This window comes from Microcaecilia unicolor, chromosome 3, assembly GCF_901765095.1.
Source record: "Microcaecilia unicolor chromosome 3, aMicUni1.1, whole genome shotgun sequence".
Taxonomy (NCBI): domain Eukaryota; kingdom Metazoa; phylum Chordata; class Amphibia; order Gymnophiona; family Siphonopidae; genus Microcaecilia; species Microcaecilia unicolor.
In genome coordinates this window covers 27,313,389-27,826,391 of record NC_044033.1, presented here as the reverse complement: position 1 = coordinate 27,826,391, position 513,003 = coordinate 27,313,389, and the positions used below count along the sequence as shown (strand labels likewise).

The window sequence follows — 513,003 nt, the reverse complement described above, 5'->3', positions numbered from 1 at the left end:
CAAATTGCATGCAATACATGCAAACGAGGGTCTCCCACATTCTTCCCTAATGATCAGCGGACAGTGCACCAAACAAGGGGGCTGCTCCTACTGCAAACCCTACGCCACCTTAGGGTTTGCCAGCAAGGGAGGAATGGAGACCCACTGAAGAGTTTTGACAGGTTCAGGATTTTCTTACAGATCTGTCAAACCTAAGCTTCCCCCCCCCCCAACACTAAAGAGCCATGGGTCCAGTGGGACTGCTACTCCTCCCCCCTCATTGAAAAAAAATGGCCTGGTGGTCAGTGGGACCATTAGCCCTCTCTCCCTTCCTCCATCCCTCCTGGCACCCTTCCTCCGTCCCGGCGACCTTGTCCATAGTTGGAGGGGGGAGGGACTAACACATGCCCAGGCACAATTCTCCCACAGAAGTACCCCTATGATTAGAGATAATAGCATGCATAAATTTGCATACTATTAGCTTTGATCATAGGGTGCTATAGCCCCGCACTCTTCCAGCTCTATTTTTAGAGAGCTGTTTGGAACAGAGCAGAGCTTCTGATCATCGACCTATGAGTAACTTAAAAATTCAACAAGATTTTGGAGGGAAAAGAAGGGTTCAGTGATAATGATGGCCCTGCCTGGGAATCGGCTGTCAGTGCGCTGCTCCCTGCCACTTCGGAGCAAGTGGCAGGGAGCGGCGCATCAAAAAACTACAAGCGTGGCACCACAGAACCCCCCCCCCTCGGCGCATCACCCAATCCCCCCCCCCCCCCCCCGGGATATCAAACACCCCCTCCCCGGCGCATCAAACCCCATCGCCACCTGCAGATGCCAGTAGTAACGCTGTCTGGCCGCTGCTGCTTCTCCTGTTGAGCAGCAGCGGCCGCTACAAAAAGAAAAGAAGCGATAAATGTTTTAAAATTCAGCCCAAATCATTCGCACTGAGTATTTCACTTAACCGCATAAGAACCACCACCCCGAATATTGACCCCTCTGTGCGTGTAGGAAGAGCCAGAAGTTTCAAGTTACCCAGTTCCAGGAGGGAGATTTTAGGCCTATCCTTGATTTCTGACAAACCCATCATGGTGCATTATGGGACCCACAATACTGATTTCAAAAGGCAGAATTAGAGACTAAAAATCCCACACAGGTTTGGGATGTAAGTTCAAAACCAGGATCGGACTAAAAGTCTCCCTCCTGGAACTGGGTCATCTGCAGAAGCTGCCAAGTTACCCAGATCCAGGAAGGAGATTTGTTGGCCAGTCCTCCTGGTTTTAAACTCGCTCCCCAAAGCAGTGTGGGTTTTATAGTCCCTGACTGCAGGAGGAGTGAAGTGGAGAAATGGCCTAGTGGTGGAGTGGAGGAGTGGCCTAGTGGTTAGGGTGGTGGACTTTGGTTCTGGGGAACTGAGGAACTGAGTTTGATTCCCACTTCAGGCACAGGCAGCTCCTTGTGACTCTGGGCAAGTCACTTAACCCTCCATTGCCCCATGTAAGCTGCATTGAGCCTGCCATGAGTGGGAAAGCGCAGGGTACAAATGTAACAAAAATAGCATCATGGTGAGATTGGCCGAAATCCAGGATTGGCCTAAAATTTCCCTCCTGGAACTGGGTAACTTGGAAGCTCTGAATTTGGCAACTCCGCAATCCAAGAAAAGAAGTCCTAAACAGGATGGGAAAAAAGAAGAAACAGCCAAAGCAGCAGAGAGTCAGCAATTTAATGCAGTGAATTGACTTTGGAGAAAAACATATATCTGTCAAAAGAAACAGGGAACTTATGTTTGTAAATTGAGAACTACCCCAACAAGTTGACATCTAATTCTAATTTAGATTGTAAGTTCCTTCGAGCAGGGACTATCCTTCTTTGTTAAACTGTACAGCACTGCGTAACCCTAGTAGCGCTCTAGAAATGTTAAGTAATAGTAGTAGTAATTCTAAGCTGTGCCAAGAGAGTTGCCAAGTTACCCAGATCCAAGCTGCATATTTTTTGGCCAGTCCTCCTGGTTTTGAACTTATATCTCAAAGTGGTGTGAGATTTGTAGGGCCTGATCCTGCCCATTGAAATTAGTGCTGCGAGTCTTATAATACACCATGATGAGATGGTCAGAAATCCAACACTGTCCAAAAAATGTCCAGCCTGGAACTGGGAAAAGTGGCATCCCTGCTTTTGTACTGTTGGCCTAGTATTTTGAAACTTTGAAACTTATTTTGAGGTTAATTGAGAAGATTTTAGTTTGGGACAGTTCTGAGCTTTGGGTTTGGGTTTTTTGAATGGGCATCACTCGGGCATGTGTGTGGGGTGATGCAGAATTTTATTAGAGTGAACATCTCTAGTTTTATAGAAGTTTTGATAGAGATTTGTGACAAAAAAATCTGTAAACATCTTTAAATGTGTGTTTAAATGTATAAAAAAAGTACTGTATGTATAGTTCGACGGCACTAATGGTTATAGGATATTTTGATCAAATTGTATAGAAATTTTATGGTATTTTTCTAAAAATGTAACTTTTCTATCATTTTCTATGGAGAAATTATTTTCCAAAATGGAGACTGTGAAAAAATGCTAATTAGGGTCCATGAGGCAAACATCCTGTGTTCTGAAACCTGATTGGCTAGCAGAGGTCAGCTGGTGACTCAGTCACCGTCTCCCTTGGCAACAACTTGCCAAGTTGCTTGGGAGTGGGGAGGGGCTGAAGTCACTGAAGAGTGAGGAGTGTGTGAGGGAGCTCTGATTGCATAATAGGATTTCTGAGACAGAAAATATGTGAAAGTGAGTTTTTTTTTCTACAAGTGTTTGAGCACTGAGTGAAGGTGAAGTGAGCTACAGGTGAAAGGTGCTAGATTTGAGCAGAGAAAAAAAAGAACTACAACTGATTTTTTTGTGTGTGCTGTTTAAAGGTTTTGCAGTTAAGACTGAGGTAAAGAGTGCATGTTTGTGTCAAACAAGTTTGTGTAAAGATTAATCCCAGTTAAGCCACTAGGAAAACTGGTCTCCAAGGCATAAGGTTGGGTCTGGGATGTTGCAGCATGTGTGTTCTGCATGATCTGCTGGTGTGCTATTGTGGAAGATTACATGATTTTTTGGAGAGACCGAGTTGCTGTGGGCAGTGTGACCACAGGATTCTATGAAGAGTGCCCTTCCTTAGTTAGGGTACACAGTAAAAGAATAGAAAAATTATTTAAGGTTACAAAATAATTATTTATTTTTTTAGTTAGAAAGCCACAGTTATCCCTGAATCCGAGCTAGGGCTGTTCCTGGTGTTTCAGGGAGGAAGTCTTTTTTTTCTTGATTTTCTTTAAAGTGTGAGGTAGTAGGTTCCTGCACTGGATGAAAAAATAACCTGGGCTCCAACGTACTAGCAAGGAGAAGAAAGAAGCTCCAAGAAAGACCAAAGATAAGTCTGCATTCCTACGCACAGCCAAAGAAAGGACACTGAAAAGTCACTGAGTTTAACCTAACTTACCGTTCTAGAGACTGGATCTGGATGTTCACACCTGAAAGACATAAATTAGTTCAAAAATAATCAATTCTTGAGATATACACTACAAAGGAAAGTTATAACTATAGAGTAAGAGAGAGCAAATAAGATACTTATCCAATTGTTTCACTGTTGTTCTTAAGCTATACTACCGCCCTGTTAGAGAAATTTCTCTTGTTATTTTACGTTTAAATATATGTTTAGACAACAAAAGAACCTAATGTGTTAACAACACCACATTTTCTATACCTCAAATTGGGTTTAACAACTAGTATCTTGTAATTACCATCTTATCTGGTTACTGGGTCTTAAAATCCTTTTAGTTTTCTTTCCTCATCCTAGTTTAGAACTTTGCAGATGAGATTAGTTTAATTGTCTCTGAGCTCAGAGGTGAACTGCAAGATTGAGGTATTTGGCCACGGGTAATAGTAGAGTTTGCAGGGCCTTCTGAGACTTGGAAGCTATGTTTCCATGTGTAAAACAGCCTTTGCATATGGACAAAATTGGAGGAGTAGCCTAATGCATGATGAAGCAGGATAAATGTTACATCAGGGAGTGTTAGGGAGGTAAAATTCCTAGACATAAGAAATGACTGCTTCTTGGAGCAACTGATCCAAGAACCAACAAGAGGAGGAGCTATTTTAGATGTAGTCCTTAGTGGAATGCCGAGCATAGTACAAGAGGTAATGGCGATGGGTTCGCTGGAAAACAGTGTTCATAACACGATCAAATCTGAGCTAATATCTGGAGTGATGTCACAAAGGAAATCTACTGTAGCAGTATTTAATTTTTGAAAGGGTGACTATGATAAAATGAGGACAATGGTTAAAAAGAAGCTATAAGGATCAGCTGCAAAGCCTAGGACTTTAAATCAGGCATGGACACTGCTTAAAAATGCCATCTTGGAAGCCTAGACCAAATGTATTCCACATATTAACAAAGGTGGAAGGAAAAGCAAACATCAGCCTGCGCGGTTAAAAGGTGAAGTGAAAGAGGCTATCAGAACCAAAAGAATATCCTTAAAATGGAAAAAGGACCCAAATGAAGAAAATAAGAAGCAGCATAAGCACTGGCAAGTTAGATGGAAAGCATTGATAAAGAGGCTAAGAGAGAATATGAAGAGAAACCTGCCTTAGAGGCAAAAAAATCACAGTAACAACTTTCTCAGGTACATCAGAAGCAGAAGGCTTGTGAGGGAATCTATGACCGTTAGATCATCAAGGAACGAATGGGGACTCAGGGATTACAAGGCCATAGCAGAGAGACCAAATGAATTCTTTGCTTCGGTCTTTATAGAAGAAGATATAAGAGATCTACCTGGACCAGAAATGGCTTTTAATGTTGACGATGTGGAGCAACTGAAAAACATCTTGGTGAACCTAGAAGACATACTGAGCCAAATCAACAAATTAAAGAGTAGTAGATCACCTGAACTGGATGGCTGCACCCTAGGGTACTGAAAGAACTCAAACATAAAATTGCTGATCTGATGTTAATGATCTGTAAAATCATCTGTAGTACATGAAGATTGGAGGGGACCAATGTAATGCCAAATTTTTAAAAGGGTTCCGGGATGATCCGGGAAATTACAGAACTGTAAGCCTGACTTTAGTGCCGGGCAAAATGGTGGAAACTATTATAAAGAATAAAGTTATGAACACATAGACAAACATGGTTTAATGGGACAGAGTCAGCATGGATTCAGCCAAGGGGAGTCTTGCCTCACCAATTGGCTTCATTTCTTTGAAGGCATGATAAATATGTTAATAAAGGTAAGCCAGTTGATGTGTATCTAGATTTTTAGAAAGGAATTCGTTATTGGACAGAAATCAGAGGGTAGGGTTAAATGTTAACTTTTCTCAGTGGAGGAGGGTGAATAGTGGAGTGCTGCAGGGATCTGTACTGTGCCCGGTTTTATTTAACATATATAAATGATCTGGAAATTGGACTGATGAGTGATGTGATTAAATTGGCAGATGACACACAACACGCGTGGACTGTGAAAAATTGTAGGAAGACCTTAGAAAATTGGAAGACTGGGCATCCAATTGGCAGATGAAATTTAATATGGACAAATGCAAAGTGATGCACATTGGAAAGAATAATTCAAATTATAATTACCTGATGCTATGGTCCACTTTTGGGCTCATTTTCGAAAGAGAAGGGCACTCATCTTTCGACACAAATTGGGAGATGAGCGTCCTTCTCCCAGGGTCGCCCAAATCGGCATAATAGATGACCAAAGTTCCTGGGGGCGTGTCAGAAGCATAGTGAAGGTGGAACTGGGGCATGCATAACACATGGAAAAATAATGGAAAAAGAATGTCCCTGGCGAGCACTTGGCCGACTTTACTTGATCCATTTTTTCTTGTGACCAAGCCTCAAAAAGGTACCCGAACTGACCAGATGACTACCGGCGGGAATTGGGGATGACCTCCCCTTACTCTCCCAGTGGTCACTAACCCCTCCCACCCTAAAAAAAAAAACTTTTAAAATATTTTTTGCCAGCCTCATATGTCATACCCAGCTCCCTGACAGCAGTATGCAGGTCCCTGGAGCAGTTCTAGTGGGTACAGTGCACTTCAGGCAGGTGGACCCAGGCCCATCTCCCCCTACTTGTTATACTTGTGGTGGTAAATGTGAGCCCTTCAAAACCCACCACAAATCCTGTACCCATATGTAGGTGCCTCCTTTCACTGCTGGCTCCTCCCATGACCAAAGGGCTTGGATTTGGTCATTTCTGAGATGGGCGTCCTCGGTTCCATTATGGCCAAAAACCATCTCTAAGGATGACCATCTCTAAGGTCAACCTAAATGTGGAGATTTGGGTATCCCCGACCGTATCATCGAAATGAAAGATGGCCTCTCATCTTGTTTCGATAATACGGGTTTCCCCGCCCCTTCCTGTGAGGACGTCCTCAGGAAAACTTCCTCCATTCAAACCCTACACAATCGATATGCTGCCCCCCCACCTAGTAACCTCAAACTGTACTAAGACCATAAATCGAAGATCATTTATTGCATGATTCTGAGTTACCCAATGTTCCACTAATGGCATGTCAATCTTAGATAAACGGATGTTACTGAGGTGTTGAGCAAGACGGAGCAACGTGAAATGCATCGACTGTGTAGGGTTTGGCATTTTATGGTGCGGTTTATCAGTATATCAGAGAAAATCAAGTTGGTGATTTGAATTGGAGCACATAAGAATTATACTGAGCTCCACTGAATTACCGAGGAAGAAGCAAGATACAGTGACTGGAGGAATTTATCCGGCAATATACATGAACAACAGGAACATTTTGCTCAGAGAATTCTTGCAACAAGTTTGAAGGAAGTACATGACGTTAGAGGGCATTGCAGCACCTCCATATGGAAAGTTCTGTCATAGAACATTGATCTTGAAAGGACAGTACAAGAAACTCTGTGTTCTAGATAGGAAGATCGGAAGTTTTGTATTGAAGTGTTCCCTAGGGTAAAGTGAATGTTATAGAAAAAGAGAGGTTGAATGTAATTAGAGTGAGGTGTAGGTGTGAGAGTAGAATGGATGGAATATATGAGAACCATTAGAATTAAGGTAAAAGTGGATTTCTACTCAAGACATAAGATAAAAAGCCATATTGCTTATCGTAAAGGTTCCGGAAATCTAGGCAGACACCCATATTGCAAGATTTCCGAGGCCCTACAGAATAAAAAATTTAAAAAAGTTAGGGATTTTACATTTTTTTGTTTTATTTTTGTCTATATGTTTTTTCTTTACTGATTTCTTGCAATGCATTTCCAAAAAGGTTCTGTGATTTACAGGAGGGGTTGGAACTTTTGGCTGAAGTCTGGTCCACAGGAAAGGTCACATCTGCCTGTGGGTCTCTCTGCCCTACTTCACCCTTACAATAATGCAAATAGACTTCTGGTGTCAGGGTAGCCTTTCTTATTATGGTCATCTATAGTAAGACTTTAACCGTTGCATAGACCATATATTCACATGCCTGTAGTTTCATTCTCACCCATAAACCTATTTACTCATCAATAAAACAAGGGGAATTAATCATATTCTAGATGAAGTTAATAGCTATACACTGGAATTAAAGCAGAGTTATCAGCACAGGCACTAATATGGTTTTCCTTTATTTACTTTCTCCAAATCTTGTGACTCTTCTGCCATCTAGTGGTGAATAGTAAGATTACATTTTTATTTAAAATGACATATGATACTACTTCAATAGTGATTTAAAATTCATACTATTGAGAAATGTTGCTTAACTGAAAGAGTCTTTTTGCTACTCTTTTGTTGAAGACCACTTAATATCAACAAAACAGTTTTTGATCATACTTTAGAATGCTGCTAGTCTCATTTCTGAGTGTTGACTAATAAAGCAGGAAGTTAAAAATACTTTTGCTGACCATGATGGTTCAATACATACTTGGTGGGGGAGGGGGAAGACTTGCTGCTACTCATGAGTTTGTACGGTCCAGCATCAGGTTATCTAAAATAGGCTCTGGCAGCCCTTTGCTGGAAGGGAGGATGTCCCAGTTAAAGAGAGACTAGTAGTCACATTTTTAAAACTTTCATTTCTTTCGGCAATCAATAGAAATAAAACAAAATAAAACATGGAAAATAAAATAAAATGATATCTTTTTTATTGGACATAACTTAATACATTTTTTGATTAGCTTTTGAAGGTAGCCCTTCTTCGTCAGATCGGAAATAAGCAAATGTTGGTAGATGACAGTATATAAAACTGAAACATCAAAGCATTTCAGTGACAGTCTAACATTTGCTTATTTCCGATCTGACGAAGAAGGGCTACCTTCAAAAGCTAATAAAAAATGTATTAAGTTATGTCCAATAAAAAAGGTATCATTTCTTTTCCATGTTTTCTTTTGTTTTATTACTAATGATTACCTTTAAAAGTGGACTAACACGGCTACCACATTTCTTTCAGTGAATCTGATTGATGGATTACAGGTAATGCAGAATACTGCTGCTAAGATGATGATTTTGAGGAAAAGAAGATCTGACCATGCTACATCTGCTTTGATGAAACTCCATTGGTTGCCCATTAAAACACGTTTTTTTTTGTTTCCAAATTATCATGTTGGGTTATTAAATGTTTAGTGGTACCTGTCCAGAATATTTATAATCTTTGTTATCTTTTCCATTATTCCTTCTGTGTCACAAGCTGCAGAATCTTGCGTGATCTATTTTCCTTCATTTGTTAAAGTAAAATATAAAAAGTCTTTTTCATCTTCATTTCCCTATCAGACAGTTTTGGCATAGTGTTCTCTGTCTGTTGGATTAAGGACAGTTTCTTCTTATTTTTTATTCCAGAAACTACCGAAAACTTATTTGTTTAAAAAAAATGTTTCTGTTAGGTTTCATCTCTTTCTAGCTTATGTTTTTCTTTTATTATTTCTTATTTGTGCTATGCGCTTTGAAACCGTTGATGGAATTGGTGGATTACAAGCCCCAGCACCATTACCATAGTACTACTACTACTACTACTATTAAACATTTCTATAGCGCTACTAGACTTACGCAGCGCTGTACAAATTAACATAAAAGACCGTCCCTGCTCAACAGAGCTTACAATCTAAATTGGACAGACAAACAGACAGCTAGGGGTGGGGAAATTGCAGTGGTAGGGGTGATAAGTGAGGGTGTTGAGTAAGAGAGTCATGGTTAGGAGTCGAAAGCAGTAGCAAAGAGGTGGGCTTTAAGCCTAGACTTGAAGACAGCCAGAGACCGAGCCTGACGTACTGGCTCAGGGAGTCTATTCCAGGCATAGGGAGCAGCGAGATAGAAGGAACGGAGCCGGGAGTTAGCAGTGGGGGAGAAGGGGGACGACAGGAGACATTTACCCAGCGAACGGAGTTCACGGGGAGGAGTGTAGGGAGAGATGAGAGCGGAAAGGTACTGAGGAGCTGCGGTGATTTAACCAGAGCTGACATTGTGATGTCATAATGCCTCAGTCCACCAATGCCTAAGAGCCAACCTCAGTGATGTCACAATGGCTTGACTGTCCTATACTTGGCTCATACTACTACTACTACTACTACTATTAAACATTTCTATAGCGCTACTAGACTACGCAGCGCTATACAAATTAACATAAAAAGACCGTCCCTGCTCAACAGAGCTTACAATCTAAATTGGACAGACAAACAGACAGCTAGGGTGGGGAAATTGCAGTGGTAGGGGTGATAAGTGAGGGTGTTGAGTAAGAGAGTCATGGTTAGGAGTCGAAAGCAGTAGCAAGAGGTGGGCTTTAAGCCTAGACTTGAAGACAGCCAGAGACTGAGCCGACGTACTGGCTCAGGGAGTCTATTCCAGGCATAGGGAGCAGCGAGATAGAAGGAACGGAGCTGGGAGTTAGCAGTGGGGGAGAAGGGGGGACGACAGGAGACATTTACCCAGCGAACGGAGTTCACGGGGAGGAGTGTAGGGAGAAATGAGAGCGGAAAGGTACTGAGGAGCTGCGGAGTGGATGCACTTGTAGGTCAAAAGCAGAAGTTTGAACCGTATGCGGAAGCGGATAGGAGCCAGTGAAGCATGTAGATCTCAAGTAATAGTACATCCAGAATCTCAAATAGTAACAACATCCATGTTCCACTGCACTAACCACTAGGCTACTCCTCCCTACAACATTCCATCTAAAAGCCTGCGATCAGCAACGCAGGCCGCGCAGGCTTCTGTTTCTGTGAGTCAATGTCCTGCACTATGTGCAGGACGTCAGACTCACAGAAACAGAAGCCTGCATGGCCACGTTGCTGATCTGCAAGGGCAGGCTTCTACATTATTACTACTACGACTTATCACTTCTATAGCGCTACAAGGCATACGCAGCGCTGTACACATACATGAAGAGACAGTCCCTGCTCAAAGAGCTCAACAATCTAATATGAATGTTGCTAGTGGAATAGCAACATTCCCTGTAGATCTCAAATAGTAGCAACAGAATCTCCAATAGTAGCAACATTCCATGCACTACTACTATACTATTAAACATTTCTATAGCGCTACTAGACTTACGCAGCGCTGTACAAATCAACATGAAAAAGACAGTCCCTCTCAACAGAGCGTACATCTAAATTGGGCACAGACGAACAGAACAGACAGCTCGGGAAATTGCAGTGGTAGGGTGATAAGTGAGGGTGTTGAGTAAGAAAGTCATGGTTAGAGTCGAAAGCAGTATCAAGCCAAGAAGATAGCCATAATGTTCTGTACTGGGTGTTGGTGGCTCCAGCAATATATTTGGACAGGAATTATCCTAAATCTATCAAAAGTGACCAAAAACATTATTTCTTGTTTATGTCTCTCTGGCTTGTAGATTAGTGCCACGGGGTACAGAAAAGCAGGCAGGTCACCTGGAGGGCCATATCGAACAGGGCGCCCAAGTTTTCATGAGGTGCGTCCTCGCAGGAACGGCCCCGTAAGGGGCAGGGGCAACCCGTATTATGAAACAAGATGGGCGTCCATCTTTCGTTTCGATAATACTGTCGGGACACTAAATCATGAAATTTAGGTCACCTAGAGATGGTTGTCCTTAGGTTTTTTGAGATGGTTGTCCCCGGTTTTCGGCGATAATGGAAACCGTGACGCCCATCTCAAAATGACCAATCCAAGCTATTTGGTCGTGGCAGAGCCAGCATTCGGATGCACCGGTCCCCCTCACGTGCCAGGACACCAACTGAGCACCCTAGGGGGCACTGCAGGGGACTTCACAAATGTCTCCCAGTGCATAGCTCCCTTAACCGTGCGTTGCTGAGCCCCCAACCCCACTCCCCACAACTGTACACCACCACCATAGCCATAAGGGGTGAGAGGGTGCACCTACATGTGGTATGAGTGGATTTTGGGGGAGTTTGGAGGGCTCACAGTTACCACCACAAGTGTAACAGGTAGGGGGGTGGGCCTGGGTCCGCCTGCCTGAACTGCACTGCACCCACTAAAAAACTGCTCCAGGGACTGCAGACGCTGTGAAGGTGCTGGGGTATGATATTTGAGGCTGGCAAAAAATGTTTTAAATTTCTTTTTGGGTGGGAGGGAGTTGGTGACCACTGGGAGAGTAAGGGGAGGTCATCCCCAATTCCCTCCAGTGGTCATCTGGTCAGTTCGGGTACCTTTTTGAGGCTTGGTTGTGAAAAAAAAGGACCAAGTAAAGTCGGCCAAATGCTCGTCAGGGACGCCCTTCTTTTTCCATATCGGCCGAGGACGCCCATCTCTAAATCACGCCCCAGTCCCCGCCTTCAGTACGGTGCCGACACTCCCCCCCCCCCCCCCCCCGAAAATTTTGGTCATCCCCATGACGGAAAGCAGTTGAGACGCCCAAAATCGGCTTTCGATCATGCCGATTTGGGTGACCCTGAGAGAAGGACGCCCATCTCCCGATTTGTGTCGGAAGATGGGCGTCCTTCTCTTTCAAAAATTCACCTGTAAGGGGCTCATTTTCAAAGCACTTAGACTTTGAAAGTTCCATAGCTAGCACGTAACTTTGTAAGTCTAAGTGCTTTGAAAATACGCCTCTAAGTATCTAACAGGGATATTTATACATTTATAATCACCCAAACACACCTAAAACATTTCTCATACAACCTACCCAACATCAGCCCATCTATCACCTCTCTTACCTCAGCTTATGATCAACTGTATTTAAATCATGACTTTGTCATAACAACACTCTGTAAGCCACATTGAGCCTGCAAAAAGGGGGATAATGTGGGGTACAAATGCAATAAATAAATTTACTTCTTACACAGAATAGTACTACTGAATTGCATTCATTTCAAAACAAATAGTAAAAATGACAAATGAGGGCAATTTTAGTTTCTTCCCCTTTTAATGAACCAAAAGGAAACAGTTTTCACAGATCATTCATTTCCATTTGTTTTTCAGCACTGTTACAGTCTATGGGGCCAAGAAAACAGTCTAGCTATTTGCTTGGCCAGACACAGTGGAGCTATTTTGGGGGCTGAGAAGGAAGAAACAGGAGTCATTTGACCTATCATGCTGGTCATTTTGACAAGCAGCCAAACAAGCTTATCCCAGCCTTAGTCTTCCAAATTCCATGGCTGATTATGTTAGCAGGAAAAAGACAAGCATCATCATTTGTTTTTTGTCTGTTCTGACTTGGAGAGGAAAAGGGTGGGCTGTTAGGAAGATGTAGGTTTGAGAGAGAAAAAGCGGGTGAAAAGAGGCAGAAATAAATCAAATATTACACAGAGGACCCAGGTGTTTGAGTCTTTGTATCAGAAAAGTGAGGCTGTGTGCTGGAGACTGCAGAGCAGAAGCAGAGGCATCCTTCTAAATAAACCTAAAATAGCAGGGACTGGCAGAGACAGGATAGGGGATAGCAAGGCAAAGGGCACACGTGCACAATTTCTGTGTTTATGAGTCACTCCACTTCTAAAGTGTGGCATACTGGGTGGATCCGTAGAAGTGAGTGGCTGTGCTGTAGTGTAACAGCATCGGTACTAGGTAAGGTAAAGGGCACAAACCACACTGATTCTCAGTGTGAGATTAACTCAGCTAGTGAAATGCATGGTTCTATATGAATGGCGTTGTCAGGGATGAACTATTCAGGCAATCGAGCGTGCCTGAGGGTCCAGGATACCCCCTGCCCCCTCAATTCGCTCTTAAGGTAGCCAACTGGATCCAGATTTGTCCAATAGGGTTGGTCCAATCCTGGGTTTACCGTTTTGCATGCAGGAACTTGTAGTTTTGCTTGGGGAATGCAATGGGGAAATCAGAATTGCAAGTCTCTGTTTACCCCGTTTTACAGACTAAAGGGTCTATGCCTGAGGAAAGTGGATTGCGATCAGGGAAATTCAGGAGCAGCCTCAGCTTATTACCAGCCCCTGGGAAAGGACAGGTGGTGTTTGTAAAGGGGGAAGGGAAATGGGACTTGATATACCGCCTTTCTGAGGTTTTTTGCAACTACATTCAAAGCGGTTTACATATATTCAGGTACTTATTTTGTACCAGGGGCAATGGAGGGTTAAGTGACTTGCCCAGAGTCACAAGGAGCTGCAGTGGGACTTGAACTCAGTTCCCCAGGATCAAGGTCCACTGCACTAACCACTAGGCTACTCCTCCAATAGCAACATTCCATGTAGACTCTCAAATAGTAGCAACAGAATCTTGAACAGTAGCAACATGCCATATAGAATCTTCAAATAGTAGCAACATTCTAGAATCTCAAATAGTAGCAACAGCAACATTCCATGTAGAATCTCAATTAGGGAAAGGGAAATGGGACTTGATATATTGCCTTTCTGAGGTTTTTGCAACTACATTCAAAGCGGTTTACATATATTCAGGTACTTATTTCGTACCAGGGGCAATGGAGGGTTAAGTGACTTGCCCAGAGTCACAAGGAGCTGCAGTGGGAATCGAACTCAGTTCCCCAGGATCAAAGTCCACTGCACTAACCACCACTAGGCTACTCCTCTACTCCTCCACTCCTCCAAATGTGTAAATACTGAAAATTGCAAAGAAAATCAAGTTTGAAAAAGGGTTGAGTTTGTAACACACAATCTTGAATGGACAAGAGGTATTCTACTGTATAGAGGGAGTTATTGTAAGTTTGAATTGCCTGCCAGTTGCAGAACGTTCAGAAAAGCTGAGTTTGCATCATTTAAGAAAAATCCTTGGAGTGCTGTGTGGTTCTTTGAAGCGGGAGTGAGGGTGCTTGCTCCCCTGGACTGGTGAACCTTACGGAGAAGCCCCCAGAATCTCTATTCCGGACCACTGGCCCACTCCCAAGTTCGATTGGTGAAAGGACTGTGCGTGTGGAGGGAGATCTGAGTGGAGGAACGAAGTTTGGAGAGAGAGAACTTACATTTGTCACCATGCCTCAGGTCATAGGACTGTGAGGATTGAAGAAGTTGTCCGTTCCAAGTGGAATTGAGTTAGTGTGGGTCAGACCTGGGTTTACACAAGGGTACAAAAACTATATTTTTGATATGTAGAGAATGAGATCATGTCAGCTTGAAAATGTGCATTTTTTTATTTTGCTCTGTACCAAAGGAAATGCATCTCTATTTCTCCTTCTTCAGGGCTTCTGCTGGTTTCTTTAGTTTTCCATTTCATTTATTTTGTCTACATATTTGTTACTAGCTTGCATATAGGATTCCGTAACGGTCTGTCTTTTCCAGCTGGAAAAGAGCCACTTCACCCCTATGTATCCCCGATCCCTGGGGGGTGTAGTGGTCTAGAACATTTGCAGTGTTAAGTTCTCGTAGTTAGGGTTGGTGCAGCTTGAGATCTTAACCTGGAGCTGGTATGGTATGGTAAGCTTCTGAACGTGTATTTGCAAGGTTTTGTTTTACATTATATGGTGTCTAGTAGTGGAGGGAATTTGTGTTCCTATTACTGATTTGACATTGGAATTTGTATGTTGAGTTGTAAGGTGACAGTCAGGAACAGTGGGAAATAGATTATGGCTATCCAAGGACCAACAGAAACGGCTTCAAAATTTCAAAGTAAGAGTTTATTGGTGACTGAAGATTTGACTCGACACAGTACTGTGTTTTGGCCAAGGAGGCTTGCCTCTGGAGTCTTGACACTGTATTTTGTTGGTAAAATGTCCAATGATTCTGTTATGGCAATGGACACCAAGTCTGTTCTCTCAGACGGTATTTTGGCACCAGTAAGAAGGCATTGCCGTGCCTTTTTAAGACTTACATAAGGTCTTTTTCAAGACCAATTTACCAATATCCTCCTGGTGTGCATTGTCCTCCTTGGCCGAAACACAGTACTGTGTCAAATCAAGTCTTCGGTCATCAAGAAACGCTAACTTTGAACTTTTGAAGCTGTTTCCTTTCGTCCTTAGATAGCCATAGTCCATTTCCCACTGTTCAAGTATTTTGGTGGGATTTCTGTTCTTCCACTGAGTTGTAAAATGAAATATTCTACTTCTGTTCTGTACCCCTTGTTGGGAGAGTTTTATTGGTTCATTTGGGAATGTCCCATGTGACTGAATAATTGCATTCTATATAATTCTCATAAAATTGACTAAGTAAATCTAGGTGGGAACTGGTGGTGGAGCTTGCCCCCCCCCCCCCCCTCAGTCAAGAAAGTGTTCTGCCACCCTGACCTTGTGCTGTTCCAGTTGCTGCTGGTCTGCCTGAGTGTTCCCCCCTTGGATTGCTTTTAAGGCTGTCGCTGCTATCAGACACAGCTGTTCTGTCACTGGACTGCAGCTTCACTTTTGGCTGCTGCACAGTACAGACACTGTTGTTGCTACCCCCACCAGCTAGCTACTCTCTCTCTCTCCCCCTCCTCACAAGGAGTATATAGCTGGCCTTTGACAATAGAGACTGGAGTCCAGTGGGAGTCTCACTGTTGCCCTGTCCTGTGGGCCACCTCCCAAAGGCACCTGACCCTTTCTTGAGTGGTGATGATCTGTTTTATTTCTCCAAGAAGATTTCATTACCCCCCTTACCTCTATTCCTGCTAGTCCACCTACATGTCACTTTACCTTCCACCAGCCCTTCACCTGTCACTTATTCTCTTTGCTCTCATCCCCTGCCTTGGTCCTTGTACTCTGTATCCTTCAGTGGGAAGGAAAGCAGGGGGCAGAGAGAAGGAACGGTGGGTAAAAGGGCTAGAAGGTAGAGAGCAAGACAGGAGAATGGGTAAAAGCTGGAGCCAATGTAGTCTATCTTAAAAGATTTACAGGATCCGGCTTTTACCCATTCCTGTGTACTGGAAGTTGCTACTGGACCTGCAGCTTGCAGGCGAGCTGGCGTATCTGGATTTTACCCATCTCAGTGGAGGTGGATCCTCTAGATCCAATGCATTCTATATTAAAGGAGCTGCCTTAAGATGGGTAAAAATCCATATCCTCCAAATTTTTAAAGGTGGAATGGAGTGGTTCTTACTTGTTTTGCAGGACATTTGACAAGGGTTTAAAACCAGTGGTGTGCTGGAGTCGGCTCGCAAAAGCTGGTTGTTAGATTTTCTGAAATTTCGCAAGCTGGTTGTTGCACCAGATCAGCTGTGGCAGGAGAAGATCCTCTGTCCTATGCTCCTGCCCAAACAATCTCCACTCTCTGATTGTACTGAAAGTGACTGCCACAAGTTTCAGCGATAGTCTCACCATATTTCTGAGGGAAATCACGGCAGTCTTGCCAGATTGCCATGGGAACTCACGACAGCCATTTTCAGTACAGAGACTGCATGGGCAGGAGAGTAGGAGGATCGCTCCTACCCCAGTTGACCACTGGATCACCAGGGTTGTGTAAGGTAGACCTGGGAGAGGACAAGCGAGTGGAGGGGAGGGAGAGAAGGGATGACAAGCTTCGTATATGGCAGGGCAAGAAGGGTACAAACTGGGTGGATGAGAGGGAGAGAAGAAGGACAAGGTGTGTGGATGGGAAGGAGAAAAAGGGACAACTATTTGTGGATAAGAGAGGAAAGCAGGGGGCCAAGCTGCACGTGGATAGGAGAGAGAGAGAAGGGGGACAGCTGCACGTGGATGAGAGAGAGAGGAAAGGGAGCAATGTCATACATGAAGGGAAGGGAAGTGAGAAATGCAGCACATAGAAGGGGATGGAGAGGAAAGGGGGACATGCTGCTCATGGATGGGAGGGAAAGGAAAGGGGGACATGCTGCTCATGGATGGAGGAAAGGAAAGTGGGACATGCTGCTCATGGATGGGAGGGAAAGGAAAGGGGACATGCTGCTCATGGATGGGAGGGAAAGGAAAGGGGGACATGCTGCTCATGGATGGGAGGAAAGGAAAGGGGGGACATGCTGCCCTGGATGGAAGGGAGAGGAAAGGGGGACATGCTGCTCATGGATGGGAGGGAGAGGAAAGGGGGACATGCTGCTCATGGATGGAGGGAAAGGAAAGGGGGACATGCTGCTCATGGATGGGAGGAGAGGAAAGGGGGACATGCTGCTCATGGATGGGAGGGAGAGGAAAGGGGACATGCTGCTCATGGAGGGGAGGGAAAGGAAAGGAAAGGGGGACATGCTGCTCATGGACTGGGAGGGAAAGGAAAGGGGGACATGCTGCTCATGGATGGGAGGGAAAGGAAAGGGGGACATGCTGCTCATGGATGGGAGGGAGAGGAAAGGGGGACATGCTGCTCATGGATGGGAGGGAAAGGAAAGGGGGACATGCTGCTCATGGATGGGAGGGAAAGGAAAGGGGGACATGCTGCTCATGGTGGTTTGCTTTTTTGGAAATATATTTTTCTAATTTTGTATTTAGCGGAGTATGGAAGAAAATGCATTTCTGTTGCTTTTACTAGTATTTCACTGCATCTAGAATCTGGCTTTCTTGGGGATTCCAGTTTTTTGTCTGCATGTTTTTTTTTGTGGCCCCCTATTTTGAATCAGTTGAGGTCTGCCATGCTCTGCATGTGCAACTGAGGAGAAGGATTCTGCTGGAATGTAGTGTCTGTGTAGGAAGGTCCGGCTTGTTCCATTTTCCTAGTAGTGGGCATATTGGTATATAGGGTGAGAAGCAGTCTGATAGTAAATCGTATGTCAATAAATTTGTTGTGAAAAGAATTAGCAGATTGGGATGAATAGCAAACGTAGGTTGGCTACAGATACGAGTGAGGCAAACATCAACCAAAGCGTTCTGCGAAAATCAATTGACCATTTGGAATTTACAGTAAAGAATATTGTAAGTTTTAATATTAGTTGTAAATTGGTTGCTGCCTGTGCATATCAGTTGTACCAATAGAATGTATAATACAGTTATGTACGTATCTACGAGGTTTTTTTTTCCTTTTTTTTTTTACAGAGAGAGCCTGTTGTGAAAGATTTACCAGCACACTACTGGTTAAAACACCTCATCATCCTACACTGCCCTCTTTAGGTAGAAAGGAAGGTCCAGGGTGAAAGGCAGAGAATGGGGTACAGGGCAGGGGCACAAGAGAGGCAGGGAAGCTGTTGGGCAAAATTTTTATGGTCCTTATATGCCACCATTTTCTAATAAACTTAATAACCTGTGTTTTCCATCACTCCCAATCTCCTTACTCTCTGTTAGAAGTTCTGATGGGGAGCTCCCCCCCCCCCCCCGACCCCTCACCGTTCCTGATGTCAGGAGGGCAGGGTACCAAGGGCGCTATCTCATCCCCTCGCCTCAGGCAGCAGGTTGCTTGGGGCCGCCCCTGACTCCCCCCCCCCCCCTTAAAGAGCTGAGGTTGTGTTTTCTTTTCTCTGTAAAGACTGGGGTTGCAACATTTGAATGAAGGACTCTTAATGCAATTAATCAAAGAGAGAGGAAATTTGTCATGCCATAAATATACCATCATAAATTGCCTCCCACTATCCATCCCCATTCATATATTTCAGAATGGCTCTTAGACATCCAGCCTTAAGAGAAACATGGTCTTTGGCAGATAATTGCAATTCATGGTTACAATTGGAAATCGGTAATATATTTAAGCTCAAGTTGTTATCCTCTGTATCACTCCCATTGTTCAAATCCCCAGGAGATACAGCGAAGAAATGGGGCAAAGCAGTAATTTGATGCCAGTAATAATGCATTCGCTTTTATTTCTTTTTTATTTTTAAATTTTTTTTAATGTGTCATATAAAGACCGTGAATTATCTTAGCTCCTGCTGTTTTACATTTCTTTGGCTGTATGAGTAATATTTGCCAAACAGAAAAGCCAGCTCACAAATACACACATATGTAGAAGAGCTATTTGAAGGCATTGCCCAGGGAAACAGGAATCATGGTGTATGTGGGGAGCCATGGGGGTGAGGAGAGATCAATTAACATTTCTGGTTTGATAGGATTGCTTTTTTTTTTTTTTTTTTACAGATTTTCCTTGACTCTTTCGGCTGCCAGTGCTCTGTCTTCGTTATCAGGAAGCCTGTCACCTAGATGTCGCTCAGGTGTTGTGAGTCACTCAGGCTGTCTGATCACAAGCGGCAGCACAGAGCGACCCAGTTTTCCACTGGCAGTGCAAAACTCTGTGACATCATCTCTGGAGTTACTGGAGTGGCTATGCTTGATCCCTGCACATGTCACCTCCCTTAGGCTCTGTGGAGGAATGCAAATCTGATTCATGCCTTTCCCCAAAACTTAAAAGCAGTCCAGATGGCTGCAAACCAAAAATGTAGACCTATCAATCAAACAGAGTCTGCTTAATGTGATGCAGAATGTATAAACTCGTGTGCTATAGTTACTTAAGCTACACAAGGTGACAGGGAGTCCTGTGGCACATGTCAAACATTTTAAACTCCTATTAGATTTTAATATTCATGAGAAGCGCTGGATTGACAGCACTAGAAGATGACGGCTACTACGTGTCAACAGAAGAAATCGCTGAATTTAATACTCATAACAAGTGTTGGATTGACAGCTGAGCAGGTCACTGCTAGTTCAGAGGAGAAGCTGAAGCAATATCTGTGGAAGATGCCTGATGCTGCCTAGATAATGAATTAGAAAGTTGCCCGGGGACGGAAATCTTACCCAGCCCTGCCCGTCCCTGCTGGAATCTTACCTGTCCCCACTGGAATCTTACCCCTCCCCACCCACTCCCGTAAGAATTTAATCCGTCTCCACCCATCCCCGCAAGAATTTAATGGTCTATAAAAGAAAATTCCGGTCAGCTCTCTCTGGATTTGAGCCACAGCACTGCGGGCAAGGAACGAACGGAAGCTGAAACTTGGAGCACTGGTGCGCACGTGTAAGATTCGTCTCTGATTCACTGGCACTGCGTGCTGAAAGGTTGCCGCATGCACGCGCCAGTAGGTCAGGTGACATCTGGTGCTCGTGCCTGTGTCGGAGCTGATGTCTGCGCATCAGCCCGGGAGCAAACATAGGAAGTGACGGCAAATTAAGACCTGAATGGTCCATCCAGTCTACCCAATAGTCACACTCATTATCAATTCGTGATTAAATCAATGAGTGTGGTATTATATATTTGATTATAGCCTTTCTTTGGTGTTTCTGGGACATAGACCATAGAAGTCTATCCGGCCCTATCCTTATATTCCAACTGCTGGAGTTGCCGTCGAAGCCCACTCCAGTCTATTCGTCTTATTTGTGGGACACAGACCGTAAAAGTCTGTCCAGCACTGTCCTCATGTTCCAGCCACTGAAGTTTCTGTCTAAGCCCTTTCCAGCCCATCCTAAACCAGATTGCCATATATGAGGCACAGACCATACAAGTCTGCCCGTTATCGGTCCTAGTTAATCACAGCCAGAGTCGCCATCTAAGTGTCACTCGACACATCCACACACATGCAGCCATTTAAGTTTAGGTTTTTATAACTTCCACTTTCTAATTAAAGATCCTCTGTGTTCATCTCATGCCTTTTTGAATTCCGTCATCATTTGTGTCTCTATCACCTCCTTAATGGAAGACTTTCTGCATTTGTGCTGTTAAAGCAAGGAGGAAGAGGAGGATGAGGAGACGGCACTCAAAGAACTTGGTACTCAGTAGATGAGAGGCTGGCGCAGGAGCAGCTTACACTTCTACGGGAATCCCGCAGGAACTGCTTCCGTCCCCACGGGAACCCCGCGAACCCCATTCCCATGCAGGTCTCTATAATGAATCTCAGTCCTCTTTTGGAAGATCCACTTCCAAGGGATTGGAGATTCAGTTCTCTGCCGCATTAGTCCTTGGTCACTCTGGTGAGGTTTCCAGCATGAATATAGATACCTCCTCAGTCAGTACTCAAACGCCGTGGCCAGTGGGTTCCTAGACACCGGCCATGGTGGTTTTTCAGTATATTCATTGCTGCCATTCATTGCTAAATATACATGGAGGCAGTGCCTGCTGTTGGCTCTACAGACAGCAATAATACTTATTTATTAGAATTTATTTACATCTTGTGAAAAAATTCATTCAAAACGCTGTACAGCAAGAATATGTCAAACATAAGCAATAGACAATTACAGCAGTAAAAATATTCAAATAACAGTACCAAGTATGGCATGGAGGTGTATTTTCAAAGCATTTAGATTTACAAAGTTAAATGGGGGGGCATTTTCGATATGATGTCTAAGTCCAACTTTGGACATTTTGCTAATAACATTGAAAATTCAAGTGGGGAATATAGCTATTTTTAAAACAGAAAAACATTTCTTTAATGGATATTTGCTAGATGTTTTTGTGTTCTGTGTGTTTATCTTTTTTGTCCATTTTCGAAAATAAAAGTCCAAGTGAAAAATGAACAAAATCAAGCCATTGGGATGTAGGAGGAGCCAGCATTTTCAGTAGACTGGCCACACAGACATCCCAGGAGAGCAACAGGGTACCCTAGAGGGCACTACAGTGGACTTCAAATAAATGCTCCCAGGTACACATCTCACTGTTGCTTCCTTATCTATTCTGCCCCCCCCCCCCCCCCACCTAAAACCTACTACCTCCAACTTTACAACCACTGCAATAGCTCTTATGGGTGAAGGGGGCACTACCACTTTAATCCTAATGTCTAAAATGTTTTCTCTATAATTGATGACTCAACATATGTTACAATCCAATCTATTACTCAGGAACTTATATGCAATACCATAAAGTATTATTCTTTACCATGTATGTACACACCTTAATGCAATACCATTTGTAATTCTGTTAACCGGAAATGGCAATCACCATTATGGCAAATGTAAGCCACACTGAGCCTGTAAATTGGTGGGAAAATGTGGGATACAAATGCTATAAATATGTGGGTACAATGGATTTCTGGTGAGTTTTGCAGTGCTCACAGTTTCCACTACAAGTGTAACAGGTAGGGGAGGTATAGGCCTGGGTCCACCTGTCTGCAGTGCACTGCACCCACCACTAGGCTACTCCAGGGACTTGCATGCTGCTCTAATGGACCTGAATATAACATCTGAGGCTGGCAGTAATGTTTTTAATCACAGTTTTTTTGGGGGAGGGTATCAGTATGGGAAGGTCATCCCTGATTCCTTCCAGTGGTCATTTAGGGCACCTTTTTGTGCCCTATTTATTATAAAAACAAGTGTAGCTCAAAACATCTTAGTTTTAGTCCTGGACGGTTTTGTCTTGTTATATTTTGCCTGAGAAACATCCATGTCTTAAGAACGCCCAGATCCTGCCCTTAACAGGCCCCCTTGAAATCTGGACGCACTGCGGATGAACAGCATAGAAAAAATACCTAGAAAATAGGTTTCGAAAATACTGATTTGGACGTTTGTGTGAGAAAAACGTCCAAATGCTGCTTTATGCCACTTTGTAGACGTTTTCTCTTTCGAAAACGAGCCCCCTATTATACTACATTACAATGTCAACACAATACAGTGAAACCTCGGTTTTCGTTGACTTCGGATTTCGTCGGTTTCGGTTATCGTCGATTTTTTTCGCGAAAATTTTGTCTTGGTTTTCGTCGATCGCCTCAGATTTCGTCAGCGTGCCCACGCGGCTAATCTTGCGTTCTCACGTGTCGTTCTTCTGGGGCGTTGCTTCTGGATAGTGTTCTTATGGAGGGGGATTCCCCTTCCAAACAATAATCTCTGCTCCTCTCTCTCCATCTTCCATACACCAAGAAGAGTCTTCAGAAAGCTAAATGCCAAGTTAAATGTTCATTTATTCTATACCCTAGTCTTTTTTATTCATTTAAAAGAAAAAATTGCTTGTTGCCTCGGTTTTCGTCGGTTTCGGTTTTCGTCGATAGTTTTCGGATGAATTATCCACGAAAACCGAGGTTTCACTGTAAAACATTTTAATAGATAGCGTAGGGTGTAAGCAAAGATGAAAGATAAAGATAGAGAAGACAGGAATTAGAAAATAAGGGGACTAATTTAAAGAAAGTTGCACATGAGGTCAGAAAGTGCTTGAATATTAGCTAGGGTACGAGTGAATAAACATGTCCTGCTATATGCAGCCACTGTCATTCCATGTGTGTGTGTGTGCCTGTATGTTTGTGTGTGACTAGCAAGTTAGTTACTTCTTCCATTAAAGGCCTGGGCAAAAAGCCAAGCTTTCACACGCTTCCTGAAGTAGAGATAGTCTTGTGTTTAAGCGAAGCCTTTCAGGGAGTGCATTCCAGAGTTTGGGGGCTATTCCAGAGAAGGCTCACTGGCGGGTATCATATCATGTGATGTCCTATGGAGAGGGTGTGGTTATCTGTACAGCTATGTGGTTTTAATTAAACTCTGGAATTCGTTGCCAGAGAATGTGGAAAAAAGCGGTTAGCTTAGCGGAGTTTAAAAAAGGTTTGGACAGCTTCCTAAAGGAAAAGTTCATAGACCATTAGTAAATGGACTTGGGGAAAATCCACTATTTCTGGGATAAGCAGCATAAAATGTTTGTACCTTTTTGGGATCTTGCCAGGTATTTGTGACCTGGATTGGCCACTGTTGGAAACAGGATGCTAGGCATGATGGACCTTTGGTCTTTCCCAGTATGGCAATACTTATGTACTTATGTACTTATTAGTATAGTCATTTTATGGGCCTAAATTTATCCACATAGCAGCTGAATATCAATGACTATCCGTGGAGATAGACAGAATGCCCACATTCCACCCTTGCTTCACCCAGCACTCTCCCGATAATGCTGAGACGGTCTGTAAGAATATTCAGCAGCACTGTCTGGAAATTTCCGGATATGGCACTTATCTCTATATCAGTTACTGCTGTACAGAAAAATGCTTTTGAATATCTGACCCCGAGTAACTATCTCCTTCCTCATCAGCTATTGAACTTCTATCCTAGTGACTATCCTAGCGTACGTCTAGTAGCGCTATAGAAATTAGTAGTAGTAGTAGTAGACTGAAAAGGCCATTTTTCACTGTCGACTGAACTGGTATTTACACAACGCGGGCACTCGGCACATACTCAGACATAACTTCCTGTGTCAAACATTGATACACTGGAGTCTGCTTTGACAGAATTTGGAATTTATTATGGCCGCAGCCAGGTACATCTAACATTATATTTCTAAACTTCACACATAAATATTCCGTTAATTGATATCATAACTGTTAACATTTCTTATGCCTTGGGTACACAGTTTCTTTATTGTCCCACAGGTTGTGCCCTTGAAGCACCCTGTTTCCTTGCTGTGCTGCTTCTCGCAGAACCCGTTGTCTCTCCAGTGTATCCCGTTGAAGGATGCACCTACGATTGTCCCTCTGGTGTATCCCGTTGAAGGAAGCACCTACATCTTTTCCAATCTTCTGATCTGGGCCTCGGGCCCCCTGCTTGTTGGCTCAAAAGGGACTCTCTGCTCCTCTTTACCTGTGTCTTTTGTGTCCGTTGCCCCTCCCCCTATCTCCCTCCCCTCTCGTTCCTTAACTCTTTCCTTACCTCTGCCCCTGTAGCTACTCTCTGTCCCTATTCTTTTCTAAATCCCTCATCCCCTCCCTCCCCTCCCCCTTGTCTTCGCCATCCTTCGGCCCGTTTGTGGGCAGCATCCCCCTACTGGGTCTGCCTCTTTCTTTCTCTGGTTTTGCCATTTATAAGTAGAAAGCTATAAAATAAAAGACGTGGGTTTGACAGTCTCATTTCAGCATACCACCTAGGACATTCTGACATCCAATCAGTGTTAAACTGAGGTTTAAATTGGTAGCTTTAAAATGAAAGATTAAGCCAGACAGTTCCCTTCTCCCTTGTTTCTTTAGGTGATATAATCCAGTCCTAGATGAGTGATGACTGAGTGATGTCTATTTAAATCTATTATTGTTGTAACCAGTATAACGTTTTTTTATATTACCTGGGAGCTCAGGAGGGGGCTCTGGGGCAAGTGTGAGTCGGTTGCAGGTTTGCGCTTCCAACGTGAACTGCGGAGTTTCTGGACCGCCATTGAGGGAAGGAGAGCCGGGTATAGCCGGCAGGAGATGTCCTGGGGTTGCTGGAGGTCTGTAGGGCTCGATGAAATGCTGAACAGGCATGGGCGATGCAGATGAGGTGCGCTGATGTACTCAATGACGTCAGCGGCGCATTCGCAACAGCTTGAGTGTGCCCAATGGCTCCGGAGGTGTATCGGAGCATCGGGGCTGCTGAAGCACCAATGATTTTGTAAAAAAATGTTACGGGGGGGTGCTAGTTTTTGACCCGGGAAAGGTCGAATTATAAAAAATATGAATGCGTCTGAAACTTGGGGTGTTATCACCATTGCGCACGTGCGAAGCACGCGCATGTGGTGCACTTTAAATAACTTTGCCCCGGAGGGTGCTGGAAAAAGGAAGGGGAAATGTTGTGGGCTGTTTGGCGACCCCTATGACCCTGCAAATGGCGCAAATTCAGGTGCAGGCACAGTAAACTCAATGGAGACTTATACTAACACCTGCAATCTAAAAAGTATTAAAAATAAATTTTAAAAAGTGTGCAAAAATTTTAATGATGGACTTCAGGTGCAGGAAGCATGTAGATGTTTACCCTGGGTTTATTTGAGCTTTAATTGTATGCAAATTAGTCCGTTTTTACGTTGTTAACTCACAGAAATGAAATGATTCTGTCCGCTCTTGCTGTAAGCATTACAGTCCAGTAGGGGGTGTGCTGGGATCTTGGAGAATTCTTCCTCTGGACAGCTGAAAAAGCCACAGGAAGAATGAATGACAGAAAGGATAAGGGTGTTCAGAGATCATGAAATCACACCACATTATCTTTTCAGTGTAGCCCCTGATTCAGGGACAGCGTATGGGGGGTAATTTTCTAAACTTAGATTGTGAGCCTTCTATTGACAGACAAAGTACCTGCATGTAATAAATGCAAACCATTTTGTTTGTATCACAGAAAAGGTGGTATATCCAATCCCTTTAAAGGCATTTTTGTGTGTTTGTGGCCACATATGCAGATAAATAGCCTCTCAAAATACTGACCAGCATAAAAGTACATGTGATGACATGATCTGGTACAAAATAAGTACCTGAATATATGTAAACCGCTTTGAATGTAGTTGCAAAAACCTCAGAAAGGCGGTATATCAAGTCCCATTTCCCTTTCCCTTACAATGTCAACACAAAACGTAATAAAACATTTAATAGCGTAGAGTATAAGCAAATATGGAACGTAAAGATTTGTTTAACATATCCTTGCAGACAGGAGAGGTTCTGAGGGATTGGAGAACGGCGGAGGTGGTCCCTCTTCACAAAAGTGGTGATCGGGAAGAAGCTGAAAACTACAGGCCGGTAAGCCTCACTTCGGTTATTGGAAAAGTAATGGAAGTGATGCTGAAGGAAAGGATAGTGAATTTCCTGGAAGCCAATAAGTTGCAAGATCCGAGACAACATGGTTTTACTAAAGGGAAATTGTGCCAAACGAATCTCATTGAGTTCTTTGATTGGGTGACAGGAGAATTAAATCAGGGACGAGCTATGGACGTAATCTACTTAGATTTCAGCAAAGCTTTTGACACGGTTCCCCACAGGAGGCTCTTAAATAAACTGGAAGGGCTGAAGATAGGACCCGAAGTGGTGAACTGGATTAGGAACTGGTTGACGGACAGAAGCCAGAAGGTGGTGGTGAATGGAATTCGCTCGGAGGAGGGAAAGGTGAGTAGTGGAGTGCCTCAGGGATCGGTGCTGGGACTGATTCTGTTCAATATATTTGTAAGTGACATTGCCGAAGGGTTAGAAGGTAAAGTTTGCCTATTTGCGGATGATACTAAGATCTGCAACAGAGTGGACATCCGGGAGGGAGTGGAAAACATGAAAAAGGATCTGAGGAAGCTAGAAGAATGGTCTAAGATTTGGCAATTAAAATTCAATGCGAAGAAATGCAAAGTGATGCATTTAGGGAATAGAAACCCTCGGGAGATGTATGTGTTAGGCGGGAAGAATCTGATAGGCGACGAAACAGTGTGACAAGGCGGTGGCCGTAGCTAGAAGGTTGTTAGGCTGTATAGAGAGAGGTGTGACCAGCAGAAGAAAGGAGGTGTTGATGCCCCTGTATAAGTCGTTGGTGAGGCCCCACCTAGAGTATTGTGTTCAGTTTTGGAGGCCGTACCTTGCGAAGGATGTAAAAAGAATTGAAGTGGTGCAAAGAAAAGCTACGAGAATGGTAAGGGATTTGCGTTACAAGACGTATGAGGCGAGACTTGATGACCTGAACATGTATACTCTGGAAGAAAGGAGAAACAGGGGTGATATGATACAGACGTTCAAATATTTGAAAAGTATTAATCCGCAAACGAACCTTTTCCGGAGATGCGAAGGCGGTAGAACGAGAGGACATGAAATGAGATTGAAGGGGGGCAGACTCAAGAAAAATGTCAGGAAGTATTTTTTCACGGAGAGAGTAGTGGATGCTTGGAATGCCCTCCCGCGGGAGGTGGTGGAAATGAAAACGGTAACAGAATTCAAACACGCATGGGATAAACATAAAGGAATCCTATTCAGAAGGAATGGATCCTAAGGAGCTTAGCTGAGATTGGGTGGCAGAGCCAGCCGGTGGTGGGAGGCGAGGATAGTGCTGGGCAGACTTATACGGTCTGTGCCAGAGCCAGTGGTGGGAGGCGGGGCTGGTGGTTGGGAGGCGGGGATAGTGCTGGACAGACTTATACGGTCTGTGCCCTGAAGAGGACAGGTACAAATCAAAGTAGGGTATACACAAAAAGTAGCACATATGAGTTTGTCTTGTTGGGCAGACTGGATGGACCATGCAGGTCTTTTTCTGCCGTCATTTACTATGTTACTATGTTACTATGTTACTATGTTACTATGTATGTAAAGATAGGTAAGAGAGTAAGAGGAGTTAGAAAATAAGGGGATTAATTTAAAGAAAGTTGCACATGAGGTCAGAGAGGTGATTAAATATTATCTCAGCTGGCGTAGGACTGGATAAATATGTCCTGCTGCAGTATGTGTGACCTGTGTCACTCCTTGTGTGTGTGAGTGAGACTAACAAGTTAGCTACTTCTTCCATTAAAGGCCTGGTTGAAGAGTCAAGCTTTAACCTGCTTCCTGAAGTAGAGATAGTCTTGTGATAAGCAGAGCCTTTCAGGGAGAGCATTCCAGAATGTGGGGGCTGTAGGTATCACATCATGTAATGCCTTTTGAAGAGGGTGTGGTTATTTATCACAGAAGCAACATGATGAGAGAGATGTTGCATATACCTGTCTCAGCATCAGGAGGGTTAAGTGACTTGCCCAGAGTCACAAGGAGCTGCAGTGGGAATCGAACTCAGTTCCCCAGGATCAAAGTCCACTGCACTAACCACTAGGCTACTCCTCCACTAGCAACATTCCATGTAGAAGCCTGCCCTTGCAGATCAGCAATGCGGCCGTGCAGGTTTCTGTGAGTCTGACGTCCTGCACTTACGTGCAGGACGTCAGACTCACAGAAACAGAAGCCTGCACGGCCGCGTTGCTGATCTTTCCATGTAGAATCTCAATAGTAGCAACATTCCATGTAGAATCTCCAATAGTAGCAACATTCCATGTAGAATCTCAAATAGGGAAAGTGAACTGGGACTTGATATACCACCTTTCTGAGATTTTTGCAACTACATTCAAAGCGGTTTGCATATATTCAGGTACTTATTTTGTACCAGGGGCAATGGAGAGTTAAGTGACTTGCCCAGAGTCACAAGGAGCTACAGTGGGAATCGAACTCAGTTCCCCAGGATCAAAGTCCACTGCACTAACCACTAGGCTACTCCTCCACTAGCAACACTCCATGTAGAAGCCTGCCCTTGCAGATCAGCAATGCGGCCGTGCAGGCTTCTGTTTCTGTGAGTCTGACGTCCTGCACGTGCAGGACGTCAGACTCACAGAAACAGAAGCCTGCGCGGCCGCATTGCTGATCTACAAGGGCAGGCTTCTCTTGCTAGTGGAATAGCAACATTAACATTCCATGTAGAATCTCAAATAGTAGCAACAGAATCTCAATAGTAGCAACATTCCATCTAGAATCTCCAATAGTAGCAACATTCCATGTAGAATCTCAAATAGTAGCAACAGAATCTCAATAGTAGCAACATTCCATCTAGAATCTCCAATAGTAGCAACATTCCACGTAGAATCTCAAATAGGGAAAGTGAACTGGGACTTGATATACCACCTTTCTAAGGTTTTTGCAACTACATTCAAAGCGGTTTACATATATTCAGGTACTTATTTTGTACCAGGGGCAATGGAGGGTTAAGTGACTTGCCCAGAGTCACAAGGAGCTACAGTGGGAATCGAACTCAGTTCCCCAGGATCAAAGTCCACTGCACTAACCACTAGGCTACTCCTCCACTATGCCATAGTTTATATTCTTATTTGAATATTTTTACTGCTGTAATTGTCTATTGCTTATGTTTGATTTATTTTTATTGTACACCGCCTTAAAGGGGTCTTTTACAAAGTGTCGGTAAGCTTAACGCAGGCTTACCGAACGCTAAATCGGGACTACTACCGGCTCAACGCGGCCACCGGTGGTAGTTCCACCCCAAGCGTGCACCATTTCCGAGGGAAAAAGAAAACCCCTGGAACTGGCTTGCGCGGTGGTAACCTGCCAGTAGCCGGGCATCACCACGTGCTGCCTGATTACCACTGGGTTACCACAGGAGCCCTTATCCCCACCTCAATGGGTGTCGGTAAGGGTTCCCCACCGCATGGCCACGCAGTAAGAGTTCTCTTACCACATGGCCATGTTTGTCTGGGGGCTTTTTACCCACTGCGGTAAAAAAAGGCCCTGGTGTATGGGTGAAACAGCCCCTGCTGCAAGCGCAGGGCCCTCTTTCCCGCAAACGTAGTAAAAGGACCCCTGAGTGAATTCCTTCAGAAAGGCAGTAAATAAATCCTAATGAATAAATAACTAATTTAACTGAAAACAATGGAAACAAACTTCTAGAATATGTGTTTATCCTATTTAGATTGTGAGCTCTTTGAGCAGGTACTGTCTTTTCGTGTATGATGTACAGCGCTGCGTATGCCTTGTAGCGCTATAGAAGTGATAAGTAGTAGTAGTCGTAATGTAGAAGCCTGCCCTTGCAGATCAGCAACGCAGCCGCGCAGGCTTCTGTTTCTGTGAGTCTGACGTCCTGCATGTACGTGCAGGACGTCAGACTCACAGAAACAGAAGCCTGCGCAGCTGCGTTGCTGATCTGCAAGGGCAGGCTTCTAGATGGAATGTTGCTAGTGGAGGAGTAGCCTAGTGGTTAGTGCAGTGGAACATGGGATGTTGTTACTATTTGAGATTCTGGAATGTTGCTATTACTTGAGATTCTACATGGAATGTTGTTATTCCACTAGCAACATTTCATATTTAGATTGTGAGCTCTTTGAGCAGGGACTGTCTTTCCGTGTATGATGTACAGCGCTGCGTATGCCTTGTAGCGCTATAGAAGTGATAAGTAGTAGTAGAGTGGCTATTCTGAAAATATTTACGAAATACAGTATTTAAAATTGCCAAGCCTCTGGTTAATGAGGCTTTCTGTGTATGTTTCCCATGATTTTGTGGGCCACATAAAATTTTATGGCGGGACACGGGTTGCCCACCCCGATCTAACCTAACATTAAGGGGTCCTTTTACTAAGGTGTGCTGAAAAATGGCCTGCAGTAGTCTAGGCGCGGGTTTTGAGTGCGCACAGAATCATTTTTCAGCGCACCTGTAAAAAAGAAGGCCTTTTAAAATTTTTGCCGAAAATGGACGTGCAGCAAAATGAAAACTGCCACGCGTCCATTTTGGGTCTGAGACTTTACCACCAGCCATTGACCTAGCGGTAAAGTCTCACGCTGTAACCGGGTGGTAAGGACCTACATGTGCCAAATGCCACTTGGCGTGCGTCCAATACGTGCGGCAGAAAATCAAAATGATTTTCCGGACGCGCGTATTGGCCGCGCAGCAAAAATAAAATTACCGCAAGAGCCATGCGGTAGCGGCGTGCTAACTCCATGGTGGCATGCGTTGGGCACGTGTAGACACATATGCGGCTTAGTAAAAGGGCCCCTAGGTTTGTAGTGAAGGCCAAGGGACTGTGGCTTTAAGAAATGAGCTGTATAAAAAACAGGATAGGAAAAACTTGGTGGCCCATCTTATATAATAATACTCACTATGAACCTGGCTGCCTGTGTCCGTAACTTTGGACTCCGAAGCCCCAGCTGACGTCACTGGATGTGATCAAGTTGGAATCTGTTTGTGTGCCTGCATCAAACATCAGAAGCACGAACACAAACTGATTCCAACTTTATCTTTCCTCCACGACTCCACCCTGCGCGGCCAAGAACAGGACTTCAGCTGGAGGGGTTGGGGTCCCCCGCTAGCACAGGTACGCGACGGCAGCAGGGGAGGTTTGGCAGCAGGAAGGGGGGCTCGAGAAGGTTGCGACAGGGGGGTCTAGAGGTCAGGAACTCCGAGGAGGGGGTCTGGAAATCGGAGGGAGGGGGTCTGTTAATTGGAGGGAGGAAGGCAGGGAGGTGGGGTCTGCAAATCGGAGGGAGGGAGGCAGGGAGGTGGGGTCTGGAACTCGGACAGCGGGAAGGAGGGGTCTGGAATTTGGATGGAGGGAGGGAGGTCTGGAACTCAGAGGGGTGTCTGGAATTCAGAGGGAGTGTCTGGAATGGGGGAGGGATGGGGGTCTGGACTTCGGAGGAGGGGATGAGAGGGGGCGAGGGGGGGGGAATGCACCACCTGCACAAAAACTTAAAAAAAAAAAAAAAGATGGGAAGACCCTGGAACTTGGAGGGAGGGAGGGGGACGACCCTTGAACATGGAGGAAGGGGGGACACTGGAACTGGGTGGGAGGGAGGGACCCCAGGCACACACACTCTCTCTCACAGACACACACTCGCACACATTCTCACTCACTCTGTCACACACACACACTCGCAAATTCACTCTCTCTCTCTGACACAGTCACTCTCACACACGTTCTCTCAAACATACACACTCCGAGGAAAACCTTGCTAGCGCCTGCTTCATTTGTGCCTGAAACGGGCCTTTTCTACTAGTAAAATGAATAAGATATGCTTCCATTCCCCAGGTGCTTATATGTTGTAGATTTAGAGGCTTATTTTCCAGCGAATTGGGGTTATTCAAAAAGGTACAAAATATCAGTGTGTATTGTTTTCACAGCACAGGTGCCATTGCTGGTATCTTTTCTGCTGGAATCAAATACATATATTTGTGCAGTTGAGGGGTCTTCAGCTCAGAAAAAGCTCAAAGACAGAATGGAGAATTCAAAGCAGGCATGGGGAGGGGGCGAAGAGTGTTTTATCACTCTTAAAACCTAAAATCAGAAGCCCTGGATCAATTTAGACAATTTGGGGGGAATGCATTAATACTGGAAAAAAAATCTTGTCTCTTTCAATCTTTTGCTTTATTCTTTAGTGACATTTTTGATACTCCTGAGTTAAAGTTTGTCTTAATATTTGTGACTGGCACATTGACCAGGGCCGCCGAGAGACTGGGCCAGGCCCGGGGCAAGGCTGCCCCTGCCGCCGCCCCCCCCCCCCCCCCCACAGGTCGCCGCCACCGCTCCCCCCTCCGTCCGCCACCGGGCCCCCTGCATTGAAATCAAAGCACCTCTCACCTCCATGTGAAAGCGCTGCAGGCAGCAGATCGCCTCCCTTTGGCCCTCCTTCCTTCCTTGCGTCCCGCCCTCGCAGAAGATATGTCAGATGAGGGCGGGACACAGGGAGGGAAGGAGGCCCGAAGGGAGGCGATCTGCTGCCCTGCTGCCTGCAGCGCTTTCACACGGAGGTGAAAGGCGCTGTGATTTCAATGCAGGGGGCCCGGCCCGGTGGCAGACGGTCGACGATGGAGGGTGGGTGGGACTGTGGCGCCGGGCCCCCCTTGGAGGCCTGGGCCTGGGGGATTTTGTCCCCCCTGCCCCCCCCCCCCTTGGCAGCTATGGCATTGACTACAACAGGACAAACCGAATATGGGAATGTGAAGTTTGAAACGACACATGAATGACTTGTAAGCTCACAGTCTCAACTTCATTTCATTTCTGAAGCTAAATAGGTGCAGGGTTAGACTTCTGTAGGTTAATGACCGACAGTAACTGATACATAAATTAATCAAGAGGCCGGTGCTGTCCATGGATGTTGACAACCCCCTAAATAAACACTATCAAAGTTATTAAAAGTCACATTTTATCACAGAGGTCATGTTTTACAGATAAGGGAAACCAAGCAAGTTGTAGAATATTGCGGGTTACTGGAGGTTAGTTATAGCATATATCTAAATTCCAGTTATTTAAGTGATAACATAAATGGGACTTAAATGCTGTAAAACTTGCCCTTTGCAGTTTCCTGAAATTTCAGTTTAGCGTTTGTTTTTTTCGCCCTCTGTAGATCATGTGAGATACATATGTCTCCAGAACTCAGAGAGTTCGTTCACTGTAGTATCAAGCAAATTATAATTACAGAAAATTAATTTGAATGTATGTGGAGGGGCATTTTCAATATGACGTCTAAGTCCGACTTTGGACGTTTTGCAAAAAACGTCCAATATCTGAATAGGAAAGAAGGTCATTTTCGGAAAAAGAGAAATGTCTTTTTGTTTTTGAAAATACTGTTTTGAACAAGGTTTTATGATTTGTATGTTTTGTTTTTTGGTCCATTTTCAAACAAAAAACATCCAAGTGCAAAATGCACAAGATCAAGCCATTGGGATGTAGGAGAAGCCAGCATTTTTGGTAGACTGGCCACACAGACATCCCAGGAGAGCAATGGGGCAACATCGGGGGCACTGCAGTGGACATTAAATAAATGCTCCCAGGTACACATCTCACCATTGCTCCCTTATCTTGTCTGCTGTGCCCCCCCAAATCCACCTAAAACCCACTACCCCCAACTGTACACCTCTACCATAGACCTTAGGGGTGAAGGGGCACCTATATGTGGGTACAGTGGGTTTCTGGTGAGTTTTGGAGGGCTCACAGTTTCCTCCACAAGTGTAATAGGTAGGGGGAGGTATGGGCCTGGGTCCACCTGTCTGCAGTGCACTGAACCCAACACTAGATTACTCCAGGGACCTGCCTGCTGTTCTAATGGAGTATAACATCTGAGGCTGGCATAGAGGTTGGTAAGTAATGTTTTTCATCGCATTTTTGGGGGGTGTGAGGGAGTTAGTGACCACTGGGGGAGTAAGGGGAACTGACCCCTGATTCCCTCCAGTGGTCAGTGCTTTATTCGTATTAAAAAAAAAGTCTAGTTCAAAACGTTTTAGTGTTAGTCTTGGACGGTTTTGTTCTGTTCCATTATGGCTGAAAAACATCCAGACGTGACACGCCACGATCTATAACTGCCAACTGTTTCACTACACGAACCCTGAAGCAGCTAGAGTTTGCTGTAAGCAGGGCGAAACACTGGCCATCGTTGGTCAAGAGAAAGCTACGGCAAAGATGTCAACGAGGAAATAAAGAGAGCTAAGTGCTTTTGCATTCATCAGTTGACTATAGACAGTAATACATTAATGATTATTTCGCATTGAGTATCAACCTATGCTGTGACATCAGTTTGTTTGGGTTTATTTTTGCCGATGATAAAGAACAGATCCTCTTAAGACCGAGTGATTGGTCAACAGGATCGTCTATTGTTTGTGCACTGGTTTATCCAGGCACGTTGAGGCATTTTTTCCCCCACTTAATTGAAATAAAAATAAAAATACACATCAGGAGATTAAATTTCTTCTTACAGACAGCAGTGGGAGGTATTTAGATTACGGTTTGATATCTACTTCCACCACCACTCCATATTATATTTTGTGAGCAGTCCACGGGCGGAGTCCTCACTTATGCAGGTAAATGCCAATATTAAGCACATAGGGGCCCGTTTACGAAGCCGTGGCAAAACATGGCCTGCGGCAGTGCGAGCGTGTCTTTTGGGTGTGTGCTGGGCCAGCTTTTACCGCGTCCTGGAAAAAGGACAGGTGGCAAAATAAAATCAGCGCACGTCCATTTTCGGCCTGAGACCTTTCCGCCAGCCATTGACTTAGTCAAATAAAAATGTGTAGTGGAGCACGATTCATGAGTTTCAAGACCTGATGTGAGTTGTGCTTATCATGATGTTGGGCAGAGCATTCCGCCGCTTCTTCCAAGAGCCCAGCTCCAATTAGGCAGTCGTCTAGGTAAGGATGAAATGACCCTGAGAACGCAATGAACATCCTCTTAGATCTATAATAGAACGGAAGAGAGAGTACTGCTGAAAATGACCGGTTAATGCATAAGCAAAAAACTAGCCATTCTCTGGGTCCTGAGGAGAAGAGGAAGGGTGACCAAGGACACCAGTTAAATAGGGCTACAAACCCCAGCCTACCTCTGTGGCGTTCCATAGTTGGTAAGTTCCGAATATAGGAGTCCCTTTTTTTCTCTGCCTCTGGGTGAAGCTCATTGGCGGCTGTTGCTGCCTGCCTCTCAATCCTAAACTGAACTCAGCATGAATGAACCATAGAGGTGCTGCTTAGGCAGCAGGAACATGGGCCAGTCAAGCACATGGAGGAGCACTGTACATCAGAGCTCCATTCAGGCCCGTGGGTTCAGAAAAGGTGGCCCTCCCACAAAGTCTACCCAGGCGGTAGGCATGCAGGGCACGTCCTCTGCCGTTTACTGCCAGGTAAGTGCCATACAGTAGAAAATAGCTGGGCGGCAATGCTGATTTGATGCGTGCTGGATGCATACCTTTGTAAAAGGACCCCTTATCCACCTAAATTTAGAGGTCAGATTAGACTGCATAAAAGGCAGGTCTATCTTTATGTGATGTCGTTTATGCTAGTAAGTGCTGAATATCGCACTTAACTTCATAAGAGATAGCCGACCACAAAAACCTGGATATTCAATGTTTGTGTGCTGATATGGCCCAACATTGACTATCTGAGAACAGTGGCGTACCAAGGGGGGGGGGGGGGGGGGCGGTCCGCCCCGGGTGCACGCCGCTGGGGGGAGGGTGCCGCGCGTCTGTTGGCAACGCTTGTTCCCTGCTCCCTCTGCCCCAGAACAGGAAGTAACCTGTTCCGGGGTAGAGGGAGCAGGGAACAAGCGTTGCTGACAGACGTGCGGCACCCCCCCCAGCGGCGTGCACCCGGGGGGGTCTGTCATTTTGCCAGGGGGGGGTCGCGCTGCACCCGGGGGGGGGGTGCATCGGCGATTCTCCCCGGGTGTCAGCAACCCTAGGAACGCCACCGTTTGAGAATAACGTTGGCAGTGGCTAAAAAAAACACTCACCACCGCAAGCTTAATATCGACTCTTTAGATCTGCATAATTGTGGAATAGTCAAATCTTTGTTATTATGAGCAGGAACGCATCGCACATGTTTATTTTTCAGAAAAGAATCAGTCAGAGCAGTACCCCAAGGAGTAGGGAAGGAAAGGACCAAAAATGGCGGCCATTTAAAAAAAATAAAATAAAAATCTGAACACTGGAAATTCAATGTGTCAATTAAATGTTTGGATCAGGAAGGTTCATCTCTAATTATTCCTAGATTATTTTGGTGTCCCGGTAATTCTAAGCCTGCTCACTTTTTTGCATTCATTGGTCTTTTACAACAATATTAGCAAATGTATCCTGGGAAGAAGTGGGGATAAAGAGCCGGAGACGTGCAAAGAAGTGAAGACGGCATAAAACTGATCTGAAGAAAAGAGAGTGATGACATGCAGTTTTAAAAACACAACTGAAACATGAAGAAAAAGAAACCAGAAATTTGAGAGCAGTGATTCAGCCACGGGTGGGCCTGGGCGGGGCCAAGACCTACCCACATTGGGCTCAGGCTCACCCAAAATCAGTGCTGCATTGGTGCAGCTGGAAGGGATCTGCAACCTCCCAGTCGAAGACCTCCTCCCAGCAGAAGGACCACTTACACCCTATGCAGCTGGCGTGGAGTGTCCCCGAACTGCTGCCGCTCCATCGCTCATACATGTTCAGTTTGCACACAAGCACGGAAGCTAGCCGTGTCAGCAGCTTGGGGACACTGCACGCCAGCTGCATAGGGTGTAAGTGGTCCTTCTGTCAGGAGGAGGTCTTCGGCCAATGGGGCTTGCGGATCCCTGACAACTCTGATATTCCTTTTGGTTTGGGAGGGCACTGGGGGGGGTGAGAGGGGCAAGGAGGGCAGGGGAAGAGATGAATTTTCAGGCCCATCATAAATCAGCCTTGTGGCTACACCACTATATGAGAGAGGTGGAGGGCTGTGGAAACCATATAATCAGGTTCAGGTTTATTTAATTTGATTAACCGCTTAAGGGTAGACATCAAAGCGGAGTACAAACGGTAATAAAAATCTAACATTAAAAACAGAAAAGAACGTCAACTGTTAATAGAAAAGAAGAACAGAAGAGAAGAAAGCAGAAGAAAAAGAGAGAGAAAAGAAAAAAACAGTCTTCTGTATAACCATAGTTCCAGGCCCTGGTATATAACTCCAACCTCCTGCGAGTGTTCTCCCAGGAAAACCAAATTACGGGTTAACTAGAAAGGTGTCCCCCCAAAATGGGCTTTAAGTAATCGCTTAAAAGATGTCAAGGAATGTTCCAATCTCAGAGCGGTTGGCAACTGGTTCCACGTCCCATTCCCTTTATCATTTTTGTCGCCCTTCTCTGCACCTTTTCCAATTCCACTATTTCTTTTTTGAGATGCGGCGACCAGAATTGAACACAATATTCAAGGTGCGGTCTCACAAAGGCATTATAACATCTTCATTTTTGTTTTCCATTCCTTTCCTAATAATATCTAACATTCTATTTGCTTTCTTAGCTGCAGCAGCACACTGAGCAGAAGGTTTCAACGTATCTTCAACAACGACACCTAGATCCCTTTCATGGTCCATGACTCCTAACGTGGAACCTTGCATGACGTAGCTATAATTCGGGTTCCACTTTCCCACACGCATCACTTTGCACTTGCTCACATTAAACGTCATCTGCCATTTAGACTCCCAGTCTCATAAGGTCCGCTTGTAATTTTTTACAATCCTCCCTCAATTTAACGACTTTGAACAACTTTGTGTTATCAGCGAATTTAATTACCTCACTAGTTACTCCCATCTCTAGGTCATTTATAAATATGTTAAAAAGCAGCGGTCCCAGCACAGACCCCTGGGGAACCCCACTAACTACCCTTCTCCATTGAGAATACTGACGATTTAACCCTACTCTCTATTTTCTATCTTTTAACCAGTTTTTAATCCACAACAGAACACTACCTCCTATCTCATGACTCTCCAATTTCCTCTGGAGTCTTTCATGAGGTGCTTTGTCAAACGCCTTCTGAAAATCCAGATACACAATATCAACCAGCTTACCTTTATCCACATGTTTGTTCACCCCTTCAAAGAAATGTAGTAGATTGGTGAGGCAAGATTTCCCTTCACTAAATCCGTGTTGACTTTGTCTCATTAATCCATGCTTATGAAGATTGGTGAGGCAAGATTTCCCTTCACTAAATCCGTGTTGACTTTGTCTCATTAATCCATGCTTTTGAATATGCTCTGTAATTTTTTTCTTAATAATAGTCTCTACCATTTTGCCCGGCACCGATGTCAGACTCACCGGTCTATAATTTCCCGGATCTCCTCTGGAACCTTTTTAAAAAATCGGCGTTACATTGGCCACCCTCCAATCTTCCGGTACCATGCTCGATTTTAAGGATAAATTACATATTACTAACAATAGCTCCGCAAGCTCATTTTGCAGTTCTATCAGTACTCTGGGATGAATACCATCTGGTCTAGGAGATTTGCTACTCTTCAGTTTGTAGAACTGCCCCATTACATCCTCCAGGTTTACAGAGAATTCATTAAGTTTCTCCGACTCGTCAGCTTCGAATACCATTTCCGGCACCGGTATCCCACCCAAATCTTCCTCGATGAAGACCGAAGCAAAGAATTCATTTATTCTCTCCGCTACGGCTTTGTCTTCCCTGATTGCCCCTTTTACTCCTCGGTCATCTAGCAATCCAACCAATTCTTTTGCCGGCTTCCTGCTCTTAATATACCTAAAAATATTTTACTATGTGTTTTAACCTCCAACGCAATCTGTTTTTTGACGTTCTTTTTAGCCTTCCTTATCAGCGCTTTGCATTTGACTTGACATTCCTTATGCTGTTTCTTATTATTTTCAGTCGGTTCCTTCTTCCATTTTCTGAAGGATTTTCTTTTAGCTCTAATAGCTTCCTTCACCTCACTTTTTAACCACGCCGGCTGTCGTTTGGTTTTCCGTCCTCCTTTTTTAATATACGGAATATATTTGGCCTGGGCTTCCAGGATAGTGTTTTTAAACAGCATCCACGCCTGATGTAAATTTTTGACCCTCTCAGCCTCTCCTCTAAGTTTTTTTTTCACTGTTTTTCTCATTTTATCATAGTCCCACTGGTTATCCTCCTTCCACCAGGTCTCAGAGATGCCTATTATATCTAATTTTTCATTTAGTGCAATATATTCTAACTTTCCCATCTTATTTCTTAGGCTCCTGGCATTCGCATATAGACATTTCAAACCAAGTTTGTTGTTCCTATTTACATCATGCTTAGTACTTGACAGTATTAATTTGCAATCTTTTGTCTTATTTTTATTTTTATTTAAGGACACCTGATCTACTATGGTCTCTTTTGCCACCTCACTATCAGGATACCCTATCTTCTCTGTTTTCGTGATATCTTTGAAAGATACCTTATCCCGAACCATGCGCTTTTGAGCGACTGTCGCACTATGAATGCTGGCTCCTCCCATGACCAAAGGGCTTGCATTTGGTCGTTTTTGAGATGGGCGTCCTCGGTTCCATTATCGGCGAAAACCGAGGTCGTCCATCTCTAAGGTTGACCATCTCTTAGGTCGACCTAAATGTTGAGATTTGGGCGTCCCCGACTGTATTATTGAAATGAAAGATGGACGCCCATCTTGTTTCGCTAATACGGGATGCCCCGCCCCTTCACGGGGACGTCCTCAGAGATGGCCGCCCTTAGAGATGGGCGTTCCGTTCGAAAATGCCCCTCTATGGCAACTAGTTAATAATGATTTCTTTTCTCTCTCTTTCTCTCTCTCTCTCTCTTTCTTTTTATTCCCCTCTTAATACTAAACTAGGTCCTGCAGTGCCTACTAGATTCTATCTGTTAATGCTGTGGTACAGTTTTTAAAACTAAGTAGAAAAGACTATGGAGATTAGTTGATAAAATTTGCTTTATATATTTTTATTTTGCCTATCACTAACCTACAATTCCTCCTTTAAACCCCAATCTTTAAGTTCCCAAAGCACAAAGCAAAATAGTGTTCACTTACCAGAGAAATGTCCTCTTCTCTCGGAACTTCTCAGAAGTACGAACTCCCCCTCAAATCACAAGCCAGGAACCTTGGAATACAGTTAGATTCAACACTTATTCTGATTCCCCAAATCTACGCAACCTTCAGGAGCCGCTTCTACTATTTACGACAGCTACGCTGCCTCTCTCCTTACATCGAGAAGGTAAATCTTATCCCGGTTGTTCATGCCATGATAACATCAAGACTGGATTACTGCAATGCACTATACAATGGTCTGACTACAAAGGGCCTGCACCAGCTCCAGTTGATTCAGAATGCAGCAGCAAGACTCATAGAAGGTTGCAAGCGACGTGACCACATCACACCATTTTTGCAAAATTTCATTGGCTACCAGTACAATACAGGGCTAAAAATTTAAAACTCTTGTACTGGGCTGCGTGTTTGGTTGTTATTCTTATAAAAAACACTCAGGCTAAGTTAGAAGAAGAAAAGGAATCTTTATTTCTCACTAGCAATAGCACAAGAAATATTATTGGCTCTAGGCATTAGTAGTTTTACAGTAGAGAGTCTAACAATAGGAAGGAAAGTTTATTCCTCACTGTCATACAAACTTACAAAGGTCATTGAACAGAGAGAAAGAAAGGAAGAAAAAAAAGAATCTTAGCTATAGAGAATTAGTTTGTATGAGGGGGGAGAGTACCCCCCCCCCCCCCCCCCCCCCCCCGGAAATAGGCTGTGGCAAGGATATGAAACTCTCCTGCCATCCGGACTATTTCAGTCTCTTTAGATGAGCGGTTACTTATATACCCTTCCCATCACAAAGGACCACCTCATATATCACCCAATCAGCAATCCTGCAAGTACATAGGAGACCTGTGATACGGCCTTAGTGTCCTTGCCACATCTCTGCTTAGTAACAAATAGTTGGGATGTCATGACAATGGGGATCTTGTCAGTTTGTTTGTAACAAGACAGTTGGTTGGGATGTCATGGCAATGGTTTTGTCAGTTTGTGGTTAGCCAGAAATTCCTGTCTTGTAACAATCAGTGGAAACTCTGAGAAAAGCAGACCCAAAATAAAAGGCCAGAATATTCCAGAACACTCTGTCTGATCTTCAAGGCCCTTAAAGGAAATGGGCCCAAGTACTTGAAGAACAGGATGACCCTCTACACACCACCAAGGACACTAAGGTCCTCTCAAGGACTGTCACTAACCACACCCTCTCCAAAAGACATTACATGATGTGATACCCACAAGCGAGCCTTCTCCGGAGTAGCCCCCACACTCTGGAATGCACTGCCTGAAAGGCTCCGCTTAACACAAGACTATCTCTACCTCAAGAAGCAGGTGAAAGCTTGATTCTTCAACCAGGCCTTTAATGGACGAAGTAACTAACTTGTTAGTCTCACTCACATGCACATACTGCAGCAGGACATGTTTATCCACTCCTACCCTAGCTGAGATAATATTTAACCATTTCTCTGACCTCATGTGCAACTTTCTTTAAACTAGTCACCTTACTTTCTAATTCTTCTTACTCTCTTACCTATCTTTTTTTTGTTGTTGTTACATTTGTACTCCGCGTTTTTCCCACTCATGGCAGGCTCAATGTGGCTTACATGGGGCAATGGAGGGTTAAGTGACTTGCCTGAAGTGGGAATCAAACTCAATTCCTCAGTTCCCCAGGACCAAAGTCCACCACCCTAACCACTAGGCCACTCCTCCACTGTTGCTACTATTTGAGATTCTACATGGAATGTTGCTATTCCAACATTCCATGTAGAAGTCGGCTCTTGCAGATCACCAATGTGGCCACGCAGGCTTCTGCTTCTGTGAGTCTGACGTCCTGCACGTATGTGCAGGACGTCAGACTCACAGAAACAGAAGCCTGCACAGCCTTCTACATGGAATGTTGCTAGTGGAATAGCAACATTCCATGTAGAATCTCCAATAGTAGCAACATTCCATGTAGAATGTCCAATAGTATCTATTTTATTTTTGTTACATTTGTACCCCGCGCTTTCCCACTCATGGCAGGCTCAATGCGGCTTACATGGGGCAATGGAGGGTTAAGTGACTTGCCCAGAGTCACAAGGAGCTGCCTGTGCCTGGAGTGGGAATCAAACTCAGTTCCCCAGGACCAAAGTCCACCACCCTAACCACTAGGCCACTCCTATATATTCTATCTTTGCTTTGCCCTTCACTATCAATTAAAATGTTCTATTATGTATTGTGTGCATCTAGTAGCGCTATAGAAATGATTAGTAGTAATAGTGTTATTATTATTTGTTACATTTGTATCCCACATTTTCCCATCTTTTGCAGGCTCAATGTGGCTTACATATAACCGTTAACGGGGTTAGCCGATTGCGGTCTGAACAAATACATGGTATGAATGAATACAAAGTGATATTGTGGTAGAATGAGGTACATGTAAGGTAGGTACAGTTGGGGGGAACTTAGAGAGGGAAAGGGGGAAGAAGAGTCATGTAATATTCGTTACGAACATACCTTGTATTGTTTTTTGAATATTTATAATGCTGTAATTGCCTATTGGTCATGTTAGATCTATTCTTACTGTACCCTGCCTTGAGTGAATTTTTTCAAAAAAGGCGGTAAATAAATCCTAATAAATTATATAATAAATAATGCAGGTTAGGCAATTACGCCTAAGAGTATTCCAAATACCACACATACATCTACACGTGGTATTTTGAATACACACAGGCATAGCTTATGTGACTAAATCTACATGCATCCATTTATGCCAATGAAAAGCTGGCGTAAATCCCTGCACATAGATTTACATGCACTGGCCTGTATTAGTGGCCTAGTGGTTAGCATGGTGGACCTTGGTCCTGGGGAACTGGGTTCAATTCCCACTGCAGACACAGGCAGCTCCTTGTGACTCTGGGCAAGTCACTTAACTCTCAATTGCCCCTGGTACAAAATAAGTACCTGAATATATGTAAACCGCTTTGAATGTAGTTGCAAAAACCTCAGAAAGGTGGTATATCAAGTCCTAGTTCCCTTTCCCTATTTGAGATTCTGCATGGAATGTTGCTACGATTGAGATTCTGTTGCTACTATTTGAGATTCTACATGGAATGTTAATGTTGCTATTCCACTAGCAACATTCCATGTAGAAGCCTGTCCTTGCAGATCAGCAACGCGGCCGCGCAGGCTTCTGTTTCTGTGAGTCTGACGTCCTGCACATACGTTGAGGACGTCAGACTCACAGAAACAGAAGCCTGCGCGGCCGCCTTGCTGATCTGCAAGGGCAGGCTTCTAGATGGAATGTTGCTAGTGGAGGAGTAGCCTAGTGGTTAGCGAAGTGGACTCTGATCCTGGGGAATTGGGTTTGATTCCCACTGCAGCTCCTTGTGACCCTGGGCAAGTCACTTAACCCTCCATTGCCCCTGGGACAAATAAGTACCTGTATATAATATGTAAGCCACATTGAACCTGCTATGAGTGGGAAAGTGCGGGGTACAAATGTAACAAAAAAAAATTAAAAATTTTATAACAACGGGCCTAGATTTTGGAATGGCCACAAAATGCCCATTTCCACACCTCGAATCATGCTGATCCTGACTGGTTAAATGTCTCTGAATATCGGGGTTGGGGGGGGGGGGCAGGTGTTTAGGTCAGCCCGCGACTGGAAGCAGATTAGAAGCCACTTACCACTGCAGGCTGAATGTTACCACCATAGATTATATGTAGCGTCAGGACGTCTATGAATACCTCTGTATTCTGTCGTGCTGACTAAATATATAGTACCGGTGAATATAGGTATAGTTTGAAACATCTTTACCAACATTTGGGAAAGAACTATCCAGCTAGTAAGTCGTTTGACTTTGTGTCGTTTCATCTCGTAGTTGACAAACCATTACTCAAAGTTCATTGACTGTGGTTTAGAATTCATATATTCTTATGTACGGACCATAGTTCATAGACCGTGACTCACAATTAACAGGTCATGAAACGTTAAGTTTTACTTATTTACAAATATATTGTATCATCTTTTCCGAAAACAATTCAAGACAATGTGTATAATACATTAGAACTACTTTATAGATCGTGACTCCCAGAAAATGGGTCTTCAAAGATAGCGGCTTAAAATTCACAGACTATATACAGTTCATGGTTCATAGTCTGACCAGAGACAGATTTCAGAAATTGAAGCACTGAGAAGATGAGAGGGAATGGAGACCCCAGACGATGGGGGGGCTGCAGGATGAGAGAGAGGGAATTATCTGGGGAAAAAGCTATTTCACGGTGGGGGAGGGAGATAGGAATCCTCCAATAATTTCTGGAGGTACCTCTTCCTTCATTGCATAATGGTACCTCCAGAAATTATTGGAGAATTGCTATCTCCCTCCCCTACCATGAAATAGCTTTTCCCCCAGATAATTCCCTCTCTCTCATCCTGCAGCCCCCCATCGTCTGGGGTCTCCATTCCCTCTCATCTTCTCAGTGCTTCAACTTAACCTCAGTGAGGAGGCCTGTAAGCATTCTGGTGGCTCAGCACCATCTCCTGTATGGGTATCCTGTTATTCATTTATAAGTGTTCATAACATCTTTGTGACTATAGTCATTCAAAGTGGTTTGCATGACAAAAAAAAAAGCAGATATAGATTGAAAAAAGAAAGTAAAAACAGGGGGAGTTAAGAGAATCATATATGAGCTACATTCCAGATAAGCTGCATGAAAATAACAAAGGGGTCCTTTTAATAAGCTGCTCAGGCATCCTGCAGTAAGTTCCAAATCGGTGCGTGCTGCCCGTGCACTAAAAAATATTTTTACATTTTTGTTGGAGGGGCTGTGTCAGGGGGCAGTGGGCTTTCCTGTGCTAATCAGTTAGGGCATCCACATTACTGCATGTTAACTGGTTAGCACAGGGTTACCACATGAGTCCTTACCACCTACAAACAAACTCTGGAATTCATTGCCAGATAATGTGATAAAAGCAATTAGCTTAGCAGGGTTTAAAAAAGGTTTAGACAAGTTCCTACAAGAAAGTCCATAAACCACTATTAAGTTGGACTTGGGAAACTCACTGCTTATACCTGGAATAAGCAGCATAGAATCTGTTTTTACTCTTCTGGGATCTTGCCTGGTATTTGTGACCTGGATTGGCCACTGTTGGAAACAGAATACTGGGCTTCATGGACCTTCGGTCTGACCCACTATGGCAACCCTTATGTTCTAAGGCGTCGATAAGTGCTTGTGCTATAAATTTTATTAATGGCGTCGCGCTAATGGAAAAATTAGTATATGGCCATGAATTGGAAAAATGTAAAATCAGCCATTTTCCTGCAGTGGTAAAGATGGCCTTAGAGCAGGGGTGTAGCTTGGTGGGGCCACTGGGGCATGGGCCCCCGCAGAGTTAGCCCTTGCCCCCCTACTTTCACCCCCCTGCCACCAACCCTCTCCCCACCCCGCCCCATTTGACCCCCCCTCTCGCCGCCAACCCTCCCCCGCTGCTGCCGTCAGGTACCTTTGCTGACGGGGGTCCCCAACCCCCGCCAGCCAAAGTCCTATTCAGCGCCAGTCTCCAGCGCGGTGCTGATCTGGATTCTGTTTCTGTGAGTCCAGGACTCACAGAAACAGAATCCAGATCAGCGAATGCGCCAGACTCGAAGACCGGCGCTGAAGGGGACTACGGCTAGTGGGGGTTAGGGACCCCCGCCAGCAAAGGTACCTGGTGGTGGCGGGGGAGGGTTTGCAGCGGCGGGAGGGGGGGTCAAAAGGGGCGTGGGAGGGTTGGCAGCACCGGGGAGGGAGGCTGAAATGTGCCTCCTCACCTCGGGCTCTGGACCCCCCTCCCGCCAAAGTCTGGCTATGCCCCTGCCTTACAGTGCAGGAAAATCCCATGTAAGGGCATTTTAAGGCCACTTTTTACCACAGCTTAGTAAAAGGACCCCAAAAAGATTAACAATATATCCATAAAAAATTCCAAAACTTCTAGTAAATATCTAGATACAAAAATATTTTTACTTCTTTCCTGAAGCAGAGAAAGCTCAGGAACTACCTCAATTCTGGCGGTACTTTATTTCAATTTATAGGTCCAACCACTCCTAATACTCTTCATTTCCACCTTACTAATCTAAAGGTAGGAATTTCTAACAAACTACCCTGAAAAGATCTCAAATTTTGGATCTTATTTCACAAACATAGGGGTTTGCACCCCATGAATGACTTTTTAAACTATATTCAACAGCTTGAATAAACAATGCTCTTTAATAGGGAGCCAATTTAATTTGCCTAGTACGGGACGGGTATGCAAACATACGTATTTAGTTAAAAGATATAGTGGAATTAGAAAAGGTTCAAAGAAGATTGACCAAAATGATAAAGAGGATGGAACTCCTCTCGTATCAGGAAAGGCTAAAGAGGTTAGGGCTCTTCAGCTTGGAAAAGAGACAGATGAGGGGAGATGGAGTGGAGGAGTGGCCTAGTGGTTAGGGTGGTGGACTTTAGTCCTGGGGAGCTGAGGAACTGAGTTCAATTCCCACTTCAGGCCCAGGCAGCTCCTTGTGACTCTGGGCAAGTCACTTAACCCTCCATTGCCCCATGTAAGCCATATTGAGCCTGCCATGAGTGGGAAAGCGTGGGGTACAAATGTAACAAAAAAAAAAAAAAAAGATACAATTGAGATCTACAAAATTCCGAGTGGTGTAGAATGAATAGAAGTAAATTGATTTTTTACTTTTTTCAAAAGTACAAAGACTAGGGGACAGTCAAGGAAATTACATGGAAATACGTTTAAAACAAATAGGAGGACATATTTTTTCACTCAACGAATAGTTAAGCTCTGGAACTCTTTGCCGGAGGAGGTGGTAACGTCGGTTGGCATATCTGGGCTTAAAAAAGGTTTGGACAAATTCCTGGAGGAAAAGTCCATAGTCTGCTATTGAGACAGACATGGGAGCTTGCCCTGGGATTTATAGTATGGAGTGTTGCCACGACTTGGGTTTCTGCCAGGTACTTGTGACCTGGCTTGGCCACTGTTTGGAAAACAGGATACTGGGCAAGATGGACCATTGGTCTCACCCAGTATGGCTACTCTTATGTACTAAAGCTTGCCAGACTTTAATAACAGAGTTGTTATTAAAACTCTCAAATCTAAGTAAGGTTTCAGCTTACTAACCATCTGCAGTTTCATAAAAAGATGTTTTTGTAACATGCCTTAAATGTTCATGCCCAATTCCCTTAGAGCCGATAATAACCTAAAATGACCCAAGTGGATCCACCCATAATAATTCTTCAGACCCCATCCCCAGTAGAACAGATGAATCATGACTGCTATTGATCCCACTCAGTGATATGCAGATTGAGAAACACAATTAAACTGTGGATGGGTGGGGGAAGAGAAACTGTGTGTGTGTGTGTGGGGGGGGGGGGGTAGTCAAGTTTATTATGGAGTGATCTAGCCCGTCTCTAAGAGTCACAACGTTTTACACACCTGTATCAGTTATACAAACATATTTTCCAAATAATGAAATAATTACAAACTTTTCACATGCTTAACATAAACACTTATAAGTATTTATGACAGTGTCCAGCACCAATTCATTTCTGGGAATTACATACAGTGTATGCATATTTTGAATTACATATCCACATGTATCTAATCTACAGACAGAGTTCACACAGAAAATATTGTGCTGGTTTCTGCTGCCCTCCAGTGGCTCACAGAAGAACTACAATGCTATAATCTAACTGCAATGCATTTTGGTTTCACTTACTGGTTCCTAGGTTTATTGCACTTTTCAACTTTCTTATATTGAACTGGGAACATCATACAGATCAGCACAGAAGCAAGATAATTAGAAGAATTTCAAGTGCATATGTTAATTTCAATTTCATGCCAGTGGTCCCTATGCAATTGGGTCCTTTTTAAAGTATTTATTGTTTGTTCATTGCTCACTCTGAGGTCCATATACTAAGAGTGCTCTAAGAAATCGATGCTGAAAACTTAGTGCATGTTTCTTAGGGCATGTGTTTGGAAAAAAAGGGTTTAATATCCATCTGTTTGCATTATGAAATGCCCACTGCATGTGCTCTTTGAAAAGTGCATTAATGCAGGGAAAACTGTATGGAGGCATGATAAACACACGCTAAGCACAGCAAGTCACAGCCTCCCGAGCTAACTGTCCCAAACTCAAAGCCTATTTAGCCATCCCTCTTTTGAATCTTCCCAGCTCAACAGCCCTTACAGTTCCCTCCCCCCTACTACTACTACTTGACATTTCTAAAGCGCTACTAGGGTTACGCAGCGCTGTACAATTTAACATAGAAGGACAGTCCCTGCTCAAAGGAGCTTACAATCTAAAGGGCAAATGTACAGTCAGTCAAATAGGGGCAGTCTAGATTTCCTGAAAGGTATAAATGTTAGGTGCCGAAAGCAACATTGAAGAGGTGGGCTTTGAGCAAGGATTTGAAGATGGGTAGGGAGGGGGCTTGGCGTAAGGGCTCAGGAAGATGATTCCAAGCACAGGGTGAGGCGAAGCAGAATGAGCGGAGCCTGGAGTTGGCAGTGGTGAAGAAGGGTACTGAGAGGAGGGATTTGTCCTGTGACCCAACCTCCAGGTGACCCATCCATATCGCCCACGTTGAGCCCAAAGGAAGAGAATCTCTTGCCTTCTGCCAGCCATGATGTGCCACCAGCTAGAGTACTTTTGTGTCTGGTGTTCTTTTGGTGTGCTTTGGACTCCCACTGTCATAGTCTCTTTGGCCACCAGCTAGTGGTGCCACGAACTTTGAAACCTGCGCGGTGTATTCAGATCAACGCGGATCCCTCCCGATTTCTTTTTGCTCTCCCCCTTCTTTTGGGGGACTAAGGGATGTATATATATTTCTTGTTTTGCTACTTGCAAATGTAGAAGTTATTTTTCTTCATTTTGATTTCTTGTTATGCCTGTTTTCTGAAGTCGAATGAGATTGCTTGAACAATATTTTGAAATTTCAATAAATACAAAAGTTTTTTTAAAAAGATCAATGTGTACAGTGCAATACTAGACAGCAAAGGATCATCGTTTAGAGGTGAGCTAGCAAGACGCATTTCTCCTGCTGGCTAAGGAGGCTAGGGCTTTTCAGCTTGGAGAAGAGACGGCTGAGGGGAGACATGATAGAGGCATATAAAATAATGAGTGGAGTGGAACAGGTGGATGTGAAGCGTCTGTTCACGCTTTTCAAAAATACTAGGACTTGGGGGCATGCGATGAAACTACAGTGTAGTAAATTTAAAACAAATTGGAGAAAATGTTTCTTCACCCAACGCATAATTAAAGTCTGGAATTCGTTGCCGGAGAACGTGGTGAAGGCGGTTAGCTTAGCAGAGTTTAAAAAGGGGTTAGACGGTTTCCTAAAGGACAAGTCCATAAACCACTACTAAATGGACTTGGGAAAAATCCACAATTCCAGGAATAACCTGTATAGAATGTTTGTACGTTTGGGAAGCTCGCCAGGTGCCCTTGGCCTGGATTGGCCGCTGTCATGGACAGGATGCTGGGCTCGATGGACCCTTGGTCTTTTCCCAGTGTGGCATTACTTATGTACTTATGCCATGGGGCATTCGGAAGGTTCATTGGAAGAGGGGAAATGTTTAGGGAATAGGTTTAGAATACCTGGCAGGATCAATGTTAGGGGGCAACCGAAGAGGGGAGGGGACCATGGTGTTGCAAGAAAGCACAGGACACAGCCTGCCCCTAACTGTAGACAGCCAGAGTGCTAAATTAGAGCATTAACAGCTCAATAGTAACAGTGGCTATTATCCGAATATCCCTTAGCCGCTGCTATCTGTAGAAATTCAGTGACACCATCCGAATAGTAAGGTAGCAGAAGAGAGGGTCCAAGGGTACACAAACAAAGACAGCAAAAAAGAAGCACACAAGGGCCTTCAAGAGTGGGATGATCAAAAAGCCGTTAATAAATCAACTCAACATGGCCGTGTTTCGGCATGTGTATGCCTGTGCCAGGAGTCAGTCATGATCAAGGCACTTGAAAACACAACCAAAGAAAAAAGTCTCATTTCAAATACACGTAAAAATGCCAAAGCGTGTTGCTAATAGATGTTGCTTAGATGTGGGAAATCAATTCAACACATGGACAAACAGCACTTGCAGAATCAAACAATCTGGAACTCCTTGCCGGAGGATGTAGTAATAGCAGTTAATGTATCTGGGTTTAAAAAAAGGTTTGGACAAGTTCCTGGAGGAAAAGTCCATAGTCTGCTATTGAGACAGACATAGGGAAGCCACTGCTTGCCCTGGGATTGGTAACATGGAACGGTGCTACTATTTGGATTTCTGACAGGTGCTTGTGACCTGGATTGGCCATTGTTGGAAATAAGATACTGGGCTAGAAGGACCATTGATCTGACCCAGTATGGCTATTCTTATGTTCTTATGAGTCCTCTGGAAATAGGAAAATATCTAATGTAACTGAATGTAACTTGCCTCAATCTACCACTGAAAAGATGTGAGCTCAGTATTAAAAAAAAATTAAAGGCCCAGTTAAAACATACTGCCTGGCTCAAACCGAGATATTCAGCAGGACTTGCCCAAATGGTGTTACTGAATATATGAGCAGTGCTGGGCAGTCTGGGGGTGGAGTTGGGGTAGTCTCTGAAGTTATCTGGGAGCCATTGATATTCAGTGCCAGTGTCCAGATAACTAAAGGGCAAGTAGGACTGCATGAATAGCTACCCAGGTACTGGCACTTAATATAACTGGTACCCAGGTAATTTCCAGGAGGCAGTGAGAATCGAAATATTCAGTGCTGTTGGCTAGATAGTGGTTGTGTATTTGGGCATAAATCAGCCTGTTGTGGTTAGCGTGTATGAATATGCTGATTGCCGGTAGCTGAATATTGAGGGGGCGGGGAGGTAATGTTTAATTGTTTGTGCATAGTTTCTCCCCTAAAACCTTAGTCTCACACATAATGGACTAAATTATATATATGATGCCTGAAAAATCTGCGCCAAAAACATTTACGTTAAAATCGAGCTTGCGCAACGTGAGGGAAAGCAGGGCAGGCAATGTAAGGAGAACATCGCTGGAGAAACGATTCAGCTGGCGAGGGTTGGGGACCCCCGCCGGCCAAGGTGTGTGATGTTACAGCAGAGGAGGGGAGCGGCAGGGAGGCAGGCCAAAATGCGCCCCCTCACTTTGGACTTGGACCTCCCCACACTTTGAGGTCTGGCTACGCCCCTGGGTCCTTTAAATAACAAAGGGCTTGTATACCTCCAAGACTGAACAAGCTCCTTTAATCCTAAGACTTGAGGCGTGTACTAATGACGGTTAGTGGGCCTGGAACTGTAGATGTAGTCCGTGGGCCCCTAGGAAGATCCAGTTTCGAAATTCCTCCAATCCGTCGAGATAACAGAACAAATGGGGGCTGTTAATCCTCTTTTACCAGTCTTGACTTGATTTCTGCTTAATGAACTTTAGTGATATGAAGTACAGAACCATGAATCCAGCGCTGATGCCGAGAAGAACCAGATAACACGCGTACAGAGGTTCGGAATTCAAGCCCATATCATTCAGCACCTGCAAACACACAAGCGTCATAAAACAGTTTCAGTCAAAGTTATTGCTTAATTATTAATATTATTTTCAAGTACTTCTCCCCTCCCTGGGACTGTGCCAGTGCCCTGGTCTGCAGGTGAGAGGCTAATTTGGTTCAATGTTATCCCCAGCTTCTCAAGTGGCAGGGGTGACTAACACCCTCATCCCAAGGGTGTAGCCAGACCTTGAGGTGGGAGGGAGCCAGAGCCCAAGATGGGGCGGCACATTTTGGTCACCGCCCCACCGCCACCCCCCTCCATTGCCTCGATACCCCCCTCTGCCGCCCACTGCCGCTGCTGTAATCTTGGCTCCCCGCCAACTGAAGCACAGCCACTGCAAATACCTTGGCTGGTGGTGGTCCCCAACCCACGCCAGACTTCATCCAACACTGGTCTCCAGCGCCACTGCATTGCAGGGGCGCAGCCAGACCTCAGCAGGAGGGGGGGGCCAGAGCCCGAGGTGGGGGGCACTGTTTAGCCGCCTCCCCCCCGCCACTGACCTCCCCACCACTGACCCCCCCCGCCACTTTGGACCCCCCTGCCACCACCGCCACCGCAAAACCCCTCCCCCGTCGCCGCCAGGTACTTTGTTTGCTGGCGGGGGTCCCCAACCCCCGCCAGCCAAAGAGTCTTCTTCAGCGCCGGTCGACTTTGGTGCCTTCACTGTGTGATGATCTGTTTCGAACTCCTGATGTCCTGCACCGTGCACGTCCTGTATGTAGCCCCTTGCAGGACGTAAGGCGTCAGAAACAGATTATCACACAACTAAGGTGCCGGAGTAGACCGGCGCTGAAGAAGACTCTTCAGCTGGCGGGAATTGGGAACCCCCGCCAGCAAACAAGGTACCTGATGCGGGGGCGGGGGGTCAAATGTAGAGGGGACCAGGGCTTAATCTGTGGGGGCCCATGCCCCTGTGGTCCCACATAGCTACAGCCCTGCGTAGCTATGCCCTGCTGCATTGTCTTCCCTGCTTTCTCTTCCCCTCATCCCCTCATGTCTGATGTGAGGGGAAGAGAGAGCAGGGCAGGCAATGTGGTGGCGCTGCTGCAGACCAGCGCTGGACGAACTCTTCAGCTGGTGGGGGTTGGGGACCCCTGCCAGCCAACCAGGGTTCCCACAGCAAATTTGAGGGGACCCAGGCCCCTATGGCCCCACCTAGCTATGCCACTGCCTCATCCTGACATTCCCATAACACTTTGTTACACATTTCCTCATGTCTGCTTATGCTCATTCTTCATTCATTGTCTGTTCTGAACATTGTCCTTCATTACTTTGCAGTGGCGTACCAAGGGGGGGGCGGTCCGCCCTGGGTGCACGCCGCTGGAGGGGTGCCGCGCCCCTGTTCGCCGAGTCCGCTCGTTCCCTCCCTGCTGCTCCCTCTGCGCGGAACAGGTTACTTCCTGTTCCGGGGCAGAGGGAGCAGCAGGGAGGGAACGAGCGGACTCGGCCAACAGGCACGCTGCAGCTCCCCAGCAGGTAAAAATACACCCAGGGGGAGGGTGTAATTTCTCTGGTAGGGAGGGGGCTGCGCTGCACCGGGGGGGGGGGGGGAGCGCATTGGTGATCCGCCCCGGGTGTCAGGCAGCTTAGGAACGCCACTGTTACTTTGTATCCTTTTTCCCATCTCTGTCCTTCCCTCTTCACTGCCCTGTGCCCCTTTTCCTTTCCCCTTCCCTGTGTCACTCTAGTCTCTCGTGTCTTCTCTTTGGTTCTTTACTCTTCAGTCCTTTCCATTCCTCCGTCCCTCTTCCTTTCCTAGTGTTAACACAAGCATTAATGTGAATAAAATGCACTATAAACACTGAAATCAGCCATGAACTCTCATTAATTGTTTGATTTTACTGTAGGCATTAAATGCAGTTTTAAGGCACGGTTTTCGACAAGGTCTAATACGTTTAATAACTCTTGTCATTAAAATTGGTTTTACAAGCTTCTTTACACTGCTGCATCACTGATCCATCCCCCTTCCCAAACAAAAATACTACAGGCCCAATATTCAGCCGGCAGCGCGTTTGCTCTCCACCATCGGTGTAAAACATGGATATTCAATGCTCAGTGATGTAGCGAGGGCGGCTGCCACCCGGGGTGGGTCGCCGCTGCGCACCCCCCCCCCCGGGTGCAGCCAAACACCCCCCCCTCTGCGCATCGCTACCCCCCCATCTGCTGTGAATCCTGAAACCCGCTCTCTGCTGTCCCGCCCTCTTCCTTTCTGTTTCCTGCAGAGAGCAGGTTTCAGGGTCAATGGCGCATGGTCTTTGTGAATGGCTGCTGTTGCCCTCAACCCTTTACACAGTACCGAACAATTTAAGGTAGAGGGTTTGGAGACAGGGGGAGATGCTGGGGCAGGGCACCTAGGAGCGCAGGGTCTTGTGTGGCTATCTCTGATGCCTGATTAAGGCCAGCCCTGATCCCGTTTAGCCCCAGTATTTGGTTCCTTCAAAATATGGTACCCTTGGCAGTTGCCTACGTTTCTATTGCCTAAATCCAGGCCTGGCCATCTCCTCCGATCTACTTCATTCACTGGCATCCAACCAATACCGGGGGGCAGGAGAGAGCAGGGCTGCCTCTCCTCCCCTCCAGTCTCTGAGGTGGGTAACCCCACCTGGCCACAAGTGGGCCCACAATTTCTAACCAGGGTATTCAGAATCGTATCGGTTACATTTATTTCCCTATTTGTCTAATTTCTCCTGGTTTAAAGTACCCTGTTTCCCTGAAAGTAAGACATCCCCCGAAAATAAGACCTAGTAGAGGTTTTCCTGAATTGGTAGATATAAGGCCTCCCCCGAAAGTAAGACCTAGCAAATTTTTGTTTGAAAGCAGGGCTGCCGAGAGCCGGACAAGGCCGCCCCCGGGCCGCCCCCCCCCCCACCCGAGGCCACCGGGCCCCCCCTCCACCCACCCTCCGTCGCTCCCGGAACTAACCTTAAACGCCTCCTTTCACCTTCGCAGCAAGCAGCAGCAGGGCAGACCTCTCCTTCCTTCCGTGCCCCGCCCTTGCGGACGTTACGTCAGGCGAGGGCGGGACACGGAAGGAAGGAGTGGCCTGCCCTGCTGCTGCTTGCTGCGAAGGTGAAAGGAGGCGTTTAAGGTTAGTTCCGGGAGCGACGGAGGGCGGGCGGGTGGGCCAACCCCGATCCGACCCCGATGTTTCCCCGAAAAATAAGACAGCCCCTGAAAATAAGACCTAGCGCATTTTGGGGGGCAAAAATTAATATGACAGTGTCTTATTTTCAGGGAAACACGGTAAGAGAATAATCTCCTCCTGACTGTATTAAAAAATCTGACACAAGTCGGCAAAGGGGACCATACTCACATGTGTTCCTGGGATCTGAATGGTGAAATTTCCAAAAGGCATGTTATACGTGAGCCCCTTAAACTGGACCTGCATCAGTCCTTCAAAGCCCCATCTGAGAAAAGATATTTCAGAAATCCCACGTGGAACTGGAAAGGAATACATAAATATTAATACATTATAATATGTTTTTTATGGGGGGGGGTAGGGTTGCTCCCTAGCTTTTTCCTGCACCTCTGGGCTTTGAACTCCATTACAACCTGCCCAATAACCTTCATTTTTAAACAGCGGGTTTCTAAATCCATTTTACCCCATTTCCTCTCTCTATATAGCCATCAGAGTGAGGCTCCTTGGCCAGAGGTCATGAACCATGTCTTCTGAAGGAGCAATGGATATTGGGATCAGCAGACAGTGGCTGAAAAATATATATTTTTTTATTTCTGATAAAAGAAAATAAAAACATTAATGAAAAAATAAAACAATTTTTAAAAGATTAAATTTAAAAAATAAACATACAAAAAAAGGCATGAAACACAAACAATGGGAACAATAGATTTTCATAGCCATGGATACTACTGCCCCCCCCCCCCCCCCCCCCAATACAGTCCTTTCCTTGAAAGATGGACTATACATGCATTCTTAGCCTAGCCAGTAGGTGTCACTGTTGCAGCATGGTTACACTGGCTCCAAAGGACAACTTAGCAGTAGTATTTTTAACAAGGGCAGGAGAGGAAAGTTTTGTACTGCAATAGAGTACAATAGTGCAGACAGCTTTATAGAAGAGCAAAAAACAAAGAACAGAGATCTTTTGGACTGAAGAAAAGCTTCACAGAGTGTAATTGCTATACTAGCATAATAAGCCAGTTTCAGCGCTCATAACTTTTACATGTGGACACTTGAGAGTCAAAGGAGAGAGGTGAGAAACACGCCTTACACAGTTATACAGTCTCAGAAGGAGGTGGCTATATGAGTGCCTAGTAATCCATAAAACATATGGAGCCGGTGGGGGCGGGGCTAGTGGTTGGGAGGCGGGGCTAGTGCTGGGCAGACTTCTAGGGTCTGTGCCCTGAAAATGGCAGATACAAATCAGGTATACACAAAAAGTAGCACATATGAGTTTATCTTGCTGGGCAGACTGGATTGACCCTGCAGGTCTTTCTCTGCCGTCATCTAGTGTTGAGGATTGGTCAGTAATTCCGACTCAATGTTGAGCCCGTGTTTTCCAGCATTGTTCCCTACAGCAATGGAGTTCTGTGCATCTTCCCATGAAACCTAATCACCACCCCACACACACACACACACACACACAATACACACTTGATGAGGTTGATAACTTTCAGATCCCTGGGTAAGCTTTAGAGGGGTTGTTTTGTGTGTATGCTTGTGTGCAGTTTCTGATGTCAGTCTTACCTGCCCAAAGGTTATCCAAGCTTATTATGAATCCGCCCGTCAAGTAGAAGGAGTTGAAAAAGGCATTTCCGATGAAGGAAGACAGCTGCAGGGTCGGCAGTAGGGCGGCTATCCACAAGGCCATGGTACGGCTGCAGTACACCACAAGCCAGACCAACAAGAAGTTTAAAAGGAAACACTCTGGCTCAGGGGTGAGGTTTGCCAGCCAGTAGATGGGTACCCCATACATGACTACAAAGGCACAGTGTTCAGGAAGCTCCCCTAGGATCTGTCAAGAAACAGATGTGATATAATTACCTTTAATCCTCTTCCAATCACTGACTAGCATCCTTGTAATAAGTAAACTGCTGATATCCCCCCCCCCCCCCCCAAAAAAAAAAAATCCACAGAATGCAGTATTTCAATGCAATATAGATCCTTATTTTTTGGGGGGAAAAAAAATCAAATTTCAAGTTTTTTTTTAAAGACTTGCTATCCTGCCCAACAGAATAAACCATCTGAGCGGCAAACAATCTAAAAAAAAAGGAGGAACAGACATACAATACTAACATGAAACAACTACTACTACTACTATTTGGCATTTCTATAGCGCTACAAGGCGTAGGCAGCGCTGCACAAACATAGAAGAAAGACAGTCCCTGCTCAAAGAGCTATGTAATAAAAGTGAGCCAAGTATAGGACAATCAAGCCATTGTGACATCACTGATGAGGTTGGCTCTTATTGGTGGCCTGAGGCATTATGACATCACAACATTAGCTCTGGTTACAAGAGACTACTACTACTATTTATCACTTCTATAGCGCTACAAGGCGTACGCAGCGCTGCACAAACATAGAAGAAAGACAGTCCCTGCTCAAAGAGCTTACAATCTAATAGACAAAAAATAAATAAAGTAAGCAAATCAAATCAATTAATGTGAACGGGAAGGAAGAGAGGAGGGTAGGTGGAGGCAAGTGGTTACGAGTCAAAAGCAATGTTAAAGAGGTGGGCTTTCAGTCTAGATTTAAAGGTGGCCAAGGATGGGGCAAGACGTAGGGGCTCAGGAAGTTTATTCCAGGCGTAGGGTGCAGCGAGACAGAAGGTGCGAAGTCTGGAGTTGGCAGTAGCGGAGAAGGAAAAAGATAAGAAGGATTTATCCATGGAGCGGAGTGCACGGGAAGGGGTGTAGGGAAGGACGAGTGTGGAGAGATACTGGGGAGCAGCAGAGTGAGTACAAAAGGAATTAAGAGTAGAGCTACAATATAAACAGGAAAGGGGGGGAGTATGGGGGAAAAACAATCCGGTAGGGGAGCATGTAGGCTCTTAAGGGTTAATATCTCACATGCGAAGCCCAATTTTGCATAGGTTGCCAAGAGAGGAATTGGAAGATCCAGGTCAGGACATTTACAGTTCCTCTAGTATTTTACAAAAGGCTCTGTCAAGCTTGGAGAATTTTGTAAAGTACACAGAAGAACTGACAAATACAATGGTTACTTGCTTGCTTTGAAAGCGGGAAGAGTGGTTTTGCAAATGTTTGCATAGAAAAACAGAGCGGCATCACTCAGCAGCCTCCACTTACACATGTGAAAGGCAATTCTAAAATCGAGATGCCCATATTTACATGCCTCTTATGTGCATAAATGTCTACAAAACTGGCGTTAAGAGTACATGTTATCTGTGATGTGCCAGCAGGACGCCTAAACATTATTCTGTAATGGCCAGCTTAATTTACATAGGGAGTCTTTTTACTAAGCTGTGGTTAAAAATGGCCGATTTTCCATTTTCCCAATTAATGGCCATGAACTAATGTTATAGAAAAATATCAGTTGGGTAGTAAACACTAACAAAACCAATCAAAAAATATATATAACTAGTAAAAAAGGCCCGTTTCTGACACAAATGAAACGGGCGCTAGCAAGGTTTTCCTCGGAGTGTGTATGTTTGAGAGAGTGTATGTGAGAGTGATGTGTGTGAGAGAGAGAGTGAATGTGCGAGTGTGTGTGTGTGACAGAGAGAGAGTGAGTCTGGGTGCGAGTGTGTCTGTGAGAGAGAGAGTGTGTGTGTGAGAATGAGAGTGTGTGCAAGTGTGTATGTGAGACACAGTGTGAGAGAGAGAGAGAGTGTGTTTCACAAAGATACAGTTTGTGCGAGAGAGTGTGTGTGAGACACAGACTCTCTGTGAGACTATGAGACCAAGAGAGTGTGTGAGTGACTGTGTGACACATAGAGAGTGAATGTGATACAGTGTGAGACATAGAGTGTGTGAGAGACAGTGTGTGAGAGTGAGAGAGAGAAAGGCATTGACTGTGAGAGAGAGAGAGTGTGTGAGAGAGTGTGTGTGTGACAGAGATACCTCCCCCCCCCTCTGGTGTCAGGCCACCCCTCCCTCCCTCTCTCTGGTGTCTGAGCGTTACTGTGCAGGACGCTGAGCTCTGGCTGTGCTTCAAGGAACTGACCAATCCTATTTAATAGAATGCACCTCCAACATTCTGAAGCCGAGAAACCTCGTGTGGTTGGTCACTTCTGCTTGTGAGGAACCCGGAAGTACGTGATGTCAATTCAGGAGATGGATACAGAGAGCAGGAATGCCTCAGCCATGCAGTCAGCTTCAGAATGTTGGGGGTGCGTTTTATTATATAAGATGTTTACTTGAGGCTGACTACTAATGACCCCTGCACCTAGGGTTACCATATGGCTCCAGAAAAAGGAGGACACACTGATCCAGTCCGGGTTTTGCTTCCATTGAAAGCAATGGAAGTAAAACCCAGACTGGCTCAATCTGTCCTTTTTCTGGAGCCACAGGGTAACCCTACCTGCACCACAATACACAACAGCAATTAAAAACCTCAAAGCTCTAGGATGCGAACATAAGCACAGTTACTATCCTTAATGGTAGTGACGTACCAAGGGTGGGACAGTGGGGGCGATATGCCCCGGGTGCATGCTGCAAGGGAGTGCAAAATGATAAAGGGGATGGAACTCCTCTCATATGAAGTTAGGGCTCTTCAGCTTGGAAAAGAGACGGCTGAGGGGAAATATGATTGGGGTCTACAAAATTCTGAGTGGTGCAGAACGAGTAGAAGTGAATCAATATTTTACTCTTTCAAAAAGCACAAAGACTAGGGGACACTCAAGAAAGTTACATGAAAATACTTTTAAAACAAATAGGAGGAAATATCTTTTCATTCAATGAATAGTTAAGCTCTGGAACTCTTTGCCAGAGGATGTAGTATCAGAGGTTAGCCTATCTGGGCTTAAAAAAGATTTGGACAAATTCCTGGAGGAAAAGTCCATAGTCTGCTATTGAGACAAAGATGGGGAAGCCTCTGTTTGCCCTGGGATTGGTAGCATGAAATCTTGCTACTATTTGGGTTTCTGCCAGGTATTGTGAACTGGCTTGGCCACTCTTGGAAACAGGATACTGGGCAAGATGGACCATTGGTCTGACCCAGTATGGCTATTTTTATGTACTCATTTTCTTATATGAGAGGAAGGAGATTGGTCTCCTGAGGGATTGAGGGTGGAAATAGGGTTAAAAAGATAGAAAGGCAATAGTATATGGGTATAGAAGAATGGCCTGGGTCAAGGGAAGGAAGGAGAGACAGGAATGGAGCTGGGCTGGTGAGGAGATGAGAGGCAGAAGACAGTAGATGAATACAAAAGATGGAAATGGGAGACTGAGTAGGGGAATAGGAAACTTAAGAAAAAGGGACAGAGAGGCCAATGGGACTGCTGGAGAGGGGATGAGAGGGAGATGGGAAAAGCTGGTAGGTAGATGAGAGGTGCAATGGAAACTAGACAAGAGGGTGAAAGGGAGAGTGAAGGGTAGAAATCATATATAGGTGGATATAAAAAGAAAAAAAAAGAACAGTACCAGATGGATATAGAGAAGGAAGGGAAGACGGACAAGAGAAGAGAGAAGAGATGGAAAGGCAGACTAAAAGAATTTAGAAGACCGACAGAAAAAGAGGAACAGATTGAGACCAACCCAATTAGAAAAGTGTCCAGACAACAAAGGTAGAAAAAATTCTTATTATTTAATACTTTTTAATGATGTACATCTTAACAATTTCTGTATTTTAGCAGAGTACAGGAGAAAATGCATTTCTTTCTTTTACCAGAATCGCACTGCTTATAGAGTCTGGCTTTCTTTGGGAAAGGGGAAAGGGGGGGGGGGGGGGTCTTTTGTCTGCTTGTTTTTTGTAGTCCCCTATTTTGTATAAGGCATTACTCTGGAATGTATGAAACTACCGACTATCACTCTCAGCTATTTTGCCTCCCCAGGTCTGTATTTCTACATTTAGAGCCAGTGTATTTCTAAGGTCCACAGTGGGGGAAGGAGGGAAGTGCTGGGTAAGGAGGGATGAAGGGAGAAAGAGCTGGGCATTGGAGAAGGAGAAAAAGGCCAAGATGATGGTGTCAGGTCTAGGGAAGGGGGTTAGGGAAAGTGTGCTCTCCGCTTGCTAATTCATGTGCATGTGAGAGGGGTCATAATAACAGAAATTTCCCAACGTTGGCTATTTTCATTTTTTTTAAATGTGTGTTTGTACAGTGGCGTAGCAAGGGCGGGGCGGTGGGGGTGGTCCGCACCGGGTGCACCCTCCAGTAGGCAAGAATGCACCCGGGGAGGGGGGTGTCATTTTGCCAGGGGGGGGTGTGTGTCGTGCTGCACCCTGGGGGGACGGACGCCGCTGCACCTCGGGGGGGGGGGGGGGGGGTGTGTGCGCAGCGGCGATCTGCCCCGGGTGGAAGCCGACCTAGGATCGCCACTGTGTTTGTATTCACTGTTTTGACACATTGGCTTCCAATTCAATTTGTTTTTTAAATAACCTTTTTTTTTTTTTTTTTTTAAATAACCATAATGAATGTGTATGAGATAAATGTATGCAAATGAATATGCTAATATACCTCCCACCCCTCCCCCCCAAATGAAACAAACTACACCCATGAGAACATGAAGTATGTGTTCGCATGCTGCCATCTTCTGGAGAGCACATTTGACTTTTCAGCAGAGATTGTGCTGGTTTTTGATCTGCTCTGGTGCTATACTCATTTGGCCATTTTGTATGGTGAAAATTAGTGAAAACGGAAAGCAACAAGCGGGGAGGAGTATCCTCACGCAAAACGAAAGCAATAAAAACAAAATAGGACAAATATGGAGGAAATCCAAAAACCTTTACTGGTAATCAACTAACGACCCGACACAAAGCATCAGGGATCAAACAAATCTTCTACGGTTGTCACTCGGTTAAAAACCAAAAGAAAAGATGGTTGTCGGACTTCCTTAAAATGAAGAAGTTGAGAAATCAGCTGTAAAGCGCCTCAACGGCAATACACAGAAACGTTTGACCCCTGATGCAGGCTTTGATGCCGAAACACGGCCGTGTCGGGTCGTTAGTTGATTACCAATAAAGGTTCTTGGAGTTCCTCCACATTTGTCCTCACTCTTTTGTTTTTATTGAAAATTAGTGAAAACACCATTTAGGGGCCCTTTCACTAAGCCGCATAGGTACCTACATGCGCCCAACTTGCGCCAGTTTGGAACTACTGCCCGACTACTGTGTGGGCCGGGCAGTAACTTCATTTTTTTACGCACATCCACTACATGCGCCGGAAAATATATTTTTATTTTCTGGATTGCGGTGCTAACCGGGCAGTAATCGGCATTGTGCATGCGATGACAAATACTGCCTGGTTAATGCTTGAGACCTTACCGCTAAGTCAATGGGTTGCAGTAAGGTATCAGGCCCCAAATGGACTTGCACCAATTTTCATTTCGCTGCACGTCCATTTTCGGGCCCCCCCCAAAAAGGACTTTTATGCAGGTGCGCTGAAAAATGTACCTGTGCGCAACCAATACATGCGTCTACACCAGCGCAGGCCACCTTTTGGCGCACCTTAATAAAAGGACCCCTTAGTTTTTTGGAGATAGAGATCGCAGCATAGCCCTTGATGTAGTCCCTTTGGGTGAAACATGGCCTGTGTCGGGCATTCTATTAGGTTGAAACCCTGCAATAAAGATTTGTTCATATCTGTCACTGATCTGCTTTGTTTGTTTTCAGCATGTTGGGAATGGCACTGAACACTTTCTGGAAAGGGAAATGGGACTTGATTTACCACCTTTCTGTGGTTTTTGCAACTACGTTCAAAGCAGTTTACATAGAGGGGCATTTTCGAACGGGGCCGGCCATATCTAAGGGCGCCCATCTCCGAGGACGGCGTCGCGAAGGGGCGGGGCCGACCGTATTTTCGAACAAGATGGCTGGCCATCTTTCATTTCGATAATACGGTTGGGGCCGGCCAAATGTTAGAGATGGCCGGCTTCGGTTTTTGCCGATAATGGAAACTGAGGCTGGCCATCTCAAACCCGGCCAAATCCAAGGCATTTGGTCATGGGAGGAGCCAGCATTTGTAGTGCCAAAATCGGCTTTCGATTATACCGATTTGGCCGGCTTTAGGAGATCGCCGGCCATCTCCCGATTTGTGTCGGAAGATGGTCAGCGATCTCCTTCGAAAATAAGCTGGATTGTATATACAGGTACTTATTTGTACCTGGGGCAATGGAGGGTAAGTGACTTGCCCAGAGTCACAAGGAGCTGCAGTGGGAATTGAACCCCAAAAAGGGTTCAGAGCAAGGTAACAAAAAGAGGCCAATCAATAGTACTAGATCAGGATTAAAACATCATAAACAAAACCATATAAAAAATTTTTTTTAAGTTTCCTTGTATTTTCATAAAATTCAATACAATATAATTATAAAAGCTATTTACTGAACAAATATGTGCAAAGTTTTACAGCAATTTAGTAGAAGGGCCTTTTTGTCACCTTCTGATAAAATGCCACTAACTCAGTATCACTGCCGTAGAGTATTTTATAATACAAATTCTGTTAAATCCGATACCTTAGCAAAGAAATATGGAGTAACTGAGTACATCCCATCTTCTAATTCATGATAAAGCATTGCTCTCTCTGAGTGACCTATGAAAATTGAAAAAAAATGACCAATTAATTTAGGGGTTTATTAAACTGCAGTTCTTAGGATTTGAAGATGTTCTAGAAAGTTCTCTGTATGATGAATGATTACATATATGCAGCTCACAGCTCCAAAGAACCACGACTGTTTGGCCAAGTTCTGTGAACACAGACAGACGGGAAAGTGGGCAGGACAATTAACCGACCCAAAACCAGGGCCCTATTTACTAATGCATGGTAAAAGGCAAGTTTTTGTGCAGTTTACCATGGAAATATCTGTCAAGCATTTCATTAACCCGTTCAAGACGACAGGGAAATTCCCACAGTAAATTTGGTTTACTGCAGGAATATCATGCTCCAAGTCAGCCCGTTATCCTTTTCAAGGCTAAGTCACATCCTATATAATAAAACGCACCTCCAGGTGCATTCTGTTAAATAGGATTGGTCAGTTCCTTGAAGCACAGCCAGAGCTCAGCGTCCTGCACAGTAACGCTCAGACACCAGAGAGAGAGAGGGGGGCCTGACACCAGAGAGGGGGGTGGGGGGAGATATCTCTGTCACACACACACACTCTCTCTCTCTCTCACAGTCAATGTCTTTCTCTCTCTCACTCTCACACACTGTCTCTCACACACTCTATGTCTCACACTGTATCACATTCACTCTCTATGTGTCACACAGTCACTCACACACTCTCTTGGTCTCATATACTCAGTCTCACAGAGAGTCTGTGTCTCACACACACTCTCTCTCTTGCACACACTGTATCTGTGTGAAACACACTCTCTCTCTCACACTGTGTCTCACATATGCACTTGCACACACTCTCTCACACACACACTCTCTCTCTCACAGACACACTCGCACCCAGACTCACTCTCTATCTCACACACACACACTCACACATTACTACTACTACTATTTAGCATTTCTATAACTCTCTCTCTCACACACAGTCACTCTCACATACACTCTCTCAAACATACACACTCCGAGGAAAACCTTGCTAGCGCCTGTTTCATTTGTGTCAGAAACGGGCCTTTTTTACCAGTAGTTTTATAATTGCCCTTCACCCTGATCCCTTTAAAAACATGAACAAGCCACCCCAATCCTACCTCCCTCCCCTAATCCCTAATCCTACCTCCCTCCCCCAATCGTCAATCCTTCTTAAAGGGTAAAAGTGTCAACTCCCCAAACTAAGTCCCACCTATAATCCTTTAAAAAAAGATATCCCATATTAGTATCCCCACCTCCAATTTCTTTGACAGCTAAGATGGTGTCCCCCCCTCCCCCACATACACGTGATACCTGATTTAAAAATCTGGCCTTCTTCTGGTGTCCCTAAACCCACCCCATTGCCCCTTCCCTGGTTGCTCCTGTCCCTGTGACTGCTGCTTCCAAAATGGTCTTATGGCTAGGACCCAGGCTGCCAGGTAAGGGAACACTGCCTTATTTGGGGTGGGGGGATCTTATATGAGGGGTAGGGAATGGGTTTGAGGGGCTGCACATGTTTTTAAAGGGAGCAGAAGACCTGGGGCAATGTTTGTAACTTTTTTTTTATTTATTTGGATTTTGCTCACACCTTTTCAGTAGTAGCTCAAGGTGAGTGACATTCAGGTACACTGGCTATTTCCCTGTCCCTGAGGCAGTGGAGGGTTAAGTGACTTGCCAAGTTCATAAGGAGCAGCAGTGGTATTTGAACTGTCCGGTGGGATTTGAACCATCCACCTCTGGATGTCAAGCCCAGTGCTTTAACCACTAGGCCAGTGGTTCCCAAACCTGGTCCTAGAGGCACCCCAGCCAGTCAGGTTTTCAGGATATCCACAATGAATATTCATGAAGGGGATTTTGCATATACTACCTCCCACTGCATGCAAGTCTCTCTCATGAATATTCAATGTGGATATCCTGAAAACCTGACTGGCTGGGGTGCCTTCAGGACCAGGTTTGGGAACCCACCGCATTAGGCCCCTCCTCCACTGTGCTGGCCCATTTAACTTGCACCCTGGCGCATCAGCTTCCATCTTAGCAGGTCAATGCTCCTGCGGAAAGTTAACATCTCTTCATATGTTGCTAATTTTCAATGAATAACAGTTGACAAAATCTAATATAAGCTGTGTTACTCGTTTTCATTGTAATGAACTGCATCGCATGCTTCACAGCTCATTATTATTCAACTCTAGTGCGATGAAAACTCCGGCATTAGGATGCATTATTGGCAAAAAAATGCAGGCTATTTCCATAATGCAGCTTAGTAAACGAGGGCCTTCATAGCACTTTTCAAATTTTTGAAACACCCTGAGAAGTAGATTCGTCTATGTCGCCAAAAAGGCCGGGTCTTTAAAATTAAGATACTTACATTTGGCAATAACATCTAAAACCACAGCAAAGGGTGTTAGCGCTCCGATCATGTACAACAGCGCTGTGGTGTCCTGGATAGACAGCGAGTTTCCTCCATGCCCATAATATAAGAATCCGATTAGTAACGACATCAGCAGAGCTTCAAATCCATGGAGCAACAGCATCACAAGGTCTCGGAAGTCGTTGGAGACTTGGCGCCTAAGGAAATATGACACTTTTAAGGATATTCGATCCAACATAGGCTGTACCTAGACACTTCTACCAAAACAATTTCAAATATTGTGAAACAGCTGCCAATAAAATTATCATTAGGCCAAGCTAATTTTATGCTGTTACATTGGCATTTAACAGCATAGAGGGGCAAAATCAAACGGGGGCGCCCATCTTTAAGGACGGTCCCGTAAAGCGGCGTCCCCGACCGTTTTATTGAAACAAGATGGCCGACCATCTTTCGTTTCGATAATACAGCCAGGGACGGCCAAATCTCAACATTTGGGTCCACTTTAGAGATGGCCGCCATTGGTTTTCGCCGATAATGGAAACTAATGGCGGCCATCTCAAAACCGGCCAAATCCAAGCCATTTGGTCATGGGAGGAGCAAGCATTTGTAGTGCACTGGTCCCCCTCACATGCCAGGACACCAACCGGGCACCCTAGGGGGCACTTCACAAATTGATCCCAGGTGCATAGCTCCCTTACCTTGTGTGCTGAGCCCCCCAAAACCCACTACCCACAACTGTACAACACTACCATAGCCCTTAAAGGGTAACGGGGGGCACCTAGATGTGGGTACAGTGGGTTTCGGGTGGGTTTTGGAGGGCTCCCATTTACCACCACAAGTGTAACAGGTGGGGGGGATGGGCCTGGGTCCGCCTGCCTGAAGTGCACTGTAGTACCCACTAAAAACTGCTCCAGGGACCTGTATACTGCTGTGATGGAGCTGGGTATGACATTTGAGGCTGGCAAAAAAATGTTTTTTATTTTGTTTTTTGGGTGGTAGGGGGTTGGTGACCACTGGGGGAGTAAGGGGAGGTCATCCCCGATACCCTCCGGTGGTCATCTGGTCAGTTCAGGCACCTTTTCAAGACTTGGTCGTGAACAGAAATGGACCAAGTAAAGTCGGCCAAATGCTCGTCAGGGCCGCTCTTCTTTTTTTCCATTATCGGCTGAGGACGGCCATCTCTTAACAATGCCCCCGTCCTGCCTTCGGTACACTGCTGACACGCCCCCTTGAACTTTGCCCGGCCCTGCAACGGAAAGCAGTTGAGGACACCCAAAATCGGCTTTCGATTATGCCGATTTGGCCGCCCTTAGGAGAAGGGCGCCCATCTCCCGATTTGTGTCGGAAGATGGGTGCCCTTCTCGTTCGAAAATAAGCTGGATAGTTTGTTATAACTAAATCCAAACACTCCCCCCCCCACCTCCAGCTAAAATATGTCTGTTCAAACTTGCTGTTCACAGAGATTTAGCTGGATCCAAATGTTGCATAGTTTGCCTTTATATAGATCGTTTTGAAAAACAATTTGTTTATTCATCTATATTTTTTCAGTATATACCATTTTGGAAATGCTATATTGACGATATATTTTTTATTTGGTCAGGTGATGCTTCTTTACTTATGCAATTTTTGAGTGCATTAATACCTGTAATTCAAATATACATCTTTCTACTGACATTAGTACATCTGTGACCCATTTTTTGAATATTTGTATTTTGTATGCATCAGGTATATTTTCTGCTTCAGTATTTTGTAAGACTACTGAATGCAACTCTCACCTGCATTATATTTACCATCTATAACATTTGCCAGATAATATACCAGTAAGACAGTTCCTGCGTATGAGACGTCTCTGTACTTCTATTCAAGATTTTAAGGATCAGGCTTTTGCTATGTATTCCCGCTTTATAAATCAAGGTTGCCCACAACATGTAGTAAGGAAAACATATAAACGTGGGTTATATCATCATCGGGATTGGCTTCCTCTACCTAGATCTACTTCTTCAGCACATACACCAGTTTGCGTTATACCTTATTTTTCTCATGCTATTCATATTCGTCAAATTATATGCAAATTCTGGCATGTACTTCAATCTCATACGGTACAGTGTTTGAAGATTCCCCTAAGTTTGCTTATAAGCGCAGCAGGAACTTGGAGGATATTCTTTCATCTACGATGGAGTCCTCAATACGTTCTTCAATGCTACAGCACTGGCATGGACATCAGATTTGTGGACAATGTAGTCGTTGCCCTTATGCTTGGAACACACGAACTGTTCATCATCCTGTTTCTGGGCACAAGTTTCACTAAAACTCAACACAGAAAAAACACACTGTCTCATCCTTTCATCTCAATACAAAGCGGAAAAGCCCACGAGTATAAACACACCAGATTATACCCTCCCCATTTCAGACAACCTGAAAATCCTCGGAGTCACATTGGATCGTAACCTCACACTGGAGAGCCAAGTGAAATCCACAACTAAGAAAATGTTCCACTCAATGTGGAACAACCACAAAGCCAAAAGGGGGTTCACAATATCCACAAAAATTCAACAGCACAAAAGAAAGTGGAAAAGAAACCAACTTCAAGAGATCAGTCGAAACTCAGGGTAAGATGCTCCAATAAGCAATTTTATTTGGACCCTACACGGTCCGTGTTTCGGCTTTTTAAAAAGCCTTCATCAGGGGTCGATCAGTGAGTGCTCAGTTGTATACTGATTGACAGTGGAGCATATGAATTGATATCTCTAAATGCCGGGAAGAATACTGTCTCACACCAACAAATTCAATGTGGAAACTCAAATGTGTGAAACCATTCTTCCTGAGGGAAATATTCCGCAACTTGATACAATCAATGGTGCTAAGCCACGTAGATTACTGCAACAGAATTTATGCGGGATGCAAAGAACAAATCTTAAAGAAACTTCAGACCGCCCAAAACACGGCAGCCAGGCTCATATTTGGAAAGATGAGATTTGAAAGCGCAAAACCCCTACGTGAAAAAGTGCACTGGCTACCAATCAAAGAACGCATTACTTTCAAACTCTGTACCATGGTTCACAAAATTATCTACGGCGAAGCCCCGGGATACATGTGCATTCAGCTTTTCCTACTTGAGCACACAACTGTGGAACACACTACCAAAAACCGTGAAAACAACGTACGACCACCTAAACTTCCAGAAACTACTAAAAACTAACCTGTTCAAAAAGGCGTACCGCACCGAACCAACATAAATGCCTGAACACTGCTACACAATGCAACCAAAACACGTAATGGCTTCACATAACTCTTCCGTTCGATGTTTCCCTATGTGTCTGTTGCAATGATCCTTTTTCTACCACAACATCACATTGTAACGGTTCATACCGAAGTCAGCATACGCCTCTCCGGTACTATGTAAGCCACATTGAACCTGCAAATAGGTGGGAAAATGTGGGATACAAATGTAACAAATAAAATAAAATAAATAAATATAAGACATAATTCAGATTGTATCACCTCTCAAGTTGTCTACTGTATTAAATTTCCAAGTGACTTGTACTATATTTGGCATATTAAACATAGACTAAAAATCTGAATTACATAGGGATCTTGCCAGGTATTTGTGACCTGGATTGGCCACTGTTGGAAACAGGATGCTGGGCTTGATGGACCTTTGGTCTGTCCCAGTGTGGCAACACTTATGTACTTGGGATTCTAAATGGAATTTTGCTACTCTTTGGGGTTCTTCATGGAATGTTGCTGCACTTTGAAATTCTGCATGGAACCTTGTTATTCTTTAGAATTCTAGAATCCTGCTACTCTTTGGGGTTCTACATGGAACGTTGCTACTATTTGGGTTTCTGCCAGGTATTTGTGACCTGGATTGGCCACTGTTGGAAACAGGATGCTGGGCTTGATGGACCTTTGGTCTGTCCCAGTATGGCAACACATGTACTTATGTAGCATCTCAGTGATATTCGCAGATGAGTAACTGAAGCACCACATGTCCAGCATTGGATTCAACTGCAGCATACCCTCTCTGATTTGTCTTTTGTTGGTTTGGAACTGGTTCAACTTAAGCGAGGTGGTGATATTTCAGCTGTTCTTCTTCATAAGGAGCAACGCTATATTTTTGAATGGAACACTATTGCCCCTTGTGGATTAAACAGAGACATTGATTGGTTTGCTATTTGAACTGACATCATTAGCATTTCCTTATTTTCAGAGTGAGGTTGGCGTCTTTTGACAGTTAGCCTGGAGAACGTCGGGTGGTGGAGGCTCTTTTTTCCAACCCGTTAGCCCTTCTGATATGTTTTGATATGTCTTGTTGTTTCCCTATATATATTTTGATTTGCTTTATAACAGTTTATTCATTTTCTAATGCATCACTTTGTTCTACAGCCGTTGATATATACCTCCTGAAGCCGCCGCTCTGAGCGGTGAAACTCAGATCCTTGTTGGGGTTGCTTTTGTTGGTTTGGAACTGGTTCGACTTAAGCGAGGTGGTGATATTTCAGCTGTTCTTCTTCATAAGGAGCAACGCTATATTTTTGAATGGAACACTATTGCCCCTTGTGGATTAAACAGAGACATCACATCACCCCTCTCCTCAAATTACTACTACTACTACTATTTAGCATTTCTATAGCGCTACAAGGCATACGCAGCGCTGCACAAACATCACTTCACTGGCTTCCGATCAGGTACCGCATACAGTTCAAGCTTCTCCTACTAACCTACAAATGCACTCGATCTGCAGCCCCTCCTTACCTCTCTACCCTCATCTCCCCTTACGTTCCTACCCGTAACCTCCGCTCTCAAAACAAATCCCTCCTTTCAGTACCCTTCTCCACCACCGCCAACTCCAGGCTCCGCCCTTTCTATCTCACTTCTCCCCATGCTTGGAATAAACTCCCTGAGCCCATATGCCAGGCCCCCTCTCTGCCCATCTTCAAATCCCTACTCAAAGCCCACCTCTTCAATGTCGCCTTTGGCACCTAACCACCTCACCTCTATTCAAGAAATCTTGACTGCCCCAACTTGTCATTTCGTCCATTAGGTTGTAAGTTCCTTTGAGCAGGGACTGTCCTTTTTTGTCAAACTGTACAGCGCTGCGTAACCCTAGTAACGCTCTAGAAATGTCAAGTAGTAGTAATAGTAGTAGTACTTATATACATCAATGGTCTCTCTCTCTCTCTCTATCTCTCTCTCTCTCTCTCTACTACATGGCTTCTGGACTATATAACCAATGGTCTCTCTCTCTATTTTTACTATATGGCTTCTGGACTATATAGCCATATGATATATGGTAATTATTATGATGTGCCAGGGTCTGCTCTACAGCATGCATAGTTAAGTCCATAAGTCTCATCTCATATGTTTTTTGGGTGCAGACACCAAACCATTTTGATAGCCTTTAGACCCACCATCAGCCTTGAGGAATGTCCTTCAGAAGTGGACACAGTATTCTAGCCAGAGTCTCACAATGACCACTAGAGAAGATGCATTCCACAGAGCATGCAGAGGGTAGGGGGTGAATGAGGGAAGTAGGGAGTGATAGCCCGGGGGGTCACAACTGGCAGGGGTTGTACCAAGGGCTGTGCGAGTGGTACAGCTGCACAGGGTACACGGGAGGTGAGAGTGCGAAAATTGCTCCCCATTCATTGTTTTCTCTTAGGCGCAGTGCAGTGGGCAGAGACACATGAGGGCAAATCGCACAGGGTGTGATTCCAGCTTGGTATGATGCTGGCAATTAGCTCCACAGGAGTGTTTGATTCAGATTAAGGTGACCTGGGAGATTTGCAGCAGTTGGTTGGCTGCTGCAGGAGTGAGAGCAGCTATAGGGGTTTAGAGGTGAGAGCTAGAGACATAGGGAGCCAAAAGCCTGGCACATAGGTGCACCCATCTTCCCGACCTCTGTCTGGATTCATTCATATTGCAGTGCAGTATACAGTTGAATTGTAATTTGCTCTTCTCAGTTGTCACAAATGTTCTACAAAGCAAGATATAGTATAAAGGATGGCCTGTAGGACGGAGTCTGGGCTATGGAGAGTTCAGCAGTTAAGGTCAATCCAGGTGGTACCCTAGCTAGTCATATAACAGGACACCGGGAAGACAAACTTTCCACTAGTGATCTGGTGAAAGGCTTAAGAGGCACATTGGGAAGTGCACATGTGGTAACGTGAGCATAAACTATGCCTCATAAAGGTATAGTTATCTGTTTTGTGAGAATAAGCCTGCAAAGGGGTTTTTTCCACACATTTCTGCTTTAATGAGGTACTTTACATCATCTTGCATCACAGCAGCTCACTTAATTGATAGTTGAATAACAGTATATTTTTGCATACAGAAGGCTACTATCGTAGAGGGTAATTTCATAACAGGTCACTTAGGGATGAACAGCAAGCAGGTGCCGATTTTATAAAGACAAATGGAAGTCTATGTACCTCTATAAAATAATATTCCAGCAGAAATTATGGCTGGATTGAAGCCATGGAATGTACACCTGCTCACGAGCAGTCAGAAACGTTACAAGCCGGCATATTTCATTAAAAAATGCACGTAAGTCATAACTGCGCATATGCTGTGCCTAAATTCTACCCCACAACACACCTATACTTGAGTTGCATAAAAGTTTGGGCCTTCTTGTCACCGTACATACTTTTCACACATGTATCATCTGCAATCATTTTATTCTATTAACTCCTATTAAAAAAAGCCTCCATGTGTGAAAAATCCTTTAAAAATTACTTTTGTAAAGGGTATTTCTGGGTAGCCCTGGAGTCCATCTTAAAGGGGACAGAGTTAAAGTCCTACATGGATCACCTCGTTGCCGGAGCATGTAGTGACAGCAGCTGGCCTTACGGAATTTAAAGGGGGTTTGGACAGATTCCTGAGGGAAAAGTCCATTGAACATTATTTTTTTTAGGGGGGGGGGGGGTTGCCGGGTTCTTGAAGCCTGGATTGGCCGCTGTCGGAGACAGGATGCTGGTCTTTTCCCAGTATGGCGGTGCTTATGTACTTATGTACCTCCTCCCGAAAGGCACCTCTGCATGCCCTAGCAAGACCCCTCCCCACTTCCTGAAAGCATCCCAACAAGATTTCTCCACCTCCCCCCCCCCCCCCCCCCCCCCCGAGGCATCTCTCAGATCCTTCATCCTCTCAAAGACTAGAGTTGCCAACTAGATCCAGATTCACCTGACAGAGCACTTGCGGGCACTTGTAGCCTTGCTTTCTTAGAGAATCCAGTGGGGGAAATCAGAACCACATGTCCCTGCATGCAATGGAGTAAGCCCAGCACTGGATGAACCTTGTCGGGCGAATCTGGATCTAGATGGCAACCCTACCAAAGACCCTCCCCCTGATTTCTAGCAGGTGGGGCAGGAGTGATCCTGCCTTGTCAGATACTGGGTTCAAAACATCACCAGTTGAGCCCTAGCCGTAGTGAAACCCTTAGTAAATAAGGAATTAGACCATAAATGGAAGTGAATAAGATTTTATTCTGATTTCTCTTACCCTTCCTCTCAATATATGAAACCCCAGTTTATCATAAAATAGTTTCCCCATATTCATATGTCAAACTATTACCTTAACAGTATACAGAACTGTCTAAAGCCTCTTGGGAGTTCATCCACTGACCGTGAATTCACGTTAATTGCTGTTTCAGATGTCGTGTACGCACTGTGAAAGAAAAAAAAATAATGGCTTTGACATAAAACTATATAAGGTCCCAATGTAATAAACTACTACTACTACCATTTAGCATTTCTATACACTATCCTTTATCATGGTGTTTTACTTTTGATTTTCCTGTGCTAATCTTACTCCCCATGCAGTGAGGTTTTAGTGTGAAAAAAATCTGCAGTCGAATTCTCACACTAAAGTGCAGAACGATTAGCAGGCAAACCCACTAAATTAAGAATTGCCCCTAATGTAAAAGCTTCCTCTGAATTTTGGTGCAGTTCCCTTAACATTGGCATTCACATTAGTTTCCACACTCGCTCATCTATATAAATAATTCTCACCTTGAACATTCTGAAGGCGGGGACACACTGAAGCCCTACAGTGTTGATAGGCTAGGCTGTCAGCACCACTCACCTCATGCACCACTCACTCTCAGTCAGAGACCCACCCTCAGCCACGCCCCTTCCGGACATAATTCGCAACCTCAACGTTCTAAATGAAGCGGCAACTTCCTCTTGCACGGTGGTGTAGATCGAAATTTGTATTTTTCACCCAGGACTGTCTGCCCCGCCCTCGCGTCACGACGTCGTGACGTGGAGGGCGGAGCTATGACAATCGACGTATTGCATCGCACAGCAGCCCCGCCCTCGCGTCTAGACGTCATGACGTTGAGGGCGGGTCATGAAGAAACAAACCACAACACAACTACTGCGCTCTGCAATGCCTGCCCCACGCCGTCCCTCCATGATCCAGCCTGCCACCCACGGAACGATGACACAGAGACACAAAGGAAGCCCCTTCCAGGCTCCAAAACGCTCTGCACGTGCCCCCCCCCCCCCCCACAGCAACATCAATCCCCTTGCCACCTTTCCATCGCTGTCCGGCCGCTGCTGCTGCAAAAAAACAAAAAACGGACACAACCTAAAGGTGAGAGGGAGGGAGGCAAGCAGGCAGGCAGGCAGGCAGCCTGAACATCTGAGGGAGGGAGGGAGCGAAGCAACCAAACAACCAGCCAGCCTGAATGTAGGTGGAATGGAAGGAGGGAGCCAGCTTGATCATGGCAATGCCAGGGATGAAAACCTTGCTAGTGCCTGTTTCATTACTCTCAGAAACGGGCCTTTCTTACTAGTAACAAATAATTAAACCAAATGCCGACTTAGTAAGATGGACAAAAACTTGGCCGCAGCTTTATTTACATCAACATGTAACTTCTTTACCGTTTTCACATCGACCTGCAATGCTCTTGTACCACTTTACATGACTAGTCAGTACCGACCTTTCTTATTACACTAACCTGCTTATAATCGAAATAGAAAAATGCCTATATTGTGACCCAAATCGGGAGATAGACGTTTATCTCACAAAAACGAATAAAGCGGTATAATCGAAAGCCGAATTTGGACGTTTTCAACTGCACTCCGTCGTGGATGCGGACAAAGTTGATGGGGGCGTGTTGAAGGCGGAACTGGAGCGTTGTTATCGGCCGATCAGAGATGGGCGCCTTTCGCCGATAATGGAAAAAAAATATGCGTTTTTAGCGAGAATTTAGGGCACTTTTCCTGGACCCAGTTTTTCCACGAATAAGGCCCCAAAAAGTGCCCTAAATGACCAGATGGCCACTGGAGGGAATCGGGGATGACCTCCCATGACTCCCCCAGTGGTCACAAACCCCCTCCCACCACAAAATATGCCGTTTCACAACTTTTTATTTTCACCCTCAAATGTCATACCCACCTCCCTGGCAGCAGTATGCAGGTCACTGAAGCAGTTATTAGGGGGTGCAGTGGACTTCAGGCAGGTGGACCCAGGCCCATCCCCCCCCACCTGTTACACTTGTGCTGGTAAATGGGAGCCCTCCAAACCGCCCCCCAAACCCACTGTACCCACATGTAGGTGCCCCCCTTCACAGGGCTATAGTAATGGTGTAGACTTGTGGGCAGTAGGTTTTGAGGGGGATCTGGGGGGCTCAACACCCAAGGGAAGGGTGCTATGCACCTGGGAGCTGTTTTACCTTGGTTTTTTTTTTTTTGGTAAAAGTGCCCCCTAGGGTGCCCGGTTGGTGTCCTGGCATGTGAGGGGGACCAGTGCACTACGACTCCTGGCCCCTCCCACGAATAAATGTCTTGGAGTTATTCGTTTTTGAGCTGGGCGCTTTCGGTTTCCATTATCGCTGAAAAACAAAAACGCCCAGCTCACAAAAAGATAAACGTCCATGTTTTTCGAAAATACGCTTCGGTCCGCCCCTTCACGGACCCGTTCTCGGAGATAAACGCCCATGGAGATAGACATTTCCGTTCGATTATGCCCCTTCACGGGCCCTGTTTACTAAGGTGAGTTAGTGTTTTTAGCGTGTGTTTACTTAGAGCACGTGCTAACCACCTATAGGGATACTGTAGGCACATACATGGTTAACACACGTGCATGGTTAACACACGTTAAAAATATTAACGCGCCTATAACGCTGCTTCGTCAACAGGGCCCTAATACTTTAATCCCATGTCTGATCGAGTAAGACCTGCGGTATCGTCAAAGCCTCACCTCCTCTTATGGCAGTTTCACATACAAGCAGATCACCCTTTCAATAATACAAATAATTTTATTCATCACTTTTTCCATAAATTAAGCTCTGTGAAATTCGTTTGACATATTACCGCCAAAATGATGACAGCCTAGAGCTTGTCACCGCTCGCCCCCAGATTGTACAGCTGCGGCCAAGGGCGTCTGAAAAATTGCTTGTAGCAAATCCTGGATTTTATTTATTTATTTATTGCATTTGTACTCCGCTTTTTCCCACCTATTTGCAGGCTCAATGTGGCTTACATATTACCATGAGGCGTAAGCCGCCTCCGGTGATGAAACAAATACAGAGTGATGTGGTAGAGAATGAGATGTATGTTACAGACACATAATAGAATCGAGAGAAGAAGAGTTATATAACGTTCGTTAGTTTCGTTGTGTTGCTGAATCCAGGCACTTAAGTTGGATCAGTAAGGTATGACTTCTCGAACAGGTTGGTCTTTAGTGATTTCCGGAAGTTGAGGTGGTCGTGTGTTGTCTTTATGGCTTTTGGTAATGCGTTCCATAGTTGTGTGCTTATATAGGAGAAGCTGGATCCGTGGATTGATTTATACTTGAGTCCCTTGCAGCTGGAGTGGTGAAGATTTAGGTATGATTGTGACGATCCAATTGTGTTTCTTTTTGGTAGGTCTATAAGGCCAGACATATAAACCGGGGCTTCGCCATAGATAATCTTATGGACCTGGGTGCAGATGTTGAAAGCAATGCGTTCTTTCATTGGGAGCCAGTGCAGTTTTTCTCGTAGTGGATTGTACTAAAAAAATATGTCTAAACTCTATGTCAGATAAATAAATACCACCACTTCGATACAGCCCTGGGCAATCAGTCATCAATAAATCATGAGTGAGTGAAATACCTCCCACATTAACCACAGTTCCACATTAACCCTCTTACGTAAGTGCTCAATAGCTTGCGCCTGCTTAGCATCCCGTGCTAACGTTTTTAGTGCTCGCTAATCATTAGCACGTGCTAAACGCTAGAGACGCCCACAGGAATATATAGGAGTCTCTAGTGTTTAGCGCACGCTTACTTTTAGCGCACGCTTAAAATGCTAGTGCGCCTTTGTAAAAAGGGCCTTAAACGAGGAATTATCTGTGACCAAATTAAATGGGTATAAGGGAACTGACACGCTAAACAAAGAAAAGTCCTTTTCATTAATCTAATTAAATCAACACCCTTTACGTAACACAGATCATTCCCACCCAAATGTACCAATATCAAATCAAGGTAAGAAAAACGTTGAGCCTGAAATAAAGTAGGCAGCAGCTGATCCCAGCACATCCCACCCAGTCCTAACTAGTGAATTGTAATGTCTGATGCTGTTAAACCAAGATGTTTTTCCCATCTGGATTCTTCAGCACATTTGCCAGCCCAAAATACATAAGAGTGTCCACAGAGCCATATACACACATCCACTGGATTAAGACGTAGTTGAGAAACTAATAAAATAAAATAACAAAATAGAAAAAAAAATGTCAGTTAACCATCCATTTCTCTAATATAACCCAAATATCTATCAGATGCCCACTGCCCTACTCGGTGGATTAAAGCCAGACTCTCTCCCTTAGTAGCCAGAAAAGGTGCTGCTCCAATTCGAAATGAATGAGTCCCAAACAATGAAGGGTCAAGACCTACATGAGTCAAACCAGTTTTAAGTACCCCTGCAAATTCAAAACAAGAGGATAGTTGTCACTGTGAACCAACCAATACAATCCATCAACAGGACATATATACATATATAATTCAGCTAAAGTCGCTGGACAGGCCACCAATTGAGGAGACGTCCGCAACGAGATTCAAGTATCATGGCCCAACTGATCAGTTTTTGAATGCTTAATAAGCAGGCGAAGTGTGTTCTGCTCCATTATTACATCACTCAGTAAGCCTGCCTCACCTGTTGCTTTCTGAGTTCGATTCCCACTGCAGCTCCTTGTGACTCTGGGCAAGCCACTTAACCCTCCGTTGCCCCTGGTACAAAATAAGTACCTGAATATACTATGTGAACCGCTTTGAATGTAGTTGCAAAACCACAGAAAGGCAGTATATCAAGTCCCATTTCCCTTCCCTTCCCTTTCTTAGACGGGGCAACCAACTCACTCATCCTCAACGCACAAAAAAAATGCCAACGAATAAGTCAGTTGAAAAAGTGTAAAGGTGAGAAACAGATAGACGTTAAAGCTCCAAGCAATGCTACCAAGTTATCATATAAAACTTTGATAACACCTCCATCCAGTCATATAAGCTTTCCATGTATTGGTGCTAAGGCGTTCTGCAGCAACTGAATGAAGAATTCTAAAAACTCATCCACACCTCCGCAGGCATCTCTACAGGTGCTCCCTCTGCTCCAGAGGCTAATGTCTGAAAACATGGAACACCAGCTTGTATTTAATACAGATAAGATGGTAACCAGTTGGTTTTCTGGTGGTTCGACGACTCCTTCAGCTCCAATTCTGCTTTTGGGAACTATCATTACTCCAGTTTCATCGTTATTTTGGATTCCTCTCTTTCATTTCTGCCTCAGGTTTCGCACCAATCAAAATATTGTTCCTTCACATTTCATCAACTTGGGTTATTCGTCACCACTTTGACCATGCTCTTATTTTTTCTTTCTTTACTGCCCATTTAGATTATTGTAATATCATGTATACAGGCATACTACGCTCTACATGTAAGAAACTACAAATCCTGCAAAACACTGCCATAAGATTGCTCTGTTATGCTCGTCGTTTTGATCACACAATGTTAATTACGTCACCACTGGTTACCAGTTGAGTATAGGATCACTTACAAAATAGCCATGTTTTATTTATTTATTTTATTTATTTATTTATTTTCGGGCTTTTGCTATACCATAACTTGATCCCAGGCGGGCGACTAAGAGGTTCACAATAAAACGCTAAAAATCTGGCTCCTGTGCTGAGGTGGTGGAGGGGGGGGGGGGGGGGTGAGGAAGAAGAATGAACAGAAGGGTGAAGAGGGAAGGAAAAAGAGAGGGTGTTAAGAGGGAGCAACAGAGAATGAGGCTGAAAACAGATGAGTTTTAAGAAGAGTCTTGAAGGACTGAAGAGGTATAGTCTTTCTAAGGGAAGTACATTCCAAAGTTTAGGTCCTAAGTAACTGAAAGCAGTTTCCCATGAGAGTGAAAGATGGACTTTGGCTGTCGGGAGTTGGGGTCCCCTGTCAGCACAGGTACGCGACGGAGTTGGCTCGCGCTGCTATGTTGTGATTGGGCACTGTCGCTGCTGACGCACCCGGAAGTGGGAGACGTCATCAATTCAGGAGATGGATACAGAAGCACGAATGCCTCAAGGCTTATGTCCACGCAGTCAGCTTCAGAACGTTGGAGGTGCGTTTTATTATATAGGATTGTAGATTGTACACCGCTAAGCTGTGCCTTGGCAGCTAGGGCAGTCTAGCAAGTTTTAATAAACTATAAAGTAAACTATAAATTACTACAGACACAGCACTTCCTCACTTCAGCTCACAGGAAATCAGAATAGCAACAGTTAACTTCTAAAAGCACCCCCCCCACCCCCCCCCCCCCCACACACACACAACTCATTGACACTGCTACTGAATTCCAGGTAAGCACAGATTGAATAACAAATTAATTAAACTTCAAATAAGGTGAACTTCCTCCCTCCCTGCCACCCACTACCCTCAAAATTCCTCACAACAAAGCCCACCAATTTTTTTAGCATCCCTTGCTCTCACCAAGCCCCGCCCCAAGACTCTACATAACCAATCAATTTGCTTCCAGACCCCAATCTCCAAAACTTCCATCCAGGGGTGTGCTGGTAAATTTTTAACAACAGGCTCTTTCTCCGGACATAGCCAGCTCTGCAGTTGGAAGGGCCAGGGGTGGCCGGGGGGGGGGGGGGGGGGGGGGGGGGGGGAGCCTCCCTCCCTCCCTCCCTTTGTGCAGGCATGCTAGGCATACCTTTGCTGGCAGCCAATAAATGGACTGCCACCACTCCCAATGTCTTGCTCCGAGCAGCATGCTGGATCTTCTCTCACATGCTCGAGAAGTCCCAGCCTGCTGTCCAGAGCTGGAAACAAGGAGCGGGGAGCAGCAGTAGTCTATTTACTTGGCTGGCAGGGCTCAGCATCCCCACCAGCAAAGTAAAAGAGAATTCAGCAGGGGGCCCAAGTCCACATTTTGGGAGCCAGTTGTTAAAGTAGCCATGGAGGGCCCTACTTTAACGACCGGCTCCCAAAATTCTTAAAATCTTAACAACCGGTTCTTGCGAGCCTGTGAGAGCCTGCTCCAGCACATAACTGCTTCCATCCCAACATTGCAACAACTGCTCCTATACCCCTTTTAAATACATTTTAACATATCTGCGCACCCCCTATAACCATCCTCCTATTAACCAGTTATATTTTAATTCACTTTAAATTAAATGCATTCCTTCTCTTATTTCATCAGCTCTTCCCTTTTACCCACTAGCCTACTTTTACCCTCCTTACAGCACTTATTCCTTAGTGTTATTTTCTTTAAATTCTTTTTCCCCCATTCCACTACCAGACTAAATGAATTTACTACAGCAACGAAACCAATGTTATGATGCCCAAGTTAACCTATGGGCTCTCTTTATCTTTAATTCAGCTTGGGACTCAAGTAAAGATTCCATATAAGAGCAGCAGGGTCATCTGAGGTGAAGCATCCCCCGAATCAGGGAGGTCCTTGCTCAGAGAGCCTCCATGAAGCTGGATCTGCCCCCCCCCCCCCACCTCAGACCAACAATAACTATTTTGTGGAGGCCTCCAGCACAGTGGCGTAGGAAGGGGGTGCGGTGGGACGGTCCGCCCCGGGTGCACGCCGCTGGGGGGGGGGGGTGTCGGCTCCGCTGGTTCACTGCTCTCTCTGCCCCAGAACAGGTTACTTCCTGTTCTGGGGCAGAGAGAGCAGGGAGCCAGCGGAGCCGACGCAGCTCTCAGCGACGTGCCCTCGGGGCGGAGAGGCCCTCCTGCCCGTCCTCTTTGGTAAGAATGCACCCTTGGGGGGGTGCGCGCTCCGGGGGGGGTGCGTGCGTGCACCGAGGGGGGGTGCACCATGCTGCACCCTGGGAGGGGTGCGCAGCGGCAAACCGCCCCGGGTGTCAGCCACCCTCGCTACGGCACTGCTCCAGCAACATCCTCCTTGTTCCACCGCCATCCTGATAAATGGTGTCACCTGACCCTTAGCGGTGCATCAGCAAAATACTAATAGATGTCTGTCTTGCCCAAACAAGGCAATGTTGTCCAAATAAGCTTAGTGCGCCTGCGCCATTGTAATGTATGGCTTTTTACACTGAGCCCTTAATGTTTTTAACTTTACGTATTTTACCTTTGTTCATTGGAGGTGATCACAATTTTATTTCCTTCCCTCAGTTTCCATAGGAAGTCATCTGAATCTTTGACCTTCTCCCAGAAGAGAGCAGTTAGGGACCTGGTTTTCTCCAAGCACATCATCTCTTGTTCTCTGCTTCGTCTATCAATACTCGCTAGGTCAACTGCAAGAAATGGCAAATATTCAGAAAAATGAACAGTTTCAACTAAATTTAATATACATGTGTTTATATTATTGTTAGCGATGGAGATGACTGGCAATGTTGGCACATGATGTGGCAACTTAACATACCGTTTCTTGGATTTCATAAGTTATATGTCCATGCTTTGAGCCCTTTGTCTCTTGATGATCTGAACAGAATCAGATCATCAAGATCATACCTAAACCTGCATTATCCAAATTGTAAAAGACTAAAATACAAAACAACCTACGCATCCAATTTCTCTTTCATAAGCGCACAACTATGGAATGAACTCCAAAATACAGTGAGAACAATCCATGACCACTTAAACTTTAGGAAATCACTCAAGACTCACCTATTCAAAAAAGTCTATCCCAACGATCCAACATAAAATCCCAGCGATATAGCATAACTAATGATTGTACTGGACAATTTATAATCTTCACCCTTTGACCCCTTGATACCTGATCCCAGTCTACCTCATATGATCAAAATATAAATTTGTATCTGTTATCAACCGAATTGGCAAACGCCTCTACGGTACTGTGTAAGCCACATTGAGCCTGCAAATAGGTGGGAAAATGTGGGATACAAATGTAACAAATAAATAAAAATAAATATTCTTTATTGGATGATGGTTCATTTTGTTACATGTATTGATTTTTTGTTATATATAATGATTTGGGGTTTTTTGTGTGTGTTTTGATAATTTCATTTTTTGTGGTTGTGTACAAAACTAGAGGCCCTTTTATTAAGCCGCGTAAGCGTCTACACACACCCAATGTGCGTCAAAATTGAGTTACCGCCTGACTACCGCATGGCTCTTGCGGTAATTTCATTTTTGGTGCGTGTCCTATATGCCCATCTGAAAAATATTTTTTATTTTCAGGCACGCATAACGGACGCTCACCAAGTGGCATTTGATGCACGTAGGTCATTACCGCCTGGATTCTTTACCGCTGGATCAACGGCTGGCAGTAAGGTCTCGTGTCCAAAATGGACACGTGGCAATTTTCATTTTGCTGCATGTCCGTTTTTGGCAAAAAAAAGGCATTTTTTGTAGGTGCGCTGAAAAATAATTCTGTGTGCACCCAAAACATGCATCTACACTACCGCGGGCCATTTTTCAGCGCTCCTTAGTAAAAGGACCCCTCTAACCCATTTGGAGACATTTACCTTGAGAATCAAAGCCTTGACAAGGTTAAAGACTTGAGAACCGGGCCTGCGACTCACAAGTTTCAAAGTTGTTCAAATGCAAACTCTTTATACGCACAAAATTCTAGTCATTAGAAATAAAGACCATCTGACCAAATTATAAGATGGCATTAATTTATTTATTTATTACATTTGTACCCCACACTTTCCCGCTCATCACAGTCTCAATGCGGCTTACTTAGTAACAAGAGAATACAATCTATAGTAACAGAATCAACAAGGATGTATGTGATAGGACAAATGAACAAGGAGTAAATGGGATAGAAGAGGTATGAGAAAAAGGATAGGGATAGGTAAGGCGGTGGAGCGATAAAGGAGAAGATGGGAAGAGCATGGAGGGTAAGAAGGTTGGTAGGAGATATTTTCTGAGTCATTGTAGTTAATGGTTATTTGAACCGGTAGGTAGGTGGTTTGCTTATGTTTACTTATGATTGGTCGGGTCACTTGGGTAAAGCTACATAGTAACATAGTAACATAGTAGATGACGGCAGAAAAAGACCTGCACGGTCCATCCAGTCTGCCCAACAAGACAACTCATGTGTGCTACTTTTGTGTATACCCTACTTTGATTTGTACCTGTGCTCTTCAGGGCACAGACCGTATAAGTCTGCCCAGCACTAGCCCCGCCTCCCAACCACCGGCTCTGGCATAGACCGTATAAGTCTGCCCAGCACTATCCCCGCCTCCCACCACCGGCTCTGGCATAGACCGTATAAGTCTGCCCAGCACTATCCCCGCCTCCCACCACCGGCTCTGGCATAGACCGTATAAGTCTGCCCAGCACTATCCCCGCCTCCCACCACCGGCTTTGGCACAGACCGTATAAGTCTGCCCAGCACTATCCCTGCCTCCCACCACCGGCTTTGGCACAGACCGTATAAGTCTGCCCAGCGCTATCCCCGCCTCCCAACCTCCAGCCCCGCCTCCCACTACCGGCTCTGCTATCCAATCTCGGTTAAGCTCCTGAGGATCCTTTCCTTCTGAACAGGATTCCTTTATGTTTATCCCACGCATGTTTGAATTCAGTTACCGTTTTCCTCTCCAAGCATCCACCAGCTGTTTGAATAGATGGATTTTCAATAATTTCATAAAGGGAAGATATTCATTAATTGACCGAATGTGTTTAGGTAGAGCATTCCAGAGTTGGGATCCCAGGTAGGGGAAGATCGATGCATTGTAGGTTTTGTACTTTAGACATTGTTACCAGCTTTTCAATTATACTGACTTCATCAAGGCAGAGTAAAATGACCTAAAAATGAGCCTGGCTCACTATGCAGATAAATTAATTTTACAGATGTAAAGAAGAAGGATTGTGAGAGAGTTCTGTGTTTAAAAAAAAGGGAGCGGAAAGTAAGGGAGAAAAACAGGAAGACTATCTCTGGAATTGAGTGAGGAAACCAATCTTTCTATTATCTTCTTCTTTTGTGTCATTCAAAATGTTTTATCGTTTAGCTAATGAATATCTTACATTCCTGAGAGGTTCTGAAGCTTCCTTTTAGTACCTTGGAGATAAGATCATTGATGCCATAGCTCAATGTCGCCTCCCCGCCATTAAAGTGTCGCCTAGATCTTCCCTATGAAGTGTTATGTTATCAGTTCTGGAGATTTATTGTCATTCTTACTTTTTAGCCTATTTCATCCGTGTAGCATCCCTCTTCACATTTTCTGCTTTGGACAACATATACTGTAACTTATTAGTAGACTAGTAAAAAAGGCCCGTTTCTGACACAACTGAAACGGGCGCTAGCAAGGATTTTGTCGGAGTGTGTATGTTTGAGAGTGTGTGTGAGAGTGACTGTGTGTGAGAGAGAGAGAGAGAGTGAATGTGTTTGTAACAGAGTGAGACTGCTGGGTGCGAGTGTGTGTGCTCTGTCCCCTGGCCCCCCTGCAGTCACCCAGCGATTCTCTTGTCTCCCCTGCTCCCCCTGCAGCCACCCAGCGATTATCCTTTTTTCTTGCCCCCCCCTGTATCCACCCAGGGATGCTCTTCTGTCCCCTGCCCCCCCTCCCGCCACCCAGCGAGTCTCCTGCGTCCCCTGCTCCCCCTCCAGCTACCCAGTGATTCTCCTCTCTCCCCAGCTCCCCCCTCCAGCCACCCAGCGATTGTCCTCCATCCCCTGCCCCCCCCCTCCAGCCACCCACCGATTGTCCTCTCTCCCCTGCCCCCCTCCAGCCTGCCCCCCCTCCAGCCACCCACCGATTGTCCTCTCTCCCCTGCCCCCCTCCAGACATCCAGCGATTCTAGTTTTTCCTGTGGCCCCCCTCCAGCCACCCAGCTATTCTCCCTTTCCCCTTGCCCCCACCAGTGCTCTTCTTTCCCTGGGCCATGCCCCCCCTTCCAGGCAGCCGGCGAATCTCCTGTCTCCCGTGCCCCATCGATTCGCCGCTGTGCACCTGCCCTTCCACCTGTGGTTGGTGAGCTGTTGCATGTGACGTGCGTAGGGTGAGCGATGTGATTCGGTGAGTGTCACTGCTCCGCCCTCGATGTCATCACGTTGTGACGCGAGGGCAGGGCAGACACTCATGGGCACACAGCAATCTACACAACTTCTACTTCCGGCTGCAGGCTTCCGGCTTCATTAGAACGTTGGAGGTGCGTTTTATATAGAGAGATGAGGGGGTACCTGTAATATCCATTGTGTCAGGCAGGGGCGTAGCCCGACCTCAGCAGGAGGGGGGCCAGAGCCCGAGGTGGGGGGGGCAATGTTTACCCGCCTCCCCCTGCTGCCGACCCCCCCACCACCACTTTGGACCACCCACCGCCGCAACCACAAACACCCCCCTGCCGCCCCCGCTGCCGCCGCCCACCCCCTGCCTCGCCACCACATCATGTACCTTGTTTGCTGGCGGGGGTCCCCAATCCCCCCTATGGGGCTACATGCACGGTGCAGGACGTAAGGCGTGAGAAACAGATGATCACACAACGAAGGCACCGGAGTCGACCAGCGCTGAAGAAGACTCTTTGGCTGCCAAGGATTGGGGACCCCCACCAGCAAACAAGGTACCTGATGATGCGGCGGTGGGGCGGGGGGCGGGCAGCGGGCGGCGGTGGGGGAGGTCAAATGTAGAGGGGGCCAGGGCGTAATCTGTGGGGGCCCATGCCCCCGTGGCCCCACGTAGCTAAGTCCCTGGTGTCAGGCTGTACTATTTCCATCATAATTTGTTTAGACAATCTGTGGTGTCTAGTATATTGCTGGTTGCATCTTTTACTGTCTGAGAATCCACCCTGTCTAGGGGCTTCCTCTGTGAATTACCAGTGCCTGATACGATTGGTCTGCCAGGGTTTCAGGTTGTAAATAATGACCAGTGGAAGGATGGGTTGGCATCAGAAGTTCCAGCTGAGACTGTAACTGATGTGCTGATACAATGTTTCAGCTTGTTTGCATATTTCTGTGTGGGTTATGTTTCTTGTGGAATGTTTGTGAGACTGGGAGACTTTGGCATTCAAATGGCAGATGAGGTTTAACGTGAGCAAGTGCAAAGTGATGCATGTAGGGAAGAGGAACCCAAAATATATAGCTTGTGACGCAAGGTTCCACATTAGGAGTCACTACCCAGGAAAAGGATCTAGGTGTCGTCGTTGATGAGACGTTGAAACCCTCTGTTCAGTGTGCAGCAGCATCTAAGAAAGCAAATAGAACGTTAGGCATTATTAGGAAAGGAATGGAAAACAAAAATGAGGACGTTATAATGCCTTTGTATCGCTCCACGGCGCAACCGCACCTCGAATGCTGTGTGCAGTTCTGGTCACTGCATCTCAAAAAAGATATAGCGGAATTAGAAAAAGTTCAGAGAAGGGCGATGAAAATGGTAAAGGGGGTGGGATGACTTCCCTATGAGGAAAGGCTAAAAAAGCTAGGGCTCTTCAGCTTGGAGAAGAGACAGCTGAGGGGAGATATGAAAGAGATCTATAAAATAACTGAGGGCTTCTTTTACAAAACCGCACTAGTGATTCCCGCACAGCAAATGAGAGAAAGCAAAATTCGCCCTTTCCTTTCTGAGCACACTACCAGAACCCTCATCCACATTCTTATCACCTCTCGCTTAGACTATTGCAACTTGCTTCTCACAGGTCTCCCACTTAGCCATCTCTCTCCTCTTCAATCTGTTCAAAATTCTGCTGCACGACTAATATTCCGCCAGTGTCGTTGTGCTCATATTAGCCCTCTCCTCAAGTCACTTCACTGGCTTCCTATCCATTTCCACATACAGTTCAAACTCCTCTTATTGACTTATAAGTGCATTCACTCTGCAGCTCCTCAGTACCTCTCCACTCTCATCTCTCCCTACATTCCTCCCCGGGAACTCGGTTCACTGGGTAAATCTCTCTTATCTGCATCCTTCTCCTCCACTGCTAACTCCAGACTCCGTTCCTTTTATCTTGCTGCACCATATTTCTGGAATAGAGTTCCTGAGCCGGTACGTCAAGCTCCATCTCTGGCCGTCTTCAAATCTAAGCTAAAAGCCCACCTTTTTGATGCTGCTTTTAACTCCTAACCCTTATTCACTTGTTCAGAACCCTTATTTTATCATCCTCACTTTAATATTCCCTTAGATCTTGTTTGTCCTGTTTGTCTGTCCTAATTAGATTGTAAGCTCTGTCGAGCAGGGACTGTCTCTTCATGTTCAAGTGTACAGCGCTGCGTACGTTTAGTAGCGCTATAGAAATGATAAGTAGTAGTAGTAGCAGTAAACTGAATGGGCTTCCTCTCATTTGCCGCACCAGGAATCGGTAGAGCAGCTTTGTAAAAGAAGCCCTGAGTGGAGTGGAACAGGTAGACATGAAATGCTTGTTTACTCTTTCCAAAAATTCTAGGACTAGGGGGCACACAATGAAGGTACTAAGTAGTAAATTTAAAACAAACTGAATAAAATATTTCTTCACTCAATGTATAATCTTCCGACCAGAAACAGAACCAGTGTGTCATGTACCTATTTGAACCTCCACTATCCAAGCTGCATTGGACTCAGATACAAATCAACATATGCATCAAATTTTTCTTACTTAAGTACACAAATGTGTGGAATGCTCTGCCAAAGAGTGTGAAAACGATTCACAACCATCAAAACTTCAGGCGATCATTAAAGACCTATCTGTTTTGCAAGGCCTATCCTATTGGCCCTACTTAAATGCCTCAACTCTGCAATGCATTAATACCTTATATCACATTGGACATTATATATTCCTTTATTTCCTTGTCCCTTTTTGTACCTGTTTACTCTCACCTTACCTGACCCTTATTTTAAACTGTATTTGTTTAACATCTACCGGACTTGGTGATCGCCTTTACAGTATAATGTAAGCCACCTTGAGCCTGCTAATGGTTGGGAAAATGTGGGATACAAATGTTACAAATAAATAAATAAATTCTGGAATTTATTGCGAGAGAATGTGGTAAAAGCAATTAGCTTAGCAGGGTTTTAAAAAGGTTTGGATCATTTTCTAGAAGAACAGTCCATAAGCCATTATAAAGATGGACTTGGGGAAATGCACTGCTTATTTCTAGGATACACAACAAACTGTCAGTGGAGCAGCTCACACTTATTTATGTTTTAATGAGGGGATGTCTCATACTGTCACACAGGCACTTCTTTTTTGTGCTTCCTTAAAGCCTCAGCTGCTCCACTGACAGTTTGTTGTGTATGGTTCAAATTATAAGTGGTGGAGGGTTGCCATTTTTGGTTAGATTTTTTGATTATTTCTAGGATAAGCAGCATAGAATCTGTTTGATTGTTCTGGGATCTTGCCAAGTACTTGTGACCTGGATTGGCCACTGCTGGAAACAGAATACTGGACTTGATGGATCTTTCATCTGTCCCAGTATGGCATCGCTTATGTTCTTATGTAGTATGAGTTGTCTGGGCTACTCTTCTATATACTTTTCCATGTCTGTGGCCACCAGTCTTTCTTGTATGTAAGCTTGCTGTGTAGGTTTTTTTTTTATTATTATTGCAGTTCCTTTTAGTGAAGAAATAACAGATAGGGACTTTTTTTTTCTACTTGATGGAGATCTGCGGTCTAACCCTGTAGTTAAAATTCTCTGGGTAGTAGGAAGGGTATTCATTCATTTGCTTTGTATAATCTGTGCTATGAGTGCTCTTTCTTATGGAAATGTGCTTCTCTAAAAATAAAAGTCCTCTGGATGACAGTAAAGTTGAATTTACAGAAATAGAATGTTAGCCCTTTGAGACCACAGGAGAGTTCATGCTGTGATAATTGGTGGTTAATGGAGGTTTATTATCCCTATTCGATTCACATTTCATTGGTGTTTTTAAGTGGGAGTTTTGTTGATTGTCACATTCTTGTGGAGGTTGAATGCTCAAACTCTAATATTTATATTTGTCCAATGATTCCAAAATATCAAATGATTCCTTCCAGTCATTAGTGACTTTTCTACTATAAGTATTATTTATTATTATTATTATTATTATTAGCATTTGTATAGTGCTACCAGACGCACGCAGGGCTGAACACCTGATACAAAGAGACAGTCCCTGCTCAGAAGAGCTTACAATCTAAATAATACAGACAGACAAGACAGTTACGGGTGAGGGAAGTAATGGGTGAGAAGGGAGGAAGGGACAAGGGGAGGGCAATTGTGGCTAGGAGCCAAAAGCAGCAGTGAAAAGGTGGGTTTTCAGCATGGATTTGAAAACAGGTAGAGATGGAGCTAGACGTATAGGTCCAGGAAGTCTATTCCAGGCATAAGGTGCCGCGAGAGAAAAGGAGCGAAGCCTGGAGTTAGCGGTGGAGGAGAAGGGGGACGACAAGAGAGATTTGTCCAGCGAGCGGAGTTCACGGGGAGGAATGTAGGGAGAGATGAGAGCGGAGAGGTAGTGGGGGGCCGCAGAGTGGATGCACTTAAAGGTCAGTACGAGAAGTTTAAACTGAATGCGGAAGCGGACAGGGAGCTAATCAAGTGACTTGAGGAGTGAGCTAGTTTGGGTATAACGATTCTGGTGGAAAACAAGTTGTGCTGCAGAATTTGGTTATGATCTGGGATATACAGTTGACCAGTGAAGGGTACAGGGACAAGTTAGAAAACTGTTTCACTTCACTGTCTCCAAAGTCTGATCTTACTTTAAATAATAAGCTATGTGAAAAACTTTAGTTTCACAAAGAATTTCATTAAAAATAGAGAAAAAAGACCCCAGAGTCCTTTAAGTCAGACCATACGAGTGTCTGTTCTTCATAGGTCCCACATATCTTTCATCGGTCTTTAAGAAACCCTCCAAATGCTTGATAATTTTTCATTTTTATTTCTACTGGTGCTTCAAATTGCTGATTTGTGATTTGAAAACATCGAATTTCATATTTCAAAACAAAAAAGGCATGGCCTAGCTCTTATTTTGGTTTCAGTAAACCTACTGCAAAACTAAAACAAAAAAACCTTAGCAAGCACATATCTTGTTATCTCCAACGGGGGCCCGTTTCACCTCTGTTATCTGCTTCCTCAGGGGGCTATATCAGGGTGTGTTATTTTCTCTTAGCCCAATTACAGAGTGGAGGAGTGGCCTAAAGGTTAGCGTAGTGTGTTGGGGAACTGCGTTTGATTCCCACTGCTGCCTGATGGCCACCAGTGGATTCAGATCCTGGGGGACTGTGTTCAATTCCCTCTGCAGCTCCATGTGACCCTGTGCAAGTCACTTAACCCTCCACTGTCACAGGTACAACAGTAGTACAATGTACTACTTAGATTGTAAGCCCACCAGGGACAGTCCCAGTACTTGTAAAATGAAACTGTACACTGTTTGTTTGTTTGTTTGTTTATTTATATCTCACATTTTCCCACCAATTTACAGGCTCAATGTGGCTTACATTTGCCGTAATGGTGATTGCCATTTCCGGTTAACAGAATTACAAATGGTATTGCGTTAAGGTGCGTACACACATGGTAAAGAATAATAAATTATGGTATTGCATATAGGTTCCTGAGTGGTAGATTGGATTGTAACATACGTTAGGTCATCGATTATAGCAAAATCGTTTTCGACATAAGGATTAAAGTGGTATTGCATAAGGTGCATACATACATGGTAAAGAAGAGTACGTTGTGATATTGCATATAGGTTCCTGAGTAATAGATTGGATTGTAACATATGTTAGGTCATCGATTATAGAGAAATCATTTTAGACATTAGGACTAAAGTGGTAGTGATATAGAACATGAATGCTAAACGAACAGTCGGGTAAAAAAAGAAAAAATATACAAATGGTATCATAGTAACATAGTAGATGACGGCAGAAAAAGACCTGCAAGGTCCATCCAGTCTGCCCAACAAGATAACTCATATGTGCTTCTTTTTGTGTGTACCCTGCTTTGATTTGTACTTGTGCTCTTCAGGGCACTGACTGCATAAGTCTGCCCAGCACTATCCCCGCCTCCCAACCACCAGCCCCGCCTCCCAACCACCGGCTCTGGCACAGACCGTATAAGTCTGTCCAGCACTATCCCTGCCTCCCAACCACCAGTCCCGCTTCCCACCACTGGCTCTGGCACAGACCGTATAAGTCTGCCCAGCCCTATCCACGCCTCCCAACCACCAGCCCCGCCTCCCGATCTTGACTAAGCTCCTGAGGATCCATTCCTTCGGCACAGGATTCCTTTATGCTTATCCCATGCATGTTTGAATTCCGTTACCGTTTTCATTTCCACCACCTCCCACGGGAGGGCATTCCAAGCATCCACTACTCTCTCCGTGAAAAAATACTTCCTGACATTTTTCTTGAGTCTGCCCCCCTTCAATCTCATTTCATGTCCTCTCGGTTCTACCGCCTTCCCATCTCCGGAAAAGGTTCGTTTGCGGATCGCATATTGAACATGGATTGCATATTAAAATTAAACAATACGGTATAGGAAGAGAGTAATCCTATTGTTAAGTAAATGATGGTGAAAGTAGTATATAAATACTTGAATGAATGAATTGAAATGAGCAGCCTTTAGTAGCTTTTCTACTTTAGGTGTCATAGCTATGATCTGGGATATACAGTTGACCAGCGAGGCTGCAGGAACAGGTACATGAACCTGGGAGTCATGTGGGCCTGGCTGTAATTGGTAGAATGTCAAATCCCAGCCCACATGGCACCTCCATTCACGCCCCTGTTAACATTTCTAGTAGTTTTAGGCGAAGAGCGGGGTGACAAAACATGCATGCAGGAAAAATTGCGTTTGCTTGTGTGAAGTTCCCTAGTGCTGACAGAGGTTATTCCCAGCACTCTGGCTCCTCTCTCTGCCTAATCTGCTTTCCAAATTCCACCGCCACCATCATCTGCCACCCCACCTCAACCAAGCTGCCTGAATCCCAAAGCTGTTGCAGTCCTGTTGGCCAGAAGGATTTATCTCAGGAGGGAAGGAGAAGAGCACTGTGATTGGAGCTACCACGGGTAAGTACATAAGTAATGTCACACTGGGAAAAGACCAAGGGTCCATCGAGCCCAGCATCCTGTCCACAACAGCGGCCAATCCAGGCCAAGGGCACCTGACGAGCTTCCCAAACGTACAAACATTCTATACATGTTATTCCTGGAATTGTGGATTTTTCCCAAGTCCATTTAGTAGCGGTCTATGGACTTGTCCTTTAGGAAACCGTCCAACCCCTTTTTAAACTCTGCCAAGCTAACCGCCTTCACCACGTTCTCCGGCAACGAATTCCAGAGTTTAATTACGTGTTGGGTGAAGAAAAAGTTTCTCCGATTTGTTTTAAATTTACTACACTGTAGTTTCATCGCATGCCCCCTAGTCCTAGTATTTTTGGAAAGCGTGAACAGACGCTTCACATCCACCTGTTCCACTCCACTCATTATTTTATATACCTCTATCATGTCTCCCCTCAGCCGTCTCTTCTCCAAGCTGAAAAGCCCTAGCCTCCCTTAGTCTTTCTTCATAGGGAAATCGTCCCATCCCCGCTATCATTTTAGTCGCCCTTCGCTGCACCTTTTCCAATTCCACTATATCTTTCTTGAGATGCGGAGACCAGAATTAAACACAATACTCAAGGTGCGGTCGCACCATGGAGCGATATAACGGCATTATAACATCCTCACACCTGTTTTCCATACCTTTCCTAATAATACCCAACATTCTATTCGCTTTCTGAGCCGCAGCAGCACACTGAGCAGAAGGTTTCAGTGTATTATCGACGACGACACCCAGATCCCTTTCTTGGTCCGTAACTCCTAAAGTGGAACCTTGCATGACGTAGCTATAATTCGGGTTCTTATTTCCCACATGCATCACCTTGCACTTGCTCAGTCTGGTGCTTTTTTCTGCTATTTCAGCTGCACTGAACTGCATAAAAATCAATCCTATCTTTATGTGATGTTGCTTAGGTGGTTAAGTGCATAAGAAATAGCCAGCTGCATAAACCTGGATATACAGTGCCGGTCCTGGGAACGGACTGGCATGGAATATCCAGGAATTACGTCGGTGGTGGCTAAAAGACAGTCACAGTCGGAGGCTGAATATCTATCCATACAGTGTTATTGTTTTTCATTGAAGATACTAACCGTAGAAGTCGGCGGGATTGCTGTATTTGGGGCATGGATAGCCAATTGTTGTAAAATACTGGACCATGTCGCAGGCAGTTCCAGAATAGATGGTAGCCCCAGAAGACAAAAGAAGAACCAGGTCAAAGAGCTGGAAGATGTCTGATCGCGGCTGATGAATGGAAAGAACCACTAGTCGGTTTCCTCTGGCCAGCCTGGATAATGTTATCACGAGGTTGTGTGCTGTAAAACTGTCCAGCCCAGATGTGGGTTCATCTAGAATCAAGATACCTGTCCCAACACAAAAGGTGACACTGTGTCAAGGCAGTGACGAGTTGCTTTATGTCAAATTTCATTGCTCGATTGAAACCTGAAAAAGCACATTAAACACCTAATCTCATCTAATCTAACTACTCAGGATTTAATTAGTCACAAAATTCCTAAAAAAGTTTGGCTTGACTTACAATATGAGAACCCAAACAGCAACGGGGAAAGAAACAATATCAAACAGTAACAAAAAAAATCAGCCCGAACAAGTTAATCATTAAAGATCAAACAGATACGTCTTCAATTGTTTTCGGAACATCAAACAGGTTGACGTCAATCTCAGATAATTAGGGAGAGAGTTCCAAATATATATGGCCTGAAATTAAAACAGATCTGAGAGATCGATTATAGTCAGGGCTTTTTTTGAGGGGGGTATTTGGGGGTAATGAGTTCCGGCACCTTTTCCATTGTCTGCTAAAATTGACCCATAGTCCCCAAGTTTTAATGAAAGATCTCAGGCTCTACACACAAATCCTGCCTTGTCATAGATTCTGTGACTGGTTCTAGGGGTCCTGGCTATTGTGGGGTGGGTCCCTCAGTGATCACCCCACCCTTGAAGGGTGGCCTGGCATTTGAGTAGTGGCACCTTTTTCGCTGGAAAAAACGCACTGATTATAGTGAACATCCGTGACAGAAGGACATCTTAACGACAATTGCCCCCTGCAATCTAAGAGAGTGACGGCAAAAGGTTTATTTATTTATTTGTTACATTTGTATCCCACATTTTCCCACCTATTTGCAGGCTCAATATTTATTTTATTTATTTATTTTATTGCATTTGTATCCCACATTTTCCTACCTTTTTGCGGGCTTAGTGTGGCTTACAATACATTATGGATGATGGAAATACATTTTGTTACAATTCGGTTATGGATTACATTGTGAAGAGTTATACGAGACAAAATCAAAGTATCGTTAAGGAATATATCAATGGAAAAGAACGTTGAAACATTGGAAGGAAACAACGAGGAACTAAGGGGCAATATATCATGACAGAAAACATATATGATATACATTTTTTTTTTTTTGTGAGTAGAGGTATGAGTGTGGTGAGGTTTCAGGATAGAGAATTCATAAGTGGATGTGTTGATGTATTACTGAACAGTGAGTATGGATTTTATGTGTTTTGGTTCTTTCCGTAAATTTTCTCAAAAAAATGTGTTTTCAATAATTTACGGAAGTTGGTTTGTTCGCAGATCGTTTTCAGGCCACGCGGCAGCGCGTTCCAGAACTGCGTGCTCATGTAAGAAAAGATTGACGCATGCAGCGCCTTGTATTTCAGGCCCTTGCAGTTAGGGAAGTGGAGGTTGAGGAAAGTTCTGGATGATTTTTTAGCGTTTCTGGGTGGTAAGTCGATTAACTCAGACATGTAGGCTGGGGCTTCGCCGTGAATGATTTTGTGGACTAATGTGCATACTTTAAAAGTAATGCGTTCCTTAAGTGGGAGCCAGTGTAGCTTCTCTCGTAATGGTTTTGCACTTTCATATTTTGGTTTTCCGAATATGAGTCTGGCTGCTGTATTCTGGGCTGTTTGAAGTTTCCTCAGTATTTGCTCTTTGCAGCCTGCGTACAGTGAGTTGCAGTAGTCTCTTAGATGGCTGAGTATGAGGGATTGCACTAGGCTGCGGAAGACGGATCTTGGGAAGAATGGTCTTATTCTTTTCAGTTTCCACATGCAGTAGAACATTTTTTTGGTTGTGTTGTTTGCATGGGTTTCGAGTGTTAGGTGGCGGTTGATAGTAACTCCAAGGATTTTTAGTGTTTCTGAGATTGGAAGGTTTAGTTTTGGTGTATTTATATGGCTTACATAGTACCGGAGAGGCGTTTGTCGACACCGGTGTGAACAAATACAAAGTGATGTTGTGGTAGGTAAAGTTTGTGTGGCCATTACGTACTTTACTTTTGTTGTGTTGCAGAGATCAGACATTTAAGTTGGATCGTTAGGGTATGCCTTTTTAAACAGGTTCGTTTTTAGTGTTTTCAGGAAGTTGAGGAGGTCGTAAGTCATTTTCAAGGCTCTCGGTAATGCGTTCCATAGTTGTGTGTTTATGTAGGAAAAACTGGATGCATAAGTTGATTTGTATTTTAGTCCTTTGCAGCTTGGGTACTGCAGATTTAGATATGATCGTGTTGATTCGGATGTGTTTTTAGCTGGTAGGTCGATCAAGTCTGTCATGTATCCTGGGGCTTCACCATAGATAATTTTGTGAACCAGGGTGCAGATTTTGAAAGCAATGAGTTCTTTGATTGAGAGAATAGATGCATCACCGGCTCAGGAACTGCACCTTGCAAGTTGTTCTCGCTGAATATGTTAGATGAACTCTCTTTATATAGGTCACTGTTTACCAAAGTGTAGCATGGTTACAGTTACTGTGCATTATGGGGGAGGGGGGAGTTCTACTGTAGGGCCGGCCTTCTTTTTTCCATTATCGGCCGAGGCCAGCTATCTCTTAACCACGCCCCCGTCCCGCCTTCGTTACACTGCCGACACGCCCCCTTGAACTTTGGCCGGCCCTGCGACGGAAAGCAGTTGAATTCGGCCAAAATCTGCTTTCAAGTATACTGATTTGGCCAGCCTTAGGAGAAGGCTGGCCATCTCCTGATTTCTGTCGGAAGATGGCCACCCTTCTCTTTCGAAAATAAGCAGGTATGCCTTCTCCTTATTTTAAAATGACAGCGCTTCCCCGTGAATTTATACAGCGTAGATCTGATGTACGCCATCAAGTATAGCATTCAGAGCTGTCTTCCTGGGTTCAGGACAGCCCTAAACTGGATAAGGAAGGTACGGAATGAAACATTCTAGATATGCCTTCTCACTACTTGCTACTGGAAGCTACTAGAGACAGGACGTTGTTTGGATGGACCTTTGATCTGACGGAATGGCAATTTTATGTTCTTAAATTTTAAATAAACTATTGTTGCAGAGTGGACAGAATATTTACGGAGGTAGGATAATTTATCATGAGTGGGATTAAAATATTAACAAACTAGGCACATGCCTCAGGTGCACACGCTAGGTGGGGGGGGGAGCAGTCAGATATGCCTTAATCTAGTCTTGCCCAGGCCTGATGTAGGAAATAGATGATATGATCAGTCACAGTTGCTGTGTTGGCCCACACATGCGGTGCCATCAGCCAGTATTATGCATTGGCACTAGGGTTGCACTTTAATTGCAGTTAACTCTGCGATTAATGTATTAAACCACTCATCACAATTTTAAAAACCAATCACGTTGTAGTGTCTCTTGTCTCCTCCAAACATCTTTTCTGTTCTCTTCCACTCCCAACCCCTGTTCTCGGTGCAGTCTAACATCTTTCCCCATCCACGATTCAACATCACCCACCTCCCTGCGCCAGTCTACCTTAAAGGTGGTCTTTTGTTGATCCTTGCCAGCAGCAACGTTGCACATATTTATTTATTTGTCGCATTTGTATCCCACATTTTCCCACCTATTTGCAGGCTCAATGTGGCTTACATTATTCCATAATGGCGATCGCCATTTCCGGTATGAGGAAATACAAGTTGGTAATGCATACATGTTCATAAGAGAAAAGCAGGTTATAAAGAGTTCGTTATCAGGATCAGAGATACAGTGTTGTAGCGTTAGAGTTCATTCGCAACCATTGTTAAGTCAATCAGGTATATGGAGTTTGGTTATGCCCAGTTCTGGTATAAGTTTCGTTGACTGGAATTTAGGATGGATCATTGTGATATCCCTTATTGAACAGGTTGGTTTTTAGTGATTTTCGGAAGTTAAGTTATGCATTGTTTTTGTGGCACATGGTAGCGCATTCCATAGTTGTGTGCCAGCAGCCTGGTCTGTCGCTTTACCTCTGCTCTGTCCCGCCCAGGCAGAAACAGGATGTCAGAGGAGGCAGGACGGGCCAGAGGGAAAGCTTCAGGGTAGCCCACAGGCAGCATATGTGCAACGCTGCCACTCCCTGGACCAGCAGGGTATTGAGGGGAGGCAGATGCTGAACCCTGGATGGGGTAGAAGTGTGAGCTGCAGACCCGCAAGCAGAACTGGAGGGGTCACCGAAGGAAGCTATGACCAAGATAGCGAGCTCCAGAAGCCAAGTTTTTGTTTCTGCTGATTGGGGTGGAGAGGAGGGAGGGAGGGAGAGGTGCTGGACAATAGGAGGGAAAAAGGAGAGAGAGAGAAAAAATAGATCCCAGGAAAGAAAGAGAGAAGGGATGGTTGAGAAAGGGAGAGATGTTGGATCTGAGGGTGGAAAGCAGGGAGATTATCAGTCCTTTAGGGAAGGGAAGTGGGATGGGATTTGATATACCACCTTTCTGTAGTTACAATCAAAGCAGTTTACATATTATATACAGGTACTTATTTTGTAGCTGGGGCAATGGGGGATTAAATGACTTGACCAGAGTCACAAGGAGCTGCAGTGGGAAATACATAAATAAAATACCTTTAAATGGGCAATTAACAGCGATTAAAATTTTTAATCGAAAAGCAGCCCTAATTGCCACCCTGCTAGAGACAGTAGACTGGCATAAGGCATCCAAGAAGAGGTGGTATCACTTGCCTTTGTGTCTTGTTTCCCGCTGAGTTCAAACCCCAAAACAAACTCACAACACTCGAAGGCACAGAATGCAGTGAGCAGCTCTATAGGTACTGGGAGTTTTTAGAGGCTGGTGAGAGTGTTTATAGGTTGGGGTCAGGGGAGAACACCTTCTGATATCTGGTGAGCTGATAGGGGAAGAATGCTAGCTGATGTCTGAGAGCTGAGTGGGTGAAGAGTGCTTGCTGGGAGTGGTGGGGTATTTTTAAACCTCTGCCTTAAGATGACAAAATTCGATGTATAAGCTTATGTATTGCTGTTCATAAGATTGTGGGGGTTAAAAATGTATTTATATTATCATGCCTAGAACCTCTCTATAACTAACCTGTGGTTTCATCACTAATGAGTTACAGATACACTTCCTCTCACTCCTGGTCACATCAGTGTAGGCCGTAATACAGGAGTTCTCGACCCACTCTTTGGGACACACTCTTGCCAGTCAGGTTTTCAGGATACTCACAATGAATATGCATGAGATAGATCTCCATATAATGGAGGCAGTGCATGCAAATTGAAAACCAAAATGGCTTGGCATGTCCCAAGCAGTGGTGTAGCCACGGGTGGGCTTGGGCCCACCCACTTTGGTCTCAGGCCCACCTAAAATTCTGGCACCCTTGTTATGGCTGGAGGGATCCCCAAACCCTGTCAGCTGAAGAGGTCCAGCGGCACTGTCCACAGGCTGCTTCTGCACCTCCCTCCCCCATGAATTCTCCGTTTTCATGCATGAGTGTGTGTGGGGGGGGGGGGGGGGAGAGAAGTAGGCCAGCATGAGGGCTGCTCATGGACAGTGCCACCAACTGCAGCAGACAGGCAAGTGACCTATTCTGGCCACTAGATGACATCTTCAGCTGGTGGGGCTTGGATTATTTGTTGGGGGTCACTGGGGCAGGGGGTGGGGGAAAATGTGTTCCCACCCAAAATAGCACGTCTGGCTATGCCATTAATTCAAAGGACTGGTTGAAAACACCTGCCTTAATCTAATGAACAAACACTTGATTCCATACTCACCGGGATTCCACAACAGTTGCACCCCAATGCTCACCCTCCTCCTCTCGCCTCCTGACACACCCCGAACGTATTCATTTCCCACTCTTGTGTTTGCACATTGCCGCAGTCTCAGTTCTGCTATAACATCTTCTACCTGAAGACACAACAGGATGTAAAAGTGTTCATCAATGTTGCTGTTGGTGCTCTCTTGCTGTGATTGCCATCTGTGGCCTTGTCCCTCCCTCTTTCCATTTCTTGCCATTAAGGTCCTTCTGTGCCTATCCCACACATATATATTTTTTTGTTACATTTGTACGCTGCGCTTTCCCACTCATGGCAGGCTCAATGCGGTTTACAAGGGGCAATGGAGGGTTAAGTGACTTGCCCAGAGTCACAAGGAGCTGCCTGTGCCTGAAGTGAGAATTGAACTCAGTTCCTCAGGATCAAAGTCCACCACCCTAACCACTAGGCCACTCCTCCACTGTTGCTACTATTTGAGATTCTACATGGAATGTTGCTATTCTGCTATTCCACTAGCAACATTCCATGTAGAAGTCGGCCCTTGCAGATCACCAATGTGGCCACGCAGGCTTCTGCTTCTGTGAGTCTGACGTCCTGCACGTATGTGCAGGACGTCAGACTCACAGAAACAGAAGCCTGCGCAGCCTTCTACATGAAATGTTGCTAGTGGAATAGCAACATTCCATGTAGAATCTCCAATAGTAGCAACATTCCATGTAGAATGTCCAATAGTATCTATTTTATTTTTGTTATATTTGTACCCCGCGCTTTCCCACTCATGGCAGGCTCAATGTGGCTTACATGGGGCAATGGAGGGTTAAATGACTTGCCCACAGTCACAAGGAGCTGCCTGTGCCTGAAGTGGGAATTGAACTCAGTTCCTCAGTTCCCCAGGACCAAAGTCCACCACCCTAACTAGGCCACTGATAAAGTTTAACTTACAATAACTACAATTAATGAATGATGTTAATAATGGAAGACACTTGATACAGACAAAATAGTAGTAGAATCCTAACTGGCCAAGGCCAGTCTTAAGCTGGTGCGACAGGGGTGGTCGCAAAGGGCCTCACACTCCCAGGGGCCCCTCGACAGCCTTAGCATCTCCCTCCTGTTCCCTGCATCAGCCATCATGCCGTCTCCTGTTCTCAATCTAACCTCCTTGGTCAGCTCTCTCCTACTACCTTTCGGCTCCCTGCAGAGCTGCCTTCTTCAATCCAGGCCGCCGACAGCGTCAGTGAGGTAAGCACACTGTCTTCGGAGGCCCGGATGCTTTCTCTCTGCTGCAATTTCCCATACCGCAGAGGCGGGATGCTGCAACAGAGGGAGAGCTTCCGGGGACTGCCAAAGGCAGTGCGCCTACCTCACTGATACTGCCGGCAGCCCGGAAAATTGAAGGCGGCAGCGGTGCTGCAAGCCGGAACTAAGGGAGCAGGTAGGAGAGAGCTGAAGGCGGCTGGATTGAGACGACCGCTGAAGCCCACGAGGTTGGTCTCCCTTTCCCTCTCCTCTGCGCACCTCTCATCCCCTTACGCAAACAAAGCAAGCAAATCTATGTGCTGTTCTATCCACGATGTCGTTCTTTATTGTTGGTATCATTTTTATTGGACCTCGCTTGTGAAGCATACAGACGTACACAGAGAAAGTATTGGTTTAATCTAATTAGTTCTAAATCATAATCATTGTATCATTTGGAGGGGCTGGTTATAGGGACTCATTCTATTCTGATGGTTTAATTTCACCTAGTAAAGGGCCGACAAAACAGACATTATGAGTATCAGGTGCTTAAGAATCAGACTTACTATTTATATTTAAATCTTTTTATTGACTGAAAGGTCAATACATATGAACAGGAAACATCAACTTGTACACAAATCTTATACAAGAACATCAGTCAGCATTTCACAGTCAATGAAATTTCTTTTTATCCCCAGACACCCCAACCCCGTTTCTTATCCCTCTGCCTTAAATCTGTTTATATTTAACCATTGCAGTTGATATTGACAGAGACCACACATACTATTTCAGAGCGTATAATAATAAACAATCTTATATCATGGAGTTGTCAAGTTTCGCTTCACATTCCACAATGAATCATAGTGTAACTCTTTGATCCGCAATTAACCCCTTTCTCCTACCTTTCCCAGTTATCAAACCCTCCCTCCCTGCCCTCCCTTCCCTTCAAAATCTAGGATACTTTCTGACAGTCTGAATACAAGCTGTTGTCACTAAAAGTTCAACAGGTAACTCTTTGAAGCATGTGGTAATGTCTGTATAAATGGGTTCCATTTCTTTAGGAATTGCTGCAAGTCTGATTCTGGCCTGCCTTGACACATCTGTCTTTCCAAACGCATTAATGCCACCATTTTCATTCTCCACACCTGTGCTGAGGGACCATCTGGGGAAAGCCAATCTACAAGAATTGTTGCCTTCGCTATGACTATGGCCCGGTTTATGAATGCAATGCAGCCTCCTGGGACCGGGGCATTCACCTCAGGATTACCAAATAGCAGCAACGGGGAATATCGCCAATCTATAGCCCACAATTTAGAGACTTGTCTCAGAATGATCTTCCAAAATTCCTCCACCTGTACACAGAGCCAGAACATATGCCCCAAAGTCGCTCCCTCCTTCCCACACTTGGGGCATTCTCCGTCTGGGGAGGCTCCCATGTGAAACGCTCGCCGTGGGGGAATGTGTAGTCTGAGGGCAAATCGATACTGCATCTCCCAATGTGCTGATAATAAGGAGGATCGTTGGATTGTCAGGACATGTCTTTTGAACATGTCAGACGTTACTGTGATATTCAAGTCACTCTCCCATCCCCCAGCATATTTATCATAGTCCAATTCCAGCTTATGATCTTTGATGTGTCTGTGATGGTATTTCAAAGGCACTTTCTGTTGAGAGTTGAATGAGAATGCCTCTGCCACTTCCACTTGGACATCTTCTGTTAGGTCTTCCCATTCCAGGCTAGACACATAATGCTGTAGCTGCCAATAGTGGAAATAGTCTTTCGGAGTTATCAGCTTTGACCTTTGAAGATCTGTAGATGATTTTAGTTTCCCTTCCTCTGTTAGTATTTGTTGAAGGTAGATTATTCCTTGGTCTTCCCATCGTTGAAACATCGTGTATAAATCTCCGGGAGGGAAGTCTGGATTCCCCTTCAATGTCAAGTATGGAGTAGTTTTATAAGAGAATTGATGCATTCTGCAAATCCACTTCCAGGTTTTTTGCGCAGTCTGTAAAATGTTAGTGGTCGCCAAAACTGGGAATGTTCTCTTACCCAAACCATGAAGGGCACTACTGAAGTGGAAGGGTTTTAATAAGTTTTTCTCCATTTGAGTCGCTGAAAAATCTGATGTGTTACGGAACCAGTCATTGATGTGTCTCATTGCACAGGCCACCGTCATATGCCGCATGCTCAGCACTCCCATTCCCCCATATTCTTTTGGTATCTCCATCACTGACTGAGGCAGTCGCGGTCTTCTCCCTGCCAGAGGAATTTCTTTAGCATTACATTCAACTGCTTTTCATCTTTACTAGAAAGGTATAATGGCAAAACTTGAAAGATATACAGCCAGCGTGGCACTATCATCATGTTATACAACGCTATGCGTCCCGAGAGAGAGAGAGGTAGCCCCTGCCAATGACCCAGCCTTGTTGCTGTTTCAGTCAGCAGTTTTTGAATGTTCAGATTATAGAGTTGGGATAAGTCGCTCGGGATCTGTACCCCCAGATATTTGATGGCGCCTGCCGCTCTACGTAATGGGAATTTAAATCTCTTCATGTCATCGGGGCTGGACTGGATGTGCATAACACTAGATTTCTCTAAATTGACTTTAAAGCCTGAGAGTTTACCAAATTGGGAGACCCTGTTTATCAGCACACTCAGTGACGTTGTTGGTTTAGAGGTCATTATCAATAAGTCGTCTGCAAACGCTAATGCTTTCACTGTCTCTCCCCCTACCTCTACCCCAGCTATCTCCCTTTCTAGTTTCAGGCTCCTCAGCAGTGGTTCTATCGAGAGGAGGAAGAGGGCCGGAGATAATGGACAGCCCTGCCTCGTGCCCCTTGCTATAGAAAATTGTGCTGTTCTTGAGCCATTAATCAGTACTGCGGCTGTGGGACCCGAGTATAACGATTGAATCGCCTGATATGCCCATCCCTTGACACCTATGTGTTGTAGCACTGCAAACATGTACTCCCATTCCACTCTGTCGAACGCCTTCTCGGCATCCAGACTCACCAAGACCGCCTTTGTTTCTGTACAACTACATTGTCCCATTGCCATAAGTAGACGCCTCACATTTACTGCGGCATGTCTATTTCGTACAAAACCCACTTGCTCTGGATCTATTAATGTCGGCAACACTCTCTGAATTCTGTTTGCTAGAAGCTTGGCCATGATTTTTGTATCCACATTGATTAGTGATATGGGCCTGTAGGAGTCTGCCTGCGTTTCTTTCCTTCCTGGCTTTAAAAGTAATGTGATTAACGCTTCATTAGCATAGAGTGGGAATTCTCCCAGATCCACCACCTCTTCGTAATATGAGAGCAGAGGTCTTATTATCTGCTGGGTTAACATTTGGTAGAATGCACTAGAGAACCCATCTGGCCCCGGAGCCGAGTGTTTAGGCATCGTTTTAATTATGTCTTGTAGCTCCTTCCCTGTTATTGGTGAATTGAGTTCCTCTAACTCCATCTCACCAAGTTTGTTTAGCCCTGCCTGCTCTAGATACTGATTAATAGAGTCTGTAGAGTGGGGCATGGGCGTAGAGTATAAGTCTTGATAGAAATCTCGAAACACCTTCGCTACCTTGTCTCTTTGGTTTTGAATATGGCCCTCCTTATCCTTGACCGCCACTATTACTCTGCTTCCTCCCAAGTTTTTATTACACGTGCTAACATGCCTCCCGATTTGTTCCCAAAACGTTGTAACCGATATTTCCTACGTATTAATGCCCTAGAGGCTCGATCTTGTAGGAGGGAATCTAACGCTATTCTTGCTGACTGCATTTGTTCTTTGAAATGTGTGTTGGGATTATTAATGTACCTGCGCTTTGCTTTTTGGAGTCTTTTTTCTAGGTTGGTGATTGCTCTAGTGATTCGCCTTTCTCTTTTTGCTGTGAAGGCTATAATTGCCCCTCTTAATACTGCTTTAGCTGCTTGCCAAAACAAGGATGGCTGGCTTTGTGGACTGCATTAAATTTTTCATATTCCTCCCAGCTATCTTGTATGTATCGTTTGAATTCAGTATCTGCGGCTAAGTATGTTGGGAAGCGCCACCCCGCCCCGGCTCCAGATGACCCTGGATCTGTCAAGTCAATCCATGTCATCGCGTGATCTGAGACCTCTTCTGGCCCTATTACTGCGTCTGCTACCATATGAAACATGTTTTGATCTACAAGTATGTAATCTATCCTTGACCAGCTGCCATGTGCCCGTGATAAATGAGTATAGTCTCGTGAGTCTGGATGTAGAGTCCGCCACGCATCTACCAAATTTAGTGATTGCATGAATTGTGGAAGGGCTCTCGATCTCATTCCTCCCCTGCTGGCCCGTCTAGGTGTTGAACAATCTAATGTTGGATCTGCTACGAGATTAAGGTCTCCCATTATAATTAGGGGGATAGTTTTGCGGATGAGACATCTTTGGGCCACCCGCTCATAGAATGATTTGTCAAATAGATTTGGCCCATACAGTGCTACCAGCGTATATTCGCGATGTTGAATCCATAGGTGAATCAGCAGATATCTCCCCTGAGTGTCTCTTTCTATAACTTCCGATTTGGCCACTAATCCCTTGCGGATCAGAATAGCTATTCCTTTACTCCTCCCCTCAGCTGGAATCGCATGTACTTCTCCTACCCACGCCCGCTTCAGTTTCTGATGTTCCTCTGTATTGAGGCGGGTTTCCTGCAAGCAGGCTACATCCGCTCTATGTTTTTTAAGGGCTGCTAGAATTTTTGTTCTTTTGATTGGGGATGAAATACCTCCCACATTCCAAGTAAGGAACCGAACTAAATTGTGCTTAGGTCATTACTATGTCCGGTTGTCGAGTAGCGGTGAAATTTTTTGTTTGTGAGGAACCCCGGGGCCCAGCTCCACCCGTGTTCCTTCCTATCTGTCCACATGACTCCAGTGACCTGTTCTGTTGCCCTTCCCCTTTCTATGTGTCCAACAGCGCGATGATCTCTATATGTGTCCCAGAAAGTCCTACATTTAACTTTCCCACCCATCCCCCCCTCTCTCCCGCCCCCCCTCCCCTCCCCCCCCTCCCCCCTCCTCCCCTATCCCCCTTGACTCCAACCTTGCACTCCCCTCTCTTATCTTAGATCAGGTGTGCTGAGTCAACGATGGTAGGGTCTCCTCCCTCCCCCCTCCACACTTGCCATAGATAGTATCTCACTGTTCAAACTGGTTCATCTCTCTCTGCAGGAAAAAAACACAGCGCTGTAAATCACTACATATTGTACTTACTATTCAACATTAGGCTATTCAGCCAACTTTCTAACATCCAACTGAGACTTGACTTCAGATTACTGAGTTCTAGCTCTCATTGAATTAAGTTGTGCTCTTCAACTGTTGCTTCCCTCCTGTTCAGAGTTTTATGATCCTGACATTGAAGTGCCTCTTGAGCTTCTTTGGAGAGCCAAAGGATCTCCAAGTGCCATCCATGTTGATTTTTAATTGTGCTGGGTATAGTAGCAAAAATCGTTGGTTCCTCTCTGCAAGTTGTCTGCAAATCGGGGTAAAAGCTTTCCTGCGTTCCTGTAACGCCTGTGAATAGTCTTGGAACACTTTAATACTAACTCCATCAAAGTTTAAGGAATCCCATTTTAATCGTGCTCCCCTTAAAATTTCTTCTTTATGTACAAAATTATGTACTTTAACAATCACTGCTCTTGGTCGAGTTCCATTATTAAGTCTTTTCCCCAACCTGTGAGCTCTTTCGAGGCAGAGTGGTCCCATACTGTCAGAAAGGGCAAATTCTGATTTTAACCAGCGTTCTAATTGTTCCGCCAGTGACCGATCCGGTATCGACTCCGGGACACCTATAAGTCTCAAGTTGGATCTTCGAGATCTATTTTCAAGATCATCCATTTTCATTGCCTGCGCTTTCAATTCTTTTTGTATCTCTTGCAACGACGCCACAGCGCTAACTGCGGCGTCCTCTGCTTCCGATACACGTGCTTCAAGTTCGCCCGTTCTTTTTGTTGTTTCACCAAGCTTCGTTTCTACGCTTGTTAGCCTTTCAGCAATCTGGGTTAGTTGCGGTTCCAAAGCGGACTTTACCGCTTCTGTGAGCTGCTCGAGTTGGGCCTGATGGAACCTTGGCGCCGAGTCTGACGCTGGGCTCGGCGCCATCTTGCTTTCGCCGACCCCTCGCTGCTTCTCTGGCTCTTTTTTTGCTGTTTTCCCCGTCATCGCTCTAGTTTCGCGGATGATATAAGAGTCCATGTGTCTTAAGTTTGATTCCGATTACTTTCCTTTGTTTATCAGCAAGTCAATCCAGTTTGTGGAGGGTTCGAGGGAGGGAGGACCCGAGAGTGAAAAGGAATGCGACCTCTTCCCTCAGCCCATCACGTGACTCTCCAGACTTACTATTTATAAGTACAGTTTTAAAAAGTCATTAACTAGGTTGAGACCTGGGAGCATTTAACGTTTTTTTTTTTCCAGTGCCTACATCAAAAGAAAAAGATGGCATGTGGGAACTTGCTCCTTTTGCTTTGTGGAATGCAGTGGTGTATTATAAAAAATGCGCTTGCCTTTTTTTAAAATTATTTATTTATCAATTTCAAAATTTTACAAGCTTTTTTACATCTTGAATAAGAAAACCAGTACATAAATTCAAAATAGTAATTCCATATGGAAAATTTTAAAAAAGAGAAATATTATACAACTTGCATTAGACCACAATAAAAGTGGGGGTTGGGGCCCATATCTCAGGAGATGAGTTTCAAAAATATATTTTAAATAAACATAACTTGGCAAAATTAAACCATTTATTCCCAATCTGTCTCTCTGATCTAATGCTCAAGGCTTAATCATTACTGCCTAATCTCAACAAGCATTAAATTATCTTTTCTGAGTAATAAATTGCTTTAAATGTTCAGGAACTAAAAAAATATGTTTGACCTCTAAATATTTGATGCTACATTTACACAGATAGTTCAAGTTGAATGAAGCTCCCAGAGCTAAAGTTGCAGATCGCAGTGCCAAAAAACTCTTTTCTTCTAATTTGAGTCTGCTTGGTTACATCTGGGAACACCCAGACTTTTTTCCCATAAAATGGAATTTGTAGATTCCTCAATGCAAGTTCCTAACCAATTCCAAGTCTTGCTGAAATACAAATGATATCAAGAGAGTTTGGCGCTCATGTTTGCCTTTTTTTTTATTACTACTATTTCATGGAGAAGGTACTGAGTATAATGAGGGAAGGGTTTCCTTCATGCAGAACTGTCCAGAGTCGGTCTAAATGTGCCAACATTGTCCAGTTCAGCACACTATTAGCCGCCAAGTTCATACAACATTAATTATGTTCAGTGGAAAATAAATCTGTTGGCTCAGGCTGCCTGCTATGTGAATATTCCATCACTGTTTCATTATTGCTACCAAGTATTACATATTAAGGGCATTTGTTTTAATTCACTTATCCAGTCCTTACATGCACATGGTTTTGCTTTTTAATCCCAAAAATTTCCTATGATAGCATTGTGTCTATTTGAATTAGTTTTTCTGTACAAGTGTTTGTTTGATTTGTCTTTATTTGGAATAAAAAGTTTTAAAACACTTTTTGTCAACAAGGGGCGGGGCTAGATGCGGGCAGGACCCCACAATTGCTAAGACCGGCCCATTTTCTAAACCAGAAGTCTAGAAGATTTAATCATCAAATATTCCAGATAAATTCAGATATTTAGCATATCACTCAGTCTCCCACGGTCCATTGAAATGTTAAATATTAGAGGAGTTGCTAATTCTCTATGGAATACTACTGGTGTTGATATGAAGAACAATAAACACGTGCAAGAAATAGTAATAACTCACTCAGTGGTATGTCTACTAAAGGGTACTAGGAAATAGGATGGGATTTGATATAACACCTTTCTGTGGTTACAATCAAAGTGGTTTACATATTACATCCTTCCTTCCTTCCTTATCCGATCAGTCGAGTACGGGTCTCGGTCACTCTACGGATCACTGTTCGCCATGCCTTCCAATCTCTCACAGCTTCTTTCAGTTCTGCTATGTTCATTCCAGTATCTTCCTTGATAGTATCTATCCAGCAAATTCTTGGGTGGCCTCTTTTTCTTTTGCCACTAAGACCTTCTAACCATTCCAAGCATGATGTCTTTTTTAAGGGACTTGCTTCATATGATGTGACCAAAATAGGAGAGCTTTTGTTTTGCTACCTCACCCTCCAAAGAGATTTTTGGTTTGCTATGTTCCAGAACTGCTTGGTTTGTTATTTTGGCTGTCCATGGGATGTGTAATCGTTGTCTCCTGGACCATAATTCAAATGCATCAATTTTTCACCTGTCTGCCATTTTCAGGCATGATCAGAAGTTAATGTATGCAGATATATGCAGCGGTGTAGCGGCACTTCAGCGTAGTTAAATGAAGCTAAGTAGCTGGAAACATGTGCACTAATCAGATGTCCTAGGCTACGAGCAGCATGCATGTGCTTAGGGCTGCTTGTCGTTTTGTCCTGTCATAAAGCGGGGAATAATGGAATGGCGCCGGCCATCTGCAACGGCAGTTAAGGACATCCAAAATGTGGATGTTGTGAGAAGGACATCCATGCCTGCTATGCCTCCAACGCCTGTTTTGTTTATTTGGATTTTGGATCACAAGTAGCAGCAGTGGGCTTTGAACTGGCCACCTCTGGATTGCAAGACCAGTGCTCTAACCACTAGGCCACTCCCTTGAAATTTGGCCATCCCTGTGGGGGCAGTTGAGGAAGTCCAAAATGTTTGAAAGAAGGGCGTCCATGCCTTCGTTATGCCTCTGCTGACACACACATACCTCCCCCCCACCACTTCTCCTTTCTTCCTCAAAATGTACCATCTGTTCCTCTGATCCCATTCCCACCCACCTTCTTAATGCCATCTCTCCTGCTCTTATTCCTTTTATCTGTCACATTCTCAACCTCTCACTTTCCACTGCGACTGTCCCTGCTGCATTTAAACATGCTGTGGTCACACCTCTCCTTAAGAAGCCTTCACTCGACCCTACTTGTCCCTCTAATTACCGACACATCTCCCTCCTTCCTTTTCTCTCCAAATTACTTGAGCGTGCTGTTCACCGCCGCTGCCTTGATTTTCTCTCCTCACATGCTATTCTTGACCCACTACAATCTGGTTTTCGCCCTCTCCACTCAACCGAAAACTGCGCTTACTAAAGTCTCCAATGACCTATTACTGGCTAAATCCAGAGGTCAATATTCCATCCTCATTCTTCTTGATCTTTCCACTGCTTTTGACACTGTCGATCACAGCATACTTCTCGATACCCTGTCCTCACTTGGATTCCAGGGCTCTGTCCTTTCCTGGTTCTCTTCCTACCTCTCCCTCCGCACATTTAGTGTTCACTCTGGTGGATCCTCTTCTACTTCTATCCCTCTGCCTGTCGGCGTACCTCAGGGTGCTGTTCTTGGTCCCCTCCTCTTTTCTATCTACACTTCTTCCCTTGGTTCATTAATCTCATCCCATGGCTTTTCCTACCATCTCTAGGCTGTTGATTCCCAAATCTACCTTTCTACCCCTGATATCTCACCTTGCATCCAAACCAAAGTTTCAGCGTGCATGTCTGACATTGCTGTCTGGATGTCTCAATGCCACCTGAAATTAAATATGACCAAAACCGAGCTTCTCATTTTCCCCCCCCCCAAACCCACCTCCCCGCTCCCCCCGTTTTCTATTTCTGTTGATGGCTCTCTCATTCTCCCTGTCTCCTCAGCTCGAAACCTTGGGGTCATCTTTGACTCTTCTCTCTCCTTCTCTGCTCATATCCAGCAGATTGCCAAGACCTGTCGTTTCTTTCTTTACAACATCCGTAAAATCCGCCCCTTTCTTTCCGAGCACTCTACCAAAACCCTCATCCACACCCTTGTCACCTCTCGTTTAGACTACTGCAATCTGCTTCTTGCTGGCCTCCCACTTAGTCACCTCTCCCCTCTCCAGTCGGTTCAAAACTCTGCTGCCCGTCTCATCTTCCGCCTGGGTCGCTTTACTCATACTACCCCTCTCCTCAAGACCCTTCACTGGCTCCCTATCCGTTTTCGCATCCTGTTCAAACTTCTTCTACTAACCTATAAATGTACTCACTCTGCTGCTCCCCAGTATCTCTCCACACTCGTCCTTCCCTACACCCCTTCCCGTGCACTCCGCTCCATGGATAAATCCTTCTTATCTGTTCCCTTCTCCGCTACTGCCAACTCCAGACTTCGCGCCTTCCGTCTTGCTGCACCCTACGCCTGGAATAAACTTCCTGAGCCCCTACGTCTTGCCCCATCCTTGGCCACCTTAAATCTAGACTGAAAGCCCACCTCTTTAACATTGCTTTTGACTCGTAACCACTTGTAACCACTCGCCTCCACCTACCCTCCTCTCCTCCTTCCTGTACACATTAATTGATTTGCTTACTTTATTTTTTGTCTATTAGATTGTAAGCTCTTTGAGCAGGGACTGTCTTTCTTCTATGTTTGTGCAGCGCTGCGTATGCCTTGTAGCGCTATAGAAATGCTAAATAGTAGTAGTAGTAGTAGTAGGGGCCTGCATACTGCCCCCCCCCCCCACAGGGATGGCCAAATTTCAAGGGAGTGGAATAGAATGGAGGAGTGGCAGAGTGACCTAATGGTTAGAGCAGTGGTCTTGCAATCCCAAGGTGGCTGGTTTAAATCCCACTGCTGCTACTTGTGATCCAAAATCCAAATAAATAAATAAATAAAGAGGGTGTCGGAGGCATAGCAAAGGCATGGATGTCCTTCTCACAGGAACATCCACATTTTGGACATCCTCAACTGCCATCACAGGAGCGGAGGCATAGCAAAGAATATACTCTTAAAAAAAAAAAGACAAAAGTTTTTGAAGTTTTTTTTTCGGGGGTGGGACCCTGCGCCACAAGAACGCCAGCTAGGACCTGGCATTATTCTGCTGCGCTGTTTTTTGGCATAGCGGCGTGCAACACCTCTGTTCATGAGGAGGAATGCGAAATTACCTTATTTACATGAGATTGACTACATTTAAATGTCATGTGCGCAAGTGCCTGGCGCGCTTGCAGTTTATGGCGGTAACCAGGTTGATCAGCCCACGTTGTTAAAAGCGTGCACAAAAATGGCACTAATGGGCTTGCACGCTCACATTGACTTTTGATCATCCCCCTGGAAGTTTGTACCTGAGGCAATGGAGGGTTAAGTGACTTACCCAAGATCACAAGGAGCAGCAGTGGGATTTGAACCAGCCACTCTGGATTGCAAGACCACTGCTCTTACCACTAGGCCACTCCTCCACTTTGGTAATAAAGGGTTAACTAACTTGCTCAGAGTCACAAGGAGCTGCAGTGGGAATTGAACCAAATTCCCCTGGTGTTTATGCCATTGCACTAACCATTAGGCTACTCCTCCACTAGGGACAGTCCTAGCACACCCAGGATACAGGGGCATTTTCAATGATTTTTTTTTCAGGTCGTGACCTAATGTTTGCATTTTACCTGAAAAAAATAAATAATGACGGAGCACTTACTGCCTCCTAATTAGAAGGTGGTAAGGGCTCACAGGTTAAGCAAGTGTTGACCAGATAGCGTGAGCTAATGTGGGCGTTCTATCTGGATAATGCTTCCACGCCATGCCCCTAGTAAAAAAAAATAATAATGTACGCTTAGCACGCACTAAACAATTATCTACCACAAAATGCTTTAAGTGTCTTGCAGTAATTGGGGCTTAACCCCCTTTGATAGACAAACCCCTCGTTTCTTTGCCTGTGCTGGCTAACCTGAAAGTCGGGGCATTCAAGGACACCTTGGTTAGAGCTGGAAAGGCAAAGTAAATTACCCTTTTCTTCCTTTGCACGTCTGAAAAGGTCTTGGAAAGACGTAGTTTGGCCACAAACAGAAGAGTTTCTCTGACTGTCAGGTTTGGTAGAAGGCGGTCATCCTGCCGTACATGGGCAACACATTTCTTTACGATCTGCTTGGTGCTTAACTTTCCGTTAATCAGTATTTCCCCCGTCTTAATCTTCCCACCTTCATCCTTGCAGGTGATAACGTCAAGAAGGGAGGTCTTCCCACAGCCTAGAAAAACAGCATTCATATTATTATTCTTGCATATTACTACCATTAGATTATCTTTTTAATTGCACATTTTCCCTATGGGTGACAAAATCTGTTATTTACACAGTAACACTCAAGTAAAGAGCAAGCTAGCCAGGGAACCGGATTTATTGAGGTTCCTCTTAGGGATTTCTTTTCTTCTCTCAGATCCTTCTTCATTCATAAGCTGCTTTAATATCTGAAATGTTTTCTCCCATGCTGAGAAACTCCTCACTAAACCTGGCCTTTAGGCTTGAAATGAATGACTCATTCCCCCTCTCAGAATACGTATTAAGGGGCCTTTTATAGGTGCATTAAGTAGCTCATGCTGGAATTAACACAGGCCCACACTAACAGCTAACGTAGTGTCTTGAAACTTAGTGAGTGCTAATTCCCATATTAATGCAGAATGGGGTGGAGAATGGGCATGGACGGCACTTAGGGGCCCCTTTATCAAACAGTGGTAGGGCTTCTGCCAGGGTTGCACACGGCAAATCAGGAGCCTGGCCATAGGCGTAGTTTGACTGTTTCATTTGGGGGGGCAAAATGGGGCGGAGCATATTAGCATATTCATTTGAATATATATATATATATATTCAAATTAATATGCTAATGTGGAGGAAGGAAGGAGGAAGGGAAAAAGAGCTGCCCATCCTGTTTCTTTCCATCCCCTTCTCTTCCCCTCCCCACTCTATCCAGCGTCTCCCTCCCCCTTCAAAGCATCTCCCAAACGACAACGTGGATGCAACAGCAGCAGCTCACACAGGTTTGCTTGCTGTGCTTGTGAACGGCGACGGCTGCGTGGGGGAGTGGAAATGGCTTCCTTACTTGTTACAGTGGACACCTATCTCCTGGCTCACTCTACTCCCGAAGCTGCAGAGGCGAACGGGCGGGTGGGAAAGCAGCAAGCAAGCAGCCACACTGAACTCCGTCCTTCGCTTCCTGAATCCTGCCCTCTCTCTGCGTCCCGCCTTCCTCTGATGTCATTTCCTTTGGGGCGGGGCGGGACGCTGAGAGGGCAGATTCAGGATGCGAAGGACGGAGTTCAGCGTGGCTGCTTGCTTGCTGCTTTTCCCCTGCCTGTTTGCCGCTGCGGGAAAGATCTCATCTTCGTCGTCTTGGTCATTTGGGGGGGCACTGCCCACCCTCGCCCCCCCCCAGTCTACGCCCATGAGCCTGGCAGTAGTTCTGTTTCTGCTACACGCTGTTTCTGGTGTTAGAAAATAGTGTTTGCTTTCTAGTGCCAGTGGGTGGGGAGTAGGAGTCAGGGGCGTAGGCCAAACTCGGCGGGAGGGGGGTCCAGAGCCGAGGTGAGGGGGCACATTTAGCTCCCCCCCCTGGCGCCGCCAACACCCCCCTGTCATTGCTGATCCCTCCCCCCGCCGCCGCCACCAACTTTGACCCCCCCCCTGCCGATGACCCTCTCAACCCCCCCTCCCCCGCCAACCCTCCCCCACCGCCGCCCACTTTTGCTGGCGGGGACCCCAACCCCCGCCAGCCGAGGTCCTCTTCTTCCTTCGTTCTGTTTCTGAGTCTGACGTTCTGCAAGTCAGACTCAGAAACAGACGAAGGAAGAAGAGGACCTCGGCTGGCGGGGGTTGGGGTCCCCCGCCAGCAAGGTAGGCGACCCAGCGGGTTGGCGGCCGGAGGCTGGGGTCGAGAGGGTCATCAGCAGGAGGGTCCAGGGCCAAATCTATGGGGGCCCGGGCCCCCGTGGCCCCACGTAGCTACGCCACTGGTAGGAGTGCCTAGTGGCACTGCCCAATTACTGCCAGGTTACTGACAAAACCCTCACCGCCTCCTAAACAGAAGGCGATAAGGTCTCCGGCAGTAATGGCTGTGCACCAGTTTTTAAGTAGTGCACAAGCAGTTGCTGCTTCCAGGCGGAAAATGCCCTTTTACCCACTGCGGTAAAAGGTGGCCTCAGCATGCAATGATCCCACTCACCGACACCACCGCAGGCCACTTTTTACCAATGTTTGGTAAAAAGGCCCCTTATTACACTGTAGCTGGATCAACCTCCCAACCCATGATTTGTTTCCTTCTGTGCTGATAATTATCAATCACTAGTAAAATAGGCCTGTTTCTGACACAAATGAAACGGGCGCTAGCAAGGTTTTCCTCGGAATGTGTACATTTGAGAGAGTATGTGTGAGATTGACTGTGTGTGAGAGACAGAGAGTGAATGTGCAAGTGTGTGTGTGAGAAAGTGAGACTGCTGGGTGCAAGTGTGTCTCCTCTGTCCCCCTTCCAGCCACCCAGCAATTCTACTTTTTCACTTGCCCCCCTCCAGCCACCCACCGATGCTCTTCTCCCCTGCCCCCTCCTCCAGCCACCCAGCGAGTCTCCTCTGTCCCCTGCTCACCCTCCAGCCTCCCAGCGAATCTCCTCTCTCCCCTCCCCCCCTCCAGCCACCCAGCGATTGTCCTATCTCCCCTGCCCCCCTCCAGCCATCCAGCGATTGTCCTATCTCCCCTGCCCCCCTCCAGTCACTCCTCCACTTTAATCAGCATACTGTATATTAAATTCCCCCCATGTACTACAGAAAGCACCGAGCACATTCTATATAATAAAACGCACCTCCAACGTTCTGAAGCCGCAACATTCCGGAACTACGTGTCGTCAATTGAGGAGATGGAGCCTTACAGAGTGCACGAATGCTTCAAGGCTTGAAGGCTTCACTTTCTCGGCTTCAGAATGTTGGAGGTGCGTTTTATTATATAGGATAGTCTTTCTTTAAGAGTAGTCCCAGTACCCTGGAATCGAGCCATATTCTGGCCTATTCTAAAGAAACTTTCACTTGACTCCTCAGGTCCTGCCAACTGCAAGCCAGTCTCAAATTTGCCATTCTTATCTAAACTCACTGAAATGGTCATTTTCCATCCATTACTACAATATGTGGAACAATCTAGTTTCTTGCATCACCATCAGTCTGGACACAGCACAGAGACCATTCTTACAGGCCCTGGTCAATCAACTCCACAGCATTATTGATGGCTCCTGTACTTTCCTTGACTTAGTAGATCATAATCTTTTTTTGCCAAAATGGCAGATATTGGTCTTTCTGGGCTGGATTTGCATTGGTTTACCTCTTTCGTGGAAGCTTGTTCCTTTAGTGATTCTTGCTAGCGATTCCCGCGCGGCAAATGAGAAGAAGCCCAAAGGAACTGAATGGGCTTCCTCTCATTTGCCGCAATGAGAATCGGTAGTTCAGCTTTGTAAAAGAGGCCTTTAATGTTTCTGTGGCTTCATCTATATCATCTACTCAGCAGTTGTCATGTTGGTGCTCGCACCATTACTCTTTAACAGTGACGTTCCTAGGGTGGCTGACCCCCGGGGCTGATTGCCGATGCGCCCCCCCCCCCCCAGGTGCAGCGTGACCCCCCCACCCCCGGCAAATGAACACCCCTCCGACTGGTGAAAGGACACCCCCCCCCCCGGGTGCATTTTTATCTGCTGGGGGGGTGCTGCGTGCCTGTCGGCTTCGCTCGTTCCATGCTCACTCTGCCCCGGAACAGGAAGCTGTTCCGGGGCAGAGGGAGCACAGAACGAGCGGACCCGACAGGTGCACGGCACCCCCAGCGGTGTGCACCCGGGCGGACCGCCCCCACCGCGCCCCCCCTTGCTACGCCACTGCTCTTTAACATCTTCAGCCCACTTGCTACCAACGCCTAGGATTTGGCCATCAGTGCCTTCTATTATGCTGATGACATCCTTCTGATCCCATATGTTGACCCCAGCAATTTTGGTCTCTCATCACTGCAGCAGCATGTTGACAATGTTGCCTACTGACTAAAGAAGAATCAACTAGTGTGGAATGTGGCTAAGTTGGTGCAGCTTGGATCACTGAATGTTCTCATCCTCCATCACTCCTGTACTGCAGGGTGCCACTATCATATTAGTAGACTCTTTCAAATATTTGGGGGGGTCATTCTTGACTCCCAACTCTCCTTCGACCCACAGATTTCTGTCACTGTGAGATGTTGATTTTTAGCCCGATGTCGTTTCCAGGCCATCTGTAATTCCGTAGATAAGGCAGCTCAACTAACACTGCTTTATGCCCTACTGGCATCAAAGGCTTGATTACTGTAACAGTGCATGATGGGATTAACCTCCATCTATTTAAGCAGCTTCAAATAGTCATAAAGCTGGCCATGAGGCTATTATGCCATGCATGGAAATTCAATCATGTGACTCCTTTTTTTTTGTGTCTGCCACTGACTTCCTATCTCTTATAGAATCTCTTCTTTGGTCCATGTGCTAGATTTATAACCCTGACCTGTATTTCTTCTGTCCTTTCCTGACTTATCTATTTGGGGGACACTCCAGGGGCAGAGTAAACACATGGCTCTAGGTTTACAGAATAGTACCTAAGTGCAGTTACTTGTGTAATGCAAATTAATTATTATTATTATTAGCATTTGTATAGCGCTACCAGACGCACGCAGCGCTGGAACACCTGATACAGAGAGACAGTCCCTGCTCAATAGAGCTATACAATCTAAAATACAGACAGACAAGACAATTAAGGGCGAGGGAAGTACTGGGTGAGAAGTAGCAAGGGGAGGGCAATTGAGTAGTGGCTAGGAGCCAAAAGCAGTGGTGAAAAGGTGGGTTTCAGCATAGATTTGAAACAGGTAGAGATGGAGCTAGACGTATAGGCGCAGGAAGGCTATTCCAGGCATAAGGTGCCGCGAGGGGAAAGGAACGAAGTCTGGAGTTAGCAGTGGAGGAGAAGGGGGACGACAAGAGAGATTGTCCAGTGAGCGGAGTTTCACAGGGAGGAATGTAGGGAGAGATGAGAGTGGAGAGGTAATGGGGGGGCTGCAGAATGGATGCATTTAAAGGTCAGTAAGAGAAGTTTGAACTGTATGCGGAAGCGGACAGGGAGCCAGTGAAGTGACTTGAGGAGTGGACTAGTGTGGGTATAACGATTTTGGCGGAAAAATAAGTCTGCTGCAGAATTTTGGACAGACTGGAGAGGAGAGAGATGGCTGAATGGAAGACCAGTGAGAGTAAATTGCAATAATCCAAGCAAGAGTGACAAGGGTTGGATAAGGGTTCTGGTAGCGTATTCAGAAAGGAAGGGGCGAATTTTTGCTAATGTGTAGATAAAGAAGCGACAATTAGTGCCAATTAGCACCAATTAATGGTACTTAAGACTAATTGGCCCCTAATTTATCAATTAAGGGTGCACAACTGGTACTATTCTATAACTTGCACACCCAACTTTGTGCTACGCAACTTTATAGAATCCCATCAGAATGCTGAAACTTAATCAGTAATAGAGAATTCTCTTCCTAACCCTCCACCCCAAAGATATGTATTCTCCCAGAGAGGAATGCTAGCCAGTGGCATACGTAGCTTGCTTGCCACCCAGGGCGGGTCACTGCTGCCTCTGCAAGCTCTTATGAAAATGAATAAGAACCCCACCTCCATGGAGCACACAGAACCATGGTACGTTACCTGAGCTTCCAATAACAGCAAGCATCTGACCACTGCTCACTTTAAAATTCAGATTCTGGATGGCCATCATATGAGCATCTGGGCCTGTGTTCCATTCCCAAGGCATTTTAAGCTCTGCTAGCTTCTCGTACCATGGGATCTGAGCAGCTAGTTTACCTGAAACAAACACAAAGCCATGTCAATAAAAAAAAAAATAAATCACAAAATTAATGAGATGTTTAAAAATGATAAAGAAGAGGAAAGAGAAGAGGGAACAGTCTCCACACCTCCAAGAACACTGACAAACGGTGGAGATTATAACCACGACAATCTGGTTTTAGAATAACTTAAATTACTGAAACCGTCCTTACAGGTACTACTACTACTACTACTATTTAGCATTTCTATAGCGCTACAAGGCGTACGCAGCACTGCACAAACATAGAAGAAAGACAGTCCCTGCTCAAAGAGCTTACAATCTAATAGACAAAAAATAAATAAAGTAAGCAAATCAAATCAATTAATGTGAACGGGAAGGAAGAGAGGAGGGTAGGTGGAGGCGAGTGGTTACGAGTCAAAAGCAATGTTAAAGAGGTGGGCTTTCAGTCTAGATTTAAAGGTGGCCAAGGATGGGGCAAGACGTAGGGGCTCAGGAAGGTTGTTCCAAGCATAGGGTGAGGCGAGGCAGAATGAGCGGAGCCTGGAGTTGGCGATGGTGGAGAAGGGTACTGAGAGGAGGGATTTATCCTGTGAACGGAGGTTACGGGCGGGAACATAAGGGGAGATGAGGGTAGAAAGATAGTGAGGGGCAGCAGACTGAGCGCATTTGTAGGTAAGAAGGAGAAGCTTGAATTGATTGCGGTATCTGATCAGAAGCCAGTGAAGTGACCTGAGGAGAGGGATGATATGAGTATATCGGTTCTGGCGGAATATGAGACGTGCAGCAGAGTTCTGAACAGATTGAAGGGGGGATAGATGGCTAAGTGGGAGGCCGGTGAGGAGTAAGTTGCAGTAGTCCAGGCGAGAGGTAATGAGAGCATGGACGAGAGTTCGGGTGGTGTGTTCAGAGAGGAAAGGGCGAATTTTGCTGATGTTAAAGAGGAAGAAGCGACAGGTCTGTTGATCTATCAAATGCATCTGATTTAGTGGACCACTGTCTATTGATCATTTGTCCCAGTGAACTACATCTATCTTCCCAGCTTGTTTCACCTTGAACCTACAAGCTAAGAGCTTTAGAGTTGCTTCTGGAGATGTGTTGTCTGTTGAATATCAATATGGTCACTCCTTGAGCCTACATTAGTAATGTTTTTCTTTAGCCATTAGTCACTTTAATTCACTCACAGGGTTATAGTCCTGCACTGACCACTAGGCTACTCCATGGACCTGTTTGCTGCTCTAATAGGACTGGCTATAACATCTGAGGCTGTCATAGAAGCTGTACTGTTTCTTTCACATCTTTGGGGGTTGGGGGGGGGGGTCAGTAACCAGAAGGGGGGTAGGGGTTCATTTCCTTTTTTCTCCAGTGGTCAGTTTGGGGTACGTTTTTTGTGGCTGAGTCTTTATTAAACAATCTAGCTCAAAATGTCTTGGTTTTAGTCCTGAACATTTTGGGTTTTGTTCCATCATGGCAGAAAATGTCTCAGTGTTAGAACGGCCTAATCTCATCCCAGCACCTCCTGACATGCCCACTTGTGATTGGATGCACTGCCGATGAATTGCATAGACAAACATCTACAAGTAGGTTTTGAAAACAGTAATTTGAAAGTTCTGGCAAGCAAAAACGTCCAAATGCTACTTGGTCTTCCAACCTAGGCGACCTGTTATAAAATGACCCTCAATGTGAATTTGGCTATAACAGAATTTCCATGCTACAGTTCAAGAAATTAATCTGGGTATATGGACTTCAGTATGATATTATGAGGTTTCTTATAAAGAAGGATCAGTATAAGCAAAAATAAGAGTGATGTTCAATAGTTTTCAATCTATTTCTGTTTGATTCACAATTACTTTTAAACTCAATAATACAGTGCATAAAAGTCAGTATCATATTCCTATAATAAAAAATACTATTCCTCATGGTGATAAGGATCGTATCCTTCCTCTGCACTCCTAAAAATGCTGCGAACGTATACAGTGAATCAACGTTTGCACAATTATTCCTATCACGTAATCAATTTTACAAATCTACCAACCTATCACCAGAAAAATGGTTGAGTTCTATTCAATCAACAAGTTATTTTTAAACTCACACCCTCCCCTAAACACACAAACAGAACTTTTACCTGATAGTTGAGGTCTCTGACCTCTAGAATGTTGACTTGGCCGCTGTACGTGAAATACAAACTGTTATCATCTTCAGAGGAGAATACAGTGTCTCTAGAAGTCATTATAGTCTGTAAGAATAATTTACAAATTAATCATTACTTTTCAAAGTATTCATTTTTATTCACTTATTTATCCAAACTCATTTAGCTGCTGTCCTGCCCATGAGAATCATAGAGCGAAAGCAGAACTTCTCATGGTACAAAAATGAAAGCACTTATTAATCTACAGCCTAACAGATAGGGACAGACGTAAGCCCCCGAAATCTATAAAAAGCGCTAAAATTTGCACGCGCAAATTTGGGTGCATGCGAAATGCAATTGAATAATGAGCTAATTAGTGCTGATAATTAGCTTGTTAACAAGCAATTATTGGCACTAATTCGATTTAATTGAAATATGAGTGCATAAATTTAGGCACCAGATCCATGCCCTAAATTTTATACATGAGTCCAAAAAGGGGCACAGAAATAAGAGAGTCATGGGTAGATCTGGAGCATTCCTAGAATTTAAAATAAGGGAGAATCCGTGCCTGTTAGATGTGAGGATTTGCACTATGTTTCAGTTGGTGCAAATGTACATGCCTAAAGTTAATGAAACACTAAAACTCCCCCTCAATCCTTGGTACACATAACAACAAAACCTACTCAACAAAGATCTGATGCTACTTGTGCAAATAGTACCGTACCAAACAATGGACCCCCTCTTTTTTATATTGTTATTTTTTTGAAAATTATTGAAAAGAGAGCCCTCAGAAAACCCCACTTTTAAGGCAAACTCATTTCTTTCTGCCCGGGGCATAGCACTTAATAGCACGTACATACACTCAGAAGAGACCGCCCTATGGTACGGTGCTATTTGTCTGCACAAGTAGCATCATGCCTAAAGTTAGGCATGATTCCAGAGGAATAAGCACTATTCCTATAAACTGCACCTAACTTTAAAAACTGGTTTATAGAATAGCAATTTTTTGGCTGATATTTTAGGCGCCTTATATAGAATCTAGGCCAAGATGTGGATCAAGAAGTTTCACAAAGGCTATTTATTACCCAACCAACACTTCCCAATTTAAAGCAGCAGGTCGCGCAATGTAGTTCTTAGGAGCTGAGAAGGTACCAGGTTATACAAGCAGCCATGACCCTGTCAAATGCTTGCAGTTTCCTGCAGCCCAACCCCTGAGCATCCCAGATGGAAAAACCAAGAGGAGATGGTCATAATAAGAAAGAGTACCAAAAAGGACTGCAGGAAGACCTTGCGATACTGGGAGACTGTGCAGAGGCATGGAGGGCCATAATCGAACGGGGCTGGCCATCTATAAGGGCTGCCATCTCTAACGCCGGCCCCGTCAAGCGGAGTAACCTGACCGTATTATTGAAACAAGATGGCCGGCCATCTTTCATTTTGATAATACGGTCGTGGATGCCCAAATCTCAAGATTTGGCCTGCCCTTAGAGATCGCCAGTGTTAGAGATGGCCGCCATTGGTTTTCGCCGATAATGGAACCTAATGGCGGCCATCTCAAACCCGGCCAAATCCAAGGCATTTGGTCATGGGAGAAGCCAGAATTTATAGTGCAGTGGTCCCCCTCACATGCCAGGACACACAACCGGGCACCCTAGGGGCACTGCAGTGGCCTTCACAAATTGCTCCCAGGTACATAACTTCCTTACCTTGTGTGCTGAGCCCCCCAAATCCCCCAAAAACCCACTACCCACAACTGTATACCACTACCATAGCCCTTAGAGATGAAGGGGGGCACCTAGATGTGTGTACAGTGGGTTTTGGGTGGGTTTTGGAGGGCTCCCATTTACCACCACAAGTGTAACAGGTGGGGGGATGGGCCTGGGTCCGCCTGCCTGAAGTGCACTGCACCCACTAAAACTGCTCCAGGGACCTGCATACTGCTGTCATGGAGCTGGGTATGACATTTGAGGCTGGCATAGAGGCTGGCAAAAAAATGTTTTTATATATTTTTTTGGGTGGGAGGGGGTTGGTGACCACTGGGTGAGTAAGGGGAGGTAATCCCCCATTCCCTCCGGTGGTCATCTGGCCAGTTTGGGGCAATTTTTTGAGGCTTGGTCGTAAACAAAAAGGGACCAAGTAAAGTGGGCCAAATGCTCGTCGGGGCCGGCTTTCTTTTTTCCATTATCGTCCGAAGCCGGCCATCTCTTAACCACACCCCTGCCCCGCCTTTGGTAGACTGCCGACACGTCCCCTTGAACTTTTGCTGGCTCTGCGACGGAAAGCAGTTGAAGCCAGCCAAACTCGGCTTTCGATTATACTGATTTGGCCGGCTTTAGGAGAAGGCCAACCATCTCCCGATTTGTGTCAGAAGATGGCCGGCCTTCTCGTTCGAAAATAAGCAGGATAGTCACAAATGGGCTTGGGTGGGCTGTGGTGCCACTACTTTGGAATCAGGCCCACCTGGTTAGTGGCAGCAGTACAGGCCAGTACGAAGAGCACTAGAAGTGGTATCAACATCCCCATGTTAACCTGAATCCCTACCAAAAAAATCAGTCCTAGCCGTGTCAGTGGGAATCCAAACGGCAGGTGAAATTTAACGTGGATAAGTGCAAAGTGATACACACAGGGAAACATAACCCAAGTGATAACTATGTGATACTAGTTTTCACATTAGGAGTCACCACTCAGGAAAAGGATCAAAGTATCATCATGGAGATTATTCTTACCGCGTGGCCATGCGGGTGGGGGAGGGGGAAGCAGTTAATGCCACCCGTTGAGGGTGGGCTAGACAAGTTTTGGGTGGGTGGGGCTAGGAAGAAGCCATAATATGAGCATCTAGCTCTGATTTCAGAAATGGAAGGGAATATTTCCTCAATTATTACTTTAAAAGGAGTGAAGCCTGTGAAAACTGGGATTACTTTAATCAGTGGGATCTGAATTAGAGACTTAAGATTGGATAGCAGAGCCGGTAGTGGGAGGCGGGGCTGGTGGTTGGGAGGCGGGGATAGTGCTGGGCAGACTTATACGGTCTGTGCCAGAGCTAGTGGTGGGAGGCGGGGATAGTGCTGGGTAGACTTATACGGTCTGTGCCCTGAAGAGCACAGGTACAAATCAAAGTAGGGTATACACAAAAGTAGCACACATGAGTTGTCTTGTTGGGCAGACTGGATGGACCATGCGGGTCTTTTTTCTGCCGTCATCTACTATGTTACTATGTTACTATAGTATTGTTAAATACTGGTTTTTAAAAGAGAAAGAATGTAATCAGATCTATTATTTCTAACTAATAATGGATAATAAGTATGTTTTCAATGAAATGATTTGACTATACACCGTATTGGCCTTGAAGAAGCCAACCAGATGATCAATGTGGAATAATGAATTAGGCGAGTAATATCTGGGGATAATCAGGTTAATACCACGTTTTATTTTCTGTTTACTGTTTAATTGATCTCCTTGTCTTGTTTCACTCTCCCTATTTGGAATCAGGCCCACCTGGTTAGTGGCAGCAGTACAGGCCAGTACGAAGAGCACTAGAAGTGGTATCAACATCCCCATGTTAACCTGAATCCCTACCAAAATTTTACTTTTGGATAAAATTTAATCGCTTGTTGCCTGACAAGGTGAATGCTGCTCTACAAAAATTCACAAATAAAAGCTGCAAATTAGATGTATGTCCGACTCATCTCCTAAAAGTCGCACCAAAATCTTATATTGCAGAACTGACTTGTTACCTCAATTATATGTTAAGCGCAGGACTTTTCCCGTCAGGTCATGGAAACATTCTTCTCACCCCAATCCCAAAGAATCCAAAGATCAAACCAGATGTCATCTCAAATTATCGCCCAGTGGCTTCCATACCTCTAGTTATCAAGTTGATGGAGAGTCTGGTCAATGTTCAGCTCAACGAATTTTTGACTAATTTTGATATCCTCCACCATTCGCAATCAGGTTTTCGAGTTCATTACAGCACAGAGACCGTCCTGGTCACCCTCTTATCCAACTTTAGACGTGAACTATCTGTTGGACGGAAAATTCTTCTGCTACAATTTGATATGTCTAGTGCTTTTGACATGGTGGATCATGAACTCCTGCTCCATCTACTGGATTCTTTTGGTATAGGAGGGCCAGTTTTACATTGGTTCAAGGGTTTCTTGACTTCTAGGTCCTATCAGGTAATGGTGAATTCCAATACTTCTGAATCGTGGAATGCCTCCTGTGGGGTCCCTCAGGGTTCTCCCCTCTCACCGACACTATTCAATATTATGATGATGCCTTTAGCCACAGCACTTGCTAATCTGGACCTCAACCCTTTCATCTATGCGGACGATATTACAGTCTACATCCCTTTTCAAACCACAATATCAGAAGTTACCAACCTCATAGATGCCTGTTTCTCCACTTTAGAACATTGGGCCAGGGTGTTCCGCTTCAGGCTAAATAGGGAAAAAAACTCATTGTCTCATCCTCTCGTCCACGCACTCTAATATATCTGACTCAATGCTTCCAGTTCTGGGCTCTACCCTCCCGATTACTAAAAGCCTGAGACTTTTAGGAGTGCATCTGGATTCACATCTCCATCTGGCTGATCACGTACAATCAGTCTCCAAAAAAATGTTCCAGGCCATGTGGAGACTTCGGCGAATCAGATATCTCCTTCCCAGAGACTTGTTCCGTACCCTTGTCCACTGGCTTGTCCTATCCCACCTGGATTATTGTAGTGGTATTTATGTGGGTTGCCAGGCCTCCTTATTGAAAATGTTCCAAACGGCTCAGAACACTGCGGCGAGGCTCATCCTTAAAGAAAGGCGTTTTGCACATGCTGAACCCCTGCGCTTTAAACTTCATTGGCTGCCTGTACAGGAGCGCATCGCTTTTAAGATCTGCTCCCTAACACATAAAATCATTTATGGGACCTCCCCGGATTACATGCTCCCCTTGATCGACCTTCCGCCTAGAAATGCCAACCCTGCTGCTCGGTCCTATCTCCACCTCCATTTTCCGAATTGTAAGGGAGTCAAGTATAAGAAAATCTTTGCCTCGTCTTTCTGTTATTGGAGTCCCAAATACTGGAACGCACTACCTCGTCACCTTAAAACTCAAGAGGATCATGCCCTTTTAAGAAGTTGTTAAAGACATTCCTCTTTGCCAAGACTTACCACTCAACTTGCCATGTTGATTAAAACATCCCTTGTCCCTTACCCTACCTAGTTCACGTTGTTAGTTTCTTCCCTCCAACCTACTTCTTTATGTTTGACTAAGCTATTAAGATTGTACTATTATTTAATTCTCTGTGAGCCACATTGCGCCTGCATGAGTGGGAAAATGTGGGATATAAGTAACAAATAAATAAATAAATAAATAAAATATTTAGTGGTCTAAGGAAGAGAATAGAATTACCTGACTGAAATAATTCCTATATATTACTTTCTCTGTATTTCTGGCAAGTTGTTTTATCGCTTGTAAAAATTTAAAATGGTTATAAATAAAAAACAAAAAAGGAAGGGAAGTCTATGTCCAAAAAAATGGACATTGGAATTTAGACCTATAACCCAGCATATCCAAGTTACAGAAAGGTACTTTGCTATAGACGTTAATCGTACTAAAATCTTTTTTTTAATTAACTTCTTAATAGATCTCCATACGTAGCTGAAGAATAGCCTCTATGGTTAGTGCAGTGGGCTGAGAATCAAGGGACCTGGATTCAAATTCCAAGTCAGCAGCTTGTGGGGTTTTTTGTTTTTTAATTGTGAGCCCTCTAGGCACAGAAAAGTACCTTCTGTACCTGAATGTACACTGCTTCAGTAGTATTCATGTTTGCAAATTTGTACTCAAGTGGTGTAGATTTAGATACACTAGGTATCAGGTGCTGCCGAGAGACTGAGCCGGGCCCGGGGCAAGGCTGGGATTTGTAGTATGGAGTTTTGCCACAATTTGGGTTTCTGCCAGGTACTCTTGACCTGGCTTGGCCACTGTTTGGAAAGCAGGGTGCTAGGCTGGATGGACCATGGGTCTGACCCAGTATGGCTACTCTTACGTTCTTATGTTCATTGAGGTGGCGGTAAGGGCTCCCGCGGTAACCCAGTAGTAACTGGGCAGCTCATGGTGATGCTCGATTACTGCTGGGTTAGCCCATGCTAGGGGAAAATTTACCCAGAACGCTGGAAATGGCATGCGCTTCAGCCGGAACTACTGCCAGTGGCCGCATTGGGCCATCGGTCAGTGGCATAGCAAGGGCGGGGCGGTGGGGGCGGTCCGTCCTGGGTGCACGCTGCTGGGGGGGTGTTGGCTCCACTGGTTCCCTGCTCCCTCTGCCCCGGAACAGGTTACTTCCTGTTCCGGGGCAGAGGGAGCAGGGAACCAGCAGAACCAACACCCCCCCCAGCGGTATGCACACGGCAGGCAAAAATGCACTCGGGGGGGGGCTTGGGTGATGCGCCGAGGGGGGGTTGATGCACCGAGGGGGGGTTGATGCACCGTGGGGGGGTTGATGCACCAAGGGGGGGGGGGGGGGTTGATGCGCCGAGGGGGGGTTGATGCACCGAGGGGGGGTGTCATGCTGCACCCAGGGGGGAGGGTGCGCAGCGGCGAACCACCCTGGGTGGCAGCCACCCTCGCTACACTACTGCCAGCGGTAGTTCCATTTTAGCGTGCAGTAAGCCCGCATTGGGCTTACCGACACCTTGCAAAAGGCCCCATAGTGTATTACAGGAGAATTTCTGCAACTATGCACAAGTTCATACTGAATATTATTATTATTATTATTATTAACATTTGTATAGCACTGCCGGACGCACGCCACGCTGAACATCCAACGTAGAGAGAGACAGTCCCTGCTCAATAGAGCTTACAATCTAAAAATACAGACAGACAAGACAATTAAGGACGAGGGAAGTACTGGGTGAGAAGGAACAAGGATAGGGGAATTGAGTAGTGGTTAGGAGCCAAAACATTCCATCTAGAATCTCCAATAGTAGCAACATTCCATGTAGAATCTCAATAGTAGCAACATTCCATGCTCCACTGCAGTAACCACTAGGCTACTCCTCCACTAGCAACATTCCATTTAGAAGCCTGCCCTTGCAGATCAGCAATGCGGCCGCACAGGCTTCTGTTTCTGTGAGTGCGACGTCCTGCACGTACGTGCAGGACGTCAGACTCACAGAAACAGAAGCCTGCGCGGCTGCGTTGCTCATCTGCAAGGGCAGGCTTCTACATGGAATGTTATTATTATTAACATTTGTATAGCGCTACCAGACGCACGCAGCGCTGAACATCTGACACAGAGAGACATTCCCTACTCCATAGAGCTTACAATCTAAAATAATACAGACAGACAAGACAATTAAGGGCGAGGGAAGTACTGGGTGAGAAGGAACAAGGGGAGGGCAAATTGAGTAGTGGCTAGGAGCCAAAAGCAGTGGTGAAAAGGTGGGTTTTCAGCACAGATTTGAAAACCGGTAGAGATGGAGCTAGATGTACAGGCTCAGGAAGTTTATTCCAGGCATAAGGAGCTGCGAGGGAAAAGGAACGAAGCCCGGAGTTAGCAGTAGAGGAGAAGGGGGAAGACAAGAGAAATTTGTCCAGTGAGCGGAGGTCACGGGGAGGAATGTAGGGAGAGATGAGAGTGGAGAGGTAATGGGTAGCTGCAGACTGGATGCATTTGAAGGTCAGTAAGAGAAGTTTGAACTGTATGCGGAAGCGGACAGGGAGCCAGTGAAGTGACTTGAGGAGTGGGCTAATGTGGGTATAACGATTTTGACGGAAAATAAGTCATGCTGCAGAATTTTGGACAGACTGGAGAGGAGAGAGATGGCTGAGAGGAAGACCAGTGAGAAGTAAATTGCAATAATCCAAGTGAGAGGTGACAAGGGTTTGGATAAGGGTTCTGGTAGCGTACTCAGAAAGGAAGGGGCGAATTTTGCTAATATTGTAGATAAAGAAATGACAGGTTTTAGCGATTTGTTGAATATGTGCAGAGGAGGAATCAAAGATGACTCCAAGGTTACGAGCCGAGGAGACAGGGAGGATGTGAGAGCCATTAACAGAGATAGAGAAAGGGGGAAGAGGGGAGGTGGGTTTTAGGGGGGGGAAATGAGAAGTTCAGTTTTAGTCATGTTTAGCTTCAGATGGCGTTCAGACATCCAAGCAGCAATGTCAGACAAGCAGGATGAAATGATTACTCCCATTATGAGAACTATGACATTCTTCTATTGCTCTCAACAAAAATCACACCGGTATACATGGTCAGATACACTTAGTAGTAATAGTAACATAGTAGATGACGGCAGAAAAAGACCTGCATGGTCCATCCAGTCTGCCCAACAAGATAAACTCATATGTGCTACTTTTTGTGTATACCTTACCTTGATTTGTACCTGTCCTTTTCAGGGCACAGACCGTATAAGTCTGCCCAGCACTATCCCTGCCTCCCAACCACCAGCCCCTCATCCCACCACCAGCTCTGGCACAAACCGTATAAGTCTGCCCAGCACTATCCCCGCCTCCCAACCACCAGTCCCGCCTCCCACCACCGGTTCTGGCACAGACCGTATAAGTCTGCCCAGCACTATCCCCACCTTCCAACCACCAGCCCCACCTCCCACCACCGGCTCTGGCACAGACCGTATAAGTCTGCCCAGCACCATCCCCGCCTCCCGCCACCGGCTCTGCCACCCAATCTCGGCTAAGCTCCTTCGGATCCATTCACTTAGTAGTAATGTAAAAGATATATTTACAGTTGTGGTGATCTCGGTGGCATGGGACTGGCAGTTCCTGAAAATCTCCTTCTTAAGAGATGCAAATTCCGAAGCTGATGCTGGAGGGTTTGGGTGCTGCAGGTATTTCTTCTCCCAGCCTCAAAGATGGCACAGGCAACTCATTCAGCTGTAGGTCTTAACAAGCGATGCCCTGATGGTAAATTACAGATTAGACACTGTTTTCATTGTCCTTCGGTCATTAGCAAAAAGGGTGAGGTGGATACCCATAAGAACATAAAAATAGCCAAACTGGGTCAGACCAATGGTCCACCCAGCCCAGTATCCTGTTTCCAGCAGTAGCCAATCCAGGTCACAAGTACCTGGCAGAAACCCAAATAGTAATAGTGCAAAAGGGGGAAAAAACCCCAACTATGCTCCCCAAAAGATAATATGTGAGAAAAAGAAGCAATATTAACATGATTTTTCTGAAGAAATCTTAAAAAGGAAAGGAACATGGAAGCATCAGATATTCAGATATACACCAGAGGCAAGGTCATTGGATCTCCTATAGCACACAGCTATTTCAAATCCTTGAGCCTACTGCATGGTCCAAATTCTCATATTCAACAAAAACATTTTTTTAAACTTTGTCTTTTTGAGAAACTCAAATAATAGCAACATTCCATATCACTGATCCCAGGGCTAGCAGTGGCTTCCCCCAGGACTAGGAACATTTCCTCCAGGAACTTCTCCAAACCTTTTTTAAACCCAGGCATGCTAACTGCTGTTACCACATCCTCTGGCAACGAGTTCCAGAGCTTAACTATTCATTGAGTGAAAAAAATATTTCATCCACTTTGTTTTAAAAGTATTTCCATGTAACTTTGAGTGCCCCCTAGTTTTTGTATTTTTTAAAAGAGCAAATAATTGATTCACTTTTATCCATTCTAGACCAGTCAGGATTTTGTAGACCCCAATCATATCTCCCCTCAGCCATCTGTTTTCCAAGTTGAAGAGCCCTAACCTCTTTAGCCTTTCCTTATATGAGAGGAATTCCATCCCTTTTATCATTTTGGTCATTCTTCTATGAACCTTTTCTAATTCCACTATATCTTTTTTGAGATATAGAGGGGCATAATTGAATGGGGCCGGTCATCTATATGGGCGGCCATCTCTAAGGCCGGCCCCGTAAAGTAGCATACCCAACTGTATTATCGAAACAAGATGGCCGGCCATCTTTCGTTTCGATAATATGGTCGGGGCTGGCCAAATCTCAACATTTGGGCCGGCGTTAGAGATGGCTGGCGTTAGAGATCACCGCCATTGGTTTCCCACCGATAATGGAAACTAATGGAGGCCATCTCAAACCTGGCCAAATCCTAGCCATTTGGTCATGGGAGGAGCCAGCATTTATAGTGCAGTGGTCCCCCTCACATGCCAGGACACCAACCGGGCACCCTAGGGGGCACTGCAGTAGACTTCACAAATTGCTCCCAGGTGCATAGCTCCCTTACCTTGGGTGCTGAGCCCCCCAAAAAACCCCAAACCCACTACCCACAACTGTACAACACTACCATAGCCCTTAGGGGTGAAGGGGGCACCTACATGTGGGTACAGTGGATTTCGGGTGGGTTTTGGAGGGCTCACATTTATCACCACAAGTGTAACAGGTAGGGGAGGGATGGGCCTGGGTCCACCTGCCTGAAGTCCACTGCAGTACCCACTAAAAACTGCTCCAGGGACCTGCATAGTGCTGTGATGAAGCTGGGTATGACATTTGAGGCTGGCATAGAAGCTGGCACAAAAATGTTTAAAAAAAATTTTGGGTGGGAGGGGGTTGGTGACCACTGGGGGAGTAAGGGGAGGTGATCCCTGATTCCCTCCGGTGGTCATCTGGTCAGTTGGGGCACTTTTTTGCGGCTTGGTCCTAAAAATAAATGGACCAATTGAAGCCGGCCAAATGCTCGTCAGAGCTGGCCTTCTTTTTTCCATTATTGGCCGAAGCTGGTCATCTCGTAACCATGCCCCCCGTCCCGCCTTCCGTACCCTGCTGAATCGCCCCCTTTAACTTTGGCCGGCCCTGCGACGGAAAGCAGTTGAAGCCGGCCAAAATCGGCTTTCGATTATACCGATTTGGCCGGGTTTAGGAGATGGCCGGCCATCTCCCGATTTGTGTCGGAAGATGGCTGGCCTTCTCCTTCGAAAATAAGCATGATGGTGACCAGAACTGAATGCAATACTCAAGGTGAGATCGCAGCATGGAGTGATGCCGAGGCATTTTAATATTCTTGGTTTTATTTACCATTCCTTTCCTAATCATTCCTAGCATCCTGTTTGCTTTTTTGGCCGTCGCCACACACTTGACAAAAGATTTCAGCATATTGTCTAGAACGACACCTTGATCTGTTTCTTGGATGCTGACCCCCAAAGTGGACCCTAGCATCAGGTAACTATGATTTAGATTATTCTTTCCAATATGCATCACTTTGCATTTGGCCACATTAAATTTCATCTGCCATTTGGATGCCCAGTCTTCTAATTTCCTAAGGGTCTTCCTGCAATTTTTCACAGTCCGCATGTGTTTTAACAACTTTGAATAGTTTTGTGTCATCTGAAAATTTAATCACCTCACTTGTCGCTCTCATTTCCAGATCATTTATAGATTCTATTCTATTCTTATAATCCGCCTCATGAGTTCTGTGCAGATCACAAAAAGAGAACCAGGCATACTTGGGAATATACTTAAAGTTTATCTCCTACATTAACATTTACCCACATCTATACCCGTAAGTTAAGACAAATATTTCTTAAACAACCAAGTTTTTAGGCCTCTCTAGAATAAAGGGTAACTCTCATATTGCCGTTTAAATAAAGGCAAACAGTTCCACTTTTGGATTCCCACAAAGGAGAAAGCTGATTGAAAAGATTTTATAAATCTAATTCTTTTGACAGAAGGTAAGTATAATACTAAAAAAATCTCTAAGGACCCCTTTTACTAAATGGTTGCCACGCGGTGCAGCAACCTGGAACTACCATGGGCTCAATGCGGCTACTGGCGGCAGATCTGCCACAAGCGTGCCATTTCCAGTACTACGGAAAATTATTCCATAATTTGTAGTGCAGTGCAGGGGCATAGCTACGTGGGGCCACGGGGGCATGGGCTCCCACAGATTACGCCCTGGCCCCCTATACATTTGACTCCCCTCCCGCCGTCGCCGCCCACCCCCCGCCCTGCCATCACATCAGGTACCTTGCTTGCTGGCGGGGGTCGCCAGCCAAAGAGTTTTCTTCAGCGCCGGTCGACTTCGGTGCCTTCGTTGTGGGATCATCTGTTTCTGACGCCTTATGTCCTGCACCGTGCATGTAGCCTCTTCGGCTGGCGGGGATTGGGGACCCCTGCCAGTAAACAAGGTACCTGATGCGGTGGGGGGAGGGGTTGCAGTTGCGGTGGCGGTCCAAAGTGGCGGGGGGGTTGCGGGGGGGGGGTCGGTGGCTAAACAGTGCCCCCCCACCTCGGGCTCTGGCCCCCCCCTCCCGCTGAGGTCTGGCTATGCCCCTGGTGCAGCGATAACCCACTGGTAATCAGGCAGCACCACGCGCTGCACTGTTACCACTGGGTTACTGTGGGAGCCCTTACCGCCAACTCAATGGGTGACGGTAACTGCTCCCCCCACATGGCCAAGCGGTAAGAATAATATTACCACATGGCCATGTCTTTTTTAGAGGCTTTTTACCCACTGCGGCAAAAATGGCCCCCATCACTACCGCAGGGCTCTTTTTCCCACAGCTTGGTAAGCATATATTGAGGCGCATATATCCTAAAGGCCATAACACAAACCTTAAAATCTATTCGAGCCTGACTAGGCCACCAATGGGCTCTAGTTAATAAAGGAGTTACCTATCAAATCTTCCTGCGGCATATCTCAGTCTTATCGCCATATTCTGCGCAGTCTGCAATTTCTTCAGGAGGGTACGATTGCATCCTACATATAGCATGTTACGATAATCCAATTGGCTCAAGATCAGCATCTGCACCACCAGTTTAAATTGTGGGCCCTCAAAACAATTCTTAATTCTCCTTAGCTTTCTTATGCAGGAGAAGGCTTTCCTTCCTGATATGTTACGTTTGCTTACCAATATGTTAAATAGCACCAGTCTCAGTGCAGATCCCCGTGGCACTCCACTATTCAGCCTCCTCCACTGAGAAAAATGGCCATTTAACCCTACCCTCTGTTTTCTGTCCAGTAATCAGTTCCTAATGCACAATAGAACATTGTCTCCTGTCCCACGACTCTTTAATTTTCTCAGGAGTCTCTCATGAGGGACTTTGTCATACACTACATCGACTGGCTCACCTTTTTTCCACATGTTTATTCACACCTTCAAGAAAATGAAGCAAATTGGTGAGGCGAGACTTCCCTTAGTTGAACCCCTGCTGACTCTGTCCCATTAAACCAAGTTTATGTATGCGTTCCGTAATTGTATTCTTTATAATAGTTCCCACTATTTTACCCGGCACTGAAGTCAGGCTTAATGGTCTGTAATTTCCCAGATCACCCCTGGAATCTTTTTTAAAAAATCAGTGTCACATTGACCACACTCCAATCTTCAGGTCAGAGAAGTCTGGGTACCTGTCTGTTTTTAAATGATATAGCTCTGTGTTCACTGGTTTATAAACACTGTTATGAATAAATGGAATTCATGGCATCAGTCTGGGGGGCTCTCTCTAGCACAGTGGTTAGGAGATTAGAGCCAACAGACACATTTTAAATCTGTGTTCTCTCTTTAGTTCTAAAACTTCCCTCCTTGCTTTAATGTATCTGCCAATGAAACTCTCCCATTTCCCCTGAACGGACAGGATTTTGGAGATCATCAGAACACACCTCTTCTAGGTAACCAGTGATGTCATCAAACTCTCCACAAAAATTACCCTTGGTGGAGCCTGAGGGATTTCTCCTGTGCACATTGTTTGTGCCTAAATCCCACACATCTTACAATACTAAAATTAATTTCCTGATGTTGTTAAAGCTACACAATTAAGGAGAAATGAGTTTCTTATTTGTGTCCTAAGGCTCTATAAATTGGATCAGCATTTTCTCTAATGCATCCGTGCAAACGTACTGTCAGAGATATATAGGAGTGCTAAATCCCTGTTTTATGAGCCTGACTATTTGCTTTTATTCTTGTCTGATAAGATTAAGCAGCCTTTGTCAGCAGATGGAAGGAGCTCTCAGGTGTTGAGTTCAGAAATGTAGCGCTTGACTTCTTATATTAGATACACCAATTTAAGATGCGCTCCACCCATAATCGTTTATCATTAATTCAGAGCTTGCTAATCTACCTTTTCTGGATACAGGTCAAGGCGACACGCAGACTAAAATCAAGGACAGAGAAAAGAACACATTTTCTGTTTCTAAATGTTATTCTTCCCTCGTTGCGCTACGCTGCCCCATAAATGGGGTGACTTTATGGAGCGTAATTTTCCTTGGCCCGGAGGATTTGCATTTTCGTATTAAGCATTTTGTTTCTGTCTCCAATTTCTGTACAAGCGCTGAATTAGAAGAATTTTTTTATTATTATTGATTTCAAACATTATGTTACATTACCAGATATTTCTATTCCGCTCGCACCAAAAACTTAAGGGCCCTTTTACTAAGCTGCAGTAGGCTCTACGCGCATGCAGCGTGCGCCCAAATGAGACTACCACCAGGCCAGCGTGCCCCGGTGGTAATTTCAGATTTGGCACGTGCCCATAACACCTGGATGAATTATTTATTTGCTCCCGTACGCACCATTTCTTGGGGGTAATCGGCAGTTGATGGGCGGTGTCCTGTCACCGCGTGTGTAACGCGTGAGCCCTTACTGCTAGATCAATAGGTGGCATTAAGGGCTCAGGCCAGTTTTAGACGCATGCTGGTTTCATTTTTTTTTTCCAAGATTTTTTATTGAATTTAGTACAATGTAAATAGTACATAACATTAACCAAAAGAAATAAAGTTCCCGTCACGTTAAAAAAAACCTTTTTTGTAGATGCGGTAAAAACTGGCCCAGCGCGCACCTAGTACACTCACCTACACTGCTGCAGGCCACTTTTTACCGTGGCTTCTAGTTCGGAGCAGATTACATTGTAGATTGTAAGCTCTTTGAGCAGGGACTGTCCTTCTATGTTAAATTGTACAGCGCTGCGTAACCCCAGTAGCGCTTTAGAAATGTTAAGTAGTAGTAGTAGTAAGTAGGAACCAGTCCAGTAAACTGGGAGCTCACAAAGCACAGTACAAAAATACGATATGATTTAAAACAAATATTATGAGTCAAAAACTTAACCTAAGAGCACATACTTCCTAAATAAAGCTGCCTTAAGCGACTCGTGGAAGGATATGTACTGACAAAGAAATATCACAAAGGGGTATGTTTACTAAGGTGTGTTAGCATTTCTAACGCACCTGTAAAGTTAAGGTGCATTAAACGCTAAATCACCTATACATTTCTATGGGTGCATTAGTGTTTAACACGCGTAAACCATTTACACGTGTTAAAAATGCTAACACGCCTATAGCGTGCCTTAGTAAACATAGGCAAGAGACTGGCAGAGAATTCAAACATGAGTGGGATAAACATAAAGGAATCATGTTCAGAAGGAATGTATCCTTGGGAGCTTAGCCGAGTTTAGGTGGCAGAGCCGGTGGTGGGAGGCGAGGCTAGTGGTTGGGAGGCGGGGATAGTGCTGGGCAGACTTATACGGTCTGTGCCAGAGCCAATGGTGGGAGGCGGGGCTGGTGGTTGGGAGGCGGGGCTGGTGGTTGGCGTGGGGGAGATAGTGCTGGGCAGACTTATACGGTCTGTGCCAGAGCTGGTGGTTGGGAGGCGGGGATAGTGCTGGCCAGACTTATATGGTCTGTGCCCTGAAGAGGACAGGTACAAATAAAAAGTAGCACATATTACTACTACTACTACTACTACTTAGCATTTCTATAGCGCTGCCAGGGTTATGCAGCGCTGTACAAGTTTAACATGGGGAAGGATAGTCCCTGCTCAAGAGAGCTTACAATCTAGAGGTTACAAACTCTGTAGTCAGTGTAGGTAACATGAATGGGGAAGGTGGTTAGGCGCCAAAAGCAAGGGAGAAGAGATGGGCTTTGAGTAAGGACTTGAAGATAGGCAGGGAGGGCGCATGGCGTATGGGCTCGGGAAGTCTGTTCCAGGCATAAGGTGATGCGAGGCAGAAGGGGTGGAGTCTGGAGTTAGCGGTGGTAGATAAGGATACGGATAGGAGTGATTTGTCCTGAGAGCGGAGGTTACGGGTGGGAACATACGGGGAGAGGAGGGTAGAGAGGTAATGGGGGGCTGCAGATTGAGTGCACTTGAAGGTCAATAGGAGAAGCTTGAACTGTATACGGTAATGGATCGGGAGCCAGTGAAGCGACTTGAGGAGAGGGGTGATATGAGAGTATTGGTTCACGCGGTAGATAAGACGTGCGGCGGAATTTTGGACAGATTGAAGGGGGGATAGATGGCTAAGCGGGAGGCCAGCGAGAAGAAGGTTGCAATAGTCAAGACGAGAGGTAACGAGCGAGTGGAATTTATCTTGTTGGGCACATTTGCTTATTTCCGATCTGACGAAGAAGGGCAACCTTCGAAAACTAATCAAGAAATGTATTAAGTTATGTCCAATAAAAAAGGGATCATCTTAGTTTCTTTTCCATGTTTTATTTTGTTTGATTTCTATTGATAACCTTGTTTGAAAAAGAAATCATCCATTTTCTGATGTTCCACAAAAATATTTGAATACATTTAAGATAGTTGAAGTAGTCCTATTGTATAGTACATAAGTACATAAGCACTGCCACACTGGGAAAAGACCAAAGGTCCATCAAGCCCAGCACTCTGTCTCCGACAGCAGCCAATCCAGGCCCCAAGAACCTGGCAAAACCCCCAAATTTAATAATGATCAATGGACCTTTCCTTCAGGAATCTGTCCAGACCCCCTTTAAGCTCAGCAAGTCCAGTTGCCATCACTACCTTCTCCGGCAATGAGTTCCAGAGTCTAACTACTAATAGTTATTGTAATTCAAATGTCAGCGCGCATAAAAATGTCTCTGTACTAAAATTTGCCCGAAACCCTGACTGTGAATGATGTAGGATATTGAACTTGTCTAAATAAGCTACGACTTGAACAGTAACCAAAGCCTCCATAAGTTTGGCTAGAAAAGGTATAGAAGCTACTGGTCTGTAGTTACCCACAATTGCCTGACATTCATTTCTAATGTTTGGGATAGGTGTTAAGAAAATATGACCCAAATATTCAGGGAAGAATCCTCGTGCTACAAAAATAGTCAACCGGTTATAAATTTTAAGTCTAAACAAAAGAGAGGCTTTTTTCATGTGAACAGTAGGACATGAATCCAATTGACAATGTGGATTTAATAAATTTGTTAATTAATTGATTCATATCAGACCATCGTATTTTATGGCAATCACACCAAAGCATATCTACTGGTACTGCATCATTTTTATATCTAGGATGAAAAAATTCATTAACAATATCCTTACCATAGACCTATGAAATGAGATTGAAGGGGGGCAGACTCAAGAAAAATGTCAGGAAGTATTTTTTCAAGGAAAGAGTGGTAGATGCTTGGAATGCCCTCCCGTGGGAGGTGGTGGAGATGAAAACGGAATTCAAACATGCGTGGGATAAACATAAAGGAATCCTGTTCGGAAGGAAGGGATCTTCAGAAGCTTAGCCAAGATTGGGTGGCGGAGCCGGTGGTTGGAGGCGGGGCTGGTGGTTGGGAGGCGGGGCTAGTGCTGGACAGACTTCTATGGTCTGTGCCCTGAAAATGACACATACAAATCAAGGTAAGGTATACACAAAAAGTACCACATATGAATTTATCTTGTTGGGCAGACTGGATGGACCATGGAGGTCTTTTTCTGCCGTCATCTACTATGTTACTCACGTTACTAAATTGTGATCTAATATTATAAATCTTATCACTGAAAAAAAGAGCCAATTGATCTGCAGTGGGAGTTAAATCTCAAGAAATAATGGTTACTTTCTCCAAATTAAGGGCCCTTTTACCAAGCGGTGGTAAGAGAGGCCCTGCGGTGGTGGTGGTGGTGTGGGCGTGTGGGTTTGCCGTGTGCTAAGGGCACCCTTTTACTGCTGCCCGGAAAAAAGGAAATTGCAGGCAGAGTGTTGGCTCCTCCTACATCCCAATGGCTTGATTTTGTGCGTTTTTCACTTGGACTCCTTTTTCAAAAATGGACCAAAAGGATAAGCGCACAGAGCACAAAATCATCTAGCAAGTGGCTGTTTTTGAAAAGAGAAAAAAAAGGTAAACATTTTGCTGTTTAGAAAATATTTGCTGTTCGGATTCTGGACGTTTTGAGTAAAACATCCAAAGTGAGACTTAGACGTCATATCAAAAATGCTCTCCACGTCTTAATTGTGTTGTGTAGATTTTTATGAATATGAATGTTTTATTGTACCCCGCTAAAGTGGCAAGTAGAAAATAAGGGGCCCTTTTTCTAAACTGTGGTAAGCCGGGTAAAAGGCCCTACAGTGAAGCACACTCAGGCATCCTGCGGTAGTTCTGAGTTTGGTACGTACTACCCATGCGCTAAGAAATAGAGGGGTCCTTTCACAAAGGCACGCTGAAAAATGGCAAGCGGTAGTGTAGGTGGGGGTTTCGGGCACACGCAGCTTCATTTTTCAGCGCACCTGTAAAAAAAGGCCTCTTTTTTCCCCCGAAAATGGACATGCGGCAAAATCAAAATTTGCCACACGTCCATTTTGGGTCTCAAGACCTTACCACCAGCCATAGACCTAGCGGTAAAGAATTTGGGCAGTAAGGACCCTTCTTTTTAGCATTATCGGCCAAGGACGCCATCTCCTAATCACGCCCCAGCCCCACCTTCACTATGGTGCTGACACACCCCCGTGAACTTTGGTCGTCCCCACGACGGGAAGCAGTTGAGGACACCCAAAATCAGCTTTCGATTAAGCCAATTTGGGCGACCCTGAGAGAAGGACGCCCATCTCCCGATTTGTGTCGAAAGATAGGTGCCCTTCTCTTTCAAAAATAAGCCTGAAAGTAGTCATGCCTAGCGCTAATTAGTTAGCACTGCTACACCACCACACGCTAACCGATTAGCGCAAGTTTAGTGCGGGACCCCTTACCACTTAGAAAATAGGTGTCAGTAAGGACACACACACACTACTAGCTAATGGGGAAATTAGCACATGGCCATTAATAGACAAAACAGAAAATGGGGCCATTTTTACCGCCATGCTAAAAGTGGCCTCAGCGCATGGGAGAAACTGGCACTGAGGGATAGCATAGTCCACTTTTTAGCAAGCTTTAGTAATAGGGACCCTAAGTGATTAAGGGCTCCTTTTACAAAGCCACACTAGCAATTCTGGCCTGGCAAATGCAACAAAGCCCATTCAGTTCCTATGGGCTTTGTCGCATTTGCCACATGGGAATCACTAGTGTGGCTTTGTAAAAGGAGCCCTAAATAAATAAATATTTTAGTCCGGACCACTTATACCAGCCATAGATCTGGTGTAAATGCTTGCACCTAGATTTCTACAAAGCACAGGTAAACTATAGGATTCTATAATTTATGTGCGTAACAGTGTGCCCCATCTACGCTCCGCCCATGTGCACGTCCACCTTCAAAGTATGCAACATCACATTTAAGGAGATATTATAGGATAGAGTATAGCTGGAATATTGACATTTACGTTTATGTTTATTTTTAGCTTGAGATACCACCTTTCAAATTCAGTGGAGGAGTGGCCTAGTGGTTAGGGTGGTGGACTTTGGTCCTGGGGAACTGAGGAACTGCGTTCGATTCCCGGCACAGGCAGCTCCTTGTGACTCTGGGCAAGTCACTTAACCCTCCATTGCCCCATGTAAGCCGCATTGAGCCTGCCATGAGTGGGAAAGCGCAGGGTACAAATGTAACAAAAAATAAAATAGATACTATTGGAGATTCTAATGGAATGTTGCTACTATTGGAGATTCTACATGGAATGTTGCTATTCCACTAGCAACATTCCATGTAGAAGGCTGCGCAGGCTTCTGTTTCTGTGAGTCTGACGTCCTGCACGTACGTGCAGGACGTCAGACTCACAGAAGCAGAAGCCTGTGCGGCCACATTGGTGATCTGCAAGGGCCGACTTCTACATGGAATGTTGCTAGTGGAATATTCCATGTAGAATCTCCAATTGTAGCAACAGTGGAGGAGTGGCCTAGTGGTTAGGGTGGTGGACTTTGGTCCTGGGGAACTGAGGAACTGCGTTCGATTCCCGGCACAGGTAGCTCCTTGTGACTCTGGGCAAGTCACTTAACCCTCCATTGCCCCATGTAAGCCGCATTGAGCCTGCCATGAGTGGGAAAGCGCGGGGTACAAATGTAACAAAACAAACAAAAAAAATCAAATCAGTTTCCAATAAAACAATAAACCCATAATAAAATCAGGAAAAGAACTACAAATGCTAGATAGGACAGTGGAAACAGAGAATGGGAGGAAAGCGATTGCTGTCAAAGCAAGAAACCTGAGTGGACACCTTCTGCCTGTGCTGGGATCCCACCAAAAAAGCCATGGAGATATGGTAGGTTTTGAGAGAAGAACAGAACCTGGGGTAAGACTGTTCGGATTGGAAGTGGGTAGGAAGAAAGTTACAGGGAGGGGGGAAATAGCAGAAAGAATGCAGAGTGACGTGTTGATTCAAGGCAAGAGAAGAAAACAGGGGGAATGATAAGATGGTGTTGAGAGGGTGAGTGAAGAACACTGGCACTGAATATCATTGGAGTTTGCATACTTTTCAGGTTCGCACTGACGCTGATCTTGAACTGCCCTGGCATTATCTAGACATTAACAAACAGTACTCCTATTCTCTATAAGTTACAAAGTCTTTATTAGTGAAAATAATTCAGTGCATTAAAAACCTTCCAAACAATACCCCTGCAACTCACTCCCACAACCGTTCACATTTACACTTGTACCCAGATCACACATGCAAATCCCATTATTCTGTCTGAATCATGATTTCCTTACCACCTCCTTTCAGTAGGAGGAGCTCAGAGGGCCATGCTTTGTAATTAGAACAGGGGGGACTGTTGCTGGGGGTTCCTTTCAGCAATATCAAGCTGGGTCAGAAAACAAGCACCTGCATTGGGGCAGCCAGGCTTGGTTGAGTGACACTTCAGCACTCATAGGGTTAAAGGGGCGGTGCAGCTGCAGGAGTCAGAGACAGTCACACAAGGAAAGGAGGGGTGGAGCTGAAACAGAGTATAGTACTTTTTTTTTCTATGGCGCAGATGCTTGGGGGGAAAAAGGAAAGGTGGGAACAGCTGCTGTATATAAGCCTACAGAGCACTAAGGTGTCCTTTTACAAAAGTGTTCTAACGCCCAAGAAACAGCTTACCACAAAATGTGCTAAAACATTTTGCAGTAATTTGCCTGTTACCACATTTTTGTAGGTTTTCGGGGGGGGGGGGGGGGGGGAGGAGACGCGTCATGGGTGGGGAATGGGCAAGGAAGCATGACCTAGCTAGCAGGTTTGCATTAGAGTGTGTTAACTGGATAATACAGACTTGGAAGTGGAGTGGAGGAGTAGCCTAGTGGTTAGTGCAATGGACTTTGATCTTCGGGAGCTGAGTTCAATTCCCACTGCAGCTCCTTGTGACTCTGGGCAAGTCACTTAACCCTCCATTGCCCCTGGTACAAAATAAGCACCTGAATATATGTAAACAGCTTTGAATGTAGTTGCAAAAACCTCAGAAAGATGGTATATCAAGTCCCATTTCCCTTTCCCTATTTGAGATTCTACATGGAATGTTAATGTTGCTATTCCAGTAGCAACATTCCATGTGGAAGCCTGCCCTTGCAGATCAGCAACACAGCCGCACAGGCTTCTGTTTCTGTGAGTCTGATGTCCTGCATGTACGTGCAGGACGTCACTCACAGAAACAGAAGCCTGCGCGGCTGCATTGCTGATCTGCAAGGGCAGGCTTCTACATGGAATGTTGCTAGTGGAGGAGTAGCCCAGTGGTTAGTGCAATGGACTTGGGGAACTGAGTTCAATTCCCACTGCAGCTCCTTGTGACTCTGGGCAAGTCACTTAACCCTCCATTGCCCCTGGTACAAAATAAGTACCTGAATATACTATGTAAACCACTTTGAATATAGTTGCAAAAACCTCAGAAAGATGGTATATCAAGTCCCATTTCCCTTTCCCTATTTGAAATTCTACATGGAATGTTGCTACTATTGAGATTCTGTTGCTACTATTTGAGATTCTACATGGAATGTTAATGTTGCTATTCCACTAGCAACATTCTATGTAGAAGCCTGCCCTTGCAGATCAGCAACACAGCCGCACAGGCTTCTGTTTCTGTGAGTCTGACGTCCTGCATGTACGTGCAGGACGTCAGACACACAGAAACAGAAGCCTGCGCGGCCGCATTGCTGATCTGCAAGGGCAGGCTTCTACATGGAATGTTGCTAGTGGAGGAGTAGCCTAGTGGTTAGTGCAATGGACTTTGATCTTGGGGAACTGAGTTCAATTCTCACTGCAGCGCCTTGAGACTCTGGGCAAGTCACTTAACCCTCCATTGCCTTGGTACAAAATAAGTACCTGAATGTACTATGTAAACCACTTTGAATATAGTTGCAAAAACCTCAGAAAGGCATATCAAGTCCCATTTCCCCTTCCTCTTCTTTCCACCTTGTTTCTTCACGGAGGGTGAACAAACTCTGAAACAATTTTATTCTGCCTTCAATACATACCATCCTACAATCAGATTCAAAATTGACTACTCCCCAGAAAAAGTCAATTTTTTGGACACCACGGTCTCAATCAGTGATGGCTGTATACAAACATCTATATACAAGAAACCCACAGACAGATGCAGCTACCTCCACAACTCCAGCTTCCATCCTTCACATACAAAAAGATCCATCATTTACAGCCAAGCCACAAGATACCACCGTATGTGCTCTGACCCAGGGGACAGAGACAGACACCTTAAAAGCCTGACTGCATCCTTCAAACAGAAAGGCTACAACCCCAAAATAATCTCAAAGAATATTGCCTCCTCCCTCAAAACACCCAGGGAGAATCTGCTACAGTACAAGGAGAAAAAAGCCACAGACAGAATCCCCCTTGTAGTGACATACAATCCAGAGCTGGAAAAACTGAGGAAAATCATAAGAGATCTACAACCTATACTCCAGGAGGATGAATTACTGAAAGAGATATTCCCATCCCCACCAGTACTGGCCTTCCGACAGCCACCCAACTTAAAACACAAGCTAATCAGAAGTAAACTTCCATCACAGACTGAAAAGGAACAGAAGGGCACACTTCCCTGTAATTTATCCAGTTGCAAACTATGCCAAAATATTTCACAGGACCCCACAGTCATCCACAAAGGAAAGATATTCAACATAAAGGAATCTTTCACTTGCTCATCTTCCAATGTGGTATATATCATTCAGTGTAAAAAATGTAACGAAGGATGCTATATTGGAGAAACAGGCCAGATGCTTAAGACAAGATTCAATTTACAAAGACATCACATGAACAATACTAGTGCCAGTAGGGCTCCCACCCCTGTTGGTCAGCATTTTACAGGACCAGGACACTGTACCAGTGACTTCACAGTGAGAATCCTGAAAGGTAACTTTAAAACCATACAAGAACGTAAGACCTTTGAAGTCAGAATGATTGAATGTTTTAACACTCAACAGAAAGGACTTAACAAGGATCTGGGGTTCCTAGCCCATTATAAACCATAAAGCTGAATGTCTCTGTTGATCACCCCACCCCTCAATTATCCACACCCATCCTGTTAGAATATCAATGATATGCTTTGATGTCCCCATGCATACCTCGTACCCACCCCCATCCTCCCACCCTGTCAGACTGTCATAGTAATGCTTGAATGTTTTCACTTATATACACTGTCAGCTAGCACATTTGCTTATTTCCGATCTGACGAAGAAGGGCAACCTTCGAAAGCTAATCAAGAAATGTATTAAGTTATGTCCAATAAAAAAGGTATCATCTTATTTTCTTTTCCATGTTTTATTTTGTTTGGTTTCTATTGATCACCTTGTGCTGAAAACTTAGCATATGCAGGTGCCAGTATCACAGAGCGTAGTGTTTTTGTTACCATCAGGGGGAAATCTTCAGCTGGCAGAGCTTGGGATTCCCACCAGCTACCACTAAATGTGTGCAACTGTTAGGTGGGCCCCGGCCCACCCAGGCCCACCTGTGGCTACGCCACTGATTTGACGTCCTTAAGCCTCCTGCCAACCTCCGGAGTCTAAGTGCCAGAGTGCGATTAACAGCGGCGGATTGCCCTACGGGGATCTCCTGATTTCAAGCACCGGCTAAACAGAAAAAGTGCTGTGCTCTCTCTCAGGTCCGCGCCCCCCGCCCCTCTGATGTCACTGACCCTGACTCCTACGGATGCACCGCCCTTTTAACCCTAAGAGTGCTGGAGCATGGCCTCATGTTGTCTCAAGGAGAAAGAGAGAGAGAGAGCTGGACATGAAAAGTTGGACATGAGAAGGAGGGTGACTAGGGGAAAAAAAAAAAAACAATTTCATTGATTGCAGGCTTTTGCTGTAGTCTAGACTTAAAATCTACCACTCCTGCTCTGAGAATATACTTTATGTGGTGCTGTGTCTATAGATAAGACAACTTTCCTAATTTGAATTGGAGGTTAGGGAATTTAGTGATGCCAAGTTGCCCAGGAGGTCCTGCATTCAAAGCAGTGTGGGATTTGTAGTGCCTGATACTGTCCATTGAGATCAAGACAGGTAGTCAGAAATCCAGGACTGTCCCAAAATCTCCAGCCTGAAACCGGGCAACTTGGCATCTCTGAGAATTGCTTTACATACATGTTGGATTATTAGATGTTTGGTCAGATGAACTGCAAGCAGTTAGTTACTAAGGACGATTAGCATCTGAACAAAAGGCTAAATATTAGTTAAATAAATAAATAATTGTGCTTTTATTCTAGGCTGATATTTCTCTGCAATCCGCCTTTATGGTTTATAATGGGCTAGGAACCGCATTTTTAGGTATAACTTGTCTGGAATGTTTTTACGTTTGGGGAGCGTGCCAGGTGCCCTTGACCTGGATTGGCCACTGTCGGTGACAGGATGCTGGGCTAGATGGACCTTTGGTCTTTCCCAGTATGGCACTACTTATGTACTTATGTACTTATGTAATTCCGGGAATAACATGTATAGAATGTTTGTACGTTTGGGAAGCTTGCCAGGTGCCCTTGGCCTGGATTGGCCGCTGCCGTGGACAGGATGCTGGGCTCGATGGACCCTTGGTCTTTTCCCAGTGTGGCATTACTTATGTACTCAGGAACCCTACAGAGGAGTTGGATTGAGGGGAGAAAAGACAGGTACACCTCCCCTCCCCTCCCCATCACTCTTTTATGTAAAACCTCAACAGTACAACAAGAGTAAAAACTAATTCAGTGAGCATCAAACCCGAATCAAATCAGTCGTCGTATCTAACAAGCAAATGCTAGCAGTGGATCAGCAGCGGAAGATTTACTTGCGTTTTAGAAAACCGCCTAAAACCGACTAAAGCTTGGGTCTTTCTAAGTAAGCTTTGCATTCTGAACAGGTTGTTTTATGCAGAATTAGCCGGGGTGTCTGTCTACATTTGACTTTTTGATTGGTTTTGTTAGTGTTTCGGTCATTGTAATGACCTGGCCTAGCTGGATTTTACTTTGAGTTTATTTCATACTTGTTATAGTCTAGTATTTGTTTATTATAGGTTTATCTGTGTTTTTATATTTATATACTCCTGAAATCCTAAGCTGGTTAGATAAACTTGGTTTATTTTATGCGTTTACCTTTCAATGCTATATTTGATTGTTACTGGGTACTTTGGTTGTTTATTCTCCTTCTGTACTCCCCTGTGAGAATAGTTAAGTGGAACAGTAAATTATACATTTACTTATATTTATTTATACAAATGTGTTAATTGTCTTCCCCAATCCAAAACATTCCACTCAAGGTGATATACAGAACAAATAAATAGAAACAGAGAAAAACAACATCTTATTAAAAAAAACATCTTGAAAATAAAAGTAGGTAAGAACAAAAGCTTACATATAAAACACTAAAACAGACCCACAAGTCCACTCCCTCCCACCATACAGCAATCAAAAAAGTAACCCATACACTCAAACATTACACTTTCTTTTTCTGGAAACAGAAAAATGTTAAGAAGTCTTCAAAATGTCAAGTGTGTGTGTGTGTGTGTGTGTGTGTGTGTGTGTGTGTGTGTGTGTGTGTGTGTGTGTGTGTGTGTGTGTGTGTGAGTGATGTAATAGTGGTGGCAAAGTATTTGACCCCAATGGGCTGCCACTAAAAAAGTTAAATATATTATATAGCATACTCCCTTCAACTCCTTCATCAAGGGTTCCTTCAATGGAGCGCCCTGACTAGGTCTCAATGTCCTCCCGGGAACATTCCGATCAATCCTGTCTCATAAATACTGAGGCCCTTTTCCCCACAGAACACAAAAAAAGTCACCGTCATCAATCTGAATTGTAACCCAGCCGGTATTGGTAACAGTGTAAACGGGCAAATAGTGGCCCAGCAGAATCCCATTTGGAGACTCCAACATCACTTGTGCTGCAAAATTTTGCGGTCTGTAAATTTTTTAATTTATTTTTTTAATATACCGGGTCTTCATAAAGGCCATTACAATAATCAAGATGGGGCAGAATTAAGGACGGCACCAAAATTCCAAATCCAACGAAGGAAACACAAACTTTCTCACCATTTTCAGCACCTGCGATACTCGGGTTCCAAACCCCATCCATGAGCCATATGGAATCCCAGATTTCTCACACCGTTCAAATCCAATCATATCAGAAGCGGTGAAAGATTTGCATCAGGCCAGCCTATGAAAATGTATTTCCACTTTCCTGCCTCAAGAAGGGTGACAACACAAATACACCGCAAAATGCTGTTAGAATAATTACACAATGCTCTGCTTATTTTGTTGCATCTGTGCTGTTATTCAATCATCTGATTTTTTTTTTTTTTTAAAGAAGCCTGGAAAAATAAAAGCACTTTGCTTTCTGAGCACCCGTGTGGCAAACGCCAAATAAAAACTTTGTTGACTTTTTAAGTTCATTTGAGTTCAGCTGAAAATCTCTGACCCTGGGGATATATAGTTACCTCTTCGGCCGTGCTCCGATTCTCCCCTCTTGCTCTCTGCATAGGTCGGAACCCAGCACGCAGCAATTATAGGGATACAGACTATCTCTCTGCCCCAGCAGCCCCTCCCTTGTACCGGAGTCCAAAGGTGTCGTGATAAATGGCACCTGAGTGAGAGCTGGAGGCGGTCGAGTGGCATCAGCTGCCACCTTACCCTGGAGCTCAAAGCCCTGCTGCTCCCTCTCTCTGTCTGTCCACCGTCTGCTGCCTGTCGACTGCTTTAACGTAGTGCTGAAGGGCCGGTTACCCGCAGGCTGGAAGATGGATCTGCCCCACGGGTCCGAGGTCCGGGCGGAGGATACCGAGATGAGCAGTCAAGAGCCTGGGGCAGGACAAGGAACAGAGGGGTCCCGCTGCTGTGTCAGTGCCCACCAGCTCTCATATTCAGTCAGGTAAAAGGTTGGGATCAGGTCTGGGAGATGCTCAGGTAAAGTGCAGGGGTGAATTGCAGGGAAATAACTGGCCCGTGGGATATACCGGGGGGGGGGGGAGAGGGGGGGCTCTGATTCTTACTCAGGGGTGGATTGCAGGGAAATAACCTGGAAGGACTTTTTTTCCCCCCTACTGGCCCGTGGGATATATCAGATTATACCAAAATCAAAGCTCAGTTGTATATTTAAAACATTTTAGCTTTGTTTTCAGGTGCTGATTCACCTAACAGCTACAAATTGCTGCAGTTCAGCTGAGGCAACATGTTTAGCAATTCCCAGTTTAAATTAGAAAAGTTCAGCTCCAGCTCCATCTTTCCCACTCCCAACTGTAAGGGCAGACCACTACACTCCCATAGGGAAGCAGGACAGTAAAACACTACATAGCAGACCCAGGGGAGAGTTAAGACATCTTATTTTACCATACCTACATAAGTATTGCCATACTGGGACAGACCAAAGGTCCATCAAGCTCAGCATCCTGTTTCCAACAGTGGACAATCCAGGTCACAAGTACCTGGCAGAAAAACAAAGAATAGCAACATTCCATGTAGAACCCCAAAGAGTAGCAAGATTCTAGAATTCTAAAGAATACCAAGATTCCATGCAGAATTTCAAAGTGTAGCAACATTCCATGTAGAACCCATCTTAAGTAGAGGAGTGTGGTAGCCGTGTTAGTCCACTCTTAAGGTTATCAATAGAAATCACGAAATGACGAAGAAGGGCAACCTTCGAAAGCTAATCAAGAAATGTATTAAGTTATGTCCAAAAAAAAAGGTATCATCTTATTTTCTTTTCCATGTTTTATTTTGTTTGATTTCTATTGATAACATGTAGAACCCCAAAGAGTAGCAAGATTCCATTCAGAATCCCAAGTACATAAGTGTTGTTATACTGGGACAGACTAAAGGTCCATCAAGCCCAGCATCCTGTTTCCAACAGTGGTCAATCCAGGTCATAAGTACCTGGCAAGATCCCCCCAAAAAGTACAAAGCATTTTATGCTGCTTATCCTAGAAATACTGTCGAAATCCTAGTGGTGGTGCTCTACCACAAATGTATGTGTATACCCCCAACTAAACGATAGAACTAAAGTCAACTGGTCAGCAAATTACTATGATAAGGGGGAGTCTCATACAGTCACCGAGGCAAATAGATTCTCATCAATTTGAAGTGTCTAATCAATGTGACAATTATAATCATAGACAGCCCCCTGCCATCCGTCCCAATTTTTGTATATTTTTTAAAATGCTTATAGTGTCCTTTTTACTTCTTTTGTGTTAAACTTAAAATGTCAACTTGTTCAAAAATATGGCCAATATACTCTCAGTAGGAGTTTTCTTATTTACTGCAGTGGAGATAACAAACACTTATCTGTGTGCATGTCCTCAAACAATTCCAGGACTCCTTACTACTACTATTAGGGATAGTAAGGAGTCGTGGAGGGGCATAATTGAACGAAAACGTCTATCTCCATGGGTGTTTATCTCCGAGAACGGGTCCGTGAAGGGGCAGACCAAACCGTATTTTCGAAAAAAATAGACATCCATGTTTTATTCGACAATTTGTGAGCTGGGCGTTTTTGTTTTTCAGTGATAATGGAAAATGAAAGCGCCCAGCTCAAAAACGAATAAATCCAAGGCATTTGTTCGTGGGAGGGGCCAGGAGTCGTAGTGCACTGCTCCCCCTCACATGCCAGGACACCAACCGGGCACCCTAGGGGGCACTTTTACAAAAACAAAAAAAAGGTAAAAGAGCTCCCAGGTGCATAGCACCCTTCCCTTGTGTGTTCAGCCCCCAAATTCCCCTCAAAACCCACTGCCCACAAGTCTACACCATTACTATAGCCCTAAGGGGTGAAGGGGGGCACCTACATGTGGGTACAGTGGGTTTGGGGGGGTTGGACGACTAAGCATTAAGCAGCACAATTGTAACAGGTAGGGGGGGATGGGCCTGGGTCCACCTGCCTGAAGTCCACTGCACCCCCTAATAACTGCTCCAGTGACCTGCATACTGCTGCCAGGGAGGTGGGTATGACATTTGAGGGTGAAAATAAAAAGTTGTGAAACGGCATATTTTGTGGTGGGAGGGGGTTTGTGACCACTGGAGGAGTCAGGGGAGGTCATCCCGGATTCCCTCCAGTGGTCATCTGGTCATTTAGGGCACTTTTTGGGGCCTTATTCGTGGAAAAACAGGGTCCAGGAAAAGTGCCCTAAATTCTCGCTAAAAACGCATATTTTTCTTCCATTATCGGCGAAAGGCGCCCATCTCTGATCGCCTGATAACCACGCCCCAGTTCCGCCTTCACCACGCCTTCGACACGCCCCCATCAACTTTGTCCGCATCCGCGACGGAGTGCAGTTGAAAACGTCCAAAGTCGGCTTTCCATTATACCGCTTTATTCGTTTTTGTGAGATAAACGTCTATCTCCCGATTTGGGTCGCAATATAGGCGTTTTTCTTTTTCAATTATAAGCTGGATAGTAACATAGTAGATGACGGCAGAAAAAGACCTGGACGGTCCATCCAGTCTGCCCAAGAAGATAAATTCATGTGCTACTTTTTTATTTGTACTGTCCTCTTCAGGGCACAGACCATATAAGTCTGGCCAGCCCTATCCCCGCCTCCCAACCACCAACCCCGCCTCCCAACCACCAGCTCTGGCACAGACCCTATAAGTCTGCCCAGCACTATCCCCGCTTCCCAACCACCAACCCCACCTCCCACCACCAGCTCTGGCACAGACCGTATAAGTCTGCCCAGCACTATCCCCGCCTCCCAACCACCAACCCCGCCTCCCACCACCAGCTCTGGCACAGACCCTATAAGTCTGCCCAGCACTATCCCTGCCTCCCACCACCGGCTCTGGCACAGACCGTATAAGTCTGCCCAGCACTAGCCTCGCCTCCTAACCACCAGCTCTGCCACCCATTCTAGGCTAAGCTCCTGAGGATCCCTTCCTTCTGCACAGGATTCCTTTATGTTTATCCCACGCATGTTTGAGTCCTGGAATTGGGAGGCGGGGATAGTGCTAGCCAGACTTATACGGTCTGTGCCCTGAAGAGGACAGGTAGAAATAAAAAGTAGCACATATGAATTTATCTTGTTGGGCAGACTGGATGGACCGTGCAGGTCTTTTTCTGCCGTCATCTACTATGTTACTATGTATGTTAATTGTTTGAGGACATGCACACAGATAAGTGTTTGTTATCTCCACTGCAGTAAATAAGAAAACTCCTCCTGAGAGTATATTGGCCATATTTTTGAATAATAAATTTTTGAATTACAACAGTTGTCGTAGCACATCACTTAAATCGAACTTACCTTATGGCCAATTTTTACGACTGAAACGTCTTTGTTCAGACCCTAGGATCAATGGATATGGCTAATCGATTTATAGACAAAGGTTACCCAAAGAAATATATAGATATGGGTTTTCAAAAAGCCTCTCATGTGTCAAGAGAATCACTGTTAAATCCCATAGCAAGATCAGTTGACAAAAAAATAATTTGTGCATTACCGTTCACTAATATGTCTGAACACATTGCGAATATTTCAAGGAATGGAATGGCCATGCGGTAAGTGAAACACTTGCCATGCCGCCATTTCCTGGGAGAGACTGATGGTATTGGCAGGTAAGCCCCTGGTGCTAAAAAACTTAAAAAACAAATTCTGACATGCCAGAAATGGTGCACAGTGGGGGCAGGCACTGCGGTAGCCCGGCGGTAGTGCCGGATTGGCATGCAGCAAGCCAGCAGGGGCCCCTATGTGCTTTTGCATTAATGTTTTTGCAGGTCTCATGCTAATGGAAAAATTAGTGTGGGACCTGAAAAAAGAGAAAAGCCCTGTTTTAGGGACATGTTAGAAATGGGCTTTGTACGCAGGAAGGACCTGTGTTAAAATGCGCTAAGCCCATTTCTCAGCACATCTTAGTTAAAGGGTCCCTAAGTGTCAACCTGACTAGCACATCGGGACATACCCAAACCTGCTGATAGGGCAATCCGCCTCTGTACTCAGTCAGATGAGGTGCTGGGACCAGGGGATGGGATGGGGGCAACACTGGCAACACATAAGCGCAATTTATCCTAGAACTGTCAAAATTAATTCAGTTTTTTAAAAAATTTGTATGGCCCAAATTAATGAATTATGGCCTTGTCCAAAGTTTATAACTTTTTATAATATGTTTTTTTAAGATACATAAAAATCTACACAAGATACTTGTAGCTAATGTTTAGGCAACCTACCTCTAACCTCATCGCAAACCAGGAAGGAAATGTGCAGGAGAATTCACAGGAATGTTGCAGGGCCTCCAATGCAGCCACTTCTGCTGTAGCCTCAGAACCGATCTGAGACCGGCAACTGATGTCCACTAGGCCAGTGCTACTCAACCCTCTCCTGAAGGTACACCTTGCCAGTTAGGTTTCCAGGATCATTACAGGACTTACACGTGAGAGTGATTTGCATATAAGGAGGTGACTGTGCTATATGCAAAATTTATCTCATGCATATTCATTCTAGTGGTCATGAAAACCCAACTGGCTAGGTGTACCTCCAGGAAAGAGTTGAGAAGACTAGGTCACTGTTAAGCCTCTACTGACCTGAACCAGATGCAGGCTGTTTACGCTTTCCAAAAATACTAGGACTAGGGGGCATGCGATGAAGCTACAAAGTAGTAAATTTAAAACAAATCGGAGAAAATGTTTCTTCACTCAACGTGTAATTCAACTCTGGAATTCATTGCCAGAAAATGTGGTAAAGGTGGTTAGCTTAGCAGAGTTTAAAAAAAGGCTTGGACCGCTTCTTAAAGAAAAAGTCCATAGACCATTATTTAATTGGGCTTGGGGAAATATTTCTGGGATAAGCATCATAAAATGTTTTGTACTTTTTTGGGGATCTTGCCAGGTATTTGTGACCTGGATTGGCCACTGTTGGAAACAGGATGCTGAGCTTGATGGACCTTTGGTCTGTCCCAGTATGGCAATACTTATGTACTTATATATTTATAGCAGAAATCCTCAACATCCTCCATATCCGTGCAGAATTTTCCTTTAAGGCTTTTAAACCTGAGCTAAAGGCTTGGCTTTTTGCACAAGCCTTTGAAACTGTTTAAGACGGTAGAACTAGAGGACATGAATTAAGGTTGAAGGGGGGGGGGCAGACTCAGGAAGTATTTTTTCACGAAAAGGGTGGTGGATACATGGAACGCTCTCCCGCGGGAGGTAGTGGAAATGAAAACGGTAATGGAATTCAAACACGAGTGTAATAAACACAAAGGACTCCTGTTTAGAAGGAATGGAATCTTAGCGGAGATTGGGTGGGAACACCGGTAATTGAGAAGCAAAACCAGTGCTGGGCAGACTTCTACGGTCTACACCCTGATCATGACTAAATAGACAGGGATGGGCTGGAGTGTACATTTTAAGGGGCTTCGACATTAGCTTCAGAACTTAGTACAGGAATACTGCTGGGTAGACTTCTACGGTCTGTGCCCTGATCATGACTGAATAGATAGGGATGGGCTGGAGTGTACATTTTAAGGGTACTTATTTTGTACCTGGGGCAATAGAGGATTAAAGTGACTTGCCAAGATCACAAGGAGCTGCAGTGGGACCTGAACCCAATTCCACCATTAGGCTACTCCTCCATCCCTCTGCATTAGAGTATTACGAAAAGAAATGGTGCTGCTGATTCCATTCTGGGCCAGGTGTCCATTAAGATTTTTATGTGATTGTATTATTCTTTGAGTATTACTTTTCTATTTTTAAGTAGCCACCAACAGGCACTGTTGTTTTGTTAGAACATAAGAACATAAGAATAGCCATAATGGGTCAGACCAGTGGTCCATCTAGCCCAGTATCCTGGCAGAAACCCAAATCGTGGCAACACTCCATACTACAAATCCCAGGGCAAGCAGTTGCTTCCCATGTCTGTCTCAATAGCAGACTATGGACTTTTCCTCCAGGAATTTGTCCAAACCTTTTTTAAACCCAGATACGCTAACCACTGTTACCACCTTCTCCGGCAAAGAGTTCCGGAGCTTAACTATTCGTTGAGTGAAAAAATATTTCCTCCTATTTGTACCCCGCACTTTTTCCTACTCATGGCAGGCTCAATGCGGCAGGCAGTGGAGGGTTAAGTGACTTGCCCAGAGTCACAAGGAGCTGCCTGGGCCAGGAATTGAACTCAGTTCCTCAGGACCAAAGTCCACCACCCTAACCACTAGGCCACTCCTCCACTCTAAAAGTATTAAAAGTTTTAAAAGTATTTCCATGTAACTTCCTCAAGTGTCCCCTAGTCTTTGTACTTTTGGAACGAGTAAAAAAATCGATTTACTTCTACTCGTTCTACACCACTCAGGATTTTGTAGACCTCAATCATACCTCCCCTCATCCGTCTCTTTTCCAAGCTGAAGAGCCCCAACCTCTTTAGCCTTTCCTCATCTGAGAGGAGTTCCATCCCCTTTATCATTTTAGTCGCTCTTCTTTGAACCTTTCTAATTCCTCTATATCTTTTTAAAGATACGGTGACCAAAACTGAACGCAAGGTGCAAGCACTAGAGATAAAATGAGCACTTTATGGAAAATTGTTGAGATGGCCTCCCACTCTGAGGTCACCACAATTTTTGTTGTAACCCCAATCTAGAGGTGACGAGTTCAGTAGGTACCATCATAAATCAGACCCCTAAGTCCCCAAGGGATCTAGTCCCTACCTATTATAATTTATTTATTTATGTATTTAAAACATTTATAACCCACTGATCCATAACATTTCTCAGCTGTTCACACACAACATAAATAACAATAACAAACAGATTATAATGAAAAGAGACGAAGCTGTTGATGAGTGAGTCCATCCTGTAGAGCTGTCAAGTGATGATTCCTTTTTATTTCCAATATAGCAGCTTGAACTACAGCTGTCCACTAGCTCTAGCAATCCTGACATATCTTGAGTCTTTGCAAGTTGTAATATTTTTTTAATTAGACCAACGAAAAGCTTTCCGGACCATGTCTATAACTCTCGTCTTCAATGTCACTCTCTTCGTAGTGAGCGTTTGGGACCATGGTGGAACCTCCAAACCTACTATCACAAATGGACAAGACAAATTCTCCAGGATGTCTCGTTTTATTTAGAAAGCTCTCAACTGATGGGAATTTTGGGGAATTCTGGTAAGTGAAAAAAAAATCGTTGATATCATTTTTAAGGTATAGTGCCAAACGTTTTCTCTAGGCTGCAATCGCTGTGTTTTATGGTACTAAACATTTTGCTACAGCGGTAGACATTAAGTTTACAGGCAGGTTATAATAATGCTAATACTCACCACTAAAATAAATGCCCAGTTGTTTAAGTTCAGCTTTTGCAGTGGAAAGATCCCTGACACCTGTTTATCTCTTATGTCAAAACAAAACTATATGGATTTTGTTTATGTGGCATGTTTGTGTTACCTACGACTGGACTTAGTTCCTGTTGTCGTTCTTTTGGACACTTGAATTGGCGAACAAAGGCGCACTTGTTAGGACTGCAGTTTCCCCTTTCTTGTGTCAGCGGATACCAGTGGGACAACCTCGAGATTCTCCGTGTTTTGTAGCTAAGTACTGATTGGATTCTCTAGTTTGCTCTGGGAGGTCCGGGGGAGCTAAGTGAGGGTTGTCCAACGTATGATTTCACAAGAGGAGATATCTGTATAGTCATTAGTAGATTCAGAAGTTAGACATAGTCTTTGGTAGTTTGGTGTCTTTCATTAGGTGATAATTCAGGAGGAAAAGAGTTTTTCAATTCATTCGTTTTTCTCATGTATGATGAGTTTTTACGTTTGATGGGTTTTTTTCTCCTTTCCTCCTGACTGGAACCAATGATAGTAATGGACTCCTCAGACTATAGGGATAGTTCTAATACATTTGTGTTTCCCTATGTGGAGCTTTGAGGTTCCAACTTGAGTAATTAAGTACTATAGATTCCCGAGTTGGAATCTTTAGGGAATCACCAGGAGACACCCGCAAACTAACTCTTATATATTTCAAACTTCCTAGAGTTGTGGAATGTTTATTTATTAAGTTTGATTTTCCCTGTGGTTTGAAGTAGTATACGATGCCATACTTTGTATTGTAAGATCAATATCTTTACTGCTGAATTGCCTATTGCTCATGATCGATCTATTCTTACTGTACACCGGGTTGAGTGAATTCCTTCAAAAAGGCGGTAAATAAACCCTAATAAATAAATAAATGGGCGGGCATGAGGCACTGCCCATATGGACACAACCTCCTCTCATTGGCCTGTGCTGACTGGGTAGGCCTGTCTCCAAAGTGGTGGGACTATGGCTCACCCATGGCAATGGTCCTGGATGCCATGAATTTTGGATCACAAAACTAAACAGAAAGCTGTGTTTTGATGCAGGCATACCATGGGTTGTGCAGCTCTGTTATGCCAACTTGGGTCATTTAAAATACTAGAAGAACATTTGGAGGCTTGCAATTTCTTTTTGCACCGATTCACCGTTCTCCTCCCAAATACACAACAGTGTGGAATTTGTCACCTCGGATTACAAACTAGACAAATTTAAGAATAATTTTAACTTCTAGAGATGAAGGAGGGGAAAGGCTTTCTGCACCATGTTTCAGAGTTATGGACCAGGCAAGACTTGTTTGTCAACATTAAAATGAGTATTTTTTTTTTTTACATGAAGCTAATTACCTTTAACAATTCACGTTTCTGTGTTTTCCAGGATCTGGAAAAACAACTTTGCTGGATGCAGTATCTGGAAGGATAGGAAAGGGAACTTTTATTGGTGATGTATACGTGAATGGACAGAAACTGAAGAAGAAGCAGTTTCAGGACTGTTTTTCATATGTTTTGCAGGTTTGTTTTCTGCTTTTTTCCCCCCTGTTTAATTATATCCATATACGTATGAAATCACCCAGAAGATCCTCACCCTTCTGTCATCATCATCTGTTCCTGGCCTCAGCCCAGCAATGATCCCAGCATTCTTTCTTTAGCCCCTCCCCTTTGCCACAGTCATACTTTTTTTCCCATTCCCCCTCCTCTTGTCTTCCCCCCCCCCCCCCCCCCATTCCTTTACACACCAGTTACTTAGTCTCTCTGTACCCCCTTCTTGGTCCACAACCGTCACTCTCGGTCTGCCTTCTCTATGCCTCTATCCTCCACTCCTCTGTTTCTCCCCACCATTCTCCTTCTCTGTCTCAGTCTCCCATCCTGTCCTTCAGTTTCTGGTACAACTTGGCCTACTTCTCTTCTGTCATCATTGAGATTCACCTTTACATGATATCAACCAGTGGCGTAGCTACGTGGGGCCTGAGGGGGCCCGGGCCCCTGTAGATTTCGTCCTGGACCCCCCTCCTGACGACCCTCTCGACCCCCCCCCCCGCAAACCCTCCCCTGCCACCGCCTACCTTCGATTTGCTGGCGGGGGACCCCAATCCCCGCCAGCCGACGTCCTCTTCGTCCTGCAGTCAAAAAAGTCTTCGTTCTGTTGCATGCTGACGTCCTGCACATACAACGTGCAGGACGTCAGCATGCAACAGAACGGAGACTTTTTTGACTGCAGGATGAAGAGTCGGCTGGCAGGGATTGGGGTCCCCCACCAGCAAAACCGAAGGTAGGCGACGGCGGGGGAGGGTTCACGGGGGGGGGGGGTCGAGAGGGCAGGAGGTCGTGAAAAGTGGCGGCGGGTCGGCAAGGGGGGGTCGGCAATGGCGGGGGGGTCAGCGGTGCTGGGGGGGGGCTAAAATGTGCCCCCTCACCTCGGGCTCTGGATCCCCCTCCCACCGAAGTCTGGCTATGCTCCTGAAACTCCTCCTGCACTCTGAGGAACAGATGTGCTGCCTCCTCCGTCTCCCAGTACAGAGTGGTCTGGTGGGTACAGAATCTGGCAGGCACCATAGTCGAGCTCCAACATTATTTGCTGAATGTAGATGAGATATAAATGACGGAGGTGCATGCCTCCTTACCCTCCCAACAGCTGGAAGTGGGGCAGCAAACACGCCATAGCCCATTAACCAACCTCCAGTATGGTATGCATCACAGACAAACACAGTGCCGCCTTCTTACCGCTATTACACAGAAAGATATTTTGAAACCACACAGATGTTATGGTGAAATAATAACACACTATTTTTTTTTTTTGTTGTATTTCTGCAGACTGATACATTACTAAGTTATCTTACAGTACAGGAGACATTGACCTACACAGCGTTACTAGCGCTACAGAAGCATTCCAGTGTCACTATTAGAAAAAAGGTTTGTTCCATGCCAGCATTTATTTTATGGTGAAAATACTTGTGAGGTGGAAGAACCTGAGCTGAGGATGGGCTCTTTGGGTTGAGATTGAGCACCTGCACAATGTAGGGAGCTGATGTCCTGCCATCTGTCCCACTGGACCCCCCTCCCCAACACATTCTTGCTCCCCAACCCCAACACAATCATTTTCCCTGCTCCCTTCAATACATTCCTGGCTCCACTATACTTGCCTAAGGAGAAAGTTCCAGCAGACTCACACCTGCTTTTTCTGTGAGTACTTTTCTAATCTGAAACCGTGTACAGAGTTTTGGAAATACAAACTACATATGTGCTTGCAATTTCCAGCTTAAGTCTGCTCCTGGAACACCTCCACTCCATGCAGGTAGAACTCCAGCTAGTAGAATCAGCTCCTACCTTCATTCCTGTAATACAGTGATTCCCGAACCTGGTTCTGGAGGTACCCCAGCTAGTCAGGTTTTCAGGAAATCAATAATGAATTTTCATGAGAGAGATATGCATGAAAATCTCTCTCATGGATATCCATTGTGAATATCTTGAAAACCTGACTAGCTGGGGTGCCTCCAAGATCAGGTTTGGGAATCACTGCTGTAAAATATCAGATTGACCATTGTACGTCTGTCTTTTCCATCCATTGCAATCTTTGGAAACTCTCACTAAGCTGCTCTATATATCTGTTTTTCAGGTAGAGTCTGTAATGGCTGAGCTGAGTCTCAGCCATGTCGCTAATCACCTAATTGGTGGCCGTGTTTTCAACGGGATTTCTGGTGGTGAAAGGCGCCGAGTTTCAATTGCAGCACAGCTGATACAAGATCCCAGTGAGTTCAGCAGCTATTTGCTCAGCAATGGGACTGAGTTTGGAAAAAAAAAATTAGTTCTAGTTTTTATTCATGCTCAAAACATGTAATTTTAATTCTTATTTTATTCTAGTTTATTTATTTATTTATTTATGGCATTTATATCCCACAATATTCCCACCTAGAGGCAGGCTCAATGTGGCGTACAGTGGAGGAGTGGCCTAGTGGTTAGGGTGGTGGACTTTGGTCCTGGGGAACTGAGTTCAATTCCCACTACAGGCACAGGCAGCTCCTTGTGACTCTGGGCAAGTCACTTAACCCTCCATTGCCCCATGTAAGCCACATTGAGCCTGCCATGAGTGGGAAAGCACAGGGTACAAATGTAACAAAAATAGATACTATTGGAGATTCTACATGGAATGTTGCTACTATTGGAGATTCTACATGGAATGTTGCTATTCCACTAGCAACATTCCATGTAGAAGGCTGCGCAGGCTTCTGTTTCTGTGAGTCTGACGTCCTGCACGTACGTCAGACTCACAGAAGCAGAAGCCAGCACGGCCACATTGGTGATCTGCAAGGGCTGACTTCCACATGGAATGTTGCTAGTGGAATCTCAAATAGTAGCAACAGTGGAGGAGTGGCCTAGTGGTTAGGGTGGTGGACTTTGGTCCTGAGGAACTGAGTTCGATTCCCAGCACAGGCAGCTCCTTGTGACTCTGGGCAAGTCACTTAACCCTCCATTGCCCGCTGCATTGAGCCTGCCATGAGTAGGAAAGTGCGGGGTACAAATGTAAAAAAAATAAAATAAATATTAAGCAAACATTAATTCAAAATACAGTATTCAGAGTCGTGAAAGGGAAAGAGAAATAGCAGAGGGGGGAAAGGGAAGGAGGAGAAGGTGACAGTTCGTCACTAGGATAGCCATGGCTCAGAAGGATGTGGCGTATGCTCTACTAAAAAGGAAGGTCTTGAGTCGCTTCTTGAAGGTTGGGTGATCAGGAGTGAACTTGACCACCTGAGGCAGCCCGTTCCACAGTTGAGTGCAGAGATAAGAGAAAGAAGAAGCATAGACGCTCTTATATTTAAGGCCGCTAAAAGCTGGGTAGTGGAGATTGCGGTACAAACGAGCTGACTTGTGGGAGTTCCTGGACGGCAAGTTAATTAGTTCTGTCAAGAATGTCAATTTTAGTTTTTATTCAGTCCTTTCCCACAAATTTTAGTTCTTATTCAATTCATAAACTCATGACACGTAATTTCAGTTTCTTGCTTTTTTTTATTATGAGGAAAACAGACATAATTACAAGCATATCAAGAACAGCTCTCAGAATATCACATGCACATAACTTAGTGCATTTTTCAGTGTAAAACCAAACCAATAACACTAACAGACAGTGTCTATGATAACTGTTCAAGTTTAGCATTTTAGTTTCAGAAATACTCAAATTTCCAAGCAAAAGACAAAAGCCAGCAAATAAGAAAAACAAAATCTAGAACAGCCATCAGCAGGGCCGCCGAGAGGAAGGGGCAGGAGGGACAAAATTCCTTGGGCTCGGGCCTCCAAGGGGGGCCCGGCGCCGCAGTCCCCGGTCTCACCCGCCCACCCCCGGCTCCGTCGACAGCCCCCCTCCATCCACCACCAGGTCCCCTGCATTCAAATTACAGTGCCTCACCTCCGTGTGAAAGTGTAGCGGCAGATCGCCTCCCTTTGGGCCTTCTTCCCTTCCTGTGTCCCGCCCTCGCCTGATGTAACTTCCTGTTTCCGTGAGGGTGGGACACAAAGATGCCAGATGGGCTGGGCGGCTTTCCGCAACCCGCTGCAGGAAATTTTTGCCCACTGCGGGTCGCAGTTATTTGGGTGGCTTTCTTTTCCATTGGGCGGGGTTTTTTTCCTCGCCGGCTGCGGTTTTTCACCCCGCGGGGGCGTGGTTAATTACGTTGGGGGTGGAGCTGTTGACATCGGGGGTGGAGCTGTTGACATGGGGGGTGGAGCTGTTGGCATCAGGGGCGGAGCTGTTAACGTCGGGGTGGAGCTGTTGACATCAGGGGTGGAGCTGATGATGGCGGGGGCGGGGTTGATGACGGCAGGGGCGGGGTGTGCGGTTTTTGGACGGGTTTAGAGGCTGGTTTGGGCCAGAAAAATTATTTAAATCTGGCAACCCTGGTGGGACACAGGGAGGGAAGAAGGCCCGAAGGGAGGCGATCTGCCTTGCGTTTTCACATGGAGGTGAGGTGCTGTGATTTGAATGCAGGGGGCCCAGTGGCGGACGGAGGGAGGCTGTCGACGGGGCTGGAGGTGGGCGGGTGGAGACTGGGGACTGCAGCGTGGCAGCCTCGGGGGGGGGGGCGATGACCTCGGGTGGGCCGGCAGTGGTGGAAGTGGCCTTGCCCCGGGCCTGGACCAGTCTCTCGGTGGCCCTGGCCATCAGAATATCATATGTACATAACTCAGGGACATTTTCATTAACCCGGAACTACCGTAAGCTCTTGAGTGCATGCCATTTCCTATTTTTACCGTGGTGCTAACCAGGCACTGCCTGGTTACCGCCGGGTTACCACAAGAGCCCTTACCACCTCCTCAGTGGGTGGCGGTAAATGTTCCCTACCACATGGCCACATGCATGGCCATTTTTTAGGGGCTTTTTATCCACTGTGGGAAAAAGGGCCCTAGTGCCTAGAAAAATAGCCCCTGCCTCTACTGCAGGGCCCTTTTTACTGCAGCATAGTAAAAGGACCCTTTAGTGCTTTTTTAGTGTAAAACCAAACCAATAGCACAGACAATGTTCACTATTACTGTTAGCATTTAGTACTCTCATTTTCAGGAACCTTAGAACCTATACATGCAATCCTCAACATTAATCAACAGCACACGGCTTAGTACTTTTCAGCGATTAAACTCTGGAATTCATTGTCAGAGAATGTGGTAAAGGCAGTTAGCTTAGCGGGGTTTAAAAAAGGTTTGGACGGCTTCCTGAAGGAAAAGTCCATAATTAAAATGGACTTGGGAAAAATCCACTGCTTATTTCTGGAATTTATTTATTTATTTATTTTATTGCATTTGTATCCCACATTTTGCCACCTATTTGCGGGCTCAGTGTGGCTTACAATACATTGTAAATGATGGAAGTACAATTTGTTACAACTCAGTTATGGATTACATTGTGACAGTTATGTGAAGACAGAGTCAAGTATCGTTAGGGAATAGGACAAAGGAAGAGAACAATGCGCAGCATAAAATGTTTTGTACTTTTTTGGGAGAGGGGGGGGGGGGATCTTGCCAGGTATTTGTTACCTGGATTGGCCACTGTTGGAAACAGGATGCTGGGCTTGATGAACCTTTGGTCTTTCCCAGTATGGCAATACTTATGTACTTATGAGACACTCAGTGGACCGTGTGGTAACATTTTTACAAAAGCTATAACATAGAATCAGTGTATTCATTTTCGTTAATGTTTCGAAGTCTTCTGCTTTGTTTTTCCAGAGATTATTTTGCTTGATGAGCCAACAACAGGTCTTGACTCTATGACTGCAAACCACATTGTTACGCTGCTTTCAGAGCTCGCACGCAAGGGCAGGATAGTCATTATTTCTATCCATCAGCCTCGCTCTGAACTTTTCAAGGTAAGGAAGTGGTGGTAGCTGTGTTAGTCCACTTTTAAAGATAATAAATAGAAATAATAAAAAAAGGTTATTGTCTAACTTAATAGATTTTTTGATTAGCTTTTCGAAGGCAATACTTTCTTCTTCAATCAGGAAGAAAACGTTCATTTTCCATTAGGTAGATTTCTATGAATCACACTCTGATGATTATTCTAATTCTAATAAAAACCAAAGCATAAAATCATATACTAATTTCTAAAAGTGGAGGAGTGGCCTAGTGGTTAGGGTGGTGGACTTTGGTCCTGAGGAACTGAGTTTGATTCCCACTTCAGGCACAGGCAGCTCCTTGTGGCTCTGGGCAAGTCACTTAACCCTCCATTGCCCCATGTAAGCCGCATTGAGCCTGCCATGAGTGGGAAAGTGCAGGGTACAAATGTAACAAAAATAAAATAGATACTATTGGAGATTCTACATGGAATGTTGCTACTATTGGAGATTCTACATGGAATGTTGCTATTCCACTAGCAACATTCCATGTAGAAGGCTGCGCAGGCTTCTGTTTCTGTGAGTCTGACGTCCTGCACGTACGTGCAGGACGTCAGACTCACAGAAGCAGAAGCCTGCGCAGCCACATTGGTGATCTGCAAGGGCCGACTTCTACATGGAATGTTGCTAGTGGAATAGCAACATTCCATGTAGAATCTCAAATAGTAGCAACAGTGGAGGAGTGGCCTAGGGTGGTGGACTTTGGTCCTGAGGAACTGAGTTCGATTCCCACTTCAGGCACAGGCAGCTCCTTGTGACTCTGGACAAGTCACTTAACCCTCCATTGCCCCAGGTACAAATAAGCATCTGTATATGTAAGCCGCATTGAGCCTGCCATGAGTGGGGAAAGTGGGGGGTACAAATGTAACTTTAAAAAAAAATAAGAGAAAAATATTGTGCCCCTCTTACCAAGCTACAGCAAAAGGGGGTGTGCTTTTCACGTGCGCCGAGGCCCCCTTTTACTGCAGTGGGTAAAAGGGAAGTCTTTCTTTCCCACAGGAAATGGCCATGTGGCAAGTAAAGAAGTTGCTGCGAGGCCATTTCAGAGGGGGGAGCCCTTACCGCCACCCATTGAGGTGGCGGTAAGGGCTCCCGCACTAACCCAGGGGTAATTGGCAGCATGCGGCACTGCCCGATTTACCACCGGGTAAACCCTGGTGCTATAAAAATATATCTTTGTAGCACTTGATATGACGACACGCTAGGGGTGGGAAGTACTGCTGGGCTACTGCGGTAGCCCGGCGGTACTTTATGTTTAGCAAGTGGTAAGCCCACATTGGGCTTACCACCCCTTAGTAAAAGGGGCCCATTGTGTGGATGAAGACATCAATGGTTGGTTGTATACGTGGAGGGGCATAATCGAACAGAAACGCCTATCTCCATGGGCGTTTATCTCCGAGAACGGGTCCGTGAAGGGGCGGACCCAAGCGTATTTTCGAAACAATTAGACATCCATGTTTTATTCGCCAAGTTGTGAGCTGGGCGTTTTTGCTTTTCAGCGATAATGGACAATGAAATCGCCCAGCTCAAAAACGAATAAATCCAAGGCATTTGTTCGTGGGAGGGGCCAGGAGTCGTAGTGCACTGTCCCCCCTCACATGCCAGGACACCAACCGGGCACCCTAGGGGGCACTTTTACAAAAACAGAACAAAAGGTAAAAGAGCTCCCAGGTGCATAGCACCCTTCCCTTGTGTGTAGAGCCCCCCAAATCCCCCTCAAAACCCACTGCCCACAAGTCTACACCATTACTATAGCCCTAAGGAGTGAAAGGGGGCACCTACATGTGGGTACAGTGGGTTCGGGGGGGGTTGGACGACTAAGCATTAAGCAGCACAATTGTAACAGGTAGGGGGGGGATGGGCCTGGGTCCACCTGCCTGAAGTCCACTGCACCCCCTAACAACTGCTCCAGGGACCTGCATACTGCTGCCAGGGAGGTGGGTATGACATTTGAGGGTCAAAATAAAAAGTTGTGAAACATCATTTTTTGTGGTGGGAGGGGGTTTATGACCACTGGGGGAGTCAGGGGAGGTCATCCCCGATTCCCTCCAGTGGTCATCTGGTCATTTAGGGCACTTTTTGGGGCCTTATTCGTGGAAAAACAGGGTCCAGGAAAAGTGCCCTAAATTCTAGCTAAAAACGCATACTTTTGTCCCATTATCTGTGAAATGCGCCCATCTCTGTTCGGCAGATAACCACGCCCCAGTTCCGCCTTCGCCACACCTCTGACACGCCCCCATGAACTTTGTCCGCTTCCGCGACGGAGTGCAGTTGAAAACGTCCAAAATCGGCTTTCGATTATACCGCTTTAATCGTTTTTGTGAGATAAACGCCCATCTCCCGATTTAGGTCGGAACTTGGGCGTTTTTCTCGTTCGATTATAAGCTGGATAGTAGCCTATGAAGAACAAGGATCTATGAAGATGAGGTCTTCAACTGTATCCATACTGATTCTGAAGAAAACAGGATTCTCTGCGAACTGCGATACTCTTTCTTGAACTAGTATAAGCAACGTTCAAATATTATGCATCTGAGTTTGATACCACTTAGATCTCATTCAGATATAGGATTGTCAATAGAAATCAAACAAAATAAAACATGGAAAAGAAAATAAGATGATACCTTTTTTATTGGACATAACTTAATACATTTCTTGATTAGCTTTCGAAGGTTGCCCTTCTTCGTCAGATCGGAAATAAGCAAATGTGCTAGCTGACAGTGTATATAAGTGAAAACATTCAAGCATTACTATGACAGTAAAATAGATACCATTGGAGATTCTACATGGAATGTTGCTACTATTGGAGATTCTACATGGAATGTTGCTATTCCACTAGTAACATTCCATGTAGAAGGCTGCGCAGGCTTCTGTTTCTGTGAGTCTGACGTCCTGCACGTATGTGCAGGACGTCAGACTCACAGAAGCAGAAGCCTGCGCGGCCACATTGGTGATCCGCAAGGGCCGACTTCTACATGGAATGTTGCTAGTGGAATAGCAACATTCCATGTAGAATCTATAGAAATCAAACAAAATAAAACATGGAAAGAAAATAAGATGATCCCTTTTTTATTGGACATAACTTAATACATTTCTTGATTAGCTTTCGAAGGTTGCCCTTCTTCGTCAGATCGGAAAATAAGCAAATGTGCTAGCTGACAGTGTATATAAGTGAAAACATTCAAGCATTACTATGGCAGTCTGACAGGGTGGGAGGATGGGGGTGGGTAGGAGGTATGCATGGGGACATCAAAGCATATCATTGATATTCTAACAGGATGGGTGTGGATAGGTGAGGGGTGGGGTGATCAACAGAGACATACAGCTTTATGGTTTATAATGGGCTAGGAACCCCAGATCCTTGTTAAGTCCTTTCTGATGGGTGTTAAAATATTCAATCATTCTGACTTCAAAGGTCTTACGTTCTTGTATGGTTTTAAAGTTACCTTTCAGTATTCTCACTGTGAAATCACTGGTACAGTGTCCTGGTTCTGTGAAGTGCTGTCCCACCGGGGTGGGGGCCCTACTGGCTGTATTGTTCATGTGATGTCTATGTAAATTGAATCTTGTCTTAAGCATCTGGCCTGTTTCTCCAATATAGCATCCTTCGTTACATTTTTTACACTGAATGATATATACCACATTGGAAGATGAGCAAGTGAAAGATCCCTTTATGTTGACCAAAACCGAGCTTCTCATTTTCCCCCCCAAACCCACCTCCCCGCTCTCCCCGTTTTCTATTTCTGTTGATGGCTCTCTCATTCTCCCTGTCTCCTCAGCTCGAAACCTTGGGGTCCTCTTTGACTCTTCTCTCTCCTTCTCTGCTCATATCCAGCAGACCGCCAAGACCTGTCGTTTCTTTCTTTACAACATCCGTAAAATCCGCCCCTTTCTTTCCGAGCACTCTACCAAAACCCTCATCCACACCCTTGTCACATCTCGTTTAGACTACTGCAATCTGCTTCTTGCTGGCCTCCCACTTAGTCACCTCTCCCCTCTCCAGTCGGTTCAAAACTCTGCTGCCCGTCTCATCTTCCGCCAGGGTCGCTTTACTCATACTACCCCTCTCCTCAAGACCCTTCACTGGCTCCCTATCCGTTTTCGCATCCTGTTCAAACTTCTTCTACTAACCTATAAATGTATTCACTCTGCTGCTCCCCAGTATCTCTCCACACTCGTCCTTCCCTACACCCCTTCCCGTGCACTCCGCTCCATGGATAAATCCTTCTTATCTGTTCCCTTCTCCACTACTGCCAACTCCAGACTTCGCGCCTTCTGTCTCGCTGCACCCTACGCCTGGAATAAACTTCCTGAGCCCCTACGTCTTGCCCCATCCTTGGCCACCTTTAAATCTAGACTGAAACCACCTCTTTAACATTGCTTTTGACTCGTAACCACTTGTAACCACTCGCCTCCACCTACCCTCCTCTCTTCCTTCCCGTTCACATTAATTGATTTGATTACTTTATTTATTTTTTGTCTATTAGATTGTAAGCTCTTTGAGCAGGGACTGTCTTTCTTCTATGTTTGTACAGCGCTGCGTATGCCTTGTAGCGCTATAGAAATGCTAAATAGTAGTAGTAGTAGTAATCTTTCCTTTGTGGGTAACTGTGGGGTCCTGTGAAATATTTTGGCATAGTTTGCAACTGGATAAATTACAGGGACGTGTGCCCTTCTGTTCCTTTTCAGTCTGTGATGGAAGTTTACTTCTGATTAGCTTGTGTTTTAAGTTGGGTGGCTGTCGGAAGGCCAGTACTGGTGGGGATGGGAATATCTCTTTCAGTAATTCATCCTCCTGGAGTATAGGTTGTAGATCTCTTATGATTTTCCTCAGTTTTTCCAGCTCTGGATTGTATGTCACTACAAGGGGGATTCTGTCTGTGGCTTTTTTCTCCTTGTACTGTAGCAGATTCTCCCTGGGTGTTTTGAGGGAGGAGGCAATATTCTTTGAGATTATTTTGGGGTTGTAGCCTTTCTGTTTGAAGGATGCAGTCAGGCTTTTAAGGTGTCTGTCTCTGTCCCCTGGGTCAGAGCAGATACGGTGGTATCTTGTGGCTTGGCTGTAAATGATGGATCTTTTTGTATGTGAAGGATGGAAGCTGGAGTTGTGGAGGTAGCTGCATCTGTCTGTGGGTTTCTTGTATATAGATGTTTGTATACAGCCATCACTGATGTTTTCACTTATATACACTGTCAGCTAGCACATTTGCTTATTTCCGATCTGAGGAAGAAGGGCAACCTTCGAAAGCTAATCAAGAAATGTATTAAGTTATGTCCAATAAAAAAGGTATCATCTTATTTTCTTTTCCATGTTTTATTTTGTTTGATTTCTATAGATTCTACATGGAATGTTGCTATTCCACTAGCAACATTCCATGTAGAAGTCGGCCCTTGTAGATCACCAATGTGGCCGCGCAGGCTTCTGCTTCTGTGAGTCTGACGTCCTGCACGTACGTGCAGGACGTCAGACTCACAGAAACAGAAGCCTGCGCAGCCTTCTACATGGAATGTTGCTAGTGGAATAGCAACATTCCATGTAGAATCTCCAATAGTAGCAACATTCCATGTAGAATCTCCAATGGTATCTATTTTACTGTCATAGTAATGCTTGAATGTTTTCACTTATATACACTGTCAGCTAGCACATTTGCTTCTTTCCGATCTGAGGAAGAAGGGCAACCTTCGAAAGCTAATCAAGAAATGTATTAAGTTATGTCCAATAAAAAAGGTATCATCTTATTTTCTTTTCCATGTTTTATTTTGTTTGATTTGTATAGATTCTACATGGAATGTTGCTATTCCACTAGCAACATTCCATGTAGAAGTCGGCCCTTGTAGATCACCAATGTGGCCGCGCAGGCTTCTGCTTCTGTGAGTCTGACGTCCTGCACGTATGGCTTAGAGTCTCTGACAGCAAAAGTTTGAATTGTTGCAACATCCCTTCTTTGTGTCGCGAGTTGGGTCCCTGGTCCTCAATCAGGTTCTCAGACTTTTCACAAAGAAGATGCATGAGGAATATTTTCAGACATTGAAGATCACACGTGCAAAACATCTCTCTTTGTGAAAACTCTGAAAAACAGACTGGTTTGTGACCCTCCAAGACTGGATTTGGGGGCCCCTGCCCTTAGTAGATCTATTGGAGCAAACTTCCAGTTGGTTGGTTGGAACTATAGCTAAAATTTTCATTTCCTGATGCCTCACAGAAGGATTGAGGAAAGGAGTGGCCTAGTGGTTACAGCAATGGGCAAAATAACTAGGGTTCCAATCCCAGTTCTACTACTGACGTTGAGCAAGTCACGTTATCTTCTAGCTACTTAGATTGTAAGTTGTTTGGGGCTGAACCTTTCATATTTGAAAAGGTGCTGTAAGCTTCCTTGAAATAATATTATAGTCGGAATCCGGAACGCAGTTTTCCTATTTTCTTGAATTGTGAGAACATTATGCGTGTCAATGTCTCTAAAAAAACATCAACATGTCATATTGTGTCATATTATTTCACCAGGTGTTTGACAAAATTGCTATCATGAGCTGTGGAGAACTCATTTTCTGTGGTAACCCTCAGGAGATGATAGGCTTTTTTACAAACTGTGGTTATCCATGTCCGGAACATTCTAACCCTTTCGATTTTTATGGTAAGATTTTCTTTTCTGTTTGAAAATCAAAACAAGTGTTTTGGGTAAACATGCATTTTCTTTTCTTGTAGTTGCAAAAAAATTATAAAATGATTACAGAGGGGGCAATTCTGTGACTGGGCACCTCTAGTAGGCGCACTGATGCTGCATGCTGATTATCAATTCTATAAAACAAGTCAGAAGAAACAATAGAAGCCTTCAAAATCGGGACAAGTCTTTTCATTGCCCAACATACATCAATGTGGAGCTACAGTACATCAATCTTATGCATCGAAGACCCGACACAGGCTGTGTTTTGGCGCACAGCGCCTGCCTCAGGCTTCAATCAATATCTGTTGTCTAATGCAAGAAAACCGAGCTGCAGAGCTGGATACACAAATAAATGGGACTTTATCCCAGCACAGATAATGCCTTTGCTAAGGTATTTATGCACATATCCTATATAATAAAGTGCACCTCCAACGTTCTGAAGCCGAGAAAGTGAAGCCTTCAAGCCTTGAAGCATTCCTGCAACGTTCCAGAACTACATGTCGTCAATTGAGGAGATGGAGCCTTACAGAGCGCACGAATGCTTCAAGGCTTGAAGGCTTCACTTTCTCGGCTTCAGAACGTTGGAGGTGCGTTTTATTATATAGGATGTGCTCGGTGCTTTTCTGTAGCACATGGGGGGAATTTAATATATGCTGATTAAAGTAGAGGAGTGGCTGGAGGGGGGCAGGGGACACAGGAGAATCGCTGGGTGGCTGGAGGGGGGCAGGGAAGAGAGGAGATTCGCTGACTGGAGGGGGGGCAGGGGAGATAGGAGAATCGCTGGAGGGGGGCAAGGGAAAAAGGAGAATCGCTGGGTGGCTGGAGGGGGGCAGGGGACACAGGAGAATCGCTGGGTGGCTGGAGGGGGGGCAGAGGAGACACACTCACACCCAGCAGTCTCACTCTCTCTCTCTGTCACACACACACACTCGCATATTCACTCTCACACACACACAGTCAATCTCACACACACTCTCACAAACATACACATTCCGAGGAAAACCTTGCTAGCTAGCGCCCGTTTCATTTGTGTCAGAAACTGGCCTGTTTTACTAGTCACTATATATACAGCTTGAACTTACGTGAGTATGTGATACATTCACATAAGTGCTAGTATGCTATAATTATATGCACGCAAATGGCACTTAACATTACGTGCACTGCTCTAGAATTAATGCTTTTCTGCAGGGCTGACCCAAGCACTGTCTTGAAGAAGATCTGGGTTTGATTTTTTTCCACTCAGTTCCTGGTTCTTGGACCAGAAGAGGCTGGTGATGCTGAAAAGGCAGTGCTCATATTCCCTTGTAAGAAGGGATCCTCAGCAATGATTGAGGTGACTAATGTAAGGACTTCTTCCAGATCCAGAAGAAGCTACCTTCTGCCCTTGCAGTCAGAGGACTGTTGCCAGCTTGGCCAAGCTAGATGAGAAAGGGGGAAAATGAAAATGAGGGCAACCCTAGGTAACTGTGAATGGTACCATTAGGGTAGGTTACAACTGAGCTGGAACTTCAGAAGAGTAGGCGAAGTTTGCGAGGTTCCTCTCCCCTTAAAGGGGACCACACTGCTGCAATCCATGGTTACTTTTTATGCATTACCTTTGCACCACAAGTCAAGTGGCTGGAGGGGGGACAGAGGAGGAGTGGCCTAGTGGTTAGAGTGGTGGACTTTGGTCCTGGGGAACTGGGGTCGATTCCCACTGCAGGCACAGGCAGCTCCTTGTGACTCTGGGCAAGTCACTTAACCCTCCATTGCCCCATGTAAGCAGCATTGAGCCTGCCATGAGTGGGAAAGCGTGGGGTACAAATGTAACAACAACAAAAAAAAAAAAGTAAGAACATAATTGCTATTCTGGGTCAGACCAAAGGTCCATTTAGCTCAGTCTCTTGCTTCCAACTTCAAAAATCATCCAAAGTATTTAGGGAAAGGGAAATAGGACTTGATATACCACCTTTCTGAGGTTTTTGCAACTACATTCAAAGCGGTTTACATATGTTCAGGTACTTATTTTGTACCAGGGGCAATGGAGGGTTAAGTGCAGTGGCATACCAAAGGGGGGTAGGGGGGGACGCTCAGCCCCGGGTGCACGCTTCTGGGGGGGGGGGTGCCGTGAGCCTGTCAGCTCCGCTTGTTTCCTGCTCTCTCTGCCCCGGAACAGGTTACTCCCTGTTCCGGGGCAGGGAGAGCAGGGCCAGCGGAGCTGACAGGCGCGCAGCTGCTCCCAGCAGCCAAGAAGGCACCTGGGGGGGGGGGGGTTGATGCGCCAGAAGGGGGGGGGTGATTCACCAGGGGGGGGTGTTGATGCACCGGAAGGGGGGGGTTGATTCGCCAGGGGGGGTGTTTGATGCGCTGGGGGGGTGTCATGCTGCACCTGGGGGGGGGGGCGCAGCGGCGATCCGCCCCGGGTGTTAGCCAACCAAGGATCGCCACTGGTTAAGTGACTTGCCCAGAGTCATAAGGAGCTGCAGTGGGAATTGAACTCAGTTCCCCAGGATCAAAATCCACTGCACTAACCACTAGGCTACTCCTCCACTCCATTTACAGACATTTGTACCTGCCTTTATTGGAGATAACAAATGCAAGGCCCTGTTTACTAAGATGCGCTAGTGTTTTTAGAGTGCGCTAACCATGTAGATGCCCATAGGCATCTACGTTAACACACCTCTAGCACAGCTTAGTAAACAGGGCAGACAGTGTGCAAAATAACACATGCAGTTTTGAAAATGCAATCTATGCGCTTTGTAACACAGCCCTGGGAATGAGTGCCCCTAACACAGAGCATACTTTAGCCAGAGGCAGCCCCTTTGCCCAGGGGTATGGCTTTTGAGAACTGTTCTCTAACCCCCCCCCCCCCCCCTTTACAAAGGTGCACTAGCAGCTGCCGTGCAGCTTAGTAAACAGAGGGGTAAAAGTTTTTGTTTACCTTTAATTTTCAGTTTGGAAATTTATGATGTAAGACAAGTGGACATGCTTCCAAAGGTTATTCTTAGCTTAGCCTTTGCCTTTACCCTCAAGTCAAAAGAATTACCAGAAAAAACATAAATTATAATAAACTTAACAGCTCCAAAAGTCATAGGCAGCAGAATGGGTTTGGCCACAGGAACCATGGCCATACCAATTTTTAGAAACAAAAAAAGCAACACTGGGCCTTCAGGATTGAGATAATCAAAGTCTCCTGTTTATTAATTGACGGATAGACCCGACACGGGCCGTGTTTCGGCGCACTGGCGCCTGCCTCAGGGGTCTAGACATAAAATAACAAAAAACAAACCAATATATATCATCATTCAAATCATACATTCATATATAGCGCACATACAAAATGAACTTATTACATATAGATACTTCACTTTAGACTTCAGTGTGACATATGTATAACAAATAAATTAAAATTATACACCTAATAAGAAACATATGCATCCTAAAACATGTATATCTAAAAACATTAATGTCTATTTGATTTGAAACCACATGTATACCTACCAATGTTTTGCCTCACACATCAGCAAGAAGGGAGATGGGGAGGGAGCAGGGACAGAACTTACTCCCCTGTTTACTAAACCGCGCTAGCGGCTGCTATGTGCTAATGCCAACACAGCCCATTCACTTTGAATGGCTGTGTCGGCATTGCAGCGTGGCAGCCACTAGCATAGCTTAGTAAACAGGGGGTTAATTTGTTTGGCCCTCCCAAGCAGAAACTTGTACTGCCCCCTTTAAAAGCAATAAACACGTGTGAACAAAGTGTGTAGTCCAGATTTGTTACATCAGAGAAATAAAAATAATTTAACAATTACTAACAATAATCTAATAACACTCAAATTAAGTTTTACCATTATACCGATCTTTAGCATTCCTTACAATTAAACGCTGTAAATAAACAGCTCGTCACAAATATTTCTAAAAGATTTCAGTCTGCAAAACTGATGATACATAGGATCTCATATTGTTTGGAAACCATTTGCAGTTGATGTGACATCAGTGGACACCAGAAGCAAAGAGCGTGAGATGGAAACCTACAGCAGAGTCCACACCATCGCATCTGCCTACAGAAATTCAGAATACTTTCTCCGCACTTTGGAAGATATTGAAAGAGCAAAGCATAGGAAGGACTTACCAGCTATACCTTTTAAAAACCAAGATCCACCTAGTGTGATTTCCAAGCTGTTTGTCCTCTTACGGTAAGAGAATGTGGGGCTCATTTTCAAAAGAGAAAAACGTCCCAAAATGGCATCAGATATGCATATTTCTTGCAGACAATGTCTAAAGCATATAATCAAATCCAAAAAACCCGCCAAGTCCGTTAGCCACCAAAAAGAAGATATTCCCAAAGGGGGCGTTTTGTGGGCTTGACTTGGGTGGTGTTACATAATGAACGTTTAGTCAATAACGGATAGCAAAATGACTTCCTGGGTGCAGAAAGAAAAACAACCAGAATTAGACCTGCTTTCAAAATGTCTAGGATAAGGCTAAACCTGTTTCTAGACCCATTTGTGATTTTGCTGAGTTGGAGAGTGGAGAGGTGGAAGTGATCATTTGTGAGAAAATGTGGAGAGATGCTGAGAACTTTACCTTTGAGGAAAAGTCCATAGTTTGCTATTGAGACAGACAAAGGAAAGCCACTGGTTGCCTTAGGATTGGTAACATGGAATATTGCTATTTGGGTTTTTAAACCAACCAAACACTAGGTGGAAGAAAACAAGTCCAAATGACCAGCCAAAACACAGGAGTAAGAGCTCCAATCAAAGTTTATTGGGACCCGACACGGTCCGTGCTTCTGCAGAAATGCCTTCTTCAGGGGTCGATAAATCCTCTGCTGAACGTCAAACCAACTTTGAGTGCTAGGAAAGCACAAGTATAATAATGCTGGGTTCGCTTTTCATTTGTTTGATTTGGCTTCGTCCCCTCAAGTAGATGAGGGGAAGAGAGGGAAACAGCAGGGGAAAGGAAGGCGGAGATGCAGAAGATCAAGCAGCTGAAGAGAATGATCGATCACATAGGTAGGTCTTTAGGGATTTCTTGAATAGTCTGTGATCGGTAGTCTCTTTTAACGTTGATGGCAGAGCGTTCCAATAACGGGGACACTGGAAGCAAAATGAAGAGGCAAAGAGCAGCTTGTATCTTAAGTTCCTGCAGTTAGGAAAGTGGAGATTGAGATAGGTGCGGGACGACTTCTCGGAATTTCTGGGCGGGAGGTCGATCAGGCTGAACACATAGGCTGGAGCGTCCCCATATACAATCTTGTGGGTAAGAGCACAGACTTTGAATTCAATCCGTTCTTTGGATGTGAAAGTTGAGTCCAAAATCAACCATCAGCAAATCCTGTGATACAGATCAGATCTGCCTTGTAGCCTTAGACTGATATAAGACTGTTAGGTGGTCCATGACCTAAAGCTTTCTGAATTGAAGCGGTGCAAAGAAAAGCTATGAGAATGGTATGGGATTTGCGTTACAAGACGTATGAGGAGAGACTTGCTGACCTAAACATGTATACTCTGGAGAAAAGGAGAAAGAGGGGTGATATGATACAGACGTTCAAATATTTGAAAGGTATTAATCCCCAAACGAACCTTTTCCGGAGATGCGAAGGTGGTAGAACGAGAGGACATGAAATGAAATTGAAGGGAGGCAGACTCAAGAAAAATGTCAGGATGTATTTTTTCACGGAGAGAGTGGTGGATGCTTGGAATGCCCTCCCGAGGGAGGTGGTGGAGATGAAAACGGTAACAGAATTCAAACATGTGTGGGATAAACATAAAGGAATCCTGTTCAGAAGTAATAGATCCTCAGGAGCTTAGCTGAGATTGGGTGGCGGAGCCGGTGGGGGGAGGCGGGGCTAGTGCTGGGCAGACTTATACGGTCTGTGCCAGAGCCGTTGGTGGAAGGCGGGACTGGTGGTTCAGAGGAGGGGATAGTGATGGGCAGACTTATACGGTCTGTGCCAGAGCCAACTGGTGGGAGGTGGGGCTGGTGGTTGGGAGGTGGGGATAGTGCAGGGCAGACTTATACGGTCTGTGCCCTGAAGAGGACAGGTACAAATAAAAAGTAGCACATAAGAGTTTATCTTGTTGGGCAGACTGGATGGACCGTAAAGGTCTTTTTCTGCCGTCATCTTCTATGTTACTATGTGTCAACACGAAGAAATATCTATATCACTAAATCCTTTCTTTACTCTTATTGAAAAATACATTCTATCACTGATATCATATTAAAACAACTTACTTTTTGTTTTGTATTTTCAGAAGAACTGTAAGAAACTTATCCAGGAACAGGACTGGTATCATAATGCGACTCTTCCAAAATCTGATATTTGGCATATTTTTAGCATTTTTCCTTACAAGACTAAAGAAAGATGTTCAAAAGGGAGCAATACAAGACAGGATGGGTGTTATCTACCAGTGCGTGGGTGCAACGCCTTACACAGGAATGCTTAACGCTGTGGTGTTATGTAAGTTATTACACTGTATGTAATGGTGTACTTGATATAAATCATCCACTATCTTAAGTTCATCTGTTTTACTAAGACTCTTGGCCAAATCTCAAGGTCTGTGGGATGTGCCAGTTTTAAAAAGTTTATAAAAAGTCAGCAGTGAAAACCAAGTTACTTACCTGGAGCAGGTTTTCTCCATGAACAGCAGGATACAAGTCTTCCTGGCATGGGTGACATCACTGACGGAGCCTGTGTTGGAAAGCTTCTCCAGCTTAGTATGTCCTCGAAATTTTTGAGCTGCTTCATACAGCATGTATGCCACTTCCCACGTACTGCTGTCACGCAAGACCATCTCAGTCCAATTATTCTGCTTGAGTAGAATGCATCTCTTGGGGAGGTGGGAAGGTATACTACTGTCCATGGAGAACACCTGCTACAGGTAAGTCAAAACGCACTAGCGATTTCCATTCGCCAATGCCGACGAAGCCCATTGAAAGTGAATGGGCTTTGTCGGCATTACCACGCCAGGAATGGCTAGCACATTTGGTAAAAGAGGCCCTTAGCGTTCTCTGCAGACAAGCAGGATAGCAAGTCCTCAGCATGGACCTCCCTATCAACAGGCTGCCTTTAACAGAAAAGGGGAAAATAACCACAACTAAAAGTGCTGCAACGGGCAGACATTTTGGTGGTATGTAGCCATTTTTGCATTTTTCTACTAAATTTTCATTCACAGCTACTAGGGGATTTTCTTTTCTAATCTTTCTTTCCCCACCACCAATGTATCTAGTCTTCACTGATGGCCCCATGCACGAGGACTCCTTCTGCAATCATGTACCCTAATTTGGCTACTAGATACCAGCATTGAGTGACTGCTGTAACTTCCCTTAAACACTCCGACTCCTCACAACCCAACTGCATTGGGAGAATTGCACTGGGAGGCAGGAGGCTTACACGTGGCAATACACAGCATTGTTACCGAACCACTAGATTGGCACTTCTGTGCTTCTTTAAATATAAAATTTCTTTAAGATTGCAGAACCTCACCATCACAGCACCTCTCTAGTGCTAGTGTCAAAAAATACATATCTTTTCATAAAATATCTGAGTGAAAAGAAATAAATTGAACGAAAATGGTTCCAAATCAAAATCTACGACCACTTGAACTTCAGGAAATCACTAAAAAACCAACCTCTTCAAAAAGGCCTACCCCCAATGACCCCACGTAACCCTCTTCACCTACCAACACGGCATGACTATGATCGAACAGGACAACACGCAATCTTCATCCATCCCGATCCTCCACTTCTACCTCATACGATCACTATACAACCTTGTATTTGTTAACCACCGACTGGGCAAACGCCTTTGACGGTACTATGTAAGCCACATTGAGCCTGCAAATAGGTGGGAAAATGTGGGGTACAAATGCAACAAATATATAAAAGACATTTGCCACAGAAACAAACTCAGCATGTTCTAGAAACTGCCTTGTGCAAGCTTTGCAAAGACAGATGGAGCCAATAAGCTTCTTTTAAGAAGAAGGTCTTTTGTCTTCTGTGGAATAATTAGCAACTGCACACATTAGTGCATTTATGATGTGCATGACAGAAAAAAAAGAGACAGCCCATAAGAATCCCTCTTTTATGTCATGTTCAACTTCTGACTTATGAACCAGGATACCTGGCCCCCTCCAGCAGGACCATCACCATGATAATTAAGGCCCTAGATGATCAGGGAAGGAGTTCTCCTCCAATGGTGTGGCCAGCCAGCAGGGCCAGTCCTAGGGTCTCTGGTGCCCCCCCATGCAGACTTTGAGTTGGCGCCCGCATGCCCCCCCTCCGGCACCCGCGTGCCCCCCCCCAGCATATCCTTTCTCTCTTCTCCCACCCTGCCCCTGTCCAGCGATTTTCCTTCGCCCCCCATCCCCCGCCGCCCTTGGTGCTTTAAATCTTTAATTTACCTCCGTTCCAGCAGCCGCGTCATTTGAAAGCCTTGCCCCTTCTCTAGCCTTCCCTCCCCTCGTGAGTTTGTTCTGCAGTCCCGCCCTCGAGGAAATGACGTCAGAAGGCGGGACTGCGGAACGAACTCACGAAGGGAGGGAAGGTTAGAGACGGGGCAGGGCTTTCAAATGATGCGGCTGCTGGAACGGAGGTAAATTAAAGATTTAAAGCACCAAGGGTGGCGCGGTATGGCGGCGCAGCGCCACAGAGGCGCCCTTGAAGGCAGGCGCCCTCATGCTGCGCTTACCCCGCTTACTGGGTTTGACCGGCCCTGCCAGCCAGCCCTTATCTGATGATACATATAACTTACTTTTACCACTATTGTGACAGTAGCAGCATGATGCGTTGGTACACTCTCGTCCACACTCCAGGCTGGCACTGTAGATGGGCATGGGCAGCCATCTTACTCAACTCTTCAGACAGCCCAACCTGTGTGTGTCCTTCAAGGCAATGTGAATAGGCCCACTGGAAAGTACTGCTGATATGAAATAAAGTTTTGTTCAACAAAAGAAAGGAAGTCTAAAACGCCACTGAAGAATCCAGCACTACAGCTGCACGTTGCATTGCAACATGCGCTGGAGAGACAGCTAATTCTTCAGCGGGGATCCTTGGCATTGCAACATCACAATGGTGTTCCTTTCTTCATGTATTGTAAAGAATTTAGTGCTTTATGTTTAAATCTTTTTTATTATTAATAACAATAGAAACACAGACAGTTCTCCAAAGAAAAAGGAACGCATAAGTATAGAAAACGTCTGTTTACAGATCTGGCATTTCCAGGAAATTTACTTTTTCCCCACAACGCCACCCTCCCCCCAACCAAAGCCCCAGATTCTGTGTTGAACTCTATAAATTAGTGATGAGACACAATGCACGCATACATAAAATCAACTAAGAATCACACTAATACACTGAACAGCAGAAAAGATCTGACAATAGCAAGATCAATTTTTATCTAAAGCCCCCATCCCTCCACCCTACCACCCTAACCCTCCCCCCCTTAGCAAATGTAATCAACCACAATTCCAGAGCAAGTGGATTAGCAATCAGTCTCCAATCTGCACCACCGAACTTAGGGGCGTGACATTTATTCCCCCTATGCCACCCCAGACCCTTTCAAAAATTCAATATGAAGCTTAGTCCCCCTGAGGGCAGAGTCAACCACAGAGGTTCCCAATGTTTCCGAAATTGCTCTCCAGGGATACTGTCCCATGTTATAACCTGACATCAGTCTAATCTCATTTGTACGATCATCTGGGATCTCCAAAAGGCCATAGAAGGTCCCTGAGCCAATATCCAAGATTTTAAAATAGTGGCAAGCCCAAAGTAAACGGCCAACTGTATGTACCCCTGAAAACCTGCTGGAGGTGAAGAGGAATAACTATATTTGTGAAATATAATCAAAGGATCCTGCAACAGTGTGCATCCCCATTGACTATCCACCACCTGCAGCATCCCTTCCAAATTTAGTGCTTTAATTGCACACAGATATTTTGGACTCCTGAAGCAGGCCATTAGGCGGAAACACGGCTCGTGTAGGGTCTTCCACTGTTCTAATACAGGATTGTTTTAATCATTTGATTACACGCTACATTGTTTTTATTTTTATTGCTTCACTTTTTGGGCATTTTTCTCCACTGTCCTGCTTTCCATAAAGTTTAGTTCACCGTTTTATTATTTAGTTTTTTGTTTTTTTTTTTCCTTTTTAATATAGTCCCAGCTTTACGTGCAATCAGTGACCAGGAAAGCAAAGATGGCCTATATCAGAGATGGCAAATGCTGTTAGCTTACATACTACATATTCTCCCCTTCAGTATCCTCGGTGTGGCAATTTTCAGCACCTTTATATACTGGTAAGTACTAGCATTTAACTTCCTGACCACAGGGGAGGGGTGGGGGGGGGGGGGGGGGAAGAGCTTTCGTTATTTTTCCACCCCATACAAGTATTTATTTATTTATTTATTACATTTGTACCCTGCGCTTTCCCGCTCATCGCAGGCTGAATGCGGCTTACAAGAGAATACAATCTGTAGTATCAAAATCAACAAGGATGTATGTGATAGGACAATGAACAAGGAGTAAATGGGATAAAAGAGGTATGAGTGAAAGGATAGGGAAGGTAATGAGGTGGAGCGATAAAGGAGAAGTTGAGGAAGAGCATGGAGGGTAAGAAGGTTGGTAGGAGATAATATCTGAGTCATTGTTATTATTGATTAGATGAACCGGTAAGTAGATGGGTTGCTTATGATAGGTCAAGTCGTTCGGGTAAACCTGTTTGAATAGATGGGTTTTCAGTAGTTTCCTAAAGGGAAGATATTCACTAAGTATAGCATATCTTAGATATTAAGGAAGGAAAGAAATTTTGGATTTAGCTCATGCCTTTTTCAGAAGTAGCTCAAGCTGAGTTACCTTCAGGTACACAAGGTATTTCCTTGTCCCTGGAGTACTTACAATCGAAGGGGCCCTTTAACGAAGGCGCGGTAGGGCTACCGTGTGGGTAGCATGTGGCAAAACCAAACTATCACCAGGCGTGCCCAGGTTCCCTGCAGTAGTTCTAGGTGTGCCACGTGCCTTTTCCCACGATAGCGCAGGGGGAGGGGAGTAGACATTCCCAGCAGTAATTGGACAGCACTGGCACATTGCCACACGCTACCCGATTACTACACAAGTAGAAATGGCCGAACACTAATTTGGAAATTACCATGTGACCATTAATGGAAGAATTTGAAATTTGGTCGTTTTTGGCGCTGTGCTAAAACGTGGCCGGAGCACAAGGGAAACCCAACAAGCTAAAACTACTGCCGGCCATTTTTTACCATGGCTTACTAAAAGGACCCCTAAGTTTGTACCTGAGGCAATGGAGGGTTAAGTGAATTGCCCAAGATCAGGGGTGGTAGTGGGATTTGAACCTGAGTCCCTTACGCTCAAATCCCGCCTAACATCTCTTACTACCTGTCAAAGCGACATTGATCACCACTACTCTTTCTCCTTTTCCCTTCTTTGCTATTACCCTTTCTTCTCTTTAACTTCTATGAAATTGATTGATTGTTTGCTAAATTGATGTATGTTTTTACAGACTGTCGTAAGCCACATTGAGCCTGCCCGTGGGTGGGAAATTGTGGGATATGAATGCTATTTATTTTATTTTGCTGCATCTGTATCCCACATTTTCCCACCTACTTGCAGGCTCAATGTGGCTTCCAATAGAATACAACTACGATCACAATGATGGAATAGAAAATCAGAGTATATATAGCAGATATGGTGCATAGGAATATTATGGTAATCATATTGACGGAGAAGAATTTCAGAATTATTGCTGTTAAGGTTCATATGAAAATTATGATGATTAAGAAGTGGGTAAATGGATAACAACATAACATAATGATATCAGGACAGGGTATGATTATCAGTAATTAGGGTGTAAATAAAATAGGCAAAATAAAAGAGTTCCAATATAAAATTGTGTCTGGTGTAGTTTAGGAGTCAGATCGTTTTGAGGGATCCATTTTGTACGCTTTTTTTGAACAAGTAAATAAATAAATAAATAAATAAATAATCACTAGGCTTCTCCTTCAAATAACTATGAAAAATCAAAGGATGTCACATAATAGATTCCCCGATACTAACCAAGAAAGCAACCAGTGCTAAATACTCAATAAAACCCACAAACGTTTGCACAAATTAGGGCTTTCTCTGGAGTATTATTATTATTAGCATTTGTATAGCGCTACCAGACGCACGCAGCGCTGAACACCTGACATAGAGAGACAGTCCCTGAATAGAGCTTACAATTTAAAATAATACAGACAGACAAGACAATTAACGGCGAGGGAAGTACTGGGTGAGAAGGAACAAGGGGAGGGCAATTGAGTAGTGGCTAGGAGCCAAAAGCAGCAGTGAAAAGGTGGGTTTTCAGCATAGATTTGAAAACAGGTAGAGATGGAGCTAGACGTACAGGCTCAGGAAGTTTATTCCAGGCATAAGGTGCCGCGAGGGAAAAGGAACGAAGCCTGGAGTTAGCAGTGGAGGAGAGGGAGATGACAAGAGAGATTTGTCCAGTGAGTAGAGTTCACGGGGAGGAATGTAGGGAGAGATGAGAGTGGAGAGGTAATGGGGGGCTGCAGAATGGATGCATTTAAAGGTCAGTAAGAGAAGTTTGTTGATTAATCACATTTACTGCACTGTGCATCTAAATTAATTTCAAATTTATCTACAAGTGATTACAAATATGATGTTGCTCCCGTTTTTCAGATACAGGTGTGTAGACCATGGCACAATGGGAGAAAATAAAAGAGAAAAACACTGTGAGGAACTTGTCAGAAATAGGGAAACTGGCTATTTTGTAGTGAAACGTTAACAGTTAAGGCCTAGTTTGCTAAGCTTTTCCCTAAAGACACAGAATAGGAAACATGCCTTAATAAACCAGGTCCTTCATCTAAACAGAATTCCTTCACATAATAATTTCTATTGGGCTGATATTTGGCCACCATCCCCCAGATTCTATATATGGCACTTAAAAATCCGCATGGAAACCAAAGTGTATTCTATAACAATGCATATAACTTAATTAATTAATTTATCTCATTTGTACCTTACAGTTTCCCAACAGTGTCAGGCTCAATGTGGCTTACAACAGACCACAGAGGCAGACACCAATGCAGTAAAATGAAGCTAATACAGCAGAAAATCCTACAAGAGAATTGAGGAAGAGTAGGAATGGACGAAAGGATTAGGGAAACCTGGGGGGAAGAGGGAAGGGGAATGTATCCAAAATGACTCTAGATCGATGCGCTTCCAACAGTGGAGACACATGCAGAGGCCGTGGGATAAGCACTTCCAAATAACATGGTCTTTAGAGATTTCCTGAAAGTTAGATGGTTGGTGATGGTTTTAATGGTCTTTGGCAAAGAGTTCCAAAGCTGAGTGCTGATTGGTTAACTAGCTATTATCAGCACTAATTGGCATTCAGATTTATGCACACAATTCGCTAAGCAAATTCTATAACGTGTTGCGCCAAACTCTAAGTCGTATAGTTGAAAAGGGGGTGAGGCCATAGGCGGGGTGTGGGTGTTTCTAAAATCTATGCGCATTATTATAGAATACACTCGATCATCTAATTTAGGTGGGATTTTAAATGGCTGCAACTAAATTTGGTCACATGGAGAGGTGCTCGGCATATTCTATATGCGGAAATTTAAGCCTATTCTATAAAACGTAGGCATACTTTAGAGAATACGCCTAGACATATTATTTTACTGCACGAATTTTTCAGGTGCTATATATAGAATATAGCCCTATATGGGTATTATTGGGCCAAATATTCCTCAAACTAGTCTAGTATTATCTGTACAGTGAAGAGGCAGATGGAGGGCACTGCTAAAAAGGGCTCCCTATGTCTTTATTCACATTACTGAACAGAACATAGCTGCACAACTTAAAAACGATTTATGAACTAACCAACTTCCGCAAACTACTGAAGACCCATCTCTTTAATAAGGCATACCACAAAGATCAACAAATGTGAACATACACCACTCCTCCACATATATTCAGAATTGTTTTATAATATCTGCTTGTTATACCACTATCATGTTGTATCATTATCATGTTACCCATGACTCTTCTGTAACACTAAATGTCTATTTTCTAATATATTTCCACCATTCATGATGTATTGTAAGCCACATTGAGCCTGCAAATAGGTGGGAAAATGTGGGATACAAATGCATTCCATTTCATTTTATATTCTGGCCTTTTCAAACAGACTCAAATTACATTACATCAGTAACAAATAAAATATGCAATTCAAAATCATATATGTAAAATGTAATTCAATATAAGTTGTTCAGTTGTAAAAATATAATTCCTATCGCCACAACTCTCTTACAGCAAGAATACAATTAAACCCATGCCTCTCAACAACTGTAACCAAATTTCCTTATAATTTCTGGTCATTACGAATGGGGGCTACTCTTTTGCTTCACCCCCTTGGGAGCAACCCACTATCCTCAGCAGCCAACAGAAACTCCCCAGCTTCTACAAAGGTGGCCTAAATTCAGGTGCAGATCCCAGATCCGTATGTAAACTAATTAATGAACTGTTAACAATTGATTATTGATGTTAATTGGCACTAATTAGAACTGCGCTGAAGACCCACCTCTTCAACAAGGCATACCACAAAGATCAGCCAATGCAAATGTAACACATCTCCACTTTACTTATAATCGGAACTGTTTCTTTCTTATACCTGCTGATTTAGTTTCTTGATTAATTCAATTGTTTAAATTCTATTATGTCAACCATGTTCTCTATGTAACAATAATTGCTATCTTCCAATCTATTATCTAACAATAACGATACATTGTAAGCCACATTGAGCCTGCAAATAGGTGGGAAAATCTGGGATACAAATGCAATAAATAAATAAATAAATAAACATACACAGACCTGTCTATGCAGTATTCTATCACACTGAATGCCTAAATTATCTGCAAACAACTCGAATGGGTGTGTTCAGGGGAGGGGCACGGGCAGGTCAGGGGCAGTGTTATAGACTAGGGTTATTTATGCACCCAATTGCCATTAGTTGTGTGCCATCATTTATATCAGGTTTCAGAAGGCATCTTTGTGCCCAAATATGCCTAGGCATATTCTCTAAAGTATGCCTAAATTTTATAGGATAGGCTCAAATTTCTGCACAGTATATAGAATACACCGAGCACCTCTCCACGTGACCAAATGTAGATGCGGCCATGTACCTCTGTTATTGGTAATTTGCTGTGTCTAATCCCTGGTTCTTCTTCAGGACTATTCCTGTTGACACCCCACCTCTCAGAAGTGGCTTAGCACTTTTTAAAGTTCCAACCTCATGCGCTTGCTGAAGGAGCGCACTTAAGGAGCGTGCTCCTTTATGTGAACCTTTAAGGCATGCCTTTATCCTTCATTTCGTTATGATGGCTTTACTGTTTAGGTTGCTCTGTTTGATCTTCTCTGGCGTGAACTCTATGATGTGTTTTACTTACCACATTCCAGTAATATGAGATCGTAGATCCTTCCCCTGTACTCACTGTGCTCGCCCTGCACTAGAGATCACTCCCCTCTGTGCTCACTCCCGGTGGTACCCAATCTTATTCGATGTCCTTATCATATCAGCCTTTTAAATCCTCATTCTTTAAGAGGCAAATCCCACTTGGTGCATGACATTATTCTTGCCCAAAATTTATCCATTCTCTGCTTGGTGGAAACATGGTTGACCAAGGTGGAATTAGCCTACTTAAATAGTGCTACTCCTGCAGGTTTCTTAAACTTTGCTAGCAACCGTCTTTCTAAATGAGGTGAAGGGATTGCTATTATTTATTTATTGTATTTGTATCCCACATTTTCCCACCGTATGGCAGGTTCAATGTGGCTTACATATTGCTAAAAAGGCGGTTACAAAATTTAGATTTGTAGAAGTCTAGTACATTTCCTTTTCTGAACTTTTCGTGACGTATGGTGGTGTGGGATTAGGCAGATCCAGGGGGGAAAGACTTCTTGAAAAGATGTGTTTTCAGATTTTTTTTCTGAATTGTAGGTAGTTTTCTGTCAGTTTCAGGTCTTTGGGTAGTGAGTTCCAAAGTTGTGTGCCTATAAAGGAGAGGCTGGTGGCATGTGAAGATTTGTATTTTATACCTTTGCAATTGGGGTAGTGAAGGGTTATGTAGGTTCTTGCTGTTCTCGTCACGTTTCTTAATGGTAGATCGATAAGTTCCGTCATGTAATCTGGTGCAAGTCTGTAGATGATTCTGTGGACTATTGTACATATTTTGAATGTTATGAGAGCGTTAATAGGAAGCCAATGTAAGCTTCTTAAGAGGGGTTTCGCGGTTTCAAAGCATGTTTTCCAAAGATGAGTCTGGCAGCCGTGTTTTGTGCTGTCTGTAGTTTATGATTTGATTGTTGCAGCCTACGTAAATACTATTGCAGTAGTCTACATGGGTTAGCACCATGGTTTGGATCATGTTGTGGAATGAATGAATTTACTCCTCCCAGTTCTACCTTAGTAATTTCACCTCCTTTCATAATTCCCTTTTGGAATCTCTATCATGCCAGGTAAACTCCCAATCCCCAGTAGACCTATGAGTGCTCTATCATCCGCCCCCAGGTTCAGCTGCTTCTCGTCATGCTCACCACACTGTGGTGACAGATCACTCTGTGAATACTGTGCACCCTCTAATCCTAGGAGACTTCAACCTACATTTAGATGACCCCACTTCTTTAGGTGCCCACACTTTTTTCACTTTGACGACCTAATGCTTGAGCAGTGTACTTCTGGCCCAACCCATATTGGCGGCAATACACTGGATGTTGTTCTCACCAGATCTGACAAAAATCTTCCTCATAATACCCATATTTTTCCCCCTCCCTTGGACAGATCATTCACTGATTTCTTTCGCTCCACTGCTATCAGCCACAATGATGGCTCTTCAACCTGACATTTCTTTTATTAGGGATTTCAGCAACGTTACAGCTTCTAATCTTCTCTAATCATCTCGCTTAACTTTGGACCATTTTACCAATCTTCCTTTAGAAGATAAACTATGCACAAGTTTAGACCACCTGGCCCCCCCTTGTGCCCTGCCAAAACTCGTTCTTCTAGTAAAAGAATCATGGTTCACTGCAGCTTTACTTACTCTACGCCAACAACTTTGTCAGTCAGAGTGCCACTGGTGATGTTCCCACTCTGCCACTGCTCTAATGAATTATTGTGCTACCGCTATACATTTCAAAAAGTTGATTCTTAGGGCTAAGCAACACTATTACTCCAGCCACACTCTAGCTGCTCCCAATATGGCTATACTATACAAAGTCTTTGCAATTTTAACCGCCCCTCAGACTATGAGAGTAAATACTACAGACAGCCCCTCTGAAGAAGATCTAGCTTCCTATTTCCATCACCAAGTACATTCCCTAACTAGCTCTCAACCTTCGGGGGCTATAACCCTTTCCCCAATGGAACCCAGGATCTCATTAGAAACCTCTCTGCCTCTTTTTCTGAATTTAGTCTTCCCATGCAATCTACTTTGACCGCAACTTTACAGACAATAAAGCCAACTACCACACTACTAGATCCAATTCCTACCCGAATTATGAAAAAATGTTCCAATGCACTTCTTCCGTTTTTGCTCTCCACACTCAAATCTAGCCTCATGGATGGCTATATGCCTCAGTCTTGGAAAACTGCACTTGTGCAGCCTAAACTAAAAGATTAGTCTAAACTCATTAGCTTGTGTACCAACTGCCGCCCTATAGCTAATCTCCTATTTGCTGCTAAACTACTTGAATATTTAGTTCATCAACAACTTTTGGACTTTGTTAGTCATACTGCAACATTACATCCCCATCAAATAGGTTTTTGACATCACAATACTGAAACCACTCTCCTTGGACCTACAACCTACATTAGACTCACCTTAATCAAGCTCACACAGTTCTTCTCATCTCTATTGACCTGGTTGCGCCATTTGACACTATCAACCATACTCCTCTTCTTCTTCAGCGGCTCTCCCAGATCGGTTTGGATGCCACTAATCCTGTCACAGTTCGCTTCATACCTCTCCAACCTCACTTATACTGTACTTGCTGGAGACACATATTCCACCCCTTTTTCCCTAGGCTCTGGGGTACCCAAAGGCTCAATACTGTCCTCCTTTCTATTTAACATTTTTTGGCCCCCTTACTATATCTCCTCCAATCCTTAGACCTTACATCTTTCGTTTATGCTGATGACATACAAGTACTTACACTTCTGATGCCTCACAGATAACATAACTCAATTGCTAATTAGATACGGTCTGCGCTTGGTTTCAACGTAACCACTTGTTCCCAAACTCTGACAAATCGTGTATTCAGTTTTCTAAAAAAAAAAAAATTTTCTTCACCAGCTGCCCCAATTCTGTTAACCAATCCCTCTAACGATTGTAGACAAGATTAAGATCTTAGCTTAACTTTTATTCCTCAAGACTCCGCAGGGGTGTGGCATGCTTTTTTTCAACTCCAGCGCATCTGGACAATCCGGACCATTTCTTCTTCCTCAGGCTCTAAATGCCCTTGCTCATTCTTTCATTATATCTTATATTGACTACTGCAGTATTCTCTACCTGGACCTCATACAACATGAGATAAAATGATTACAACTGATACAAAATACCGCAATCAAACTCATTATGGGGCATAAAAAATATGACCATGTCACTCCTCTGCTGAGCGAAGCTCATTGGTTTAGTCTCACATATTGTTTACAAATTGTTTGTACTCACTTATAAGATCAAAGCCTATCAAGAACCCTCTTTTCTCTCGACATATCTTGTCCCGTATCATCCGTCTCAGTCCCTGCACTCCTCACACCAGGAACTTCTGGTAGTCCCTCCCATTTCCAATATATCCGCCGCTACTGTACGCCGTTCAATCTTTTCTGTTCAGGCTCCTCAGCTTTGGAACCAGCTACCACTACACTTGAAAACCCTGCCAACCTTAATTCAATTTAAAATAGACCTGAAGACACACCTATTTCAAGAAGCCTTTGGTCACTGAACGGTTTGCCCCGGAAACACTACTTGTCAGCCTTTCCTCCTGTGTTTACACTCTTCTTTTCTATCTAAAATTGTAGTTCTCCCCATTCCCTTCTGGGTTGGTACTGTCATGTCTTAGTTTGCTATATACTGCCACCTAGACATACTAAGTACATAAGTATTGCCCTACTGGGCAAGACCAAAGGTCCATCGAGCCCAGCATCCTGTTTCCAACAGTGGCAAATCCAAGTTACAAATACCCGGCAAGATCCCAAAAATGTACAAAACATTTTATACTGCTTATCCCAGAAATAGTGGATTTTCCCCAAGTCCATTTAATAACGGTCTATGGACTTTTCCTTTAGGAAGCCGCCCAAACCTTTTTAAAACTCCGCTAAGCTAACCGCCTTTACAACATTCTCTGACAACGAATTCCAGAGTTTAATTACACGTTGAGTGAAGAAACATTTTCTGTAGATTGGCAGGACCAGAAAATCATGTAATAAACTTGGAACAAAGTTTGGAATCCACACTACATGCCATTCTAGAAAGGTTGCAAGAATGCTATAAAGCCAGCGCTTAGTTTGGATCTTAATGGCGCCTAATTTTGGCCACCATTGACTGAATCTGGTCCTATGTTTCTGAAAGGTTATTTTATAAGGGGCAGGGCCTAAGCAGCTGACAATCTCCAGCTGGTGCAGGGCTGAAGAAGGTAGCAGAGGAGACCTCATGTAGAAAGTGACTAGGCAATCTTCCTTCTCCCACTGATGCAGATGAAGTCTCAGCTCCTCAGCAGGCGTTTCCTGCAAATGTATTAGATTCTCCCAATGACCCATTCTAAGTAATATCCTCATTTAAATAAAATATTATTCATTCCTTTTCATTACATATATATATTTTTAAGAATAACAGCAAGTATCAGGGAAATTTGGTTATATATAACAGTTGATGGTTGATTTTGTTGACCTGTAATTATTCTATTTGCCACGAAAAGCATTGACTTTCTAGAATCACTGACTCCTCAGTTAAAAAGAAGCAATGGAGCTCAGATAACTGCCTTGGGGAAGGAGTGGAAAGAAAATGCACAGTTATAGATCGATGCTCTTATTTCATTGAAACTGAAATGTAGCGTTCTACTCACCATGACCACAGTTAAATCTCCTTAAGGAACTGCTTATTCCAAATAAAATTCTTAGAATCATCACTGATTGTTTTGCAAGGGCCAGTTTACAACACCTGGCACAAAGCAACTAGAAGCTCAAGAGTTCAGTATCTGTAGATTTATATCAGACACTCAGCGCCCATAACTTCTGTGGAAGGTCATAAAAGAGAGCCCAATGGTGACAACTATTAACCTCTTGCCATATGTTTACTATTGGCTGGTAGCAGAATTAAGATTAAATGCTTGCTTGTAATAAATTGATATCTTCTATCTGTATTTTTACAGGACAGTTGGGCTACACCCAGAGGCTGCCAGATTTGCATGCTTTTTTGCAGCCGTTCTAGTGCCACATTTGGTTGGAGAATTGCTAACACTTGTTGTGCTCGGTGTTGTTCAGAATCCAAATATTGTGAACAGTGGTGTTGCATTAATCAATATTGCAGGAATTCTGGTTGGCTCTGGAATTTTAAGGTAGGGAAAAATAGTCTTTACAATAATTTAGTTTTCATTTTCAACACATTTATTTACTCAGCTTATGAATTCATGCTGTCTACCAGGACTCATAGCAATGAACGACAAAAAATACACAATTTTAATGATTAAAGCAGAAGAGGCAGGACAATTTTGTGCAGTAAGTGGTACTGTCCAGCAGTTGTTCATGATTTCAATGAAGCTGGTTCAGCAGGTACGAAACTAGCATTTCTAGGATGAAGAGAACCTCTGAGCTGACTCAGTCTTCCTGTGCTACCTGCTGAGCTACTGTACAACCCATTTAATCTCTAGTCATTGCCCTTCTCTGTTCAAAGTAATTATACTTCAATTCTGTCACTGTGTATTGGGCTTTTCCAGAGATCAGCTACTCTTTCAATGCTGTGGTATTTCCTCTAGACCTCTTTCATTCCAATTTCATACCACGATTAGCTAAAAGGATGATCCTATAACAGTTATTCCACCAAATTATTGTCTAGTAACTTTAGTAACACTGATGAACTATGCACAAGAAATTTAAAAAGTATACAAAACCAATGTTGATTTTCTTTACATTGAATAGATTTAAGGATGAGGGGGCACAGAGTGTTTGAGTGTGCTACAAGGATGAAGGGAGGGTGTGTGGTGCACACACAACACCAACTTGAAAACAAATGTGTGCTGTGCATTACCTAACAATCTTTCACGTCCTGATAGTCTCCAGAACCTCAAAAAAGTTTCACATCTACCATGTCCATGTATAAAAAAAAAACCCCAACTCCACTAGGTACTGCTTTTCATCATGCTTTCCTTTATTTTTGTAATTTAAACTTATATGATCCTTTAAAGGTCATTTGACTGGTTTGGAATCTATACAGCTGAAAGGTTCACTGGTAATGATTAGTATATAAAAAAAAAAGAAGCAAAGCTACTTCCTGCATTTGGGATGAAGTGGCAGCATAAGCGTATTTGTTCAGCTTTAATTTCTCTGAACAGAAAACGAGTCGGGGTCTTTGAGATCCAAGGTGGGGGTAGTAACGGAAGCACTGCTGAAGGAACGGATAGCACATACAGTCCTTTTGGATTTCAACTCCCCAGATGCTTAACTCTGCACTTTTTTGCATTAAATTTTAACTGCCAAACGTTTACTGTTACTGTGTGTTGTGCTTGTTCATCCGGAGGACGATGCAGGCTCTGATAATACAGCAGAAAAATGCCGCAAGATGGAACAAGAGTCCTTAATGGTATCTACCATCTTTTTTTAGAGGAGTGTGGTAGCCGTGTTAGTCCACTCTTAAGGTTATCAAAAGAAATCAAACAAAATAAAACATGGAAAAGAAAATAAGATGATACCTTTTTTATTGGACATAACTTAATACATTTCTTGATTAGCTTTCGAAGGTTGCCCTTCTTCGTCAGATCGGAAATAAGCAAAATCTTTTCCATGTTTTATTTTGTTTGATTTCTATTGATTACCATCTTTTTAAAACGTTTCTCCAATGAGTCATCAGTGCATGATACATCTGCTAAGTTAGTGCTAGATTTACTGGCGTGTGCTACATTTTAAACTAAGTCCTATTACATAAATTGGAATCTGTGGTAAAATAACACATTAATGTATGAACAGTACATGTTCTCAGTTGGTTAGAAGTTGATAGAAATGACCATTTGACCTTTTAGAGGGACAATTATCGAAACAAATGTTCAGCTACTATATTCATTGTGATTAAGCAAGTTCTCTTTAAAAACATCTTTTTCTTTCTTCTTAAGGAGTTTGGAAGAAATGCCAAAAGCATTTGAGCTGCTAAGTTATCTTACGTACCAAAAATACAGCAGTGAGATTTTAGTAATCAATGAGTTTTATGACCTGAATTTTACATGTGGTAAGTATTTGATACCAAAACCAAAATATACATGGAAAAAAAAAACAGGACCCCATACATAACTTCAAAATACTTTGCAACTATATAAAAATTTAGTATGACCTTAAATACATTAGTATAATGTTTTTTTTTTTTTTTATTAGTTAACTATTCTTCCCTTTAAATCATACTAAAAGTATTCCTCTTTAAACGAACACCTCTTGAAAATGGAAGGAAAAAGCCTGACTAGAGTTCAAGTATTACAAACCCTTCAGAGCTGGAGATATCATCATCGGCATTAAAAAAAACCCCACCCTTATTTTGCCATCAAATTTTATTTAATGTTCCACAAATACTTCAAAATGCTGTAATTGTCAAGAATCCTTAAATAGGAATTCTTATCTTAACAGTTTCTCTGTCTGCTTCAAGAGGTCCTGAACAGAGTCATCTCAATCAATACAATTATATCTTCAAGACGGTGGCCAGCATTTCACAAGGCCGCTTCAGGATATAGTTATCTGGGATTTTCACAGCGAGATCTTGCTGCTCTCAGAGACTCTCACAATTCTAATAAAAACTCCTTCTATTTTTATTGCCTTTTCAAGAGGTGTTCATTTAAAGAGGAATACTTTTGATATGACTTAAATGAAAGAGTACTTGTTGCTAAATTGGTTTCATCTTTTCCCATCACTCTATATATTGTTATAGTTTTTTCTTAGTTAAGTCATAATTGGTGATCAAAGTGTCCTCCTTCAACCCTGACACATTCATGAAGTCCTTGATGCCAATTTTGCTAAAACGAATCTTAATGGTCACTTCCTGAAAGATGTCATTTTGAAAACAGGGATCTTCCAGTTTTTACAGCATCTTGCAGTAACACCTGTCAATAATGGTAATAACTTTATAATAATAGTATTTTTGTTTTTGGGCCATTTGGAAAAATGCTGGAGTCACGTTTTTTCTGGACACTGTGTAGATTTTGTAATTTATTTACTTTGTAGACTCCATATAACGAAGCACCGTTTATAATATGGTAAAGTGTTCAAGAATGTGTTTTTTTTTGTTATTACTTACTTCACTGTAGACTCCATATAACTTATGTCATCAAATATCTTGGATCCCACTGTCAGCATTATGTAGGATCTACAGTGTATGTATCATTTTAACAAACAATGCTGCATTTAAGTCTTCTTGGAAAATAGCAGTACTGTCCTTAATATACTGGAAAGTCTAACTAGAAACTCATAATGACAGCTTTCAAAACATTTCACCTGGATTCCGTGATTGTGTACAATTTTTCCTCAATGAATGCTGCTAAGAAGTCTGTGTGAATATACAACAACCATCTACAATGAGAGATGGTGGTCACAGGGGCATGCTTACATAACATAGGAAAAGTTCATCCACAAATTACATTATCAATGCTTTACTGTTCCAGCAACCCTTTATTTGCAGAAACAGCAAAGCACATGCCCATATTCTACTTACAATACTCTTCAAAGTGAAAGTACATGTGTACTTTTGCTTTGAGAATTGGTGCAAAGTTCATGTGTAAAAAAGCAAGTGTGGTCTTTGTCCTACTATGGAAAATTGCCCCATCTGAACAAATGGCACATTCACAGTAATTCCAAAGGGCCAAGCTTGACTGAACTTACATATAAAAAAAACTGAGCAATTTTCTTAATAGACCTATTAAAATGTTTTTGACAGCAAATAAAATGTCTAGATCAATCAGATCTCCCTGGGGCACCCATACGAAGGATCTGCCCAATAGTTAAATTCAACTTACCTTAATTGCACGAACTGTAGAAATTCTAATTTTGCCAGATATATGCAAGTATGTTTAGCACTGTTATATCTACAGTAAGAGAACATACCCTAGTTGAGTGCTCTTTTGTCACCTTGATCTGTAACGCTAAATCTTTGTTTTACAGATGGACGTAACAGTTCAGCTGGCTCTGGCTCATACTGTTTATTTTCTCAGGGGAACCAGTTCATTGAAAAAACATACCCTGGTGGACTTTCCAGATTCACTTTTGATTTTGTAATGCTGTATGCTTTCTTACCTTCACTAGTAATTCTTGGAATTATAAGTTTCAAACTGAGGGAGATCATTATTACCAGACGCTAAAACTACATTGTGATCTGAAAATACTATTTTTTTTTTCTGTACCTTGTTTTGAATCCAAGAACAATCATGGATATTACAAAGTGTAAAACCAAAATTCTGAAATCTTGAGTTGCTCTCTGAAAATCTAGCTGCTTCAAATGCCCATTTTCTTTCAGTTTATAATTATCAAATTATGGCAATAATTCATCATCCATAATTCTATATGTTTAATGTTACTTGATATATTGCCTTTCCTAACAAGGTCAAAGTGGTTTCCAAATTACAATACTAGAACATAGTAGGAAAAGAACTCCATCTTATGACAGGAAAGACACATTCAACAACAGTCTCAATCACACTATATAAAACAAAATACTACTTGTCATCTAAACAGGCCAAACTTACGTTATCACAGACAGCAACGGCAAAATTACTCATCCTGAAGGATCATTAAAAGCTAAACTGAAAAAGTGAGTTTTCAATAGGGACTTAAAACGCAGTAACGAAAGGTCTGAAAGTAGAGTATTCAATAGCCAAGGTGCCAAAAAGTAGAAAGCTGATGTTCTACTGATTCATAACGTGCAACCAAAGGTGAAGGCAGGACCAAACGATTGGAGTATAATGACCGAAGTGTCCGAGCTGGAGTGTACGGAATAATTACAGAGGATAAATAAGGGGGTTTAGAAGTATGCGAAATCTTATGAGTAAGGACAAGAATTTTGAATTGAATCTGAAATTTTACTGGAAGCCAGTGAAATTGTTTTAAGAAAGGGATGATATCATCAAATCTCTTTATTTTACAAAGTAATCTAGCAGCAGTGTTCTGTAAAGTCTGTAGTCAGCAAATTTGAAACTTTGGAAGACCGTTATACACTGAATTGCAATAATCCAGTTGTGATGTGACATATGCATGAATCAGGGTTCAAAGAGAAGTAGAATCAATATAGTAACATAACATATAACATAGTAAATGACAGCAGATAAAGACCTGTATGGTCCATCCAGTCTGCCCAACAAGATAAACTCATTCACATGGTATGTGATAATTTATATGTTTACCTGAGTTTGATTTGTCCCTGCCTCTCTCAGGGCACAGACTGTAGAAGTCTACCCAGCACTGTTGTACTAAGTTCTGGAGCTAACGTCGAAGCCCCTTAAAATTTACACTCCAGCCCATCCCTACCTATTCAGTCACAATCAGGGCATAGACCGTAGAAGTCTGCCCAGATCCCATTTTGTTTCCCAATTACCGGTGTCACCTTCCAATCTCGGCTAAGATTCTGCGGAACCATTCCTTCTAAACTGTGAAAGAGCCCAAGATGGTGTAACCAAAATCCTGTCTTGATGACATGTGAAATCTACTTTAAAAAGGGAAAGGGAAATGGGACTTGATATACTGCCTTTCTGAGGTTTTTGCAACTACATTCAAAGCGGTTTACATATATTCAGGTACTTATTTTGTACCAGAGGCAATGGAGGGTTAGCAAGGGAGCCCCTTCCACCTCCTAAAGGGCTCCTCCAGGAAATGGCCATGCAGCAAGTTTATACTTACTGCACAGCCATTTCCTTTTCACAAAATCCCTGATGTGGTAAAAGGGGCACTGACGTGTGGCAAATCCATGCGCCAAGGCCACTGTAGGGTCCCTTATACTGCAGCACAGTAAAAATGCCCCCTCCAAAAAAAATAGAAACATTTTTTACTGTGTGGATTAGCACGCATTAAAATGACACACCTGAGAATATCCCACATTATGCCATTTTATGCTGTGTTAGGCGCACATTAGGGCCAAACACAGCTTAGTAAAAGGGCCCCTAAAAAGTAACAGACTTGCTGGATGGATCCAGGGTTTTGTAATTTTCCATGAATGAAAATGCACATTGTAAAATGAACGGCTCCTGTTTTCACAAATATAAAGTAAATCAGTATTTACATTGGGTTTTTTTTGGTTGAACTCTTAACAGATATATAAATAAAAATGAACTGAGTCATTACTACTGAAAGTTTCCCTGACAAATCTTTGTCTGCGCATGTGAATATTGCTGATTTAACACATTAAAAAAAAATCTATGGCTGTTATCTCCCTGACTCAGGTCACACTGCTGTGATGCAGGAAACTTGACTTTAAGGTTGGGGCCAGCAAAAGTCAAGTATGTCATGGAACCAGCATGCTCAATCTAAGCAAAAAAAGAGAAGATAGCTGCCATCTGCTCAGTGGCGTTCCTAGGGGCGCTGACACCCAGGGCGGATCGCCGATGTGCCCCGCACCCCCCACCCCGACGAAAGAACCCCCCCCCCCCCCCCCGGGTGCACGCCGCTGGGGGGGGTGCCGCGCGCCGGTCAGTGTCGTTCGTTTCCATGCTCCCTCTGCCCCGGGGCAGAGGGAGCATGGAAACGAACGACGCTGACCGGCACACGGCACCCCCCCCCCCCAGCGGCGTGCACCCGGGGCGAACCGCCCCCACCTTGGTACGCCACTGCATCTGCTGGCTAAAGGAAACTGCTCTAAAGCAATATCCCTCCAGTTCTACTGGCTGGCAAGGGATGCTTTGTAGGGTAGAGGTATTCAGAACTTTGATCTGGCAAAGTTCAGATAATTGGTTCAAGCATTGATCTTGTCCAGATTGGACTACTCTAACATTATCTATAACTAGTAAAAAAGGCCCGTTTCTGACACAAATGAAACGGGCGCTAGCAAGGTTTTCCTCGGAGTGTGTATGTTTGGGAGAGTGTATGTGAGAGTGAGTGTTTGAGAGTCAGAGTGAAAGTGTGAGTCCAATCCATGCTCCTCTGTCACCTGGCCCCTCCATTCATCCCTATCCAGCAATTCCGCTGTCTCCCTGAGGCCTGCCCTGCAATCCATATGCATCCATGGCCATCTGTCCCCTCCATTCATCCCTATCCAGCAATTCTCCTCTCCCTGAGTCCTGCCCTTCCAATCCATGCCCATCCATGCTCCTTTGTCACCTGGCCCCTCCATTTTTCCCTATCCAGCATTTCCCCTCTCTGCCTGAGGCCTGCCCTGCAATCCATATCCATCCATGGCCATCTGTCCCCTCCATTCATCCCTATCCAGCAATTCCCCTCTCCCTGAGTCCTGCCCTTCCAATCCATGCCCATCCATGCTCATCTGTCACCTGGCCCCTCCATTTTTCCCTATCCAGCATTTCCCCTCTCTGCCTGAGGCCTGCCCTGCAATCCATATCCATCCATACCCATCTGTCCCCTCCATTCATCCCTATCCAGCAATTCCCCTCTCCCTGAGTCCTGCCCTTCCAATCCATGCCCATCTGTCACCTGGCCCCTTCATTTTCCCTATCCAGCAATTGCCCTCTCTCCCTGAGGCCTGCCGTGCAATCCATATCCATCCATGCCCATCTGTCCCCTCTATTCATCCCTATCCAGCAATTTCCCTCTCTCCCTGAGTCCTGCCCTCCCAATCCATGCCCATCCATGCTCCTCTGTCCCCTGCCCCCTCCATTCATCCCTTTCCAGCAATTGCCCTCTCTCCCTGAGCCCTGCCCTCCCAATCCATGCCCATCCATGCTCCTCTGTCCCCTGCCGCCTCCATTCATACTTTTCCAGCAAGTCCCCTGTCTCCCTTCCACGACCCCCCCTTGCATCCATGCTCCTCTCTCTCCCATGTCCCAGCCTGGCCCGCCCTCTTCCCCCCCCCCCCTTCGCATCCATGCTGTCGTTTCTCCCCTGCCCTCCCGCTCCCATTGTTGTACTTTAGTGGCCACCCTCTTCTCTCCCCCCAACATGTTTTTTTTTTTTTTCTTGTTTTTAAATTTACCTCCGTGGCTGTTCCGGCAGCGAAGCGTCAGGGAAGGAGGCGGCGCTCAGCCTCTCGACGTCTAGGTTTCCCTTCGCTGTGTTCCGCCTTCTTTTGACGTCATCCTTGACGTCAGAAGAAGGCGGAACACAGCGAAGGGAAGGCTAGACGTCGAGAGCGCCGCCTCCTTCCCTGACGCTTCGCTGCCGAGCGTTGCGATTGGTGTCATTGCTCCGCCCTCGACATCATCACGTTTGACGCGTGGGCGGGGCAGACACAATGCGATCTCACCCCCTTCACTTAGAATGTTGGCTAACTAACAGAGGCTTCATTAGAACGTTGGAGGTGCGTTTTATATAGAGAGATAGTTACACAGACTCTTATTAAACGCTTGCAGATTATTCAGAATACAGCAACATGATTGATTTTTTCAGTCAGTAGGTTTGAGTCTGCCATGCTGTTGCTAGTGCAACCGTACTGGCTCCCAGTGGATACCAGGGTGCACAGTTCAAACTATACACTATCATTTAAAAATATATATATGGTATGGCACCATTGTATTTTTGTTATTGGGTCATACTGCTGCATAATAGCTCCACAAGAAATTTGTAATCAGAGGTTATTACGTTTTCCTTCCACTAGGCAGATTTAAATCGAGAAAATCATTTGATTCTTCCCTTCACTATCAAGTGGTGTTGTTGTGGAACTTGTTAGCTTTGAAAATCCGCTTGCTTATTAATTATCAAGTTTTTTGTAAAGTTCTCAAGAATTGTTTAATCAAAAAAAGTCATAATGTTTAGAATTCAATAAGTGGCATTGTTTTTATAGGGAATTTTGATAATGTTTTATATTTTACTATGTCTGATTAGATATTTTTAGGGTTGTAATTTCTGGAGTATTGTTGCCATCATTTTTTCAGTGTAATCCACAATGAACTACTTTTCATATTTGCAGACTAGAAGACCCACATAACATAACATAATATAACAAGACAGTTTGAGGATAGTTCTTAAAAATGTGCTTGAGATGTATTATCCCAGAAGATGTCTGGCCCTCTTAAATTTCTGGAATCCATATAGAACCATACGATATAGGTAGAATATAAGAATCTTTTGTAATGTGATGTAATATAAAATAAAGATAAGACTGGGGGATAAAAAGAAATCAAAACACAGAACAGTAGAAAGCATGACATCATTCTAGACAGCTTCAGTTCATTAGTAATGTTACTAATGAATGCAAAAATCAATTTATCCTTCAAGACTCTGAAGCAATTTCAAAATATATTTTGACATACAAAACAGCATAGTTAATCAAAACTTTGGTTCAGCAAAATCAAACTGTGGCAAAAACATTTATGGGAAGAAATATCATCACATTGCCATAAAACAATTGGTAAACACTTAAACTGTTATTCTGCTAAACTAAAATTCCTCATACTATATGTCCAGATACCAGATTTTGTTAGAATCAGTCCACTGGTACTGAAGATATGATGAGCTTAATTTGCTCCCATGCTCCATTCTTCTATGTGCTTCTGAAATCATTTGCTAACCTTGAAAGGCACTAAAATAAGTGTCTGCCCCACCCCCAAGGGGGGAGGGTGGCTACTGCCATACAAAGGTTGGGAAAACAAGTAGTGAAACACAAAAACTGAATTCAAAAATGGGCCTCATCAGATCAGAGGTTCCAGAGAAATTAAGTTTCTTCCTCCTCAAATGGATCCATACATACATTTTCATACATCTACTCTTTCACAAGTTATGGACATGAAAGATTCTGAAACGATGCTGAAGAATGTCCCAGTTGGACATTTATTGGGAAAGTGGGGGAAGGAGAGTATAAGGGAGTAGAGCGGACTTGGAGTGGGGGGGTAGGATGTAGGGGACTGATTAAAGTGGGGAGTTACATTTATAATCCTGGAGCTGTTATAGATGTTAAAGAGTAAATATTTTAATATTTGCTGTATTATTTTGTCTAAGGAAAATTTTCAATTAAAACATTGAAATTGCAAAACATGTTGTGATCTGAAGACAATAAAAAGTTTTAAAGTTAGTATTAAGAATTAACAATGAAAAAATGTAAATGGAAAATAGAAACAGAGTGAAATGATACACCCAGGGCAAAGAGTAATGCCATATGGTCAAGCAGTCTAATTTAATGATGCTGACAGACTAACCTCCACAGCTGCTCCATATTGGATGGTATGCTTCAGCCTTGTACAAATGAAATCAGGCTTTAAGATGACTGGAGACCAACTTACCATATATACTCGAATATAAACCAAGTTACCATTTTTCCCTCTAAAAAAATGGGGGAAAACTGTTAACTCAAATATAAACCTCTCAGTCAGCTAATGCACACAAAACATTACTGCAGTCAGCTTGCCTTCAGCATCTGCGGAAGCTGGCGGGCCTTGAGAATTGTGCAGATGCTCAAGGCCCCACATTGGCTGAGCACGATGATGTTTGTGTCAATGTCAGCCAGGAGAGGGAGAAAAAGAGACATTCCAGACATGATGGAGTAGAGTTTTGAGTGGAGGAGTGGCCTAGTGGTTAGGGTGGTGGACTTTGGTCCTGGGGAACTGAGGAACTGAGTTTGATTCCCGGCACAGGCAGCTCCTTGTGACTCTAGGCAAGTCACTTAACCCTCCATTGCCTGCCGCATTGAGCCTGCCATGAGTGGGAAAGCGCGGGGTACAAATGTAACAAAAAAAAAATAAAATAAAATGGGGTTGGGAGGTGGGGGAGGAGATACATTTTGCCCCGTCCCAAATATAAACATAGACCTGATTTTTTTTGGACAAAAAAAATCTTAGTTTATATTCAAATATATACAGCAATCACGCTTATTGCTATGTGGATTGAGGACTGTCCATTTCCTAATGATGGCACCGTTCGAGTCACTCTCTGTCCCAGCATCAGTAGTAGCTGAGCATACTACCTCATGTTCTGAACAATTACACCAGGCTTCCAATCCACAGCCTTAATACCGATTACCCTTCTATTCTATGAGCCAGTGGCTCTTATAACTGGGCTTCTTTCTGGAAGATTGCAACTCAGTTTATGCAGATAGCGAGTGCTTCATCAATTTATATATAGGCTGCTGGTTATAACTCTTACGTTGTAAATGTAAAAAAAAATTGTTTAAAAATTCTGAGTGGGGAGACAAGCCACAGGACTAAGCCACCATCATAAACAACGGCTCCAGTATGCCAAAAATCATACTTGATTTTATTTATTATGACTAGTTTAACTATTTAGCTACATAAACCTGATTTACCAAAGATTGTTGATATAAGCATGAGTAGGAGCAAACCTTTACTCACTAGTTAGTTAAAATATAAGGGATAAATCCTATTTGAGTGATGTAAGACGTTTATACTCAATTATAATTCTTTATTATAAAGCTTCAGAACGCTAATAAGTTAACATTGTTAAATACAACATGGTAATAATATATTATAAAACCAATAAATTGGCAGAAAGAAATACTGCATTTATAGCCCAACTGATGAGCAAATCTGGACCTGCAGGTATATACAGAAATTATGGAAGTATAGATAGGATAATGCAATGGGGTATAGGCTTGAACCTTCAATAGCCACTCATAAAAAAGGTGATCCATCCCATTTTTAAGTCAACAATAACATCACATAAGATTATTCTGTTATTGTTCATTAGTACAAACCAGTCGGCATTTGCCAATATTGGCTTTGTACCTTTTCCAATCTGTTGATATATTTGAAATGTGGCGACTATATTTGCATTCAGTGTTCCAAGTGATGATGTGTATTAACTGCAATATGATTTTTCTGGTCCTAGTCTTAAATTTCCTCTTCCTGTAATCCCATGCCTCAGTAGTCTAGTGAAATTTTAAGCTGCAATGGTGCACTGTGAAATACGGAAACAAAGAAAAAAAATTAGATGGTAGTTAAAGATTTTAAGGCACATCTAGTCTACCCATATAGACCCCTATCTGATCTGTCTTCCCCACTGTCGAGATCCTCTGTATTTTGCCTTCTTGAATTTAGCTTGCATTTTTGCTTCTGCTAATTCAGTGGGAGGTTGTTCCATAAACTATCACTCTTTCTGTGAAAACATATTTTTTACATTATAACTAAACCTGCACCTCTTTAGTCTCATCATGATCTACCCTACCACAACACCACCCTGTATTTGTTCACACCGGAGCCTGCAAAGGCCTCTCCAGTACTATGTAAGCCACATTGAGCCTACAAATAGGTGGGAAAATGTGGGATACAAATGTAACAAATAAATAAAAATATCTTTTACCCTGAAAAATGTTTGCCTCTTGGGCATTATTTATAACTATGAGGTATTCAAAAGTCAGCCTTCTCCTTTATCCAGGGTCTACAACTCAGGTCTTAAAAATCTCATCTTAAATGGCTTACCCTGCAGAATCTTTATCAGTTTCATAGTCCTCTAATTGACTGATTCTATTCTGTCCAAATCCTTCTGGAAATATAGCCAGAACTAGAAACAATATGCCAGATCAGGTCTCACTGATACTTTGTAAATAAGGAAATAGGCTCTCCCCACTGCCTTGACACATTGTTTGGTGGGACTGAAAATCCTCATAGGTCTCTCGTTAATGGCCATTACCTCCTTCCCCTGTATACCAAGGGCCCTGTTTGTAAGGCACCGCGGCGATTTTAGTGCATGCTAAAAATTAGCGCATGCTAACCAGTAGGCGCCCATAGGAATATTATGAGCATCCACACAGCGCACGCTAAAAACACTGGTGCGCCTTTCTAAACAGGGCCCCAAGTGACTTTTGGTCACTAATTAAAATATTGAAATGGGTAGGTCCTGGTTTCTATGTCTTCCTTCTGCAGATATGCAATAATTTCACAGGCACTTAAGGTCCTCAAATAATTATATTGTTTTGTAATTATTACGCTTTCATTTAAAACAGATATTTAGAGTAGACAATAGGATATTTGTATTAGCAATGCTATACTACATATTAAAAATTGTTTCTGCAATAGTGATTGATTAGAAGAAAGTAACTCAACCAGGACTTGCATTTAGGGCCCTGTTTACTAAGCCGCATCATAGGCGCGCAAATGATAGATACACCCATAGGATTATAATGGGTATCTTATCGTTAGTGTGTGCTAATTTTTAGCGCAGCTTAGTAAACAGGGCCCTTAGTGTAGTGTGATTATAATCAACCAGCTAGTCTGATAGCCATCAGATATGTGAGTGACATTTCATGAAGAAATTTCAATATTTATTATAAAAATTACAAACGATTTTCAGAAGAACTGGTGTTTAGTATGTCTGGAAGGCAAACAAGATAACAACCTCCCCCCCCCCCCCCCCCCCCCCCCCGTGGAACATTTTGGAAACAATTTAGATAAACATAAGAACCTAAAGACATCTGAATTTAAAAAAAGATCTTATTACATTTTACACAAGAACCCCATATACACTACATTATGTATATACATTTTTTGTTCTATATAGGTCTTGTTTGGTGCACTTTTTTTTTAGCTTATACTAATATTTATTTTTGATACAATTTGGAAATTTTATTTTGATGTCTGCCTGGCATATGTTACAGCAATTGTTCTGTTGTTTACCCGAAGTCATCAGCTCATTACTATAAAATGCATATCACGCTTGCCAGCTATACATTATTTTGATAATAAAGATTTTTTTACAACACTATTATACCAATGTTCACAAGTTTGACTTCCAACAAAATAATTCTAAAATAAGTTGCAAGTTTTAAGTGACAGCATACGATAATATGTGATTCAGATGAAGAATGTAACATCAATTTGCGATAAAGCTAACTTATCTCACTGAACCATCAAGTTCCATTCCTTTCCAGGATTTAGACGCATTTCTGGTATATTGTTCAAGCTCCTGAAACACAGAAAAAGAAAAACCTACCTGTTGAAACACATAAAATACATAGGCAAGAATGACCATCAGGGATGGCAATACAGGCAGCCAACACTCAAGTCAGAGACATTGATAACCCTGAACTCATCAAGGTATCAGAAGGAAAGCAAAGTTGTTTACCTGCTGTAAGACTTCTCTCAAGATAGCATTTCACCAGTCAAACATAATGGTGATGCCATCTTGGAAGTACCAACAGACACATTTTCCAGAATTTTCTAGGAAACTCTCCAGGCAGTGAATCATGAGTCCTTATTGTCATACAGTGTGCCTTAATTGTATGCTAATGAATTCAACTCCAGAAAAAGAAAAAGGGGTGGAGGCGTTCAGTGAGTGGTGAACTGCTATTTTCAAACAGCATCCGCTGTAGGAAATCAATTTCAAATTCTCTATAGCAGTTTGCTGGAGTCACAAATAAGTGACTCACTAGCTAAGGGTTGTAGTAAACAAATAACAGCTGTAACGCCAACAAAGTGGTAAAACGTCTTTATATCCTACAAGAAGATAGCTTTCTTATGAAGGGACTGCCTAAACCGACTATAGCATCAGGAATTGGCATGCAAACAATAGTATGATATGGATGTGCAGACTAGGTGCTACACCATAGTTCACATTCTCTCTTAAATAGAGTGTTAGTCCACTCTTAAAGGTTATCAATAGAAATCAAACAAAATAAAACATGGAAAAGAAAATAAGATGATACCTTTTTTATTGGACATAACTTAATACATTTCTTGATTAGCTTTCGAAGGTTGCCCTTCTTCCTCAGATCGGAAATAAGCAAATGTGCTAGCTGACAGTGTATATAAGTGAAAACATTCAAGCATTACTATGACAGTAAAATAGATACCATTGGAGATTCTACATGGAATGTTGCTACTATTGGAGATTCTACATGGAATGTTGCTATTCCACTAGCAACATTCCATGTAGAAGGCTGCGCAGGCTTCTGTTTCTGTGAGTCTGACGTTCTGCACGGACGTGCAGGACGTCAGACTCACAGAAGCAGAAGCCTGCGCGGCCACATTGGTGATCTGCAAGGGCCGACTTCTACATGGAATGTTGCTAGTGGGACTCTGGACAAGTCACTTAACCCTCCATTGCCCCATGTAAGCCGCATTGAGCCTGCCATGAGTGGGAAAGTGCAGGGTATAAATGTAACAAAAATAAAATAGATAGTATTGGAGATTCTACATGGAATGTTGCTACTATTGGAGATTCTACATGGAATGTTGCTATTCCACTAGCAACATTCCATGTAGAAGGCTGCGCAGGCTTCTGTTTCTGTTTCAGAAGCAGAAGCCTGCGCGGCCACATTGGTGATCTACAAGGGCTGACTTCTACATGGAATGTTGCTAGTGGAATAGCAACATTCCATGTAGAATCTATAGAAATCAAACAAAATAAAACATGGAAAAGAAAATAAGATGATACCTTTTTTATTGGACATAACTTAATACATTTCTTGATTAGCTTTCGAAGGTTGCCCTTCTTCCTCAGATCGGAAATAAGCAAATGTGGTAGCAGATAGTATATATAAGAGAAACATCAAAGCTTTACTTTGACAGTTTGACAGAGTGGGAGGGTGGGAGTATGCATGGGGACATCCAAGCATTTCAATATTTTGATACCCAACGGACAGGACTTAATAAGGATCTGCGTTTTCTAGCCCATTATAAACCATAAAGTTGTATTTCTCTGTTTATCACCCTCCTCTCACCTACCAACACCCATCCTGTTAGAATGTCAATGAAATGCTTTGATGTCCCCATGCATACCCCCACCCTCCCACTCTGTCAGACTGTCAAAGTAATGCTTTGATGTTTCTCTCATATATACTATCTGCTACCACATTTGCTTATTTCCGATCTGACGAAGAAGGGCAACCTTCGAAAGCTAATCAAGAAATGTATTAAGTTATGTCCAATAAAAAAGGTATCATCTTATTTTCTTTACCATGTTTTATTTTGTTTGATTTCTATTGATAACATTCTCTCTTATTAACTTGGATTTTTTTTTTTTTGCTCACACGTTTTTCAGTAGTAACTCAAGATGAGTTATATTCAGGTACACTGGGTATTTCCCTGTCCCTGGACAGCAGCAGTGGGATTTGACCCGGCTATCTCTGGATGTCAAGCCAGGTGCTCTAACCACTTGGCCACTGCTCCACTCCACTTCCACAGAGGTTGACCTTAGATAGGCCATTGGCACAGCTATTGCCCTAGCATTATGACTCTGGAATGCAATTTCATGGTCAAATATGCTTGGTTGTACAGTGCTTTGTATGTCCTTACACCCTTGTACATTTCTCACAGTCTGCTGTCTATAAAACAGAATTCAAAATGCATTATAGTAAGAATTTGTCTCACTTATCTACATAACGTACTCTATGTTTTCAACATGAACAGTTATATAAATATTCAAAAAGTAATAAAGGATTACAAAACAAAGTCTTCAATAGATTTTACATTTTCTTTCTTAGGTAGCAAAATAAGCAAGGATTTACAAGATATGGAAAATAAAGGATATGCAGTAAATAAAGAATATGTCTCATTTTCAACTAGCCAGTGCTCTATTAGCCATAGCAATCCCCAAGTTGTAGAGGCAAAAAGAAAGAAAAGGCAAGATGGGCTTTCTAAAACCTTTAGTCCACTCCATAAAGAGAGTGAAGGCTCTCATGCAGAACTAAGTGTGTAGGTCTCTGCCTCTTGTGGACATGTCACCAAGGGAATAAATTTCAGAAAGACAACTGATCAATCAAGAGGGAAATAGGATACTATTTTAGGCAGAACTTTTGGATATCTATAAAGCATCACCTCATTATGGTGAAATTTAGTATAACGTAGATATTTGTACTCTTGCCTACAGGAGTTCAAAAAGATAAAGAGGGCTTTTATCAACAAGGTTTGTTCCGTTCCCACATTGTTTGTGTACAGAGCATTATTTTTATTGTAGTTCCAGAATGTAGCAGCTGCAAGTTTCTAATCTTTACTCCTATTGGTCAACCTTTGCACGGGACCACCTTCTCCACCTCAGCAGAGCATCAGAGTTTTTCATCAATCCACTGCCCCTACCCCAGGATTCGTACTATCTGTGCTGTCATAGGTAAGCTTCTGCATGTGACTCTCTCCCTCCAATCACCGAGGTACTGGCAGATGTTGGCTTCAGTGCCTTTAGTGTGACACACACTGACCCTATTTGGCTCTGGCCTCTGCCCCTTAACCTTTTCTGGGGTTTCCTTTCTTGAGCTGAGAAAAGTCATCTTACCTCAGGCCTTCAGGTAATATTTTTACCTTCGGTTCTCTTCATTCCCCTTTGCAATCATATTACCTTTCAACCTCATCCAACATTCAGCATTTGAAACTGTTACCACTCATATCAGCAGTCCCTTTGGTCTGAGGTGTTAAACTGAAATATTTCAGAGAGGATCTTCCTGCACCCGGGCAGAACTCCTTGTTTCAACTATGCTTGATGGAATAAGTGTGTTTATTTATATGCATTAAATAAGAGTTGACAACACAGTGTTTGAGTCTATTCTTTGTGAAGTTGAAGTACATGTCCTACTAAAGGGAGCCACTTTACATGAAATGGACTATAGAGCTACACATAGCCTATGTTCATCTTCTTTTAAACTTACAATTTTACCTGCATTTTCCTTCATATTGTTTTAAAAACCATAGGTCACTTATCACCACTTTACTTTACAACAAGAACCTCAAAATGCAAAGTACTAAAACAGAAACTAATATTGAATTCTGGGTTAGAGTGCAAATACTGGCCACTGGATAATTATCGTAAAAGTATTAAGGTACAGTAAAAAAATAATTACAGGGATCCTGGGTTAACTATAGGTCACTTGACAGGTATTCCTATAAAATCTGTTTATGCTAATAGGAAAAACAACTGCACAACAGTTTACAGTAGCAAAGTAAGTGACGGTAATTAAAGACCTGAACAGTTCCAGTCTGCGCAACAGTCACACTTATTAACAATTTATGATTAAATCAGCAAGGAGCATGATATTATATACTTTATCATAGTCTTTCTTTGGTGCTTCTGGGACACAGACTGTAGAACTCTGCCCAGCTCTATCCTTATGTTCCAAATACTGAACTTGCTGTCAAAGTCCACTCTAGCCTAACTGAATCTGTCTTGTCATTTGTGGGACCCAGACCATAAACGTCTGCCCAGCACTGTCCTTGGTTCCAGCTACTGAAGTTGCCATTTTAGCCTTTTCCAGCCCATCCTAAACTGGATTGTCATATACAGAACAGAGACCTACAAATTCTACCCAGCACTGGCCTCAGTTCTTCACAGCTGGAGTTGACATCCAAGCATCAATCACTCATCCACACACATGCAGCCATTTAAGGTTTTTTTTTTTTTTTTTATTTACACCATCCACTTTCTAAATAGAGAACCTCTGTCTTCAACCCACACCTTTTTGCATTTGTCACTGTTTTTGTCTATACCACCTCCCTCAGAAGGCATTCCAGGCATTGACCACCCTCGCTGTGAAAAAGAATTTCCTGACATTACTCCTATGTCTACCACCATGCAACCTCAGCTCATGTCCTCTAGTTTTACAGTTTCCCCTTCACTGGAAAAGATGTGTTTCTATATTAATACCTTTCAAGTATTTAAATGTCTGTATCGTATCCCCCTTGTCCCTTATTTCCTCTAGGTTACACATATTCAGGTTTTCCAGTCTTTTCTCATAAGTCTTATGGTTCAAGCCCCATATCATTTCTGTCGCCTTTCTCTGGACCACGTCTAGTCTTTTTACATTCTTAGTAAGATAAGGCCTCCAAAACTGAACACAATACTCCAGGTGGGGCCTCACCAGTGAACTGTACAAGGGCATCAACACCTCCTTTCTTCTGCTGGTTACACCTCTCTCAATGCAGCCTAGCATCCTTCTGGCTATGGCCACCGCCTTGTCACAATGTTTTGTTGCTTTAAGATCATCAGACACCATCACCCCAAGGTCTCTCTCTCCCTGTCTGTGCATCTTGCAAACACCTTCAAGTATAGGGGATTCTCCTTATTCCAAGGAGCAACTCTAAACACACGCCAACATGAATTCATCTAAAAATAGTAGCTGCAATTTATGAGAATTTATAAAATAAATTTTATATTGTGGTACATTAAGGTGCTCATTTTCAAAGCATATAAACTTACAAAGTTACTTAATAACATATGTAAATTTGTAAGTCTATGTGCTTTGAAAATGAGCCTCTAAATGCATTTGAAAGGTACCAAACTGACAACACTGAGACCACTGATGCAGTGGAACAGAAAGAAATCTTGGTGAACCTGGAAGATGTACTGAGCCAAATCAACAAATTAAAGAGTAGTAAAGCACCTGGACCGGATGGCATGCATCCAAGGGTACTGAAAGAACCCAAACATGAAATTGCTGATCTGCCCTCTGTAATCTGTAACCTGTCAAAATCGTCTATAGCACCTGAAGATTGGAGGCTGGCCAATGTAACACCAATTTTTAGAAAGGGTTCCAGGGTTGACCTGGGAAATTACAGACAGGTAACCCTGATGTCAATGCTGGGTAAAATAGTGGAAACTATTATACAGAATAAAATTAGACACATGGTTTATAGGACAGAATCAGCATGGATTAAGCCAAGGGAAGTCTTGCCTCACCAATTTGCTTCATTTCTTTGAAGGTATGTTGACAAAGGCGAGCTGGTTGATGTAGTATACCTAGATTTTCTGAAAGCTTTTTACAAATGTTTCTCATGAGAGACTCCTCAGAAAATTAAAGTGTCATGGGATAGAAGGCAATGTTCTGTTGTGGATAAGGAATTAGTTATTGGACAGAAAACAGAGGGCAGAGTTAACTGGCCATTCATCTCAGTGGAAGAAGGTGAATAGTGGAGTGCTGCAAGGATCTGTACTGGTACCGGTGCTATTTAATATATTTATAAATGATCTGGAAATCAGAATGAGTAAGGTGATTAAATTTGTGCATGACACAAAACTATTCAAGGTTGCTAAAACACATACTGACCAGTGGCATAGCCAGACCTTGCGGTGGAAGGGGGCCAGGGCCCGAGGTGGGGGGGCACATTTTAGTCTGCCGCCTCACTGCCCCCCCCCCCCACTCATCACTCCCTCTCACCACCTCATTGCTCCCCCCTGAAAAAGCAAATACCTTTGCTGGTGGGGGTCCCCAACCCCCGCCAACTGAAGCCTTCTCCAGCTCCGGTGCGACGCATTCCCTACCCTGTGTTCTTTCTTCCTCCTGAAGTCCTGACCTGCATGCCCCTTTACTTGCTGTCAGGAGGAAGAAAGAGCACAGGGCAGGGAACGTGTTGCACCGGAGACCGACACTGAAGAAGGCTTTGGCTGATGGGGGCTGGGGACCCCCACCAGCAAAACCAGGGACCTGGACAAAATTTGCAGGGCCCAGGCTCTCGTGGCCCCACCTAGCTCCGTCCCTACCTAGCTCCATCCCTGATACGGACTGTGAAAAATTGCAGGAAGACCTTAGGAATTTGGAAGACTGGGCATCCAAATGGCAGATGAAATTTAATGTGGACAAATGCAAAGTGATGCACATTTGGAAGAACAACCCAAATCATAGTTACCTGAAGCTAGGATCCACTTTGGGCGTCAGCACCCAAGAAAAGGATTTAGATGTCGTAGACAATATGCTGAAATCTTCTGCCCAGTGTGTGGCCACGGCAGCCAAAAAAACAAACAGGATGCTAGGAATTATTAGGAAAGGGATGATAAATAAGTCCAAGAATACTATAATTCCTCTGTATCACTCCATGGTGCAACCTCACCTTAATTACTGTATTCAGTTCTAGTCTTCGTATCTCAAAAAAGATATAGCGGAAATAGAAAAGGTTCAAAGACGAGCGACCAAAATGATAAAGGGGATGGAACTCCACTCATATGAGGAAAGGCTAAAGAAGTTAGGGTTCTTTTGCATGGAAAAGAGACGCCTGAGGGGAGATATGACTGAGGTCTACAAAATCCTGAGTGATGTATAGAATGAGTAGAAGTGAATCGATTTTTTAAGCTTTCATAAAAGTACAAAGACTAGGAGACAATCAATGAAGTTACATGGAAATACTTTTAAAACAAATAGGAGGAAATATTTTTTCACTCAACGAATAGTTAAGCTTTGGAACTCGTTAATGTAGGATGCGATATCAGCTGCTTGAAGAATGGCACATGCACTCTCTCTTATGATGGCCCATATAAAATCATAAAAATATAAATTTTAAAGGAAACAGTTTTGAAGTGGTGAGGGTGATTTGACAGTGTTTTGATGATCTCTCATGTATTCTGGATTTTAGCATTGGCTCTTTCATAAATGTAACATATGTGTGAATGCGCCTTTATAAATAGACTCCTAAGATAACCCCCAATAGTACACAAATGTTCATGCACAACATTATGACAATTGGGAGACACAATTTTCTGTGTGTATTCTGTGCCGGTACTTGTGTATGTCACAACTCCGTTAAAAAACTGCATCTGAATAACTATACGCAGTCCAAGTCAAGTTATGTGAACTCTTATAGGCATGCATAGCTGTACATGTGTATATACTTGTGCAATTTTATAAAAGCCATTTCCTGTGTACAAATCAAGTTTTAAATATGGAAAATAAGAGGACCTAACAGAAAACTGTCTTCCTTAAATGCAGCTAATATTACGCACAACCAGCCAAATGCAAGTACTTTTAGATGTATTAAAAAAAACATCTCTGGGAGTAAATTTAGGTCAGGGGAGGAAAACAGTGTGCAAACCTGCCATTTTCAAATGAACACACTCAATTTTGGCTCTGGTGATCCATTCTCACAATTGGCTGGTGAAAACCATTTGGACTCTTATAGTAGGTATATCTTGTTTCTGCTTATTTTAAAAGGAAAAGAATCTACACCGTGTTATTTATTTTTATTACATTTGTACCCCACGCTTTACCCCTCATGGCAGGCTCAATGCAGCTTACATGGGGCAATGGAGGGTTAAGTGACTTGCCCAGAGTCACAAGGAGCTGCCTGTGCCTGAAGTGGGAATCGAACTCAGTTCCTCAGTTCCCCAGGACCAAAGTCCACCACCCTAACCACTAGGCCACTCCTCCACTGTTGCTACTATTTGAGATTCTACATGGAACGTTGCTATTCCACTAGCAACATTCCATGTAGAAGTCGGCCCTTGCAGATCACCAATGTGGCCGCGCAGGCTTCTGCTTCTGTGAATCTGACGTCCTGCACGTACACAGAAACAGAAGCCTGCGCAGCCTTCTACATGGAATGCTGCTAGTGGAATAGCAACATTCCATGTAGAATCTCCAATAGTATCTATTTTATTTTTGTTACATTTGTACCCCGCGCTTTCCCACTCATGGCAGGCTCAATGCGGCTTACATGGGGCAATGGAGGGTTAAGTGACTTGCCCAGAGTCACAAGGAGCTGCCTGTGACTCTGTTCCCCAGGACCAAAGTCCACCACCCTAACCACTAGGTCACTCCTCCAGAAAGCTTGTTTTCTGCCTAACTCTTGACAAAACTTGACCAATTTCAATAAAATTTGGAATATATCATCCTGGATAACTACATTCATCCTGGCCACTCACCTAAACAAAGTCACTACCACCTAGCTTGTATCGTCATGATACATGCAGATGCCTCTTTGTTTTAACCACAGTTATGGTTTTTAGTTGAGGATCTGATCCATATTAAAAATTTCTATCTGGAGAAAGGTTATGGTTCTCGGTGCAAGCATTTCCAGAAAAGAAGTGAAACAGAGTAAGCGTAGAATATGTTTTGAAGAAATTGTAAGAAATGGGTTCAACTGATCCCCAGTCACAAAACGGCAAGACCCAATCAGTTCGCATGAAGAAACATTGTGACAGTTGAAGAACCAGGTAGTGAAGTGATGTTGTTTAGATGAGGTAGCCAGTGTGACTGCAAACTTATTCAGGATGATATATCCCAAATTGATTGAAATTGGTCAAGTTTTGACAGATATGCATAAAACAAGCTTTGCATAGTTGTTTTTTGAAACCTAGTGTATATTGTTTCTCCTTAAAACCCAGCAGAAATGATACATTTTAAAAATATGTGGTTTGTAATTAAGCAGATCACAGTAACATAGTAACGTAGTAGATGACGGCAGAAAAAGACCTGCACGGTCCATCCAGTCTGCCCAACAAGATAAACTCATATGTGCTACTTTTTGTGTATACCTTACCTTGATTTGTACCTGTCCTTTTCAGGGCATAGATCGTATAAGTCTGCCCAGCACTATCCCCGCCTCCCGCCACCGGCTCTGCCACCCAATCTCGGCTAAGCTCCTTAGGATCCATTCCTTCTGAACAGGATTCCTTTATGTTGATCCCACGCGTGCTTGAATTCTGTTACCGTTTTCACTTCCACCACCTCCCGCGGGAGGGCATTCCAAGCATCCACTACTCTCTCCGTGAAAAAATACTTCCTGACATTTCATTTCAGAATTTCTCCTTATGTTTTAAAACATGAATTAAGTTGGGGGAAAACAATTTCTTTTTTTGTCTGTGGCCCTGTAAAAGTAAATGATGGTGAACAGCAGCTTTAAGGTAACAAAAAGATTCTGCCAACATATTTTGTTAGAATGACTTCTGCAAAGGATACATTTCTAATTGAATAAAAAAAGGTGGCACTCAACGGTAACTTTGTATAAAGGTTATATTGATTTCTCTCCAAGAAGACAGCTGTTGGAAGTCCAAAGTTTCAAGGACTAATAGTAACCTTGAAATCATGTCACTGTACTTTAACAACACTTTCTCAGATAACAGTGTAAGTGTTTTATACTAGACAGTTGTGATAGGTAATGTTTCTAATTATAGGTGAAACTATTTTATTTAAATTAGATTTATTTTATTACCAGAGTTTGATATACTGCCTTGTCTATCAGAAAAAATCTCTAGAACAAAATTACAGCAACAGTACAGTAACATAGCAATTGAAGAAAGACTAATTGGTCACTAGACAAGGGCTTCTCTATTCTAATTTGATTTCTGGTTTATCATGGTGACTAGGACAGAAAAAAAATTGGTCAAATTGACAGTTGAAAAGGCCTCTGCATATCCATAAGCCAACACTTATAAATCTTTCTGTGGCACCCATGGATGTACGAGTCAATGACGTCTTTATGGAAATCCTGCACAGGTTGCAACCCGCAAACACAGGTTTTACAAACCCATTTGGGGTCACGACTCACAGTTTAGGAAGCACTGTCTCTTCAAGACATTGTCCAGTCAAAAGTAAGATTTTTCTTCTTATTAAAAATTTTTAGCCCTGGGTTATGTTAAAAAGATATACAATAAAATCAGATACATTAAAAAAAACAAACAAACATACAGACTACTTCTTTAAAAAGGAAGAAAAACAGGACACACCACAGTAAAAGCCACAAACATCCATGGCATCAATAGTAAACAGCAATGTTGATCACTTGCCTTTTTGAAATGGACAGTTTTTCATACAGAAAATCTCAAAAGGAAGACCATGAGCTCTCTTGACACATTTCTTAAATGGAAAGTAAGCAAAGATTAAAACTGATATTGCTGTTATTCTGACCTGATCTGCTTTTACTAGATTGGGGGGGGGGGGGGGGGGGGGGTAATAATGTATGATAAGGAAATAATGCATGATAATTGCCCCTTAATGCAAATATCATGCATTATAATTAATGCAACTTTCTAGAAAATTAACTATCCTTTCTTTCAGCAGCGACTCCATTATTTTTCCTACCACCAACGTGAGACTTACCGGTCTGTAGTTTCCCGCTTCTTCCCTGCCTCCACTTTTGTGAAAAGGGACCACATCCGCTCGTCTCTAATCTCGCGGATCTTTAGAGACAGGAGAGGTTCCGCGAGACTGGAGACGAGCGGATGTGGTCCACAAAAGTGGAGACAGGGAAGAAGTGGGAAACTACAGACTGGTAAGTCTCAAGTCGGTGGTAGGAAAAATAATGGAGTCACTGCTGAAAGGATAGTTAACTTTCTAGAAACCGACGGGTTACAGGACCCGAGGCAACATGGCTTTACCAAAGGAAAATCCTGCCAAATGAATCTTATTGGCTTTTTTGACTGGGTGACCAAAGAACTGGATGAGGGACGTGCGCTAGATGTAATCTACTTGGACTTCAGCAAAGCCTTTAATACGGTCCCCCACAAAAGACTAGTGAATAAGCTGAAAGGGTTGAACTTAGGATCGAAAGTGGCGAACTGGATAAGAAACTGGTTGACCGACAGGTGGCAGAGGATGGTGGTAAATGGAATCTGCTCGGAGGAAAGGAAGGTGAGCAGTGGAGTTCCTCAGGGGTCGGTACTGAGGCCTATTCTGTTTAACATATTTGTGGGAGATATTGCTGAAGGGTTGGAAGGAAAGGTGTGCCTTTCTGCGGATGACACGAAAATAGCCGAGTGGATACCCTGGAGGGAGTAGAAACGATGAGAAGGGATCTCCAAACGTTAGAAGAATGGTCGAGGGTCTGGCAGCTAAAATTTAATATGTACTCCACTGGGGTTTAAATAGTGGTCTGGTTTATGGTGTTATTAATTAAGTAACCTGTACTAAACCCCCAAACCTGTATTCAATCATTCATAAAATCAAAACCTAAAAATTGTGACAGTGTGCAAAACTAATTTTTCAATTTTTTATGCTGATTGTGCTCAGTATTAGGGTATACCCCATTGCATCGGCTAGTCATCCCAGTATAAAGGTTTTCCCTTTAGAACATCATAGCACCCTACCGCCTTCTGTGGTGTTTTTGTCAATATCCAATTCTTATTTACATGTTTCGCCCTAAGCGTCCTCAGGGGAACCAATGGACTAGGAACAAATAAAACCAAACAACTAGTTAAAATCTAAGAACCTCATTGCTCTCCCATAGTCAATAATCTTTCAAAGTTAAATACGGATAGTCACAACATTTGCTATCCGCCATCTCTTTATTATCATCTTAATGTGTATTATTCATGATATATCTTCTAAATTCTTAGTAGCTAACCTGTAATGAATCAGCCTCACCTCCTCTCAACCGCAGGAGAACACCAGTACATGCGCAGTAGCAACCCACCAGCTTGCCACCAACCCCTTTTAAACTTACGAGAGGTGTGTCACAGTCCACCAATTGATTTCCTTATTCAATCCATACGGGATCACTGTGCGCCACTGATAAATCATGCGCTGTTCCCTCCGTATCAGTGCTGCCATGACGTCCCCATTAAAGTCAGCTGGTAGTTGGTATAGTATTACAAACCGGAGATCCGCTTCCGCATGAGCCGCCTCGAGCCAATGTGTTACTAGGGGCGCTTCTTCTCTATTGCGTCGCAAATTACTGAGGTGTTCAGCAATTCAATCTTTTAACCTTCGTTTGGTCTGGCCAATATACCACAATTTGCAGGGAAATTGAATCCCATATATGACCCGTGTTGATTCACAGTTGGTATTATTTCGTAACGTATATTCTCTCCCTGTAATTGGATATTTAACTGATGATGCAATCCTGCATACCGACAGTACACACAATGCTGGCATCTGTCATGACCCCCTTCATTAGGTTTATTTGGTTGTCCACTTTTGTTCCTCAGAACTTCACCCAGATTTCTTGATCTAGTATGTGCCAAACAGATGTCAGTTGGCACCTCATGTAATTGTAGTATAGGCCAATGTTTGCGAATAATCCCTTTAATCTGTTTGGCTTGTGTAGAGAAGGGTAAAACGCATACCATGCGGTCACTATTATCGCTCCGATGTGTAGTGTGGGGTTGCAGTAGCCATTGTCTTTGAGCATTCCTGGCTCTCTTGTATGCCTTCTTTCAGTCTTCAGGTAACCCCAATGTCTAAGTCGGTGATACAGCTCTGTAGCATGAGTGTCAAATAGTTCTTTAGATTGGCATAATCTTCTTAACCTTAAAAATTGACCCAACGGGATACCTTCTTTCTGGGACCGGGCATGGAAGCTGTTATAATGGAATTGAATTAGTGTCAGTGGGCTTACGATGTGCTTGGGTTTGAAACCTCCCCTGTTGTATCATGATGGTTACATCTAGATAAGTGATCTGTTCTCTTGACATGGCTGATTCGAAGGTGATGTGCGGGTCACATGCATTAAGGAATAACAGGAACTGCTGCAGGTCCTCGTATTCACCTTTCCAGATCAGAAGCACATCATCAATGAATCTCTTCCTTAATGCTATATGATGACTAAACCTCGATTGGTGTACATATTCCTGCTCAAAATGAGCCATATACAAACACGCTATGGTTGGGGCTACCATCACGCCCATGGCCACCCCACATGTTTGCAGGTAATACTGATCTTTGAATCGAAAATAATTTCTTTGAATGACCTGCCTTGCCATTTGATTTAGCAATGATATTTTCTCCCCCGAGTACTCCATTCTATTTAGTTGTTTGTCAATGAGTGTCAAAGCCTGCTGCTGAGGTATAACTGTGTAGAGGGATCTTACATCCATAGTTACCATTATGATGTGTTCTTACACGGTGGGTAGATCTTGCAACATGCCTATTAAATGGGATGAATCCCTTACATAAGACGGAATAGCTAGTACTGCTAGCTGTAAGTGGAAATCCACATACTGGGACAAAGGCTCATTCAAGCTGCCATTGCTGGCCACAATGGGTCTGCCCGGCGGGTCCACTAATGTCTTATGAATTTTAGGTGCAAACTGTATTTTGGGGGACCCGTGGGTGAGCCATATATAGATATTGTAGTTCTCTACTGGAAATGATGCCCCATGTATTAGCTATCTGTAGAATTTCTTTCACCTCCGCTTGGTATTGTGGAGTCGGATCTCCCTCCAACCTCATGAAGAAATCCTGATCTCCCAATTGACGCATCGCTTCAGCCTCATATTTACTCATGTCCTGGATGACTGTGCCTCCCCCTCTGTCAGCTTTGTGTATTATAAGAGAACCATCCTGTTTTAATTGTTTTACCGCTGCTTGTTGTGCCTTAGTTAAATTAGACCTTGAATAACAACGACTGTCCTCCATTATTTGAATATCATTTAATACCAATTTTTGAAATGTCTCTATAACCGGGTCTGGCGGGCCCGGTGGCATCCAAGTGGATGGTAGATGATATTTATTGATAAATGTGGATGTATCCTCTGGTGTTTGGCGATCATCAGTATTATTACCAAAATATGCCTTAAGCTTGAGTTTTCTAAAGAACCTATACAATGCTTGTCGGTTTGAAAATTCATCATATTTATTGAATGGAACGAGAGAGAGTCCCAAATGGAGCACTTGTATCTGTGGTTCGGTGAAAATTCTTGATGATAGATTAAAAATTAATCCTTCTGATTGCACAATTTGCAACATCCCCTGTCGACTTTGGCTGGGGGCTGAGCTGGCTCTCCCAACTGTAGGTTGTCCTCTATGGGTAAAAAAGACTGTGTAGCAGATTCAGAGTTGTCACCGGTTTGGGGGTTACTCCTTATCGATCTCATTGTAATATTACCACAGGGAGGGGGGGGTTGTGCCCCCTCCTCTCCTGATGACTCACTAGATGCATTAGCAAACCCTACTTTTTTCATTTTACGGTATCTCTTCGATCTTTTAGTGGCGTCCATCTACGGGTATACAGTGGTGGAAATAAGTATTTGATCCCTTGCTGATTTTGTAAGTTTGCCCACTGACAAAGACATGAGCAGCCCATAATTGAAGGGTAGGTTATTGGTAACAGTGAGAGATAGCACATCACAAATTAAATCCGGAAAATCACATTGTGGAAAGTATATGAATTTATTTGCATTCTGCAGAGGGAAATAAGTATTTAATCCCTCTGGCAAACAAGACCTAATACTTGGTGGCAAAACCCTTGTTGGCAAGCACAGCGGTCAGACGTCTTCTGTAGTTGATGATGAGGTTTGCACACATGTCAGGAGGAATTTTGGTCCACTCCTCTTTGCAGATCATCTCTAAATCATTAAGAGTTCTGGGCTGTCGCTTGGCAACTCGCAGCTTCAGCTCCCTCCATAAGTTTTCAATGGGATTAAGGTCTGGTGACTGGCTAGGCCACTCCATGACCCTAATGTGCTTCTTCCTGAGCCACTCCTTTGTTGCCTTGGCTGTATGTTTTGGGTCATTGTCGTGCTGGAAGACCCAGCCACGACCCATTTTTAAGGCCCTGGCGGAGGGAAGGAGGTTGTCACTCAGAATTGTACGGTACATGGCCCCATCCATTCTCCCATTGATGCGGTGAAGTAGTCCTGTGCCCTTAGCAGAGAAACACCCCCAAAACATAACATTTCCACCTCCATGCTTGACAGTGGGGACGGTGTTCTTTGGGTCATAGGCAGCATTTCTCTTCCTCCAAACACGGCGAGTTGAGTTCATGCCAAAGAGCTCAATTTTTGTCTCATCTGACCACAGCACCTTCTCCCAATCACTCTCGGCATCATCCAGGTGTTCACTGGCAAACTTCAGACGGGCCGTCACATGTGCCTTCCGGAGCAGGGGGACCTTGCGGGCACTGCAGGATTGCAATCCGTTATGTCGTAATGTGTTACCAATGGTTTTCGTGGTGACAGTGGTCCCCAGCTGCCTTGAGATCATTGACAAGTTCCCCCCTTGTAGTTGTAGGCTGATTTCTAACCTTCCTCATGATCAAGGATACCCCACGAGGTGAGATTTTGCGTGGAGCCCCAGATCTTTGTCGATTGACAGTCATTTTGTACTTCTTCCATTTTCTTACTATGGCACCAACAGTTGTCTCCTTCTCGCCCAGCGTCTTACTGATGGTTTTGTAGCCCATTCCAGCCTTGTGCAGGTGTATGATCTTGTCCCTGACATCCTTAGACAGCTCCTTGCTCTTGGCCATTTTGTAGAGGTTAGAGTCTGACTGATTCACTGAGTCTGTGGACAGGTGTCTTTCATACAGGTGACCATTGCCGACAGCTGTCTGTCATGCAGGTAACGAGTTGATTTGGAGCATCTACCTGGTCTGTAGGGGCCAGATCTCTTACTGGTTGGTGGGGGATCAAATACTTATTTCCCTCTGCAGAATGCAAATAAATTCATATACTTTCCACAATGTGATTTTCCGGATTTAATTTGTGATGTGCTATCTCTCACTGTTACCAATAACCTACCCTTCAATTATGGGCTGCTCATGTCTTTGTCAGTGGGCAAACTTACAAAATCAGCAAGGGATCAAATACTTATTTCCACCACTGTACATACCCCCGTGTGTAATCTCTCTTGTCTCTTCTATATTTAGCGATTTTCTGTGCCCTGATCTCCTGTGTATATTTTTTCATATTGCCTAAATAAATTTCATGTTGTGTATCAAATATTGATTTTTCAGTGCTAGATTTTAAACTCTCTATCATATTATGTAACTCACTTCTCTGTTGTTCTAATTGCTTTTGCGGTTTATCTACAGTGAGTAACATTAAGTCGAGGGAACATTGCGTAATAATTCATTCCAAGCCGAGACAAATTCCTTGTCGTCTAGGAACCGGGGTTCTTTGTTCCACCGTAAACCCCTTGGCACATGCTGTTTATGGCAATATTCAACCAGAGTTTTGGCATGGAACTCCGTACGAACCATCAGTTTTGCTTTGCCTAGTTATGTCCTCCCACTCAATGACTACAACCTCCGCTTCTGTCGCAAACAATCTATCCCCCGTCATCAACTCTTGGACTCTCTCAGTCAGGAGGCCCCAATTTGATGGCCCATCCGGTTGCCATATTCCCCCTTTTTTTTATATATATAACATAGTAACATAGTAGATGATGGCAGAAAAAGACCTGCATGGCCCACTCAGTCTGCCCAACAAGATAAACTCACATGTGCCATTTTTTTGTGTATACCTTACCTTGATTTGTACCTGTCTTTTTCAGGGCACAGACCGTATAAGTCTGCCCAGCACTATCCCCGCCTCCCAACCACCAGTCCCGCCTCCCACCACCGGCTCTGGCACAGACCGTATAAGTCTGCCCAGCACTATCCCCACCTCCCAACCACCAGCCCTGCCTCCCACCACCGGCTAAGCTATGTACTCCACTGGGGTTTAAATAATGGTCTGGTTTATGGTGTTATTAATTAAGTAACCTGTACTAAATCCCCAAACCTGTATTCAATCATTCATAAAATCAAAACCTAAAAATTGTGACAGTGTGGAAAACTAATTTTTTATGCTGATTGTGCTCAGCATTAGGGTATACCACTACTACTACTATTACTACTATTTAGCATTTCTATAGCGCTACAAGGCATACGCAGCGCTGCATTGACTAGTCATCCAAGTATAAGGGTTTTCCCTTGAGAACATCATAGCACCCTACCACCTTCCATGGTGTTTCTGTTAATATCCAATTCTTATTTGAATGTACTTTGGAGGGGGGAGAAGCAAACAGATCATTGTAGCTGGAGAGGCTGCGGATGGGGGGGATGAAAGGGCAGGGTGTGAATGCAGGATTTTTCTATAATTCTTTAGCACTAGTATAAAGGCCTTCAACATATCTGTACTGACATAATAACTGTGCTCCAGAATGATACATGATATATCTGCAAGATCAACTTTGATAAAAACAGAAAAATGTAATATCAGTGTCATCAGTTGCATGCAAGTGAAGCAAAAGTGATTTGTAAGGTCATAGTCCAGTAAAACATACACCTAGCTAAGTTTAATTTTATGCAATTTTGTGACACTTACTAAAACCAGAGACTTGGACAGGCAACTCTAGGTCAATGATCTAAGGTAACTTTCATACAAACATTATGAGTGTGTCTATTAGTATGTTATTATTGGTCACTAAAGTAAATACTATAAAAGTTATTACAAGCAATCACTTATTTTAGGGCTTATATTTTAAAGATATGTTATAGTAAAAGAAGAAACCAGTGACGATGAATGTTGGGTTACTACAGGTTAGTTGCTGTATATTTCTGTGAAACCTGTCAATACGAATGATAAGCAGAATAAAAGGGTAAAGGTTTAACTTGCAGCATAAATTCCCTAAATTTCCACTTCCCTCTCTCTGCATATTGTACCTCTACATTTTTCTACAGGGGGAGAACTATACATTATAAAAAATGTTTTATAGAAAAACTCGAAGATTATACACTGTAAATAAAAGAAAACACACTACAGTGAAATGCTATTCATTATGATGGCAATTCTGTAAAATTTGGGATGCTATTTGTGCATGCAAAATCAACATTAGGCCACCCAAAATCCAGGAACATGCTCAGTGGTATTTTATAATGGCAAAAACAGGTGTGTGTATGTGCTGCATGTCATATCCAAGTATGTGCTCTGAAAAGAGTCTTGTTTGGAATACACTGGGCAGGAACAGCACCCAAGCAATCAGGATATACTCTATAAATGTTAGCTGTGCAGATGGTGCATAAAAAACATGCACAAATATACACTTCCTATACACTAAATAGTGACTAAATGGCAGAAAATCTCTCTTTTGACCTGGAGCATTGCTTGGTGAGTTGTGTTGCTGGCTGACATCTGAGTGTAAAGTTGGGCCTCATTCATCTTCTAACTAGTTACCTCTCTGCCCTAACCAAACCTCTACAGCCCCATTAATACCCATTCTTACCCTTGTCAGGATAAGAAATTAAATAGGAATACAAAAAATTCCTGGTACTCCACAGGGTTAAAATCTTTAAAGCATGAAAGCCGTAAAGTAGAGCGTAGTTGGAAAAAATCTGCAGATATTACTTTGAGACAACGATGGTGTAGTTTATTTTCTCAATATAAATCGGCTATTAGAAAAGCAAAAAAGAGAATATTATTCTAAGTTGACTGGATCAGATAGACTGGATTTGAAAAAATTGTTTGGTATTATAAAATCGTGCATTAAGGAATCTAATGATACTGATCTACAGCTAATACAGCCTAAGGTGAGGTCACGCCATGGAGCAATACAAAGGCATTATAATATTTTTGGTCTTATTTTGAACCCCTCTCCTAATAATTCCTAGCTTCCTGTTTGCTTTTTTGGCTGCCGCCACACACTGGGCAGAAGATTTCAGTGTATTATCTACAAGAAAACCTAGGCCTCCTGCTCTTATTCCTTTTATCTGTCACATTCTCAACCTCTCACTTTCCACTGCGACTGTCCCTGCTGCCTTTAAACATGCTGTGGTCACACCTCTCCTTAAGAAGCCTTCACTCGACCCTACTTGTCCCTCTAATTACCGACCCATCTCCCTCCTTCCCTTTCTCTCCAAATTATTTCAGCGTGCTGTTCACCGCCGCTGCCTTGATTTTCTGTCCTCACATGCTATTCTTGACCCACTACAATCTTGTTTTCGCCCTCTCCACTCAACCGAAACTGCGCTTACTAAAGTCTCCAATGACCTATTACTGGCTAAATCCAGAGGTCTCTATTCCATCCTCATTCTTCTTGATCTTTCCGCTGCTTTTGACACTGTCGATCATAGCATACTCCTCAATACCCTGTCCTCACTTGGATTCCAGGGCTCTGTCCTTTCCTGGTTCTCTTCCTACCTCTCTCTCCGCACCTTCAGTGTTCACTCTGGTGGATCCTCTTCTACTTCTATCCCTCTGCCTGTCGGCGTACCTCAGGGTTCTGTTCTTGGTCCCCTCCTCTTTTCTATCTACACTTCTTCCCTTGGTTCATTAATCTCATCCCATGGCTTTTCCTACCACCTCTATGCTGATGACTCCCAAATCTACCTTTCTACCCCTGATATCTCACCTTGCATCCAAACCAAAGTTTCAGCGTGCTTGTCTGACATTGCTGTCTGGATGTCTCAACGCCACCTGAGCTTCTCATTTCCCCCCCCAAACCCACCTCCCCACTCCCCCCGTTTTCTATTTCTGTTGATGGCTCTCTCATTCTCCCTGTCTCCTCAGCTCGAAACCTTGGGGTCATCTTTGACTCTTCTCTCTCCTTCTCTGCTCATATCCAGCAGACCGCCAAGACCTGTAGTTTCTTTCTTTACAACATCCGTAAAATCTGCCCCTTTCTTTCCGAGCACTCTACCAAAACCCTCATCCACACCCTTGTCACCTCTCGTTTAGACTACTGCAATCTGCTTCTTGCTGGCCTCCCACTTAGTCACCTCTCCCCTCTCCAATCGGTTCAAAACTCTGCTGCCCGTTTCGTCTTCCGCCAGGGTCGCTTTACTCATACTACCCCTCTCCTCAAGTCGTTTCACTGGCTCTCTATCCGTTTTCGTATCCTGTTCAAACTTCTTCTACTAACCTATAAATGTACTCACTCTGCTGCTCCCCAGTATCTCTCCACACTCGTCCTTCCCTACACCCCTTCCCGTGCACTCCGCTCCATGGATAAATCCTTCTTATCTGTTCCCTTCTCCACTACTGCCAACTCCAGACTTCGCGCCTTCTGTCTCGCTGCACCCTACGCCTGGAATAAACTTCCTGAGCCCCTATGTCTTGCCCCATCCTTGGCCACCTTTAAATCTAGACTGAAAGCCCACCTCTTTAACATTGCTTTTGACTCGTAACCACTTGTAACCACTCGCCTCCACCTACCCTCCTCTCCTCCTTCCTGTACACATTAATTGATTTGATTACTTTATTTTTTGTCTATTAGATTGTAAGCTCTTTGAGCAGGGACTGTCTTTCTTCTATGTTTGTGCAGCACTGCGTACGCCTTGTAGCGCTATATAAATGCTAAATAGTAGTAATAGTAGTAGTAGTAGGCCTTTTTCTTGAATGCTGACTCCTAAAGTGGACCCTAGCATTATATAACTATGATTTGGATTATTGTTCCCAATGTACATCACTTTGCATTTGTCTGCATTAAATTTCATCTGCCATTTGGATGCCCAGTCTTCCAGTTTCTTTAGGTCTTTCAGCAATATTTCACAGTTCAAATACGTTTTAACAACCTTGAATAGTTTTGTGTCATTCACAAACTTAATCACCTCACTTGTCATTCCAATTTCCAGATCATTTACAAATATGTTAAATAGAACCAGTACAGATCCCTGCAGCACTCCATAATTCACCCTCCTCTACTGAGAAAAAAGGCCATTTAACCCTACCCTCTTGTTTTCTGTCCAATAACCAATTTCTAATCCACAACAGAACATTGCCTCCTATCCCATGACTCTTTAATTTTCTCAGGAGTCTCCCATAAGGAACTTTGTCAAAGCTTTCTGAAAATCTAGATATACTAGATCAACCGGCTCACCTTTATCCACACATTTATTCACAACTTCAAAGAAATGAAGCAAATTGGTGAGGCAAGAACTCCCATGGCTGAATCTATGCTGAATCTGTCTCATTAAACCATGTTTGTCTACCTGTTCCATAATTTTATTATTAATAATAGCTTCCACAGTTTTATCTGGCATTGAAGTCAGACTTACTGGTCTGTAATTACTCGGATCACCCCTGGAACCCTTTTTAAAAATAAGCGGCACATTAGCCACCCTCCAGTCCTCACGTACTACAGATGACTTTATTGACAGGTTACAGATCACTAGCAGCAGATCAGCAATTTCATGTTTGAGTTCTTTTAATACCCTGGGGTGTATACCATCCAATCCGGATGATTCATCACTCTTTAACTTGTCAATTTGGCTCAGTACATCTTCCAAGATCACCGAGATTTCTTCAGTTCCTCCACACCATGGCCCCTGAAAACCATTTCCATAATGGTACTTTTAAACAACGTCCATGCCGGATTCAGATTCCTAACCTTTGCGGCTGACCCTTTCAGCTTCTTTTTAACCATTTTCCTCATTTTGTCATAGCCACCCTTTCGAAAATTAAAAGCTACTACAATAGATTTCCTCAGTGATTTCACTCCAGATATCAGCGCTCTCTGCCCGGTCTGATGTAGGCTCACACTGTCTGACACATGAGCGGGCCAGTGGCATCAGAGGTCACCTGACTACTGGTGCATGCGTGTGGGGACATCTACGTGCAGTTGAGTGACTTTCCCCAGAGACTTTCATGTGCAGCAAGGAGGTTGCAGTGCTGCTAGCCCACCGCCCGACAGTAGCATTAATCACTGCTACTAACTAGTAGTCAGCTAGACCTCAGTCTCAATGTGTCTGCTCTGCACTCTGTAGCAGTACCGGGTCAGATGCAATTTTTTGCAACAGCAAGCTAAATAATCAGCCCACCACTGAGCCAAGAGACAGCCGACCAGATATTTGCAAGTTCCATTCCCTGGCTTGTCTGACATCTTTAGAGTTGCAGAGGAGGGGGGGAGCAGTGGGCACCGGATAGGGTTTCCCTGGAACTCGGAGGGAGGGAGGGGACGACCCTGGAACCCAGAGGGAGAGAGGGGACGACCCTGGAACTCAGAGGGAGGGGGGAACCCTGGCACACACTCATTCTCACACACACACTCTCTCACAGACACAGTCACACCCAGTCTCACTCTCTCTCTCTCTGTCACACACACACACTCGCACATTCACTCTCTCTCACACGGTCAATGTCACACACACTCTCTCAAACATACACACTCCAAGGAAAACCTTGCTAGCGCCCGTTTCATTTCTTTGAGAAACAGGCCTTTTTTACTAGTATGTATATAAACTTCATGAATAAACATAAGTTTGCATGCACATAAGAGGCATAAGTATGCATATACGTTTAGGTGAGAAATGTACACAAATAACACGTGCAAATTTGTTCAGATAGTCAATCTGCAAAAGGGAAAACCTTTTCCTTTTAAAATTGGTGTAAGGTCTGCTGGGAAAAACTAGATGTAGACTTTACACTTATATGCAAAGACTGAAAACTGTCCCTGTGTGCATAACTGTTACATTAAAACACAACTTCTAGGCCAGTTGTATAAAATATATTGCCTGTAAAAACAAGGGGCCCTTTTACTAAGGTGCGCTGAAAAATGGGCTGCGCTAGTGTAGGCGCATGTTTTGGGTGTGCGCAAATCCAGCACGCCTGTAAAAAGGCCTTTTTTAATTTTTACAGAAAATGGACGTACAACAAAATAAAAACCGTCGCACGTCCATTTTGGGTCTGAGACCTTACCGCCAGCCATTGACTTAGCGGTAAGGTCTCATGCGTTAAATGTACAGTAATAGTCTACGAGCGTAGAATGACAATTACCGCTCGGTTTCTGCCACATGCCAGAAAATAAAAATTATTTTCCGGCGCGCAAAGCGGAGGCGTGTCAAAAATGAAATTACCACAAGGGCCATGTGGTAGCTGGGCGGTAACTCAAAACTGACATGTGTTGGGCACGTGTAGGCGCCTACGCAGCTTAGTAAAAGTGCCCAATAATGGGAAATATAAAACAATATATAAAGAAATAAATTAAGGGTTTAACAAATTTATAGCTGTTTGTTCTAGGTAGTTTAAAATGGGGAATAGTACTAATAAAAGCCATATATACTTGATCTGTTAAAAAACATAAATAATTTAACACCAGTAATTAATTTGCAAAAAAGACACTTCTGCGAAACCTAGAAAACTGTTTTTCTTCCAGGAAGCATTTCAGTGTTTTTAAAGTTTAATACAAAATTATTTTCTGTCCATATAACAGAAAAATAAGTATCTTGGACAAAATGCTACATATCATCTAATTAAATATGTACCTGATCCTTTTGAGCTCGCATCATATCAACCTCGTTTTCAGCATACTGGGGATCTTTGGCTGGATCCTTCACTTCTTTCAGGTCACTGGTGTTCTGATAATTATTAATATTGAAAATATACATAAAAGAACAGATATAATTCAATTAAAAACCTATAGAACTAACAAGATCAGAGTGGGTCAAAGTGAACATTCTGCAACTTAATAAAGCACTACAATAAAATAAGTGCTAATTAAATAAAGATCAAAACAGTCAACAAAACCAGAATGATGGGACCATGTTAAAACAATATACAGATTGGTTTTGATGACTGTTTTGATCTTTAAAAGTTTCAATATTTATGCTAAGTGAATGGAAGGTTTTTTATGCCTATGAAGTGATTGACTGTAGTTTCCCGGCATACGTTTGTACAATGCCGCTGGACCGGCTCTGAGGCTTTTTTTCTTTCCATTCGTTATATTTATGTTTCAAATCATTTTTGATAAACTTATAACATGCAAATGTTTGCAATACATCAACAGTACTTTTCAAAACCAATTACTAAACCCTATTACCCAATCCCGACTTACATCTCCAACTAGCCACATGAGAAAGATTTCATGTAAAGAAAGTGCAACCCTACAATACCCCTTAAGTGGAGAAAGAGAGAAGAAAAAAAAGTGGTGTAGCTGTATATAAGCAAAATAGTGAGAGATGGGCAGATCATACGTCCTCCGTAAGTCCTGATATGTTTTTGGTTTCCCCTCATCTGTTATTACATGGAATAATTTTATGTCGTGAAAATGTCCCACTGCCAGTAGAAAACTCCAACTCTGACTTTGCCTCTTAAAATGTGCTAGAAGTTAAGAAAAAGTCAGGTGACCTCCTCCACAGACACTGTCATGTGGTCCACAAAGTCTTGCGATGCTGCTTAATTTTCAAATGCTTGCCAACATCCATTGGTAAAAATTGTTAACGTCGCTGTATAAATCAGCATAAAGTGATGATTCTTCTCATGGAGGGAGGTGCATAGAGGTGTGAATTTCCTGCATCATTCCTGCAGGGAAGCTGAATAGTCTTGAAATATCTTAATAGGCTCCCCCATATATTGTAAGGAATCCCGCTTCTGTCGGTAGCCTCTAAGGATCTCCTCATTGTGAATATAGTTATGCATCTTTACGATCACAACGTGGGGCCTCCGCCATCCATCCTGAAGACGTCCAATGCAATGTGCCCTCTCCAGAAACAGGGAGCCCACACTGTCAGACAGTGCAAACTCTGTAGAGAACCAACGCTCCAGTTGTGTAGAAAGCACTCAGACTGCCACACTTTCTGATATGCTGACGAGCCTCAGGTTATTACGGCGGGACTGATTTTCAAGGTCCTCTAATTTCTCCGTGTGCTCTTTGATCTGTTTTTCAAAGTTTGTGAGTGTCACAGATGTGTGAGGAGCCTGATCCTCCAGTGTGGACACCCGATTCTTTAATTCCCCTGCACAGCGATTGGTGTCTGCCAGAATCATCTCCAAGCTGGACAGTTGCTCCATTAGCTGGCCAGACTTTGGCTCCATTGCCTGACCGACCACAGCGGTAAGTTGCTTCAATTATTCTGTGAATGCTGGTGCTGACGGAGGAACTTCCTCCATCTTGGATTCTGCCGCATTTAACTTTTCCTTAGTGTGCCGCTCTCCTTGCCGGTCATTTCGCTTTCCAAAGCATGTAGGTATTTGCCCATGCGATCCGGGTAGTGATGGCACTCATTTTAAACCACTTGGTGAAGACTGTAAGTGAAAAAGATGCAAAAAGAGAATGGGGTCCCCAGAGCGGAAGAAACACGTCCTTATCTTCTAACTGCATCACATGATCTCCCATTCGTTATATTTATTTATTGATTGAAACATAGTATGCATGTTTGTTGAAAAGGTTCCAACATACCTATTTTCTGAGTACTTATATTGTATGTTGCATTGCTTCTCTTATCCTTTTTTGCTTGTACACCTGGTGTATGGCCCGATCCCCTAAGAGGGGTTTTTTTTTTACTGTAATTTACTTCATGACTATTTAGCATTTTTTTTCTATAGCGCTACAAGGCGTACGCAGCGCTGCACAAACATAGAAGAAAGACAGTCCCTGCTCAAAGAGCTATGTAATAAAAGTGAGCCAAGTATAGGACAATCAAGCCATTGTGACATCACTGATGAGGTTGGCTCTTATTGGTGGACTGAGGCATTATGACATCACAATATTAGCTTTGGTTACAAGAGACTACTACTACTACTTATCACTTCTATAGTGCTACAAGGCATACGCAGCGCTGCACAAACATAGAAGAAAGACAGTCCCTGCTCAAAGAGCTTACAATCTAATAGACAAAAAATAAAGTAAGCAAATCAAATCAATTAATGTGAACGGGAAGGAAGAGAGGAGGGTAGGTGGAGGCGAGTGGTTACAAGTGGTTACGAGTCAAAAGCAATGTTAAAGAGGTGGGCTTTCAGTCTACATTTAAAGGTGGCCAAAGATGGGGCAAGACGTAGGAGCTCAGGAAGTTTATTCCAGGCGTAGGGTGCAGCGAGACAGAAGGCGCGAAGTCTGGAGTTGGCAGTAGTGGAGAAGGGAACAGATAAGAAGGATTTATCCATGGAGCGGAGTGCACGGGAAGGGGTGTAGGGAAGGATCAGTGTGGAGAGATACTGGGGAGCAGCAGAGTGAGTACATTTATAGGTTAGTAGAAGAAGTTTGAACAGGATGCGAAAACGGATAGGGAGCCAGTGAAGGGTCTTGAGGAGAGGGGTAGTATGAGTAAAGCGACCCTGGCGGAAGACAAGACGGGCAGCAGAGTTTTGAACCGACTGGAGAGGGGAGAGGTGACTAAGTGGGAGGCCATATTTAATTTCAGGTAGCGTTGAGACATCCAGACAGCAATGTCAGACAAGCACGCTGAAACTTTGATTTGGATGCAAGGTGAGATATCAGGGGTAGAAAGGTAGATTTGGGAGTCATCAGCATAGAGATGGTAGGAAAAGCCATGGGATGAGATTAATGAACCAAGGGAAGAAGTGTAGATAGAAAAGAGGAGGGGACCAAGAACAGAACCCTGACTGTCTTAAGCACACTGGTCAGCTCTTAATAGTGGAAGGGGACATGAATTTAGTGATGGACCATCAGGTGAACTGCTCCTCTGGTACATTAGTGGGTTCTTCTGGAGGAGATGGGATTTTACATAACTTCTGCATTGCGCTTGATCTGTTGGATCCTAGGTGTTTATTTCACCCTGAAAAGAGGGACTTTACCAACACATCCAGAGCTCATCATACCCTTTCCTGCCTAGAATAATTTTTCGTGTGGAATGTTTTGTTTCAGAATGTCTCTGGGATGAATTTTTAGATCATAGAACCAGCATACAGGTGACCCTGGACTCTTTTGGCCTATTGTGAAGCGTGGGAGGTTATTTCCTATGTCAGTGCCCGTAATAAACAGATAGCTCAGGGTACTATAGATTTAGAATGTAAATTGAGGGCACGTACGAGGAAATACATTGCATACCCCACACCCTCTTTATATGAGACAATAATAGCTACATAAACTGCTTTGAATACTTTACTCCATGAACATAGTTCGAGAAAGCTTTTGTATAGAAAGTATAACTATTTAAAATTTGGAAATAAGGCTGGCAAATTGTTGGCTCAGGAAACCAAGTCCTGGAGTGGTATCCAATATATCTCTCCTATAAAGACACCAGCTGGAGGGGTAACTATTAAGATGAAGGAAATAGCAGAAGTGTTTGTTGCTCATTTCCACATTCTGTATGCTGCTGGGGAGACGCTTAGGTACTAATTCTATAAAGGATATGCTCCTAAAATTTATGCTCCTAAATTAGGATCATACTCTATGTTCCAAAATAGATTATGCTCCTAATTTAGAAGCATAAATTTAGGAGTGTAAATTGTGCTCATAAATTAGGAGCATAAATTTAGGCGCATAACCTTTATAGAATAAGGCCCTTAGAGGGGAGAGCAATTTGATCAGGGGATATCTTCAGATCTCAGGTATGCCTAGATTCTCTCCTGAGATCCTTAAAACTCTAAACCAGCCTATAACAGCTAAAGAAGTGCAAGTGGCCATTCGAGTGTTGAAATTAAATACAGCCCCAGCCCTGATGAGTTCACTGGGGAGTATTAAAAACTAAAGCAATAGGCCCATTGGTGGGATATTTTGATCTGGCAGTGGAACAGCCTGATTCATGAGAGCATGGCCTTAATCCCCTTGCTTCTGAAATCGGGTATACCAGCGGAACAGCCTGGGGCTTACTGCCCAATTTCTCTTATTAAGGTGGATATAAAAATGTTTTTCGAGAACCTTGGCAAACCGCCTGGCACAAATTTTGCCTGGGGTAATAATACACAGTGATCAGGTTGGTTTTGTAAAAGGGTGTCAAATATGTTAATAATGTTTGCAAGCTGCTTTTGGCCATGTCTTACAGTCACCGGCAGGGGGATCCTCTTTTGTTGACCAGCTTGGATGCAGACTGAGCTTTTGATTAGGTACACCGGCCTTTTCTTTTAGCCACTTTATTTTATGTTGGGTACAGGGCTGGTTTTAATGGCTAAAGATGTAAACAGAGGTGACGGGACTTTTTTCAGATATATTGGAAAAAGGAGAAAAGATAGAAATGGAATTGCAAGACTGAAAGATAATGAGAATGGCTATGTGGAGAGTGATGAGAATAAAGCAAATATGCTAAACAATTACTTCTCTTCAGTGTTCACGGAGGAAAATCCTGGAGAAGGACTGTAGTCAGCTGCCAAGGGAATATCTGGAAACGGAGTGGATACTGCGCATTTTACAGAAAAAAAGCGTTTATAAACAGCTTGAGAATCTGAAGGTGGACAAAGCTATGGGGCTGAATGGGATACATCCCAGGATACTGAGGGAGCTCAGAGAAGTCCTGACGGAGACCTCTTAAAAAGATTTATTTAATAGATCTTTAGAGACGAGCGGATGTGATCCCTCTTCACAAAAGCGGAGACAGGGAAGAAGTGGGAAACTACAGACTGGTAAGTCTCACGTCAGTGGTAGGAAAAATAATGGAGTCGTTGCTGAAAGAAAGGATAGTTAACTTTCTAGAAGCCAACAGGTTACAGGATCCAAGGCAACATGGCTTTATCAAAGGAAAATCCTGCCAAACGAATCTTATTGACTTCTTTGACTGGGTGACCAAAGAACTGGATGAAGGACATGCGCTAGATGTAATCTATTTGGATTTCAGCAAAGCCTTTGATACGGTCCCTCACAGAAGACTCGTGAATAAGCTGAGAGGGTTGAACTTAGGACCAAAGTGGAAACTGGTTGACCAACAGGTGGCAAAGAGTGGTGATAAACGGAATCCACTCTTACTCTACAGTGCTGCAGGAGGCAGATGAGTATGTACATACTTTCTTGTGAGAATTAGGAATGCCTAAATGTGCGATGATGGTTCCTCTGATTCTACCAAATGTTACCCTGGGGATATAATGGTAAGAATTTGTTTGAAATCAGCACATTTTCATTTCATTTCATTTATTTTATGTTTCAACGATTTTTATTGATGTTTCAACATTTTGAATAAAAGCAATAAAATCAAACCTTTTGTGATCATTATAACAATACGTGTAACATAGTAACATAGTAGATGACGGCAGAAAAAGACCTGCATGGTCCATCCAGTCTGCCCAAGACAAACTCATATGTGTATACCTTACCTTGAATTTGTACCTGTCCTTTTCAGGGCACAGACCATATAAGTCTGCCCAGCAGTATTTCCCGCCTCCCAACCACCAGTCCCGCCTCCCATCATCGGCTCTGGTACAGACCGTATAAGTCTGCCCTCCCCTATCCTCGCCTCCCAACCACCACCCCCTCTTCCCCCCACCTGCTCCGCCACCCAATTTCAGCTAAGCTTCTGAGGATCCATTCTTTCTGCACAGGATTCCTCTATGCATATCCCACGCATGTTTGAACTCCGTTACCGTTTTCATCTCCACCACCTCCCGCGGGAGGGCATTCCAAGCGTCCACCACATCGTACATACATCTTAACAGCATCATCAAAATTTTACATCATTTTCTCCCCCCCTACCCCCCCCCCCCATTTAATTTATTTTAAAACAAGGGATAAAGTACTGAGCTTTTGTTGTTTATGACTTACTTAGGGACGCAGTAGTTTTGAGTGTAATATACTTCCTAGGGTAACAGTAGTTAAAATGTGTAATGCCAAAAAGTGCAGAGTAATGCCCTTGGGGTGCAGAAACCCAAGAATGATACTGGATCGGAGGGGAGAGCTTAGTAAGCTTAACTCAGGAGAAAGTCTTTGGGGTGATGGTGTCCAAGGATCTGAAGGTGAAGAAACAATGCGAAAAGGCGGAGGCTGTGGCCAGAAGGATGCCAGGCTGCGTAGAGAGGGGTATAACCAGCAGAAGAAAGGAGGTGCTGATGCCCTTCTACAAGTCATTGGTGAGGCCCCACTTGGAGTATTGTGCTCAGTTTTGGAGGCCGTATCTTGCCAAAGATGTAAAAAGACAGGAAGAGTTGCAAACCGTATGAGAGACTTGCCGACCTGAACATGTATACATTGGAGGAAAGCAGAAACAGGGGTGACATGATACAGACGTTCAAATACTTGAAAGGTATTAATCCGCAAACAAACCTTTTCCGGAGACAGGAAGGTGGTAGAACTAGAGGACAGGAAGTGAGGTTGAAGGGGGGCAGACTCAGGAGTAATGTCAGGAAGCATTTTTTCACGGAGAGGGTGGTGGATATATGGAATGCCCTCCTGTGGGAGGTGGTGGAGATGAAAATGGTAATGGAATTCAAACATGCATGGGATAAATACAAAGGAATAGAAGGAATGGATCTATGGAATCTTAGAGGAGATTGTGTGGCAACACTGGTAATTGGTAAGCAAAACCAGTGCCGGGCAGACTTCTACGGTCTGTGCCCTGATCATGACTGAATAGATATGGATGGGCTGGAGTGTAAATTTTAAGGGGCTTTGACGTTATCTTCAGAAATTTTAGTACAAGAACAGTGCTGGGCAGATTTCTATGGTCTGTGCCCTGAAAATGGCAAGCACAAATCAAACTCAGGTATACATATAAAGTATTGCATACCATGTATAATGAGTTTTTCTTGTTGGGCAGACTGGATGAACCATACAGGTCTTTATCTGCCGTCATAGACTATGTTACTATGTAAGCTCTTCAGTTGGTGGCAGCATAGGGATACTGCCACTGGCTGCAGAGCTTGGAGAGTTCTGGCTGCTAGATCAGAAGATGAGATGGTGGTCTACAACTGGCAGGCTTTGTGGATCCTCACCAGCCACAGCAAGGGATGTGGCTAATTTTGGAAGGCCTGAGCACAGGACTCCCGTGGCTACGTCACTGATTGTGTTCAGTACAAAAAGAAGTGCATTTCTGTTTTTATTTCTCCAGTGTTGCAATACTTGCCAAGTTTAATTTCCTTGGGATTCTAAGTTCAATTTCTTCATATTTCTATTAGCAATCCCTTGTTCTGAATTTGGTGAAAGTCTATGTTGTGTGTGAACAAGCCATTTAAAGTTGTTTCATGTGTGGTAGTAATGGCAGGTAGGAAGGGGAGGGGGCAAGGAAGAGGGGATGGGGGGGCCCTCCTTAATTTGTTCCTTGGGCCCCAGTATGTCTAACACCGGCCCAGGCTGTGATGCAGCTTAATAACTACCCACCTTTTGTTTGATAAATCTTTGAGATAAGCTTGATCATGCCTCATTTGTGGCTGGAATATTCCTTAAGGGGCAGCCTGAAAAATTTACTCAATTAGCACAGTAAAATTTTGGAAGTGGTTTTTGCAGTCATTAACTCAGCCATGCTAGTGTACTGTGATCTGTTACCATATCAGTAATGACCTTGGGCAAATGCAACATATGAAACTACAAACTGAATTTTGTTTAGGATATAAAATTGTACCTTTGGTGGAAAGGTCCTTTCATACATCTTCTTCCACAACTCCATGGGTGTCCGTGCATGTAACTGTCCGATATCTCTGTCCGAGCTTGAAGGAGAACCTATAGGTTACAATTCAAAGCATTCAAATACAACTACAATACATAAAGTGAAGTTGAGTACCCATAACAGGTATTCCCTGAAGACATCTGTTCAACTGCCACACAAGTGGGTCAAACAGCTCTCATTGTTTCTTCCAGAGTTCTCTGAAAAGGTCCTAAAGGCCTTTACATTTATGACTGGGAGTTTTCATGTTGTTGTGGGCCCACATCTCCCTTTTGTTCTATTAACATGGTTTTGACTAAAAGGAGATCAACTCTGAAAGGAGAAAAGCTGGATTTTAGCATATGTTGAAACCCACTCAAAGAACGCATCACGTTTAAACTCTGTACTTTAGTCCGTAAAATCATCCATGGTGACCCCCCCCCAGCCTACATGTCAGACCTAATAGAACTTCCACCCAAGAACGCAAAAACATCTTCTCGCACTTTCCTCAACCTTCATCCACCAAATTGCAAAGGCCTGAAATACAAATTAATGCACGCATCTACCTTCTCCTATATAAGCACGCAGCTCTGGAACGCGTTGCCACGCAACTTGAGAACTGTCTATGAACTGACAAACTTCCGCAAACTACTGAAAACCTATCTCTTCGACAAGACATACAACAAAGAGCAACACATGTAACTGTATAACCTCTGACTGATCCAGAAATGCTTTATACTATCTTTTGCTTTACTACTATCATTTAATCCAAAACTCTGTTAATAATAAATGTATGTTCCCTTCTATTTCCCATATCCATGATGAATTGTAAGCCACATTGAGCCCGCAAAAAAGTTGGGATAATGTGGGATACAAATGCAATAAATAATAATAATAATAACGTACCAAAACAAAGCAGCAAAAAAAAAAAAAAAAGACATTCCAGGAAGAAAGTTTGATTCATTTTAGATGCCACATGGTACACCAACCAGACAAAAAAAGTGTTTGTGATATTTGTTCTGTGACACACTGCGGTACAGAAAGATTAATGTATTTCAAAAAGCATTTCTCAAGAAAAAAAACCTAAATAAAATGGAAGATCACTAACCTATCTGACTTAAGGAATCCAATCCAGCTGGGATAAATAGTGGCTTATTGATATCAGCAGATAAAGATTTACTGTGTAAATTAAAAAAAAAAACAATTAAAATTAAGTTACCCAGTAGTTAGTACTGAAGAATGCATTAAGTTTGCAATTATGTTACAGGACAATTTTCAAAACTACGTGGGCAGCTGCAAAGTTTGCAAAGTGAAAGTATGTACATACGTTTTCTTTGAAAAAAAAAAAGAAAAGCAATCCCTTAAAAACAAGCGTCCTTTGAAATGTTATAGATAGAGGAGGGAATATTCAGTATAAGAGCTGCTCCCGCACCCAAGTGAAATTTTCAATGGAACATGCCACTTTTCACCTCACTAAAGAAATGTATGAGGAATATGTCACTGTTCTTATTGCAAAGGTTTAGAAGCAAATTGATTTGAAGCACACTCATGTCCCTGAGGAAGGAACGATTCTCTGAAACAGAGTACTCTGTCGGACAGCACTGATCAGCATTTGATTCCAAACAAATACTCTGATTGCCGATTTATTCAAGTTGATTGCATGCTATATTTATGGTGGCTTTGATATTTTGTGGTGGTTAGACTATCAGGAGTCTAACAGGCTCATTTTCGAAAGAGAAGGACGTCCATCTTTCGACACAAATCTGAAGATGGGCGTCCTTCTCACAGGGTTGCCCAAATCGGCATAATCGAAAGACGATTTTGGGCGTCCCCAACTGCTTTCCATCGCAGGGATGATCAAAGTTCACAGGGGCGTCTCGGAGGCGTAGCCAAGGCGGGACTTGGGCATGCCTAACACATGGATGTCCTCAACTCATAATGGAAAAAAAAGGGCGTCCCTGACGAGCACTTGGACGACTTTACCCGGTCCTGTTTTTTTTACAACCAAGGCACAAAAAGGTGCCCGAAATGACCAGATGACCACCAAAGAGAATCAGGGATGACCTCCCTTTACTCCCCCAGTGGGCACTAACCCCCTCCCACCCTCAAAAAAACTCTTTAAAAATATTTTTGCCAGCCTCAAATGTCATACCCAGGTCCATCACAGCAGTATGCAGGTCCCTGGAGCAGTTTTAGTGGGTACTTCAGACAGGTGGACCCAGGCCCATATCCCCCCTACCTGTTACATTTGTGGACAAAACAGCGAGCCCTCCAAAACCTACCACAAACCCACTGTACCCACATCTAGGTGCCCCCCTTCACCCGTAAGGGCTATGGCAGTGGTGTACAGTTGTGGGGAGTGGGTTTTGGGGGGCTCAGCACCCACGGTAAGGGAGCTATGCACATGGGAGCAATTTCTGAAGTCCACTGCAGTGCCCCCTAGGGTGCCCGGTTGGTGTCCTGGCATGTCAGGGGGACCAGTGCACTACCAATGCTGGATCCTCCCACGCCCAAATGGTCTGCATTAGGACGTTTTTAACATGGACGTCTTTGGTTTTAAAAATCGCTGAAAGTCAGAAAGGTCCATGTCTAGGGACGTCCAAATTTAAGGATCTGGATGTCTCGGACAGTATTTTTGAAACGAAAGATAGACGTCCATCTTGTTTCGAAAATACAGGTTTCCCCGCCTCTGAATTTCGCCATTTTGCAAGGACGTCCAAATCACAACTTGGACATCCCTTTCGAAAATGCCCTTCCACGTGTAAATCTATATTTTGTGGTACCAGTCCAACTCTTAGGAATACACTACTTTTATTCCTACAGTTAGAACCTTCATATCCATCATTCAAAAGACAGTTTAATCATATCTATTCATTTGGCGATTCGATGCAACTTATTTGATGGATGCAGTTGACATAGCTCGGACCAGGAATGGGGGACTTGAGAACTGCTATATTCTTTTCTATTTCTCTCTTATTTGAAATAATTTCTTTTTATAGATTTTATTATAGTTTATTATTCTAAATCACCACAAATCAAAACTAAATAGATTTGGAAACTTGTAAAAAATGCAAAAACAACTAAAGAAAAGTAAAGTAATCTAGTGTCAAGAGTCGTCTAAAATGACAAGGGTTTATACTCTATTCTACAATGTCTTTTTAAATGTTAGACTAAGAAATTTAGGGGCCCTTTTACAGAGCCTGAAGAGTTATGCAGTAAGCCCAACGTTTGGTTACCGCTCGCTCTTCCGGAACTACCACTGTCCCAACGCGCCCACTGATGGTAGTCCTGCCCCCAGCGCAAGCCATTTCCGGGGGGAAAAAAGAAAACCCCGGAAATGGCTTGCATAGCGATAACCCGACGGTAATTAGGCATCGCCGCACGCTGCCCGGTTAGCGCAGGAGCCCTTATCGTCACCTCAATGGGTAGCGGTAAGGGATCCCTGCCGCATGGCCATGCAGTAAGAGTTCTCTCACCGCAAGGCCATATGTGCTGGGGGCTTTTGTAAGCTGCACTGGACCTGCTGTATGTGGGAAAGAGCGGGGTACAAATGTAATAAAAATACTAATTATTGCAGTAAAAAGGGCCCTGGCACATGGGAAAAATGGCCCCCGGCACTAGCGCAGGGACCTTTTTCCCGCAGCTTGGTAAAACGACCCTTAACTGACAATGGTATAGAAAGTGAAATAATAAACCTCAAACAATGAGATAACTAAATAAAACTGAAGGTCAACTACATAGCCAAATGGTCATGTCACTATTTTTTAACGTTATAATACAACTAGAAAAATGTTTTCAAATTCTACCTTTTCTCTAGTCCAAATGCCAAATGGTTAATAAGACCACGTGTTTTTAGCATATGTGCTTCTGATTTGCTTGTAAACTAAGAGAGATCAGACAATAAATTAAAGACATGGTTTTTTCATTATACAGCACAAAACAGCAATTTCCCCCCCCCCCCCCCCCCCCCCCCACCGATTATAAGATGTCAACGTACCAGCTGATATTCAAAGTGAGTTAACCAGCCAAGAATGGCCGCCGACTGGTTAAGTCAGTTTGTGTGTGGGAAGGCCGCTGAGTGGCTGTGTGGGAATGAGCACATTCTATGTGTGTGTGTGCATTCACATGCATACAGGTGGTATGGTGGGAGTGTGTGTGTGTGTATTTGTATGGGGGGGTGTATGGGGCCACACACTTTCCATATCTGCTTCCTCCCTCTCCCCCACACAAACTTGCTCTTTCCCCTCTTCTGCCTCTGCAGGTCCAGCCAGTGGCGTAGCTAGCTGGGACCACGGGGGCCTGGGCCCCCTTCCCCAAATTCACTCTGGGCCACTGGTTGGCTGGCGGGCATCCCCAACCCCCATCAGCTGAAGACTTCATCCAGTGCCGGTCTGCTAATCAGTCATTTTCTGTGGCACTTAACCAGTTAGTGGCACTGAAAGTGAACGGTTAGTGCCGAAGTGGAAGTTGGCTGCATCAGATGTGTTCCAGAAGTGTTTCAGGGCAGAGTCCAGTTAGCTCCCAATATTCAGAGCTAAATGGACATGTTTAGCTCATACAGAGGACGGTATAAATAGCTGTCCTATATTTATGCGCTAGCCCATGGCCGGTTAAGTCTGAATATTGACTTAACTGGGCATGAACTAGCTGGCTTTAAAAAAAATGGAAATTCAATACGAAAGCCTGCACAGGGCCCAGTGTTGAATTTCCAGTTCTAGCACAGGTGGCGGACAAAAAAACGCTGTCCACTGCTGGCTGAATATCAGTTGGACAATTTATAGTTTAATATTTAAAAATAAGAATACAGTCATCTTAGGGACGGAAAGCATACAGGCAAGGGACAAAAAAAGTGTTCCGAGTATTATTACTGCAGTGCTTGTGCATCAAGTAAGAGAACAAAAATAACCTGTTCCAATATGGAGAGGCAATGGTTCAAGTACACATCCTGATTTTCAGCTCATGTTCTCACTATTAGATCATACCATCACCTTCAATAGTCACATGTAATACATTGCTTTGTCTGGAGGGGTCTTTATCCGCCCAGAATACTTCATTTTACTAGGTGTGGAGTTCTAGAGGCCATACGAGGTGTTGACCCACAAAAAGCTGTGATCCTTCTTGGATGCATTTCACACAAAAAAAAGAGAGAGCACCTTTTGAGAATCAGACTGTTTTACTGTCTGACCTATATGTTTGTGCATATCTGATGTAGCTAACTTCCACAAACATATGCACAGTGAAAACATCTTCAGAGGAGGGAACGAGCAGAGAGCAGCAAGTCGTGGAAATGCCAAGCCCCATCACCTGAATATCGGGAAAAGCTGTGGCAGCTAAACACAGATCAAAGATGAGCACTGCAGCCTGAAGCACCTGCTCCTCTCACTCTCCTGGATCCTAACAGCACTACTACTACTACTGCTTATCATTTCTATAGTGCTACAAGGCATACACAGCGCTGTACACCATACAGAAAAAGACAGTCCCCGCTCAAAAAGCGTACAATCTAGATAAGACAGGCAGACAGACAGAACAATTAAGGGTAAGGGAATAAAGAGGTGAGGATAAAAAGGACAGGGCAAGTGAGTTGGACCCAGGTGCGTAGCCAGATCTCGAGGTGGGAGGGGGCCAGAGACCAAGGTAGGGGGGCGGTGACCAAAATGCGCCCCTCACCCCTCCGCTGCCCACTGTTGCCGCTGTACATCTTGGCTGACAGGGGTCCCCAACCCTCACCAGCTGAAGCACTGTTGCCGCAAATACTTTGGCTGGCGGGGGTTCCCAACCCCCGCCAGCTGAAGACTTCGTCCAGCGCTGGTCTCCGGCACCACTGAATTACCTGCCCTGCTCTCTCTTCCTCTTACATCCAGCACACTCCTTTTAGTGAAACTGAGAATGCTCAATTTCACTAAAAGGAGTGTGCCCGACATGAGGGGAAGAAACAGCAGGGCAGGAAATGCGGCGGCGCCACAGACCAGCGCTGGACGAAGTCTTCAGCTGGTGGGGGTTGGGGAACCCTGCAGGCCAACCAGTGGCCTAGAGCGAATTTGGGCCCCCACCTAGCTACGCCACTGGCTGGACCTGCTAAGGCGGAAGAGGGAAAGAGTAAGTGTGTGGGGGGGAGAGGGAGGAAGCAGATATGGAAAGTGTGTGGTCCTATACACCCTCCATACAAATACACACATACTAGTACTGCATTTTGATTAAAAATTTTAATCATGATTAATCACAAGATTAACAGTGAGCATAGCCAGCAGTCCATTGGGGGGAGGGGGGCACGGATTTCCTCTCCCTCCCTGCCAACCACATTAGGTATCATACCTTTGCTGGTGGAGGATACTGAAGCCCCACCAGTCAAAGAAATCCACTGCCAAAGCCCATCCCTTCCTCCTCATACTGCATCAGGATCGAGGAAGACAGCTGGGTGGCTCCAGCCACTGATACTGGTAACTCCCTGAGCATGCTTGGGGAGTGCAAGCGTCAGTGGCTAGAGGCATGCTACTGACCCCATTGCTCTTGAGGCAGTATGAGGAGGAAGGGGGTGACTCAGGCAGCAGATGTTTTTGGCTGGCAGGGCTTCAGCTATCCCACCAGTCATTGAACAGCTTTTTCAGCTTTGGAGGGGCCTGAGCCCAAAGTGGGGAGCCCAGGTCTCCAAGCCCCACCCCCCCGGCTTGGCACTAATTAAAAGCCCAATACCTCTCTCCTGCCCCCAGGTTCAATTCTCTCTCCCCTCTACTCCCAAGTCCATTATCTCTCTCTTTTCCCTCTATCCCAACACCCCCCCCCCCCCCCCCGAGTCCACCTCTGTCTTTCTTTCTTCCTTCCACCCCAGGTCCATTATCTCTCTCTCTCCTCTCCCTCTCTCTTCTCTCTCCACTTCCCTTCCTCCATCCATCTTTCCCTCAGTTCGGCATCTCTCTCTATTTTCCCCTTCCCCAATCTGTGCACAGTCCAGCATCTCTCCCTCCCCTCTTGGCCCTGCGGTTCTCTTTTAATTCTCTCCCTCCCCCACCACTGTCCAGCATCTCTCCTTTCCCTCCCCTCCCCCTACACAGTCCACCATCTCTCCATCCCTGACCACGATTCTCTCTTAAATTCCCTTCCCTTTCAAAGTCCGGCATCTCCCCTAGACCTGACCATAGCTCTCTTGCAGGTCCCCCTGCACCCACAACCACAGTATCTTTTCCTAATGAATTGAAGTCTTCAGACCTGCAGCACCAGCGGCAGCCATACTCAAAGGCTGCCTGTGGCCTACATCAGGTCTTTCCCTATAACCCGGCGCACCCCTTCTGAAAACAGGAAGTTGCATCAGAAGGGGCGGGCCGAGTCAGAGGGAAAGGCCTGGTGCAGGCCGCAGGCAGCCTTTGAGTACAGCTACTACTTGCACTGCAGGGCCTAAGACTTGCCTGCATTTGAAAAAGATACTGCAGGTGTGGTGGGACCTGCGAGAGAGTTGCCAGACCGTGCACAGCAGCAGGCGGGAGGCAGAAGAGGGCAGCACTCAGGAGTCCTTTTACAAAGGCGTGCTGAAAAATAGCTTGTGGTAGTGTAGGCGTGGGTTTTGGGCATGCGCAAATCCATTTTTCAGTGCACCCATAAAAAAGGCCTTTTAAAAATTTTTTTCGGCAAAATCAAATTTGGTGCGTGTCCATTTTGGGTCTGAGACCTTACTGCCAGCCACTGACCTAGCGGTAAAGTCTCATGCAGTAACTGGGTGGTAATGATCTATGTGCGGCAAATCCCACTTGGCGCGCGTCCAATACACGTGGCCAAAAATAAAAAAATTTTCAGATGCATGTACTGGACATACACCAAAAATGAAATTACCTCAAGAGCCAGGTGGTAGCCATGCAGTAACTCCATTTTGGTGCATATTGGGCGCACGTAGACACTTACCCGGCTTAGTAAAAGGGGCCCTCAGTTAACTATTAATTAAAAATTTTAATCACGATTAATAATTAACACGTTAATTGCTATTTAACGTACAGTCCTAATCTATACTTGTGTATAGGTACAGCTGGAATTTCTGTATTTATAATAGATGTTGTATTCCATATATCTGCATATCTGTTTTTCCTTATTAGATATTCCTCCATAAGCATAATAATAATAATCACTCTACCTATATTCATATATATCAGTGATATGTCTTAATACTTTACAACCAGGTTGCATAGTAACAACCCAATTACACAGGGTGCTTATTTCACCAGTCTTCACAGGATTAAGCCATGCTACGACTAGAACCCTAGAAACACAAGTCTGAACAGTTTTTACAAGCTGACATCTTAAATACCCAAAACCACAATGCCCCCCTTCTACTTTAAAAATACACCGTTTAACACAAACCATTAGTGATGCTCCATAATAATGTGCAACAAATCGAAGTGTCTTACAGATCACTTTCCGCTTCTCCGAGTCAAAATCCTAAAGTAATGCAAAATCAGAAATTTAGTTTACATTTTTCACAGCAATCAGAAGCTAATTTGTACTACAATCCTTCAATACACAGCTACAGAAAAAGTCTACCTAGTTTTGAATTACATTCAAAGGCTCTTCGCCTCAATTTAACCTGTGATTTTTCCATAGACCAAAACCTAGGGGCCTGATATTCAAAGAATGTATGCTCATAAATTAGCCTCTCTGAATATTTAATAGAGCTGATTATATAAACGTTTCCTCAGAATTTAGGAGCATAAAAAGTGAATGGTAACAGGAGTGGATTTAGAGCAGGAAAAAGAAGTTAGAAGCTCAACACTGCTTTCAGCAATAGGTTCATAAATCTAGGCAAATGAATGGCAGGTCTAAATTTATGGGCATAACTTTTAAGCTCCTATGTTTACCTGAAGGCTAACTTAAGAACATAAATTTAGGAGCACAGCATCTTCTGAATAGTGGGCCCTAGGTGCTTATTAAAAGTATATTTCATTGCTATGTTGCTCCATGTGCTGGACAGACGATAGACAGATACCAACATCAAAATTAACAGTCCTTTTCAAATCTTTGAAAGATGCACCAAAAAGTATCATACAGTTTATAATTCCATAGTTCATAAGAGTCAACTTTTCAAAATTATTGGGGATGCTAAGCCCATTGGAAATAACCCCTCCCTGGACTCATAGAAGGAATCTTCTCAAAATTGGGGGTGCTCAAGCATCCACAGAGTTGGCTCCTATGCCATAGTTTATTTTACACATCTAAGCTTATCACAACTAATAGTTTTCTCAAATGGGACCCTGCCTTTATGAAAAACAGATTATGACTATCAAAAAGTCTTCTGAAATTTAGCGGAGGGAGAAAAAGTTTAAAATGAGGTTTTCATGGTAAAGAAGCAACTGTTCCCTTTTGGATGAAAAGAAGTGCAATAAGTTTCACAAAAATGTTTTGAAAAATTCCAGTTTCTGGTAAGGGATTTGTTTTCACACAGGTTTTTTGTTTGTTTGGTTTTTTTTTTTTAATGTTTCAACAGTTTTTATTGATGACGTGGAGGGGCATAATCGAACGTCGCCGGTGAATTTTGGCGGCAGCACAACAGCTGGCCGGAACCGTATTATCGAAAAAGTAAGAGTCACGTTTCCTTATATGGAAACTGTTGCTAGAGGCACCTTTTTGAAGGTGGTGTCATCAGAGCAGGAGCAATTGGGGGATCGTTCCTGCCTTTGGCCCAAAGGTACAGGGTCTTTAGGCCACTGATAATGAAGGGGGGGGGTCTTAGGTGAGTAGAAGCTGGATCAGGGGAAGTGGGAGGTCCTCAAGTGGCGCCGTAGTCCCTTTAAGCTCTGGCCCAGGAGCACCGGGCCACGGCTTTAAGGTCCGATGATCCTAGTATTTTACCATGATTTTATGGCCGTAATGCAACTTGCAGTTTGCACCCGGTGTTCACTGCAAGTTGTGCTACAGTTTTCACATAGTAATTTTATTTGTTGCATTTGTACCCCACATTTTCCCACCTATTTGCAGGCTCAATGTGGCTTACATAGTACCATCAAAGGCGTTTGCCCAGTCGGTGGATAACAAATACAAAGTTGTATAGTGATCGTATGAGGTAAAAGTGGAGGGTCGGAATTGATGAAGATTGCGTGTTGTCCTGTTCGATCATAATAAGCTGCTAACATGCATTTGCATATTTTGCATCTCATTACTACAAAACCACAACCTGCAGTGACCTAAATATCACCTCGTTAGGAGAAGACGAGCTGTGTTAGAGCCCTTAAAGTCATATTAAGGGATAATTAAGGTGACTTAAGGTCCTAGCGCCGCTCGATAACTTCCCTCCTTATTATTGAATGTATTTAATGAAAATAATAATCAAAATATATCTTTTTTTGTCCAAGTTATTTTTCAGTGGGGTTATCTTTCTCTTATCATTCTTCTCTAACATAGTGATTAGATTAATGTAATCATATTTTGTACAGACCAGCCTAGCGGGTTCAGCACTATCCATACAACAGAATAACATAAAAAAAGCATATTTTTACCTGAAAAATATCATACTTGCTTCCAACTATCACCAAAGGAATTGGAAATGGGTCAATTAATTCTCGATCCTGTTAAAGAAAAGCAATATATTTCCAGATGCTATATGGAAAAAAATATGCTGTGTGAATGTGAAACGTACTAGTATATATTTCAATTTTATTTATCTCTTTCATTACAGTTAGCAATAGCCTATATTTCAAGTTTACAGCAGCTGGATAATGACTTTTGATCTATGAGGGGCCCTTTTACTAAGATGTGGTAGAGCTAACACGTGGGTAGCGCGCACCTAATCGATACTACCGACAGATTAGCACAGACAACCCGCAGTAATTTCGAATTTCGCATGTACTGTTTCCCGTGGTAGAAAATATTTTTCTATTTTCTACCAGGGGGAGCATTCCCAGTGGTAATCAGCAGCGCGACCATAGTGGCGTACGCTGATTACCACACAAGTAGCGCGTGAGCCCATACCGCTACATCAATGGGTGGCGGTAAGTACATAAGTAATGCCACACTGGGAAAAGACCAAGGGTCCATCGAGCCCAGCATCCTGTCCACGACAGCAGCCAATCCAGGCCAAGGGCACCTGGCGAGCTTCCCAAACGTACAAACATTCTATACATGTTATTCCTGGAATTGTGAATTTTTCCCAAGTCCATTTAATAGCGGTCTATGGACTTGTCCTTCAGGAAACCGTCTAACCACTTTTTACCCTCTGCCAAGCTAACCGCCTTCACCACGTTCTCCGGAAACAAATTCCAAAGTTTAATTATGCGTTGGGTGAAGAAAAGTTTTCTCTGATTTGTTTTAAATTTGCTACACTAGTTTCAGCGCATGCCCCCTAGTATTTTTGGAAAGCGTGAACAGACGCTTCACATTCACCTGTTCCACTCCACTCATTATTTTATATACCTCTATCATGTCTCCCCTCAGCCGTCTCTTTTCCAAGCTGAAAAGCCCTAGCCTCCTTAGTCTTTCTTCATAGGGAAGTCGTCTCATCCCCACTATCATTTTAATCGCCCTTCCCTGCACCTTTTCCAATTCTACTATATCTTTCTTGAGATGCGGCGACCAGAATTGAACACAATATTCAAGGTGCGGTCGCACCATGGAGCGATACAACGGCATTATAACATCCTCACACCTGTTTTCCATACCTTTCCTAATAATACCCAACATTCTATTCGATCAGGCATTAAACAGCCACGTGCTACTTTTCATTTTAATGCACAGCAATTTACCGCCCCACTAAAAAAAAGCCATTTCCCCCAGCTAACGTAAAAAATGGCCCAGAACGCGCCAATTTCACACATCCAGACTACCGCAGGCCACTTTTTACTGCAGCTTAGTAAAAGGATACCTGAGTGAATTGCAAGTTTAGGCTACCAAATTATTTTCAATTGCTTTTTAAATAACTGTGTTCATTTATCATAAGTTGTGAAATAGATCTAAGTCTGTGTCTTACAAAATAATGTTTTAGTATTTAGTATTGTTAGTATTTTAGTATTTCTTTTTTATAATTTCTATATGATGTGTATTTATTTTCCTAAAGTGACTGAATTATCGGGTCTTACCTTGCAGTCCACTAACTTCAAACTTTAAATTTCTATATTTATAGAGCAATTTTCAAACGCTATTTAATTGGACAAACTGTCTGAAAATTGCCTACATTTTTCCTGGTAACATATGCATGAGAATTACCAATGCATGCATTTTTGCCCACAAGAACAGTAGGCAGGCTCAGAAGTAGAGTTAGGTCAGAGAAGGCAACAAGCTGGTCAATATTCAACACAACTTAACTGGCCGCAGACCAGTTAAATTGTTTGTTCTAGGCTATCCGCTAATTTTCAGCGGCACTTAACTAGTTATCACCACTGAAAATTAGCGGGTAATACTTAAGTAAAACCTGGCTATTTGGGGGGGGGGGGGGGGGCGTTCTGGGGGTGGAGTCAGCAGTTGGCTGGTTAAGTGCTGATATTCAGCACCAGCCAGAGTAACCACTTAAATGGGAAGGCATAAATCACAGTCCTATCTTTATGCACTGACCCATAGCCACTTAAGTTCTGAATATCGACGTAACCAGGTCGGCTCCACATTAACCAGATATTCAATGCAGAAGCCCAGACATGTCTCAGCATTAAATATCCGGGAATACCACCGGCAGTGGTCAGCAAAACGATCACCGCCGCCAGCTGAATATTGACCCCTACATGTTTAGCTTTCCATTTTCAGAATCATGTGAATTATTTTAAAGGGAAAAAGTCCTTGAAAAAAACAAAAGGTTGTAATCTCTGTGGGCACTTTTTCCATAGGCAATTTTCAAATGGAAAACATGCATGCATGTGAACATAAGAACATGGCATACTGGGTCAGACCAATGGTCCACCTAGCCCAGTATCCTGCTTCCAACAGTAGCCAATACAGGTCACAAGTACCTGGCAGAAATCCAAATAGTGGCAAGGATTTGGCAACATTCCGGAACCCCAAACAACAAGATTCCGGTAGCAACATTCCATACTACCAATCCCAGGGCATGCAGTGGCTTCCCCCATATCTACCTCAATAGCAAACCTTTTTAAACTTAGATATGCTAACCACTGTAACCACATCCTCTAGTAACAAGTTCCAGAGCTTAACTATTTGCTGAATATTTCCTCCTATTCATTTTAAAAGAATTACCATGCAAATTCATTCACTGTCCCCTAATCTTTGTACTTTTTGAAAGAGTTTTAAAAAAATCAATTCACTTTTTACCTGTTCTACACTACTCAGGATTTTGAAGACCACAATCATTTCCGCTTGGAAAAGAGATGGTTGGGGGGGGGGGGGGAGATGAGCCCTAACGTCTTTAGCCTTTCCTCATATGAGAGGAGTTCTGTCCCCTTTATCATTTTGGTCGCGCTTCTTTGAACCTTTTCTAATTCCACTATATCTTTTTTGACATACGGCGAGCAGAACTAAACGCAATACTCAAGGTGAGGTTGCAGCATGGAGCGATACAGAGGCATTATAATATTCTTCATCTTATTTTTCATCCCTTTCCTAATAATTTCTAGCATCCTGTTTGCTCATTATACTTGTTGGCCCATGCGTTAAACATTGATATGGTTTGACATATAGAATATTTTCTTCAGAGTTGTTAACTATTCACTTAGAGTTTTAGTTCTGAGTGAGTGAAGTATTGGATTTACAGGTACATGTAAACAGATTGAGTAAAACAAGTGATCTTTGTCATCTTTAAACTTATGTCATGTGGAGGGGCATTTTCGAAAGAGACGTCCAAGTTGCGATTTGGACGTCCTTGCGAAACAGCGAAATCTAGGGGCGGGGAAACCCGTATTTTCGAAACAAGATGGACATTCATCTGTTGTTTCGAAAATACTGTCAGAGATGTCCAAATCCTTAAATTGGACGTCCCTAGATTTGTTCGTCCCTAGACATGGAAGTTTCTGACGTTCGGCAATCTTTGAAACCAAAGACGTCCATGTCAAAAACGGCCAGATGCAAGCTATTTGGTCGTGGAAGGAGCCAGCATTTGTAGTACACTGGCCACCCTGACATGCCAGGACACCAACTGGGCACCCTACGGGGCACTGCAGTGGACTTCATAAATTGCTCCCAGGAACATAGCTCCCTTTTAGTGGGTGCAGTGCACTTCAGGCAGATGGACCCAGGTCCATCCCCCCCTACCTATTACACGTGGTGGTAAATGGGAGCCCTCCAACCCCTCCCCCCCCAAAACCCACTGTACCCACATCTAGTAGCCCCCCTTCACCCATAAGGGCTATGGTAATGGTGTAGACTTGTGGGGACTGGGTTTTGGGGGGGATTTGGGGGGGACTCAGCACCCAAGGTAAGGGAGCTATGCACCTGGGAGCTATTTTTATTTTTAATTTTTAGAAGTGCCCCCTAGGGTGCCCGGTTGGTGTCCTGGCATGTCAGGGGGACCAGTGCACTACAAATGCTGGCTCCTCCCACAACTAAATGCCTTGGATTTGGCCGGGTTTGAGATCGCCAGCATTAGTTTCCATTATTGGCGAAAACTGATGCCGGCCATCTCAAACCCGGCCATCTCTGACATTTGGCCAGCCCCAACCGTATTATCGAAACGAAAGATGGCCGGCCATCTTTTTCAATAATACGGTTCGGGACTGCTCTTTGCGGCACCGGCCAAATAGATGGCCAGCGCCGTTCGATGATTCCCCTCTATGGTGTTTAAGCCACGAATTTTCTAAACCATTTCCCTTATATTTTTCAACACTGCGTTTTGGCTGGTCAGTAGACATTTTTTATTCTATTCCTTACACTGGTTCATATAAATGTTTTAGTTCATCAGTTTATTTTGCATTTTATTTTTAATTTCATCATTTTGTATCTGTTTATTTTTTTTCTTACCACTTGATCCAATCTGGTTTATACCCATTTTTGCATTCTTAATCTAGGTTGAGATATAGGCAACAACTGCAGTAATATAAAATATATATAAATATATATAAATATATATAATATATATAAATATAAAATTATATATATATATATATATATATATATATATATATATATATATAATATAAATATATAAAATAAAAATTAATATTAATATATATAAATAAATATAAAATAAAATATAAAATATATATATAAAATATAAATATAAAATATATAAAATATATAAAAATATATAAATATAAAATACCCCAATCTATCCACCCTATCAGATTAACTGTTCACTCGTCCTCTAGATTGTTCACTTGTCTTTAGATTGTTCTCTTGTCTTTTAGATTGTAAGCTCTTTGAGCAGGGACTGTCCTTCTATGTTTGAATTGTGCAGCGCTGCGTAACCCTAGTAGCGCTTTAGAAATGGCTGTTGTTGTTGTTGTTGTTAAAGGTACATTTTACAATTTGTTCATATACTTTTACATTTATATATTGTTAAACACGTTTTTCATGGATACTGACATACAAGTCTTTTACATATGTTTTCAATATGATTTACGCATGTTTTGATATACTTGTAACAGTGTGTGTCATTTAAGTATTTCTTACTACTGTTTAATTTTTGACCACTGTCTGATGTTTAATTGTTCTATTTTTTTACTAGATTGTTTGACCACCTTTTAGTTCAGTTTTTATGCATATTATTATAGTATTATCCTTTTCATTGTTTTTTTTTTTCATTTTTATTCAGTGTCATGATTGCTAATATTTTATTATTATATTTTTTGTGTCATAGTTTTATCAATCTACTAGTCATATTTATTATTTGTGTTATTTTCTATTTTTGTGATATTGTTCAATTTTATTCTCTGTATTTAGACTCCTGAGGCAGGCCCTTTGGCCGAAACACGGCCATGTCAAGTCTGTTGATTGACCAATAAACTTGGATATATTCAAGAGCATTGTCCAATCTTCCTCTTTTGAGTCACCTTCACTGTTTCCTGTATAATTGCAACTGCAACGTTTTTGTTCTTCTGTGCATACCCGACTTCTTATTTGAGGAACGGCAATGTCCTTCAACCCATGGGAAAATGTGTTTAGTTATAATGAAGAAAGACTTCATAGACTCTTACAAGAAGCAATTCACTCCACTTTTTTTTAAATTTTTTTGTTAGGATTTTTAAAAGTAAGAACTGGAGAAACAAATACAATGGAATTGCTTACTGGATGGTCCTTCTGCACAGGTTTCCACATCTTCTGTTTAATTTCATTAGCAATTTTGGAATGTTTCTTTCCAAGCTCAGTTATAAGCTTATTCACATGGCTTCTGGTGACTTGTAGGAGATTTTCCATTGTTGGCCAAAGATCATTGGGTTTTGACAGATCCAAAACAAGAACTACAGAGAATGATCTGTTTAAAAGAAAATGCATACGTTATTCTTCCATGCTTAAACAAGATTACCTGCTGAAAAGCAGTGCTTTACTTATCTTTAGATACAGCATCACCCACTTGATCATCTGCTTTTTTTTTTTCTTTCTTGCACCTGCCCTCTGAAACTCGCTTCCTCAGCATTTAAGATTAGAAGACTCATACATCTTTTCAAGCATCTTTAAAACCTCATTTTTTTCAAACTTGTTTTTGGCCTATAATGTGGAAGAGTAGCCTAGTAGTTAGTGCAGTGGACTTTGAACCTGGGGAATTGGGTTCGATTCCCACTGCAGCTCTTTGTGACTCTGGGCAAGTCATTTAACCCTCCATTGCCCCAGGTACAAATAAGTACCTATATATACTATTTAAACCGCTCTGAATGCAGTTGCAAAAAAAACACAGAAAGGCGGTATATCAAGTCCCATTCCCATTCCTCTTACTGGCTGAATTTCTGTGAAGGGGGGGGGAATTAAGTATATGATTATTTGTTTTTAATATTATTGTTTTAGACTTTAAGTGGTATGTTTGGATGTTGTTTTGATTGGTCTTGAATGAATGTGCTTACCTATTCTTTTATGGCATTCCTATACAGGTTTGTTTTTATGTTTTGCTTATGTATCGTAAACCGTTTCACTTTGCATGCAAGAGAAGCAGTATAGCAAACTGACCCCCGTGTTACTAAAGCTTAGCTTGAGTTATCTGCAGCAGGGCCCATTTTATTCCTATGGGCACTGCTGTAGATAATTAAAGCTAACCTTTAGTAAATTACCCCCTGAATACATGATAAAAAGAAATCTGAATGTTTCTTTTGAATTTTACAAGCGACTTTTTTGCATAAACTTGATCAAAAATTCTGGTGGATGAGAATAACATGAATTTTCCTGGCATGTATTCCTGCAAGTACAGGATATGATTATGGTGTTTAACCCACATATTGATTTTTGACCTCCACAGAGGGTGTTGGATACCTTGGTTAGTCTTCCCTGCTGCTTGAAGTGGTGAAAGGGGCGCTTGAACTCGCAGATTGAAGTGGATTTTGGAACTGCTTTTGGTTATGTGTGTGTCGGGTGCTACAAGATGGCGCCGGTGCTTTCCGAGTCATCCAAGGCAGACTGTAGTACAGACACAGAATGATCATCACTTACCTATACTTCATGGTGCACTGGCAAATGGCTGCTCGATCTCAAGAAGGAGTTCTCAATGTTGCGCCAAGATATTAAAACGACCTTAAAACAACCCTGGACAACACCAAGCAGGAGATCAGAGTCCTCCACAAGAGACAGGAGGTGGCAGAACAGCAAATCACCACATGTAAGGGAATCTGGTGGATTCTGTGCGCTCTACTTGTGAGGGCTCATGCAAAGATATCCAGGCTTCATGGGGCAAGGCTGAGGACCTAGAGAACAGGTCCCACCGCAATAACATCAGGATCCGGGGCGTCCTGGAGGAGTCTGCCTTTATCAATTGCACATCCATGGTTCAGGAGTTTGCTAAGGCCTTCCTGGGGCCTGATAGGTAGGATGGATCTTCTACACCTATCAAGATAGATCATGCACACAGAACTCTGGGGCCTCGGGGGGAGAAGAACCAGGCCCTTGATATTATAGCGTGTTTGCATGACGTCTTGGCTTGGAGCAGCGGTTGAAAATAGATTATAATTTCTACGAATTACTAACTCGCAAGTAGATTGCTTTTTTGCTGCAGTTCGATATTTCGACAGCATTTGATTGCAACATTAGAACTGGTCGGCAAGATAAGCGAGGGCTAGTATAAGGAGATATCCTTGAGGAAGCGATTAGCGAAACATGTGCCATGTTGGATTTTAATTTCCCCTAAGCCAACACTATAGAAAAAAATGCCAACATTTCAGATGAGTAAAATGTTCTATTTAACTGGATAAAATAACAAAGCTTTTTGAATAATATATACAATTGAATGGGAAGGAAGTTGGCATTTGACCAGTGACAATTATACTGTGTAATTTGCTATGATTAAAATATATTATCGCAGCGTGGCACTTCTGAGGTCATTTCACCTTGAAATGTTTATAGATCACTGGATATTTTATCTGTTGTACAAGAGTCTCTTTGTTAGTCTAACATGGTTAAGGTTTTTAATCTTGGTGTGGAGTGAGGAAGTTGGTAGAGGGAGGGTATGTTTATAATTTCACAAAGTGCTCGCCAAGGTACATTATCCTGTTACGTGTTCGGAATTGTAAAGTAAAGGACCTAAAACAAGGATCCCGCTTAAGTTTAATCAAAGTGGGTAAGGTAGAGAGGAGGGGGGAACAAACGGCTAAAGCTTGATGGCTGGTTTTATACACTTGTGTTTGGATAAGATTCGTTTAATGAGTTTGTGTGATGTATTTAAAATGTTTGGTAATGTAACACTCTGACATTTTGGAGGATACTATGTTGAGCCATAAAGTGTTGGGAATTATAGAATTGATGGGTGATAGTTGGGTAGTAGAGAGGGGGGAGGGGAGAAAATCAATCAAAAAACTGTCTAGTGATCTTAGATCAATGGTTGGAATTATTGCCTTTGTATTTTCTATTGAAATGTTGTTGTAATTATGTTTCTACCAATAAAAAAAGATTTAAACATAGATCACTGGATATTATTCATTTCATTAATTGATGGTCCAGAATACAATGAAACAAGACTGCCTAAAGCACATTTTAAATATTATACTTCCCTTGTTCTTTACCTTATGCTGTGAAGAGTTATGGGTATGCGAATCAAGTCCAATAAAGATGTTCCTCCACCCAGTTCCCAGAAATGAGCAATGTCTTTAGGCTGGAAAACAGTATGTTAGAAACTACATGGATCCATATCAAGAAAATAGTTCTCATTTCTCTAATAGTACTGGAGCAAGCTCTTCTCTTCAAAATGAAGCTTTGGAGAAAGCAGTGCATACTTAGTTTAGTTGGTCAGCATTTACACATGCCCTGTGCAGTCTCAAATTTTGGCTAGAATGTCACCAGGTGAATGTACAAGAAAAAAAATAGTATCAACTACAAAACAACCAAAAAGGTATGGAAAAATTTGCTTACAAACAATAATACCAAAATACTACTTTTTCCTTTCACAAGAATGGTACAAAAAATCAGTATGCAATTATAGAATTGTAATCTGGAGGAAAAAGAGCCTCAACAGAGCTCCTAGACAATATGTACGTCTAATAGAGCTAAAACGCTGGCCACGTTGGCTTGGAGCATCCTAAGAAGTGTGTTTGAAGTCTTCTAGCGCTAAAGATAAGTTCCAATATCTTGTGAAGTAACAATTTGATGGAACAGTTACATTTGTCACTATAGTTGAATTATTAAATTTGCTACTACAGTTAAATTTTTTTTAAAAACCGGTAGTGAGCAATGATCAACATATTTTCTTGGAGGTTTTTTTAGAGCCAATGATGAACAGAGGATCGGTTCAAGATCCGTTTTAGCTCTATTAGACGTACATATTGTCTAGGAGCTCTGTGAGGCTCTTTTCCTCCAGATTACAATTCTATAATTGCATACTGATTTTTTGTACCATTCTTGTGAAAGGAAAAAGTAGTATTTTGGTATTATTGTTTGCAAGAAAAAAAATAAACATGCACTGAAATCTACAGCAGAACTAACCTATAGATTATTTCTAATCTGCTCATTAATAAACAGCAGATGAACATGGTTCGTCAACATCCCACTAACTTCGGCAGGACTGCATGAAGGAGCCATATTCAGTCTCCCATCCTATATAATAATTCTCACCTCCAACAGGATGTGCTTGGGACCGTGCCTGCCGGAAGTGGTCTGCTAGGCAGGCACGCACTGACCTCAGTGACATCAGTGACAGACAATTTGGCAAAGCAAAACAATCTGAGTGCTGGCCATTAGGACACAGGGTTGATAGGAGAGTTTTAAAAGACTGAAGGAACCAAAAGTGTTAAATGGGGGGAGGGGGGAGTTCTGAATGACTGAAAGACATGAACATTTGGGAAAGGAAAACAATCTGAATGCTGGCCATTAGGACACAGGGTAGATAGGAGAGTTTTAAAAGACTGAAGGAACCAAAAGTGTTCAGGGGGGGCGGGCAAGTTCTGAATGAATTAAATAAATGAAAATTTACGAGAGGAACACAATCTGAATGCCGGGCATTTGTACACAGGGTAGATAGGACACTTTTTTAAAAAAATGAAGGACGTGAAAGTATTACATCTTGGGGGAGGGGTGAGGAGGAAAGCGGTGGGGTATCCGCATACTGGGCGTTAGGGCCACGGGGGTACATAGACTTTTCAAAGGAACCCAAAGTGTGGGAAGGAGGAGGAAAAGGAGGGGAGGGAACGGGGTGAGGGGCATTAGGAACAGGGGAGGGGGCCCTGTCACACACTCTCATTCTCACACACACACTGTCACACAGACAGTCTCACTCTGTCACACACCCGCACATTCACTCTGGCTCTCTCTCTCAAACATACACACTCCCAGGAAAACCTTGCTAGCGCCCGTTTCATTCGTTCCAGAAACTGGCCTTTTTTACTAGTGTTCTATATTTTAATGAGGGTCACTGGAGGATGGAGTAAATCAACTATTTAGTAAACTATATTGTACTTCAGAAATCAGAACCTATGGACTCCCAAATATTAAATGATTCTGCATCATAGATACTAGGTAAGATGCAATGTTACCAGTCAAGGTTTATTAACCAATGAGCAATGCAATAAAGTTTTCTTCACACCTACCGTGTTGTGACCTTTTGCTCTTCTTCCAAAGGTGTACTCTAAAGCTAATGTTGGCTTTGGAGGTTCATCTCTGTTCAGTGAAAAAAGTTTACATATCATCTATCAATTTAAATTACTATCCTGCTTATAATCGAATGAGAAAAACGCCCAAGTTCCGACCTAAATCAGGAGATGGACGTTTATCTCACAAAAATGAATAAAGCAGTATAATCGAAAGCCGATTTTTGGACGTTTTCAACTGCAATCCGTCACGGATGCGGACAAAGTTGATGGGGGCGTGTCAGAGGTGTGGCGAAGGCGGAACTGGGGCGTGGTTATCTGACGAACAGAGATGGGCGCATTTCACCGATAATGGGAAAAAAGTATGCGTTTTTAGCTAGAATTTAGGACACTTTTCCTGGACCCTGTTTTTTCACGAATAAGGCCCCAAAAAGTGCCCTAAATGACCAGATGACCACTGGAGGGAATCGGGGATGACCTCCCCTGACTCCCCCAGTGGTCACTAACCCCCTCCCACCACAAAAAATGAAGTTTCTCAACTTTTTATTTTCACCCTCAAATGTCATACCCAGCTCCCTGGCAGCAGTATGCAGGTCACTGGAGGAGTTGTTAGGGGGTGCAGTGGACTTCAGGCAGGTGGACCCAGGCCCATCCCCCCTACCTGTTACAATTGTGCTGCTTAATGCTTATTAGTCGTCCAACCCCCACAAACCCACTGTACCCACATGTAGGTGCCCCCCTTCACCCCTTAGGGCTATAGTAATGGTGTAGACTTGTGGGCAGTGGGTTTTGAGGGGGATTTGGGGGGCTCAACACACAAGGGAAGGGTGCTATGCACCTGGGAGCTCTTTTACCTTTTTTTTTTGTTTTTGTAAAAGTGCCCCCTAGGGTGCCCGGTTGGTGTCCTGGCATGTGAGGGGGACCAGTGCACTATGAATCCTGGCCCCTCCCACGAACAAATGCCTTGGATGTATTCGTTTTTGAGCTGGGCGCTTTCATTTTCCATTATCGCTGAAAAACAAAAACGCCCAGCTCACACATCGTTGAATAAAACATGGGCGTCTATTTTTTCCCAAAATACGGTTCGGTCCGCCCCTTCACGGACCCGTTCTTGGAGATTAACGCCCATGGAGATAGGCGTTTTCATTCAATTAAGCCCCTCTATGTAAAACATAATTAGTCAAGAGACATCATAAACAGCAGTAACAGCAGCAAGCTCAAAACAGTAATAACCAACCAACAACAAAATCCAGTGTCTCGATTTGAAGTTTGCATATTTTTAATACATATTATACTTGAATGTAGCTCACTTTGATCTGCTAATGAAAAAAGCTGAGCTAAATACATATGGTAGTACTGCTTCTCTGGAACACATATGTTGCTTCCAATAGCAGTTCCACTCTGCATCATCCCTGCCAATCAGATCCATTTCAACACTGTCCAGGCTTTAATTCAGTAAGTAGCAAAGAATGCAGACCAGCCAATGAAGAAATATGTAGTTTATTAAAACAAGCACCCGACGTGGCCACATTTCGCCCAATGGCTATGTCAGGGGTAAAGTTAGAGGGGAACTAAACCAAACACTCCTCTATTAGCCAATTCTATCCAAAACAGTAACACAGCACTTTCTTTTCAGAGAAGCAGTCCCTGGAATGGCAGAAGGAAACACAAGTATGCTCAAAAATAAATTACGTGCCTATCTGTAATCTTGGAAACGTCTCATCATAATGTATACTGGACATCTGTATAGCACCTTTAGGATCCCCAGTATTTCAGAGGCAAAAAGGCAGTAACTTCATTACAGAGATATCAAGTAAAACAAGGGTTTTTTTTTCCATTTTCTCCACAAATCTGCCTGAATGGACTTACTTTCTTCTGCCGTTACAGGAAGTATTGCTCAGCAATAAATGACAGTTACGGTTACTCCATAACAGATAATAGCTTTCTCCTTCTCAGGCAATTAAACTAAACTAATATCCATGTCTTCTTACAAGGATTTCAAGTGGATTTTCTGAATCCACTGCAGACGCACCCTGGAAACATAAGGATAACATACTGCTGCTTGGAGACTCAAGGCTGCCACTTTAAAGGCCTGCTTCAAAACAGACTCCAGACACTTATGTTGAATATCTTTCAAGGCTATGTCACCCTCAACAGAAATGCTGGTGTTGTTCATAACAGCAGTCACCAAGGAATCCACCTTGAATTTGTCTTTCTCTTCTGGAACTAGGAGATAGAGCTTACCCATAGCTCTTTCAATCCTGAGCCCTGCTTTTGGGGAAAAAAAAAAACTATGGTCTGAAAAGCCTGATGAACAGGTAAGGCTTTAGAAAGCCTCCGAATTCTCTCCAGCATAGGATCTACTGCAGAACTGGGACATCTGACATGCTCTAAGGCCTAAGCAATCAAACATATAAATGGCAAGAGGCGTACTCACTCGCAAATGCGCAGTAGAGACCCTCTCTGTCCTGCCCCCGCGTCAATACGTGATGACGGGGGCGTGACAGAGAGTGAACCTGTGCACCTGCAAGTGAGGGAACCGCCGTCGCCACCGCTCCCCCCCCCCCCCCCCAGGGTTGCCGCTACCGCTCCCCCCACCCACCCGGAGTCGCCGCCGCCGCCACCCACCCTCCACCCGGCCCGGGTACCTGGCTTCACTATTCAAACCGCCGGAACGCAGCACACAGCTCATCTGAGCTGCCGTTGGCCTTCCTTACCTGCCTGTGTCCCGCCCTCGCCGACGTTACGTCACATGAGGGCGGAACACACGCAGAGAAGAAGGAAGGCCGACGGCAGCTCTGATGAGCTGTGTGCTGCGTTCCAGTGGTTTGAATAGTGAAGCCAGGTACCCAGCCCGGGTGGAGGGGTGGCGGGGGGGACTCCGGGGGGGGGGGAGGGGCGGCGGCGACCTATCAGGGGGGCCTTTCAACCCCCCCTTCCTTTACAAGCCCGTTTTTACGGGCTCAACGGCTAGTTAAATTACAAATTTTTGCCGAAAAAGCCGATCTACAATAGGATCATCAATCCACACACTAGAATCTTCCCTTCTTCCAAAGCTTCAAGTGCTGAAGCACCTTTAGACACCACATTCGGGGTGCTACCATGGATCGAAAGCATTGTAGAAGCTATCGACTGGATCTCCTAGTCTGACTCCATCCAAGCCCTCTTTGGGTAAATAGGATCCTCCAAATCCTTTCCAAACTCTGGGAACTGTTGCGGCTGCTGGTCCCCATGAGCCTTCTTTAACAAGAAAGCTTTATGGAGTTTCTCCTGGGGCAAACAAGGCCTGTTCTACCAACATCTCATGAACTCCCGACTGGCACTGAGGAGAATTAGCTACCTCTAAAATGGCCACCACGGTTTCTGAGGGAAAATGCAAATGCGAGAAGAATTAGAGCTGCCCACAGCACCTGAATTAAAATGAGCCTCGGGAGTCAGCAGGCAACTTCCCATCCAAGCTCCTTCTCATGCGGACCAAGTAGAGGAGCCACTATGGCACACATCGAGTTATCCAGACATTCTGGTGGCTCCCACAATGGGAACATCTTTTAGCTCTTTCCACCATCAATTCCATATGGAGTGGAGGAGTGGCCTAGTGGTTAGGGTGGTGGACTTTGGTCCTGGGGAACTGAGTTTGATTCCCACTTCAGGCACAGGCAGCTCCTTGTGACTCTGGGCAAGTCACTTAACCCTCCATTGCCCCATGTAAGCCGCATTGAGCCTGCCACAAGTGGGAAAGCGCAGGGTACAAATGTAACAAAAATAAAATAGATACTATTGGAGATTCTACATGCAATGTTGCTACTATTGGACATTCTACATGGAATGTTGCTATTCCACTAGCAACATTCCATGTAGAAGGCTGCGCAGGCTTCTGTTTCTGTGAGTCTGACGTCCTGCACGTAGGTGCAGGACGTCAGACTCGCAGAAGCCTGTGCGGCCACATTGGTGATCTGCAAGGGCCGACTTCTACATGGAATGTTGCTAGTGGAATAGCAGAATAACAACATTCCATGTAGAATCTCAAATAGTAGCAACAGTGGAGGAGTGGCCTAGTGGTTAGGGTGGTGGACTTTGGTCCTGGGGAACTGAGGAACTGAGTTCGATTCCCGGCACAGGTAGCTCCTTGTGACTCTGGGCAAGTCACTTAACCCTCCATTGCCCGCCGCATAGAGCCTGCCATGAGTGGGAAAGCGCGGGGTACAAATGTAACAAAAATAAAATAAAAATATCAGGCACGGAATAGGTGCCCGATGCAGCTCAGTCTAGGCACCACTCTTGCGCACCACAAACACCGTCTTCCTGCTGCTATACTCACTCACTACGTCTGATCCTGCTCCTGGCAGAAAATCAAGAAATAAAGTATTTACAGCCTTCCACAGCATAAGACTGCTCCTCCATGAGCTGCAACAAAGAATTAAATACACTGAGCCACCTCTTTTTTTTTTCCTAACTGAAGCTCAAAAAATGAGGTAAAAGAGAGGAGGAAGAGAATAGCAGACTGAACCTCAAAGGACAGAGAAAAAGGACAACAAAAATCACCATTGTTTCTTTAGCTACGGCCCTAATGGACCCTGAAATGCCTATTTTCTCCACTCCTCTGGTCACCAGTTCTCAGAACAGTCCAGAAGTGCTACATGGTATGTTCATCGACCACCTGCTGGAGGCAAAGCAATATTGAGGAGCTGTTCAGCTCACATTTAATTGGCTCTGGACCGCTGGATTTAGCAGGAAATAAATGTGGAGGCTGCGATGAGAAAATATAAGACTGCTTAAGTGGTGATAAATGGAAGTGAAAGTGCTGAGGCTGTGAAGATGTTTATTTTTTTACATGGGAAAAAGTTATTAATTTTTAAATAAAAGCATTTAAAAGACCGAAACAAAAATTGGATTAGGCTTTTTTTTTTATTCAGTTTAACAGAGGTACTGTGAAACATATAACACACCTATTCTTGATGTCCTCCAAAACACCTAGGGCTCCTTTTACACAGCTGCGCAGCAAATGCGACGAAGCCCATTGGAATTGAATGGGCTTCATCTAATTTGCACAACTTTATAAAAGGAGACCCTAAATTTTCTGTAAAACAAACAACTACATTTACAAAGACAGAGAATACAAAGACCCAAGCATAATCATTTCATGTAAACTTGTATTGTGGTGTGCATGCAAAAAAAAAGAAAAGAAAGAATACACTCGTAGCATGAGCTTTAGTGCATAAGCTGCACAGTATCACTTGCAAAACTTCTATATAAACGGTACCGTACCTGTCCAAACACCTCAGAATAATTGTCGTCTTTCCCTAGAGAAGAAAAATAATAAACAAGAAAATGTCACTGTCAAGTTTGCGAATTATATCATATATTCTTCCAAAAATGCCACTTAAAATAAGAATATGAAAATAACATACAGATATAATTACTCAAGAGGAAAATGTAACTACTACAGTTTGGCTACTTATTATTTTAATTAGAAATGCTGACAGTGGCACCTAACAAAAATAACCCATTACACAGACATCACTTAAGTGATTAATCTGGCCAACTGTGTTTAAATCTCCAAGTCCTTATTACCTACTAATATACTGAAGTGATAATGGGTTTCCTGTGAATTAGCTGAATCTGGTCTGAAGGGAGAACTGAGAAGAAAAGGTATGCACTAACAATAAACACCAGGGGAGACTACTTAAACATCCAAGTACTTTATGTTTCAAGGGTTAGAACATCTAATAACTGGTTAATTCCAGTAATCAAGTTCTATAACAGCATTTTATACTAATCGCTAACTACAAAATATTTTGTCACACACATAGGACAGAAAGTATAAGCAATCCTATTTATTGAGAAAATGGATGCATTTTCCATAATACAGTGCAACACATTCTCTTCCTGCAAAATACAGCAGTCTTTACGAACATAAAACTCTGACACTAGGGTAGACCAAAGTCCCACATGGTTTAGCATCCTTTATATGGCAATGATGAGCAGTGTATCCATAGGTCTTGCTCCTCCAGCCCTATTCTGCAGTTTTAAGACAGCCAAAAGCACGATGGGTCAAAGCTAGAACTATTAAATTCCTGTTCTGCTACAGAAGGGAAGTGTATGAAACAGTGTACAAAGGGGCTCATTTTCAAAGCACTTAGCCTTCCAAAGTTCCATAGGTTTCCTAGCTATTAGTGAACAAGAACTATCACTTCAATCCTTATAGCAAATATGGTCTCTCCATTGTCGATGACCTAATGTATGTTATAATTCAATTATCACTCAGGAACCTTCATGTAATACCATAATGTATTCCTCTTTATCATGTATATATCATGTATAATCCAGTCTGTTAATATTGCTGTTTTATTAACAGCTGATCTTGCATTTGTGTAACCAATCTGAATTTTTTGAAAGGGATCATATATTTTAAGGATTATGTTGATCTTTCTTAGTTGTCTGTTGATTTGTTAAAGAGGTTTATTATGATTATTATTTCCTTTGTTTTGATGATGTTAAGCGAGTTGATAATCCAGACCCATATACAGCAAACCAATAATGAGAATACAACCTCCATCTACCTACTGACATTTGACAAGTTTAAAAGGATATTCTAAGGGATTACAGGAGCATGGTTAAAGGAATGGTTTAATGGGACAGAATCAACATGATTTTAGCCAGCGGAAATCTTACCCCACCAATTTGCTACAATTTAAATCACTATTTGGCTGAATCAAATCGAATACGAATATTTGGTACAGTCCTAGTTAGAATCTTTAATTAGGACTTTGCTGAAACATCTTGCTAGTGCCGAGACCAGTGCATGGCCTTGTGACTTCAGAGCTAGTATCTGTAAACTAGCATTCCCTGGAGCAGGGGCGGACGATGGCTCCACCGCTTCTGTGCCTATCTGTCTGCTGTGATTACCTACTGATTGTGACGTCAAGTAATGTAAATCAGATGGGTCTGCCTGAATTCTGACTCCTGATTTACTATCTGCTTATTTGTCTGTTGATGGATAATTGGCTGCACTTGCATAATAATCACCAGCTGCTAATAAAAACTATTATAATTACTTTTTCAGGGTGTCTGATGTGGATGTTTGTTCCCTGCATAAGAGTCATGCAAAGAACCATGAGCTGTAGCCCCAACAGTGTAAAACAATATGGAAATGGATAGGGAGCCAATGAAGTGACTCAAAGAAAAGGGTTATTCGAGTGTAGTGGCACTGGTGGAAAATAAGTCATCAAAATAAAAGAAGTGGGAATAAAAACCAGGCTTATCCAAAAAAATGGAACCAAACCAAATGTTAAAAATCCAACAAACAATATTTATTAATTTTCTTTAATAAATATTGTTTGCTGGATTTTTAACATTTGGTTTGGTTCCAGTTTTTTGGATAAGCCTGGTTTTTATTCCCACTTCTTTTATTTTTATTATTTATCCCCTGGGATCTAATGAGTTCTCCACGTACGTGGATTCTCTTTGGAAAATAAGTCATACAGCAGAATTTTAAACAGATTGAAGGGGAGAAAGATGGTTAAAAGAAAGAAAAAGAATATGGTTAAAATGGAGTACTATAGGATTCTGTTCTGTGACCGGTGCTTTTTAAAACAGTTATTAATGATTTGGAAATAGGAATGACGAGTGAGGTGATCACATTTGCAAATAACACAAAACTATTCAAGGCTAGTAAATTACAAGCAGATGGTGAAAAATTGCAGGAGGACCTTATGAGAATGTGGACAACTACAAAGTGATGCACACTGAAAATGACAACCCAAATTATAGATACTTGATGCTAGGTTCCACATTAAGAGACACCATCTAGGGGTCCTTTTTCTAAGCCACATAAGCATCTACAAGTGCCCAACACACACCAAACGAGTTACCGCTGACTACCGCTTGGCTCTTGCAGTAATTTCATTTTTGGCGCACGGTTGATACACGCATCTGAAAAATAGTTTTTATTTTCGGGTGTCCATACCGGACACGCGCCAAGTGGCTAGGTCAATGGCTGGCAGTAAGGTCTCAGACCCGAAATGGACACGCAGCAATTTTCATTTTGCCGTACGTCCATTTTCTGCAAAATTTTTTAAAAAGGACTTTTTTTTACAGGCGTGCAAAAAATGGAACAGCGCGCCCAAAACCCGCGTCTACACTACCTCCGAGTTCCACGCCCCCTACCTGCCTCCCTCCCTCCCTCCGAGTTCCATGCCCCCCCTACCTACCTCCCTCCGAGTTCCAGGCACCCCTCCCCTTCGAGTTCCAGGACCTGCCCCCCTCCTCCTCCTCCCCCCATCTCATAATCACTTTGAAAAACTGACACCTACATTAGGCAAGTCAATACCGGTTAAGTTAGTTATCTAGTTTCCACTGTAGAATATGCTCCTACTGCCCATCCTTGGTGCACCTAAATCGAGGCACCCAGTTGTAGAATTGTTGCCTTAATGACCTAGACACAAACTAGAGTGACAAGGGCATTTTTATCCAAAAATGGGCAAATAAATCTGATGTGATGATGAATGGCACAGAAACAATCTTGCAAGACAGATCCACTCTGAGATGCCACACAATATCATACTACTATTAAAAGTAAGCAAAAACTATAAATATATATCATATACTTTCAAAACATAGACCACATTGGGTTAATATTCAAGTTTCTTTATTATTTGCTATACCACTGTCTGAGCGGTTTATACATACATACAATTTTTTTTAAAACAGTATTGAAAATAATTCCATTAGAACAGCAAAGCTAACAGAAACTAAGCTATAAGAAATCAATGCAAAAGTGCCATACAAGACCCCCCACCCCCACCCCAAAACCTCCGACAACACCCTTATCAAAGAGGGAGAGTGTGCTCAGGAAAATGCATCCTCAAATAGTAGGATCTTTAGCTCGGTTTTGTAAGGCGTTTTGTAGCCTCATAGAAACAGGAAGAGTATTTTATATGTCAGGGCCTACAACACTAAAGATCCTTTTCCTAATTTGTTCATGTTGTATTTGTTTAAATACAAATACAACATGAGTGGAGGAGTAGCCTAGTGGTTAGGGTGGTGGACTTTGGTCCTGGGGAACTGAGGAACTGAGTTTGTTTCCCACTTCAGGCACAGGCAGCTCCTTGTGACTCTGGCCAAGTCACTTAACCCTCCATTGCCCCATGTAAGCCGCATTGAGCCTGCCATGAGTGGGAAAGCACAGGGTTCAAATGTAACAAAAATAAAATAGATACTATTGGAGATTCTACATGGAATGTTGCTACTATTGGACATTCTACATGGAATGTTGCTAATCCACTAGCAACATTCCACGTAGAAGCCTGCGCGGCCACATTGGTGATCTGCAAGAGCCGACGTCTACATGGAATGTAGAATCTCAAATAGTAGCAACAGTGGAGGAGTGGCCTAGTGGTTAGGGTGGTGGACTTTGGTCCTGGGGAACTGAGTTCGATTCCCACTTCAGGCACAGGCAGCTCCTTGTGACTCTGGGCAAGTCACTTAACCCTCCATTGCCCCATGTAAGCCGCATTGAGCCTGCCATGAGTGGGAAAGCGTGGGGTACAAATGTAACAAAAAAAAATGTGAGTATAAGTAAATGTTGCTGACTCGATTTAAACTGAATAGAGAAAAACATTTTCAATAGATTTATAACAACAATTATTTACGGTTAAAGTGAAGAGCAAGATATCACAGATACAGAAACAAGCCAAAAGGCGACTGTTATGATGATCCTTCTTTTTATGGTAATAAAATAAGGTCAATCATAGTCACGGTCAAGGTTATTTCCTATAATGAGGAAGACATTCTTTCCTAAAAAGTTTTACAGCTCTAGTATCTATGTGGGACATACGATATCCCTTGCTAAAAAAAAAAAGTCCATTGATCGTTATTAAATTTTGGGGTTTTGCCAGGTTCTTGGGGCCTGGATTGGCCGCTGTCGGAGACGGAGTGTTGGCCTGATGGACCTTTGGTCTTTTCCCAGCGTGGCAGTGCTTATGTACTTATCAAAAATATGATTTTCACATACAGATATCTATCAAAAGGCACTTCAAACTTAGCTAAGTTCTTCCATCAGGTAGGTTAATATGCTATCAGTGGGTCTGTTATGCTAACATATACATCCTAAAAGAGTATAACTTTGGCAGTGAACCTTTTAATCTAAAGCTATTTAATCTTTTCATAAATATCTGTTCTACTATTTTAATGTGAGGCACTACCGGGTAACATTTTATCCTTGTTGACTTTTGAACTCAGCTAAGTTACTGTGCCTCTTTAATAAAAATACACCATTTGACATATCAATAACCATCATATAAAACAGGAAGTTATTTTACCCCATTTTTATTGCCAATGAAGAACACTGATCTCTCCCAAAGTTCTAGTCCTTCTCCATCTTCCTTGCTCTCCAAATTTTCTTTTTTCTGAATTTCAGCTAGTGCTATATCCCAGAGGTTGTCACTGTTAAAAGAAGAAAAAGATTCTCATAAATCATTGTCAACATATTTACATTGCCATCAAGTTGCATGGCTCAGTAAGGGCCCTTTTTTACCAAGCAGCGGAAAAGGGTGGCCAGCGGTGGTATCGGCACGTGGAACTGCCACGCACAGAGGTCACCTTTTAAAACAGTGAGTAAAAAGGTTTTTTATTTTTTTTAAAGGAAGCAGTAAAATGGCCATGTGGTACTTTAAAAATTGCCATGCGGCCATCTACTCCTAAAGTCCTTACTGCCTCCTATTTAGGAGGTGGTTGAGGGCTCCGGTGGTAATCAGGCAATGCGCGACCCTGATTACCACCGGGCACACCCACTCCCCGCCTACCGGTACTAGAAAATAAAAAATACTTTCTAGCACTGGAAATGGCACGCAGCAGACCCAGAACTACCGTCGGGCTCCTGGGCAAGTTTGGCGGTAGGGCCGATTCACCACGCGCAAACTCGGTGGTAGACTGACCACCTCTTCATAGAAGGGCCTCTAACTACTGATGCAATCCAAACATAAAAAGTTACTTTCCTGTAATGGTGGTTCTCCATAGACAGCAGGATAACTCAGATATACAAGTGGAGCAACACCCTCTAATGACACCTATGCAGATAGATCTCATTTGTGCAGTGACTACCTCATGAATTCCCTTAGTTTAATACAGAGGTTAGCTGTCAACTTCCCAGGAAGGTGGGTAGAGAAGTGAAGTGTGTCCGATTTATCTTACAGCCTCCAGAGACTCCCCATTACAGGTAAGCAATTTTGTTTTCTCTGTCAACAAGTAGTATCAACCTGCCACACGTGAAGAATCCGAAGCAGAAGGTTGCTCCATTTATGTTTCAGTTTGGAAGAACATAACAAGAATTACTGGTGTTAATATTCAAAGCAAGTTAAACATCCAGAAACAGCTCCTGGCCCTTTAAATTGCTTGTCCAGTGCTAACCGGGCATACTCAGCAGCACTTAACCAGATAGTGCCAGTAAATATATCCGGTTAGCGCCTAAGCTGAAACTGGCTATTTTGTGGGAGGTCTGGGGGCAGATCCAGAATGAATTCAATTAAGTGCTAAAGTAACTGCATAAATAGGACCACATAAAACACAGTCCTATCTTTATGTAGTTCATCTTATGCAGTTCGGTGTGAATATTGCACTTAACTGTATAAGATTTACCCGGCCATGTATGCCTGTGTGACCACCAACCCCCCTTAAAAATTGCCTCTGCTGCAGGCAGCTGAGAGGATTTTCAGGGAGGTCACTAATAAAACAGGGGCTGGAACTGCCAGCCTGGTGGGTGGATATGGAAAGGTCCAGCCCATGGGGCAGAGACAAGAGGTAATAAAAGGCATTGCAGGGAGAAAATTGTGGTCTTAGGTAGCCCACCCACTACCAAGACCCATAGCACTGAGGGGGAAGTCCTGGGTACCAACACAGGAGAAGTTTGCAGTGTGTGGTGATTGAAAGCCTCTGCTAGATGGCAGCAGATGCCTGCAGGGAGTTCCAGAAGCAGGAACAAGGAGTGCTTGGGAGACAATACACCCAAGTAGGAGAAGTGATATGATACAGACGTTCAAATATTTGAAAGGTATTAATCCGCAAATGAACCTTTTCCGGAGACGCGAAGGCGGTAGAACGAGAGGACATGAAATGAGATTGAAGGGGGGCAGACTCAAGAAAAATGTCAGGAAGTATTTTTTCACGGAGAGAGTAGTGGATGCTTGGAATGCCCTCCGCGGGAGGTGGTGGAAATGAAAACGGTAACGGAATTCAAACATGCGTGGGATAAACATAAAGGAATCCTGTTCAGAAGAAATGGATCCTAAGGAGCTTAGCCGAGATTGGGTGGCAGAGCCGGTGGCGGGAGGTGGGGATGGTGCAGGGCAGACTTATACGGTCTGTGCCAGAGCCGGTAGTGGGAGGCAGGACTGGAGGTTGGGAGGCAGGGATAGTGCTGGGCAGACTTATACGGTCTGTGCCAGAGCTGGTCGTGGGAGACGGGACTGGTGGTTGGGAGGCAGGGATAGTGCTGGGCAGACTTATACGGTCTGTGCCAGAACCGGTGGTTGGGAGAAGGGGATAGTGCTGGGCAGACTTATACGGTCTGTGCCAGAACCGGTGGTTGGGAGAAGGGGATAGTGGCCGGGCAGACTTATACGGTCTGTGCCCTGAAGAGCGCAGGCAGAAATCAAAGTAGGGTATACACAAAAAGTAGGACATATGAGTTTATCTTGTTGGGCAGACTGGATGGACCGTGCAGGTCTTTTTCTGCCGTCATCTACTATGTTACTATAAGTGGGAGCAGAGCGTGCTTCACATCTGGCAGGACTTTCATTGTGTTAAAGACCCCTGTTTCAGGATGGGACAGAGAACAACTGCAGAGATTACGTGGAGATGTTTGTGGACTGAGAGTTTAATTATGATTACCAAGTACTTTGTTCTGGTTTGCAAATAGAGAAGATTTAAGTTAGAACTGAACTGCAAGTTTGAATGCCCTGGTATTACAGAGGCGTAGCCACAGGTGGGCCTGGGTGGGCCAGGGCTCACCCACTTAGGGCACAGGCCCACCCAACAGTAGCACCAGCTGAAGACTTCCTCCTGATACTAACAGAAACGCTACTCTCCATGATACCAGCATCTGTGCATGCTCAGTTTTCAGCGCATGCATGCTGCAGACTGCCAAGTTGGAAAGAAGCATTTTTCTGCCAGCTGAGATATTTTTTTTGGGGGGGTGGGGGGGGGGGGGAGAACACTTTGTGCCCACCCACTTCTTGCCTAGGCCCACCCAAAATCTGTTGTCTGGCTACGCCCCTAATGATGTGATGATCATCAAAACAAAAAAAAAAAACTAACACCTGATGGCCGCACAGCCACTCAAGGCCCCCAAAATATGACTACAGCTCTACAAGAAACGCCGTCCAGAAAGATGGCTCTAAGCTACAACATGGCGCAAAGACACAGCTTTCCCTACCCCCAACGCTTCCATACCGGCTTCAGTACATTACCTACAGAGCAATAAAACCGGAAGGAATAACAACAGCCTCAAGAAACGTCCCCCCCCCCCCCCCCCAATCCTGCACAACCTAAAAAGAGAGGAAACGCGCCGCGTATCTCACCTGACTTTGGGCATTTTCTGTAATATTTTCTCACACACATCTGAAAAAGACAACTTAAGAGCGTGTGTGACAGTTGCGATGGGAACCGCGTCGCATGTGATGACGCGATGTGATGTGCTCGAGACCGACCAGGGTGTTGGGGCGGAGTCAGGCGTGGGTGGGGCCAGCTTCTCGTGCCGCCTAAAGCGGGCGGGTTCCTAGTACCGCTCTAGTCTGCACATTTGTCTCGGGTGCGTACCGTACGTGCTGCGCATGAGGCGGAGGAGGGAGGGGGACGTTGTTAGAGGTCCGTGCTCATTGGCTTGTTGTGTTGTATGTTTAGGAGTTTAGGCGCGTGCGCTTGTTATTGGTTAGCAGACAGGAGGACAGAGAAAAGATATTGGTTAAAATAAGACTGTCTTCTATTAGCTCTTTGCTGTTCTGAAAGCTTGTAGATTTAAAATTAACTAAACAATAATATAACAAAGTTGACCAACCTTTGCTAGGCTGATACAGCACTGCTGGAATGCATGGGCAACCTTTTCTAAACACCAACACCAAATAAGCAGAACCAAATGAACATGTCACATCCATACAACAAAGGAAACTGCTCCCCTAGTGTCCCATTGCATTATTGCATCTCATTCTGTAGAAGAGATTAGATGGAGAGTGATTGATCATTTACCCTTCCAGCCACTAGGCGACGATTGTGTGCAAAAGTTGGTCTACTGGGAACAATTCTGGATTCACAAATTGAATACTGTTCTGAATGGCTCCGTAGAATGGCTATTGTGATTGGAGAGAGTAGTCACATGTTCTTTTCCCTATTGGTTCATTCAAATTGTTTGTATATTTGGATGGGGGTTAGTTTGGGTTTTGTTTTGGTTTCCTGGGTTTTTTTTGTGTGTGTGGAGGGGGGGGGGGAGCTATGTTGCCCTGGAGAAAATGCAAGTTTTTCTTAGAAAAGGGAATTTTTGTCTTTAGCAATGGACATTATATATATATATATATATATATGCACACACACACATATTTCTTTTAGATATGGGGTATTTGGGGTGCATGTATAGATCAATTTTGCAAACGTTTGTCGTTATTTTTAGATGTTTTTAAATTTTGAAACATTATGCAGACCTTTGGCTCAAGACATAATCATGTCAGCTTTTTTTCTGGAACTGTATATGCTGTACCCTATTTTCAAGGAACAGCGATTGCCAAATATGTCCTATTTATATATAGTTCTTTGAAACAATATTTTACCCAAACTAATGCTGATTCATAAATGATTAAAGATTGTTTTAAATATACATTTATTGAAAAATTAGGACTTATGATTTATAACATGATTAAAGCAGTAAAAATGCTGTGTTTGGTGGGCATGACTTAAGAACATAAGAATAGCCATACTGGGAAAGACCAATGGTCCATCTACCCTAGTATCCTGCTTTCAACAGTGGTCAATTCATAGTAACAAGATTCATGCTACTGATCCCAGTAGACTATGGACTTTTCCTCCAGAAACTTGTCCAAATCTTTTTTTTAACCCAGATACACTAACCGCTACCATATCCTCTGGCAATGAGTTCCAGAGCATACCTATTTGTTGGGTGAAAAAATATTTCATCTTGTTCGTTTTAACAGTAGCATGATGTAACTTCCTTGAGTACCCCTTTGTCTTTATACTTTTTGAAAGAGTAAAAAATGTGTTTACCTCCTCTATTCTACTCAATATTTTGTAGACCTCAATCATATCTCCCCTTACCTGTCTCTTTTCCAAGCTGGAGTCCTGTGACAGCTAAAGCCAGATTTTTTTTTGGGGGGGGGGGGGGGGTTGCTGAGAGGGTGGGTATGCAGTACATAGGTGCTATGTGAGCCAAGGTGGCCATGGGGACTGAGAATGGCATGATGACCTTTCTGTGGAGCATGTGCACTGTTGCTGGGAGGCGGGTAGTGGAGTAAAGCTGATGAGCCTTTGGGTGGCTCAATGTAGTTTAGTGAGTTGCTGCCAATGTTCCCATCAGGATGCTGGGGTGTGTGTGTGTGTGTGTGGGGGGGGGGGGGGTCCAGATACGTGCAGTCCCTCATTTCAGTATTGAATGGTTAGTGGAGGGTGCCCTATAATTACTTCTCATTGGAAATTGTGATTTCACCAATGTTTTGTTTTCACCAATGAAAAACCAATAACATGTATTTCAACAACAAAGGGACCTCACTGTGACAATGCCTATGTATGGTGCTTGCACATGAGTAGTGCTGTTATCCTGGGGGACAGTGCTTCACACTCACCTTGGCATGGTGCCTCAAACTGATCTCCATGCCCTCATGGTGGCAGGTGGTGTAGGTGCTTGAAAAGTTTCTCTCCTGTGCCACACCAGGAGCTCTGCTTCTAGCACCTTGAAATTAGTCTCTCTCCGCAGACACATGACTGGCCATACTGAGGAATGTTCCTCCGTGTGTAGGAGGTATATTTGCACATTTTGCTTGTGGAGAGAACGTGCTGCCATTGCTGTGGGCGTTTTATCAACGTGGGACCCAGCATCACCGTTGCACATTTTGAGTAGTTTATTTTGGATTGGCAGACACATTTATCTCAGAACATCTATGAAAGTTGCAGTGCGTCCTCATTCTAAACTTTTTTTGTGTGTTTTTGAGTATTGAAACACGTTTATTTATTTCTTCCATTATAGACTTGCGTTTTGAAACATTTTCTGGCAAACATTTATTTCACAATTTGAATGTCATATCAAACATGCCTCTCAAAGCCTAATGTGGCCATGTTTCATTCGAAGGAGCTTCAGGGGAAATAGACATGCTAAAACATATTCCTATATTAAAAAAATTAATAAGTAACAATATAAATTAAAATCTATATTCTAAAGGTAGCTTGAAAAAAATCCACATTTTTTCCCAGCTCTAACTTCATCTTTTTACCACCAAATTTTATGTTTTGAAATTTAGGTGCCTAACTTAGGACCTCAGCCCTAGTTAAAAAAAAAAAAAAGCCAGTTAATGCAACTAACTTTGAACGTTAGACATCAAAGTCCTTTAAATATAGACACCAAAATATTAATCATTGTGAGAACAGCTTTCAGATGTACATAACTGTCTGTGGGGCTTGCTAGAATAATCAACACTTGAATGTAACACACCTTGATCTACCAATGAAAAAGGCACAAGTTAAATGTAAAGTACATAGATCACTGTCCCACATACATTTGCACCTGCTTTTCAAAGGAAATAAATGTGCATAGTTTTATTTAAAATTATGTAAGTAGTTGCCTGTCCTAACACCTCCAAAACCACAGGAGTAAAGGAATGCATGTTGACATATGCAATACTTTCATCATGTGTGCATAGGGTGGACGGTACTCAAAAAAGTTCATATTTTGCACACAGAAAGCACTTTCATTACTGCCCTTTCCACGTATATAAAAATATTTTCTGCTTTATAGTCTCCCCAAATCAACAAATCAGAATGGAATCAAGGCATTTTGTTGGGTAGGCATAACTAGGCAATCATGAGCTACCAATATGTTCTCAGGGAGCTCTCACCAACTGCACTCCACTCAGGGAAACACTTGTCATTAAACTAATTGACTGTGCAGCCAAGGCCCTGCTGCTGTTTTTGGGAGAATGGGCGTGCAAGTGGCAGATGAAGTTCAATGTTGACAAGTGCAAAGTGATGCATGTGGTAAGAGGAACCCGAATTATAGCTACGTCTTGCAAGGTTCCGCGTTAGGAGTTACGGATCAAGAAAGGGATCTGGGTGTCGTCGTCGATGATACGCTGAAACCTTCTGCTCAGTGTGCTGCTGCGGCTAGGAAAGCAAATAGAATGTTGGGTGTTATTAGGAAGGGTATGGAGTCCAGGTGTGCGGATGTTATAATGCCGTTGTATCGCTCCATGGTGCGACCGCACCTGGAGTATTGTGTTCAGTACTGGTCTCCGTATCTCAAAAAAGATATAGTAGAATTGGAAAAGGTACAGCGAAGGGCGACGAAAATGATAGTGGGGATGGGACGACTTTCCTATGAAGAGAGGCTGAGAAGACTAGGGCTTTTCAGCTTGGAGAAGAGACGGCTGAGGGGAGATATGATAGAAGTGTATAAAATAATGAGTGGAATGGATCGGGTGGATGTGAAGCGACTGTTCACGCTATCCAAAAATACTAGGACTAGAGGGCATGAGTTGAAGCTACAGTGTGGTAAATTTAAAACGAATCGGAGAAAATCTTTCTTCACCCAACGTGTAATTAGACTCTGGAATTCGTTGCCGGAGAACGTGGTACGGGCGGTTAGCTTGATGGAGTTTAAAAAGGGGTTAGATAGATTCCTAAAGGACAAGTCCATAGACCGCTATTAAATGGACTTGGAAAAATTCCGCATTTTTAGGTATAACTTGTCTGGAATGTTTTTACGTTTGGGGAGCGTGCCAGGTGCCCTTGACCTGGATTGGCCACTGTCGGTGACAGGATGCTGGGCTAGATGGACCTTTGGTCTTTCCCAGTATGGCACTACTTATGTACTTATGTACTGGCAGATCCAGACATTGCTGTCTTATGAATCCTTACTCCTACCTGACGATTTTAGTCCCACCCGTAGGAGCCAACTCTGTGGGTGCTGAGGGTGCTTGAGCACCTCCAATATTGGGAAAATTCCTTGTGTATGTCCAGGCAGGGGTTATTTCCACTGGGCTTAGCACCCCCAATAATTTTGAAAAGTTGGCTCCTATGGTCCCCCCCCCCCCCCCCTAAATGTACCTGGAAGTGACATCTGTAATTGTCTGCTTCTCTGAGCTAGTTGCTGCAACACACACCACAGATGCACAACACAAGCACACGACGAAGGAGTACAAAAAAAGGAGCAGGCCCTGGTCCTTTGCTCACGCCCAGAGTGCAAACTTTTTATTTATTTATTTGGATTTTGCTTGCATCTTTTTTCAGTATTAGCTCAAGGTGAGTTACATTTAGGTACACTGGGTATGTGCCACATACAAGCCATTATTTTATTTAGAACATTTCTCTTCATGTTTTTACCATCCAAAGGCATTATGAATTTCATCCCTGTTCCATGCAGCTTTAGATTCCTTAGCTCTTCACCTGTTTTAAAAGGTCTGAGGTTGCTGAGGCTTTTTCCTTTATGAGATAGCTTCACTAGTTTGATTATGGTGTGAGTTGATACTTTGCAGATACAATCACTTACATTTTTTTTCAGTGGTCGCACGCTTATGCTAACATGAGCACACAGCCAGAAAATAAAATAATTGAAAAAAAAAAAAAAGCCAAAGTTGTGGCCGGGCTAAAAACATCTCCCCCCCCCCCCCCCCCCCTTTGAATGTCTTGTGTTTGTGTGTTAGGACATACTAAGCACAAAAGAAATGCAAAACAACCTTTAAAATGTTTTTATCTTCAAACAGTGCTACTATAGTGAATTCATTGTAAATAAATTAGGATGAATGTCCTTCGCAAGATATAATAAAGTCCATTCAAGATCTAGTAATAATTATATCTCATGGGGCTAATAAGTGCCTTGCAAGTTGCTGTCTGAGTTGTGAAATTTGTCACAGGAAGATAAACACACTCGGCTGGAGTAAACACACATCCAGGTACAGAGTGGATCTGGCTCTGATTTCTACAACAGATTTTCTGGTCTCGGAGCTGGCTGGGGCCAGGGATATGGAAAAAGACACAATTCAATAGACTCTAGAAGGGGAGAGGGCATCCTAGTCACTGCACAATGATGACATCTAGAGACCAGATTTCAAACCCACAATTTAAAGGCTGCTGAGGGCACACAGGTACATGGGCCCTGGTCCAGGCCTGTCCCAATAATGAAATGAGTTGGGAGAGAATATCAAATAAGGGGGGATTCTTTGGATAGTTGAGAATAAAGGCTCATGGTACTGTCGCTCAAGAAAGGCCAGTTCAACTCTAAGAGAGGTTATTATGTAGTTGATCTAGTAAAGAAGTCCATATTTTATTGTATTTAACAAGTCAGTTATATTTTTCAGCCGCAGCATATTCATATTTAGCTAATATACACACAGAATTCCACCAAGTTAAATACGTTACTTTGGTAAGGTCTTTCCAACAAAAGAAAAGAGTTCTTAAGGCTTGATGTAACATTATGTCTATAATTGTGCTTGATATTTGTCTAGAGGTGATTGTATCATTAGGGATCCAAATATGACTATGTTATATGTTAAAACATCTTGAATATTCAAGGTAGATGATATTGAGGCATATTTTCAAAGCACTTTGGGAGGCTAAGTTCCATAGGTTTCTATGGAACTTTGGGAGGCTAAGTGCTTTGAAAATGAGCCCGATTGTGTTCCAGAGTTCCAATAATCTTGAACAAATGAACAAGAATAAATAATATGTTTGAGATTTCCAACATCCTTTTCACATGTCCAACATTTATTCATATTATTTTTGGTTTTTGTCGTATTCATTTTGGCGAGTTTAGCTGGAGTCCATAGGGCCCTGTGTGCTAGGTAGAACATGGATTGTGAAATGGACGTTGATTTGGTGGTATGAGTAGTTTTGAACCAGAAATTTTCCCATTCTTTTTCATTTAGTTGGGTGTTTAGATCATGTTCCCATGATTGCATGGTACTAGTTGGTGAGCTAAATTTAGTTGAATTTATGTATGACCATGACTTGTTATAGCAATAATTCTTGTATAATCTTAGTCTGAACACTTATGCTGATGCTTTGTTATTGTTAATCTGTTATGCTGGTTAATTGCTTTTATTTTTAGCCATTTGTTATTGACTACAAAACACAATAAAAATATTGGAACAAAAAAAAAGAAAGGCCAGTTCAGATTTGGCTGGAAGAAAACTGTTGGGACAAAAAGCATGTATAGATTTCCTGATGCATTCTATATTTTAGCAAAGAGGTGTGTTAGCCGTGTTAGTCCACTCTTAAAGGTAATCAATAGAAATCAAACAAAATTAAAACATTGAAAAGAAAATAAGATGATACCTTTTTTATTGGACATAACTTAATACATTTCTTGATTAGCTTTCGAAGGTTGCCCTTCTTTGTCAGATCAGAAATAAGCAAATGTGTTAGCTGCCAGTGTATATAACAGTCCTTCATAGATGGTCCAGCAGGGTGTGTAGGAGATGTGCATGGAAACTTCAAAGCATTCCATAGTCTAGCAGGATGTTTGTGGGGAGGGGAGGGGAGGGGGGGAGAAGAGTGATAAGCAGTGAAATACAACCTATGTTTTATAGTGGGCTAGAAAACCCAGATCCTTGTTAAGTCCTGTCTGTTGGGTGTCCCCCATGCACATCTCCTACACACCCTGCTGGACCATCTATGAAGGACTGTTATATACACTGACAGCTAACACATTTGCTTATCTCTGATCTGAGGAAGAAGGGCAACCTTCGAAAGCTAATCAAGAAATGTATTAAGTTATGTCCAATAAAAAAAGGTATCATCTTATTTTCTTTTCAATGTTTTAATTTTGTTTGATTTCTATTGATTATATTTTAGCAGTATTCTATATTGGGACGGGGATTTTTTTTTACAAAGAACTTAATTTTGAAGACGGTACCTGTTTGAGTTAGGAGAAATAAAGGACTTAAGTTTCCAATAAACACCAAGGGCTTCTTTTACAAAGCCATGCTAACGATTCCCGTGCGGCAAATGAGAGGAAGCCCATAGGAATTGAATGGGCTTCTTCTTATTTGCCGCACTCAGAATCGCTAGCATGGCTTTGTAAAAGATGCCTCAGATTTCCTAGAAAAATTAAAAAGAAATCTAAAAAAAACATTAGTTATACCAACCCTGTTTTATCTGACATTCTTTAACTTATTTTTACATACATACAAATTTTACAGCAATATTTGATGCTAATAATTTTGATAATTTTACATAAAACTGTACCATTAGACAATTTATGAAAGATAGAGTACAATTACGCTGAAGAGCTCATTACAAAATATAACTTTACATACAATAAATCTGTAAACTATTATTATTCGTGTGCAAAGAGGAATAAGAGAGAAAAAGGCCAATACGGAAGCTGGAAGGAAAAGGGTTGAAATGGCAGTCCTCCTTTACTGGTTAGGGAAGATTTTCAAAAAAGCGCCTTTTGAAACCACAGTGGTTTCCAAACACAAGGTACCCTTGGGCGCTGTGAAGGGCCCAGGGCAAAAAATCTTCCCTCCTCCCCGTCCCTGCCATTATTCTCCACTCTCTTCCTCCTCCCCACTGGTCTCACCTACAGGCTCCTGCATCTGGCTGCAATTCACAGTCAGAGGCCTTCTCCAACTTTGACGCCCTCCTTCTGCAGCGTCCCGATTCTTGCCCTCTCTACTGCAACTTCCTGTTTTGATGCTAAACAGGAAGTTGCAGTAGAGAGGGCGGGGCACGGCAGAAGGATGGTTGCTGTCGACTGTAGGATCCTGTAGGTGAGACCTTCCGTTGGGAGGTAAAAAGTTTTGTTCCTATATCCATGGTGATTGTTGGCACAATGGCCCTCTGAAGGCCTGGCACTGGGCTTGGGGAATTTTGCCGCCGCCCCCCACCCCTCCATGGCCCTTGCACTATGTTTGAAGTTCAGCTTGTTAAATAACTAAGGTCCCTGTTTACTACTCATTAGCGTACGCTAACCTTGAAGACACCCATAATATTCCTAATGGCTAGCGCGCGCTAAAAACACTAGTGCGCCTTAGTAAACAGGGCCCTTAAATTTGGCATATATATAAGTACATAAGTAGTGCCATACTGGGAAAGACCAAAGGTCCATCTAGCCCAGCATCCTGTCACCGACAGTGGCCAATCCAGGTCAAGGGCACCTGGCACGCTCCCCAAACGTAAAAACATTCCAGACAAGTTATACCTAAAAATGCGGAATTTTTCCAAGTCCATTTAATAGCGGTCTATGGACTTGTCCTTTAGGAATCTATCTAACCCCTTTTTAAACTCCGTCAAGCTAACCGCCCGTACCACGTTCTCCGGCAACGAATTCCAGAGTCTAATTACACGTTGGGTGAAGAAAAATTTTCTCCGATTCGTTTTAAATTTACCACACTGTAGCTTCAACTCATGCCCTCTAGTCCTAGTATTTTTGGATAGCGTGAACAGTCGCTTCACATCCACCCGATCCATTCCACTCATTATTTTATACACTTCTATCATATCTCCCCTCAGCCGTCTCTTCTCCAAGCTAAAAAGCCCTAGCCTTCTCAGCCTCTCTTCATAGGAAAGTCGTCCCATCCCCACTATCATTTTCGTCGCCCTTCGCTGTACCTTTTCCAATTCTACTATATCTTTTTTGAGATACGGAGACCAGTACTGAACACAATACTCCAGGTGCGGTCGCACCATGGAGCGATACAACGGCATTATAACATCCGCACACCTGGACTCCATACCCTTCCTAATAACACCCAACATTCTATTCGCTTTCCTAGCCGCAGCAGCACACTGAGCAGAAGGTTTCAGCGTATCATCGACGACGACACCCAGATCCCTTTCTTGATCCGTAACTCCTAACGCGGAACCTTGCAAGACGTAGCTATAATTCGGGTTCCTCTTACCCACATGCATCACTTTGCACTTGTCAACATTGAACTTCATCTGCCACTTGCACGCCCAATCTCCCAGTCTCGCAAGGTCCTCCTGTAATCGTTCACATTCCTCCTGCGACTTGACGACCCTGAATAATTTTGTGTCATCGGCGAATTTAATTACCTCACTAGTTATTCCCATCTCTAGGTCATTTATAAATACATTAAAAAGCAACGGACCCAGCACAGACCCCTGCGGGACCCCACTAACTACCCTCCTCCACTGAGAATACTGTCCATGCAATCCTACTCTCTGCTTCCTATCTTTCAACCAGTTCTTAATCCATGTACACGGCTTTAAATGACGGCAAAATGTCTGCACGTTAGTGGCATGTGTATTACAGCAGACAATTTTTTAATTCAAATGTACATGCAAGGAAGATGATATTCTGTGGTGCAGGCTGCTGTTAAATTTCTAAACGTGTATGACTACTCCTGTCTCCTTGGTACCTCTGGATGTGTCTTGTTGACCACGCTACTCCTCTGTCTAAATGTATAACTGGCCGTTTATAAGTATTCTCAGGGGGAGCTTCTGGCCTTGCTTTTCTTAGGGAATGCAATAGGGAAATCAGAACCACAAGTTCCTGCATGCCATGGAGTAAGTACAGGACTGGATCAACATTGTCGGGCGAATCTGGATCTAGTTGGCAACCGGTAAGGCCTACTTGGTTCACACAGAGGGGCCTAATTGAACGGGGCGCCCAAGTTTTCCTGAGGACGTCCTCGCAGGACGTCCCGGCGAAGGGGAAGAGAAACCTGTATTATCCAAACAAGATGGGCGGCCATCTTTCATTTCGATCATATGGTAAGGGACGCCCAAATCTCCACATTTAGGTCGACCTTAGAGATGGTCGTCCCCGGTTTTCGGCGATAATGGAAACCGAGGACGCCCATCTCAGAAAAGACCAAATCCAAGCCCTTTGGTCGTAGGAGGAGCCAGAATTCGTAGTGCACTGGTCTCCCTCACATGCCAGGACACCAACCGGGCACCCTAGGGGGCACTGCAGTGGACTTCACAAATTGCTCCCAGGTGCATAGCTCCCTTATCTTGGGTGCTGAGCCCCAAAACTCCACTACCCACAACTGTACAACACTACCATAGCCCTAAGGGGTGAAGGGGGGCACCTACATGTGGGTACAGTAGGTTTGTGGTGGGTTTTGAAGGGCTCACATTTACCACCACAAGTGTAACAGGTAGGGGGGGGGATGGGCCTGGATCCGCCTGCCTGAAGTGCACTGCACCCACTAAAACTGCTCCAGGGACCTGCATACTGCTGTGATGGAGCTGGGCATGACATTTGAGGCTGGCAAAAAATATTTTTAAAGTTTTTTTTTTTAGGGTGGGAGGGGATTTGTGACCACTGGGGGAGTAAGGGGAGGTCATCCCCGATTCCCTCCAATGGTCATCTGGTCAGTTCAGGCACTGTTTTGAGGCTTAGTCGCAAGAAAAAATGGACCAAGTAAAGTCGGCCAAGTGCTCGTCAGGGACACCCTTCTTTTTTTCCATTATCGGCCGAGGACACCCATGTGTTAAGCACGCCTCAGTCCCGCTTTCACTATGCTTCCGACACGCCCCCAGGAACTTTGGTTATCCCTGCGACGGAAAGAAGTTGAGGGCGCCCAAAATCGGCTTTAGATTATGCCGATTTGGGCGACCCTGGGAGGACGACACCCATCTCCCGATTTGTGTCGAAAGATGGGCGCCCTTCTCTTTCGAAAACGAGCCCAATAGTCACTCATATTTTAAGATGCCAGCATTTGCTACTGCATAAGATACACTGCACACAGTGTTTGTCTTCTGTCTATAACAAGGTCGGACCCTTGGTCGGTCTGTTGCTGGCAAGAAGTGGCTGATTCCCCATCTGCTTGGTTTTCTGTTGTTCCCGCTGGCCAGACAGTAGTGCTGGAGCAGAGAGGTGATGAGCTGCCCCCTTCTGCTGATGAAAAGCATTAATGTAACTGGCGATGAGTAGTGTGATCTCCAGAACCTGTAACCAGAAAAAAAATTGTGATTATTTGGGGTGCAAGAAAAGCAGTAGGTTTTGAGAGTGCTTCTCTCAATCTGTGTGCCAGAAGAAAAGACAAGATTAGGGCCCTATATCATATGGGCCTAATCTGCCAGAGAACCGAGCATACAGGTTAGTGGAAGCAGACCTCATAGTAAACTAAGTTGAATTCTATGGATTGACAGTATTTGATATCCTTTAGTTTCTACGCCCCAAAGGTGATTGATCTGACTCTGTCTTCCTTAACTATTCACAATGTAACCCATAATCGTAATGTAACAAACTGTATTTCCATCATTTACAATGTATTGTAAGCCACACTGAGCCCGCAAATAGGTGGGAAAATGTGGGATACAAATGCAATTAAATAAAAAATAAATAAATTGATTCTATTTTCAAGAACTGAAGTGCTAGGAATGCAGCAAGGACAGCGAATATAATTCAGAGTTTTGACAAAATTCTTCTGTCTGAGATAAGAACATAAGAACAGCTATACTGAGTCAGACCAATGGTCCATCTAGGCCAGTATCCTGCTTCCAACAGTGGCCAATCCAGGTCACAAGTACCTGGCAGAAACCCAGATAGTAGCAAGATTCCAGAATCCCAAAGAGTAGGTAAGATTCCATGCTACCAGTCCCAGGGCAAGTAGTGGGTTCCCCCATGTCCATCTCAATAACAGCCTATGGACATTTCCTCTGGGAACTTGTCCAAACCTTTTTTAAACCCAGATACGCTAACCGCCATTACCACATCCTAGCACTTTAGGCATGTGACTGTTAGTTATGCCAGGGCTACTTTAACCACCTATGCGGCCCTGGGCAAACTTTTGAGGATGCCCCCCTCCCAGTCCAGTGGCACAGCTTCCTTAGCCCCCTGCCAAAAAAAACCAAACAGCATAAGACATGAATATGTTCTGTTACACCTGTTATTAATTCATTAAAGCGGCGAGCCTCACTTTTTCTTCAGAAAAGCTTCAATGAAAACCAGAACTACTACTACTACTACTATTTAGCATTTCTATAGCGCTACAAGGCATAGGCAGCGCTGCACAAACATAGAAGAAAGACAGTCCCTGCTCAAAGAGCTATGTAATAAAAGTGAGCCAAGTATAGGACAATCAAGCCATTGTGACATCACTGATGAGGTTGGCTCTTATTGGTGGACTGAGGCATTATGACATCACAATATTAGCTCTGGTTACAAGAGACTACTACTACTACTACTACTATTTATCACTTCTATAGCGCTACAAGGCGTACGCAGCGCTGCACAAACATAGAAGAAAGACAGTCCCTGCTCAAAGAGCTTACAATCTAATAGACAAAAAAATAAATAAAGTAAGCAAATCAAATCAATTAATGTGAACAGGAAGGAAGAGAGGAGGGTAGGTGGAGGCGAGTGGTTACAAGTGGTTACGAGTCAAAAGCAATGTTAAAGAGGTGGGCTTTCAGTCTAGATTTAAAGGTGGCCAAGGATGGGGCAAGACGTAGGGGCTCAGGAAGTTTATTCCAGGCGTAGGGTGCAGCGAGACAGAAGGCGCGAAGTCTGGAGTTGGCAGTAGTGGAGAAGGGAACAGATAAGAAGGATTTATCCATGGAGCGGAGTGCACGGGAAGGGGTGTAGGGAAGGACGAGTGTGGAGAGATACTGGGGAGCAGCAGAGTGAGTACATGTATAGGTTAGTAGAAGAAGTTTGAACAGGATGCGAAACCAGGACCGTTACCAGACAAAGCAGCCTGTGAAGTAGGCAATGGGAGACTTCACCCTTCAATCTTGTCTCCTCCCTCACATTCTCTCTTCCCCTTGACACATCTCCCCCTCATTCTCTATCTCTCTTGTCCACCTCTTTTCCCTGACACACTCTTCCCCCTCTATATATCATCTTCCCCTTCACCATCTGTCTCAACGTCCACCATCCTGTCTCCATCTCCTCCCTGTTCTGTTTTCTTTCAGCACTGCATACTTCCAGTGACTTTCACCTATGCAGAGGGCAACTGTATAACTGTATGCCTATATATGTGTGCCTAGAGGGCACCTGATTGTGTAGGCGCTTACGTTCTTTTATACAAAACTAATAGAAAAGGCCCGTTTCAGGCACAAATTCAATTACTTTGTATCTTGATTCTTATTTGTGGACTAAGTAGTATGCAATTTTCTATTAATCCTTGAATAGGTAAAGGACGAAGGACTTATTGTTTCTTTTGTTGTATTTCCTGATTTTTCCAACATTTATTATTAAGTGAATGTGTATTTTTGAAATATATAAAGAATAAAAAGAAAAAAAAGAAACGGGTGCTAGCAAGGTTTCTCCCCCCTCCCCCCAGGTTCCAGACCCCCCTCCCTCCATCCGAATTCCAGACCCCCCTCCGAGTTCCAGACCCCTCCCTCCGAGTTCCAGACCCCCCTCCCTGCCTCCCTCCCTCCGATTTGCAGAGCCCACCTCCCTGCCTTCCGATTTTGTAGACCCCCCTCCCTCCGATTTCCTGACCCCTGGACCCCCCTGTCGTGACCCTCTCGAGCCCCCCTTCCCGCCTCAAAACCTCCCCCGCCACCGTCGCGTACCTGTGCTGGTGAGGGACCCCAACCCCCGCCAGCTGAAGTCTCCTCTTCTCGGCCGCACGGCGTGGAGGAATGACGTGATCAAGTTTGAATCAGTTTCTGTTCCTGCATCTGACGTCTGACGCATGCACACAAACAGATTCCAAACTTGATCACGTCCCCTGAGTTTTCTGCGTAATGCATTCAGTGACGTCAGCTGGGGCTTTGGAGCCCAAAGTTACGGACACAGGCAGCCAGGCTCAGAACGTTGGAGGTGAGTATTATTATATAGGACTAGTGTATATATGTGCATATGCACTTGGGCGGGAACAATTATGTTAACCATAGATCTGTGTAAATGTGTGTACCGATCCTCCAGAGATATGTGCACATCAGGGGCGTAGCCAGACCTCGGCGGGAGGGGGGTCCAGAGCCAGTGGTGGGGGGGCACTGTTTAGCTGCCTCCCCCCCCCACTGCCGCCGCCCACCCAGCCGCTGCATCAGGTACCTTGTTTGCTGGCGGGGGTCCCCAATCCCCGCCAGCCGAAGAGTCTTCTTCAGCACCGGTCGACTCCGGCGCCTTCGTTGTGTGATCATCTGTTTCTGACGCCTTACGTCCTGCACGGGGCTACATGCATGGTGTCGGACGTAAGGGGTCAGAAACAGATGATCACACAACAAAGGCGCCGGAGTCGACCGGCGCTGAAGAAGACTCTTCGGCTGGCTGGCGGAGTTTGGGGACCCCTGCCAGCAAATAAGGTACCTGATGCAGCAGCCGGGCGGGCGGGGGGGGTCAAATGTAGAGGGGGCCAGGGTGTAATCTGTGGGGGCCCATGTCCCCGTGTAGCTACACCCCTGGTGCACATATATACACAGTGGGCATGTTATACAATTGCCTCCACGCTGCCCAAACTGGTGAGAATAGCATAGAAGCTTGGGCACATGCAGATCGGAGTCACTAAGAGTCTCAAGTGCTGGAAGAAAACAGCTTTGCTGCTCCAGAGGTGGGGAGGGGGGATGCAGGAGGACTATTCAAAGAATAAATAGAGTGCATTGTATAATGGCAAAAGCTTGCTGTAGGTCTCAGATTGTTTTTTTTTTTTTTTCTATAAACGTCTGACATGGTTAATAATTACTGTTTCTCTAAAAATCAGTAGGTGCTGTGTCCTGCACCTTCCAGCTTAACGTGATGGGCACTTCAGTGGTAAATAGGAGCGAAGCTGGAATACCCTGCAACTAATGTACCAACCTTTGGCTTTGCCATGGCAAAAAGCAGCTTTTCAGTTGGCTTCTCCTTTGTGTGGTAGTTACTGATGACCAGCATAAAGTCTTCTCGATAGCCACCGAAAGTAGTCAGGCTTTTGTGCAGGTATGTGACTACAGCACGCTTAGAGAGTCAGACAGAAAAGTGGAGAAAAGGCAAAACATTAGTTGCTAAACTTGAAAAGAAGCACAAGAAAATGTATGACCAGGCAGAGAAGGTTTCTCTCATAATCCAGACTTCAAACTCAATGCATTTCAATAAATTCCAGGAAAAAAAGGGCAATTTATTTTATGCCCAGTTCAAAAGCTCTTAACCAAATATCTCTGTACATAGTGGAACCCTTTCACTAAAGGGTGTTAACCCCTAACACATCCTTAGCGCGCAGGAAAACGCTTACTTCAAAACGCATTATCGTTTCATGTATCTTTTATTTACTACTAGTAAAAAAGGCCCGTTTCTGGCTGAAATGAAACGGGCGCTAGCAAGGTTTTGCGCGGAGTGTGTATGTTTGAGAGAGTGTCTGTGAGAGTGACTGTGTGAGAGTGAGAATGTGCAAGTGTGTGTGTGTGACAGAGAGTGGGTGTGAGTGTGTCTGTGAGAGAGCATGTTTGTATGTGAGAATGAGTGTGTGCGAGTGCGTATGTGAGACAGTGAGTGTCCTTCCCTGTCCCCCCTGTCAGGTGTCAGGACTGGGGGGACTGTGGACAGTCATGAAGGCAGCCCCTACCAAAATAATGAAAGCAAGACCATTTGTATAATAATCACTGCATTCCAGAGAACAAAATGGAGCAAGTTCCCACATGCTATCTTTTGCTTTCTGTATTCAGTAGCTGACAGGCTTGCTAGACTTACCTAAGTGGCTGCAGCTGCAATACACTGAAAAGAAAGCAAGGAAACCTATGAGATGTAGATACAGCCGTCCCCTTGGCCTCTGACGCTCCTCCCTTCTTCTATTTGACTTCCCTCTGATAGGTCCGTCATTCGGTGTGACGCTCCTCCCTTTTCCTGTTTCAGTTCCCTTTGATAGGTCAGAGCGGTGCAGCTGTGACACTCCTCCCTTCTCTGATAGGTCAGGGCGGGGCAGAGATGTAGTGTGCTTAAAAATGGTTACAGAGCTTCGAACATACGAACTGTTGAAGCCTCAGAGTGTGCTTTAGAACGTTGAGGGTGCTTTTTATGTGCAGATGGGGCGTGGCCTACGGCCCAGATGGGCGTGGCTGAGACTGAGGGTGAGTAGTCCGAATAGCCTAGCCTACCAGGAGGACAGGAGTTCAGGACAGATGGAGTGAGCTTCAGAACATCTGAGGGGGGATTTTATTTATATAGATACCATCACTTATTGCGTGGCAAATCAGAACGGTTTACATCTTAAAAATATACAAATAACATCCAATGAAATTCCAACTTTTAAAATTATGAAATCCATTTTATGATAGGACAGCACTAACAAAAACTTCCAAACCAAAGAGGAAAAAAAAACAATTATATCAATCATACACATCACATCACATTGCAAAACAAAAACATATCAGTGTTGTAGAGCACAATTTTCTCTTTCAGATGATACCGTTCATAAGCTGATTCAGGCAGACTCTTTTTTAATAATTGGCTTTGAACTTTGGTACATTTTACCATTTGCGCTGACAGTGCCAACTTTGAAGAGATCCTGCAGGGCGGTTATAGATGCTGGTTAGCTGCAAATCTGGCAGTATTATGTCCAACACAAGCATAATGCTTGTTCAAAATTTCAAGTCCGTATCTTTGTTTGCACGGAAGTTGTTGCGGTCTGAATATTGATCCAAATATGTTCCGATGAGTCGTGACCAATTTTGATGCACACTTTGAGTCAACTTGTTTGACTGGATTTTGCATCCATAACGTTAAAATGTATTTCATCGGAATTAGCATCAAAAACTGTACAGGATTTGAATTTTTTAGCCATTCTTATAATTCTGTTTGGACTTTATTAGACCCCCAAAAATGGCATTTTGGTAATTGTCACGCGCTCATGGACTGACAACCATTCAGAAAAGGGGGTCTAGATCTGCAACTATTGCAGTTAGAGACCTCAAATTTTGGGGAAACTTCGTTTAACACCTGACTCGCGCAACAGATAAAATTTGAACAAAATTGGAGACCTGATGGTGGGAAGGTTTAGACCACTTGGCACGGAATGACCCTACAGGTACTTTCTCCGTCCCTAGGGGGCTCACAATCTGCTTTTTGTATCTGTGACAATGGAGGGTTAGGTGACTTGCCCAAGGTCACAAGGAGCTGGAGTGGGAATCGAACCCAGGTTGCCAGGATCAAAGCCCGCTGCACTAACCATTAGGCTACTCCTCCACTCAATGATGGGTGGCAGCTGGAATGAGTGCATGCAAGTGCTCTGTGTGTTGTTTTCTAATAGATGTGATCTAATTGTCCATTCTGAAGCACAGCGAGCAAAAGAATAGGAGAGCAAGGATGCTGGGCACCAAGCGGTCCTTTTGCTGAAGTGTGCCAAGCTACTCGAATATGAATTGGCATATACTGTCATACCAGCATGGTAATGGTTACAGCATGCTAATTCATGGGCTGACTTCATACCTTGTTACGGGAAGGGAAATGGGAGTGGACTGCGCAATGCAGTCAGCATGCGGTTACTTACTGTACATTGTCACTAGTGTAAGAAACAAAAGAGCAATAAAGGAGTGCTGGATTTTGGACAATGCTTTCAGTTTTAATTCCTTTAATAAGTCATAAGTACATAAGTAATGCCACACTGGGAAAAGACCAAGGGTCCATCGAGCCCAGCATCCTGTCCACGACAGCGGCCAATCCAGGCCAAGGGCACCTGGCAAGCTTCCCAAACGTACAAACATTCTATACATGTTATTCCTGGAATTGTGGATTTTTCCTAAATCCATTTAGTAGTGGTTTATGGACTTGTCCTTTAGGAAACCGTCTAACCCTTTTCTAAACTCTGCTAAGCTAACCGCCTTCACCACATTTTCCGGCAACAAATTCCAGAGTTTAATTACGCGTTGGGTGAAGAAACATTTTCTCCGATTTGTTTTAAATTTACTACACTGTAGTTTCATCGCATGCCCCCTAGTCCTAGTATTTTTGGAAAGCGTGAACAGACGCTTCACATCCACCTGTTCCACTCCACTCATTATTTTATATACCTCTATCATGTCTCCCCTCAGCCGTCTCTTCTCCAAGCTGAAAAGCCCTAGAGCCTCCTTAGTCACTCGTAAATAAAGAAGAAATATTGTTGTATTTCATATTTTGCAGGAAGCACCACACCAGCCTTAAACAGAAGGTGCAAATAGACCCTGATGCCCCTTTACAAAGACCTTCTTTTACATGAAGAGCATCATCCTTCCCTTCAACTGCAAAGGGCCTTTTCCTCTATTCATTTTCCTTAACCCCACTGAACTGGAATTGGTGGAGAAACTGTACACATTTACCACTGAGAAAGGATATGTAAAAAGCAGAGCCAGGCTCTGCCATCTTACCATGGAGATGTATTCCAGGATGCTAATGCCATCTTCATGCACTGCGAGCCAGACAAGGGTATTCTCTGTTGGAGATGGAGGCAAGGGCTACGAAGAAAGAAGTGCTTTTTGTTAAGAACAGCATGCCAGTAGAAACCCAGACATAGAAAATATACAGCGCATTTGTATTTAGCAATCTCTGGATCTGAAAATTCTACATTTTTTTAAAATGTTCTATTTCTTGCAGAATTATCTTCCTGCATCTCTAGATCATGCTTGGCTGTGCCCTGCAGTCAGTTATTTAACTGGCAAAATACAATCTCTATGTAATACCTTCCAGTGAAGGGATCTGTAATCCGGAAATGGCAACCGCCACTACGGCAAATGTAAGCCACATTGAGGCTGCAAATTGGTGGGAAAATGTGGGATACAAATGCTACAAAAATAAATAAATAAACAAATAAGTAAATAAATAAATCATTTTAATAGACCTAAAAGATTGGTTAAGCCGGCTGAAGATGTTTCTTTGCAAAGGAGCTCTGGAAGTGCGGCATTAGATGCAAAACTTTCAGCTTTTTAAATTTCCTTTGAGACGCAGTGCCTGTTAAATGTAGCCATGCCAGGATTCAGACCATTTTGGAAATGAATGGAATGGATTCTTTTTCTACTAATATTTATATCGGACCATCAGAAATAGCAGCCACATCAAGCTTCGAAAGAGCAACCGGCTGTAGCCTTCCTCACTGGGCCAACAGAACTATTTTTTAAATGCTTTAATATATAGCTTCTATTCAGATCTTCAAGCATTATTTTTCTCGGTAGAAACTGCACCTTATAATTTTTCATACTGGTCTATATGTAAGGATTTTTTTTTTTTAAAGTTCTATTGGACCTATGAGGAAGGCTATAGTAATATAGTAACATAGTAGATGATGGCAGAAAAAGACCTGCATGGTCCATCCAGTCTGCCCAACAAGATAAACTCATATGTGTATACCTTACCTTGATTTGTACCTGCCTTTTTCAGGGCACAGACCGTACAAGTCTGCCCAGCAGTATTTCCCGCCTCCCAACCACCAGTCCCGCCTCCCATCACCGGCTCTGGCACAGACCGTATAAGTCTGCCCTCCACTATCCTCGCCTCCCAACCACCAACCCCTCTTCCCCCCACCTGCTCTGCCACCCAATTTCGGCTAAGCTTCTGAGGATCCATTCCTTCTGCACAGGATTCCTTTATGCCTACCCCAAGCATGTTTGAATTCCGTTACCGTTTTCATCTCCACCACCTCCCGCGGGAGGGCATTCCAAGCATCCACCACCCTCTCCGTGAAAAAAATAGAGAGGGTGGTGGATGCTTTGAATGCCCTACTCTTTAAAACCCTGAAATGGCAACTGTTTCTGATATAAATAATTAGGCTTGTTTATAAATGGGGGCACTACTTATGCATTGATATGAATCTTTAAATCTTCTGAACCTTTGTGAAGTGCTGACTAGGCACCATAGGTTCATACGTACCTTTACAAAATAGTTCTGGAAGCCTGTCCCCAGTAGCGAACAAAGGGGTCCTTTTACTAAAGCTTAGTGCGTGATAACAGAATTAGTACGCACTAATTTCTAAGATGCCCATTTTATACCTATGGGCGTCCTAGCATTTATATAGTAAATTATTTGATTTTGATTATACTAATTCTCCCCTCTGTTTACTAAGCCACACGGTAATGCCAACACAGCCCATTCAAAGTGAATGGGCTGTATCGCCTTTAGCGCACAGCAGCCGCTATTCTCCGAAGACAAGCAGGCTGCTTGTTCTCACGTGTGGGTCGACGTCCGCGTCGGCCCAGGAATCGGCATTTTGCCAGCAAAATAAAACAAAGTTTTGCTAGAGTCTTCTAGCGCGCGAATCGCACACACCGCGCATGCACGGACGATTTCCCGCCCATTGCGTGAGTGTGCTTCCTCAGTTTTTTCTTGTCCATGGCATTTCTACACTTCTCTTCATTTTTAGCCCAGGAGAAAGAGTCTTGACGATGAGTTCGTTTACTTTTCTTCTCATTCTAAAAAAAAAAACCTTCTCCCGTATTTTTCTAGTTTTTAGCACCTTTTTAATAAGTTTTCTTTCTTTTTTGACGCGGTCAACTTTCAGGCCGCATGGCTGGGTTCTTTCCTTTCTTTTGTGCCTCTTTTTCTTTTCAAGGCACAATTGTGTCGTTTGATTTCGCCGAAGCCGTTTTCCCTTCCATGTCATCGAAGACACCCAGCGGCTTCAAGCGTTGTACGCGGTGCAACCGGACTATCTCAGGTACCGACACCCACGCCTGGTGTATCCAGTGCCTTGAGCCCGAACATTGCCCAGCTGCTTGTAGTCTGTGTCTTCGTATGACGAAACGGACTCAAGCGTCTCAAGAAGCCCAATGAGAAAAACCTTTTGGGGCTCAGTCCGGTCCTTCAACGTCGGCATCGACATCGGAACCAAGGTCAGCGGCGTCGACATCGACAGGAGGATCGACGTCAGGAAGAAAGGTAATGGCTGCTGAGAGACCAACTCGCGCTGGGAGCAGTGAGGCGTCGAATGGGTGTTATGCAGGCCCCCCAGGACCGACTTTATTTCTACACCCATCTGCACTCTCAGAAATGCATGACAAATTCTTTCAATCAATCCATTAAGAAAGTTGCATGCTTGGCATCTTTAAAATTTACTGTCACTCCCCAACAGGCGTGTCCAACATCAATGCTTTAAACAAATTAAACCTGTAGGGACAGAGGTATAGGATCCAAAACAAGCAGAAAAAGTGTAGCTTTTAGACCGTTGCAACTTGGAAGATCAGATCTTGAGTGAATACTTCAGCTGAGCGTTAGAAGGGAGTCTTGAAGCTGTTCTGATTCTAAATGGGCCTCATATTCAGCCAGCGGCAATCATTGTTTTGATAATCACCGTTGGGATTAAACCCAGAAATTCAATGCCGGGCCATGTCCGTGCACCAGCACTGAATTTCCGGGTATCTGGAGCCAGTTAAGTGCGATATTCAGCACCTAACCAACTATAAGTTACCGCGTAAAGACAGAACTGCATAAAAGTCACTCTTACTTATGCGATTAACCTGGTCAGTTACGCTGTGATTAATACTTAATCGGCCAAGTGCCCACTCTGACCCCGGAACGCCCCCAAAATAGCCAGTTTGTGTCCTAAATGCAGCAAGCATACATCTAGCTTACAGTCTTCTGTAAGTTACATATGTAAGTGGGAGCCCTGCCTATGTCTTGCCCATGCTACACCCCTGTGTACACCCTGCTTGAAAATATGCGCTATGTAAGTTATGCAAATATTTCCAGTACCACACTTGGGGCCTTTTTTTTTTTTTTTTTTTTTAATTAAGATTCACTAGTGGTTCCCGTGCACCAATGCCGACGGAGTCTATTCAAAGTGAATGGGCTTTGTTGGTTTTGCCGAACTGGGAGCCGCTAGTGTGGCTTGATAAAAAAGGCCCTTAGGAGCCTTGGTAGCCTTTACATCTGTAGGTGTGCATGTACACGCATAAATGTAGAATTGCCCCATAAGTGGATAAGGTAATCAAGATAGCGGCTAAATAATGCCAATATCTGGATAACTTTTGGAGGCACCCTGAAATGCCTCTATTTGTTATCTGGCCAATATTCAGCCGCGGTCAGGGATTTCTTAAATGCCAACTGTCACCAGTTAATTTAGCCCTGGTTATTTAGTGCTGGGCAATGTGCGGGCACCTGCACTGAATATCCCAACACTAAATTGTCCCACAAGTGCCAGCCGGAGCAGACCGATATTTAGCTGGGGACTACATGAGACAATTAATGTGGGCCCCCGGTTGAATATCAGCTGGGACCTGCATAACTTTTTTAGGTTTTTTTCTAGTGCCCGCAATCCCCCTCATGGCCCCCCCTAAAAAGCCCCCTCCCTTCCTCAGTTGGAATCATGTAGAAGCCTCCCAACCTCTCCCTGAATATGCTGCCCCACCCTCATCTCTCTCCCCCCCCCCCCCCCCCCCCCCCCCCCGGCAGTCTGAATACTGCCGGCACATGTATAACTGCTGGGCTCCTCCCAACCCCCTGTGCCTCCCCTGACCTGCGCTGCCCATTATTTTGTGCTGTCAGAGCCGATATTCCATGGCGCTGCCAGGTTTAGCGCCACTAAATCAGCCCCAGGTGATTCAAGAGGGAAAGAGCCTCTCCTGCCTGCTTAAATTGCTTTGAATATCGGGCCTTTTTTGGGTAACTTTAGGCTGGACACCAAGATGTGTAGTCAAAAGTATATTTTGCCTTCCATGCACATTTAAAAAAACTCACATGGTTAGCATCAGGTGCTAACCTCATAAATGCTTTTGAAAAGCACATTTTAAAGAGATAACTTCTTATTGGCCTCAAACCAAGTTTCTTAACTCACTACTACTACTCATCATTTCTATAGCGCTACTAGACGTACGCAGCGCTGTACACTTAGTATTTCACAGCTCCACACACAATGGATTTAAAACCCACAAAATATGATTCTCTACCTTTGCAGAAAACAGCTTGGCGCCAAAGAAGGGCCACTTCTTAGCAACAGTCAGATAAATGCGCACGCAATCCGCCACACTGTGTCCACGAAGAGCCGTCCACCTTGCTGCGATTCGCTGATGAAGCTGTCTATAGATAAGGAAAAAGGACAGGGTATTCAGAGCAATGCCACAGATATAATTCAAGTAATGGCTCTTGCCAGAGGCTGCAAACGTTTTGCCAGTAGTACATAATGAGGCATATTTTCAAAGCACTTAGCCTCCCAAAGTTCCATAGAAACCTATGGAACTTAGCCTCCCAAAGTGCTTTGAAAATATGCCTCAATATGTAACAAGCAGGTGTCTTAACATCCATATCATATAGGAATACCTCTGAGATCCAAGGACTGGTGTCACATTTAACGCCAGATTGGTGAAGACAGTCTACTCTAGTAGATGCATCTGAAGCTATTCCTCTGGGGGTTGAATATTTATTTATTTGTTGCATTTGTATCCCACATTTTCCCACCTTTTTGCAAGCTCAATGTGGCTTACATTATGCCGTAATGGCGAACGCCATTTCCGGAATGAGAAATACAAAGTACTGTTACATTAAAGTTCATAAATGTTAAGGTAAATTATAAAATAAGTTGGATAAACAGTTCATTTCAGGCATAAGAGATAAAGGGGTAATGCGTTAATGTTCATTGGTGACAAATTGATTGATACGATCAGGTGTAAAGAATTTGGCTTTATCTGGTTCTGAAGTAGGTCAATTATGATGGTTCATTATGGTATGTCTTCTTGAATAGGTTGGTCTTTAGTAACTTCCGGAAGGCTGTTAAGTCGTGCATTATTTTTAAGGCCTTTGGAAGTGCATTCCACAATTGTGTGCTGATGTAGGAGAAGCTAGATGCATATATTAATTTATATATCTTTGGACATGCAAATTCTTATTAGCCCAAAGTTATGCATCCTAAAAGGGGGTGGGATTTGGGCCATTTTGGGGATAGTGCCACTTATCTCAGTAAGCAAAAAAATCTCCCAAGCAAATGCAAAGGAAGTATCCAAATTTATTGCATATTCTTCCACACGCTTTTGCAGATGAAAAAGACAAAAGATATTGCAACTTTTTCTTCTAAATTACTCAAAATCAGTTTTTAAAGTGCCTGTGATATAAATTAATTTAACATCAACAGAAAATGTCTGCTGTATGCAAGGTCAACGGGACCCGTTTCACCGACAAACACGGCTTCATCAGGGTCTTAAACAATACAGACAACCAATTTTGCATTTGCTGTGTGTATGGCGAAGACAAACTTACATCTAAGCTGTTAAATTCATTTACATCACAGCCTAAATTTCCAAGCGCCCATCCGCACAACTAAATTTAGTTGCAGGAAGTTATGCCAAATAAAATTTGGTTTAAATACCGACACCTAAATTAGGTGAGGACTGGGTGTGTTCTATAACAAGCATGGATTTTAGAAATGCCTACAACCCACCCATTCCACCCCCATGGCCAGGCCCCCTGTTCAATGTGACTTACAGTTTACGTGCATCGCATTATAAAATACGCTAAAACAATTCTGCGCATAAATTCTAATTAATGCCAGTTAGTGTCAATAATTGCCTAAGTGGCAATTATTGGCATTGAATGGCTTGTCAACTAATTAAGTTGCATGCGCGAATCCAGAATACAACTGGATTTGCTCGCAGAACTTAAGTTGTGCTACATAGAATCCGGGGGACTATCTCATTTCAATGCTCTCTTAAAAAAAAAAAAAAGTGTCTTGTTACCGTTGAACATGAGATGTTAATATGGAGTGGAGGAGTGGCCTAGTGGTTAGAGTGGTGGACTTTGGTCCTGGGGAACTGGGTTCGATTCCCACTGCAGGCACAGGCAGCTCCTTGTGACTCTGGGCAAGTCACTTAACCCTCCATTGCCCCAGGTACAAATAAGTACCTATATATAATACGTAAGCCGCATTGAACCTGCTATGAGTGGGGAAGCGCGGGGTACAAATGTAAGAAAAAAAATTATAAATACACAATTATTCACTAGAATCATCTTTAAAACCAAGATAAAGGTGATTTCCCCTTTTTACCACATTATTTCACAATTCACTCTTCCAGTTCAGAGCTTGGTTAGGCAAACGCCAGGGGGAGTAAAGCTTGCTATCTGATGGCTAAGGGGCCTAATACAAAGCCACGAACACCTCTTTTTAAGAGGGTTATCAGCACAAGCTGCTCGTCCCTGCTTTTTTTCTCCACCTCCTGCATAGGCTCATATTTCTGCTTTTATCATCAAAAATCAGAACAAAATGTTTATGCTGGGGAAGGAGGTAAAACCCGTATTAGATCAGCCTGCCCCAAATAAAATAGAACCAGTAAGCAACCTTAAAATAAAACCCAGGAATTGGCTCTTTTCTTTTATACCAATTCCTCTCTTCCTGTGACTTCTTGGGAAATATGGGTTATAAAAAGAGCACTTCTATTTCTCTTGCTGCTCATGAAATGGCAGCTTTACACAGATAAGATATCTCGCTCACAGATGGTGTGTGTGGGAATATAAGAGCACATTTTTATAACCTGTATGCAACCATGCTAAAATTAACTTTAAATTTTGCCCAGTAGCGTGTTGATACTGTATCTTACCGTAATTGCTCCTCTGAGCAGCCGTGTCTGTACTGCTTGGGATAAAATCTCTCCAGGGCTTGTTTTATTGCTTGGTTACCCTTGGACTGAGATGTCCCTTGCCCTGCTGGGGTAGAGAATGGCTGTTCATAGTCCCCAGTCTCCACCTGGTGGGGCAATCAGAGGAAACAGAATGGAAAAGCTGGTAGTCTGTGACACAACATTGAAAGTCTCAATGTCAGTAGTACTAATAATAGTCATCAAAGGAGGAAGCAGTATAAACATGAACAAAACACCCAACTCCTATAATAATCCTTCATTCATTTACCAAAAATACAATTTTTTAGTAGAAGTATCGGATCTATCAGACGCGCATGACTCCACCACACTGGCTCAGTAACTTAAGCCAAATTCAATTTAGGGTGGGCATGTATTCGTCATTAATCCAATATCTTTTACTGTATAATTTTTCTTCTTTTTTATTTCCTTTTATCTAAAGTTGTTCTATATTTCAAAACATAATACTTAGCTTAAAAAAGCTTCTTTTTCTTCTTTGGTTCACATCATTGTCTTCCATAAGACATTGCACACTGTTGTAAAGGAGACCTCTCACGCCAACATGAATCCATGTTTCACCATAGGCTGTGTCAAGGGCCGTCTCCAATCAAAGTCGGCTTTTTTTCTTTTTTGATTGGAGAAGGACCTTGACACAGCCTATGGTGAAACATGGATTCATGTTGGCGTGAGAGGTCTCCTTTACTACAGTGTGCAGTGTCTTATGGAAGACTTAATGATGTGAACTAAAGAAGAAGCTCTTTTAAGCTAAGTATTATGTTTTGAAATATAGAAAAACTTTAGATAAAATAAAAAAAGAAAAATTATATAGTAAAAGATATTGGATTAATGACAAATACATGCCCACCCTAAATTGTATTTGGCTTAAGGTACTGAGCCAGTGTGGTGGAGCCATGCACATGTCACGTATGTGAATGTTTCCTTGTCTACGCTCACCTCGACCTCTGGTGGCCAGAACCGGTGGCTGCTATGAACTGTCACACGTTCCAGACTTCAGCCCAGTCCGGTCCGGATCTTCCAGGCTGCCATACTTGCTTTTCTTGTTTGGGCCTGAACAGCACCCGTAGCTGCCTTGTGATTCCTGCAGCTGAGCTTCAGCAGCTGATGGGCTTTATTAATCACTTGGAAACTTCTCTGTTTGCCTTTGCATCGTCTAAGGTCGCTGGTTTGTTGGTGCTTTATTGCACTTCTGCCTAGTCTGGTTTCTTGTTTGAGTTTCTTGTCCAGTTCTAGTTAGTCTGTGTGTAGCTTAGCTTAGGTTTATTGCTTATTTCCTAGTCTTGTTTCTGGTCTGTATTCCTTGTCTAGTTTCTGTCTGTGTTCTTGCTTAGTGGCTGCTCTGCAGCTTTCAGTCCTGATTCTTGTCTGTCAGTATTTTGTACCCTGTTTCAGTGGCTGCTTGGCAGCTTTCAGTTCCTGTCCTCTAACATGTCCATTTCCTGCCTTGTGTAGTATTGTCTGTCTGTGAGTCCTCGCCCAGTTTCCTGCCTTGCTGCCCATGTATATTCCCTTTCTTTCTGACCCTCAGTCCCTGTTCAACCTAGTGGGTATCCAGTTCCTGCCCTGTCTGGTAAGTCCTGCCGGCCGCCTGCACCCAGGGGCTCAACTCCTGAGGAACGGCGGTCAAGTGCAGGTGAAGTCTAGCTGTTTCTGTCAGAGTTCTGCCTTGTCTCTGGTGTGGGGTGGTTTTGCCTGCCACTGCTGCTCCATGGCAGTGGCCCAAGGGCTCACGAACCTAGTTTCTGCCTTGAAATCCTGACAGCACATCTGATAGATCCGATACTTCTACTAAAAAATTGTATTTTTGGTAAATGATGAAGGATTATTATAGGGGCTGGGTGTTTTGTTCACATATACAACATTGAAAGTAGCAGCAGCAGCACAAACAAAGATTCTGAAAATATCAGCCTACCTAATTCTTAATCCTACTGCTTCCTCTTTTAGTTTTATTTGTATACCTGCTTTCTTTTTTTCACTCATATTATCATATTCTACATCAGTGGTCTTTGTCACACAGTAAAGCATATAGAGACAGACTTAAAGATCTCAATATGTATACTTTGGAAGAAAGGCAGGAGAGGGGAGATACGATAGATGTTTAAATTCCTCTATGGCATAAATGCACAGGAGGCGAGTGTCTTTCAACTGAAAGGAAGCTCTGGAATGTGGGGGCATAGGATCAAGGTCAAAGAAGAGAGACTCAGAAGTAACCTGAGGAAATACTTCTTCATGGAAAGGGTGGTAAATTCGTGGAACAGTCTCCCAGTGGAGGTGGTGGAGACGAAAACTGAATCTGAATTCAAGAAACTTTGGGACAAGTACATAGGCTCTTCCAAGGGAGAGGAAGGGAGTGGAGGAGTGGCCTAGTGGTTAGGGTGGTGGACTTTGGTCCTGGGGAACTGAGTTAGATTCCCGGCACAAGCAGCTCCTTGTGACTGTGGGCAAGTCACTTAACCCTCCATTGCCCGCCGCATTGAGCCTGCCATGAGTGGGAAAGTGTGGGGTACAAATGTAACAAAAAATAAAAATAAATAAAAATATAGATGACATATATGAGCAGACTGGATAGGTCATATGGTCTTTATCTGCCTTCATTTTTCTCTGTTTCTATCTTTACGCTTATTTGAGGTGTGAACCTTTTGCTATAGCACCCATGTCCCCCCCCCCCCCCCAATGCATTTCACAACAGAAAATAATCTGTTATAGTGAGACAGCGCCTTTATAGAAAATGGTAAGAAGTAGCACAGATGCTGTACTCGCTTGTAGAGCAGTGGTTCTCAACCCAGTCCTTGGCACACACCTAGCCGGTTAGGTTTTCAGGACACCCATAATGAATATGCATGAGATAGATGTGGATACAATGCAGGTAGTGCATGCAAATGCATCTGATGCATATTCATTGTGAATATCCTGAAAACCTGACTGAATGGATGTGTCCTGGGAACTGGATTGAAAGGCCTTGTCCTAGAGTGTTGCAAATGACCCCAAATGTGATTATTTTACGTGGAAAGAAGCAACGACTTATACTGGTCTATGCTGAAGTCTATCGTTCTTGCAAGGATTTTAAGACCAAAGTGGAAGCTCAGGGGGTTTTGCTTTCCTTGCATGGGGTTACAGAAGTAAACATTTAACTGTATTCAGGAACAGTAAGATATAATATACAGTAATCATATAACATTTCAGAGATTACCTGAGCCACAAGAGCCGCCATTTCCAATGCCAACTCCTTGTTAACAGGAAATAATCCATGTACGATCTGATCGTTTGTCTGAAACATCAACAGCAACTTCTCTCTCTCTGTCTCCCCAGAGAACTGTTTTGAGAAGCAGAGCCTGCAAAGAAATGTGGGATCCTTAAAATACATAAAATAAAAAGGATTATCTGGTACTTCGTGTTTTCTTCTCCTTCGGGAAAAGTTGGGTTTTAAGATTGTTGGCAAAATACCAGGCCACACTCGTGAGTAAAATCTTTTACATCCCTAGGAAAAGCAGAGAATAGCAGAGAAATATGTGCTTCTCTTCTATATTCCTGTACTAGCCGTTGAGCCCGCTAAAACGGGCTGGTATTGGGGTTTTCGGAGGTTGACACTGCCCCCCCCCCCGCGTGGTCGCCACCGCTCCCCTTTCCCCCGCTACCGTTCCCCCTACCCACCCCCGGAGTCGCCCCTCCACCCAGCCCAGGCCCTCTCTCCGCTACTGAACTTACATCCATTCGCCGGAACGCAGCAGGGCAGATCAGCTGAGCTGCCGTTGGCCTTCCTTCTCTGCCTGTGTCCCGCCCTCGTGTGACGTAATCTGCCCTGCTACGTTCCGGCGAATGGATGTAAGTTCAGTAGCGGAGAGAGGGCCTGGGCCGGGTGGAGGGCTGGCGGCGGCGATACCGGGTGGGGGGAGCGGTAGCGGCAACCTCGGGCAGGGGGGGAGCGGTAGTGACCTCAGCGGCTTTGCGCAGTTTCTCTCTCTGTCCCGCCCCTGTCATCACGTATTGACGCGGGGGCGGGACAGAGAGGGAAGTCTCTACTGGGCATTTGCGAGTGAGTCGGTCACTCACCGTTTATATGTTTCACGCTATGGTCTCAGCTAATGGTCCTCTGCACCCCAGCAGTAAATGCTGAATATTTATCTATCACCCATCACACCAGGTACTCAGGAAACTGAAGCTGGTCTTACTAAAGGCAGAGAGATAAGGAGGGAATCAGTTCTGTGTGTGTACCTGTTCTTGTAAGTGAGACGGACAGTCCTTGTGCTCTCACATTTCCCAGGATGCTGTTCCTTGAAGGTCTGCTCCCACTTTGAAATAATATCACAGATCTAGGCAGAAAGGCAGTTTTATTAATCTAAAGTAGCCTCATTTCTTCATTATCTAACGAGTTGATCCGGTGCAAAAATGGCTTCAGAATCACCTAGAGCACCTCACCTGCAGTTACACCTGTACAATCACAACACCATCTTCCCAGTTTCAGTCTAGCACCTGACCTCCAATGACACTCGTACAATCATATTAACTTCCCAACACCACTTCAACATTTCACCTCCAGGTACATTTCTACAATTGTGGCACCAGCTTCCGAATCCTTGGACTGCAAAGGGGGAATCAGCATAGGGTTGTCATTTCTCCATGACTGTGCCAGGGTGGATCAAACATACTGCAGTGTGAGTTTGTTGATTATCTCACCGCTTCAAGACTGGATCCTTCTTGCTGTTGAATTAGGTGCCAGGATGTTCAAGTGCTGTGATGTTTCTATGCAGTGGACGGCAACCTTGCAGTGCAACCAAAGTTAAGTGTGTCTTTTTCATTTATTTTGACACACATTGTTTATTTTTTGGACACTATTAAAGAGACTAGCATTACTTTTTGACTGGTTACAGTTTGAAGTGGTTACACTTAAAATTTATGCTACAGCTTTATCTGTACTGGTCTTTTATGAGGTCTTTTCCTCCATTTTTGTGAATTCTTCATACTTAAGGTTTTCCTGTGTTCCTTAAGTTCACCATTTTCTTTTCAGATTTAGCCTGCTTTTAGTATGGTGAAATTGATCGGAGTTGTTTTTTGTTTAAGTAAAGGCTGGCCACAGCATTTAATTTAATCTGTGTATTCAGTGCCACTAATGGTGAAATTGATCTGATTTGTTTTAAGTAAAGGCCGGCCACGGCATTTAATTTAATCTGTATATTCAGTGCCACTAATGGTGAAATTGATCTGATTTGTTTTTTGTTTAAGTAAAGGCTGGCCACGGCATTTAATTTAATCTGTGTATTCAGTGCCACTAATGGTGAAATTGATCTGATTTGTTTTAAGTAAAGGCTGGCCACGGCATTTAATTTAATCTGTGTATTCAGTGCCACTAATGGTGAAATTGATCTGATTTGTTTTTTGTTTAAGTAAAGGCCGGCCACGGCATTTAATTTAATCTGTGTATTCAGTGCCACTAATGGTGAAATTGATCTGATTTGTTTTTTGTTTAAGTAAAGGCTGGCCACGGCATTTAATTTAATCTGTGTATTCAGTGCCACTATCTGCATTCAGAGGTGCTTAACATATTGAGAGCGCAGTCACTGTGCTAGCACTATGGGGTAATTCTATAGGAAGCCAACTACATTTAGGTAAAAAAAATTCAAAAATATCAAAAACCCAGCAAAGCTGTCAGTCGCCATTTTCTACATAGCGGTGATCCATATTCGGAATGTATTCGTCATTAATCCAATATCTTTTACTGTATAATTTTTCTTCTTTTTTTATTTCCTTTTACCTAAAGTTTTTCTGTATTTCAAAACATAATACTTAGCGGTGATCCATATGAATATTGTAATTGATGTCCACCATTGGGGTTTCCTGAGGAAGGAGTGGTTCTCTCCGAAATGGAGCTCTGTTGTGGGAGAGGATGCAGGAGTGGGGGGTTAGGTTGAAGCCACAATGTGGGAAAACGAAGAGGAGGAGGAGGAGACACTGGCGGCATGTGGTGGAAGTCCCTGGGGAGGGGGGGGGGGGAGGAGAAGAAGGGAAATGGAGACATACTGGATTCGCTGACGTCATATTTTACATTATAACACACACACATTATATAAAGTGAGCATGTTATATGAGTTTTTTTTTGTTTGTTTGGGTGTTTTATGGGCTGGATTCAGTAAATGACGCTCAAGATTCGGAGCGGAAAAATGTTGGCACGGAAAGTTATTGTACGCCAGGATCCGCACTAAACTTTGGGCGCAAGGATTTATTATTATTATTTGTAGCATTTGTATCCCACATTTTCCCACCTATTTGCAGGCTCAATGTGGCTTACATTTGCCGTAGTGGCGATTGCCATTTCCGGACTACAGAGTTGCACATGGTTTTACATTCAAGTGCGTACATACATACATTGTGATCTTGCGTAGGTGTCAGCATTATGTTGTTACTCAGGTATCGACATTAGGGTGAGAGTGATAGTGTTTGGCAGTGAGGTTAGTCAGCATTATGTGGTTATATAGTATTCGGTATTAGATTAGAAGTGGTATTGTTTGTTCATTAAGAGCATTGAGGTTACTCGGTCGCGTGGTTAAGGTCGATCCAGTCTTATTCTTCATTCTTATTGTTTAGTAATTAGGAAGGTTGTTTATTGTATGCCTTCTTGAATAAGTCAGTTTTACACCAACTGAAACCAGGTGTAAATCCCAGCGTGCACTATTCTATAACACCGTGCACATCTTCTATGTTTCAACAATTCTTTATTGATGACTTTTCAGAGAATCTCATCCCGCAGTGTATACACACCAAAATGCAAATAGAAAACATAAAATCATTCTCTATATTGACTCACTATTATAATCTGTCATCTAAAATTTAACTTTATGACCCCACCTCCCCTCCATCCCTCTATATTAAGAAAGACATACATTCTCCACTGTTAAATAAACTTAACAAAATTGTGAAGCAGCAATTAACATCACTCAATTGCAGTACGTTCCCCCAAATCCCCCCCCCCCGTCTCATCCAACTTAACCTCAAGTTTACATCCGACTAGTTACAATAAACAATACAACTTAAAGTATCAACTATTGTATTCTTTTTGAATATTTTTACTGCTGTAATTGTCTATTGCTCATGTTTGATCTATTCTTACTGTAGGCTGCCTTGAATGAACTCCTTCAAAAAGGTGGTAAATAAATCCTAATAAATAAATAAAATAACATTCATGAGAAATCCTTTGAGGAAGAAGGGCAACCTTCGAAAGCTAATCAAGAAATGTATTAAGTTATGTCCAATAAAAAAGGTATCATCTTATTTTCTTTTCCATGTTTTATTTTGTTTGATTTCTATTGATAACCTTTAAGAGTGGACTAACACGGCTACCACACCTCTCTATTTAACATGTAGAACTCCAAAGAATATCAACATTCCATGTAGAATCCCAAAGAGTAGCAACATTCCAAGTAGAATCTCAAAGACTAGCAAGATTCCATGTAGAATCCCAAAGAGTAGCAACATTCCATGTAGAATCCCAAAGAGTAGCAAGATTCCATGTAGAAGAAGGGCAACCTTCGAAAGCTAATCAAGAAATGTATTAAGTTATGTCCAAATAAAAAGGTATTATCTTATTTTCTTTTCCATGTTTTATTTTGTTTGATTTCTATTGATAACCTTTAAGAGTGGACTAACACGGCTACCACACCTCTCTATTTAACATGTAGAACTCCAAAGAGTAGCAACATTCCATGTAGAATCCCAAAGAGTAGCAACATTCCAAGTAGAATCTCAAAGACTAGCAAGATTCCATGTAGAATCCCAAAGAGTAGCAACATTCCATGTAGAATCCCAAAGAGTAGCAAGATTCCATGTAGAAAAAGGGCAACCTTCAAAAGCTAATCAAGAAATGTATTAAGTTATGTCCAATAAAAAAGGTATTATCTTATTTTCTTTTCCATGTTTTATTTTGTTTGATTTCTATTGATAACCTTTAAGAGTGGACTAACACGGCTACCACACCTCTCTATTTAACATGTAGAACTCCAAAGAGTAGCAACATTCCATGTAGAATCCCAAAGAGTAGCAACATTCCAAGTAGAATCTCAAAGACTAGCAAGATTCCATGTAGAATCCCAAAGAGTAGCAAGATTCCATGTAGAAGAAGGGCAACCTTCGAAAGCTAATCAAGAAATGTATTAAGTTATGTCCAATAAAAAAGTATTATCTTATTTTCTTTTCCATGTTTTATTTTGTTTGATTTCTATTGATAACCTTTAAGAGTGGACTAACACGGCTACCACACCTCTCTATTTAACATGTAGAACTCCAAAGAATAGCAACATTCCATGTAGAATCCCAAAGAGTAGCAACATTCCAAGTAGAATCTCAAAGACTAGCAAGATTCCATGTAGAATCCCAAAGAGTAGCAACACTCCATGTAGAATCCCAAAGAGTAGCAAGATTCCATGTAGAAGAAGGGCAACCTTCGAAAGCTAATCAAGAAATGTATTAAGTTATGTCCAATAAAAAAGGTATTATCTTATTTTCTTTTCCATGTTTTATTTTGTTTGATTTCTATTGATAACCTTTAAGAGTGGACTAACACGGCTACCACACCTCTCTACTTAAGATGAGAAATCCAAAACCATTCAATCTCCTGAATTTCCCCTGACTCTGAGCTGTAGAGGAAACCATAAAATCCCCTCCCTACTTGCTGCCACCAATCAAACCCCATCCCCCCCTGTCCTCCCCACCCCTTCCCTGGTGTACGGTGTGCAGTGAACCCCTACCACCCACCTAAACTATCCTCGGCGCCCCAGAGAGAACTTATTCAATATTTTACTTCGTGCCCGTGGTGATATCTTATTCAAATAAGCCTCCCAGACATCAAGAAACCTCTGTTGCCTTCTAGCGGACAAATTTATTTATTTGTTGCATCTGTGCCCCACATTTTCCCACCTATTTGCAGGCTCAATGTGGCTTACATAGTACCGTGAGGTGTTAGCCACCTCCGGTGATGAAACAAATACAGAGTGATGTTGTTACAGACACATTAGAGAATCAAGAGAAGAAGGGTAATATATTGTTCATTGCAAGTTTTGGTTTCATTGTGTTGCTGAGTTCAGGCACTTAAGTTGAATTAGTAGGGTATGCCTTTTTGAACAGACTGGTCTTTACTGATTTCCAGAAGTTGAGGTGATCCTGTGTTGTCTTTATGGCTTTTGGTAATGTGTTACATAGTTGCGTTCTTATATAGGAGAAGCTGGATCTGTAAATTGATTTGTACTTGAGTTCCTTGCAGCTAGGGTGGTGAAGATTTAGGTATGTTTGTGATGTTCTAATTGTGTTTCTGGTTGGTAGATCTATGAAATCAGCCATATAACTCGAGGCTTCGCCACAGATTATCTTGTGGACCAGGGTGCAGATTTTGAACGTAATACGTTCTTTGATTGGGAGCCATTGCAGTTTTTCTTGTAGGGGTTTGGCGATGTCTAATCACAATTTTCCAAAGATAAGCCTGGCTGCTGTGTTTTGAGCAGTCTGTAGTTTCTTTATGAGTAGTTCTTTACATCCCGCATAAAGTCCATTGCAATAGTCAGCATGGCTTCATACCCAGGGCCGTGCCAACACGATAAGCAAGGTAAGCATGGCAGGAGGGCGCCATCCTCTGGGGGGCGCCCCGCCGCACCATGCTTACCTCGCCCTCTTCTCCCTAGATCCTTTTCCTTTTTTTTTTTTGTTTAAATTTACCTCTGTCCGGCGGCAGCGTAGCGTTAGTGAGGAGGCGGCGCTCCCCCGCCCCGACGTGTCAGTCTTCCCTTCGCTCAGTTCCGCCTTCTTCTGACATCAGAAATGATGTCAGAAGAAGGCGGAACACTGAGCGAAGGGAAGACTGACATGTTGAGGCGGGGGAGCGCCACCTCCTTCTCACTAACGCTACGCTGCCGCCGGACAGAGGTAAATTTAAACAAAAAAAAAAGGAAAAGGATCTGGGGAGAAGAGGGCGGGTAGTGTAGCGATCGTTTTCGGGGGGGGGGGGGCAACTGCAGGGGGGCACCGGAGACCCTAGGCACGGCCCTGTTAATACCATTGATTGTATCAGGTTGCGGAAAGTTGCCTTCGGGAAGAATAGTTTCACGCATTTAAGTTTCCACATTGAGTGGAACATTTTCTTGATTGTGGAATTCACTTGGGTCTCGAGTGTGAGGTTTCAGTCGATTGTGACACCAAGGATTTTCAGGCTATCTGAAACGGGAAGGACGTAGTCCGGGGTGACTAAGTTTGTGGGTATATTCGTGTTGTATTGGGATGAGAGGATGAGGCAGTGTGTTATTTCTGTATTGAGTTTTAGTTGGAATGCGTTTGCCCATGAGTTCATGATGTGGAAGCCGAGGTTAATTTCATTGGTGATTTTTCTCAGATCATGTTTGAAAGGGATGTATATTGTGAATCTTTATGATCCCATTCAAATACGTTCCTCGAGACTCCCAAACCAACAGTTCATGTAGTTTATTCTTCCAATACCAGAAGGAGGGAGGGCGATCCAATATCCAGTGATTAAGTATGCAATTCTTCTCCCAAATGCATGACTTACCCAATAATAATTTCTCTCCCACCGTGCCAGCTCCCCACAAACAAGGAGAACCAAACATCGATCTCTCAAATGTAACAGATACTTCCTGTCCCAACACCCACTGAAGAAATTGGGTAATAACACCGTGCACATCTTAAGGGAACGCCCATGACCTACCATGCACATCTTAAGGGAATCCTCCTGACCTGCCCATTCTCCTCTCATCATTATGTTCCCTTTGCAGATCCGTGTGGAAACATTAGGCACTATTTTATAAATGGGTGAATTTTTTGCCCCATTTTGGTGCCCTGCATCTGTTAGAATGCTTTTCTACGCTGAAAAGCCGGTGCAGAAATAGAGATGCCATATATAGAATTCGCCCATCCTATATAATAATTCTCACCTCCAACGTTCTGAGGCTGCCTGGAACCGTGGAAAAGGAAAGTGGAGTAGATAAAAGTGATGTCATTCCTGAAGTGCCACTGATTGGCTGCTATGACATGCTGCAGAACGTTCAATAGACAGGAGTGGAAGTGAACAAAGCAAGTCTATGGTAAGCAAGGAAGCCCATTGGTTAATCTCTGATTCCACTCCCCAAAGTAGCCATCATTCCTAAACACTAAAAAAAAAAAAAGGAAACCTAGGAGCTGCTTCTCATTGCCGTTTTTACAGCTGTTTCACTGGACAAAAGGAGGGGGGAGACACACCGACCCTGCAACTGGGAGGGGGGGGAGGGGGGACCCTGAGGGGGACCCTGCAACTGGGAAAAAAGGAGGAAGGGATGGAGGGGGACCCTGCAACTGGGAAAAAGGGAGGATGGGAGGAGGGAGGACCATGCAACTGGGAAAAAGGGAGGATGGGAGGAGGGAGGACCATGCAACTGGGAGGGAGGGAGGAAGGAAGGGAGGGGGGGACACCCCTGCAAATGGGAGACATACCGGGGGGCTGGACGACCCTGGAACTGGGAGAGAAGGGGGACCCTGGCACATACTCTCATTCTCACACACACACTCGCACCCAGTCTCACTCTCTCTCTGTCACACACACACACTCGCACATTCACTCTCTCTCAAACATACACACTCCGAGGAAAACCTTGCTAGCGCCCGTTTCCTTTAAAACAGAAACGGGCCTTTTTTACTAGTATATGCATAAAAATACAGTAATTTCCAACCTTGTCTCTCCCCACAAAACAACATGGCTATTGAACAAAGGTTCACATTTCCCTCTACCCTGAATGAAAATGTCCCTGAAAAGTATAGGTATTTTATTCTGCCCTGTGCCTGATCAACAAAGAAATATACTCACCTTTATGCTTCCCTGTAAGCAATGCTCCAAATCCTTCCCAGAAGGATCATCAGTAAACAGTGCAAATCCCGACTGGCTTGGTCTCCTCATTCCCATGTCCTGATTTAGTGTGACCAGAAACTCCTCCACCGTGGTGGAAGCATCAAACCCAACTACCTGTGATGGGAACGTGGGTAAAGAGGCACATTCAGAAAGTAAAGAGATCAGTGATAATACAGTATATATTTTTTTTTAGTTACATTTGTACCCTGCGCTTTCCCACTCATGGCAGGCTCAATGCGGCTTACATGGGGCAATGGAGGGTTAAGTGACTTGCCCAGAGTCACAAGGAGCTGCCTGTGCCTGAAGTGGGAATTGAACTCAGTTCCCCCAGGACCAAAGTCCACCACCCTAACCACTAGGCCACTCCTCCACTAGCAACATTCCATGTAGAAGTCGGCCCTTGCAGATCACCAATCTGGCCGCGCAGGCTTCTGCTTCTGTGAGTCTGACGTCCTGCGCAGCCTTCTACATGGAATGTTGCTAGTGGAATAGCAACATTCCATGCAGAATCTCCAATAGTAGCAACATTCCATATAGAATCTCCAATAGTAGCAACAGAATCTCAATAGTAGCAACATTCCATGTAGAATCTCCAATAGTAGCAACATTCCATGTAGAATCTCCAATAGTATCTATTTTATTTTTGTTACATTTGTACCCTGCGCTTTCCCACTCATGGCAGGCTCAATGCGGCTTACATGGGGCAATGGAGGGTTAAGTGACTTGCCCAGAGTCACAAGGAGCTGCCTGTGCCTGAAGTGGGAATTGAACTCAGTTCCTCAGGACCAAAGTCCACCACCCTAACCACTAGGCCACTCCACCACTGTTGCTACTATTTGAGATTCTACATGGAATGTTGCTATTCCAACATTCCATGTAGAAGTCGGCCCTTGCAGATCACCAATGTGGCCGCGCAGGCTTTTGCTTCTGTGAGTCTGACGTCCTGCACGTACGTGCAGGACGTCAGACTCACGGAAACAGAAGCCTGCGCAGCCTTCTACATGGAATGTTGCTAGTGGAATAGCAACATTCCATGCAGAATCTCCAATAGTAGCAACATTCCATGTAGAATCTCCAATAGTATCTATTTTTTTTTGTTACATTTGTACCCCGCGCTTTCCCACTCATGGCAGGCTCAATGCAGCTTACATGGGGCAATGGAGGGTTAAGTGACTTGCCCAGAGTCACAAGGAGCTGCCTGTGTCTGAAGTAGGAATTGAACTCAGTTCCCCAGGACCAAAGTCCACCACCTAACCACTAGGTCACTCCTCCACTGTTGCTACTATTTGAGCTATTCTACTAGCAACATTCCATGTAGAAGTCGGCCCTTGTAGATCACCAATGTGGCCGCGCAGGCTTCTGCTTCTGTGAGTCTGACGTCCTGCACGTACGTGCAGGACGTCAGACTCACAGAAACAGAGGCCTGCGCAGCCTTCTACATGGAATGTTGCTAGTGGAATAGCAGCATTCCATGTAGACTCTCCAATAGTAGCAACATTCCATGTAGAATGTCCAATAGTAGCAACATTCCATGTAGAATCTCCAATAGTATCTATTTTATTTTTGTTACATTTGTACCCTGCGCTTTCCCACTCATGGCAGGCTCAATGCGGCTTACATGGGGCAATGGAGGGTTAAGTGACTTGCCCAGAGTCACAAGGAGCTGCCTGTGCCTGAAGTGGGAATCGAACTCAGTTCCTCAGTTCCCCAGGACCAGAGTCCACCACCCTAACCACTAGGCCACTCCTACTTTAACCTGAGAAATTTGGAAGCATGAAAAGGGATACACACTGGAGGAATCTGACACAGTCTAATATCCCTTAATTCCACCAGAACAGCTTTTGTGCGGAATACATTTTTAAAAAATGTTATGCATATGAAGTACTTGATCGCTGTACATCCTAAGACTGTGGTCAAATGGGGGAAAATTTGGGGTTTGTTAAAAGATTTAATAGGCTACTTCTAAATGTCTATGTATCCAGCTCCCTCCCAGCCTCCCTACCCCCCCCCCTCCTTTTTCTCTCTCTCTCTAGATGTTATTTGTTGCTTGTTATATCATGTTATACAAAACTTCTATTCCGCAAATACCTGCATGATTCTATGTGGATTACGATTTTCACAAAAGACTGAACAAACCAGCCATCCGGGAATTACAATCTCACAGTCTAACAAAATCTAATTTTAAGTAACGGATACTGTTAAATAACATTTTTAACGCCTTTCTGAACAGCAAATAATTTGTTAATCCAAGAATCAAATGGGGCAATGTGTTCCATTTATTTATTTTATTGCATTTGTATCCCACATTTTCCCACCTATTTGCAGGCTCAGTGTGGCTTACAATACATTGTGAATGATGGGAATACAATGTGTTACAGTACGATTATGGGTTACATTATGAGGAGTTATGGGAAGACAAAGTCAAGTCAAAACATCATTTGGAGCGTAGAAACAATGGAATGTTACAATGGGGAAAAGATAGGGCGATAGAACAATTGCACGAAAACCTTATAGTATAACAATTTTATATGTGGGTGGAGTATTAATTGTGGAGAAAATACGGGGTGTTAATATGTGTCCCAGCTTGAGACCCATCCACTGGAATAGTGGTAGGCCGAGTTACATAGCTTAAACTGCTGAAAAGCACTGACTAGGCCTGAAAATCTGATGATGGCCTTGTTGCTGAGCACCTGCAGAAGCAGGACTGCTTGATAAGCCTTATTAGAATTTAGTGTGACATTCAAAAGCAGTGTAAAAGCCAAGATCAAGGAATTGATGGCTAAAATCCTAAAAAGTTTGGTTCAGAAAATGGAGTCTGCTGCAGTTAAAATGGCTCCCAGTATCACAAGATATAAACTGATCTCTCCATATTAGGAGAGATGTTTACAAGACAGGAAACTGTCGTTATTAGGCAATTTCAGAGGAGGGGGGAAGAGGGAGCAGGTGGGCACCTGACCTGCGGTTAAGTATGATTCACAGATGAAAAAAAAAAAGAAAAAAAAAAGTCTTTCTCCATTGAGTTGTATGGACTGCAAAAACTATAAAAAAAATGTAAATCTGAACTGAAATCGGAGTCCTTCCCCGACGCCAGTCAGACAGTGAAGCTACGGTCCGTTGAACCCAGAATTTGACTGATGTGTGTACCAGCTGGAAGTTTCACTTGGTGAGAATAAAGACTATTTCTATCACTAAACTTCTCCAGCCTGAGTTTCAATCTTTTGATTGTCTATCTCCTTCTTTGAACTGTCTCACACAAATAGTATACACACAAGTAAATTATCTTTCACTCATGTATACATTATGTGGGAAAATAAATGGCCAAAGATTCACCTAGATCCTAGAAGCCAGAAAGCCGAGGTCCTGGGAATTAGATTTGAACTGCGCCTTCTGTCACCCCCTCTACACCTCTGTGTCCGAAGGTGGTCCTTTGGACCACTGTTCACCTCACCGTGGAAAGGGGTTCTACGGAGGTCTAGAGAGCGGTGGATAAAACAACTCCTATTTAAACAGGGGTAAGAGAATTCAGAAGAGTGTGTATTGATGTATTTCTGTTAGTGTGTGTGGACTTCATGTGTTTTGATCCTTGCAGTAAATTGTCTCAAAGAGATAAGTCTTCAATCGTTTGCAGAAGTCGGTTAATTCATAGATCGTTTTCAGGTTGCGTGGTAGTGTGTTCCAGAGTTGCGTGCTCATATAAGAGAAGGTTGATGCATACAAAAGCAACCTGAATGAAGTGAAAAATCAAACACTTTTCATGATTTAATTTGCCTTACTGAAGGACATCATAATAGCATCTAATTATGGGTCTTACAATCAGGACCACTATGAAGCAAAGTAATCCAATCATATAATGGAACCTTGCCATTCATAATTTTAAAAATAACGGTACAAAGTTTAAACTGAGCCCTCCACAGAGAGACAACGCAACTGAATGAAATCTCTATAAACCTGGAAGAAGTGATGGCGCAATTTGACAAATTGAAGAGTAGCAAATCACCTGGACCAGATGGCATTCGTCCCAGAGTACTGATATAATAAAAAAATGAACTTGCAGAACTATTGTTAGTAATATATAATTTCTCTTTAAAATCATGCATGGTACCGGAAGATTGGAGAGTGGCCAAACAGTTCCAGATGTGATCCGGGAAATTATAGACCGGTGTGCCTGATGTCGGTGCCGGGCAAAATGATAGAGACTATTATAAAGAATAAAATTACAGAGCATATTCAAAAGCATGGATTAATGAGACAAAGCCAACAATGGATTTAATGAAGGGAAATCTTGCCTCACCAATCTACTACATTTCTTTGAAGGGGTGAACACACTTGTGGAAAAAGGTGAGCCAGTTAATAATGTGTATCTGGATTTTCAAAAGGCATTTGACAAAGTACCTCATGAAAGACTGCTGAGGATATTAGAGAGTCATGGGATAGGAAGTAGTGTCCTACTGTGAATTAAAAACTGGTTAAAAGACAGAAAACAGAGATTAGGGATAACTGGTCAGTATTCTCGATGGAGAAGGGTACATAGTGGGGATCCCCAGGGGTCTGTGCTGGGACCGCTGCTTTTTAACATATTTATAAATGACCTAGAGATGGGAGTAACTAGTGAGGTAATTAAATTTGCTGATGACACAAAGTTATTCAAAGACGTTAAATCGCGGGAGGATTGTGAAAAATTACAAGAGGACCTTACGAGACTGGGCCTCCAAATGGCAGATGACGTTTAATGTGAGCAAGTGCAAAGTGATACATGTGGGAAAGAGGAACCGGAACTATAGTTACGTGATGCAAGGTTCCACATTAGGAGACATCGACCAGGAAACAGATCTAGGTGTTATCGTTGATATGTTGAAACCCTCTGCTCAATGTGCGATAGTAGCTAAGAAAGCAAATAGAATGTTAGGTTGTAGGGTGAGATAAATAATACCTAGGGCAACAGGTACCCACAGATTACTTATACCAAGATTCCCTGATGCATAAGTCTGCCTAACAGACTCACTAGCTCTGTCTAGGGTGAGATACAGGAATCTTGCTTCTGGCACCTCTCCAGGTGTTGGTGTGTAGAGTGAAAAAGAAAGACACAGCTGATAGATAGATATATATTAGCTTTATTATGGATAAGAAAATAGAAATACTCTGCGCTAGCTTATGCAATAAAAATATCCCTTACTGATATGAGCACTACCGAAAATATATTGTCTAAACTACACTCTGATTATCCTGAGACTAAGTACGGTAATGATACAGTACAAACGATAACCTAATAATCCTTATGAAACTTATCACATCTTATGCAAAATACACATTAGCAGCTGTCCCTGACCAAGAGCTGACATAAACCAGTCATACTTAGATAAAACCACTGCCTAACCCCAGACCAGGAAATATATCACTGTGATCTTACCACGCTGTCCTGATGATGGCTTCAGATAAGACCGGAGCAGAATCTCCCCAGACGCTATTTTGGCTGTCTGTGTCTTATGTAGTGCAGGTCTTTATCAGCCCACGTAGGTTCCCGTCACTCCTTTGGTTATCAGAGCCAATATCTCTGCCACAGGTATTTGCACCAGGATGCAGGTCACGAGGTTGGTATCATACAAAGTCTCTGGCTCCCCCCCCCCCCCCCCCCCCCACGAGCCTTGCTGGATTTCTCAGGTCCTCTTACCAGTTGCCCCTTTTCCAAGGGTCTCCGACTCACTAACTTACTTCTGTTCCCGCTTTCCCCGTACCTCTCGGTCAGGTGATGGTAGGAACCAATCAAGATCTTGTCCAGTTCAGTACATGGCAAGAAGAGTTCTTTGTTTTGTGACCTTGGAGAATGGTAACTTCTGGAGCCATGTCTGCCTCCCAACTCCGTTCTCAGGGTGATAGAAGGGGGTGTTTAGAACACAGACTGTCCTTGGCTTTAGCAAGCCTGTCAGTGATTTTCCACAAGCTGAAGCTGGATCTTGCTGACACAGAGATGTTGCAGCAGCCATCTTATTATACCAAGATGTCATAGGCTTGTATAGGCCAAGACCAGCTTAGGCTAGATCACAGGGAAATACCCCTACAAGGTACTATTAGAAAATGAATGGAAAACAAAAATGAGGATGTTATAATGCCTTTGTATCGCTCCATGGTGCATTCATACCTCGAATACTGTGTGCAATTCTGGTCACTGCATCTAAAAAAGACATAGTGGAATTAGAAAAGGTACAGAGAAAGGTGACGAAAATGATAAAGGGGATGGGACGACTTCCCTATGTGGAAGGGCTAAAAAGCAGCTAGGGCTCTTCAGCTTGTAGAAAAGATGGCTAAGGGGAGATATGATAAAGGTCTATAAAATAATGAGTGGAGTGGAACGAGTAGACGTGAATCGCTTGTTTACCCTTTCCAAAAATACTAGGACTAGGGGCATGCAATGAAGCTACAAAGTAGTAAATTTAAAACAAATCGAAGAAAATATTTCTTCAGTCAACGTGTGATTAAACTCTAGAATTCTTTGCCAGAGAATGTAGTAAAACTACTACTACTACTATTTAGCATTTCTATAGCGCTACAAGGCGTACGCAGCGCTGCACAAACATAGAAGAAAGACAGTCCCTGCTCAAAGAGCTTACAATCTAATAGACAAAAAATAAAGTAAGCAAATCAAATCAATTAATGTGTACAGGAAGGAGGACAGGAGGGTAGGTAGAGGCGAGTGGTTACAAGTGGTTACGAGTCAAAAGCAATGTTAAAGAGGTGGGCTTTCAGTGTAGATTTAAAGGTGGCCAAGGATGGGGCAAGACGTAGGGGCTCAGGAAGTTTATTCCAGGCGTAGGCTGCAGCGAGACAGAAGGCGCGAAGTCTGGAGTTGGCAGTAGTGGAGAAGGGAACAGATAAGAAGGATTTATCCATGGAGCGGAGTGCACGGGAAGGGGTGTAGGGAAGGACGAGTGTGGAGAGATACTGGGGAGCAGCAGAGTGAGTACATTTATAGGTTAGTAGAAGAAGTTTGAACAGGATGCGAAAACGGATAGGGAGCCAGTGAAGCGACTTGAGGAGAGGAGTAGTATGAGTAAAGCGACCCTGGCGGAAGACAAGACGGGCAGCAGAGTTTTGAACCGATTGGAGAGGTGACTAAGTGGGAGGCCAGCAAGAAGCAGATTGCAGTAGTCTAAACGAGAGGTGACAAAGGTGTGGATGAGGGTTTTGGTTGAGTGCTCGGAAAGAAAGGGGCGGATTTTACGGATGTTGTAAAGAAAGAAACGACAGGTCTTGGCGATCTGCTGGATATGAGCAGAGAAGGAGAGAGAAGAGTCATAGATGACCCCAAGGTTTCGAGCTGAGGAGACAGGGAGAATGAGAGAGCCATCAACGAAAATAGAAAATGGAGGGAGTGGGGAGGTGGGTTTGGTAGGAAAAATAAGAAGCTCATTTCCCCAGGACCAAAGTCCACCACCCTAACTACTAGGCCAATAGATTTCTGAAGATGGCCGTGCGTCTGAGGTGCTAGCAGGCTACACTCAAAAGCTCTCTGAAAAAATCTTTTACGAGATGCCAAAAAGACGGGGCCGTCCTGGCTCCAATGCCCCGCAACGGCAAACTCTTTCTTCGCAAGACATCCGCCCGTTTCTTCAGACTGCGTCTACTCCAGCTACATCGGTGTTATCTATGTCGGATGGCAGCCCGCTGACTTGCGCTGGAGCGAATGGAGGCCTGGAAGCTTCTCTAGGGCTAGAGCTGACGCTCAGCCCCGACATAAGGAAACCACCTCCACAACCTGCAGGTTACAGCACACCAACTGAGGCGTCTCTAAACCTGCTTCCCAAGATTGGTGCAAGTGAACAGAGGCGGGAGGGATTAGATCTGACCGTTAGTGAGATGAAGGCCCAGATGGGAACACTGATAACACCTATTTCATCTAAGGTGGAGGAAGCTGTAAGTCTGAACTTGGAGAAAATACCGGAGAAAGAGGTACTACCCACACAATTTTCTTTTGATATAAATAAGCCAACTGAAGTAACACTAGACTCTCTTTGGACACTAATAGTTGGTTTAGGGCAGGGGTAGGCAACTCCGGTCCTCGAGAGCCGCAGGCAGGCCAGGTTTTCAGGATATCCACAATGAATATGCAGGAGATAGATTTGCATACCATGGAGGCAGTGCTTGCAAATCTATCTCCTGCATATTCATTGTGGATATCCTGAAAACCTGACTTGCCTGTGGCTCTCGAGGACCTGAGTTGCTTACCCCTGGTTTAGGGAAATCACTTTCCCCACAGATACAAAAATTGAATCGGGACATGTTGACTCTTGGAACAGAATACAAAAGTTTTGGACCTTAAAGTTGAAAAGTTAGAACAAATGGACAAAGAAATGGTTTTGGAAGTTAAAAAAACTTCAAACTCAACAAGAGAGTATGATGAAAGATCTGTTTTTTCTGAGAAGAAAAACGGAAGTTCTTGAGAACTTCGCTTCTTAAACTTCCCAAAACAATTGACTAAATCTCCTCAAGAGATGTTAAAGAAATACCTAATAGAAATATTTGAAGTGAAAGAAGAGGTTGTTCCTCCCTTCTCTCAGGTTTATTACTTGCCATTATTAGATCAAGATAACCAGAAACAAGATTTGAATATATCTGAATTACGTGAGTCATCAGATAACGATCCTGTCATTCCAACAACATTGATAGCGACGGTAGCATTGCCACCAGACAAGTTTTGGTTAATGAAAATGTACTTTAAAAATAAGGACAAATTGTTTCTTGGTCAAAAAATACAGATGTTTCTAGGGAGACGCAAAGGAGACGAAATTTCTTTTGATGAAACCTGGTGTTCTTCAGATGGAGCAATTTTCTTTCTTAGGTTTCCATCCAAATGTGTGGTGAAATACCAATCGTTTAAATATGGTTTTTTTTTTGACCCAGCTCAGCTAACAGCTTTCTTAGCATCTAGGCAAAATAAAGAGGTTTGAAAATGTCATCCTTCCTGAGATATAGATAATTATAATACCGAATAGTGTAATCTGCAAACCCCTCAAACCAATGCCTTAAGATGTTACTTGAATATAATTCCATTTTCTTACATCTTGAATCATATATTGTGGACTTGAGTGAGAATTTATATTTTGTTCTTTATCTTTTTAATTTCCTTAAAATTATAATGGAAAATGTATCACTTTTCAAACAAGTTAATGCTTGATTGTAATTGTAAAATTGTTATAAATAAATAATTTTAAAAAAGTCTTAAATAGATTTCAAGATGCAGTAGGTGTTTGAGTAAGTGTACTGGAGCCCTTTTAGGGGAAGGGGGGTTAGTAAGTAGATGTTCAGCCTTACTGGTTGTTGAAAGTTGGTCAGGGGCTATCAGAGAAAGCCTCTGTCCACCTTAGGCGATGTTCATGCTATTTGTCTCACAGACCAGACAATTAGGTCAGGAGGGAGGGTGGGAGGGATTTTGCGTTCTGTTTGATCTTTGGACTTTGTTTCAACTGATGTTAAATTACTGGACAATTACATGCTGTAACCATCTTGATTATCATCACTGAATAAAAACAAATTTTGAAATAAAATAAAATGTTAAATCTTCCCAAACGTTGTTTCCTCTGTCAGTACTGGATATAATTCTATCCCCTCCATTTTGCCCAGTAAGCCTCTTGGGGCTTCTCAAATAAGCAAGCTATGACCCAAAAACATGCCCTACCTGGTATGTGCCGTTTAAGAAATGCACAGGGATGCTGAAGGGAAGGGAATGATGATAGGGGTTTCTCAGAAGTATGGAGAGGATTTCCATTCTGGAGGGTCGGGCTTCCCGGTGCCCATTCTGCTGTGTTCTCTCCACACAGCGCTGACAGTACACAGCGTATTTCCCCGTTTCTGTCCTGTGAGAAAACAGAAATGTTAGACCTGGACATCGTGGGTGTGGGGGGGGGGGGGGGGGGTGATTTTATAGCAGCACACCCAAAAAGGCATCGTAGATGTCTAAGTGCCTTTATAAATTAGGCTCCCAGAATCAGCCCCAATATTAAGAGTTTATATTTAAAAATGTTATACAAAGTGTTTACATTGCTTCCATGACCTAAACCTGCTCCTCAGAATGCGTGTTTTTTTAAAAGCAGCTAAACAGAGCCACTAAGAAGCCGGCAGTCACCAGAAGTTGGGGCCCTTTTACTAAACCATGGTAAAATTTGCAGTTACTGCGGAATACCCAAGTTTATTAAATATTTGATATACGTGCGTCTGAATATAAAAAATATTTTTCAGACATGCATATCGGACGCGTGCCAAAATTGAAATTACCGCAAGAGCCACGCGGTAACTCCATTTTGGCATGCGTTGGGTGCGCGTAGACGCTTATGCAGCTTAGTAAAAGGGCTCATGGTGGGCAGCGCCGAGGCATCCTGTGGTAAATTCCGAACGTGTGTGCACAAACCACACGCTAAGAAATATTTACAAATTTTTCTAGGAGGGGGCACGTGTGGGGGCGGAGAGTGGGCGTTTCTGCGCTAATCAGTGCATCTACCTTACTGCGGGCTAACTGATTAGCACAGAATTAGCGCGTGAGCCCTTACTGCCTATAAAATAGGTGGTGGTAAGGGCTCAAGTACTAATTTTTTGGTAACAGCCGTGTGCAAATAGCAACAACAGGTCATGGCCATTAGTTCAGAAAACGGAAAATCTGCCTTTTTCCAGCTGCGGTAAAATGGCCTTGACACGAGGGGAAAAAACCCACATGGGGCGTGCTAAGGCCACTTACTACCGCAGCCTTGAAAGGACCCCCCATATATCCCCACACAGAATTTCCATGCTAACGGAGTACCCGGTCTCAGTCACCCACTTCAAACATAAATAGACCATCACAGAGTACAGAATGAGTGATTACAAATTAAAAGCAGAGATATATGTATACCAGGGGCGTATCTGCGTGGGGCCACAGGGGCCTGGGCCCCCGCAGATTTCGCCCTGGACCCCCCTACCGCCGTTAACCCTCCCCCGCCTACCGCCAACCCTTTCCCCGCCTACCGCGGTCACCTACCCCCGAGGTCCGCTCCTGCCGTTTTTTAAAAATATTACTTCAGCTGGCGGGGGACCCCAACCCCCGCCAGCCCAGCCAAGGTCTTCTTTAACTTCTTCATCCTCGTGCTGTTAAACCTGCAATGCATCCTTCCAGTTGGACGGAGTTTGACGTCGCAGCACGTTGTACGTGCAGGACGTCAACGTGCTGCGACGTCAAACTCCGTCCAACTGGAAGGATGCATTGCAGGAACAGCACGAGGATGAAGAAGTTAAAGAAGACCTCGGCTGGGCTGGCGGGGGTTGGGGTCCCCCGCCAGCTGAAGTAATATTTTAAAAAACCAGCAGGAGCTGACCTCGGGGGGGGGGGGGGGGGTAGGAGACCGCAGTAGGCGGGGAAAGGGTTGGCGGTAGGCGGGGGAGGTTTAACCGCGGCCGGGGGGGGGGGGGGTTACAATGTGCCCCCTCACTCTAGCCCCTGCCCCCCCTACCGCCGAACCTCAGATACGCCCCTGATGTATACACAAAGTAAACTGAACATCCAAGTCACACTGCATGCAGTACAACACCATAAAAATATGAGCTGCAACTAACCCCCCCCCCCCCTCCATACGGTGCAAAATATAAATGGGCCCTTTTACTAAGCTGTGGTGAGCACGAGCAAATGCATACCACAACGTAAAATGCCTTACTGCTGGTTGTGCTCAGGTGTCCAGTGGTAAGTTCCAAATCTGAGCACGTAGCAAATGGAAACTGTCTCGTAGCTGGTGCACAAACTTTCATACTCCTCTGGACATGTTGCTCCTCCCCCTGCTATACAAAGTTCACTCAAGTCAAAGCAGCCAATCGTGCTGTAGGAGGTTTTCACACTAAGCACCGTCACTTGTCCTCCATACATTATCTACAGTGTTCACCACAAACTTAAAAAAGGAAAACCAACATCAGGAACTTGCAATAAACATCCCAAAGAAAAACCAATTGGTTCCACTGCACTGCAACAGCAGCAACCAACGCTATCCTTGTACTAGGCACCATGGCCCAAAGTTAACATCTTAATGTTGTCCTTCAAGCTGGCCCTCCTTCCAGGTCACCATCACAATTTATCTGTCCCAAAAACTCCCTAGCTGTGGACACTGATTCAAATGTCAGGGCCTTGTCCTGGTTGGTCACCCGCAAACATACCAGGTAAAGAAGCACAAAACAGATTTTCTTTTCAAAGAGGCTAGAACACACAGGTACCAAAGCTCGCTTCTGGGCCTCTACCCCAGTTGAGTAATCTTGAAAACATATGATCTTCCTGCTCTCATAGGGCACAGATTTCCCTGCTCGAAGGGCCTGCAATATGGCGGCCTTGTGAGCATAGTTAAGTACCTTTGGGATAACCAGCCGTGGCCTGGTAGTGTAGGGTTGTTTAGGGCTCACTCGGTGTGCTCTTTCAATCCAGAGGAGGCTCAGATTAGCTGGAAACTGCAATTCATTTGCCAACCACGTCTCCAGGAAACCAGCCATATATCTTTTGCCATTACAAACTCAGGGACTCTGACCAAATGGAGATTATTTCTTCTCGAACAATTCTCCAAGTCCTCAACCTTTTCCTCCAGGGCTGTGATTCTGGTCTGCATTTGAGTCTTCTCATCCGCTACCTCCTGGATTCCTTCCAGAATACTCGTGCATTGCTGAAAGGCTTCAAATTCTCAGCCAAACTCATCTAGCTTGACCCACTCGCTTTTAACTCAGCTTCTGGGCTGGAACCTTTTTGTAGGCACCAATTCCAATGCACGGTTACCTTGGCTGTAATCTTGGCTGCCCACGCCGAACTCACAGATGAAGCTGAGGGGCTGGAAGGCCCGCCATATTGAGCTCCAGTGTTTTCCCTTGATCTTTTTCCTTTCGTTGTGATTTATACACCATACAGCAGCGTTGTGTTCTCCAGGCACCTCTTCTGGAGTGTCACTGAATTCCCAGTGCAGATTCTCCACTTGAATCCAGCTTTTAATTAGCAGATTACCCTGGGATCTTAGAGCAGAAGTATGAGAACAGCTATTCAACTTCTTCTGCCTAGCATGGCATCACATGATCTCCTGATACATCTTGGCATATTTATGTTATGTACAGTGTTGCGTTTTGGGGTGTTTTTTTTTTTTTAAACACAGAGTAGTAGCAGAGTTAAACAGGTAAACTCTGGGTTAGGTGACATCCTAATACAATCAGTGGCAGAGTACCCTTTGAAGCTGCATGAGTTTAGACACTGAAGTTCAATCAGAAAATATCATTCCAAATTCGCAGTCAACTCACTGACAGATTTATGCGTACCTGAGATCTGTGCTCCTCTTCAAGTGAAGCTTCAGAAGCCACAGGAATGGATGCTGGGGCAGAAAGAGTCCAACACAGAGGGCAAGCAATTGCCAAGCCTGCAGGGAAGAAAAATGCAGGTCCTCATTTAACTGAGCATCTTAATGACTCAACCCTGCAACACCTCACTATTAAAGATCGTATTGGACATTAATGAACTCTTTTACCTCAACCCAACTTGATTGAATCTTATCTTCCCTATCCCAATACAACATACCGTGTTTCCCCGAAAATAGGACATCTTCCGAAAGTAAGACCTAGTAGAGGTCTTGCTTAAATTTGAAAATATAAGGCCTCCCCCGAAAATAAGACCTAGCAGGGGAGGCCTTATTTTTCGGGGAAACATCGGGGTCACCCCCCCACCCGAGATCGCCGGCTCCCCCCCTCGATCAGCGGCTCCCCCCGCCCTCAGTCGCTCCCGGAACTAACCTCTTAACCGCTTCCTTTCACCTTTGCACTCGCCGCAAGCAGCAGGGCTGGCCACTCCTTCCTTCCGTGTCCCGCCCTCGTCTGACGTTACGTTACGTCAGGCGAGGGCGGGACACGGAAGGAAGGAGTGGCCTGCCCTGCTGCTTGCGGCGAGTGCGAAGATGAATGGTGAAAGGAAGCATTTAAGAGGTTAGTTACCTCCGGGAGCGACTGAGGGCAGGGGGAGCCGCCGATCGAGGGGGGGAGCCGGCGATCTCGGGGGGGGGGGGGGGTGACCCCAATGTTTCCCCGAAAAATAAGGCCTCCCCTGAAAATAAGACCTAGCAGGTCTTGGGGAGCAAAATTTAATATAAGACAGTGTCTTATTTTCGGGGAAACACGGTATCTTCCCTATCCCAATACAACATTTTGTACCTATCCCGTACCGGATTTGGCGAATGCCTTCATGGTATTTTGTAAGCCACATTGAGCCTGCAAATATGTGGGAAAATGTGGGATACAAATGTAACAAATAAATAAATAAATGCTGTTATCCATTTACACATTGTGCTACTTTACCTGTGGAACTTACCCTCCGAGGGCCATTTTGAGGCTCTCTGTGAAATTTTGAGATAATTTTCTAAGGGAGACTCCTATTGGAGTTTTCCTTTGAAAATGCAGCCAGCAGGTGCAATGCGAGCAGAAAAGTACCTTCACATATTGCACCCCTATGGAAGCAGGGCCAGGTACCAAGTGCGCACGAGAAAGTACGTGCATGTGTTGAAGAAGGAAAAACGGCTCTTGAGAAGGGGGAAAAGACAAACAAAAAGCTCAATCATAGGCACAATGGAACAAGCTGCAGAGTTCCAAGTTTAGAATGAAAACAAAGGCAGGATTGAGCTCCCACAGCAAAATAAAGTGAATAACCTCACACAAACAACAACTCCAAACTGCTATAACAGTTCTTTACTCTTTGCTTTGACCGCTTTCACTCTCCATGGGCTTCTTCAGGGAGCAGACACTAAAATCAAAAACCCAAAAAAACATGAAACACAAACCAAAATCCAAAAGACAATACCCAAATACGTGCATTAAAAACCATAAAAACTTACAATGTCACAAGACAGCATCACCTCCTGCCTCACATACTGGGGCGATATTGCAGAGTTTCCAGAAAAACACCCTCATTTCTTCAAGACACTCACACGTGTGCGGTTCAGTTCTCGAGAACTCTTGGTTTTTGGAGAAGGGATATCCCCGGTCGGTTTTCAGTAGAGCTTATAAGAGAGTAGAATATGCTGGCTGGGAATAGTTATCACCTAGTTCTGAGAAGGCTTCTCCTAGATATCCGTGTGTGTTACCTTATTCCCCTAAAGAGTTGTTTATTAAAAGATCATCCGTAAACATTGGAACGTGTTACAGGACCATCAAGTCTTTCAAGAATTACCTCTACTTGCTTTTTAATGGAGAAGAAATTTGAGAGATTATTTAGTATATACCAGGCTCCCTAGTAGACAGAGGTCCCCCCCTCAAGAGTTTTGAGAGTCACAGAAAATGTGGAATTGTGCAGCTTGCATGCACTGGAATTGTTTGAGTTCCAGCATCCTAGATTACTGTCTACACAAAGATTGCCTCAATCTACAGACTGCAAGTCTGAAGGGTTTCTTTTTTTTTAATGTAATATTAAACGTCCTTACTTTCTTTTGTATATTGGGAAAACTTTTAGAAAAGTGAAAATTTTATATTACTGAGAATAGTTAATTTATTCATGTCACAGGGAAGCAGCCCCCTCACCAACCAATGGGAAGAAAAAGGTCATAGGGAACAACTACCCAAAACAGGGGGTGGTTTAAACAAATGTTTGTTACAATGGGAACAGTTTTTCATTTTTAAGTGGGAAGCTTTCGCCCCCCCACTCTGGGGATAACCTCAGAGATTGATTGTCAAGTGTTACGGTAGGGTTTTTGGATTCAGCTTCTTTTTTAGATGGGTGTCTTTTTTTGTAAGAATTTGGTGTTTGGATTGATTTTGTGCCTGAGATGCAAATGCGCTAGTATGATCCTTTGGTGCGTTTATGTGCTTTTTGGTGTGGTTACTAAGTATACATGCGTGTACATGTTTTTCATATTCAGTGCATACATGTGGGCGCTTTTAAGTTGAGTGTGCATGCACAAGAGCTCTTAAGAATTGAGCAACCATGTGCGGATCTCCGTGGGAATTGAGTGCACAGGCGTGGGCTTCTTTAAGAATTGAAAGCGCATGTGCTAGTGTTTTTCAGGAAACTCTGCCATATTGCCCCAGTATGTGAGATGGAGCCGTCTTGTGACAGTGCAAGTTTTTATTGTTGTTAATGCATTTATTTGAGTATTGTCTTTTGGTTTGTGGGTTTTTTTTTTTTTTTTTTAATTTTTGATTTTAGTGACTGCTCCCCGAAGAAGCCCATGGAGGGTGCAAGGTTGGAGCAAAGAGTAAAGAATTGTTATGGCAGTTTGGAGTTGTTGTTGAACACAGTTTATAATATTCTTATTACATGTCCTTTGTAATGCTTTTTTACTATGTAAGCCGCATTGAGCCTGCTGTATGTGGGAAAGCGCGGAGTACAAATGTAATAAATAAATAAATAAACAGGAAACATTTGTTACTTTTACTGAAGTAATAATTTCACCAATTTTTACTACTTTTACTTAGTTACAACTAACGCTTTCAGATAAAATTAAAAAGTAAAAGTGGAAGTGAGATGTAAATGACAAGGTCATTGGTAAATCAAATGAAGCAGCAAAACTGGAACAGGATTTTTCTAATGAAAAAAATGTCACCCCAAAAAATAGTGGATCACCTCATCTTAAACTTTGTTGGTTCAGATAATACAGCCAATGAGAAAAACGGAGTTGCCTGTGTTGAACTGGTTACTGGTCTCCAACCAAACAGAACACTGATGAGTTGGGTTCACTTTGAAGCAGCGATGAAGCTGAAGCTGGTTGTAATTAACAAACTGCTGGTCATCCCATGAAAAATTTTACATGGGGGTGAATGTGCACTGGATTGTTAGAGGGTTTAGAGAGGAAGTCTCCCTGTCTGGCTTTAAGAAGATTGAAAGGTTTACACGCATTTGAAGTTCTTGCATCAGTTTTCAAAGACATTCATAAGGAGTTTGCTATCAGACGAAAAATTGTTAGAACAAGAGCAGCAACAAAGATGAAGATGCAAGTGATGAATTAAACAGCACTGCTTTTAAAGTAGATGATGATAAAGCATTCTTTGCTGTAAGGAAGTCAAGTGTATCAGAGATTTCCTTGATCAATACCTGCAGACCCAGTCAGAAGCAGAGGCGTATCTGGAATCCGGCGGTAGGGGGGGCCAGGGCCATAGAGGGGGGGCACATTTTTGCCTCCCCCCCCCCCACCTCTCTCCACCACCCCCCCCCCCCCCGCCGTCAACCCTCCCCCGCTGCTTACCTTTGCTGGCGGGGGGCCCCAACCCCCGCCAGCCGAGGTCCGACCCGCAGTCTTCATATTTCATCTTCCTCCGACTCCTCCGTGGCTATGCTGTAAGTAACGCTGCTGATTTGTTGAATCCAGTTCGGAGTCTGACGTCGCAGCACGTTGTACGCGTGTACAGCATGGCCACGGAGGAGTCGGAGGAAGACGAAATATGAAGACTTCGGGTCGGACCTCGGCTGGCGGGGGTTGGGGCCCCCCGCCAGCAAAAGTAAGCAGCGGGGGAGGGTTGACGGCGGGGAGGGGGGCCAGGGCGAAATCTGCGGGGGCCCAGGCCCCTGTGGCCCCACGCAGATACGCCCCTGGTCAGAAGACACCAGTAATATTGGAACCTGGCCTAATTTGAAGGAACTTTTTAATCAGATTGAACACTTCACTTTCAGCTAGTGCAGACTGAGCTCCTTTTCACTGTGCTGGTTTAATAACAAATCACAAGTGACAGTCATTTTGAAAAGTTAGTTTTACAAAAAGCAAAGTGGATTGAACTGTAGAGCAATAAAGTTGTTGGGATAAAAACTTTAACAGTAGTGGGGTTCATTGTAGTCACAGTACTTTTACTGAAAACATATTATATTAGGCAGTAACTTTTTTATTTTCACCAAGTAAATTTTTATGTGTTCTTCACTGTACATTTTACTTTTACTTAAGTATTAAAACATGCATTTATATTTACTTTTACCTAGGTACTTTGAACAACACTGGCATCAAGGGAAGTGTGCATTTGTGCAGCTCTCATGCCTCTTTCCAGCAAATGGCTTCTACCGTCAAACAGAGCTCAAGTATAGTCAAAGAAAACAATGCAAAAATATATCCCATGAGGGAAGGGAATGTAGCCCCAAAGATATGGGATGACCTGTAATTAAAAAAAAGCCTTTGTGAGGCTTAAACTGAAGTGTGGACGCAGTTTTTATGACTCAAAAAAATCACTTGAAACCAATAAATGGTGCTTCGGTAAGGAAAGGCTCCAGTGAGAGAATTTTAGAGAGGAAAAAGCTGGAGTCTGCTGTCTTTACTAACCAACTCATTGCTTCAAATGAGTAATACTCCTGAAGCAGCTCTGTGTCTTGCTGTCCTTTCGCAAAAGCCAGAATGGGTGCCAAAAGCTGTTCTCCTTCAGTACACCGAAAACAAACCCCCAAAAGTTTCTTTCACAAATACTCAACTAAATTCTTACTAAAATGGAGTATGTTGTTGAACTGAATGATGACATTGGCAGCTGGTCCGAAGGAAATGCATCATATCGGGAGACGTAAAAGCAAAAACTCCACTGGCTTCTCTCAATGTGACCATGCAACTGAGGGCCAGATGCACTAAACCTTAACGACCCTCTAACAACCCTTTAACTAAGGAAATTCCTAACCGTTGCATGCATTAAAGTCCTTTTTCCAACGAAGCAAGCAGCTAACGAAAACGGAATACAAAAGAGTAACTACCATTGTAATGTGGACGATTCGGGATGCACTAACAATACCGACAATTATACCGAATCATTTACCGGGACATATTAAACGTATGGTCAGAGCAGTCGTAAAGGCCTGAGCTGTCATCTCCCCGCTTCCCCCTGCACCTTAAAATTCCAAGCTGGCATGTTTAAAAACAAAAATGAGATAAACACCACCTCCCTGCTTCTCTGCTCTCCTCTGAAGCGTTCTGAAAACAACTTTAAACTGCTCAGGTCAGGTCCCCCTCCCCCTCCCTTCCTCTGTTTCCCCCAGCTGGGGGCGGGCGGGCCCAGGTCTCTCTGCTGAGCTAAAGGGAATCACAGTAAAAGAGGTCTTTTGTTAGAAAGGGGGTTTTATGAAGGACGTCCTTTTGGAGTCTTGAGGAGGCCCTCTTCAACTGCACTCTCCTGCTAGGATCACAGAGCTAAATGCTCGCATGTCCCGATCCCCCCCCTCGCACGCCCCCATCTGACGTAAGCAACCTACGTAGGTTTAATACGTTTGTGTTGAAGTTTGTGGCTCTGCGCATGTTTTAGGAGCCGATTACCGACGGGGATTACGAATCTGTAATGCATTGTACTTTACAATACCGCACCGAACATGTGTGACTTGTTTTTTTGGTGCATTCTTCGTTTTTTTCAAATTCGGTAAGCACTTTTACGTTTTAGATTTTTTTACATTTGGTTGATGCATCTGGGCCTGAGTCCTCTAAGTTTTGCCTAGGGATTCTTTGCCCTGGAGCTCTTTTCTTATGGGCCTCATTATAGCCATCAAGGCTTCACTGGAGGATAGGAGGATAGCAGCCGAGCTTTCATCATGCAAAATTCCTCAACCCATTAGCACAATTCACTGTTTTGTCACACAGTGAAAGAAAGAGAAAGCAAGGTATACTTGCTATTCCAAAAGTAAATCTTCGGGCTGCCATAGAGGAACAGACCTAGGTATTCCCGACAAGTTCTAACATTTCCAAGTTAGAGCTCCCTGCTCTCAACTAGAATCCAGTTATCGCTCTGGTCCAGGTTATTTCCTATAAAAGTGTTCTCTTTTCCTGCTGACTTTCTCATGTGGAGAGGCAGCTAGCTCATATAACCAATGAGAACTGGTTTTGGAGGCTATCAAGCCTATCCAGCCCAGAATATAAAGACAGCACAACACTACAGATCCTGCCTGCATGGTGCCCTTAAGGGACAAATCACATGGGCCTAGTTTGTTTTTTTTTATCTTCGTCTGCTGGTTGGTGGACACAATACCCACAAGTTCTGGACAGGTCTGATGAGAAAGCTAAGGAAATATAGCTAGGGCTTTTGATTTTCAGCTTTAACCAATAAATAATGGCAAAGCATTCCCATGACAAAATAAATAAACAAACAAAATAAAACGACAAATGTTTATTGGATAAACACACACAAAAAAAACTATTTTCCCTAGTTCTTTCTCCTTCCTCCCCTTGCCCCGTCTTTGACCCTTCACTCTGTTTTTGTCCCTTTTGCACACTGAGAACTCCTCAGCTGTACAAATGGGTGTATTTGATTCAATTTAAAAAGTTACCCCGCAATAGTATCTCAGCAGCAAAAATACCCATTAAACAATGTTTCCTGTACCTTCAAAGAGCTCTTAATTAAATGGAAAATAAACATAGAACTTTACAATTTATAAACACTTAAAAAAAAGCCTTAAATACAATTTTTGCAGCATTTTCTGTTATTTCTGAGAAGCAAGGGAAAGTAAGTTTTCCCTGGATTACAGATAAGAAACAGCAGCAGGTTGTACATGAACCTGACCCTAAACTGATCAAGTCGAACTAAGAGGAATTTCTCCACCTTACTGTACGTAGTGTCAGTTTGGACAATGTGCCAAAGAAAGCCCCGCATTGCCTTGTACCTGCACTGGTCCTGACGGGTTCTGTGCCTGCCTCTTCCTCGTCTGTTTGATGAGCTGGCAATAGATCTCGTTCTGTAGTTCCGGATGGGTAAGGCAGACCTGCAAAGCACTTTGAGCCAAGGACACGTGGTAATCAATGGCAGGAGAATCCACAGCAGCATTGATAAATAACTGGCAGATCTGCAGGGAAAAAAGAATCAGCACTTGCTTAGAACCAAGTTGCCCAGTATGATTCTGGGTTGGGTTTGTTGTTACTAGTGCAGAGCTAACATAGTAACATAGTAGATGACGGCAGAAAAAGACCTGCACGGTCCATCCAGTCTGCCCAACAAGATAACTCATATGTGCTACTTTTTGTGTATACCCTACTTTGATTTGTACCTGTGCTCTTCAGGGCACAGACCGTATAAGTCTGCCCAGCACTATCCCCGCCTCCCACCACCGGCTCTGGCACAGACCGTATAAGTCTGCCCAGCACTATCCCCGCCTCCCAACCACCAGCCCCGCCTCCCACCACTGGCTCTGGCACAGACCATATAAGTCTGCCCAGCACTATCCCCGCCTCCCAACCACCAGCTCTGCCTCCCACCACCGGCATTGCTAACAATGTCATAACAAGAAGGTGAGGGAGTCTCATAGGTGTATTTTCAAAGCACTTAGGTTTACAAAGTTGCATAGTAACCTATGGAACATTACAAATCTAAGTGTTTTGAAAACGAGCCCCTCAGAATCCCCCTTGTGGTGACATACAACCCAGAGCTAGAAGAATTGAGAAGAATCATAAAAGATCTACAGCCATTATTCCAGGAGGATGAGCTACTGAAAGAGATATTCCTATCCCCACCAGCGCTGGACTTCTGACAGCCACCCAACTTAAAAATACAAACTAGTGAAAAGCAAGCTCCCCAAAAGAAACTCGAAGTGGCTCACATCCTTGCAACATATCTAGCTGTAAACTATGCCAACACATTTCACAGGATCCCATAGTCATTCACAAAGGAAAAACATTCAACATAAAGGAATCCTTCACATGCTCATTTTCAAGTGCGGTACATTTCATTCAATGTAAAAAGTATGAAAAAGGGTGCTATATTGGAGAAACAAGCCAGATGGTAAAGGCGAGATTTAATCTACATAGACCTCATATAAAAAGTGCTAATGCCAACCAGGATGTTACCTCTGTGGGACAGCAATTTACAAAACCAGAACACTGCATCAATAATTTTATGGTGAAAATACTAAAAGGAAAGTTTAAGACAACCCAGGAATGTAAGATCTTTGAAGTCAAAATGATTAAATATTTTGACACCCACCAGATACTACTTAAAGATCTAAGTTTTCTAGCCCATTATAAACCATAAAATTCTATTGCTTTGTCACCCTCTTATCTACCATCCATCTCTCCCTGTCTCTCATCCACTCAGCTCCCCCTGTTTCTCACCTAACCCACCCCACCCTCTTCCTGTGAAACTGTCATTGAAATGCTTTTGTGTTTCACTTATATATACTGATGATATATATATTTTTTTTGTTACATTTGTACCCCGTGCTTTCCCACTCATGGCAGGCTCAATGCGGCTCACATGGGGCAATGGAGGGTTGACTTGCCCAGAGTCACAAGGAGCTGCCTGTGCCTGAAGTGGGAATCGAACTCAGTTCCTCAGGACCAAAGTCCACCACCCTAACCACTAGGCCACTCCTCCACTAGCAACATTCCATGTAGAAGTCGGCCCTTGCAGATCACCAATGTGGCCGCACAGGCTTCTGCTTCTGTGAGTCTGACGTACGTACATGCAGGACGTCAGACTCACAGAAACAGAAGCCTGCGCAGCCTTCTACATGGAATGTTGCTAGTGGAATAGCAACATTCCATGTAGAATGTCCAACAGTAGCAACATTCCATGTAGAATGTCCAATAGTATCTATTTTATTTTTGTTAGATTTGTACCCTGCGCTTTCCCACTCATGGCAGGCTCAATGTGGCTTACATGGGGCAATGGAGGGTTAAGTGACTTGCCCAGAGTCACAAGGAGCTGCCTGTGCCAGGAATTGAACTCAGTTCCTCAGTTCCCCAGGACCAAAGTCCACCACCCTAACCACTAGGCCACTCCTCCACTCCCAACATTTGTTTATTTCTGATCTGAAGAAGGCTAATCAAAAAAATATATTGTTAGTCCAATAAAAAAAAGTACCATCTTATTTTCTTTTCAATGTTTTGTTTTATTTTTATTCGTTATGTTTTTAAGTACAAACTAAAGCCCTGAAATGCTGAGAGGAATAGATTTGGATTGCACATTTATTTTACCTTAAAGAGTTTAATAGCTTCTGTTTGCAAGGCCTCCGAGGGCAGGGTTGTGAGAGGAGATTTAAGTCCTTCTTTGGTGTGACAGAGGATGGGGTGTCGCCAAATCTGAGAGCCTGAATAAGAAATAACGTGACGAGAAGCATTATGTTACTTGTGGCCTAAGGTAAGTCCCTCAACCACGGAAATGCCACTTATCTAAACAGGATACCAAGGCGCTATACAAGGATGATACTTCAGAAACATACACACAGCTAATTCTGGGATGGAAGGTCTAAGCTAAACTTGTATGGCCTTTTATTTAAACACTGCAATAAGAATTATTTAAAAAAATTGGGGCCATGGTACTTATCTTATACAGTTATATTCAGCCTCACTATCTGGACTGCAGGCAGCGCTGAATATATGTATAGAGTAGCTGCATTTATCCGGATAATTCCCTTTGAATATTGACCCCTAATTGTCTACTCAAGGTGAGCTTAACAGTGAGGAAGTTATAGGGGATTTATTATTATTACTATTTGTTGCATTTGTATCCCACATTTTCCCACCTATTTGCAGGCTCAATGTGGCTTACATTATTCCGTAACGGCGATCGCCATTTCCGGGATGCGAAATACAATGTGGTATTGCATTAAAGTTCATAAGTGACAAGAGTAAATTAAGCAGTAAAGTACAGAGAAATACAATGGTATTGCGTTAAAGTTCATTAGTGACAAAGTAAATGAAGTAGTCAAATATAGAGGGTTCGGTTATGTCCAGTTCTGGTATAAGTTTCGTTGTCTGGTATTTAGGATGGATTTAGATGTCATATAAGCAGTGAAGCTTGGTAAGAATCTAGAGTCACGTGTTAGGTGAACGCGATCCGGATTTCCACAGTAGTTGTTCCAGGATCTGATGGTAACTTACAAGATTCTCCTTCTAAATTCAACAGTTTGCAAACAAGCTGTTCAAATTCAGATCCGACGTTCACACATGTGCTTCCAGCAGCAACGGTCAGGTGATAGAGCCAGGTGTCCTGAGAAAACAGAACAGATATCTTCAGCCTCGATGCATGCAAGTTTATAACAGTTTTACCTCTTTTTTTTTTTTTTAATTTCTTCTGACTTATTAGCTGCCTTTTTGAAGAGATTCATCCAAGGTGATGTGCATCAAGTCTAATGACAAAATATTATAATATTCAAGAAGTCAGCACAGTATACATTTATGTTTCAACAATTTTTATTATTAAAGAAATCAACATAACACTGCATTATTGCCAATGTTTAACATAAACAGATGTTTTCCACCTCATTTATCCTGTATTAATACAATAAAATCAACTATTATCTTCCATAATATTATTATGTTTCATTCTTCCGTCCTTATATCTACTAGTTCCCCTTCCCATTCCCAACCCCCCCTGCCCTCCCATTCTTCATACTCTTCCCTGCAACCCACATTAATCTCCAAGCGTTTCTGGTATCATATAGAATCCATTCATAAAGTATTAGTAATCAGACTCCGCCCTTTCTGTGTCATCTTTTCCAAGTAGCAGCCCCAGATTTTAAGAAATCGCGTTTTTCTTTTATCATTTCCTTTAGCCTCTTTTGCTTCCCAGACCAACAGTTGGTGTACTTGATTACGCCAGTGCCAAAAATTTGGCGGATTGTGCGCAGTCCAGTGTTGCATAATACATTTCCTTGCTATCAGACATAATTTGCGCCGTAGCAATATTTTATCTGCATTTAAGCTCGGTTGTACCTCCTTCATATCTAATATTAGTTGCAATGGATTCATAGCTACTCTACTACATACCTGTAAGATAAGTAGTTATTTGTCTCCAATATCGTTGTATTAATACACAGTTCCACATCGCGTGATAAATGGAGTTCTCAGCATTATTACATTTCAAACAAAGAGCTGTTTCAATACCCCCAGATTTATACAGTTGAACCTGAGTAAAATATGCCCTGTGTATCACTCTAAATGCGCATTCTCTATAATCAGTTCCCCCTATCAGGTATGGAATGCCTTTGATTTGTGCTACTATATCACAGTATACATTTAAAACAGCAAATAAGCTACAGTTACAATGATTATAATTCACTAATGATTCTAAGAACTAATAAATAATGGGGCCCTTTCACTATTTATTTATTGCATTTGTATCCCACATTTTCCCACCCCTTTGCAGGCTCAATGTGGCTTACAATACATCATGACTGGTGGAAATACATTAGAAAATAGATATTTAGTATTACAGAAAGATCTTGGGTAGCATGATAACGATAAAACATGATAGTAGTGTAACAAGCAAATATTGTAAGACAATTCTGGATATTGAATTGAATCAGGGACGAGCTATGGACGTAATCTACTTAGATTTCAGCAAAGCTTTTGACACGGTTCCCCACAGGAGGCTCTTAAATAAACTGGATGGGCTGAAGATAGGACCCGAAGTGGTGAACTGGATTAGGAACTGGTTGACGGACAGATGACAGAGGGTGGTGGTGAATGGAATTCGCTCGGAGGAGGGAAAGGTGTACATAAGTACATAAGTAGTGCCATACTGGGAAAGACCAAAGGTCCATCTAGCCCAGCATCCTGTCACCGACAGTGGCCAATCCAGGTCAAGGGCACCTGGCACTCTCCCCAAACGTAAAAACATTCCAGACAAGTTAAACCTAAAAATGCGGAATTTTTCCAAGTCCATTTAATAGCGGTCTATGGACTTGTCCTTTAGGAATCTATCTAACCCCTTTTTAAACTCCGTCAAGCTAACCGCCCGTACCACGTTCTCCGGCAACGAATTCCAGAGTCTAATTACACGTTGGGTGAAGAAACATTTTCTCCGATTCGTTTTAAATTTACCACACTGTAGCTTCAACTCATGCCCTCTAGTCCTAGTATTTTTGGATAGCGTGAACAGTCGCTTCACATCCACCCGATCCATTCCACTCATTATTTTATACACTTCTATCATATCTCCCCTCAGCCGTCTCTTCTCCAAGCTGAAAAGCCCTAGCCTTCTCAGCCTCTCTTCATAGGAAAGTCGTCCCATCCCCACTATCATTTTCGTCGCCCTTCGCTGTACCTTTTCCAATTCTACTATATCTTTTTTGAGATACGGAGACCAGTACTGAACACAATACTCCAGGTGCGGTCGCACCATGGAGCGATACAACGGCATTATAACATCCGCACACCTGGACTCCATACCCTTCCTAATAACACCCAACATTCTATTCGCTTTCCTAGCCGCAGCAGCACACTGAGCAGAAGGTTTCAGCGTATCATCGACGACGACACCCAGATCCCTTTCTTGATCCGTAACTCCTAACGCGGAACCTTGCAAGACGTAGCTATAATTCGGGTTCCTCTTACCCACATGCATCACTTTGCACTTGTCAACATTGAACTTCATCTGCCACTTGCACGCCCATTCTCCCAGTCTCGCAAGGTCCTCCTGTAATCGTTCACATTCCTCCTGCGACTTGACGACCCTGAATAATTTTGTGTCATCGGCGAATTTAATTACCTCACTAGTTATTCCCATCTCTAGGTCATTTATAAATACATTAAAAAGCAACGGACCCAGCACAGACCCCTGCGGGACCCCACTAACTACCCTCCTCCACTGAGAATACTGGCCACGCAATCCTACTCTCTGCTTCCTATCTTTCAACCAGTTCTTAATCCATAATAATACCCTACCTCCGATTCCATGACTCTAGCAATTTCTTCAGGAGTCTTTCGTGCGGCACTTTGTCAAACGCCTTCTGAAAATCCAGATATACAATATCAACCGGCTCCCCATTGTCCACATGTTTGCTTACCCCCTCAAAAAAATGCATTAGATTGGTGAGGCAAGACTTCCCTTCACTAAATCCGTGCTGACTTTGTCTCATCAGTCCATGTTTTTGTATATGCTCTGCAATTTTATTCTTAATAATAGCCTCCACCATCTTGCCCGGCACCGACGTCAGACTCACCGGTCTATAATTTCCCGGATCTCCTCTGGAACCCTTCTTAAAAATCGGAGTAACATTGGCTACCCTCCAGTCTTCCGGTACTACACTCGATTTTAGGGACAGATTGCATATTTCTAACAGTAGCTCCGCAAGTTCATTTTTTAGTTCTATTAATACTCTGGGATGAATACCATCAGGTCCCGGTGATTTACTACTCTTCAGCTTGCTGAACTGACCCATTACATCCTCCAAGGTTACAGAGAATTTGTTTAGTTTCTCCGACTCCCCCGCTTCAAATATTCTTTCCGGCACCGGTGTCCCCCCCAAATCCTCCTCGGTGAAGACCGAAGCAAAGAATTCATTTAATTTCTCCGCTACGGCTTTGTCCTCCTTGATCGCCCCTTTAACACCATTTTCGTCCAGCGGCCCAACCGACTCTTTGGCCGGTTTCCTGCTTTTAATGTATCTAAAAAAATTTTTACTATGTATTTTTGCTTCCAACGCTAATTTCTTCTCAAAGTCCTTTTTTGCCCTCCTTATCTCCGCTTTGCATTTGGCTTGGCATTCCTTATGATCTATCCTGTTACTTTCAGTTGGTTCTCTTCTCCACTTTCTGAAGGATTGTTTTTTGGCTCTAATGATTTCCTTTATCTTACTGTTTAGCCACGCCGGCTGACGTTTAGTCTTTTTTCCCTTTTTTCTAATACGTGGAATATATTTGTCCTGAACCTCCAGGATGGTGTTTTTAAACAGCATCCACGCCTGATGCAAGTTTTTTACTCTGCGAGCTGCTCCTTTCAGTCTCAAGGATCGGTGCTGGGACCGATTCTGTTCAATATATTTGTGAGTGACATTGCCGAAGGGTTAGAAGGTAAAGTTTGCCTATTTGCGGATGATACTAAGATCTGTAACAGAGTGGACACCCGGGAGGGAGTGGAAAACATGAAAAAGGATCTGAGGAAGCTAGAAGAATGGTCTAAGGTTTGGCAATTAAAATTCAACGAAGAAATGCAAAGTGATGCACTTAGGGAATAGAAATCCTCGGGAGACTACTACTACTACTACTAACTAGCATTTCTAAAGCGCTACTAGGGTTACGCAGCGCTGTACAATTTAGACATAGAAGGACGGTCCCTGCTCAAAGAGCTTACAATCTAAAAGACAAGAGAACAATCTAAAGACAAGTGAACAATCTAGAGGACGAGTGAACAGTTAATCTGATAGAGTGGATAGATAGGGGCATTCTGTCTATCTAGAGCGGTTAGGCGCCGAAGGCAGCATAGAAGAGGTGAGTTTTAAGCAGAGATTTGAAGATGGGTAGGGAGGGGGCATGGCGTATGGGTAAAGGAAGATTGTTCCAGGCATAGGGTGAAGCAAGGCAGAATGAGCGGAGCCTGGAGTTGGCAGTGGTGGAGAAGGGTACTGAGAGAAGGGCTTTGTCCTGTGAGCGGAGGTTACGGGCGGGAACATAGGGGGAGATGAGGGTGGAGAGGTAGTGAGGAGCCGCAGACTGAGTGCACTTGTAGGTAAGGAGGAGGAGCTTGAATTGTATGCGATATCTGATTGGAAGCCAATGAAGTGATTTGAGGAGAGGGGTGATATGAGTATATCGGTTTTGGCGGAATATAAGACGTGCAGCAGCGTACTGAACTGATTGAAGGGGGAATAGATGGCTGAGTGGGAGGCCGGTGAGGAGTAAGTTGCAGTAATCAAGGCGAGAGGTAATGAGAGCGTGGACGAGAGTTCTGGTGGTGTGCTCAGAGAGGAAAGGGCGAATTTTGCTGATGTTGAAGAGGAAGAAGCGACAGGTCTTGGCAGTCTGTTGGATATGCGCAGAGAAGGAGAGGGAGGAGTCAAAGATGACTCCGAGGTTGCGGGCAGATGGGACGGGGAGGATGAGGGTGTTATCAACAGAGATAGAGAGTGGAGGAAGAGGAGAAGTGGGTTTGGGAGGAAAGACGAGGAGCTCGGTCTTGGAAGAAATGCAAAGTGATGCACTTAGGGAATAGAAATCCTCGGGAGACGTATGTGTTAGGTGGGGAGAATCTGATAGGTACGGACGGGGAGAGGGATCTTGGGGTGATAGGATCTGAGGATTTGAAGGCGACGAAACAGTGTGACGAGGCGGTGGCCGTAGATAGAAGGTTGTTAGGCTGTATAGAGAGAGGTGTGACCAGCAGAAGAAAGGAGGTGTTGATGCCCCTGTATAAGTCGTTGGTGAGGCCCCACCTAGAGTATTGTGTTCAGTTTTGGAGGCCGTACCTTGCGAAGGATGTAAAAAGAATTGAAGCGGTGCAAAGAAAAGCTACGAGAATGGTAAGGGATTTGCGTTACAAGACGTATGAGCAGAGACTTGATGACATGAACATGTATACTCTGGAAGAAAGGAGAAACAGGGGTGATATGATACAAACGTTCAAATATTTGAAAAGTATTAATCAGCAAATGAACCTTTTCCGGAGGTGCGAAGGCAGTAGAACGAGAGGACGTGAAATGAGATTGAAGGGGGGCAGACTCAAGAAAAATGTCAGGAAGTATTTTTTTCACGGAGAGAGTAGTGGATGCTTGGAATGCCCTCCCGCGGGAGGTGGTGGAAATTAAAATGGTAACAGAATTCAAACACGCGTGGGATAAACATAAAGGAATCCTGATCAGAAGGAATGGATCCTAAGGAGCTTAGCCGAGATTGTGTGGCAGAGCCGGTGGCGGGAGGTGGGGATAGTGCTGGGCAGACTTATACGGTCTGTGCCAGAGCCGATGGTGGGAGGTGGGGCTGGTGGTTGGGAGGCGGGGATAGTGCTGGGCAGACTGTCTGTGACCTGAAAAGGACAGGTACAAATCAAGGTAAGGTATACACAAAAAGTAGCACATATGAGTTTATCTTGTTGGGCAGACTGGATGGACCATGCAGGTCTTTTTCTGCCGTCATTTACTATGTTACTATTTGTGTAGGAGTTCACATTTTTTGATCTTTGTGGTATGCCTTGTTAAAGAGATGGGCTTTCAATAGTTTGCGAAAGTTAGTTAGTTCATAGATTGTTTTTAAGCTGCGCGGCAGCGCGTTCCAGAATTGTGTGCTCAAATAGGAAAAGGTTGACGCATGCGTTAGTTTGTATTTTAGACCTTTACAGTTGGGGAAGTGAAGATTAAGGAATGTACGGGATGATTTTTTAGCATTCCTGGGTGGTAAGTCTATCAGGTCTGACATGTAGGCTGGGGCATCTCCGTGAATGATTTTGTGAACTAGGGTACATATTTTGAACGTGATGCGTTCTTTAAGTGGGAGCCAGTGTAGCTTTTCTCGCAGGGGCTTAGCACTTTCATATTTTGTTTTACCGAATATAAGTCTAGCTGCAGTGTTTTGAGCTGTCTGCAGTTTCTTGATTATTTGCTCTTTGCTTACGGGCCCTTTTACTAAGCAGCGGTAAGCCCACCGCAGGCTTGAAATGCGCCAATCCGAACTACCATCGGGTTCCTGTTCCCACCCCTAGCACACGCTATTTCCGGTGCTACAAAAATATGTCCTATCTTTGTAGCGCCGGAACGGAACCAGCAGTAATCGCTGCCCAGTTACCACTGGGTTAGCGCAGAAGCCCTTACTGCCAACTCAGTGGGTGGTGGTGGTAAGGAGTCCCCACCGAAATGGCTGTGCAGTAAATGCATCACTTACTGCAAAGCCATTTCTTTTTCCCAAAAATGGACAGCCTTTTTACCTGCTGCAGTAAAAAGGTGCCTCAGCGACTGCCAAAAACGCCCGCTGAAGGTACAGCAGGGCCTCCTTTTACCACAATATATTTAGGAATCTTCAGGCTATTGACTGTTGCAGTCTCTCCAGCAGGGTTTTATCCATCTTCTCAACCACTATGTACTGGGCTAGATGAACTATTGTTCTGACCCAGTACGGCTACTCTTATGTTCTTACTAGTAAAAAAAGGCCCATTTCTGACACAAATGAAACAGGTGCTAGCAAGGTTTTCCTCGGAGTGTGTATGTTTCAGAGAGTGTATGTGAGAGTGAGAGTGAATGTGTGTGTGTGAGATAGAGAGAGTGGGTCGGGGGGGGGGGGGCTTCTGAAAGATCATGTGTGTCACTGAGCTACATAGGGTGTGTGTCTGTGTGACAGAGTTAGTTTGTGTGTGTGTGAGTGAGGGTGGGCTGTGTTTGGAGGTTGGTGATGAGTGTCTTTGGTTGTTTTTTTTTTGTGGGGGGGGGGGGGGTGGTTTGGGGGATGTTCCATGCTGGCAAAGTGGGATGGAGTGGTGTGTGGCTTTGAGTGTGGTTATTGTTGCATGGTGTTGGCAGTGTAATGGTATTGTGCGTGTGTGTTGTTGTCTGTCCCTGTCAGGGTGTCCCTGTCAGGGGGGTTTGGGGGTGGTGTCCTTGTGTTGTTGAAATGTGAGGGTGGTTGGAGGGGGGGGGGGTCAACCTTTGCTGAGGGGTGGATTGTTTTTTTTTTCTGTTGTGCTGTTAAAGTTGGAGGATTTGTTTTGGAACTTTGAAGGTTTTGTTGTGTTTTCGCGTGTTTTCTTTTTGGGGGGTGGAGGGAGGATGTATTGTGTGTGTTTCTGTCTGTCAGTGCCGGGGGGGGGGGGGGGGGCGGGGGTGTTTGAAATGTGGAGGTGTTTGGAGTGGGTTCTGCGTTATTTGAGGGGTGAAGTGGGTTTTGTTTTTGATTTCGCTGGGGGTTTTTTTTTCCGTAACTCCGTCGATGGAGCTTGCCTGCAAGTATTGTGTGTGTTTCTGTCTGTCAGTTCCGGGGGGTGGGGGCGTGAGTGTGTGAAATGTGTGGGTGTTTGGAGTGGGGTCTGAGTTAGTTGAGGGGTGGAGTGGGTTTTGTTCTTGATGTCGCTATTTTTTTTTTTTAATTTTCCGTAACTCCGTCGATGGAGCTTGCCTGCAAGTGTGAGGTAGGGTGTTTGGGAGGGACGACGATCCGTGAGGGCGGGGGGAAGAGGTTGTTTTCCTCTGCGGCCGGAGGTTTATCGTGATGGGAGGTGTGATAATGTGTTTGATGATTTTGCTGATTAGGTCTGTTTTGGTGGAGGAGGGGGTGGTCCGGAGTCTGTTATTTGATTGCGGGTGTCCGAAATTGGTGCGAGTGACCGGGGGGGGGGGGGGGGGGCTTTTTTCTAGTGTGTGTGTGTGTGAATGAGTTTCCCTGTGCTTTACACCTGCGCTGTACTTCTCGCCGTTTGTGTGCCGTTGACGTTGGGGCACGGTGTTTGGGGCGTGTTGCTTTGTTCTGGTTGGTCTCAGCTGCGTGTGATGTACCAGGAAGTTACGTCGTCATTTCATGCGTCGGAGAGCATGAATGGTACAGTGTTTTTGTGCCATGGTGTCAGCTTCAGAACGTTGGAGGTGCTTTTTATTATATAGGATGCCATTATGATAGAGTACATCCTTCCATTTTCAGGTAAATATTTCAGTTTTGTCCGTAAATTTCCTAGCCCAAGGAAACAGCATATACTGCTGAATGGTAGCTGCCTCCTTCAGGCCATGCACAACAGGAAAATATATCAGTCAAATTTTATCTCCTTGCACCTTACAGCAAATTTCATACTTTTGACTATTATGCTCTCCAGACTATCAAAATGACTCTGATGTTAGAAAATGCTATAGCGTTAACACTACCACGTGGCCTGAGAGCGGTCTATGAGTTGACAGACTTCCGCAAACGATTGAAGACCTATCTCTTCGAAAAAACATACCGCAAGGATCAAAACATATAAATCTCATATACATCACAACAATGCCTCAAGACATTACCTCACGTACTCCACTTCCCCGTACTCTCTCCCTTCCAACAATCTACCCATAGATAAAAACTGTTTACCCCATCGCTCTCTTGCTATTATTCGATCACCATAGCAATTCCCCAACGTCATATCCTATAGTTTCTACGCCCCAAAGGTGATTGATCTGACTCTATCTTCTTAACTTTTCACAATGTAACCCATAATCGTAATGTAACAAACTGTATTTCCATTATTTGCAATGTATTGTAAGCCACACTGAGCCCGCAAATATGTGGGAAAATGTGGGATACAAATGCAATTAAATAAATAAATAAATAAATAAAATAAGTCCTCTTGGTATTTCTGGCATGCAGCAGATCAAGAGAAAGCTGATAGAAGCAAATTATCTTGAGATAGCTGGAGAATGGACAGGATATAATGTGGACAAATAAATCTATACCAACAGTCAGGAAAATAATCCCAGCTATGTCTATTCACAAGCACAGGTAAGATATATAATACCTTCTCGTGTTTGGACCCAATGAGGAGGTAGGTGGGTCCTTGTTCTTTGGGCTGGACAGCAATGGTATAATGTGTTGATAATAAACTGCGGCTGCTGGCCTCGTAGTCTTCATCTGAATCGCACGACCTGTCTACTTCTTCAACTTTCGCTTCCCACAGCTTGATTTGACCTAGAGGAAACTGGGAAGTTAAGCATCAAATGTGACCGAACTGCCAACTTTTGTCCTCTATCCTTGGGTTAAACATCAGTACATTTACAGGACAGCTTGGAGAAAAAGAGTTATTTCTGCAATTGTGCCAGCAGGTATCACTATAGGAACACCGTCTATGGTGGAATAGCAGCCTAGTGGTTGGCGCAACAGGCTAAGAACCAAAAAAGCTAGCGTTCAAACTATGTTTCTCCCACTGAAAATCATTGAGCAGGTTACTTCACCTTCTGTTTCTGCAGGTACAACTACTGCCTTATTTATATACTGCTCCTCTCCATAGGGCCAAAGAGTGGTATATAAATAGATTATAAGCAGAATCCCCCTCATTCTGTAACTAATTTAAGTGCCATCAATGTGCTAAAATTATAGAATACTAGCAGTTATTATTATTACTATTATTAGCATTTGTATAGCGCTACCAGACGCACGCAGCGCTGAACACCTGACATAAAGAGAGACAGTCCCTGTTCAAAAGAGCTTACAATCTAAACAGTACAGACAGACGAGACAGTTAAGGGTGAGGGAAGTAAGGGTGAGAAGGAAGGAAGGGACAAGGGGGAGGGCAATTGAGTAGTGGCTAGGAGCTAAAAGCAATAGTGAAAAGGTGGGTTTTCAGCATAGATTTGAAAACAGGTAGAGATGAAGCTAGACGTATAGGTCCGGGAAGTCTATTCCAGACATAAGGTGCCGCGAGAGAAAAGCAACGAAGCCTGGAGTTAGCAGTGGAGGAGAAGGGAGACGACAAGAGAGATTTGTCCAGTGAGCTGAGTTCACGGGGAGGAATGTTATCCAGGTGAATGTACGTTTGCATGCCTATTACCCGAGTAATCAGTGAAATTCTATAATTTGGGCACACGATTTGCTTAGTGTGTAAATGCAAGGGGGCATACACAGGGTGAAGCATGGGCAGGGCCCAGGCCTGCTACTGACATGGTGTAAGTGGACGCACAGATGCAATGCAAGGATTCTGTATCTCTGCATTCAGATGCCATTATAGAATTAGCACTCAGGATACTGCATCTAGACACCTAAGTTCGGCCCCCCCATTACAGAATTGCCTCAGTATGCTTATAATGTAAGCCTACTTGGGAAGGGAAATAACTTGTGCACCTGTTTGTAACTCACGTATAACTCGACTTAGGCAAAAATGAGTAATGAAATCTAAAACCCAAATCCAGATCACCAGAGCAAAGACAATGCCATGTTACAATACAATAAGGATATTTTTAGGATAACGCCTTCTGCCGAGGGTATTATTACCCTCGCAAAATGAGTCTGGGATCATTGTTTTTAAATAAGGAGAAATTAAATCTTACCTACTAATTCTCTGGCCAGTAGGTGAAGCAGCAAAATACAGAAGTGTGCTCTGCCTAATTAGGACACTGTGCAGCTCCAACTCTTCATAACAAAGCAGTTGAACCCTTATAAAACTATAGAAATAAATTAACTTTCATTTCATAGAGAATTAAACACACACAATTTGCAGAATAAAAACATTGCAAGATTCAACAAGAAGAACAAGAACTTGAATTGTGAGGCAGACAAACTACACCATAGCAAAATTTTGTTTCTTAATAAGGACAGGAACCTGGACTAATCTGATGCGACTAAAGGAAAGAAAATTAGCAAGTAAGATGTACTTTCTCCTTTCTTACCATTCTCACCAGATCAGTCCAGAACAAGTGGTTGTGGGATATAACAAAGCATTATTTAAGCTGGGAGAGGTTTAGAGACAAACAAAATCTCAACAACCACTGTGCATCAACCAAAAAAGTTTAACAAAAACAATTTTAACTAACAACAAATTCAAGACAGTGGAACTATACTCCACAGAAACTTTTTAAAATGTTTCACTATGCAAATGGACAATGCTGGAGGAACTGTGGTATAGAGGGTGACATGTACCATATTTGGTGGGCTTGTCCCATTATTCAACCATATTGGCAGTCTGTTTTTCAGCTGGTACAACAGATTTTGGGTCTCTCCTATCTGTTGAAGGTGCAGCATTGTTTACTTCATGACAGGCCCATTGGGATTAAACCACCACAACATAAATTTGCAACTCATGTGTTTACTGCAGCTAGGTTGGTTCTGGTGGCTGCTTGGAAACAGCCAGCAGCGCCTGTGGTGGCAATGCTTTTACGCAAATTGAACTACATTTGTTTCATGTTGGAATTAATAGCTGTATAGAATGGATTATTGGTACCTTTTCAAAAAGTCTGGGCTAACTATCAGAAATGGAAGATACACAAAAGCGACTGTGCTAAACTATAGTACAAGATGGTTTGGACTTTTCATCATGCACTGATACCTCGGGGGGGGGGGGGGGGGGGGTATGTTTCTAGAGGGGAGGAAGTTGATTTTTTGTCTGTGGGTAGGAAGGGGTGGTTATTTACTTTCTGGTTTTGTGATACTGCTTTTAACTCCTAACCCTTATTCACTTGTTCAGAACCCTTAATTTTATCATCCTCACTTTAATATTCCCTTATCTCTTGTTTGTCTGACCTAATTAGATTGTAAGCTCTGTCGAGCAGGGACTGTCTCTTCATGTTCAAGTGTACAGCGCTGCGTATGTCTAGTAGCGCTTTAGAAATGATAAGTAGTAGTCATCTTTGGGATTCCAGAATCTTGTTACTCTTTGGGATTCCAAACAGAATCTTGCTACTCTTTGGGATTCCGGAATCTTGCTACCCTTTGTCCTTATCCCTTATTTGTCCTGTTTGCATGTCCTAATTAGATTGTAAGCTCTGTCGAGCAGGGACTGTCTCTTCATGTTCAAGTGTACAGCACTGCGTACATCTAGTAGCGCTATAGAAATGATAAGTAGTAGTAGTAGTGGTTGGTTTATCATATTTTGATCTGTCATCTTGATTGTACTTAGCTTGATCTGTTCAATAAAACATTCAAAACTTAAAAAAATTCAAGACAGTGGAAGGAAAAGCATCAGACTCCAGGCTGGAACTGCTTTTGTTCTCACACACCTACAAAAAGGGTAACCTCACAGGCATTAAAAAAACTCCCACTGAAAAGAATATTCTGTATAAATGCTTGTTTGTAATTTTATTTTGAAATTGAATAGAACATTTCTCACTTAAAGTAAAATTAAATACTTTCGATACTTTTTAAGGAGTCTCAGAAAAAATGTTTTGTGTAGAAAATATCTCAATAAATATTGAGTTAAATACTTTCAAAACTTATTCAGGGAATGTCATCTCCTTGAATTTAAATGTACAACAGAGCAAAGCTTAACAGGAACATGAATGTTGGGTCCCACCGACAGTGGCTAGTGTTTCCCCTAACCAAAAGGCTGATTCAGGGTATTAAGGCCATCAACTCTGCTCACCAGCTTCTACTCCTCAGGAGTTGTCAGTTAAAAATTGTGTTGGTTCATACACAGTGGTTGTTGAGATTTTGTTTGATTGTTGGTCTACAGTTTCATTTTTTTTCTTTGGAGACATTTAGAGACCCCTGCTGCAATCACAGAATCTCCAAAAGTAGCTTCTTCTCAAGCTGTGATATCCAAGCAGTAGTGTCTCAGAAAGGTATAGAAAGAAGACCATGTCGCCACTCTACAAAATATCCAACTCTTAGTTCTACTCAGGATGCAGCCACAACATGTTGGAATGCACCTTTAAGGATGAGGGAGGCTGCTCGCCCGCGAGTAAACAGGCCAGAGAAATCATTTCCTTTAGCCAAAAAGCTATCATTGCCTTAGAAACAGCTTCACCTTTCCTGGCCTTCCAAAACAGAAAAAATAACTTATCAGTTCTATGAAAATCATTAGTCTCTTCCAGGTATCTCATCAAAACTTTGCTCACATCCAGAAACCTCAATGGAGGAAACTGCACCATAATCTTCTTTGTGAAAAGGAAAAAGGAACCATGGTCTGATTTAAGTGAAAAGGCAAGATCACTTTCTGAAGAAAGAAAGGAACTATATGTGAATGGAAACTCCCTATTCCGTGAACTACAAAAAGATCTTTGAATGAAGAGTACGTTCAATTTTTAAAGTCAGCAAGCCAAAGTAACTGTCACTAGAAATACCGTTTTCAATGGAAGATCCTTAAGAGTGGTCCTTTTTAGTGGCTTGAAAGGAGACTTCCGGAGCAGCTTAAGGACCAGAATCAAGCTCCATTGTGGACATACAGAAATTATTGGTGACAAAGACGGTTAACTCCTTTGAAAAAATGTATTACATTAGGGTGAGTGGCTAAGGAAGTGTTCTCAAGATGGCCCCTAAAACAAGTTAATGCCACACCCTGAACCTTCAAGGAGCCTAAGGTGAGACCCTTCACAAGATCATTCTGTAGAAATCTCAGAATTTAAGGTAGACATACCTCTCTGGGATGTAGAGCTCTTTCTAAACAACAGCTTCCAAAGATTCTCTAAACTCTTGAACATGCTACCGATACAGAAAATTTTCTAGCCTGCAGCAGGGTGGTAATGACTACCTCTGAGTACCTCTTAAGTCTCAATTTTAACCTCTCAACAACCAGGCCATAAGACCAAAGGTGGAAGAACCCTTTACCAGAACTGTCCCCTCACACAGAAGACATCTGTTTGGAACTTAATCAGATCTGCATACCAAGGTCTTCTGGGGCAATCTGGAGCCATCAAATCCACACGACCTGGATGGGAAGCAATTCTTTGAATTAATGTGCTGATCAGGGAAGACATAGAGGAAAGACATAGAGGTGGCCTGTTCCTGACAGACACTGCACCAGGGTATTGATGACTTATGCCCCAAACTCTCAACATCAGCTGAAGTTCGCAACCTTGGTATTCAACCTGTTTGTCATCAGATCAAGAAGAGGGCAACTGCAATGTTTCATTTTCAGATCAAATGCTCTCACAGAAGAGTCCCCACTCCTCAGGATTCAGAGTGTTTGCTCAAATAGTCTGATTGAAGAACTAATTTCCCTAATATATGCTCCATTGAAACAGCCATCAGATGGTGCTCAGCTCAGCCAGAGAGGAGACAAGCCTCCAGGGCTAGTGGCACACTTCTCATGTCCCCTTGCCTGCTGACATAGGCTACAGCTGTTGAATTGTTGGAGAAAATCCAAACAGGTTTCCCTTGAACAGATGGGGAAACGCCAGCAGAGCCTTGTGACATGCTCTCAATTCCAAGTGGTTGATTAATCATGCTGCTTCTATAGGCAACCATTATCCCTGAGTCACCTGCTCGTGGCAATGGGCTCCCCTTGGCTGGCATCCATGGTGACTACTATCCACTTGGAGATTACTAATGGAATTCTCTTTCACAGGTTGCTGGGTTTTAGCTACTGCCGTGCTGGAGCATGCTTGTGGAGTCCACAGCAGATGACAATCATATTCCTAGGTTATAAGCAACCACTGACTGGGCAGAAATGACTGATGAGTTTCCTATGAGCTCTTGCCCAAGGCACCACTTCAAGGAGGCAGCCATGAGACCCTGTACCATCATGTAACACAGTAACATAATAGATGACGGCAGAAAAAGATAAACTCATATGTGCTACTTTTTGTGTATACCCTACCTTGATTTGTACCTGTCCTCTTCAGGGCACAGCACTATCCCCGCCTCCCAACCACCAGCTCTGGCACAGAGCGTATAAGTCTGCCCAGCATTTTCCCCGCCTCCCAACCACCAGCCCCGGCATAGAGCGTATAAGTCTGCCCAGCACTATCCCCGCCTCCCAACCACCAGCCCCGCCTCCCACCACTGGCTCTGCCACCCAATCTTGGCTAAGCTCCTGAGGATCCATTCCTTCTGAACAGGATTCCTTTATGTTTATCCCACGCATGTTTGAATTCCGTTACCGTTTTCATTTCCACCACCTCCCGCGGGAGGGCATTCCAAGCATCCACCACTCTCTCCGTGAAGAAATACTTCCTGACATTTTTCTTGAGTCTGCCCCCCCTTCAATCTCATTTCATGTCCTCTCATTCTACCGCCTTCCCCTCTCTGGAAAAGGTTGATTTGCGGATTAATCTTTCAAATATTTGAACGTCTGTATCATATCACCCCTGTGTCTCCTTTCCTCCAGGGTATACATGTTCAGGTCATCAAGTCTCTCCTCATAAGTCTTGTAACGCAAATGCCATACCATTCTTGTAGCTTTTCTTTGCACCGCTTCCATTTTTTAAACATCCTTCGCAAGATACGGCCTCCAAAACTGAACACAATACTCCAATACTTCGCCTTCAGGTCCTCAGATACTATCACCCCAAGATCCCTCTCCCCGCCTAACACATACGTCTCCTTTGGATTTCTACTCCCTAAATGCATCACTTTGCATTTCTTCGCATTGAATTTTAATTGCCAAACGTTAGACCATTCTTCTAGCTTCCGCAGATCTTTTTTCATGTTTTCCACTCCCTCCAGGGTGTCCACTCTGTTGCAAATCTTGGTGTCATCCGCAAAAAAGCAAACTTTACCTTCTAACCCTTCGGCAATGTCACTCCCAGGCTGTCAGAGAACGACTTATATTTTGCCAGTGTCGCTATGCTCATATTAGCCCTCTCCTCAAGTCACTTCACTGGCTCCCTATCCGTTTCCACATACAATTCAAACTCCTCTTATTGACCTATAAGTGCATTCACTCTGCAGCTCCTCAGTACCTCTCCACTCTCATCTCTCCCTACACTCCTTCCAGGGAACTCCATTCACTGGGTACATCTCTCTTATCTGCACCCTTCTCCTCTACTGCTAACTCCAGACTCCGTTCCTTTTATCTTGCTGCACCATATGCCTGGAATAAACTTCCTGAGCTGGTCCGTCAAGCTCCATCTCTGGCCGTCTTCAAATCTAGGCTAAAAGCCCACCTTTTTGATGCTGCTTTTCACTCCTAACCCTTACTCACTTGTTCTGCAATCCTTCTTATCTGTTCCCTTCTCCACTACTGCCAACTCCAGACTTCGCGCCTTCTGTCTCGCTGCACCCTACGCCTGGAATAAACTTCCTGAGCCCCTACGTCTTGCCCCATCCTTGGCCACCTTTAAATCTAGACTGAAAGCTCACCTCTTTAACATTGCTTTTGACTCGTAACCACTTGTAACCACTCGCCTCCACCTACCCTCCTCTCCTCCTTCCTGTACACTTTAATTGATTTGATTACTTTATTTTTTGTCTATTAGATTGTAATTTGGAAAGACCAAATAATAAAAAACAAAACAAACCAGAGATCAACACCCTAACCAATACCAAAAAGATAAGTACAAATAACAATTGCAATGGCCAGAACATCAAAAAAGATAGAATGCAAGACATTTACAGAGTGTACACCAATATCAACATTGATACATATGTACCCATTCCTATAGGTTACATACATGTAAGATCAGCGATTAACAAGTCAACCATAATTAGAGACTGGATTGAAACTGAACAATTACGTATACTATTCATAACAGAAGCATGGCTGCAAATGCAAGATGATCCAGTACTACCTGACTTATGCCCATCGGGATATAAAATAACAAACAAACATTAACAGAACTAAAAAGATAGGAGGCAGGGTCACCTTAATATATAAATCCTTCTTTACAGTAGAAACCATAGCTGAACATATATCCCCTGTGACTGAAATCATAGCATGCAAAATCACAGACTCAATATTAACTGATGAATTATGTGGTATACTTTTCTACTGTCTGCCTGGAAGTTGGTCCAGTATCCAAGATGACTTCATGGACTTCATATCAAACATTTGCATAAACTTCTCGAATGTCCTTCTTCTAGGTGATATCAATCTACACCTACAAAAGCAACATGATGCCAACACCAGGCTTCTAACAAACTTCTTGAACCAATGGAACTTCAAAATGGCACCAGCCACCTCATCTCATGTAAAAAATCATCAATTAGACATACTAGCTTATAGGTTCTTAGCCAATAGCAATCTTATAATAGAGAACCATAACTGGGCAGAGGTGCCATGGTCAGACCATAACAAACTCACCTTCACACTATAATGGAAAGAGAACGGCAAAAACAGAGATCCAAGGACACGACACAGGATCTCCTCTTTCTCCCCACCCCGCCATCCAACATCACTCCACTGTCTCTCCCTCTGCCCTGCAGCATCTCTTCTTTCTCTCTCCCCCACTCTTAGCCATCCAGGCTCTCTTCTCTCTCTCTTTCCCTACCCCCTATATCCAATGTTGCCCCTGTGCCTCTCTCTCACCCACCATCCAGCAATGCCCATCTCTCTCCCCCCACTATCCCGCTTTCTCCCTCTGTCACTTCCCCCCTCAATTGTGCTCTCTCTCTCTCTCCTTTTCCTCCCCACCTACTTACAAGCTCATAGACATCTCTACCGAGATATAATAAGAAAAACAAACTGGGAGCTTCCCCTCTCCACCTGCCTGACCTGCTGCCTCCCCAAATCAGTGGCGGCAAAGAAACAGAAACCGTGTGCAGGGCCATGGCGCTCTGTGGGCTGTTGTCGCCTCTGCCAGTCCCACCCCTTATGATGTAACTTCCTGTGTGGGGAGGACTGACATATCCTGCAGTGGCGTGCAGAGCTCTATGGCCCCGCACACAGTTTGTTTCTTCGCCACCACCGAATTGGGGAGACAGCAGGTCAGGCAGGTGGGGAGGGGAAGCTCGTTTGTTTTTGTTGCTGCCACTACAGATTGCAATACAGCATCCCAGCAGGTGCACAAGTGATCACAGGGAGAAAAGGTTGGGTTGGGCTTGGAAGGCTAAGCCGCTAAGCTTCCCCAAGCTTCTTATATGGGGTACCTATACATATACATTTCTATGGTATCAAACAAATGTATGAGTATAGCTTCTAACCTCCACCCCTTTTTAATGGGCCTAAATACACATGTGGACTTTCAGGCAACTGAAAATCAAGTAATACGATTCTGAGGATCTACCTGCATTTTTGCCTAATCTACACGTGTGGATCCCAAGTAAGCCTTTGAAAAATGTACCTATAAATGTCAATTGCCACTTCCTCAATTGAAGGAACTGCATACACATACCTTATCCTCGTGGCCGCGAAAATAATATAATGTTTTTCCAACCAGTGCACACCAGACTCTCTTGGAATACCCATGTTTCACCTGAAATGATATGCCAACAAAGTTATTATACACTACATTTAACAGGACCAGTGCAAGGGTATTAGATGGCAAAGGCCAGCTTTCAGCCTTACACGCTCTCTAATTTTCATACCTCTAGGCCCTCTCTTTCATAATTAAACTCAATCACGATTACCCCAACATCAGCCATCCCAGACAGTCCCGTAAAAAAAATGCACAGATGGAGATCACACTTTTAATTGTATGTACATACATAATTAGGAAACAAACGCCCAGTCCAATATAGATAAGCAGCAGACCAGAAAAGTTAGACAAAAAGTCAAAGGAAGTATGGTATAACACCTTTATTGATTAATAACCCTTAATGGTACACCTATATTACACCTTCCCTTTTTGACAATTTTGCAACCAATATGAGCACAAAATTGTAGATCGTCAAACCTGTGACTAGCTATAATACAAGTTCCAATTAAAGACTTATCAAGAATTTCCCTTTTTATACAGCTTTTATGTTCGAGTATCCTTGTTTTGAATCTCCTCTTGGTTTTGACTATATGGAGCAATATATAAGGATAAACAACACAATTATGTCCTATGTGTTACTGGATGGATAAAACACAGCCTACATAAGTACATAAGTAATGCCACACTGGGAAAAGACCAAAGTCCATCAAGCCCAGCATCCTGTCCCCGACAGCGGCCAATTCAGGTCAAGGGCACCTGGCAAGCTACCCAAACGTACAAACATTCTATACATCATTCTACAAGGCCACACAATTGCCACATGTGCAAATATCTACAGGTACTATGTCTACAGGGAGGGAGGCAACAAAAAGCATAGAACAAGGATAAGCAAGTCCAATCCTTGAGTGCCACAGGCAGGTCAGGTTTTCAGGATATCCACAATGAATCTGATTTAGATGTAGTGGTGTGTACAAATTTATCTCACGTATATTCACTATGGATATTCTGAAAACCTGACCTACCCTGTGGCACTCGAGTACTGGAGTTGCCTATCCTTGGCATAGTTTCAAGTTTAAAAAGACTTGATATACTGCCCATCAATTACCTGCAGATATTTGCATAAGCTTTTTCTATGGCTACTTATCTCTTTGAAAACAGCAAATAACGTGTGTTATTTGCCATGGATCCTATTATTTCTAATGGGGCCTCTTCATAATTACGCACTATATTTTTATTTATTTTTCTTACATTTGTACCCCGTGCTTTCCCATTCATAGCAGGCTCAATGCGGCTTACATATTATATACAGGTACTTATTTGTACCTGGGGCAATGGAGGGTTAAGTGACTTGCCCAGAGTCACAAGGAGCTGCCTGTGCCTGCAGTGGGAATCGAACCCAGTTCCCCAGGATCAAAGTCCACCACCCTAACCACTAGGCCACTCCTCCACTAGCAACATTCCATGTAGAAGCCTGCCCTTGCAGCGCGCAGGCTTCTGTTTCTGTGAGTCTGAAGTCCTCGTCAGACTCACAGAAACAGAAGCCTGTGCGGCTGCAAGGGCAGGCTTCTACATGGAATGTTGCTAGTGGAATAGCAACATTAACATTCCATGTAGAATCTCAAATAGTAGCAACAGAATCTCCAATAGAAGCAACATTCCATCTAGAATCTCCAATAGTAGCAACATTCCATGTAGAATCTGAAATAGGGAAAGGGAACTGGGACTTGATATGCTGCCTTTCTGTGGGGTTTACATAGTATATACAGGTATTTGTTTGTACCTGGGGCAATGGAGGGTTAAGTGACTTGCCCAGAGTCACAAGGAGCTGCCTGTGCCTGCAGTGGGATTCGAACCCAGTTCCCCAGGACCAAAGCCCACCACTAGGCCACTCCTCCACTCCACTGAAAATGCAATGTTCATACTCTATTTTCCTCCCCTGACCTAAACACACCCTTGGGAACACCTTCCTTCAATACGGCTCCCATTTTAACAAAACTGAGGGAGGAGAATTTTTGGACAGCTGATTAGCCTGAGAATAACAATTTTTACCCATATAAATCATTTTACAAGCTGCTCTCCCCATGAAGACCTTACGCCTTGTTAACAGGATAGCTGAAATGCATTCAAAGGTGTGCGAGTCCTTTATAAATGCCATAAATGGAAGGCGGAAACAATTTTTGAGTTTGAAATCTGCCATTTTGCAATTAGGGGGAACATTCTATTTGAGATTTCCCTGTAAATGTATAGTAACAAATAATGCAGTTAAATATGTATTCATGGAACCCTCTCATTTAACATCTTTTGTTGCCTCAAAAAGATCTTGAGGGGAGTCATTAGAATCATTTAATACCAGTTCCGTCTTAGATGCAAAGTTTGCTTTAAAAAAATGTTTTTTTGCCTTATATTCCTCTTTTTTTTTTTAAATTAATCCTGGAATCCAATAATGTGGACTTCAGTGTTAAGCTATATGTATTATTTAATATTTCTTTAATATTTTTGATTGCTATTGCACTTTCCTGAACAAATGTAAATCCTTGATATAATGATTTAAACTTATAAATAAAAATTAAAATAAAAAAGTTTGGGATAAGTAGCATTGAATCTAGCTACTTTTAGGGATCTTGCCGGGTACTTGCGACTTGAGTTGGCCACTGTTGGAGACAAGATACTAGGGCTAATGGATCTTCGGTCTGAACCTTTAAGGCAGTTCCTATGTTCTTGTGCGGAGGATGACTACATGAAGAGGAATTAACTTTGCTGGCAGTGACCTGTTATTTGTAATCCATTAAAACTGACTGTGCTCAAGACATAATAGTTAAACTATTAACATGTGAATGTTTCCATTACAATATCAAGATGGCAGGTGGCCTACACAACTAAACCAAAGTGACCTTTATTAAAACTACATTAACTTTTTTGGAGAAAAAAAAGAAAACCACATCAACTGAGTCTTTTAAGGAAATGGGAATGGAGACATAACCTTCTCACCGTGGCTCCTTGTGATCCTGGGCAAATTACTTAAATCTCCACTGCTCCTGGTACAAAAGGGCTGACTCCACCCCCAAAACGCCCTGTGATAATCACAGGACTGCCTACCCTAAGGAGGCTGCCAGAGGGCACTCTCCTGCAGAAAGTCAGGGAAAATGCTCATTCTGGTCACTAGAGGGAGCCAAGAGAGGTACGTCTCCATAATGACCTGGAGGGACAGCTAGGGGGCGCTCAGGGTATAGGACCGGCCCATTCCTGAAGAGCCCACCAAGGGGAGCCCTCAGAGTAGGTGAGGAACAAGTGGAGATAATTATGGGCCTAGACACTTTCTGGAATCAGGGGGAGAGGCCTAAAGAGCTGGGGAGGATTATTGGCCACCCTATAGACTCCTCTTTGAGAAAAGGAAGAGAAGAGGAGATGGGGGACCTGAAGCCAGTTGGAGGAGCCTGAAGCCTAATAGACGAGATAGGAACCTGGAAAAACTGAAGCCTGCTGGAGGAGGAGCACCTGGAAGATGGGAGAGAGAGAGAGAAGGAGACTCTAAAAGTGAGGAAGGTACTTACCAGGCTATGTTATTGATGGACTTGTGTATTATTTGAAATGGACTAACAGCCGTGGGGTGGAGAACAGGACTGTAAAGTTAAAGTGAGTGAAGAAAGTCCTGTCCAGGGGAGGAGGCTGTTTACACTGAGACCCAGTTCTCCCAAGTAAGTGGGCTCAGTGGAGAGGAACAAACTGAATAATAAGCTGAAAAGAAGTTATTACCTGTAAGACTGAAACAAGGGACTGACTGAGTGAATTTCCATTTGTTGACTGTCTAATTTGCATATTGGTGAAGGCTGGCGAATCAGAGTTATAGTCCCAGGAAAAGTGAAGTGGGTCACTGTCCGTGAACCAGAGGAGTGACTGGGGCACAGTGGACATAACAGGAAAGGATTTCCAGTAGAAGGAAGGCATGACAAAGCAATCACCCTGAGGAAGGAGTCCAGGATATTGAGGTTGGTGATTGCAAGTTACTGGGTGTGAAGACTGGCCAGAGTCCTGCTCAGGAGCATAAGGTCAGTGAGGCTGGGTGGAGAGCAGGAAGTGCACTGTGAAGAGCAGTGAACAGGAGTAACAGTGGAAGGCTCAATTGAATGGAATACTGTTTAAAGTTGAACCTTGCTAGTCTGGACTGATGGGGCTTCAAGAGGAATAACAATCTTAAGAAGTTAATAAAGCACTTTAGTGAATCACCAGTTTTGAGGTAATGTTTGCAGAACTTCAATCCTGAAAGCGGATGGGGTTCATTACGGAGAAGGAAGAGACTGTGAAGGTGCTGGTGTGATGCAGATGAAGCCAGAAAGGCCGACAGCCCCCAAAATAGCCAGTTTTCAGTTCAATGCTAGCTCGTTCTTTTCAGTGGCAAGAACTGGTTGTGCAGCTGAAAATGAGTGGTTAGCCCCGAACAGACAATTAACTGGTCAGTTATATTTCTTTGACTATCGACCCCTAGGAATGGACAAAGGGGCAAATAAATGACTGAGTAAAGATCAGAAAAGAGTATTCTCCGAGGAAAAGCAGGCCTTCTTATTCTCACATCTGGGTGACATCATCCAACGGAGCCCAGTGTGGATGCTGACTAGCGAGTAATGTAGAAGCTTTTAGCAGTGTCCCACTGCGCATGACCTAGTGCTTCCCCGCCCAACACATGAGTGCAGGTCCTCCAGTCATATTTTTTCCATGGAGCTGAGAATATAGTAAGATAGTAACATAGTAGATGACGGCAGAAAAAGACCTGCACGGTCCATCCAGTCTGCCCAACAAGACAACTCATGTGTGCTACTTTTTGTGTATACCCTACTTTGATTTGTACCTATGCTCTTCAGGGCATAGACCGTATAAGTCTGCCCAGCACTATCCCCGCCTCCCAACCACCAGCCCCGCCTCCCACCACCGGCTCTGGCACAGACCGTATAAGTCTGCCCAGCACTATCCCCGCCTCCCAACCACCAGCCCCGGCACAGACCGTATAAGTCTGCCCAGCACTATCCCCGCCTCCCACCACTGGCTCTGGCATAGACCGTATAAGTCTGCCCAGCACTATCCCCGCCTCCCAACCTCCAGCCCCGCCTCCCACTACCGGCTATGCGCTCGTGTGTTCTCTTCTCACACTGTGCTTATTTTTTTTTCTCAAGTGGCTTCCCATGCAGGTTTCTTTCTGTCATATTTTTTTCTCATTTTGGGGTTTTATTTATTTGTTGCATTTGTATCCCACATTTTCCCACCTATTTGCAGGCTCAATGTAGCTTACAGTGATTTGCCCTGGTTATTACCATGGCTGAATAGAGATACAATTAATAATAACATAAGAATATGAACAGCATAGTGGAATAAAACATTAGGTATAACAAGATCAATAACGAAATAACACTTGGAAACAATAATGTATTAAAGTTCAGGTGATGGGTCATTATGATATATGTTCTATTGAAGAGATAGGTCTTCAATGATTTCCGAAAATTGATACGGTCGCTTATTTTTTTCACATCAAGTGGTAATGCATTCCAAAGCTGCGTTCCTATGTAAGAAAAACTGGATGAATGTATTAATTTATATTTGAGTCCTTTGCAGCTAGGGAAGTGAAGATTTAGGAATGTACGTGAAGATCTTTTAATATTCCTGGGTGGTAGGTCAATTAGATCTGACATGTAGACAGGGGCATCTTCATAGATAATTTAATGAATCAGGTTGCAAACCCCTTATATATTTTTAGGGTTTTTCGGCCTTTTTAAAATTTTCCTTATTTTCGGGTGTGGCTGCTGGTTTGGAAGGGAACCCCAAAGCTTAGTACCAGGGCTGCATCCTTCTTCAGCTTCTGGCAGGCTTGGGGCTCTCTCTGGCCAGGGGGCCAAAAGCAGTTGCCCTAGTTTTACCCCTTAACACCATCCTTGACATGTGCCAACCTGTTGGCCCACCCAAAAATTGCCTTCTGGCTACGCCACTGTGAATATTCATTGTGGGTATGCTGAAAACCTGACTGGCTGGGGTGCCTCCAGGACCAGGTTTGGGAACCACTGTCTTAGGCATTGGTGGACTGAGGCATTATGCCATGACAATATCAGCTATGGTTTATCAGCGACTGAAACTCTTCACACTAAGGGACATAGTTATCAACCTGGGCTACCAGTAAGACCTGTTAGTTTACCAATAATTCATGCTATTTTAACACAGGACCCATTTATGAAATGAGACCTAGTTATAATAACCGGGATTAACAGTAAAATAACCCCTCTTAATGGTTGCCCACATTGACTACATAGTAACATAGTAAATGATGGCAGAAAAAGACCTGCATGGTCCATCCAGTCTGCCCAACAAGATAAACTCATATGTGCTACTTTTTGTGTATACCCTACTTTGATTTGTACCTGTCCTCTTCAGGGCACAGACCGTATAAGTCTGCCCAGCACTATCCCCGCCTCCCAATCACCAGTCCCGCCTCCCACCACCGGCTCTGGCACAGACCGTATGAGTCTGCCCAGCACCATCCCCACCTCCCAATCACCAGTCCTGCCTCCCACCACCGGCTCTGGCACAGACCGTATAAGTCTGCCCAGCACCATCCCCGACTCCCACCACCGGCTCTGGCACAGACCGTATAAGTCTGCCCAGCACTATCCCCGCCTCCCACCACCGGCTCTGCTACCCAATCTCAGCTAAGCTCCTTAGGATCCATTCTTTCTGAACAGGATTCCTTTATGTTTATCCCACGCGTGTTTGAATTCTGTTACCGTTTTCATTTCCACCACCTCCCGCGGGAGGGCATTCCAAGCATCCACTACTCTCTCCATGAAAAAATACTTCCTGACATTTTTCTTGAGTCTGCCCCCCTTCTACTTCCCTTCTAAGTTTTCTTATCTCTTTCTTTTTATCCTCACGGCTCTTTTTCAATGAAAATGGATTAAGACCGTATCTTGTATTCTTTCTGCTCAAGACATTACACAGGAAGGTGATAGCTATGTAATGACATAAGTAGGACAAGAAAAAACAAGCAGTAACTAAGTGGGTTAAAAAGTGATTCCAATTCAAGAATGGAGCAGGGATGACAAGGGACTCAAAGTACAGACACGGGTATGGAACCCATGTATCCTATTTGAGCAGAGATTCAATGTTTTGAAGCTTTATTGTAACATCCAAGACTCGACCTGAGTCATGTTTCGGCCAAAAGAGGTCTTCCTCAGGAGTCTAAAAATACATATATACAAAAAAATGAATCAATATAAACATCAATTAGTAAATATAGATTTGACACAGTATAGATAAATAAAAGAAAAGCTTAACATAAATGATGAACAATGTTAAGAGATAACTAAATCCAATGTAAATAAAAATAAATAAAAAAACAGAAAAATGAAATATAACCATACAGCCAATAGAAAGTAACATTTTTCACCACATCCTGTATAACAACATTATTATATATGTTTATATCAGTTGGCTACATTTCAGTTTTCTATTGTATTTATTCATTTACATTGGGTTTCTACACATCCAACAGAAGGTAACATTTTTCACCATGTCTTGCATAATAACATTATTATACATGTTTATATCGCATGGTTATATTTCATTTTTCTGTTTTTTATTATTATTTACATTGGGTTTAGTTATCTCTTAACATTATTCATCATTTATACAATCCTGTGCCGAAGGAATGGATCCTCAGGAGCTTAGTCAAGATCGGGAGGCGGGGCTGGAGGTTGGGAGGCGGGGATAGGGCTGGGCAGACTTACACGGTCTGTGCCAGAGCCGGTGGTGGGAAGCGGGACTGGTGGTTGGGAGGCGGGGATAGTGCTGGACAGTCTTGTACGGTCTGTGCCAGAGCCGGGGTTGGGAGGCAGGACAGACTTGTACGGTCTGTGCCAGAGCCGGGGTTGGGAGGCAGGGCTGGGGAGGTGAGGATAGTGCTGGGCAGACTTATACGGTCTGTGCCTGTGCCAGAGCTGGTGGTTGGGAGGTGGGGCTGGTGGTTGGGAGGCAGGGATAGTGCGGGGCAGACTTATACGGTCTGTGCCCTGAAGAGCATAGGTACAAATCAAAGTAGGGTATACACAAAAAGCAAATATGAGTTATCTTGTTGGGCAGACTGGATGGACCGTGCAGGTCTTTTTCTGCCGTCATCTACTATGTTACTATGTTACTATATGTTACTATGTTATGTTTTATAGCTATATGTCATTTCCACTTTTTTCATTTATTTATTTATATTATGCTAAGTTTCCTTTCTATACTGTGTCAAATTTATATTTAGTAATTGCTTTATTGTTTTATTTATGCTTTTATTGATTCATTTTTTTTATATATATGTATTTTTAGACTCCTGAGGAAGGCCTCTTTTGGCCGAAACATGACTCGTGTCAAGTCTTGGATGTTACAATAAAGCTTCAATACATTGAACATCATCTACTGTTTATTTGTCACCCTCGTTGTGTTTGACTTGTTTGCATGACTGCAAGGGTTGCTGTTCTTCTGTTTCTTTGCCGTGTCCTATATCAGCAAGACAGAGATATTTTCATATTAGCTTCAAAACAGTTAAAAATTTTTTTGAGCTTTTAACTGTTGGTGAGTGGTACATCAGGTTTTGACGTGCTGCTACAGACAAAGTGCATGCAGAGGACACAAGAGACTGCTGAGTAGAAGCTACTGTTCTTGCCTTGGTAAGCAATCCCTTCATCAGCGGTCTGATGTCCGGTTGAGAGAAAAGCGCACTGGCAGCCTGGACTCGCAGAACACTCTGCAGCACCCTGATCCACTCCTCCAGGAGACTGGGAGAGTCCGCAGACAGGTAAAAGGTTCGTTTCTCAGTCATCAACTGAAACATTAGCAGAAGAGAGATCAGAAGAAAGCCTTTTTTTCTAACTACATGTTTCTATCATATCCTGCATCAGATTCCCATATGTGTAGACTGACTGACTTAAATCTGCAGTTATTTTCTTCAATGACTTATTTCCCCTGAAATTTGACTTAAAGCTATAGAGAGATTTATTTATTTATTTATTTACATACGCTTGACATACCATCTTAGACCACTAAACATCAAAATGATTTACAAAAATAAGAAGTGTTAAAACACCTATAGAAAGAAAAACAGAAAAAGATAGAAAAGAAAATGTACAAATGAGGTCATAGATATATTTATTTTTAAAAGTTATAAAGCACTTCTCCAATTCTTCATTTAAAAATTATTAAACCAGGACACAGAAGCCGACGCCAACAGGGCTCAAAGCATATTTGAAGAAGGCCACCTTGATGGCAAAGCAAACCATTCTTCAACTGTGGATGGACACTGAAAGTCCTAGCGTGGCCCATTGGAGGTCGGCCATGATTCAATGCAGCTCGTTAGAGAAAAGAGGAATCAGGGACTTAGCCTCTAAAAGAGGCGATATATTTTGTAAAACTTGGTCCCCATTTTGGGACACACTCACTCCAGTAGCCAGAAGTAAGATTTTGAATTGTTACGTCTTAAAGTTTAGGGGAGGGAAGGGGAGGTGGGCGGGAGGGCAGAAATTGGGGATAGTTATATAAAACTATTATCCAGATTGTATGTTTCTCTCTGGTCCTGTCTTGTTTTGTGTTATTCATTCTGGATTTCAATAAACAGATTTATAAAAAAAAAAAATTATTAAACCTGACCAAAATAGTCAAAATAGAGGGGCATAATCGAACGCGGACGCCCATCTCCATGGGCGACTATCTCTGAGGACGGGTCCGCGAAGGGGCGGGACAGACCGTATTTTCGAAAAAGATGGGCGTCCATCTTTTGTTTCGATAATACGGTTGGAGCCAGGCAAATGCATCGGATTTGGGCGGATTTGAGATGGGCGGTATCGGTTTTCAGCGATAATGGAAACCGAAGCCGCCCAGCTCAAAAATGAACAACTCCAAGGCATTTGGTCGTGGAAGGGGCCAGGATTCGTAGTGCACTGGTCTCCCTCACATGCCAGGACACCAACCAGGCACCCTAGGGGGCACTGCAGTGGACTTCAAAAATTGCTCCCAGGTGCATACCTCCCTTACCTTGTGTGCTGAGCCCCCCAAATCCCACTACTCACAACTGTACAACACTACCATAGCACTTATGGGTGAAGGGGGGCACCTACATGTGGGTATAGTGGGTTTTGGGGGGGGGGGGGGGTTGGAGGGCTCCCATTTACCATCACAAGTGTAATAGGTGGGGGGGGGGATGGGCCTGGGTCCACCTGCCTGAAGTCCACTGCACCCACTAACAACTGCTCCAGGGACCTGCATACTGCTGTCATGGAGCTGGGTATGACATTTAAGGCTGGCATACAGGCTGGCAAAAAAAAGTTTTTAAAGTTCTTTTTTTTTTTTTTTTGGTGGGAGGGGGTTAGTGATCACTGGGGGAGTCAGGGGAGGTCATCCCCGATTCCCCCCGTGGTCATCTGGGCAGCTGGGGCACTTTTTGGGGACTTGAAAAAAAGGGTCCAAAAAAAGCGGCCCAAATTTTCACTACTGCCGCCCTTCTTTTTTCCATTATCGGCCGAGGGCGCCCATCTCTCCTCTGCCGATAAACATGCTCGAGTCCTGCCTTCACCACGCCTCCAACACGCCCCTGTCAACTTTGGTCGTTCCCGCAACAGACTGCAGTTGGAGGCGCCCAAAAATCGGCTTTCGATTATACCGATTTGGGCGCCCATGAGAGAAGAGCGACCATCTCCCGATTTGGGTCGAAATGTGGGCGTCTTTCTCTTTGGAAAATAAGCCTGATAGTGTAATACATGAGGGATGGGCACCCAGCAAATTTTTGTGTCATTTTCACTTGGAAGTTTTTTGTTTCCGATTGTTGTTAATAGTGCGCCCTCTTTTTGAAGGGTGCTCACTCTATCTAGGGAATTCTATAAATGGTACCTAAAGTTAGGCGCTAATTAGGAGTCCAGCTTTCGGTGCAGAGAACAGGTTCCAGTGGATGGAAGGTGCCAAAACTGGACTGAAATGGCCTGGACTGGTGTTAGACATTCAGGGGCCCAGGGCAGAAACTAAGGAGGGGCCCCAAAACTGGTCTTCAGCCTATACCTTTTTCAGTTGAGGTAGGTTTGGGGGGGGCCCAGGGCAATTGCTCTGTTTGCCACCCCATAACGCCAGCTCTGGGAACGGCAGATTGTGTGCCAATGTACTTACATGCCCAGTTATAGGATAGCACTTAAGTGTTTTCATGCATAATTGTAAAGGGGCATAGCCATGGCAGGGGTATGGGTAGGTCGGCACGTTTCAGAAACACATGTGCACTCAACTTGCATGCCAGGACTTACACTAGGTTTCAGCTGATGTTAAGTCCTTGGGCCCAATGCTATTCTGTATAAGAACACTCAACTTGGTGTGTCGTTTATAGAAGAGCACTGGGTACCAATTGTTTTCCCAGAGCCCAAATTTGGGCATCATTTACTGATTCCAGACTTTAGTGCACATAGGGGCTCATTTTCAAAGCACTTAGCCTTCCAAAGTTCCACAGAAACCTATGGAACTTTGGAAGGCTAAGTGCTTTGAAAATATGCCTAATAGCGCGCACTTTCCTGACAGAATGCACATGTGCTCTAGGTGGAAAAGAGCGTGTACTATGGGGGGGGGGGGGGGGGGGAATTATACAGCTAGAGCTGAAAAATGCGCAATGGAAAAATTCAGCCCTTCATTGAATCATGTGTAGCACCGATTCCCATGCTTAACTTTAGACTTGTCACATTGCTTCTTAACCCTTCAGATCCTCAGATACCAACACCCCAAGGTTTCTCTCCTGAGTTGAACTTACTACTCTCTCCCCTCCTATCCGGTATCTGTCTTTTGGGTTTCTGCACCCCAACATTCATTACTGATTTAATCATGAATTGATAATGAGTGTGACTGATGGGCAGACTGAATGGACCATTCAGATCTTTATCTGCCGTCACTTTCTATGTTGCTACATCAAGAGCTTAATAAACGTGGAGTCAAGATGCTAGATGGTAAACTTGATCCAACGGTCTCTTACCTTTCATCTCTATACATGGGTAAACAGTGGGGGAAAATTTGGTCCTATCCTTTGGAGGGCCCAGCTACCCCTATGCAGGGCCTACTGATCAATCTGTGCTGTGAAGGGGGCCCCAGAGTGCAGGAGTCCAGTGATTGTAGACCGTTTGGGGCTGGGTCAGAGATGGGTGGACCAGAAGGCTCCCTGGTCACAGATATCACGTTCACTCCGGACAACCACCACCACCACCACCACAGCCGGGTACCTTATCCCCAAGAAACACACATACTTTGCAGCCGAGTACCATAGACGTTCCAATGTTGCAACCGGAGGATACTGTACTTAATACTTCTTTACCTACTGTATTGGATATCTTGAATATTTTACAGACCTCAGATTTTAATTTGGTAACTGTGACGACTATGATAGTCTCTTTGGCCCTGAAATCTGGTCATGATTGTTTGCTTCACCTTTTCTTTAAATATAAAGATCATCTGTTTCTGAATTGTTAAATAACAATGTTTCCTGCTTTTAACTCCTAACCCTTATTCACTTGTTCAGAACCCTTATTTTATCATCCTCACTTTAATATTCCCTTACCTCTTGTTTGTCCTGTTTGTCTGTCCTAATTAGATTGTAAGCTCTGTCGAGCAGGGACTGTCTCTTCATGTTCAAGTGTACAGCGCTGCGTACGTCTAGTAGCGCTTTAGAAATGATAAGTAGTAGTCTTTAGGATTCTGGAATCTTGCTACTCTTTGGGATTCCGGAATCTTGCTACCCTTTGTCCTTATCCCTTATTTGTCCTGTTTGTCTGTCCTAATTAGATTGTAAGCTCTGTCGAGCAGGGACTGTCTCTTCATGTTCAAGTGTACAGCACTGCGTACGTCTAGTAGCGCTATAGAAATGATAAGTAGTAGTAGTAGTAACTAAGGAAACTCAAAAGCGTAGAAAAGAATTTCTCTTACTGCATCCTGGGGTCCTATAGTTGGGGCTCTTTTCTTTCTTAAATTTCCTTGTAAATGTATTGTAAAATATAAATCACGGTGCAGTCATTTAATGAGGTGTCAACAGTCTTATATAGCAATTTAATGCTACCTTAGCTGTGATCACCGGATAACACCGAGCACCTTTTCATCCACTTACACATAAGTTATTTATTTGTGAATAGAAGATTTTTAGAGGTTGCTAACTCTAATCAAGTGTTTAATTACATATTCTCTTCATTTTGTATGGAAAAAATATAAATCTGTAAATATATTTTCTTTCAGCCTGTATAATAGCTTTTCTGGCTGTTAACCGACCTGTATCTTCTAGGCCCAGATGCTCAAAACAGCGCCGGAAAATACCGCCACAGCAGTACCAAGGAATTACTTCTTAATGCTTGACACAGAGTATGCAAATGATATGCGCACTACTAGCTTCAAGCATTAGGAGGGGAGGATGGTGCCTGGCAAAAGTGCTAAAGAGTTGCGCATTAAACACAGCTCTTCAGTGCATGCCCAGAATGCCAGAGGGGAGGAGGGAAGGAGAAGGAAGAGGTGCCAGCTGCCCTGCTTCTTGATTTATGGCTTCTTATCAGAAAAGTATTTTGGAAAAAAACCACCTTGATTGAAATGGTGTGAGTGAGCTGGTTCAAGAGAGCTGTTGCAGTAGCCAATCCAAAAGAAAAATTTAAATTAAATTTCCAGGATCTCGCAGGACTCTCTGCAAGTGTCATGCAGACTGTAACTACAAAGAAAGGGAACCAGCAAATCACGATCTGTCCCATCACAATGGCCAGGATGAGGGTGAACCGCTTCTCCCTGGCCTGGGCTGGCTTGCCGGGCTGCTCCATTGCTTGCCAGGTTACCTAATGCCAGCTCCAAGCTGGCGTAAGGTTCCTAGCGGTAAGAGCACCCTTGTTCAGGGTGCACTTCTTCAAGCACTGGGGTGAATCTATAATGACCATATTTAAATGTGATTTGCATACTATCTGGGGTATCCTCTCACACTGTGGTCGTTCCCCACACTAGAGCCCTCCGAGCATTTAGCGGTGGCAAATGCGGGTGCTAGTATGGTGCTAATAGCCTCTAGCGGCCACAATTGCTTTTGAGCATCAGGGCCCTAGTGCTGCTATTGTTGAGCAGGAAGGAATGGAGGCTTCCTCCATCCTGCAACTAATCAAAGTAATGGAAGGACTGGTCATCCGACAACTAACGGAATACCTATCAGCTCACTTGATTCTACACTCTTCCCAATTGGGCTTTAGACCACACCACAGCACGGAATCAGCACTCATCTCACTAGGAAATGACATCAAATTAGAAATTAGAACAAATTCTGATACTTCAGTATGACATGTCCAGCATCTTTGGCGTAGTGGACCATGACATTCTTCTTTACCTCCTGGATAGCGTTGGAATCGGAGGTCCTGTGCTGAGCTGGCTTTCTGGTTTCCTCAAGCTCAGATCATACCAAGTGAATGCAGTCAACCAAATATCCTCATCCTGGTTACCAGGATGCGGGGTACTACAAGGCTCACCACTATCCCCAACACTATTCAACATCATGATGGTCCCCCTTGGCAACATACTTGAGAAAACAGCCTAAAAACACTCATCTATGCAGGTGACGTCACGATTTATATCTTCTTCATGAAAGACCTAACGGACATCACAACTACGATCTAGATGAGTCTAGACATCATGGAGTCATAGGCCTCAGATTCAAATTAAAACTAAACAAAGAGAAGACCAAATTCCTAGTAGTGACAAGCCCCTTCCATCTGATATCCTACTGCCACTTTACAATTGGTCAAACCACGTTCCCCTTGGAACGCAGCCTCTAAGTACTACAGGTGATACTTGACCAAAACCTGAACTTCGACAACCAAATAGCAACAGTCATGAAAAAGGCTTTTAGGACTCTATGGAAACTGAGACGAATCAGGATCTTCTTCCCCATCTCAACCTTCCATCTACTGGTGCAATCTCTGATACTATCCCAACTAGATTACTGCAATGAGCTTTATGCTGGTTGCAAAGAAACGAGCCTAAAAAAACTACAAACCATATAAAATAAGGTGGAACACCTAATTTTCAGATCACCATGCTACTACATGGCCTCTCCCCTGTTACATGCACTCCACTGGTTCCCCATAAAAGCCAGGATCAGCTTCATAATCTCTGTCTTTGTATTCACTATTCTTCAGGGACTATACTCAAAGTACATCATCACTTCAATCGATCTCCCCTCGAGGAACACATCAGCAGACACTCGTAACTTTGTGTCTCTACAGCTAGTATGGGGGGCAAATAACTCTTATTTCCCCCAGTTAGGTCAGTTAAATATCTAAAACAGATTATTGGTACTGTTGTACTTCCTTGAATTCATATGGATAGCAACAGGAAGGTTCCTGTGTTTTTGGAAATTGAGTGGTACAGGGGTGGGATGGAGGGGATGGGAAGGGGAGGGGTGGGGTGGGGGGGTATGGGCAGTTTACAAGCTGTATGGTTCATGCATAGTATTTTATTGTTTGTAAGTTGGCAATATTGTGTATGTTGTGTGTTGTGTTGCTTAACTTTGAGTTATCAATAAAATTATTTTAAACCAAAAAAATATATATATATCTAAAACAGTTATCGGTCTCTATTCCCTACCAAGTCGCAACAGTTTGGAATGCTTTGCTATTATTTGTGTGTTCCTCAACTCACTTTCAATCTTTTCGTAAACAGCTTAAAGCAGTTTGAGAATATGTGAAATGATTTGCATTTAGATCAATTTCTATTGTGTATATGCCCAGACATTTGTTCTGGTGTCTTTTATGATTACGTGATCTGCATGGAACTGTGTAGATCACTGCGGAACAGAAGCCTTTAATGTAATGTAAAGGAATACAATAGAAATCAATATATGACACATGTTTCTCCTACCTATCAACCAAGACCTGGAACTCCCTAGCATCAGGCATCAGAAATATCGCTGACTACTTCATATTTCGTAAACAGCTAAAAAAACATATCTATTCAAAAAAAGTCATCACTGACACAGGACAACCATGCCAACTCTTTCTACCCATCCCTCTAATCCTGACTACCAACTCAAGAAACTTACACCCACTCAATATGTCAGGCCATTCTACCAAGACCACACTCACTAAATTGTAGCACATACTGCTTGATTCACAAACCCTGACCTGCTCAATGTCTTAGTACATAGCTCTCATAATACTGTCATTGATGAATCACGGCTACTTCTGAAATACAACTGCTATTGCTTAATGTATTCAAGAATAGTGTACTATGCAGAAACACACATGGTTGGCTATGGTTGTTTATTTAAAATTGTTAAGTTTTATTGTTCACTCTAAGCCTTTGTAAATTTTACTCATGTCACTGTTAAATCTGTCATGACGTAAGCTGCATTGAACCAAACATGCTTTTGGAAAATGCACGATATAAAAATGAATAAAAGAAAATATGCTCGCATTGATTACTGCTCAGGAAAAAAAAAAAGTCTACCACCTTTTTCTTTCTCCTCCTTATTTTAGGTTTTCTTGCACATATTCTTGGCCCTGTATTGTGTGGACTTGAATGGTTGTAATGATGCTTTTCTTTATATAATATTCTTTGTTTATATGCATCATTCCACGTTTCCATACAAGTGTTGTAAACTTGATTATTGTTCTTTAGTTCAATTTGCAAAATAAGAATTAAAAAAAGAGCTTAAATAAACAAATATATTGTCATACTGTCACTGCCCCCACTACCTCCATAGGGCAAAGAGAAAGGAGGGATATTCCATGCATCCATCAATAGAAGTTTCAAGTTTCCAAGTTTACTTAAATCTGATATACTGCCAATGTCAATGCCTTCACTGCAGTTTACAATTGTAAATTTAAAAAAGTATAAAATAGTAAAAAGTTATATCATATTAAAAGAACAAGAAAAATACATCATACTTACAGGAAAACAAAAATAAAAATCAGAGGTAAAAGAAAAGCGAGTTTATGCCTACAGGAAGAAAAAGTACCCCTGTACTGCTGTACCTGAACTGTTTGTTTTCCATCCCCTCTTAGGATCCGGCTGGATGCACTCAGCTCAATGTGACCCTGGGGTTTTCTGATTACATCACTCTGTGTAAAAGAAAAGTAAATATACACTTAAAGCACACTTCAGTCTCTAAGAATAGCCAAGAGCTTAGTTACATTGTGATGTCCTGTAAAATCCATTTCCATGTATTCACATTAGAAATTCTTATCTTGGAAATATGAAAAGGCCAACGTCATAAAATTGCTCAATGTTTAAAGGTATTACCGTATTTTTCGGACTATAAGACGCACTGTTTCCCTCCCAAATTTGGGAGGAAAATAGGGGGTGCGTCTTATAGTCCGAAGGTAGAGATTTGGCTGGCTGGCTGGCTGGCAGGCCGACCGCCCTCCCTCCCTCCCTCCGAGTTCGGGATCGCCCTCCCCCCGGCCCTGTCACCACTTCTCCCCTTACTCACGCGATCTTCCCTGGTGGTCTAGTGACGTCGGGGCAGGAAAGAGCCCCCTCTTTCCTGGCCAGCGCGCTGCTCTCCATCCTCCTGTATGCATTGCTGCCTGACGGTCTCGGCGAGATTCAAAATGGCCGCCGAGACTTCAATTCTCTTTCCTGCCCCGACGTCACTAGACCACCAGGGAAGATCGCGTGAGTAAGGGGAGAGGTGGTGACAGGGCCGGGGGGGGGGGAGGAGGTAACCCTGAGGGCGATCCCGAACTTGGAGGGAGGGATTCGGACAAGACGCACCGGAGCACCTAGGTTTTAGAGGAGGGAAAAAGCAAATTTTTTTTTCCTATTTCCCTCCTCTAAAACCTAGGTGCGTCTTATGGTCCAAAAAATACGGCATAACTTTTTTTAGACAGTTACTTCCACTCTCTTAGGGCTAGATGTACTAAAGTATGTTATTATGTTAATGTGCAGAAATGCAATTAAAGTATGCCATTAGCAGTTCGGTTCTGTTGCATACAATGGAACCTGCAATAAAAGTTGACAGCAAAATCTTACAAAGTGAAGCTCAGCGGCACTAGAAAAATGCCAGACACAGAGGGCCTGATTTTATTTCAGAATCCATGATGGTGCAGCCAGTGCAAGAAATTATAGAAGCCAGCTGTGTGGGTGCTTGAACACTCCCAAAATTGAGCAGTCTTTGACTGTATCCAAGGAGGGGTAGTTTCCATTGGGTTTAACACCCCCAATCATTTTGAATAATTGGCTCCTATGCATGAAATTATACATATACCCCCTAATTCTATAACAAAGTGTCTACAGTTAAGTCCCATTTGCTTACATTTATAGAGTACTAGCACTTATACAAGTGAATGTACATTTATGAAGCTTTGTTATCTCCACTTTTGAGGGATTCTCATTGGTTACTGATAGAGTGGAGAGTAAAGTTTAAGGGCATGATATTCAAAGCCATTTAAACAGCCAGGAGACGTCCCTATCCATTTAAATTCCTTTGTCCAAGCCAAAGCAGCAGTACTCAGTGCCGTTGAATATCGCCTCTTACTGGCCAACCCTTAATTGGTGAGGTTAGGGGCAGAGTAGCCATCTAGTCGGTAAGTGGCAATATTCAGCACTCTAACCAGATGTGAACCCACATAAAGTTAGGGCAGAAAAAAAGCTGTCCCTGACTTTATATGGGCACTAGTCTGAATATTGGTCTCTGCCCAGTTGCCTTTTGGGTAGTGGATCTGCAGCCCTGGATTAACCATGAAGCAAAATAAGTACATGCTTAGGACACCAAGGGAAGGAGGCACCAGTTTTTTCCCCTGTCATGCCATTTACCCTTTCACTGCTGTCTGCCACACCCAATATCCAACATAAATTTCAGTGTTTTCCTAATCATTATAAATATATGTGGTTTTATTTCATTCCATAACACTGCACCAATATTTATTCATTATCTCATTTGTACCCCACATTTTCCCAACAGCGTCAGACTCAATGTGGCTTACAGTGCACCACAGAGGAAGACGCCAATGCAGTAATATTATGCTAATACAACAGAAAACCTACATAAGTAATAATGGGGAGGATGGGGAAGGGACGAAAAGGGAAACCAAGAGAGAAGAGGGAAGGGTGAATGTGTCCAAAATTGTCACTAGATTGATGTGTATCAAGCAGAGGAGACACATGCTGAGTCCTTGGGATAAGCTTTTCCAAATAGCATGGTCTTAAGTGATTTCCTGAAGTTTAGATGGTTGTGGATGGTTTTCATAGTTGCGAGCTGATGAAAGAGAATGATCAAGCATACGTGGATTTGTACTTAAGTCCATTGCAGTTTGGGTAACGAAGGTTTAAATATGAACAGGATAATCTCAATGCATTACTGGGAGGTAGTATGATTAGATTAAGCATGTAGCCAGGGACTTCACCATATAGAATTTTATGATATTCTCAGAACACCCCTGACTCACCCCCCATTTTGAGTTGCGTGCTATGTAATTTGGGCACCCAGGGTTATGGAATAGTGTACAGGCAGATGCACGTGCAATTCCAAATTATTGGAGGAGTAGCCTAGTGGTTAGTGAGCAGCCTGAGAACCAGGGGGAACTGGGTTTGATTCCCACTGCAGCTCCTTGCGACTCTGGGCTAGTCACTTAAGCCTTCATTACCCCAAGTACAAAATAAGTACCTGTATGTAATATGTAAACTGCTTTGATTGTAACCACTGAAAGGCGGTATATCAAGTCCCAACGCTTTTCCCAATTAAAATCACCGATTGGCTCGATACACTATCTGCACGCGCACCCATGATCGCTAAGAAATTTTCACACCCAAATTTGGGTGCCATAAATAGAATCCAGGGGTTATGGTGTAAAGCAAGGGAGAATTCACTGGAGAGGAGCATGGGAGGGGCTGAAATTTATACACGCTCACTGCCACGCTTTGGTGTGCCTACTTATGCGTCCCACAGACCTGGCATAAATGGGTACATCAATGCAGGTTTTTTTGCTAATATTCTACAATGGAATAAGGGTGCTCAGATACCATTATAGACTAGGCCAGGGGTAGACAACTCCGGTCCTTGAGAGCCACAGGCAGGTCAGGTTTTCAGGATATCCACAATGAATATGCAGGAGATAGCTTTACAAGCACTGCCTCCATGGTATGCAAATCTATCTCCTGCCCATTACATAGTAACATAGTAGATGACGGCAGAAAAAGACCTGCACGGTCCATCCAGTCAGCCCAAAAAGACAAACTCATATGTGCTACTTTTTGTGTATATCTTACCTTGAATTGTAACTGTCATTTTCAGGGCACAGACCGTACAAGTCTGCCCAGCACTATCCCCGCCTCCCAACCACCAGCCCCGCCTCCCACCACTGGCTCTGGCACAGACCGTATAAGTCTGGCCAGCACTATCCCCGCCTTCCAACCACCAGCCCCGCCACCCAATCTCAGCTAAGCTCCTGAGGATCCATTTCTTCTGAACAGGATTCCTTTACGTTTATCCCACGCATGTTTGAATTCCGTTACCGTTTTCCTCTCCACCACCGTTTTCCTCCCATCTCCGGAAAAAGTTCGTTTGCGGATTAATACCTTTCAAATATTTGAACGTCTGTATCATATTCATTGGATATTCATTGTGGATATCCTGAAAACCTGACCTGCCTGTGGCTCTCGAGGACCGGAGTTGCCTACCCCTGGACTAGGCAATCCCCACACACCATGGAGGTGTCCAGTTATGGAACTGCTCCCATAATGGGGACATTTTTAGAAAAAGACTTATATAATTGATATTGGCATCAATTGCATACATCTTTTTAAATATCATCCCCAAAAGGTAGGCAAATTCCATAAGGCCCATCTAGCTGTGCTACAAGACCCTCCTTGACCTTTAGCTTCGCTGATGTTTCTCTGCCAGTCAGGATCCTCTTAGCTTGACCCATGTTTTTAATAATTTGAGTAACTGCCCACTGGTCAACATCTGTCCTTCCAGAAACAAGTACGCCACTCAAGAAAAATGTCAGGAAGTACTTTTTCACTGAGAGAGTGGTGGATGCTTGGAATGCCCTCCCGAGGGAGGTGGTGGAGATGAAAATGGTAACAGAATTTTAAAAATGTGTGGGATAAACATAAAGGAATCCTGTTCAGAAGGAAGGGATCCTCAGAAGTTTAGCGGAGATTGGGTGGCAGAGCCGGTGGGGGGGGGGGGGGGGGTGGCTAGTGCTGGGCAGACTTCTACGGTCTGTGCTGTGAGGATGGCAGATACTAATCAAGGTCAGGTATACACAAAAGGTAGCACATATGAGTTTATCTTGTTGGGCAGACTGGATGGACCGTGCAGGTCTTTCTCTGCCGTCATCTACTATGTTACTATTAATTTCCAATTTAAAATTGCTGAGTTGTTAAATGGCACAAACTCACACTTCCTTACCGGTGACTTGTAGTAAAGTAATTCACCACCTTTGAGCACAAACCAGCGCCGCTTCCAACTCTTAACTTTGCCACTCATTTTCAACAGATATCCAGATTTCTCCAATACTTCCTACGTTATTAAAAATATATTTTAAAAGACAAAAGCAAATTCATAAAGCAAAAGGAGAGTACATTTATAAAACTTTTTTTCCTCACATATAAAGCATGTTTTATATGTGGAACATGTCTCTTATAGAATTATGCGGTACCTAAATGCATAAAAAGTGGACGCGCCTTAACATTAGGCCAACGTTTACATATTCCATGCATTGAAAGAGCTCCATTGGTTTCCAGTCAAATGGAGGAATCAATTTAATATTATTAATTCTTAAAATATTAAATGCCTTGGTCCCAGTCACACTTGCTTAAATATTGAGAATTAATCAGCCTGTTCATGCAATACACTCTGCAAATAATTTATTCTTGGATATACCATCCTTTAAGCATATAAAAGTTGGATGTTTCTTGTTCCTCCATATTTTACATGGCAGGACCGATGTTGTGTAATTCTCTCCCCCTGACTATCAAGAAAATAACAAACTTGTTACAGTTTTGTAAACAGCTGAAAGTTTGCCTTTTTTTTGTTGACCTTTGATTTTAATTTAGAGTTATGGTTTTTTTTTAATCTTTATTTATAAGTTTTTAGACTAATACAATAATAATAATAATACTCATATGTGTAAGAAATGAACAAGCTCCATATGGTGTATCCAATTAATCATCAAACATTTTCAAAGACTAAAATAAAAGCAACAAACCAAAAACAAAAAGCAAAAAAAATAGCAGTAGGTTAACAGAGAATAAAGCAAAACAATATGTGCATACGATTAAAAGGAGTTGATTTTACCTAATAAAGTTACACAGATTTAGTCCTGGCCCCCTCCACTTTCGATTCCCCCCCCCCCCCCACACGCTGCCACTGCTGCAAGATACCTTTGCTTGTGGGGGTCCCCAACCCCTGCCAGCCTTAGTCTTCTTCAGCCCCGGTCTCCGGCGCGTTTCGTGCAGGATGTCAGGACTCACAGCACATATCAGCGAACGCGTCAGAGACCGGGGCTGAAGAAGACTAAGGCTGGCAGGGGTTGTGGACCCCCACAAGCAAAGGTACCTTGCAGCAGTGGCAGCGTGGGGGGGGGGGGAAATCGAAAGTGGAGGGGGCCAGGACTAAACCTGTGGGGGCCCCCGTGGCAACCAACCTAGCTATGGTGAAAAAAAGACTGAAAGGAGCAGCTCGCAGAGTAAAAAACTTGCGTCAGGCGTGGATGCTGTTTAAAAACACCATCCTGGAGGTTCAGGACAAATATATTCCACGTATTAGAAAAAAGGGAAAAAAGACTAAACGTCAGCCGGCGTGGCTAAACAGTAAGATAAAGGAAGTCATTAGAGCCAAAAAACAATCCTTCAGAAAGTGGAGAAGAGAACCAACTGAAAGTAACAGGATAGATCATAAGGAATGCCAAGCCAAATGCAAAGCGGAGATAAGGAGGGCAAAAAAGGACTTTGAGAAGAAATTAGCGTTGGAAGCAAAAATACATAGTAAAAATTTTTTTAGATACATTAAAAGCAGGAAACCGGCCAAAGAGTCGGTTGGGCCGCTGGACGAAAATGGTGTTAAAGGGGCGATCAGGGAGGACAAAGCCGTAGCGGAGAAATTAAATGAATTCTTTGCTTCGGTCTTCACCGAGGAGGATTTGGGGGGGACACCGGTGCCGGAAAGAATATTTGAAGCGGGGGAGTCGGAGAAACTAAACGAATTCTCTGTAACCTTGGAGGATGTAATGGGTCAGTTCAGCAAGCTGAAGAGTAGTAAATCACCGGGACCTGATGGTATTCATCCCAGAGTATTAATAGAACTAAAAAATGAACTTGCGGAGCTACTGTTAGAAATATGCAATCTGTCCCTAAAATCGAGTGTAGTACCGGAAGACTGGAGGGTAGCCAATGTTACTCCGATTTTTAAGAAGGGTTCCAGAGGAGATCCGGGAAATTATAGACCGGTGAGTCTGACGTCAGTGCCGGGCAAGATGGTGGAGGCTATTATTAAGAATAAAATTGCAGAGCATATACAAAAACATGGACTGATGAGACAAAGTCAGCACGGATTTAGTGAAGGGAAGTCTTGCCTCACCAATCTAATGCATTTTTTTGAGGGGGTAAGCAAACATGTGGACAATGGGGAGCCGGTTGATATTGTATATCTGGATTTTCAGAAGGCTTTTGACAAAGTGCCGCACGAAAGACTCCTGAAGAAATTGCAGAGTCATGGAATCGGAGGTATGGTATTATTATGGATTAAGAACTGGTTGAAAGATAGGAAGCAGAGAGTAGGATTGCGTGGCCAGTATTCTCAGTGGAGGAGGGTAGTTAGTGGGGTCCCGCAGGGGTCTGTGCTGGGTCCGTTGCTTTTTAATGTATTTATAAATGACCTAGAGATGGGAATAACTAGTGAGGTAATTAAATTCGCAGATGACACAAAATTATTCAGGGTCGTCAAGTCGCAGGAGGAATGTGAACGATTACAGGAGGACCTTGCGAGACTGGGAGATTGGGCGTGCAAGTGGCAGATGAAGTTCAATGTTGACAAGTGCAAAGTGATGCATGTGGGTAAGAGGAACCCGAATTATAGCTACGTCTTGCAAGGTTCCGCGTTAGGAGTTACGGATCAAGAAAGGGATCTGGGTGTCGTCGTCGATGATACGCTGAAACCTTCTGCTCAGTGTGCTGCTGCGGCTAGGAAAGCGAATAGAATGTTGGGTGTTATTAGGAAGGGTATGGAGTCCAGGTGTGCGGATGTTATAATGCCGTTGTATCGCTCCATGGTGCGACCGCACCTGGAGTATTGTGTTCAGTACTGGTCTCCGTATCTCAAAAAAGATATAGTAGAATTGGAAAAGGTACAGCGAAGGGCGACGAAAATGATAGTGGGGATGGGACGACTTTCCTATGAAGAGAGGCTGAGAAGGCTAGGGCTTTTTAGCTTGGAGAAGAGACGGCTGAGGGGAGATATGATAGAAGTGTATAAAATAATGAGTGGAATGGATCGGGTGGATGTGAAGCGACTGTTCACGCTATCCAAAAATACTAGGACTAGAGGGCATGAGTTGAAGCTACAGTGTGGTAAATTTAAAACGAATCGGAGAAAATTTTTCTTCACCCAACGTGTAATTAGACTCTGGAATTCGTTGCCGGAGAACGTGGTACGGGCGGTTAGCTTGACGGAGTTTAAAAAGGGGTTAGATAGATTCCTAAAGGACAAGTCCATAGACCGCTATTAAATGGACTTGGAAAAATTCCGCATTTTTAGGTATAACTTGTCTGGAATGTTTTTACGTTTGGGGAGCGTGCCAGGTGCCCTTGACCTGGATTGGCCACTGTCGGTGACAGGATGCTGGGCTAGATGGACCTTTGGTCTTTCCCAGTATGGCACTACTTATGTACTTATGTACGCCCCTGTCCCTCACTGATGTGATAAGCTGCTGTCAAAGGCTGAGTCAGAGGGGTGGAGTTCAGGCCGGGAGGTGGTTCAATGCTCTGGAGTTCAATAGATCAGAGAGGTCCCAAAAGAAAAAAGGTGTCCAGGAGCGAGGAGGACCGGGAGTGAAGGAATCCTTCTAAGGTGTTGGCTGTGGGGAGAGACCCAGGAAAGCAAGGAGTGGCCATATTTCCAAGGTTTGCATTTGGGGGGTAAAGGGTAACTGCCCAGGGGTTACAAGACAGCGAATAGAAGGCTGCAGAGTTAAAGAGTGCATGTCTTTATTTGTCACGACTCAGGCCAGAGTGTCATAACTAGAGCCAGGCCTGGATTTATGCATAAGTGACTTTATCTGTGCTGTAGAAGCCTGACAAGATTGGACTGCTGAAGAGAGGAGAAACCACTGCTAACGTAATTGTTATCACATTAAGCCATGAGTCTGTGACAGAAATAGACTGATATTTTATTTGTCTGTTCGGCAGTAAAGTTTTCTGTGGATTTACGCTGCACCTGACGGTGTTTGTGGGGCTCCCAGTCTGTCCGACAGCCACACTGCCACAGTGAACCAGATGATTCAAATTTGATTTAACTTATTTTTTGTTATTGTTTTCTTGTCCATTTTATTATATTAATGTGTACGTTCATTATGTAAACCGACAAAAACTGTGGACTGTGTAGATTATAAATATTTTGAATAAATAAATAAAACTAGTAAAAAAGCCCCGTTTCTGATGCAAATGAAACGGGGGCTAGCAAGGTTTTCTTCAGAGTGTGCATGTGGGAGTGTGTGTGTCCCTGCCTTCTGCCCTTTCTCCCTTCCCCTCTGCTCTCTGTCCCCCCCCCCCCCCCACTCCTTCAGTGTTAGGTTTCCTGCTGTGCTGTGTTTGTGTTACAGAGAGAGTGAAGGTGTCTGCCCTCTCTCCCCTCCCTCCTCCAGTCCTTCACTGTTACAAAGAGAGCGATTTCGTGCTGTGCTGTGTTTTCCTTCACTGTGTTACAGAGAGAGCGAGGGCGGGGCAGACACTCATGGGGAAACCGGATATCTCTGCAGCTTCACACTTCCGGCTGGAGGCTTCATTAGAATGTTGGTGCTGCCTTTTATATATAGAGATAGGCATTCCCAGGGGATTAGTTTTGGGCAGAGCTGTGAAGCCCACCTTTTACAGAGCACATGTACACATTTACATTTTCTTCACAGCAGAGGAAAATTTGGGCAAAAGCACACGTTTGCTATTGGAAGTCATTTTAAGAGCCTATTTTATAAAGGCACATAAGCGTCCATGTTGACTATATAAAACACCTCTCCCCCCCCCCAACCAGACCCTCCTTCCCCCAACATACAAAACATTTCCTGGTGTCTAGTGGCACCCACCATCCCCCATACTCCCCAGATCCCCATACCTTAATGAGGCAGGAGAGGTGCTGAATTGCTCCTGCCCCCAACGCCGTCATCTGTGAAAATGGTTGAACGACCACTGTATCCTACGATTCACTTAAGTGGGGTCGGTCTGCCAAATACCACCACACTAATAAATTCCCTTATTTGGCAGACCGACCCTGCTCAGTGCATTCCAGGATGCGCTGCACAGGGTCAGGTGCTGCCATTTTCCAAGTTGGTGTTGAGTGGGCAGGAGTGAGTGGGCATTGCTACTGCCTCACTATGTATGGGGAGTGTGGGGTGGCCTAGGGGAGGGGTCAGGGAGTGGAGGGGTGTCAATAGACATCATGGAACTGTTCTTTTTAAGTTAGAGGAAGGGGGTGTCTGGTTGGAGAGGGCAGGAGGAAGGGGTGCCAATAGGTAACAGGGATGTTGTTTAAAACTAGGATGAAGGGGGGGATGTCAGTCATGTCAGGGTGGGTGGGGGTGCCAAGAAATACCAGGGGGTATTTTGTCAAGGGGTAGGGGGTGTCAGATCAGATCCGGAGTAGGGGGTGCGGGATCAGGGTCCTGACACTTTTTGGAGAGGCTGGGGGGGTGGGGCTGTTAAGACTTTCTGCCCTGATGTTGGCGCAAGAAATACCAAAAACTAAAAAGGAGCCAGTTTTCTCCAGGACCATTACGAAGAGACCATGTCAGAACCATTAAGTGAGCAAGCTCCACCCTCATGCTAGAAATACATTAGCTCCTTCAAAGCTTCGACTCTCACATTTTTGCCATTATCGCTAGAGGAGGAGCATGTTTTCGGAAGCTTCTGCTCTGGCTCTGAATATTCTGTATCTGTCAAGTAGGCATCTGGAGGAATAGCATAATCACTTTCTGAAGCCATCGAAGACAGAGATGCACCTGTATGAAGAAGCACAATGCACGCCATAAGCCACAACCACTGAAGTTTGATTCATTTGCATTGATAGAACTTTTTTTCATGTAGAAAAGATTCCAACACATACATTTCTACTACTACATATCATTTCTATAGCGCTACTTGAAGTACGCAGCGATGTACACTTGAGCATGAAGAGACAGTCCCTGCTCGACAGAGCTTACAATCTAATTAGGACAGACAAAAGAAAATTTTGAACAGATTGTACGTGCAGGACGTCACACTCAGAAACAGAACGAAGCCTTGCGCCAGAAGAAGAGGACCTCGGCTGGCGGGGATTGGGGTCCCCGCCAGCAAAAGTAGGCGACGGCGGGGGAGGGAGGGTTGGCGGTGGGAGGGGGGGTCGAGAGGGTCGGTGGCGGGGGGGGTGGGGGGGTCAAAGTTGGTGGTGGTTGCGGGGGGGGGGGGGGGGGGGGGGGCTAAAATGTGTCCCCTCACCTCGGTGTCTGGACCCCCCTCCAGCTGAAGTCTGGCTATGCCCCTGCCTAGAAGGCTCACAATCTAAGGGGTCCGTTTACTAAGGTGCGCCGAAAAGTGGCCTGCGCTGGTGTAGACGCGTGTATTGGGCACGCACAGGTCCATTTTTCAGCGCACCTGCAAAAAAGGCCTATTTTGGGGGGCTGAAAATGGATGTGCGGCAAAATGAAAATTGGTGCGCGTCCATTTTGGCCCTGAAACCTGCCACCCATTCATTTAGCAATAAGGTCTTATACATTAACCAGGAGGTAATCATTAGCGCACGTACAATGCCAATTACCACCCGGTTAGCGCCATGTGCCGGAAAATAAAATATATTTTCCGGCACGCGTAAAAAATTAAATTACTGCTCGGGCCATGCGGTAGTTCCGAATTGGCGCACTGGGCGCACGTAGGCTCCTACGCGGCCTAGTAAAAGGGCCCCTAAATTTTTCATACCTGGGGTAATGGAGGGTTAAGTGACTTCCCCATAGTCACAAGGAGTTGAAGTGGGAAGTGAACCCAGGTTACCAGGATCAAAGCCTGCTTCACTAAGCATTAGGCCACACACATTAACCTCTGGCATAAGGATTATCAGGGTAACTATACTTCTGAAGTTTTACCATGGATTTATGTGATTTAACACCATCTGTGTGATGTAATTTTAATATTAATGAGCTGCTTTGCCTGCCATTGCATGCAATGCAGCTCATTAATTTTATTTTTATTACATTTGTACCCCGCGCTGTCCCACTCATGGCAGGCTCAATGCGGCTTACATGGGGCAATGGAGGGTTAAGTGACTTGCCCAGAGTCACAAGGAGCTGCCTGTGCCTGAAGTGGGAATCGAACTCAGTTCCCTAGGACCAAAGTCCACCACCCTAACCACTAGGCCACTCCCTCCACTGTTGGTGCTATTGGAGATTCTAAATGGAATGTTGCTATTCCAACATTCCATGTAGAAGTCGGCCCTTGCAGATCACCAATCTGGCTGCGCAGGCTTCTACATGGAATGTTGCTAGTGGAATAGCAACATTCCATGTAGAATCTCCAATAGTATCTATTTTATTTTTGTTACATTTGTACCCCGCGCTTTCCCACTCATGGCAGGCTCAATGCGGCTTACATGGGGCAATGGAGGGTTAAGTGACTTGCCCAGAGTCACAAGGAGCTGCCTGTGCCTGCAGTGGGAATCGAACTCAGTTCCCCAGGACCAAAGTCCACCACCCTAACCACTAGGCCACTCCATAGTAAACCGCAATGATCTGCATTATTGTTAATTCTTAAACAGGTGTTATAGATAAAGCAAATTAATGCGTTTTTAACACGTGTGAATGCACCTTATTAAACAGGAGCCCTCGAGGTGGAGGGCAGTGTTAATGTTTTACCACCTATGTTTTTCCACATGCATTCTCTATAAACGGCACTGAAATTAGGTGCTGGAAAAGACTGGTGCTAAGCGCAATTCTTTAAAGGGCGCACAGACTTTACAGAATAGCTTTAGTGCCAATTTCCATGCTCAGCTAGTGCCAGACATGCCTGCTGAACTATGGTGAAATTCTCAGCAGCCAAGCTGGGTGCAGAGAAACCTTATTCCATGACACTGTGCCGATTTTCAAAGAATGCTGTGACCCGCCCATGGCCACACCCCCTTTTGGGTGGTACCAGTGTGCTTTTTCTAGTGAAAAAGGTGCCGGTACTCAAACGCCAGGCCACCCTTCAGGGGTGGGGTGATCACTGTGGGACCCACTCCATAATAGCCAGGCCTCCTGCAAATCAGTCACAGAATCTATAACAAGGCAGAATCGATGTGTAGAGCCTGAGCTCTTTCATTAAAACTTAGGGACCATGGGTCAATTTTAGCAGACAATAGAAAAGGTACCGGTACTCAGTATCCCCTCAAAAAAAGCCCTGGTTTGTACACTATGGGATTTGGTCACTCAGGACTATGGAACAACACGTAGGCAGACGCGTGTGCAAATCCAGATTATTGCCAACTAATCTTGATGATTGTTAACATCAATTAACTGGCCCTTTTATTAAGCTACGGTAGGGCTACTGCTGGGTAGCGTGCCCCAAATCGGCTCCACTGCTGAGTAGTTAAAGAGCCCGGAAGTAGTTCTGAAGTTGACATTTATTTTATTTTAGTTACATTTGTACCCCGCGCTTTCCCACTCATGGCAGGCTCAATGCAGCTTACATATACAGGTACTTATTTGTACCTGGGGCAATGGAGGGTTAAGTGACTTGCCCAGAGTCACAAGGAGCTGTAGTGGGAATCAAACTCAGTTACCCAGGATCAAAGTCCAGTGCACTAACCACTAGGCTACTTCTCCACTAGCAACATTCCATGTAGAAGCCTGCCCTTGCAGATCAGCAATGCGACCGTGCAGGCTTCTACATGGAATGTTGCTAGTGGAATAGCAACATTCCATGTAGAATCTCCAATAGTAGCAACATTCCATGTAGAATGTCCAATAGTATCTATTTTATTTTTGTTACATTTGTTCCCCGCACTTTCCCACTCATGGCAGGCTCAATGCGGCTTACATGGGGCAATGGAGGGTTAAGTGACTTGCCCAGAGTCACAAGGAGCTGCCTGTGCCTGAAGTGGGAATCAGGGTTGCCAGGTGGAAAATTTTTTTCTAGCCCAATCCAGCCCAAAAACCAGCCCAAAACCCGCCCAAACACAAACCCCGCCCCTGACACCCCCCCCCCCCGCGTCATCACCCCCGCCCCCGCCGTCACCGGCCCCGCCCCCGCCATCACCGGCCCCGCCTCCCACGTCACCGGCCCCGCCTCCCCGTCATCGGCCCCGCCTCCCACGTCATCGGCCCCGCCTCCTACGTCATCGGCCCCGCCTCCCACGTCATCGGCCCGCCCAAAACGTCACTAACCCCGCCCAAAAAACGTCACTAACCCCGCCCCCCCCCGCGGCCGAAAAAGGCAAAAAGCCGCCCGAAAAACCGCACAGAAACCCAAAAAGCCGCCCAAAAAACCGCAACCCGCCGCGGGCAAAAATTTCCCGCGGCGGGTCGCGGAAAACCGCCCAATTGGTCGGTAAAACCGCCCACCTGGCAACACTGGTGGGAATCGAACTCAGTTCCTCAGTTCCCCAGGACCAAAGTCCACCACCCTAACCACTAGGCCACTCCTACCTGCATGCACAGTTTTCCCAAAATAATTTTCTATTTTCTACCACAGGGGGCATTCCTGGCAGTAATCGGCGGTGTGGCCATATTGCCGTGCTCTGCCCGATTGCCGCACGAGTAGCGTGTCAACCCTTACTGCCTACCATGTAAGTGGCAGTAAGGGCTCAGGCAACAAATAGCCACGTGCTAATTTTAATATTAGTGCATGGCCGTTTAATGGCCCATTTAAAAAAAGACCTTTCTCCTGCTGCAGTAAAAAGTGGCCCAGCACACACCAGTTTCATGTGCCAAAACTAGCAGAGGAAACTTTTTACCATGGCTTAGTAAAAGGGTCCCTTAATAATTTATCTGCACATGTATCTTCGAACCACGCCAACATTTTGGTGCCATATATAGAATCTGGGGAAAATGTCTGTATTTTTCTGCACTTGTTTAAAACTTCATTTAAAAATAATTTTTGACTCCCAATGCCTGATTTGTTCCGCTCGTTTCCCCAAATCACACAAAAGTAAAAATGCCTGTATACATCAAGCCCAAAGTCTGATTGTTTCCACATCTTTTTCTTCTTTATTTTCTTGCTCGTTGACTGAGCAAAAGCCAATAGACATGTTTCCTGCCAATATATTTTCCCTTTTTTTAAAAAAAACATTTAAAAAATGTGGAAACACTGCAAACAAATACGCTCTAAATTGGGCATGCATATGTATTAAATTTATTTGGATAAAAATACAATTAAATTAAACTAAGAGACTCTTCCACTAAAGCGTGTTACATGTTGGGCTTAACGTGCTGTACTACTACTACTATTTAGCATTTCTATAGCGCTACAAGGCGTACGCAGCGCTGCACAAACATAGAAGAAAGACAGTCCCTGTCAAAGAGCTTACAATCTAATAGACAAAAAATAAATAAAGTAAGCAAATCAAATCAATTAGTGTGAACGGGAAGGAAGAGAGGAGGGTAGGTGGAGGCGAGTGGTTACGAGTCAAAAGCAATGTTAAAGAGGTGGGCTTTCAGTCTAGATTTAAAGGTGGCCAAGGATGGGGCAAGACGTAGGGGCTCAGGAAGTTTATTCCAGGCGTAGGGTGCAGCGAGACAGAAGGCGCGAAGTCTGGAGTTGGCAGTAGTGGAGAAGGGAACAGATAAGAAGGGAAATATCTGTAACACAGATATTTCATGCACAGCAAGCTGAAAACTAATGAGTCATCAAGGAGAGGTATTCTCATTATTTTTTATCACAGGTCTATGTTCACATTCAGTTTAACGCACAGTACCTGCTCCCGGTTAACACAAAAGCACTTGGTACCTCCTATTTAGGATGCAGTAAGCAGTCTTGTGTTATCTCTGCTTTAGCTAGTTAGTGCATGGAAAGTGAAACACACTAGCTGAGTAATGCCTCTATGCCCACTTTTCATCCATGCCACACTCCCCGATAGAAAAATTTCACAAAATTCAGTAATAATATGCAGTTTAATATGCAAAAACAGGCGAGCTACTGCAAAACCCCTTAACATAGTCACATAGTAGCCTGTTCCCCAGACCAGCTCAAGGGACCGTGACATCCTTGATCAACTTTTGAACTTTTGGTTTGTTGCCCCCCCCCCCCCATTGGCACAATTCCCCCTCAGGCCATCCTCCCCCCCCCCCCCCCCCCCCCCCACAGCCTACCTTTAAAGGCAGTTTTCCCCTCCTGGATACCAACAGCGTTTCACCTAACACTACCCGTATCAGGCCATGTGTTTTCCCTCTGCTGTGCCCCTGCGGAAACGGGAACTCATGTCAAAGGAGGGGCCAGGGAGTGGCAGAAGGAAGACTCTGGAACTGAAGCAAGTAGTGTTAGGTGAAATGCTGTCTGAGTTTGGGAGGGGAAATTGCCTTTAAAGGTAGACGGTTTCCTAAAGGACAAGTCCATAAACCACTACTAAATGGACTTGGGAAAAAATCCACAATTCCAGGAATAACATGTATAGAATTGTTTGTACGTTTAGGAAGCTCGCCAGGTGCCCTTGGCCTGGATTAGCCACTGTCGTGGACTGGTTGCTGGGCTCGATGGACCCTTGGTCTTTCCCAGTGTGGCATTACTTATGTACTTATGAAGGTGGTCTGAGACAGAGACAGGAAGGTGGTTTCCGGCTCTTCTTTTGTCCCTGCAAACGTAACACCACCAGACAAGCTCTGGGCCAGCTTAGCCTGTAAGGCCAGTGACATCACAGGCTCAGGCATTTGTCACACTTTATCTCTGGCGCCCTGGGCCAGAGCCTCACCTGGTCCATAGGTAAGCCAGCCCTGCCTGTTCTCACACTTTAACCTTGCACTAAATGCTTAACACCTTTTAGTAGAAGGGATCTTAGAACCTGAATTACATTGCTAGCTATTCGTGTTTACCCAGAGAATTGGGAGCCCCATCTAATTTTGTAAAAAGGCCAAGCTGGAAAGAAAGTAAACAAAAGACTCCTCAAGAGTAGCAGAAATGGCTCAAGGTTGTCTCATGCAGCAGCAAAATGTTGAACCCCAGCACCAAGCTTTATGCTCAGAAATAAAATACGAAATGCATACACCAACTTAGAGCATAAAACTGAGTGTAGGACACGGTGATACATACAGGAAGGGGAAATGTGTTATGCTGGCATCTTTCCTGTTACCACTTTCAATTTTCAGTAACAGCCATATCACGGAACGTAAACAGAACCAAAACTCTCTGCTGCAGATGTTAACCACCATCTACCCAACCCCTTCTTTGCCTGTCTGTTACTCTGAGCAGAGTCAGAGCATCCTCATGTTCCACTCAGCCCTCACATCTGGTTGCTTGGCAGAGCTGACAGGCAGCTGTCTCCTCGGGCTCTCTCATGTGGTCAGGCTATTGTGAGGCTGTCTTGGCTCCCCCATCCTGTTACACATTTATTTGCTATGACTCACTTTGAAGGCTGAGGAGTCCCTGTCCAGGATTTGCTTCTAATGGATGTTAATCCAAACTTTTGCTTGCTACCTACGCTGAGGAAACCAGAACGCTCTGGTTCCTGTCCACCTATTCCTGGAGCCAGCTCCCATCAACTCAACCATCCCTCACAAGCAGCGAGCTTTGTGAATCAAAAGAATCCTCAGGACCACCTTAAAGCGGGCACAGCTGAACGTCATTTTAGCCAAAAACCAGAAAGAAAAAAAAAATTCCAGTGGTACAGCTGCAGTCATGGCTTCCACTTTCAGCTACTTAAACTGAATGTGAGCAAAAAGGTCACGCTAGTCATTCCTGTGTAAGAACCAAAGTCATTTGAGCAACGGAATCTTGCGACTGTGTCAAGAGTGCAAAACACCAGAAGCCTCAGAGACGGACATCATGTTCTAGTGATTAACAAGGTTGCTTCGAAGCCCTTTTGTGGAAAGAACATAATTTTCTTTTATTTTTTAACTGACACAGAGCGATTATGACTCAATAGGAAAGTCTCATAAATTCTTTTTTTTTAATTTTTTTTAAATACTTGAAAGGTATTAACATAGAAACAAATATTTACCAGAGAAGGGAAAATGGTAAAACTAGAGGACGTGAATTTTTTTTTTTTTTAACATTTGTACCCCGCGCTTTCCCACTCATGGCAGGCTCAATGCGGCTTACATGGGGCAATGGAGGGTTAAGTGACTTGCCCAGAGTCACAAGGAGCTGCCTGTGCCTGAAGTGGGAATCGAACTCAGTTCCTCAGGACCAAAGTCCACCACCCTAGCCACTCCTCCACTGTTGCTACTATTTGAGATTCTACATGGAATGTTGCTATTCCACTAGCAACAATCCATGTAGAAGTCGGCCCTTGCGGATCACCAATATGGCAGCGCAGGCTTCTGCTTCTGTGAGTCTGACGTCCTGCACGTACGTGCAGGACGTCAGACTCACAGAAACAGAAGCCTGCGCAGCCTTCTACATGGAATGTTGCTAGTGGAATAGCAACATTCCATGTAGAATGTCCAATAGTAGCAACATTCCATGTAGACTCTCCAATAGTAGCAACATTCCATGTAGAATGTCCAATAGTAGCAACATTCCATGTAGAATCTCCAATAGTATCTATTTTATTTTTGTTACATTTGTACCCTGCGCTTTCCCACTCATGGCAGGCTCAATGCGGCTTACATGGGGCAATGGAGGGTTAAGTGACTTGCCCAGAGTCACAAGGAGCTGCCTGTGCCGGGAATCGAACTGAGTTCCTCAGTTCCCCAGCACCAAAGTCCACCACCCTAACCACTAGGCAGGTTGCGAGGTGGTAGACTTAGGAGTAATACACAACAAAAAAAAAAAAACCAAAAAGGCACACAACTGCTTACAAAACAGTATATAAAAAACAACAAAGCAGTGGAATCAAATGCATGTATTGGAACAATAACCGACGTGGCCACGTTTCGCCCTCAGGCTGCGTCAGGGGTACAAACTATCAAAAGTGTATATAATTATATCATATACACTAATAGTGGGATGAGAACCGTTATTCCAAAAATCTAGTTCCACTTATCTGCTACTTCCAACTGAACTGATATGCATTAACGTTCTCATCCCACTATTAGTGTATATATTTATATACACTTTTGATAGTTTGTACCCCTGACGCAGCCTGAGGGCGAAACGTGGCCACGTCGGGTATTGTTCCAATAAATGCATTTGATTCCACAACTTAGGAGTAATGTCAGAAAATTCTTTTTCACAGAGAGGATTAGCTGATGCCTGGAATGCCCTCCCGAGGGAGGTGGTGGAGAAAAAAAACCTGGTGGAATTCAAAAAGGTATGGGATGAAGACAGAGGATCTCTGATTAGAAAATGAATAATATAAAAAAACAAAACTGAAAGGGCTGCATATGTGTTTGCAAGTCAAGTGGTGCTGAGGTGGCAACTCTGGCTGGTGCTGGGCTGGCTTGTACGGTCTAAGTCCCGCATCTAGCAATGTGGTTTAAGATGGGCTGGAGAGCGCTTCAATGGGAACTCCAGTAATTTGGAACGTGAGAAAAGGGCTGGGCAGACTTTTACAGTCTGTGTCCTGAAAATGACAAGACGGATTCGGATAGGCTGGAGTAGGCTTTGACGGCAACTCCCGTAGTTGGAACACAGGGACAGAGCTAGGCAGACTTCTACAGTCTATGCGCTAGGAACATCAAAGAAAGACCATGATCAAGTATATAATAACAGGTTGAATTGATAATGAACGTGACTGTTGGACAGACTGGATGGACCATTCAGGTCTTTATCTACCGTCACTTACTATGTTATTGTTATTTATTTATTTATTTGTTTGTTTGTTGCATTTGTATCCCATATTTTCCCACCCATTTGCAGGCTCAATGTGGCTTACATTGTTCTGTCATGGCTATTGCCATTCCAGAGTAGAAGATACAATTGTAAATTACATAAAGAACAAGAGTGACGTGGTATAATTAAGCAGTCATGTAATTAAGAGAACACATTAGGAATAACAGATAAAGCGATAATGCGCTAAACTACATATGCTGGATCGTTGTGGTATGCTCTGTTGAAGAGGTAAGTCTTCAATGATTTCCGAAAGTTGATTAGGTCATACATTTTTTTCACATCAAGTGGTAATGCATTTCAAAGCTGCGTGCCTTTGTAGGAAAAACTGGATGCATGTGTTAATTTGTATTTGAGATCTTTGAAGGAGTAAACAAACATGTGGACAAAGGGGAGCCGGTTGATATTGTGTATCTGGATTTTCAAAAGGCGTTTGACAAGGTACCTCATGAAAGGCTACAGAGGAAATTGGAGGGTCATGGGATAGGAGGAAATGTCCTATTGTGGATTAAAAACTGGTTGAAGGATAGGAAACAGAGAGTGGGGTTAAATGGGCAGTATTCACAATGGAGAAGGGTAGTTAGTGGGGTTCCTCAGGGGTCCATGCTAGGACCGCTGCTTTTTAATATATTTATAAATGATTTAGAGATGGGAGTAACTAGCGAGGTAATTAAATTTGCTGATGACACAAAGTTATTCAAAGTCGTTAACTCGTGACAGGATTGTGAAAAATTACAAGAGGACCTTACGAGACTGGGAGACTGGGCGTCTAAATGGCAGATGACGTTTAATGTGAGCAAGTGCAAGGTGATGCATGTGGGAAAAAGAACCCGAATTATTTTAGTACGTCATGCAAGGTTCCACGTTAGGAGTTACGGACCAAGAAAGGGATCTGGGTGTCGTCGTCGATAACACACTGAAACCTTCTGCTCAGTGTGCTGCTGCGGCTAGGAAAGCGAATAGAATGTTGGGTATTATTAGGAAAGGTATGGAAAACAGGTGCGAGGATGTTATAATGCCGTTGTATCGCTCCATGGTGCAACCGCACCTTGAGTATTGTGTTCAATTCTGGTCGCCGCATCTCAAGAAAGACATAGTAGAATTGGAAAAGGTGCAGCGAAGGGCGACTAAAATGATAGCGGGGATGGGACGACTTCCCTATGAAGAAAGACTAAGGAGGCTAGGGCTTTTCAGCTTGGAGAAGAGACGGCTGAGGGGAGACATGATAGAGGTATATAAAATAATGAGTGGAGTGGAACAGGTGGATGTGAAGCGTCTGTTCTCGCTTTCCAAAAATACTAGGACTAGGGGGCATGCGATGAAACTACAGTGTAGTAAATTTAAAACAAATCGGAGAAAATTTTTCTTCACCCAACGTGTAATTAAACTCTGGAATTCATTGCCGGAAAATGTGATGAAGGCGGTTAGCTTAGCAGAGTTTAAAAAGGGGTTGGACGGTTCCCTAAAGGACAAGTCCATAAACCGCTACTAAACAGACTTGGAAAAATCCAAAATCCCAGGAATAACATGTATAGAATGTTTGTACATTTGGGAAGCTTGCCAGGTGCCTTTGGCCTGGATTGGCCGCTGTCGTGGACAAGATGCTGGGCTCGATGGACCCTTGGTCTTTTCCCAGTATGGCATTACTTATGTACTTATCTTTACAACCGGGGAAGTGAAGATTCAGGAATGTGCGTGATGATATTTTAGTGTTCCTGGGTGGTAGGTCTATGAGGTTTGACATGTAGACCGGGGCATCTCCGAAAATGATTTTATGAACCAGGGAGCAAACCTTGAAAGTAATACGTTCTTTGAGTGGGAGCCAGGGAAGTTTTTCTCTCAAGGGTTTGGCACTTTCGTATTTTGTTTTACCAAATATGAGTCTGGCTGCATTGTTATTAACTTATGTAGCAATTAAACTGTCATGGGGGTGTAAGGAGAACACAGCAGCAGCATGCTAGCACAGATGGCTGAAGGGTGAGACCCATTTGACATAGAATGCAAAGATTGCAATTGAGATGACCAAGTCTCCACACACTCAGTTCCAGTGGTACTTTAGAAAAGGACCTTCCACAGGAGCGCATGTGTATTTGCTGGTATGTGGGTGGTACAAGGCAGGGCTTCCTGAAGGACACTCGCAAGCACGACCTGTCCTCGGCGTTCCTAAGTGCCGGCTGTAATTTAAAACTTGTTACTCATGGAATATTATGTTGTGAACGTTTCTTGCCACAGTCAAGCGTGTCCATTTATGCCGGCTTCAGACCTGACATAAGTGGGCGCACCTACATTTAGGCACTCCGATATGGGTTAGGTCAATGCTCTATAATGGGATCTGGGTACCCAGATGCCCTTGTAGAATAGGAGTTTTCCATGCTGCATCTTTCCTGCATACAGGAGGATGGAGAGCAGCGCGCTGGGCAGGAAAGAGGGGCCTCTTTCCTGTCCCGACGTCACTAGACCACCAGGGAAGATCGCGTGACGTGAGTAGGGAGAAGTGGTGACAGGGCTGGGGGGATGGCGATCCAGAACTCGGAGGGCGGGCGGCCAGCCAGCCAGCCAGCCAAATCTACCTTCGGACTATAAGACGCACCCCCCATTTTCCTCCCAAATTTTGGGGAAAAAAAGTGCGTCTTATAGTCCGAAAAATACGGTAATCTGGCAACATCGGGCAATGCTCAGAAAAGTCACCAAAGACAAGAAAAGAAAGATCTTGATATGAAGAGAATCCAGTCCCAACAGGAGGTTATGATTAAAGATTTGACTTCATTAAGAAGAAAGATTGAGTCTCTTGAGAATACTGTTAGAAGTAACAATTTACGCTTGTTCAATTTTCCTAGACAGATTACTAAACCCCCCTCGGGAAATGTTGAAAAAATATATACGAGACAAGTGCAAAGTGATGCATGTGGGTAAGAGGAACCCGAATTATAGCTACGTCTTGCAAGGTTCCGCGTTAGGAGTTACGGATCAAGAAAGGGATCTGGGTGTCGTCGTCGATGATACGCTGAAACCTTCTGCTCAGTGTGCTGCTGCGGCTAGGAAAGCGAATAGAATGTTGGGTGTTATTAGGAAGGGTATGGAGTCCAGGTGTGCGGATGTTATAATGCCGTTGTATCGCTCCATGGTGCGACCGCACCTGGAGTATTGTGTTCAGTACTGGTCTCCGTATCTCAAAAAAGATATAGTAGAATTGGAAAAGGTACAGCGAAGGGCGACGAAAATGATAGTGGGGATGGGACGACTTTCCTATGAAGAGAGGCTGAGAAGGCTAGGGCTTTTCAGCTTGGAGAAGAGACGGCTGAGGGGAGATATGATAGAAGTGTATAAAATAATGAGTGGAATGGATCGGGTGGATGTGAAGCGACTGTTCACGCTATCCAAAAATACTAGGACTAGAGGGCATGAGTTGAAGCTACAGTGTGGTAAATTTAAAACGAATCGGAGAAAATGTTTCTTCACCCAACGTGTAATTAGACTCTGGAATTCGTTGCCGGAGAACGTGGTACGGGCGGTTAGCTTGACGGAGTTTAAAAAGGGGTTAGATAGATTCCTAAAGGACAAGTCCATAGACCGCTATTAAATGGACTTGGAAAAATTCCGCATTTTTAGGTATAACTTGTCTGGAATGTTTTTACGTTTGGGGAGCGTGCCAGGTGCCCTTGACCTGGATTGGCCACTGTCGGTGACAGGATGCTGGGCTAGATGGACCTTTGGTCTTTCCCAGTATGGCACTACTTATGTACTTATGTACTTATGAGAGATTTTAGGAGTAAAGGAGGAATTAATTCCTCCTTTTACCCAAGTGTCCTATCTTCCGGTTAAGGAGAGAAGTGATCAAAAAATTGAAGTACAAGAACCACCACTGAATGTCACTGAATTGCTTGAATTAACAGATTCTGAAGATGTGATTCCAACAACTTTGATAGTAACATTGGCACTGGTACCAGATAAACAATGGTTAATGTCCATGGACTTCAAGAATAAAGATAAAACATTTCTTGGTCAGAAAATTCAGAGCTTTCCCGACATCTCCAGAGATACGCAAAAGCGTCGGAAATCATTTCCTTTAATGAAACCAGCTGTAATTCAACTGGGTGCAACGTTTTACTTGCAATACCCATGCAAGTGTGTGGTGAGATACCAATCAAACAAATACGTATTTTTTGACCCGGCTCAATTAACAGCATTTCTTACCTCAAGGCAAAATAGGGGATCTTACAACATCTTTGCCCTTGAATTATAGTTAAACACTGTACAATGCTGGCTGTTACCATTTGTTGCTTTATTATTGATCATTTTTGTTATAATACATATTCCATTTCTTAACATCTTGCCCTAAAAAAATGTGGACTTGAGCAAGGAATTTCAGTATTTTTCCTGTTTTTTGTTTTCCTTAAATATGTTGAAATGTATTGCTTTACAAACAAGTGTACGGCTTGATTTAAATGTTAAAATCTGAAAAATAAAATAATTAAAAAAAAAAAGAAAAGTCACCAAAGACAAGTCTGTGATAAATAACCACGGTATAATTTCACGGTGTGCTCCCCAGTAAAGTACTGGTTTTTTTTTTTTCATGGCAATTCCTCAGCAAAGCATCCGGCTCCTGAACTCTGATCTCAAAAAAGTGGCCCCTTATTCCAATCCTACTTAGATCGATCATGCTGCTATTTCTACAAACCTCGCTTCATAGCCCGGGGGCTACCTGTACCACTTCTATTTCTACAATCCGACTCCGAAGTCTGCGAGCTGGACGTGGAACCGTCCTCCTCCTCCGATCCCGATGAATCATCCATGAACGGGCTGCAGCTTATCTGCGTTGCTTTCTAAAAGGAGAACACCACAATGTTCTTTCCAGACCGTACCAACCTATCCTGAATACAACCATATTTCATCTTCACACTCACAGGGCTCACAGCAGTAACCCCTAGCGGACTGCCCTTGTATGCATGTGCTTAGTGCTTCCAAAAATGTACATAAATACCATATACACAAAGGAGGCAATTCTGTAACACGGCACAACCATTTTAGCACCATTCTTGTAAAATGCTTCGATTAGGTGGTATACAAACAAATCCAAAACTTTCAAGAGATCAAAAAATGCAAAAAAAAAAAAAAGATCTCTCACAATGACTGCAAGTATATTTTATATATATATTATCCAAATTCAAACTTAAAAATCATTCTTCACAGATTTATCTAAACATTCTTAAATAATTTTGCTTACCAAACTTCCAATTTATTCACAAACTTTAAAATATAGAAAAACAACTTATTCAGAGTGCTCTGTATAAAGCTGTGAGACGGGCTGGTGAAACCAATATATAATATATAAAATATACTTGGACTCATGAGAAATCTTTTTTTTGGGGATCTTTGAAAGGTCGTATATCAAGCTTTTAATAAACATAAACCATTTTAACATGGGTAGTGAGCCTATTCTATAAGGGTCCTTTATAGAATACTAAAATCAAACTAAAAGCATGCTTTTCAAAATAGGAGGGTTATCCAGAAAAAGCACAAAATTACAATACTCCCCACTGAATAGACCCTTTCTGTCTGATATTCAGCGTTGGTTGGTTAAATAGCCTTAAGCCAGCTATGTCCTAATATTCTGCGTGAGATAACTGGCTGCTTCAGTGCTTAGCAACTAGCCCGGTTAGCGGCTATGTCGCATGACATAACCAGTTAACGCCAATATTCACCAGCTGACCAGCCATATTTAGTACCCAGACAGACCCGCATAAATAGCAGGTCATCTTTGACCGCTATTACTTAGCCGGTCAGCCGATGAATACTGGCTTAACTGCCATGTTTGTAGCAGCCCAAAACACCCCAGAAATTCAATGCCGGTCAGCAGATATGGACCGGCATTGAATTTCCAGATTCACCGGCGGCTGCAGGAGTTAGCTGGGCTGTCTCAGTATCAGCCCCTTTACATTTTGATTACTGCTTCAGAGGAGTAACTCAGGAATAACAACATTTCCACTGAGATATGTACACTATTTTCATCGAGGGTCTAAACTTAGCTAGTACTTGAACTACTAGGAGAAAAAAAAAATTCTTCAGTATTCTTTTAATCTTATTAGTGTAGTCATCGATTCAAAATACAAAACACTACTCATCTGTTCAATAAAAGGTGAGTGGGGGAACGCCTATTGACATGACATCACGTTTCGCTGAAAGCTGTGTCAAGGATCATACCCACTTTCCAAACATACATCTTGTCACAGAAGCACTAATTTACAGAAGTAGCACCAAAATTTAGATGTACACATTTACACCAGCTCTATGGCGTATGTAAATGTTAGTTCTAATACATTTACAGAGAATCATTCATATCTTCAATATACAGTATAATAACATTTCTTTAGTCATATTCTATTAAAAATCTTTTAAAATTTTTATAATTAAAATTTTTTTTAATTAAAAAAAATTTCTTTGATATGAATGCATTGTTGGATGTTGTAAGGTATGTAAGATGTGAAATATAGAAGGTTTGATGTTTACATATCAAACCTACAAGAAAAGCTACACTGGCTCCCACTTAAAGAACGCATCACATTCAAAGTATGCTCCCTAGTTCACAAAATCATTCACGGAGATGCCCCAGCCTACATGTCAGACCTGACAGACTTATCACCCAGGAATGCTAAAAAATCATCCCGCACATTCCTTAATCTTCACTTCCCTAACTGCAAAGGTCTAAAATATAAACTAACGCATGCATCAAACTTCTCCTACCTGAGCACACAAGTATGGAACGCACTGCCACGCAACATACAAACGATTTATGAACTAACTAACTTCCGCAAACTACTGAAGACCCATCTCTTCAACAAGGCATACCACAAAGATCAACAAATGTGAATCCCTCCACATATATCCGGAATTGTCTTACAATATTTGCTTGCTATATTACTACCATGTTTTATCATTATCATGTTCCCCTATATCCTTTTGTAACACAAAATGTCTATTTACTTATTTATTTCCACCATTCATGATGTATTGTAAGCCACATTGAGCCTGCAAAGAGGTGGGAAAATGTGGGATACAAATGCAATAAATAAATAAATAATGATCCAAGTAAAATGTATTCTAATGTAAAAACTGGTGCTATATTATAAAATCTCCTGACGACATAGCAGCGACATACGAGTCCATGTAAAGATTCTATCAAAATGGGAAATACCAGATAAAGATTATAACCATTTGATATGAGTGCTAATGGACAGATGGTGGAGAATTCTTTTGGTCATCAATTGGTGATGTATTAATATCTGGAAGTAATGTAATAATTGTGTTGCACAGATCTAAATCCAGAAGATTGGAAACATTTTACTTTGGACTTAAGCTTATTTTCAAAAGTCTTAAAGAAAATCACAATATATCTATTAAGAACTGACACTGCTACACTGTTTAAACATCAATACTGTGGATATTATAAGTTTTCTTGAATTAGAAATGATATATTGAAGCTTGTGTTGCTGGTGTATATGAACATTGAACAGTCTAATGTTAGAATACTGAACAGTCAAAGCTGAAAATATTTCCAAGTGATTTATATCACTTGAGAGACTTTGTAATTAAGCATAAGAGTGGGGAATTCTAAAAATTTTTTAAAGATTTTTAATAGAATAAGAATAAAGAAATATTATACTGTATGTTATTTTGCTCCCAAACAGAGAGGGATATTCTCAACCTCTAATGTATAATCTCTCTCCAGCATTTGCTAGGTTTGAAAGGAAAGGAAAAATAAACAGTTTTTTTTTAACTAATTAAGGCTTAACAACCAATGAAAAACTGCTCCATGTTCCTCACCTTATAAAAGAATGTGAACACTTTCTTCAAGATGGCCCCATTTATTTGTTATGATTTTCAATATATTTTTGAAATGCGATTCTAGCATAATAAGAGATTGTCATGGTTGTAATCTGTTACCTAATGGGCCTGATGTTTCATATTGTATGACATTTATGTTGTATGCATGCATCATAGAACTGAGATAACATTACCCCTTTCAAAGTTGTGTAGACAGGAACAGTCATATTCTTGTAGAGGAGAGATGTATACAGACCTGATGCTGAACATGATGTCAATGAGTCATTGGCTAAAATTTAAAAGTACAAAATCATTTTTGTCCCTTTAAATGCCAAATTACAGTTTTGTGATTTGACTGTTCATCAGGCTCATGATTTACAATTTATTTTACTTTATTATCATTTTTTCAGAATTATAAAACACATCATGACAAACATATATCGTATCAAATACGTGTAATTAAACTCTGGAATTCATTGCCGGAAAATGTGGTGAAGGCGGTTAGCTTAGCAGAGTTTAAAAAGGGGTTGGACGGTTTTCTAAAGGACAAGTCCATAAACCGCTACTAAACGGACTTGGAAAAATCCAAAATCCCAGGAACAACATGTATAGAATGTTTGTACGTTTGGGAAGCTTGCCAGGTGCCCTTGGCCTGGATTGGCCGCTGTTGTGGACAAGATGCTGGGCTCGATGCACCCTTGGTCTTTTCCCAGTGTGGCATTACTTATGTCCTCTACTTGGCTCACTTTTATTACATAGAGCAGTGATTTAACCTATTGTGATGTCATAGTGGCTCATTCCACCAATAAGAGCCAACCTCATTAGTGATGTCACAATGGCTTGATTGTATAGAATGTTTGTACGTTTGGGAAGCTTGCCAGGTGCCCTTGGCCTGGATTGGCCGCTGTCGTGAACAAGATGCTGGGCTTGATGGACCCTTGGTCTTTTCCCAGTATGGCATTACTTATGTACTTATGTACAAATACGACAATAAACAAATCATAAAATTACAATATCAAAAATGATCATGATTGCCAATGACTTGCTGGACCAGTCAGAACCAGGCATAGGGCAGGTACTGTGTGAGCTTAACCCTTGAAGGGTCTCAGTGCATGTTTGCTCCACCGTTCCCTCTAAGCTGAGCAGAAGTCCTCCAACTACATTGCTGTCACAGTTGGGGGATGGTACTTCAATATTATGTTTTCAATTACTAGGAACAGGCAGGTTCCCTGGATTTCTACAGAGCTTGCCTATCCCTCACTATTGAAAATGTGATGGTGAAACAGCACCCTCCCCCCTCCCCGCAAGAGGTGGAGGACTCATACTCAGCTTAGAGGGAACAGTTGTCTTCTCTGTTTAGCAATGTCCAGTGACGATCCTAGGTTGGCTGCCACCCGGGGCGGATCGTCGATGCGCACCCCCCCCACCGGGTGCAGCAGACCCCCCCGCTGGTGAAATGCCCCCCCCCCCCCGGGTGCATCTTTACCTGCGGGGAGCAGCTGTGTGGCTCTCGGCTCCGCTGGCTCCCTGCTCCCTCTGCCCTGTAATAGGAAGTAACCTGTTCCAGGGCAGAGGGAGCAGGGAACCAGCGGAGCCGACAAGCGCGCGGCCTCCCCCAGTAGCGTGCACCCGGGGCGGACCACCCCCACCGCTGGCAATGTCCCCTGCTATTATATCTTTAGGATCTCCTAAACAGTCTACCAGCCCTTTCTGCTTCTAGAGTGATATTTCTGAAATATAACAATAATACAATCAACTCAAAATGTACTTTAAAAAAGTTGACCGCCACCAGCTGAATACTGACCTGATGTCAAATCATCACACAACAGTTAAAAATAGTTTAGAAATACTTTTCAAATGCATTGTGAAGAAAATCAGATGCTTCTGTGGTAACTATCACAACGGTGATATACTTTATTCACTTGCTATACCACTCAGTGTAGATCACATCTAAGAGTTTCACAACAAAAAAAACTAAACCACTTACCTCTCTTTACTGAATCCAAGGTGAAGGCTTCAGACATTTGCATACCAGACTTGGCAATAGCATAAATTTTGCTTTCCTATTGTTAAACACACAGATTTATTGTTCAGTTACTTAAGCATCAACAATTGCCTTATCGTCTTCACCAGACCAGACCAGAACCTCTGGGTTATGCCTTCCTACCAGTCGATAAAGATAGAAAAATAATAAAGTCTTGCATGCTTTGCCCTATAAAAGCACTGTGCAGCATAAGGTCTTTATTATTTTTCCGTCTCCAGCAGATGGTGCAGTTGATCCATGATATCAGGCTCCTGGTCAAGTTAGAGAACTGGGAACCAGTAGAGCAAGGGGATTTTCATTAAAAAGAAAAAAAAAAAAATTATCAAAATTTTACAGAGTGAATATTCAGAGAAGTCTGAGTATTCTTCTCCCTGCAGCCCCCCCCCAGGTCTCTGCTCAGAAATTACCAGTTTTATATTCTGGCTTGGTAAGCAACAAGACAACCTTGGTTTATTAAAGTGGATCACCTCAAAGTTGTCTTTCACAGAGAGAGATGTCCTTTTAGTCAGCACTGCCCAGAGAGAGTTCAGGGTTTAGGCCTCAGTGCTACTTCATTAAAGTGGATCACCTCAAAGTTGTCTTTCACAGAGAGAGATATCCTTTTAGTCAGCACTGCCCAGAGAGAGTTCAGGGTTTAGGCCTCAGTGCTACTTCATCACCAGAATGGCAGTTTTGTTTTTTTTTAATTTTCAGGTAGTACCAAGTTACAGTTCCTTGATGGAGGCTCTGGTAGAGAGAGCAAAGCAATATCCCTCCTTTTCAGGAACAGACACACTGGTTGTAGCAAGTATGAGCCAGGAACAAGAGCAACTTAATTTTACCTCAGCAGGCAATACTTCTTTAACAGTCGCACAGTCTAGCACTTCACAGTCAGACAGTGTGGCTGCAGCAGCCATCATGGAACAGCATATACACACACTCCCTAGTTCTAGAAAGTTGTGCACCCAAATTTGCTTCATGACTGAACAAGACAAAAAAATATATACAAAGGTGCCAGCACTGATACAAAGTCCATGGGCGCTTTTACCTATAAGCTTTGCATCAATTCTCAAAGGGAAAATATGAGCATGTTATCCATTTGAAAAGTGCCCCAGATACAAAGAGATTTGCATCTACTTTTTTCTGCAAATGCTTTTCTCCCCTTGAAAATAATGCATATAGATTTGAAAATTTAACTTGTGTGTGTTATTTGAATCCCCAACCTTAACGCTCTCCCAAGAATGCTTACTCCTAGTGCATTTCAAGCATGTGCATTCTTGATCCCTGCATGCACTTTTATGGGTGGGCAATTTTCAGACAACCAATTTGCCCAGGTTAAAGTTTCTGAAAATGCCTTCTAAACCTTCTGGGGCCTATGTACTAAGATTGTCTTCTATCTTGTGTCTATGGCCCTTTGCCTCAGGTTCGTTCCCTATCAGGATGAAGCTACTTGGGAATAAAGGATTCATTTTTCCCCATTGTCTGTGGGCATGACTGGACCCATATTTTTTGTAGAAGATTTGGAGGAGATTTTGAGTGAGCTACATAATTGTAACGTGTGTAACTACCTTCAAGACAGGTAAATTTATTTAGGTAAATGGCTTTGAAAATTGCCCCATTACTGACAGGGTTCCAGCCTCATCGACTCATTTCAGCTCTGTCACTATTTCTACCCATGATCTCATCAGAGCAACTGAGAAATAACAGCCTGCTCATTTCTGGTCTTCCATCTGAATCTGTCCAGCAGATGTGAAAAGAGAACATCTGGCTCTGGAAACACAGTTCTGCATTCACAGCATATTTCACATACTGGGAGACAGTCATCTCAGAGCAGCTATATAAGAGCTAACATTAATCACAGACTAACACTACTGGGAGATCTTAGTTCAGCGGTTCCAAAACCATGGCGGCAGCAACCCAAATGAGAAAAAAAGAAAACACTAATGTATAAAGGGTCAGACTATAACCTAATGTTAAAGGGTATCATTAAAACAACTGGAGATACAGAACATCTGGATAAAAAAACTACGGCACATACCCAGGAGGGAAATCGATGAAGTGGAGGCGTTGGAGGTTTGTTGTTGGGTGTCTTTCCTGTGACATCACCTAAGTCCTGCTCTTCAGCACTCTGTGCTTCAGAAGAATCGTAGGAAAACACCCCCTCATCACATACAACTTCCATCTTCTCTAAAACATCAGATTTGTCCCCGTCAATCAGATCAATATCAGTTTCCTGAGGCCTAAACGGCCGTATCATGCTTATGGCATTCCTGTTTCTACCAAACGTCTTGTCCGAGCTCAGCTGTGGTTGGCTCAAGTGTTTTCTGGCTAGCGCTACATTTACACTGAAAGCACTGGGGGTCCGTAATTTTGGAACAGACAGCTTTGATGATGATGCGTCTGGTAGTGGTGGGGCTACACACTGAGCTCCTGCAGCTAAGGACTTGGTTGGATGTTTTGGAACAAGAGATGAGGCTGGAACAGAACTTGGGATATTGGTTTCACTAGATGAGGAGGAATAGTCTAATCTCTGAGACTGAAATTTCTTACTGAGTTCCTCTGAGGAGCTATCGTGGTCTCTCTTTCCAGCTAAGTATTCTGAGTTTCCGCTTGCTGCTGGATTCATTTGTGCCTTCCACTGGGCCCCTTGGTGCCAGAAAGGTAGTTCCTTATGCTCTGTTCTCTGAAGCACCAGGTTCTCTTCGTCACAGAAAGAGCTGCTGTCATCAGAAGCTGTCAGAAACATTTCACTCCCCATTCGGCTGTACTTGCGTCCTTCTTCTGATGTATGGCTTGACAGCATAGATGTACACCTGGACTTAATCTTTCCCTCTTCCTCATCGGAGCTCCAGTCGCTGGCAGTGGCTTGCGAAGTCTTTGATACACTACCCTCCACATCTTTCAGTGCAAAACCTTTCCTTCCTTTTTCACTTGGTTCCGAAACACCTGAGCATCGGTGCTGTGGCCTCTGAACTTGGTTGTTCTCTTGTGTTTGACCGCATGGGGATTTTTCTCCAATTTTCAGTTCTACAAATTAAAATAAAATATCTTGATAAGCTGCGTTATTGTAAAGATAATATCACAGCCCCCCCCCCCCCCCCCCCAATATTTAAAACTATTTTGCCAACCAGGAATGGCTTCTGGCCAGTAAAAGGGCACTTAACCGACTATCCGACAATATTCAGCAGAAGATAGCTGGTTATCTCCCACTGAATATTGCCGGTTACAAAGGCGGCCTCCAAGACTACAGCAGAAGTCTCGCGAGTCCGCCATTGGAAGTCTCGGCGGCCATTTTGAACAGCGATCCGGCAGCGGGGGAGGGTCAGCGCCAGCAGCGGGCAGGCAGGACCGGGGATATTTCCTGCCTGCCCCGAAGAATTCGCTACACAACCTCGGTGGCTGGAGGGGAGGCAGGTGAGAGAGCAGGGTCGTTGGACATGGGTGGCTGGAAGGGGGGCAGGGGGAGAGGAGGGTCGCTGGACATGGGTGGCTGAAGGGGGAGAGGAGGGTCGCTGGACATGGGTGGCTGCAAGGGGGCAGAGGGAGAGGAGGGTCGCTGGACATGGGTGGCTGGAGGGGGAGAGGAGGGTCGCTGGACATGGGTGGCTGCAGGGGGGGCAGGGGGAGAGGAGGGTCGTTGGACACGGTCGATTCATTTGTACCAATCTTGAAAGCCCTTTGTGCTTTTTTCTTGGACTGTTTGTGCTGTGTGCTCTGACCCTGTCCGTTGTATGCTGTTATTCAGTACAGCACATACTTGTAGTTCTATTACATTTAGGAGCACTGAGTGCTCAGGCAGTCAGAGTTACTAAACAAACATCTTAAATTGCAGAATAGTACTCACCAGAGAAAAGTATCTAAGAGTTCAAAAGCTCCCAGCTAAGCATCTCTTTGGTCTCACATTTCTGCTCAGCTCTCTACACAGCTTGGTGTACACCTTAGCTGAGCTTAGAAGGCTTAGGCTTAAGATTCTCTCAGGGCTGCCGAGAGACTAAGCCGGGCCCGGGGCAAGGTCACCCACCCCCGCCGACACCCCCACGCCAATGTCCTGGCCCCCCCCCCCCCCCCCCCACTGCCGTCCCCGGTCTCACCTACTTGCCCTCAACAACATCCGCAACCGGGCCCCCCTGCATTAAAATCGGCAGCGCCTCAGCGCCGTTTGGAAAGGCAGATCGCCTCCCTTTGGGCCTTCCCTCACTGTGTCCCACCCTCATCTGATGTAACTTCCGGTTTCCGCGAGGGTGGGACACAGGGAGGGCCCAAAGGGAGGTGGATCTGCCTTTCCAAACGGAGCTGAGGCACTGCCGATTATAATGCAGGGGGCCCAGTGGCGGACGGAGCTGAGGGCAGGCAGGTGAAACCGTGGACTGCAGCACCAGCTGCCGGGCCCCTCTTGGAGGCCCAGGGAATTTTGTCCCCTCTGCCCCCCCTCTCGGCGGCCCTGGGTTTCTCTCTCTCTCTGACCGCACATCTCTGCTTGACTTAGCTTCCCACAGGCCCCCATCTGTTTTTCCAGCAAGAGTCCATGACTGTATGCCAGACATCGTTATCACATGTTCTCTGATTGGAATCAATGACAGCATAGTTATGTCACCATCAGATTTTGGTCCATAGGCCTCAGTTAGGCTAATGAACGCCTTATTCACACACACAGGTATGGGCAGTATATATTTCTACATCGGTATGCAACGGAGTATGCCGTTATTATTTGCCTTTCTAGCTGCAGATCTGCAAATAGATTTTGTTTTGACCCTTGGTTTCCCTTTCCCTGGAAAAAGAAGATATTATGTGCATTGTTCCTGTATCACCTTCTTTTCTTAAGCCAAGTGAACAGTGGACAACTTGCCCTCCCTTCCCACCCTTTCATAGTTGTTGGCAGGAATCATGCTGGCCAAGCACTGCCCTCAAGTCATAGTAACATAGTAAATGATGGCAGAAAGAGACCTGCATGGTCCATCCAGTCTGCCCTACAAGATAAACTCATATGTGTATACCTTACCTTGATTTGTACCTGTCCTTTTCAGGGCACAGACCGTGTAAGTCTGCCCAGCACTATCCCTGCCTCCCAACCACCAGCCCTGCCTCCCACCACCGGCTCTGGCACAGACCGTATAAGTCCGCCCAGCACTATCCCTGCCTCCCAACCACCAGCCCCGCCTCCCACCACCGGCTCTGGCACAGACCGTATAAGTCTGCCCAGCACTATCCCTGCCTCCCAACCACCAGCCCCGCCTCCCACCACCGGCTCTGGCACAGACCGTATAAGTCTGCCCAGCACTATCCCTGCCTCCCAACCACCAGCCCCGCCTCCCAACCACCGGCTCTGGCACAGACCGTATAAGTCTGCCCAGCACTATCCCCGTCTCCCAACCACCAGCCCCGCCTCCCACCACCGGCTCTGGCACAGACCGTGTAAGTCTGCCCAGCACTATCCACCTCCCAACCACCAGCCCCGCCTCCCACCACCGGCTCTGGCACAGACCGTATAAGTCTGCCCAGCACTATCCCTGCCTCCCAACCTCCAGTCCTGCCTCCCACCACTGGCTCTGGCACAGACCGTATAAGTCTGCCCAGCACTATCCCCGCTTTCCAACCACCAGCCTCGCCTCCCACCACCGGCTCTGACACAGACCGTATAAGTCTGCCCCCACTATCCCTGCCTCCCAACCACCAGCCCCGCCTCCCAACCACCGGCTCTGGCACAGACCGTATAAGTCTGCCCAGCACTATCCCCGCCTCCCAACCACCAGCCCCGCCTCCCACCACCGGCTCTGGCACAGACCGTGTAAGTCTGCCCAGCACTATCCCCCTCCCAACCACCAGCCCCGCCTCCCACCACCGGCTCTGGCACAGACCGTATAAGTCTGCCCAGCACCATCCCCGCCTCCCGCAACTGGCTCCGCCACCCAATCTCGGCTAAGCTCCTTAGGATCCATTCCTTCTGAACAGGATTCCTTTACGTTTATCCCACGCATGTTTGAATTCCGTTACCGTTTTCATTTCCACCACCTCCCGCGGGAAGGCATTCCAAGCCCACCTAGGATTGCACTCCTGAGGTAATTTGGGGGGGGGGGGGGAGGGAAACCCTTCAGCTACAATTCCCATGAGTCTCCGTTTCCTTCTATGAAGAAGTATCACAGTATTTGTCGGCTAAACGCAAGTCAGTTTGGGGACCAATGGTCTACAAGGGTCATCAAAGTGGTTACAGGATGACTACAGGACACTTCCACTCTTTCACCCTAGATTGGATTTCTGAACAAAACTGTCCGTTAACAAAAAAAAAAAAAAAAGTGGGCCACAATGGAACTAAAAAAATGGGACTGGTTTGACTTGTAGCCACTGCATACTACTACTACTACTATTAAACATTTCTTTAGCGCTACTAGACTTACGCAGCGCTGTACAAATGAACATGAAAAAGACAGTCCCTGCTCAACAGAGCTTACAATCTAAATTGGACAGAGGAACAGACAGCTAGGGGTGGAGAAATTGCAGTGGTAGGGGTGATAAGTGAGGGTGTTGAGTAAGAGAGTCATGGTTAGGAGTCGAAAGCAGTAGCAAAGAGGTGGGCTTTAAGCCTAGACTTGAAGACAGCCAGAGACTGAGCCTGACGTACTGGCTCAGGGAGTCTATTCCAGGCATAGGGAGCAGCGAGATAGAAGGAACGGAGCCGGGAGTTAGCAGTGGGGGAGAAGGGGGACGACAGGAGACATTTACCCAGCGAACGGAGTTCACGGGGAGGTGTGTAGGGAGAGATGAGAGCGGAAAGGTACTGAGGAGCTGCGGAGTGGATGCACTTGTAGGTCAAAAGGAGAAGTTTGAACCGTATGCGGAAGCGGATAGGGAGCCAGTGAAGCGACTTGAGGAGAGGGCTAACGTGAGTATAGCGACTCTGGCGGAATATAAGACGCGCAGCAGAGTTCTGGACAGATTGAAGAGGAGATAGATGGCTGAGCAGGAGACCAGCGAGAAGCAAATTGCAGTAGTCTAGGCGAGAGGTGATAAGGGTGTGGGTAAGGGTTTTGGTAGCATCCAGACCAGGTATTCCCCATAGACAGGCAATGGATAATGTTCGTAGAGTGGTAAATTTGGTACACATTGCATAGAAACATAATCTTCCTGTTTGTTTACTGGGGTTGGATGCTGAAAAGGCCTTTGACAGAGTTCATTGGCCTTTCATGTTCCAGGTGTTAGATCGTTTTGGAATAGGTTCTGGTTTTATCAGATGGATACAAGCATTATATACATCTCCTAAGGCTTGTGTTCGGGTTAATGGAGGTAATTTATCGATGTTTTCTCTGTCCTGTAGGACAAGACAAGGCTGTCCTCTATCACCATTACTTTCTGCATTGGTTATGGAGCCTCTCGCTATGTACATTCGGTCAGACTCAAATATATCGGGAATTCAGGTGGGAAATAGGGATTATAAGTTGGCATTATTGGCTGATGACGTGCTTCTCTACTTAACTAAACCTTTGATTTCTTTGCCACATCTGATGAAAGGTATATCGCTGTATTCAGAAGCATCAGGTTTTAAATTGAATGTCAGTAAATCGGAGGCTCTAGCTATTGGATTACTTGGACAGGTTTTGGCATAGCTTCAGCAGTCTTTTTCCTCCGAGTCCCCCCCTTTCTTCTCCTTCTACTTTGCCCACATGCCAATGCAGTTTTAAACAGAGGTGTTTTATTACTCAGCACAGAATAACAGGCTACTCAAGCAGAGCCAGTGGTGACTAGAACTACTTACCACAGCATCACCATTTACTGTGACTCAGCGAGAGGAAGGGATTTGGGGATTGCTTGCCTCTCTATTGCCATACCTAGTTGTAGGCACCAACAGACACACAGGGTTGCATGTTCCCTTCCTCTTTTCCAGACATTTGTGAAGTATATAGAGAGGCAGAGTATCACATTACCTTAACCATTACCTGGTTGTCTGCATGCTTCCAAGTTAGTTTTTTCCTACATCACCTTCAATTAATCTACCGTAGTTTTACCACTAAGGAATCGCCTCTCATTACTGGAGAAAGTGCAGTAATGCATTCTTTATACATCACAATCTTTTTATAGGGTCCCGAGGAAGCTCAGGATGTTCTGACACTGGCAGAAATTCAGGCTAAATGCAGTAGGTCTTGCTCCTACTTGCCTGAGTCTCTCTGTTGCAGTTGTCCAGTTATAATTGGAGTGGAGGAGTGGCCTAGTGGTTAGGGTGGTGGACTTTAGTCCTGGGGAACTGAGGAACTGAGTTCGATTCCCACTTCAGGCACAGGCAGCTCCTTGTGACTCTGGGCAAGTCACTTAACCCTCCATTGCCCCATGTAAGCCGCATTGAGCCTGCCATGAGTGGGAAAGCGCAGGATACAAACGTAACAAAAATAAAATAGATACTATTGGAGATTCTACATGGAATGTTGCTACTATTGGACATTCTACATGGAATGTTGCTATTCCACTAGCAACATTCCATGTAGAAGGCTGCGCAGGCTTCTGTTTCTGTGAGTCTGCACGTCAGACTCGCAGAAGCCTACGCGGCCACACTGGTGATCTGCAAGGGCCGACTTCTACATGGAATGTTGCTAGTGGAATAGCAACGTTAACATTCCATGTAGAATCTCAAATAGCAGCAACAGTGGAGGACTGGCCTAGTGGTTAGGGTGGTGGCCTTTGGTCCTGAGGAACTGAGTTCGATTCCCACTTCAGGCACAGGCAGCTCCTTGTGACTCTGGGCAAGTCACTTAACCCTCCATTGCCCCATGTAAGCCGCATTGAGCCTGCCATGAGTGGGAAAGCGCGGGGTACAAATGTAAATAAAATAAAATAATGTTTCCTCCTGGAGGACCTTCTCAATGCAGAAGTTGATGTTCTCCTGTAAGTCTGCAGTCTCTGGTCTATGGAGTCCTGAGTTAGACCCTGCCACTCTTGCCACAAAATACAGTGGGGCTCCTGAATAGCTTACCCAAAGTAAGCAGACATCATCATCCACTTGTTAGGTGGTGGTCTGGACTCTCTATATCATCCCCATTTTTGTTAAGGCATGTTCAGTGGGTGAGTTCCTTCTGAAGAAGGAAGAGGTCCCTGTTTCTTCAGACTTTTGTTTATTATATTCTTAATCTTCCACGAGTCAGGATTATTATGGACTCTGGGATCCTGATTTGAGGATTATTTGATATCTTGCAAGTCTGCCTTTGGCTATAGTGGCCTGAAGGCCACTATTTGCTACCATAGCCAGGAGTAGATACAGAGAATATAACTCTCTTCCTACCCAGGTGCTCGTAAAGCATTAGAAACAGGAAATAGTAAGGACATCAACAACAAAAAAAGCTAACTTTCCTAGTAACAACTGTTTTACTCTTATGAAACAGCGGGATAGCAAGTTGATTTTCCTCTACCAGATGTGGGTATTTTCAGCCCTTCCAGTTCAATGATAAGCTGTAGTAATTTACAGATGTAGTTCTTCTACTGAAGCTGAGCACTGCCTATAGTACAGCAGTAGCCTAATGGTTAGATCACTGGGCTCTGAGCCAGTGCAACCGGGTTTCAAATTCCACTGCTCTGTCTTGTGATGTTGGGTGGTTCACTTACCCCTCTCTGTCTGAAGTACGCTTTTACAGTTTGCAGATGCTAGAGGCAGCACACTGAGCTTTCTTTTCGGGGAATATTTGGAAGCCTTAGAAGTTCACATCTGTTAATACTTCTAATGTATTGTAAAATTTGTCCTTAAAAAAAAAAATCACTTTGAGGGATGCATACCAAAGTGAACTGCTGGGAGGCCCTTATAAGTTCTCCTTTCTCTCTTCTTCAGCCCCCTGACAAAACGTACTTGTATGCTTGAATTTTCCATACCACTATTCATCTTAGGTATGGTTTTCCTTCCAGGAAGGTTTTCTGGGAATATTATGTGCATGATGTTATATTTTCTATCTCAAAGTATTCACAAAGATAAGTTAAACTTCTTGTCCTCAAATGATTTCATTGACTTTCTATTCTTCAGCTCAAAGGACTATGGTTCACAAGAATTTTCTGGGAGTAATCTTATGGTCAGGTTCTTGGATGTAGGAAGATCCATATTACATCTTTCTCCTTCCTTATGAGCTTCGTCTTAGTTTCTTGGTATCAGTGGAACTTCTTTGATCTGGCTCCATTTTCCAGGAATGTCAGTACCTTGTATACTCTTTCCCATTGCAGTTGAGGTTCTTTCTGTTCATCTAATGTTTGTTTTCTCTTCTTCCAATCTGTTGTTTTTTGGAGGCGTGTTTCAAGGACAGCTTCCACTTTTGTCTCCAGTCTGAGTTCTGCATTGTACTTTGCATTCATAAGTTAATTTGGTTCCTGTGATGCCTCTAGTCTTCCTATCCTGTGGACTTGGCTTTGTTAGGTCAGAGGTTTGGCGTTGCGCCCTATTCGGGAACTGCTTTACTACACCCCACAAGTTCTGGACTGGTCTGGTTTTGATGCTAAGGAAGGAGAAAATATGTCTTACCTGAAAATTATCTTTCCTTTAGTCCTACAAGACCAGTCCAGATGCCCTCCCTAGCTGAATATTAATGAACATGCTTCCAATCTAAATTGTTCTCCTGTTTTATTGTTTCTTGGTTCAAAGTGCCTCTATTGTACATACAATTCATCTAACTTATCTCATTGAATTTTGAGACAGCTCCTGACCCAGTTGGAGAACTGTGTGTCAGCAGAATTCAATGGGGATATTCTGAAAACCCTGTCTGATTGGGAGTGCCCAGAGGACTGGGATGAAAACCTCTGCCCTAGCAGAATGGCTGAAGCTATAGCATCTTTAAGCCAACAAACAATGGCAGCTTTGGATGCCATGTTGCCCTTTTAGAGCTATCATAAAGGACAAAAAGCCCATCAGATGTGAACTCGTTTGTTAGTTCAATATAATGGATGAGAACACAGTGAACATCCAACAAATGGAGAGTCTTAAACTCCTGACCTCGATCTTCCCTAGAAACAAAAGAAATTGCCAACAGGAAAAAAGATTTGAGGGCAAGATCTTTAAGTGCTGCCATCTTCAAAGGTTCAAAGAGAGATAGACTTAAGGCATTTAATACCGTCTAGGTTCCACTGCAGAAATTACAGAGAGGATGACAAATGCTGAAGACTTCCCTAAGAAATTGGACCACATCTGGGTGAGCTTGTATAGAGGATTTCTCAACAGAAGCACCAAAACAAGACAAAGCAGCAAACTGAACTTTTAAGAAGCCTAGAGCCAAACCTCTGAAAAACCTTTCCTGGAGTAAAACTAAGATGTGGGCTAAGGAAGCCAAAAAAGGAGAAGCTCTGGTGCCAGAACACCACTATTCAAAAGTCCTCCACATCATCATGTATGCTTTAAAAGCGGAATGCTTTCAAGTTTGAAGCAGGGTACAAACAACGTGTTCTGAATATCTCTTTTTCCTCAAGCTCAACTTTTCAAGAGCCAGGTCATAAGATAAAATACTGTGGGATCCTCCATTATTACTGGTTCCTGGATCAGAAAAGCCCCTGTTCTGCAGCACAGAGAGCTGTTGATTACCTGTGGGACCACTGTGGAGCAACCATGATCACCAGATCTGGGGTAGGAGGAGATCAGTACTCTGCCCAGCATTGGGAGAGGAGGAAACAAAAAGAAGTGATGGCCAAAGTTGGAGAAGGGCATCTAGGTCTGCGGAACCTGGTTCTTTCCTTTGGAGAATCAAGAAATCTTTGCATTGTTTCTTGTTGCCATGAGATCCATCTACAGAATGCCCCAACATGTCATGATTAACTGAAAGGCTTTTGTCGATAACTCCTACTCAGATCAAGGGAGGGTCTGCTGAGATAATCCACTTGGTTGTTTGGAATTCTGGCTATATGTGCCGCCAAAAGGCAAAATAGGTCTCTTTCCACCCAACTCAGTAGAAGAGTTGCCTCCTTGGCCACTTGTATGTTCTTGGTGCCCCTTTGTCTGTTGATGTAGGCCACCGCCATCACATTATCTGAAAAAATATGTAACATCCGGTGTCAAATTGAGGGCAAGAATGTCTAGAGTGCCATTCAAACTGCTCCGAGTTCCAGACAATTGATGGACCAGGTTGCCTCTTGTTGTGTTCAAGTACCCTGTACCATCTGTTTGTTACAGTGAACTCCCCATCCGAACAGACTCACATCTGTTGTTACCATGATCCAATCCAGAGAGAAAAGATAGATTCCTCATCTGACACGGCTGCGCTTCAGGCATTAGGTGAGACTTAGCTTGAGACATATACAGAGGATGGATCTCATAACTTTGCCACTAAGGCAACCAGCGAGTAAGGACAGCATAATGAAAGGGCTGCATGTGTGCTCAGGTCCATGAATCTGGTCTACTGTTGCTGCCATGAACCCGAAAACCTACATGTAATTCCATGTTAACAAAGAATGACGTTTGAGAATACGATGCATTTAAGATTACAACGTGAGAGCTCTCTGCTCAGGTAGGGAGGCTGCTGTTGAATCTTATGCCCCCAAAATTCTGAGAGGTATTCAACTTGCTCTTGGTAAAACTTACAATCCAGTCAGTCACAAGATTAAAGAAGCTGAATAACTTTTGCTGTCACAAAGAGGCCTGAATTAGCCAGTCACCCAGGTAGGATGAACCCTAAATTTTGATTGATGCTGATATGTCAGTACTACCCACACTTCCTTGGAAAAGGTTCTGGGCACTCTGACAAAACCAAAAGGTATGCATGAAATTGAAAATGCTTAACAAGAATTGCAAATCTCAAGAATCTTTGATGTGGTGACCAAACTGGATGCAGAAATACACTTCCTTGAGATCGAATGGCATTAAGAACTTTCCAAGACAAACGGCTGCAATAACTGATCTCACCATCTGCATTCTGAAGCACTTCATTCTCAAGGCTCAGTTCACAGTTTTGAGATCCAAGACTGGCCAAAATGTGCCTTCCTTCTTGGAATCAGAAAATAAATTTGAGTATCTCTCGGTGCCCAGGTCCATGGTTTTTAGATCAGTTGAGGCAGGCTAAGCAAGCTCAAATGGTGGGTAGCTGCTTTTTGTGAGGGGACTTCATTGTAAACCACTGTAACCTCTGAGCCTGACAGCATAGTTAATTTTAATAAAGCTCAACCTAAGGAAGGAAGAACAAGCTTGGCATAAACATCTAATGATCCACATTTAACTAAATATTTAATGGCTATCAAAAAGCAACTTTATCTGCAGAGAGAGACCGTTTTAATCATTTGATTTCTACTGCTCCTTCAGTTCCTTAAAAACAAAATTCTTATACTATAAAAATTGACAACTAATTCAGCAATGCAAAAGTCAGAGGTAGGGAACTCTTGTCAAGTGTTTGCTCATGCCTTCTGTAAGGAATATTTTAATAATATTAATCTTCCTGTTGAAGATTTGAAACCAGAACTGACTGCCTGTTGGAGTGAATTCAATCCTGTATCTCCACACCAAGTAGAAAATCTATTTATAAGCTTGAATTTCATCATATGTCTTTTAGTTGATTGATCTCCTGCAATTTTGAAAACATTGTGATAAGAACTGGCTGGGACAGTAGCAAATTTACATAATAAATTCTTCAACAAAGGGTGTGCTCCAGATATTCTGAAATGGCCGGCTGTTCGTCATCTTTTAAAAAATGAGAAATTGGATGTAAATGTAACAGGGTATTATCAGCCCACATCCTCTTCTATTCCTTGCAAAAATATTTGAGAAAGCTGCTCTACCACAAATACAAGATTCTAGATGATCATAAGATTCTAGATATGTTTCAGTTTGGGTTCTGACCTATAACAAACTCTTATTTCTGTTTTGATTCGATGTAAACTGGTTTTGACCGTGGAACACAGTATCTGGTGGTTGTAATGGATATCACTGCTGCTTTTTGATACAGTTCATCAAAATTTACTGTTAAATCATATGAACGTTTTAGGTATTGATGGTAAGGTTTTGGTCTGGTTTGCTTTATTTCTCTTGCATCACTGTTTTCGTGTTCAACAAGGATCTGAATATTCTAACTGGAAAGTTCTCTTCTCTAGGATTCTGCTCTATCTGCTGTTCTTTTCAATATTTATATGATCCCCATTTGTTAATTACTGACTTGCTTAGGGGTACAGTATAGACTATACACAGACAATTTATAGGGTCCTCCTCCCCCCCCCCCCCCCCCCCGTTACTGTTACCTTTGAAGCCGCATTAAACGTTTTGTCATATATTTCCAGGTAATCAGACCTTGGATGAAGGCTTATGTCCAAAACTCAAACTTTATTCTTATCTAGACACTCTTCTACCACATTTCCATCTAAGGTGGTTTTTTTATGATTTAAAGATTCCAATTGTCTAGGAAATTCAATACCTAAGCATTTTAGTGGATTCTTCTTTGTGTCCACAATCCCAGATTAAAAGCACAATTCAGAAAGTATTTTTTTCAAATTATTTTTAGTCAGAAAATGTCAAGATTTATTGACTTCAGGAAATTTTTACAAAGGAGGGGCTAACCGGTTAGCCCAAAACAAGCAACTTCACGGGCCATTTCTGGCCAATTAAATTTTGCTGAATATCAGCCCCCGAAAGCATAATTACATCTTTGACTACTGCAATTCTTCACATTTAAGGGTCCCTGCCCACATGTTACATACTTTACAAGTGGCACAGAGTGCTGAAGCACGTCTACTTTCAGGTTTATCCAAATTTGAACGTATTTCTCCTGTACTTATGACGTTCCACTGGTTGCCTACACAAGAATCTTTGACGCAGTGGCCAAACTGGAATGTGAAAATATACTTCCTTCAGATCCAATGACATAAGATTTAAAGGTATTTACATTGATACATAGAGCTTAGGATAATGATACTCCTCTCTCAATTGCTGCCTCACTTAGGATTTATCAGCTGAAAAATTCTTACTTGATATAACATCCTTTCATCTTATTAGGCTAGAAGAGTATCGCTGTTCAATAATTTATGTGGAAGGTGCAATATTATACAACACTCTCCCTGCAGAACTCCGAATGATTGGCTCTGTCACTCGCTTTAGAGAGCAGCTCAACTCTTATTTAAGAATGCTTCTAACTTGTTAATGGAGCTAACATTATCACTGATATTCAGTTGCAATGGCGACGACTATTTTTGTGTATTTTGGAGAGCTGCTTGGATGTCATTGCCTTGTATTTTTATGATTTATTGTTTTCAATTAAATCTATATTTTTGTTTTTATAATGTTATAATTTTTTACTCCATTTTATTGTATATGCTTTTATTGTAACCTGCCTAGAATGGTAGGATAGTACAGAACAGAATTTTTTTAAACAAACATTTTGAAGTGTGACCCATACTGTTGTCATTTTGGTGGGAGCCTTGCATCAGAAAAGACTCCAACAAGGACAAGCATACTGCACAACTTGTATTCTTGACTTATGGAATCTAGGACACACTGGTTCGATATAATTCATGTCCGATCCCCTAGGAACAAGGTAAGCCTTCCTCCTACTTGATTCTCTAAGCAATGGATCCCACAGCTTCTCATTGGACCCACAAATTCTCATTGCGAAGGGCAGGATTTTCTCAAAGAATGGGTTGTCTGCTGAAGTCATCTCCATGAAAGTAACCCTGCTTGGCTGAAACCTGGATCTCTAATAAGAGCTGAACCTGCATGGCCTGTATTTGAGGCTTGTCACCTTACAGACATTACTGTAGAAATTCCCTTTGTTGAAGCTCTTAAGTCATAGAGAGCATAAGCAATATAAGACATGCATCTCTCTAGGTGAGCAGGATCCATTGAGTCTTGCAAATCCTCCTTTGGGGAAGTTTCCCTGCCTTGCTGCATCCACAATAGGGAGGATCTGGCAACAAAGGCAGTGCAAATAGCTATCTATATACTCGAAGCCGAAATATCAAAGGCTTGCTTTAACAAGGTGTTGTTTGTTTATTTATTTATTTTATTGCATTTGTATCCCACATTTTCCCACCTTTTTGCGGGCTCAGTGTGGCTTACAATAAGTTGTGAGTGATAGAAATACAGTTTGTTACTACTCGGTTATGGATTACATTGTGAGGAGTTAAGCGAGACAACTCAGAATATCATTAAGGAATATAAACAATGGAAAAGAGCAGTTAAACATTAGGGGAACAACGGGAAACTAAAAGGGGCAGTACATAACAATAAGAAAGCATAAGGCATACATTTTCTGTAAGTAGAAGTATGAGTGTAGGAGGAGAATTCAGAGTGGCTGTATTGAAGCATTGTTGAACCGTGGGTGTGGGCTTTATGTGTTTTGGTTCTTTCCGTAAGTTTTCTCAAAAAGATGGGTCTTCAATAGTTTGTGGAAGGTGGTTTGTTCATAGGTCGTTTTCAGGTTGCGCGGCAGCGAGTTCCAGAATTGCGTGCTCATGTAAGAAAAGGTTGACGCGTGCAGCGCCTTGTATTTGAAGCCTTTGCAATTAGGGAAGTGGAGGTTGAGGAAAGTTCGGGATGATCTTTTAGCATTTCTGGGTGGTAAGTCTATTAGATCAGACATGTAGGCTGGGGCTTCACCGTGAATGATTTTGTGGACTAATGTGCATGCTTTAAAAGTAATGCGTTCCTTAAGTGGGAGCCAGTGTAGCTTCTCTCGTAAGGGTTTTACACTTTCATATTTTGGTTTTCCGAAGATGAGTCTGGCTGCTGTGTTCTGGGCTGTTTGGAGTTTCCTCAGTATTTGCTCTTTGCAACCTGCGTATAGTGAGTTGCAGTAGTCCAGATGGCTGAGTACGAGGGATTGCACTAGGCTGCGAAAGATGGATCTTGGGAAGAATGGTCTTATTCTTTTCAATTTCCACATGCAGTAGAACATCTTTTTGGTTGTGTTGTTTGCATGGGTTTCGAGTGTTAGGTGGCGGTTGATAGTGACTCCAAGGATTTTTAACGTTTCTGAGATTGGAAGGTTTAGTTTTGGTGTGTACTGGGAAGTGAGTATCAGGCATTGAGTTTTTTCTGCATTTAGTTTCAAGCGAAATGCATCTGCCCAGGTGTTCATGATATGTAGACTTTGGCTAATTTCATTGAGGATCTCTTTAATGTCTTCTTTGAAAGGGATGTATATTGTTACATCATCGGCGTATATATATGGGTTGAGGTTATGATTTGATAGGAGTTTTGCCAAGGGGATCATCATTAGGTTGAAGATGGTTGGTGAGAGGGGTGATCCTTGTGGTACTCCACATTCAGGTGTCCATGCAGCAGATGTGGTTGACTTTGATGTGACTTGATATGACCGCTGGGTTAGGAATCCCTTGAACCAGTATAGGACATTTCCTCCAATGCCAAAATATTCAAGTATGTGTAATAGGATTTCGTGGTCAACCATGTCGAAGGCACTTGACATGTTAAATTGTAGGAGGAGTATATTGTTGCCGGTTGCAATCATTTGTTTAAACTTAGTCATAAGGGTAATTAATACTGTTTCTGTGCTGTGGTTCGATCGGAATCCTGATTGGGCATCATGCAGTATTGAGTGTTTGTTTAAATAGTTTGTGAGTTGTTTAGTTACCATTCCTTCGGTTATTTTGGTTATTAGTGGTATGGATGCTACTGGTCTGTAATTGGTTATTTCACTTGCGCTTTTCTTTGTATCTTTGGGTATTAGGGTGAGTAAATTTGCAGTGGGATTTGGCAAATCTTTTAAGTGTTCCGGAGATGAGGTTTTCTGATAGTAGTTCGAATTCGGTCCAAGTTCTGTCTGCTGGGTATGTTCCGTCTTCTGGGTCTAGACAGTCTAGAATTGTGGCGTAGTCAATAGGGCTGGCGGGTATTTTGGTTCATAGTTGTATAATTTTTTTCTTGCAGTGGAACCCCACAGAGGCAGTGGCTAGATCAGTTAATGTCCTCCAATCTGTCAAACCTTCAGATGAACCTGCTGGCACTGTTTTAAATTTTTCTTCATTGCCTGGGTTTTCTGGGGAGCATCAAATTTCCAGATAGCAGCATACTTTTTTGCCCCCAGAATTTGTGCTTTTATTGCACAGAGCCTGCTTACTAAGGAGGACCGAGCCCTCACAGGAGGAAAATATTGTTGCTGTGTCTGGCTCCTAGGAGATAGGAAGGATGAGCTTCTGGCTCTTATTTCTATAAGCAATTTCTGTGAGCAATACTTAACATGCTCCTCTGGGGCATCCATGTTGGCCGAGCACCAAATCGAGGCCAGTGCTGTGTTGCCGTCCTGGACCAGAGCGATGTTTGTGAGAGGCTGCACTAGTCAGGATCCAAGGAAGCATCTCCCTCATTGAACCCAAATGTGATATGCAACAATAATAAAATTATACTTTACCATCAAAGGTCTCAAGTCAGTTGCAGAGTTCTGCTTTTTATCAACAGGCAGGTTTGTAAGGACGGAAGGAGCAGGGAAGGATTTCAGACTCGGAATTAACTCAGAACCCCCCCTGCTCAACTGATATCAGGTCCTCCAACCTCATCAGGAGCTACTGAAGATTTGTTCAAGAGCGCACAGTCTGTCCATCATTGATCATTCTAAGGCTGCACAGTGCCCTTAAGAGGTGAACTGTGCAGAACTACTTTGTCTCCATCTGCTGGTAGATGGGCATAACCCACAGGCCCTGGAATGATCTGGTGTGGACGCTAAGTAAGGATAAATTATCTATTTTGTTTAGGCCTAAACTCGGTAGTGGTGGTGCAGTCACCATACTATATCCATATTCAGCACCGCTTCCTATACCGATAGCAGTACTGAATATATGTATTTAAGTGCCAGTGCTTAAATTACCGTGGTGACTGCACTGGCTGAAAGTAGACCCAATTGATTTTGGAATATTTTATTGGTAGAGAAATTATTTTCTTTTATCTATATCATTCGTATTTATTATTTATAATTTTCAAATATTACATCAAGAAAATCTTGAAACACACCAAGCATGATTATTCAAAGAAAAAGCTACACAGAAATCATAGTATAATCTGAACAATAAGCAGCTAAACTAGACCATATTATAGACCACATTTCTACCATTTATTCTGTAGTTACTTGTTTATTTTGAAGTTATGTATATTGTACTTTGGGTGCCTTGGTGATGATGGCAAGCAATAGGTTTCAAAATTACTGATCAGGGGATAACTCTTTTAATTCCAGAGTCACTTTTAATATCGACTACACAAAGACTCCAGTATTTTTTCTTTATCACAAAAACATTTTATTGTATTGCAATGCCCGCTAACCTCACTAGCACTGCTGCCTACTATTAAAACCTCACACATTCACTCCTCCGCTCACCTTGCACACCTGTATTTAATTTAAATACAAAACAGTTGATTTTACATTTTAAACTGCATACTTATACTGTTTCGCCATGCTTATACATTATATCATACTCAAATAATCAAAACTCAGTCCTGCCAGCTAAATGGTCCTTTTCCTACAAACGCCACGCCTTCCGCATGGGCGCAGTGAAAATGTTTCCACATAAATGCTGGATGACTGTTCTTCATGGACAAACTCTGTATATCCGTTAAACCTCCGTTGGCTGTTCAAATACGCCACCTCCAGTCATTAGTATGCATCACAATACAGGTGCTGTGTGCTCGGTGACTAACTCAACAGTCCACCATCTCTGTTTCGTGTTATGCCGGCTCCTCAATGCAGGACCGCATTTCACAAATCTTCCTCAGGAGGAACCACCATCAAATTTGTTCTACACCTCCAGTGGCTGCATGCCGGATTGAAACTCCCTTAGGGCTGAGCCACAGACGCCGCCCAGGAAATCAATAAATATATTAAATGTGAGCATGGTTGTTCCCTTTTAGTTTCTTAAACTTTTTAAGAACAGATGCGCTTCTCCCTCAGATTCAAAAAGATGCTTCACTTGCTTTTTTTTTTTTTAATTCATTTAACTGACATTTTTGACACCTGTTTTCCCAGGTGACTTCAGTTTCCACTAAGACCCTCCTTCCAGCAACATTTTTTGTCGAATCAGGAGTTACTAATGTAGCAGCAGGTATCTTTTCTCTCATCCAGGCCTTTAGTGCATCATTTCCACAACACATTCAAACCCTACCAGCCCTGTTAGACAGGAGACGACAGAAAGATTTCTACGTCCAGGCCGGCTCAACCATTAAGCAGGATTAGGCAATCACCAGGGGCAAGAGTTTCAAGGGGGGGGGGGGGCATCAAAGAGCAACCGCAGTCAAAGCAAAACAATAAGTCCTGACAACCACACAAACTCAAAACAAATAACAGGAGGTATTGTTATCAGGAGGAAGGGTGTCCAGCAGAGATGTCAAAAGAAGGAGAAAGGCATTGTAAGGATTAGCTATCAATATATATAAATGGCGAGTGTCGTACTCACTCGCAAATGCGCAGTAGAGACCCTCTGCCCCGCCCCCGCGTCAATACGTGATGACGGGGGCGGAAGAGAGGGTCTCTACTGCACATTTGCGAGGGACACCGCCCTCGCTAACGCTCCCCCCACCCGGAGTCGCCGCCGCCACCCACCTTCCACCCGGTCGGGCCCTCGCTCCGCTATTGAAACAGCGAGGGCACGCAGCACACAGCTCTGCTGAGCTGCCGTCGGCCTTCCTTCTTCTTCTCTGCCTGTGTCCCGCCCTCGACGGCGTTACGTCACACGAGGAGAGGGCGGGACACAGGCAGAGAAGAAGAAGGAAGGCCACGGCAGCTCAGCACAGCAGTAGAGCTGTGTGCTGCATGCCCTTGCTGTTTCAATAGCGGAGCGAGGGCCCGACCGGGTGGAAGGTGGGTGGCGACGGCTCCGGGGAGGGGGGGCGAACTCGGCAGCGGGGTGGGGGGCCTTTCAACCCCCCCCCTTCCTATACTAGCCCGTTTTCACGGGCTGAACGGCTAGTTAGATAGTAAAACAACAGAAATCCCCCCCCCCCTACACACACGAAAAACCATATAGCCTCGTAACTACAATATGCTAACAGGGAACTTTTACATGCAAATACAGATTTTTGTCAACATGCCTACACAGGAATCAACCTAGGGCTTCAAATTTTGAAGGTGCCAAATACTCAGGCCAAAGAGAAGCCTGCTCCCTTTTACTTTAGGGCCATGTGTATGTGCTGCTTCAACAGGTGCCACTATGGCCTTCCTCTATCCCTCTTTAAGGGTCCTGTTTACTAAGCCATGCTGTAGACGTGCAAACATTTTATCATGCACTAACGCTAGAGACATCCATAGGAATATAATGGGTGTCTCTATTGTGTTAGCATGTCTACAGCGCAGCTTAGTAAACAGGGCCCTTGGTGTGCTAAGACAACTCCCCCCCCCCCCCCCCCCCCGAAATCCTCAATCCTCTGGAATCCATCTGGTGTTGCCTATGAGCGTCAAAACCTTTAATACAGTCATCCTTATAACTTGACTTGAACGATTTCATTTCATAAAAATACATTTGTTTTAAGTGGATATGGAGATCGGCAGCTCTACAAAAGAAACAAATTCGGAAATTATCCATCAAATAACACAGTTTACTGTTTCCTAGCAGTGCAGACTCCTTCAAAAACTAAAACAAACTACTCATGTTTAATGGCAACATGGGACTCAATGGCTCTGAGAAGGAGAATCTAAGTGCTCGCAAAGGCATTGGGAAAAATTAGTCACTAGACACTGAGCTCAAAGTGTATCATAACGGCTAGAAAAAGGAAGAACTAGGTGAGTGGCAATGAATAGTTGTAGATATTTCTTCACTTCCCTTGCTTCCAATCTCTTTTTTAATGTATATATTTCCAACCACATTGTACAACATTGCTACAAACACCGTTTACCTAATTTGTTGCTTCCATCATTGAGGCTAGATTCTTGGGTTGATAGTTTGCTATCGTCGTCTGATCTAGTCATCGTCTGGGGACTTTTTGTACTGTTAAGAAAACAGCCAGAAGTCATACTACTTGGTTTCTGACCTTCTCCGTGTTTTTCTGCTGATGGAGTATAGGTTTTCTTCCCCTTGATTTCTGTACCACAGGTCAAACAGAAGGGAAAAAAAATGAGATGAAACGAATGTTCCCAAATTCGCCAACATCAACAAACAAAATAGGTGAACAAATAAAAGGGACCCCTCCATTAACCAATATAAAGAAGTTCAAATGTGTCTGGGTTGTCAGTGAGGCAGGGCTCCCTCTAGCGGCCTCTACAGGATAATGCAAGCCCCTTCAATATTAGAGCACCATCTAATGGCCTTTTCCTGGTTAAGCAGGTCGCTTCAGCTTCAGAGTGCCCTCTAGCTGCCACACTACGCCATGGCACTGTTTATTTTCACCACAGTGCCCACAGTTACTCCAACATTTTACTCAAACTTTCAGATTTCAGGTATTACCTGACAAAGATCTTGTATCCATTCTCAGTGAAGTTTGATGAGACCAAGACCTTGGGCAGGTTCTCCCACCCCCTATTTTCCAACATAGCTCCTAAGTCCCTCTCCCAAATTAATACATGCTTGGGTTTTACTCCCTGTGTTCCTGTTTCTAATGTATACAATTTAGAAACCAGTAGGCTTTCTTTTTAGAAGAGTGGAAGAGTGTAAGGAATTGCCTTCGAAAACATGCACGTTTAATGTTCAAAATGTTTGTGCATGGTAAGCAGGCTGATGTGTGTACTTTATGCCATCATGCACCACCACTTACACGTGTGTATAACATTTAGCTATATAACAAGCCAATCTTCAATGCACAGCACCCTGTGTCTGAAAATCAGTTGAGCCTGGGCATGCTGTGAAGTACATGCACACAGTGTTGAGGTTAAATGCTTTAACCTCAAAACTGGAAGTGTCATAGGAGAAACGTAATAGAAGAATGGAGGAGTGGCCTAGTGGTTAGGGTAGTGGACTTTGGTCCTGGGGAACTGAGTTCTATTCCCGGCACAGGCAGCTCCTTGTGACTCTGGGCAAGTCACTTAACCCTCCATCGCCTGCCGCATTGAGCCTGCCATGAGTGGGAAAGCGCAGGGTACAAATGTAACAAAAATAAAATAGATACTATTGGAGATTCTACATGGAATGTTGCTACTATTGGAGATTCTACATGGAATGTTGCTATTCCACTAGCAACATTCCATGTAGAAGGCTGCGCAGGCTTCTGTTTCTGTGAGTCTGACGTCCTGCACGTACGTACAGAAGCAGAAGCCTGCACGGCCACATTGGTGATCTGCAAGGGCCGACTTCTACATGGAATGTTGGAATAGCAACATTCCATGTAGAATCTCAAATAGTAGCAACAGTGGAGGAGTGGCCTAGTGGTTAGGGTGGTGGACTTTGGTCCTGGGGAACTGAGTTCAATTCCCAGCACAGGCAGCTCCTTGTGACTCTGGGCAAGTCTCTTAACCCTCCATTGCCTGCCATGAGTGGGAAAGCGCGGGGTACAAATGTAACAAAAAAAAAAAAGGCAGACAGTCCAGTCTAACCATTAATGTCATCTACTATCCCTTCCTCTCCCATAGAGATCCTATGCACTTGTTCCAACCTTCTTGAATTTGGGTACAGTCTTTGCTTTCACTACAAGGGCTGCAGAATCTTTGTTTGGTCTTTTTGATATGTTTTGTTCACGTGTAACATGTCCTGATTTTGTATTATTCTAAACCACACTCAGTGACGGCTGAGGCAAAACCTTGTGCCTAAGTGACAAGGGCCTAATTTGGGAGCAGGAGCAGGGGCAAACAGCAAACATGAACACAAAGCAGAAATTTAGTAGAGTGCTAGCCTTTTCCCACATGACAGAAGTACAGCTGGAACCTACCCACTCCCATCCAGCCCAGTACCAATCCCCATTAGCTAGCGGACACGGATCACTGTTTCCTCTGGAATCCAGCACAAGTACAGCAGCCCTGTAATTGCATGAATTCGAAACGCCCTGCCCCCTAGAGGCTGTGAAGGCTGCCTCTGCAGCATCCTCTTTACCACCTTACTTGGAACACTTTTTAATAAGAGCTAAATTACTACCTTGCAATTTAGACTGCAGTGCCTTTATCTCTTGAGCGTGCTTTCTGTTCATCAAGCGAAGGTTTTCATTCTCCATTTCAAGCTAAATGTAAAAATAGTAAGAATATATTCATATTTACTTATTATATATTTTTGACATTTATACCCCACATTATCCCGAACATACTTGAGTTCACTGTGGCTAACAGTAAATAAACAACAGACAAGGTTTACAAAGCCATAAACAAAATATCAAATATAGACCATTGATGGCCACTTGCAATGTAAGATACTCCATCAATGGATAGAACCCTCTCAAAGCAGGGGCATAGCCAGATCTCAGCAGGAGGGGGGGTCCAGAGCCCGAGGTGAGGGGGCACATTTTAGCCCCCCCCCCCCGGTGCCACCGACCCCCCCCCCCCCGCCATAGCCAACACCCACCCACCCCCGCCCCGCCATTGCCGACTTTGCCCCCCCCCTGCCGCAGACCCTTTCGACCCACCACCAACCTACCATCGCCTACCTTTGCTGGCGGGGAACCCCAACCCCCGCCAGCTGAGGTCCTCTTCTTCTCGCAAAAGGCTTCCTTCTGTTTTGTCAAAAACAGAAGGAAGCCTTTTGCGAGAAGAGGACTTCAGCTGGCGGGGGTTGGGGTCCCCCGCCAGCAAAGGCAGGCGATGGCGACAGCAGGTTGGCGGCGGGTCATCAGCAGGGGGGTCCAGGGCCAAATCTATGGGGGCCCAGGCCCCCCCCCCCCCCCGGCCACGTAGCTATGCCACTGTCTCAAAGAGGAGTGTTTTCAGTCATTTACGAAATACCAAGAAATCAGGCTGACCCTTGATTGCCACTGGCAGTGAATTCCACCACTTAGCACCCTAGTATCTAAAGTCACCAGAGTGAAATAATGTACTCTCTTACAATCTGGAAGATGAAGTCTAAGGTAGTCCCTAGAACCAGAGAGTTATATGCATAGGGGAATAGTTATTAAGGGCTGCATATAATTTGATGTCATGCAGACAAAAACACATAATTAAAAAATAATCCTGGCTTTTAATGAGCAACCAGTGCAGCTTGCACAATGATGGTGTGGCTCTATCAAAAAGTGATACCTTGAGGACATGCCTAGCTGCAGTACTTTGAACTGCTTGTAGCCATTTTAGGACACCCTCCTTACATCCAGCATAGATAAATATTCCTTTACATTAATGTATTTCACTTATCTTACAATTCAGAAGAACAAAAAGAACAGCCCTTAATGATCTTTTGTACTTGAGGGAGTAACCTTTACAGAGCAGCAGTTATAATCATAACCACCTTACTGGGCAGACTAGATGGGCCATTTTAGTTTTTTGTTTTTTTTTATTTACGTCAATTTATATATCGTATCTTATTGCTACTGCAAAACAGAACGGTTTACAATTTATAAAAAAAGAAGCAATACAATATGTACAGGTTGGACAAACATTAGAACTCCAGTCACTACAGGAAAGCACAGCAAAACCACAAACTAGCTACATAAGATGAAAAACAGTATAACTCATGATTTAGTATACAGGAGAGCACCGCAAATACAGGATTAAGTACATAATATAATCTACACAAACAAACAGTACAGTTTTGATTTAAAATACATTACAGATACCCATTTATAACCTTTCTTCCATTATTCTAAATTCTGTTCTACATAATTGATAAAATAGAAGGTTTTCAAAAGTTTCCGAAAATGAAAGTAAGATTTCTCAAGTCTGATCTCTTTTGGAAGGCCATTCCAAAGACGGAGACAAATAGAAAAAAGCCGAATTCCGTGTAGATTCCCATCTAGCCCTAGCGAGAGGAGGAATCACTAACCTGTTGTCTATTAGGGATCTAAGGGTTCGTGTGGCAGTGTAAGGAATAGTTAGATTTGACAGATAGTCAGGGTTTAGTGTATAAAAGCCTTATGGGTCAAAACCAAGGCTTTAAACTTAACTCTTGCTTCAACCGGAAGCCAATGCAGTTGATGTAGTAAAGGTGTTGCTCTGTCATCCCTCCGGGCCCTACAAATCATACGTGCTGCAGTATTCTGTATTCTTTGAGTGATCCCTGCATATATGATATTACAATAATCTAAGCGTGAGGTAATATAGGCAGATGTCAACGTTTTAAGGGAATCCTTACTAACTGAATTCCTAACTGAGAGACTCTCCATTTTAGGCTTCTGTGCATTGGCAGTGTCTTTTTCACATTTTGAAAGGACAGGCTACATTGCTCTCACTTTTTGTGTGTGGTGGTATAGACCACTGCACAGAAAAAAAGAGAGACCACCACCCTGACTCTGATACTGAGATTGATGACTCCTGCCTAAACAAAGCCCATGTTGGCTTCCGCCGCTTCCTCATTAAAGTTTGGCTACAAACCCACTCTCGGAGGTCCATTGTACATTTGTTGTTTGGAGTCTTTATTTACTGTCATCTATGCTAATTCTAAACCCTTGACCTATATTGCTCTACAGTAGGCATCTAAAGTGTTTTTCAGATGTCAGGAATGACCCTCTGAAATGGGCTTCTGACTGACATTCCTCACTCAAGATAATTTATTCTCACTTTCTTGGCTCTTTTCCTCACTCTCCAGGCACAGTAGAAAGAGAATAAAGTAACGTCAAGGTACATAAATCATAAAATGATCAACTGTATGAACTGATTTTTTAATTAGTTTCAGGATACTAATTATTCAACTTCTACATTCAAGAATTTTCTGCATTAACAGGTAGATTTTGATTTAAAAGATTTGGGGGAAGGAGGAGAGAATGCCTTAAGCGGGTAAGGGAAGGTGGTGGAGAAACTGTCTAGAGAGAAAAGATCCAGGTTAGGGTGAGGGAAAGAGTAGAGGAACCGACATTGATGTGGAAAGGAGGGATGACCGGAGATAGGCGGAGATGTGGTGGGGAGAGGGAGAATATTAACTAGAGATGTGTTCGGAGGAGGGAGGACAGTGGATGGATAAGGGTAGAGAGAGGAGTCTTGGTATAGGAGGGAGGATGGAAAGAGAGAGCGAGAAGGCTGGGGCCTGGGTAGAGGGACAAAGGACCTAAGAAGAGAGAGATGGAGGACTGGAGACAGAGGGAGAGAGATGGTGGGAGAGGACGGGATAAAAGTGAGAGAAAAAGATAAAGGAGAAGTTATTTAGATTGTAAGCTCTTTTGAGCAGGGACTGTCTTTTCTTCATGTTCACTTGTAAAGTGCTGCGTATGACTGGTAAGTGCTATAGAAATGATTTATAGTAGTAGTAGTAGAAAAGAGATGAAGAATGGCAGCTGCAAATTTAGAACAATGCTATATGTGCTTGCCCTTCCCCAAAGAAAGGGCCTCCGAGGTTATTGCTCTCATTATTTAAGAGCTGCTGCCTAAAGCTCAGGCAACTATCTGAGACATCAAAGTACCACCTGAACTCTGTGCTGCAGAAGTGACCCTCATCTTCAAGGGTCCGAGGCCATCATTCAAATGTCATTCGATGGAATACATGCTCCTGATAACCACAAGCTCTGAACTGACTCCCTAGTACACCAAACATGGTGCCAGGATTTTCTCAGTGACCTGCCAAGCCTCCATTTACAAACAACAATGCATGTGTTCCAGGACATCAGCCGGTATACCTGAAACTGAACATGTCCAAGACCGAGCTCATCGTCTTTCCACCAAAACCCACATCTCCTCTTCCTCCACTTTCTATCTCAGTTGATAACACCCTCATCCTCCCCGTCTCATCTGCCCGCAACCTCGGAGTCATCTTTGACTCCTCCCTCTCCTTCTCTGCGCATATCCAGCAGACTGCCAAGACCTGCCGCTTCTTCCTCTTTAACATCAGCAAAATTCGCCCTTTCCTCTCTGAACACACCACCCGAACTCTTGTCCACGCTCTCATTACCTCTTGCCTTGACTACTGCAACTTACTCCTCACTGGCCTCCCACTTAGCCATCTATCCCCCCTTCAATCTGTTCAGAACTCTGCGGCACGTCTCATATTCCGACAAAACCGTTTTACTCATATCACCCCTCTCCTCAGGTCACTTCACTAGCTTCCAATCAGATACCACATTCAATTCAAGCTTCTCCTTCTTACCTACAAATGCATTCAGTCTGCTGCCCCTCACTACCTCTCCTCCCTCATCTCCCCCTATGTTCCCGCCCATAACCTCCGTTCACAGGACAAATCCCTCCTCTCTGTACCCTTCTCCAACACCGCCAACTCCAGGCTCCGCTCATTCTGCCTCGCCTCACCCTATGCTTGGAACAACCTTCCTGAGCCCTTATGCCAAGCCCCCTCCCTGCCCATCTTCAAGTCTTTGCTTAAAACCCACCTCTTCAATGCTGCATTCGGCACCTAACTCTTACCGTTCACTAAATCCAGACTGCCCCAATTTGACCGCCCCTATCGGACTGTCCGTTCACTTGTCTCTTAGATTGTAAGCTCCTTGAGCAGGGACCGTCCCTCTATGTTAAATTGTACAGCGCTGCGTAACCCTAGTAGCGCTCTAGAAACGTTAAGTAGTAGTATACCTAAATCATACACAGCATGTTTTCTGCTTTTGAAAAAGTCTAGGGGATGAGGGGGATGACTTGAGTTTTGCCCCTTTCTATTATATCGTGATTTAGAATATAAGGTACCTCGTGTAATTTCAGTGTCACCCATTCTTTGATTTTGACTGCTTTCTCTTCTATAATTTTTGCTTCTTTCATTCTTATCTGCTTCTGAAACAACACAAAAAGAAAAACAGCACAAACATGCCAAATAAACATTCTGATATTGCTTGCATCTGCTGAGCATCAACTCAGTTTCACACAATTTCTGGGAAGCCACGGACCATGGCCTATGATGGTTTTCCACAGTTTCTCTCCCCTTTAATGCCAGGATTTGAAGACACGTTGGAAAATTACCACTGCCATCTCATTATCACATTTTTCCATTTCTGCTCCCATTGAAAAACATCCCCCAGCGCAGACTGGCCAATTTGGTTACACACACCGCTCTCGCTAGCAGAATAAAAACAAATTCAGGCAGCAAAAGGCAGCACTGGGGAGCTGCAGTGCTTCCCTCCAAGAATAATATCTCACAGAAAAACTATGATGGGTTCTTTCCAGTGCAACGTGGCTAGTCATTTTAAGTCCAACGATCAACACTGTGACCTGCTATGGTTACAACTCTAAAGGGCTCATGTACTAAGCACATTTCCCACAGACACAAAATAGGAAAATCCCTTTAGAATACTTCACAAGAAACCTGGATGGTGTCAAGATTTAAATGCAATTATTCCATTACCAGGAAAACAAAAATACGGATGGAAAATCAAGTTATTCTGTAAGATATAAATTCCAGTTTGGGAAAAGATTGAACAATAAAGATCCGACACTTGCAATTTGGATTTTATATATTACTAGTAAAAAAAGGCCTGTTTCTGAGACCAATGAAATGGGTGCTAGCATGGTTTTCATCGTAGTGTGTATGTTTGAGAGAGTGTGTGTGTGTGAGAGTGACTGTGTGAGAGAGACAGAGTGAATGTGCGACTATGTGTGACATAGAGTGAGGCTATCTGTGTGAGAGTGTGTGTGTGATAATGAGAGTGTGTGTGTGTGTGAGAAAGAATGAGAGGGTGCGGCAGGGCCCTCCCCCTCCGTCTGTCGCCCTTCCCCTCCCCTTTTTATTCCCTTCCCCCCTCCCAGCTTCAGGGTCCAGGGTCCGTCCGTCCGTCCGTCCCTCCCACCGCTATTCAGACTGCTTAATTTACTGATTCAATTAAAATAATAATAATTAAAAATCCATCTCTTGGCTAAGTAAAGTGCACAGGAATACAGTGTTAAGACCCCAATATACTCAACACAATTTCTATTAGTATTTCAGTACGTTATAGATAAATCGTTAAATTTACATAATATCACAAAGAGGATAATGTTGCTTGCCTTTTAAAATCACCCTTGAAGTCCTGTAATACTTACATCCATCTATAACGTTGTGCATATTGGCTTTGTTTTGGCTCCCTGGCTCCCTCCCACCCACGTTCAGGCTGGCTGGCTGGCTCCCTCCCTCCGACGTTCTTGCTGCCTGCCTGCTCTCTCCCTCCCTCTCTCTCACGTTGAGGCTGGTTCACTCGCTCCCTCGCTTCCACGTTCATGCTGCTTTTCTCCCTCGCTTTCCAAGTCTCAGGGTTCCGCCCTCGACGTCATCGCGTTGTGACGCGAGGGCGGGACGATAGCGATGCGTTTGACGTGACTTGACTTTTTTGTAGCGTTCGAACGGGTTGTGTAGATCGAAGCGCCTCCATGAGTGTATGCTCCACCCTGGACGTCATCACGTTGTGACGCGAGGGCGGGGCATACACTCATGGAGAAGGCTCGATCTGTGCAACTACTTTTTTAGAACGTTAGGAAATGTGAGAGGGCGGGTGAGGGGGGTTGTGGCCGGTTGATGTGATCTTCTGTTCAGTTTGGATGGGCGTTTGATTTTATTCCGTGGTTGTGGGGAAGAGGGGGGGTTGTTGCGTGTGTATGGGGGTTAAGCTGTTTTCTCCGAAAGTGCTGATGCCCTTTTTCTTTCTTATGATTTTTTTTTTTGTGCCGTTGGCGTTTTTTATTTTTGTTTTTAATACGTTGGAGGTGACGGTGACTCGCGCTGCTGTGCTGTGATTGGGCACAGTCGTTGGTGACATCATCATGTCAGGAGATGGATACAGGAGCACGAATGCTTCAAGGTTTTTGTCCACGCTGCCAGCTTCAGAATGTTGGAGGTGCGTTTTATTATATAGGATTAAAATGCTCATAACAGCAAGGTTATGCCCATAGAGACAATGTGCACTTCAATTCTACTTATCTTACCACATCTCAGGCTAAATGCTGATAAAATCTTTGCCGTTTGAACCAAAAGATGTATTTATTAAAAAGAAGAGAAAGAAAATAAAGTACAGAGAAACTGGATGGGACTGTGTGGCAGAAAATGATCAGTGGATGAGATGCATAATTAAGACCAGTGGAAAAACAGCAGATTCAAGGATTTACGTCACATCTGGGACTGGTAAAGTCACATACTTTCGTTCTGTTTCACAACTGATCTGTTTTTCCATCTTCTCTTCCATTACCATGTAGAGAGAAGCTGTCAGGCGAATAAAGGCGGCTGGACTCAACGTACGCTAAACTTTATTATTATTATTTTTTTACCTAATTCATTATAAGCAACAATTTTCAAGATCTATCCTTTCTGTAAAGTATGTGCGTGCTCATTTCCTGCTGGTCTGAATTTGCTTGCTATTAGCGAATTACAATGATAAACTTGTACAAAAGAACATGCAAACAGGGAGCTGTACCAGAGGCGGTGGTAGGAGGCGGGGCTGGTGGTTGGGAGGCGGGGATAGTGCTGGGCAGACTTATACGGTCTGTGCCAGCGCCGGTGGTGGGAGGCGGGGCTGGTGGTTGGGAGGCGGGGATAGTGCTGGGCAGACTTATACGGTCTGTGCCCTGAAGAGCACAGGTATAAATCAAGGTAGGGTATACACAAAAAGTAGCACATATGAGTTTATCTTGTTGGGCAGACTGGATGGACCGAGCAGGTGTTTTTCTGCCGTCATCTACTATGTAACACGCAAACGAACATTATAGCAGCATCAAATACCTTGTGGCACTTGGGTAAAGTGGTACTTGTACAATGGACCTGATAGTTCAGGGGTGGCCAGTTGTGAGGAAAGAGTGCATGGTCATTTGGAAACTGCCTTCTCCTCCCCCAACCTCAACACACCTCTAAGAAGACCTTTTTAACCTGGCTAAAAGCATAAACACTATGAAAAACAACATATGCTTTTAGCCACTGTGAGAGGGACAATTTTCAACCAGGACTGTCTACCCAGATAGATGTCGATTACCTGGGTAAACACCTTTGAAAATTGTTCCTCTTAGGGGCAATTTTCAAACTTCACATGTACTTTTAACCCACAGGCTTTGTAACAGTTTTCAAAGCGGAAGGTCACTTGTAAACTTATCATTGAACACCTCCTCTAATTGTAGATGAAAGTCCATACATTGTAGAAACATGTGTGCTTTTAATCACATTAAGGGAGGCCATTTTCAGACCGCCAGGTAATGGCTTTGAAAACTGTTTATATGAATATCCAACATCCCAACAAACTCCTTATAAAGCAGTTTAATTTTCAGAGAACTATTACAATAAAACATTACCAGAGCACACCCTGGCAACAGTGTGGAATGTCACACAAAATACAAACCTCCGAGGACTCCCTTCTTAGCTAACCTCTTGGGGCATCTTTCACTGCATGTCCATGACTTGAATGTCCATGCTGAGAAAATACAGGTCTGCATATTTCAAGGGCTTTTAAGACAATACTTTCAGGTTTTTTTTAACATGTAGTTCACTGAGGGGCCCTTTTAATATAAGTACATAATAAGTAATACCACACTGGGAAAAGACCAAGGGTCCATCGAGCCCAGCATCCTGTCCACGACAGCGGCCAATCCAGGCCAAGGGCACCTGGCGAGCTTCCCAAACGTACAAACATTCTATACAATCAAGCCATTGTGACATCACTAATGAGGTTGGCTCTTATTGGTGGAATGAGCCACTATGACATCACAATAGGTTAAATCATTGCTCTATGTAATAAAAGTGAGCCAAGTAGAGGACATAAGTACATAAGTAATGCCACACTGGGAAAAGACCAAGGGTCCATCGAGCCCAGCATCCTGTCCACGACAGCGGCCAATCCAGGCCAAGGGCACCTGGCGAGCTTCCCAAACGTACAAACATTCTATACATGTTACTCCTGTGCCATGTGGCAACTCAAAACTACCACCGGCTCAATGAGGCTGCCGCCAGTAGTTCCGCCCCCTGTGTGTGGTATTTCTGGCACTGCCAGAATTTTTGTAAAATTAATACCACTGGGTTAATGCGGGAGCCCTTACCGGCACCTCAATGGGTGGCAGTTGGTGTACCCCCCCCCCCCCAAAATGGCCAGTTGGCAACTGCCAACTTACCATATGGCCATTCCTTTTTTTTTTTGGCCTTTTTACCCACTGTGGTTCAAGAGGCCCTAGTGCATGACAAAAATGGCCACTGCCACCACTTGCACAGGGCCCCTTTTACCACAGCTTAGTATAAGGGCCCTTTAAAGTATAATCAGTTAAGTAGAAGGGAAGCTTAAAACATTTCCCGATTTGCAGAAGGAATTCTCCTTGCCGGACACCGACATATTTCATTATTATCAACTGCGACATTATGTGAACATTTTGGAATGGGAGAATTTAACGGAGGACGTCCAAGAAGAATTAGCAGACGCCTTTTCACTCCTTGCACAACAGAAGGTGCCGCTATCCTTCCACCATAGGCACATCAGAGATACAGCACCAGAAATACAATATAATGCTATAGCCCAAGCATGGAATATGGACTTGGGACTAACACTACCTGAAGAATTATACAGAACACACATTTTGTCCATGAGAAGGTCAATGTGGGCACAGTCGCACTGGGAGTTACAATATAAAATTGTTCTACGCTGGTACATCCCGCCCAGAAGAGCTTTCCATATGGGAATATCACCAGATGGCGCCTGCCCTAAGTGCGGGGGGGAAGGTGCAACTTTAGGACACATGTTTTGGAAATGCCCACATATCAAACGTTTTTGGACACAAGTTACACAGCAAGTGAGCAGATGGTGGGCGACAAGTTGGCAACTGGACGCCAAATTGTTGTTCGGCCAACCGGCTTTGGGAAAACCAACACCAAAAGGTTTGCGAGACTTTGCAGTGCGGACTACTGTCATGGCAAAAAAGGTTATCCTTATAAATTGGTTGTCTGCAACTGAACCAAGTGTCCAGCAATGGCGCACACAAATGATAACATTGCTGCGCCTGGAGAGAGTTGGAGTGGGAGACATTTCATCATCAGCAGGAAAGAAATTTAAAACACGATGGGCTCCGTTTTGGATGACCTTGCCCCCGGCGGCAAGAAGACGCCTGTTGAACATTTGAACATTATATTGATCTCAACATTGATATACAGGTCTGTGGCAACCTTGAACTGTAAAACAATAGGGAAGGGGGGAGGGGAGGTAGAGGGGAGTGTAGGGTTGAAAGGGGGGGTAAGGGAGGGGAGAAAAAAGGGGGAAATAATACTATGATGTTCTAGTTGCGTGAGTTCTGTTTATGTATAATTAAATGATACCTTAATTGAGGATAAAACAGAAATGTTATGATTGTTTGGAAAGTTGAACATTAATAAAAATAAGCATTGTCATATTGGGACAGACCAGAGGTCCATCAAGCCCAGTATCCTGTTTCCAACAGTGGCCAAACAACAAAAAGAAGCACCAAGAGCCTTCAAAATCGGACACAAATTCTTTTAATGGTTTAACTTTAGAAACAGTCTTCCAAAAGTGACCTGAGACAGGCCATGTTTCGGCTCACATCATCTGCGTCAGGGGTCTTGCTTTGTCTAATCTTTTAATTCACAAATGAACTCCATCGAAAGGAAGTCTACGCCAAGAACAGGTGAAAAGGCAAATTGTTGTGGAGCAAATCTTTCACCATGCTTAACAACCTTGGTGTGGGGAAGGGCCAATACCATCTTTTCTAAACAGCACCATTAGTCACTTTACATTTGCACTTAAAGCAACACAACAGCAGACACCCCCACACGCTGGCACATTTTTGCCACCCTTCTCTGTACCTTTTCTAATTCCACTATATCTTTTTTGAGATGTGGTGACCAGAACTGCACACAGCATTCAAGGTGCAGTCACACCATGGAGCGATACAAAGGCATTGTAACATTCTCAGGTTTGTTTTCCATTCCTTTCCTAATAATTCCTAACATTCTAATTGCCGTCTTGGTCACCGCTGCACATTGAACAGAGAGTTTCAACATAATCATCAACGATGACACCTAGATCCTTTTCCTGGGTGGTGGCTCCTAATGTCCCTGAGGAAGAATTTTGAAACAGGGATTTCTGCTGGATGTTTGGAACATTCAGTGAAATAGCGACATATTTGGATTTAAGACGAGTTCACTCCTGTCTGCTCCTTTATATTCCAGTGCTTTTTGTATAGTGCTTGAACGTTTTTCACTTTTCATTTTTGGGAGACAGATTTTCTTCTTATGGATTAAAAGGTCTGTTTTGTATACGGATGCCTTTTGAATATTACACTTCTGCTTTAATATTATTACATTAAAAATGTAAATAAAATGTACACAAGATTTAAATAAATTAAGGATTACATATATATAGAGTACTTATGATGTATTGAGCTCTTAAGTGAGCCGCTTTGCAGCTAGACTCACTGAAACTTAAGCTTGTCTGTAGGTACAGCCTATACTGAACTCTCTTCAGTTCCCTTTTTAATAAAGTGTTGCTGAAATATGTTTTCTTTAGGCATCTGATAAACTTTTTTCTTTGGAATTGACTATTCTTGAGTTTGGATTTATTTTGTTGTCTCTTCCTTGGGGTTTTATATATTTGGTAGCCTTTTATCCCTCGGTCATCTAGCAGTCCAAATGATTCTTTTGCCAGTTTCTTGCTTCTAATATACCTAAAAAAGTTATAATTCTATGTGTTTGCCTCCAATGCAATTTTCTTTTCAAAGTCTCTCTTTACCTTCCTTATCAGCGCTTTGCATGTGACATGACATTCCTTATGCTATTTCCTATTACTTTCAGTCTGATCCTTCTTACATTTCCTGAAGGAATTTCTTTTAGCTCTAATAGCTTCCTTCAACTCACTTTTTAACCAATTCAGCTGTTGTTTGCCCTTCCGTCCTCCTTTTCTATTGCATGGAATATGTCTGGTCTGGGCTTCCAGGATGGTATTTTTGAACAGTATCCAAGCCTGATGTAAATTTTTGACCTTTGCAGCTGCTCCTCTAAGTTTTTTTTTTAACCATTCTTCTCATTTTATCATAGACTCCTTTCTGAAAGTTAAATGCTAATGTATTGGATTTCCTGTATTTACTGCAGAGCTGATATCAAATTTGATCAAGTGGCCCTAGCACCATTACCTCCCGTACCAAATCATGCACTGCACTAAGGTCTAGAATATTTCCCCATCTTGTTGGTTCCTAAACTAGCTGCTCCATATAGCAGTCACTGATTTCAACAAGGAATTTTACCTCTCTAGCATGCACTGATGTTACTTTTAGCCACTCAATATCAGGGTAATTAAAATCACCCATTATTGTTGTGCTGCCCAGTTTGTTAGCCTCCCTAATTTCTGATAACATTTCTACATCAGTCTGTTCATCCTGGCCAGGTGGATGGTAGTGCACATAGAATTTCTATCCATAGGGATTCCAAGATGTGTTTCGTGTCCTGCAGAAGTTTTAGTCTATTCGATTCAAAGCCCTCTTGAACATATAATGCTACCCCCTCCACCAATTCAATCCACCCTATCACTGAGATATAATTTGTACTCTGGTACGACAGTGTCCCACTGATTATCTTCCTTCCACCAGGTTTCAGAGATACCTATTATATTTATCTTTTCATTTAGTGGAATATATTCTAATTCTCCCATCTTATTTCTTAGGCTTCTGGCATTTGCATATAAACGTTTCAAACAATGTTTGCTGTTCCTATTCACAACATGCTCAGCAGTTGACAATGTTAATTTGCAATCTTGAAAATCTGTCTGCTCTTTATTTAAAGGCACCTGATCTACTATGGTTCAATTGCAACCTTGCTATCGGGATGCCCTACCTTCCCTGTTTTAGCGATATTTTTTAAAGATACCTTGTTCCGAACCACGAACTTTTGAGTGACTATTGGCCTTCCCCCAATTTCTAGTTTAAAATCTGCTCTAATTTCTTTTTAAAACAGAAACACCATCCTTACCCAGCAGACTGACAGGAAAGAATCCTATTTGGCTGTTATGTAAGAGAGTCAAATTATCAAGCAAATATAGCAGGGGTGTTCAACCCCGTCCTCGGGGTACATTCAGCAAGTCGGAGTTTTCAGGATATCCCTATTAAATTCAATGGGGATATCCTGAAAACCCCAACTGGCCGGGTGTGCCCTGAGGACTGGGTTGAAAAACTCTTGAAATACAGGATAAAGCAGAAAATCTAAATAAAAACAAATAAACTCGGTCTGATGCGGTAACTTCTATTGCTGATTCCTAGTTGAGCTTTTATTTAAAAAGAAAACAAAAAACTATGCCTTATAGAAACTAGTTTTGTACTGACCTGTTTCTCCAGTTCTTGCTCTAAATTATGGATGGCATCATCCTTCTCTTGACCCAGAGTCTCTAGATCTTGACACTTCTTATACAACTTGGTTTCCGATTCACTTGTTTGAATGTTGGCTGCTTTTAATTTCTCTTCCATAACCTGCACCTAGAGATGAACGAAACACAGCACTGCTTATAAACATCTGTGTATTTGTCCACAAAAGGGGCTGATATTCAGCTTCTGATAGATTTTTTTAAAACACCAAACGCCATGGTTAAAATTACACCAAATGTTCAGCGCCTGTATCCAGAGAACCGGCCAGCCCTAAGTATCCAGTGTACACCAGCAGTGTTATACAGTTTGAGGAAACATTCAGACTGTTAACTAGGTAGCTAATCAGATTTTTTTTTTTTAATTACATTTGTACCCCACGCTTTCCCACTCATGGCAGGCTCTATGCGGCTTACATATTACATACAGGTACTTATTTGTACCTGGGGCAATGGAGGGTTAAGTGACTTGCCCAGAGTCACAAGGAGCTGCCTGTGCCTGAAGTGAGAATTGAACTCAGTTCCCCAGGACCAAAGTCCACCAGCCTAACCACTAGGCCACTCTCCCACTGTTGCTACTATTTGAGATTCTACATGGAATGCTGCTATTCCAACATTCCATGTAGAAGTCGGCCCTTGCAGATCACCAATGTGGCCGCGCAGGCTTCTACATGGAATGTTGCTAGTGGAATAGCAACATTCCATGTAGAATGTCCAATAGTAGCAACATTCCATGTAGAATCTCCAATAGTAGCAACATTCCATGTAGAATCTCCAATAGTATCTATTTTATTTTTGTTACATTTGTACCCTGCGCTTTCCCACTCATGGCAGGCTAAATGCGGCTTACATGGGGCAATGGAGGGTTAAGTGACTTGCCCAGAGTCACACCAATGTGGCCGCGCAGGCTTCTGCTTCTGTGAGTCTGACGTCCTGCACGTACGTGCAGGACGTCAGACTCACAGAAACAGAAGCCTGCGCAGCCTTCTACATGGAATGTTGCTAGTGGAATAGCAACATTCCATGTAGAATCTCCAATAGTAGCAACATTCCATGTAGAATCTCCAATAGTATCTATTTTATTTTTGTTACATTTGTACCCTGCGCTTTCCCACTCATGGCAGGCTCAATGCGGCTTACATGGGGCAATGGAGGGTTAAGTGACTTGCCCAGAGTCACAAGGAGCTGCCTGTGCCTGAAGTTCGAATTGAACTCAGTTCCCCAGGACCAAAGTCCACCACCCTAACCACTAGGCCACTCCTCCATGTAGCAACATTCCATGTAAAATGTCCAATAGTAGCAACATTCCATGTAGAATGTCCAATAGTATCTATTTTATTTTTGTTACATTTGTACCCTGCGCTTTCCCACTCATGGCAGGCTCAATGCGGCTTACATGGGGCAATGGAGGGTTAAGTGACTTGCCCAGAGTCACAAGGAGCTGCCTGTGCCTGAAGTGGGAATCGAACTCAGTTCCTCAGTTCCCCAGATAAAGTTAGAACAGCCTGTTTGCTGTTTTAGTTTTATATCTTTATTTTATTTGCACAAATTTGATATTCCACACATTTGGTAAGCCATCATAGCGGTTGTACAATTTAGAAGCAGTCCTGTAATTACATGCAAAGACATATAGGGCCAGATTCTATATATGTTTCAACTTTTTTAATTGAGAATTCCATATAAACCAAAAGCAACAGACTATCTCCACATCTAAAAATGTATATCACCAAGAACAAGACATAAGAATGAATAAGTAACATCCTCAAAGCTCTTTAACCCTTTCCTCCACTTCCCCCAACCTAACCCTCCTCCCAGTGCCCATACACATTCTCCTGCTGTGTCGAACACTCACCTAGTGAGTGTTGTAAAGAGCAAATTACCCCACCCTCCCTTCCTCCCAGACCTTCATACTAATCTGCCCATTCCATAACATCCCTCCCTCCACCCTAAACCCCCAACCCTCCGCACCCCAGTGCAACACTCAAATAACCTGCCAGCTACATTTACCCATTCCAGGGGAGTCTAGTCAATATTTGACTACGCGCTCTTGGCAAAATTTTATACAAATACGCTTAGGGCCAGATTCTATATAAAGCGCCTAAAAAATCCACATGGTAAACATTTCCGGTTAATTGTATAAGCGGCACCTAGATTTAGGTGTGGTATATAGAATACGTTTAGTTGATATCCCAGAGCCTAAAACTACACACCTCCATTTACACCAGCGAAAATGTGGCATAAATCACTGCATATAGATTTACGCACGCTGGGCTATATTCTATAAATAAGCATGTCAATTTTGGAACGCCCACAAAACACCTATTTCCTGCCCATAAACACACCCGTGTTGAACTGCGCACATTAGAATTTAGGCGCAGTTCATTACAGAATGCATTTAGCGAGTTCTGTGCGTAAATTCTAAGTACTGCCAATTACTAATCACCATTGCTTGTTAGGTGCTGTTATCAATGTTGATTAGCTTGTTAATCCAATTAAGTTATGCGCGTTGTTATATAATACGCTTAGATTTCAGTGTGGAAAATCCGGCATTTAATACGTAACGACACAGACAGAGATGCTCAAAGGTTATTTACTGGTGTGCCACAAGGATTGGTTCTTGGCCCAGTTTCTTTTTATCATTTTTGTAAGCAATATTGTAAAATGGCTGTCTGGTAAGGTTTGCTTCTTTGCAGATGACACCAAAATCTGCAATAGGGTAGACACCCCTGATAAAGTCAATAACACGAAGAGAAAAGCTTTAACAATGGTCCAGAATTTGGCAGCTAAGATTTAATGCTAAAAAAATACAGCATCATCCATTTGGACTACAAAAACCCGAGGGTTCGGTACAGTAAGTACTTCTGCACATGAAAGAGGAGTAAGACATGGGGGTGATCATATGCGATGATCTTAAGGTGGCGACAGCAAAAGCCAGGATACTTGGTTACATAGGAAGAGGAATGGCCAGCAGGAAAAGGAAGGTAACAATACCTCTGTATAAGTCTCTACTAAGACCTCATTTAGAGTACTGTCGGGGGGAAGAGGGGTTGGTGGTTGAGAGGCTAGGATGGGGGAGGGCAGACTTATACGGTCTGTGCCCTGAAAAAGACAGGTACAAATCAAGGTAAGGTATACACATATGAGTTTATTGTGGGCAGACTAGATGGACCGTGCAGGTCTTTTTCTGCCATCATCTACTATGTTACTATGTATGTTACTAAGCTAGAGACTGCACCTTCAAAAAGATATAAACAGGATGGAGTCAGTCTCGAGGGTGGCTACTAAAATGGTCACTGGTGTTCAGCACAAAGTTTACGATGACAAGTTTAAAGACATCAATACTTAGACTTTGGAAAAAAGGTAGGAGAGAGGAACTATGATAGAGCCATTTAAAAACCTCTGTGGCATAAATGCACAGCAGATGTCTCTTTCAGTTGAAAGGAACCTCTGGAATAAGGGGACATAGGATGGAGGTGAAAGGGCAAACATTCCAAGTCACATGCAATCGGGCTCCTTTTCCAGCACGCACGCTTGGGGAGTCCAATCTCATGCACTGGCTTTCTCCCTACTCCCCGGCAGTCACCCATGCGAGTCTAGTATTGCCTCACCAGTCCTCTCCTTCCCTTCTCCCATGTCCTCTGGCAGGTCCAGTATCTCCCCTTCCCTTTCCTCTGTTCTTCCTCACTCCTGCCACAAGGGGCCTACAAACTTGCATGTTTGCCGGCACTCTTGCATCAAGCACTCTGTGGCCAGCCCTGGGGTCCCTTCCCTCTATAGCAACTTCCTGTTGATGCATAGGCAGGACTCTGTAGACATAAAAATGCGTCAGAGCAACCAAAGAGAGCATGATATATGCAATGTCAGTGAACCTGCAAGTTTGTAGGGTCTGTGCAAGGGGGGACAGGCAGAGGGAAGAGAAGATACCAGACACGCAGGAGGAAGGGGGATAGAATGCTGCACTTGAAAGGAAGGGGTGGAAAAGCTGCAATTGGTTGGAAGGGAAGGGAGGGGGAAACGCTGCATGTGGATGGAAGAAAAGAGAAAGCGAGTTGGGGGGGGGGGAGAAGAGGAGATGCCAAGGTGGTGGGGGGGGGGGGGGGGGAGAGGAAGAGACACCAGGATCTGCAGGGAAAGAAGGAGAGGTGTTAGACCTGCAAAGTGGAAACAGAACAGGAGCACTTGCTGGACCCCTGGGAGAGGGGGGTGAGTTTGAAGGAGGAAAAAGAAAGGGAGAGATGCTGGCTTGGAAGTGGGAAGACAGGAAGGAAGGAAGAGAGATGGAGAGATGCCAAAATACGAAAGTGCAAAACCCTTACGTGAGAAACTGCACTGGCTCCCACTTAAGGAACGTATCACCTTTAAAGTATGCACCTTAGTCCACAAAATCATCCACGATGAAGCCCCGGCATACATGTCTGATTTAATAGACCTGCCACCCAGAAACGCTAAAAGATCATCCCGAACTTTCCTCAATCTCCACTTCCCTAACTGCAAAGGCATAAAATACAAAGTACTGCATGCATCAACCTTCTCTTATATGAGCACGCAACTCTGGAACACACTACCACGCAACCTGAAAAAGATCTACGAATTAACCGACTTCCGCAAACGATTGAAGACTTATCTCTTTGAGAAAATTTACTGCAAGGATCAAAACACATGAAGTCCACACACACTAACAGAAATGCATCAATACACCCTCTTCTGAATTCTCTTACCCCGTATTTTCTCCACAATTAATACTCCACCCACATATAAAATTGTTATACTATAAGGTTTTCGTGCTATTGTTCTATCGCCCTATCTTTTCCCCATTGTAACATTTCATTGTTTCTACGCTCCAAATGATGTTTTGACTTGACTTTGTCTTCCCATAACTCCTCATAATGTAACCCATAATCGTACTGTAACACATTGTATTTCCATCATTCACAATGTATTGTAAGCCACACTGAGCCCGCAAATAGGTGGGAAAATGTGGGATACAAATGCAATAAAATAAATAAATAAATGCTGGCACGTTGAGGGAGTGGGGCACACAGGGCACAGAAGAGTTATGTTGGATAGGGCAAGAACAGGGACACAGAGATGGGAGATGAACAACATGGTAGGAAGACAGGGGCAAGGACAGAGGGGTGATGCTGGGTAGGATAGATAAGGATGCAGAGAGAAGATGGATGGTGAATATGGAGAGAAAAGAAGCGCCAAATGGACAAGGAGACTGGCAAGATAACAGAAGACAGAGGAAAGCAGAAACCAGAGACTGGGACCAACACCATTAAAAAAATAATGACCACATGACAAAGGTAGAAAAACTAATTTTATTTTCTATTAATAGAATATGTCAGTTTTTGGAATGTGCTTTTGCCAGAACTGGTTTTAGACATGGTTGAGACCCGCGAGAATAACCTCACTCGTTGGCCTTTAATCTCCAGCACAGCGGTGGTAAATCTCTAGTTTTGGGGTAGGTCACCATTGGCATTTCTGAAAGGGGACAGACTCAGGAGTAACCTAAGGAAATACTATTCATGAAAAGGGTGGCAAATTCATGGAATGGCCTCCCAATGGAGGTGCTAGAGATGAAGACTGTATCTGAAGAATTCAAGAAAACTTGGGACAAGTAGATAGGATCTCTATGAGAAAGGAAGGGATAGTGGATGGTATAGATGTGGCCTTTATCTGCCTTCATTTTTTCTGTTTCTGTTTCAGGCATTGGCACTTTTGAAAAGACCGAGGGTCTAACTTATGGCATGCTATCTTAGCTTTGCTGTGATGTGCAATGTTTCTGGATGCAGCAATGCAAAATGAAATTTACTACACAAGTTAACAACATGCATATTATGTACTTTTGCACTAGACCAGAGGTGGGCAACCTGTAAGCAGATCTCCCCTCTTTCTTCCAGTCCCAAGGGGCTGAAGAAACGTACCTGCTCAACTCAGTGCTAATGATGAACTTCAGCAATGAGGAGACTTGGAACCACATGCCCCCTCTGACATATTACGTACATGCATAGAATGTGTCAGAGGGGGCGGGACAAGCAGGGCCTTTGTGCATGTGGCACCAAGGCTCCTCCATGCCAAAGTTCATTGTCAGCACTGAAACGGGCATGTACTTTTCTTCGGTCTTGTGGGACCAAAAGAGAAAGGGGAGATCTGCTTGCAGTGAGTGAGAGAAAGAGACAAGGGGTGAAATTGGGATCAGGGAGAGGCGTCTCATCCACCATTACCCACAGGCTTCCAGCAAACCCAAACAAGGTTCTGCACCACCGAGAGCGGTACTCCATCCTTGGTACAGGTATTTGTGACCTGGATTGGCCACTGTTGGAAAAAGGATGCTGGGCTTGATGGACCTTTGGTCTGTCCCAGTATGGCAATACTTATGTACATATGACACTAATTTTGGAACCGTTACAGAGAAGATGACTCAGGCTGTGGGAGGAGCCGTCGCAAACAGATGACATCACACACCTCTGCTTAAGCGGTGCTAGCTCCTGAGGCATCTCATCCAACATTACCCACAGGCTTCCAGCAAACCCAAACACGGTCTTGAACCACTGAGCGCGGTGCTCCATCGTTGGGACACTTTAATTTTGGAATCGCTATAGAGAATCTGACTAGGTTTGTGGAAGGAGCCATAGCAAATAGATAACGAGGGGCATAATCGAACACAAACGCCTATCTCCATGGGCATCTATGTCCGAAAACGGGTGCGTGAAGAGGCGGGACAGACCGTATTTTCGAAAAAATGGACGTTTTTCAGCTGGGCGTTTGTTTTTTTTAGCGATAATGGAAACTAAAAACGCCCAGCTCAAAAACGTCCTAATCCGAGCCATTTGGTCGTGTGAGGGGCCACAATTTGTAGTACACTCGCCCCCCTGACATGCCAGGACACCAACTGGGCACCCTAGAGGTCAGTGCGGTGGACTTCAGACAACGCTCCCACATGCATAGCTCCCTTACCACGGGTGCTGAGCACCCAACCCCCCTCCCCCAAAACCCACTACCCACAAATGTACAACACTACCATAGCTCTTAGGGGTGAAGGGGGCACCTACATGTGGGTACAGTGGGTTTTGCAGGCCTCCCATTTACCAGCACAAGTGTTACAGGTAGGGGGGAGATGGGCCTGGGTCCGCCTGGCTGAAGTGCACTGCGGTACCCACTAAAAGTGCTCCAGGGACCTGCATACACGCAGGCCTCTAGGACTGGTTGCTGCTATATAACATTGGCACACCAGTTGACACCTGAAGACTAATCTCTCCGAAAACATTTATTGGAATAAGTACGCTTACTCACAGTTAACTGCAGATCAGAGGTTGTGCCCCACTGGCAACGAGTCTCCCTGGTACTGAGATGAGCAGTAGGTCAGAGCTGGCAGAATGGTGTACAATGCCCTCTTTCAGCCACATTCAAGGGAAGAACTAAGTTCTGTAGCGTGGCTAACACGTGAAAGGGATCTAAAACTGGCTTACAAAAATGGCTACTACCTCATGGACTACCGGAAACAAAACAGGGCACACTCTGACCCAGTAAGCAGGGGGAAATGCACCATGGGAGTAGAGCCTACCAACTACCAACATCGTGTGCATTTGCCACAAGCTAGTGGAATCACGGAGCCCAATACCCTACACCCACCACAATGCATTGCTGATGTGACTCTGCAGTGCGCATAACAGAAAAGGTGTCACACTCACCCGAGAGCCACATCAGAACCAGGGAAAGGCTGTCACAGGATAAAACACATTCTGCTGTCATAGAGGTGGGTACGGCATTTGAGGCTGGCATAGAGGCTGAAAAAAAAGTTTGTAAAGTGGGTTTTTTTTGGTGGGAAGGGGTTAGTGACCACTGGGGGAGTCCGGGGAGGTGATCCCCGATTCCCTCCAGTGGTCATCTGGTCAGTTGGGGCACTTCTTTGGGACCTGTTCGTGAAAAAAAGGGTCCAAAAATAGTGACCCAAAATCACAGTAAAAATGCCTTTTTTTTTTCGATTATCAGCTAAAGACGCCCATCTCTCCTCGGCCGATAACCACGCCCCAGTTCCACCTTCACCACGCCTCCAACACGCCCCCATCAACTTTACCCGTTTCCGTGACGGATTGCAGTTGGAAACGCCCAAAATCGGCTTTCGATTATACCGATTTGGCCGCCCACCTCCCGATTTGGGTCGCAATATAGGCGTTTTTCTCTTTCGATTATAAGCTGGAATGTCACATGCCTCTGCACAAGTGGCACTAGCTCCTCAGGCATCATGTGTCAGGCTCTGTGCCAAAGGGGCACACTCTGCCTCTTTGTGTGCCCTTTATGCACAACTTTGGAAACAAAAAGAAATCAGGAATAAATGCAAGCTTTTGTCCACAAGGAACCATTTCAGTCTAGTGTAAATGACTGAATCTGTACAAAAACATGGCCATACCACAGAGGCATCTGGCTTAACTACTACTACTAACTTGGATATTAAATGTTCAAGTCTGGACCTAAGGGCCATATTTCAAGATACCAGTCCTACTATCTTCTGGGCATCGACTGACAAGACAAGGACTCCAATGGAAAGAAAATGAGAATCTCCACCCCCCCCCCCCCACCCGATATCCCTCTTGTCAGAAATGCTAACCCTTCAGACAAAAAAAGGAACCCTAAATGGGAGAACAACAGACATGGTAATGTTAAGCGGCAGCTCATAAGAATCAAATGCAAAGATGATGAAGTCAATTCTTATGTACTGACACCAACAGGTTATATAAACGCCTGATTGGTCATCAACAAGTCAGAGCAGATAAAGGATTAGGTAGAAGAGAAATTGGGGATACTTATCATCACTGAGATTTGGCTACACATCAAAGATTACCCTGTAATAAAAGATTTGTGCCCACCAGGTTACAAAATGCATCACCTGATACGAAGAAAAAAGAAAGGGGGAAGTACAGCGGTACTATATAGATCCTTCCTTAACCTGTAATTGACATCAGAACACATATCATCCTCATTAGAAATTCTGGCATGCACCATCACCGATGCAACTCTTCAGGGACAACTCTAATGCACATGATTCGCCTGGAAACTGGCTCAGAGCCAGGGATGACTTCATGGATTTTATCTCCAAATATGCACATCGCACTCCAATGTGATAATAGTAGGTGACATCAATATCCACTTGGACAACTAAGATCATCAGTATTCACACGACTTCATGGCATCCTGGGACTTCATGAGGCCTGTTGCAAATTCTTCCCATTATAAGGGTCATCTCCTTGACCTATCTGCCTACAGACTAATAAACCCTAGGTACTTTCTAATATCTGAAAGCAGTTGGTCACCTGATCCCCGGTCAGACCACAGCACACTGACATTTACACTTAAGTGGAAAGAAGTGAGAGTAAATAAGATAATACATGAAACACCCCCTGTGATCCTTACCAGAGGCAAGGTAGACGTGGCAGATTTTTGGGATAAGATCTTAACAGACCAAACAGTCTCAACAACAGAATTAATACCAGACTCAACAGACTTAATGAAGCAGTGGGATTCAAAAAGCAAGACTACATTAGACAACACAGCACCAAAGAGGCTTAAAAATAAAACACAGAAAAAGGTCACCTCCCTAGTTTAATCAAGAAGTACTCAAAGCCAAAAAGCTATGTAGGAAACTAGAGAGAAAGAGGAGTAAGAATGGCAAGGCAGAAACGACACCGTGGAAAAAAGCAGTGAGGGCCTATAAAAACATCATACAGCAGGCAAAGAGTGGAGGAGTGGCCTAGTGGTTAGGGTGGTGGACTCTGGTCCTGAGGAACTGAGTTTGATTCCCACTTCAGGCACAGGCAGCTCCTTGTGACTCTGGGCAAGTCACTTAACCCTCCATTTCCCCATGTAAGCCGCATTGAGCCTGCCATGAGTGGGAAAGCACAGGGTACAAATGTAACAAAAAAAAAATTCTACAAAGCATATATAAGGTCAAACCACCTTAATTAAAAAAAAACTATATGGACTAGTTAAATAATTTACTTGACATCCAATCTGTGGCAACTACTAATGAAGAGCCACCCACTTAGACAGATTTGGCCATATACTCTGAACAAAAAGTAATTAACATCACAGCAGGACTACCCAAATCAAGGCAATGTATTGAGAATTATTTGGAGGACACAGAGAACTACAGTGAGCCCCTGCGTGCCAATAGACTATGGAATTCATTCAATACTCCATCCATCTTAGGAATCCATACTCTTTCAAAAAATTATACGAAATCTCACTGTATGCTGGATGAATGTCCCAACTCCATTATGAGAGAAGCACCTAACTGATTTATCGAACTACTAAATAATCATATATCTCTCCTACTGCGTGAGGGACATTTCCCAGGAGATAAAGGCAGTATAATACTAATCGCAATTCTCAAGAACATCATGGTCAAGAAAAATGATATAACAAACTGTAGACCTGGTGGCCTCCATCCCACTATTAGTTAATGTTATAGAAGGGATAGACTCACAACAACTAATGGACTCTATCACGTCACTCAGTCCTTCATCAATCGCAGTCAGGTTGTAGACTGCAATACAGTACTAAATCAGTGTTAATATCCTTTGTGAGTGAAGTCAGAAGAGAAGTAAGCACAGGAAGGCAAGTCTTAATACTACGGTTTGATATGTCTATTGCATTTCATATGGTGGGCCATGATATATTAATCTATCAACTGGACAGTGTTGGACTAGGTGGAGCTGTATTAAGATGGTTTAATAGTTTCATCAGATCAATATCATATCAAGTTAAATTATTAAAACATCATCTCTTCTCCTTGAACACCGAAGTGTAGGGTACCCCAAGGATCCGCACTATCACCAATCCTTTTCAATATCTTGATGGGAAGGAAATTGGAAGTGAGACACCTAAGGTTGTACTTATATGCAGATGATGTATATACCCTTCTCAGGGGACATTAATGATACAAAAGTATGATCCAGTCAGGGTTAGGCATAATGGAGACATGGGCCTCAACCTTCAGAATGAAATTTCATAAAGAGAAGACTAAATTCCAGAGAAGACTAAATTCCTAGTAATAACAAGTCTACATTGCCCAGTGTCGTACAACAATTTCACTACAGATCAAACCAGCTATCTATTGGAAACTAAAAAGTATTAGAAGTCATAATAGATCAAAATCTGACATTTGATGAGCAACCATCAGAGGTCACCACAAAAGTATTCAGAACTCTATGGAAACTGAGAAGAATAAGAGGCCTTTTCTCAGTCACGACATTTCATCTTTTGGTTCAGACACCAATACTGTCCCAAATTTACTACTACAACTACTTATCATTTCTATAGTGCTACCAGACATACACATCACTGTACACTTGAACATGAAGAAACAGTTCCTGCTCGACAGAGCTTACAATCTAATCAGGACAAACATGACAAATAAAGGATAATGGAATTACTTAAGGTGGGAATGATAAAACAGAAAAGAGTACTGAACAAGGGAATAGGAGTTAGGAGTTAAAAGCGGATTGAAAAAAAAAAAAGGGCTTTTAGCCTAGATTTGAACATGGCCAGAAACAGAGCTTAAGGAATCAGGAAGTCTATTTCAGGTGTATGGTGCAGCAAGATAAAAGGAATGGTGCCTGGAGTTGGCAGTGGAGGAGAAGGGTACAGATAAGAGATTTACCCAATGAAGAGAGTTTCCGGAGAGGAGTATAGGGATAGATAAGATTGGAGAGGCACTGAGGAGCTGCAGAGTGAATGCACTTGTAAGTCAATAAGAGGAATTTGAACTGTATGCAGAAACAGATAGGGAGCCAATGAAGTGGCTTGAGGAGAGGGCTAATATGAGTGTAGCAACACTGGTGGAACGTAAGTTGTGCAGACGAATTTTGAACAGATTGAAGGGGAGAGAGATGGCTTAGAGGAAAACCTGTAAAGCAAGTTGTAATAGTCTAAGTGAAGGTGATTAGATTAGAGTGTGGAAAAGGGTTTTGGTAGTGTGCTCAGAAAGGAAGGGAACAAATTTTGGCGATATTACAGAGAAAGAGACGACAGCTTTTCGTAGTCCGTCGGATATGTGCAAAGAGAAAGAGAGAGAGCGAGAGCGAGAAGATGACCCAAGGTTACAAGCTGATGAGACAGGGAGGGTGAGAGTGCTATCCACAGAGGTAGAGAATTTACTATTGCAATGGTCTATATGCAAGTTGTAAATAACTAAATTTCAAGACAGACAGCTCAAAACACAGCAGCACACCCCATTTTTAAAGCCATACGCTACCAAACAGCACCCTTCTACTGAAAGCCTTATACTGGATCCCTGTGAAGGCCAGGGTTTACTTCAAAGCCTTTGTCTCCAAAATGCTGCAAAGTATGTCTCCAGATTACGCTTCCACTAAGAAACGCCACATGGGGAGTTCCTACCTCGCAACTAAGCTATGGAACTCAATGCCTACAGAAGTAAAGAGGATAACTGACTACCTACTGTTCTAGAAAATGCTTAAATCTTACCTATTCATATTTCTAGCAGAAGAATCATTCAATCTAGAATCACATGAGCATACCAAATCCCTAACCAACCACATCTTAAAATCTGATTGATTTTGTATCAAAAACATTTCTCTTATGTTACAGCCAACTCATATAAAGTAACCTTCACGTTACACCTCGCCCCACAGGATTCTATATAGCGTTATGTAAAAATTTGTGAGCCACATAGAACCAAACTAGTTCAGATAATGTGGGATATAAGAACCGATAAATGGAAATAGAGAGGGGAACTGAGGCACATGGAATTTGGGAGCTGGGAAGAGAAAGGAAAATTACTACGGTACATGGATTGAGGAGCAGGTGGAGAAAAGAGGACTGGAAGAAAAGGAAAGGGGATGTGATTTGATAGATCACCTTTATGCAGTTACAATCAAAGCCGTTTACATAAATTATATACAGGTACTTATTTTGTACCTGGGGCAATGGTGACTTGCCCAGTGTCACAAGGACAAAGCGAAGGTGACACTGGGCCCTTCTCTTGGATTTTCCATTGCGGAGGTCTGCTTTCTTCTGTGTTTGGCGTTCTTCAGTGTCACAAGGAGCCACACTGGGACTTGAACCCAGTTCCCCTGGTTCTCAGGCCTCTGCACTAACCATTAGGGTACTACTCCAGGGGCATAAACAGACCTGTTATTTTGGATGGGGCCAGAGTTAACCTGGGTGGGTCCTTCCCACCCCCCACCCTGGTAAATGCATATATTCTTTTTTAACCTTCCCTTCCACCCCTGCATCCATCTCTTCCTCTCTCTTCCCTTCCCATCTCCTCTGCCCCTACTCACGTCTTCATCTTTCTTCCTCTCCTCTGCCCAGACCAGCATCTACCCCCACTCCACCCACATATGCCCATCTCTGTTTGAACCCCCTGCCCCCCTAGCCTACCTCAGGGCCATCGCTGGTGGCAATTCCAATAGGCAACCTGCACTGGTCCTGCAGGCTTCCCTGTACTGTGTCCCTGCCAGTGAAGAAACAGGAAATTACATCATCAAGGGTGGGATGCAATAGAGGAAAGCCTGCAAGGCTGCAACATGTGCCTACCTAAGCCCATCCATAGATACGCCACTGTACTACTCCATTTCACTGAGAGAAATTCTGAAGACCATGGGGGGGTGGGGAAAGAAGACAGAGGAAAATAAAAATGAAGAAGATCATATGTGAGTGGAAGAATTTTATGTGGAAGGATTTTGTGTGTGTTTTTATGTGGAGAGAGATAATTTTATCTTGGGAGGGGAATTTTATCTGGGAATCGAGAAAAATGTATGTGCGTGTGTGTGTGTAGGGGGGGATTTTATCTGGGGAGCGAGACAATTTTATGTATGCGAGGGCATTTTATGTAGACGGAGGAAATTTTATGTAAGCAGCCCCCTACAGATAGTACTCATGTTCATGTAGCCCTTCATGTACAAAGGTTGCCCATCCTTGCAGTAGACTACGGTTGATATTCTATCTTTTATTGGCAACCAACGTAGGCTATATAGAAGAGGAGTTGCTTTGGCGAAGCGAGGTGATCTATATATGAGGTGTGCAGCGGTATTTTGAGCACTTTGTAATTTTTTGATAAGGCCGCCTTTAATTCCTGCATAAATGGAGTTGCAGTAGTCGAATTTTGTTAGCATTAGGGATTGAACCAAAGTACGAAAGACTGATTTAGTGAAAAAAGGTCTTAATCTCTTTAGTTTCCAAAGTGAATTAAAGACACTTGAGACCACCTTAGAACGTTGAATTTCTAGGGTAAGGAACTGATCAATCATGATTCATAATATTTTCATTGGTGAGTCAAGCAGATAAGTGATGTTCTCTAATGTAAAACTTTTAAGATTTATAGGGTGGTGAGGGGTAGTTACTATTTGAAACTTACTTGAGTTTTAATTTAAAATTAGATGCCCAAGATTCCATTAATTTGATGCCTAATTTGATCGAGTTCGTCATTTCATATAATTCTTTAGAGAATGGGATATAAATGGTGACATCACTGGCATAAATGTATGATGAAAAGACCATTTATTTCTAGTAGATTACCTAGGGGGATCATCATGATATTGAACAGGATGGGGGACAGAGGAGAACCTTGGACATCTCTATTCTGACTTGGGCGTCCTTTTGAAAATGCCCCTCCACATATTCTGCTCTGTACTCTCTAGGGCAGCACGTAAGTGTTTTTAAATTAAATTATGGCCCAGATATTCAAAAGGACTTATTCGTACAGTGACTGCCACTATATGGATATGTCCTCTATATTCTATGAACAGTGTCACTGAAAATTCCTTCTAATCACTCTGGCTGCTTAGCCTAGAAATAAACAGTGGATTTTCCCCAAGTCCATCTTAATAATGGCTTATGGACTTTTCCTTTAGGAAGTTATCCAAACTTTTTAAAACTCCTAAGCTGCTTTTACCACATTCTCTGGCAACGAATTCCACAATTTAATTACACATTGAATGAAGACATTTTCTCTAATTTGTTTTAAATTTACTACATTGTAGCTTCATTGCATGCCCCCTAGCCCTAGTATTTTTGGAAAGAGTAAAGAAGTGATTCACGTCCGCCCATTCCACTCCACTCAGTGTTTTATAGACCTCTATCATATCTCCCCTCAGCCATCTTTTTTCCAAGCTGAAGAGCCCTACATGCTTTAGCCTTTCCTCATAGGGAACTACTTTAATATATGAACAGCCACTGAATATGGCTGCTATCCTTATTGCCAAAAATAGCCCTGAATATATGTCGATTATTTAAATGCTGCAGCCAGTGTTTAAAATAATGACATATAGGTGTCAACAGACCAAAAGTATACAATGTTCCCCTTCACCACTCTCCCATGCTATTGATTCAAGGCTTTCCTCTAGGTCTTCTCCCTTTCTAGTTCCCTCTCGTCTTCTTTCCAAACATTCAAGCTACACAACCTTTCTTTTCCTCCTCTTTTCTGCGATCTCAGCCACCTACAGCCTTCTCCTAACTTCTTCATTCCTGACCTCGCACGTTGTGTAACCCTTTCAAGCACTGTGCTATAGGCTAGTACTGGCACTCTCAACATCTATTTTAAGCTCAACAGTCTCTTTTCTTTATCAAATTCAATGCATCAGCCTGCCGCTATGCACGAAAGCTAGCAAGTAAAATTGCCACTGAAGGTTGCGTTTACCTGCTGATGTGCTTTATCTGCACGCCGGTTAGCTTCAAGAACTTGTCTCTCCAGCTGCTGCATCTAAGCAAAAACATAAAGGAAATTCCGCAGATTATTTCCCATGTATTTTCATTTCTACCAAATTAAATCTGCCTTTTATTAACAGCCTTGACAATTTTTCTTTGAGCCTAGGAAAAATGTCATACGTAGCCTATTTGACACCTGGGGTGGATCATTATTTAACAAAGCTCTCCTCTATATGACAAAATTGAATAATAATGTCCAGAAGAGAAAGGCAGACCGCTAGACCAACAAAATTATTTTTTTTGGGGGGGGGGGGGGGGGTGGAGTATTTTTTTCTGATACTGTTTAGAATTGCTGGCACATGGTGACAGTGGCTTAGCCACGTGGGGGCACGGGGGCCTGGGCCCCCGTAGATTTGGCCCTGGATCCCCTACAGATGACCCTCTCGACCCCCCTCCCACCGCCAACCCACCGTCGTCTACCTTTGCTGGCGGGGGACCCCAACCCCCGCCAGCCAAGGTCCTCCTCTTCCCGCGCAAGGCTTCGTTCTGACTGTTTCTCACGTCCTGCACGTTGTACTTGCAGGACGTCAGAAACAGTCAGAATGAAGCCTTGGGTGGGAAGAAGAGGACCTCGACTGGCGGGGGATGGGGACCCCGCCAGCAAAAGTAGGCGGCGGCAGGAGAAGGTTTGCGGCGGGAGGGAGGGGGTCAAAGTTATTGGTGGTGGCGGCGGGGGCAGCGGGGGGGTCAGCAATGGCGGTGGGACCGGGGGGGGGCTAAAATGTGCCCCCTCACCTCGGGCTCTGGACCCCCCTCCCGCCGAAGTCTGGCTATGCCCCTGCATGGTGGTGATAAAAAGCCAGTGGAATGCAGTGACATTTACAACAGGAGATTCGGTAAATATGCCAAACAGTCCCCAACTCATACAGAACCAATACATCTATCAAGAAAACCGAACAAGCCAAATTACTTCAGATAACTAAATAGAAAATTCATGGTAACAGAATACCTGGTCCCAGTTACACAAACAGAACACAGATGCTAAATAAAGAATAACTGACCACAGACTAGAAATAAAAACATGTAGACAGAAATTAAACTGAAACCTCAAGAAGTCAGCTTTGTGTAGCACAACACCAGAGAAACAGAAAGAGATGCATTTCTCCCTGTGCTGTACAAAGATAGCAGACATCAGGGATGGTGTTAGGGGAAGGGGGCAGTCCAACCAGGCCAACTGCCCTTGACCCTCCAGCCAAAGAGGGCACCAAGCCTGCCTGAAACTGAAAGCAAGCTTGGTAGTGGGCTTTGGGGTTCCCCTCTCCAAATTCCCGACTTGGACCCCAGCCATGTCCAACACCAGCTCTGATAGATGTACATTCCGAAAACTGACATATTCTAATCATTAAATAGAAAATTATTCTTCTACCTTTGTTGTCTGATCATTTATTTTAATCATATTGGTCTGTTTCTGCTCAACTCTTTCCAATGTCTCCTGTCCACTGACATTTCTTCTCTCTCCATGTGCATCATCCATCTTCCTTCTGTGCCACTAAACTCCCACTATGTTCAGCATCTCCCTTCTGTGTCCTTATCTTCCCCAGTCCAGAATCTTCTGATTTGTGTCCCTATCCCTCCGATTGTGTCTCTCTGCATTCCTATCCTCCCCAATATCCAGCACCACCCCCCTGTGTCCCTACCCCCCCGACCACTATCATCTTTGCTTGCCTATCCTCCCATGTCAACATCACCCCTTTATGTCCCTACCCTCCCACTCTGTGTCCTGCATCACCTCTGTGTCCCTGTCCCTCTGAGTCCATAACCCCCCCCCCCATGTGTCCAGCATTGTTCCTCTGTCTCCTACCCTCTCCCTGTCCAGTACTGACCCTCTCTGTTCCTATACCTATGTTCTTCCCCATACCCAGCATCTCCCTTCTGTGTGTCCCTATCCCTCCCTGTGTACAGCTTCTCCCCTGTCCCTACCAACACGGTCCAGGATATTTCCTAGCTGGATCCAACCCTGTGTGGTCCAGCATCTCTCGCTCCTCTCTACCTCTCCCCAATCCTGCATCTTTCCCTCCCTCTGTGGGTCCAATTTCTTTCCCCTTCCTCCCTCCACACCAACACCTCCCTGTCCCCTTCCCTCTCCAAGTACAGCATCTCTTCCCATGTCTTCCTTCCATTCCCTGCAGTCCAGCATGTCTCTTTCCTACTATCCTCCCCTCCCCATGATCTGGCATATCCCCCCTCTGGCATCTCTTCTGTCCCTCTCCCCTACCCCCAAGCGTCTAGCATCTCTGTCCCCCTCCCCACTATAGGTCCAGGATTCTTCTGCCTCCTTGCCTGGGTCCAGCACCTCTCTTTCACCTTCCTTCCCTCCCTCTCACTACATTAGATTAGGATTTATAATCTGCTCATGCCTGATTAGTTCTAAACCGAGTACAACAATGGCAGGATCAGACAGTATCTGGGAATTACAGAAGTCAAACAAATTTATGAAATAATGAAGCCTTTAACTGTTTCCTAAAATCCAAATAATTATGAGAACAAACTATTTTACTAAATTCTATCCCGTGCTTAGTTGCCTGATAGGACAGAAAGGAATTAACTATCCTTAATCTTTTTCTACCCTTTATAAAAGAAAAGCCAAAAAAATTAGAAGTTTTAAAGTGATGAGTGACAAGGATGTGTTCAGTAACAGAAAATGATCATACATACATGTTAGTACTAGGCCAAACAAAATTTTATAAAGAAAACAAAAAAATACGAATTGCACTCTGGCTTCAACTGTGAGGCTAGTATATCTCTCCCCCCCCCCCCCCCCCCCCCCCCCCCCCGTGGGTTCAGCACTACTTCCTCTCGCTCCTGCCCCCTCCCCCAGTGCAGTGCCTCTCCCTTCTCTCCTGCCCCCTCCCCCGAGTCCACACAACTCTCTCCCTTCCTCCCTTAATCCTCCTCCCCCAGGTCCTTCAAACCTCAGCTCTTTGTGGCAGTATTAACGATAACACAATGCCTGGGCCAGCACCAGAAACCTTCCCTCTGCTATATCCCATCCCTTTTAATGTAGCTTCCTGTTTGTGAATGGCTAGGGTGGGGCTTCCAGTGCCAGCCAGGTAGTGTGTTGTCACTACTGCTGCTGCGAAGAGTTGAAGTTTGAAGGACCTGGGGGATAGGGGAGCTAAGAGAGGTATGGATGTGTGGGAGGGGGCAGAAGAGAGAGGCACCTAATCTGTGGGGGATGGAAGGGGATGGGCAGTCAGTGCACCCAGAGTAGACTGCCCCACCACTTGCCCTTGGTACGCCACTGCCTAGGAGTCAGCCCAAAGACTTAAGAACCAGACACTGAGAGCCTCTCACATTCCCCCCTTCTCCTCTGCACCCACCTTTATCACTTCTTCAGGGTGCAATTTATTGTTTTCCCATTCCATGTATATAGGAATAGAAAGCTTAATGGTCCAGTTTTATTAACGCAGCACTGCAGAGTGCCAGCAGAAACTAGCAGCCCTTCTCTTCACATCCCCTAAAACCGTCAGCAGCAGGCCAATGACTCCTGATAGCTGCACTTCAAGTTACTGATTTTTTTGCCTGGGGACTTATCAAATTCTCTCTCATTTTCCAACACCCTGCCCTGACTTGTTCTCTCACTCTCTGTCTCATTCCCCCACACCTTTCTTATCCCAAATCCATGTTATACCCACCAGCCCCCTCACAAACCATTCCATACCCCTTCTTCCCCATGTATAATTATGGTACAGCCAGAGACCCCCCCACCGGAATGGTGGCGGGCCCAGTCATAGAGCTCAGGCCATTACAGACCTTGGCTGAGTCAGAAATCTGATGGCTGACATAACTGGGAGCTTACTGGAAAAGTATGGCCTAGTTTGTAGTCCGGATTGAGGCCTAAAAGTTAGGTCAATAGATATGGAAACAAAATGGAGGATTTTGGCACAAAATGGAAGCCCGTATCTGTTACAAAGTGGAATTTTCTCTAATGTAAGTTAGAAAAACAAGTTGAGAAATGAGTGAGTCATGCCAGGTGTAGCTGGATGCAGGGTCTTGCTTAAGATTTGTGGTCAAGCGAGCTAGAGACAAAACCATGTTAGCAAGATAGAAGCTACTCATTAGCATGAGCCAATCAGTGACAACCATGACATTAGCATAGATCCAATCAGGTATATCTACTGTCATATTATCCATATCCTGAGGGCACCTATAAAAATCAGGGTATTTCCTGGTTTAAGCTAGAGAGAAAAGGGTTGCCACTCTCTCTCCAAGGGAAACCAATGTGTCCAGCAGAATTCACAAATTACCTAATTGCTTTCCCTTGTAAAACCTCTAATTGGTAAAAGAAATTATAAAAGATTAGCAAATAATTAACACCTGTTTGCAGCTTATTATATTCCTATAATTAATTGATTGTACTTGCCTGTTGTCAATCACTGATTTGACTTGTACCTTGGCAAATAAACTCCTCATTCCAAATTATGATTTGTGGGCTTCACTTAATGATGAAAGGCTGTAAGTATAAATGCTTTTGCTGTATCAGGCTATCATTCGCTGAATTGTATAACCTGTAGCCTAAATCCAGTTTGTCATAAGGCTGGTATCTATTCCTTGCCAGTGCTGAGAGGCGGACTAATGCGGGTCCCTTAGACCTAACGTCTCTCTCAGTGGCAATTCCTTTTAGAACTCCATAACTCCTTGATTACCCCAGTACTAGGGTTATTTAGAGATGGAGTCAGATTAAGGTCACTCCAGCCTTCTTGGGGGACTCGGGACCCCTCAATTCAAAACACCCACCTTCGAAGTATCTCAGTTAGCCAGCCCCACCCCCTTCATAAGAAGGAGCCATACTGGGCTGAAGGTTCAAAAACAGTGGGTGGAAGCTGTTGGGTCAAAAAACAATATAACTTCCCACTCATGGCAGGCTCAATGCGGCTTACATGGGGCAATGGAGGGTTAAGTGACTTGCCCAGAGTCACAAGGAGCTTGCCTGTGCCTGAAGTGGGAATTGAACTCAGTTCCTCAGTTCCCCAGGACCAAAGTCCACTAGCAACATTCCATGTAGAAGTCGGCCCTTGCAAATCACCAATGTGGCCGCGCAGGCTTCTGCTTCTGTGAGTCTGACGTCCTGCACATACGTGCAAGACGTCAGACTCACAGAAACAGAAGCCTGCGCAGCCTTCTACATGGAATGTTGCTAGTGGAATAGCAACAATCCATGTAGAATGTCCAATAGTAGCAACATTCCATGTAGAATCTCCAATAGTATCTATTTTATTTTTGTTACATTTGTACCCTGTGCTTTCCCACTCATGGCAGGCTCAATGCGGCTTACATGGGGCAGTGGAGGGTTAAGTGACTTGCCCAGAGTCACAAGGAGCTGCCTGTGCCTGAAGTGGGAATCCAACTCAGTTCCTCAGTTCCCCAGGACCAAAGTCCACTAGCAACATTCCATGTAGAAGTCGGCCCTTGCAGATCACCAATGTGGCCGCGCAGGCTTCTACATGGAATGTTGCTAGTGGAATAGCAACATTCCATGCAGAATGTCCAATAGTAGCAACATTCCATGTAGAATCTCCAATAGTATCTATTTTATTTTTGTTACATTTGTACCCTGCGCTTTCCCACTCATGGCAGGCTCAATGCGGCTTACATGGGGCAATGGAGGGTTAAGTGACTTGCCCAGAGTCACAAGGAGCTGCCTGTGCCTGAAGTGGGAATCAAACTCAGTTCCTCAGTTCCCCAGGACCAAAGTCCACCACCCTAACCACTAGGCCACTCCTCCACTTCCAATTGATCTCCTTATCTTGTTTCACTCTCCCTATTTTAGTGGTCTATTTAGGAGTAGCAAGATCCTTTTTTTCGGACTAGCTATACCTCTAAATATTCAGATATCAGACCTATCCAACTCCTTTGTTAGTTTGTCTGTTTTTCTTTCAACCGATTTCACTGTGTTGTAGTTAAAGTCATATTGAGCAAGTTCTATGAGGAATGCATGGGAAAGATACAAACTAGAACCTCTGCAAAGCAATCTTAATTGCTTGGAGTTCCAGGGTAAAACCTTCCGGGACAACTGCCAAAGCTATTGCTGTAGACCAAAACTAGAATTCAGCCAGGGGTCATTAAATGTAAATGCAATATGTTTAAGGTTAAACTGCAGGAGAAATTAGCCAAATCATTAACTTACACTTTTGAGTATTTGCCCACACATTTTCCCTGAAGGTGCAAATGTTCAGAGCTACAAAACACCAGTCAGCTTTCCTTGTGCATGTGAAAGTTACTTTTCTTAATCCTGAAAGGACCAAAAAATTAATCGCAGTTTCCTGTTTAGAAAGTCACCATATAATAAACAAAACATCTTTTAAAGCCAGTGCCAAAACCGAAGACAAGCTAAACATGCACTTTTCCAAAGACTTCATAGTCAGCTGGTTTTTTGCTGGGCTTTTTCTTTTTTTTTTTTTCCAGGATACAAAAATGCTGCCTAAATTGAACAATGTGTGTGCATGTGTGTGTTTTACTTCAAACTATTTTTATTGCGATAAGGATAATACAAATTCCACACAATCAAGCAAAACATAATTTTCTTATAACAATATGGGGAAATCTTAAACATTCTCCCTTCCCTTCAAAACCCAATGTGGGGAGCAACACATAAGGGTACTACAAATTAGATAAGGAATCTTGATTCTTATAACCCTTACCCCTTACTCCCCCCCCCCCCCCCCCCCCAACAATCCACAATGTTTGTGTTCCATTGTTACTTTCCTTAACGACACTTCGTTTGTCTCGCATAACTCTGCAAAACGTAATCCGTAACCAATTTGTAACAATTGTATTTCCATCATTCATCTCATATTGTAAGCCGCACTGAACCCGCAAAAAGGTGGGAAAATGTGGGATACAAATGCAATAAATAAATAAATAAAAATAAAAACTCACTGTGATCATCCTACCCCTGTGCCATTCCATTAAATACCATCACAACACATTGCTGGCCTTGGAAGAGAGAATCCTAAGGCTTCTCGAGCTTCCCAGATCATAAAGGGGTGGAGCTTATTTCTCCACTCCCAGTAAAATCAGCGCCGATCGAAAACATGCTCCGGCGTATTCTATAAGCCATGCCTAAAGTTAGGTGCAGTTTACAGAATACGCCTAAGCCCGTCCACGCAACTAGAATGTAGATGCAGCAAATTACGCCAATGAAAACCTAGTGTAAATGCCCAGGCCTAACTTTAGGTACAAAGCGGGTTATTCTGTAACACAGCGCCTAAATTTTTTAAAAAACGCCCATGATCTTCCCATGGCCCTCCCACAGCCACGCCCTCTTTGGGATCCGCACAGTAGAATTAACATGAACTACGTTATAGAATACGCTTAGTGAGTAGTGTGCGCAAATGCTAATTAGTGCCAATTAGTACCGACAATTGCTTGATAACATACAATTATCAGCGTTGATTGATTTCTTAACCAATTGAGTTGCGAGTGCAAATCAGAATATACCCAGATTTGCACAACTCTTATTACACTCTATAGAATCTGGGAGATAATGCTTCATTTAGCAATATGCGAACCTATCATCACAACATAAGTACATAAGTAATGCCACACTGGGAAAAGACCAAGGTTCCATCGAGCCCAGCATCCTGTTCACTACTACTATTTAGCATTTCTATAGCGCTACAAGGCGTACGCAGCACTGCACAAACATAGAAGAAAGACAATCCCTGCTCAAAGAGCTTACAATCTAATAGACAAAAAAATAAAGTAAGCAAATCAAATCAATTATTGTGTACAGGAAGGAGGAGGGTAGGTGGAGGCAGGTGGTTACAAGTGGTTACGAGTCAAAAGCAATGTTAAAGAGGTGAGCTTTCAGTCTAGATTTAAAGGTGGCCAAGGAAGGGGCAAGACGTAGGGGCTCAGGAAGTTTATTCCAGGCGTAGGGTGCAGCGAGACAGAAGGCGCGAAGTCTGGAGTTGGCAGTAGTGGAGAAGGGAACAGATAAGAAGGATTTATCCATGGAGCGGAGTGCACGGGAAGGGGTGTAGGGAAGGACGAGTGTGGAAAGATACTGGGGGGCAGCAGAGTGAGTACATTTATAGGTTAGTAGTAGAAGTTTGAACAGGATACGAAAACGGATAGGGAGCAAGTGAAGCGACTTGAGGAGAGGGGTAGTATGCGGCCAATCCAGGCCAAGGGCACCTGGCGAGCTTCCCAAACATACAAACCTGCACTCAAAATGCTGCAGAGCGCCATCCGTATCCAGCAAGCATGCCAACAATATAAAGGGAAAGAGAAATGGGACTTGATATACCGCCTTTCTGTGGTATTTTGCAACTACATTCAAAGTGGTTTACATATATTCAGGTACTTATTTTGTACCAGGGGCAATGGAGGGTTAAGTGACTTGCCCAGAGTCACAAGGAGCTGCAGTGGAAATTCAACCCAGTTCCCCAGAATCAGAGTCTGCTGCACTAACCACTAGGCTACTCCTCCACTAGCAACATGCCATGTAGAAGCCTGCCCTTGCAGATGAGCAATACGACCGCGCAGGCTTCTGTTTCTGTGAGTCTGACGTCCTGCACGTACACAGAAGCCTGCGCAGCCGTGTTGCTGATCTGCAAGGGCAGGCTTCTACATGGAATGTTGCTAGTGGAATAACAACATTCCATGCAGAATCTCCAATAGTAGCAACATTCCATGTAGAATCTCAAATAGGGAAAGGAAAATGGGACTTGATATACCGCCTTTCTGAGGTTTTTGCAACTATATTCAAAGCGGTTTACATATATTCAGGTACTTATTTTGTACCAGTGGCAATGGAGGGTTAAGCGACTTGCCCACAGTCACAAGGAGCTGCAGTAGGAGTCGAACCCAGTTCCCCAGGATCAAAGTCCACTGCACTAACCACTAGACTACTCCTCCACTCCACTCCTCATGATGGCCATCAAGTATGCATCTTACTTTGTATCCCTGGTAAAAAGGCTTTATTCCCTAGACTAGATAATTGTTCAGAGATTTCAGGGTTGAAATCCCAGCGATGCATCAAGACTTTCCAAAGGTCTGGCAAGGGGTGAAGTATCCTTTAGATGAGTGGGTAGGATTCTCTGAGGAGCATGCAATAAATAATTTAAACACCAGGGTTTCCTCAAGGCTTGCTCATAGTTCAAAGGGGTATCAGCAGTGTCTCCCATAATCCAATCATAGGGGTGCCTTAATAAACAAGCTTGATTATATAGCTGCAATTCAGGATGTCCCAAGCCTCCCTATTTCCAGTTACCATACAAATATTTAATCTGCAGCTTGGACTCCCACTCCCACCCTCCACCCAGCAGAATTTAATATCTAGTTTTTGATACAGAGTCAGATCCTTCTGTAATGGACGGAAAGGCAGTACTTGGAAAACGTACATCCATTTTGGAAAAAGTGTAATCCAAATTAGACTGATCCCGTCTGACAAAGAAAGGGGAAAATTTGCCAGTTGTTAAAATGTGCAAGATCCAACAACCAGTAAATATTTAGAGAGTATAAATTTATTTATTTTATTCTATTTCTATTGAAGTGGATGGATATGGGCTTGAAATACTCATCTGTAAAAGTGGTGCTCTGCATGCTGATCTGCACTGATCAGCAGATAACTGTTACTGATCTAGACATCAGTCACAACATTTTGTTTAGCAGAAGTATAAAATGAAACAATCCAGGAAACAGTAAAGCCTAGTTGGATGGTTGGGAGGCGGGGATAGTGCTGGGCAGACTTATACGGTCTGTGCCAGTGGGGCGGGGATAGTGCTGGGCAGACTTATACGGTGTGTGCCAGAGCCGGTGGTGGGAGGCGGGGATAGTGCTGGGCAGACTTATACGGTCTGTGCCAGAGCTGGTGGTGGGAGGCGGGACTGGTGGTTGGGAGGTGGGGATAGTGCTGGGCAGACTTATACGGTCTGTGCCAGAGCTGGTGGTGGTAAGCGGGGATAGTGCTGGGCAGACTTACACGGTCTGTGCCAGAGCCGGTGGGGGGAGGCGGGGCTGGTGGTTGGGAGGCGGGGATAGTGCTGGGCAGACTTATACGGTCTGTGCCCTGAAGAGGACAGGTAACAAATCAAGGTATACACAAAAAGTAGCACATATGAGTTTATCTTGTTGGGCAGACTGGATGGACCGTGCAGGTCTTTTTCTGCCGTCATCTACTATGTTTATTGTTTAGGTGATAATAAAATGATTGGAGCAGTTCCAAAAGCTGCCCCTGAATGGATAGGAATGACAGCATGAAAAGCCTGTGTAAGGGCAGGCAGAAATTCTGTTACAACAAACCCACACAGAGCAACTGGTGTTTGCTCCATGAAGCCTACAGCTGCATTCGCTGGCAATTATTCTACTGTATCCTCACCTCTGAGACAGAAAACAAATATTTTCACCACCTCAGAGCTCCTCTATATATTCTCAGAGGCTGCTATATGGCAGCAGCTCAGCACAGAGCCCTTTAAATGATCACAGTCTATTTATTCTCCAGTTGTCAGTCTGTTACTGCAATGCAACATACAAAAACACCACTTATTTATTTAACACACTAGGTGTAGGCTCAATGTGGCTTACACAATACCCTAGTGCATGCTACAGTTCAGTAAAATACAATTTAAACAATGTAATAATAAGATAGTAAAGTACAAGCAGATGCATGCGACCACATTCTCGTACCTGGGCACGCAAGTGTGGAATGCACTACCTACGGACCTGAGAACAATCAGCGAAACAACTATCTTCCGCAAATCTCTTAAGACATATCTCTTCAGTAAGGCACACAATGAGAACTAATAGCCACAATAATCCACACGACAATCCACTCAATTAAGATAACTCATCTACTATAACTACCTAAATCACTCCCCTCCTTCTACCCTAATTTAACCGCTACACAACATTAAATGTATATGTCACCTTGCAATGACAATGTTAACAAAACTCTGTAAGCCACATTGAGCCTGCAAATAGGTGGGATAATGTGGGATACAAATAAATAAATATGCAACGTATAAGACAACAAAGATAATCTCTCTATATAAAACGCACCTCCAACATTCTGAAGCCTCCACAAGTCCCAACGTTCTAAATGCATGGTGGTGAAACCAGGAATTTGCCCATGAGTGTTGGCCCCGCCCCCCACATAAAAACGTCATGGCGTCGAGGGTGGACCAATGACACTCAACCAATCGCATCGCGAACCCGTTACTAAGCGACAGAACGTGACATGACACATTGCAGAACAATGAAAACCAGCAGCACACAGTTGCTACGCGACGTCAACAGCAACGCTAAAAGGACCATATAGATCTCTGCTCTCCACACAAACAACGGAGGGCATATGAGGGAAGGAAAAAAACCAGCACATACACACACACTCTCACTCTTAACTGGCTATAATGAGCAACTGACCTGCCACTATCACAGAGACTGCTAGCACCTCTCTCTCTCACACACACGGGACACAGAGGGGATGGAAGACAAGGAACGAATCATTGGGTATGGAGGGCGCGGCAGGGGAGATAAGGCAATAACTACCTCAAATATTTGTGCTGTGCTATGTACAATTATAATGCTGTCTCTTCATTTTGACCCTACCCTTTCACACTCTCTTTCACACAGACGCACACACACACACTTACACTGTCTCTATCTCACACACACACGCACCCACACACATATACACACTCTCTCACACAGACACACAAACACGCCTCAAATGGTTCAGCTGTCCTATGTAAAATTTCACTGCTGTCTTCATTTTCACCCTACCTGTGCACACTCTCTTTCACACAGAGACACACACACACTTTCTCGGTGTCACACACACACAGACACACATACATATACACACTCTCACTCTCTCTATAGCCTTGCTAGTGCCCGTTTCATTTGTTTACGAAACGGGCCTTTTTTACTAGTAAAAGATAAGAGTCCATTAATTTTGCTGTAACAAAGAAGAAGTAAGTTAGGATGAGTCTGGAAGGTAAGCCTTCTTGAACAGGGTGGTGGTCTTCAGTCATTTCCTGAAATTTAGATGGTTCTGAATTGATCTTAAGATTTTGGGCAGTGCATTCCATAGCTGTGTGCCAATGAAGGAGAAGCTGGACGCGTAGGTAGATTTGTATTTAAGGCCGTTGCAATCTGGATAATGTAAATTTAGGAAGGATCGGGAAAAGCAGGAACTGTTTCTGGGTGCACAAATACCAAAAACAGTTCAGTTCACAGTTTAATATCTTTGCTCAGCATGTATTTGGTGCATCATGAAGCTTGATTTTTTTTTTTTTTTTTTTTTTGCTGACACAATTCCTGAAATTCCTGTAGCAACCTCTCCCACTCCCAGCGGCCTCTGCTTAACATTCAAACAAGGTCTCTTTCTTTGCAAGGCCATTTCAAATTCACCATACCTTCTTACTTGGCAAAACTACTGCAGACCTTAAACAAATTCCAAACGTCTGTAGTAGGCTTCACTAAAACAAGATATTTCAGCTAACCCCAACAGTAAGGGCATGGACGAATCAGGAAAACAAAATGCTCAGAAACACATTGGTGACTCCACAAATAATATCTGTAACACAATGACTAAACACTGCATTTTTAGTGTGCCAACACTTAGCGCACACGCCAGGGGCGTCGCTGCTATGGGGCCACGGGGGCCAGGGCCCCTGTAGATTTGGCCCTGGACCCCCCTACCGTCGACACCCCCGCCCGCTCGCTGTCGCCTACCTGGGCAGGCACAGACCCCATCCCCCGCCAGCCGAAGTCTTCTTCCTTCCTTTCAGGTTTCTGACGTCGAGTCGGCGATGATGATGGCGGCGGCGGCAGGGTGGGCAATGATGGCGGCGGCAACGGGGGCTGGCGGCATGGGGGGGGCTAAAATGTGCCCCCTCACCTCGGCTCTGGCCCCCCCTACCACTGAAGGTCAGATATGCCTCTGGCACACGCTAACCATGTAGGCTCCTATAGGGATATTGTAGGCACATACATGGTTAACGCGCGTGAAAAAAACATTAACGCGCCTATAACGCTGCATAGTAAATAGGGAACGAGTCGGGTACAAAAACAAAAGACAAATGGCTGGGAACATGAGAAGAACATATAAAGAAAAACAACTGGTTACAATATATCATGTCTGTGAAGAAAAAGATGACAGGGGGGAGGAAGGACAAGAGTTGATGCTCTGCCCAACAGCGGAGTATTAACAGAAGCCAAACCAGGAGGAAGGGAAATCAAGGATATGAAAACGCTTGGATAAAAAGATGTTTTTGCAGCACTTAAATTTCTGGAACGAGGACTCAGATCCAAGAGAGTGTGGAAAGCCGTTCCAGAAAAGCAGGAATCGCTTATAGTGTCAAGCTAAAAGCGCCGGTGTGAAGGAATAGTGAGATGTTGGGTAGAAGAGTAGAGCTTGTGCTGTAGCACATACATAGTGACATAGTAGATGACGGCAGAAAAAGACCTGCACGGTCCATCCAGTCTGCCCAACAAGATAACTCATATTTGCTACTTTTTGTGTATACCCTACTTTGATTTGTACCTGTGCTCTTCAGGACACAGACCGTATAAGTCTGCCCAGCACTATCCTCACCTCCCAACCACCAGCCCTGCCTCCCAACCACCGGCTCTGGCACAGACCGTACAAGTCTGTCCAGCACTATCCCCGCCTCCCAACCACCAGTCCCGCTGCCCACCACCGGCTCTGGCACAGACCGTATAAGTCTGCCCAGCACTATCCTCACCTCCCAATCACCAGCCCTGCCTCCCAACCACCGGCTCTGGCACAGACCGTACAAGTCAGTCCAGCACTATCCCCGCCTCCCAACCACCAGCCCCGCCTCCCGATCCTGACTAAGCTCCTGAGGATCCATTCCTTCGGCACAGGATTCCTTTATGCTTATCCCACGGAATAAGAAGGTCAAAAAAGGTTAAGATGGTGCCCTTGAGTGCAGAATACTTCGAAATACAACCAGGAGCCAGTATTCGGAGTACAGAAGAGGGGATAACAAGATCGTATCTCCTTTTACGAAGCAGAAGTTTGTTGGCGGAGTATTGAACTAGTTCCAGTCTCCTAAAGTGGTAAACTGTGGTAGAGAGAGAGTTGCAATAGCCAACCTGAGGAATCACGAGAACAAGGAGGAACAGTCTAAGAGATGAGAATTCGAGCACTGAGTGAATGGAGACAATTTGCCTTAGCAGTAAAAAAAAAAGCACGTGCTGACCAAAGTAAAGAGAATAATGAAGGTGGAGACAGAGGGAAATATAATGGCATTAGACTTAAATTACAAGTGGCCAGCGAACAGCCAGACAGCAACTACAGATGTGTAAGTCAGCAAGACGTCAAAGGAAAAGAGAGTGATGCACATTTAATTTATTTTATGTATGCACTAGTAAGAAATGCCCGTTTCGGAAAAAAATGAAACGGGCGCTAGCAAGGTAATCCCCCCCCCCCCCCCACCATCATCCCTCCCTCCCGAGTTCCAGACCCCCCCCCTCCCTCACTCCCTTGGTTGCGAGTTTGTGATGAAAGTTCGCAGCGCTCTCCCCGCTGCTGTCACTGAATCTCTGGAACTCGTGCGTTGTGCCTTCGCCGCCCTGCCCTCGACGTCATTCGCCGCCCCCGCCCTCGACATCATCGCGTTTTGACACGAGGGCGGAGCTACAGTGACTGCAGGCCAAACCGGATATCTCGGGCGACTCATCCGGCTTGAGGCTTCATTGGAACGTTGGAGGTGCCTTTTATATATATATAGATTCTTGTATCCTACTGTTATCCAAAACAAGTTTCAGTTCAAAGTGGCTTACAATTTACATTTTAGGTGACGTTACAAATAGTTGTTTGTTTGTTTTTTTTAATCATTATGACTTGGATAGAACAGGGTCATTATGTATATACTAACCGTTAAGCCCGTAACAACGGGCTAGTTTTTTGTTTTCCTATGGCCTCCCCACACCCCCCCCACCAATCCTGCTCTCTCCCCTGCCCTCCCCTCAGCGTCTGTTTCCCTCAGTTCCGCCCCCTCCTTCCCTCCCTGCTCCCTCCTCCTCCGATTTCCACGCCCATGTCCAAGCCCTCCTCCCTATTGGGCTGTACTGCTGGTGGAGGCGGGGCTTGGACTTCTACATTCTCAGCGTTCCGACTCTACTGCACATTTGCAGGTGAGTCGGTCACTTGCCGTTCATATGTTTGATTATGTATAAAGGTGGCTGGAAGATCCAAAGAAACCAGAAGCACGTCTCTGCCACTATTGCGAATAAGGTGAATAGAATTAAGTAGGCCTGGAAGACAGCATTCAGTTCAGTGATTGTCGAGGAAGCCTGTTTGTTTGGGGTGTAGAGCACTTGTCTTATGACGGAAACCCACAAGTTGGTCAGCCACTATTTTCTTCACCACCTTAGAAACAAAAGAAAAGTTTGCGATAGGATGGAAATTAGAGACAGATGAAGTGTCACCTTTAAGATCCTTACGGTAAGGATGAATAACAGCTTGCTTCCATACATCAGAGTTGATCTTGTTTGGGCAGTCTGGATGGACCATACAGGTCCTTTATCTGCCATCATCTACTACGTTACTAAGAGGGGCATAATCGAAAGGGACGCCCAAGTTTTGCTGAGGACGTCCTCGCAAAACGTCCTGGCGAAGGGGCGGGGAAACCCGTATTATCGAAACAAGATGGACGTCCCTCTTTTGCTTCGATAATACGGTCAGGGACACCCAAATCCTGAAATTTAGGTCGTCCTTAGAGATGGTCGTCCCTAGACTTGGTCGTTTCTGATTTTCGGCAATAATGGAAACCAAGGATGCCCATCTCAGAAGCAACCAAATGCAAGCCCTTTGGTCGTGGGAGGAGCCAGCATTCGTAGTGAACTGGTCCCCCTCACATGCCAGGGCACCCTAGGGGGCACTGTAGTGGACTTCAGAAATTGCTCCAAGGTACATAGCTCCCTTACCTTGTGTGCTGAGCCCCACAAAACCCACTACCCACTACTGTACACCACTACCATAGCCCTTACGGGTGAAGGGGGGCACCTACACGTGGGTACTGTGGGTTTGTGGTGGGTTTTGGAGGGCTCACATTTACCATCGCAAGTGTAACAGGTAGGGGGGGATGGGCCTGGTTCTGCCTGCCTGAAGTGCACTGCACCCACTACAACTGCTCCAGGGACCTGCATACTGCTGCGATGGACCTGAGTATGACATTTGAGGCTGGAGGGGGTTAGTGACCACTGGGGGGGGGTAAGGGGAGGTCATCCCCGATTCTTGCCGGTGGTCTTCTTTTTGTGGCTTGGTTGTAAGAAAAACAGGACCAGGTAAAGTCGTCCAAGTGCCCTTTTTTTTTCCATTATGGGCCGAGGACGCCCATGTGTTAGGCACAGGGCAGGTCATTGATAAATATAGAGTGGGGCCGAGTGATAAGTTTATTCTTCAGGCTTAAACATGCATTCTTACTTCGACATTAGCCACAATTTCGTGCAGCCTCACTGAAAGCCAGAGCACCATTATTTATTTCAACCCATCAGAACACCACGTACAGACATGAAAAAGGATGCGGAGTAATTTCCCAATAAGGAAAATAAACAGGAAAATTAAAGCCTCAACAAAATATGTGCTTCTTCCTGCAATTTCTAGAAGTGAAAAAGTGTGGGAGGAGTGGCCTAGTGGTTAGGGTGGTGGACATTGGTCCTGAGGAACTGAGTTCGATTCCCACTTCAGTCACAGGCAGCTCCTTGTGACTCTGGGCAAGTCACTTAACCCTCCGTTGCCCCATGTAAGCCGCATTGAGCCTGCCATGAGTGGGAAAGTGTGGGGTACAAATATAACAAAAATAAAATAGATACTATTGGAGATTCTACATGGAATGTTGCTACTATTGGAGATTCTACATGGAATGTTGCTATTCTACTAGCAACATTCCATGTAGAAGGCTTCTGTTTCTGCACGGCCACACTGGTGATCTGCAAGGGCCGACTTCTACATGGAATGTTGCTAGTGGGACGCTGGACAAGTCACTTAACCCTCCGTTGCCCCATGTAAGCCGCATTGAGCCTGCCATGAGTGGGAAAGCGCAGGGTACAAATGTAACAAAAAAACAAAAAAAAATTGCACATGCAAACATTTGTCCGAAACAGCACTGCAGGATATTTTAAGCCCCAAGGGTAAATTGAAGAAATGAGACTGAAGTCCCGTAGTGAGTATTTTTTTTTTTTTTTTGCACACCTTTTGCTTTCATCATTTTTTTCCCTTCCCAAAACTGTAAGGAATTAAGGCCTGGAACAAATGTTGTGCTCTATCTAATTTGTAGGCTGCTGACATTTGAAGATCAACAACAGTGGGACAAATAAAATCTGAACATAAGTGTTTGTTAATCTTTAGCAGGAGAAAATCAGGCTGGACCATTTTCTTTTTCATACATCAACTGCTAGTCATCATTCTGGAATTTTTGTTTTTTTAATTTTCTGTGCAACAATATGTGAAGAACAGGTCAGCTCATCTTTTTCTCAGCCATGTCACTTCTATATCCAAAACCTTCAAAACCACATAGTACATGTGGCAGAAAAAGATCAACAGCCTGCACAGTAGTGCTACAGTGCAAGGATGTATCACAGCTGTCAGTTTTTTAATTTTTTTTTATTTAGATTTTTGCTCAAGGTGAGTTACATTCAGGTAGTCAGGATATTTCTCTGTCCCAGAAGGGCTCACAATCTAAGTTTGTACCTGAGGCAATGGAAGGGTTAAGTGACTTGCCCAAGATCACAAGGAGCAGCAGTGGGATTTGAACCGGCCACCTCTGGATTACAAGACCGGTGCTCTAACCACTAGGCCACTCCTCCACTATAGCAACATTCCATGTAGAATCTCAAATAGTAGCAACATTCCAGAATCTCAAAAAGTGGCAACATTCCATGTAGAATCTTCAATAGTAGCAACATTCCATATATTTATTTATTTGGAGTTTGCTCACACCTTTTTCAGTAGTAGCTCAAGGTGAGTTACATTCAGGTAGTCAGGATATTTCTCTGTCCCAGGAGGGCTCACAATCTAAGTTTATACCCGAGGCAATGGAAGGGTTAAGTGACTTGCCCAAGATCACAAGGAGCAGCAGTGGGATTTGAACCGGCCACCTCTGGACTGCAAGACCATCGCTCTAACCACTAGGCCGCTCCTCCACTGCTGATGTTGCTGACGTTTTATTGCTTGTAGGACAGGACTCCCTATCCAACTCAATTCTTCCCTTACTGACTCTCTATCATCCTGGGAAGATGAACATTAATATCCTATACTTAGTCTTAATTCAATGCCCAGCCCCACTACTATGTCCTACCTCCAAACATAATCACAACTTAAACAGCTGCTCAAGCATCCAGGCTTCTAAATCACCTGGGGAGATGTAATCTGCTGGTTCTAACCATGACCTGAACTATCCTTTTCGTCTTACTCCTGCCTGTGCATAGAGCAAATGAATAAGAAGTTTGCAACATGCAGCCTCCCAAGACCACTACTGCAAAGCTCAACAGACCATTCAGGCCAACTAACCCATCCCACCTCACTCTAAAGCAGCAGTTCTCAACCAGTGTGTCACAAAAATTTGACACAGACAGCAAGCCTATGGTTTTCTAACAAACAAGTGTACTCGAAGGCACAAACATATGCACAAAGCGGGGAGCTGAATACTTGAAATTCTTATAACTGCTCTCTATTTCTGCTACTCACCCCATGATCACTGTTCCTGCCAGCCCTGACTGGAAATACCGCAGGTCTTGGTGACTGACTGGAAATACCGCAGGTCTTGATGACTGAATGGGGACAGAGAGTGAGGAAGGACTCTGGATCTAAGTGGCAGTGAGTGCAAGGCATCTGAGTGGGAGTATATATAGGGATGTGTTAGATCATATGGTGGTATTTGAGACAGAATATAGAAAGATAAGGTGGAGGCGGACTATGTGCCAGTTCTGTAGGTGCTGTGTATGCTTGAGCAAGCCCAATATTGAGCAAACTCCTTCATTGTGTCCAATGACAGGCCATTAGTTTAGTACCCCCAATCATTTTCAAAAGTTGGCTTCTATAGATGTAGATATGGTATACACAGACACACAACAAAAAAGGAAAGGCAACCCTACGTGTAATGCCCAAACAGGGAGAAGTAGGAATGTACGAATAGCCATCCAAACCAACCAAAGAGATGTAGATAATGCTTAAATAACTTTATTGATCGATATCGGTAAATATGCAAGTAGACTTGACATGGACCCGTGTTTCGGCATACAGTGTCTGCTTCAGCAGTTGTGTATCCTGTCAAAGCAAGAACCACAGGGGTGCAATGGCAGCAAAAACGTCTTATCACAGACCTCAAACCGATATTGGATTTTGAACTGTTAATTTGCACTTGATACATGACTCTTACATCATCATGTATACTTTCAGGCTTGGATAAGAAACCACCAAGCCTGGCGGTCTAGTTTATTATTCATCAGAAGGATGGCTCGGGGACGAGGAAGGGTGGTAGGATGGAGGAATGGGAGGGTATCTAAAGCGGATAAAATGTAAGTGTTCATTTGTTGTTCTATTTTCAAATATCTTCTTTAATAAACATATTTTTTTAACCTATCCTCCTATACCGCATCCTCCTATCATCAGTACACAATCTATTCCATATACAGATCACCTTAGGATTTTAAGAATTATATTGGACCATAAACTAACCTTTAAATTTCATATTTGATAAACTGTTAAGTTCCTCCTTCTCTGCTCTCCATCTCATTTGTTCCATTAAACATTTGTAATACCCCATGGACTGGGTATTATTAGAGTGATAGATTTTTCCAGAGCCCTGGGGGGAGGGAGTGGTAGGATGTCCTTGGGTGGAAGAAAAGAGTTGCCCTTGTAGAGAGTGACAAAGGAGATAAAGGTTGGACTTATGCCCAAGATGGGGTCGGCTTTGGTTGCCTGATGGTCCTCTGCCAGGAGAAAAGGGGAATCCTAAGTGAGGAGTGTGATCATTGACTGTAAAGGAGGGTTGCAGCTCCTGAAAGTGGCAACCAGGAGATTGTGTGTGCTACAGGTGGGCCTAGAAGAGACCCAGCCCGGGAGCATAGGATTGGAGGCAGGGAGAGTTCAGACCCAGGACCAGGGTCAGACCAGAGGGGGGGTCAGCGCTGGAAGAGGGTCAGATCACAGGAGGGTCTGAGTCTGCAGAGATTGGATTTGGGCTGAGAGGAGGAGAAACATCCACTGAGAATAGAAAACGGCCCTACAGGATAGGCATGGACAGGTGAACTGTATATATATATAGGTATGGGAATTCCCCTGAGGAACAGCAGAAGGACTGGATATAAGTTGGAGATACCCTGTCCTGATATCATGATGTTATGTTGTTATCCATTTATCCTCGTTACTGACAATTATACCTTGTCCTGATATTATATTATGTCATCCACTTACCCACTTCTTAATCAACATAATTTTCGTATGAACCTTAATAGCAATAATTCTGAAATACTTCTCCGTTAATATGACTGCCATAATATTCCTATGCACCTTATCTGTTATATATACTCTGATTCTCTATTCCATCAGTGTGATTGTAGTTGTATTATATTGTAAGCCACATTGAGCCTGCAAATAGGTGGGAAAATGTGGGATATAAATGCGGCAAAATAAATAAATAAAATAAGTGTAGACTGCTTAATGAGGGGTTGAAGTACTGCCTGTTGCAGAGTTGGAAGAAATAGTTTTGAGTTTGTATAAGCCGTGACTACAGTGCGTCTTTGAACACGAGGGCGCAAGTGTCTCCAAAACCCCCGGATCGTTATTCCGGAATGCAAACCCGCTCCCAAGCTCGAATGCAGGCGAACGGGAATGGATGAGTGGGGGTAAGAGTGGCCCTGAATGTGAAACTAAACTTAACTGCTTTTGTGGCCTGGGGCTGAAACTAGCGCACAGGTGAGTCCCAGGTTACACCTTATTTACCGTTCTCACTAATACGTCTTTTATTATTTTTATTAGTTACACCTCATCTAGATCACTGTAACTCTCTCTTTGCTGGTCTCCCCCTCTCATCTCTCAAGTGTCTTCAACTAAACCGCAGTAAAACTCCTCCATGGAATTTAACCACGTCACACATCCACTCAAGAAAGAGCATTAGTTGTCTATTTCCACAAGAATTCAATATAAACTTCTCTCTCGTGTTTAGTAAAGATTACAACTAGGTGCACCAGATTATATTTCAAATCTCATAATCCTATATACCCCAACCTATAACTTATGCTCCTCTCAACACCACCTCCTACAGCTCCCTACCCCCTACACGATATGATTGAACATTACACGTGAAACTGCTTTTCATATGCTGTTTCTAAACTTTGGAACACTCTTCCTGTTGCTATTAAGTTACAATCTTCCCATCCAGTGGCATAGCCAAGGGTGGGCTTGGGTGGGCCCAGGCCCACCTACTTTGGGCTCAGGCCCACCCAGTACCAGCATAGCTCTAATGTGGCTGGCAGGGATCCCCAAGCCCCACCAGCCGAAAAATCCCAACAACTGTCCCTCTGGCATACCTTGTAAATAGCAGATCTTCGCCTGCAGTGACTGATGCATACTGCTCGCACCAGCCCCATAGCCTTCGCTCTGATGTACTCTTGCCTAGGCAGAAACAGGAAGTTGCATCAGAGGGAAGGGTATGGAACCAACATCAGCAGTGTGTATTAGTTGCTGCCTGTTGCCGGTGAAAATCTGTTATTAAAAAAAAGGTATGCAGGAGAGGGAGGATATTTGAGAGACGATATGGCATGCAGGTGAGAGGAGAGACCACATCATCTGTGAGATGAGGCGGGGTTCTTCTGCCCACCCATCTTGGGCCCAGGCCCACCCAAAATTGGGTGTCTGGCTACGCCCCTGTATCCCTTCCCTCTTTAAAAAAAAAATCCTTCAAAACCTGGCTATTTGGACAAATATTCTCCCTTTAGCTCTTTTTTCCCCCTTCCTTTATTTAATTTTTTTTTATTTTGTAAACCCACTTCGATGCAATATTGCGAATAGTTTTGAATATCAATCTTCAGTTTTTAGCAACTGGAAAAAATGTCAGCTTTGGGAATGAACATTGCTTACATTTTTGTATTTTGCTCAGTACAGAAAGAAATGCATTTCTTCTTATCCTGTACTGTGGCTGCTCGGAGAGACTGTGGCTTCTCTGGGTTTCCATATCTAACTGGTGGTCCCTTATTTTGTTATTGGGTTGGGTTGCTGTGTGTTCTGCCTGTGTGACTGACATGAGGGATTTTGCTAGCATGCAATTCCTGTGTGGGGTGGGGTCCAACTTCTTTAGCTTTTCCAGTTGGTAGTGTTTTGGTATTCTGTAGCTGCCTACTAATCATTTCTATAGCGCTAGTAGATATATGAAGCACTGTACACCAGTGGTGTAGCTACGTGGGGCCGTGGGGGCCTGAGCCCCCGTACATTTGGCCCTGGACCCACCTGCCGACAACCTCTCGACCCCCCTCCCGCTGCTAACCCTCCCATGCCGCCGTCATCACCGTCGGCTACCTTTGCTGGCAGGGGACCCCAACCCCCGCCAGCCGAGGTCCTCTTCTTCCGGCGCAAGTCTTCGTTCTGGTTTCCGCATTGCTGGCTGATCGTTCCTGTTTCTGTGAGTCTGACGTCCTGCATGTACAAGACGTCAGACTCACAGAAACAGACTGAAGCCTTGCACTGGAAGAAGAGGGCCTCGGCTGGAGGGGGTTGGGGTCCCCCGCCAGCAAAGGTAGGTGGCGGCGGGGGAGGGTTGGCGGCAGGAGGAGGGGTTGAGAGGGTCATCAGCTGGGGGGGGGGGTCAAAGTTGTTGGTGGTGGTAGCGGCAGCAGCGGTGGGGGGGGGGGGGCTAAAATATGGCCAAAGTCTGGCTACACCCCTGCTGTACACATTAGTGGTTAGGGTGGTGGACTTTGGTCCTGGGGAACTGAGAAACTGAGTTCGATTCCCACTTCAGGCACAGGCAGCTCCTTGTGACTCTGGGCAAGTCCCTTAACCCTCCATTGCCCCAGGTACAAATAAGTACCTGTATATGTAAGCCGCATTGAGCCTGCCATGAGTGGGAAAGCGCGGGGTACAAATGTAACAAAAATAAAAATAAAATAAAATATGCAGCTATTTTCTCTACCCCTAGAAGGCTCACAATCTAAGCTTTTGTACCTGGGGCAATGGAGGGTTAAGTGACTTGCCCAAGGTCACAAGGAGCTGCAGTGGGAATTTAACCCAGGTTGCCAGGATCAAAGCCTGCTGCACTAGCCATTAGGCCACTCCTCCACTGTCTCAGTGTTGCTTTTTCAAAGGTACAGCTCTTGGGCCATGTGTCCTGGGGATTAATGCTCTTATGTTATAGAAAATCCACTACATTATGTTCTATGTAGCTATTACCCTGTTCTTGAAAAAGTGACAGGGGTTGAATGATGCCCAAAAAAGAGCCTGCAGCTTCAGAGCCTGTTTGATTTTTTTAATAAAGCTTTGCTTTAAAAAAAATGCCCATTTTGTGCTTCCTCCCCCCCCCCCCCCCCCCCCCCCCCAATAATAAAAACGTCCTTTTTGGCCTTGCTTCACTCAGCTGAGAGACCTGGAAGTAAGGGAGGGACATCCAAGCATGTACAGTTCTGTGTCTTGTAATCCAGAGGTGGTGGGTTCAAATCCCACTAATAGTTTTGTTAAAATTGGAGTTATTATTTTTTCCCGTTTTCATGTATTTATTTTATTTGAACATTTGTTATTCTGCCATTCATGCACTTGCTTGCTATGAGTGAAATTCAGTCAACACATTAGCAGAAGCCCTGGCTCCAATGCTGCAGGCTCTCAGCTGAGCTAAACGTGTTGTGATTGGCTCAGAGACCCGGAAGTCTCTGAGCCAATCACAATGCGCTAAGCTCAGCTAAACGCGCTGTGATTGGCTCAGAGACTTCCGGGTCTCTCAGCTGAGAGTCTGCAGCATCGGAGCCAGGGTTACCTCGCAGGAGGGGGAAAAGCGTTTAGCTCAGCTCGGCTCAATGCTTCCTTCACTGTGATTGGGTGGAAGATGGCGCTGGGCAGATGGAAATCCTAATGACAGTCTCCAGAATTGCTTCTATTTGTATCGTGGTAGGTGCAGCGGATGCCTGCAACATCGGAGCCTGTGATTTTTTTTCATAATACACTACAGTGAAGAACGTCCATAAAGGACGCTCCTGACGAGCACTTGAGGCATATTTGGCAAGCGCAGAGCTTAGCATAGAATGGGTGGCAGAGCTGGTGGTTGGGAGGCAGGGCTGGTGCTGGGCAAACATATACGGTCTGTGCCGGGGCTGGTGGTTGGGTGGCAGGGATAGTGCTGGGCAGACTTATACGGTCTGTGCCAGAGCCGGTGGTGGGAGGCAGGGATAGTGCTGGGCAGACTTATATGGTCTGTGCACTGAAGAGGACAGTACAAATAAAAAAGTAGCACATATGAATTTATCTTCTTGGGCAGACTGGATGGACCATGCAGGTCTTTTTCTGCCATCATCTACTATGTTACTATGTTACATAATGCTTTGCTGCTCTGCGCATGCTTGACCAGCCAATTCTCCGACTGTTTTACGAGGGAATAGAGAATGCAAGTGAGCTACAACGAGTAGCTCATTTGCATTCCCTTTCCTTGATGCATAGCCATTCCCTACCGATTTGCTATGGAAGTCGGTACGGAACGGCTCTGACGACTTTAGTGCATCCCCCCCTCAGTCTTATGTTGGATCGGTGGGATATGCCTTCCTCAACAGGTTTGTTTTTAGTTCTTTCTGGAAATTTAGGTGGTTGTATGTTGTTTTTACTATTTTTGGCAGAGCGTTCCATAGTTGTGCGCTTAAATAGGAAAAGCTGAATATTGCACTTAACCGCATAGGCTTTAGTGGCCAACCTATAACCAGATATTCAATGCTGGAGTCCGGACATGGCCTGGTATGAATATCTGGGAACAAAGCCAATGGCGGACATAAATACGCTGACCGCCACCAAGTGAATATCGGCTGGAGTGCTTTCAGCACCCAAATGCAAATCATATCAACAATAACAGCGAAAACACAGCAGAGATATATTTTCATTGCTCCTTAGTCTTATGTTCTCTTATTTTACAGACAGATATTTAAAATTACATCAACTGCAGGGAATTAAATATTTTCAAACCATTTTAATTAGGGCTGCATTTCAATCAAAAAGTTAATCGCGATTAATCACACGATTAACGAGATGTTCTTTATTTTTGTTCCCACTGGCAGCTCCCTGCAACTCTGGGCAAGTCACTTAACCCTCCATTACCCAGATACCATTAATTGCATAATTAATTCTGATTACAAATTCTAATCAAAACGCAGCCCTAAAAAAAATTAAATAATAACAAGTAATGAAAAGATAAGAAATACAAAATACAAACTGAAAAGTTACCAATTAAAGAATCTAAAACAGCATGCGGCATAGCTACAAACAGCCTTAGAGCTTTCACAGCCTACTTCAGAAATGCAGCCCTAATTTTAATAACCTGTATCGAACTGTCTACATATTTTCATATTCAACTTTTCACTCCTCCATAATAATTTATACTCTTGGAGGCTAATTTTATAACAGCGTAAGAAAGCAAATTAGGCACTCCTTTATTAAGGCAAGTAGCTGCTCATTTTTCTTTATAAAATGCTATCACACGGGGCAGGAACAGACATTCATATCAGCCCTAGGGCAGGTGTAAATGTATGCTCCAATAGTCAACATATATTTACATTAATTATAGTATTTTTATAAACTATGCACACTCCACCCATGCTCCACCGTTATATGCATGCTCACTGGCAAAGTACGTGGCATCATTTCATGGCGTGTAATTTTCAACTAGTCGGTATTCTATAACAGTTCATTTATTTATTTACGAACATTTATACCCTACTTTTTTTCCACATAAAGTAGACTCAAAGTGGCTTACAATGTACAGATTAATCAATTACAATTACATTGGATGGGGGAAGGAACAGGGTAAGAAGGAAAAGGGAAAGGGAAGAGAGACTAAGATGGACGGTGGAAATCCAGATGCAGAGATGGCCCAGAGTGGTTCGAACAGTTCACGGCAAGGCGATCCACAATTGGGAGCTGTAGCAATACCCAGCAAGCGCAGGCGAAGCGCAGAAGAAACAGCAATATGCGGCCAGGAGAGTGGTAGTGGTCACCAGAGGCAGACAACAGCAGATGGAGGCGGACAATGCCTTTGCACATGTGGTCACATCCACACATAAATGATTAAAATACCCTAAAGTGGATATTATACCACTTAAAATAGCCCCCCCCCCTTATAGAATTATCTCTTTAAAGTATTATAACCCCTAGGATCCACTGAAACAGAAGACACTTTATTAAGGAAGTTTGTACACCAAGCAGAGGACTCTTGAGTTCAAAAAGAATTCAAAGTCACAATAGTGGAAGAAGAATGAACTCCAGATCCAGCGAGACTCTCTACAGCCATGATTCTGTATAAAGTAAACACTTTTACTTTATACAGAATCATGGCTGTAGAGTGTCTTGCTGGATCTGAACACTTCTTTCTAAATGCAAAGATCACTACGGTATGTGGAATACTGCCAGCAAGGTCAGTGTCCCTGTTAAGAACTCTACAACTTTGATCCACTGTAACATCAATAACTACATTTCTCCTTCACTAGACACTGCATCCATGTGGAAAGTATCAAGAGACAAGAAGACAGTCTATAGGAGACTGGCTGTTTATTAAAGCAAAACAGCTGGAACAGAAGACAAACATCTCAAGGCTTATTGACTATCCCCGGTTTTCACATTTCCCTTCTTTTAATAAATCCCAATATGCACATCAACATATTGACTTCCAAGGCACTACATCATTTTTAAACATTCTGGTGCAAGTTATTTTTTTAGCTCTGAAATGAGAATTCTATTCTCTCTCTCTCTCAGGAAATGTTGCCTGAATTTTGTTTCATCAGTCCAGATGACAATCTTGAAATCATCCTAATTTTACGAAATGAATTTGAACATGACCCTGCAGTGATCACAGGCAAATTTATATACTTAGAACATTTGCAGCCACCAAATTCTTGCTCATAGGGGGATAAAATGATGCAAAGAGGGACCATAAAACTTAACTAGTGAACACAAAGGGGTGCGTTTACTAAGGCGCATTAGCATTTTTAACACGCCTTTAAAGTTAAGGTGCGTTAAACGCTAACGCGCCAATACATTCCTTTGGGTGCATTAGCGTTTAGAACGCGTCAATCATTAACACACATTAAAAACACTTTTGCATCTATAGCACGCCTTAGTAAACATACCCCAAAGGTTGTTATCAGGGATATTTTCATTAACATGAACGAAAAATTTAGGTCATTAATTCTGGAGAACTAGAATGAAAATTAGTTTTGTATGAACAGAAATTGGATAAGAATAAAAAACGTACAGACCTGAACAGAAAAAGAAATAAAATTATTAATTCCCCTTAACAAAAATTCCTTACAGTAGAATTAAAATTATCAGTGCGTAGTGTTGTCCATAGTGTCTTCTCCTCCAGGTCCTTCTACCTGAACCGTGGCTGTGTGCATATTGCTGACGTTGAAAAAACGCTGCTCTTTTTGCTCTGCAGTCTACTGCGTCTTCCTGAGACTTCCGATGCCAGCAACTACACACTCACTCAGTTAACACTGTTGACGCAGGTCAGGGAGACGCAGCAGACTGCAGAGCTACAATCTGTGGACTGTGTGCCTGCTGATTCACCCGGGCCCAGCCAATCAGCCATCTACGTGCAGTGTTGGCTCACCTAATCTGCTATCTGCATGCAGTGCTGGCCCATCTATTCTGCCATTTGCTTGCCTGCTGGCCCCACCCAATCTGCATTCTGCGTGCAGTGCTGGCCCACCTACATGAATTATTTATCCTAAAACAGACACTAGGAAAACCATGCTAAAAAAAAAGTCTTTAAGCCTTTCTTAAAAGAATCCAATTTTGTTCCTAGTCTGAGATGGAGCAGAAGAGAATTAAAAAAAAAAAAAAAATCAGACCTACATTTAAAAAAAGCAGAGTCCTGAGTGGAGTCCAATCTTGATCTAAAAAGAGGAAGAATCACTTGCCGATTCTGGATTTTTGAGATCTTAATGGACAGGTGGTGCAATAACGGATTAGCAAATTAGCAGAATAAAATACTTTATGGGACAAAACAAAAATTTTGTATTTCACATGGTAAGCGCATGGTAACTAATGTGCCTCACTTAGGCTGGGTTAATGCCTTGCCCCACAATAATCTCAATCGCTAAATTCTGGATAGTTTGTAATCTATTGACACTATACTTAGGTAAGCCGTTCAAGACGGAGTTTGGATGGACCTTATGCATAGGCTGCCCATCTACATGAGGTCTGATTGAACTTAAAAAAAAAAAAAAAGACGTGAAGCACCAAAGCAACTGTGAAAGACTGATGCAAAATGGGGATCAAAGGACAAACAGGAGTCTGAAGCAGGGGTTTTCAACCTGGAGTTTGGGACGCACCTAGCCAGTCAGGTTTTCAGGATATTCACAAAGAATATGGAAAACAGATGACGCAGACACGTACGTGGAAAACAATATTTAATAAATATAGATCAATAAAAAATTAGCAAGCCCGACACAGGCCGTGTTTCGCCCAACTGGGCTGCATCAGGGGCTAATGAATATCTATATGATCATATAATCTCCACTTGATTATCTATTTGTTGAACTCGCAATTGAAACGCAAGGAGTGGCCTAGTGGTTTGGGTGGTGGACTTTGGTCCTGGGGAACTGAGGAACTGAGTTCAATTCCCACTTCAGGCACAGGCAGCTCCTTGTGACTCTGGGCAAGTCACTTAACCCTCCACTGCCCTGTGTAAGCCGCATTGAGCCTGCCATGAGTGGGAAAGCGCAGGGTACAAATGTAACAAAAATAAAATAGATACTATTGGAGATTCTACATGGAATGTTGCTACTATTGGAGATTCTACATGGAATGTTGCCACTATTGGACATTCTACATGGAATGTTGCTACTATTGGACATTCTACATGGAATGTTGCTATTCCACTAGCAACATTCCATGTAGAAGGCTGCGCAGGCTTCTGTTTCTGTGAGTCTGACGTCCTACACGTACGTGCAGGACGTCAGACTCACAGAAGCAGAAGCCTGCGCGGCCACATTGGTGATCTGCAAGGGCCGACTTCTACATGGAATGTTGGAATAGCAACATTCCATGTAGAATCTCAAATAGTAGCAACAGTGGAGGAGTGGCCTAGTGGTTAAGGTGGTGGACTTTGGTCCTGAGGAACTGAGTTTGATTCCCACTTCAGGCACAGGCAGCTCCTTGTGACTCTGGGCAAGTCACTTAACCCTCCATTGCCCCATGTAAGCCGCATTGAGCCTGCCATGAGTGGGAAAGCGCAGGGTACAAATGTAAGAAAACAAACAAAACAAACCTTGACAGATGGCACTTCACGAAAAAGAATCGCTCAAAAGCCGTGAATCGACATAGGCCACCATAAAATTATATGATTGTACAGATATTCATTAGGATTCTTCTTCTTCTTGGAGTTTGCAGATCGATTACCCTGTTGTTTTCTTGGACTATTCACAATGAATATGCATGAGATAAATTTACACCGTATCTCACATATTCAATGTGGATATCCTGAAAACCTGGCCGGCTAGGTGTGTCCTGAGGAATGGGTTGAGAACTCCTGGTCTAAAGCAACTGCAAGAATCTTTATTTCATTGCACTACTTGCCCATCAATGAAATGACCTCATTCTTCCTGAGTCAAGAAGCTTTGGCATTCAACCAAATCCAACTGCTTTTATTAGCTTTTCAGGAATATGAATCTTAGAATATCACTCCTGCCAGGCAAGAGCACGGATTCATAATCCAGGCATTAATTCGTCACACACAGCTAATATTTAGAATTTTATTAGGTGATGAACTGTTAAATGCTCCCACCTAAAACAATTAAACCTGCTCTTTATACCACTAATCCCATTATTTGAAGTTGCCTGAAGATATTTGGCTTTTGCCAGACAAATAAAACATAACGTCTATCTTTAAACACAGCTGTAAGGTGACACGAGGTTACAGAACATCTGCTGTACTGGGAATTTCTGTCTGTCCAACAGATATTCAGGGTTTCTGGGACGTTTGTAGGAGAATTCCTAAGAAAGTGCTCACATGATGCTAGACCAAAATCTGGGCAGCTAATATGTACCAGAGCAATGATGCAGCACAAGCGTAAAAAGTTATACAACATCTGGCAGTAAACACATTTTGCTACAAGACTGCTATTTCTGCATTTTTACAGGCTAATTCCCTACTGCATCCTGTGCAGTATGCACCAATGGCGTAGCCACAGGTGGGCCTGGGTGGGCCAGGGCCCACCCACTTAGGGCTCACGCCCACCCAACAGTAGCACACATTTAGCGGTAGCTGGTGAGGATCCAAAGCTCCGTCAGCTGAAGACTTCCACCTAATGGTAACAAAAACGCTACTCTCAACAATACCGGAACCTGCGCATGCTCAGCTTTCAGCGCATGCCTTCTGCAGACTGCCAAGGTGGAAAGAAGCATTTTCCTGTTAGCTTAGATATTATTTTTTGGTGGTGGCGGTGTGGAGAACACTTGGTGCCCACCCACTTCTTGTCTAGGCCCACCCAAAATCTGTTGTCTGGCTACGCCCCTGGTATGCACACGCAAACTTCTTATCATTAAGCCCAAGACATCATTAAGATGCTTATTTTAGCAGCACTATTTGCATATTAGATTTGCATAAACATGAGAATCCCGATTTTACAAAGCCAGAATATACATGCCATATGCACATTTTTGAGGGGGCGTGATATAGTAGAATTAAAAAAGGTACAGAGAAGGGCGACGAAAATGATAAAGGGGATGGGACGACTTCCCTATGAGGAAAGGCTAAAGCGGCTAGGGTTCTTCAGTTTGGAGAACAAACGGCTGAGGGGAGATATGACAGAGGTCTATAAAATAATGAGTGGAGTGGAACGGGTAGACGTGAATCGTTTGTTTATTCTTTCCAAAAATACTAGGACTAGGGGGGCATGCGATGAAGCTGCAAAGCAGTAAATTTAATATGCATCCGAGAAAATGTTTGCCAGCCATTTTATAAACATAAATGTTTATTTTTCTTAAGCTATCACAGAGTTCGATATTCCTTCCAAGTTTTACATTCGGGGGCGACTTCTCCTAATCTCTCCAGTGGAAAGCTGTTCAAGCACTTCCTGAAACCTAAATGTCCCAGGAAGGAGGTATAAATCCCAGTGTTGATCTATTTGGACACAGTCTTACATTCCCCGTCTGAAATGGGGAATACATTTTGGGCCTCCCTAGTCCTGCCCAGAACACATAAGTACATAAGTATTGTCATACTAGGACAGACCAAAGGTCCATCAAGCCCAGCATCCTGTTTCCAACAGTGGCCAATCCAGGTCACAAATACCTGGCAAGATCCAAAAAAAGTTCAATATGCTACTTATCCCAGAACTAATGGTCTATGGACTTTTCCTTTAGCCATCCAAACCTTTTTAAAACCCTGCTAAGCTAACTGCCTTTACCACACTCTCTGGCAACAAATTCCAGAGTTTACATACACGTCGAGTGAAGATATATTTTTTCCAATTTGTTTTAAATTTACTACTCAGTAGCTTCATCGTGTGCTCCTTAGTTCTTGTATTTTTGGAAAGAGTAAACAAGTGAGTCACATCTACCCATTCCACTCAACTCAGTATTTTATAAACCTCTATCATAACTCCCCATCAGCAGTCTCTTTGCCAAGATTAAGAGCCCTAGCTCTTTAGCCAATCCTCATAGGGAAGTAGTCCCACCCCCTTTATCATTTTTATTGCCCTTCTCTGTACCTTATCTAATTCCGCTATATCGTTTTTAAGAGGCAGTAACCAGAACTGCACACAGCACAGCCTCCCATAGACCATCAGGATCCTAACATATATAGCCCTTCAATAATTTAGAAGTCAGCTATGTGCTCTATGTGACATGGTCGTCAGATAGGTTTCCAGATCTGTTGAAAATTTCCACCATCTCTGTAATTTAGCTCTTTCTACCCGATACCTTTCCATAACCATCATGGCATACACAAGGGTTAGCAAACTTTCAAAATATCCTCAATAAGCATGAAACATGCAGTTAGCCATTTTGTTTGCAAACACAGACTATGGGGGGGCTACAAAAATCTCAATATTTAAATAAACAAGGCCTCAAAGCTCAAAGAGCATCGGTATGACAAAATGTGTCAGTTTTCCCAAAAGGAATTCCCAGACATTATCATTGGCCTCAATAAATCATCAAACTCCAGAAAAAAAAAAAAAGAGATCAACCAAAAAAACTCCCAAAAGCGGAGAAAAATGTTGCTCATAGAAGGGACCCCCCCCCCCCCCCACCGATAAAAATAGCCAAAGCCCACACAATCTGTTTTGGTCATCATAACATAAAAATTCCCACATCAAATCCCCATTAGTCCCAATCAATACTGAGGCAGCCTGGGCAGAGAAATCATATTAATTTGTTAATTCTGTTTGTTTGGTTCAGTCCTGGAAAGTGGTAGAATGCCATCTGGGTTTAATTTACTCAAATGTCTAGCTTTTGCTAGACTAGAGGTTAGAAAGGTCAGAGAGAAATGAAACTTTCTTTGTCCCTTTTTGAGTGAGGGATTGTTCATAGGTATTATTTACCACATCTGGATGCCATTCTGAGTAAGGCATAGTGGACAATCTAAAGGGGATTAGCAAGCAGGCTGTTTTAAAAGATTAGACTGAACGTTGTTTAGAAGGAGATAGAGTAGATTTAAATAATTCTAGATGAGTTAGATTTTGTCTTATAAGGAATTCTGATTTCTGCTTATTTTAAAATATGTTTTATTCTGTTTAATTAATAAGTTTATTTCTCCCTGTAAAATATCTTTTCAATTCAGTGTTACATCTTTGTCTGACTTTTCAAGTGAGATTTGTCTGCAGTTTAAGAGGTCATCATCTGGTTTGAATTATCCACAGTCCTAGCTAGGTGAAAGAGGTCAGGAAAAGTCTTCTCCTTGATAGATTATAGCTAAGTGTAGGACTGGTCTTCTGAAAGTAATAACAAACCATGTCTGTGTGCCATTAAGCAAGATTGGCCCCTCAATGAACCCAGCTCAAGTTATGAAGTTAACCGGGAATCTGATTATGTGAATAATAATAAAATGCAGGAGATAGGTGCCACATTGTCTAGTTTGAGAGGCCCCAGGTCATAGGTCAGTTTAGGAAATATCTCAAACCTATGTAACTGATATTTTTAAGTAATGTGTAAGTAATAATTAGTTCAAGACAGGGTAATCAATCTATTCTTTACCATCTGGTGAGAAAGGGGGGCTAGAAGGGGTTTAGGAATAATATATAAAGGAGAGCAGAAGCAGCTTATAGAAGAGAAGGAGCTGAGACGAGAGAGACAACAGACAGGAGAAGACAGAAGACACAAGACACAGAGAGCTGAAGAGAAGGAGAGAGCTAGTGCTGATGTCCTACTTTGTTTGCTGGCAAATAAAGAAGACTTCTCTCTCATTCTGGTGTGTGGTGTTTGACTCCTGAAGTACCACAGATTCTGCTAACAATAGTGGTAATTCCTGCAACAATACCGCTAGAAATTCATGTACTATATCAAAATACAGTCCAACAAATACTTAGCTTGACTGTTGAGGCATCCTGACCTCACACCGGATCGTCAAAAACCACTACTACTCTGATGCATAACAGAGCTCTTTCAGCGCTTTGATGCATAAACATATTCCAGCTACCCAAAACCTTGACATGGCCACTTGTTTCGTGAACCTGATGCTTCAGGAGGTGGAACCAAGATCTAAAAGATTGTCCAAAATAGTCCCAAGCTTTTATAACACTCACAGGAACAACCAATCACAGACTTATTTATTTACTGCATTTGTACCCCACATTTTCCCACCTATTTGCAGGCTCAATGTGGCTTACATAGTACTGTCAAAGGTATTTGCCCAGTCGGTGGATAACAAATACAAAGTTGTATAGTGATCGTATGAGGTATAAGTGGAGGGTCGGAATGGATGAAGATTGTGTGATGTCCTGTTCGATCATAGTCATGCTGTGTTGGTAGGTGAAGAGGGTTATGTGGGGTCGTTGGGGTAGGCCTTTTTGAAGAGGTTGATTTTTAGTGATTTCCTGAAGTTCAAGTGGTCGTGGATTGTTTTCACCGCTTTTGGGAGCCCATTCCATAGTTGTGCGCTTATGTAGGAGAAGCCGGTTGCGTAAGTTGTTTTGTATTTCAGTCCTTTGCAATTTGGGTAGTGTAGGTTTAGGTAGGATCTTGACGATCTGACTTTGTTTCTTATTGGTAAGTCTATAAGGTCTGTCATGTATCATGGGACTACGCCGTACATGATTTTGTGGACTAAGGTGCAGATTTTGAAGATGATCCGTTCTTTGATTGGGAGCCAATGCAACTTTTCTCGGAGGGGTTTGGCATTTTCGAAGCGTGCCAATTCTTAAAGGTGTAGTATCCAATAAAAAGCTTGCCACTCCACAGCCATATTCAAACCCATAGGTTCAACTGTGTTTCTTGCTGTCCACCTCCCCACCCTTAATCATCTGTTCAATCACTCAACAGCGCAAATCAACAAATTCATGTCTAGTCTAAATACAGCGTTGAACAAGAAGGGCTTCAAATTTTCTTCAAGATACACAGTGGCGGTGCTCAATGATTCTCATTTTAAAGATCCAGGAAGTTTGTCCCTCATATAGTAAAGCACAGGGACAACGAATAGCATAAATTACTCCCACAGATTTACAAGTTCTTTCACTCTTAAACTGAACCCATTTGTTGTTATTCTTTTCATAAAATAAGGTACAGTTTTCAGTAATTGAGCAAATAGAGCACTTACCACATTTCAGATGACCCCCCATCTGATCGACCAGACATCTGACTTACATAATCTGTCAGCTAAATTTTTGTTTCGGGCATAAGCAATCATACGCATTGCCAAAAATATTAAAAACAACGTATGACCACCTAAATTTCCGGAAAGGACTAAAAACAAACCTGTTCAGAAAGGCATATCCAACCGACCCAACATAAAAGCCTGAACACCTTCAGCGAGAGGGAGCTAGGAGTCAGTTGTTGTGTTGGTACAGATTTGTTGTTTAATTAATAAAGGGGATAACTGGGAGGGGGAGGGTGGAGCAAGGGGAGGCTTTTAAAGAGGGCTATTTTGCAGTAGGTGTTGCAGTACTTAGTTACCGACATGTTCTTCTATTGTGTTCTTTGTGGGTACTGCAGTATCAGTGGATTTTATGCGATATATAAGCATTATAGCCTAAATGGAGGTTTAATGAGTAGATTGAACCATAAGATAAGGGAATGGGAGGGAGGAAAAATTAAATTCATGATGACAAAGCAAAGAAGCACTCTGTGTAGTTTGACAAGCTGGTGTTACGTACTGATTCTGAATAGAACTGTTTAATTTCTGTATTTTGTTGATCATCAATAAAAATGATTCAACTAAACCCCCCCCCCCCCAAAAAAAAAGCCTGAACACCTGCAACACAACTAAACCAAAGATCTGAATGGATACACCCTACTTCCCTCGTACTCCCTAAATACCCCATGAACCTTATTCCACCACAATAGCACCCTGTATTTGTTCATACCGGAAATGGCGAACACCACTACGGTAAAATGTAAGCCACAATGAGCCTGCAAATAGGTGGGAAAATGTGGGATACAAATGTAACAAATAAATAAATAAATACAGTCAGTATCTGTGAAGCAAGGGTGAACCTGCATGATCCTCCAATGATGCTTAATACAGGAAGAAATTTTAGAGGACAAAGTGATATAATTTAAAACATATTCCACGAAGAAAGCTGTGATGATGATAAATGTTTAAACGCTGTTTGCATTGCATTTGGAATTTTGTGGTCATCAATAAAAATGATTTCACAAAGAATGTAGTAGGATGTTTATGGTGCTAGATTTAAGAATGAGGTAGTGAGAGTTGAATTACCATCTTTATGTCTTCACATGATATTCGAGTATTAAGGTAAAATTATGTATAATCATACCTGATAATTTTCTTTCCATTAATCATAGCTGATCAATCCATAGACTGGTGGGTTGTGTCCATCTACCAGCAGGTGGAGATAGAGAGCAAACTTTTGCCTCCCTATATGTGGTCATGTGCTGCCGGAAACTCCTCAGTATGTCGATATCAAAGCTCCATCCGCAGGACTCAGCACTTAGAGAATTACACCCACGAAGGGACACTCTGCCCAGCTCACCACCGCCGAAACGGGGGAGGGGAATTAACCCAGCTCATCCCCACACAAGTGGGGGAGGGGAATCCGTCCAGCTCATCCCCGCGGAGCGGGGGAGGGACACCACCCCGCCGATGCGGGGGATCTGGCTTATCCTGCAACCGCAACCGCGGGAGGAGCTGACTGACCCTAACACCGCCGAAGCGGGAGGGGTACAAAGCTGCCCTACAGCCGCACGAAGCGGGAGGGAGTGCCGGCAGAATTTAAATCTCAATCCAGCCCCGTAAAACGGAGGGGAGAGGAATGCAGCAGCTCACTGTAACACAAACTCGTCTCAACTCTTGAAGAATCCAAGTGAAGGAAGAACTTGAACACGAAGTCTTTCTGAAGTAACTGAAGACTAAACTTGAACCTGAAATGCAACCAGAATAAAAACAGTACAGATATCTGGGAGGGGCTATGGATTGATCAGCTATGATTAATGGAAAGAAAATTATCAGGTATGATTATACATAATTTACCTTCCATATCATCAAGCTGATCAATCCATAGACTGGTGGGATGTACCGAAGCAGTACTCACCCAGGGCGGGACATAGAAATCCCTGACCTCAACACTGAAGCTCCAAACCGGGCCTCCGCCCGTGCAGCCACAGTCAACCGGTAATGCTTGGAGAATGTATGAGCCGAAGCCCAAGTTGCCGCCTTGCATATCTCTTCCAAGGAGACGGATCCGGCCTCTGCCATCGAGGCCGCCTGAGCTCTCGTGGAGTGAGCCTTCAGCTGGATAGGCGGCACCTTCCCCGCGGCCACATAAGCCGCTGAAATGGCTTCCTTGACCCATCTTGCCACTGTAGGCTTAGCAGCCTGCAGACCCTTACGAGGACCTGCAAACAGGACAAACAGATCCGATTTCCGGAAATCATTGGTCACTTCCAAGTATCTGATGATGACTCGTCTCACATCCAGATATTTAAGAGCAGAGTACTCCTCTGGGTAGTCCTCCCTACGAAAGGAAGGGAGACAGAGCTGCTGATTCACATGGAAGCGAGAAACAATCTTGGGCAGAAAGGAAGGCACTGTGCGAATAGTCACTCCTGCCTCAGTGAACTGCAGAAAAGGCTCTCGACATGAGAGCGCCTGGAGCTCGGAAACTCTTCTGGCTGAAGTGATAGCCACCAAAAAGACTGCTTTCAACGTCAGGTCTTTCAGAGATGCCCTCGACAAGGGTTCAAAAGGCGGCTTCTGCAATGCTCTTAGCACCAGGTTGAGATTCCACGCAGGCACCACTGAGTGCAGAGGAGGGCGCAGGTGATTAACTCCCTTGAGAAAGCGCACCACATCTGGCTGTGAAGCCAGGGAAGCACCCTTCAGGCGGCCCCTGAAGCAAGCCAGAGCCGCTACCTGGACTTTAAGGGAACTGAGCGACAGGCCTTTCTCCAGACCTTCTTGCAGGAACGCCAACACTGAAGAAATTGGAGCAGTGAAGGGAGAAAGAGAGCCTGCTTCACACCACGCTGCAAAGATACGCCAAACCCTGGCGTAAGCAGTAGAAGTAGAGCGCTTCCTCGCTCTCAGCATAGTGGCGATGACCTTGTCTGAGAAGCCCTTCTTCCTCAGACGCTGCCGCTCAATAGCCAGGCCGTAAGACCAAAGGGGGAGGGATCCTCCATCACCACGGGACCCTGATGTAACAGGCCCTGTTCCACTGGCAGTCACAGAGGATCGTCCACTGAGAGCCTGATCAAGTCCGCATACCAGGGACGCCTGGGCCAATCCGGACCCACCAGGATTACCCTGCCGGGATGCTTTGCCACCCGGTCTAGCACCCTGCCCAACATGGGCCAGGGCGGGAACACATAGAGGAGCTCTTGTGTCGGCCACTGTTGGAGAAGAGCATCTACTCCCAGGGATCGAGGGTCCCGTCCTCTGCTGAAGAAGCGCAGCACTTGGCAACTGGCCGATGACGCCATCAGATCTAGGCTCGGCTGGCCCCAGCGCTTCGTGATGTCCAAGAACGCCTGAGCAGATAGCTGCCACTCTCCGGGCTCCAAGGTATGGCGACTGAGAAAGTCCGCCTTGACATTCATGACTCCGGCAATGTGGGCCGCTGAAAGCTGCTCCAGGTTCGCTTCCGCCCACTGGCAAAGATACATAGCCTCCTTGGCTAGAGGGGCGCTCTTGGTACCTCCCTGGCGGTTGACATAGGCCACAGCCGTGGCATTGACCGACAGGACCCGTACAGGCTACCACACCAGTACCGGGATGAACTCCAAAAGCGCCTACCGAATGGCTCTGAGTTCCAGGAGGTTGATAGACCACTTTGCCTCTGCAGGAGACCAGAGCCCCTGCGCTGTCCTTCCCAAGCAGTGGGCTCCCCAGCCCGACAAAGAGGCGTCCGTCGTGACGACAATCCACTCTGGGGTCACCAGAGGCATTCCCGCAGACAATTTGTCTGTCTGCATCCACCAGCTCAGCGCCTTGCGCACTGCTGGGTCCAAGGGAAGTCGCACAGCATAATCCTCCGACATCGGAGTCCAGCGCTGCAGCAAGGAGTGTTGAAGTGGTCTCATATGAGCCCTGGCCCAGGGCACTACTTCCATCGTGGCCGTCATAGAGCCCAACAGCTGCACATAGTCCCAAGCCCGAAGAGGAGAGGCTCCCAGGAACTGGTCCACCTGAGCCTGAAGTTTGACAATCCGATTGTCTGGCAGGAACACTCTGCCCACTTGGGTGTCGAATCGAACTCCCAGGTACTCCAGGGACTGAGTCGGGCGCAGCTGGCTCTTCTCCCAGTTGATGATCCATCCCAGGGAGCTCAAAAGAGCAACTACCCGGTCCACAGCTTTGCCGCACTCTGCATAAGAGGGGGCTCGGATCAACCAGTCGTCCAGATAAGGATGGACTTGTATCCCTTCCTTTCGTAGGAAGGCCGCGATGACCACCATTACTTTGGAAAAGGTCCGCGGAGCAGTAGCCAACCCGAATGGGAGAGCTCTGAACTGGAAGTGTCGTCCCAGGACTGCAAAACGCAGGAAGCGTTGATGAGGAGGCCAGATGGGAATATGCAGGTACGCTTCCTTGATGTCCAAGGAAGCCAAGAACTCTCCTGCCTTCACTGCCGCTATAACAGAGCGGAGAGTCTCCATGCGAAAGTGCCGCACTTTCAAGGCCCGATTGACCCCTTTGAGGTCGAGGATAGGCCGGACAGAACCTCCTTTCTTTGGTACCACAAAGTAAATGGAGTAACGTCCCTTGCCAAGCTGACTTTCTGGCACAGGAACGACCGCGCCCAGGCGGATCAGATTGTCCAAGGTCTGCTGCACTGCCACAGCTTTGACCGGAGACTTGCAGGGAGAGAGTACAAACCCGTCTTTTAAGGGTCGGCAGAACTCTAGCTTGTAGCCGTCTCTGATGACTTCCAGCACCCACACGTCTGAAGTTATTGTGGTCCACTCGCCCAGAAACGAGGACAGCCGTCCTCCAATCTGCACTGGGGCGTGGACCAAGGCCCCGTCATTGGGTACGAGACCCTGGGGGAGGACCGGAGGAAGCACCTCCGGGACGGCGGTCTCTGCGAAAGGAATGCTGCTTGGGGGAGAAATTCCTCTTGAAGGAAGAGGGGGCAGAGGAACCCGACTTGCCCGGGCGGTACCGACGGGCTTCCTGCAACCGTCCTCTGGAGGTACCGGGACGAGTACTAGCCCGAGCCCTGACCTCTGGTAATTTCTTGCCCTTAGACGTGCCAAGATCGGTCACGATTTTGTCCAGCTCGACCCCAAAGAGCAGCTTGCCTTTAAAAGGCAATCTAGCCAGGCGGGATTTAGAGGCGTGGTCAGCAGACCAATGTTTCAGCCAAAGCCACCGCCGCGCAGAGATTGTCTGAGCCATGCCTTTAGCTGAGGCCCTCAAGACATCATACAGCAAGTCTGCCAAATAGGCTAAGCCCGATTCCAGGGCCGGCCAATCAGCCCTCAAGGAATGATCCGAGGGGGAAGCCCGCTGCACCATAGTCAGGCACGCCCTGGCCACATAGGAGCCGCAAACTGAGGCCTGCAAACTTAAAGCAGCCGCCTCGAAGGACGACCTTAAGGCCGCCTCCAATCTTCTGTCTTGGGCGTCCTTTAGGGCCGTGCCACCTTCCACCGGCAACGCCGTTTTCTTAGTCACCGCAGTGATTAAAGAATCCACGGTAGGCCACAGATAGGCCTCACGTTCACTCACAGCCAAAGGATAGAGGCGGGACATAGCCCTAGCCACTTTAAGGCTCGCTTCCGGGACATCCCATTGAGTCGAAATTAAGGTGTGCATGGCATCATGCACGTGGAAGGTTCTAGGCGGGCGCTTCGTCCCCAGCATAATGGCAGAGCCAACAGGGGCTGAGGGAAAGACGTCCTCCGGAGAGGAAATCTTCAAAGTGTCCATGGCCTGTAACAACAGGTTGGGCAAATCCTCTGGGCTAAAAAGCCGCGCTGCAGAGGGGTCATCCGCTCCATCCGAGCGGGGATCCGTCTCCTCCAAGGAATCCGCAAAGGACCGTTGGGAGACCTCAGACACGCTGCCCTCATCTACATCGGAGGAGACAAAGTCCTCCAAGGCCTGGGAATCAACCTGAGGACGTTTACCTCTGGGAACCTCAACCTCTTTACCAGACGAGGGAGCAGGGGCAGCGTTTTGCATGAGGAAAGCCTGATGCAGCAGCAAAACAAATTCGGGGGAGAAACCCCCCAGACTGTGTACTTCCGCAGCCTGGGCAACAGCCCTAGACGCACCCTCAACCGGCGCTCGCAAGAGCGGGGGAGAGATATGCTGCGCATCCAAAATGGCGTCCGGCGCGACACTCCGCGAAGGAGCCGCGCGGGAAGAACGGCGCTTAACTTTAGCCGCTTTTGTGCCATCGCCCAAATTAAGGGCGTTCATGGCATTAATGTCTCCAACCTCAAGGGCGGCCCACGAAGAAGCCGTCCGAGCCGCGTTGCCGGCCAAGATGGCGGAGGCGAGGAGCGGGGGATGGGCGTTTATGGCGGGAAAAACCGCCACGCTGGAGGAAGGACCGGGACATTCATCGGTCACTAAACTGTCACCCAACAAGGGCGAATCAGGCTGTAAGACCCCCGCATCCCCTCTAGAAGCGCTCAAGCGATCCGGGGAGCGACCCTTTGCGCCCTCGCCCTCCGCCACGAGGAGAAGAATCGGGGAACCCCCTGCCCGCTATAAAAAGGTAAAAATTACCTGCTGTCCGCTCCGAGCTGTAACGAACTGGTGTCCCAGTGAGTAGCTGCAATGAACGTTTAAATAAACGTCGAAATAAACGCCTTTAAGGACGTTTAAAAATTTTTTTTTTTTTTTTTTTAAACGGAGCCAGCGGGAGGGGGGAGAAAAGGAGGGACCTGGCGCCACCAGGTTTGCACTTGCTCAAGAAGAGCCCTCAACCCCAGGCACTCAACAAAACCTAAAAATTAGGCTTGGAGGCCTAGCCAGAGCTGCTGCTGTGTGTGACCACCACCTGCTGAGATAGAGAACATACTGAGGAGTTTCCGGCAGCACATGACCACATATAGGGAGGCAAAAGTTTGCTCTCTATCTCCACCTGCTGGTAGATGGACACAACCCACCAGTCTATGGATTGATCAGCTTGATGATATGGAATACAATGTTGTGGGGGGGGGGATAAAATTGAATAATTAGCAGAAGACATAAGCTAATTATAATTGTAAACGTGTCATTTTCTGAAACTTATTGTATCAATGTAAATTGGCTGTGTATACTTGGATGGTCTTCAGTAAAGTGTTATATTATAAAAAATGATTTCACACATTTTGTCACGGTTGTGTTCAGGTTCCTGGCTTGCAGTCACCTCGGGCCCCGGGAGTTAGACCCGGGGAATTCTGCGAATTGATGGTTTACCGTTTCCCATGTTCCAGAAGATATGCTGGTCCGGATCTTCCAGCTCTCCAGATCATTTGGGGAGTTTTTTGGAACTAAGCAGTATCCGTACCTGGTGAACTCCCTTGTGGGCTGCCTTTATTAGCCAACTGGGAAGGTTCCTAGTTGCCTTGCAACAGAGGTCCTCAGAGGAGTTTCGTTTGGTGGAAGTCGTTTGCAGTGCTGCTGAGTTTTTCCTGTTTTAGGTTTTGACCCTGCTTGTTTGCTGACTTATTCTATTGACTGCTGCCTGCCCAGACCCGGCTTGTCTTCTGACTGCTGCCTGCCCAGGCCCGGCTTGTCTCCTGGCTTGCTCTGCTACTGTCGGCCTGCCCTGCTCCAGCTGGATTCCTGGAGCCTTTATCCTGCTGGTCCCTGATGTTCTGCTTTCCTGCCCTGCTCGGTAAGTCCTGCCGACCGCCCGCACTCTGGGGCTCAACCCCTGAGGAACGGTGGTTAAGTGCAGGTGAAGTTTGGGCTATTTCCGGTCCAGTTGGTGCCTACCTGTGCTGCCTCGGCGGCAGCCTTAGAGAGTTCCAACCCAGGGTGCCGGGAGGTCTGTTCTGTCTGTCCTGTGTTCGGGTGATTCTCCTGCCGCTGCCGCTACTCGGCAGTGGCCCAAGGGCTCACTAAACCCAGAAGTACCGCTAGAAGCATGACACATTCCACCCGCTTTTCCTCTTCTACACTTGACCGAGGTCTTAATAAGAGACCCCCTTTATTAAATAATGCCTGTTTAAATGCTTTCTTGACTACAGATTTGTGATATCCCCATTGTTCAAACTTATTTTTCAGTTCTTGAGCTGAATCCTTAAATTGCACAGTACAATCACAAATCCGGCGACATTTAAGGAATGTGGAGAAAGGTAGACTATTCTTCAGATGACAAGGATGAATCCTGTTGTACCCCAACAAAGTGTTTTTATCTATTGGATTAGTATACACATTGGTATGAAATCTACCTTCCTCAACATCTAGAAACAAAATACAGCTTCGATGGTATTAGTAATCAAATCTAATAGTCGAATGATTGGGACAGAGTGAACTGTGGAGTTTTGTGGAAGAGTTAAATAGATGTTAGCCCTTTTGTTAGAAAACTGCATGTTTCATGCTTTTTGAGGATATACAAGATTACGCCATTATGACTGTATAGGTGTTTGTTGACATCTCCAAGTTGTAAGTATAGCTTTACATTCCAACATGGTCAGATAATGTAACAATATTCATGCACCCTTCTTAAACATTCAAGGTAGAACTGCAACATCAGCAAATAAAAATAATTATAGAGTAAACTGCAAGAGGATCCCTAAAACTCTAACAACATATGCATGCACCACAAACCAAAAATGCTGAATGCTGAACCAAAAAAGATGGCCCAGAGTAGCCAAATCTTCTCCACGTTTTAACTATCACTGGTGAAGCCCATTCTTAACACCTTCCAGGGTGATACACAGGCCCAAAACACTATTTTATAAATCTGCTCTTGCAAAGCTGCATTTACAAACTTCACTGCAGGAGTGGATAATAACTTCTGCAAAAGTTCCCCAGTAATTTTAACTCCGCACGTGCCTATTTACAGTGCAAGCTTGATGGGAGACGAAGGCTGATGAGGTGGGTTTTTTTTTTCCAGCCTGCCCAGGTCACAACCATAAATACGGGTTTTACAATCCCATTTGGAGTCACAACCCCCAGTTTGGGAAGCTCTGCTACACAGACAGAAGGGGAAAGGGCCACAGGAGATAAAGTAACATATTTCTATTCTCCTGGAAGAGGGGAGGAAGAAAAGGAAGCCCAGTCAGAGCACCGGGCAGACAGGAGAGCAGTGAGTAGGGGTAAGTTTTAAAGGTAGTGGGAGAGAGTGCTGGGGCTGTGAAGGGAATTGCTAGGGTTAGGACTGATCAGAACTGAAGACAAGAAGGATGTTTTGTGGATTCATTCATGTTTTCCTTTGTCTAAAATACAGAAGAAGAAATGTTTGCAGTTCAGGACTCAGATACCCTCATTTGGTGCAGCTTCCTTAGCCGCCTCTTAAAAAAAAAAAAAAAGCGTCTACTCTCTGAATTTAGATTATTACTCCGATATTAAGTGCTACATTATTAAGAGAAAAGCCACTGCTGTTGATTTTTCCCTTTTAAATTAATCAAAGACTAACCTTCCCCTGCAATCTAATTATTGGCAAATGCAGGATTTGACGATAAGTCTAGCAGTACCATTTACCTTCTCTGCTAACAGCTCTCTGATCTTGCTGGCTTGGAGTCGAAATTTCAACAGCTGCGATTCCAGAGTCGTGCATCTTTCCTTCCAATCCACAGCTCTGTCTATGTCTGAAATCTCTGCCATGTTTATTCTGGAAGAGAAAGAGGTGCGCAAGGCACAGGGTTACACATACAAGCTGAGAGAACAAAGCAGTCTATCCAGCTGTTTGCAAAATTAAAAAAATTCCTTCAGCATCACAGTAAGCAGAGACACTTTCTGCAGAAGTTTTAGGAAGACATATAGGTATGTATGTGTATGGCATCCGCCTCAGTCAAAAGTTTCTAATTCTGCAATAAGTTCAAATTATGTCCATCTGGTGCCCGCAGATAGTGAAAAATTATGACATATGGAAGGTAAAAGAAACATTTTAAATTAAATACTGAAACTTGATTAAATCGATGTCACTTTTTATTTTTGCAGAAGAGGGTCATAAGTCCAGGCCTTCTGTACTTTCACTTGGGTTTTTCGACAGTTTTATTTGTTTGGGGGGGGGGGGGGGGATGGGGGATTTTGTTTTAGAATTCTTTTTTTTATTCTTTATTTATAATTATCCTATATAATAATTCTCACCTCCAACAGGATGTGCTTGGGACCGTGCCTGCCGGAAGTGGTCTGCTAGGCAGGCACGCACTGACCTCAGTGACATCAGTGACAGACAATTTGGCAAAGCAAAACAATCTGAGTGCTGGCCATTAGGACACAGGGTTGATAGGAGAGTTTTAAAAGATTGAAGGAACCGAAAGTGTTAAATGGGGGGAGGGGGGGAGTTCTGAAGGACTGAAAGACATGAACATTTGGGAAAGGAAAACAATCTGAATGCTGGCCATTAGGACACAGGGTAGATAGGAGAGTTTTAAAAGACTGAAGGAAACGAAAGTGTTAAACTGGAAAAGGGGGGGGGGGGGGGGGGGGAGTTGTGAATGACTGAAAGACATGCAAATTTGGGACAGGAAAACAATCTCAATGCTGGCCATTAGCGCACAGGGTACATAGGAGAGTTTTAAAAGACTGAAGGAACCAAAAGTGTTCAGGGGGGGGGGGGGGGGGGCAAGTTCTCAATGAATGAAAGAAATGAAAATTTACGAGAGGAACACAATCTGAATGCCAGGCATTTGTACACAGGGTAGATAGGACACTTTTTTTAAAAAATGAAGGACGTGAAAGTATTACATCTTGGGGGAGGGGTGAGGAGGAAAGCGGTGGGGTATCCGGATACTGGGCGTTAGGGCCACGGGGGTACAAAGACTTTTGAAAGCCTTAAGGAACCCAAAGTGTGGGAAGGAGGAGGAAAAGGAGGGGAGGGAACGGGGTGAGGGGCATTAGGAACAGGGGAGGGGGCCCTGTTACACACTCTCATTCTCACACACACACTGTCACACAGACAGTCTCACTCTGTCACACACCCGCACATTCACTCTGGCTCTCTCTCTCAAACATATACACTCCCAGGAAAACCTTGCTAGCGCCCGTTTCATTCGTTCCAGAAACGGGCCTTTTTTACTAGTAACATATAATAAACAAGTATATCACAGAAAACATCGGCTATAAAGAACAACATATTCAGTTAACATTATTCATTAAGAATTTATATATTATAGCTTCCTAAAAGTCCACAATAGGAGTCCAATATCCCTAGACTGGAGACAAATCAAGATATCTACTATAATAAAACTCACCCTCAACGTTCTGAGGACACTGACGTCAGTGAAGCCAAGCTCTGACTTCCTTCAAAAAGGTTTGAAGGTTTGTGGTGGTGAAGCCACCAAAATCGCTCCGGGCCCCACCCTCGAGGGCGGAGCAATGGCAGAACAACGAAGGGGTTGGCAGGGAGGGAGGCAGGGAGGTGGGAAATCGCTCCGGGCCCCGCCCTCGAGGGCGGAGCAATGGCAGAACAACGAAGGGGTTGGCAAGGAGGGAGGCGGGGGTGGGTGGGAAATCGCTCCGGGCCCCGCCCTCGCATCTAACGTCATGTTGGGGGCGGAGCAATGCTAGAACAACGAAGGGGTAGGCCAGGGAGGGAGGGGGGTGTTGGAGACGAAAACCTTGCTAGCGCCCGTTTCATTTGCTCTGAAACGGGCTTCTTTTACTAGTATTATATAAATAAAAAATAAAAAACAGACATGTTTTGGTCCTACAAAATTATATTGGGGCGCGTCTAGCTGTTATAAAAGAGGAAAGTTGCTCAGGATCAAAGTAAATATACTTCATAGATTGATAATTAATTATACACTTGCACGGGTGTTTAAGATAGAATGTGGCACCCAATTGCAATACTTCTTGCTTCATTTGCAAGAACTGTTTCCTACGTTTCTGTGTTTCCTTGGCAAGGTTTGGAAAAACACTAATATGCAAACCACGAAAAAATTTTTCCCTCTTTTGAAAGAATTTCCTTAAAATCCAGGCCTTGTCCGAGGAAAGCACCACGGTAACCAATAATGTTGTGGCTGTTATTGTCTTATCCACAAGGAAGGTGAGCCCTTGGGTCCCGTAACGCCCCGAAGGACCTTAAAGGACAGCCATGCAACCCCAAGTCTTCACCCGCGGCGACCGCCATTCACCAAGGGTTGAGCCCCCAGCTGCGGGCAGTCAACGGGACTTCAGGAACCGCGGGGTTGTCGGACTGACTGGAACTGGAACCAGGAGAGAAGTGGCCAGATGGAAAAGAGTCGTCCACAGACAGGCAATAGATCAGGGCAGGCAGCGAACAGCGTAGTCAGAGTCCAGCAAGAGGTCAGGGCAGGCGGCTAGCAGAGTAGTCAGTGTCAGACAAAAGGTCAGGGCAGGCAGCTAGCAGAGAAATCCAGGAAACAGACCAAAAGTCCAGAATCAGTAACACCAGGAAACCAACTGAGCACAGAAACCACGGAGACTGGCCTCGGGTAACAGAACCTGAAGCAAAGTTCAAACTCAGTTGTACCCCTTAAATACTGCTCAGGATCAGCCGCCCCACCCCCGCAGGTATTGCCGACCAACCCGAGCCTGGTTACTGAAAGAGCCCTTCTGATTGGCTCTGTCTGCCCAATCCGGCACCTCAGAGGCGGAGCTCCAGACCCCCGCGCCCGGGAGAGACAAGGACGCTGGCCATCGCGCCTGGGCACCGCCTCCTCCTGCAGCGCCAACCCTGCCCCCACAGCCAGCGACCGAGAGGCCGGCGGCCGCAATCGCCAGCCTCTGCCCTCGGCCCCGGGTCGATCGGCCATCACCGCGGCGGGCCTCGGCTCCCCGCCGCGGCTTCCGACTCACCGCCCCTTGCCGCGATGGACGCCGGGTCTCGCCCCCCGCGGCGGAGGCGCCGGGAGGAGCAGCAGACGCGACAGTTATCTGTCCTGTATCGGACATTTCAAGCAGAGCTGAAACGTCCAAAGGTTGTTCATTTCTTTGTTGATTCTCTATTCCTCTCACAGGTAGATAATAGACCTGTGAGAATGGTGGTCTGTCTTTTTCCTCAACCTCCAAAACTTCTTGAAAATAATTTTTTAAACATTTCTCTAGGCGAGATTAATGGTTGTTGAGGGAAATTAATAAAGCGTAAGTTGTTAGACTTTGAAATGTTCTCAAGAGTTTCAGATTTTCTTCGTAAATTAAGCAAATCTTTAACCATAGTTGTTTGAAGTGTCTGCATCTGTAGGATTTCTTTTTCTTGTTTAGCAACTACTGCTGTTTTAGAATTCTTGACTTCATATGTAACATAGAATGGGGTGAGAGGGAGTTTGGGATAAGAAAGGGGATATATTGTTAAAAGCTGAAGATGAGATATACTGTACGCATTTTACTATTGGAATTGTACAATTGGCTTGTTATTTGTGTTTTCTATGTAAGCCATCAATATAAATCATTGAAATATAAATTAAATACGGAAAACTATTGGAGGGGGTAATATTCTGAAACAGGGCACCACAAAGATATGCAGATGATTTGAAGCCTCATTTCGAGTACTGTGTACAGTTTTTTTTTTTATTACATTTGTACCCCGCACTTTCCCACTCATGGCAGGCTCAATGCGGCTTACATGGGCAATGGAGGGTTAAGTGACTTGCCCAGAGTCACAAGGAGCTGCCTGTGCCTGAAGTGGAATCAAACTCTGTTCCTCAGTTCCCCAGGACCAAAGTCCACCACCCTAACCACTAGGCCACTCCTCCACTGTTGCTACTATTTGAGATTCTACATGGAATGTTGCTATTCCAACATTCCATGTAGAAGTCGGCCCTTGCAGATCACCAATGTGGCCGCGCAGGCTTCTACATGGAATGTTGCTAGTGGAATAGCAGAATCTCCAATAGTAGCAACATTCCATGTAGAATCTCCAATAGTATCTATTTTATTTTTGTTACATTTGTACCCCACGCTTTCCCACTCATGGCAGGCTCAATGCGGCTTACATGGGGTAACGGAGGGTTAAGTGACTTGCCCAGAGTCACAAGGAGCTGCCTGTGCCTGAAGTGGGAATCGAACTCAGTTCCTCAGTTCCCCAGGACCAAAGTCCACCACCCTAACCACTAGGCAACTCCTCCCCTGTTGCTACTATTTGAGATTCTACATAGAATGTTGCTATTCCAACATTCCATGTAGAAGTCGGCCCTTGCAGATCACCAATGTGGCCGCGCAGGCTTCTACATGGAATGTTGCTAGTGGAATAGCAGAATCTCCAATAGTAGCAACATTCCATGTAGAATCTCCAATAGTATCTATTTTATTTTTTGTTACATTTGTACCCCACGCTTTCCCACTCATGGCAGGCTCAATGCGGCTTACATGGGGTAACGGAGGGTTAAGTGACTTGCCCAGAGTCACAAGGAGCTGCCTGTGCCTGAAGTGGGAATCAAACGACAGGTCTTGGCGGTCTGCTGGATATGAGCAGAGAAGGAGAGAGAAGAGTCAAAGATGACCCCAAGGTTTCGAGCTGAGGAGACAGGGAGAATGAGAGAGCCATCAACAGAAATAGAAAACGGGGGGAGCGGGGAGGTGGGTTTGGGGGGGGGAAATGAGAAGCTCGGTTTTGGTCATATTTAATTTCAGGTGGCGTTGAGACATCCAGGCAGCAATGTCAGACAAGCACGCTGAAACTTTGGTTTGGATGCAAGGTGAGATATCAGGGGTAGAAAGGTAGATTTGGGAGTCATCATCATAGAGATGGTAGGAAAAGCCATGGGATGAGATTAATGAACCAAGGGAAGAAGTGTAGATAGAAAAGAGGAGGGGACCAAGAACAGAACCCTGAGGTACGCCAACAGGTAGAGGGATAGAAGTAGAAGAGGATCCACCAGAGTGAACACTAAAGGTGCGGAGGGAGAGGTAGGAAGAGAACCAGGAAAGGACAGAGCCCTGGAATCCAAGTGAGGACAGGGTATCGAGAAGTATGCTGTGATTGACAGTGTCAAAAGCAGCGGAAAGATCAAGAAGAATGAGGATGGAATATTGACCTCTGGATTTAGCCAGTAATAGGTCATTGGAGACTTTAGTAAGCGCAGTTTCGGTTGAGTGGAGAGGGTGACAACACTGACATCAAAAACTTCCTTAATGAGTTGGACCCAACCACTGGAGAATACCTGGCTGACCGAACCTGGTTAAACTTTGCCCTCCTCACTACTGAAACAGTCACCAAGGCGATTAGCAGGTTCTCCAACACTCACTGTAAACTAGATACCTGTCCCAACTACCTAATGAAATCCGCCCCTGACCGCTTCATAGCGGACCTCACATCCCACCTAAATTACATGCTTCAGCAAGGTCTCTTCCCCAAGGAAAATGGCAATATCCTACTCACCCTGATACCAAAAGATACCAAGAAAAAAACAAATGAAATCACTATCGTCCAGTTGCATGTATCCCATTGGTAGTCAAATTAATTTAAGCATGGTGACCATACAACTTAGAGACTATATAAACAAATTTTCAATATTACACGAATCACAGTCAGATTTTCGCCCCGGGATGACAGACTTAATCGACTTACCAACTAGAAACACATCCGAATCATCACAAACATCCAGTTTTTCCTACATAAGCACACAACTATGGAACGCATTACCAAAAGCCTTGAAAACGACGTTATGACCACCTAATCTTCCGGAAAACACTAAAAACTAACCTGTTTAAAAAGGCATACCCTACCGATCCAACTTAAATGCCGGATCTTTGCAACACAACAAAACTAAAGAATGTCATGGACATAACAAAACTCTTCCGTTGTTCGATTCCCTAATGTGGCTGTGCCACATGAACTATATCTTACCACAACATCACTTTGTATTTGTTCACACCGGAGTCAGCAAACACTCTCCGGTGCCATGTAAGCCACATTGAGCCTACAAATAGGTGGGAAAATGTGGGATACAAATGTAACAAATAAATAAATTTCATGTCATGGGTCCATAAACAGTCTACAAAAGTTACATGTTTGAACTAACTTTTTTCTACATAAAGGATAGGATTTGGACTGTTGTATTACAAATTATTTGCTCTAAGAGAATTCATTAAAACTTCACTTTTTGGTTTTGGTGACTTTAGTCACCTTTTCCCAGAAATGGTCACATTTTTTTTTTTGTTACATTTGTATCCCGCGCTTTCCCACTCATGGCAGGCTCAATGCGGCTTACATGGGGCAATGGAGGGTTAAGTGACTTGCCCACTTGTGATTCTGGGCAAGTCACTTAACCCTCCATTGCCCCATGTAAGCCACATTGAGCCTGCCATGAGTGGGAAAGCGCAGGGTACAAATGTAACAAAAATAAAAATTATTGCTCACTGTTATTCTTGTATTCTGTGATTTATAAAACAACAGTTGTACAGAATATTGTTCCTTTTTATACTTTGATAAAAGGTTTTAAATATAAAACCATAAGTGTTTGAGGCTTGTGCAGATGAGGACACCGCTCTTTATATGAAGGGGCTAATAAAACTCCAAAAATACTAGCTTGGGAGCTACGTTGCACAAAGCTTAGACGTCAAATACAAAAAATGAAAACATCCTCTGGCGCTTTATTGATCTCACAAAATTCTAAACTCTTTTCTACTTACTTCCGGGAGATTTAGAATTCAAATCTCACCATGCCCTCACACTCCATCCAGGACTGGCTTGGGAAATTGCCCATTCCTAAATAGAACCCTACCCTCATAATGCTTACTGATAGATCATTTATTTTCTCTGAAGTCTTCTCCGCTATCAAACGATTAAAGCTAATAAAGCATCTGGTCCAGATAAGCTCCCTGCTGAGTTGTATAAAGCTATAAGGGTCCAATTTTCACCTTATTTAACGGAGGTCTTCAATAAGATTACAGAAGTCCATCACTTACCTGAGACTTTCTACTCAGTGGTGTTAATGGTAAATCCTAAAGAACAAAAAGACCGTACTGCTTGCTCAAACTGACTCATATCTTTATTAAACACTGATTAGAAAATATTTACTAAGTAAAAGGATAGAGCAAGCAGTTTACTACTACTACTACTTATCATTTCTAAAGCGCTACTAGACGTACGCAGCGCTGTACACTTGAATATGAAGAGACAGTCCCTGCTCCACAGAGCTTACAATCTAATTAGGACAGACAAACAGGACAAATAAGGGATACGGACAAAGGGTAGCAAGATTCCGGAACCCAAAGAATAGCAAGATTCCGGAATCCTAAAGACTACTACTACTACTTATCATTTCTATAGCGCTACTAGACGTACGCAGCACTGTACACTTGAACATGAAGAGACAGTCCCTGCTCGACAGAGCTTACAATCTAATTAGGACAGACAAACAGGACAAACAAGAGATAAGGGAATATTAAAGTGAGGATGATAACATAAGGGTTCTGAACAAGTGAATAAGGGTTAGGAGTTGAAAGCAGCATCAAAATGGTGGGCTTTTAGCTTAGATTTGAAGATGGCCAGAGATGGAGCTTGACGTACCGGCTCAGGAAGTCTATTCCAGGCATATGGTGCAGCAAGATAAAAGGAATAGAGTCTGGAGGTAGCGGTGGAGGAGAAGGGTGCAGAGTGTAAGACTGGCTTTATCTTTGGGAAATATAGCGCTGACAACATTAGAAGACTTCTTAATACGTTATTCTTGCTGCTTTCAATAAAGATGACTCAGCTATAATCTCCCTAGATGCCGAAAAGGTCTTTGATAAGGTTGAGTGGTCATACTTATTTTGTATCTTGGAATTCTTTGGTTTGGTACAAATGTTAATTGGATTAAACTTTGTTTTGTATAATACATACACAGTGCTTGCAACAAGTCTTAACACCCTTGGATATTTTTCCCATTCTTCTGGCTAAAAACTACAATTCAAAATAGTTTAGTTTTACTTATCTACACAACAATGTTGTAAATATTCAAAATAAGAAATCACAAAGTCTTTAATGCATTAGTCAGTGGGGAGTAAGGGTAATGCATTTGATATTCCACCTTGTACTTGGGTCAGTGGAGGGTTAAGTGACACCCTTTGACGCAATAATTGATGAAAGCCCCTTATACAGCAATTACAGCCATGAGCTGTTCAGAATACCTTCCACCTACTTTGCACAATGAGATGGTGCAGTTTCTGTTCATCCTTCTTCGTAGAATGGATTACACTTTCAGGTAGGCTGGACATTTTCTGTGGACTGCCATCTTCAGGTCTCACCACAGATTATTTGTATTGGAATCAGATCCGGGTCTTCACTAGGACATTTGAGGACAGTCTCATTTTCTTTCCGAGCCACTCAACTGTTGCGTTTGCTTTGTGCTTAGGATCATGACGCAGCTTACTTTATTTATTTTTTGTCTATTAGATTGTAAGCTCTTTGAGCAGGGACTGTCTTCTTCTATGTTTGTGCAGCGCTGCGTATGCCTTGTAGCGCTATAGAAATGCTAAATAGTAGTAGTAGTAGTAGCTCAAAGATGAATCTTCGCTGTTGTCCCAAGACTAGAACAGACTGAAACAAGTTATCCTCCAAGATCTACCTGTACTTTGTACCGTCCATTGCTCCCTTGATCTTCATAAAACTCCCTAAACTCCACTACTGAAAACCATCCCCACAATATAATGCCGACATCACTAAACTTTCTTTATTTGCTGCATTTGTATCCCACATTTTCCCACCTCTTTGCAGGCTCAATGTGGCTTACATTATGCCGCAATGGCGATCGCCATTAACGGAATGAGAAGTACAGAGTATTGTTGCAATTACGGTATATAAAATATCAGGTAAATTAGAAATAAGTAAATAATTCATATCAGGGATATGAGATCAGGATAAAGTATAACATTCAATAATGATATCTGCAGAGTCATTCATTGTGTGTGTTTTATGCCACATATATTGCTTAGGTTTGAGACCAAAGTGTTCCACTTCAGTCTCTTCAGACTGTAAAACTTTCTCCCATACGTGTGCAGTGTCCTCTACATGTTTCACATCGTTTCATCAGCAACAGCTTCCTTCTTGCCAGCCTCCCACGGGGTGTATTTGTGGAACCATCTTGAAACTGATAAACAGTCAGAGGCTTCTGTAGCTTAATGTTAGGCCTCACAGTGACTGTTCTCATCAGCGTTCTTAACCTACAATTACTGACACTGGAGGGATGGCCTGACAGTGTTCTGGTGGTGCCAAACTGTTTCCACTTTACAGTGATGGATTGACAGTGCTCCAAGGGATATTCAATTACATTTTCTTATAGCCTTCCCTCAATCCTTACCTATTAATAACTTTACCCCAGTTTTTTTTTCTTGTTGTTGTTGTTTTGTTTTGATTTGTTTTGTTTTAACAGCTCTTTGATATCTTTAGACATCTGCTTGAGATTCAAGAAAAATAATGATTTCTCATCCAAGAAACCTCAAAACAGCTCATCTACTGCAAATTGGACATGTTGGCCTCTATTTAACGTACTAGCCATTAAGCCCGTTAAAACGGGCGAGATTTCCAGCTACCCTCCTCGTCGCCGCTCCCTCCCCCCTCCGTGCCGGGCCCCCTGCACTGACCTGACAGCGCCTCTCACCTCCGTGTGGAAGCGCTGCAGGCAGCAGCAGAGCGATCTGCTGCTGCCTGCAGCGCTTCCACACGGAGGTGAGAGGCGCTGAAAGGTCAGTGCAGGGGGCCCGATACGGAGGGGGGCGGGAGCGGCGGCGGGGATGGGGAGGAGGGTGGAGGTTGGTGCGCGCGATGTTCGTTTCCAGGTGGCAGCGTCCAACAGTCCGACTCCGTTTCCCTCTCTGTTCTACCCTCTGACGTCATCAAGTCTTGACGCGAGGGCGGGACAGATCGGGAAGTCTCTACTGCGCATTTGCAGGTGAGTTGGTCACTTGCCATTTATATGTTTGATTATAGGCCTTGTTAAAATTTTTTTTTTTTTTACAGAGTTAACTGGGGTTTTTTTCATAAACAAGGTTGGGAACACATACAAGACTTAGCATTTTTTTTATTCTTAATTGCTTTTTGAGAATATTTCTGTAATTGTTCTTTCACGTCGAAAGTGTAGTGTAAATTATGTAGATCAACGAAAAAGCAAGAGTTTTCATTACACAGCAGAAAGTGGCACATGTGCAATATTGTTCCATGTGTGGGAACTGGATCTCAATGATTCATTGTCCGACACTCACTGGTCTCGTGTTTGGTCGACTGGCCCAAGGGCCTCCTTGTCGGCTGCAATAACACAATCTCTTTTCTTTATGTATCACCGGGCCCTTTGGACGCCTATAAAGAGTAAATTGTCTAGGTCCTCTGGGAGTGATTTGTGTTGGTCATGTAAAAACAAAACAGGAACTCTTGTGTCCTCATCTTGTAATGTTTTGGTCGGATGTCTGGGGAAAATTGAAACAGATGTTTGGTTTCCATGAATCTTTTTCACCCAAATATGTAATATGGAAATCTATTTGCATCTCATTTCTCTTTTCAGAAAATGATTAGTTATTGTTTGACTTCTTGGTCTCAGTTGCATTGAACCTGATCCTCTCGCACTGGAAGGACAATTCTCCAGTGAATGTAGTGGTTTGGTGGAACTGGATTCTACTGTACAAAAAATACAAGCAGTTGGCCATAAATTCTATTCTAGGACATAAAACGGGTCTTCAAAAATGGAAATCTTTAGACCTTTTTCTTTCAACTAAGGCCTGCCATTAGGTCTTGGACTCAGCTTTGTGTACTTTATTCTGCTCTTACTATTTTTCTGTTTTTGCTGGATTTTTAAAATCTAATTAAAAAAAAAATGTTTGCAAGGCATTATCCCCGGGATTCTATATACCGCGCCTAGTGTTCCATGCCCAAATCCAAGCATATTCTATAACAATGCATGTAACTTGGCTTAACAAACCAGTCAGCATTTTTAACAGCACTTAACCAGCAATAATAAGCACTAATTGCCAATAATTAGAATTTACGAGCATAACTCACTAAGAGGCATATTTTCAAAGCACTTAGCCTTCCAAAGGTTTCTATGGAACTTTGGAAGGCTAAGCGCTTTGAAAATATGCATCTAAGTGTATTCTGTAACACATGTTGCCTACATTCCAATGCACGGAGCCAAAAAGGGAGGGGTTACGAGTGGAAAAATGGATGTTTCATGGGCGTTCCAAAATTTGCATGCACTGCTATAGAATATGCCTTTCTGCGCCTTGATATACATGCCGGTATTTACGCCACATATCCCTTGGTGTAAATGGTTGCCCGTAGTTCTAGGCAATGGATATCAACTAAGTATATTCTATATACCATGCCTAAATCTAAGCACCACTTATAGAATACATTTAGGTGGAATTTTATTCCGGGCGGATTTTTCAGGCGCCATATATATAGAATCTAGCCCTCCTTGTTTACCTAGCAAAGTCATTTTATAAAGTTTTTTTTCCCATGTGTAAAGACAATGGCTTCCATAAAACAGGGGCGTAGCCAGGCACCCAATTTTGGGTGGGCCTGGGCCCAACATGGGTGGGCAGAACTCCCCCCTGTCCCACAAGTGATTTGGTCTCTCCCTCTCTTGGCTGCGTGCCATATGGTTTCTCAAACATCCCTCCTCCTCCGCATACCTTTTAAGTAGCAGATTTTCACCGGCAGCGAGCAGCAACTAATACACACTGCTCATGTTGGCCCCACAGCCTTCCTTCTGACACAACTTCCTGTTTCTGCATAGGCGGGAATATATCAGAGGGAAGGCTGTAGGACCGGTGTGAACCAGGGGCGTAGCCAGCCTTCCTTGGGAGAGGGGTCCAGAGCCCGGGGGGAGGGGGCACATTTTAGCCCTCCCCCCGGCGCCGCCCCCCCACCGCCAACATTGCCGCCCCCCCCCCGCCGCAAACCCGCCGCCGCCGCCTACCTTTACTTTTGCTGGCGGGGGATCCCACTCCCCGCCAGCCGACGTCTTCTTCTTAGTCGCTTCCTGTTCTTCAATTTGTTTGCTGACGTCCTGCAAGTTGTACGTGCAGGACGTCAGACTAAGAGAACAGAACTGTTCTCTGAGTCTGACGTCCTGCACGTACAATTACGTGCAGGACGTCAGCAAACAAATTGAAGAGCAGGAAGGACTGAGAAGACGTCGGCTGGTGGGGAGTGGGATCCCCCGCCAGCAAAAGTAAAGGTAGGCGGCGGCGGGGGCGGGTTCACCGGGAGGGGGGTCCTGGGGTGAATCTGCGGGGGCCCCGGCCCCCTCAGGCCCCACGTAGCTACGCCACTGGTGTGAACAGTATGTATCAGTTGCTGCTCGCTAAAGGCGAAGATCTGCTATTTACAAGGTATGCAGGAGGGACAGTTGTTGGGAGTTTTTGGCTGGTAGGGCTTGCGTACCCCTGCCAGCCACTTCATAGGTGTGCTGCTACTGGGTGGGCCTGAGCCCAAAGTGCCCACCCTTGGCTACGCCACTGCCATAAAATTGTGCAGCTGCGTGCAGACATAAAAATTAGGTCCACAGAAAGAGTGCACCTACTTATGTATGTAGATATTCATATTAGGCAGAGCGCAGGCAGATCTGCAATATATGCAAATATTTTTCACAATACACAGCTATTCATGTAGAGTACACATGCACACATTTACACCTTTTTCAGAGTAGGTGTAAATTTGCGTGTGAACATTTGCATGTTATTTATTTATTTATTGCATTTGTATCCCACATTTTCCCACCTTTTTGCGGGTTCAGTGTGGCTTACAATATGAGTTGAATGTTGGAAATACAATTTATACAGATAGTTAGGGATTATATTAAGCAGGGTTAGACGAAACAATTGAGGTGTCGTTAAGGGAAGTGATAATGGAACATAGGCATTGCGACTTTGGAAGGAAGCAATGGGGGCTAAGGGGCGATAAAAAGACATGAAGTCATATGGTAAACAACTTTCTGTGTGTAGAGGTATGAGTGATGTGATAATACGGGAATGGGAGTTCCGAGATGAATGCACGATGCATTAGTGAGCAGTAAGTATGGACTTTATGTGTTTTGTTTTTTTTCCGTAGACTTGTTCGAAAAGATGGGTTATTGGGGCTGGTTCTATGAACCAGTTTTATAAAAACACATAAGCAACATCAATATACTACTACCACTACTTAACATTTCTAGAGCGCTACTAGGGTTACGCAGCGCTGTACAATTTAACAAAGAGAGACAGTCCCTGCTCAAAGAGCTTACAATCTAATAGATAAGAGTGAGACAAATATAGGACAATCAAGCCATTGTGACATCACTGATGAGGTTGGCTCTTAGGCATTGGTGGAATGAGGCATTATGACATCACAATCTCAGCTCTGGTTAAATCACTGCTATATGTAATACTACTACTACTACTACTTAACATTTCTAGAGCGCTACTAGGGTTACGCAGCGCTGTACAGTTTAACAAAGAAGGACGGTCCCTGCTCAAAGGAGCTTACAATCTAAAGGATGAAATGTCAAGTTGAGGCAGTCTAGATTTCCTGAATAGAGGTGTAGTGGTTAGGTGCCGAAGGCGACATTGAAGAGATGGGCTTTGAGCAATGATTTGAAGATGGGCAGGGAGGGGGCCTGGCGTATGGGCTCAGAGAGTCCGTTCCAAGCATGGGGTGAGGCGAGGCAGAAAGGGCGGAGCCTGGATTGGCGGTGGTGGAGAAGGGTACTGAGAGGAGGGATTTGTCCTATGAGCGGAGGTTACGGGCGGGAACGTAAGGGGAAATGAGGGTAGAGAGGTAATGAGGGACTGCATAAGATCTGATTTGCTGATCTGGGATCTTGCCAGGTACTTCTGACCTAGATTGGCCACTGTAGGAAACAGGACACTGGGCTTGATGAGCCTTTGGTCTGTCCCAGTAAGGCAATGCTTATGTTCTTATGTACACGGGTCCCGACACACAGGAGCAGGAGAGAGAGAGTAAGGGAACAGGACCTTCTGGCACCGGGCCCCCCTTGGAGGCCAGGCCCAGGGAATCTTGCCCCCCTCGGTGGCCCTGGAGAGAGGGGTCCTGGAGTGGCAGAATAAATTAAGACTGATTTAAGGAGAATTGCTGCCCCTAACAGTAGCAACTGAGAAGGCATGAGGAGCTCAGAGTGGGCAAGGGGAGCCCAGCCTGGGAGCAGGAATTGGAGCAGGGCAAGCCTGTTCAAGGTCAGGGTGTAGCTCGAAAAGTGCAGTGCTGGAAGTGAGGACAGCCAGTCTGTGCCTGAAGGATTTGTATTGTAATGAGGAACAACTGGAGCAGCCTTGGATTATTGATAGCCCAAAGGGACATATATAAATATGAATAGCTTGGGGTTTGATGAAGGAAACTAGTTAGAAAGTGATTGAGGTTGTAATCCACAATCTTGAGTGCTGTTGAAACAAATATTTGCCTGTACAGATTAAGTTATAAAGTGGTTTACCTGCCAGTTGCAGAAAGTTCAGTAAAGTTGCATTTGCAACAAAAAAAACCCAAAAAAGACAAAAGATCCTTGGAGTGCTGTGTGGTTCTTTGGAACGGGAGTGATGACGCTTGCTCTCCGAACTGACAGAGAACCCCTTAGAAGCCTAAATTCATTCCCCATCACCACTGGATCTCTATTCCAGACCTTGACCCTCACCCAAGCTCGAACAGGAGAGACTGTGCAGTGTGGGGAGTGGGGAGTGAGAGAGTACATTAAGCAGTGTGAGGTAAAAAGATCTTTAGGTGTGGCCCGGGTTGGCCAACTGGAACTGGTGGATCAGGCGGACTGGACCGATATACTCATATCACCCCTCTCCTCAAGTCACTTCACTGGCTCCCGATCAGATACCGCATACAATTCAAGCTTCTCCTATTAACCTACAAATGCACCCGATCTGCAGCCCCTCCTTGCCTCTCTTCCCTCATCTCCCCTTACGTTCCGACCCGTAATCTCCGCTCTCAAGACAAATCCCTCCTTTCAGTACCCTTCTTCTCCACCACCGCCAACTCCAGGCTCCGCCCTTTCTGCCTCGCCTCACCCCATGCTTGGAACAAACTCCCTGAGCCCATACGCCAGGCCCCCTCCCTACCCATCTTTAAATCCTTGCTCAAAGCCCACCTCTTCAATGTCGCCTTTGGCACCTAACCACTACACCTCTACTCAGGAAATCTAGACTACCCCAACTTGACATTTCATCCTTTAGATTGTAAGCTCCTTTGAGCAGGGACCGTCCTTCTTTGTTTAATTTGTACAGCGCTGCGTAACACTAGTAGCGCTCTAGAAATGTTAAGTAGTAGTAGGTGAGACCCGAGTTACATTTATATACCGCTGTATCCCCTAACAATGGTTCACTACAGTTTACAAGGCGAAAGGCACATCATAAAACATACCAAGTTCAACAATTACGGAGACAGAATCTCAATCATCAAAATAAAAAAGTTTTGAGTTTCTTCCTAAATACAATATAGGAAGATTCAAGACACACAATAAAGACAAATAAATAATAATAATAAAAGAAAATAATTAATTTTTTTAAAGGACACTTTTTGCACTGAGGGAACAAAGTATCAAAGGTTATTATAACCATGTGAAATAACCAAATAAAAAAATGTTAATATATTAATTAATAACTCTGATGTTGACTTTATAAAAGGCACCTTTTTGGACTTTTCACATGAACACATTACAAAATCTACAGGCAATTTCAAACAGCCATTTTACTCAGAGTAAATATTTTATTTCCACTGTCTCTATTAGCAAAGGTAAATGCTGATGGCTCCTTGAGTTCCTTTTGCTGTCAAGCCACTGGGCCGGCTTAACCCGTTTAGAAATTTTGATAGGTAGAATATTTATTTCATAAATAAATAAAAATAATCATTAGAAACAAGAGCCTGAATGCTGCTGTCTGGGATGGAAAAAGGGCAGTTGCAGTCAAAGCAAAATAGGTCCAGGCAATGTTAAAAATATCCTATTTACTAGCTAAATCGCTTTTGAAAATTGCTCTCACTATGCATATGATGGATATAGTTTAATATTTAGAAGCTAAAGGACAAATATATTTTATGAATATGTTGTACAGATTCTTTTTTTTTTTTTTTGGGTGATGGGGGGTCGGTGAGGGGTGGTCAGGCTCCTAAAAGTTAGTCAAAGAAGGCCTAATGTAAAGGTTCCCCTAAGACACCAGTCTTGTGCAGACGTATCATTTTGCTCAGTAACTGCTCTAGGCAACTGCCTAGTCGGTCTAATAAGTGGCCCACACACCTAGTTCAGTACCCTCCGAGGTGTAGCGGCACATATCATGCCTCTGTATAGATGAAAAGACGACAGTGCAAGCAACCCTTTAGGGAGCATTCCCGAAATTCAGAGTTTCTCCCTGTGCTATGCATCTCTGCTGCTCAACCCCCGCCCCAGTCGGTCCTACCTTGTCTGAGGTCCAGTGAGTCCCCGGCAGCGAGTCTCCCAAGCCGCGCGCCCCCGGACCCGGAGCCTTGCCCTCTGCCTAGCCCCGCCTCCCTCTGACGCCGCCGGGGGCGCGCAGCCGGCAGCGACCTCAAAGACAAGGTTGAAGTCCTAGAAAACCCTAAGCAGAGGGATCCCGTCCCGGGCTGCAATTCGTGATCTTCAGCGCGTGTGCCCGGTAAAGGACATCATGAGCCCACAAAGCGTTTCATAGATTTCCTGCAGTTATGCACCCAAGTTTACACGTGTAAGACACACAGGGACTTTGCACGTGTGCTCTTAGGTTCCCACACTTCTTTGGCTCTGTGCAAGACCACTCTCTGCCCTCTAGTTGTGTTTTACTGTTACTGCGCATATCCAGCAGATAGCCAAGTCTTGTCGCTTCTTTCTCTTTAACATCAGCAAAATTCGCCCTTTCCTCTCTGAGCACACCACCTGTACTCTCGTCCAGGCTCTCATTACCTCTCGCCTTGACTACTGCAACCTACTTCTTACTGGCCTCCCACTGAGCCATCTATCCCCCCTTCAATCTGTTCAGAACTCTGCTGCACGTCTTATATTCCGCCTGAACCGATATACTCATATCACCCCTCGCCTCAGGTCACTTCACTGGCTTCCGATCAGATACCGCATTCAGTTCAAGCTTCTCCTCCTTACCTACAAATGCACTCAGTCTGCAACCCCTCACTACCTCTCTACCCTCATCTCCCCTTACGTTCCCGCCCGAAACCTCTGCTTACAGAAAAAAATCCCTCCACTCAGTACCCTTTTCCACCACCGCCAACTCCAGGCTCCGCTCATTCTGCCTCGCCTCACCCTATGCTTGGAATCAACTTCCTGAGCCCTTACGCCAAGCCCCCTCCCTACCCATCTTCAAATCCTTGCTCAAAGCCCACCTCTTCAATGTTGCTTTCGGCACCTAACCTTTATACCGTTCAGGAAATCTAGACTGCCCCAATTTGACTGACTGTACATTTGTCCTTTAGATTGTAAGCTCCTTTGAGTAGGGACTGTCCTTCTTTGTTAAATTTCTACAGCGCTGCGTAACCCTAGTAGCGCTTTAGAAATGTTAAGTAGTAGTAGTAGTATTATATATAGCAGTGATTTAACCAGAGCTGAGATTGTGATGTCATAATGCCTCATTCCACCAATGCCTAAGAGCCAACCTCATCAGTGATGTCACAATGGCTCGACTGTCCTATACTTGGCCCACTTCCCCCCTTAGTGTGAAGAGTTTCAGTCTCTGGTATCCAGAGCTGAGATTGTGATGTCATAATGCCTCATTCCACCAATGCCTAAGAGCCAACCTCATCAGTGATGTCATAATGGCTTGATTGTCCTATATTTGTCTCACTCTTATCTATTAGATTGTAAGCTCTTTGAGCAGGGACTGTCTCTCTTTGTTAAATTGTACAGCGCTGCGTAACCCTAGTAGCGCTTTAGAAATGTCAAGTAGTAGTAGTATTGTGAAAAAGAATGTACCCCTTTTAACCCCCTTTCAAATACTTCCATATAGGTTTGTGAGATAGTAAATAGAAATAAAACAAAACACAGAAAATAAAAATTATTTGCTGCATTTGTATCCCACATTTTCCCACCTTTTTACAGGCTCAGTGTGGCTTACAATGTTCCTTCATGGCATTCGCCATTCCAGAGTGAAAAGGTACAATTGATATTACCTAGAGAACATGGATGACATAATAGATATGTGGATAACAGTGTGGATCGTCATTCCAGATTAAAAGAAACAATTGGTGTTACCTAAAGGATGTTGATGACCTGGTAGATTTAGCAGATAAAATAATAGAACGTCGTTTCATAGTAAAGAGGTTATCAATAGAAATCAAACAAAATCAAACATGGAAAAGAAAATAAGATGATACCTTTTTTATTGGACATAACTTAATACATTTCTTGATTAGCTTTCGAAGGTTGCCCTTCTGTCCTAATTAGATTGTAAGCTCTGTCGAGCAGGGACTGTCTCTTCATGTTCAAGTGTACAGCGCTGCGTAAGTCTAGTAGCACTATAGAAATGATAAGTAGTAGTAGTAGTCTTTGGGATTCCAGAATCTTGCTATTATTTGTGTTCCGGAATCTTGCTACTCTTTGGGACTCTGCACAGAAGCTTGCTACTCTTTGGGATTCCGGAATCTTGCTACCCTTTGTCCTTATCCCTTATTTGTCCTGTTTCTCTGTCCTAATTAGAGAGGTGTGGTAGCCGTGTTAGTCCACTCTCAAGGTTATCAATAGAAATCAAACAAAATAAAACATGGAAAAGAAAATAAGATGATACCTTTTTTACTGGACATAACTTAATACATTTCTTGATTAGCTTTCGAAGGTTGCCCTTCTTCGTCAGATCGGAAATAAGCAAATGTGCTAGCTGACAGTGTATATAAGTGAAAACTTCAAGCATTACTATGACAGTAAAATAGATACCATTGGAGATTCTACATGGAATGTTGCTACTATTGGACATTCTACATGGAATGTTGCTACTCTTGGAGATTCTACATGGAATGTTGCTATTCCACTAGCAACATTCCATGTAGAAGGCTGCGCAGGCTTCTGTTTCTGTGAGTCTGACGTCCTGCACGTACGTGCAGGACGTCAGACTCACAGAAGCAGAAGCCTGCGCGGCCACATTGGTGATCTACAAGGGCCGACTTCTACATGGAATGTTGCTAGTGGAATAGCAACATTCCATGTAGAATCTATAGAAATCAAACAAAATAAAACATGGAAAAGAAAATAAGATGATACCTTTTTTATTGGACATAACTTAATACATTTCTTGATTAGCTTTCGAAGGTTGCCCTTCTTCGTCAGATCGGAAATAAGCAAATGTGCTAGCTGACAGTGTATATAAGTGAAAACATTCAAGCATTACTATGACAGTCTGACAGGGTGGGAGGATGGGGGTGGAT

The 513,003-nt window shown here is 43.9% G+C and overlaps 4 protein-coding genes across 5 annotated transcripts; 1 reads left to right on the top strand and 3 right to left on the bottom strand.

Moving 5' to 3' along the window:
• Positions 1-51,937: 51,937 nt before the first annotated feature.
• On the bottom strand, positions 51,938-123,039 carry ABCG8 (ATP binding cassette subfamily G member 8). The gene is made up of 13 exons (XM_030194581.1): positions 122,977-123,039; positions 120,495-120,624; positions 118,253-118,408; positions 112,530-112,768; positions 99,480-99,612; positions 93,589-93,858; positions 81,683-81,848; positions 73,681-73,773; positions 66,106-66,305; positions 63,676-63,752; positions 56,795-57,062; positions 55,406-55,533; positions 51,938-52,075 (listed from the first exon to the last, which is right to left on the bottom strand). The coding sequence occupies exons 1-13, from the start codon at positions 123,037-123,039 to the stop codon at positions 51,938-51,940; spliced, it is 2,061 nt and encodes a 686-aa protein (XP_030050441.1).
• Positions 123,040-147,638: 24,599 nt separating this feature from the next.
• Positions 147,639-194,028, top strand: ABCG5 (ATP binding cassette subfamily G member 5). The gene is made up of 13 exons (XM_030194613.1): positions 147,639-147,886; positions 154,965-155,086; positions 156,643-156,776; positions 158,076-158,174; positions 158,878-159,010; positions 162,471-162,610; positions 169,134-169,263; positions 173,255-173,468; positions 175,530-175,735; positions 179,432-179,570; positions 189,718-189,903; positions 191,671-191,783; positions 193,697-194,028. Exons 1-13 carry the CDS (start codon positions 147,756-147,758, stop codon positions 193,891-193,893), a joined length of 1,944 nt encoding a protein of 647 aa, XP_030050473.1. The 5' UTR covers positions 147,639-147,755; the 3' UTR covers positions 193,894-194,028.
• A 7,040-nt stretch (positions 194,029-201,068) lies between these two features.
• DYNC2LI1 (dynein cytoplasmic 2 light intermediate chain 1) lies at positions 201,069-269,904 on the bottom strand. Of its 2 annotated transcripts, XM_030195795.1 has the most exons (14): positions 269,780-269,904; positions 266,525-266,648; positions 261,471-261,505; positions 256,206-256,275; positions 254,190-254,278; positions 251,278-251,464; positions 245,616-245,684; positions 243,487-243,564; positions 238,947-239,023; positions 236,249-236,319; positions 235,120-235,217; positions 227,167-227,259; positions 203,475-203,542; positions 201,069-201,540 (listed from the first exon to the last, which is right to left on the bottom strand). In XM_030195795.1, exons 1-14 carry the CDS (start codon positions 269,791-269,793, stop codon positions 201,510-201,512), a joined length of 1,104 nt encoding a protein of 367 aa, XP_030051655.1. In that variant the 5' UTR covers positions 269,794-269,904; the 3' UTR covers positions 201,069-201,509. The 2 variants fall into 2 exon arrangements, with proteins under 2 accessions (XP_030051655.1, XP_030051656.1); XM_030195796.1 differs by lacking the exon at positions 201,069-201,540 and having other exon boundaries at positions 202,368-203,542; positions 269,780-269,903.
• An 11,102-nt stretch (positions 269,905-281,006) lies between these two features.
• Positions 281,007-510,120, bottom strand: PLEKHH2 (pleckstrin homology, MyTH4 and FERM domain containing H2). Its single transcript, XM_030195794.1, has 30 exons — positions 510,039-510,120; positions 493,254-493,383; positions 448,760-448,822; positions 433,064-433,213; positions 424,499-424,582; positions 419,877-419,958; positions 417,712-417,897; positions 397,999-398,987; positions 395,925-396,000; positions 394,132-394,226; positions 390,795-390,939; positions 377,054-377,190; positions 371,394-371,504; positions 367,012-367,098; positions 358,677-358,835; positions 349,970-350,050; positions 340,789-340,968; positions 331,488-331,596; positions 330,582-330,694; positions 328,277-328,456; positions 321,010-321,107; positions 317,387-317,564; positions 307,675-307,830; positions 300,060-300,157; positions 299,038-299,179; positions 295,794-295,939; positions 293,157-293,286; positions 288,651-288,737; positions 285,136-285,273; positions 281,007-281,331 (listed from the first exon to the last, which is right to left on the bottom strand). Exons 2-30 carry the CDS (start codon positions 493,374-493,376, stop codon positions 281,146-281,148), a joined length of 4,509 nt encoding a protein of 1,502 aa, XP_030051654.1. The 5' UTR covers positions 493,377-493,383; positions 510,039-510,120; the 3' UTR covers positions 281,007-281,145.
• Between the last annotated feature and the right edge of the window lie 2,883 nt (positions 510,121-513,003).

Bases quoted from the DNA above. Each gene is read 5' to 3' on its own strand.
- DYNC2LI1 (XM_030195795.1), bottom strand. The intron at 261,506-266,524 runs GTAAAATAACTT...TTTCTTCTCTAG, and splicing joins TCATTGGCAATAAAAATGGG to GGAAAGACGACAATTATTCT. The intron at 201,541-203,474 runs ATAAGTTAGCTT...TCCGTATTTCAC, and splicing joins GAACTTGATGGTTCAGTGAG to AGTGCACCATTGCAGCTTAA.
- PLEKHH2 (XM_030195794.1), bottom strand. From the start codon at position 493,376: ATGGCAGAGATTTCAGACATAGACAGAGCTGTGGATTGGAAGGAAAGA. The intron at 417,898-419,876 runs GTAGTAATTTAG...CCTGTGGTACAG, and splicing joins ACTGCAGTCTAAATTGCAAG to AAATCAAGGGGAAGAAAACC. The intron at 330,695-331,487 runs GTAAGTTACCAT...TTTCTTATTCAG, and splicing joins GAATTTAGAAGGAGAATCTT to GCTCTCAGATTTGGCGACAC.
- ABCG5 (XM_030194613.1), top strand. From the start codon at position 147,756: ATGGATCTGCCCCACGGGTCCGAGGTCCGGGCGGAGGATACCGAGATG. The intron at 158,175-158,877 runs GTTTGTTCCATG...TCTGTTTTTCAG, and splicing joins GTGTCACTATTAGAAAAAAG to GTAGAGTCTGTAATGGCTGA. The intron at 189,904-191,670 runs GTAGGGAAAAAT...TTTCTTCTTAAG, and splicing joins GTTGGCTCTGGAATTTTAAG to GAGTTTGGAAGAAATGCCAA.
- ABCG8 (XM_030194581.1), bottom strand. From the start codon at position 123,039: ATGGGGATGTTGATACCACTTCTAGTGCTCTTCGTACTGGCCTGTACT. The intron at 81,849-93,588 runs GTTAGTATCTTC...CATTTCTTGCAG, and splicing joins CAATCCCGCCGACTTCTACG to TTGACCTAGCGAGTATTGAT. The intron at 73,774-81,682 runs GTAAAATACGTA...TTTCTTTCACAG, and splicing joins ATCACCTCCAATGAACAAAG to TGCGTACACGACATCTGAAA.